The sequence below is a fragment of the Gopherus flavomarginatus genome, chromosome 2 (genome assembly GCF_025201925.1).
Source record: "Gopherus flavomarginatus isolate rGopFla2 chromosome 2, rGopFla2.mat.asm, whole genome shotgun sequence".
Lineage (NCBI taxonomy): Eukaryota > Metazoa > Chordata > Testudines > Testudinidae > Gopherus > Gopherus flavomarginatus.
The window spans coordinates 33534022-34015494 of NC_066618.1; the positions used below are offsets into that span (position 1 = coordinate 33534022).

Consider the following 481473-nt stretch of genomic DNA (forward strand, 5'->3'; position numbering starts at 1 on the left):
CTTGAAGCCCCGGAGAACACTCTGCTTTAATCATAGACTATCAGGGTTGGAAGGGACCTCAGGAGGTCATCTCTTTGTCTCCACTTAGTAGTAAGAGGATTGAGAACAAATAGGGCTGGGGTACATGCCTGGCACCCTCGCCCCTGCAATCAGTTCCCATAGCAAGCATGTGATGTTCATGATATGGCTCTTCTGTGGAGACAGAGCACTCTCACACTGCCTACTCATCCAGACTGCTCCCGGTATCGCGAAGAAAAGCAGCTCTCCAGAGCAGAGGCGGGCAGCTAGCTTTAGCTTGCACATTACAAAACATACTCCTCTAACCCATGTCCACGTGCGTTTGAAAATAGCGTGTTGAATTGATTCATAGAATCATAGAATATCAGGGTTGCAAGGGACCTCAGGAGGTCATGTAGTCCAACCCCCTGCTCAGAGCAGGACCAATCCCCAACTAAATCAAAGTTTGGATGTCCGGAGCAGCTAGGGAGAGCGTAAATCGTTGCGGGGGAGTGGGAGGAGGCTGGGGACATTCCGGCTGGTGGCTCCTATCTTGTGCTGGACTCACTATAGGCAGACCTGGGAAGTACTGTGAGTGGAGGTGGTACAGTACTTGTGGTTATGTACAGTATCAGGTGGAGAAAATGTCTTTCTTTATCCTTGACTTTGAGTGAATATTTCTACTGACAATCACCAAATTTCTGTCCTCCATAGAAAAGACTATATTTGTAGATTACAGTTGTATATTTGTGACCAAGCACTGAAATTCTGAGCCCAAAAGGAGTTGTTTTTTCCAAGAAAGTTGTAATAGGAAACTACAGTGAAAATTATTTTGTGACAATTTTGCTGTAATGAAGGGTTAGACTTCATTATATGTAAACATTCAGTAACTATCAAAAGAAACTCACTAAAGCACTGAGTAAATAAATGGAAATTCTGGAACCTTGAAATTGGGCCCTGAACCCTAGACAGACAGAGGTTGGGAACATCACAGAAGTTGTGTCCTTAGGTATGTTAAACTTAAGTCTGGGAAGGTTCGGGTTTTGTTTTGTTCTTTTAAAAGCGAAATGCTGTTTTACCATAGCTGTACCTGTGCTGGTTTGTTAGTGGAGGGTTGTTCACAAAAGCCCAGCTACAGGCTTTTTTGTTTTGTTTTTCTTTTTTAAATGAAAGTGCTGAATGGTGTCGCTGAGAGAGGACTCTGAAAGTGGTGGCAGAGTCCACTGAGAGGGTGGAGCCTGGATGATGACTCAGCAGGGAGCTGTTCTGCAGGGTTACAATAATGAGCTGGTGAAATGCATTGAAGACTTATGCATGCAAAGAGAAGAACTGAACAAGCAGATCCAGCAAGCGGAATTGGAAAAAAATAAACTCCAGCATGAAATCCGAATCCTGTCTGAGCAATTGGAGTGTGTCTGTGAAAGCTTGGCCCAGAAGACAGCCTCACGGAACGAGCTTGATAAAATCCTTGCTGAAACTGAAACTGCTTATATGAAGATTTTGGATAGTTCTAGAATGCTGCTAAATGTCCTGAAGAAGGAAGTGGGGAATTGAAACAAAGCTGCAGAGCTGAAAAGCAACGTGGCCTGAAACAGCTAAATGCTTGGACTCTTAACACGATTACAATTCCTGAACAATACAGTTCAGAAATGAGGTTAGCCACAGAACCCTGTGATGAGCATAAATCTGAGAAAGGGTTCTACCTTAACTTTTGTATATGTTTTTAGCACATTTAAAATCATGGAAAATAATGTACAATACAGATAAATAAAGCTACTGTTTTGCTAAAAATTTCTGTATAATTATCTAAACAAACCAGCACATACGAAGAGTTACATAGACTTTGCAAATAGATTTGAGGAAAATAGAGGTCAAATTTTGGACCAACCAACTTTGACTTTATGCCTCTTTAATAACTGTAAGGGAAGGTCAGCAAGGAAAGGATTCTCTTTACCACTCAAGCCCTAAATGTTTACAACTGAATTTCAATCTGATTTATTAGTACTCCTTAAATCTGAGAGGAAAGAACAACTTTGTCTCTTTTCAGTCACTCCCATAGCAATGGCAGGAATACATGTTAATGACTTCTTTGAGAAATCCTATCCAGTTAATCCAATTCAGTTCTCTCCTGGGAAACATTGCAACTGAGGCCTTGGAAGAAGGGATGGTATAGAACGAGTGGGCAGGTGGTGAAGTCTGAACATGGACAAAATACTTCTGACTCCTTTTGGCTGAGTCAAGATGAGGATGATGAATCGTTTCAGCTGTTACTGGCCAAATAAAAATCTGCTAATGGTTTCTTCTTTTAGGGGTCTGTTCTCTATCTGAAATGTGCCTATAACTCAATCTCAGTATTATTTATTTTTATTAAGATGGCATCCAGAGACTCAGCAGTTTCATGTTGCTTTCAGGCCCACCTAAACCCCCTTTAAAATAAATGGAACAGGATTACGTCAAAATATGTTAAAATCAGTAATTTTTAGGGGGGGAGGGATAGCTCAGTGGTTTGAGCATTGGCCTGCTAAACCCAGGGTTGTGAGCTCAATCCTTGAGGGATCTGGGGCAAAACCAGTACTTGGTCCTGCTAGTGAAGGCAGGGGGCTAGACTCATGACCCTTCAGGGTCCCTTCCAGTTCTGTGAGATAGGGTTAGGTGTGTGTATGTATAATATAACCAAAAAAAAGACATACTATTTAACAGATGCTCTCTTTAGAAATTGAATTTCCAAAATGCAAGTTGATCATGTCCTTGCAAAGTGCATGGCAACTATAAACTTGCATACTGGGAGAGAATAGATCCCTTCATTTTTATAGTAGATGGCTATGTGTGGTATTCTAATAGGAAACAAACTTTTGAGTCTTTAGAACTCAAGACCATACATTACACAACTATTATTTATAAGGATTTTGGCAGCCCTTATCACTGTAATATCTTTATACAACTTGTTTCAATGACAACTTTTTACATAACTTTCTCAAAATTGTTTGCCTATTGAGTTCATCTTAGCTGATGGTAAAAGACAGAACTGCCTTAAGACTTTATTTTGTATTCCCTAATGTAAAACTTCTATTACTCATGTATCATAAGATGTCATATCATGTAGCAAAAGATTTATGAAGAATATGGTGAGGGAGTTTTACATACGCACTAGAAGAAGAAAATAATATTAGAGCTGGCTCTCTAGCTGTGAGACTTTCTTTTGCATGTGATTAAAAACAACCTAGTTTGGAGGGGGAGGGAAGAGAACATGGCAGAAATCTCAATTCTAATCTTGTTTTCTATTTCTAGTACTTAATAAACCTTTCTTTTTATATTGCCCTGCACACTAACAAACTAGCACTAGCTTTGCTCTTAGATGTGCATGGCAGTAAAATCTTGCATGGTGCCAAGTATCAGAGGGGTGTTAGTCTGTATCCACAAAAACAACTATACAGAAGTGAGTTTTTTTACTCACGAAAGCTTATGCCCAAATAATTCTGTTTGTCTTTAAGGTGCCACCAGACTCCTCGTTGTTTTTTCAGTAAAATCTTTGTTTCATACTGATTCAGTACATTTAAAGGAGTGCAGTTGGACTCTGACTTGTCGGGCAGCGTAATACAAATCATGAATCCCTCGGGTGCAAGAGCAAAGGGTATGTTAGTGCAAACAGTGTCTGGTGAGATTAGTCTCTATTCCGTTTTATGAAGCAAAGTTTATATTCTCCTGTGTGCAATGCTGCATTTAAAAAAAAAAAAACTCTTTGGGAAAGAATGACTAAGCTAATCAACAATTTGTTCATTTCCGCTAGCCTCACTTGAATAACACAGGAGTGACAAAACTAGCCAATATCAGGGATACTGCTATTATTGTAATACTATAACACTAATGAGGTAAAATCCTGCTTCCTTGTTTTTACTTTACTTCACAAATTACTGCAAATATTTTTTCACTGAGTTTGAGCTTCTGTCTATCCATCTAGATGTTTGATCTGCTTACCATATCTGATCTTGCTCATTACTTGATTGCCATGTCATGCTTGCTATTGACATCACAATCTTAGATTTTTCTGAGACTCTAGATCAGTGCAGCAAAGACTTCTGTCCCAGAGTTGCATGTATGTATTCTACTTCATATTAGTAGACATTGTTTAGTTGGAGTGGGACTTAGAGAATTTTAAGTGAAAAAGAACTTGTATCATGAAAGTTCTGGTTACAGAGAACTCAAAAGGTAGTTTCATTATCCTGCTTGGGTTCTTGTGCTGTACTGCACTCTTCTCCCCATCACTGCTATCAGAGAGCTCTTTTACTATCAGGTAACGAACCCGAAGTTCTCCCTGTTATGAGAATATCTTCCTGCTGGGACATGAGGCATCTTTTTCTTTTTGCATGGAACATGCAGACTAGTTGTGACCATTTTTATTAAACCAGGTGATGGAGTTATTTGTACTTTTACTCAGTTCAAACATCAGGTTTCTGTTAAGCAATTGTTAAATTCTGCTGAGTCTGGATAATGCTTTTCTAATTTGTCTATATAGGGATTCCTCTGACTTACGACGCCTGATTGCGTCAGACGCCACTTAACGACGCTTTTCAGTTGACTGCCCATTTCGCCCCTACGATGCTTGTTTCGCCCTTCGGAGGAAAGCCGGCAGGGAAAACACACGTCACATGCTGAGTCTCAGCCAATCACTGATTTCACTGTTAAAGTTTTCTGATTGGCTGAGCCCAGGGCCAAGAGCCAATCAAAAACAAGTGGCAAGTCTACCCGGCAACAAACTATCTTAGCCATGGAAGCCAATCAGACAAGCAACTGCAAGGGACCACTTCCAGCTCCATTCATTATAACTCAACCACAAAGTTATTTATAAGCAACTCTGTAAAAATCAAGACCAATTCTGTGTAGTATGTTGCCGGCATTCTGAGCAGCTGCCTGCCTTGCTGCTTTACTGCCCAGTCTGACTTAAGATGCTCAGTTGATGGTCTTTGTGATTCTAATTTTTTTTTTTAAATGGCAGAAAAGTGTAAATCCAGTACAGATGATGTTTCTTCTTCTAAGAAACGCAGAACAATTACTGTTGAAATAAAAATGGATGTCATTAAGAGATCTGGAAAAGGGGAGACAGCAATTGAAATAAGCAGAGCTTTGAATATTCCCCGAACGACTATTGTGACCATCCTGAAAAACAAGGTTAGAATTAAGTATCAGAGGGGTAGCCGTGTTAGTCTGGATCTGTAAAAGCAGCAAAGAGTCCTGTGGCACCTTATAGACTAACAGACGTATTGGAGCATGAGTTTTCGTGGGTGAATACCCACTTCGTCGGATGCGTGCATCCAACGAAGTAGGTATTCACCCACGAAAGCTCATGCTCCAAAACGTCTGTTAGTCTATAAGGTGCCACAGGACTCTTTGCTGCTTTTAGAAGATTAGAATTCAGGAACATGTCAAGGGCTCAGCTCCTATGCAGTCAACTGTGATAACTAAGCAGCGTGTTGGATTCATTGCTCAGGCTGAGGAGAGTTCTACTCATGAGCCCTTTAATGCAAGCAGGAGCTGGTTTATGCTTTTTAAAGCCAGGACCAATTTGCCTAACATCAGGGTCTTGATGACAAAAGTGTTGGCTGAGGTATTTCAACATTTGGAAGCTGTCATGTCCCTGTTTGAGGAACACGACCTCAACATTGAATGCAGTGTATCTGTGAATAGGGGCATATCCAACATGTACAGCTGCTACAGAGAAATTTACAAGGAGAAGAGGATAACATCTGTCCAAACTTCCTTGGACACTTTAAGTCTCCAGAGAAGACTGCAGAGAAGCCCCCAGCCAAGAGCCCTTCAAAAAGTCCTAGAAAGTCAAAGCATATATGATTTTATATATTTATTTGAATGCTGTTTACCAAATAAATACATTGCTGTTGCTACATTAGTCATCTATAATTCACTTAGTACAAAAATCTGGGTTATTGTGAAAATAGTGTATCAAGGCTTGGTTCAGGAACCAATCTACTCTTTATACCATTGATTCCTATGGGAAAAGCGGTTTCAACTTACATTTCGACTTACGACAATTCGTTCCTCAGAACTGAGTTGTAAGTCAGAGGGCTCCCTGTACACGTTTGCTTTGTATGACAAAGTGCTTTAATGTAAAACAAAGAAGAGTAAGGAAAAGCATGTGACTAACCTTGCTGCTTTGATATTTGCTGTGAGAAAGGGCCCTTCTTTCTTATGTACTTTTCCCTAAAAAATTCCCTCCAGTGCTGCCCCCTGTCCAGTTCAATCAGTGGGAGCACTAGAGCAAATAAAATAAAGTTCCAGCCTTTCATTCACTGTATCATCCAGACATGCTCTGAACAGGGTTAGACAACATGGCAGAGGCACCGGTGACTACTGAATACCTCTTTTGTACTAGCAGTTGCATCCCTGGAGCCTAACTGATGGTAGCCATGGTGTAAAATGAGAAACATTAAATGAAACGAGCACAAGCACAATCAAATTTCTTTTATTCCACAAGAGAGTTTTCGAGGGCAGTTGGTTTTTCTCAATTTTCCATTGATGGCACATAAGGGATATGTTCACAGTGAGCAGGTTTAAGAACTGAATAACAATTGAAGGAGGCATGTGTGGATGAGGAGGTGATGAAATCTTGGACTCACTGAAGTCAATATGAGTTTTGCTACTGACTTCAAGTGAGTCAAGATTTCATACAAAGTCTCAAGAAGGCTGTCAGTATCACTTGTGAGGAGATGTTATGACTGAGTGAAATATTCTTTTTGACAATTATTTACCATGCAGCAGTGTCATTTGCGTGATTGTAGCCAAGTTTATGAAAGCACTTACACTGGCTTGTGACTGTTGCATTAAGCCAAATTTTGAGAGGTAAATATATTCTTCCATGGGTAATCCATTCTTCAGCACCGCCCAAGACCTAGGCCTTTGTGAATAATATTTTTAAACAGTTCTGTTCTGAAACATGATTTTGTGCTAATTCCCCTCCCCTTAGTCAATCACAGATTGTATGTATTCAGAGTCCAATCTGCTTTCTATAGCTACAACGTTTGTACTATTTTTTTTTTATTTGCATTGGTGCTACGAATCTAATACAACTTTGAGAGAGAGCTCTGTTGTGCTCTGGCTTGGGCATGAGTCCCCATTCCAGGGGCAAATTCTGTGGAATTAGAAGACAGCTGCATTGCACAGGTGTAATTTGAGTTACGGAATCTGGTGTTTTAATCACAAGTAAGAAATAACACAGCAGGGGGGAGGGGGTTCAGGCCTGAAATTTACTTAAGCATTCTTCTTACTTGCACACTGACAAATTTGATCTGGAAGTTGACTCAAATATGGAATCTCATGATGCTATTTTTACACAGTTAATATTCAGAGTGGAATCACACTTGAAAGATATGAGACATAAAAAACTAGGGAGAATTTATTGGATATTTACTTAGGTGGCAGGTCTCTTTAACAGGAATGCTATTCAGTAATGATTTTAACTGTTTATGGCACAACAGTGTATGGATTACTTGGTGTGTGTGACAAATGCAGGGGTGCTCTTTAGTAATTACTGTTCCTATATTTTGTCACCTGTATAGTATTAGCGACAAGGTGGGTGAGGTAATAATCTTTTATTGTACCAACTTCTGCTGGTGAGAAACAAGCTTCCAATTACCTCACCCACTTTGTCTCTCTAATATCCTGGGACGGACATGACTACAACTGCACTGCATACACCCTGTATAGTATATCTGAACCATACATTGGGGCGAATATCTCACCTCGGGAGAGAAGACCCTTTTGAGTAGTCACCTAACAGCTTACACTTAAGGGTCCTAAAGGACAGAGCTAGAGTGAATAGCCTCAATGGCTTTAGCTTGCTCTTTTGGGAAGCACCCAAATCAGTTTGAATGAGAGAAATATACAGAGACCCACAGAGACTCAGGAGGACATGGGCTTGCTAAGGATCTATAAATTCTGTTCTGTTTCTGTAACTTAAGTGGAAAGTCTATCTACCTTGACTGATAGTGAAATATAAGATTAAATATGCCTAAAGGGAGTTTGTTTTAAATTTGTTGGGTTTTTTCCCTCTAATGCTTTGTTAAATAAAATACTTCATCTTAAGAAGGATCACTGATCACAGTGATCACTTGCTGAAGGGAGGAATTATAGGTGCCTGAAACACAGTCAAGTGTGCAGGATGGTAAATGGTCTAAGTGGAGGAATAATGAGATTCCACCCTGACAGGTGAGAGGTCAATATGAGGCCAAACGCCAGAAGTGGCTGCACTCAGGGAGAAGGTGTTATGTATACATCACAAAGCAAAGTGTAATTGTACTCCAGGTAAGCATAGCTGTATTAATTTTAATTAGCTGTTATCCTTCGTGGGGGTACCATGGGCTGTGAGATACCTCACTATCACCTGCCCTTAGTGTGAGTTTGTGCCTACCAGGGGTCATCTCCCCAACACCATCAGCTATGGGCAACTCAAGCTCACTTCTCTGGGCCTCGCAGGCCCCACTGTTTATCTACAGGTTAGCAATAGGTACACACCAGCCTCCAACCATCAGCCTGGAGTGTCTAGCCCCTGTTCCACAGGACACTTGCTTTATTCACAGTTTCACTGCTTCCAAATTATCAGTCCACCTCAGATCACCGCTCTGCCTAATACACAGCACTTAGATATGTTTATAGTGAAATTAAGTATGTTTAGTAGGGCTGTCAAGCGATTAAAAAATTATCATGTGATTAATTGCGCTGTTAAACTATAATAGAATACCATTTATTTAAATATTTTTGGATGTTTTCTACATTTTCAAATATATTGATTTCAGTTACAACACAGAACAACAAATATATAGTGCTCACTTTATATTTTTTATTACAAATATTTGCATTGTAAAAAACAAAAGAAATGGTATTTTTCAGTTCACCTAATACAAGTACTGTAGTGCAGTTTCTTTATCATGAAAGCTGAACTTACAAATGTAGAATTAAGTACAAAAAAAACTGCATTCCAAAATAAAACAATGTAAAATGTTAGAGCCTACAAGTCCACTCAGTCCTACTTCAGCCAATTGCTTAGACAAACAAGTTTGTTTATATTTGCAGGAGATTTAACGCTGCTCATGTCTTGTTTACCATCTCAACTGAAAGTGAGAACAGGTGTTCTCATGGCACTGTTGTAGCCAGTGTTGCAAGTTATTTACATGCCAGATGCACTAAAGATTTATATGCCCCTTCATGTTTCAACCACCATTCAAGAGGACATGCTTCCATACTGATGACTGGTTCTGCTTGATAACAATCCAAAGCAGTGTGGACCGACGCATGTTCATTTCCATTATCTGAGTCAGATGCCACCAGCAGAGGGTTGATTTTCATTTTTGATGGTTCAGGTTCTGTAGTTTCTGCATCGGGAGTGTTGCTCTTTTAAGACTTCTGAAAGCATGCTCCACACCTTATCCTTCTCAGATTTCGGATGGCACTTCAGATTCTTAAACCTTGAGTTGAGTGCTGTAGCTATCTTTAGAAATCTCACATTGGTAGCTTTTTTGCATTTTGTCAAATCTGCTGTGAAAGTGTTCTTAAAACGAACATGTGCTGGGTCATCATCCGAGACTGCTATAACATGAAATATATGGCAGAATGCAGGCAAAACAGAACAGGAGATACACAATTCTCCCCTAAGGAGGTCAGTCACAAATTTAATTAACATATTATTTTTTTAATGAGCATCATTAGCATGAACATGTCCTCTGCAATGGTGGCTGAAGCATGAAGGGGCATATGAATTTTTAGCACATTTAGCATGTAAATATCTTGCGACGCTGGCTACAACAGTACCATGAGAATACCTGTTCTCACTTTCAACTGACATTGTAAACAAGCGGGCAGCATTATCTCCTGCAAATATAAACAAACTTGTTTGTCTTAGTGATTGTCTGAATAAGAATAGGACTGAGTGGACTTGTAGCCTCTAAAGTTTTACATTGTTTTGGTTTTGTGTAGTTTAGTAACAAAACAAAAAAATCCACATTTGTAAATTATACTTTCACAATAAAGAGATTGCACTACAGTACTTGTATGAGGTGAATTGAAAAATTCTGTTTATTTTGTTTACAAATATTTGCACTAAAAATGATCAAAAAATAATAACGTGAGCAGTGTATACTTTGTATTCTGTGTTGTAATAGAAATCAATATATTTGAAAATGTAGAAAACATCCAAAATATTTAATAAATTTCAATCGATATTCTATTGTTTAACAGTGCAATTAATAGTGATTCATTTTTTGGGATTAATCACGAGTTAACTGGGATTAATCGCCAATCCTAATGCTTAGTTAACAAAACATAGAGATTCAAGTAATAGCACAAAGTATTGCAAATAAAAAAATATTTATAAAATCATAACACATTCTAGAGCTTAGGTTTAATTAACTAGATGTTTTCATGTCTTGTATTGCTCTCCCAAAATCATTGCAATGCTCCACAGCCAGGTTGCCTGTGACTCTCCTTTCATGAGACAAGAATACTGTCAGCTTGCTTCCTTGGTGAAAGACCCAGTATGGATCTTTGCTCCCCAAGATACATCAGAACTATCCTTCATCTTTATTCATAAACAGGATCTCACTCTCCTGCTGTTTGTTTCAGCTTGTAGATTTTTTCTTCTTGTAGATTTTTGCAGTCTCTTACTTTGCCTGTGGTTCATTATGCAAATAGGCATATACTGTGAGGCATACAATATACAAATGACTGAAGAGGGACACAGGTGTCTGTTACCTCTTGCCTGAAAGGTACATTTGTGAGGTGTGTATCACCTTCTGGTGACCTGCCTTAACTCTAAGACCTTAAAAACATACTTTTTAGTATAGATACTGTAACATGGTATACTGACTCATGAGCTAACTCAACCCTGTGTCACTCTGAATACCTACCAATGTATATAAATTGGGACTTAACTGGAAGACAGGTAGGTGACAGAAGGTGTCAATTAACTGAGCAGAGCTTTACCTGAAGGGCTAATTGAAGGAGAAGCAACTCCAACAGGTGGGATGATATGAATGATAGGAAGTAAGCCCTAGAGAGGGGAAATCCAAAGGAAGGCAGAGGGCTAACTGCTGTTCTGTTCCCTTTCCTAGAAGCAAGTGGGGAAGCTGGGTATGGAATGTGAATAACACTACAAACTGTGGTGTGCTGAAAGAATATAATAAAGCACAGTGATGCTAAAGGAGACATGGAGTGGTCGTGGCCTGTGGTTAGGGTCTGAAAGGACTCTCCAAGGGACACCCTATGACAGATGCACAACTCCTTAAATATTATCTGTGCATACATTTTGCACTGATTATAATGACCAGTGGTCTACTGGCTCTCAGTAGACCCCACAGATGCCATACTTTGAACTATTTTGCACATAAACAACAAGGAGTCCGGTGGCACCTTTAACACTAACAGATTTATTTGGGCATAAGCTTTTGTGGGTAGAAAACCCACTTCAGATGCATGGAGTGAAAATTACACATACAAGCAGACTGTATCTGTAATTTTCACTCCATGCATATGAAGAAGTGGGGATTTTACCCATGAAAGCTTATGCCCAACTAAATCTGTAAGTCTTTAAGGTGCCACCAGCCTCCTCGTTTTTGAGGATACAGACTAACATGGCCACCCATCTGATATTTTGCATATATCCAACCCAGGGGATCCCTGTAAAACCCTACAAACCCCCTGTGCCCTCTGCCAGTTGGCAGCAAGGGGTCTGTGGGTCATGATAGCTAGCACTGGTAACAATAACGGTGAAGATGTGGCAGCATGAGCTTCACTGCGGGCTAGCCACCCAATTCCTCTGCTGTACAAGGCCCCCAGGGATACTGCCTATGTACTCAGATTGCTAGCAGGGTCTGTACCATTGCATCTTCTTTGCTATTGTTACCCATGCTGGCTAGATTAAAGCTAGAACAGACATGCTTACTCACACTACAATTACTTAATTTTGCAGGGCAGATGTACCCTCAGAGACTAGAAAGGGGAAACGGGCAGCTAGCCTCATAACTGTGACTGTGTGCTTCAAAATATTTGTTTTACTAAGCTATAATCCAACCTCCTACAGCCTATGGCAAGGAGGAGACTTCCTCGATGGTAGTTTGTTATAGAAGAGTCTGTTATGGAATTTTCCCCCATCTTTTCCTGGAGCATTTGGTACTAGCTGCTCTTAGAGAGGATAGTGGACTAGAAGGACTATTGTCTGATGTGACATGACAATTCTTGTGCTCCTGTTTAAAACTAAGGAATGATTTAAAAATTGCTATACTGCCTGTTAAGATAATCTGCTCCTTTGGCTCAGGAGGGGGAGGAGATGAGGGATATTGTAAGGGCTGAACCTTATTTAGTAAATGTTTTTAGACCCATTTGTTAACCAAGAAAAGTCTTTAAGGATTGTAGGTTTATTTCGTAGCCCGCCACTTCAGTTAAAGGACAAGCCTAATAAGAGTCCATTGGTCACAGCACGGGCTTCTAAGAGTGTACTTCCCCCTTCTAAGCTTTCTAAAGTGCAAAAAGTTTCCTTGCTAGAAGATTACACTACAAGTTGCTGCTGGACTATGGTTCATCTCTTCTGAGGCTATGGAAATAAATATTTTATTTCAGCAATGCACAAGCTAGAAACGTTAGACATCAAAGAGGGGGAAGAAATGCTGAGTTCTGTTGTAGCCTGTGAATCCAACTACAAGGAGTTATTTCCTAGTAATTGTCTCATTCCGGTGCAAGTGCAGCTTTTTCTAGAAAGCTGTTGAAAATATCTTTCCTAATGGGATAGAATTGTTCTGTGTTGCCTCAGTTGTTCTGTGTTGCCTAAATTGTTGGAATGACACTAATATTAGCTGTAGAAGAATAGGGGCAGTTTGGGGCCAAATGCTCAAGGGGAGTTCTGGGTACAGAGTGGGTAGCAGCTTGGAGGACAGCAATCTCTTCAGAGCCAGGGCACACTGGCTGGTACTCTGGAGGAATTAGTCCATGATATGTTATAATTCTTACATTCACCCCCTCACTCTCCCTGTACAGCAGAGGGACTGGGAAGCTGATTACAGTAGAGTCAAAATCTGATTTATGTGCTACCTCCTTGCTCAGGGCTTGTTGCAAAGCCACAAATTCACCCATGATAAATAAATAAAATGGACAAATATATCAAAATTTACAGAAGACGTCTTAAATTTGAATTAACCTTTAATGAGTCAAATCATCTTTATTTTTAAGTGAGGAAAAAATGTTCTGGGCCTAGGTCTTTTCCCCTTATGCCTTAGTTCTGCTTTTCCTCTCTCGCCTTCTTGTGAAATGTGGAGTGTCTCTCCTTTTTGACTTGCATGTAATAGATTGTAATGTCACCAACTCAGATAAACATTTTTTTGCAGTGGTCCCTGACGGTGTAACTAAAATCATGGCACTACACAGGAACAGAACCAGTCTGAACTCTAATTGCACAGTAGACTGCAGTGGCTCCAGTTCCCTGGCATCAAGCTGAGGGGTACTAAACTGCAATCCTTTTCAGCAAGTACAGAGCTATAGAGAGAACTTGAAGTGGGATTCAGTATAAGGGGTGAAGTCTGGCTCTTCCTTGGTAGAAAATACCTTCAACCCTCTTGTGTCTGGATCGGGGCATGATGTTGCTCACCCAGACAGCTGCTGTCCTGTGTAGGTGCTTGCATTACCAGTCAAGGCAGCTACTACAATAAGAGACCCCCCTGCTGTGTTTCCATTAGCTTCAGTAGTAGTGTATGGGGGAGGACTGACCATGTAGGCCACATACCCCTGCTCCTTATAGCAAGAAGATAGGCTATATAGGGAAGTAAAGCAGACCAGCAAATATGAAAGATAGATACCGATCATCCGCTTACCAAAAAAATTGTAAGAAAGTAGCTTTCTCTCCTCAGTGCTTGGCTAAGATTAAAGAGAAGAAATGTGTTATGTGTTTGTCAATATAAAAGTGTGTATCAGTTTGTTGGGGCAAGGAGTGTCACTTCTGTCATAAACAGATAGCTAAGGGTTAATGTCTCTTTCACCTGAAGCACCTGACCAGAGGACCAATCAGGAAACCGGATTTTTTCAACTCTGGGTGGAGGGAAGTGTGTGTCTGAGTCTTTGTCTGCCTGCCTGCTTTCTCTGAGCTTTGGAGAAGTAGTTTCTACTTTCTAATCTTCTGTTTCTAAGTGTAAGGACAAAGAGATCAGATAGTAAGTTATATGGTTTCTTTTCTTTGGTATTTGCATGAATATAAGTGCTGGAGTGCTTTGATTTGTATTCTTTTTGAATGAGGCTGTTTATTCAATATTCTTTTAAGCAATTGACCCTGTATTTCGTCACCTTAATACAGAGAGACCATTTGTATGTATTTTTCTTTCTTTTTTTTTATATAAAGCTTTCTTTTAAGACCTGTTGGAGTTTTTCCTTACTTCAGGGAAATTGAGTCTATACTCACCAGGGAATTGGTGGGAGGAAGAAATCAGGGGGAGATCTGTGTGTGTTGGATTTGCTAGCCTGATTTTGCATTTCCTCTGGGTGAAGAGGAAAGTGCTTTTTGTTTCCAGAACTGGGAACAGAGAGGGAGGGTCACTCTGTGCAGTTTCACAGAGCTTGTGTCTGTGTATCTCTCCAGGAGCACCTGGAGGGGGGAAGGGAAAAAGGATTATTTCCCTTTGTTGTGAGACTCAAGGGATTTGGGTCTTGGGGTCCCCAGGGAAGGCTTTTCAGGGGGACCAGAGTGCCCCAAAACACTCTAATTTTTTGGGTGGTGGCAGCAAGTACCAGGTCCAAGCTGGTAGCTAAGCTTGGAGGTTTTCATGCTAACCCCCATATTTTGGACGATAACTTCACTTGTACGGTGCCTAACACAATGGGGGCAACAGCCACTGAGTGTGGACTCTATGTGACACTGTAATCAGATTTTCAAATACCATCACTGTATTCAGGAACATTCACATTTATTCCAGAAATTGACATAGTTTATAGGAAAATAACATAACCCAAATAAAAAATCCCAGTCATGCCACTGGAGCACACAGACTGAAGTCTTACTGAAAAATAGATCAGCTCCTCATCCTTTTTAGTCTTGTTGTATATTGCCTATGCAGCACAGTGTCCCTAAAGCATACTAAAAGATGCTCCGAGTATGTTCACTATAAACTTGCTTCTAAAAGTTACATTAGAGCATCATATATACTCAGGGTTTATCTTTGAAATCCCATTGTTCTATTTCACAAGCTCAGATATTCCCAAATGAAGTTCACAAGACATAAAACATTCCACATGCCCTCATCTGCCAAGAGTAAGGGGCAGCAATTAAAAGTTTTCATGCTGTGAAATCTCTGGGCACCAATAGTTTCTGCATAGAATGTTATAACATTTTAAAGAATAATTGGTTTTTCCCTGTCTGGGGTGATGAATGCAAGCATACTCGTCTTTTTGAAAGAGGGCTACATCTCAGTCATTCTCAGGGTACGTCTACACTACGGGATTATTCCGATTTTACATAAACTGGTTTTATAAAACAGATTGTATAAAGTCGAGTGCACGCGGCCACACTAAGCACATTAATTCGGCGGCGTGCGTCTATGGTCTGAGGCTAGTGTCGATTTCCGGAGCGTTGCACTGTGGGTAGCTATTCCATAGCTATCCCATAGTTCCCGCAGTCTCCCCCGCCCCTTAGAATTCTGGGTTGAGCCCAGTGGCTGATGGGGCAAAAATCACTGTTGCGGGTGGTTCTGGGTAAATGTCATCAGTCATTCCTTTCTCCGGGAAAGCAACAGCAGACAATCATTTTGCACCCTTTTTTCCCTGGATTGCCCTGGCAAACGTCATAGCACGGCAACCATGGAGCCCGTTCAGCTTTTTTTTTACAGTCACCGTATGTGTACTGGATGCCGTGGACAGAGGCGATACTCCAGCGCTACACAGCAGCATTCATTTGCTTTTGCATGATAGCAGAGATGGTTACCAGTCATTCTGTACTGTCTGCTGCCAGTGTAATTTAGCAATGAGATGACGGTTATCTGTCCTTCTGTGCTGTCTGCTGCTATCATGGGTGCCCCTGGCTGAGATTGGCCGGGGGCGCAAAAGCAAAACTGGGAATGACTCTCCGAGTCAATCCCTCCTTTATGGTTTCTAAAAATAGAGTCAGTCCTGCCTAGAATATGGGGCAAATGTACTAGAGAAGCAGTGTATCAGAGAGTACAGCTGCTCTGTGTCAGATCCCGCAGAAATGATGAGCTACATGCCATTCACGGGGGGTGCTTCTGCAACAACTCCACCCGTTGCTTCCCTCCTCCCCAAACCTTCCTGGGCTACCGTGGCAGTGTCCCCCCCATTTGTGTCATGAAGTAATAAAAAATGCAGGAATAAGAAACACTGAGTTTTTAGTGACATAAAATGAGAGGGAGGCAGCCTCCCGGTGCTATGATAGTCCAGGCAGTACAAAATCTTTTCTTTTCACATGAAAGAGAGGGGGCTGATTGAAGCTCAGCCCCCCGTTGCTGTGATGAAGACGGTTACCAGCCATTCTGTACCATCTACTGGGAATGACTGGGAGTCATTCCTATTTTCACCCAGGCGCCCACGGCCAGCCACACCTGAAGCCAGCCAGGAGCACTCATGGGTTCATAAGGAGGACCGTTACCAGTCCTACTGCACCGTCTGCCACCAGGGAGGGGAGAGGAGCGGATACTGCTCTTCACTCCTGCAGCATCGCGTCTACCAGCAGCATTCAGTAGACATAGGGTGACATTGAAAGAAGTCAAGAAATGATTTCTTTCCCTTTTCTTTCATGTGAGGGGGGAGTAAATTGACGAGCTATTCCCTGAACCACGCCGGACAATGTGTTTGACCCTACAGGCATTGGGAGCTCAGCCAAGAATGCAAATACTTTTCGGAGACTACTGTGGGATAGCTGGAGTCCTCAGTACCCCCTCCCTCCCTCCATGAGCGTCCTTTTGAGTCTCTGGCTTCCCGTTACGCTTGTCACGCAGCACTGTGTAGCCTGTAGATTTTTTTTTTCAAATGCTTTGGCATTTCGTTTTCTGTAACAGAGCTCTGATAGAACAGATTTGTCTCCCCATACAGCGGTCAGATCCAGTATCTCCCGTACGGTCCATGCTGGAGCTCTTTTTGGATTTGGGACTGCATTGCCACCCGTGCTGATCAGAGCTCCACGCTGGGCAAACAGGAAATGAAAATCAAAATTTTGCAGGGCTTTTCCTGTTTACCTGGCCACTGCATCCGAGCTGAGATTGCTGTCCAGAGTGGTCACAGTGGTGCACTGTGGGATACCGCCCAGAGGCCAATACCGTCGATTTGCGGCCACACTAACCCTAATCCGATATGGTAATACCGATTTTAGCGCTACTCCGTTCGTCAGGGAGGAGTACAGAAACCGATTTAAAGAGCCCTTTATATCGATATAAAGGGCCTCGTAGTGTGGACGGGAACAGTGTTAAATCAGTTTAACATTGCTAAAATAGGTTTAAACGCGTAGTGTAGACCAGGCCTCAAACACACTAAAGCCTGCTGCTTTTTGTATGGACTTCTGTCTCATGAACTGAGATCAAGATCCTGGCAACAAATTGCAACTCACAGGCTCGTGAAAGTTCTGCCCACCTTTACAGGCATGCCTCAAAGAGACTTTGTAAAGGAGAAACAGGCTTCTGATAATGTAATGTCAAGCTGTTTCTGAGGCTGTGGGTTGGCTCCTGGGCTCAGATAAACGGGAGTAAAAATACTTAATTACATGCTTTGACCTGATTCAAATAGGGCTGCATGCGAAAGCATCTAGTAAGATTATGGAATGCCCTCCCCTCAACCTTTACATTGTTGGGTAGGGGAGACTGTACTCATCCTTCTGAAAGATGTGTGTCAGAGGAAATGGAATCAAACCTGAGAAGTGTCTGTTCCAGACACGAAGAAAGCAAAGCTGCTCCATGTGAGTTCTGCTTTTTATCTTTACCATGCCAACTCCATCATGCAAATTCTGAAATAAAGTAGCCACTGAAAGGAAAGGAGAGAGAGATAAATATGCTGTTTGCTGCTGATTACAATGCAATTATTCTCCAATCATTGTACATGAGCATTGTTGTGTGGAATTATTTCAGGGTACAAGATAAAACGTAAATCTGAAACCTGAATTCTATGCTCAGAAATGTTTAATTAAAACCGTTTTTATTTTAGATGGGCGTGAAAAGAAAGTGCATTTAATGGTGCTTTTATACCCATGAGACTTGGCTGATACATTTGTCAACAAAAACTAGTTTTCACTAGGTTAGTAGAACAGCAATTTACTACACTAATAAATATGGAATGAAATTTGATTTTATTATGTGGCTTTTTTAATCTCTTTATTGCAGCATGTATGACTTATAGTTTCAGATGTTAGTGAAGTCAGTAATGTCCAGACACAATGAGGGGTGTGATAAGGATGGAATTAAGGCATTAACTTGCTTCTGTAGATTTAAATTAGATCCTTCTTTGTTACTTTGATATATAGATTTGTTTTAAATAACCTTTGCAGCTGGCTGTTCGGCAGCAGTGTGTTGCCAAACATTTTAACAATGGCATCCCTCAAATTTTCAGCCTGGGTTAGTAATATAGGGCACATTTCCTAGGTAAAACACTCTTCCCTACGCTTCCCAAAAACTTCATTCTGCTCTGTGATGGGTTGGACCCCCTGCTTCTGGGATGCCACCTGATATACTGGGGTTTCACTGAGCCACCCCAGCTGAATCAGCCTGGGTTCCCTCTGCCTGCTTTGCTGAATTAGGGTCTCCGGCCTCTTGCAGCACAAACACACACAGGGCCACACCCTGCTGCAGACACAGACTTAAGTCAGCTTTGTGTGAGAGGACTCCCTCAGTACTCATGTGCACACCCCTTTTTGGGAGATAAACCCAAAATAATACTGTCTTGCACTGTATAGAAAAATCTGCACAGCGCAAGCTCATAAAAATCCACCCTTTTCCTCAATGTGAAGAGAGATATGCACACTTCTTGCCCCCAAAGTTAGAAACTGCATAAACTGGAATGCATTTTTCTTATAAAAAAGAAATGTGTATTAACTACTAAAGGTGGATTTTAAGTGAATATAAGAGATAACAGACAGAACAAAGCAGATTACTAAGCAAATTACAGTAGATGAGAAGCTGGATATGAGTCAACAGTGTGCCCTTGTTGCCAAGAAGGCCAACGGCATATTGGTTTATATTTGTAGGAGCACTGCCAGCAGATCGAGGGAAGTGATTATTCCCCTCTATTTGGCACTGGTGAGGCCACACCTGGAGTACTTTGTCCAGTTTTGGTCTCTTTCCCTCCTCTCCCCCCCCTCCCCCCACACACACAGAAGGGATGTGGACAAATTGGAGAGAGTCCAGCGCAAGGGAACAAAAATGATTAGGGAGCTGGGGCACATGACTTACGCGGAGAGGCTGAGGGAACTGGGGTTATTTAGTCTGCACAAGAGGAGAGTGAGGGGGAATTTGGTAGCAGCCTTCAACTACCTGAAGTGGGGTTTCAAAGAGGATGGAGCTAGACTGTTCTCAGTGGTGGCAGATGACAGAATGAAGCAATGGTCTCAAGTTGCAGGGGAGAGGTCTGGGTTGGATATTAGGAAACATTATTTCACTAATAGGGTGGTGAAGCACTGGAATGGGTTACCCGCAGAGCTCATGGAATCTCCACCCATAGAGGTTTTTAAGATCCAGCTTGACACAGCCCTGGCTGGGATGATTTAGTTGGTGTTGGTCCTGCTTTGAGCAGGGGATTGGACTAGATGACCTCCTGAGGTCTCTTCCAACCCTAATATTCTATGATTCTAAATGAAACCAAACACACAAACTAAGCTAGTTTTATTAAAGAAATAGGTTACAAATAGTATTTCTCACCCTAGATGTTGTTTCAGGCAGATTACAGAAAATCTTGAAAGGCAGCTGCGCTGGTCTCCCTCTTGAGACCTCAGGTATTATAGTACTCACAAGCTAGACACATTTCCAGCTTGGGCTCAACCCTTCTCCCCACAGGTCTTTTTTCAGTGTCTCTTAGGTTGGGGAGGCAGAGGAGAACCATGATGATGTCACTCCCCTGCCTTATATAGTGCTTGTGTAAGGCAGGAACCCTTTGTCTTCTAGTAGAAAACCACTGGCATTCCAAAAGGGAAAGAGGGGTATTCAGTACTAGCTGACTCAGACCCATGTCTCTGCATGGCTGTGGCAGCCATTGCTTGTAGGCTGTCTCCAGGGGCCACAGGAAGATTAAGCTCTTTCACAGTCCATTGTCTCTGTTCATGGCCCATTAGTCCGATCTGGCTTTTCCATTGTTGTACCTGATGTGCTGGTTGGGAGTGACACCCAAAGTAACACATTTGAAATATAGACACAGTTAATATTCCCAACTTCAGATACAGAAATGATACAGGCATACAAATTGGATAATCATTCAGTAAATCATAACCTTTCCAATTATATGTCATACGAGCCACATGCTTAAGTATATCTCAGTTATGTCATATTCATATCATAAGCATATTTTCATAAAGAATATGGAGTGAAACATCACACGCTCCATACTCCTCCAGACATAACAAGGGTTGTTGGCATCCCATGAGTTGGGTTAAAGTCTGAATGAAAGATATAAGAAAAGCCAATAAACCAGTAACTACCCACTCAGTAATGTTATTCCCTTCTTTCCCCCAGAGGGTAGGTTTGAGATAGCTAAGAAGTTCTGAGTCAATGTACTGCCACATACGTAGGTATAAAAGGCAAGGGTGGGACTATTTCCTGGATAAGACTATTTCCTGCCTTTACCAGCCAGGAGAGATGCTAAGTACTGTACAGGATCAGTTATTAACATTCAGTGGATGCTTCAGCCTCATTCCCAAACACTCTCTTCCCCAAAGTTCATCAAGGAGATGTCATCTTGCAGATGCTGGTAGAGAGCAAATGACTAAATAAACCAAGACAACAAATACAACACAATAGTGGCCTAATGTTGGAAACATGAAAATCTCCTCTATGTTTATGTTCTGTGGAAATGTAAATCGGAAACAGAATATCAATATACTGTCAAAGCTATTCTAGAGAACAGTTAACAAAGTTGAAAGTGATAGTTTACCTTGTAGAGAAGAAAACTAACGCAGAGTTTAACTTCATAAATTGTATCTTAAAAGTGGCTTAAAGCATTTTTTATAAACTGCACAAATCAAGTCAAAGTGGTAAGAAAAGTGTTGGATTTCAGTTTAAGGCCTGGTCTACACTGGGGTGTGTGTGGAATCGATCTAAGTTACGCAACCTCAGCTATGTGAATAATGTAGCTGAAGTCGATGTACTAATATCTACTTACCATGGTGTCTTTACTGTGGTAAGTCAACTGATGATGCTCCCCCGTCGACTCCACCTGTGCCTTTCACTCCGATGGAGTACTGTAGTCGATGAGAGAGCACTCAGCAGTCGATTTATTGCGTCTTCGCTAGACACGATAAATCGACTCCCGCTGGATCGATGACTCCAAAGGTAAGTGTAGACATGCCCTAAATGTCATTTGTTTCTAATTTTATATGGAGTGTGATAGTAACAAAACATTATGGTTGTTCTTTCAAAAGCTTACAACTGAACATTGACTTAATACAGCTTTGAAACATTACTATGCAGAAGAAAAATGCTGCTTTTAACATCTTAATTTAAATGAAACAAGCACAGAAGCAGCTTCTTTACTTTGTCAGTTTTTTTAAACTTTCCATTTATATTTTTAGTAGTTGACATTTATTTGTACTGTACTTGCTTTTTTTTTTCCTCTCTGCTGCTGCCGCCTGATTACTTACTTCTGGTTCCAAATGAGTTGTGTAGCTGACCAGTCAGTTTGTAACTCTATTCTACTTTATTTTGAATGTACTGATTTAAATAATGTTATCACTCTGGGATGGGGCTGGGGATGAGAGGTTTGAGTTGCAAGAGGGTGCTCCAGGCTGGGATTGAGGGATTTGGAGGGCAGGAGGGGGATCAGGGTTGGGGCAGGGGGTTGAGGTGTGGAGAGAGGCTCAGGGGTGCAGGCTCCCAACGGCGCTTACCTCAAGTGGCGCCCAGAGGCAGTGGCATGTCCCTTCTCCAGCTCCTATGCATTGGCGCATCCAGGTGGTTCTGCATGCTGCCCTGTCCACAGGCACTGCCTCACAGCTCCCATTGGAGTCCAGAGGGGGCCATTGGAGCGCATAAGAGCCAGAGCTGGGCCATGCAGTGGCTTCCAGGAGCCATGTGGTGTGGCCCCTGACCCTGGTCCCCTGCTGGAGTGCCAGAGCAGGTCAAGCCCCACACCCTACTCCTCAGCAGGAGCTTGTAAAATGGCTTAAAATAGCTTGCTTCAGGTGACAGCAAGTCTGTTTTGGATGGGAACCCCCAGCATTTATTTGCTAATATGTAAATTTCTTGCCTACACCTTTCTTCCTGCCAAAGAATGACCACTTAAGCAAGTAGTAAGTCTGTTTGATTTTGATGACACCTCGCAGTGGTGCTGACTAGCCTTGTGTCTCTGACAAACTGGTTTGGGCTGCTGTCCCAATTGGAATGTGCTTTAGTAACATCATACAGTACAATCTCATAACTTTTCATACAATGTTGCCACACATATTCTACCAGGACAATAATGACCAGTGAATTATGAGTTTTCAAATGATACCTCACAAGGCATACTTTGTAAACAAAATTAATAGTTTTATAAAAATGATGAACATAAGGGTAGAGTCTGTCACAACCATCTATCTGTAGATTAAAAAATGGATTTAAATTATATATATATGTTAACAAGCTAAAGTTACAGTAAATACAGAAATAGCTGTACAGTGGGAGTAATGTTTGCATTGAGCAGCCAAGAGAAATTTGAGTGATACTGGAAAAGATATAATTTTTTGAGACTATCCAGCAAGATTAAGAAGAATTTCACTGGAAGGAGAATTCCACAGGAAAGAAGGTCAGTTTCCTCTTTTTTAATTATTTAGGGTTTTTTTTAAATTGAAAAATGCATGGATGCTACATATAGCATAAAGAATAAACTACCATGAGTAAGAAAAGTAAATTGATAAAGCAGTGAACAACAAGACATATACAGATTATTTGTTCTATTCCATAACTATGGTAGACAAATGTTTTTAAGTAGGTACAATGGCAAGAAGGGTTGTTTTGGGTAATATGGTATGCAGAGGCAGACCGTCCATATAGGCAAACTAGGTAGTCACCTAGGACGCCAAATGGCGCCAAATTTGAGGGAAAAAATCAAATGAAAAAAAATGAAAAAGATGGAAAGAAATACAAATAAAATAACAGATGTAATTATTTCAATTCTCATCTGCGTACAGAGGGAATATTAATTATAATTAATTTCTCTACATTTCTGATAACTTATTAATATGTCATATTTATTACAAAATAATTATATTTTAGCAAAAAAAAATTCAATTTGAGATGTAGGGTCAAGATGACCCACTTTGCAATTTTGATAAGCTATAACTCAGCCACAATGAAACACATCTGCCAGCGGCAAGAGCTGTACTGCTAGTGACATCTGACTCAAATATACATCAAGGTCGCATAGCTGGAAATCCATGTAGAGCAGCGATATCGCGAGCTGATACATGTCAAACGGTCATTTTAACAATGTCGCAGGCAGATGGTTAAGAATTGAGCGAATACTGTGGAAAATTGTGTTTCTTGGTGCCAAAGAATAAAGAATAACGTCTTTCGGCATTATAAATCCAAAATATGAGTATCTTTAAGCGTTATTAAACCTTAGCGTTATTATTGGACTGTATAGCTATGAACTTTTCTTTGTTATAACTGGTTCACATGTAATAAATAAAGTAACAGCGTTAACGTTTAATAGACTACGACAGTGATGATATCACAGTCCAAGTGGGTAACCATGAGGAAGGAGATTACTTTTCAAACAACCAGTGTCGGGTTATAATGTCAACAAAGGTCATTTTGTTTCTGTGTAAATGCTTTGACTAACTGTTTGAATAGGTAAGTGCGTGTATGTTACTAATCATTGAACCTTTAAGCAGTGAAAAGATGTGTTGGGATGGATGCAATGTGGTTTAAATCGCCAACCATGTGGTGGGTGTGTCCGCCATCCTTAACGCTATAATGCTTGCAGTTGGGAGCAATATTCAAAACATAACAATATTCAAATACCCCATGACAGAAAGAGGAAAAAGAAAACCCTCAGGAGCTGAGTATCATAAATGAAAGGCTGAGAAGGAAAAGGACCAAGCAAAACAGTAGGGATCATTCCTGAAATATCTTCTCTTTAATCCAAATAAAGATGGAAGCAGTTCACAGCATCCAGATGAAGGAATTTTACTTGGAGAGGAGGTTAGCTCACATCTACCTGGAAGTAATTTGGATCATCAAGATGAAGGTATATTACTTTGAGATGAGGGTAGCTCACATCCACAAAAAAGCAGTTTGGAAATTCAAGATGATGGAAACTTACTTCTAGATGAAGGCAGCTCACAGCATCAGACTGATATAGAAGTGGAGAAAATTTATTCCCCATCAGAGACACATGCAGAAATTGAAGTAAATGAAGTAGAAGGAAGAAAGGATGAAGAAGTTACAAACAAGTTACAGTATGGGGACCCAGCTTCATGGCCCAGATCTGATGACAGAGTGCGGCAAATTCTTGTGGAACATGGACCTAAACAAGTTCTTGAATTTCCCTTTCCTAAGGATGGAAATAAAAGAAAATTCTCTGCTCAGCATTACAAGAGGAAACTCATTAATGGGGAAGAAATTCATTGAAACTGGTTACAGTATTCAGTGTTGAAGGACTCTGTGTTTTGCTTTTGCTGCAAGTTGTTTAGAAATCAAGCAATTTGGTACATCACTTACTGAAAACGGTTCGAAGGGCTGGAAAAACATCTCTTCAATTCTCTTGTCACATGACAGAAGTACAGAACATTTGGAATGTTTTCAGAATTGGAAAGAACTTTAATTACGATTGAAAAATGGAAAAACTATCAAAGAAAATGTACATGTGACCAAGGAAAAAAGAATATTGGCAACAAATATTAGAGCATCTGATTGTTTTAGTGAGAGTTTTCAGTGGGCAAAATTTAGCATTCTGCAGTCACAGTAGAAATGAAAAATTATACACTCCAGGTAATGGAAACTTTTTAAAATTTGTTGAATACCTAGCTTTGTTTGATGCAGTCTTGAAGGAACTTCTATGTAAAATAACTGATCATGAAACACAGGTTCATTACTTATGAAAAAAATATGCAGAATGAACTGATTCAAATCCTAGCAAATGCAATTAAAAAGAAAATTATAGAAGCTGCCGATTCTGCAAAATACATTTCAATAATACTAGACTGTCACCAGATGTGAGTCATGTTGAACAAATGACAATCATTCGTTTTGTGAATATGGAAAAGTCTGCAGATGAAGATAATGTTGAAGTGCTCAGAAAGGAACATTTTTTGGGTTTCATACCACTGAAGGAGAAGACTGGAGCATTTATGACTGAAACTATTCTACAAGAGCTTGAAACAATGTCATTATCTGTTGAAAACTTACATGGCCAAGGCTATGATAATGGGAGTAATATGAAGGGTAAAGACAATGGTGTGCAAAGGAGAATGATGGAAATAAGTCCTAGGGCCTTTTTCGTTCCTTGCAGTGCACATTCACTGAATTTGGTTGTCAATGATGCTGCTAGATGCTGTTTGGAGGCAAGCAGTTTCTTTGACCTAGTGCAACAGGTTTAGTGTTTTTTTTCTCAGGCTCAACATGCTGTTGGGAGATTCTGACTCACCATGTGAATTCTCTAACTATGAAACCACTTAGTGAGACACGATGGGAGAGTCACATTTGATATGAAGCCTCTTCAATATGAACTTGGAAACATTTATGATGCCCTAATTGAAATTTCTGATGATACTACCTTTACTGGATCATCTGGCAGTATGGCACGTTCAGATGCAGAAGCTCTTGCAAATGGCCTTTCCAAGTTTAAATTTGTGACTTCACTCATTTTGTGGTATAATATCCTTTTTGAGATTAACCTCACTAATAAGCAGCTTCAGGAAAAGAACTAGAACATACATTCTGCTATTCAAAAACTGCAGCAAACTAAAAATACTCTGGAGGAATTCAGAAGTGATGAAGGGTTCGGAAGAACACTAGTAGATTCTCTCGAGTTTTCTGAAGAAATAGACTTTCCGACAGAATGAACCAGAGCTAGTTTGCTTTCAGCAAAAGAAAGAGCAGTTTTCGTATAAAAGATGAGACATACCCATTCAGAACCCAAAACAAATGTTCAAAGTGAATTTCTACTTCACAGTCCTTGATACTGCTATTCACTCAGTTAATGAAAGATTTCAACAGATGCAGCAGCTAGGGCCAGTATTTGGCTTTCTATATGGTATCCACAGCTTGCAAAAGAAAACCGCAAAACAGATCAGAGAATTTTGTATAAAACTGGAGTCGGCATTGACTCATGAAAATTCAAAAGACATTGATACTACAGATTTGTGTAGTGAGCTTCAGGCTATTTCAAGACGACTTAAGAAACATTCCACTCCTGAAAAAGTACTGAAGTTTGTTTGTGAAAATAAATTCTCAGTTTTCCAAACATTTTTGTAGCTCTACGCAGTCTTTTAACTTTGCCAGTTTCCGTAGCGAGTGGGGAATGTAGCTTCTCAAAGTTAAAATTGATAAAAACATATCTACGTTCAACAATGGTGCAAGAGAGATTTGTTGGACTTGCCACAATGTCAATAGAGCGTGAAACAGCTGGAAAACTGGATCTAAAAGAACTAGTGACTGAATTTTCAAAACTTAAAGCAAGAAAAGTCATGTTTTAAGAGCACAGAGTGTTTTTTATTTAGAGTGTTTTGTAAATACAGGTTAAAGTTAATTGAAGAGTTTTCTTATTTCTTTCTATATTGGATGTGCTGGTAATGGCAGTTAAAGCAGGATAGCATAATGGATGATTTTGGATTTGTAATAAAAATTATAATTAACATTTTTAATTCATTTTTATTTGAAATCGGACTGAAATATCATCTAGCTGTCATGTACAAATCTATTCTGAAAATTTCATGTCTCTATTTAATCTGATCTCAGAAACATTGGTTGGACAGATGGATGGATGGACAAACTGAATAATTAAGCCTCTGTTTAAAAAAATGCTTAAAAACCGTTAAAAGGAAAAAAGGGGCAAAATATTTCCCAGTTTACCAAAAACCTCAGCTTAGATCTGCCTTTGGGGTGGGGGTGCCGATTGCATGGTTTGTCTAGAGCACCAATTGCTGGCAGCTAGTGTAGGGCCGCCCCTGGTGGTGTGAGATCTAGAACTGAGTGACTCACTTCAGTCATGATAGAGGGAGGCTGAATAAGAGGAGAACATGATGAGCATATACATACACTGAGTATTGCCAGCTCTCTCAATTTTAATGTGTTTCATGATATTTGGTGTCTTTCTTAAAGCCCCAGCTCCTGGAGTCATGTAATCATGTGAGTCTGTCAGCTTTCATTTAAAACAAAATAAAAAAAAAGAGTTTCTAGCCCTCATGGTTCTGGAGAAAGTGTGGCCCCTTAAAGGCTTAAAATCCAGAAGGCAAATAAAAAACCCTAAAAAAATGTTATTTTTACAACCTTACTATTTTTTTAACCCAATCATGATTTTTGGGGCCTGATTTTTATTTTTTTGAATGCATGGGGCTGACAATCCTGCCAGGGTGCTCAGCACTGTGCAAGAGTGATCCTTAAATGTCTAAAATAAAAAATAAATTAGATCTGGTTTCTTTCGCTATACCATGAGACTTCAATCAAGAATCAGAAAAACAGTTCTGAGGTGATCCATGTACTTAGATTCACCCTAGAGTGATATGAGTGAGTGTGCACTGTCACTATACTGGTTCCGCTGATTAAATGGAGGATTTCAGACTTCACAGTGGTCAGGCTGGTATTTTTGATATGGTACTAAATTCACTGAGTGAGGAGAAGAGAGAACAAATCTTTTACTCAAACATTCCTTGATTGCCAAAAAAGTAGTGCGAGAACAAACACTCAGCACCGAATCTTGCAAAATGTCCAGGAAATATCTTTATCTTGTTTACAGCATTAGACTGATTTTTTGAACCCACTTTGTTTTCAAATAATTTTTGTATTGCCTCCGTCCAGCATAGATGTCGTGTAAATTACTGACATCAGAAATAATGAATGCTAAAAGTGAAGTTACAAAAACATTGCAAATTCAAGGAAATTAATCTTACATCATTTCAATCTTTTTCTGTGTGTCCCCCTCTCATTTTGGGTATTTGTTTGAGAGTTTGGTGTTTGTCTGGGGGTTTGACTCTAAAATATCTATACTTCCCACCCCACAAAACAAGAACTAGAGACAGTTGTCCTGACTCAGGTCAGTAGGCTGTATTTAAAACACTGCTTCTAAAATTTTTATCTAGTTTAAAGGGACACCACCAAATTCCTTCAACTCCATCCCCCATTGTTTGTAATGTCTTATTAGAAGCTTTAAAATGAAATGCCTTTACCTTTTCATGTTCTTTTAAAATTCTGCAAACACTGGCTGGATCAGATTCTGATCTCTGTTCTGACAGTTTAAATTCTGGAATAATTTCACTGACTTCAGATGAGTCACTGTGGATTCCTGCTGCTGTAACTGAGTGCAGAGCAGTCACCTGCTTCTTTCCTCCTTTGTCTCTTGCAGAATAGAAGCCAACACTGTTCTATTTTATTCACTTCTTTGTGAGCCAGCAGGATTTGAACTGAAGCATCACTGAGAGGAACAGTTTGCCTCATTAAAATAATAAGTTTGATATGAGAAGACAAACATGAAATAGGGTTCTGTTTTGGAAATGGGTACCATTGGAGCCTATGCATTGACATCGAAAACGTCAGCATAGAGCTGGGAACAGGGCTTCTTAATTCACATGTGCTCCCTCTACTGGTTCTGCAGCAGCAAAATATAAAAGGCTGGATATTCTGCGTGCTTCATTCTGTAAACACTATACATTGTTTATTAATTTCTCAATAGAAGTATTAATATATATTCTGAATTCAGGTGGCATTTCCCACGGATTGTTGTAATTTCCAGAAAGTTAACATTTAAGTTCTAGACTTTAAAGTAGCACTAATAAAGTCATATGGGACAAAACCCTGGGGTCCTTATTCAACTTTTACTCAAGAGTTTAATAGGAGTTTTGAATGAGTAAAAACCAAATAAGGGCCTCCTAATTTGGATTTATAAAATGTCCCTTTAGCAGGTGCACTGTGGTACTGAATGGTTTGGGAAGCCTGAATGAAACCAATTTTTTTACATGTGTAAAAGCTGCTGTTGGTACAAGTTTAATAGCTTCTGCTTAGTTCTTTTCCTGTTGTATTAATGTTTTGGTTTTTTTTATTACTGCTAGGAAAGGTTTAAATAAGAGATGACTGAAAATCTCATGCTTAAATAAAAATATTATCAGATATCCTTTATTTACCATGCTTGTCCTTCATATATTTATGGCAAAATACAGTGTGTTCCAGATAAGCTACAATGAATATTGGAAATTACATTTTAAAATGTAGTTTATATACCATCAGCCTTTTAAATAAGGGAACATTAGCAATTCTGTCTAATGGGCTTCTGCAATACATAAGCATCAAGGGGCAGATTTTCAAAGGGGCTCAGCACCCAGCACTTTTCAGAGTGGTGCTTGTGACAAAGATAGCAATTTTCTGCAATATCCTTGATGTACCTTATCGTATTAAACTTATGTATTATTGTGGGCTGGAACTGTATGTAACTTCTCCAAGGGAGAGATGTGACAGATGTGAGACCTGGGAGCTCAAAAAACTTCACTGAAATTATGCCAGACAAGTATGGACTTCTGGGAAGGTAAATATTAAGTGGATTTCCTGGAGAATCCCTGCAAATTCCCCAACTCTGGTTATGCAAAACCTTAGCCTTTTGAAGCTACATCTTTAGGAAAGAGTCTCTGTCTGCTGCTTACCTGGTACAGAATGCCAAGATCAAAGCCCCAAACTGTATTAAAAAAAATGGCTGGTCTGTCCAGTCTGGGTTCTGGATTTAAGATGGATGAACTTGTAACCATGGGAAAACCCAGTTGTGGGTTTTGAAGGACTGAAATCTATCAGAGCCCTAGGCTAGAGTTTGGGTTGACCTCTGTTAAGCTTTTTAGCATGCATGTAGATTCTCTTATTGTCTTAACAGGTTCTTTCTGTAATGCTTTTACATTAAGAATAAACATGCTTGCTGTCACATTTCTGGGTGCAATCCAGACCAGTGAGGGATTGTGTCACTATCTGCTCTGAAACCTGAGATACCTCACAGTTAGGACTGTTGATTAATTGCAATTAACTCACGTGATTAACTAAAAAAAAAATGAATCATGATTGATTACAGTTTTAATTGCACTGTTAAACAATAGAATACCAATTGAAATTTATTAAATATTTTGGATGTTTTTCTACATTTTCAAGTATATTGATTTCAATTACAACTTAGAATTGAAAGTGTACAGTGCTCACTTTATTACAAATATTTGCACTGTACAAATGATAAACAAAAAATAGTACTTTTCAATTCACCTCATACAATACCGTAATGCAATCTCTATATCGTAAAAGCGCAACTTATAAATGTAGACTTTGTGACGTAACTGCACTCAAAAAGGAAACATTGTTGCATTTTAGCGCCTACAAGTCCACTCAGTCCTTTTTCTTGTTCAGCCCATCACTAGGACAAACACATTTGTTTACATTTACAGGAGATAATGCTGCTGGCATCTTATTTACAATATCACTTTAAAGTGAGAACAGGCGTTCACATGGCACTTATGTAGCCGACATTGCAAGGTATTTACATGTCAGATATGCTAAACATTCATATGCCTCTTCATGCTTCGATCACCATTCCAGAGGACATGCTTCCATGCTGATGACACTTATTTAAAAAAAAAAAAAGCACTAATTATATTTGTGACTGAACTCCTTGGGGGAGAATTGTATGTCTCCTGCTCCGTTTTACCCGCATTCTGCCATATATTTCATGTTACAGCAGTTTCGGATGATGACTCAGCACATGTTGTTTGTTTTAAAAACACTTTCACTGCAGTTTTGACAAAACTCAAAGAAGGTAGCAATGTGAGATGTCTAAAGATAGACATGTCAAGTATCAGAGGAGTAGCCGTGTTCGTCTGGATCTGTAAAAGCAGCAAAGAATCCTGTGGCACCTTATAAACTAACAGACGTTTTGGAGCATGAGCTTTCATGAGATGCATCCAATGAAGTGGGTATTCACCCACGAAAGCTCATGCTCCAAAACGTCTGTTAGTCTATAAGGTGTCACAGGATTCTTTGCTGCTTTTAAAGATAGCTATAGCACTTGACACAAGGTTTAAGAATCTAAAGTGCCATCCAAAATCTGAGAGGGATGGGGGGGTGGGGAGGGAGCATGCTTTCAGAAGTCTTAAAAGGGCAACACTCTGATGTGGAAACTACAGAACCCAAAACCACCAAAAAAGAAAATCAACCTTCTGCTGGTGGCATCTGACTCAGATGATGAAAGTGAGCACGCGTTGGTCTGCACTGCTCCGGATCATTATCAAGCAAAACCCTTCATTAGCATGTCTTCTAGGATGGTAGTTGAAGCATGAAAGGATATATGAATCTTTAACACATCTGGCACATAAATATCTTGTGACACTGGCTACAACAGTGCCATGCGAACCTCCTTTCAGCTGACATTGTAAACAAGAAGCAGGCAGCATTCTCTTCTGCAAATGTAAACAAACTTGTTTGTCTGAATGACTGACTGAACAAGAAATAGGACTGAGTGGACATGTAGGCTCTAAAGTGTTACATTGTTTTGTTTTTTAATGCAGTTATTTTTGTACATAATTCTACATTTGTAAGTTCACCTTTCATGATAAAGAAATTGCACTACGCTACTTGTATGAGATGAATTGAAAAACACTCAAGTATTATTCGGGATCTGTAAAAAGCAACAAAGAGTCCTGTGACACCTTATAGACTAACAGACATATTGGTGCATAGGCTTTCTTGGGTGAATACTCACTGACGAAGTGGGTATTCACCCACGAAAGCTTATGCACCAATACGTCTGTTAGTCTATAAGGTGCCACAGGACTCTTTGTCACTTTTTGAAAAATACCATATTTTGGTTTTTTATAGCACAAATATATATAAAAATAAATATAAGGTGTGCACTGTACACTTTGTGTTGTGTTGTAATTGAAATATATTTAAATGTAGAAAACATCTAAAAATATTTAAATAAATGGTATTCTATTATCTAACAGTGTGATTAATCACAATTATTTTTTAATCACACAATTAATCATTATTTTTTTAATCACTTGACAGCCCTACTCATAATGCTTTGTTCTTATAGCTCCCAATCTCATCTACTCACAAACAGCCAAAGAGCATTCAGGAGACATCCTGGGTATCTGTGTAACACTGCAGTCCTGGTCCAGCAACTTTGATCCCAGCAGCCTGTCGGCAACACAACAGCCACACTCTGGCTTCCAGCAGTCTGTGTTTCTATTTGTAATGTGACCCAAACACATTCGGAATCCTGAATTTTCCCCAAAATGTGGGATCTGCACTGTCCAGCCCTCTCCTGGACAGTTCAGATATTATAGATCTATTGCCCCTGTAACAGGTCAATATCCAAGAGTTTGCTACTTTAACTGGAGTTACCCAAAAAGTTGAGTTTAACCACAGTACTGCATTAGTTCTGATTCAAGAATAAAACAAGTTTATTTAGCCACACAGAGATGTACTCACTTAATCCATAAAAGTCAGAAATGGTTATGAGAGAAATAAAGATAAAATGCTTTCTAGTAGCAAACTTGGCCAATGAGGCTTGGATCAAAGTAAAATCCTTACCACAGGTTCCCACCAAGGTTGCTAACCAAATATTCATATCAATATCCATCTCAAAGTCAAAAGACTGGTTCCTTTATCTTCTTAGATGAATGAGAGAGAGGTAGAGAGCTAGGGAGAGGTTTCTTGGGGTGTTTTTTGCTCCTCATTTTTATAGTCCAGTTCCCCTTTGAAGTGGATTCTTCTGAAGATTACCCTTCAAGGCTAAGTTTATTCAAACCATACAGAAAGTGACATGGAGTCTGTGGGGTCAAGATGGCCACCTGCTCTTTCTTCTCCCCTGTGTATACTAAGATGCAAATTTGCCTTGTCTCCTTGCCTTCTCAAGGACCCTGTTTACTACTTATATGTAAACTGAAGTAAACACACATTCCTTTGTTTAGGATATACCTGTTTAACCACTCCTGCCTAGTCAGGACTCTGTGGGTTTGGACATATGCTACCAACATAATACAGGAGGAATTCATAACTTTAGATATAGTGTATAGATATAATATTATTGACCAGCAAGTTATTAGTTTTCAAATGATACCTCACGTCATATTTTGTATGAAGATTATTACACTAGTGTATAAGGTGTGAATACAGGAGTGCATTTGGTTACATTTGTATATAATGAGCTGTGTGGTCGTTTATAATTGTGGCCAATACACTGGTCGTAGATCTCAGACAAAAAACAAAGTGCAGGCATTGGCCTTTTAGGCAGTGTGGCTTGTTGGGGATATCAGTGTGTGGCAGTGAGCCAGGCAGCCTTAAAACCCTGGTCAGGAGGGTCTCCACCCAGGAGAGGTTACAGCTGGGAGCCAGAAAGCTAAAGGGGGTTGTGACATTCTGTATCTCAGGGGAACACCCAGCACCCCCATGTTCATCCTTATAATATGATTGTGTGGTATCTAATGCAAAGTTTGTCATGTTGGGTTTCTTCAGAAGGCTCATGATGTACTAAGCATTGCAGTTATGGTAATGTTATAGGTTGTAATTTCATGTATATAGTTTTGAGGCTGAAAATGTGTCCTCGTGGCTTAAAGCAAGCCCAGGCAAAAACTCTCCACAAGCAGAGTGGCAGTTCACACCTCATCAGGGCATGTATGGGACAAACCTAACCCAGCCTCACAGGAACAAAGGACACTGGCCTAGACAGCAAACAAGGATCTGTTGGACTCTCCAGTGAGTCACATTACTTCCTTTGGTCAGTTTGGGACTGCAATGAGGTAATGCTCACCTGACTCTGAGGGGGGCGAGTGCAAAGCCAAGAGGGAAGAAAGAACATGATAAAAGGGAGAGACCTTTGCCATGCTCTCTCTCTCTCCTACCTCCATCTACAGACATCACCATCAAGTGACTGAAGCACTGATCAAAGGGGAGAGCCTGGCTGAAGGGCAACCAGCCAGCCTATGGTGAGCAGCATCTAAGTTTGTAAGGGCACTGAAAGTGTTAAGAGCAGCTTTGCTTTTATTTCATTTGACTAAATCTGACTTGTTATGCTTTGACTTATAATCACTTAAAAATCTATCTTTGTAGTTAATAAAAATTGTTTATTCTACTTGAAGCAGTGTGTTTGGTTTGAAGCATGTCAGAGACTCCTCTTGGGATAACAAGCCTGGTGCAAATCAATTTCTTTGTTAAACTGATGAATTCATATAAGCTTGCGGTGTCCAGCAGGCATAATTGGACACTGCAAGACGGAGGTTCCTAGGGTTGTGTCTGAGACCAGAGATATTGGCTAGTGTCATTCAGTTGCACAATCCAAGGAGCAGCTTACATGCTAGAGGCTGTGCATGAACAGCCCAGAAGTGGGGGTTCTCACAGCAGAGCAGAGTATCGCTGGCTCCCAGAGTCAAGGATTGGAGTGACCTAGCAGATCATCCGTTCAGATAACACCAGGGGTATGTCACAGGGGTGTCCTTGGTGACCCACAGAGGGGACAGTACTGATGCAGTTGCCCTGAACCTGTGACAATGCTTATGAGCAGATTTTCAAAAGGATCAGCACCCAACATGCTCTTTTGAAACATCTGACTTCTCCTTTGGTGCCTAAATGAGAGCTGAGCTGTTCTGCAAATTTGGCCCCAAATGTACACAGAGCGTTCTGTGTACCCCAGGAGTGACAATTACAGGGTCTGAGTTGTTACTTGCATTTTGGTAGTCCTCATTTTGCAGTAGGCACTGCACATGCACTGAATGGCACTGTCCCAACCCCCCCCAAAATGTACAATCTAAAAAGACAAGCAACAGATGGAGTGCGGGAGGGGTGCACTGTTTTAAAAAAATGTAGTTTATATATTAATATACACTGTATTCACTGATAGTTAAAGTTGCATCAGGACACAAACTGCCCCCTGAAACCTTAAAAGCATGGAATCTGAAGTTAAGGGAAAGTCTCCACCATTACTTACCATCTTCACGCTGCTATAATACTATCCATTATATGCTCTATCACTCCATAAGGCGTTCACTTCTGTCTCTAAAGCATATGGAAAAGTAATACATATCCCAACTTCAGCTCATGTCCTCACACAAAACTTTACTAGTAACCTAATTTTCTTGTAGCAACAGACTGGCACATCTGATTGTCACACAGTCCATTAATATGGAAAGTTCTTTTGCCCTAATATGGCTGGATCCCAACAAACAACTTCCTGCTATTAGGAATATGGGAAAGGCAGCATGGTCATACCCTTCCTCCCCCTCAATACATAATCGCAATCCTTGGTTGAGGACTCATACACCTAATCTCATCTAGAAAGAAAACGTTAGCAGTTCTCATTGCCTTTTCCATCATAAAAAACGTAAATTCATTTACAGTCCACCCAGGTCAAATTACCAAACTTGCTTGACTTAAAATCAGGCATCTTGCTACACATTTAGGCACCTAAATCATAGAACTGAAAGGGACCTCGAGAGGTCATATAGTTCAGTCCTTTGCACTCATGGCAGGACAAATAATCTGATGATAAATAATTTGATTTTTTTTCCCCCCAGAGGTGTTCAGTACATCAATCCAAGCTCTCCCGAAAATCAGACCACTTATTTTGGCACCTAAAAGTGCACTTTATTTCCTCTCTTCAGGCAGCCAGGGTTGAAAATATTGGCCATAATCAGTGTAATAGTGAAGAATAGATTGGGTGGAAAATTTCTTCCTTGCCCTCTAGGAATTCTGTGATTTGATTACCTCCACCATTACTTTAATTTTACCTTGAAAATAACATTAATGACCATAACATTATCCAGAAAATAGCTAACCACATTTATTTCTTGGTACTCCCATACTCAATTAGCCTGATTCTCTGTTGCTTCACACTTTATGTAATCATTTATTTATACCTGTGCAAAGCCAACATAAAATGCCATCAAATGAGCATTCTGTACACCAGGAGAAGGTTTTTTTACACTCTCTGCAGAGGTGTTAATAAGGGCACCAGGTGCAAGGCAAAAGGGAATCTGCCCTAATGGGTCACACAAGGAAGGTATGCACAATTTGGTTTAAAAAAAAAAAACAAATTGAGGAAATGTAATTCCTAATAATCATAGGTGTGCTTTCAGTCTTGTTCTGCATAAATAATAATATCTCTAATAAGAACATCTGCTATTCCCACCCTCTAGGGAATAAAGTCTGTAAAAAGATCAGATTCAGTTGAGGACAGAATACTTGGTGGATTAGTTACTGACAGATGTTACCTGGTGGGTACTGCAACAGGTTGTTTAAATGAGGGGAACCAGGTTTGGGAGTTAATTTGGGACTGACTCAAGCCAGCACAGGCTGGCAGTATCACAGAAGAATTATTTTCAGTCACAGAAAGAAGGTTAACAAAGCCTGCACTATACTCCAGGACTCTTAACAGCTATAGCTGATTTAGTCTTGAAGGACACCCGGCAATACTAGCTGTAGGGAGAGCTCACCAGGAGAGTGTAGCTGCTCTGTGCTAGTGTGATAAATGAGGGGAAGAGAGGTAGCTAAAACACACACACACACAAAGTTGCTGCCTCAGGGAGGTGAAAAGTCACCTTTGTCATAAACCTTGATAGGGATCAGATGTGCTAAGGGAAAGGCCATGCTCAAATATCAAAGGGTCCCTAAGTGCCAAAGCATGAGAGAGAGAGAGAGAGAGAGAGAGCAAGCAAGCAAGCAAGGGACACAGAGCTGTAATTTAAGATTGGCCTTCACTCTTGACTGGAAAATATGCGCTCTTGAATTGTAATACTCCTGTGAATGCATGTTTTGTTTTGTTTCAGTTCATTAGGAATCTTTGCAGCATTATTAATCTAAGCTACTGAACAATGAACACAATGATTAATCACATATGCATTCTAGAAACATTTTTCCTTACTGGACTCTTTCAACAGTGACACTGTTGTGCTGTGTTTTGTCTTTCAATTCCCCATTCTACAAACCAAGGGCAGCTCTGCTTTCCAACGCAGAGTTCTTTGTTTTTGAATCTTTATTTGGCTAAATGACTCCATGTTTTCGCATTCTCATGAGCCACGTGCAGCCTGGATTTGGAAGCAAGAGGACTCTGAGCAGATTTTTGCTCTTACAGTAACATCTGATATCCATGTAACTGTAAGCACTCTGTCATTAAATTAAAAGGCCAAGTATTACAAGAGAAAAGAAGGATATTGCATCCTTGCAATCAAATGTAAAACAATGGTATTAGAGTATATCAATCCTGCAAGTGCTACCTCTCTTCTCTAATTTTATAAAGTGTCTCTATAAGAGGAAACTAAGCCTGATCCTGAAATCCTGTTCTGATACCATCTGAACTTTGGTTTAGATTCAAATCTAAACCAAAATGTATCTTTGTAATGGGCCCAAATTGGAATATGAATCCAATCTGAACTTTGGGGAAATTCAAATCCAAATTTTATAGCTCAATTTCAGCTCTAATTATTATTAGAGTTGCTTAATCTGCCATTAACTATAGTCTCCTGAGCTAAAGTATTTAATACCCCAGCTCCCTATCAAATATCCTATGCTAAATCAAACACTGATTCTTATCTTGGGATCTCATTCCAAAAAACTTTCCTTAATTCCAGTTAAACACTTGGATTTAAATATTTTTCAGTTTTCTGCTTTAGGCTCAACATGAATCTTAATGTATCACGCTGGTTGAAATATTTTCTCACAGCATACCTCCAACAACAACAACAAAAAATCTACATAAAGTAATGTTACACAATCATCCATAACAGAAAAACCTTTCATTGATATTGGAGCTGTTTGTAGGATTTGCAGCTTGTGTTCTGAGAATCAGATAAATGTGGTGTCAAACTGCTTCATTGCTTTTCCCTTTCACCATAGGGTGTAGCACAATGGTTCTCAACCACAGGTACATGTACCCCTGAGGGTATGCAGAGGTCTTCTGGGGGTACATCAACTCATCTAGATATTTGCTTAGTTTTACAACAGGCTACATAAAAAGCACTAGTGAAGTCAGTACAAACTAAAATTTCATACAGACAATGACTAGTTTATACTGCTCTATATACTATACACGGAAATGTAAGTACAATGTTTATATTCCAATTGATTTATTTTATAATTATATGGTAAAAATGAGAAAGTTATTGTCTGTATAAAATTTTAGTTTGTACTGGCTTCACTAATGCTTTTTACGTAGTCTGTTGTAAAACTAGACAAATATCTAGATGAGCTAATGGTCACAAAATCAGACAAATACAAAAGTGGTACAAGTAGCTTTTAGATGAGGTGAAACTTGGGGGTACACAAGACAAATCAGACTCCTGCAAGGGATACAGTAGTTGGGAATGGTTGGGAACCACTGGTGTAGAAGGCTGTCAATATGTATAATAGATCTAATTCTAAAAAAAAAAAAATCATATTTGATGTATGACACTAAAGAAAACATTTTTCAAACAGATCATTTGCAGGCAGCAAATCTCAGAGTTAATTTGATATTATTTCTCATCACGGTAATGAGCTGTTCTGCTGCAGCAAAATATGTCTGCTTACAGTAAATACAGGGACGTCTGCAATAAATGAAATTCTTAGTTTTAGAAGGACACATGGGATTGTTTGTGTTTTCCCAAAAGGCGACATTTTCTGTAATGAGATCAGAGATTTTGGCTGCCATGTTATTTTTAGGAGCTCATTCATTCCTGCCTTTTCTAATTCACTAAGAAAAGATACAATCAGCTTTACAGTTCATCTGCAATCAAGCAAGGAGACTGAACACATTATTTTGTCACTTGCAATATGTTTCTGCTGCCATCAACATTTAATTTAAAAAATTTACCTTTTCAACAAAATTCATGGGCATTGTGCATTCTGAAAAGCAAGCCTTGACGTTGTTAGGCCTGAATAAAGATATTGCAGACAAAGCCAGTTATGCCAACCTGAATAAAGTCAGGCTAACAGAGGCTTCTGGGTAATTCATAAGTGGAAAATGCCCGGGAGTTGCCTGTCTCTCACAGAGTTAGGCATCCATAAGATAAAAGGAACAACATTCCTGGCATGATACCAGATGTACTGTGTTAGGAACAATGGAAAAACTCCCTGTTTCTGTTCTCTGTTTCTTTCTGACTCATATAAATTATATCATTCTTGTTTGTAGTAATTGTTTAGGCAGTATTATTTATCTTAATCAATTAGTTTTAAACATAATAAAGGTTTGGGTTTTAGTAATTAGTAAAAGGGGATTGGACTGCTAAATGAATAATTTGTGACGCGATGGAACTGTCTATAAAAATTATATGCTAGTTGTAAAGAAGCAAGCTGGTTCCTTTTGGAAGACGAGCTTGCTCTTTGTTGTTGTTTGCACTCTTCAATAAAGAGCTTTTGTTCAGACTTTGCTGGTGTTGCCTGTCACTCTCGTGGTCAGACAACGAACCTTGCCATTATTGGGGCACTGGGGTCCCCAACAACGTTCAGCAAATAAAAGTATAAGAACAAGACGGGATTTGTGGTGGGACACAATGGCCAACTCAGTGAAGCAAATTCACACTTATGGAAAAAGTTCCATAAGCCAGAAATAGGATTTTCGAGTTGCAGAAATTTTTACATTAACATACGGATATACGTTTCCGACTTACGCAAAATTCGAGTTATGCAAGGCTTTCCGGAATGGAACAATTGCGTAAGTCAGGGCAACGTCTGTACTTGCATCTTTCTATAGTTAAGAATCAGTAATAGGGCCTGGAAGTATTTTTGATTCTTCTAAACATTCTCCATCAAGATCTACTGAGTCCTTTCAACACTGGCCTTTCTCTGGATGCTGGATTAAGGTGCATTTGACATGCAACTCTGCTGTGGGGATACACTTCTGAGAGTTCATGATTAGGGCTGCCAACTGTCTAAACACACAAACCCAAATACCCTGGCCCTGCCCTCTCCCCGAGGCCCTCCGCCGCTCACTCTCCCCCACCCTCACTCACTTTGACTGGGCTGAGGAAAGGGGTTGGGGTACGAAAGGGGGTGTGGACTTTGGGCTGGGCCAAGGGGTTCAGAGTGTGGGAGGGGGCTCCAGGCTGAACCTGGGGCAGGGGGTTGGGGTGTGTGGGGGAATGTGCAGTGCAAGCTCTGAGAGGGAGTTTGGCTGCAGGAGGGGGCTCAGGACTGGGGAAGGGGGTTGGGGTGCAGGATGAGGTGAGACTGCAGGATCTGGGAGGGAGTTTGGGTGTGGGAGGAGGCTCATGGCTGGGGTGCAGGAGTGGTTTCGGGGGGCAGGCTCCGGCCAGGCAGCACTTACCTTGAGCAGCTCCCAGGCGGTGGTGCAACAGGGCTAAGGCAGGCTGCCTGCCTGCCCTGGCCCCATGTCACTCCCAGAAGTGGCCAGCACATCCTAGGGGTCCCTGGGGGGAGCCAGTGGGGTCTGTGTACTGTCCCTGCCTGTAGGCATTGCCCCCGCAGCTCCCATTGGCCACAGTTCCCAGCCAATGGGAGCTGTGGAGTCAGTGCTCAGGGCACTGGCAGCGCATGGAGCCTCCCTAGCAGGGCTGGCTCTACCATTGTTTCTGCCCAAAGCAAAAAAATAAAGCCGCTCGGACTACCGCCCAAATTACAGGAGCAAAAATAAATAAATAAATAAACAAACCAACCATCTAGACTGAGCCACCCCAAGAATGGATGGAATGCCACCTCTTAGCATGTGCTGCCCCAGGCATGTACTTCCACCACTGATGCCAGGAGCCAGCCCTCCCCCTAGCCCACCCCACAGCCACAAAGGCCGTAGGGACATGCCAGCTGCTTCTGGGAGTGGTGTGGGGCCAGGGCAGGCAGGCAACCTGCCTTAGCCCACTGCGCCACTGGACTTAGAAAACTAATATCTCCCAGTTTGGCTTCAGTAGCCTCCAGGAGACAGAGCCTGATTCCGGGAGACTCCCGATGAAACTGGGAGGGTTGGCGACCCTATTCATGGTGCTTGATTCTTCAATGTCTTGCCCCTTGTAGTCACTTACACTTGTGTAAACTGGGTGTAAACACTGCTCTAGTATGGTAGCATTCTGCCCTCACTTGTCATGTGCAAGTGACAACACAAGATGCAATATGGTGAACAATCGGGCCAATTTTGGATATCCACTGTCCACAGAACATCCTCTCGATCTTTTGCACCCTCAACTGCAAACAATGAATTCACCTATTTTCTTCACAGTGTAGATAGCAGGGCCGCCCAGAGGATTCAGGGGACCTGGGGCAAAGCAATTTCAGGGGCTCCTTCTATAAAAAAAAAGTTGCAATGCTATAGACTACTATATTCTCATGAGGGCCCCTGTGGGGCCCAGGGCCTGGGACAAATTGCCCAACTTGCCGTCCCCCCGGACAGCCCTGGTAGATAGCAAGCAACGATACATTCTTGTGCTGTTGTTGGTATACTTAAATCTAGTGAGAGATAAAAATCAAAAGAATTCTTTCTTAACAGTGTAAACTCCTTTGTCTTTCTGATCACGTTGAGGTAGCACAGACATGCAGAGCTAGAATTGGGCTATAAGAAAAGACAGCTCTCTGATAAAATGAAAGCAAGAGTGTTAAGTACAAGGATGAAGTGGTCAATATCAGTTCACCTCAGACCATTCATAGCTCATCTTCCAGCTAGTCACCTATGCCAGGAAACTAAAATACAACTGCCTGGGAGAGCAGACTTCTTTTCTGTTCTATAAATAGTGTGGGCCAAATTCACCACTGGCATAAGTTGACTCTATTGTAGTCAAAGGAGTTGTGCCAGTGATGTATTTGGGCCTGTTGTACTATTATGCACAGAGAGTAAAATTCACTCCTTTGCAAAGAGACCCCATGAAACCTGTGCATCTGTTAAGTCCCATTTAAGCCCTGTTTAAGGTTGGGTAGGCCTTGTGCAGCTTCCCCACATAGAAGTGAGTCTCACTGAATTGCTGCTGTTTCAACTACACTAATTACTACTGGCTTTGTTCATTAAATCATCTTTATATGATGTTATCGATTTGGGGTGGGGTTCTGGGAACAGAACTGCTTTCTGAGGAGAATAGTTTAATAATGAAGATAAGTTGAACTATTTTCTCTTTTGGGAAATGAGGAGGGGTAGGTAGGATTGGGATAAGAATCAACTACTGTTTTGTTCCTGCCATATGTTTTAAAAAATCCACAGCAGGTGGCAGTGCAATACTGTCTACATACTTCAGTAAAGTACAGTCTAGAAATCTTTCCATGCATTTACTTTAATGATCCAGTTGTCAATTTCTATTTCTTTCACCCATGCACAAGACTTAATTATAGCTCTGTATCTGTGCTGGAACCATTTCTGAGTACTTCCAAACAGATGCTTGGGTTTCTTCAACATTAACATTCTAACTTCTTAATTTTCACGTGAAAAAAACTTTTAAGGGGATACTGACAATTTAAAAATCCCATATCTGTCTGAAAATTGTTAACCTGCTATTGTTATAAGCTTCAATACTAAAATAACTACAAGTGCAAGATAGAGGAAATATTGCTTTTCTCTCTCCTACCCCCTTCTCCCAGTTTCGTTATTTTGTGCGTTTAACAGCACTTTGTCTAGTCACCATTTCTTCTATACAATCTGTTTTCCCTGTTTCTATGGCTCTGTCACACAGTATCATGGAGAGAAACACATTTAAAATGTGATTGAAAACCCACAGTAACTGGCAGGGAAACTCATGGGCATGAGCAGTGACTGAAACCATGTGACTAGATTTCACATTGAAGGTGTTCCTTTAGCACCAAGTTCTCAATTCCAAGTGTTCTGTAACTATAGCACTCTAATTGTGGTATCTTAATAACTATATAATTGATTCTATGGTAATTAATGCCTTTGTCTGCAGCTGCCCATATTTAAATAAATGTTTGATGTCCACTTCTTCTCTTCGCTGGACCGGATAATCCCCTAACACAGGTATATGGGGAGAGGGAAAACTTCACAAGTTCTCATTTGACAATTCCTCTTTGTTCTCACATTAGAAGACTGAAGTAAGGAATCTCACCTTCAAAACCCAGGGAGCTCATACGCGCTATTGGAGGCAAGGAAAAGTGTAAAACCTTTGTCTTTGCACCTACTATCAGGCTCCCTCAACAGCATGGCTCTGACCTCACCCTTCCAGGGAGACTGCTCCTGGCCAGTGCCCTCAGAACTTGATGTACAATCACAGCCTGAACACAGTCAAATTAATATTGACTTGCTCAGCATTAATTTGCACAGGATTGGCCCCACAAGTTTGGTGGCAGAAAATGTTGGAGGCCTACTGTCCCATTGGCTCCAGCCATTCCAAACCCTTTGCAAACAGAGGAGGCCACACCCTGTGGATACCCAGAGGCTTCTGCATGTTTGGGGGGAATGGGGCAGCAGTTGTAGAGCCAGAATGTATGTGTTCCACTCTCCCATGGACAGGACAAGTAGGCTGCACAACTCTTGTCTGTGAAGCAGAGGGGAGTATGAGGTTGTAATGGGGGCACTCATCTCTTGAGTACGTCCTAATGGCTGGGTGCAGTATCACAGTCCTTTTCTTGCTCCTGGCACCTGACCTTGGTAGATCTTCAGTGGCTTGGCCCTCTAGCCAAGTCACAAAGTCTAAGTGAACCCCTTCTGGGGTATTAGAGTCCAATAAACAACCAGTCCTATTTCCCTCACAAAGGTCTTCATCCCCAGCTCCGGGACCTTTAAATTCAGCCCTTTTTTCAGGCTCTCCAATAAGCCCTGTCCCCCTTCTCTGGGTTTATGCTCACTACTTCAGGTTCTAACCCAGGAACCCTACAAACAGCAGCTATGCACTGCTTGATTTCTGTTCATTGCTGCTTCTTACCTGGCCCACTTTTAGCTTCATCCTTACCTCAGGGTTAAGGTTCTGAGGTTCTCTTCCTTAAAATCCAGCTATGCAAAAGACAGCCAGACAAGTTCCTGACCAGAGCAAAACACCCTTCCTCACATTTCTGGTCCTAGGCATAAACTGATCTGTTAGGCCCTGCAGCTCCTTTTATCTGAGACTGCTGGACTCTGATTGGTTGTTTTGAGAAGGCCTCTCTAGGTAGGCCTGGAGGACACCTTCTCTGCTCCTTTTCTGTCACTTTGCTGCTTTCTGGGGTAGGGTGTGTTAGGAGTGCAGGGCCTCCTGTAGGTAGCTGCAAAGGCCAGGTACACCCTGTCACAGATGCTCACTCTCAGTGCAGTATAACCTTAATTAACCTTTGTTCCTTGAAACAGGATCATATCTCTGCTCAAAGTGCTGCTGTGCCAGGCATTGCAAGAGGTGGTTGTGAGCTCTTCAGAAAGGAGTGCACAGAGCTTATAAAGTCTATGGACTCTCTCCTGTGGAGTTCATAAACTCCTGACTCAAGCAGTCTTTTTTTTTTTTTTCCAAATCAGTCTATGGGACATGTCCCTGTTTCATACAGGTTCTTAAAGTCCGTCACTGGAATGCTTGATAGCTTGTAAAATCTACAGAGCTCACAAACCTCTCTGTTTCAAAACTAATTAAAAATGTCAGAGTTACTCAAAGGCATTAGCTCTGGCTGAGGACAAGCACATAAAACAAATAGGAAGTTTCTAGACCAAGCTGGTTTTGAAATGAGATGTTCCAATAATGAAAATAAAATCTTTTCAGTAACATGCATGAAAATTCATTTAAGAAAAACCACTATAATGCATGTAGCGAGGGAGTCAAAGTGGGGATTGTAATGGTAAGACAGTTAAAACCTTATATATGAGTTACTATTATGCCCCCAATTTGGACCATTTATTCCTTTATGCTAACCTAGTTTGTCTCTACTAGAAAGTCTTAACAACTTGTACCTTTGTTATAAAGAACATTCTTGAGTTCCTTCATTAATCCTTGAGAGCACTATTGATGGCATAGGTAGAGGGGAAAGGAAAGCACAATGGGCTTGCATCCTTTCACTTACTTTCAGACTTCATAAAGCTATCAACTCTCAAATCTGACCCCTCCTGTGAGCCTGAGGGCATTTCTGAAAGACTTTACACTCCTCCCTTTGAACTCTTCAATTCATCTGTACTTCATTTTCCTTAAAAATAGCAAGTGGAATTAGCTGCCCTTTCTTGTAACTTTCTTCTGCTTAGTGTTTCTGAGAGACAAGGAGGTATGTTTTCACATAGCTTGCAGAGAGTTGGCTCCACAATTCCCACCAATTTTAGTCAGAGGTGAATGAAGGAAGCAAGCCCAGGCAACTCCTTGTATTTGTAGGTGAAGATGGCCACTGATACTGCCCTGTCGGAGTCCTAAAAGATGTATGCTACATAATACACCATTCACTAGCCATATTCTTAAAAATAAGGAGCCTACCTTCAAAACCCAGGGCTCTGGGTTACTCCTGGAGGAATTCTGCGCCAAAAAATAAGAATTCGCTGCACAATATTTTAAAATTCTGCCTAGTTTATTTGTCAAAACAACACAATATAATCATACTAGTTTCAATTATTTTTGGTCATTTATTTCAAAATACCTGTTAGCAAGTATGTCTGTAACAATACAGACAATAAAAAAGATTCAGGAAATGTTTTTGACAAATAGATTCCTTATTAGTCATATTAATACAGAACTCTGAGTAATAATTTATTTAAACTACAATAAAAGAACCGTATTTCCCGCACCTCTCAGAAGCAGTGCAAAGGCTTGGAAGAGTCAGGGGTAACAGAGGAGGTGAGGGAGAGGGAAGTAAATTGCTAGGAAGGAGCCTGGATGTGAATGTGGAGGGATGTGGGGTATGGGTGGGAAAAGTATGGAACAGGGTTGTTTTTTTGTTGGTTTTTTTTTGGGGGGGGGGAGGAATTCTTAGGGAGCTTCCCCCATGCAGAACCTGGCTGACCCAAGGCCGGCCCACAGCATTTTGGCACCTGAGGCGGGGACGGTCAATGGTCAAATGACGCCCCCATGCCCCCTCGCTTGGGCCAAAACTTTGAAAGGTCTCAATTCTGCCTTTTTCCTGTTCTGCTCTTCTCATGGTACTGCTCTGCTACGTACCCCAATAAAGGAGAACTAGCAACTTAAAATGCCTTGTTCAAAATTTTAAGTAACACAACTTTCAAATGCCTGAACAGCAAATTTAACTTTTCTTGTCTGCCTAGTAAACACTGGCATTTTGATCTGTTCGAATAATTCACAGTGGTGCTTTCCGTGCCTTCTTGGTTGCAAAGATTTGAACTGCTTCCTGAAGGTCCGCAGTCTGGGCCAGCTCATGCTCCATTGAGATGGTTGCTAGGCTGACCAGCCTCTCCTGCGTCATTGTGGAGCATAGATGTGTTTTTATCAACTTCAGCTTGGAGAAGCTGCGTTCACCACTGGCACCTGTTACCGGAAGCGTCAGAAGTACGCACAGAGCAACAAAAGCATTTGGAAGGAGAGTGGTATTCTTATTTGTGCACATATATTCCAGAACAGCCTTTGGAGTTGATCCTACTGAAATGTATCTTGAAAGGGCTTTCAGTTCATCACCTAAATCACTCACATCAATATCGTGCATATTGTGTACGTCTTCTTCAGGTATAATGAGGAGTTTTGGAATATCATACAACATCCTAAATATAATTCTGTGTTCCTTGAGCTGCATGAAATGTTCAACTGACCGTATTGCACAATCTAGCACCTGGTTAAATAATTCAACTTTGAATTGTTGTTTGGGGTCTCTTATGGGATTATCTGGTGCCTCGTAATCAAAATGTCTTCTTTGGTGACTCTTATATTCTTGAATGGTGGGAAAATAGCTTCAGTGTGAAGTTGGTTCCTCTGCCAACTTCTATGCACTCTTCAGAACGTTTTGAAATCCCTCATCTGATCGGTAAGACTGTAGGTATGACTTTGGTTTGTCCAGTTGTTCCATTGCTCCAGATATATCATGGTCAACACCTTGGAGTCTCTTGCTTGCAACATTTATTCCAAACAGTATGTCATGCCACAAGACTAAGCCATACAGAAATTTGAAGTTATGTATGTTTCTGGTGATTCCATTTCCCTCTGCCACTGGTTCTCCCACGAATAGTTCCTGTCATAGTATTATTCTCCATAATGGCAACTATGGCATCATCTATCTTCCCAATTTGGTGTTTGATAAGCTTTATTGCCTCCACTCAACTTTTCCATCATGTGGCACTCAGTGGTTTCAGTATCAGAAGGGAAGTTCCCAGAAGTTGCTTCAAAATTTGCCATCAATGAGTTGATGCAGAGAAAAATACATAGATGCTTTGAATTACATTAAAAAATTTAGCAACCTCTCTAGAAGCTGATGCTGCATCACTGACCACCAAGTTCAATGAATGAGAACTGCATGGGTCAAAAAAAGCTCGAGGGTTTAACTCTTGGATCTGTGTCTGCACTCCTCTGTTCTTTCCTCTTATGTTGGAACCATTATTGTAGACCTGACCTCTCATGTCAGCTATCGCAATTCCCGTATCTTCCAGCTTTTTAAGAAGCACATTTGTCATACCAGCTCCTGTAGTATCATCAATGTCAATACATTCTAGAAAATGCTCTCTGACAGTCACCACTGCAGGGACATTTTCACTAGGTTCTGTTATTGTTACAAATTACTCCATTAAAGTCATTTGTTCTGTATGGCCTACGTCAGGTGTGCAGTCCAGAATAATAAAGTAATATCTTGCTGACTTCAGATCTGCCATAATCTTCTGTTTGACTTTTGTTGCCAGTAACTGTATGATCTCTTTTTGAATTGTTTTTCCAGGGTAGTGATGGGTGTACATTTCTTGGGTGGTGACTCTTAGATGCTGCTGGAGTACAGCATGAAACTCAGCCATCAGCTCCACAATTTTAACGAAGTTTCCACTGTTTGGCACACACAGCTGATCTGAAGTGTCACGCAGTGCTAGGTTTTGAGTAGCAAGCATCCTCACAATGGCAATGAGCCTTTTCAGAACATTTTGCCAGTAAAGAGACTCTGATGCAATCTTCTCTTGATGCTGATCATCTATGGTGGCCTTTAACCTTAGTCTCATCTCAAGCTCTTTCCACCTATGGAATGCTCTCTGGTGATTTGCTGCCTTCTCATGGCATGCCAGATTTCTAGACAGATTTTTCCAGTCCTTTGTTGCTGCAGAACACAATGTGGCTGGAACATTAGACTGAAGAGTTTGCAACAAAAACAGTATGCAGCATTCTGGGTTTTTTAAGTACATAAGCCATGGCCTCTCCACTTTGTCACCATTGGGGATTTCATGCCAGTAATGTGTTGGATGGCAATTTTGTTTTCATTGTCTTTGGGAAACATGAAGTTTTTCACTTGCTGTGGCCCATGCAGCACAAGGAAGTCCCTCACGCTACTGCTCAAGCAGGTCCACAGTCCTAGATCATCTAGGAACTAAATTCAGCAGCAGCTGTTTCTTGTGCCTCCACCACACTCTTCTCTGATCTACCCTTTTCTTCTGGAATGTGCACTGTTACATCCATTTGAGATGGAGATCTGGATGCTGCAGTAGCTGCCAGGTCACCTGCACTCTGACCAACTGGAAGATCAGGCATCTCGTCACCACCCACATCCTCACTGGGGCTGGAAGGCTCGCCGTGAACATTTGTGTCTATGTATCTCAGGAGAGCTGCTTCCTGCTTAGATAGAAAAGCTTCCTTTGCTCTCTTTCTTTTTCTGAATGCTGCCCCAGAGGGGCATTTTCTTCTTTCACTCATGACTGCTGTTCTGTGTCAGCTATAGAGGCTCTCAACACTCAGTTGAAGGGGACAAATAAGCAGGCTGGTAGCAGGGCCTGAGTGAGGGAAGATATCAGCGTCTTAAGGGCCTAACTGGCTCCTACTACTTCAGTTGACCGCCTGTTCTCCTCAAGTGGGTTCGGGGAAGCAGCAGGAAACAGGAAGCTCCCTGAGAACCTGATATTAATCAGTCCAGGCTTCTGGGGCTGCTAGAGAGAACATAAGAACATAAGAACGGCCGTACCAGGTCAGACCAAAGGTCCATCTAGCCCAGTATCTGTCTACCAACAGTGGCCAATGCCAGGTGCCCCAGAGGGAGTGAAGCTAACAAGCAATGATCAAGTGATCTCTCTCCTGCCATCCATCTCCATCCTCTCACAAACAGAGGCTAGAGACACCATTCCTTACCCATCCTGGCTAATAGCCATTTATGGACTTAGCCACCATGAATTTATCCAGTTCTCTTTTTTAAACGCTGTTATAGTCCTAGCCTTCACAACCTCTTCAGTTAAGGAGTTCCACAAGTTGACTGTGCGCTGCATGAAGAAGAACTTCCTTTTATTTGTTTTAAACCTGCTGCCTATTAATTTCATTTGGTGACCCCTAGTTCTTGTATTATGGGAATAAGTAAATAACTTTTCCTTATCCACTTTCTCCACATCACTCATGATTTTATATACCTCTATCATATCCCCCCTTAGTCTCCATGTACACGAGTGCAGCCGGGGCTCGACCATCTCCGGGGGGAGGAGGGGAGCCACACCGGCTCACTACACACCGTTGGGTCCAGGAAATAGCCCAGCAGTCCTCCTGGCAATTGTCTGCCCTGTGGGGGCAGGGGGCTCAGACTCTTGGGCAGGGCTGAGCAACAATAACAGTTAAGGCCCTAACCCTAGGACAGGGCAGGGCAGCAAACACTGAGTCAGGAAGCTCAGGCCCTTGAGCAGGGCTAAGCAACAATAACAGTTAAGGCCTTGGCCCTAGGTCAGGGCGGGGCAGCAAACACTGAGTCAGGAAGCTCAGGCCCTTGGGCAGGGCTGAGCAACAGCAACAGTTAAGGCCCGGCCCTAGGTCAGGGCGGGCAGCAAACACTGAGTCAGGAAGCTCAGGCCCTTGGGCAGGGCTGAGCAACAGCAACAGTTAAGGCCTGGCCCTAGGTCAGGGCGGGCAGCAAACACTGAGTCAGGAAGCTCAGGCCCTTGGGCAGGGAAAAGCAACAGCAACAATAACCAGCTTCAGCCTCCTCAGGCCAGGGAAAGGAGGAGTCTGCCACCCCAGGATGGGTGGCAGGGGGGACACAGGCCCTCCCACTCCACCGCATCCCAGCCTGGGGCCCTAGCAGCGGCTAATGATCCGCTGCTCAGTCAGTGGGGATCCTGGCCTCAACACACTGACATAGGCTCCGGTAAGGTTGCAGCCAGACTGGGGTCGGCTGCCCCCGGGCTACTTCCGTACTCCCCCTCGAGGCCTACCTGGGTCCTGACGTCAGCCTCTGCTGGGTCCAGGAGCATGGGCTCGTCGCGTCCGGGGCTGGGTGGTAGGTCCGGTAACTCCTCAGATAGTAGGCCTGGGGTAGCTCTGGCAGCTCCTCCGGGTAGCGGGCGCAGGTGAGTTCAGGCCAGTCTGGGCGGCTGCCCTCGGTCGCAGGAGGTTCCCAGTCTCGAGCTCCCTGAGGGACATCTGCTCACTCTGGCTGCTGGGGCCTGACTGAGCTCTGAGGGCCCGCCTTTATAGTTCCGGGTCGGCACCTGACCCTTTGAGGGGCGGGCTCAGAGCTCTTTAGCTCCGCCCACTCTGGCCTCCGCCTGGGCTCTTCCTCCTCTGGGCTGGAGGGGAGCCACGTCGCCTCACTACACCCCCCCTCAAGTCTGGCTCCTGCTTGTCGGGGCCAGGCGCTTCCATCCCCTCCAGGCGGGACATGAAGTCTGTATTTGCATGTTCCTTACCCGCTCTGTGCTGGACGGTAAATGCATACGGTTGTAAGGCCAGATACCAGCGCAGTAGTCGGTCATTATTGTTTTTCATTTTCATGAACCATCGGAGGGGGGCATGATCCGTGACCAGCATGAATGGAGCTCCGAGGAGGTAGAAGCGGAGGGCGTCACAGACCCACTTTATGGCCAGTGCTGCTTTCTCCACCACGGCGTAGTTCTTCTCCCAGGGAAATAACTTTTGGCTGAGGTATAGAACTGGGTGGTCCCTTCCATCAACCTCCTGGGACAGAACAGCCCCCAACTCTGAGGTGTCCGTCTGGAGGATGAACCTCCAGTTGAAGTCGAGGCAGTATAAAATCGGCTCTTGAAAGAGACACATCTGGAGCATCCGGAAGGCCTCTTCACATTCCAGGGACCACCGTACCTGCCGGGGGCTGTTTTTTGTCAATAGTCCGGTTAGGGGCGCTGCGATGGAGGCAAATTGGGGGATGAACCGCCGATAGTACCCGACAAGGCCCAGGAACTATCAGACGTGGCATTTCGTAGTTGGCGTCGGGCAGGCCGCCAGGGCTTGCACTTTCCCAACAAGGGGTTTCACTCGCTCTCCCCCAATCATATAGCTGAGATATGTGGTCTCCTGCCATGCAATGCAGCATTTTTTTGTGTTGGCCATCAGCCCCGCCTGTCTTAGGGACCTCAGGACCATGGCTACCCGGTCCAGGTGGTCTTCCCAGTGGCGGCTATAGACTACGACATCGTCCAAATACACGGCCGCGTAATCCCGGTAGGGCTGTAGTAGGTGGTCCATTAGCCGCTGGAAGGTCACCAGAGCCTCATGGAGGCCAAAAGGCATCCGCATGAACTGGTAGAGTCCTGTCGGAGTGGCGAACACCGTCTTTTCCTTCGAGGTATCATTGAGTGGGATCTGTCGGTATCCTTTACTGAGGTCGAGGGTGGTAATGAAACAGGCTTCCCCTAGGCGGCCCAGCAGCTCGTCCACGCGGGACATCAGGTAGGTGTCAAACCTGGAGATGGCATTCACCCTCCGGAAGTCTATACAAATCCAGCGGGTGCCATCGGGCTTGGGTACCAAGACCACTGGGCTGCGCCACTCACTCTGGGATGGCTCAATGACTCCTAAGGCCTTGGCTACACTGGCACTTTACAGTGCTGCAACTTTCGCGCTCAGGGGTGTGAAAAAACACCCCCCTGAGCGCTGCAAGATACAGCGCTGTAAAGCCTCAGTGTAATCAGTGCCGCAGCACTGGGAGCGCGGCTCCCAGCGCTGCAAGCGACACCCGTAGAGGATGTGATTTACGTGCAGCGCTGGGAGAGCACTGGCACTCCGACCACACTCACACTTCAAAGCGCTGCTGCGGCAGCGCTTCCGCGGCAGCGCTTTGAAATTTCAAGTGTATCCATACCCTAAGGCCAGCATGGCCTGCATCTCTTCCTCAACCTCTTGGCGCGTCCGGTATGGCAGCAGCCTGGTCATTTCCTGGATAACCTTCCCTGGCTCGGTCTGGATCCAATGATAGGCCAGGGTCATGTACCCTGGTAGACCTGTGAAGGTTCCCCGGAAAGCCTGCTTGTGCTGCTCTTCCATAAGGACGTCGCCAAGTAGGCGATCCTCTGTCTGGGGCACGTGGGGACCCAGTTCCGGCTCAGGTGGGTAAGGATTGATTAGCAGTCCCTCTCAGTCACGCCAGGGCTTCAACAAATTCACATGATATCGCTGGGTCTTTTTGCATTTGTCCAGTTGGTGAATTTCATATGTGACGAGCCTGACCCTCCGAGCTACCTCGTAGGGTCCCTGCCAGCAGGCCAGTAACTTCAGCTTGCTAGAGTGCAGGAGGAGCAGGACCCAATCCCCGGGTTTAAAGTCACGTACCTGCGCCTCCTGGTTGTAGATCCGCCCCTGTCGGTCCTGTGCAGTCTTTAAGTTTCCATGCACCAGGGCCCCAGCCTGAGCAAAATACTCCTGCTGCTGGAGGACATACTTCAGGAGTCCCTGGGTTGGGGAGAGGGACTGTTCCCAGGTCTCCCACATTAAGTCCAACAGACCCCGCGGACAGCGCCCGTATAATAGTTCAAATGGGGAAAACTTGGTCGATGACTGAGGGACCTCCCAGACGGCTAGCAGCAGGGTCGGGAGCGACTGGTCCCATCGGCATAGCTCCTCCGGGGGGAACTTCCACAGCATCTCCTTCAGGGTCCGATTGAATCGTTCCACCAGCCCGTCCTTCTGCGGGTGGTACACAGAGGTGCGTAGCTGTTTTAACCCTCAGAGCTCACAGACCTGCTGTAACAACCGGGAGGTAAAATTGGTGCCTTGATCTGTTAGGATCTCCCAGGGCAAACCCACTCGAGCAAAGGCCTTCACCAGTTCCCCCGCGATGGTCCAGGCAGTGGTACTCCGCAATGGAATGGCCTTGGGGAAACGGGTGGCATAATCCACGATGATCAGGACATACTGGAAACCAGAAGCACTTTTTGGGAGCGGGCCTACCAGATCCATGGCCACCCGTTCAAACGGCGTCTCTATTATAGGCATGGGGACCAGGGGTGCCTTGGGCATTTGTGGCGGGGCGACTAACTGGCACTCCGGGCAGGAGTTACAATAGTTCTTCACCTCCTGGTAAATACCGGGCCAAAAAACCCGCGTCAAGATCCGAGTGAGGGTCTTCTCATGGCCCAGATGCCCAGCCGCTGGCATGTCGTGAGCCAGCTTCATCACGGCCTGCCGGTGGCATCGCTGCACCAGCAGCTGCGTTTGGGGTTCCTGCGTGTGGGCGTCACAGTCAATCTGGTAGAGACAGTCCCTGCACAGTTCGAAGTGGGGCCACTGGGTTGTGCGCTGGGGGTCGATGATAGTCCCATCGACTGCCACGAGCTGTTCATAGGCCCAGCTAAGGGTAGGATCAGTCCCGACAAAAATCAGTATGAAGGAGGGGTTCGACGGGGGCTCCAGCCGAGGATTATCGGTTTCCTCATTCTCCACTTCAGTCTTCAGGGTCTCATCCACTTCGTCCGGCAGGGCCTCCTGGTGCTCTCCCTCCAGCGCCAGTGTTGACCGGAGGACCTCCTCGAAGGCGGGCCAGTCCCGCCCCAGGATCACCGGGTATGCCAGTCGAGGGGCTAAGCCAACCATGAGTCATCGGGTGAAGCCAGCTACCGTCACCAGGACGCAAGCACTAGGATAGGGCTGGACGTCCCCGTGGATGCATTGCAGGTGTATCATTCCCAGGCGAGGGTCTGTCGGGGGTCCCAAGGCCTGGCGGATTAATGTCCGGCTGCAACCAGAGTCAATAACAGCCTAGGTGGCCTGGTCCCCAATGACTACCGGGACCGTGATCTTGGGGGCCTGTGGTAGCCGAGCCCGGGTGTCCCCTGCACAGACCTGCCCAAAGCTGCAGTCCATTTCTGTGCAGTCCCACTGCAGGTGTCCAGTCTGCCCACAACAGAAACAGGGTCTGAGCTCAGGGCGGCCACCACTGGAAGGGGCTCCCCTGGGACTTCTGAGGGGACTCTGATGGGCCCTCGCGGGCCCCGGCCCAGGCGGTGCCATTCCAGACTGAGGGGCCGGATCTGGGTGCCGGGACCGAGGCCCCGGGCAAGCGTCCTGCCTGCGGCCAGGGTTTCGCGGCCTGGTTGGTGCATCTCTGCGGCCTCAGAGTTAGGGCATTCGGGTCCGGGATTTGGCAGCCGGAAGGCGGGTCCCACGGACGTTTCGGCTACGCGAAAGTCCTCCATTAGCGAGACGGCTGCGGCCAACGTTGCTGGCCAGTGGCGAAGCACCCAGGCCCGTCCTTGGGCCGGTAGGGTGTGCACAAACTGTTCCAGAACGACTTGTTCGGTGACCTCCTCTGCCGTCCTTGTTTCTGGCTGTAGCCATCGCTGACATGCCTCCTTCAGGGCTTGGGCCACCAGCCGAGGTTGGGCTCCCGAGGGATACGTCTGGCTCCAGAACCGCTGCCAAAAAGTCTAGGGGCTGACACCCAGGGCATCCAAGATCGCAACCTTTACTCAGCCATAATCCCTGGCTTCTTCCATTGCCAGACCCCGGTATGCCGTCTGGGCAGTCCCGGTCAGGTACGGGGCCAGAAGGTGGCCCATTGGTCCCGGGGCCACCCAGCGACGAGGACCACCCACTCAAATGTTACCAGGAACGCCTCGGGGTCATCGTCGGGGCCCATCTTTGTTAGTCGCACTGGGGCGGCAGAGCGGGGTGCCCCAGTGCTGTCCCCTGCTGACAGTTCTACGGGGTGCGGTAATGCGGTCACCAGCTGCTGCAGTTGGACTCCGAGCTGCTGCTGCTGCTCGAGCTGGGCAGCATCCCACTGTTGCTGCTGCTGGAGCTGGGCAGCTGCCTGCTGCTGCTGCTGCTGCTGCTGGAGCTGGGCGGTCTGCTGCCGGTCCTGGTTCTCCACCAGCTGCTGAAACAAGTGCTCCATCTCCATGGTTCTTTAGGGTAGATCTTCCCCTCTGGCCTCTTCTCACAAGGGTCAAGGGTCCAGACTCCCCACTTCTGGTACCACGTGTACATGAGTGTAGCCGGGGCTCGACTCTCTCTGGGGGGGAGGAGGGGAGCCACACCGGCTCACTACACATCGGTGGGTCTGGGAAATAGCCCGGCAGTCCTCACGGCAATCGCCTGCCCTGTGGGGGCAGGAAGCTCAGGCCCTTGGGCAGGGCTGAGCAACAATAACAGTTAAGGCCCTGGCCCTAGGTCAGGGCGGGCAGCAAACACTGAGTCAGGAAGCTCAGGCCCTTGGGCAGGGCAGACAACAGCAACAATAACTGGCTTCAGCCTCCTCAGGCCAGGGAAAGGAGGAGTTTGCCATCCCGGGATGGGTGGCAGGGGGGACGCAGGCCCTCCCACTCCACTGCGTCCCAGCCCGGGGCCCTAGCAGCGGCTAACGATCTGCTGCTCAGTCAGTGGGGATCCTGGCCTCAACACACTGACATAGGCTCCGGTAAGGCTGCAGCCAGACTGGGGTCGGCTGCCCCCGGGCTACTTCCGTACTCCCCCTTGGGGCCTACCTGGGTCCTGACATCAGCCTCTGCAGGGTCCAAGAGCATGGGCTCATTGTGTCTGGGGCTGAATGGTAGGTCCATCAACTTCTCCGGATAGTCGGCCCAGGGTAGCTCTGGCAGGTCCTCTGGGTAGCAGGCGTGGGGGAGCTCCGGCGGCTCCTCCGGATAGCAGGTGCGAGGGAGCTCCGGCCGCTCCTCCGGGTAGCAGGAGCGGGGGAGCTCCGGCGGCTCCTCCGGATAGCAGGCGCGGGGGAGCTCCGGCCGCTCCTCCGGGTAGCAGGAGCGGGGGAGCTCCGGTGGCTCCTCCGGATAGCAGGCGCGGGGGAGCTCCGGCGGCTCCTCCGGGTAGCAGGTGTGAGGGAGCTCCGGTGGCTCCTCCGGGTAGCAGGTGCGAGGGAGCTCCGGCCGCTCCTCCGGGTAGCAGGAGCGGGGGAGCTCCGGTGGCTCCTCCGGATAGCAGGCGCGGGGGAGCTCCGGCCGCTCCTCCGGGTAGCAGGCGCGGGGGAGCTCCGGTGGCTCCTCCGGGTAGCAGGTGTGAGGGAGCTCAGGCCAGTCTGGGCGGCTGTCCTAGGTCGCAGGAGGTTCCCAGTCTCGAGCTCCCTGAGAGATGTCTGCTTGCTCCAGCTGCTGGGGCCTGACTGAGCTCTGAGGGCCGGCCTTTATAGTTCCGGGTCAGCGCCTGACCCTTTGAGGGGTGAGCTCAGGGCTCTTTAGCTCCGCCCACTCTGGCCTCTGCCTGGGCTCTTTCTCCTCTCGGCTGGAGGGGAGCCACACCACCTCACTGCACTCCTCTTTTCCAAGCTGAAGAGTCCTAGCCTCTTTAACCTTTCTTCATATGGGACCCTCTCCAAACCCCTAATCCTTTTAGTTGCCCTTTTCTGAACCTTTTCTATTGCCAGTATATCTTTTTTGAGGTGAGGAGACCACATCCGTCCACAGTATTCGAGATGTGGGCATACTATGGATTTATATAAGGGCAATAATATATTCTCAGTCTTATTCTCTATCCCCTTTTTAATGATTCCTAACATCCTATTTGCTTTTTTGACTACCTCTGCACACTGCGTGGACATCTTCAGAGAACTGTCCACGATGACTCCAAGATCTTTTTCTTGACTCGTAGCTAAATTAGCCCCCATCATATTGTATGTATAGTTGGGGTTATTTTATCCACATTAAATTTCATTTGCCATTTTCTTGCCCAGTCACTTAGTTTTGTGAGATCTTTTTGAAGTTCTACACAGTCTGCTTTGGTCTTAACTATCTTGAGCAGTTTAGTGTCATCTGCAAACTTTCCCCCCTCACTATTTATCCCTTTCTCCAGATCATTTATGAATAAATTGAATAGGATTGGTCCTAGGACTGACCCTTGGGGAACACCACTAGTTACCCCCCTCCATTCTGAGAATTTACCATTAATTCCTACTCTTTGTTCCCTGTCTTTTAACCAGTTCTCGATCCATGAAAGGACCTTCCCTTTTATCCCATGACAGCTTAATTTACATAACAGCCTTTGGTGAGGGACCTTGTCAAAGACTTTCTGGAAATCTAAGTATACTATGTCCACTGGATCCCCCTTGTCCACATGTTTACTGACCCCTTCAAAGAACTCTAATAGATTAGTAAGACACGATTCTTCTTTGAGTGATTGCTCATATCCATTCCAGTTAGGTGTGCGTGCCGCACGTGCACGTTCGTGGGAAGACTTTTACCCTAGCAACTCCAGTGTGCCGGCAGGTCGCCCCCTAGAGTGGCGCTGGCATGGCGCTCGATATATACCCCTGCCGGCCCACCCGCTCCTCAGTTCCTTCTTACCGCCGTGTCGGTCATTGGAACTGTGGAGTGCAGCATAGCTGTCCTCCACGTCCCTAGCTTTCCTTTGTTTCATTGTTCTCATAGTTGTAGTTAGTTGTACTGGTAGTTGGACTTCTCATTATTGTTAACTTTTAGTGCATAGCTGTATATACTTAGTTAGCGGGCTTGGGCTTTAGCCCTTTCCCGCACCCAGCACCGGGCCCATGCCTGGTTAGCCAGGGTTCAAACAGTGCTCGGCCTGCAAGAAGCCGATGCCAACGAGCGATCCCCATGACGCCTGTCTGAAGTGCCTGGGGGAATTGCACATTTCAGATAAGTGCCGTATCTGCAAGGCTTTTAAGCCTAGGACAAAGAAGGAGAGAGACCAGAGGTTAAGGACTCTCCTGATGGAAGCGGCACTTAACCCTGTGGCCCCGACGCAGAGTGCCGGCTCCGCTCCAGCACTGGACCGCGCCAGCTCCGGAAAGACTCCCCGGCACCGACCTTCCCCGGCACCGGGACTCAATGCAAGGCCCTCGACGTCTGCCACTCCAACCTCGCAGACTCAAGCGGAGCGCCCGGCATCTACCTCTGCCACGGCTCCGCCGCCAGGGATTCTGTCGACTCCGGGCCCCGGAGGTCCGTCGAGTCCGGTCCCTCATAGCTCCCCTATAAGATCCAGGGTTGAGCTGTTGGTCCCTTCGACGCCCGAGACATTCGCTTTGGCGTGGGACCTAATTGCTCTGACTGAGCCCACGCTGCCTCAACCCCCGGTGCCTCCGGTACGGGTTCTATCTAGAGGCAAGCCTGCGACCATGCGAGCGTCGTCTCCGGACTCACCCAGCTGGCACCGATCCCCATCAAGGTCCCAGCACCGTGGTCATTCTCGCTCCAGGCGCCGCTCGCAGTCCCGGCACCGCTCCCCACGGCGGTACCGGTCGTATTCGTGGCGCCGGTCATCTTCCAGGCGGTCTCGCTACTCCCGGCACCGGTCTGGATCGAGTCACCGCTACCGGCAATGAGACTCGAGAAGCCATTCTCGTCGGCAGTCAGCACCACGGTCGACCTCCCGGCACCGCGCCGGTGGCAGGTCCCGGTCCCAGTCGACCTCCTGGCACCGCGCTGGCGGCAGGTCCCAGTCCCGATCCTGGCACCGCGCTGGTAGTAGGTCCCGGTCCCAATCCTGGCACCGGTACGATTCCCGGTACCGGTCCCGGCACCGAGGAGGTCTTCAACGTCGAGGCCGAGGGAGCCCTATCAGCCCCGTTCGGCCCCACCATGGCCGTCCCGGCAGCCGTCTGTCTCATCGCAGGCAGACAGCATGTACGCTCTGGATGCGGACAGGCCTGCTCCCCTCTTCCAAGACCCCCCCCCCCGCAGGAACAGGGACCGCAACAGTGGGGCTTCTGGATGCCCTGGGCGTACCATCAAGCCCAGAGCTCTCAGCTCATTCCACCGCGACCAGCGACATCTGAGCGCCGGGCTCCGGAGACCTCGTTGTCTCGCCCTCCACCTTCTCCGACGGGGGAAGACCGGTCTAACCAGCACGACCCTGAGCTCCCTCCGGGATCAGAGGCGTTGGTACAGACGGAGCCCCCCGTGGACCCGCTCCTACCGGGGGTCTCCTCATCATCCTCCCCCGATGAGGCAGTGGCGGGAACGTCATCCTCCAGTCCCCCCCACTCGACCTCAGGGCGCACCAGGACCTCCTCAGGCGTGTAGTGCAAAACATGATCTTGCAGGCTGAGGAGGTCTCGGAAATCGAAGATCCAGTGGTGAGCATTCTGTCAGCGGATGCTCCCACCAGAGTCACCCTTCCCTTCATTAGGACTATTCAAGCCAATGCCAATACCATCTGGCAGTCACCGGCTTCCCTCCCTCCTGCTGCATGTGGGGTGGAACGCAAGTACATGGCACCCTCCAAAGGGTATGAGTATCTGCATGTCCGCCCGCCCCCGTGCTCTCTTGTTGTGTAGTCTGTGAACGAGAGGGAGTGCCCCGGGCAGCAGGCCCCAGCACCGAAGTCCAAAGAGGCAAGGCGCATGGACCTGCTAGGCCGGAAGGTCTACTCAGCGGGCACCCTCCAACTCCGGGTGTCTAACCAACAGTCACTCCCTAGCCGCTATGCCTATAACTCCTGGGTAGCGGCGGATAAGTTCAAGGAGTTGTTGCCTCAGGATGCGCGTCAAGAATTCACTGCGATTCTTGATGAAGGCAAGAAGGTCGCGAGAACTTCATTGCAGGCATCCTTGGACACAGCAGACTCGGCCGCCAGAACTCTGGCTTCTGGAGTTACCATGCGCCGCATCTCCTGGCTACAGGTTTCTGGCCTTCCTCCGGAGCTCCAATACACCATCCAGGATCTTCCGTTTGAAGGTCAGGGCCTGTTTTCAGAGAAGACTAACCCCAGGCTGAAAAGCCTGAAAGACAGTAGGGTCATCATACGCTCACTAGGGATGCACACTCCTGGGACACAGCGCAGGCCCTTCCGGCCTCAGCAGCAGCAGCGCTGGCCCTATCCCCAGCCCCGCCAGTGTCAAGACTTTAGCAGGCGCCGAAGCAGGAATGGCCGGCGCAGACAATCGGGCAACCAAGGGGGGCAGAATCAGAACTCCTCTAAAGCCCCATCGGGCCCAAAACCTTCGTTTTGAAGGTACGCCCAAGGATGCTGTACCAGTTTCCTCCATGGATCCTTCCCCTCCGTTTTCCAACCATCTTTCGTTCTTCCTCCCGGCGTGGACCCAAATAACATCCGACCAATGGGTCTTACGCATGGTGCAAACGGGATACCATCTACAATTTATTTCGCACCCTCCCTCCCACCCCCCACCCTCGTCCGTCTTCAGGGACCCCTCTCACGAGCAAATCCTCCTTCAGGAGGTGCGGATGCTCCTCGACAAAGGAGCCATAGAGGCGGTTCCAGAGAACGAAAAGGGCAAAGGGTTTTATTCCCGCTACTTTCTGATCCCCAAAGCCAAGGGAGGCCTCAGACCCATCCTCGACCTCCGGGAACTCAACAGATATGTGGTGAAGTTGAAGTTCCGCATGGTATCCTTGGGGACCATTATCCCATCTCTGGATCCTGGAGACTGGTACGTCGCCCTCCACATGTAGGACGCTTATTTTCATATAGCCATTTTCCCGCAGCACAGACGTTTCCTTCGGTTCGTGATCGACCGCCACCATTATCAATTTGCGGTCCTCCCGTTTGGCCTCTCCACGGCCCCGAGGGTATTCACGAAATGCATGGCTGTCCTCGTCGCCCATCTTCGATGCAGTCGCATACACGTATTCCCCTACCTCGACAACTGGCTGATTCGAGGCACATCAGAATCGCAGGTCCTCAACTATGTCCGCACGGTCAGCAGACTCTTTGGAGATTTGGGCCTTATCCTCAATGTGGGCAAGTCCACTCTGCTTCCCACGCAGAGGATAGAGTTCATTGGAGCCATTCTGGACTCCACCTTGGCCAGGGCCGTTCTGCCGCTGTCCAGGTTTCAGACGCTGTCAGCCATCATTTGGCGTCTACAGGCTGCTCCCTTGACCTCTATAAGGACGTGCCTAACCCTCTTAGGCCACATGGAGGCCTGCACCTTTGTTATGGGTTATGCGCGGCTTCGCATGAGGCCCCTCCAGTCCTGGCTTATCAGCCAATACCGTCCGGCCAGGCATCTGCTGGACGCGGTTATCACCGTCCCCCGGGAGGTATTGGATTCCCTGTGGTGGTGGCTAGACCAGTCCGTGGTGTGTGCAGGGCTCCCGTTTCATCCGCCCCAGCCCTCGGTGTCCATAACAACGGATGCCTCAGATCTGGGTTGGGGGGGCCCTCGGAACCCTGAGGACACAGGGCCAGTGGTCTCCTCAGGAGGTGGCCCTCCACATCAACATACGGGAGTTGAGAGCTGTCCGCCTTGCTTGCCAAGCATTCTCCCATCAGCTTCAAGGTCGCTGTGTTTCGGTATTCACCGACAACACGACGACCATGTTCTATATCAACAAGCAGGGCGGCACGAGATCGTCTCCCCTATGTCAGGAGGCGATGCGGCTCTGGGACTTTTGTATAGCCCACTCCATTCACCTCATGGCATCCTTTCTTCCCGGAGTACGGAACATGCTGGCGGACCGTCTGAGCAGATCCTTCCTTTCGCACGACTGGTCCCTTCGCCCAGACGTCGCCCACTCACTCTTTCAGAGGTGGAGTTGTCCCCGGATGGACCTCTTCGCATCCAGAGGGAACAGGAAATGCCAGATGTTCTGCTCCTTTCAAGGCCAGGAACCAGGGTCAGTAGCGGATGCCTTTCTTATTCCGTGGACGACGCACCTGTTCTACACGTTCCCTCCATTCCCGCTTGTCCACAAGGTCCTTCTGAAGGTGTGCAGGGACAGGGCCCGCTTGATTATGATAGCTCCAGCATGGCCCAGGCAACAATGGTATCCGATGTTGCTGGACCTGTCTCTAGCCGACCCAGTCCCCCTGCCCCTTCACCTGGACCTGATCACCCAGGACCACGGCAGGCTCCATCACCCGGACCTACAGTCTCTGCACCTCACAGCGTGGCTGACCAGGTCTGAGCTACGGTGCTCTACCCCGGTACGTCAAGTACTCCTGGGCAGCAGGAAACCTTCCACTAGAGCAACATACTCGGCCAAGTGGAAGCGTTTCTCCTGTTGGTGCACGGAGAGGGCTTTCCTCCCTGCTGAGGTCTCTATCGCCAATATTCTAGATTACATCTGGTCCCTCAAGCAGCAGGGCCTGGCGATATCGTCCCTTCGGGTTCACCTGGCAGCTATCTCCACCTTTCACCCGGGGGGAGATGGCCGTTCGGTTTTCTCTCACCCTATGGTGACCAGGTTCCTAAAAGGATTAGAACGTCTCTACCCCCAGGTTCGACCCCCTGCCCCTACCTGGGATCTCAACCTGGTTCTGACTCGGCTCATGGGCCCGCCATTTGAGCTGTTAGCAACTTGCTCCCTGCTCTATCTCTCCTGGAAGACTTCCTTCCTGGTGGCCATCACCTCAGCCAGACGGGTGTCGGAACTCCGGGCCGTCACGGTAGATCCCCCGTATACAGTCTTCCATAAAGACAAGGTGCAGCTGAGGCCACACCCTGCCTTTCTCCCCAAAGTGGTCTCAGCCTTTCATGTCAACCAGGAGATCTTTCTCCCCGTCTTTTTCCCAAAGCCCCATTCGTCCCGCAGGGAGCAACAGCTCCATTCGCTTGATGTCCGCCGGGCACTCGCATTTTATGTGGAAAGGACCAAACCGTTCCGCAAATCCCCCCAGCTCTTCGTGGCAGTAGTGGACCGAATCAAAGGGCTACCCATTTCCTCACAGAGGATCTCCTCGTAGGTGACGTCCTGTATCAGGACCTGTTATGACTTGGCCCACATCCCTACGGGCCATGTGACTGCGCACTCCACCAGGGCACAAGCATCATCGATGGCTTTCCTCGCCCATGTGCCCATCCAGGAGATCTGTAGGGCAGCGACCTGGTCCTCCGTCCATATCTTCGCTTCCCATTATGCCCTGGTCCAGCAGTCCAGAGATGACGCGGCCTTCGGCTCTGCAGTGCTCCATGCCGTGACTTCTCACTCCGACCCCACCGCCTAGGTAAGGCTTGGGATTCACCTAACTGGAATGGATATGAGCAATCACTCGAAGAAGAAAAGACGGTTACTCACCTTTGTAACTGTTGTTCTTCGAGATGTGTTGCTCATATCCATTCCACACCCGCCCTCCTTCCCCACGGTCGGAGTAGCCGGCAAGAAGGAACTGAGGAGCGAGTGGCCGGCAGGGGTATATATCGAGCGCCATGGCGGCACCACTCTAGGGGGCGACCTGCTGGCCCACTGGAGTTGCTAGGGTAAAAGTCTTTCGATGAATGTGCACGCACGGCGCGCACACCTAACTGGAATGGATATGAGCAACACATCTCGAAGAACAACAGTTACAGAGGTGAGTAACCGTCTTTTTCCCTTTACAGAAACCATGTTGACTATTGCTCAACAGTTTATGTTTTTCTATGTGTCTGACAATTTTATTCTTAACTATTGTTTCGACTAATTTGCCCAGTACTGACATTAGACTTACTGGTCTGTAATTGCCGGGATCACCTCTAGAGCCCTTTTTAAATATTGGTGTTACATTAGCTAACTTCCAGTCATTGGGTACCGAAGCTGATTTAAAGGACAGGTTACAAATCTCAGTTAATAGTTCCACAACTTCACATTTGAGTTCTTTCAGCACTCTTGGGTGAATGCCATCGGGTCCCAGTGATTTGTTAATGTTGAGTTTATCAATTAATTCCAAAACCTCCTCTAGTGACACTTCAATCTGTGACAGTTCCTCAGATTTGTCACCTACAAAAGCCAGCTCAGGTTTGGGAATCTCCCTAACATCCTCAGCCGTGAAGACTGAAGCAAAGAATCCATTTAGTTTCTCCGCAATTACTTTATCATCTTTAAGCTTTCCTTTTGTATCTCGATCATCAAGGGGCCCCACTGGTTGTTTAGCAGGCTTCCTGCTTCTGATGTACTTAAAAAACATTTTGTTATTACCTTTGGAGTTTTTGGCTAGCCGTTCTTCAAACTCCTCTTTGGCTTTTCTTATTATACTTTTGCACTTAATTTGGCAGTGTTTATGCTCCTTTCTATTTGCCTTACTAGGATTTGACTTCCACTTTTTAAAGGAAGTCTTTTTATCTCTCACTGCTTCTTTTACATGGTTGTTAAGCCATGGTGGCTCTTTTTTAGTTCTTTTACTGTGTTTCTTAATTTGGGGTATACTTTGAAGTTGGGCCTCTATTATGGTGTCTTTAAAAAGTGCCCATGCAGCTTGCAGGGATTTCACTTTAGTCACTGTACCTTTTAACTTCTGTTTAACTAACCCCCTCATTTTTGCATAGTTCCCCCTTTTGAAATTAAATGCCACAGTGTTGGGCTGTTGAGATGTTCTTCCCACTACAGGGATGTTGAATGCTATTGTATTATGGTCACTATTTCCAAGCGATCCTGCTATAGTTACCTCTTGGACCAGCTCCTGCGCGCCACTCAGGATTAAATCTAGAGTTGCCTCTCTCCTTGTGGGTTCCCGTACCAGCTGCTCCATGAAGCAATCATTTAACGTATCGAGAAATTTTATCCCTGCATTTCATCCTGAAGTGAAATGTTCCCAGTCAATATGGGGATAATTGAAATCCCCCACTATTATTGGGTTCTTAATTTTGATAGCCTCTCTAATTTCTCTTAGCATTTCATCATCACTATTACTGTCCTGGTCAGGTGGTCGATAATAGATCCCTAATGTTTTATTTTTATTAGAGCATGAAATTTCTATCCATAGAGATTCTATGGAACATGTGGATTTGCTTAAGATTTTTACTTCATTTGGATATACATTTTCTTTCACATATAGTGCCACTCCCCTCCCTGCACAACCTGTTCTGTCCTTCCAATATATTTTGTATCCCGGAATGATTGTGTCCCATTGATTGCTCTCAGTCCACCAGGTTTCTGTGATGCCTATTATATCAATATCCTCCTTTATCACAAGGCACTCTAGTTCACCCATCTTATTATTTAGACTTCTAGCATTTGTGTACAAGCACTGTCATAAACAGATAGTTAAGGGTTAATGTTTCTTTTACCTGTAAAGGGTTACAAGCAGTGAACCTGGACCACCTGACCAGAGGACCAATTAGAAGACAAGATACTTTCAAATCTCGGTGGAGGGAAGTCTTTGTTTTGTGTTGTTTGTTTGTCTGTTGTTCTCTCTGGGTTCTGAGAGTAACCAGACGTACTTACGGGCTCTCTAATTTTCTGTTCAAATAGTAAGTACAAGTACAAAGGCGATTTAGTCTTTTTGATTGTTTTCTTTATTTGCAAATGTGTATGTTGCTGGAAGGATTTTAATTTGTATTTGTGCTGGGGGGAAGGCTTCTCTCTAGTGTCTATAAGCTGAAAGACCCTGTAACCTTTACCATCTTAAATACAGAAACAACTTTTACTTTTTTCTTTCTTTAATTAAAAGCTTTTCTTTTTTAAGACCTGATTGATTTTTTCCCCTTGTTGAGGCTCAAGTGTATTAAGTCTGTACTCACCAGGGAATTGGTGGGAGATAGGGAGAGAGAAGGGAGGGGGGAAGGTGCATCCTTCTCTGTTTTAAGATTCAGGAGGTTGAATCACAGTGATCTTCCAGGGTAACCCAGGGAGGGAAAGCCTGGGAGAGGCAATGGTGGGGGAAAGGGTTTACTTTCCTTGTGTAGGATCCAGGGGGTCTGGGTCTTGGGGTCCTCTGAGAAGGTTTTGGGGGTACCAGAGTGTACCAGGCACTGCAAATCCTGGTTGGTGGCAGCACTACAAGATCTAAGATGGTAATTAAGCTTAGGGGGATTCATGCTGGTACCCCATCTTTTGGACGCTAAGGTTCAGAGTGGGGGTTATACCATGACAAGCACTTTAACAACTTGTCCCTGTTTACTTGTCTGCCATTTTCTGATGTGTCAGATTCTTTTTTATGTGACTGTTTATCATCTGATCTGGCCTTTACATTATCCTCTTCCATCCTCTGCTCCTGACTATAACCTGGAGATTCTCTATCATTATACTCTCCCCTAAGAGAAGTCTGTGTCCGATCCACATGCTCCTCTGCAGCAGTATATAAGAGGCTCCTCCTCCTCTCTCTCCCTGCAGCTCCTACTGCTTTCTGTTATTCCCTCTCACCTTTTCTCCTGCCAGCCTGTTATGTCTCTTGTTCCCTCCTTCCTCCAGCACAGCATTCACCATCTCTGTGCATCTAGAGCAGAGAGAATACATATGCACCAGCAGCAGACATAATTTTCTACAATCTAAGTCCTAGTGTTGCCCACCCATAGTCTGGCACCTGAGGTGGCCGCCTCAGTTCACCTCATGGTAAGGCCAGCCCTGGGCTGACCCCTAACCCCTCTCATTCAGTCAGGCACATCTGCCCATGTTCTCATGTATTCCTGCACCCCCATGTGTTCCTCCACCCCCATTCAGATACCCTCACCCCCCACCCCCATGTGGCCCTGCACCCCTCCCTCGTGGCTCTGTACCCCATCCCCCATGTGTCTCTGTGCCCCCACCCAGTCACTCCCCTATCCCCATGTGTCCTTGTACCCCCTCCCCCTGTACCCATGTATTTCTGTGCCCCTCCCCTGTCCCTATGTAGCTCTGCACACCCTCCCCCATCACCTCCCCCATGGCCCTGTGCCTCCACTCCCATTCAGGCCCTGCCCCAGTCTGTCCTCCCCCACTAGCTTTATGAGCCTCTGTCTGACCCCCCAGTACCCCACACTGTCTGTGTCCCCATAGCCCTTGTCTCCTGACTTGGCCTGACAGGCACTGTGAAGAAGGCAGGCTCTTTCTCTTCCCTCTCTAGCAGGGAGCTGCTGCTGTGTTGTATCACCACAGCACCCCCTGGTGGACAAAAGGCAGAACTGAAGCAACATTTTGGCAGAAGGTTTTTCTGTTGAAAAAATTAAAAATATGAGTGGCTTATTAATTATGCACACATGCAGTAGTGCAGAATTCCCCTGGGAGTATCTGGGTAAATCAGGGCATACAAATACAATAATTAGTAACAATTACGTAACTTGTTAATTAGTTCTGATGTTTGCAGTTGCAACTAGCAAGTATCTCATGAAAACATTTTGTAGCTGAATCCTGGGTATTGAATATTTGATGGATCACTTTACAGCTGTGAGTCAGTGTCCCACTTGTTCTTTCTCTGTGATAGTAGGAGCATATACAAAGCAACCTATGTCAGCTCCAGAATTAAAAATCTTAAAAGTATATCTGTATTTGAATGAAGACATTTGACAATTGGTTCACGGTGCACTTAGTTGCCAGCTACTAAGTGCTGGATTCAATGTTTATCCTGCAAGAGCTGACATCAAATACCTAACCAGAGCTTTCCCTGCTTTTTTATATGTTTGTCATTTTTTATTTTATGAAAGGTGAGAAACTGTGAACTTGGGTTTTGGCAAGTAAGTGAATGGTGAAATAATTTTCAAATACTTGGTTTTAAAATGTGACTTTCTAATTGAATCTGCACACATAGTGGAGCTGATTCTCCTCTCATTTACAATGGCGTAACTCCATTGACTTGTCTGGGAGTTAACTCCTCATTCACATGAATGTGAGTGGTGAACTGGGACCCTAGCATGGGCGGTGGGTATCACAGGCCGGGGGAGGCTAAGCCTCCCAAAACAGCCTGGCATGGCTCAGTCCATGCTCCCTCTTAGGTCCCCTCCTGCCTCCTTCTAGTTCTCAGTCTTCCTTGGCCCAGGCTGGGGTGGGCTGGCCTGCCACTAGGACTTGGGGTGGCTGGTGCTGGTGCTCGCAAGGCCCAGGGCTGGGGGCGCTGGAGCCACACTACTTGTCCAGTGCTCCAGGGCTGTGGCTGGGGGTGCTGCAGCTGCGTCACCCACCCAGCACTCCAGGACTGGGGGTGCTTGTGCAGGCTGGAGCAGGGGGTGGGGCAGCAGCTGAGGTGAGGGTGCACTGGGCTCCAGCAGGAGAAGGGGTGGAAGGGAAGGAGCAGGGCCTCAGGCAGAAAGGGAGGGGCTGGAGGCTAGCCTCCCCCAATGGTCAGTTCACCCACCACCCCTGGACCCTAGGCACAAACTTAACATCTTAAACTATTTAAAATAATATTTTAAAAATATTTGCAATTTTTCTTTAAAACAGAAAAACTAAAATAAATGTAGTTAAGGAAAAGAGTTCTGTTTTCTCCTACAGGATGCTAAAAGACTTGCCTGGAGAAGGATAGAAAAGATGGAAGCTGTAACTGATGTGCTGAAAGTGAATTTGGGAGAATGATTGATTGGTTGCTACTTCCTGAATGACAGTGTAAATCCCCATCTATTTTGGCCTCTGAAACAAGTCATAAGCAAAAGTTCCCAAGTAAAATTATTCTGCATAGTGTCCTAGGAGTAGCTTCTTTATGTATTATAAAGTTTCCTCATCAACAATTCAGTCAAAGACCTGAAGATTGAGCCTGTCTCATGAGACAAGCTATAAATCAAAGCAAATCCCTTAGGGTGATATTTACATATACAACACAGCATTTTACAGTTGAAATAAATCACTTAACTGAAATGAAATGGAGCATTTGTGTCAGCATTCAATCAGATATAGGGTACAACTTTGTTTGCTCAACTTAGTTCACTCAAAAGCATGAAAAAATGCAGTGGAATTAACAAAATTATGCAATTTGGAATGCTTAGCTTCTGAAGTCATATGGTACACTGTTAACTGCTTTGAAATAACATGAAGGTGTCTATTTGCACTCTGAAAAGGAAATTAATATTAACTTATCTGAACAACTTGCAAACGGACATTGCAGGAAGTTCATTAAATCTCATGTGGAAAATAAATAAACCAGTAGAGAAAAGGATGGGTGGGAATTTGACTTCCTCTGTTTCTGGAGAAGCAATTTTTTTTTAAAATATATAGTGTATTTGGCAAAAGATTTTTAAATGGAAAATTGAGACAATTAGCAAATATATTTGTTAAATCTTTCAAAATAAAATCCTCTTAATGCATGTAGTACTATAGGCAGGGTTAGTAGCCTGCCTATTAAGGTTGCTCTACCCTTCCCATTACAAGACCCTGTTTCAGTTGCTTATAACTTTGTTAAACTCTAACCATTTAGGCTGAAATGTTACATGCTGTCTGTCTTCTTCAGACTAAATATTTCTGGAAATTTTCAGCCAAAATGGCTCAGCTATTTCATGGAATGTAGTTAGGGGAAAACACATTATTCTCATAACCATTTTTTGAAAAGCTTTAGAACCTCCATGCTTTGAAGCAGAGACTTGCAATTTGCCAGGTGGATGGCCTATGTGTCAGGGATTGTTTTGCTGTCTCTGTGAAAATCTGTTCAATGTTGACTAAGTTATAAGCCTTTGAAAAACTGCAGTTTTCCCATGCTGAGTAGAAACTCATTACAGTTTCACAGTTTAATTCCTCAAAGATACTGTCTGCAAAAGGAATCCAGTCCATGGCTGAGTGGGACTTTCCTTCCAATTGCAGTTTCCGGCTACTGTGGGCTATGCAAGGTCCATATCCAGGCGCTGAAACTAAAAGTAAGGAGACTTTCTGCTGGGCTCTCAATGACTTGCTGGGCCAGGCAGAGTCTTAGAGGAAGCTACTTGAATCAAATGTAGAAGGGACAAGAGCTGGAGCAGGGGAGGAAGTGGATAAGATAAAGGAATTGCGGGGTGGGGGAGAGAATGGGAATGGCTGGACAAGGAGACTGGGACAAGAGGACACAGACAGATGTGCAGCCCAGGGAGTGAGACTGGGAGTCAGTAGAGATGAGGAATGTGGATATGGGAGTGACTGGAGGCTGGCAGTGGAAGAGAGGGAAATTAAGTAAGAAATTGTGATGGGGGAACTAGGACTTGCTGCACAAGGAATGTAGGAACAAGGAACCAGCAGTTAGGGGGAGTGGGAATGGCTGGCCAAGGAGACTGGAAGGGAAGACTCAGACTGGGAATGGTGGTGGGGAGACTGGGAATCCAGAGGGAGGACTGGTATGAGATGCTCAAGTAGTGGAGACTGGGGGCTGGTTAAGTGATGATAAGATTGGGACTGGAACAAGGATTCGGTGAGAGGAGGAGACAGGACTGGGACAGGGACAGGTTGTCATGGATGGGGCAGAAAGGGAGTTTGGGAGAAATGGTCAGAAGGATCTGCCTATATTAGAGGAATTTAATGAGTAAGATGGATTCTGGATGATAAATGTGAGGTAGTTTATATTGCTGCATAGTAAAATTTAAACACCCTACAGGGAGCCAGTCATATTTTCACAAGTCATTCTCTTAGCTCACCAGCTGTGGCCTCTCTGGAGGGTTTGGGCAGTGAGTAAGAAGTGCAGATCAAGATCATTTTCAACGTCTGGAGAGTTAGGCCCCAAATTCACCTTTTAAAGTTTAGGTATATGAGAGTTACAGCATACGGGGAAGGCATGTGCTGGGAAGGGTGCTGACAAAGGGCCCTTTACTTTTGAGAGGCACATACTTCACCTGTCTAGAGCTGGCCCTGCAGAAAAGCATGACTGAATTAAATATGAAATACAAGGAAGACATTGGAGAAAAAGCCACCTTGGGCCACATTCTGTACCGATTTACACTGTGTACATCCCAACTTGAAACTGCGGATGCTCAACACCTTGAAAATCAGGCTTTTATTTAAGTGCCTCTATGGGTGTATCTACACAGCAGCTAGACACCCATGGCTGGCCTAAGCCAGCCAACTTGGGCTCAGGCTGCTGGGGTGTTTCATTGCTGTGTAGACTTCTGGGCTTGGGCTGGAGCCCAAGCTTTGGGACCCTGAAAGGTGTGAACAACAAACGATAAGATGCCTAGTTCTCATAGACAGATGCAATAGAGGATCTAATCCATTGAGCATAACTCGGACTCATGCATAAAGGTTTTCCTTAATTATTGAAAGTTGGCCTAGAAAAATCAAGAATGCAAAATAAGAGACTATACATATGTCTGAGCATGCTGATGTGTGTTTGAAGAAGAAATACAACACACTATTCCCAAAACAAAAATGGGTAATTAAACAATGTCATGCTCTGTGACTTTTGAATACAAAACATTTCATATAAGATTTAATTACTTGCTATACGGTTACTTTCAAGGCCTATTTTCATGGAAAAGTTATCTGTTTTTATAGCTCCACGTTCACAGAAAAGCTTAAGGGAATAATAACTCCACCAAAGGCTAACATCCAGCACTTGCCAGTAGCAATCCTTGAATACTTAATGAGGTGCTTACGGCTAGGAAGATTTATAATGAGATGTCTTTTTAGTTCATAGTGTTGGACATTAAAGAGATACTGTCAACATGATTTTTAAGAGAAAAACTTTTACACAGCATGTGCAGAATTAAAACAAAAAAATCTTTCACAAATATATACAAGAATTTTTCTGCTCCTCTACTGATGTTTAGAAGGTGAGAGTAGACCAGCCCAAGAGCAAAACCACCAATACAGTTGGGTCAACCTCTTTCTTCCACCCTGTCCTCTCTGTATGTGTCTGCCTGTCACCTCTTTGGTTTTGGGTCTCTGCTGTATTTTTGATAAACACCCTCTCTCAGATTCTGGAGAAGAGTGTGAATGTGCGCTCCCAGCAGAGCAGTACATTAAGAGTGAAGACACCAGGCTAATGTATAAGAAGGATCATGCCAAAAACCATCAACAAAACAGTTATACTGACTATTTACAAAGTGCTGTTAATTGCGCACATAAACTGGAAAAAAATAGAGAACACGCTTTCTCTCTCTGATTTTGTGCAGTGGTAATTGTGGGGGCTATGTGTAACAAAACCAGGTCTCACGTTTACAGACAGAAGTGATTTTTCTAATTTAAAGTAACCCTTTAAATCAGTTTCTGCAAAACAAAACAGGGTTTCAGTGATGCACAGGCTTTATATAAGGTGAAGTTCACCCTTTGTAAAAACCAAACATAAACCACAGCCTGACTTTCCTGTCAAGATGGCTGGTTCTAGTGTTTTCTTTGCAGAACCTCCTATTTCAACCCTTTTCCATCCTTTCCTGAGAGAGGGGCCAACAACCCCTTTTCTATCATGAACTGGAGCTACTGAAGCCTACCTGCTCTGCCTGCCATCATGAGCTAGTACAAGTCAACAGATCAGTTCTGCTTCTCCCTCCAGCCTACTAGCACCTGACATTGTCACAGGACTACACTCAGCAACCATTGTGAAGAGAGGACATGATCTGATGCATGCCATAGCTGCAGCTTGTATGTATATTCACCCTTTGAGGTGAGCTAGCAGCTTTTGAAATGAAAACTAAACAACAAGCAGTAAGGGCCAGCTGTGTAGGCTACAGAAGTGAAATAGGTGTCATGGAAAGACCACAGTTCACAACCAAATTATGGGTCCAATTCACAGCCTCACTCCTCTCCTTTCCTACTGCTCATACAGCGACAATTCCACAGACATAAAGGAGTCCCCATGAGGTGTAGGGCCAGCACAGCCAGCTCCTAAATCATCACACATTGAGTGCCAGCATAGGGGGTATGTCAGGGTGGGAGGGGAGTGACCAGAGATGATGAATGACTCCTTGAGGATTGTTGCCAGCTGGCACAGGTTAGAACAGTCATAGGGCCCAGGTCTCTGATAAGCCCCCTTTCTGCTACACTAAGCAGATCTTGGCTGGACCATAGAATCTGGTCCTGTCTCATTTGCTCTTAGGCCAGCATGGGCTCAGCTCCTAGTGGGAAGGGAGAGCCCTGCATCATTTTGCAGTGATCCCTCTGGGTGATTCTGGAAGAAACAGTGTCTATTTCTTGGGAATCAGATAATCAAGAAAATGCAAATGTCTTGTAATTGAGAGCTAGACCGGGAATATTGTGGGGTGTATGTGGAATGCTCAAGGGTCTGAGGCAGTCTTGGAGGAAACTAAATACTCAATTTTTTTTTTGACATTTGGATAGTTATGATGTTTACTACCATATATTTTTTGCTAACCAGCACCATCCTGAAATTGTGATTGCGGCCATTGGTTAATTATATCACTTATTAATGTAGCTTTGCTTTTTCAGTGTCAGTGAGTGAGACATGATCCTCCCTCTTGCTCACATCACATGCACAAACTGACTGTGACTGAGGGGTTATCGCTGCTGGGATGCCATAAATCAGGATAATGAATCTGGTAGTTGCAATATTGATGGACTTGCACTTGTTCTGGGTTATCATTTCCCCAGTAATATTCCTAGCTCTTCTCCCTAAAATGCACAATCACATGCACAGTGATTTTTCTGTATCGGGAGTGGCAGGATGCTCAGCTTCCTCCAAAGCTGACCTCATCAGTATTGAACAGATTGTCTGTTAGGGAAGCTTAATATCAACATGAGCTACTTCCTTTTCACTGTACTGTAATATCACTGGTTTGCTGGGAATCTTTTTAATCTCGTACGATGTCATACTCATTTCAGTTTACTTTTACCTGAATCAGCATGATGTGGCCTCTTCTCTTCATTAGGTACTGTGAATTTACAAAGATTATATCAGTCTTTCAGTTGGCATCTTGGTAGCATGTCTTAACATGAAAAGCTGCCTCTTTCATAACACAATCACTAATTATGCAGCAACTCCCTAAAGGTTGTGTGCAATAGTATCAACTGTAAATAATCATAATTTAAGATACCACCAGAGAGAGGTGTAGAAGGAACAGTGAACTGTGGTCACAGCTACAGCCTATAGATTGTACAGGTGCTCTGCACCCTGCCTCTGGGATGTAGGAGACGATTAGGATAGCACTTAAGGGAAAAGGTGTAGGAAAATGAAAGTTGAAATTAACAACAGTATTAAAGAATCACCCTTTACATACAATCAGCTTCCAAGTGATCAGTATTTCAGCTGAGAGCCCAGGTGCTCTTTCACTCAAACTCCCATCACCAATAGATACACCAAATGCTCACCCAATATCCTGCCCAAAAATCCCATCAGTGGCTCCTCTGTTTTCAATTGTGAAATTTCTTCCTCAGAGTTCCCCTTATCCTCTGAGTGAATGAGTAAGATGCACATGCAGGATCATGCCTACGAAAAAGAAAACTCCTGGCTTGCAGCCACATGCTAATTCAATAGAAGTTCACAGTCGTCTGCCAAGAAACATAAAAAAAGCAATGACATTTTAACTATCTTGTGAAGCAAGTAGTTCACACTGCCAGTGAGCTCAGCAAAACAAGGAGTGAGCCTTATTAATGACTGTTTATCCCAACCTTCACGTTTCACTTCTCATCACCTCTTCTAAACTTCCAAGTTTCTTAATGGAAACATTGGTAATACCATAACCATAAGTATGCAGCAAAGGAATGCACCTTTCCTTTGAAATATTATGAATGTTATTTTTTTATTCTTTGGTTTTAGTTCTAGCTGTGCATTTCTCTCCCCCAAAACAATCATATTAAAATTTTAAAATTCTCTGAACGTTGATCAATGTAAAGGTTACATTTGGCTTTAGTCAAGAAGTTTTGGTGGGGCAGGAGGAAGGTGTGCGTGTGTAAAGGTGGTCTTTGTGCTCCATCTGCTGTATGTACCAGTGTGGTTGCCGCAGCCTCAAGACTGCTCTAAATTATACCCAATGCCACCAGACCATACAGGGGCAATATAGTAGCCAGCAATTAGTTGTGTGGAAGCACATACTAACCAGGCCACCTACTCCAGCAGCAGGGAGGTGTAGTGGAGTGTGAGTTGCTACAGCAACTCTGTGCAACTGGAGGACTTCCTTGCATTGGGATGATCCTTCCATGGGCAGCTATGCCAGCTTTAGGATCACTCTGTATCATCAGACAATGCAGCACAGAATGGCTGAAATACTGCCCTGGATCTATGCCTCTATCTGCACCTTGTTGGCAACTGCATACAAAATAAATTAGTCACTATGATATTTGACATCAGTCATTGTGATAGCAAACAATTGCATATAGTATAAAACGTCCATGTTAATATTAATTTAAATTAATTTCTTCAAGCTCCACATATCCCTCACAAATGTGACGGGTTCTTTCCAGCTCCATGGGAAACCTTGAATGCCAAGATCTCTCTCTTGCTTCTTCTTTCAAGCTAGGGTGCAACCGTTAGCAAGGTGTGCTTTAATGTGGCTGTGTAGTCATGGCACCAGTGCTGGGAGAGATCTCTGCTAGCGCTATAAAAAACCCACCTCCATGACAGGAGTAGCTGTAGCACTGTCTACACTGCTACGTTACAGCGCTGAAACTTGCAGCGCTCGAGGTTGTGTGTGTGTTTTCACACCCCTGAGCGAGAAAATTGCAGCACTCGAAAGGGGCAGTGTAGACACGGCCTCATAAAAAGTTGTACAGAGAGTTGTTTGTGGAAAGCAAAATAAATCAGTGAGTGAAGACTGTCCCTCAGTAATTGAGAATTTAGGGTAGGTTGTCCATTTAGAAAATACAATCCATTAGTACTATAATGACATTGGATCCAAGTTGAGGGAGTAAACTGTTGCTGCCCAGAGACAATGCTAATATATTTATTTAGCTTTTGTTCCCTCAAATATTTTTGTTTTTAAAAACTTCCTCTGTTTCCTAGGAAATCCCCCTTTTCCACAGTGTGTGTAAATCTTTCGCAAATGTAACATGATCTAAGCTGTGTGCCAGAATCTGAAGAAGAATACAGCTTGCATGCTCTGAACAGAGTGGGAGACACCTGAGATGGCTCTCTGTTCAATTATGCAAGAATCTCAGTTATGTGCTGTAAAAGCATCAGTGTCAGGAGGTGAAGAGGGCCACAACAGTATGTATCCAGATAACAACAAACACAAGAGGGGGAGTTCTCAAACTCTGTCATAAGACTGACCACATGTCAATAAAGAAACTGTCTCAGATCTATTACGCTTCCTGTTTATAATCACATAACATCCCTCTGTCAACGACAACAATTGCTGACATGGAAAAATAATATTAGGAAAATATATAATGCATTTTTAGCTATCTTTAAATGCAATCTAGCAAATGGAAATAAAGGAGGTGTTAGCACCACACTACCAGCTAGTTTTCTCTCTAGACCACCAGCAAGTGCTCTGTGGATCGCCACTGGGTTGTCCAGATAAGCAGCTCTTGGCCCTGGTTTGGTAGAATTCTAACCTATCCAGAGGAAAGGAGAAAATCCCACCAGCTCCACAATTAGTCATTTTAAAGTTACTTTGTGAGTTGGAGTGGAAGGGCAGTTTCCCACATAGGATTGCCAACTTTGTACTTACATAAACTCAAACACCCTTGTCATGCCCCTCTTCAAAGGCCCTGCCCCTGATCACTCCATCTCCACTCCCTCTGTCACTAGCTCTCCCCACCCTCACTCACTCGCTCATTTTCACTGGGCTGGCTCAGGGGGTTAGGATGTGAGAAGGAGTGAAGCAGGGCTCCAGCTGGGGGTGTGGGCTCTGGAATGGGGCCAGAAATGAGGACTTCAGGGTGTGGGAGGGGTCTCCGGACTTAGGCAGTGGTCAGAGCTCCAGCTGGCGGTGTGGCTCTGGGGTGGGGCCAAGGTTGAACGGTTTGGGGTGCTGGAGGGGACTCTGGGCTGGGAGGTGTAGTCGAGGGGCTTGGAGTATGGGAGGGGGCTCCAGACTGAGACAAGAGTTGGGGCTCTGGGCTGGGGGTGTTGGTTCTAGTGTGGGGCCAGAAAGCAGGGGTTCAGGGTGTGGGAGAGTGCTCCATGCTGGGGCTGGGGTTGTGTGGGGGGTGTGAGGGCTCCAGCTGGTGATGCAGGCTCTGCTGTGGGGCTGGGGATGAGGGATTTGGGGTGCAGGAGGGGGCTCTGGAGTAGGGCTGAGGGGTTCAGCATGCAGGAGGGGGCTCCAGGCAGGTGTGCGGGGCAGTGTGAGGGCTCCAGCTGGGGGTGCAGGCTCTGGGCTGTGGATGAGGGGTTTGGGGTGCAGAAGGGAGGTCTGGGCTGGGACTGAGAGGTTCAGAGTGTGGGAGGGGAATCAGGGCTGGGGCAGGGGTTGGGGCACGGGAAGGGGTCAGGGGTGCAGGCTTTGGGTGGCGCTCTCCTAAAGCAGCTCCCAGAAGCAGCGGCATGTCCTCTCTCCGGCTACTACACCGAGATGTTGCCAGGCATGCCGCTGCTTTCAGGAACCATGCAGAGCCACGGCAGGCAAGAGAGCCTGTCTTAGCCCCGCTGCACCGCCGACTGGACCTTTAACGGCCCGGTCAGTGTTGCTGACTGGAGCTGCTAAGGTCCCTTTTTGAGCAGGCGTTCGGCAACCTATTCCCACATCTCCATGTTAGTTCCTGTACTTTTCCACAAGTGAAACCACAATCCCTGTGGGAGTTACTCCATCAGAACCTCAGACCAGAATAACTCACTTCTCCCGCATTTTCTTACTAAGAGGAGGATTGTCATAACCTTCGGCTAAGGTCCAAATCTGGGACGAAGGCTATGACATGGTGGCAGCGGTGGGATATAGACAGAATCCAGAAGCCAGTAGAAATATTATATTTTTCTTTTCTCTGCTAAGGGCTTTTTAGCAGAGAGAAACAGTTGGTTTTAAAAGGGAACCAGAGAGAATTTTTTTTTCTGCTCTCTCTGGCAGTTTGTGGCTTGCATGTTAAGCGAGAAGCCATTACCAAACTGTTGAGGGTCTTTTGTCATGCAATAGCCCTCCCATTAGGAGGCAAGTCCAGCACTATAGGCATGCAAATAAAGTGGTTTTTCAGGTTTACTTAACATTAAAGATTAGCTAAAGGCACTGTTGCTAGGCAGACTTCAGGAGGCAACAAAGAACCTGCAGTTCAGAAGATAAACACCGGAGGGCACCCCAACACAAGAAAACAGGAACCATGACTTCTAAGGCAAAAATTAAGGCCGAAGAGCAATTCAAAGAAGCTGAACACAGGCGACAAATGGAGATGAAAGAAAGAGAAGAACAAATCAAAGCAGGCAGGCAGACAAAAGACCTCAGACACACAATTCCCTCCACCCAGAGTTGAAAAAATCCGGTTTCCTGATTGGTCCTCTGGTCAGGTGCTTCAGGTGAAAGAGACATTAACCCTTAGCTATCTGTTTATGACAAGGATCAATGGCCAGATTTTCTAAAGTAGATGTAGATAGACACCTACTGTGATTTTCACAAGAAACTGAGCAAATTAAGTGCCTAGTTCCCACTCAGATCAATGGGAGTTAGGCATCTAACCTAGTGATAAATGACGTCGGGGTAGCTCCTGTTTATGGACATCCAGCCAGCCAGCTAGCTACGTAAGCAGAGTCAGGATGAGCTCTACCTTGACATTTGGTGGTGAATTACGGCGAGTGTGGAAAAGAATTTCAGAGGCTTATTGTGTTTGCATAGGCACACTCACCCCACCTAGCATAGCCCACGGCAGCCTAAAATGGTTACTTTCACAGCTGTGGGATCCCCAATTTCTTTGTTATTGGGGCAGGAGGAATAAAGCGTTGTCACCCTGATTAAATAAATGAGGAACTATGAAATTGTTTTATGAAAAAGGGTTTCACCATCAACTAAATAGCACTTGCTAGACAAGGGACATGGTTCCAAAACCCAGTGAATGGAGAGAGGCTGGGGACAGGTATCTGTACCTGGTGGTGTGGGCTCCTTGTTTGAGCCAGAAGCATCAACTGCACTTACTCCTCTCTCCACTGTTGAATATCACAGCTGATTTTTGATTCCCTTAAAAATCTAGATACAGGTTACTGAGCTGAACTCACTTTAGGCTAATGGTGCACCAGCACTGGGGCTCCCCTACTATAAGGTGAAATCACTAAAGAGCTAAAATTATTGAGCTGAGAGCACTGAGTACTGTGCTAATTAGTGGGGGAGCCTGAAGCTATACTGTGGAGCAGAACAGCTGGCAGAGCAGAGTGGAGCAGTTTGTGGGGACACAGAGCGAGCAGAGCCGAGCAGTTTGTGAGGACGGCTGGAGTGGATCACAGGATGGCTGGTGGAGCAGAGCAGCTGGCAGAGCGGAGCAGTTGTGGGATGGTTGGAGCGGTCCATGGAGCGAGCAGAGTCAAGTAGTTTGCGGGGATGGCTGGAGCAGATCACGGGACGGCTGGTGGAGCAGAGCAGCTGGCGGAGTGGAGTGGAGCAGTTTGTTGGGACGGCTGGAGGAGCAGAGTGGAGTGGCTGGTAGAGTGGAGCAGTTCGTGGAGAAGGCAGAAGCAGAACCCCATGGAGAGACTGGGCAGTTGGCCCTGGACCACGTAAGGTGCCCCTTTCTACCCAGGCTGGGTGGGGGGAACCTCTGCAGATAGACTCTCGAACTCTGGGGCTGCACTGACCCGGGACAGGGACTTTTGGGTTGTGGGACTTTTGGGACTGTGGGTGATCTTTGGGTTGCTGGACTCTAGGGACATTTGGTGTATTGGACTTTGGAGTCTTGGGGTGATTTGGGGGTTGCTGGACTCAAGAGCCCAGTGAAAAGGACACGGCCCAATTTCCTGGGGTGGGTCTTTGCTCATGGTTTGGTCTATGAACTCTAGTTGAGATGTTTCCCAATTTAATGCTTGTTGTTTATCTCATGTTATTAAACATTTTCTGCTACACCGAGACTTTGTGCTTGCGAGAGGGGAAGTATTGCCTCTTCGAGGGGCCTAGGGGTGTGTGCAAGATTTTCCCAGGTCACTGGGTGGGGGCTCGAGCTGGTTTTGCATTACGTTGTAGGGAAGGGACTCCTATGTATCGAACCCGGCCCTTGCTGCTATCAGTTCGGCCTGACAGAAGGGTTACAGCTATAAAATTCCTCTTAGTAACTGTTCCCTACTTGCTTTACCTGTAAAGGGTTAACAGCCCACAGGTAAAAGAAAAGGAATAGGGTATTGGACCAAAAGGGCCAATGGGAAGGTAGAACTTTTTAAAATTGGGGAAAAAAAACCTTTCCTTTTGTCTGTTGTTCTCTGGAGGAGGAGACTCGGAGCAGGAATGCTGTGTAAGGCTTGAATCAGGTAAGAAAATTCATCAGCTCATACCTAGAATTACTTATTTGAAACCCCCCCCCCAACATGTAAGTAAATTAGGGATGTTCAGTTAGATGTGATCAGTTTTATTTCTTTATTTTCGCTTGTGGATCTCCTCTGTGCTAACCCCAGATGCTTTTGTTTGCTTTCAACCTTTAAGCTGAACCCCCAAGCAAGCTATTTTGGGTGTTTGATTTTTGTAATTGTTTCTTTTAGATCTAGCAAAAAGCCTAAGTTCCAGATGTATTTTTTTCCTTTCTGTTTTTAATAAAATAATTTACCTTTTTTAAGAACAGGATTGGATTTTTGTTGTCTTAAGAGGTTTATAAATGTTGTTTGATTAGCTGGTAGCTACAGCTAATGTCCTTTGTTTTCTTTCTCAGCTGATCCCCAGAGGGGGGTGAAAGGGACTGAAGGTACCACACAGGGAGGAATTCCCAACTACTCCCTCCTGGGTTCAAAGGTTTTTTTGCATTTGAGTGGTGGCAGCATTTACCAAGACAAGGTCAGAGAAAAGCTGTAACCTTGGAAGTGTAATACAAGCCTGGAATGGCCAGTATTAATTTTTAAAATCCTTGCGGACCTCCACCTTCTGCACTAGAAGTGCCAGAGTGGGGATTCACCCTTGACAAACCTGTTTAGGTACTTTTCAAAATCCTATTAGGTGCTAGATTAGACTCAGTATTGCAATGCCTACCTTTTGGTACTCTGCCATCCAGGGGAAACTACAGCCTCAAGACAGGTACCCAGACTTTTTATACAATGCATTAAGAGAGTTAGGTGCCAGAAATGGACTACACCAAAGCCAACATGCTGAGTGGGGCAATGCCTAGACTAGGCAATAGGAAATGCTGGGGAGAGGGGTGTGGCCTAATCCCTGACCCTCAAAGGAGTTAGGTGCCAAACTCCAGGTGAGAGGGAGGTGTCTATCTCCATTTGGGATTCACAGCTATTGAACCCTCTCCTGGAGGTAGGTGGCTAAGATAAGTCAGCCCTTTCTCACAATAGCCCTGTGGTTAGAACACTCATTCAGATAAATATTAATTGGTACGTGGACATGAGCTTGCCAATGGCAGATTTAAAAAACAGCAAGATTAACACATGCTGGTTGTTGGTCCACACCCACATCCCAGTCTGCTTCTCCCATCCACCAGTGACAGAAGAACAAAAAGATGGGCCCCAGTGCAGGTTTTGACTGTGGGCCTTCACGTGCCAACACATGTCCCACTTTCAAATAAACTCTCACTTCCTGTAACCCCCCACTCATCCCTGCTCCTGTGTTCTCCCCTCCCCCCACAGCTCTAGCATTGCCAACTTTCATAGATTCATAGATGCTAGGGTCAGAAGGGACCAATGTGATCATCTAGTCTGACCCCCTGCACAAAGCAGGCCACAGAACCCTACCCATCCACTTCTATAACAAACCCCTAACCTATGCCTGAGTTATTAAGTCTTCAAATTGTGGTCTGAAGACCTCAAGCTGCAGAGAATCCACCAGCAAGTGACCCATGCCCCACACTGCAGGGGAAGGCGAAAAACCTCCAGGGCCTCTGCCAATCTGCCCTGGAGGAAAATTCCTTCCCGACCCCAAATATGGCGATCAGCTAAACCCTAAGCATGTGGGCAAGACTCACCAGCCAGCACTCAGGAAAGAATTCTCTGCAGTAACTCAGATCCCATCCCATCCAACATCCCATCACCAACCACTGGGCATACTTATCTGGCGATAATCAAAGATCAATTACCAAAATTAGGCTCTCCCATCATACCATCCCTTCCATAAACTTATCAAGCTTAATCTTAAAGCCAGATATGTCTTTTGCCCCCACTACTCCTCTTGGAAGGTTGTTCCAGAACTTCACTCCTCTAATGGTTAGAAACCTTCGTCTAATTTCAAGTCTAAACTTCCTAGTGTCCAGTTTATACCCATTCGTTCTTGTGTCTACATTGGTACTAAGCTTAAATAATTCCTCTCCCTCCCTAATATTAATCCCTCTGATATATTTATAAAGAGCAAGCATAACCCCCCTCAGCCTTCTTTTGGCTAGACTAAACAAGCCAAGCTCTTTGAGTCTCCTTTCATATGACAGGTTTTCCATTCCTCGGATCATCCTAGTAGCCCGTCTCTGAACCTGTTCCAGTTTGAATTCATCCTTCTTAAACATGGGAGACCAGAACTGCACGCAGTATTCCAGGTGGGATCTCACCAGCGCCTTATATAACGGTACTAACACCTCCTTATCTTTGCTGGAAATACCTCACCTAATGCATCCTAAAACCGCATTAGCTTTTTTAACGGCCATATCACATTGGCGGCTCATAGTCATCCTGTGATCTATCAATACCCCAAAGTCCTTCTCCTCCTCTGTTGCTTCCAACTGATGCATCCCCAATCTATATCTAAAATTCTTATTATTAATCCCTAAGTGCATGACCTTGCACTTTTCACTATTAAATTTCATCCTATTACTATTACTCCAGTTTACAAGGTCATCCAGATCTTCCTGTATGATATCCCAGTCCTTCTCCGTGTTAGCAATACCCCCCAGCTTCGTGTCATCCGCGAACTTTATTAGCACATTCCCGCTTTTTGTGCCAAGGTTGGTAATAAAAAGGTTAAATAAGATTGGTCCCAGAACCGATCGCTGAGGAACTCCACTAGTAACCTCCTTCCAGCCTGACAGTTCACCCTTCAGTATGACCCATTGTAGTCTCCCCTTTAACCAGTTCCTTATCCACCTTTCAATTCTCATACTGATTCCCATCTTTTCCAATTTGACTAATAATTCCGCATGTGGAACCGTGTCAAATGCCTTACTGAAATCTAGGTAAATTAGGTCTACCGCATTTCCTTTGTCTAAATAGTCTGTCACCTTCTCAAAGAAGGAGATCAGGTTGGTTTGGCACGATCTACCTTTAGTAAAACCATGTTGTACTTTGTCCCAATTACCATTGACCTCAATGTCCTTAACTACTTTCTCCTTCAAAATTTTTTCCAAGACCTTACATACTACAGATGTCAAACTAACAGGCCTCAAACTAACAGGCCTATAGTTACTCAGATCACCTTTTTTCCCTTTCTTAAAGATAGGAACTACATTAGCAATTCTCCAGTCGTACGGTACAACCCCTGAGTTTACCGATTCATTAAAAATTCTCGCTAACGGGCTTGCAATTTCATGCGCCAGTTCCTTTAATATTCTCGGATGAAGATTGTCCGGGCCCTCCGATTTTGTCCCATTAAGCTGTTCAAGTATGGCTTCTACCTCAGATGTGGTAATATCCACCTCCATATCCTCATTCCCGTTTGTCATCCTTCCATTACCCCTAAGCTCCCCATTAGCCTTATTAAAGACTGAGGCAAAGTACTTATTTAGATATTGGGCCATGCCTAGGTTATCCTTAACCTACTTTCCATCCTCAGTGTGTAGCGGTCCCACTTCTTCTTTCTTTGTTTTATTCTTATTTATATGGCTATAGAACCTTTTACTATTGGTTTTAATTCCCTTTGCAAGGTTCAACTCTACTTGGCTTTTAGCCTTTCTCACTTTATCCCTACATGTTCTGACCTCACTAAGATAGCCTACAAGGAGTGGAAGAAGGGTGGGATTAGCAAGGAAAGCTTTCTGCTTTTTCTTAATCACCTCTCTGAGATGCTTGCTCATCCAGCTTGGTCTATAACTCCTGCCTATATTTTTTTCACCCTTTCTTGGGATGCAGGCTTCCAATAGTTTCTGCAGCTGCAACTTAAAGTAATTCCAGGCCCCTTCCGCATTTAGATCCACAAGTTCTTCAGTCCAATCCACTTCCCTAACTAATTTCCTTAATTCTTTAAAGTTAGCCCTTTTGAAATCAAAAACCCTAGTCCCAGATCTATTTTTGTTTATCCTTCCATCTAGTTTGAACTGAATTAGCTCATGATCACTCGAACCAAGGTTGTCCCCTACAACCATTTCTTCTATGGGGTCCTCATTGCTCACCAAAACCAAATCTAACATGGCATCCCCTCTTGTCGGTTCTTCAACTACTTGGTGAAGGAATCCATCAGCTATCACATCAAGAAAAATCTGATCCCTACTATTCTTGCTAGCACTTGTACTCCAGTCTATATCTAGGAAGTTAAAGTCTCCCATGATCACACATTTCCCATTAGTGTTTACTTCCTTAAAAACATTAAAGAGGTCTCTATCCATATCCAAATCAGATCCCGGCGGTCTGTAGCACACCCCAAGCACTATCTCAGGAGAGACTCTAGTAGCTTTCTTTCCCAGTGTGATTTTTGCCCAGACAGACTCTGTCTTGTCCATTCCATCACTTCTTATTTCTTTACAGTTAACCTCCTCATTGATGTACAATGCTACTCCACCACCTTTGCCTTTATTTCTATCTTTCCTAAACAGCACATAGCCTTCAATACCTGTACTCCAGTCATGACTACTATTCCACCATCTTTCTGTTATCCCTATAATATCTGGTTTCACTTCCTGCACCAGTAGCTCTAGTTCCTCCATTTTGTTCCCTAGGCTCCTCGCATTAGTGTACAGACATCTTAATTTTTGCCGTTTGGCTTCACTCACATTCTGTACCCTGTTAGGCACGGACATTCTACCACCAACATCACCTGTTAGTCTGTTATCTACACTACCCTTCCTCCTTATGCCAATTCTTCTGTCCATGGCTGTATCCCCTCTTACTTTGTTTACTTCCCTCTCAAGGTTAAATTCCGGCGTGGAGATCTCCCGAACATCTCCCAACCATCTCCCACAAATTTCTAGTTTAAAGCTCTCTTAATCAGGTCGGTGAGCCTCCATCCTAGAAGTCTATTTCCCTCCTTGCTCAGGTGAAGTCCATCCCGAGAGAACAGTCTTCTGTCCGTAAATGCTTCCCAATGGCCGTACATCCCAAAGCCCTCCTTATAGCACCACTGCCTGAGCCATCTGTTGATCGCCATAATCTTGTCACACCTTTGTCGCCCTTCTCTAGGAACTGGCAGAATCCCACTGAAGATCACCTGAGCCTCGATTTCCTTAAGCGTCTTCCCCAGTCTGGCACAGTCTCCCTTGATACATTCCAGAGAGTATCTAGCCGTATCATTCGTTCCCACAAGAAGGACAATCAACGGATTCTTTCCTGCTCCCGCTAGTATCCTTTTCAGCCTCAGGTCCACATCCTGTATCTTAGCACCTGGCATACAGCACACCCTTCTGTTCTCCCGATCAGCTCTAGTCACAGGCCTGTCTATTCTTCTCAGTAAGGAGTCTCCAATCAGTAAGGAGTCTGCCTTTTCCTGGTGACAGTGCGCTTCTCCGGTCTATCTCCTGCACCCACCGGCTGCAAGTCCTCTCGATTCCTATTCCCCCTTGCAATCCTCCTGGGGCTCATATTTGGTATTGTCTCCATTGACTCCTCCCCTCCTCTTGCAGGACTATCAGCTCTTCTCTTTTTCCTTGCCTTCTCTCCTTCAGCGACCACCTGCTGTGCCCCTTCTTCATTTTCCAACTCTGCAAACCTGTTCCTGAGTTCTATTTCTCCTTCACTGGCCTGTCTTTTCCTCTGCCTGGTTCTCTTAGTCACATGCTTCCACCGTCCACTTTCCTCCCCCAGCAGTCTCTCCTCTGAATTCTTTGGTCCTGCTTCCATCTGCACATCTGAGCTTATCCCTTCAGCCCCCTCGCGTCTGTGCTCCATCGTCTGCTCAAACCTCCTTCTGAACTCAACCAGAGTTTGCACCTGCATCTCTATTCCTCGGATCTTCTCTTCCATCAGCTCTATCAGGCGGCACTTCATGCAGACAAAGCTCTTTTCAGGCGCCCCCTCCAGGATCATGTACATGCCGCAGTTTCCACTTCCAGTCATCCTCATTGTGTCTTTCACTGCTGCCTCTGTATCAGTCATGGCCTTCCCACCTGTTGCCTGGTAGTCAACACAACACAAGCCCTCAGCAGGCACCAGACCACCACCCTAACCCTTGACTTGCTTGTCAGTTCCTCTGTCTTAGTCTCCCCTGCAACCTCCCCCTGCAAACTCCCTCTGAAACTCCCCTGTTTACAGCTGTGTTTGCTGGCTCCTGTGCCGCTGCAGCTGTCTGTGCTGCTGCCTGACTGGCTGGCTCCTTATATAGGACCCCTAATCAGGTAAGCCCCGGCCCCTAATCAGGGCTCCGCTGCTCTCCCAGCACACTGCCCCTAGCAGCCTCCACACACACACACAATGGTACAAAACTGAACACCCCTTCCCTACCCCTTTTCCAAGGCCCTGGCTCTGCCCTGCTGCTTCTCAGAGGCCAAGCCCCCGCTCAGTCCATCCCCCCTCACTTGTTCTCCACCACGCTTTTTCACTTTCACCGGGCTGCGGTGAAAGTGAAAAAGTGAGGGCTCTAGGCTGGGGGTGAGGGCTCTGGGTAGGACCAGAAATGAGGAGTTCAGGATGTGGGAGGGGGCTCCGGGCTCGGAAAGAGGGTTGGGATGTGTGTGTGTGGGAGGTAAGGACTCCGGCTGGGGTGCAGGCTCTGGGGTGGGGCTGGGGATGAGGGGCTTGGGGTGCAGGAGGGGGCTCATGGCTAGGATAGGGGGTTGGGGTGTGGGGGGATGCGGGGTCCCGGCAGTGCTTACCATGGCTCCCAGGAGGCAATAGGAGCTGCGAGGGTGGTGTCTGTGTGCGCAAAGGCAGCGTGCAGAGCCTACCTGACTGCCCATGAGTTTATGGGCTGCAAGGACACCTGGTAACCCTACCCAGGTCCATGTCATACCATCTGCTCCCTCAGGCCCAGGCCCTGCACCAGTGTTGCTGTCGCTAGAGCTATGACCACTGCCCCACCAAAGCCAGAACGGCTGTTGTGGGAGCCTAAGCCATGAACTACTGCTGCTGCCACCAGATATAGAGTCAGAGCCGCATGCCAGCTCATGCTACCCCCATTTGAATTTGCCCTGGCAATGAAAGGCAAGGGAAGCTCTGCCTTTGGCAGTTCCACTAATCAGAATTTGTGGCAGAATCACCATTGTGGAGCCTACTCCCCGACCAAGTTCAAATGTGGGCAGTGGGGACCAGTTAGGGTGACCAGATGTCCCAATTTTATAGGGACAGTCCCGATATTCGGTGCTTTTTGTTATATAGGTGCCTATTACCCTCCACTCTCTGTCCCGGTTTTTCACACTTGCTATCTGGTCACCCTAGGACCAGTGCATTGCTCTTCCTATAGGGTTCAGCAGGCCACAAACAATGGCAGCAGCCTGCATCAGGCGTATGTTGTTCAGCTGAGCAGCCCTGAGCCTGCAGGGACCATCCAAGTGCATAGGGCCTTGAGCAGCTGCACCAGCTGTTCCTCTGTCCCTGCCAACGCCTCTCTCCACTCAATTCTGGGGTCCCACCCTAACAAGTAACTGAGTCAGTCATCATGGCAAGGAACCCCCTTGCTGCCTCAGGGCTGATGCATTTGCATGGGTTGCATGTGTCTAACACTCTCCTTGGCCATCAGCCTCCATTTTTACAGGAGTCTCAAGAACACATACACACGTGTCCTGCAATGCCTTTGCAAAATCTCACATCATTTGAGCATGCCCAACAGTGACTTCTAGTAACAGAAGTTTCCTATCCAGTCCTGCAGGGTCACAACCACTGGGCATGCTCCAGTGCTAGGGTGACCAGATGTCCCGATTTTATAGGGACAGTCCTGATAGTTGATGGCTTGTCTTATGTAGGGGCCTATTATCCCCCTAACCCTCATTCTGATTTTTCACCCTTGCTATCTGGTCACCCCATCCAGTGCTGAAGGGGCTGCTGTTGGGAAATGTAGCTGGTTTCCAAAGTTCTGTAGATGAACTTGAAAGGAGCAAAACCAAAGGCTGCATAGATAAGCAAGTCAACAATGAAGCAGGTCAAGCAATCTTCCTGCTGAAATAGATTTGATGTTCCCATCTGTTAAAAATCACTTTCAAGATTGTTTTATCACCGGAGCGATTGGATATGCCAGTACAGATTGGTCCTTGCCAGCCCATTCAAAGTGATAGGCCAGATGGCAGTTTGTAGGGGGGTAGGGGAAGGAAACTGCCTTCTTTCCCCCATCTTTATTTTGCAAAATGAAAAATGCACCACATGAAGATGTGCATGTCAAGTGGCCTAGCCTACTCATATCTGGAGAGCAACAACTGTGGCATTTACTTGAGCATCAAACTACTTGCCATATATAATACAATCTTTGTGCAATTTATCAGTGACACCAAGAGAATGAAATAATTGAGCAAAATGATTACCAATTAACAAGTTTCAGAGTGGCAGCCTTGTTAGTCTGTATCTGCAAAAACAACAGGAGTACTTGTGGCACCTTAGAACAGTCTTTTAGCATTAGAAACCAGGAAGCACATATACCAGTCCTCTTCAGATGTAGATGTCTGCTAGGGTACTGTGTATACCATAAGCTTAAAGGGAAGACCTACAGATGCTGCAAGCACTAAGCTCTATGGCTTTAACCCACAGCAGGTTTCCAAAAAACAATTGCACATTTTGAGTAATGGAGAACTCCTTTCTTAGGGATGCCAGAAGCTAAAGAGGACTAATACTCTAGACATAATTGCTTTGTCAATTCCTCACCATTGTGTCCTGCCTCAACACCAAGTGGTGGGACCTTCTATCACCTATGGAGGGTGAGAAACCCCGGTGGGCCACATCTACACAATATACATACTACCTGTATGGCTCTGAGGATTTCACATGGGCCACAGCTGTGTGCTGATTGGGCTGCAAGCAGCTCACAGGTTGAGAACTACTGGGCTAGAGCTTTCCTTCCAGCTCAGCTAAGGTGGAGAGAATGTACCCTAGAATGAGCCAGCACCTTATGTTATGTGTTTATGGAAAAAAGATTGGCTAAACTAGAATCCCTTGGGGAAAAAAACATTGTGCAAAGCTCCTCCTCAGCTTCAGAGAATAATTGAATTGTAAAAGTGCTGGTTAAATGTGAAATATGGCTTGAAAATAGCTTCTTAGACTAGAAGTGCAGTTAAGGGTGGCTATAAGTACTAAAAACAAAGAGCTCCAGGAAGAAGTAAATATGAATCTCCTACTATCCAGTTACAAACCAAAATTTGACAACCTTGATAAAAGAAACACTGCCTGACCCAGTCTCAGACGGGTTGCAGCTGTAATTTTACGTAGAAGGCCAAGAATTGCCAGTCCCGAGACTGGGAAATAACGGGCAGCGCTTGGTGCTCCCGGTCACATTCAGCAGCACAGAAGTTGAGGCTTCCCCAGAGTAAGGCTCAGCGAAGCCTACTCCCGGGTTGGGGCAAACAGCCCACCTGACAGCTCCCATCCTATAGCCACTGGCACTGACCCCACCCTCCCAGACGCTGCTTTCTACCTGGCGTCCCGTGACTGCAGGTGGGCGGGATAGAGTGGTTCTAAGCAGCCAATCCGAGCCACCCCTTCGCTTTACCTTTCCCAGCCAATGACATGGCTGTCTTTGGGGGGAGAGGGGGTAGGAACCAGCTCGCGCCATTCCGCGGCCAATCAGGAGGTAGCTTCCTCCCCCCTCCCCCCCCCGGTCGGCAGCTACGGGACTGGACGCTCCTCCCCCCGCCAGTTCCCCGCCCCTGAGGGGAGGAGGCCCTGTCTGGCTCAGCCCCCAGCCATTCCAGGCGAGGCCAGGCGAGGCGGGAGGGGTGGTAGCTGGCTGTCTGGCGTGGGATTCTCAGCTAGAGGAGGCTGAAGCCGCGTCTGTCGCGGGCAGAGTGCGGAGGCCTCGCTGTGCTCAGTGCAGGTGAGAGCCGGAGCTGGAGGCCGAGCCCCGGTTATTGGGCTGGGGGAGTGATGGCGGGAGGGGCTGGCAAAGGGACTGAGACACCCCCTGCCCCGCGGGACGTGAGGGTCTGGGGATGCGCGCGGGGGCTTCCCGCGCGTGCCCCCAGCAAATCGGGTCAGGGACCCGTTTTCGGACACAGAGAAAGGGGCTTCCCCGGGGATGTCCTGAGGCTGGTGGGGGTTCGGGGCCGGGGATGCCTGGAGGGGGGTCTGTGGGGGTCGCCGGGGCCGGATGCCCGCGAAGATTGGTGTCGGGGGGCTGGGGACGTCTTGGGAAGGAGGTCTGTGCTGGGCTCGTGTGTCTGAGCTGTTTCGTAACGACTTCAGGGTTGATCAGGCTTGTTAGACGTGAGTTTTAATTTTTTGTCCTTGTGCCCGTAGCTGTTGGTGGTGGGAAGGTAAGAGTGTCACCTGGCTGAGGAGTTGGGGTGTGCAGAGAAGGAGGCTGCTCCTGTGTAGGCTTTACATAAGTGGAAGTCAAAGCAGGGGTGCTTTTACGGCAGCAGACTGGTACTGGTGTACGAGAGGCAATCTGTCGCCAAATCTGGATTTTATTTTTGGTGGTGAATGAATGGGAAGAGTGAGTGATTCGTCTCAGTGTGGGCTGGTGGGAGGAGACAGGAGGGGTGAGCACCAGGCCCACTTGTCAGTTTGCTTGCAGGTTAGGGTGAGGAAGCATCCTTTGATTCCTGATTAGCTGCCCATTAAATTAGTATTTCCAGACAGATACGAAAGCCTTGTTTGTCAGGGAGCAGATTCTAAGATGTCACCAGTAATTCAACATCAGTTTGTTGACATGAGAAGGCAGAAGTTACAAGGAAATGCTCCTGTTAGTGTTGGGTAGATTGAATGTTTTGTTAGCACAAAGATTAAATGCTGTTCTACACAGCGAAGTCCATTTTATTTTATACAGTATTCTTTTTATGAGTGCTTGTTTATCCTTTATTCAAATGATGCTTTATATTTTAAAGTGCTGTAATAGGGGGAGAAGGTTGTAATTTGAATACTGCACTAATCTTTGTGTACAATATATTCATACCTAGCTCTTATATCTCAGATTTTCATCCATAGATAACAAAGTGCTTTACACCCGAGATCAGTGTCATTTCCCCTATTCTACAGATGAGGAAACTTGAGATACTGGAAGGTGAAGTGAGTTGCCCAAGCTTACCCAGCAGGCCAGTGGTAGAGTCAGGAATAGAGCCCAGGTCTCCTGAGTTCCAATCCAATGCTCTCTCCACTAGATTGCATTGCCTCTCCATGGCGTATGAACTATACATTTTACTCGATGGGTCAAAATGTAAGGGGAGGAGTTCCCTTAATTATGAATAGCGCTGCAGGCATTTCTTGTTTTAAAATGTAAGGCACCATTGGGAATAGTTAAGGAGAATTAATTTATAGAAAGTAATGGATGTGAATAAATCATTGAGTAACATCAGACTACATTGCTAAACCCAGGAGACCTATTAACTTTAATTTATAGGTCATTGGTACCATGAGGTATTTCTATGAATTGCTTAAAAATAGCTTTATTCACTTCTGTGAAACAAACTCCTTACGGATAAAATATATGGACGTTAATAAAACATATAGCAGGCAAGTCTTGACAGAGTTTATAAATAAGATTATTCACTTGTTCAGTTGTGTGCAAAGAGCGCAAATTGTGTTTACTGTGAGTTGAAAAGGGTGGCTAGTATACCCAACTTGAATTTTCTATGTTCTCTTTCCTGAAAACATAATTCTACCTTTATTTTAGTTTATAGTCATAACAAAGCATCTCCCTACATTTCCAGGCTACTCTTAGGTCAAGCCACAGACTTCTTTAATAGTTCATTTCCTCACTATTTATTCTAAAATGGTTGGGGAAACTTGAACGGCAGTAAGTAAATATTTTTCTGTCTGGAAAACTTACCACCTTGAACACATCTACTGACTTCACCATATTCTGATAATGGAGAAAATCAGATATTTTACAAGCCCATTTAAAAATAAAACCTCTTTCTTCAACAAGTAGACTTTTTCCAAGTTCACTAAATATATGTAATCAGCTTGGTGGCCATTCTCAATTTACATTGTTTGAATCCAATTTGCACTTAAATATTTTAATAGTTGATTAAAATCCATTGGAACACTTCACTAAAGTCTTAATTACTTTGTTCATTTTGTCGTATTTAACAAATAGAACAACAGTTCTTGGAAGGCTCAACTGCTCAAAGTTTTAAATGTCATTTAGTGAGATTTGTGGTTTTATCTTCTAACCCGGTTATCTTGGTAAATGAAGGACCTCCTATCCAAAGGATTTACTTACTGATGTAGCAGCAGGTTGAATAGAAATGTTTGCTGACTGTGTGTGTGTCACTTTTAAACTGAGTACAGTAGTTAGAATTTTTGGGGTACATGCAATATAAAGTCATCTGCAGTGTTGCTTTTTGTGCATTGATTTTTTTATCTGTTGCTTGTCGTATTTATAGAAGTATTTAGTCATAAATGAAATCTTGTCTGATATAAAGTAACATTTGCTTGTTTGGTTGGCTCAAATTGTCAAAAAGGACACAATCTCCCATTTTACTGTAGTTGGGAATTAATTTTAGCATTGAGCTAAATGATCCTAGGAGGATTGTGCAAAGCCTGCCTTCCTTCAGAATGGTTAGCTATACCATGTTTGTAGTCTCCAGAAGTTGTCTTAAAGCAACACTTGATTTAAGGCCCTTCACTGTAAATTTTAATAAAAGAGTTGGTTTTCATTGTTGTTTGACATTTCATTTAAAACTTTTACTCTGATTTAACTTTTCCTTGTTGTGTTCATAAGACAAACATTGTAGCACTGGTGTGAAGTTGAGAATGAGAGTGAAATTGGGCTAATCAGTCTAATCAGAATGAAAATATGTAATCCGCCAGTATAGAGAAGTTAACTAGATTTGTTTGAGATTTGAGTCCAAGGTGAACATGTGTTCTTTTTTAAAATAAAAGTTTGCTTCATGTGTACAGATATAGATGGAGAAAATAAAGCACTCTAAGGGCATAATGCTAATTCTGGAAACTAGTCTTCATACTATTCAAGTGTCAAATTTAGATACCGATAATTGGTATTTCAGAAGAACAAAGTGTAAAAACGCATACTTTGGAATATGAAAACAAGGGCAATAAAGTACATCCATTTAAAAACTTTTTTGCATTTCTGGCAGGTCTTAAAAAGTTTACAGAACCCTGGCTATACTAGAGACTATGTCTAGTAGCTAGAGGCCATTATGAAAGCTGCAACTCCTCCTTAGCATTGTCTTGTAAGAACCAGCACACTCCTCTTTCCTGAGTGCCTGGGGAAGGGAGGGTGCTGGCACTGTCACTGGAATCTGCTGAGATACCCATCTCTTCTCTTGACCCTGGAATCTGCTGAGATACCCATCTCTTCTCTTGACCCTGGCAATTCAGGAGTTGTTTGTTTCAGACAATATCTTTTCAATATCTAATCTCTCCCTCCTTTTCAGCTCCCTCCCCACTTATTTGAAAACCTGGTGCCCTCTGCCCCCCGAGTCACTGACTCGCTTGTGGGGAGAAGGGAGCAGCTGGGAACTGTGGGCTCAAGAGGAGGCCCTATAATTCCAGGTGAGGACAGCCATCCTCTGCACGAGGCTCGCTGTAGAACAGACCTTTGGAAGTATAGCAGGTACTGTTACAGTTTGTTCAGAGCAGTCTGTATTTGTTTTATTGGCGTATCTTTTTCTTTTCTTTGAAAGTTGCTTCAGTGAATTCATTGTGGCATTTTATGTCACTGGCTTCAGCCAGGCTCATTCTGTGTAGCAGCCATGCAAACTTATACTGGCACAGCAGCATAACTTATTCCTGAGTCCTGGCCTGTAGTACATGTGCTGTTCCTGCTCTATGCCTCTTAAAAAGAGTTGCTGTGTAAACGACTGGTCTCTGACTTGGTCGAGGGTGGTCAAGTAATGGTTGCATTCAGTAGGGGAGGTTTTTGGGGTGAGTGCTTGTTGTGAGAAGAGCTGCTGCAGCTTCAGCAGCGTTCAGGATCTCAACAGGACAGGTATTTCCAGCTGTGGAACATCTCTCTTGCATGTTTGAGCCAGGCCAGGTGAGAGCCCATAGTTGCTGAAACTAGAGATGTGGGGGGTGCTACTGCACTCCCTGGCTTGTAATGGAAATCACTTCATACAGGGTTTACAGTTTGGCTGTCAACACTCCCACTATAAAAATTGTTCCAGCACCCCATGAGTGCCAGAGCAGGTTGAACATTTTCCTGCTTCTCTTAGGAGCTCTGCAGGTACCAGAACATAGGATTGGTTTTGGTGAAGATTAGCAGTGTGTCAGGCTGGCGCTACTTCCTATAAATTACCTCCAAACGCTCGTTTTTAATTCACTGTGCCTCAGTTGCATTAGCTATCTCAGGACTCTTTCCTCACTTCCCCAGTTGCTACTCTAGCCTTTTGAGGTGTAGTTTTCAGATCCACTCTTCCCACGTGGAGCAGAGAAGCTTGGTGCCAGAAAGGTTCTCTGTTCCTAGAAGCGGGGTTTATTTGCTGTGCTAACCTAATTTGGCCTTTCATACACTTGAGAATTTTGGTGTCGCAATCACTACCACATGAAATACATTGTATGTCAAGACTGCTTACAGTGGTACATAGATGTTCATATTGCAGTTGATACGGCATTTCCTTGGAGCAAGGCTAGACACTGTTGCCTTTCATTGACACTATATCATTGCAGTATCAGTACAGACAACCAGCACTGGTATCAATACAATTAGGCTTCTCAGCCCTTGTCCAGACTAACCCGCGGCATCGGCGGGTTAAAATCGATTGCTCGGGGATCGATATATCGCGTCTAGTCTGGACGTGGTATATCGATCCCCGAGCGCGCTTACATCGATTCCGGAACTCCATCAATCCGAACGGAGTTCCGGAATCGATGCGGAAAGCCACGGACATCGATGCCGCGCCGTCCAGACTGGTGAGTACCTCGATTTTAGAAATTCGACTTCAGCTACGTTATTCCCGTAGCTGAAGTTGCGTATCTAAAATCGATTTTAATTCCTAGTCTGGACGTGGCCTCAGTGCAGTGCTCCTGCCAGCCCAGAACATTAGCTCAGTCACCATTTAAATTGGGTGCATGCAGTTAGGGGAGTAGTTGAGGTTGTATTCTGTGGCTTCAGCTCTGTCCGTTTCTCTCTCCATGGCTGCTCTCAGTTGCTTCACCTCCAGAGCAGCGTGAAAGGATGCAAGAATAGAATTAAAAATAAGGCCTTATTTAGGACTTAAAAAAAATTCTCCTAAGGAATTAATCTGGAGAACAAGGGACAGAAATCAAAGGCCGGTTAGCAGACACACGGCCACATACAAGCAAGCACTCCTCCCTCTGTATTTGTTTTATTAGAATATCTTTTTCTTTTCTTTGAAAGTTGCTTCAGTGAATTCATTGTGGGATTTTATGTCACTGACTTCAGCCAGGCACATTCTGTGCAGCAGCCCCAGTGCTATAAAAAACCCCGCGAGCTCCCAGCGCTGGTGCACTGTTTACACTGGCACTTTACAGCACTGAAACTTGCAGTGCTCAGGGGAGTATTTTTTCACACCCCAGAGCGAGAAAGTTGCAGCACTGTAAAGAGCCAGTATAGACAAGCCCTAAGGAGTCCGTCTCCCTCATCAGCATTTCCCATGCTCTATATCAGGGGTTGGCAACCTTTCAAAAGTGGTGTGCCGAGTCTTTCTTTATTCATTCTAATTTAAGTTTCTTGTGCCGGTAATACATTTTAACGTTTTTAGAAGGTCTCTTTCTGTAAGTCTAGAATATATAACTAAACTATTGTTGTATGTAAAGTAAATAAGTTTTTAAAAATGTTTAAGAAGCTTCATTTAAAATTAAATTAAAATGCAGAGCCCCCTGGCTCGGTGTCCAGGACCTGGGCGATGTGAGTGCCACTGAAAATCAGCTCGCGTGCCGCCTTCGGCACCTGTGCCATAGGTTGCCTGCCCCTGCTCTGTATCATAAAAAGAGAACATAGCTAAGAGGTACAGAAAAGCTGATTTGGTGCTCTCCAAGTAGATCCACTTCCACTTAGCGCTTCATTATCCACTTGTCCTATCCCTCCAGCCCCTGAGAAGAGATACATCCTGCAGGGTCCACATCACATTGCATAATTTTTTTTTTTTTTTTTTTTTTTTACAGTGGGTACGATAGAGGGACGTTGGCTTGATCCTATAGGGAGGATGTGAACTCCCTCTGGGCCTGGCTCCTCCCATCTTTGGATCCTAGGGAGATGGAAAGCATTAGCTTATTTGCTTTTATTTTGCATCTCAGTAATTTGAAAGAATAGTAGAATTAAAATGAAAAGAGAAATCAAGCTTATTGCTTTTTTGGCACTGGTAATCAAAGTGTTCAGCATAATAAGGGGATCCAGGGTCTGAGTCGCTCTGGCAATTGATCAAGGGGAAGCTGCTGATTCTCCATTTCATTTGTTAAGTCTGTTCCCTGCCCCTCATGGTGCATGAGTTAGTGCTAGATAGAGTTGCTTGAAGCATCCATTGGAACAAACATTATGTGAATGAGTATAAAAGTACACTGTATAATAGACATTATGAAGTAATCCACAGTGCTATAGTGCTTTCAGGACATGCTGCTTATGGATGGGCAACCACTGTGCGCACCTGAATCAAGATAACTAGTATTGATTAACTATACTGATGCAAGTTGCAATAGCACAGTTATTTACTATTTGTATTACAGTAATGCTTGGAGGCTGGAGTGTCACCGCATCCACTGAGGAGGAGGGAGGCAGTAACAATGGACAGTGAGGCTGAGGCAGTTTCTTCAGTCAGCTGGGCTTTGCTATAACATTTGTCTTGTACGTTGCATAATGCAAAGGGGTTGAGTAAATGAATTCAATATATAGTTTAAACTTTGTTATTCAGTATCACTAAGAAAGGTAGGTTGTTCAGCAATCTGTAACAAATAGATAGTTGTGTACATGAATTGCTGTGACTTTAGAGTTGAGAGTGTGGAGCAATTTAAAAGCCAAGAAATAGCCACTTGATGTATTAATTACAGGGTTTCCTCTTAAATCCTTGGAAAACATTCCAGCTCTGTTATGCCAAACATATAAGTATTTCTGGATAACTGTAGGTGCACTATACTAATTCCAGTGTTTTCAAAATTATCCCTTGACTTTCCACAAGTGGAGCATGGCATTACCTGCAGTTGGCAGGGAACTGAGCAGTTGTAGAAGTACAAAATGAAGTGTCCTAGAGGATTTATCTTTCCCAGTGGAGGAAGGCTTTCACATGAGAAGTTTCCAATTAAGATTTATATCTTACTATGTGTGCTACTGTTAAAAGCAAGCATATGAAATCTTGTTAATGTTTTGACTACATGCCTGTCTTGAGTGATTTCACGGAGAAGCCGCTGAACCTCTATTCAGCATTGTTAGTTGATGTGTAGTTCTGCATTTAACCAGAGTGATGACATGTAGAGTCTTATGGGACAAAATTGGGCCTGGGTGGTTTTTAGATACGTTTAAAATCTAGGCAATTTAAAGAGTCTCCCCAGCAAACAAGAGTTTCTCTAAGTTTTCGTACTTCTTTGAGAAGGGGAAAGCCATCCTTTTATTTCTCGGTGCTTAAAAAAATATGGTTTAAATACCATAAAATAGAGCTCTATAGGTTCTTTATTGGTATGAAGAGGAAAAAAAAATGTTTAGCGAGTACTATCAACTCTCAGGTTAGGACAGATGTCACAATAGTATTGGGCTTTTCTGTGTTTATTTCAGGCTCAGAAGATTGACTTTTATGCATGTTCCCCCTTTGGTGGTATTGTCAATCCATGTTGAATACTGAGAGTAAGTTAATCTTCCAGATAAATTGATTGCTTGATAACTACTTCCTGAACCATTGCTTTCTGATAACACAGGATTGGATTCAAATTTCTTTATTAATCTGTTGTAAGGCTCTAAACATAACATTATGGATTAGTATTGTCAACTGTTTTAATTGTCTTAAACATTTGTTTAAAGTATCACAGGTGATTTATCTCATGAGTTAGGATGCAGTCCCTGACGTGTTAAACTTGCAATGGTCATGATAGAACATGTTGCAGTGGGGGACACTCCCATTTTTATGGTACAAAGGTCCTCCAAAAAGGAAATATCAACTACATCGACATCTGCAGTATATCATATTGCAGTCTGCCATCATTATGCTAATACTAAAAACTGTAGTATGAAAATATTCATTACAGTGCCTGTCCCTACGGAATTGTTTTAGAACTATTTGTCTTCAAATTTGCCAGAGTGTCAATTCAGTTTTACCTAAAGAGATTACAGAAGTTTTCCTGCATTCATAATAAACCATTTTCAGTACTGATCTCCGCTTCTAAAACTGGAGTCATTCCAAATGGAATGGAGTTCCATGTGGATCTCAAACACACGGAACTACTGTTTAATAAGTTATATTATTCACACAGCATTATTATATAGTCCACAGGTGGCCAAACCGTGGCTCGTGAGCCACATGCAGCTCTTTTACAGTTAAATTGTGGCACACAAAGCTCTCCACATCCTCCCTGCCCATTCTCTGTCTACCAGACTGTAGGGGGGGAATTTGGGTCTTCTGCCCTGCCGCAGTGTGGTGAGGCTAGGGACTTCTGCCAGAGATGAGTGTTGTCTGCTGAGAGGGCACAAGTTAAAGGTCCCCCCCCACCCCCCAACAGCCTGAGTCATGATTCCCCTTGCCCTGTCCCCTTTCCCCCCAGAAACTTACCAGCAGTGGCCACTTGCAGCTCCCAGCTCTTAGCTTTACATGGAGAGGCAGTGGAAAACATCTGGAAGTTACAGGGAGGGGCTGCTGCTTTAGGCCTGTGGGGAGAGGCACCAGCAAAAGCAGCAGTTTTCCTTGCAATTCCCAGCTGTTTGCCATTGCCTCTCCCCAGCTGCAGTGTCCAGCTTTCTGGCTCCAGCAACTGCCGTGTAGGGAGGGAACCCGGCAGCACCATATGACCAGGTGGGCCCAGCAAACCCTGGCAAAAATCGGGGGAGGCATGTGACCTCCCCCACCCCCTCCCCACACACACATTCTGCAATCTCTGGCTTCTGCTCAGTGTGGTGGAGAGTCTCAGGGCTTCAGCTCCGTAGGGTGTGCCTGTCAAGGCTTGAGCCTTCAGCAGGAACGGGCTGAAGTCCTGAGCCCCAGCAGGCACGTCCCAACTCTCAAACTTCTGAAGATTGTCGTATGCGGCTCAGAGGGTCATAAGTTTGACCACTCCTGTTGTATATCATGAATAATACCTTGCTAGTTATATACTAAATACAGCAGATTATAAATATTCTGCAGTGTTCACATGCACAAATGAGAAACAGCAATTTACAAAACAGTATTAAACTGCAGACATGCAGGTAATAAAACATTGCTCTTTTCATCACTTTGTCTTTATGTTGTATACTGACTTAAGATTTGGCTACACTTGCAGGTGTGCAGTGCTGAGAGTTAAAGCTGTCTTCGTACAGCTGTGTAGGGAAAGCGCTGGAGTGTGGCCACACTGACAGCTACCAGCGCTGCAGTGTGGCCACATTTGCAGTGGTGTTGGGAGTGTTGTATTATGGGCAGCTATCCCACAGAGCACCTCATCCCATTTTGGTGCTGTGGGTTGTGGGAAGTGGGGGAGGGCGCGGGTCATTCTGCTTCCTGTCCCAACGCCCCATGATGCATCGCTTCACATCTTAGCAATCCCTGTTTTTCTGTCCACGTTTGGCGCCATCTTGACTCTCTCAGCCGTTTCTGTGCAGCGCAATTTCTGTAGGAAGTGGAGCCCGAACTGCTGAGGACTATGCTGATGAGTCTTGCCAGCACATCACGTTTGGCAGTTGAGCTATTCCTTAAGATCCAAAGTGATGAGGAGTCCGATGATAGCGAGTCACCTGATGCGTATGACACTAAATTGCTTCTGGCATTCACGGAGATGCTCAGCACCGTGGAACGCCGCTTTTGGGCTCGGGAAACAAGCACTGAGTGTTGGGATCACATCGTCATGGAAATCTGGAATGACGAGCAGTGGCTGCAGAACTTTCGGATGAGAAAAGCCACTTTCATGGGACTGTGTGAGGAGCTCGCCCCCACCCTGTGGCGCAAGGACACGAGATTGAGAGCTGCCCTGCCGGTGGAGAAGCGGGTGGGTATTGCAATCTGGAAGCTGGCAACTCCAGACAGCGACCAATCGGTCGGGAACCAGTTTGGAGTGGGAAAGACAACCATTGGAATTGTGTTGATGCAAATTTGCAGGGCCATTAATCGCATCCTGCTAAGAAGAACTGTGACTCTGGGGAACATGCAGGACATTGTGGATGGCTTTGCACAAATGGGTTTCGCTAACTGTGGAGGGGCGATAGATGGGACGCATATTCCTGTTCTGGCACCATCCCACCTAGCATCTGAGTACGTTAATTGGAAAGGATATTTCTCTGTGGTTCTCCAGGCGCTTGTGGATCACCATGAGTGTTTCATTGACATTAACACAGGCTGGCCTGGTAAGGTGCATGATGCATGCATCTTTCGGAACACTAGCCTGTTCAGGAAGCTGCAGGCAGGGACTTTTTTCCCAGACCAAAAGATCACAGTAGAGGACGTCGAAATGCCCATTTTGGTCCTTGGAGACACTGCTTACCTGTTAATGCCTTGACTCATGAAACCGTATACAGGGAAGCTTGACAGGAGCAAGGACCAGTTCAACTACAGGCTGAGCCGGTGCTGAATGACTGTGGAGTGTGCATTTGGCTGTTTAAAGGGGCGCTGGCAATCTCTGTATGGGAAGCTAGACTTGGGGGAAAGCAGCATCCCCGCTGTTATATCTGTGTGCTGTACCTTCCATAATATTTATGAAGGGAAGGGTGAAAGATTCAGTCAGGCATGGACCTCTGAAGTTCAACACCTGGAGGCTGAATTTGCACAGCCAGAGAGCAGGGCTACTAGAGAGGCCCACCACAGGGCTGCGAGGATGAGGGAGGAATTTGAGGCTGAAAACCAACAGTAATGTTTGGTGCCTTGCACGGGAGTGAAGTGCAGTGGTTACCATGTTAGTAGGAATCTGTATTTCCTAAGCTGATTTGCAGTGCCTATTTCTTTCCTGGGCTAAGGTATCTTTGACTTTCTGCAATAATGAAGACTGTTTTCAAAGCCAAGAAATTCATTTATTGAAAAAGAAAATAACTTTACTGACAGACACACAACATTTTGGGAACCTAAAAGGGCAGGAGGGTTGGGTGGGAAACTGTACAGTCACAGGTTTGAATATGTCCTTTCTGTAGTGCTGTGCAATGACTGCTGCACTTCAGGATGCCTATACTGCATGGTGATGGGAGTTGAGTGCAACGAGTAAGGGTTGTAGTTCTCAGGGCTGGTTGGTGAACGTACAGGTGTTGGAGGCAGCTGGTGGCAGTAAGAACCTGGATGCTGGGGAAGGGGGTTTGGAGCTGACATTGGGGCGCAAGGGAAAGAGCTTTGGGACGGGGGGTGGGGGAGGGGCAGCGTGGTAGTGCTCTGCCTGCATGGCTACGAGCGCCTGGATAGAGTCTGCTTGGAGCGCCAGGATGCTTATCAGCGGCTTTGTGCTTTTCTTCCTGGCCGCTGCATTTTTCTGACAGATCCTGCTTTCCCTTTCCCTCCAGTCCTGCATTTTTTGATTCTGTGACAGAGTGATCCATAACTGCTTGCAGCATGTCTTCTTTGCTTTTTCGCGGCTTTTTCTGGAGGTTTTGGAGTCTTTGAGCTGTTGATAACATGGGCAGCCAAGATCTCAAGGTTGCTTGTGGAAAGACAAAGGCAACACTTAACAGAGGCAGCATTGTTTATATCAGACAGTTATTCTGACACAGTGAAGGAGTTTACAGTCTTCATAATAGCATAGTTTTCCCATACCAAAGAGAGCGCACACAACCCACAGGAGCCCCAAAATGGTGAATAAGGGGGACTGATTGCTTCAAGGCTGTACTGTCCTCGGGGTTTCTGTGCTTTAGGGAAAGTAAACCGCTGCAGGGGGCACCTACACTGAAAACTCTCCCAACATTTTCCACAGGAGTTGATCCTGGAAGATATCTCGCTGCTGCGGGTCACCTGGGAAGAGCGGGAGGGTCTTCTACAGCAATGCGGATTCCGCCCCGGCCCCTATGCAGCTTGCCTGTGTCTTGCAATGGTCCCCCCACCCCTCATGGTACAGTAGTGCGGACGCATTAGCCTGACTGGGACAAGGACCACAGTGGCTTTCCCAAAAAACTTGCGCAAGCGCATTGCCCACACTATTCCACATCTAGGTGTGCATGTAGCCCTAACCCTACCTCCTCTCCCGAAAAATTTCTGTCCTGAAAATAAAAGCCGCTTACCGGGAACGCGCTCCTCTGTTTGTCCTCCACCAAGTACTGGCTGCTGTGACTGGCTACCTTCCTCCTGGCTTGAGAAGAGCTCCTGGCTGCATGCCTCCAGGGACTCTGGGGTGTCTCCCCCCACCCCAGTACCCTCACTGTCAGTTTCCTCCTCCCCTGCTTCTCCCCCCCAGCTCTGAAGTGTCCATCGTGGTCCTCGGATTGGCGGTGGGGTCACCCCCAAGTATTGCGTCCAGCTCTTTGTAAAAATGGCAGGTTGGGGGGTCAGCGCCAGAGCGGTGGTTTCCCTCGTGGGCTTTGCAATAGGCACTCTGCAGCTCCTTCACTTTAACCCTGCACTGCAGCGTGTCCCGGTCATGGCCCCTTTCCAGCATGGCCCTTGATATCTGCCCATAGGTATCGTAATTCCTACTGCTGGAGCGCAACTGGGACTGCACAGCTTCCTGCCCCCAAACACTGATGAGGTCCAGCAACTCGCCATTACTCCATGCTGGGGCTCGTTTGGCGCGTGGAGTTATGGTCACCTGGAAAGATTCACTGATTGCACTCCACACCTGGCTGAGCAAACAGGAAGGGGATTTTTAAAATTCCTGGGGCATTTAAAGGGCGGGTCACCTAAGGCCAGGGCAGTAGAGTTCGAACTGATGAGCAGAGTGTGGCTGAACAGGCATTCTGGGATACTTCCGAATACCTCTGGAGGCCAATAACAGCGCTTTTGGTGACCACACTGGTGGAGCAGCGCTGGTCATTGTTCCCCAGGCCAAGGTGGAGTACAGCTAGCGCTGTAGCCAGGGACATACAGCGCTGTATGTGCCTTACAAGTGTGGACGGTGAGTGAGTTGCAGCACTGTAAAGCCACCACCAGCGCTGCAACTCTCCAGTGTAGGCAAGGCCTAAGTGGCAAAATATAGTTGGTCAGGCCTGTCAAGACAAATTTAGAGCTCCAGTGCATCGTGTTTGCTGGGACCTCACTCCATCCTGTTTCACCCTAGGGTACGCTTTACTGCAGATGGGTTCAATAATATAGTTATCTACAACAGAAACTTTCATTAAAACTGTATTTTTTGAAATATGGACTCAGTTGTAAGAAGCTAATGTAAGCTGTGTTTAATTATCAGTTCCATCAGGTTACGAAAAATGCATAATTAGATCTAACAATTCCCTTTTTTCCCTAATAGATCAGCCTATTCCCATCAATTCAGTCCCCTGTCAATTCTTCCCATCCAGCCTCACCTCTGCTCCTGGGATTCTTCACACCTCCAGAGGTGGAGGTTGGAACCTCAAGAGGAGGGTCTCCAGCCCACTCTCCCCTTCTCAGGCTCAGGGTGGCAGCCTGAAGTGCTCCTCCCTTCTCTTCCCTTTCCTCTTCCCAGGCACCATATGCTGCAGGGAGGGAGAGGAGAGGGAGCAGAGGAGCTGTCCCCACCCACAGGGTGGAGTGGATATCCCCTGAGCTATCTCTCTCTTCTCCCCCCCTCCCCACTCCCATCCTGCTAAAATAGGGGAGGAGGAGGGGCAGGAGAGGACAGAGCACACTGTCCTGTTCCCTGCAGCAGCCGTAATTGGGAACTGCTGTTTGACTGGTGCCTAGATCTGGGCAAATTTCCTTGATGCTGGTAACATGGTGCTGGATTTTGCTTACCCTCAGACCATCAACTATGAAGAGTGTATACAAGTCAGGCTCAGAAAAAAAAAAAAGAGGGAAAGTAGAGAAACTGCAGAACAAGAAGCAAGGAAAAGAACTCTAGAATATTTTGGATGGAAACCAGGGCATGGCGAAGGAGAGAATGATGATGGTAATTCTTTGAGATCTGTATCAGTGAGAGGAGGAAGAATATTTAGAGGATAAGGAGGATGAACATGAATCACCTCATTTTTCTGTTAAGAACCTTCTTTCACATGCAGGGCCTGTAAAACAGAGTGACATAAACAGATTTGTGCTTCATAACTGCAAGAGAAAAATCCACCCAGAATGTGATACCTAAGGAAAGCAGTTTCCCTGTGTGCTTCTATCCTATAGTTTTTGAAATGGAGAAAAAATTGAACTGGATAACAGTGATGTGGCATGCTGTTTATTGCATTGCATATTGACTTTTCCCCAGGATGCAGCAACTCAAAGTGTTCTTCCTATCTTAGTCCTGCTAACTGGGTGGACTGTGGATCACAGCTGCATGAGTGGCAGGTGTAATAGACCAGGGAGGATAAGCCTCCCCTGGTGCAGCCACCACCAACCTGCCACTGGATGCCTGGGCCATGGTGGCCCTGCCTGCGCTCCGTCTCTTTCCCCTTCTTGCTCTGTCCCTTCCCTGAGGCCCCCGCCACTGCCTGGTGAGTCCCTTCTCACTCCTGTCCTCCACTCTATCGCTCCTCTCCTTCACCGTCCTCTCCTGCGAGACCCTATCGCTCGTCGCATCCATCCTCACCCCCCCCACCCTTGTGAGCAGGGTGGAAGAGGGGAGAGACATGGCAAGGGGTTGTGGGGTCTGGGTCCAGACAGAGGTGGAATGTGGGCGGGGCTGCAGGTGGAAGAGGCAGGACGGGGAGCTGGCCTCCCTGAGGGAAGCTTCATCCGCCTACCATGCACAGCTGTGTAAACAAAACCCGACAATGGAAAAAGCAATGCACACATAATATGCTATGTGAAATGGATGAATGCAAGAAGATGATTAAAAGATGATAAAACCATCCACTCATTACTGAAGACAAATTTTGCAAATGAAAAAGAAAAGTGGAAAGCAACTCTGAAACACATTTTAGATGTTTTATTTCTTGAAGAATGAGGATTAGTTTTCTGTTGCTTGAGTGGCAAGCTGGGTGATAAATCCAATGGCAATTTCTTGGCTGTTACTGAGTTGTTAGCCAAGTATGATTGGATTTTGGGTAATCATGCTGATAATGTGAAAAAGGCACAGGCGCAACATCAGAGAGTTCAAATGCGCTACTTATCACCTGAGCCAAAATTAATTTATTCAAGAATGCACAGGGAAAGGTGTGAAAACAGTCTGAGGTGAAGCTGAAGAGGCCAACTACTTCTCAATAATTTCTGATGCAGTCAGATAGCTCACGCAAGGAACAAACACTATTGATCAGATACATTTATCAAATACCTACTGATAACTTTGTGATTTAGGAGTACTTTTTTGTGCTTCAGAGACTTTACCAAGAAGACTGCTGAGGAAATAGCAGAAATGATTCACAACACCATAGATGAACATGGATTAGATTTCGAACTGTTGTAGTCAAGTTTATGATGGTACTGTGCCAATATGGCACAGCAGGCCTCTGGAGGTCAGGCAATGCCTCAACAGAGTCCTCGGGCACATTTTTCTCCGCATGGATTGAACACTTTGAACTTGGTTTGTGCTGATTCAGCTGAATCATCAATTGATTGTATTACACTCTTTGGATACCTTCAGCCATTGTACAGTATTTTCAGAGCATGTCCAACAGCAATGGGAAAATCTTGATTCATTCCATTTAATGTCAGTTATGTAGTGGGCTGGGTGTATTGATTGTGTACATGTTCTTCTGCCAAGAACCTGAAAGGCTTACAAATGGCATTGAATGAGTTGTTTGAATTAAGCTTGACTGCCAAAACCAGAAGTGATATTGCTAGACCGGTAATACACATATAGTTAAATTTTGATGTTTTACTTTCCTCAGTTTGGCTGAAAATTCTAATCCCCTTTCAATGAATGGAATTTGGTCCTTCAGCATGGAGATCCTATGCTTGATGTTGAAAGAGACAGCACTGAGGACTTCTCACTGAACTGGCACAATTGTGAGAGAAATGGAATTAAATTTATGATGAATGTGTTGCAGCAAAACTTTGGTATTGATTCTCCAGGGGCAATACGCCCATCCAAAAATAAAAGTGTTGGTGCAGGTAATCAAGACAAGCCTGTAAAGGACACTTTTCTGGGACAGTGTTTTCTTTTACATCATAGTCTCTGTTGTAGGTGGCCTCAAAAAACAGTTTGCTGCACTTGTAATATATCTGTCAAAAACTAGAATTTCCATGGATCTTCCTTGAAAAGGTTGAAGTTGCCTTCCATGCCTTTCAGCAATCTGAATCTTTTTTGCACTATCTCTGGTGATATAAAAGAGGAATTGGCGTTTTGCAGTCGCGTTTGCAAAGAAGACATTAGCCCAAAAATACTCTTGCCATTTCACTAACTAAATAAACTGCATGAAATCTCTCTGAAACCTCTGCCCCAACCTGATTGTTGCACTTCATCTATTTTGCTGCATACCAGGCTCTGTGGCCAGTGTAGAAAGATCTTTTAGTGTGCTCAAATGTGTGGATAACTGCCACCATGCAGCTAGGGGTCAGTCAAGAGTTAATGGCCTATCAACTCTTGCAAAGTGGTCTGGAAGATTGGTCAGTTTCAATTATATTCATTCATTTGCTAAGAAAAAGGCAAGAAAAGCACTATTATAAGTTGAAAATATTAAAATAAATCATACAGAAACTTACCTTTCTAGCTTCTTTACTGCATTATCACAAACAGTGTTCTTTTTGCTTATATTTAGCTGGTACTTCAGTCTTGAATTCGTCTCCTCTTTGCTTGTATTCATCAGTCACATTTATTTCTGGAGATACCAGTACTTTATTCACACAGACTTTACAGACTTTATGAGAGCTCTCTGAGCTTGGTGCCCTGATACAGTTGTCCTCCCTTCTACGCTACTTGTCAGCCCTGGAGGTGCCTCAATATCACAAAAAAGGAACACTGTCTTAAATCACTTCTCATTGGTGCTCATTGAAGAAAGTGTCTAACATTTTTTCTAATTAATTTTAACTTCACATACAATTTTAAAGTCTGTCATGCTATTTTGAATTGCTTTGGTTTGTTGCACAGATGGTCTCTGTTTTAATCACTGTTAGCTCTTCTGCAATATTCTCTTCTAAATGATGCTATGACGAGTTGCCCTCCTTTAGATGCCACCTGATGTTCTGAAATACCACTGAGCCTGTCTATTATGCCAGCCTGGGCACTCTTTTTGCCTGTGTTGCTGAACCAAGCTATTAAGCTTCCTCCAGCTCAGACGCAGGCAGGGCCACACCAGACTGCAGAATGAAACAGACACTGAGATTAGTTCTGGAAAGGCTCAGCTTAAAGGACTTGTCCCAGGATGCTGGTGTCCACCTCCCTTGGAGTGCAGACCCAAAGATATATTATGAAATTCGCCTCCTATCTCAATGTGGAGGAAGGTATGCACAACCTCTTACCCCCCCATCCCCCTTCAATTATAAATTGTACACATGGCTTTATGTGATAAATTTATTAACTACAAAAGGTGAATTTTAAGTGAATGTAAGAGATAAGACCGAACAAAGGAGATTACTGAGCAAATAAACCAAAGTATGCAAGCTAAGCTCAATATATTTAAGAAACAGGTTACAAAATGAAATTTCTTACCCTAAATGTTGTTTTAGGTAGGTTGCAAAGTTTCTGTGGTTCAGAGTTCCAGTTATATTTATCTTTGGACTGGACCCCTATTTCAGTCTGGATCCCCCCTCCCCCCTGCCTTCCCTTTAGGTGGCTTTAGCAGTCTTTCTTCTTGGGCAGACAGGCCATGGAGAGAAGGAGTCCCATTTGCCTCTTTCCCCACCCTTAAATAGGATTTACATAAGACAGGAGTCCTTTGTTTCCCAAACTTGTCCTCCTTCCCTTCCAGTGGGAAACTTACAAGAAGTCCCTGGTAATGTTTAGTATCTGGTGACAAGACCACCTGACTTAATAGTGTCACAGTTACATCCCTGGACGCCTCTCAGGAGGGGGAGAGATTAGTATTTTCATGGTTTTGTTCCTTCCTGATGGCTCATGAAATTTGATGGCCTGTCGTCTGGTGAGTGTCCTTCCAATACGCACCCAGTTGTAATTGTTACATAGTCCATATTCCTAACTTTAGATACAGAAATGATACATGCATACAAATTAGATAATCACATTCAATAAATTATAACCTTTCCAATGATATCTTACAAGACACATCTTGCATAAAGTATATCTGTTATGTCATATTCATATCATAAGCAAATTTTCATAAAGAATATGGAGTGAAATGTCACAGATGCCATTTCGGATTTTTGGCATTTCACTTCATTTTTTAATCATGGTTAGCAACAAAAGAAATTCTAGCAATGGTACAAGCCCATTATTAGGTGAAGATGGAAAAGTCATTAATGATGCAAAAGAGGCAGAAGTGATGAATAAATATATATTTATTATGTATTTGGAAAGATACTGGATGATGTGCTTATCACTTCAGGATTATGAAGTATCTTCCAGCCCATTAGTACATGAGGTGGTTAGATCACATCTGCTAGGAATAACCATTTTTAAATCAGGTGTGAGTCTGTCTACCTAGGCTAAGAGGTTCACTAGCAGCTTCTGTGTACACATGCCGATACTGGACAAGCAACTCAACATGAGCTTCAACTGAGATGCTGTGGCAAAAAGGGCTGTTGCAATCCTCGGATGTATAAACAGGAGAATAGGAGTTTGGGGATGATTTTTACCTTTCAATATATAATTATGAAAGTAATACTGAAATACTATGTCCAGTTCTGATGTCAGCATTTTAAAAAGGATGCTGAAAAATTGGAGAAGGTGCAGGCAAAGGCTATAAAAATGTTTTACGTACTGGAAAAATCTTATAGCCAGGGTTCTTAAACTGGGGGTTGGGACCTCTCAGGGGGTTGTGAGGTTATTACAGTGGGGATCCGGAGCTGTCAGCCTCTATCCCAAACCTCGCTTTTCATCCAACATTTATAATGGTGTTAAATAAAAACGTTATTTTAATTTATAAGGGGGTTCACACTCAGAGGCTTGCTGTGTGAAAGGGGACACAATACAAAAGTTTGAGACCCACTTTCTTACAGTGAGAGACCAATCTTGTTAAACTTATTTATTATTTGTATGACCATAGCATTTAGAGCATCTTCGATCAGGACCTCGTTATGGTAGGAGCTATACAAACCCAGAAAATAATCTTATAAAAAAGAGGAAGCGAGAACTTGATTTAGCTTGTAAGTATCTTCACAGGGAGCAAATATTGGGTATTAATGGGCTTTTTAATCTAGTGGGAAAAGGTATAATAAGAACCACAGGTTGGTACCTGAAGCCAGACAAAAATCAAATCAGAAATTAAGTGCAAATTTAAAGTTAACTGTTAACAATGACTGTGATTAACCATTGGAACAAACTACCATGGGAAACGGTGATTTCTCCATCTATTGATATCTTCAAAGCAAGCCTAGGTGCCATTCTGTAAGATATGATTCATTTAAACAAGTTATTGGGCCCAGCACAGGGGGAAATGAATGAAATTCTGTTGTCTGTGTTCCACAGGAGGTTTGATTAAAATGTATGAATTTATAAAAATCCTTTCACCGACCCTTTGGCGCACACACCGTTACAAAATATTCCTCCCACACGTTTGGTGTTGTAGTTGGTTGTCAGGATTCTGGACCATAAAAGCTTCCTTATGCAGAGGCAGATTGCACCAAACTACGAAGGAGTTCATGAAGAAATTTCTCTTCTGTGCAGAACAGGGTCTTAGAATGCAAATCCTTAGGAATGCCTAAATATAGTTACTTTTGGTCGCTGGTCATGCCAGCAACAATTACTCAGTTAATTATGCTGTTATGATAAATATCAACTGCTTTATTTTGCAATTTCAGTGTTAAAAGAACAAATGCAGTGGATTACATCAATTGAGTAAACATAATTTCATTAAGAAAGAACCATGTATCTTAATCATTACATTTGCAGCCTAGTCTAATCAGAGTAAAAAAAAGTACCATTTGAGTCTCTCCTATTTCTATCCGATTTCTGCTCATTTCAGCAAGGAAGTTGAAAGAACACAAAATGTGTTTTTGTTGAAGATATTATTGTGCTGAACAGGCCGCCTTCAAATACCTTTCATTAACCAGAATAAAATATCCCTATTCCCAGGAAAAACCCTTCATCTGCCCTCTGTAGTTCTTTTCCATGTATCTGTCACAGTTCAAGGCAACTTGCCCCTGTATTTCCCCTCTGTGGCCCAACAAGGGCACACACTCTCAGGCTTCTGACTCAATGGTGTTGCCTTTCTTGGGTGGAGAGACACATTTGTCTCCCTTCTGACTAGGGTATCTCCAGGCTGAACAGTTCCTTACCTTCACTGTGTTAGTCCCAGCCAAAGACAGACTACCTAAGCAAATCTGCTTGCTTTCTCTTTGCAGACTAAGAACAGTGTAATTTGCCCACAGTTAAGCTACAGCACTCCTCTTTCTATGCAAGCTTATTTATTCTTATTGTAAAAGAAAAAACATTAAAAACTAAAAGGAAGTTACATGCATGCCAATAAGCTTACCAGAGATCACTCCCAGTCCAACATGGAGGTGATTAGACTTAAAGGGATCTTTTCTGTGGTTGCAAGTTCATAATAGCTTCATCTCAGAGCTAGTGCACTAATGAAAAGCTTAGTCTGTAGTTTATATAGTTCAGGGGTCTTTGATGTGGAGTTTCCAGGAGTAGGTAATCAGTACACAACAAAGTTTTCTCCCCAGGGTCTAGCTTCAAAAGGGCTCTTAGGAAACCCACTTCACAAAGATTGTCCAAAAGTGTTCTTTTTAAAGTCCTATTGTGACGGGTTGGATCACAGAAACACCGCCCCCCCCCCCCCGGGAGCTGTCACCTGATGTGCCAAGACCACATCTGCCCCCATTTTCCTACCCTGTCAGCTTAGGACCTCAGTGCCCTGCCTGGTTTGAGCCAGACTTGCTAGTCTGCTGCAAACCCAGACCCAGGTCTGAATCACGTCCCCTGACAGCTGTAGGCTTACCTGAAAGCAGCTAACAGAAGTGTTCTTGTCTTTAACACTCAGATGCCCAACTCCCAATGGGGTCTAAACCCAAATAAATCTATTTTACCCTGTATAAAGCTTATGCAGGGTAAATTCATAACTTGTTTGCCCTCTATAACACTGATAGAGAGAGATGCACAGCTGTTTGCCCCCCCAAGTATTAACACATACTCTGGGTTAATTAATAAGTAAAAAGTGATTTTTATTAAATACAGAAAGTAGGATTTAAGTGGTTTCAAATAGTAACAGACAGAACAAAGTGAATTACCAAGTAAAATAAAATAAAACACACCAGTCTGTCTAATACAGTAAGAAACTGAATACAGATAAGATCCTCACTCGTTCCAGAATGTTTCCTTTTACCGACTAATCTCCTTTTAGTCCTGGTCCAGCAATCACTTGCACCCCTTGCAGTCACTGTCCTTTGTTCGTTTCTTTCAGCTATCTTTGAGGGTGGAGAGGCTCTCTCTTTAGCCAGCTGAAAACAAAATGGAGAGGTCTCTCATGGGCTTAAATAGACTTTCTTTTCTGGGTGGAGACCCCCTCCTCTCTTCTATGCAAAGTCCAGCTCCAAGATGGAGTTTTGGAGTCACCTGGACAAGTCACATGTCCATGCATGACTGAGTTCCTTATCAGCCAAACCACATTCCTAGGAAAGCCTAGATGTGGATTGGTATCTTCAAGTTCATTGTTGGCTTAAGTGTTTCTTGACTGGGCACTAACTGAGAATAGTCTTTTCTCAGGAAGAACAGGAGTACTTGTGGCACCTTAGAGATTAACAGATTTATTTGAGCATAAACTTTCGTGGGCTGTAAATAAATTTGTTAGTCTCTAAGGTGCCACAAGTACTCCTGTTCTTTTTACGGATATAAACTAACATGGCTGTTGCTTTGAAACTTCTCTCAGGAAGCTGACTAACTTCTTCACTACAGCCTACTTAGAATCAAATAAGTATGCAGCCAATATTTATAACTTTGAATACAAAAATGATACATGCATACAAATAGGATTAATAGATTCAGTAGATCATAACCTTTACAGAGATATGTTACATGGCATATAGAGCATAAAACATATTCTAGTTATGTTATATACAGTATATACATCCATAAGCATATTTCTATAGAGCCTTATGGGTGGCACCGTCACACCGTCATTTTAGCTAGGTTTAATGTCTCCTTGAAAAGTTACCTACAATCCTACAATGTAAACAACTGCATTTTTAATGCAATAGGCCCCAAAAGTAGCATACTTAATTCAGTAAGGTTTATTCAGGATATTTCAGGAAATTGCCATCTGTCTCAGTATTATTAATATTTAAAATGTTTCAGATGTTGATTATGTTGACAGGACATCAGTTATTTGCATACACTTTCAAATTTATTAAAGCAAAGACACTCATTACAGATACAGAGTTGTTGGGGTACCATATAATACTAGGAACCATTTTGTCTGTTTCCACTAACTTGGTCAAAGTGAGAGTTGGTGTTTTTATGATGGAATTTCTGGAAATGAAAAAGGAAATGGAGAACTCTTTGGCTGAGGCTGGAATATCTCCAAGTTCTTGGGGAGGATATTAAGGCACAGTGCAGTTGTATTGTATAAGAACAGAGGAGAATGTTTTAAGTAGTTGGTGAGCCCTCTAGTGATGCCCACTGTGTTCTGTTTTAGAAACCATCAGAAGCCAGTCAGCAGCAGGATTTGTTAAGCTAGGTCTTATGTGATATGGCCGTCTAACATCTTGACAGATGAAAGGAGATGCTTAGCAATGGTATAGGAAAAGAGCCTGACGCGCAAGCGGCAAACCTTCCCCCAGTAGCTATAGGCCCAGTCTCCAGATGGAAGTTGAAGCACACTCTGCTTCCTGGCTTGCCTGCAGATAAATTTAGCCATTTTTCCTGTTCATAATTTATCTAAGAACAAACCAGGGTTTCTATAGCTTTCTTTATTTGTAACCATCCATATAATTTGTGAAAACATAGATGGATTTGCAACAAACTGGTTGAATATTGGTTGCTTTTAATTACTTTTACATGCATATTATGTTTACTTAAAAAGAATACAAACTAGAAACAGAGGTAAAACACCTGGTAGCATTTAGCCCAGAATCAAAGCTTCAGTTCCTGGAGTGCTCTCTTCATAACAGTCAGACTTGTCACTTGGGGTGACCCAAGAAGTATTTTTGTCACAGCCAGTCAAAACCATGTTCCTTCTTCCAGCATCACTTACAAGATTAAGTGAATGGGGGATGCAACATATGTCAGCATATAGCATAGGAGTAAAGCTTTGTGTCAGGGGGTGACATGTCCCAACTACTTCGGAACAGTCTAATGGTCATTGGGATGTGTCATTTGGAGTGTTCTGAGAAGTATTTTGTCATGTAAAGCCAGACAAAGGCTACCTTTTTTTACGTGAATAATTTATTAATATAAGTTGTTATATATTAGGTAGGGGTAGGCAACCTATGGCACGTGTGCCGAAAGCAGCACATGAGCTGATTTTCAGTGGCACTCTCAGTGCCTGGGTCCTGGCCACTGGTCTCGGAGGCTCTGCATTTTAATTTAATTTTAAATGAAGCTTCTTAAACATTTTAAAAACCTTATTTATTTACAGACAACAATAGTTTAGTTATATATTCTAGACTTAGAGAAAGAGACCTTCTAAAAACATTAAAATGTATTACTGGCATGTGAAACCTTAAATTAAAGTGAATAAATGAAGACTCGGCACACCACTTCTGAAAGGTTGCCGACCCCTGTTATATATAATTGACTAATTTTGGTTACATTTTTTAAAAATGGTGATTTAAAAAGAATTGGCCTTTGGATAAGGAATTGAAGACTATGAATGAAGAACTAGGAGGAGGGGTAGCTCAGTGGTTTGAGCATTGACCTACTAAACCTAAGGTTGTGAGTTCAGTCCTTGAGGGGGCCACTTAGGGATCTGGGGCAAAAATCAGTATTTGGTCCTGCTAGTGAAAGCAGGGGGCTGGACTCAATGTGACCTTTCAAGGTCCCTTCCAGTTCTATGAGATAGGTATATCTTTATATAATATATTATAACTGTGAATAAGGAACCAATTTCAGTCTCATGACTGGAACCTCTGCAGGGATATAACCTCAAAAATACACAGTCATGTGAATTGCAGGGCCTCCCGTAAGTGCCACAAATGATATAGGTGCCATGGTTACAGAAGAGCCCCCACAGAGTACCAAGGAGTGCTCCATAACCTCCAGTATTTATAAATGTGTCATCTTTGTTGTTTACGTTGCACTGTAGCACCTCACTTGTAGAGCATGGGCTGGGTTTCTATAAATACACTTCTAGAAATCCAGCCCCTCACTCTTGAGAACTTTGACAGTATGTCTACGCTGGGATAAAAAACCCACCGGTGGCCCAGGTCAGCTGAATTGTGTTTGTGGGGCTGAAAAATTGCTATGTAGACATTTGTGCTTGGGCTGGAGCCCAAGCTCTGGGACCGTGTGAGGGTGGAGCTTGGGTTCCAGCTCGAGCCTGAATGTCTACACAGGAATTTTTAGTCTCTCAACCTGAGCCTCATGAGCCCAAATCAGGTGACCCATGCCAGCTGCAGCTGTGCCATGGGCTTTATCCTTGTGTAGACGTACCCGGAGATATAGAAGCATTCTCTGGTGTGGAACTTTCAGCTGAAGGCTGAAAAGAGGACTTCAGCAACTAATATCTTTGAGTACTCATTTGCCTGTCATTGCATTGCAGCAATATATGATGGGCTGTCAATTCATCTGTCACCAAATAGTGTACTTTGTGAGTCTTGAGTTTCTAAATCTTTAGAATAAAGAGGAAAAAAATAAGCTGGCTAACAATTTAATGAAAATCGTCAGTCCTCGACTGAGTGACTTACCATATGAATAATGTAAGTAACATTTTTTGAAAGTTGTGAAAGACACATTTAGTCAGACTGCCACCTTTGAAATCCCAAGTTGGTCTTCGGTCAGTCACTTTAACAAGATCTTACAAAAGTTAAAATTAAAATGTAAGTAACTGCGATATATTTTCAGATCTGATTTTAGTGAGGTCTAATCACAATTCTGGGCCAAAAGCTCTCAAAATGAAAGTAACAAGCAATTTCTAGATGAAACTAACTCTTCAGTGTAAAGGTCAGGACGTTTGGGGCATTCCAACCCAATCTAAAATACCTCTTAAAAAAATAAATAAATCAGTAAACATCTGTGCCTGTGCTTCCCAAAGTAGGTTTGCAAATCACTTATGGTCCAGAGACTTGCCTGGTCACATGATGCTGGCTTTGTTCCCAGCTGCTTCTGTAGCTCAGGCTCTATGTTAAAGAAGCGTGGAAGCCCCTGTTAGCAGTTTAATGGGGGGGAAAAACAGAGGAGTTGTGTAGCTGAGCGAAAACAATCCATTTGAACTTTCATGTGCCACATCTTCAACCACGGGAGAAATATTTGTTGGAACTATTAATAAGGACTTTCAGAGAGATGGAGTTCCAATTTTTTTTCTTGTTAACTTTACAAATACTCTTGTGGCTTGACGTATGACCAATATAGAGTCATGGAGAAACATCATTTCTCGAAGAGACCCTAACAAATAAAAGTGCCCTTCATAGATTTTTGTGGTGGGGCACATAGCTATAGGTCTGAAGGGTGTTACTGAGAGAGATTTATGGGCCGAGACTTGCCATCCTAGTGAAGAGGGCTTTAAAGTAGATTCAAAGGGCAAAGGTGAAAAAAGCCTACAGAAAAGCATCAAAATAGGCTACCTTAACAGAAGGGTAGATGTGGCAGGGTGAGGAGGAACATGGAAAGTTACAATAGAGGCATAGGATCAGCAAGAGGGAGCAGCTCAGCATCTTCAGTGTCTATGCACAAATGTAACAGGAATAACTAGAAAAATTGGAAGTATTTGTACATAAGCTAAATTATGACTTAGTTGGAGTCATAGAGATGTACTGGGGTAAGTCTCATGACTGGAACATTGGTATAAGCTGTTACAGCTTGTTCAGGAAGGACAGTGGAGGAAGTAACCAGGGGGACAGCCATTTTAGACTTAATTCTGACCCAAAGGGGAGAATTGATAGCAAATCTCAAGGTGGAAGGCAATTTGGGCGAAAATGATCTTAAAATGATAGGTTTCATGGTTCTAAGAAAAGGAATGACTGAGAGCGCCGAAATAAGGACTATGGACTTAAAAAAAACCCCAGGCTTTTACAAACTCAGAGAAATGGTAGGTAAGGTCCCATGGGAAGAAAATCTAGGGAAAAAAGGAGTTCCAGACAGCTGGCAGTTTCTCAAGGAGATAGTTTACACTAGCGTGTTTAAGACTATCCTGATGTGAAGGAAAGATAAAAAAAAATAGTAGGAGGCCAATATGGCTCCATCAGGAGCTCCTTAATGGCCTGAACATCAAAAAACATCTCCTACAAAAAATGGAAACATGGATGATTGCTAAAGAGGGGGTACAGAAGAGTAGCACAAGCAATTAGGGACAAAATCAGGGTAAGGCACAAAACGAGTTACACTGAGCAAAGGCTTTGAGGTTTTTGAAATATATTAGGAGCAAGAGAGAGACGAAGAAAAGGTTAGGTCCTGTACTCACCAGGGAAGAATTGCTAATAATGAATGACACCAAGAATGCTTAAGTGTTTAGTGCCTATTTTGCTTCAGTCTTCACAAAAAAGGTAAATTGTGATCGCATGCTTAACAAAATTAACGTTTAGTGAGGGGGAAGGAACACAAGCCGAAAGAAGTTTAAAGAATATTCAGATAAAATAAATGTGTTCGAGTCCTCAGGGCCTGACAAAATTCATCCTAGGATACTTAAGGAACTACCTGAAGCATTTCTGGAACTGTTAGCAGTTATCTTTGAGAAATCATGGAGGACATGTGAGGTCCCAGAGGACTGGAGAAGCACAAACCTAGTATCTATCTTTAAAAAGGGGAACAGTGAGGAGTAAGTGAATTATAGATCAATCAGTGTAACTTCGATAACTGGAAGTGGGGAGGGTAAGAAGAATGGCTGGTTGGAAACCATGTGAGCTATTGGTGGGTGCAGTCTTGAAGAACAAGGAGAAGAAGGGGTTAGGCTAGGCAAAATCCCCTAGATTTTCTGTGTACATTGTGAGTAAAACTCTGACTTTTTGGTTGTTTTCTTGGTGGGGATATAGAGGTGGAATTAGAGTTGCTTGAATGATTTTCATGTACTTTTGTATACTTTGCAGTGCTTGAGGAATTTTTGAAAAGCAAAACCACAACTGGGCATCTGCAGGCTTTCTAACACTTAAAATCTTAATAACATAGTTCTAAAACTTATATCTGAAATTTTATTCTTTTTACCTCTGCTCCAGGCTAATTTAGGTTTTGGCCTGAGACATGATCACTTATTTGAACCCCATGTGTGTACTTGCTGTTTAATGTAACACCGAGGAAGAATGATTCTCCGCCCAAGAAGCATACATTTTACATCTTATTTACTTCTGTGATATGTTATTCAGTGCATTCTGATACCTATCTGGTAGCGTGCAGATGCTGTTCTCTGCTATAGGATAGTGTAGTAAAGTACAAAACTATACATAAAGATGGAAAATAAAATGCACCATGTAGTGTTTGTCTGCAGTTTCCATTACTGACATCCCACAGATCAGTTTTCTATGTGGTGAGGAAACTTAGTTAAAGATGGGATCACTTCTTGATAAGAGAGATCAGCTTCGTTAAATAAAAGTAGGCCAAGAAATGCAAGTTATGTATGTAAGGTAATGTCATAGGCAGAGACAAACAATTGAAGACCTGGAGGTAAGGAGTTCAAATGACAGCTTTCAAATCCTTGTTGCAATGTCCATCTGCTGGTAGATACAGAGTGTCAAGACTAATAAGGAAGCTCAAATAAAATGTACCGTTTTTCCTTTTGTGGAGATGCTGGGAAGCGTTGGGAGTCTCTCCGATCAACAGACATTAATTTGCTTAAAACAAAGATCCACTTGTCTCTTGAGTTATCAGTATTCAAATATGTTCAGTGCATTTTAAATCTGTGGAGATATGCAAAGCTTTTACTTTGTAAAATTAAGGATTATTTTTGATCTCTAAACTTTAAAATGCATTGTTAGTCAACTGTAAAGTGACACATACTGTATATGGATGCATGGTATTTCAGGTTTCACTTTCAAAAATAGATTGAGATGCCAAGCGTCAATGGTTTTTAAGATGATTCATTCCCACCCCGCTGCCCTGCCCAGCCCCCCTTCCCTCTCCCCTGATCAGTAAGAAACTACAACTTGTGATTTGGCGATTGTAAATCAGGTCCTTCCTTTTTATACAAGGAGATTTGAGGCACAGATTTTATTCCTATAATGCAATATTTGTGTAACATTTAAATGTTGTTTTGGTGGAAATCTTGGCGTAAGATAATGTAGCACCTTGGTGATATTTATATAGATGCTCATGGGCCCCCATCACCATAACTTAGCCCTGGTCTACACTACGAGTTTAAGTCAAATTTAGCAGCATTAGATCGATTTAACCCTGCACCTGTCCACACGACGAAGCCATTTTTGTCTACTTAAAGCGCTCTTAAAATCAATTTTGGTACTCTTCCCCGATGAGGGGATTAGTGCTGAAATCGATCTTGCTAGGTCGAATTTGGGGTAGCATGGATGCAATTCAATGATATTGGCTTCTGGGAGCTATCCCAGAGTGCTCCATTGTGACCGCTCTGGAGAGCACTCTCAACTCTGATGCACTGGCCAGATAGACAGGAAAAGCCCCGGGAACTTTTGAATTTCATTTCCTGTTTGGCCAGCGTGGCGAGCTTATCAGCCACAGCTGACCATGCAGAGCTCATCAGCACAGGTGACTATGCAGTCCCAGAATCACAAAAGAGTTCCAGCATGGACCCAATGGGAGATACTGGATCTGATCGCTGTTTGGGGAGATGAATCTGTGCTATCAGAACTCTGTTCCAAAAGATGAAATACCAAACGTTTGAAAAAATCTCCAAGGGCGTGAAGGACAGAGACTATAACAGGGACCTGCAGCAGCGCCATGTGAAACTTAAGGAGCTCAGGCAAGCCTACCAAAGAACCAGAGAGGCAAATGGCCGCTCTGGGTCAGAGCCCCAGACATGCTGCTTCTATGATGAGCTGCCTGCCATTCTAGAGGGTGCCCCTACAACTACCCCACTCCATGCGTGGACTCGGTCAATGGATTCTCATGCAGCAGAGGTGTGGATTTTGGGGACGAGGAAGATGATAGAACACAGCATGCAAGCGGAGAAAATGTTTTCCCCAACAGCCAGGAACTGTTTATCACGCTGGACCCAGTACCCTCCCAACCCACCCAAGGCGGGCTCACGGACCTTGAAGGTGGAGAAGGGACCTCTGGTGAGTGTACCTTTTGTAAATATTGTACATGGTTTAAAAGCAAACGTGTTTTAATGATTAATTTGCCCTGAAGACTTGGGATGCATTCACGGCCAATATAGCTACTGGAAAAATCTGTTAACGTGTGGGGATGGAGTCTAAATCATACTGGGATATATCAATGAAGCTCTCCTGGATGTACTCCCAAAACCTTTGCAAAAGGTTTCTGGGGAGGGCAGCTTTTTTTCGTCCTCCATGGTAGGACACTTTACCACGCCAGGCCAGTAGCACGTAGTCTGGAATGATTGCATAAGAAAGCATGGCAGAGTGTGGTCCTGGTGTTTGCTGGCATTCATGCAACATCCGTTGTTTATCTCTCTCTGTCATCCTCAGGAGAATATCATTCAAGGTCACCTGGTTGAAATAGGGGAATTTTATTAAGGGGACATTCAGAGGTGGCCGTTCGTGCTGGGCTGTTTGCCTGCGGAAATCATCCCCACTGTGCGGCACGCGGTGGGGGGAGGGGTGAAGTGATCATCCCAGAGAATAGGGTGTGTGTGTGTGTGGGGGCGGTGGGAGGGTTAGTTGGGTTTGTGCTGCCCGTTAACCCGAAAACTGCAGCCCCTCCTTTTAAATGGCCAACCAATGGATGCTTGGTATGGGAAATGAGGGCACTGCTGTTTGAAACCATGTAATGTTAACAGCTTGGCTCACCGTGAAAGAGTCTACCCATTGTTCTCTAAAATGTCTTTTTAAATACTACTCTCCCTTTTTCCTCCCGCAGCTGCAAATGTTTCAATGCTCCCCGTATCATATGCGTCCCAGAGGCTAGTGAAGATTAGAAGGTGAAAAAAACGGACTCGCGATGAAATGTTCTCTGAGCTCATGCAGTCCTCCCACACTGAAAGAGCCCAGCAGAATGCATAGAGGCAGACACTGTCAGAGTGCAGGAAAGCACTAAATGAACGCAAGGACATGTGGTGGGATCAAGATAAGTGGTGTCAGTGTGATGAGAGGAGGCAGGATGCAATGCTGAGGCTACTAGAAGATCAAACTTATATTCTCCAGCGTATCATTGAGGTGCAGGAAAGGCAGCAGGAGCAGAGACCGCCGCTGCAGCCCTGTGTAACGAACCTCCCTCCTCCTCAGGTTCCGTAGCCTCCTCACCCAGATGCCCAAGAATGCGGTGGGGGGCCCTCCGGGCACCCAAACACTCCAACCCAAAGGACTGCCCAGGCAACAAAGGCTGGCATTCAGTAACTTTTGAAGTGCAGTGTGGCCTTGTCCTTTCTGCCTCCCCTCCTCCAACCCCCCCCCCCCCAGTGCTTCCCTCTTCCCCCACCCCTCCTGGGCTACCTTGGCAGTTATCCCCTCCGTATGTGTGATGAAGTAATAAAGAATGCATGAATTTGAAACAACAATGACTTTATTGCCTCGCAAGCGGTGATCAAACAGGGAAGGGAAGGGCGATTGGCTTACAGGGAAGTAGAGTGAACCAAGGGGGTGGGTTTTCATCAAGGATAAACAAACAGAATACCCCACCATAAACGTCTCCCCCTTACTCTCACAGATACTGTGGAGCACACAGCAAGCAGTAATAACAATGGGAATATTGGTTTCACTGAGGTCTAACTGAGTCAGTAAACTGTGCCAGTGCACTTTTTAAATGTCCAAAGGCACATTCTAACACCATTCTGCACTTGCTTAGCCTATAGTTGAACAGCTCCTGACTACTGTCCAGGGTGCCTGTGTATGGCTTCATGAGCCATGGCCTTAAGGGGGAGGCTGGGTCCCCAAGGATAACTATAGGCATTTCAGCATCCCCAATGGTTATTTTCTGGTCTGGAAAGTAAGTCCCTTGCTGCAACCGTTCACACAGACCAGAGTTTCTAAAGATGTGAGCGTCATGTACCTTTCCCGGCCATCCCACGTTGATGTTGTTGAAACGTCCTGTGTGATCCACCAGTGCTTGCAGTACCATTGAAAAGTACCTGTTTCGGTTTATGTACTTGCTGCCTTGGTGCTCTGGTCCCAAGATAGGGATATGCATTCCATCTGTCACCCCACCACAGTTAGGGAATCCCATTGAAGCAAAGCCATCCACTATGACCTGCACATTTCCCAGAGTCACTACCCTTGATAGCAGCAGCTATTTGGATCACAGCAGCCCCCACAGTAGAGTTGCCCACTCCAAACTGATTCCCAGTTGACCGGTAGCTGTCTGGTGTTGCAAGCTTCCAGAGGGCTATCGCCACTTGCTTGTGAACTGTGAGGGCTGCTCTCATCTTGGTATTCTGGCGTTTCAGGGCAGGGGAAAGCAAGTCACAAAGTTCCATGAAAGTGCCCTTATGAATTCGAAAGTTTCGCAGCCACTGGGAATCGTCTCACACCTGCAACACTATGTGGTCCCACCAGTCTGTGCTTGTTTCCCAGGCCCAGAATCAGCGTTCCATGGCACGAATCTGACCCATTACCACCATGATGTCCAAATTGCCAGGGCTTGTGCTTTGAAAGATGTCTGTGTCATGTCCTCATCACTCTTGTCACCACGCTGCCGTCGCCTCCTTGCCTGCTTTTGCAGGTTCTGGTGCTGCATACACTGCAGGATAATGTGCGTGGTGTTTACAGTGCTCATAACTGCCACGTCGATCTGAGCGGGCTCCATGCTTGCCATGATATGGTGTCTGCATGGAAAAAAGGCGCCAAACGATTCTCAGCCGTTGCTCTCACTGAGGGAGGAGGACCTGACGGCATGTACCCAAAACCACCCGCGACAATGTTTTTCCCCCACCAGGCATTGGGAGCTCAACCCAGTATTCCAATGGGCGACGGAGACTGCGGGAACTGTAGGATAGCTATCACAGTGCAACACTTTGAAAATCGACGCTAGCCTCAGTACTGTGGGCGCACTCCACCGACTTGCACTTAGTGAGGATGCACACAATAGACTGTATCAAATCGATTTCTAAAAAATCGACTTCCATTAAATCGACCTAATTTCATTGTATGGACATACCCATAGAATCATAGAACTGGAAGGGAACTTGAGAGCTGATCTAGTCCAGTCCCCTGCACTCAAGGCTGGACTAAGAATTATCTAAATCAGGGGTGGGCAAACTTTTTGGGCTGAGGACCACATCTGGGTGGGGAAATCGTATGCAGGGCAGGGGGTCGGGTTGTGGGAGGGATTGCGATGTGCAGGAGGGGGCTCAGGGCAATGGATTGGGTCAGAGGAGGGGTGCAAGGTGTATGAGGGTGCTCAGGGTAGGGGGCTGGGGTGTAGAGGGGGTTCAGGGCAGGGGTGTAGGAGGGGTGTGGAGTGTGGGAGGGGGCTCGGGGCAGGGAGTTGGGGTGCAGGAGGGGTGCAGACTGCAGGAGGAGGCTCAGGACAGAGGGTTGGATGCAGGAGGGGTGCAAGGTGCAGGCAGGGGGCTTAGGGCAGGGAACTTGGGGGGCGGGGTGGCAGCGTTGCGCACTGGGGCCAGGGCAGGCTCCCTGCATGCCTGCCCTGTCCCCGTCCCTGTCCCCGCACTGCTCCAGGAAGTGCTGTGGCCCCAAGGGGAGAGGAGGTGGAGGGCTCTGCGTGCACTGCCCTTGCCGTGCCACCAGGTACCTCCCCCAAAGCTCTTGTTGGCTGTGGTTCCCTGTTGCTGGCCAATGGGAACTGTGGGGGGCAGTGCCTGGACACAGGGGCAACACACGGAGCCTTCTGCCCCCCTGCCCAGAGGCCACAGGGATGTGGTGTTGGCAGTGCCGCGGGCCATATCCAAAGTCCTGAGGGGCCGGATCCGGCCCACGGGTGGTAGTTTGCCCACCCCTGATCTAGACCATCCCTCAAGTGTTTTTCCAACCTGCTCTTAGGGTATGGCTACATTTACAGCTGTACAGCGCTGGGAGTTACAGCTGTCTTCGGACAGCTGTGTAGGGAAAGCGCTGCAGTGTGGCCACATTTGCAGCGCTGTTGGGAGTGGTGCATTATGGGCAGCTATCCCAGCATTCAAGTGCTTTTCAAAAGAGGGAGGTGGGGTGGAGTGTGACAGGGAGCATGGGGGAGACAGAGAGAGTGGATTTTTGGAGCTGACACTGTATCAGCTCCCTGCCTTACAGGTTCTAAGGACTGGAAGATACACAGCACCAACCTTCAATCATTTTAAAAGTTTCGACCCCTTCCCCCACCCCTCTCTTATTCACTAAATGCAGATAGCCTTCAGACCAGATAAGCAGCTGCTCCAAAACGGACTCCCCCCTCCCCCCCGCCGTGTTGCTTCTCTCCTCAAGCAAACTGTGAACATTCCAAAGGTATCCCCCTGCCTGCCTCTGCTCGAGCAAACGAGCTGTGTTTGTTTTTTAGATAAGCAGCTCCGGGAGCCTGGAGTTCACAACAAAACAGCAGAGTGGCTGAACAGGCATTCTGGGATACCTCTGAATACCTTGGAGGCCAATTACAGTGCTTTTGGTGGCCACACTTGCGGAGCAGTGCTGCATCACCAGTGCTGCAATCCTTATATCCGAGGCAGAGCAGGAATACAGCCAGCGCTGTAGCCAGGGAGATGCAGCGCTGTATGTGCCTTGCAAGTGTGGACAGTGAGTAAGTTGCAGCGCTGTAAAGCCACCACCAGTGCTGCAACTCTCCAGTGTAGCTAAGCCCTTAAAAATCCCCAATGATGGTGAGTTCACAACCTCCCTAGGCAATTTATTCCAGTGTTTAACCACTCTGACAGTTAAGTAGTTTTTCGTACTGTCCAACCTAAACCGCCCTTTGCTGCAATTTAAGCCTATTCCTTCTTGTTCTATCTTCAGAGGTGAAGAGGAATAATTTTTCTCTGTCCTCCTTGTAGCCTTTTATGTACTTGAAAACTGTTATCATGTCCCCTCTCAGTCTTCTCTTCTCCAGGCTAACATCTGAGTGTCTCCCAAATATTTGAAATTAGAAACACAATAACACTTTTTCATTCCAGTCTGTAGGAGAAATAGCTTGCCTAGTTTATTGGTTTGTTTGTGTGACTGTGAGAGACCCTTTATGACACCTGGCAAAGAGCATATCCAACACACTAGTGTCAGATTTAGCCAAACAGCATCTTGTAAGGTATCGTCAGGGCCCTACCAAATTCATGACCATGAAAAATGTGTCACAGACCATGAAATCTGATCTATCCTGTGAAATCTGGCTATTGTAGGGGAGAGGCAGGGCAGGGGGTACCCCATCCAGGGGCTCCTACTTTGGCTTAGGCTCCAGATGCTAGTCCCAGCCTAGGCTGGGGAGGGACAGGTCTTCCTCTTCCCTTGCAGGGGCCACTTTCAAGTTGGGTCAGACCCACCTCCGGGAACTTCCCTTGGCTGCAGGAAGCTCGCTGGCTGCCCCCTGACCTGAGTGGGAGGCTGCCAGGAAAACCAAGATGGATGGTAACCTACTCCCCATTCCCTGTGACCCTCACTTCTGAACAACTGCTGCTGGTGGTGCTGGCTTTAGAGCCTGGCACCTGGCCAGTAACTGCTCTCCTGCTGCTCAGCTCTGAAGCAGCACCTCTGCCCGCCAAAGCACAGAAGTAAGTGTGGCAATCCCATAACCCTCCTGCAGTAGCCTTGGGACCCTCCCACTAGGACCTCCCCAAGACCTTGTTTTGGGTTGGGACTCCCACAGTTAAAACACTGTGGAATTTCATGTGTAAACACCTGAAAGCATGAAATTGACTATTTAAAAAATCCTGTAACAGTGAAATTGGTAGGGCCCTAGGTATCATGTAAAAACTGGTGACATGCTGGTCATGAATATCATTGCATGATGTATGTATGCATTGTGTATAAAGAGTTACATGTGTGTGCTGGATATAAGTTCTTAAAATACATTTTGGAGGTAGTAGATAAACAAGTCTGCCCTGGACCATGGAATGTGGATTTACTTGTCTGCATGGCTTGAATACAAGCAAAGAACAAGAAAAGTATATTTACATCTAGGATAAACAAAATGATTAAGCCAATCAAAAGAGCAAATTGATCAGAGGAAGCAATGGTGGAGGGAAAACTCTGAGGTATGCAGTTCAAATGGATAAAATTCAAATGTTTATTGGACTATATATTGGACTATATAAAGAAAAAAAAAAGAACCTTTTAGTTATCTGTTACTAGGTGAATCCTCCTGCCTGAGGGGCTGGAGATAATTATCACTTGATTGAAGTGAAAAAGCATGTTGTTTTTGTTTTGTTTGTAACCATACCTTTCTTTTTTACCCTCTTGTTTAGTATCTCTTAAATCTATGTTCTTTATTAATAAACTTATGCTTATTTTTGCAATAAGTCATGTCATTGCCTTTAAATTAATTTGTTTGCATTCTCAGTTGACCCAACAGGCTGATGTTTTCTCTCTTTGGAGATAGCAGGCTTGGTTAATTTTGGTAAGAGAGCAGTCAGACGGACTAGATACTCCAGAGGGATGTCTCTGGGGAACTTGGTAACTGTGGTTCACTGAATGTTGCTTACAAGGCAACATTGAGACTGGCAGCGTCTCGAGGAGCTTTCTGGTTAGGCAGACTGACTGGTCTGGCTGGGAACTGTCATACGTTTTAAGCTTCAACAAAGCTCTCTCTGAGGCAGAAGTAACACAGGTTTCAGAGTGGTAGCTGTGTTAGTCTGTATCAGCAAAAACAAAGAGGAGTGCTTGTGGCAACTTGGAGACTAACAAATTTATTAGGGCAGGACCTTTTGGGGCTAAAACCCACTTCATCAGCTTCATGGAGTGGAAAATACAGTAGGAAGATATATAATATAATATACACATAGTACATGAAAAGATGGGCGTTGCCTTACCAATTCTATTAAGACAATTCAATTAAAGTGGGCTATTATCAACAGGAGGAAAAATCACTTTTGTAGTGGTAATAAGGATGGCCCATTTCAAACAGTTGACAAGAAGGTGTGAGTAACAGTATGGGAAAATTAGTTTTTCATTTTTGTAATGACCTAATTTGATGGTATCCAGTTTGAAAATTAATTCCAGTTCTGCAGTTTTTCGTTGGAGTCTGTTTTTGAAGTTTTTTTGTTTAAGAATTGCCACTTCTTAGTCTGTTGAGTGTCCAGGGAGGTACAAGTGCTCTCCTACTGGTTTTGGAATGTTACAATTCTTGACGTCTGATTTGTGTCCATTTATTCTTTTGCACAGAGACTGTCCGGTTTGGCCAATGGCAGAGGGACATTGCTGGCACATGATGGCATATATCACATTGGTTGATGTGCAGGTAAACGAGCCCCTGATGGTGTGGCTGATGTGGTTAGGTCCTATGATGGTGTACGTTGAATAGATACGTGGACAGAGTTGGCATTGGAGTTTGTTGCAGGGATAGGTTCCTGGGTTAGTGAAATAACACAGTGGTTTATGGTTCTAGGATTCCTGAGGGAAGTGTGAGAGAGGAAAATGAGGGAAAACTTAGTGGAAGAAATGAATTTTGCAATTTAGTTCTGAAAGTAGTTTCCATAATCCCCGTTATGCAGGAGTGAGTTTCATAGTTTATTTCCAACTGCTGTGAAAGTTCTGTCATCTTGAGTCTTTCTGTGTTGGTGAGCTGCCACTGTTCTTCTGAAACATTTATCGTGGGACGTTGTTGCAGAGGGAGAGGTTCTTTTGGTTACCTGCAGCCAATCCCATGGAAAATGTTTGCATATCAGAGACAAAGACCTTGAACTGGATTTTCTATTGAGTAGAGACCTTATGAGAGCAGAATAGCAGGATATGTTTACTGTGGCATGTGTTAAGCAGACAGAGTTCTGTCTGCCAAAAACTTTCACTGTGTCTGGCTTCAATCCTAGATAGAAGTGGCAATAATAGAGCCTGGCAATGACATGTGTAGATCATTGTAACCAGATCTCTGTCTCATAGCGTGCAATCTCCTGGCTAGTTGTATATAAATGAAAATGAGATTATTTTTTGCTTCTGTGGCTAATTTTGTGTTTCAGTACCATTAATAAACTCTGAAGTTCCGCAAAGCAGCTGTTGACCATGTTTGTGTAATGCAAACCTGGCAGGATGACTCTTAAGGTTGTGAAAAGTAAAGGGATTACGGACCACAAATCAGAATGAGGGTGCAGATGTGTGGTCAGCCTCATTGGCAGAGCCCTGCGGTAGAGTGTGGAAAGTGAGGTTGCAAATGAGAAATCTTTTAAATTGGTATAGGGATTGGGTAACACTTCCTCTATCTGTCCCCAAACAGCTTATGTTTTGATGTGATACTGGTACCTGGTACTGGTGGAAGAGCCCTGCTCTGCTTCCTTCAGGAAAGGAGGAAGAGGGGTCGTATCATAGCTCTGGTAAAACTTCCCTTGCTGGAGAGTCACCAGGCTTCTATGTTTGGGTCCCACACACTGGACTAGTGTGCTTTATGTCTGATTAGGTTCTGGAATGTTTCCTGGGCTCACAGTCTGTTATTCCATGGATGTGAGACCTCATGGTCTGGCTAACGTAGACCCCAAGACCATCATGGACTCCTCCCATCAAGACACCACAGTTACTTAAGCACAACCTTTCCCAGAGCTCCAGCTTCGTGGGCATTCTGGTTTATAGTTTTCTCTCTCCAGTGACGTGATAGTTGAAGCACATAACACACAAGTTTTGCAAAAGAGATTCTGAAACCATTATTTTTTTCTTTAGACAGTGCAAGAAATATATAGAGGCAAAACAAAAAAAACCTATGTGCCCTTCCCTGCATCAGTTTCCCTATCACACTGGACCATTCTTTGGGCTTAGAGTCCTCTAGGATGTCCAGGATCCCCTCTCTTCTCCTGCACAGCCTTGCTTTCTATCTGTCCTCTTCTCCCTCTGTCTCAAAATCGTGGCTGAGTCACCCTTTTATAAAGTTGCTGTCACCTCTGCTCGTGACCCCTTGCCAGGTGATCAAAGTCCTGTGCTGGGTGATCTGTTGCTGAGGCCTTGGTTACACTGGTGCTTTACAGTGCTGCAACTTTCTCGCGCAAGGATGTGAAAAAACACCCCCCTGAGCGCAGCAAGTTACAGCGCTGTAAAGCGCCAGTGTAAACAGTGCCCCAACGCTGGGAGTGCGGCTCCCAGCACTGTAAGCTAATCCCTGGGGGAGGTGGAGTACCTGCAGCGCTGGGAGAGCTCTCTCCCAGTGTTGGCGCCGTGACTGTACTCGCACTTCAAAGCGCTGCCGTGGGAGTGCTCCTGTGACAGCGCTTCGGAGTTTCGAGTGTAGCCAAGCCCTTAGTTATCAGCTACTAAAATGGACTGGTTTTCTTGGTCCACCCACCTTCATTGTCAAAGGGAGCTTTCATTTGAATGGAAGACTATCAAAGTTTAATAACCCTCTATTGTTAACTAAGTGTCACTATCCTTGGAATTACATTCCAAAATGGAGGTAAAAAGACAGCAGAGATTACCGGCTAACTTTACAATTCAAATGAAGTTTTCAGTTTGATCTTCATATATCAGGTTCATAATCGCCAGCTGTAATTCATAAGATGGGTATACTCTTTGTATCAAGAGTTGTAGCAATTGTGATATCACTTGTTTGATAATACTCATGTCATTGTTCTTTTGTTCTGTTGGGGCTAGAAGGAATGAGGAGAGAAATGAAAGTAGAGAGACACTTGAAAGCTCTTTCAGGTTGTAGTAGCTGGTTTTTCCACATCACTGATATGGGTGTGACCTATTTCTTATGCGGTTATTAACAAAAGGAGGGAATAAAGGGCTTCCTTGCCACTGTAGTATACCAGAATAAGCATAAAAGATAGGATACTTCAGATATACTGCTCTAGTTCACAAATACCAGAAATCAGTAAAATTTTTTTATATGATCTCTAAATAGGTATTCTGTAAACATTTATATAGGAGCACTATACCATGCAAATGTTTGAGCTAGAGTGCTGAGTCTTGGTTGCATGGACTTGGGTGATTATTTTTTTTCTTTGAACATCAATACACTGGAGTTGATCAGTTAACAAATGTGTGTTCACTTAAGATTAATTACTTTAAAATCTCTCCCCAGACTCTGTGTTGACTAACTTGCACTCGGCAGCGCTTTGAAGTTTCAAGTGTGGTCGCAGCGCCAGTGCTGGGAGAGAGCTCTCCCAGCGCTGTACTCCACATCCTCTACGGGTGTAGCTTGCAGCGCTGGGAGCCGCGCTCCCAGTGCTGCGGCATTGTTTACACTGAGGCTTTACAGCGCTGTATCTTGCAGCGCTCAGGGGGGTGTTTTTTTCACACTCCTGAGCGCGAAAGTTGCAGTGCTGTAAAGCGCCAGTGTACCCATGGCCTCTGTTAGGTTTATTAAACAAGAACTCAAATGTAGGGTATGGCTACACTTACATTTGTGCAGCGCTGGGAGTTACAGCTGTGTTCGTACAGCTGTGTAGGGCCAGCGCTGCAGTGTGGCCACACTGACAGCTACCAGCGCTGCAGTGTGGCCACGTTTGCAGAATTTGCAGCGCTGTTGGGAGTGGTGCATTGTGGGCAGCTATCTCACAGAGCACCTCGTCCCATTTTGGCGCTGTGGCTTGTGGGAAGGGGACGGAAGGGTGCTGGTCTTTCAGCTTCCTGTTCCAACGCCCCGTGGTGCTTTGCTACACATTCCAAGCAGTTTGGCAGCATTGTGAGTCTGCAGCGCGATTTCTGTTACAAATGGAGCCCGAGCTGCTGAGGACCTTGCTGATGAATGTTGCCAGCACATGACGCATGGCAGTGGAGCTATTCCTTCAGCTCCAAAGTGACAGTGAGGAGTCAGATGATGATATTGATTCGCATGACGCGCAAGACACTGAATTGCTTGTGGCAGTAATGGACATGCTCAGCACCGTGGAACGCCGCCTTTGGGCTCGGGAAACGAGCACTGAGTGGTGGGATCACATCATCCTGCAAGCCTGGGATGACGAGCAGTGGCTGCAGAACTTTCAGATGAGAAAAGCGACTTTCATGGGACTGTGTGCTGAGCTCGCCCCTACCCTGCGGCGCAGGGACACGAGATTGAGAGCTGCCCTGCCAGTGGAGAAGCCGGTGGCTGTTGCAATCTGGAAGTTGGCAACTCCAGGCAGCTACCGATTGGTGGCGAACCAGTTTGGAGTGGGAAAGTTGACCGTTGGAATAGTGTTGATGCAAATTTGCACGGCCACTAATCGCACCCTGCTAAGAAGAACTGTGACTCTGGGGAACGTGCAGGACATTGTGGATGGCTTTGCACAAATGGGTTTCCCTAACTGTGGAGGGGCAATAGATGGGACGCATATTCCTATTCTGGCACCACCCCTCCTGGCATCAGAGTACATTAATCACAAGGGGTATTTCTCTGTGGTTCTCCAAGCGCTTGTGGATCACCGTGAGTGTTTCACTGACATTTACTCAGGATGGCCTGGAAAGGTGCATGATGCATGCATCTTTCGGAACAGTGCCCTGTTCAGGAAGCTGATGGCCAGGACTTTTTTCTCAGACCGCAAGAACACAGTAGGGGACATCGAAATGCCCACTGTGATCCTTGGAGACCCCGCTTACCCCTTAATGCCATGGCTCATGAAACCATATACAGGGGAGCTTGACAGGAGCAAGGACCAGTTCAACTACAGGCTGAGCCGGTGCAGAATCACTGTGGAATGTGCTTTTGGCCGTTTAAAGGCGCACTGGAGGTGTCTCTACGGGAAGCTAGATTTGGGGGAAAGCAGCATCTCTGCTGCTATATCCGCGTGCTGTATCCTCCATAATATTTGTGAAGGGAAGGGTGAAAGATTCAGTGAGGAATGGGCCTCCGAGGTTCGACGCCTAGAGGCTGAATTTGCACAGCCAGAGAGCAGGGCTACTAGAGAGGCCCAGCAAAGGGCTTCAAGGATTAGGGATGCCTTAAGGGAGCAATTTGAGGCTGAAAGCCAACAGTAATGTTTGGTGCCTTTGCTGTGCCCGTTTTTCCCTTGGGGTACAGTATTTATCACTTTCTTCAATAATAAAAAATGTTTTATAAGCCAAGAAATCATTTATTCAAAATACAGTACATAAAAGGGCAAGGGGGTAGGGTGGTGGACTGTACATTCAGAGGTATGAATATGTCCTGGTTGGATTGCTGTTCAATGCCTGCTGCACTTCAGGATTACTATGCTGCATCGTGATGGGGGTTGAGTGCATAGGGTAAGGGTTGTAGTTATCAGGGCTGGTAGGTGATTGTACAGGTGTTGGGGACAGCTGGAGGTGGTAAGAACCAGGCTGCTGGAGAAAGGTGTTTTGTGCAAATACTGGGGAACAAGAGAGAGAGCTTTGGGAGGGGTGGGGGTTACCACGGTACTGATCTGCCTGCATGGCTACGAGAGACTGCATACAGTCAGTTTGGCGAGCCAGGGGGCTTATCAGCTGCTTTGTGCTTTTCTTGGTAGCCAATTCCTTTCTCCTGCTCTGTTTGTGTCTCCACTCATGCATTTTCTCTCTCCAGTCCTGCAGCCTTTTACTGTCTCTGGCGTACTGATTCATAACTGCTTTGATCAAATCTTCTTTTGATTTTCTAGGATTTTTCCTCAAGTTCTGTAACCGTCGGGCAGGCGGTGATAGTGCTGGATTATTCAAGGTCACTTAAAAAAACATAAATAGAAACATTTAATACAGAGGCTACATTGTTTATTATCACAGTGAAGGAGTTTGTAGACTTTTTGTAGCATCATTCCCATATAAGTAACATAGCACAGAGAGGCCATGGCAGCGAAGGCATGGCGAGCAATGGGGTGAGTGTTTCTGCCGCGAATTCACCTGGGAAGGGGAACTGCCTGAGGGCTCACTGGGGTTTCTGTGCACTGGGGAAAGCAGAGAGCAGGTACTTTGGGACCTGCACGGGGGAAAGCAGAGAGCATGGATCTGGGGTCCTGCACTGGGGAAAGCAGAGAGCAGGGACCTGCACTGGGGAAAGCAGAGAGCAGGGACCTGCACTGGGGAAAGCAGAGAGCAGGGACCTGCACTGAACACTATCCCTACATTCTCAACAGGATTTTCTACTGCCAGATATATCACTGCTGCATGTTACCTGGCAAGAGAGGGAGGGTCTTCTACAGCAATGTGAATTCCGCCCTGGTCCCTATGCAGCTTGCCTATGTGCAGCAATGGTCCCCCCACCCCTTGCGGCACAGTGGTGCGGACGAGTTAGCCTGACCGGGACAAGGACCACGGTGGCTCTCCCTGTAAACTTGTGCAAGCACATTGCCCACGCTCTGGCTGCAACTTTTCAAGAGGTTACCGAGGCCGATTACAGAGACGTGATAGACCAAATCAATGGGCTATTCCACATTTAGGTATGCATGCAGGCAGCCATAACCCCCACCCTCCTCTCCCAAAACATTTCCATCCTAAAAATAAAATCTGCTTACCGGGAACACGCTCCTCTGCTTTTTCTTCACCAATAACTTCCAGCTGCTGCGACTGGCTAGCCTCCTCCTGGCTTGAGAAGAGCTCCTGGCTGCATGTCTCCTGGGACTCCGGGGTGTCTCCCTCCACCCCAGTAGCCTCACTCTCGGCTTCCTCTACACCCTCCCCCACTTCTCCCTGCTCTGAACTCTCCATCGTGCTCCTCGGATTGGCAGTGGGGTCACACCAAAATATGGCATCCAGCTCCTTGTAAAAACGGCAGGTCGTGGGGGCAGCTCCTGAGCGGCGATTTCCCTCACGGGATTTGCAATAGGCACTGCACAGCTCCTTTACTTTTACCCTGCACTGCAATGCATCCCATTCATGGCCCCTTAGCAGCAAGGACTTTGATATCTGCCCATAGGTATCATAATTTCAATGGCTGGAGCGCAGCTGTGCTTGCACAGCTTCCTCACCCCAAACACTGATGAGGTCCTGCAGCTCGGAAGTGTTCCATGCTGGGGCTCGTTTGGGGCGTGGAGGCATGGTCACTGATTGATTGATTGCACTCCACACCTGGCTGAGCAAACAGGAAGGGGATTTTTAAAATTCCTGGGGCATTTAAAGGGCGGGTCACCTGAGCCCAGGGCAGTGGAGTGTGAAACAATGAGCAGAGTGGCTGAAAAGGTATGCTGGGATACCTCCTAATACCCTGGAGGCCAATAAAAGCGCTGTTGGTGTCCACACTTGATGACCAGCGCTGCATCACCAACGCTGGAATCGCTACACCCGAGGCAGACCAGGTGTACAGCCAGCGCTGCAACCAGGGAGTTGCAGTGCTGGCTGTGCTTTGCAAGTGTGGACACAGAGTGAGTTGCAGTGCTGTAACCGCATCACCAGCGCTGCAACTCTCCAGTGTAGCCATGGCCACAGGCATTAGGCAAGAAAACATTTAAACAGCCTGTTAATGATTACATATTTTAGTAATGTTAGCACATTGGTTTCAAGAGATATGTTTACAAACACTTACATTTCTTCTTCAGTAAATTTTAACTTTTGAGTTTTGAAATGATGCTACATTTTGCAGGACTTGCGTGCATGGAAAGTAAATAACAAGATGAAAAATGGTGTAAAGAAAGCTCAACTTTTTTCCCCATCCAGCATCCTAAAAACTCATGTGCTGGAAAAACTTCTTATTGTGTAAAATCAAGTGGAGAGGATTACATGTCTACCTGCTAAGAGTGGGCTGAAAAGCATCCTTATTTAGATCAGCAGCAACAGACCCTAATGTCTCAAACAAAATCAGTTTTCTTTCTGTTTTAATATTCTTAGCAATTGGAAACAGTTGTGGAAATATTTAATATTAACCACACAATGTTTAACTACTTGAGATATTGCAATATGAAAGCAGATTGACAATGTCTCATTGATGTTGTCAGCCTTCCAGATTAAGTTTAGAAATGCTATTTGGATTCAAGCTTGCTTTTTCACAAACCCATATGTGCATATTAAAGAGTCACTTTGCTTTCAGAGTATGTCTTTCTGAAAGAGGCACATACTCTTTTGGTCACTGGCAGAAAAGGAATTATTAGCTATTTACATTTTTGAAAGGGTTTTCCTTGTACAGATTCTTTTAAACAGTTTGCAGTGGGAGACCAACTGAAAGAAATCTTTTCCAAATTTAAAGAGATGATGCCAAGGTGTACTCCTCAAATATATTCCCTTTTAATTTCCAAATTACAGCATAATTTTTAATTTAACTATTAGCCGATGAAGATGAGGATTAGAGTAGTACTAAAAATTCTGAGAAGATGCAGCCTACTTGGGAATCTTGCATGCTGCTTGAATTTTTAAAGCAATGGCTTTCAAGAAAAAATTGACTGAAACGTCCACTGTATAGCTCCCTAGTACTGCTTCTTTGGGTGATAACTTTCTCTGCGGTTCTAGAGCAGTGGTCTCCAACCTTTTTAAGCAACCTTTTGAATTTAAGTACAACCCAGGATCTACCTCAAAGAAAATGTAGAAATGACAGCTTATTATGTTATATAAAGCTGAGATCAATTACCTAATATACATAATTATACATTTTCCCTGCTTACTGAGTCTGTGTGACACTTGTGACTGCACATTATCTACCAGTGTCTTAAAATTCGGATTGTAATTTGAAATTGCAGTCCTGCAGATGCGCATCTGTGAGGTGGGTGTGATACTTGGACTTGATGATCTTCATTTGTGAGAAGGCCATCTCACACAGATAGGTGGATCCAAAGTAAGCTTTCACTTTTAAAGGTCAGGACAATAAAAGAGGATACTTTTCTCGGTTTACTAGTCCCCAAAAATCTCTGTCCCTTGATCTGGCTTTCAGTTCAATATCACTCTGCATGGTAATTATCTCCGTATCAATTCCACTACTTTGTAAATCAAACTCCTGATGGAATATCGCAGCCAACCCACTAATGTATGCTTGAAGGAACAGATTTGAGATACACATCATGATTGGCTCCATCACATCTAATTCTTGAAATCACCTATTGAATTCCTCTGCTAATTTTTTCTGGGTAGAACCATTTTTCTTTGTCTTCAATTTTTTCTAGTATTTTCTCCAGACTCGGGAAGTGCTGCAGCATTTTATCCTTTAACTGGGAGGACCACAGACCCAGTTTCAGTTTGAATGCATTCACTGCACTGATCATATGTGATAAGTCTCTGTCCTTTCACTGCAGTTTGCAGTTCAGCTCGTTCAATTTGGATGTTATGTCAGTAAGGAACCTGAAGTCTAGCACCATGCATTGTCTGACAGCTCATTGCACACTTTGTTCCTTGATTGTAGTGATGATTTTTGGGCATTAGATCCAAAAATATTTTCAGGACTTTCCTCTTGCTTAACCACCTCACATCTGCATGGAGGAGCAGCTCACCATAAGCAGCATCCACTTAATCAAGTAAAGATTTAACCAGGCAGTGCTGGAGGGCTCTTGCTCGAATTGAGTTTACAGTTCTGACAATGATTTTCGTTACATGTGAGAAGTCCGTAACTTTACTTGCTACTGCTTGCAGGTGGATTATACAGTGGTAATTCACAAATGATTCATAGACTCTAGGACTGGAAGGGACCTCGAGAGGTCATCGAGTCCAGTCCCCTGCCCTCATGGCAGGACCAAATACTGTCTAGACCATCCCTGATAGACATTTATCTAACCTACTCTTAAATGTCTCCAGAGATGGAGATTCCACAACCTCCCTAGGCAATTTATTCCAGTGTTTAACTACCCTGACAGTTAGGAACTTTTTCCTAATATCCAACCTTAATCTCCCTTGCTGCAGTTTAAGCCATAATGCTTTTTGCTCTATCATTAGAGGCTAAGGTGAACAAGTTTTCTCCCTCCTCCTGACGACACCCTTTTAGATACCTGAAAACTGCTATCATGTCCCCTCTCAGTCTTCTCTTTTCCAAACTAAACAAACCCAATTCTTTCAGCCTTCCTTCGTAGGTCATGTTCTCAAGACCTTTAGTCATTCTTGTTGCTCTTCTCTGGACCCTCTCCAGTTTCTCCACATCGTTCTTGAACTGTGGTGCCCAGAACTGGACACAATACTCCAGTTGAGGCCTAACCAGCGCAGAATAGAGCGGAAGAATGACTTCTCGTGTTTTGTTCACAACACACCTGTTAATGCATCCTAGAATCACGTTTGCTATTTTTGCAACAGCATCACACTATTGACTCATATTTAGCTTGTGGTCCACTATAACTCCTAGATCCCTTTCCGCCGTACTCCTTCCTAGACAGTCTGTTCCCATTCAGTATGTGTGAAACTGATTGTTTCTTGAAGGAAAACCTGGATCATTTCTGCAAAATGCAACAAAGCCTGCATGTGCACCAAGCATTGCGGATGTACTATCTGTTGTGATCGAAACAAGTTTTTTGATTGGAATGATTTTCTCAAGCATGTACTTTTTGACTCTATTTTAGATATTTTCACCTCTTGTTCTCTCTTTAAGGGGCAAAACAGTCAGAAGTTCCTCTTTAGTTGTTGCATCCTTAAAAAACATTAGAACAGAAACTACCTGGACTGTCAGTCATGTCGACCAATTCATCAGATTGCAGTAAAAAAGCATTTGCAGTCATTCAAATCCTACAGGAGTTGCTGAAAGACACCTTTGGACAAAGATTCCAGCCGTCTTGCTACTGTGGAAGCATCAAGTGATATGCTCTGGATTGTCATCATTATTTCAAAAATCTTTAAATAAGGAGTCTGCTGCCACAGTCAGTATCTCTTTAAATACTTCTCCGTTAGTAAACAGTTTCTTGTGTTTTGCCAGCAGATAGCAAACATGAAACAGTGCTTCGATATAGGCCTTCCCTTTTGCTGCTGGTTTAGTAAAACATAACTGTTGAGCTTTCAAAACAGCCTTCAGTTCATTAACTCTCTTTGCACAGAGTGTGCTATTCAAGGGGAAACAGCCCTTGAATTTGCTGTACATTGTTTTGTGGTGCCTTTCTAAATTTTCCTTTTTACTTATCCATATACTTGTGTGACATAGAAGATATATGCACTTATCTTTCACTGTTGCGAACAGAAATTCATTTTCGCGTTCCAAATGGAAGTTGTAGGTTTTTGGTTTCTTTTTAGATGGCCTGGGTTTGTCACTCATTGTTAATGCTAGCTAGCTAGGTATGTATTTTTTATTATGAAAAGAGGAGAGAACTAGCTACAATTGTAGTCTAACTGACACTTCTGAGCATTAGACATGTGTGCCATACGTGATTAGCCCCTCCCCCCCTTTTCTTTTCTCCCAATTCTGCAGTTGCAGCCAAAAGTGCCATGAGTTATGATGCCTCCTGGTTATTAGGAAAGAGGAAGAGAGCACCCCCGTACTTTGTTGGGGATAAATTTGGTCACGCTGGAGCTTGTTTCTACCCCTGGCTCATGTGCAAAGAAGAAATAAAGTTTCAGTAAATTTAAGAGAACTAAAACCCAATGATCTTCAATGAAAGGGCCCTCAAGCATGGCTGTTTCTTTGCATTCATATGTCAGGTCCAAATGCTCAAATCTGACCAGAGCTTCATGCAGGCTCCCCGACTCCAGAGGGAGAAAGAAGTCAGCGCTCTCTGCTTTCCCTCCTGACCACCTTCCTTCCTGAGCAAGCACCGAGGCCAAGGAGAAACCTCCTACAGGGCTTGTGGGAAGCAGGGCTTTGCATTTCCCCCCTCAGCACCTCCTAGTGTGTAGGACGGCTGTCCTGCGGCCTGGAGGCTCATGGGAAAAGCCTGTGTGGGCGTGTGTGCCATGTACCTTGGTGGAGGTTGTTTGCTTGACCACAAGCCCTGTAGCAGAGGGTCGTCTGGGCTGTCGCCTAACTCTGTCTGCGCTTCTAGCTGAGGAAGTGCCTTCTCAATGTTTGCAGGCACCAGCCCCAACTCCCCTTGGCAGCTGGTTAGCCAAATGTTTGAACCCCCCTACCAGGGAGCTCCCTGCTGAATGTGCACGAGCAGTCCGTGCCAGCAGCCTCGCCTCACCTCCCCTCCTGAGGCTGAGGGGGCATACTCCGAGAAATACCTTCTTGTGGGCCAGATCCCCCATTTTCCACAGCAGCTGGACCAGCTCTTTCTCATGGGATCCCAGTTTAGCCCCCTGAGCACTAGCAGTCTTCCCAAACAAGATCACCAGGTACTCAGAAAGGGAGGAGGCAACGGCCAGGGGTGTAGCAGCAGGAGGAGGAGGAGGCGAATTGATGGTGGGGGCAGCAAAGAGTGGAAGGAAGCAACAGCAAAAGGATGAAAGGGCAGGGGTAGGGTGAATAAAAGAGATGGGAATACCAAATTGGGATTGAGTCGGCAGCAGCAGGAAGGATGAAAAGTAGAGGAGTCCCAGGAGAAGAGGGGAGGTGAGGAGTAGTAGTAAAAACTGGAGGTAAGTGGGTGAGAGGCAGCAGGAGACAGAGAATCCAATAGCACGGAGAAGAAGAATCATAACCTGAAGGTAATGGGGCAGGAGGAGAAGGCATTTCCTAGCAAACGGCAAAGTTGCCTGTGATATCAATGTATCTTCTAGTGCCCAAAGGAGCTCAGCTGAGACCTGGCTGTCCAGCCCCTTGCTCACTCTGCATGGTCATTGCAATGGCCCTTGTCCCTGCTGGTGATGTGTAAAATCAAAGAAATGTGAACATCTATAACATTGCTTTGTGATCACTAGAGTCCCAGTGCCGTTCTCTCCTGAGGCTCCATGAAAGGAGAAGAGAGGGTGTTCTGGTTTGTCATACAGGGGGAGGTTCAGGGGACACCACATCTGCTGCCTATCCACCCCACTGCAGGAAGAAGAAACTCCAGGACGTGCCGCATTTTAAAGAAGCCAAAATCAACTCCACAGGGAAACCCACTCTGCTGAAGCTTTGAATGGGGAGAGGTTAGATAGGGAGTAGGGTCAGAGAACGGAAGGTGGATTGTCGGGGGCAGGGGATGGGGAGCCAAGCTTCTAGGGAAGAGGAAGGAGATGAGAAGAGCAGGTGAGGTGACTTCTCCGCTGGGAATGGAAGGAAAGCGGTGATCATGTGGAGCAGAGGAATAGGAGTGGGTCTGGGAGCAGAAGGGAGGCAAATGTGGGGTTTGCCAGTATAGCTTATTTTGCTCAGAGGTGCTGGATAAGATACTGATAAAAGCGCAGTTTGGCTAAGAATGCTCTGCCATACAGTACAGCAGTGCTCTAGCTTCTAGCTAAGTGCTCCTAATTTAGGCCTGACTTCCGTTCCTTACACGCCCACCTCTCCTGGCCAGTCATGCATCCTGCATGTATGCATGGCATTCAAACCCTGGTCTGTTAGCACAAATAGTTATCCCAGGTACATTAGTGCTGACATGCTGGTTGTGACTGTCCACAGACAGGTCACCCTGGTACAAACACGCACACAGCTGTCCATGTAATAACCATCCCTGGTCACACGCTCACCTTGCTGAACTCCCCAGGAAGTGACTGGATTTTCTTCCGGAAGGCAGAGGCACTGTCTGTCCCCTAGCTCAGGTTAATACATCCTCTTCCCTGCCAGCCCCTTCCCCCCTTTCCTTCTCCTCATTCAGCATTAATGTCACTCCAAACAACTCATTCCTTATCCCAAATTAGCCAAATGAATTGTGTTGTTATTCCAGTTATGACAATGAATGACCTGACATCAAAAACCGTTTTGAATTTGCAGCAAGAAGGCAATCAGTTATTTTGTTCACCTGCCTGGCTGAGAGCACCAGGCTCTGCTCCATTAATGGTATTTCAAAGCCTCAGTCAGGAGACTGGAGTATTTCATTTCATGCCCTGGCAATTACCAAGGTGGCTGTTGTTGTTAACACCCTGCAGCCTCTGTTAGCCTAAGGCATCTCTTTTGTTTGGGATGGGGTTGGTATGCATCTTGCATGTGTGTGGATCAACCTGTCTGGGGCTGCTTGTTTAGTCAGGGCTTTTCGCAAGCTGGGGCTTTCTTAGACTGCCAACATTGACTTCCCCCTCTCCCCTACTTCGGTCTCCCAGCCTGCAGTGATTGTTGAGTTGCTGGGGATTTCGTCCCTGCTGGACAAGGCTGGGGAGCCACGAGGGATTCTGCCCAGATGTAATGTTTTCTGGCTGGGTGTGACAAGGGAGCACCCTTTGGCCATTGCTGGAATTCGTTCTGTGCAGAAGCAGCAGCACTGTGTTCCTGCCCAGGTTAGGAAGTGGGTGATGGGCAGTTTTCTGCTGGCTTTTCAGGATCAGAGGAGGCAGCCTAGCAGCAATTCAAAGCAGTGAGCCCAGCCATCTCAACACCCCCTGTCCCTTTAAGCATGTTTCAAGGGTAAGAAGGCAATAACACCAACTGAGAAGGCATCCATCAAATCGGTGTTGTGGCTACCCTGGCAGCATTGCAGCCTGTGGTTTGGGGAGAGCGCCGCATCTCAGCTGTACTGTGAGTTCAGGGGGCGCATCTGGGCTGTCCTGTCCTTGCAACATGCACTTTGTTAAAGTGCTGTCTGCTGCTGGAAAACAGCCACCTCTTTGGCTGAGATTGCGGTAGGGTGAGTGGGATGTACTCTCCTAGCTGGCTGCGATCCTGAGAGAGTGGTGGGATACGATGCAGGACTGAGACTGGGATCGATGCTCAGAGGTTCCAGGATTGACCTGTCGATTGCGATTGACCAGTTGGTGACCACTGCTCTAGACGAAGTTTGCTCAGGTCTGAGTGAAGCCAGAAACATACCACGTTGTTTAGGGAGAATCCTAACCCTTATTGATTCTCAGAGTCTAGTTTGAATTGATCTGATTTGGAATTAATTGTTCTTACTAATATTTATCAAAATGTCTATCAACACCCTGTGTGCGGGCTGTTAGTTTGGTGCCAGTCAACTTCATTTATTTTCTGAGGTCACTAATTCATCAGGATCATTGTAAGCCATTGTTTAGAACAATGTAGGAAAATGTTCCATGAAAGTACATTAAGTATAAGCAGAGTCAGGATGAGCTCTACCCTGACCTCTGGTGGTGAATTATGGGGAGTGTGGAAAGGAACTTTATGTATTTGCATTGGCACACCCACCCCACCTAGCATAGCCCACGGTAGTCTGGGATGGTTATTTTGACAGCTCTGGGATCCCCAACTGCTTTGTTATTGGGGCAGGAGGAATAAAGTGTTGTCAGCCTGATTATGTGAATGAGGAACTATGAGACTACTTTATAACAGAGATGTCTCAATATCAGTTAAGTAGCACTTGCTAGACAAGGGACATGGGTGCCAAAACTCATTGAAGAGAGAGAGATTGGGGACTGGTGTGTGTACCTGATGGTATGGGTCCCCTTTTGAGGGCCTGGAACACCAATTGCATGTCCTCCTTTCTCCACTGTTGAAGAGTAGAGCGAATTTTGATTCTATTAGGAGTCTATCTAGAGGCTGCTGAGTTGAATTCACGTTGGGCCAATGGTGCACCAGCACCGGGGCTCCCCTTCTACAAGCTGAAATCACTAAATAGAGCTAAGCTTACTGAGCTGAGATCACTGAGTGCTGTGTTAACTAGCAGGGGAGCCTGAAGATCTATCGCTAAGTGGCTGGCAGAGCAGAGCAGTTTGCAGCATGTTGGAGCAGCCCATGAAACAGTGAGCGGAGTGGAGCAGTTTGCGGGGACAGCTGGAGTGGCTCACGGGTCGGCTGGAGGAGCGGCACAGCTGGCGTAGTGGAGCTGGTCGTGGTGAAGGCTGCAGCAGAACTCCACGGAGAGGTGGAGCAGTTGGCCCTGGCCCACATAAGGTGCCCCTTAACACCCTGTGTGTGGCCTCCCCCCCATTTCCACCCAGGCTGGGGGGTAAAACTCTGCAGATAAACTTTTGAACTCTGGGGTGGCACTGACCAGAGCGTTTTGGGTTGTTGGACTTTGGGGTGATTGGACTTAAGACCCTAAGGGGGAAAGAACATTGCCAAACGTACCTGGAGGTGGGTTTTTGCTTATGGTTTGTGTTATAATCCTGTTTGTGTTATTTCTCCAACGTGATGCCAGATTGTTTCCCTCCTTTATTAAAAGGATTTTGCTACACTCAGACTCTGTGCTTGCGAGTGGGGAAGTATTGCCTCCTAGAGGTGCCCGGGGGGCTGGTATGTAATTGTTCCAGGTCACTGGGTGGGGGCTTGATCCAGTTTTGCATTCTGTTATTGAAACGGAACCCGTGGATACTGAACCTGGCCCTTGTTGCTGCCAACTCAGAGAGGCAGAAGAGTTACATAAGAAATCATTTTTGACTGTTGGTTTAACACTGACATCCTGAATTTTACACTGACATACGTACTTCTCAGTATGTAATAAACTTGACTTTTAGTGGTATGGGCATGACTTGTTTAAATTTAGAATTCCCTGTTGCTGTGGAAACACTATGATATTACAATGCCAGAAAAGTTACTACAAAAAATCCATGCCTTCCTGTGATGTCAAACACACACGAGATCTCTGAATTATCCTATCTGATGGAAAACATTAATGCAACATTACCTAAAATGTACAAAGGGTTAAGTATATCGCGCCCTAAGTTAGAATAGGTCATGAGTGTCAGATGATAGTAGAAGGGCATAACTGTGGACAAGCAGAGTACATGATTTTAGTGCATGCCAGAGGTATGAGTAAATTGAACAGCTCTGAGAGGAGGGAACATGTGTTCAGCTGTCCTAATTTCATGTAGGAGCTATAAAAGTTTCGTATGCTAGAGGAATATGTAGTCCTTTCCTTTTTTAAAAGGCAAAGTATAAAGGAAATTTAATGATGAAGAGAAAAAAAAATAACAATCTTTATGCAGCAATGTGATTGAGTCCCTTGGAATGAAGACTTCTTGGGCTTGACTTCTGAAGTTGAGGAAAGCTTTTGCACTACGGACTTGCATGATACAGAGGGTACCGTCCATACATTTGACCTTATGGTGCTTTAGTTTTTGCACTTGGCACTGTTCACTCTATGGAGTGTATGTGTGCTATCTTGGATACCTCAACACAATAGCTTCTGCCAGTTTTCACTCAGGTTTCCAAATGTGATATTACACTATGTCCTTTCTTTAGCACTGAATTCTAAAAGCAACTGCTAATCCTGAGAGTTAATAAAGATACACAGAAGGGAATTCTGGGGGAAAGAATTTAAACTCAAGACTCACAGATTTCCTGCTTAATAAAATATTTAATTGGAGGTTTTATGCTTTCCTTTTATTACAAATCAAATTAAGTGCCACTTTAACAAACTGTGATTTTACCATGTTAAAATCTTCTGGCTTGAATTAATATTTACAATTGGCATTCAGTTCAGGCCCTCTTAAGTAGTAAAACTGAAATAAATTGAGTTTTACTGTTGTACTGAGAGAGAACTGCTTTTCATGGGACACAGAGAAATTACAAGCTATTGGCTGACATCTTCTTTGCATTTAGATCAACATGTAGATAATTCTGTGACTCATTGATATTCTGCTTCAGCTTGACAGTTGAAGGATGGCAGCCAAAAGCGTGAACATTAGGTTAAAATTTATACCCATGATCCATAAGTAGATCTGCTATTAGTTTGTGATGGACAGTGCTTGTTGGCAATGTCACCTAATGGTCAGTGAATCATGCCCTCCTTAATGCAATGGTGGTTGGTAGGGGAGACCAAGCCCTCCCACTCCACTAGGGTCAGGCCCAGGGTCCTTTAAGGGTTCGCAAGGGTCCAGCACCCAGGAGTGTTCTAAAGCTGCCCTCCCTGAGCCACTTCCTACCACCCACTCTCTCTGTAGTCTAAGTTATGCAGTCTCTGGTGAACCGGTAATAGAGAAAGGTATTGACTGTCCTTCAGTCTGTCTAGTGTAGCCCATAGGGCTAGTTTGCCTTTATTATATTCAGCAGTAATGCAAGGAACCTACAGACCTGTATCCTATAAGGCCTGTAGGTTCCTTGCATCCAGGCCTGTATCCAGCAGTTTTAGCATAAGGCTTGAGGCCCTGTGAACTTTGGCACAGATAAACAGTCCAACAGAAAACCCCAAGTATTGGGGAGTTGAAAATAGAGTGTTTAAAGGGCATTTCTGACTACAAGAACATGACCCAACCAAAAAGTGACATGGTAATGAATTGACTTATATAATAATAAGTTGAGCTCATTGATGTGCTAACCTGTAGGAGAAGGACATTCCAACATTAGGAAGGTGAGGCAATACAAATAAGGAAGAGGGGAAAAGCCCCTACTGAATATGCATCAAACATAGTGGTGTCAGTGGGTATCATATTATAGAAGTTGCATCCAAGCCTAGAGGAAGTAGGAGAGAGAGATGTAGCCCTTGGGAGATGCTAGTAAGATGGCCCCTGGTGATGAGGGGGAAGGTGATCGCTAACGTTTCAGGTTATTCTGCAAGGGATGGTGTCAGTATATGGATGTTCAGATGTACTTTCTGTAGTACTCTTTCTAACTTACTGAGTTGAAGTGTTTGTGACTGCTAAATATATTAATAAACTATTTGTAAATATCAGAGAGTTCCTATAGTGTGTGAGTTGCAGCTGTGCATATCGGGGTTCTCAACTATATAATAATTTGAATAATACTGAGCCTGAGCTTGGGACAAGAACTTGTCAACCCTCAAAGAGATAACTAGGAATTTTAATAATCAGTGTAATTAATATTTAATGTATAGATCAGGTACAGATTAGGCATCCCAGATGGGACTCTGAGGAGTTCACAGGTGAAATCTCCCTACCTGGGGAAGGAACTCACTTTTTGTTTAGTTGGATTTCAACTTAGATTTTTTTTTTTTAATGTCTCAGAAACACTGCAACTTGCCAGGGACTTCCTCTTTTTCCTCAGTGGTTATTTCTCTTCTTTTGTTTCTTTGCTTCTAGTGTACCACTTTTCTTCACTAATTAACTTTGCAACAGAGGGAGTGATAGGCCCTCCTGAGGAGGGACGGGGAAACAGTAGACCTAGGGCTTGGCTACACTTGAGAGTTACAGCGCTGGTGGTGGCTTTACAGCACTGTAACTTACTTCCTGTCCACACTGGCAAGGCACATACAGTGCTGTAGCTCCCTGGCTACAGCGCTGCATGTACTCCACCTCGACGAGAGGAATAAAGAGAACAGCGCTGCTGTTACAGCGCTGGGGTGCCAGTGTAAACAGTGATTAAGCCTACTACGCTGTAACTGACCGCCGGGAACCTTCCCATAATGCTTTTAAATAAAGATAACACTCTTTGTTTTGTTGTGATGCCTCTCTTTGTTTTGTTGTGAACTCGGGGCTCCGGGAGTTGCTTATCTAAAAAACAAAAACAGCTACTGTTTGCTCAAGCAGAGGCAGGCAGGGGGATCCCTTTGGAATGTCCACAACTAGTGTTTGCTTGAGGAGAGAAGCAGCACGGTGGGTGGGAGTGGGGGGGTCCGTTTCGGAGCAGCTGCTCATCTGGTCTGTGAGGGAAAAAAACAAAGAAGGCTATTTGTATTTAGTGAATGAGAGAGGGGTGGGGGAAGGGCTCGGAACTTGCAAGGCAGGGAGCTGACACAGTGTCAGCTCCAAAAATCCACTCTCTCTGTCTCCCCCACACTCCCTGTCACACTCCACCCCACCCCTCTCTTTTGAAAAGCATGTTGCAGCCACTTGAACGCTGGCATAGCTGCCCATAATGCACCACTCCCAACACCGCTGCAAATTCCAAAACCCGCCTTCCTTCCCCACTGTCGGAGTAGCTGGCAAGAAGGAACTGAAGAGCGGATGGGTCGGCAGGGGTATATATTCGGTGCCATAGTGGCACCATGCCAGGGGGCACCCAGCCGACTCACTGAGTGTTGCTAGGGTAAAAATCTTCTGACGAACGTGCATGCGGCACGCGCACACCTAATTGGAATAGATATGAGCAACACATCTCGAAGAACAACAGTTACAAGGGTGAGTAACCGTCTTTTTAGATTTGCAGGAGATAATGCTGCCTCTGAGAGCAGGCATGCGTGGCACTTTTGTAGCTGGTCTTTGCAAGGTATTTACATGCCAGATATGCTAAACAATCATAAGGCCCTTCATACTGTAGCCACCATTCTAGAGGACATGCTTCCATGCTGATGATGCTCGTTAAAAAGAATACATTAATTAAATTTGTGACTGAACTCCTTGAGGGATAATTGTATATCCTCTGCTCTGTTTTACCTCCATTCTGCCATATATTTGTTGTAGCAGTCTCAGATGATGACCCAGCACGTGTTCATTTTAAGAACACTTTCACTGTAGATTTCATAAAACACGAAGAAGGTGCGAATGTGAGATTTCTAACTGGCCCAAGGTTTAAGAATCTGAAGTGCCTTCCAAAATCTGAGAGGGACAAGGTATGGAGCATGCTTTCAGAAGTCTTAAAAGAGCAACACTCTGTTGTGGAAATTACAGAACCAGAACCACCAGAAAAGAAAATCAGCCTTCTGCTGGTGGGATCAGTTGATGATGAAAACGATGACTCAAGATAATGAAAATGAACATGCATTGTTCTGCACTGCTTTGGATTGTTATTGAGCAGAACCCATCATCAGCATGGACGCATGTCCACTGGAATGGTGGTTGAAGCATGAAGGTACATATGAATCTTTAGCTCATCAAGCACGTAAATACCTTGCAACGCCGGGTACAACAGTGCCAGGCAAACACCTGTTCTCACTTTCAGGTGACATTGTAAACAAGAAGCAGGCAGCATTATGTCCTGCAAATGTAAACAAACTTGTTTGTCTTAGTGATTGGCTGAAGAAGTAGGACTGAGTGGACTTGCAGACTCTAAAATTTTGCATTGTTTTATTTTTGAATGCAGCTTTTTTGTACATAATTCTACATTTGCAAGTTCAACTTTCATGATAAAGAGATTGCACTGTAGTACTTGTATTAGGTGACTTGAAAAATACTATTTCTTTTGTGTTTTTACAGTGCAGATACTTATAATAAAAAATAAATACAAAGTGAGCACTGTATACTTTTTATTCTGTGTTGTAATTGAAATCGTTATTTGAAAATCGGAAAACATCCAAAAATATTTAAATAAATGGTATCCTATTGTTCAACAGTGTGATTAATCACAATTTTTTTTAATCATGTGATAATCACAATTAATTTTTTAATTTCTTGACAGCTCTAGTTTAATATGATGTTTAATGTAATAGTTGGGAAAAGTACAGAAAACTATATTTACAAATATTGCAGACAGCTAATGCTTGTCAGGAAGAGATGATGAGAAGGAATGGAGAAATGAGGAGTAACGAGACAGTCTAAGTATAAATCCAACTTCCACTAAAGCAGAGTGTTAATAATCCAGGAAGTTAAATTATGTAGTAATATTAAGAAATAGTTGAATGAAAGAATCAAAGGAATGAGGAAAAAACCTCTCCACTGAGAGGTTGAGGGACAGCTCAGCACATAGCTCCATGAAGATTGCTTTACGTATCCTAAAGTTCTGTACCCACCGGTCATCATCCCACACCTGCATGACAATGTGATCCCACCAATCAGTGCTTGTTTCCCTAGCGCAAAAGCGATGATCTACTGTATGCAGCTGCTCTGCAAATGCACAAAGCACTGATAAGTTGCTGCCATCCATGTCACACTTGGGTGCCTGCAATTCATCCTCTGCTAACTTTGCGAGTAACTCTGTGTGACAAAGTTTGTGGGTCCTGCGCTTATTGGCGGATTTGTTCACCTCAGTGATCTTCCCCTCTGGTGGAACCCACAGTCTGGGTCAACTCCTCCTGTGTCTGATCAGAAGTTGCGAGATTTGGGGGGGAACCCAGGCCCGCCCTCTACTCCAGGTTCCAGCCCGGGGCCCTGTAGGTTGCAGCTGTGTATAGTGCTTCCTGTAACAGCTGCATGACAGCTGCAACTCCCTGGGCTACTTCCCCATGGCCTCCTCCAAACACCTTCTTTATCCTCACCACAGGACCCTCCTCCTCCTGGTGTCTGATAATGCTTGATTGTCTGATAATTCCTCAATCCTCCAGTAGCACACCGTCTCAGTCTCAGCTCCTTGTGCCTCTTGCTCCCAGCTCCTCACACGCGCTTCCTCTCCTCTGGCTCCTCCCCGCCTGACTGGAGTGAGCTCCTTTTTAAACCCAGGTGCCCTGATTAGCCTGCCTTGATTGGCTGCAGGTGTTCTAATCAATGTAGCTATCTCCACTGCCTTCTAGAAAGATCTTAATTGGCCCCAGGTGCCTTAATTAACCTGGAGCAACTGCCATTTGTTTACCATGGTACTAGGGATTTGTTTAGCCTGGGGCTAACATACCTGTTCCTCAGTACTTTACTGTAGCCATCTGCCCTTGCCCCATCACACTCTGCAAGTAACTGTGTTGCCATGCATGTCTTCACGACAGTTAACAGCGCGTAGGAGGGAAGTGCGGGATCCATCCTCTCTTATTGCAGATGCTGGCGTGCACTGCAAAAGAATGACAGTTGGAAAAATGGCTTGAAAGGAAGCCAGAGACATTTGGAGGGATGCATGACAGTACATTTTGCACATCCCAGGATGCACCGCGCTCTGTTTCCGCATTCCCACAACACCTAGTGACAGATGATGTCGCCAGGCACTGTGGGAAACCTATCCACAGTCCATTGCTCTCGCTGTCGGCAAAGGTGCCTAGAATGTGGACATGATCTTTTGGCAGAGAGAGCAAATGTAGATGTGCTTTGGCGACTTCGCTTTTGTCTATTTTTTTCCTTGGCGACATTAGATTCATCGAAAAAACTTGCCAGTGTAGACAAGCCCTTAGCTTTCGGTATTTTCTGGTATGTTCCCCTTCCTCCCCTTCACAGGTCCTAGACACTGTAGCCCATATCCTGGAACCTACCAGGCCAACAGTCTGTCTTTAATTTGTAATTTCTAAGCCAGCAGGAAACAAGAAGTCACTGAGGCTTTGACCAGCAGCTGACATGTTACTGTAAAAACCTAGGGGGAGTGCTTTTGGGCACTCCCTGTCTGGGAGAAAAGGGGAAGCAGGCAAAGTGAATTGCTTCTAATCTGAATTGAAATAACATTAAAATTAGGGCCCCATAAAACATCTAATTATAAGGTTCAGCATCCTTTTAGATCTGTTAGGCTATGTCTATTCTAGTGCGTGTGTGTGTGTACACACACACACAAGGTAAAGCAAAACCTTACTACCCCTCTAACCAGTTAGTGGTGTGGGAGGCAGTAGGAAAGGAAGTGAGGCATAACACCCTTAAATGAAGTTCAGGTATTGAGTATTTATATTGTTTTGTTACTTGCATATTTGTATTAGCCAGAGTAACCACTTATTGGGTTTAAATCAGTTGCTGTGCATCATTATTCTAAAAATAGGGATCAAGTTAGTTGTGATTCCAGCCCTACCCAACATGATAAAGGAAGCCAGCAACGTATAATCTTTCTGCTTTTCACAGGAAGAACTGAAGCCTCTAACAAGCAAAATGTAACAGCCTTTGCTACCTGCAACATGAATCGTAGTTATTGTTCTAGATCTTAATTCATCAAAAGAACTTACTAACTTAACTCTCGCAATTTTCTCCTTATATTTCCAAAATAAATAAAGCATCCGTTAGTATTTTTCTTTCTTACCCATTTTGTGTTTTAATCTAGAGTCTAAAGACTCAAGAAAAAACACCTTCAACTCCTAACTAAATCATTAAACTTTTTTTTTAGGCAAACCAGAACAATTAAATTATTTCAACCGTTAGGTTTCGTGGACCTGCTTTAAACAATGTTTAATCCATTGGTTTGTTGGTTTATTGGCATTACTGATTTGTGTGTTAGTTTTATGCTTTGTGTCATGTGAACAAATTATGATTTTTTTAATACTTTTGGAGAGTTTTTGTTGCAACAACAATATTTTGCATGCAAAAATGTGAATAAAAATATTAATAGTAAAACATTTTTCTTTGGAACCACACTATTTCAATATATAATTAGGGTTTAACCCAAATGGGTATGTCCATATAAGACACCAGTGGTGGTTCAATCTTTGCAAAAGTCAAAAGGTGTTTGTCAATGAATTTAATTGTAACCAATGAGATATAGATATAGATATATAAAATTTTGATTTGGAGTTCATCAGGCAGTGTGGCCAGTTGTTTGGCAGAATCCTGACTGAACTTCAGAACTTCACTGAGCAGACCACCGTAACATTAATGTAGGATTTATTGCAATAATGTTATAATATAACAATATATAAGTAATCTGTGTTATAAATTGTTAACATAATCAACTCAGTGAAAATATAAAATCAAGTTTCAGCTAGAGTAACAGTGTTGGGATAATCATCAAAATTATCACCCTAACAAAGGGGTATGTGTATGTGCTGGGATAGAGGCTTAACTATTTGATTTTGCCCTTGTACAATTTGTCATTCTGGTGTTTTGTTTAGGAATAGCAAAAGGAATAAAGTTATCAAAATCAAAGCTGGTAAATGCCCATAACATCAAGTCCCACAATGTTGTACCAGGAAGGGGACATGTCTTTATAGGTACTCAGTGACCATACAAAATCCTGAGAGGAAACTCAAGCCAATACTAGCTCACAGCACAAGGTAGCTGACAACATTGTTCCTTCTCTTCTGCAGCCTTGATGTCCTGACGGTTGGGGAAGCACCTAGCCAATTAAATGCAAACTCACAAGCGCCTGTGCTGTGTTTGTACCATGTGAAGGAAGCAAAGAAGACAGACTTTGGTGTAAATCTCCAGATGATGAACTGTAACCTTTAGTAATTGTGGTCTGGAGCCAACGGTAGCAACACTAGTGAAACAACACTCTGTGGTACAGTGTTATCATCTTCAGAGCAATGTGATCTCATCCCCAGATGGCAGGATACAGAACATGGGGAAGACTAATGATTAAAACATGGACAGTATTGAGTTTCTTGCCTAAACGGAGGGGATCAATGGATATATGTGTACTAGAAAACTATATGTATCTAAAAGGGGGCATATTATAAAGGGCACACCAGGTGGAAGTGTGACCTTCAGCTATGAGCTAGTGGATGTAACCATGTCACCTTTAGTAACCTAGAAAAAGGTCAGTCCTCTAATCATAACTCAAGAGTGGCTACATCTATACCAGGACTAACAATGGGCACAGTATGGTATAAATCAGTCCCCCATACAGTATGCACATAGCACCATCCTATAATTTTAGAATTGGGAAATGTCCCACATTTAATCAAGGATTAGCAGTAGCTATAATGGTAAATACTGTTTTGGGTCTTCTCCCCCCACCCCACCCCCAAAAAAATAATGGAACAGGAAGAGTCACTTGTTTAATTCTTGTCAAAAAGTGCCACTGAGGGGAATTCAGGTATAGGGTCTGTGACACTGCACCCTAATTAGGACTCTTAGTTAACTAACATTACATCAGGGTTAAACCTTTTATTTTCCATCTACAGCCTCCTTGCCTGTGTTCAGTCCAGGTGAGGATGTGTTTGGTCACTTGGCAGCTATCCATTCACTAGGGCATCTTAAAGACAACGTCTATAATGAATGCCTAAATATACCTCCTCTGGTAGTATATCACCCAAACAGGAAAACTTGCACTCATGGCATGTTGCTCCAAGAAGAAGTATCAGTACGTCAAATATGATATGTTTGAGGTGAACACACCACAGCATGGCCAGAAGGAAGGTACCAACATAATGCGTCGTCATGGTCAAGTAAGAGGTTCTTTTAAAAAGGGGGACGCATAGTGGAGATGGCCAGTATTATGTAATACTCAAATATAAAAGCTATTTTTATGGTCAATTGGTGTGCAGGGTCACAGGGTGAACATTTTTGTTACATCAAGGTACAAATACTAATTGGGCAGGTGACAATTCTCCTTTCTGTCTTTTATTGTGTTATGTGGAAAGCATGAGTTTAAATAAAGGCATAAGGCCCTAAATTTATGTGATAGGGTGATTGTTAATGAACTCTGTCAAAGAGGGGACTTGTAGACTATGTGGTGAGCTTGCCTTCATTATATTCAACTGTAATGCAAGGAACCTACAGGTCTGTATCCTGTAGGACTTAGCTTCTGCAGTTTTAGCATAAGGCTTGAGGCCTATAAACTTTGGCACAGATAAACAGCCCAACAGAAAACCTCAAGTACTGGGGAGCTGAAAATAGAGTATTTAAGGGGAATTTCCGACTACAGGAACATGACCCAGCTATAAGAGAACCATAGCAACAAATTGACATACGTAACTGATCCATGAGTTACATCTGCAGAGGCATAACCACAAGAAGGCCATGACAACAAATTGACATATATAAGTTGAGATAATTGGTATATAAAATTGTAGGAGAAGGACACTTGAACATTAGTAAGGTGAGGAAATACAAATTAGGAAGAAGGGAAAAACCCTACTGAATATGCATCAAACATAGTGGCATCAGTCTGTCATATTTAGGGCCTTACCAAATTCATGGCACGAAAAGCACATCACGTAATGTGAAATCTGGTCTCCCCTGTGAAAAATGGCTATTGTAGGAGGGTCACGGTATTGCCACCCTTATTCTATACTCCCTTCAGAACTGGACAGCCAGAGAGCAATGGCTTCTGGCCAGGTGCCCAGCTCTGAAGGCAGCGCCATCACCACTGTCACCAGCAGCACAGAAACAAGGATGGCATGGTGTTGGGGGATTGCCATTTTTTGGGGGGGAGGGGCTGGCTTTACAGGTGGGTGACTGCCCAAGGCACCGTGGTCAGGGGTGCATCCCAGCCTGGGGGCAGTAGGAGAGAGATTTAACCCTTTGGAGGTGCCAGTATGATGGCAGTTAGTGATGAGGGGGAAGGTAATGGTGATGAGGAAGATGATGGCTAACATTTCAGATTGCACAGGATGGTATGAGTATATGGATGTGCAGATGTACATTCTGTAGTACCTCTCTCTGCCTTAGTGAGTTGGAGTGCTTATGACTGTGCTAAATGTATTAATAAACTATTTGTAAATATTGGAGAGTTCTTTTAGTGTGAGTGTTGCAGCTGTGCACATCGGGGTTCCCGTCTATATAATAATTTGAATAATATTGGGCTTGATCTTGGGACAAGAACCTGGCAACCCTCAAAGAGAGAACTGGGAATTCTTAAGTAATCAGTATAATTAATACATAATCTATAATACATAATCTATAAATCAGACTACACTGGACTCAGCAGTTAGGCTCTTCTTCTGCAGAGGAAGGCTCCTGTAGTGCCCCTTCACAGGAGCTTCAAAGCCAGGTTCTTTTCCTTGCCTGGTCAGCTCCTTTCTGAGCTGTCTAGCTTCCTTTTAAGCTTCCTCCTCTATCTGGAGCATTCTCTGCAGGTGTGGATTGGCAGAGTCATTTGGGCCCAGAGTTGCCATTTAACTTCTTCAGTTCTAGTTTGGGGTTTATACACCCCGTCAGTTGAACAGTAGAAAAGACTGGCAGAGAAGCAAAGACCAAAGTTGTATTACTGCACTAGTCTATACTTCAACCAGTGAACACTACTGAATTTATTGAATGTGATACTACTTTTGATAACTCTGATACTGTCCAAAAACCTTGGTTGTGACTTGTCTATAATTTAAGTGCTACAATGCAATAATATGTATATAGTTATGTAATTTAACTGGTTGTGCTCTGCTGAAGTTGCACCGCCCAGTCTCTTAGTTCTTCTTCGAGTGCTTGCTCATATCCATTCCAGTTAGGTGTGCGTGCGCTGCGTGCACGTTCATTGAAAGATTTTTACCCAAGCAACACTCTGTGGGTCGGCTGGGCACACCCTGGAGTGGCACCGCTATGGCGCCGGATATATACCCTTGCTGACCCAACCACCCCTCAGTTCCTTCTTACCGCCCATGTCAGTCGTTGGAACAGTGGAGTGCGGTTGTACTGACCTCCACCTCCCTAGCTACTCGTAGTTCTCTAGTTATTTTTTTGTGTATATAGTTCAAAGTTATATAGTTTTAGTTAATTTTTATCGTTCATAGTTAGTGTATAGTTAAGAGGGATTCACCAGGTTTCAGACCGTGCTCGGCCTGTCATAAACCAATGCCGACAGGAGATCCACACGACTCCTGCCTTAAGTGCCTCGGGGAATCTCACCTGACAGATAAATGTCGCATTTGCAAGGCTTTTAAGCCGAGAACAAAAAAGGAGCGGGACTTTCGGCTAAAGCAGCTCCTCATGGAGGTGGCTATTACCCCTCCGCCTTCGGCACCGAGCACTGGTCAATCTGCAGGCAGAAGCGCCTCCTTGGCACCGGACTGTGCCAGTACTGCCAAGGCCTCTCGGCACCAGCCATCGCCGGCACCGAAGTCGACTCGGCACCGCTCCCTCTCCGTGAGGTCGAGAAAGCCTAAGACTCCTGCTGCTTCCGTGCCACCTGCACCGCAGCCAGAGAGCTCGTCTAAGTCAGATCGCCTGGTACTGACACTGCCGCAGCACCGACGACGTTGGCATCATCGATTCAGGTCCCACAAGGGCCGTGGAGTCCGGTGCCTGTCAGCTCCCCGGTGCGAGCTGTGGTTGAGCTTACTATTCCATCCACGCTGGAGACGTTCTCAACGGCGAGGGATCTGATTGCCATGACAGAGTCGACGCTGCCTCAACCCCCGGCACCGCCGGTGTGGGTAATACAGTCTATCGGCAAGCCTACCTTGATAAGACCATCCTCTGTCGGCACAGCAGAGTGGCACCGTTCACGATCACGGTCCCGCAGACGTTCCAGGTCCCGTTGGCGCTCCCGCTCCTGACGCCGCTCGCAGTCCCAGTACCGTTCTCCTCCTCGGTACCGGTCGCACTCGCAGCACCAGTCGGTATCCCGTTCGCCAGCCCACTACTCTCGGCACCACTCCAGGCACCGTGACTCCCGTAGCTGCTCCCGATGTCGAGCTTCGAGATCTCGGTTGACCTCCTGGCACCGCTCCGTTCGCAGGTCCCGATCTCGTTCCCGGTACCAGTATGCCTCCCGATCCCGGTCCCCAGTGCCAAGTAGAGCAAGGTCCGCTAGAGACAGAGACTTTGCCCAGGGCTTTTCAGAACCTTCGTGGCCATCCAGACGTGCATCAGTGTCGTACCATGCGGACAGCTCTTATGCCCAGGACCACGATTCTGATGTGCCCACTAGAGTCTTCCAACAGACCCAGGCCCAGGACCAAGGACCCCATCAGTGGTCTTTCTGGACACCTTGGGCATACCCCCAGGCCCAAGGCGTACCAATAGTTCCGTCCCACTCTGTCTCATCGGAGCACCGAGTGCCAGAGGCGACGGTTAGCCGTCCCCCTCCGACTGCTACGGAGGAAGCCCCAGTTCACCCACTGGACTCCCAGGTTCCACTGGAGCAGGAGGTCGCCCAAGAGCAAGAGGCCACACAGGACCCGCTCGTCGCCGGCATCTCCTCTTCCTCTTCTCCAGATGAGGCAATGGCAGGAACATCATCCTCGGGCCCTCCTCCAATCGACCTGAGCGCCCATCAGGACCTCCTAAGGAGGGTAGCACTCAATATGAACCTCCAGGTGGAGGAGGATCCGGAGGTAGAGGACCTGGTAGTGGACTTTCTATCAGCGGATGCCCCCACTAGAGTGGCCCTACCGTTTATTTGGACCATCCAGGCGAAAGCCAATACTATATGGCAGTCCCCAGCCTCTGTCCCCCCTGCGGCCAGGGGAGTCGAGCGTAAATATATGGTGCTTCTAAAGGGTACGAGTACTTGTATGTCTATCCTCCACCCTGCTCACTAGTCATCCAGTCCGTTAATGAGAGGGAATGCCATGGCCAGCAGGCGCCAGCCCAGAAATCGAAGGAGGCTAGGCAAATGGACCTACTCGGCCCCAAAGTGTACTCAGCAGGGGCCCTACAGCTCCAGGTGGCAAATCAACAAGCCTTGCTTAGCCGCTATAATTATAACACCTGGGTGGCGGTGGGTAAGTTTACGGAGCTTCTTACTCAAGACTCCCGCCAAGAGTTCGCTGCCCTCTTGGAGGAAGGGAAAAAGATGACCAGAACTTCCCTCCAGGCTTCATTGGATGCAGCAGACTCAGCAGCCAGGACTCTGGCCTTGGGTGTTGCCATGAGGCACATCTCATGGCTTCAGGTTTCAAGCCTCCCACCGGAGCTGCAGTATACCATTCAGGACTTGCCATTTGATGGTAATGGCCTCTTCTCGGAAAAGACTGACCCCAGGCAGCAAAGCCTGAAGGACAACAGGGTCATAATGTGCTCTCTCGGCATGCATACGCCGGTGACCCAACGCAGGCCTTTCCATCCCCAGCCTCACTGCCCATATTCTGTGCCTAGACAAAAACAGGACTTTGGCAGGCAGCATGGCCGAGGTGGTTGCAGACGACCATCAGGACCCCAAGGGGGCCAAAATCAAGGTCCCTTGAAACCACCAGCGGGACCAAAGACAAACTTTTGAAGGTGCGCCCGAGGGCTCCGTACCCGTTACAGGCCAGGATCCCTCTCCTCCCTTCTCCAGCCATCTCTCCTACTTCCTCCTGGCATGGTCCCATTTAACTTCAGATCGCTGGGTCTTACGCACGGTAGAGTATGGGTACCACCTCCAATTTATTTCAACCCCGCCCTTCCACCCTGCAACCCTGTCCCTCTTCAGGGACCCCTCTCATGAGCAATTCCTCTTACAAGAGGTGTGGATGCTCCTCGCCATAGGAGCTATAGAGGAGGTACCGATGGACGAAAGGGGCAAGGGGTTTTACTCCCGTTATTTCCTAATCCCCAAGTCAAAGGGAGGTCTCAGACCTATTCTAGACATGTGAGGACTCAACCAGTTTATGATAAAGTTGAAGTTCCACATGGTATCCCTGGGGACCATTATCCCGTCCTTGGATCCTGGAGACTGGTATGCCGCCCTCGATATGAAGGACGCGTACTTTCACATCGCCATCTTTCCTCCGCACAGGAGATACCTCCGCTTTGTAGCCAACCGTCAGCACTTCCAGTTTACGGTCCTGCCATTTGGCCTTTCCACAGCCCCAAGGATATTTACAGAGTGTATGGCCGTAATCGCCACCTACCTCCGCCGGATACATGTTTTTCCGTATCTGGACGATTGGCTCATCCGAGGGGCCTCCGAGACACAAGTCACTCAGCATGTGGGCATCGTCAAGGACCTATTCACACATCTAGGCCTGATGATCAATATAGAAAAATCCACTCTGGTTCCCACGCAGAGGTTAGACTTCATAGGAGCTATCCTGGACTCCAATCTAGCCAGAGCCTGCTTACCACAGCTGCGGTTTCAGGCGATGGCAGCAATCATCCGAGGTCTACAGAATTTCCCAACGACCTCGGCTCGCACTTGTCTCTGTCTCCTGAGTCACATAGCTGCCTGCACGTTTGTAACCAAACACGCCAGGCTCCGCCTCTGTCCTCTCCAAGTTTGGCTCAACTCGGTATATCGCCCGGGCAGGGACCCAATAGACACGATAGTCACCATTCCCCCGAGCACCCTAGGCTCCCTAGAATGGTGGCTAACTCCCTCCCTGGTGTGTGCAGGGATGCCGTTCCATCTGCCCCAACCCTCAGTGTCCCTGACGACGGACACGTCATCTCTCAGCTGGGGTGCTCACCTCGGTCACCTTCGTACTCAAGGCCTTTGGTCATCTCAGGAGCTGGCATTACACATAAATGTCTGAGAACTGAGAGCAGTCCGCCTGGTGTGCCAGGCGTTCCAGCAACAGTTGCGAGGCCGTTGTGTCTCAGTGTTTACAGAGAACACAATTGCCCTGTACTACATAAACAAACAGGGAGGTCATCCAACTCTGAGACTTTTGCATAGCCCACTCAATAGATCTGGTAGGGTCCTTTCTCCCAGGTGTTCGGAACACTCTGGCGGATCGACTCAGCAGGTCTTTCCTGTCTCATGAGTGGTCGATCCGCCCGGACGTTATTCATTCTGTTTTCCAGAAGTGGGGATTTCCCCATATAGACCTGTTCACTTCCCGCGAGAACAGGAAATGCCAGATGTTCTGCTCCTTCCAAGGTCTCTCCCCGGGATCGATCTCGAACGCTTTCCTGATGCCGTGGAAGAGCCAGCTCCTTTTATGCCTTCCCACCATTCCCGCTGGTTTACAAGGTCCTGCTGAAACTCCGCAGGGACAGAGTGTGCATCATCATAATCACCCCAGCGTGGCCCAGGCGGCACTGGTATACCACGTTGCTCGACCTGTCAATAGCCAACCCAATTACCCTGCCACTCCACCCAGACCTCATAACTCAAGACCACGGCAGATTTCGCCAACTGGACCTGCAGGCTCTTCACCTCACGGTGTGACTGCTGCGTGGCTAAACCAGTCAGAGTTATGTTGCTCTGAATCAGTATGACAAGTTCTCCTGAGTAGCAGGAAACCTTCCACCCGGTCAATGTATCTGGCCAAGTGGAAGCGTTTCTCCTGCTGGTGCGAAACGCTTAATCTTACTCTCACTGAGGTCTCGATCCCCTCTATTTTGGACTACCTCTGGTCTCTCAAACAGCAGGACCTAGCAGTATCGTCACTGAGGGTGCACTTGGCAGCCATCTCTACCTTCCACCCAGGCGAAGGTGGCTGTTCCGTGTTCTCACACCCTATGGTTTCGAGGTTCCTCAAGGGCTTGGAGCGCTTATACCCTCAAGTACGCCACCCAGCCCCAACCTGGGACCTCAACCTGGTTTTAACCAGACTTATGTCTCCCCCATTCGAGCCATTAGCAGCCTGCTCGCTACTATACCTGTCTTGGAAGACAGCTTTCCTCATAGCCATTACATCGCCAGACGAGTCTCTGAGCTTAAGACTCTTACGGTGGATCCGCCGTATATTGTGTTCCACAAGGACAAGGTGCAGTTGCGACCACACCCGGCATTCCTTCCTAAGGTTGTTTTGGCCTTTCATGTTAACCAGGACATCTTTCTCCCGGTCTTCTTCCCAAAGCCACACTCAACACGATGGGAGCAACAATTGCACTCCCTGGACGTCCGTAGAGCGCTCACATTTTATATTGAGCGGACAAAGCCCTTTCGTAAAATGCACCAACTCTTTGTCGCGGTAGCAGACCGAATGAAAGGCCTACCTGTTTCCTCTCAGAGGATCTCATCTTGAGTGACAGCGTGCATCCTTACTTGTTATGATTTGGCTCATATTTCCCCAAGCCACATCACTGCGCATTCTACCAGAGCTCAGTCTTCATCTGCCGCCTTCCTGGCTCATGTACCTATCCAAGAGATATGTCGTGTAGCTACCTAGTCCTCGGTCCACACCTTTGCTTCGCATTATGCTCTGGTTCAACAGTCCAGAGATGATGCAGCCTTTGGCTCAGCAGTTTTGCATTCTGCAACATCTCACTCCGACCCCACCACCTAGGTAAGGCTTGGGAATCACCTAACTGGCATGGATATGAGCAAGCACTCGAAGAAGAAAAGACAGTTACTCACCTTTGTAACTGTTATTCTTCAAGATGTGTTGCTCATATCCATTCCAAACCCGCCCTCCTACCCCACTGTCAGAGTAGCTGGCAAGAAGGAACTGAGGGGCAGTTGGGTTGGCAGGGGTATATATCCGGCGCCATAGTGGCGCCACTCCAGGGGGCGTCCAGTTGACCCACCGAGTGTTGCTAGGGTAAAAATCTTCTGATGAATGTTCATGCGGCGCGCACAGACCTAACTGGAATGGATATGAGCAACACATCTCGAAGAACAACAGTTACAAAGGTGAGTAACTGTCTTTTCTGTTTATTACTTTGAAACTATTCTGGGGTACATATCCTTGGACTTGAAAAACCCATTTGCCCTGTGAAAATGTCCACTCTGGTCAACAAAACTTTATAGAGCTGGATGCAATCACAATCTTTGTCCTTGGAGCTCAGGCTAGCTTTCCCAAAGAGTGGTGAAGAGTAAGAGTGGTACGTGGTTTTTCTTTCTTAGGATGTAGCAGCGCCACCCATCCCTACTGCACTCAGGAGGAATATGTGCTCAAGATTAGGAAACTTGCTCCTGTACCTAAGAAGTCTTCTGTGGTGGTTCTGCCACCAAATACCAGGTATTGTACCTTGATCAGTTTCTGATAACCTCAAATTCTTGAAAGGCAATGTTGCTATAAGCTGATGTCCTAAGAATATTAGCTAGATATACTGTCATCTCATCCTATGACCATTCCATCACATCTCAACCAATCAAGGATCTGGGTACTGATCTGTCCAAATGTGACTCTTTTGAGCTTCCTACACAGAAATAAGAGGAAATTACTTACCCCTGCCTCTTTGACCATAGCATTGGGGGAACTTTTACTTGTTTCAGAGGAAATTCCAGATACAAAGCCCCATTGATCTGTTAATGAATGGACTCCTTAATACCTGGGCAGCCCAAACTCAGGGTTGGCCCTGCCCTCTACTTCAGCTAAGTTCTGCAAGCTTATAGCTGCTATGGCAAAACTCTTGTCTTTGGCATCCAAGTAGAAGCTGCAGAGTAGTGTTGGTCTATTGAATCTTTCTTTTCTAGAAAATCATAAGTTGTTGCATTCTCTTCTATCAGGATGAAAGTGGTCCTTAGTGAGACGGGCAGCCACTAACCTGTGAAGTCTCCTATTTCCATTGTCATGATGGTTCAGTCCCCACTAGAATTTGCTATTCAGGTTTCTGGCTGCCTCTTGGTTTCTCAGGAGGTCTCCTCTGTAAACAAATCTCCATATAATGGAAATGAAAGGTTCAAAACTCTAATCCTCTCGTGGACTGTAAAATCTTTGCCCTTATGGTTGCAAGAAGATATCTCTAAAATGCTTTTGGACATGAGTCAAAAATTCTACTAGCGTTAATCTCATGGTCTTCTCATAGTAGGCACCTCATCTTTGGAGCATCCTTAGACCAGGCTGGAGGACTTTATTGAGGGTAAGGCCTGGTCTACACTATGCGTTTAAAACGATTTTAGCAGCATTAAAGCGATTTAACGCTGCACCCGTCCACACAACGAGGCTCTTTATATTGATATAAAGGGCTCCTTAAACCGGTTTCTGTACTCCTCCCCGACGAGAGGAGTAGCACTGAAATCGGTATTACCATATCGGATTAGGGTTAGTGTGGCCACAAATCGACGGTATTGGCCTCCGGGCGGTGTCCCACAGTGCACCATTGTGACCGCTCTGGACAGCAATCTGAACTCGGATGCAGTGGCCAGGTAGACAGGAAAAGCCCCGCAAACTTTTGAATTTCATTTCCTGTTTGCCCAGCATGGAGCTCTGATCAGCACGAGTGGCGATGCAGTCCCAAATCCAAAAAGAGCTCCAGCATGGACCGTGCGGGAGATACTGGATCTGACTGCTGTATGAGGAGACAAATCTATTCGATCAGAGCTCTGTTACAGAAGACGAAATGCCAAAGCATTTGAAAAAAATCTCCAGGCTATGATACAGAGTCCGCAGCACAGTGCTGTGTGACAAGCATAATGGAAAGCCAAAGAATCAAATGGACGCTCATGGAGGGAAGGAGGGGGTACTGAGGACTCCAGCTATCCCAGAGTCCCCAGCAGTCTCTGAAAAGTATTTGCATTCTTGGCTGAGCTCCCAATGCTTGTAGGGTCAAATACATTCTCCGGGGTGGTTCAGGGTATAGCTCGTTAATTTACCCCCTTCCCCCCCGTGAAAGAAAAGGGAAAAAAATCATTTCTTGACTTTTTTCAATGTCACCCTATGTCTACAGCATGCTGCTGGTAGACGCGATGCTGCGGCAGTGAACAGCAGTATCCTCTCCCCTCCCCTCCCCGGTGGCAGACGGTACAATATGACTGCTATCCGTCATCATCATGAGCCCGTGAGTGCTCGTGGCTGGCCTCAGGTGAGGTTGGCCGGGGGCACCTGGGTAAAAATAGGAATGACTCCCAGTCATTCGCAGTAGATGGTACAGAACGGCTGGTAACAGTCTTCATCATAGCAACTGGGGCCTGAGCTCCATCAGCCCCCTCCCTTTCATGTCTAAAGAAAAGATTCTGTGCTGCCTGGACTATCATAGCAGCGGGATGTTGGATTTCTCTCCCTCGCACCGTTTAATGTCCTCCCTGGACTATCATAGCAGCTGGGGCTGCCTTGCCCTCGTTTTATCTCAGTAACAAGTCAGTGTTTCTTACTCCTGCATTCTTTATTACTTCATCGCACAAATGGGGGGACACTGCAACGGTAGCCCAAGAGGGTTGGGGGATGAGGGAAGCAACGAGTGGGGTTGTTGCAGGGGCACCCCCTAGAATGCCATGTAGCTCATCATTTCTGCGGGATCTGACACGGAGCGGCTGTGCTCTCTGGTTCTCTGGTACACTGGTTCTCTAGTACATTTGCCCCATATTCTAGGCAGGACTGACTATATTTTTAGATACCATAAAGGAAGGATTGACTCGGGGAGTCATTCCCATTTTTGTCTTTACGCCCCCGGCCGACCTCAGCCAGGGGCACACATGACAGCAGCAGATGGTACAGAACGACTGATAACCGTCATCTCATCGCCAATTTACAATGGCATGGCAGACGGTACAGAACAACTGATAACCGTCTCTGCTATCTTGCAAAGGCAAATGAATGCTGCTGTGTAGCGCTGCAGTACCGTGTCTGTTAACAACATCCAGTAGACATACGATGACAGTAAAAAAAAGCTGAACGGGCTCTATGGTTGCTGTGCTATGGCGTCTGCCAGGGCAGTCCAGGGAAAAAGGGCGCAAAATATTTGTCTGCCGTTGCTTTCACAGAGGAAGGAATGAGTGACGACATTTACCCAGAATCACCCGCGACACTGTTTTTGCACCATCATGCATTGGGGTCTCAACCCAGAATTCTAATGAGCGGGGGAGACTGCGGGAACTATGGGATAGCTACCCACAGTGCAATGCTCCAGAAATCAACGCTAGCCTCGGACCATGGACTCACACCACCGAACTAATGTGCTTAGTGTGGCCGCGTGCACTCGACTTTATACAATCTGTTTTACAAAACTGGTTTATGTAAAATCGGAATAATCCCGTAGTGTAGACATACCCTAAGTGACCTAGGGTGGTTGGATTACTACAAGCCCAGGAAAAGTAATGAGGAATTGCATTCCAGCTCAATCCAAGGGAGAAGTGGAGCACAGGATCTGGTAGAAGAGGTGAATATAGCTGTATCGCTTAGTAATAGTGACCATAATGTAATTAAATTTAATATCCATGTGGCAGGAAAAACACCACAGTGACCCAACACTGTGGCATTTAATTTCAGAAAGGGGAACTACACAAAAATAAGGAGGTTAGTGAAACAGAAATTAAAGGGGACAGTGCCAAAAGTGAAATCTCTGCAAGCTGTGTGGAAACTTTTTAAAGACACCATAATAGAGGCACAACTTAAATGTATACCCCAAATTAAAAAACAGAGAGAACCAAAATAGAGCCACTATGGCTAAACAACAAAGTAAAAGAAACAGTGAGAGGCAAAAAGGCATCCTTTAAAAAGTGGAAGTTAAATGCTAATGAGGAAAATAGAAAGGAGCATAAACACTGGCAAATGAAGTATAAAAACTACAATTAGGAAGGCCAAAAAAGAATCTGAGGAACAGTTAGCCAGAGACTCAAAATGTAATAGCAATTTAATTTCAAGTACACCAGAAGCAGGAAGCCTGCTAAACAGTAAATGGGGCCACTGGACGATCGAGGTGCTAAAAGAGCACTCAAGGATGTTAAGGCCATTGCGGAGAAATTAAATGAATTCTTTGCATCAGTCTTCACAGCTGAGGATGTGAGGGAGATTCCCAAACCTGAGCCATTCTTATTAGGTGAGAGATCTGAGGAACTGTCCCAGATTGAAGTATCATTAGAGGAGGTTTTGGAACAAATGGATAAATTAAACAGCAATAAGTCACCAGGACCAGATGGCATTCATCCAAGAGTTCTGAAGGAACTCAGATGTGAAATTGCAGAACTACTAACTGTAATCTGTAACCTATCATTTAAATTAGCTTCTGTACCAGATCCTGGAGGTTAGGTAATGTGACACCAATTTTTAAAAAGGGCTCCAGAGGTGATCCTCGCAATTACAGGCTTTTAAGCTTGACTTCATTACCAGACAAACTGGTTGAAACTATAATACAGAACAGTATTGTCAGACTTATAGATGAACATAATTTGTTGAGGAAGAGTCAACATGCTCAGACATGATTTCCCTTTACTAAAACCAATCTACTAGAATTTTTTGAGTGGGCTAATAGGCATGTGGACCATGGGGATTCAGTGGATATAATATACTTAGATTTTCAGAAAGCTTTTGACAAGGTCCCTCACCAAAGGCTCTTATGCAAAGTAAGTTGCCATGGGATAAGAGGGAAAGTGCTCTCATGGATTGGTAACTGGTTAAAAGATAGGAAACAAAGGGTAGGTATAAATGGTCAGATTTCAGAATGGAGAGAGCTAAACAGTGGTCTGTTGTGGGACCAGTCCTATTCAATGTATTCATAAATGATCTGGAAAAAGGGGTAAACAATGAGGTGGAAAAATTTGCAGATTATATAAAGTTACTAAAGATAGTTAAGACCCAGGCAGACTGTAAAGAGCTACAAAAGGATCTCTCAAAACTGAGTGACTGGTCAACAAAATGGCAGATGAAATTTAGTGTTGATAAATGCAAAATAATGCACGTTGGAAAGCATAATCCCAACTATATGTATAAAATGGTGGGGTCTAAATTAGCTGTTACCACTCAAGAAAGTGACCTTCGAGTCATTGTGGATAGTTCTCTGAAAACATCCACTCAATGTGCAGTGACAGTCAAAAAAGCAAACAGAATGTTGAGAATAATTAAGAAAGGGATAAAAGAACAGAAAATATCATGTTACCTCTATATAAATCCATGGTATGCCCAGGTATTGAATACTGTGTGCAATGTGGTAGCCCCGCCTCAAAAAAGATACATTGCAATTGGAAAAGGTTCAGAAAAAGGCAACACAAATGGTTAGGGGTATGGAATGGCTTCCGCATGAGGAGAGATTAATAAAACTCAGACTTTTCAGCTTGGAAAAGAGATGGCTAAGGGGAGATATGATTGAGGTCTATAAAATCATGACTGGAAAGTAGATAAGGAAGTGTTGTTTACTCATAACACAAGAACTAGGGTCACCAAATGAAATTAATAGGCAGCAGGTTTAAAACAAATAAAGGAAGTATTTCTTCACACAGTGCACAGTCACCCTGTGGAACTCCTTGCCAGAGGATGTGAAGGCCAAGACCGTAACAGGGTTAAAAAAGGAACTAGATGAATTCATGGAGGATAGGTCTATCAATGGCTATTAGCCAGGATGGGCGGGAATGGTGTCCCTAACCTCTGTTTGCCAGAAGCTGGGAATGAGCGACAGGGGATGGATCACTTGATGATTACCTGTTCTATTCATTCCCTCTGGGGCACCTGGCACTGGCCACTGTCGGAAGACAGGATGGACCTTTGGTCTGACTCAGTAAGGCCATTCTTACGTTCTTAGGAAGTAGTTCTATCTTTTCATAGTCATCCCATCTTTCCCAATGAAGAGTTCTAGGGAAAAGAGTCGGAAGAGTACTAATAACTTTTGTTGCATCTTCTCCTTTTCCTGTCCTGGCTGCTACTCTGAAACATTACAATTATAGATTTTTCCAGCGTTGGGAACATGATATGGCGTGGTCTGTAGCCCCGGTGAGATGTTCATGGCGCACAGTTCCTTCAGGAGCCAGCAGTCCAATAAATGTTCCATGGTTTGTGTTTCATTGCAGTGACATGTATCTGGGTCATTAGAATAAAAGCCCCACTTCATACTGACTTTTGACCTGCCAACTCTGTTCGATAATGATTTAAACATTTCCAGGTTGACTAATCCTTCTTCACAACTGTGGGAAAGCATTTGACAATGTCAGTATGCATTTTGATATCCTCACTGAGTATTTCAAGCCATGTGTGCCACATTTCCAACTGTGTAACTGTTGGTGATTTTTTTAAGTGGTTCTGTTGCAGCTAGGAATCATTTCCATGATTTCAGGCAGCTAACTGCTGCAGTATAGCTATGTAGCAGTGTTTGGTATCTTTGACCTGTTGTAATTATTCTATTTTGCTTGTGACAGCTCTCCTAATATCTGGTGGAGCAATTCCGGTAAACACATAAAGGTTGTTCATGTTTGTTGGTTTTAGACATTCTGAGTGATGTAGCAGCAGCTGCTATTCAGCGCAAGGTCCAGCTTCTTTGTGTGAGTGTATTTTTCCCACAATTAAAGTGCACATTTGGTCACCAAATAGCACACTGCAACTTTGGTTGTTCTTATTGTTGCTGGATTGTTTCCCCATTTTGAATTTGAAAGCTTCCTGAGTATATTGTTCTGGGTGCAAACTCTTTCTTTTGTCGTCTTGTGTGCCTTGAAAGAGAGAATGCATTATAGTGTCGCTCCAAGGTAGACAGTGGGCAAATGATAGCCCATTCCAGTTGAGTTATCTGTTAGCTTCATGATTCCGAAAATGGAAGAGGCTCACTTGTGTTTTGGCTGGGTTGGTGCACAATTGTTTCTTGGTGTATTAGACTGAGAGCCCAGACAGCACTGGTCCTTGACTTGGGCAGTGAAGCATAGGTCATTGGCATAGATCTAACTTCTTGTGCTGAGATGGATTGATTGATCATTTATGTAGATATTGAAAGGTATTGGTAAGAATATGCTCCCTTGAGGAAGAGATTCACAATTTGTTCCTCTTTTATGTTACTTTACCAGGATCAAAGCTTACACCATAGCAGATGCAGCTTCTGGCTATAGACTGAGGAGTGTCATGTAAATTGTTTCTTTAAAGCTCTCTTACATCTCTAACATTCTTGACATCAGGAATTATAACATTAAAAAACCAGTAGAACACTTCAATCTACCTAGTCATTCAATAACAGACTTAAAAGCGGACGTTCTTCAACAAGAAAACTTCAAAAACAGACTCCAACGAAAAACTGCAAAACAGGAATTAATTTGCAAACTGGACACCATCAAATTAGGCCTGAATAGAGACTGGAAGTGGATAAACTAAACTAATTTGTTAGTCTCTAAGGTGCCACAAGTACTCCTCGTTGTTTTTACAAAAACTAATTTCCCCTTGCCAAATACTCTCATCTTCTTGTCAACTGTTGCAAATGGGCCACCTTGTTTACATTGGCCTTATTAACACTATAAAAGTGATTTCCACTCCTTCTTGTCAACTGTTGAGAATTGCCTACTTCCATCTTAAATTGAATTGGCTCGTTAGCACTGACCCTCCCCCCACTTGGTAAGGCAGCTCTCATCTTTTCATATGCTGCGTATTTATACCTCCCTACTGTATGTTCCACTCCATGCATCTGAGATAGTGAGTTTTAGCCCATGAAAGCTTTTGCCCAAATAAATTTGTTAGTCTCTAAAGTGCCACAAGGACTCCTCATTGTTATCTCTTCCTCTGTATTTGAGTGCTACGCAAATCTGTTGAGCCAGGACTGGAATGTGCCAGAATAGGTATTCTGACACCTTTGCTGCCTGGAGGACTTCATTTTGTTCTCAAAAAGACGTCCTCTACACAGTCTGACCTGCTATGCATGGTGTGTGCAAGGTCATGCTGGAAGGGGTATTCCAGGAGTCCTGGAGACAAAAGGAGTCTGCGACATTTAGTCAGATGCCAAAGAGGTCATTGGCAGAAAAAAGTTTTGGAACCACTGTTCTAGCAGTTACTTCATTGTTCTTGAAAACAAATTAAATTTCTCTGAATTTAAAACTTCAAAAACAGACTCCAAAGAGAGACTGCTGAACTCAAATTAATGTGCAAATTAGATACAATTAACTCAGGCTTAAACAGAGACGGGGAATGGTTGGGTCATTACACTAATTGAATCTATTTCCCTATGTTAAGTTCTCCTCATACCTTCTGTGGGTCATCTTCATTATCACTTCAAAAGGTTTTTTGTCTCCTGCTGATGATAGCTCATCTCAATTGATTAGACTCTTCCAGTTGATATGCATACTTCCACCTTTTCATGTTCTCTGTATGTATAAATATCTCCTATCTGTGTGTTCCATTCTATGCATCCGAAGAAGTGAGCTGTAGCTCACAAAAGCTCATGCTGAAATAAATTTGTTAGTCTCTAAGGTGCCACAAGTACTCCTGTTCTTTTTTCTGAATTGAATAGTTTTCACAATCGTAGCATAGAGCTCTGAAATGCATGCAAGTTCTTAACATTGTCTTCAGTTGTGCTTTCTTCACTGCAGAAAACTAGTATTGCTCCATCAGGCCGTCATTAACTTGTTTGTGTATTGGTGCTGGTGAACTTGGCTCTTACCCAGCATTCTATTGAGAATGAACAAGATAACAAGTTGGACCTTGCTATTTTGCTGTCAGAAGAAATGTGTGGGTTTTTTTCATAACTGACTTACCTAAGGGGGAGGGATAGCTCAGTGGTTTGAGCATTGGCGTGCTAAACCCAGGGTTGTGAGTTCAATCCTTGAGGGAGCCATTTAGGGATCTGGTACATAATCAGTACTTGGTCCCACTAGTGAAGGCAGGGGGCTGGACTTGACCTTCAAGATCCCTTCCAGTTCTTTGAGATAGATATATCTCCATAAAGTATAACTTTGCCAGCTGTCAAAAATAATTTTTCTTTCCAATTCGGCATCTTAAAAGAAACTTTCATTTTCAAAAAGAAGTTAGAACTAAATGCCCTCAATAGCAAGGCAAAATGGCATTCGGTACCCAAATTAACCTAGCCATACTTCTTCTTCTAGTTTTAGACTAACTTGTACACTAAAACCTGTTTTTCCTCCTGATCTTGGAGCTGCTTAGCCCATAACTAACAGTAAGGTTATATCTAAAAAGCCAGTTAAAACATCTCTGCAGGGAGGGAAGGAAACATATTTTTGCCTTCTAGTTCATGTCTAAAAAGGAGATTTCCCTTGTAGAAGAACTTGCAAGAATTTTTGAGAGGGCTTGAATCAAAGAGATTTATTCTGAGTAAGTTTTGGAATATCTGTGTCCATTGTTTAGTAGCAGGCCATGGCAATTTTTTTCCCTTTTTATATTTTCAAACTGTAGTTCTGTTCCATTTCTCTCTCCACTAAACCCATTCAATATTTATGGAAGACATGAGATAGAGAACTCCCGTGCTCAGTGCTAAGGAGGTATAGCACTCACAAAACTAATTTCCTCATGCTTTCCATCAAGGAGCCACCTTTTGGGACAAAGGGATAGGAGTGAGAAGTTACTTTATGCTCCGTCTTTAGCTGCTTTGAGTCTTCCAAGAATGATGCAAGCTAATGTCAGTTGCATGGTCGTTTTGTGATATAGATTATAGAAACTGAACTTAAACTACCAAACATATAGTTGATTACCAGTAATGGCTATATTTGAACCAGTGACCTTAGTTTCTGTATTCCTTTAGCCATCTAATATCTCTTATTTTCTCTGGATGGCAACATCCACATAATGCCAATAAAGTAGATAAGCAAAACCTGTGACTCAGTCAGGACTTCGGTGTGTCCAATCAGGTGCTTCTCTTTTGATTTAATGAAATCCAGAAAGAAACATCTTGTTAAAAGAGGAGGAGCTAATAACAATGCCTTGAGGTGGTCACAGTGTGGCCAGATGCTGTGTTCCACATGGTTCTTCCAATGCATATGCAATACCCTGGTGTTCCATTAGTAAACCTTTCTAGAGGGGAAGCTGCCAACTTGTGGGTTTAATTTTAGTCTAGTAAACTCCCCCACCCCCCATCTTTCGAATAATGATTTCATCCAGGGGAGCTTGATTTCCAATTCTCTTACCATCAGTTATTGTCAAAATAGGCCTTTTCTATTGGTGTGTCCCTGCCACCAATCCCTCAATTTTTTTTTGTTAACTCCTTCACCTTGTTTTTTTCCATATCTCTGTCATGAGGAGAAGAGAATGTTTTTGCTGTGCTTTGCTTCTATGTTTATACTGGTAGAGTAGGTAAGACCAGAAAAGTTGTGTGTCAGAAAGGGAAGCTATCCCTGTCGCTACCCCTGTCTTGTACAGGAGGCATGGAGCAAATCAATGATCAAGAAATATAGATTCATAGAAATGTAGGTCTGGAAGGGACTCCAAGTCATTAAGTCCAGCTGCCTTCACTGAGGTAGGACAAAGTAAATCTAAACTATCCCTGACAGGTGTTTATTCAGCCTGTTCTTAAAAATCTGCAATGGTGGCATTCCTCAACTCCTCTTAGAGGTCTGTTCCAGAGTTTAAGTACTCTTTTATAGTTAAAAAGTTTTCTCTAATATCTAATCTAAATCTCCTTTGCTGCAGATTAAGCTGATTACTTCTTTTCCTACCTTCAGTGGATATGGAGAACAATTGATCACAGTCCTGTTTATAATAGCCCTTAACATGTTTGAAGGCTTTTATAAGGCCCCCACTCAGTCTTCATTTCTCAAGACTAAACACAATCAGTTTTTTAAAACTGTTTATCATAGAACACGTTTTCTAAGTCTATTATCATTTTTGTTGCTGTCCTCTGGACTCTTTTTTCAGTTTGTCCACATCTTTCCTAAAGTATGGCACCTGGAATTGGACACAGTACTCCAGCTGAGGCCTCACCAATGCTGAGTTAGTGGGACAGTTACTTCCTGTGTCTTACATACGACACTCCTGTTAATACATCCTCGAATATTGGCCTTGCAATTGCATCACATTGTTGCCTCATACTCAGTTTGTGATCCACTATAATCTTAAAATCCTTTTTAGCAGTTCTACCACATAACCACTTATTTCCCATTTTGTAGTTTGTGGATTTGATTTTTCCTTCCTTAGAGAAGTACTTTGCATTTGTCTTCATTGGATTCATTTTTTTAAATTTAGACCATTTCTCCAGTTTGTCAAGGTTGTCTTGAATTTTACTCCTAGTCTCAAAGTGCTTGCAACGCCTCCCATCTGTCATCCGCCAATTTTATAAAAGTGTATAAGGGAGAATACAAACTCTTATGAGACCCTGCTAGATTTGGCCTCCCAGTTTGACAGTGAACCATTGATTACTACTCTCTGAATACCATTTTTTTCAAACATTTGTACACTCACCTAATAGAAGTTCATCTAGATTACATTTTCCTTAGTTTGCATATGAGAATGTTTTGTGGGACGGTGCCAGAAGCCTTATTAAAATCAATATATATCATGTCCACTGCTTCTCCCCATCCACTAGATCCGTAAACCTGTCAAAGAAGGATGTTAGGTTGATTTTGCATAGTTTGTTCTTGACAGATCCTGGCTGGCTATTACTTCTAATTGCTTACAAATTGATTTAATAATTTGTGTCAGTGTCTTTCCAGGTATTGAAGATACAGTCTGTAATTCCCTGAGTCCCCACTGTTTCCCTTTTTAAAGTTCTTAGTCCTCACTTTTCTTCCGTGATTTCTCGAAGATAACTGCTAATGATTCCAGGATTGTTTCAGCTAGTTCCTTAAGTACCCTAGGAGGAATGCTGTCAGGTTTTTTAATACACTTAACTTACCTGAATATTCTTTAATTTTTTTCTTTATTTTAGCTTGTGTTCCTTCCCACTCATTAATGTTAGTTCTGTTACACACCTAATCACAGTTGATCTTTTACTGAAGACTGAAGCAAAACAGGCACTAAACGCTTCAGCTTTCTTGGTGTCATCCATTATTAGCTCTTCTTCCCTGGTGAATAGAGGACCTAAGCTTTCCTTTGTCTTTCTCTTGCTCCTAATGTATTTAAAGAACCTCATTGCCTTTGGTCAGTGTAACTCATTTTGTGCCTTAGCCTTTTTGATTTTGTCCCTAAATACTTATGCTGTTCTACTGTACTCCCACCTTAGCAATTGTCCATGTTTCCATTTTTTGTAGGATTCGTTTTTGATTTTCAGGTCATTAAGGAGCTCCTGATGGAGCCATTTTGGTCTCTTACTATTTTTGTTACCTTTTCTTCACATTGGGATAGTTTACAGTAGTGTGTTTAAAACTGTCTCCTTGAGAAACTGCCAGCTCTCCTGAACTCCTTTTTTCCTTAGATTTTCTTCCCATGGGACCTTACCTACCATTTCTCTGTGTTTCTTAAAGTCATCTTTTTTGAAGTCCGTTGTTCTTATTTTGGTGCTCTCAGTCCTTCCTTTTCTTAGACTCATGAAACCTATCATTTCATTATCATTTTCACTTAAATTGCCTTCCACTTTGAGATTCACTATCAATTCTTCCCTGTTGGTCAGAATCAAGTCTAAAATGGCTGTCCTCCTGGTTACTTCCTACACTTTCCAAAACAAAAAGTTATCCCCAATATATTCAAAGAACTTACAGCAAAACACAAAATTTCCAGTATTACTTTTCCAGCTGATGTCTGGGTAGTGAAAATCCCACATTACTATCAGGTCTTTTGTTTTGGATATTTCTGTTGTTTATTTGGTCTAGAAATGCCTCAAGAACTTCCTCTTCTTGAGCTGCTGTACTATAGCAGATCCCTACCATAATGTCACCCGTATTTTTTACCCTTTTAATCTTTACCCAGGGAGGTCTCTGACCTCCTTCTGGACCTCAGAACTAGTGTATTATTCATGTATAGTGCAACACCAGCTCCCTTTTTATCCTGCCTGTTCTTCTTGAACAAGCAATCTCTGATTGTATCAGTGTTCCAGTTATGAAAGTTATCTCCCCACATCTTCATGACTGCAGTTAAATCATAATTTAGCTTATGTATGAATACTTCCAGTTCTTCCTGTTTATTCCCCTTCACCTTGCATTTGCATGTAGACGTCTTAGATGTTGAGCAGATTTCCCATACTGATTTTCCTTCTGGTTATTCCTATGAACCTATTGTAATTTTCCATGTCTTTCCTTGCCCCATCTAGTCGTCTATTAAGATTTCATTTTTTATGATTATGTGGGCTTTTTTCATTTGTGCACTTTGAATCTAGTTTAAAAGTCTTCCTTGCTAGATTGGCAAGTTGGTGCGTGAAGATAGTCTTCCCCTTTCTGGGAAATATTTGAGGATACGCCCATACGTGTACCAGAAAATATCATTAGCTTGTGAAAACGTAAGATTCTTGTGAGCAGATCAAACATATTATAACTTACGTTTTTTCTTCTGATATGACTTCTTGCACAGCAGATTGTTTTTCATTATGAGCCACCACTATTATGCTGTTGTGAAAGAGGCAAATGTGATCCTAGGACGTATTAGGTGGAAGCATTTCTAGTAGAGATAGGAGAGTATTAATGCCATTGTACTAGGCAATGGTAAGACCTCATTTGGAATCCTGTGTACAATTCTGGTCATCAGTGTTCAAGAAAGAGGAATTGAAACTGGAACAGGTACAGAGAACAGCAGCTAGGGTGATTTGGGGAATGGAGGGCCTATCTTCTTAGAGAAGACTTGGAGAGCTTGACTTGTTTGTTCTATCAAAAATAAGGCCAAGAGAGGGGATATGTTTACTCTGTATAAATACATCGGGGAGTAAGTGCCAGAGAGGATGGAGAGCTATTTAAGCTAAAGGACAGTGTTGGCACAAGAACAAATGGATGTGTGTGCCATGAATGAATTCAGGCTAGAAATTAAAAGAAAGTTTCTAATCAGCAGAGTGCTGAGGTTCTGGAATAGCCTCCTAATAGAAGTTGTGGGAGGAGAAAACTTAATTAGCGTTAAGAGAGAGTTGGACAGATTTACAAGTTCTATTGTGTGTCAAGTTGCTTGTGATGACAGGGTTCAGGGCCTCAGCAGACTTGGGGCTCACTTCTAATAGACTTTAAGGTCAGAAGGGACAATGACAATAGTGATCCTCTAGTCTGACCTGCTGCATGTGGCAGCCACAGAACCTTACCTGCCCACTCCTGTAATGGGCCCTTAACCTCTGATTGAGTTACTGAAGTCCTCAACTCATGATTTAAAGACTTCAGGTTACAGAGAATTCACTTTAATTTACTTTTAATTTAAACCTGCAAGTGACTCGGGACCCATGCTTCAGAGGAAGGCAAAAATCTCCCAGGGTCTCTTCAAATATGACCTGGGGAAAAATTCCTTCCTGATCCAAAATATGGCAGGTAGTTAGACCCTGAGCATGTGGGCAAGACCCACGAGGCAAATTCAGCAGACCCTCGCTAGAACGCGCATCTTTATAGCATGAATTCGGTTTTAGTGCAGGACCGTGTATGGATCCAAAACCCTGTGTTCTAGTGGGAGTCCTGTGTACCTGGGAAATAATTCTCTATAGTAATTCAGAGCCCTTCCCATCTAGTGTCCCGTGTCCAGCTGTTGGGGATTTTTGCTTCAGGAAATTGCCAATGAGCCACATGCCATCGTAGGCAGTCCCATCATTCCATCCCCTCCATAAACTTAACAAGCTGTCTTGAAACCAATTAGGTTTTTTCCCCCGTTGCTCCCCTTGTAAGGCTGTTCCAGTACTTTACTCCTTTGATGATTAGAAACTTTTGCGTAATTTTGAGCCTAAACTTGTTGATGGCCAGTTTATATCCATTTGTTCTTGCGTCCACATTGGTGCTTAACTTAAATTACTCCTTTCCCTCCCTGGTATTTATCCCTCTGAGGTATTTGTAGAGAGCAAACATATCTCCCCTCAGTCTTCTTTTGGTTAGGCTAAACAGGCCAAGCTCTTTGAGTCTCCTCTCATAAGATAGGTTGTCCATTCCTCGTAACCCTTATCTGCACCTGTTATATTTTCATCTTCAATGTGAGAGACCAGAATTGCACACAATATTCCAGACGAGGTCTCATCAGTCCCTTGTATAATGGTATAAATGCTTCCCTGTCTCTACTGGAAATACCTCCCCTGATGCATCCTAGGACTGCATTAGCATTTTTCACGGCTGCATTACATTGGTGGCTCAAAGTCATCCTGTGATCAACCAGTACATCCAGGTCTTTTTCCTCCTCTGTCACTTCCAATTGATAAGTTCCCAATTTATAGCAAAAATTCTTGTTAGTCCCTAAATGCATGACTTTGCACTATTAAATTTCATCCCATTTCTATTACTCCAGTTTACAAGTTATCCAGATCTTCTTGTATGATATTCCTGTCCACCTCTGTATTGGCAGTACCCCCCAACTTTTGTGTCATCTGCAGATTTTATTAGCACACTCTCATGTTTTGTGCCAAGGTCAGTAATAAAAATATTAAATAAGATTGGTCCCAAGACTGATCCCTGAGGAACTCTGCTAGTAACCACCCTCCAGCCTGACAGTTCTCCTTTCAGTATGACCCTTGTAGTCTCCCCTTTAACCAGTTCCTTATCCACCTTTCAATTCTCATGTTAATCCCCCATCTTCTCCAATTTAACTAATAATTTCCCATGTGGAACTGTATCAAATGCCTTACTGAAATCCAGGTAGATTAGATCTATTACATTTCCTTTGTCTAAAAAATCACTTATCTTCTCAAAGGAGGAGATCAGGTTGGCCTGGCATAGATCTATCTTTTGTAAAAGCATGTTGTGTTTTATCCTGATTCCTCTTCACCCATTAAGCTGTTTAAGTTTGACTTCAACCTCGGATGTGGTCATTTCTACCTCCACACCCACCTTGCCATTTCCCCCATAAAGTTCTTCATTAAAAACTGAGGCAAAATATTTGTTTAGATGGTGGGCCATGCCTAGATAATCTTTAATCTCCACCCCATCCTCAGTGCTTAGTGGGTCACACTTCTTCCTTCCTTGTTTTATTTTTATTTATATGGCTATAGAATCTTCTACTATTGGTTTAAATTCCCGTTTTGTAAGGTCCAGCTCTGCTTGGCTTTTGGCAGTTCTCCCTCTAATCCTGTGCTTTGACCTCCAAGATCTCCTCTTGCTTTCTGTGCCGATCCTGCCTATCTTTCATTCCTTGTATACCTGTTTGAGATGCTTCCTCATCCGGCTTGGTCTGTAACCCTTCACTACAGTTTTTTTCCCCTTGCTTGGAATGTGGACCTAAAGTAATTCCAAGCCTCCTTCACAGTCAGATCCTTGAGTTCTTCAATCCAGTCCATTTCTGGTTTATGTCTTATGTTTCTAAAAGCTTATGCTTCAGGATTTCAGCCAACCATTGGCAGTGGGCAGGAAGGGATCCTCCTCCCTGATAGTGTTCAGGTTTTTTTAAATCTTTTTCTCTGAAGCATCAGAGCTGGCCATGACTGGAGATGGGAAATTGGGCGGGATGGGCTAGCGCTCTGAAGTGGTACCCAGCATTGTCTATCATTAAGTTCAGTGGTCAGGTGCTGTAGTGACGGTAGCCTATGATGCAGAGAAAGTCAGACTAGTTATCTCAAACTGTAGCCATTACAAACATTGAATCTGTCTCCCCTTGTAAGTATTCTCACACTTATCAAACTGTCTGTACTGGGCTATCTTGATTATCACTTCAGAAGTTTTTTTTCTCATACTTAATTCGCCTCTCAGAGTTGGTAAGACAACTCCCACCTTTTCATGCTCTCTGTATGTGTATATATATATCCTCAATATATGTTCCATTCTATGTATCTGAAGAAGTGGGCTGTAGCCCACGAAAACTTATGCTCAAATAAATGTGTTAGTCTCTAAGGTGCCACAAGTACTCCTGTTCTTTTTGCGGATACAGACTAACATGGCTGCTACTCTGAAACCTGTCTCAAATTGGGCACCAAAATTAGGGGACAATTTTGATCATAATATATTTATGCCTCAGTTCTCCACCTGTAAAATTACTCCACAGGGCAGTTGTGAAAACAAATCAATGTCTATGAAACATTCACGGCTTGTACAGACTACCACTTAAGTTATACTGACATATGTCCCTTGAGGTTGTGATTAAGCCACCCTCCTGAGCAACGTCAGTTATGCTGACCTAAGAGCCAGTGTAGATAGTGGTATATCCACAGGAGAGCTGCTCCTACCTCTTGTGGAGGTGGTTTTTTTATGCCAATGGGCAGGACCGTTCTGAGAGGGGTGCGGGCCCAGGGCAAATCAGCCTGTATGGGGCCCCCCTTAACATTTTATATAGGTGAAATCTGGTTTCAGTGAATTTCAAGGGCAGCTGCTGGCTGCAGGTTAAATATTGATAGTGCCCAGCTGTATAATTATGATGTTGTTATAGTGTAGTTCTTTTTTATAATTATAATGAAGTTCATATAATTTAAAAAAACCTCATCAATCACGATCAGTGTCATGCTGCTTACATTCTGAGATCCACCTTCCTGGACTTCCTTGCAGCAGACTCACTTCCCAGGTGCGTATGTAATTACACATTCACACCACTGAGAGCCCATGTCTCAGGAACTGGGTGGCTCTTGGAGGGCCTACATGTGCCCTGGTGCTGGGAGACACCAGGACCCTCCAGCATGGAGGAGGGGCTCTAAGGTCTGTTTTATCTGAGAGGGGAAAGGGAGGCGGAAAAGAAGATGGATGGAGGTCACCAGTCCTGGTTGGGTGGTTGAGAAAGCAGAGCTGTGGGACCCCAGGCCCTGGAACGGTGGGAAGGGGGACCCCTATAGTGGAGAGCTGAAAGGCAAGGAGGACCCTGAGGAAGGGGGTGATAAGGACTGGCCCTGATCTGGAGGTGGCATTGGAGGACCCCACCCAGTGCTGGGAGAGGGGAGAAAGGGCAGTGGAAGGAGGAGGTTTGGGGCACTGAGGGGACACCAGTGCTGGGCGTTGGATGAGGGGCGATGGAGACTACTAGCTGACAGTCACCTGTGCTAGGAATGAGGGAGCCCCCTGTGCTGGTGTAGGATCCTGCTGGAAAAGGGAAGGGTCCATTCGGGGCGGAAGGGCGGGGTCAGGGTCAACCTGGGTCAGCCTGCCCTGGCATTAGTGATTGTGGGATTCTGGGACCCTGTGGTGGCAGCTGATGCAGGGAAATGACAGTGCGGAGTGGGCTAGGGCTGGGTTGCTCACTGCTGCTGTCAGAGGGACTAAGCCCGACCCCAGGAGACTGCAGGCAAGAAAAAGAAATAAATGCCTGGGCTGATGAGTGTGGGGCACAGGCCTGACCCCTACTGCTGGATCCAGGCCCCTCGCTAGGTCTCCGGGCTGCCTTGCTCCCCCACATTTCCTCCCAGACCCCGCACCCTCTCCTGGACCCCAGGCCCCAGCCCAGAGCCCCCTTCTGTTTATATTCAATTTCAAATGGCAGAAGTCACATTAAAACTACTGGTGAGCAGTAATAACTTTAATATGTTCGATTATTATTAGTTGATAAATTCTAACTCTATAAGTAGCTTTGTGTGTGGTGTTAAAGACAAAATATTTTGGTTAAAGACAAAACAAAAAAAAGCTCTTCTTCTTTGAAAGGTTGCCAGGCGCTGGCATAGAGCATCTTCATCCGGTGCACTACTGTGTTGCAGCTGCATCGATGAAACTGCGCTGCTGTAGCGCTTCTGCTGTCGACTAGCCCTCAGATGCTGTAGTGTTAAATGCGTTAGAAAAGCTCCTGAGGAAATTGATAATTCTGTCTACAGAACAAGGTTTGAGTAGTTTGCAGTAAATAGGGCCTAGGGCCACACGTTGTTTTATCCTCATTGTTTGAATTATTGAATACTGTCCACTCTTGTGTACTGAATTATCAGGGGTCCTGTAGAAAAAACTGTAGTGATCATGTATATGACTCCTTCATAATGCGTATTCACAAGGGGGCTGAATTAGGGTTGTGTGGGCAATCTTAATTCTGGCATTTTGTAAATATTGAGTGCTTGACTTTGCATCCTTAATAACGTAGCTTTTAGCTGAAAACTTGGCATTCATGCTACTAATTAAAATGACAGTAAACCTGTTGCCTGGCTGCTTTATCACTAAATGTTCCAGAAAGAATGTTTAAACACTTTGTTCCAGTAGTAGAGATTTAAGTTGAAACAGCAGAAATAGTCCACTAAGGTATCCGCAGAACAGAAGAATAGTTTGAAATAAATTTATCTGCACTAAGACTCTTGCGTTGCCTCAAATAAAGTTCAGACTTTTCTGACAGGATCCTCAAGCTTTCTGTAGATTCTGAGAGATTAAGTTTTTGCACGAGTGCATCTGATCTTGTTGTAAGGAATATTTTCAGAGGGCTGAAATAAATTAGCAATTCTTGCTCATCTGCTGTTCTATATGTGTGTATTATATATGTTTTAGTGAACAGTTGCACCCTCTGCTGATCTTTGAAAAACATTGCTTGGTTATTTAATGTTGCATTACATGTATATGCAGCTCGTGTTTCTCCTTCCTTTCATTTTGTTTCCTGCTAGGAATGACCCGTTGCAGCCTTTAGGTGTTTTGGCTTAAGATTCAAATGAACATTTAATTTTTTTTACTCATTATTCAGTTACTTTACACAGAAAAGTTAAAGGTTTTAAAATTTTTTTCCGGTAAAATTGTTTTCTTTTTAGCACTATTAGTTTATTTTGTGCTGTTCAGTTTCAACTAAATTTTGAGGAAATAAAAGCAACGTTGATGCTGTATGTAATATGAAAATAAACTACCTGTCGCTTGATAGTGGCTTTTAGTTTGCTTAAGATAAAAGGATTGAAAAGAAATGTAAGCATCCTTTAAAATTACAGGACTGTTAGTCTTAAGTGTTTCTGGAGGAGATTGTTGTTCCACAGCTCAATTTGAAAACATAAACTAGCCAAGCTACCCTTTAAAGGCTTTTGTATTATTAAGGCTGCAAATCATTCAAGGTCACGGAAGTCATGGCTTCCATGACTTTCCGTGACCTCCATGAATTTTGCAGAGCTGGTGCAGCTGACCCCAGGACCACCCCACCCCCTGACCAGTGGCAGCGGCAGCATGGTCCCGGGCTGCTCCCCCCCCAGTGGCAGGGGGCTCACCTGGACTGCTGGGTGGCAGCGGTGGGGGGGAGAGGAGGGCTGGGCCTCCCCCTGCCTGGGCTGACGGCAGGGCCCTGTCCTCCCTCCCCCAGTGGCAAGGTGGCCCCAGTCTGCTCCCCCCTACAGACCAATGGCAGCGGCAGCAGTGTGTGTGGGGGGCCTGGGCCACTTTCCCCCTCATAGCGGTGGGGGGCCTCGGTGCTGCCTTCCCCCTCTGGAGTGGTGGCATGGCTCCAGGCTGCTCCCCCACTAGTGGCAGGGCCCCAGGCTGCCCTCCTTCGTGTAAGCATTGCCCCCCCCACTGCCTCCCCCCCCCAGCAGCAGTGTTCAGGAGTGCCCCCCTCCCAGAAGGTAAGATTTAGTCACAGGTATTTTTAATAAAAGTCATGGACAAGTCATGTGACTATAACTTTTTGTTTGTTGCCCGTGACCTGTCCATGACTTACTAAAAATACCTGTGATTAAAATGCAACCTTGTGTATTATGAATAACCTTTTTGAACTTTGTATTTAGCTTTAGTTTGTGTTATGGCTTCTGGAAGTCTGGTAACTCAAATGTGGTGTAAGATTGGGGAAATTGGTTCATGATATCTCTTCCTTTCATGTACTCATTGAAACTTGAGGGTTTTTTTCCAATGTATCTTGGATAATTGTTCCACTTTAGTTGAGTCCTAGTCTTTGTCATAAGTTTCCTTAAAGCAGTGGTTCTGGGGTATGTGTACCCCTGCGGGTACGCAGAGGTCTTTCAGGGGTTACATCAACTCATCTAGATATTTGCCCAGTTTTTACAACAGGCTACAGAAAAAGCACTAGCGAAGTCAGTACAAGCTAAAATTTCATTCTGACTATGTCTTGTTTATACTGTGTCATATACTATACACTGATATGTAAGGACAATATTTATATTCCAATCAACTTATTTTGTAATTATATGGTAAAATGAAAAAGTAAGCAACTGGTAAACTGAGATGTACTGTTCCATTAGAAATAGCAAATCTGTGAATACTGTGAGCATCCTATGGATCAGGGGCTGGATGTTCTTGGGAGATTCTTGGAGGGCTTGGAGATTGGAGTGTGTCTATCGCCAACCTGTAAAGAGACAATGGGGCTTGCATAGGCCTAGAGGGAAGTGCTTGTTACCCATGGCCAGTGAATTTGGGGAGCTGACCCCTGGCAGGCATAGAAAAGGCTTCATCATGCTAAGCCAGAGGTGGGCAAACTACAGCCCGCGGGATCGTCCTACCTGAGAGGCTAGCCCCCGGCCCCTCTCCTGCTGTTTCCCCTCCCCCGCAGCCTCAGCTTGCTTTCTCCGCCACTGGCGCAGTGCTCTGGGAGGCGGGGCTGTGAGCTCCTGGGGCAGCACAGCTGCAGAGCCTGGCCTGACCTGGTCTCTGTGCTGCATGGTGGCAGTGGCGTGGCCTGGCTCCAGCTGGGTGGCGCGGCTTTAGTGCCGCCAACCACCAGTGCTCCAGGCAGTGCGGTAAGGGGGCAGGGAGCGGGGGGGTTGGATAGAGGGCAGAAGAGTTTGGGGTGGTGGTCAGGGGGTGTGGGTGTGGATAGGGGTTAGGGTGGTCGAGGGTAAAGGGGGGGGTTGAATGGGGGCAGGGATTCCAGGGGGGGCAGTCAGGAAGGAGGGGAGGGTTGGATGGAGTGGCAGGGGGCAGTTAGGGGCAGGGATTCCGGGGGCAGTCAGGGGACAGGGAGAAGGAATGGTTGGATGGGGCAAGGGTCCCGGTTGGCGATGGCTGTCAGGAAAGAGAGAAGGGGTTGGATTGGGCGGCGGGGGTCAAGGGACAGGGAGCAGGGGTGTGTGGATGAGGCCGGGGTCCCGGTGGGCCTGTCAGGGAACACGGGGGGTTGGATGGGGCAGGAGTCCTGGGGGTGGCAGATAGGAGGTGGGGGCCGGGCCACGACCCCCTCCCCTAACTGGCCCTCCATACAATTTACAAAACCTGATGCGGCCCTCAGGCCAAAAAGTTTGCCCACCCCTGTGCTAAGCTGTTTCACAGACCTGGATACCCCTGAAAAGTGTCACAGCAGCCTACATTGGAAAGTATCTTAGAAAATTTAACATAGATGGTTATTAGATTTCTATTGCTAAAGAAACCACAAGGTTAAAGAAGCCTCTTGTCCAAAAAAGTCACAATCTTGTTTATTTCTATAAAGATCTGTGGTGTTGTTCCCTCACAACCTCTTCCCCTTTCAATTTAATGCAGAGTGTTAACACACAAGTAGATCTAACGGTTCTGTTAATCTCATTATAGCTATCTAAGTTTTGTGGCATTTAAATTTCTCTTAATAAAAGTAATAATAGATAATCTAATTCAGAATCCCATTAGGCACCTACATTTGGTAATACTGGCCTTGAAAATAACTTAAGCTATCACTACTTAGTGCCTTGATATACTGGTATGGGCAGATGCTTAAAAAAGATAGATTTTAGAATTCCTGACGTTGTTGATTCCAATTGTGTAGCCACTGTAAGTAAAGAACCTCCATTGTAGTCAATTGGCACTCTGCATATGGCGTAACTTTAGAAACACACTAATTAGCCTAAATACGCTACTCTGGAACAGAGAACTTTTGCTCTCAGGCACTTGAAAAAAGTGCAGTGTAACTGTATTACAGTAGCCACATTCTTACTATAATATGAAAGACTTGATAATGTCCACTCAAATTAGAAACATAATTGATTACATCAGAATGTCCAATTTGTAAGATCAAAACAGCCCGACCTGCCAATCAAAATAAACACTTAAATCCTGAATACTGCCTTCTTTTCCTTCCATCTGTTCTCCCCCTTATATTAATGTAATGCTTGAATCTAATAGTGAAAAAGCTGACTCCCGAAGTTTTAAAACATTTCTTATTTATCTTTATCAGAAAATAGAGTCCTCTGTGACTGAAATGTTGTTGGGAGCCATTGTGTGGAGCGGCAGCTTCTATCTTTTTCCTACTTTTTCTTGAGTATTGGTGGCAGCTCATGGTAGAGGCTGTTAACAGCTCTAGCCCCTTGCAGACTTTAAGTTGCAAGGACATGGGGGAACAGACTTTATCCTTAAAATAACTTAAGTAGTAAAAATCCTTCTGAACTGAGAACTTTTTTAAACAAGCAGGTAAAGCAACAGTGGTAAAAATGGCAGTACTTCATTTTTGGCACCTATTGCCAATTTTTCTGGCTTTCAGTGTTTGTTTTCTTTATGTGTTCACAAGTTGAATATAGTTGCAATTTTGAAGTACAGTTGTGTGGATAAGAATATAATTTTTAAAGAAAAAGGGCTGTTCTGTCTTTTTTCCAGTTAGTGGCTGTTTTACTTGACATCGATCTGATATAATAAATCGTCATGCCTTTTATAATTATTGTATGACAATAACGATCTTCTGTCTACATTCACTCCATAGGAGATCAGGGACAACAGTGAGTGTGTCGGGGATGGGGTGAGGAGAGCTGACATCTACCACAATGTTAAATATTAGTATGTTGAGTAAGTTATCGAGATTTCTTAAGGAGCAAGAGCTCCCTCTTCTGGCTTAGAACTATTATGCTAAAATTGGAAAGCTCTTTGAAACATTCCATTTTTACCATCCTAAATGTTTTAAGATCTCACTTTTTTGTACAGAAAGTGTGTGTGTGTGTATAAATATATACATACACACAAAAATGTATGTGTGTATGTATATTATATATAAAATCTATCCCCCCCTACCTCATGAGGCAAGGTTCTTTGCCACATGGCAGAGTCCAAACCTCAGGATTCAAACTCTGCTCGTCCTATGACAGGTTGATTTTTCTCCCCTCGCTCCCCAAATTAAGGATGGGTACAGCAGATACCATTTCTGGCTAAGAGAAATATATCCCAGATAGGTGCTCGGTGTTTAAGTCCTCCTTTGACAGGGCCCACAAAGCTACATCTCCTTTAGTGGTCTAAGATGGCCACTTCAGACTTAGTTGTTATAAGCAGATTGAGGGCTAGATAAACTAGTGTCAGCCAGCGCTCCCTCAGGTACTCTTCATACTCAGGGATTGGACATTGGAAAGAAGACAACGCTGGCAGTTGATGCCAACCACCTCAGCACTGGTGACTACTCCAGCACTGAGAGACCTGGCGCACAAGACTGTGGCTTCCATCCTGACTGCCTTGATGCTGGCAGTAGAGCCAGAACCTATGTCCACTCATAAACAGTATGCAAACTTGAGCATAAAGATAGCTCCAAAACTGAAGAAAAATCTTGGAGGGAGAATGTCCTCTTTTTTCTTAGCTAGGCCTCCTAGCGAATTACGATATATCTTCTTATTCCATCACCGCTGATAGAGTTCATAGGAGCCCTGATTGAGTTCAGGTCGGTTCCTCCTGATGAAGTTGTTAGGATGTACGATGGAATCAAATCAGACTACAATGGTACAGATGTGTCTGGGTCTGCTAGGACATATGTTGGTGTATAAAGGTGTTCCCCCTTGACAGGCTTCTTCTGCTACCACTCCAACTCTGGCTCAAGTCAATCCATTTCTTAGCAGAACACCAGATGATCAAGAAAGTGGTAGTCCCACCTAACATTGTCACAGAACCGAGTTGATTAAAAGAATCCAAGAACGTGCACGGAGTGGTACCATTTACCACTCCCACCTTCTTCCTGACAAAGACTTGAATTGCGTACACATAGACAAGGCTCCTGGGATCATCTGCAAATGTTGATATGGCTTCCATGTCAACCTCCTGGAGCTTAGAGCTATCAGGCTAGCCTGCCTGGTCTTCCTACCTGTAACAGACTTCATTGGACAGATCCTGATGGACACCATCTCCACAATGCACTATGTAAATAAGCAAGGAGGTGCATTCTTATCTCCCTTTTTGCTTGAAACCATCATGCTCTGGATGTGGCTATCCAACAGAGGATAACCCCAGTAGATCTTCACTTTTTGAGTCTCAGCAACAATGTGATCTTTCTGGGCAGACAGTTGATCACACTCATGAATAGTTGCTGAGGAAGTCTGTCATATTCATTCATTAGGTGATCCTGGTGGTAGATTGTTTGTTTGTTACCAACATCAACACCAAGTGCCAGAACTTTTGTTCCAGAGAGAGTCATGAGTATTGGATTGTTACTGGATGCAGGGCCGGCTTTAGGAAGTGCGAAGCCCAATTCGAACAGTTTTGACGGGGCCCCGGCAGGGATGACATGTAAAAAAACATGTGGGGTTTGTACTCACAGGGTGGTGCTCCGAGTCTTCGGCCGCACTTCGGCAATGAGTCCTTCACTTGCTCCAGGTCTTCGGCTGCACTGAAGGATCTGCCACCGAACACCTGGAGCGAGTGAAGGAGCCGCCACTGAAGTGCCGCTGAAGACCCGGAGCGCCGCCAGGTGAGTAAAAATTAAAAAGGAGCCTCTAGGCAGGGAAGGGATTCTCACTGGGCGTGGGGCCCTCTTAGGCGCGGGGCCTGATTCAGGGGAATTGGTGGAATAGGCCTAAAGCCGGCCCTGACTGGATGCCTTCCATCCATCTACAGTGGTTTCAAGGCTTCCCGTACACCTTTCAGGAGACCCGGAAACTCCCTTAAAGTGTGTCTGAGGGCCACCGGCGGCCAAAAGGTGGCCCTGCTCCACCTCTTCGCCTGAGGCCCCAACTCATGCTCACTCCTCTCTATCCCTCCCCCACATTGCTTGGCTTTAAGCTATGCCCTCCCACTTTTAAAAGTGATGCGGGTCTGGCTCCCCTGTTCTGGTGCACCTGACACCTTTCCACCATTTCCCCTGATTCCCAGGGTGCTTCCAAAAAGAAAGACAAAGCTACGATCCTCCTCCTAGCGCCATACTGGCTGAGGTAGCTTTGGCTGACAGACATACAGCCAGTGTCCAGCCAGCTCCCAGACTGCTCAGGTCTGATCACAGCAATATGGTCCAACACTCTTGTGACACTACACCCCATATTCTTCACAATGATATTATTAGATAGGATTATGGCATAAATATGATGCATTTTGTACAAGATAAGTTATGTTAGGTGTCATTGAAAAAGTTATGATTTGCTGAATATGATTATCCTATTTGTATACATGTATCATTTTTGTATCTGAAGTTATAAATACTGACTGTATCTGTACTTCAAATGTAGTTACACCTGTGTGTAATGCTCATTAGACAAGATGCTTTCAGTCTAGATTAGCATTTCTCAAATGTGGCCACCGTGACTGCATGCGGCCACCAGGGGCTTTTCTTGTTGTCACAGCCTCCTTGGTAGTGACTGGAGGGGAGGGGGGAGCACAAAGCAGTGCCTCTCCCCCAGGGTCACTGTGACAAAATGGGAATGTTCTTAATGTTTCCTCTGAATATGGTGTTGGTGCCTCAGTGTCCCCTATGCAGTTCTTAACTATCTAGGTGGTGGGGTAAGGGTATGGTTGCTGCAGAGCAAAGGGCCAGTGTACATAAATGCCTGACACTCTGTCTCCTAGCAACTGGTGGCCTGGGCCCCTCCTCTGTAAAGGTGCCAACTGAAGGTGTTGGAGACAAAGAGGTCAGGTGACCTCCTGGCCTGGGAAAGGAACTGAGCAGAGAAGGAGGGGCTGGAGGGGGTTTTCAGTCTGGAGCTAGCTGGGAACAAGGAGTGAAGAGCAGATGCGGGTATCTGGCTCACTGCCCCCCAAAATGGACCTGGCTGAAGGGTCCCGTTCGTTGTACCTACAAGCTCTGTTTTAGACCATGTTCCTGTCATCTAAATAAATCTCTGTTTTACTGGCTGGCTAAGAGTCACATCTGACTGAAAAGTGGGGGTGCAGGACCCGGTGGCTTCCCCAGGACCCCGCCTGGGCAGACTTGCTGGGGGAAGTGCATGGAGGAGCACATGCTGAATGCGCCTAGGAGAGACCCAGGAGGTGAAGCCGTGTGTGCTTCTTGTCCTGAAGACAGTCTGCTCCGAGGGAGAGGAGGCTTCCCAAAGTCCAGACCCTCTTTGTGAGGAGCAGTTCCAGAGCATCATTCGGGGACTCCGTGACAGTCACCAGAAGGGGTCTTCCCCTCACCAGATGCCACAAACTCCGGAGGCGGAGGCAGCCTGTGAGTTCCTCAACTTCTTGGGGGTGGTGAGGCTCAGGCTTTGGACTTCAGCCCTGGAGTGGCAGGCTCCAGTCATGGGACTTTGGGCTCCGGCCCTGGACCCCAGCCACACAGTGGCAGGTGACAGCTCTGGGCTCACCCTCTCCCCCATTGTCCCTGGCCCTCATAGCCTTCTGTAGCCCCCCATCCATCCCTCTCATCAGCCCTGGCCCCCACTGTCTCCCTACCCAACAAGCCCATCCAGTGCTTAATCTGTCCCCTGGTTTGCCTGGCCTGCATAAGTCTGCTGTGAAAACAGATATTTGTATGGTTGCTCTTATCACTTTTCATAGCCTCCCAACTAGCTAGTAAGTCTGCTATGAAAAATGATATTAGCAAACAAATATTACTTTTTGCAGCAGCAAACTTACTAGCTAACAAGTCTTTTTTTAAAAAAGGCAACCAGAAACAATAACAATAACAACAACAACAACAAAAAAACAAGAATGTGTAAAGCACCTTATTTGTGTTTCTATTCTGTTTAGGTCCAGTAAAGAATAGAGAACTGTACATTATTTTTATTATTGAGTCTTCAGAAAAACCCTACATAAATAAATGATAATGATTTGGACATATATATGTGAATATTTTTTCTCCTAAAGTTAATTAAGTATTTTAAGAAAAATTGTCATAGCGGCCACCAGCAAGAGTTGGTGGCTGCACTCTGAGGCAACCAGAAAATTTATTGTGTGAATGCCTGGTCTAGATAGCTGGTTGGGAAGGCAATGAGCCATTAGGGAAAACAATAGGCGTTAGGAGAAGCTTATCTCCCACCTGGTGAGCCTTCCTAAGAACACTCCAGATAGCTTGTAAGTAATGGCTGCCATGATTCAACAAGGACATGTGACCAGGCCACATGATTCTGGATTCCATCTTGGGATGTCGGTACTTTTCCACAAACTGGTCTGGGAACCAAGTTTTGAAACAAAGGGTTCCCGCAATATGCTAAAGCTATATAAAGCAGGGATTCGCATCATCTGTGATCTTTCACTCTCCACACAAGAAGACTCCTGGAAACATCTGAGGAACAAAGACTAAACTGGAGGAAGTGCTGGGCCCAGGTTAAAGAGATTTCTAGCCTGTGTATGAAAGGCCTGGGGATTCCAAGCTGTAAAACAAGTGCACGTTGCTCCTTAAGAATCTGCAGCCTGCTTGTGTCATAGCTCAGGGTGAGAATCTGCTAGTGCACATTCTATCTTTCTAGTATCTTAGACTTAGTTTGCATTTTGTTTATTTATTGGTGATCTGCTTGCCATCACTTATAATCACTTAAAGTCTATCTTTTGTAGTTACTAAACTTATTTTTTGTTTTAATCCAAGCCAGTGAGCTTTGACTAGAGTGCTTGGGGAAAATCTCTGCTTGGTTACCACCAGTGTGCATTGTTCTCTTCACATTAAGGGAGAGGCGGACGGCTATTAAACCCATATACTGGGCAGATTTGACCATGGCAGGATGGTATGGCTTTTCGGTCCTAGTCTGGGAAGCTGGTGGTTAGAGATCCTGCTTGTAACTGTAGCTGGGTGTGTCCCTCCCTGTATGAATGCTGGTGAAAATGCAGGCTGGAGGGCTTTGCAGCTTGTCACAGCAGCACAGTATGAGAGGGAGCCCAGGCTGGTGGGTCAGAGGGCTCAGTGTCACCACAATTCCAGGTAACACCCTGGGGAGAACCCATCACAGCTCCATCAAAACCCGAAGTCATGTGCCTGATGGCATGGCAGTTGGCTGATGGAGTACAAAGGGTAGAGACTACTCCCTGAAGGTCCCAGAAATCCTGATAAAAGCAGGAAAATATCTAAATGGAAGAGGTTCTCAAAATGGGCTTTCCAACATGGGCTGAACCTAACCAAGGCCTCGATACTGAAGATCCTTGACTGTTTATTGCACTTAAAACAAACTGGCATCTTGTTCAGTTCTCTTAATGTCCATCTTGCATCACCTCAAACACAATATTGTCTATATAGGTATCACTAATGCCATATATTGATATAAAATCACTCCCTACTTACTACTCCTCTGTTTATTTAGCCAAGGATCATGTTAGCCTTTTTTGCCGCAGCATTACACTGGGAATTCATATTGAGTTGTTTGTCCACTATGACCCCTAGATCCATTTCAGAGTCACTACTTTCCAGGATATAGTCCCTCATTCTGTATGTGTGGCCTGCATTCCTTGTCCCTAGATGTGTAATTTTGCATTTGGCTGTATTAAAACACATTTTGCTTCAATGGGCCCAGTTTTCCATGTGATCCAGATTACATAAGTTACATAAGAATGGCCATACTGGGTCAAACCAAAGGTCCATCTACCTCAGTATCCTTTCTTCCAACAGTGGCCAATGCCAGGTGCCCCAGAGGGAATGAGCAGGACATGCAATCCTTTCCCATTCCCAGCTTCTGGCAAACAGAGGCTAGGGACATCATCCCGGCCCATCCAGGCTGATAGCCATTGATGAACCTATCCTCCATGAATTTATCTAGTTCTTTTTTACTCTGTATGAGTGTCCTGTCCTCATTATTTACCACTCTGTCAGTCTTTGTCATCCAAACGTGTTGTTAGTAGTGATTTTATATGTACTTCTAGTTTATTGATGAAAATGTTCAAATATCATTGGGCCTAGTAGATCCCTGTGGAACCACGCTGGAAAAAAAACCATTTGATAATGATTCCATATTAATGACAACTTTTCAGATCTGTCAGCCACAATCTAATATGTATTTTATTCATAATTTAATGCTAATATTTTAATGAGAATGTCATGCTGTACTAAGTAGAAGTGCCTTACAAAATCGGTATTACATATGGAGAGACAAGATGGGTGAGGTACTATCTTTTAGTGGACCATATTCTGTTGGTGAGAGAGACAAGCTTTTGAACCACACAGAGCTCTTCTTCAGGTCCTTGAAAGCTTGTCTCTCTTACCAACAGAAGTTGGTCCAGTAAAAGATATTTCCTTGTCTCTCTAATCATGGACATGGCTGCAATTACACTGTATGTTATTGTGATGCATGATCAGAAAGGGTTAAGCATCCTGCAGGATAAATGACTCAAATTTGACCTTTAAAGACATATGGAGAGATAATATTTGTGTTTTTGTGTATTTATATATTGGTAGTGGTCAACAATGTAATCAAACAGTCCCTGTCTATACTGTATTCTGTTAATTCAGAGATCAAAAGGACATCTTAACATTTAAATCAGCTATAAACATAGGATATCGCTGTATTCATCTCTCTTTGAAATGTATAGCAAATAATCTGTGAATGGTGGAAAAACAGGCAGTTGGCTTATGCTGATCTGTGTGCATAATTATCTGCAATGCTTAGGAAATGGGTCCATTTCAAAGTCCCTGTGAGTGCCTATTGTTTGCTGAGGGACTCCAACCTGTCAAAGAGAGCCTGAAACTGTATAAAAAATGGTTTGGGTCCTGATCCTATCATCTTAGATCTGCTTGAGGCTTCATGCAGGGGAAACCTAAGCCATAAGGACTGAGAGCTCAGTCCTGACTGGCCCGCCCTGAATACAAACATTGAACTATATAATCTATGAACTATTTCTGAAAGAAATCTTTGCATCTACAAAGCTCACCATCTCTGCTATGAATCTGAATCTCAAGATTGTGCTCATGTCTGTGTGTATACTGATCTTTTAACCTATACTATTTTCTTTTTTAAAATAAATTTTAGTTTAGATAATAGGAATTGGCTGTAAGCATGTATTTGGGTAAAATCTGGAATATTCATTAACCTGGGGGTAAAAACCGATCCTTTGGGATTAGCAGAACTTCTTTATATGATTAATAAGATTTTAAGTAATCTTCATCATTTTTGATTGGGGTATCTGGGTGGAGGCCTGAGGCTGGCTTAGTTTAAGGGAACTATGTTGTTGGCTTCTGGGCAGCCAGTGAGGTAATATAGAAGCTGTTTTGTGCTGGCTTGGTAAATCTAAGTATTGGACTGTCCACCAGCTTTCGGGATTGTCTGCCCTATTCTTTGCAGTTAACTCTAATTGAGTGACATCGGTTGGCTCCCCTGGGACTCTGGTCACAAGTTACATATATGCAGTTAGCTCTATTGACCAAATTTATAATCTCAGAGTAAAATTGTTTGATCAGAACTTTTTTCTGTGAAACCATGTTCATTGGCATTAATTTATTCCTGTCTTTAAATTTTTTTTGATATTTCCAGCTTTTCATATTAGAGGTTCACTGTTAAACTGCTTAGCTTTGATTTATACAGTTTCAGACAAAATAAGGAAAAAAATACTTTGAAGGACCATTTTTGTACTAAATGCTAAAACAGTATCAATACCACATTGTTCACCCAGTTATAGTACAAAATTGAGGAATTGTAAACATTTAAGTTTCCAACAGCAACATAAACTTGGACTACCATCTGCATAAACTTTTAGTTAAGTGGAGCTTTAAACTGGCTGACTGGCCCATTGGATGTGGGGTGGGCTGAAGCTTTACTAGTTAGAGCATCAGAAGCATTAATGTAGTGGAGATGCAGATACAGGCTACATCTCAAGTTAACACAGTTTATCAACTGCTAATCCAATAACTGTAATTTGAGTGTTTGCAGTGTGGACCCTGTTACTTGAACTAGGCTAGCTTAAGTGACAGCAGCTACACTAGGAAACACTGGAGTTAGTGATGAGATTAGCGTCTGATGAGTTAGGTTAACTGGAGTCCAGTAACTTGTGCTGTAGCCGTGAAGACAAGCCTTAACACTCAGTGGCATTTCTTTGTCTGACTAATGCAATATTTTTGGAAGGCTGCATCCCATTATTCCAAATTCTGAGCATATTTTAGGCATATGTGGGCACAAGCCTGTTGATTTTGGTGCAGATCAGAACACTGGAAAAATCCCTCAGACTGCCTGGTGCTGCAGTCGGAGCAATCGGCTGCTTCGTGCTGCTGCTCAGACATCATAGGCAGCAAGTTAACTTGTTGCATGGAGAGACTGTCCTGGACTTTTAACAGAAATAAGAGATCCTTCCAGGAAGGATTTGAATGGGGAAGTGGGGACCTGGGGAAGGAAGGGAACAGGAGTCTGGAGAGAGAAGGGCCAAGAGTGGAGATGAGAGGGGAAAACATCAGGGACTGAAGGGATGGGGCAGTGGCAGAGAGTGAAAAGTGTGAGGAGGAAGCAGAGACCTGCAAAACAATGGGAAGCAAGTTTCCAGATTGGGAGCTGGGTGGATGGGGTAGAAGCAGGGGAGTGGATATGAGGATGGGAATACAGATCATGGCATGTAGTGGAGGCGAAGCAGGGGACTCGTACAGTGCTGCTGGCTTGTGAGGGACTCACACAGAGCCTGTGCCATGGTGTGAGGAGAATGGGGGATGGTAGTATGGGAATGTGGGGAAGAGGTTATGGTTAGTTGCAGCATCGGGCTAGTGGTCATTCTGGAAGGTTGAGGGCCTAACCGGCTCATGACAGCATTGTGGGGAATACATGGGAGCAATCAGGTGCTCCAGGTGACACCCCTTTAGCAGATTAGAAATGGAGCAACTGAGTCAGAGGGAAACTGCTAGAACAATATAAAGAGGAAGTTGCACAGGAGAGATGGGGGCAGCTCTTTCTAGAGAAGTCCTGTGGCTGTTGCAGGCTGGAGGAACCTGCAGGAGGTAGAATAGGCCTTGGTGGGGAAAAGGCTTGAATGCAGTGGTGTAGTGGGATCAGAATGCACTGGAACATTGTTCCAGCACTTATACAGGAATAAAATGGGTTGGATCCTCCTGGTGGTCACATGAAGGATGCCATTTTATAGAGCGTGCATTTTGTAGAGTGCATATACAACATGACCTCACTTGCACTTCAGAAAATCAGACTGGATCCCTTCCTGAATGAGAGCTTAGAGTTGACAGTAAGCCTATAGAGCAGAGAAGCCTACAGTTTAAGCCTGGCTCTGGTGAGGGGATTAAGATGACATAGAGTGCTGGCAGAGGGACCTCCCAGAGAGGGAGCAAATAACTAAGAGTGTGTCTACACAGCAGCTAGACACCCACAGCTAGCTGACTCAGGCTCGCAGGGCTCTGACCCTCAGGGCACCCGAGGGGGGGCTCTGAATTTCTGTCCCACAGGAGCACCAGGGCTCAGTGCTTTAGACCTGGAGAGAGTGCTGGGGCTCAGGGCTTCAGGCCCATGGTTCCGTTTCCACCTTCAGTGCGGGGCTAGGGGCTACCCAAGGCTCCACTCCTAGTTTCAGCCTGGGGAGGGGCGGGGGAGTGGAGGGGCGGTGGTGCTGCCTAGGCTCAGGGCTTTAGTTACAGGGGGAGTGTCGGGGCTCCCTGTGGTTCAGCCCCAGTGGTCCCCCCGTAGCTAAAGCCCTGAGTCCTGGCCTGTCCCCATACCCCCTTACTGAAACCAGGAGCAGAGTCGTAGGGAGCCTTGGCGCCACCTGTGAGGCTGAAACTGGGAGTGGAGCCGTGGGCCTGAAGCCCTGAGCCCCACACCCAGAGCCCCAGCTTCCTGAGGATCAGAAGCCCCAAGTCCCCTCCCTGCTTGGAGCCTAGACCCTCCCAACCCTGCGACTGCAGTGCCAACTGCTACCGCCATCCTGTGGCTGAAGTCTGTAATGTCTTGTTCAGAGTTATGAACATTTCAGATTTACAAACAACCTACATTCCTGAGGTTTCCGTAACTGAGGTTCTACTGTATTTCTTTATTAGTTGATTGGTTATTAAGGTGCCCTGAAGAAGAAGTTATTGAAGGTAAAGCCTGAGATTTATATAGCCAAAAGGGAAATGGCATGGGCTTATAACACGGACTCCAAAATAAGGGGCATGGGAGAATGGAATATGGGGAGAATGGTGGAATGCAAGGAGTCCCTCATGTGTGCAATGTGCTCAGCATACAGAAGATACAAACTGTCCCCCCCACTCCCCAGTTCTTCAACTTATATTTTAAAAAAGAAAACAAACAAAAGTTAAACAATGCCACAGAGCAAATTTGGCTTCCAAAACTTGTAAGCACCTGGAATGAACAAGTGCATGCTTACTGTTGCTAGCTGTATGTTCATACACAGCAGATCTGTTTTCTGTGCACCTGTAGACTTAAGGAAGTATATCGTTGTGCATGCTCAAGACACTGCTAATTATCTTCATTAAATCAAAACATTTTTTTCAAACCAAGCAAAAGCCTCTATCTTTCATTTAAGATTGTCCATGCAAATTTTAAACTTCCGACACTTTTGCTGTAGTTTTTTAAAAATAAAAATAGCAGCTAGAATTTTTTTACAATAGGGAAGAGAAATAGTTTAATATAAAAATATACTCCCCTCCCCTGCAAAAAACTGAAATTACTTACAGGATTTTATTCAGTTTTCCACTTTCATTTCCCAACAAAAGCAAAATTTACCTTTAGCCAGAAACCAAGTTTGGCAGGTTTAGCTGAATAAGTAACAATGAGTTTGAAAACTAGGCATATTTGAAAAAGAGGGGAGGCTATAATCAATATGGACTTACGGACTTACATGCAGTGCTCACCACACTTCAATTCTGTAATATAGTAGGTGACTTGCTACTTTTATGTTGTTGTAAGTTATTTATAGCCATTTTGTATATGGATGAAGGAATTTTTTTTAAAGTACCTTAATTTCAACATTGAGATAAAAATCTTAATTTGGACAAAACTGGCGTAGATTTTTATTTTGAGATATGAGGGAGGAGGTTGAAGCAAGCAAACACCTTTGCTATTGTTTGCAATTCTATTAACAAACTTCTTTTCATTTGCAGCTTGACCATAATTTAAGGTAGCAAAGATCTGATAACTGACTGTTGTGTTGGGGAGGAAAATTAGTTTAGCTTAAATATATAAGAAACAAAAACTTGTTTTTAGGACAATTTTAACTTAGGTCACCTCCTATATAGCTGCTAAACTTTCATGTAGCCTATTGAACACAGGGAGAAGTATCTTTATTTGCCACAGTGTTCACCAAGGGCCTTATCCAAAGACTATTGACATCTGTGTTAGGGCTTCCATCAGGCCCTCAGGGTTCAATTTATGCAGCATTGAGTTATTTTCTTTTTTCTAAATGGTTGGCAGAGGCAGTGGGTTACCATGAAGTTAGCCCAAGAATTATATTTAACCACCAAAAAGTAAATTCAGATTATATGTATTTCACAATTCCATAAAAGAGGGATGGGAGGGGGTCAGGAACCAGTCTTTCACTCTGGATTATAGGTTTAAAGTGGTTAAAAAATTCCACTATTTGACAAAGATTCAGTAGCCTGTATGAAGGGAGGTGTATGTGTCAATCCAGTTCTTAGTGAATAGGTAAGTGTCTATATAAATTTAAAACAACTCTGGCAGTGTGAGCAAAGGGGCCAATGACCGACTAGTCATGGAAACAGCATTGTCTTATCCCTACAGGTGCACTTTCCAGATCAGAGTTGAGGCATACTGACAGAGCACTGCTAGAGAAATTTGATACCATTGCCTATGATGTATCTCCTTTCTGTCACCTTTGTCCAGCTTGTCCTCGTCCGTCCCTCCACAAACACAAGTCAACGCCACACCATTCAGTTTTGTTGCGAGCATGTTCTTTCCATTTCTGGCCAAAGAGTTTTGCCATGGGATCGACCCAGCATGTTTTTGGTCTACCCAGCGGTCGCTTGTGGTCTCCAGGGATCCAGTCATTGATGCAGGTTGTCCACCTATTGTCTTGCCTGAAGACTACATGACCTGCCCATCTTTGCTTTTTTCAGACCTGCTGTGTACCCACAACTCCTGTGGAAGTCAGTGGAAACAGAGTATGCTCAGCATGTATGAAAAAGAGTTCTAAATCTTCAGTATCCAGTGTCTTCTACAAGTGCTAAGTTCGCTTTAAGGAAAGGGCAGGGTAGGGCTGCCAACTTTCCAGTTTTTCAAAACTGGACACTACACCCTTCCCCCGGTCACTTGCTTTCCCCCACCTCTGTCACTCACTCCTTCCAAAGTCATTCACTCTACCCTCTCTCGACTCACATGCCACCTTCAGAGTTGTGCTTGGAGGAGCTGTCACAGAGCCTGCCAGCCTCCCCAATCGGGGCATGGCAGGATGTAGCAGGAGGGAGGGGGCTGGGGAGAGCCAGGGCCCTGAGAGGCTAAGAAGGCAGAACGGGCTGTCACAGGTGGTGAGCCTGGCCGCTGGCCCTGCTCCTCAAACACTGTGCACTGTCAGGATCCTGCCTCCTCCAGCAGCAGCTGTTCTTCCTGCCCTCTCACCAGTGGAGGCCGATTGTGGTTACTGCAGTAACCAGATTTTGGTGTCTGGTCAGCAGTACTGACCAGACACTGCACAGGTACCCTTTTGACTGTACTTTCTGGTTGAAAACTAAACACCTGGCAATCCTAGGGCAGGGGAAAATGGCTAAAAATTAAAAGATTTATACATACCAGACCCAGTGGTCTAGGTTTTACCTTGCATGATATGTAAAGTAGTTCATTGTTTGGAGACTTATGCCTTCACGTACATATTATTTTGAGTATCCCAAAATATGTTGGCTTAGGAGTATCTGTAAAAAACCTGAGATATTAAAGCCCCAAAGAGTTTACCATGTAAACTCACAACTGATATAAGATGTGTGGATTATAAATAAAAGGAGGGGATGGAGAAGGGTTAGGACAGAGGTTGCAATAATATTGCTCAGCTGCTCAATTAATATATTTATGCATCTTTGTTACATCATTTTATATATTCACCTCTTTTGTACTAGAGAAAACTCACTATTTATATTCAGTACTACAAAAGTGAATGTTTAGGAAAGATGTGATTGAGAGGATGGTATCTTGGTGAACAGGCTGTAGAATGGTGCTCCTTGCACAGGGACATCATGTAAGACATGGAGACCAGAGGAGAAAGAAACAGAGGGGATGAGGGCTAATGTTAGTGGATAGCTTGGGTGCTTTCAAAGAGGTAGATGAGAGCTGAGTAATAATGGAAGGATTGCAAGGGTGAGGTTTATCTGACCTCTGTGTTAACTAAACATCCTTTATGCCTCCTCAGTTGCACTGATTAACTCTTGTGCAGCTGTGGAGCAGCTGAACTCCTCAAGAGAAGGAGCTATTTCTTGAGATAGTAATGTAGCTAAACATTTTTTCTTAGACTGTCTCATCAACCTCTGATGTCTTATATTTCTCAGTGTTTCGCCTGTCTTCGCCCGTGTCCTATCCCTCCTTGAAGAATATCTGTAGCCTTTATGATCTTTACCTTTTCTGCCTTTGGTGATAAAGATTCCCTGGAACTATAAAGGGATAAAAATGTTGTTCCTTTTCTGATTATGAAACCCTAGGGGGAAAAATGCAGGGTTGGCATGGGTTTCTAAGAAGGGAAATTTCAGCTACTAGACTATGCTATGAGTACAAAAAGTTCAGATGTGTGATTACTTCAACTTGATTAGTCCCTAAAGAAATCCCGCCCCCCACATCTAAATTAAAAATCAACTAGTAGAATGTGTTTAGTTAAAAATATTAATTGGACTCTTCAGCTGGACTAAGAATTCTCAGCTACTATTCTGAAAGGAGGTTAGTTAAAGCCCCCTTGGCATGAACCAAGAAATTATGTAACCCAAACCAAAAAATACTGATCAGATATCCCAAAAATGATACAAAAGTCTTCAGTATTCTACTATCAGGAGGGAATGTTTAGAGCCAAAAGTAGAAGAATTTCAAGTCATTACAGTTCTCCCATTAATTTGGCATTCAAGTTTAGGAAGATCATTATTTGTGCCTCAGTGTATCTCTTGTAAAATGGGTAGGCACCATAGAGATCTATATTTTTTGCATAACACTGTATTTACATAACAAGGTTCAGTTGTTTTTATTTTCCCTGGTATCCTTCTGAGTCAGTGGGTCACACATTTCTCCTTGCCACGGATCTGACTTTCAGGTCATACCTCATCTGTGTACTCTTTAATCTGAGTGGAAATTCCAGAAGCGTTCCACTAGTTCCTGTTGGCAGTGCCAGTGTATGTGCTCCTGGGAAGCCAATATTGGTCTGTAAATTCCACTGGAACCCGACTACTTATGAGATGGAAACTTCCTCAGAAAAAGCAATATATCTCATAATTACAACTTCCAAAAGGTGAGACTACCACTTTCAGTCCAGATTTTATCCACTGACGCCCAGCTCTTCTCTTTCCAGGAAATTTCCTTTGGCAATTTCCTGTGCTGAATAGGTTTGAAGACCTATATCCATGTACCTAGTCATTCAGCATACTTCAATTAGCTGAGGTTCCGCAATGGACAAGACTGAATGGCTTTCAAATTTTCCTGTCTCCGCATGAAATATCAATCTGGTGCTTCAAATACCATTTGCAGGCATACCTTTCTACCTTCTGGAAATCAGGATCATATTCCTCAAACAATAGCGCTCTTTAGAAGAACAAATTAAGTGTGTAAGTGTGTGTCAAAAACTTGCTTCTCCATTTTCCCTGGCAAAGTTGTCGTATAACAATTACCAGATTTCATACTTTCATATCTTAAAATCTATCCTTCAGTTCATTAGTTAAGATGCTTCTTACTTCTAACTTAAAAATGTGAAGAAAATCCATTTATACTCCCTAAATTGTGAAAAATCATTGAATAACTCAGCAGAACAACAACTTTCACAAATAAAATGCCCTACAATTTATGAGGGCCACAAGACAAGGAGAAAAAGATACCCTCTTAGGCCACATCACCATTTCTTGGTTGATTGAGCTTGCCATAGAAAGGCATATTTGAGTCCCAATCTGCCAGCTCTTTAGATAATGGAAAGATGGAGAATTTTAGGGTAAAATACGTGTGGTAGTGCCAGAAAAATCTCTTAATTCAAAAAAAGTACAAAATATAGATCTCCCTGGAGGCAGCCACTTCAGCAAAAGGCTGCCTTTCCATGTAAAAGTTTCCAATCTCATTCCTCCTTCCTTTTCTCTTACTGCATCTGGCTCAGTCTTCCCAGTACCTCCAGACTGGATATATGAGTGAATGAGAATAGGATCATTTTTCCCCTCTTGTCTGTTGTTTGGTTTTACAATATCTATCAATCCATAGGGGTCCTCTGTTCTTTTCTTACATCTATATTTACAGTATGTACTTCTGTTTCCTCAGAGAACTATAATTCTAGGATTATTCAGCTTTGAAAGTTGTTCCCTGGAGGCTTGTGACACACTCCTGGCCATTTATAACCAGAGAATTTGGTGTCAAGATAAGTTAGTAGGCATATGTTTGTGAGGTTGGTGAGTGGACCTAATTAAATAAAGCTTCTAGACTGGTGAACATGCTTGTATGATATGTAAGACTAATTTAAAGGTAGGACAAAACCTTCCAATATTTAAATTCTTTTTAACTGGAAACCCCTAGAAATAGAGGTATCACAATGGAAATACTTATTAACATAATTACAGTAAGAAGATATGAAAGTAGAAATGAAATTATTTTAGTACAGTCAAAGTAGGGTTTTTGTCTTTAAAAATTGCATCATAATAGCTTCTGAATATAACATTAGGCAACCCTTTTTGTGAAAAGGAAGAAAACATTTTTCTTTATTCAGGAATAGAATTGCCTTTTGTAGTTACAAGTAATAACCTTATGTAAATGAATGCACTTCTCCATGTAACCACTAGATGTCACAAGTACTATAGGAGCCTGAGAGGTGACTAAGGGCCTGGTGGAAATTCAACAACATATCACAGGCTTCAGATATTTCACTGTTTCCACATGGTAGATGCCAGAAGAATCTGATACAGTGTGATATATAGAAGCAAGGTACAACTGGAATAATGAAATTTCAAAAATAAGCCCTTTTTAAAGACTGGTTGTAACAGTCCTGTTGGGTATTGTAAATGCCTCAGGTGCACTTGATACTGCTGTTACGTTCCTGGCTTTTGGTTCCTAATTTTTATGGAAAGATGGATTGAACTTCAGTTTAAGAATATTCGGTAATCCCTCTCAGGACATACTGTAACAGCTGGTATTTCTGTGTTGTAGCAAATTGATTCCATACAGCAGTCAGCAATACTTATGGCTGGATTCTGACAAAAACTTCCAAAGCATTTTAAATAAATTCAGCCAAAGAAAATAACATCATCAATGCAAAAATGTAGCCTAATTTGCAAGTTTTGGGGGGTGGGGGGGAAACCATATTCCACTCCAACAAAATATTAAGCATTTTACTGGTAAGGATTTCATCAGGTCATTTATTTTTCATTAATATATATATAGGTTCTGGAGGGAATAACTTTATGCCATATATATATTTCTTAAATAATAAGGCAGTTTAATTTTTTTTTTAATATTGAATGTTTTACCATGGAAAAAAAGAAAATGAGGAATGACATCCAGACTTTTTAATATATGAAGTGTGTGTAGATCAACAGAATTTTCAAGTTTATGTGAGCACTTTTCTTGAGGTATCTGCGGTTTTAATTAGTAATAATGGAAGCATTTGTTGATGAAAATGCCTTTGAAATGTTTACTACATTCATTTTTTGATATGGGACAAAATCTTTAAAGTGCACATAAATCAGAGGTATGTGATAATGATGTGAGCTATTACTGTATTTTTAACAAGTTCAATAAGCTCATGGAAACTGAAAATGCTGTTCTCTATCAGATAGCTGACATCCTTCAGATAAGGATAGTCCTATTCTGATTGGGGGATCATAACTGAGTTTAGAACTGGTCTCTTCCTTTATGAAGTTTATATGTATAAAAAAGTAAAAATTGAATCTGTGCTTTTTTTAAATTTGTACAGTGTGTCCTTGGCGTAGATGTCAGGTTTTTTTGTTTATTTTTTTTTCCCCTAAACTGAAGTTTGGCTTCACTTGCGTATAGATGTTTTGTAACTCTAGCATCATAAGGAAATCTTTGTCGGCTTTGAGTGCTGACCTTTCTTTTCTCTGTTTCAAATTTTGCGTTTGGTATGAATTAATAGAGTTGTCATTGACTTGAAAATAATGCCTTTGTTCAATATTAATACAATATATTTGCTTGGAAGTTGATGCATCATTTAGTGAAAACTTATTTTTCTCTTTCCCTCAATCTCTTAAAATCAAATCTTCAATATGCTATCTAATTCAAGTAAAATATTAGGTCTTTATTTTTTATATTCTTAAAAATCCATTGTATTTACCCAAAAGTGGATGTTTCTGCTGGTGCAATAAAGTTTGTCAGCCTTTATGGTTTAAAACAAGTTCTTAGGGGGAGATAACTTTATCCTGTATGTGTAATTTAAACAAACCAGTAATTTTTTTTTAAAGTCTGAAAGTTAGCATATAAAACTTTGCTCTTGGCAAACTTAATTTTTTTTTGAATACTTATTTTAATAACAAGTTCAGTTTGGAGCATGTTGGCAACCCTTCCTTGTAACTAAAAATGGATTATAATTTACTAAACAGAATCTGATAAACAGTCTACGATAAATTATAATACTTATAGAGGGTTTTTTCATGTGTGGAGGACAAAATATTGAAGAGTTCCCAATGGTTATGGCACTTGTGCTTTAACCTTTTATAAGAATCTGTGCATACAAGAGTGTCCAAACTATGCACCGTCAGGACCAGGATAACTTCAAAAGAGAACCATTCTGATTAATAGTATCGATGTTTTTAAAACAAAAACAAAAAACATCTTTCTTGTGTATACATTCTTATGAAAAATTGTAGCTATTCTGATTTCTTACTTATATAGCATATTTTATTTTCCAGAATCTAGAGAAAATATAATCTTGATTTCAAACCTCTCTCTCCCTACCTTGGTCTGCTCCACTATGAGTTAACACTAGGAGTCTTAACTCCGTAATACAAATCAGCGAAAAAGAAATTCAATCTTATTTTAACATTATCTTTTGTACTAAATTATCTCTCTCTCATAATGGTTCTCTTTTTCTGAAAGAACTGATCAGAAATAGACTAAAAGTTTACATTGGCAGTAATTAAAAATAAATTATCAGTATAGACTTTCTAGTAGTAAATATACAGATTCAGATCCTCAGCTGGTGTAAATGGTCACAGTTCCATTGAAGTCAGTGGAGCTATGACTATTTATACCTGTTGAGGACCTGCCCCACACAGTACTATTTGTAGAATTTCACTTGACGTTTGGAGCTATGATCCAGGCAGTAAACACAGGTAGTAAACTTCAGACTTTAAATGAATTGAAGAGATATGATGGAATTGGAAGTTAAGTGGAGGCCTTGTATAAATTAGTGTTAGACTAAACAGAGGTTCTTCTGGTAAAGTAGTCATAAACTTTGAGCAATTTAAAGTATTTACTGTTTTGGAAAAATAGCCTTTTTATTTCCAAAATATTTGACATTGTAGGGTTAAAATGTGTAATTTTAGTGAAAGACATAAATGATTTTTACAGCAGCATAGGATTAAAGACTAGACTGAAGAAAACAAATTTGCTTCATCTTGGAAAATGTCTTAAAAGTCTTAATATAAAAACAATGTACTCTCTTGTTTTAATTGAGAGCATCAAATTAAATCTAAAGCTCCTTTAGCAATAATGATTTGACTTGGTCACTAGGACATTATTTCGAGGAGACTGCTAGCCATTCAGATCAAGTTTTAATTTTTTTTGATGTACTTAAGCTGCAATAATTTACGGTTTAACAGTGTTCTTTATTGTAAAATTATGTTTCTGTTCTTTCTAGGGGAATCTTGGAGATTGCATAAATCTTTGTTGAAAACTTGGCTGCAGGCAGCTGAACTGAAATTAACTGCTGCCTTCTGGCTGTGGAGCACTATTCTAACGTTCTTGTGTGATAGTCTGTAGACTAAATCATGCCAGCTTTATCAACTGGATCTGGAAGTGACACAGGTACGTAAGCCTAAAAGGACTATATGTTCCCCCCTTGTCTTAGTTGTGAAGTCTACAATCTTTATCTACAGAAAAGATAATTAATTACAGTAATCTGATTGAACACATTTTTAAGTTTAACCTCTTCTCCCCTTACTTAATGTAAATAAACTAAACATCACAGCTGAAAAATAAAATCCTTCAGATTATGTATTCATCTGAGCAATTTCTTTTCAGTCACTGTCTCCTCTTCGTGGCTTTATTTATTTTTTTTTTAAGAAAAAGGAATTAAATCATTTTACATGGCCCAATGTGTGAGACAGTCTAGACTGTCCTCTATTTGAGTTACAGATACGAGTGGAGATATTTCTGAACACAAACTATTTAGTTTTGATTTTTCTCTTAAAAAAAAAATTGTCAGTTTTTTTCTCCTCACTCCTGCTATCGCACATAAAGGTTCCGTTTCCATCACTGAGAGTATGTCTACACTACCCGTTGGATCGGCGGGCAGTGATCGATCCAGCAGAGATCGATTTGTCATGTCTAGTCTAGACGCGATAAATTGACCCCCGAGCCCTCTCCCGTCAACTCCTGTACTAAAGCGCCGCAAGAGGCACAAGCCAAGTCGATGGGGGAGCATCAGCAGTCGACTCACCGCAGTGAAGACACCACAGTAAGTCGATCTAAGTACGATAACTTCAGTACATTATTCATGTAGCTGAAGTTGCATTACTTAGATCGATCCCTCCCCCCAGTGTAGACCAGGGCTGAGTGTATGTGGTGGCAATACAGTAACTTCTTGCTTAATGTTGTAGTTATGTTCCTGAAAAATGCTACTTTAAGCAAAATGATGTTAAGCGAATCCAATTTCCCCATAAGAATAAATGTAAATGGGGGGGTTAGGTTCCAGGGAATTTTTTTTCACCAGACAAAAACCTATATATTATATAGATATACACACAGTATATGTTTTAAACAAATAATGTAATACTGTTCACAGCTATGATGATTGTGAAGCTTGGTTGAGGTGGTGAAGTTAGAGGATGGAAGAGGGAGAGATATTTCCCAGGGAGTGCCTAGCTGCTAAATGATGAATTAGCACTTGGCTGAGCCCTCAAGGGTTAACACGTTGTTGTTAATGTAACCCCTCTCACAAGGCAGCATGAACACGAGGGAGGAGAGACAGCATAGCAAACAGAGACAGACACACACCTTGTGTGTGGGAGAGAGAGAGATACACACTGCCCCTTTAAGGGTATGGCTACATTTGGAATTTCAAAGTGCTGCCCCGACAGCTCTGCGGGAGCGCTGCCGCGGCAGCGCTTTGAAGTGTGAGTGTAGTCAGAGCAGCAGCGCTGGGAGAGAGCTCTCCCAGCGCTGCATGTAAACCACATCCCTTACGGGTGTAGCGTGCAGCGCTGGGAGCAGGGCTCCCAGCGCTGCCGCCCTGATTACACTGACACTTTACAGCGCTGTATCTTTACAGCGCTGTATCTTGCAGCGCTCAGGGGGGTGTTTTTTCACACCCCTGAGCGCGAAAGTTGCAGCGCTGTGAAGTGTGAGTGTAGCCATGGCCTAAGTAAGCTGACCCACCTGTAAGTGCATTGTTTTTTTAAATGGATCAGGAAGTTGAGAGAGCAGCTGCTGCTCCAAGCTCTCTGTCTTTCTCCCTCTGGGTCCCCTCCCTGCTCTATATGGAGAAGGGGTAAGCGGGCTGCAGGGGGAGGGGGACACCCTGACATTAGCTCTCCCCTTATCCCCCTGCACAGCAAGCAGGAGTCTCTGGGAGCAGCTGCAAGGCAGAGGGCAGGAGCAGCACGTGGCAGTGGGGGGAGGGACAGCTGAACTGCCAGCAATTGGTAGCCTGATGGGTGGCTGCAGCAGAGGGAACTTATGGAAGCGGGGAGCTGATAGAGGGAGCTTATAGGAAGGCTGCCGGTCCACCCTGGTTACACGCCCCCACCAGCTAGCTGCAATGGGCTGCTCTTCCTGCAAGCAGTGGACAAAGCTGGCAGCTGCCAAATGACGTTAGATGGGAGCATTGCACAACTGTAAATGAGCATGTTCCCTAATTGATCAGCAACGTAACAACGAAACAATGTTAACAAGGACGACTTTGAGGAGTTACTGTACAGTTATAAAGATTTTTTTCCTACCGTTCCAAAGTTTTACCCTTTTCAACAATACTGAAGTATCTTGAATGTAGACAGAGGCTTAAGTTCCACCTTGCTGACCCTTTTAGCAAGGAAAAATCAGATGCCCAAATACAAAACGGGGAATAACTTAGCTAAGCACCAGTATCGCAGCAAAGGGTCCATGGGTTATACTGGATCCAAAATTGAATCTGAGTCAACAGTGTGTGCTGTTGAGAAAAAGCCAAATGTTGTTCTGGGATGTATTAACAAGAGTGTTGTATGTAAAACATGGGAAGTAGTTGTTCCACTCTCCTTAGCATTGATGAGGCCTCAGCTAGAGTAATGCGTCCAGTTTTGGGCACCACTCATTAAGAAAGATGTAAACAAATTGGAGAGAGTACAGAAGAGAGCAACAAAATAATATATTTACAGGAAATTACTTATGAGGAAAGGTTGTATGAATTGGGTATGTGTAGTCAGGAGAAGAGAACGCTGAGGGGGACATAAGTCTCTGAATATGCAAAAGGTAGTTGTGAAGTGTTTTTCATGTCCCCCCACAGTAGGACAAGAAGTAATTGATCTTGTTTGTGGCAAGAGAGATTAGGTTAGAGATTATAAAAAACACTGGAGCAGCTTACTTAGGGAGATGTGATTCCCTCTCATCAGAGGCTCTTAAGAACAGGTTAGACACACATCTGTCCAGGGTTGGTCTAGATATACTTAATTGTGCTTCAGTGGGCGGGGACAGACTAGATGACCTCTTGATGTTGCTTCCAGCCCTACATTTCTTTGATCCTATTTACTAATAATACTTAATATTGTATGTTCAAAGGTGTATCAATACCAGCTAATCTTCATAGCAGCCTTGTGCACTAAATAAGTATTTTTTTTATCCCCATTTTAGAGTAGGGGAAATGGAAGCAGCAAGATAAGCAAGGTAAAGTGAGTCATTTTGCCCAAAGAGACACAATAAGTCAGTGACAAAGCCAGACTTAGAACTTGGAATTCCTGCCTCTTAACCCTGTGCTCTTTTCTTTGAATACACAATTAGAAATGGGAGGATTGTGAAAAGGGGGGATTCCAAAATGCATGAGGAGTTGCATTTGGTTACAAGCCTAACTGGATTTTATGGAGCAGAGATAGTTCATTAGTTTTTTTACGACCAATCCAGATTTTCTCCACATAAAATTAAAATTAACCTTTTGCTTCTTTCCTTCCTCTGACTCCTACTTCTCTTGCTGGATTTCAGGATTTTTTCCCCTCTCTCTCCTAATATACCACATTCCACTACCGTGACAGTTGAGGCCAGCTAGTTTGCCCATGTTATCCTCTAGCTTTGAATTCTGGAGTACTAGTTGTGGAGTGTTTGCTGTGGAGGATCTTCTGCTTTGGTGCTTTCGCCTTTGCTGACTTTCAGAGGACCACTTAAGGTCATTTACTGATACTTGTCCAAATATTTTCTAATGTTCAGAGTATTTCATGCAGTGAACAGAGATGGGCAGTGGAGTGTTGGGTGACTGTTGGTATCTGATATAACCAGTGTGGCTTACTTTATTACTTAAATAAATGTATCCAGAGGTGGTGGTGAGGGGGACATAATGAATCTGTGAATAAATAAAATGGCTTGGAAAAAGGTATGAAAAATTTATTCCTCAATATTAAAATGTGAGGCTTTTTCTAAAGCACATGTATTGTAATATTTTATACATGTCAAGTTCAAAGCACCCATTTCATAATTATGATTAATGACAAAAACTTAGTTGTCCTCATAAACCCAAGAAACGTATTAATAAGAATGATTATGCCATCTGTGTCTTATTGCTGAAATAATATTTTGACCTTGGGCCAGATACAATTTGTTTAAAGGGTTTAAAGTGCACCTCTTTACTCAAGCAAAGGCTCAGGTTCTGGAGGAAGGGATTATTCTTCCACCTTTTCCCTGCAAGGAGGGTAGGTACTGTTTGCAGGATAGAAAGATGTTTTAGGTTTTTGGGGAGTTTCTATCCTGGTTTTAATATAACCTTTCCAGCCCCCGACCTGATACACACTGCTATCATTTTGCTTCTAGTACTCCAGCTCTTTGACTTAAATCAGAATGTAGAGTTCTGTTGTCTGTGCTAGTCCCTGGCGGGCAAACACTCTTTCTCCACCCCACTACGTAAAAATGAATTGTATGTTGTGAGATGTTATGAAATCTCAGCTGCTCCAAACTGTGAGAATTTGATCCCAAATTAGTGTGCTGTTTAATGGGGTCAAATAGCAACTGGGCCCAAATTTGCCTTTAAGGTAGAGAAGGTGATTTCATACAAGCAATTAACCAGCTAAAACATCTAATAACGAAAACAAACTTCTTCACTCCCCCGTGTCTTGCACTAGCCCTTGCTTAGGGCACGTTTACATTGGCAGAGTTACAGTGCTGGAAGTTACAGGGGTGAAGGGAGAGCACACTGAAGGGAAACTGCTGTTGTGTGTTCACACTTGCAGTAGTATTTGGGGTCATGCACTCTGGGCAGCTATTCCACAGAGCACCTTTTTCTCTTCTGCCGCTAAGACTTGTGGGGAGGCTGAGAGGGTCGTGGGGCATCCTGGGTCCTGTCCCAGTGACCCATGATGCATTACTTCGTATCCCAGCAATCTCTGTGCTTCCGTCCGCATTTGGTGCCGTCTTTCAATGATTTATGTACTGCGTGCCCTGCCTCTTAGCGCTGCAGGAATAGATCCCGAACTGTTCACCAGTATGCTGCTCGCTCTGACCAACATGTCGCGAGTGGCAGTGGAGTTATTCCTTAAACTACAAAGGCAAGAGGAGTGCAACATTGATCTTGCCACGCGTAGTAGCTACGACACGAGATTGCTTGTGGCATTCATGGAGGAGCTGTCCACAGTGGAACGCTGCTTTTGGGCTCGGGAAACAAGCACTGAGTGGTGGGATCACATTATGATGCATGTCTGGGATGACGAGGAGTGGCTGCAAACTTTCGCGTGAGGAAAGCCACATTCATGGGACTGGGTGATAAGCTCGCCCCAGCCCAGTGGCACAAGGACGTGAGAATGAGCGCTGCCCTGACGTTGGAGAAGAGTGTGGCAATTGCACTGTGGAAGCTGGCTACTCCAGACTGCTACCAATCGATAGCTAATCAGTTCAGCGTGGAAAAGTCTACTGTTGGACTCATGTTGACGGAAGTGTGCAGGACCATTAATTGCATCCTGCTCCAAAAGACCATGACTCTGGGCAACGTGCATGACATTGTAGATTGCTTTGCACAAATGGGCTTTCCTAGCTGCGGGGGACGATAGATGGCATACATATTCCAATTCTGGCACCAGACCACCTAGCCACCAAATACATTAATCTTAAGGGGTATTTCTCAATAGTTCTCCAGGTGCTTGTGGATCACCGTGGGCATTTCACAGACATTAGCGCAGGCTGGTCTGGAAAGGTGCGTGACGCACACATCTTTCAGAACACTGGCCTGTTCAGGAAGCTGCAAGCAGAGACTTTCCTTCCCGGACCAGAAGATCACCACAAGGGAAATTGAAATGCCCATTGTGATCCTGGGAGACCTCGCCTCCACTAATGCCATGGCTTAAGAAGCCATACATGGGGCAACTTGACAGCAGCAAGGAGCTGTTCAACAACAGGCTGAGCAAGTGCAGCATGACTGAGTGTGCTTTGGCCGTTTAAAAGCCCTCTGGCGCTGCCTCTCTGGGAAGTTGGACCTGGCCGATGAATATATTCCTATAAATTATAGCTGTGTGCTGTACAGTCCATAATATTTGTGAAGGGAAGGGTGAAAGCTTCACTCAGGGCTGGACCTCAGAGGCTTAGCGCCTGGAGGCTGAGTTTGAACTGCCAGAGATCAGGGCTATTAGAATGGAACGGTGTGGGGCCATAAGGATCAGGGATGCCTTGAGGCAGCAATCTGAAGCTGAAAGCCACTAATATTTGTTGCTATTCTCGGAAGTGCAGTGCTTGTAATGCTAGGAGGTGATTGGTGCACATGATGCAATACGTGGGTTTAACATAATTTTATGTTGCTTTGCAGGGCTCTTTTTGCTTTCAGTTAATAGAATAAAGATTGCTTTCAAATCAACACAGTTCTTATATTAAAAGACAACTGGAGGAGAGAGTCAAACAAAGAAAACCATCAGCAGTGAGGTGGAAGGGGGAGGGAAAGGTCCCAGGAGGAGGAAGGGTCACAGGACAGCTAAAGATTTGTGTATGTCCAGGGATCGTATTCAGTCTTCTCCTTTGGAGTACAGTGTAGTGGATACTGTACTGCAGCGGGTACTGTACTTCAGCAGGGCCAAACTGCAGAGGGATGGGTGTTGAGTGCAAGGGGTAGTGGGAGTCTGCAGTGCTGGACTGTGACAGGGGAGGAGTGGAATGCCGTGGGTATAGACTGGAGCCAGAAGGTTGATAAGAGTATGTTGGCGGTGTTTGACAAAGAGTTTTGCCGCAGCAGCTGCAGGGGAGAGCAAGTGCGGAGCTGCTTGCTTTGAAGAGCTAGTATCGCCTGGAGTATGGCTGCTTGGTGCTCCATAACCTTTAAGAGCCGCTCCGTGGCTTCATTCTGGCTTGCCACGTTCTCTTTTTGATTCCTTTTCTCGCTGTCCTGACACTCCTTCAGTTCCTGTTTCTTGGCGGTGGAGTGCATCATAACATCAAGCAGAAAGTCCTCCTTAGTTCTTCTTGGCCGCTTTCTAATTCCACACAGCCATTTAGCCACCAATAACAAAGGAGGAGGCTGTGCTCCTGAGGTCATCTCTGTGAAGTTTAAACGCAACATTTTACAAAAGCAGTATTGTTTGCAACACAGACAACGCTGATTCACTGTTTTAAAACACAGCCAGTACTCTCACACCTGTCACTAACTGGCCAATCCCAGGCAAGCACACATGAGCCACAGGACCCCCAAAATAGTGAGTAGCTGCAGGGGCAGGGCAAATCACTCTTCCCAAACCCTGCTGTACACTGGGCACGTGGCTCTTGGGGAGAGCCAGCACTATAGGGTGGGGCCTGATAATCATTCCTGTCCCCACACTTTCCACAGGGTGTGAGCATTATGGAAGATATCTCGCTGCTGAGGGTGAGTGAGAAATCAAGGGAGGGTCTTCTCCAAGCCTGCGCCTTCTTCCCTAGCCCCCATCTGGCTTCCCGGTGTGCAGCAATGGTGTCTCCCCGAGATAAGACAGTTCTCCATCCTGTAGGGTATGTAGAAGAGGTGATGGCCAGAAGTCTAAGTACACTGGTGTGAAACTGGGAGAAAGGAAGGTGAAGAAAAGCAATAAAGGCCTGTGGTGAGAAGAGCTGTTTGCTCCCTAGTGCAGTGGCTCTCAGCCTTTCCAGATTATTGTACCCTTTCAGGAGTCTGGTTTGTCTTGTGTACCTCCAAGTTCCACCTCACTTAAAAACTACTTGCTGACAAAATCAGGCAAAAATACAGAAGTGTCACAGCACACTATTACTGAAAAATTGCTGACTTCCTTATTTTACTATATAATTATAAAGTAAATCAACTGGAATATAAATATTGTACATATATTTCAGTGTATAGTATATAGAGCAATATAAATAAGTCATTGTCTGTATGAAATTTTAGTTTGTACTGACTTCAGTAATACTTTTTCAATAATACTATTTACTAGGCAAATATCTAGATGAACTGATGTACCTCCTTGAAGACCTCTGTGTACCCCTAGGAACTACACATACCCATAGTTCAGAACCATTGCTCTGGTGGACTGTCAGGTTACAGTGCAGTGAAGTCTTGCTACCCTTGGTCAGAGCTGCTGAGAGCTGCCGCTAAAATTTCTTATCACAATGAAGTGGTAAAGCCTGTATTTGCTAACATGAAGCTGTTAATTGTGCTTTATGTTTATTATGAAATACCCAGTGGACTACTGCCAACATTTTCAGGTGTGAAAGTTGCATAGGGGTGCCTCAGCAAATGTAATATGCAACTACCTCTAGTTACACCATAGTTCAGGTTACAATACCACTTTCCTAAATTTCTAGACCACTGGAAGTAAAATGAGTCTGAAAATTGATGCCAGTTGAGACAAAACTCTCCTTGGCTTCAATGGGGCTAGGCTGTCATCCTTGATTCTGGAATGATCTCTGTCTCCAGCAGCCAGAGGTATTAAATGATATGTAGGCTTGCTTTAATATGAAAGATGTAGGAAGCTAAGATATACCTGGCTAGCAGTAATTGTTATAAGATTTAATCCTTCAAAATAACCTTAGTGTGATGTAAAAACTTCACCTGAACCTTAGTTACTTGATTATCAACATCTTCATGGTGGTTAGTAATTGCATATCACTCTGAACAAATTTTCAAAACTTCTGTAAGTGAGTTAATCCTTTAAAAAACATCTGTGATTTATTCAGTCAGCAATGTGGAATTAAATGTGCGTATGTTATATTTACCAGTGGTAAGTGTCTTAAAACTATTCAATTATGTAGATACAATCTTACCTTTAACTTGTTACATTTGATAACTGGAACAGTTTTTACTTAATCTTTTTGAAAGAAGCAGCAAGGAAACTTTAGTTGTGAAATAGCTTTAACCAATAGCAGGGAGAGTTGTTTTTTGACCAAAAGACTCAAGAAATAGCTGTTTTTGTTAGACAGAAAGCTATAATCACATGAACAGTTTGACAGTTTCTGATCATGCCAGCTGTCCGTTGACTGGAGCAGACTATTATGTTGTAGTGTAAAATGTAAGAGTGCCAGAACCTAGATTAGCTACAGAGTATTGTATACATCAGCTGTCAGAGGAAAGGTGCTGTGGCTTTTCAGTCCAGCTTCAGGTCAAGGACTGGCTGTTTACTGTTAGTCCTAAAACTGTTAATCTAAATGACATTTAGTACTAATAGTCACTGAAAACCTGTCATGCTAATTTTCAGTTGCTTGACGTGAAACAGCTGCAAATATTCAAATATTCTTTTGCTCTCTTGTGATAGAAAACCTGTGTAAAGGAATTTAATGTACTCTATGGATTTCAGTGCTAGGAATATGTGAAATGTTTGCCACTCATTCAAATCACTGTAATATTTTGCCTAAACATATCCTTGAGACATTATGTCTAATGGACTATTTTGAAATATGGGTATATTTTCTTACTGATTTGAGCACATAACTTTTGCTTGTGCTAAGTGTTTTACTCATTCAGTGAGACATTCTTTCCTTCAGTATACTACGTGATATGTCCAGCTTCACAGTATATTTTTAATGCCTGAAATACAACTTACATGAACATCTTCCTGATTGATGCGTGAAATCCTACTGATCACAGGGCCTTTTGATACACTGGGGAACATAGTATGAAAACTGAGGTTCATGGTAATCAAATTAAGTTTTCCATTAACTCTGGGCTCAGTTCAGTAATAAATAGCCTTGACCCCTGCTCTTGGAAGGCTTCATTCAGTCCTTAAAGGGAAACTGTTGTTCCTTTTTTTCCAACTGTAAAATGCCACATTAGGTATTCCATACCACTCTTCTATAGTGCCAGTCCCTCACTCCCTCTTCCAAATGCTGTGAATTTAGAGTTAGTGCATTAAGCATGCTCAGTGAGTCTCTTTCCCAAACAACCTAATGCTGGAATGAATTTTTTTTACTATATGCCAGATACCTCTTTGGTGTTGATGAGGACTTAGATGCAAATATTTAGTGAATGACTCATCACAGTAGATGTCTATACAAGTGGCCAGTCAATTCGTTAAGAGCATTCTGGATGCCACAGTATGCAAACTTCCTTTGCCAGCTTGGGGTGGGGGTAAAGGCACTGGCATTTTTGAAAAGGTAAACATAGGATCTTTGCATGAGCATTTCCACTGTGTTAGTTTGTGCTCACTACGTCACATTAAGTCAGTACAATCATTATTTTGTTGCTATTGCAGCGTTGCATAGTATTTTAAAGTGGTAGTCCAAGTAGACTTGATTAATTTTCAGAATATGATGCCTGCTGATATTATGTCTAGCAACTATGTTTAGATCATAGTTTATTTTAAACCACATTGGTGATCAGCTCAGTATAGGCATAGGGTCTCTGCAGCGTTCTGACTTGGGCAACTGTACGGTAGCAAATGATGTCAACATCACAAGCAACAAAAGCACAAATTCTGTTATTTCATTTTGGGTAACTAAAATGTCTGATCCTTTGTAGAACTGTAAAAATATTCTTTAAATGTGAAAAAGTAAGCTTGTTATCAATGGCAGCAAACAGTGCTGATTATTTTACCTTTGACAAAGTGGAAAATTTAAAGGTTGATGTGTGTCCCAGTTTATTAATACAATAAAATTTTACAGTGTTGTCCTGGGCTTAGATATGTTCTTTAGGGTTTATTACCCCTTAGTTACAGTAAAAAGCTTGGTTTTAAGTGTGGCATTATTATACAACATACTAATTCAGAAAACTAATTAACAAATGAAAGTAAATGCTCATCCATTTGTCTCAGCTTTTTTGAAGTTTTTTTCTTACACTACTAACAAAGTTAAATATTTTCTTGTAATATGTAAGAGTGATGGAACGCAGAGACCATATTTTTTTATCATTTACCACTGGTTTATAGCTTCCACAGGCTTGTCCTAATAATGAAGCTATGAAGGATATGACAAGAATGGTGATATTAAATTTCTCTAGACTAACAGTAAATTTTTCCATTCTGATGTCAAGAATGTTGAGCATCTGGAATCTGCAATATGAGTGGTTCACTATGGGAACACTTTCCTCAATTACTTAGCCATTTATTCTTCTCCTAGGAACTAGTGGTCTTCTATAGAATATAATACTATATAGGAAACAATTTTGTAGAATTGGAAAAGAGTTTTGTGTCCTGTTTCTGATTTAAAAGCTTTCCGTTATTTTTGAGATTTAAATTATATTAGATCTGCAATTTAATTTGTATTTAATTTAAATTTTTTAAATAATAAACTTTGCCATTATGACCCATTGTTCTCCTGATTCAATAAGGCAAAATTATATTAATTAGGTTTAGAAAAAACAGAATGCACACACCGGAGACAGGTACAGATGTGAGTCCATAAAAAAAGTATGCAGAATTTTCTCTGCTAGCAGTTTAACGAAGGACTACATCAGTGGTTCTCAACCAGGAGTACTCAGAGGTCTTCCATGGGGTACATCAACTCATCTAGATATTTGTTTAGTTTTACAACAGACTACATAAAAAGCACTAGTGAAGTCAGTACAAACAAAAATTTCATACATACAATGAGTTGTTTATACTACGCTATATACTGTACACCAAAATGTAAGTACAATATTTATATCCCAATTGATTTATTTTATAACTATACGGTAAAAATGAGAACGTAAACAATTTTTTAGTAAGAGTGTGCTGTGACAGTTTTGTATTTTTATGTCTGATTTTGTAAGCAAGTAGTTTCTAAATGTAGTGAAACTTGGCAGTATGTAAGACAAATCAGACTCCTGAAAGAGGTACAGTAGTCTGGAAAGATTGAGAACCACTGGACTACACAGAATTTAAAAATACATCTTAGATTTTCCCTTGAAATGATTTACTTTGTCACAGTTGACAGATAGCTGTGGTCCCTACTCTGCCAACATTTCCCTTTCTTTCACAATTAGTTCAAAGATTGCAGGGATAGGTCCTTTAAACATGTGCCAGGTTGATTTAAATCTTGGTTTTAGGTAATGTAAGTTTTATACTGCCATAGGCAAAATTATTGTATGCAGTGTAGTTGTAGCCATGTTGGTCCCGGGATATTAGGAAAACAAGGTGGGTGAGATAATACCTTTTATTGGACCAGCTTCTGTGAGTGAGAGAGACAAGGTTTAACGCTTACACAGAGCTCTTCTTTAGGTCCTGAGACTTTTCTCTCTCACCCGCAGAAGTTGGTCTAATGAAAGATATTATGTCAACCACAATGTCTAATAGGCAAAATAATGCAATCATTTAGTTTTATTCCCCTGTACGTTCAGCTGAATTGAACTTCATATCAGTGTCTCTGCAGAATCCAAAGTACTGATGAAATTCATCATTACCTTTAAAGTCCTTAGTTCTTGAATTAATAAAAGCCTAATGAAAATATAATGTAAATATTTTTCTACCAGAACTGTATAAAACTGTCTACAATACTTTTTCTCCTCATTCAGTCTTTCTAGGGTACAGGGTATTGTTCAGTTTATGTATAATATTAGGTCGTCTTATTAACCAGATGTGACAAAAATCAATGATGCGCATACTAGTACGTAGAATTAGGAGCCCATCATTATTGAAGTTGACACCTATTGTTGCCATTGGATTGCCGCTATTTCATTTAGTTATTTAACTTTACATTTCTTTAACTTTGAAGACAGTTCTTTTCCCCCAAGCTTTTGAGATGGGAGTGCTGGGCTAAGGGGAGGAATGGGGGTATTGTGATTTGAGATCAGTGGCTAGAGGGAAGTCTTTTCCTTCGCAGATTTGCAAAGTTTTCTTTTTTCTGAGGCCATGTCTACATCTAAAATTTTGCAGCGCTGGTTGTTACAGCTGTATTAGTACAGCTGTATAGGGCCAGCGCTGCAGAGTGGCCACACTTACAGCAACCAGCGCTGCAAGTGGTGTTAGATGTGGCCACACTGCAGCGCTGTTGGGCGGCTTCAAGGGGTTTTGGGGAAGGCGAGAGCAAACCGGGTAAGGAGACCAGCTTCGCCGCGGTTTGCTCTCGCGTTCCGCGAACCACCCTGCAAACCGCAGGGAAGGAGACCTGCTTGTTCGGGGAACGCGAGAGCAAACCGCGGCGAAGCTGGTCTCCTTCCCCGGTTTGCTCTCGCGTTCCGCGAACCACCCTGCAAACCGCAGGGAAGGAGACCTGCTTGCTCGGGGGTTCGGCGAACGCGAGAGCAAACCGGGGAAGGAGACCAGCTTCGCCGCGGTTTGCTCTCGCGTTCCCCGAACAAGCAGGTCTCCTTCCCTGCGGTTTGCAGGGTGGTTCGCGGAACGCGAGAGCAAACCGCGGCGAAGCTGGTCTCCTTCCCCGGTTTGCTCTCGCCTTCCCGGAACCACCCAGCAAACCTCAGGGAAGGAGACCTGCTTGCTCGGGGTTCGGGGAACGCGAGAGCAAGCCGGGGAAGGAGACCAGCTTCGCCGCGGTTTGCTCTCGCGTTCCGCGAACCACCCTGCAAACCGCAGGGAAGGAGACCTGCTTGTTCGGGGAACGCGAGAGCAAACCGCGGCGAAGCTGGTCTCCTTCCCCGGTTTGCTCTCGCCTTCCCGGAACCACCCAGCAAACCTCAGGGAAGGAGACCTGCTTGCTCGGGGTTCGGGGAACGCGAGAGCAAGCCGGGGAAGGAGACCAGCTTGATTACCAGAGGCTTCCTCAGGTATGCTGGGATACCTGCTTATTCCACGGAGGTCAAGAAAAGCGCTGGTAAGTGACTATACTTGATTACCAGCGCTGGATCACCAGCGCTGGATCCTCTACACCCGAGACAAAACGGGAGTACGGCCAGCGCTGCAAACAGGGAGTTGCAGCGCTGGTGGTGCCCTGCAGATGTGTACACCTCCTAAGTTGCAGCGCTGTAACTCCCTCACCAGCGCTGCAACTTTCTGATGTAGACAAGCCCTGAGTGTGTGTAAATTGGCTGGTATTTTTAAAATGTCAGTCACCTTGAGCCTTTCAGGAGGTGGTTTGTTTTCTAGAAATCTGTATGAATCTATGTGTTATATGTAATCTGTGTATTGCATTATATCTTGAAATGTGAAAGTATTTTGATTCTGGGAAATTGCTACTGGTACTTTTTTTCCTTATTCCAAAACAGAAGCTGGCTCAGCCTATAAATTTCTGTTTGTTCTTCTTCCTTTTCCTAGCTAACTAAATTTTCTTTAACTTGATGGGCACCTGACCAGAACAATTGAAAGGTAGAAAAAGAAACCATTCTCTGCAGAGCTATTTACAGCATTGCCAACTGCAAATGCTTAAAAATCATTACTCAAGCCCTCCAAAACCTTTTTTTAAAAAAGGATTTTTAATTTTTTTTTTAAGGATCTGGCTTTTGAACATTTAGGGTATGCTCAGGTCATGTTTTCCAGTTTTCTCCACAACCATGAGGTTAGAAACTTTAATTCAAAAAGTAAGCTGAAATTCTCATGTTCACATCTTTCTGGGAGTTGGGGCTTAAAGAGAAACATCACATTTATTGAGACTGACCCTAAAATTGTGAGACTGGGCAGCACTGTACTTAGGATACAAATGCTTAGAATTTAGTTAGTGTGGTATGGTTCCTCCTTTTGTATGCAGAAAGTGTCCTGTGGAGAGTTATGACTCCAAAAGCCATTGCTTTGTTGTAGAAAATTGTGCTCATGGAAGTAAAGAAAGTGAAGGGCAAGAGTGTACACCTGACCTTATCTATGGACAGGTCTACACTAGAAGTGCTACATTGGTGCAACTGCAGCGCATCTGTTGAAGATGCTCTCTGCTGCCAGGAGAGTGCTCTCCCATTGGCATAATTACTCCACCTCTGCGACAGGTAGAAGCTGGGTTGATGAGAAAGAGTTTCCTGATGATATAGTGCCGGTGTGGACAGCGCTTAGGTCACTGTAACTTGCGTTGCCCAGAGGGGTGTCTTTTTCATAGCTCTGAGCGACGTACATTAGATCAACGTAAGCAGTAATGTAGACTGCTACTGAAATTCCTCAATAGCAGGCACAGAGATGCAGATTCACCTTAAGTGAAGTATCTACATGGACAGGCATCTTGAAGAACCGTAGTTACTGCACAGTATGTGAGTAACTTTCTCTTACTTTGCTTCTAGAATGTTGATATCGTATGGAGTACAGTACTATTTTAATGGCCAGAATGTTGAAGGGTTAATTAAAAAAAAAAATTCAAACTTGTAGATGGCTCAGAGGATTGGCAATGAGATATAAGACCTATATAGTTGATGGTAAGTTTTTCATTGACTTCAACAGACTTTGGATCAAGCCTATAAAGCGTTACACATCTAGGACACCAATTCACATTGGACCCATAGGTTTGTTGTGACCTGAAGCCATTACTATCTAATGGCAGTTTGGTGACCCAAGTGAAATGATTTGGCAGTCTCTTATCCTTTCACATCTGGCAACTATAGGCACTGTTTTTGGCAGTGTTAGCTCAGGATTTGAATATCCATGGTAAACTTAAGTATTCTTATCCCAGAGGAAGTCTCTGTAGAACTTGGTAGAGGGGCATTGCCTTGCCAATGTGGGGAAGTTTGTGCAGCTGCTGCCTATTGCTGCACTATGCATTCTCTTGATCAGCAGAGTAAACCTAGCACATTCACTAATAATATCAAGTGGAAGGCACACACCTTTCACCTTTTTTTCGCTATGTAGTAAAAACAAATAGCATATGATATGTAATGAAAACAACAGCTCCATATACACCCATAATTTCTCCCTTGGGAGGCAGGAGTAGAAAGAAGTGCATATGGCAAATGCTAACTGTATTGTTTAATGCACTTCTGGAAATTGTTCAGATACCGTGGCTTTTGGAGTAGTTTGAGAACCTAGGCATCTTTTTCTAGCCCACAGTTCAGTTTGAAGCGAGGAAGCGACGGAATCAGGTGACCTGGACTTTGAAAGTTCAGCTTTGGAGATAACAGCGTTTAAAAAAAACTTTTTTTGTTTGTTGGCATGGAAGTAGAGTTGAGAACCAGATATTAAAATAGGAATCTTGTTCAACCAGCACCACAGCTGATCACTTAATTTCTAATATTGAAATCTTTTTATTAGGGCTGTCAAGCGATTAAAAAAATTAATTGCAATTAATGATTAAAAAAATCAATTATTTGTGCGATGTTAAACAATAATAGAATACCATTTATTTAAATATTTTTGGCTGTTTTCTACATTTTCAAGTATATTGATTTCAACTATAACACAGAATACAAAGTGTACAGTGCTCACTTTATATTTATTTTTTTATTACAAATATTTGCACCGTAAAAAACCAAAAGAAATGGTATTTTTCAGTTCACCTCATACAGCTATTGTAGTGCAATCTCTTTATCATGAAAGTTGAACTTACAAATTAGAATTAAAATAAAACAATGTAAAACTTTCATGCCTACAAGTCCACCCAGTCCTACTTCAGCCAATTGCTCAGACAAACAAGTTTGCTTACAATTTACAGCAAATAATGCTGCCAGCTTCTTGTTTACAATGTCACCTGAAAGTGAGAACAGGCATTCATATAGCACTCTTATAGCTGGCGTAGCAAGAAATTTACATGCCAGATGCACTAAAGATTCATATGTCCCTTCGTGCTTCAACCACCATTCCAGAGGACATGCGTCCATGCTGATGACGAGTTCTACTCAATAACAATCCAAAGCAGTGCAGACTGACGTGTTCATTTTCATCATCTGAGTTAGATGCCACCAGCAGAAGGTTGATTTTCTTTTTTGGTGGTTCGGGTTCTGTAGTTTCCGCACTGGAGTGTTGGTCTTTTAAGACTTCTGAAAGCATGCTCCGCACCTCATTCCTCTGAGATTTTGGATGGCACTTCAGTTTCTTAAACCTTGGGTCAAGTGCCATAGCTATTTTTAAAAATCTCACATTGGCACCTTCTCTGCATTTTGTCAACAGGGCCGTCCAGAGGATTCAGTGGACCTGGGGTCTTCGGCGGTGCGGGGCCCCTGCCGCCGAATTGCTGCCGAAGACCCAGCACTTCGGCAGTGGGTCCTGGGACGGAAGGACCCCCTGCCACGAATTGCCACCGAAGACCTGGAGCAGAAGAAGCTCCGGGGGGCCCGGGCCTCGCTAGAGTTTTCCGGGGCCCCTGCAGCGAGTGCAGGACCCCACTCCAGAGGCCCCGAAAACTCTAGTGGGGGCCCATGTGGGGCCCGGGGCCTGAGGCAAATTGCTCCACTTACCCCCTTCCGGGCAGCCCTGTTGTCAAATCTGCTGTGAAAGTGTTCTTAAAATGAACATGTGCTGGGTCATCATCCAAGACTGCTATAATATGAAATGTATGGCAGAATGCAGGTGAAACAGAACAAGAGACATACAATTCTCCCCAAAGGAGTTCAGTCACAAATTTAATTAACGCATTATTTTTTTAATGAGTGTCATCAGCATGGAAGCATGTTCTCTGGAATGGTGACCAAAGCACGAAGAGGCATATGAATGTTTAGCATATCTGGCATGTAACCTTGCAACACTAGCTACAAAATTGCCATGTGAATGCCTGTTCTCACTTTCAGATGACATTGTAAATAAGAAGCAGAGAGCAGTATCTCCCATAAATGTAAACAAACTTGTTTGTCTTAGCGATTGGCTGAACAAGATATAGGACTGAGTGGACTAGTAGGCTCTAAAGTTTTAAATTGTTTTGTTTTTGGGTGCAGTAATGTAACAAAAAAACCCTACATCTGTAAGTTACACTTTCACAATAGAGATTGCGCTACGGTACTTGTATGATGTGAATTGAAAAATGCTGTTTCTTTTGTTTACCATTTTTACAGTGCAAATATTTGTAATAAAATGAGCACTGTACACCTAGTATTCTATGTTGTAATAGAAATCAATATATTTGAAAATGTAGAAAAAATATCCAAAAATATTTAATGAATTTCAATTAGTATTCTATTTATAGTGCGATTAATCGTGTTTTATTTTTTTTGAATCGCCATTACTTTTTTTGAGTTAATCGTGTGAGTTAACTGCAATTAATCGACAGCCCTACTTTTTATATAAAAGCTTGGGGCTGCCCTAATGTAAGCAATCAAATTATATGATTGTGCTTTGTTTGGTCTGTGTTTTCTGCCTGTTTTGCACCTAGATGTGGTACTTCGTCTGTAAATAAAATACAGTGTTCATGCTGTTTGTATTATAGCAAGTAGCATACATGCTTATCTCTTCCTGAATGACCAGCCTTTTGAGACTATTAGACAATCCTCTAGTATTTTACCAAAAGTTGAGAAAGGGAAGGGTTTCAAAAGCTATTTGATTATCTCCACCCCCAACCTTTGCAATCTAGTATCAATGGGACAAAAATGTGTTTGTAATAAATTGTTTTAGAATTGTCAGATGTGACAGCCTCTTTAAATATTAGAAACAAATTGTTCTGTATATGTCACAACTTTTTTCCAATAATGGTCTACTAAGGATGTTAAGCTGCAGATACTGAATATGTATGGCATCCAAACTGATGCAATTCAGAAATTCTAGCTAGAGCTGTAATGGTCAATCATGAAAAGATATATTTCTTTGTATAAAATAATGTGTTGAAAAGGCCAAATACCTAAATCATGGCCCTAGTGTAGCAACAAGAAACTTTTAAAAACAGCCCCTTCCTAATTTGCCAATTCTGAACAATGCAGTTACGTGAACTTTTGATTTTTTTTAGTAGTCACTTGCCATCTATACAGTTTGTCAATTGTTGTATTCTTTAAGTCGTAACTTAATTTTAAACCGCATTGCAATAAAAATAGTATATTAACATACCAACAAAGTGTGTTTAAAGAATGGTGTAATGTGTTATTTATAGACAAATTCTGAGTTAAGCTTGAAATGACTTAATCTTAATTTACATATCCGTAGCACTATATGCACCCCCCCCCCCCACACACACACACACTGATCTTTAAATGTGACCTGAAAGGGATTTTTAAAACTCTATTTGTGTCCATTCTGTTCCTTTGTATTTTCCTGTATGCCCCCTCCCTGCTTTCTCCCCCACTTTGTAGCGTCTGCCTGTTATACTGTCTGGAGTGGCTCATGACCGTGAGTGCCAACCTCAGGGCAGACTGTCAAAAAGCCTTTTCTTAGGGCCATGATAATACCGTCTTTATTCTTGAAGATGTTATACCTCTACATTCCTCCTTCAGCAAGAGGTCCTGTATTTCCTTACCAGCTTTTTGCAAGTCCATGATGTCCAGCTTTGGCCCATGGTCTTGGAATCTTTAGCCTGCACCCTGTAGGCCTTTTCATCCGACCTTGTCCACAGGTATTTGTCTCCCATTAAGTAACCTTGTTTTGCAAGCTCGTCAACTCAGTTAGTAAGCTTTGAGATCTCTGCCTGATCTTTTTTGTGTACCTTTACTTTGCAGAGATATGTATTACCTTCCCTGGATGTGGCAAGATTCTAGGCATGTAAGAGATATTTCGCATAGCCTTCCCATCTGAGGGCATCATGGATTGTTGGATCCACACTGGCATCCATTCTGTCAATGCTCTTAGTACCCAGTCTGACTCTGGACACACAAAAAGGTTACTCTTTGGATCTGCGGCATTCAAGACAGCCAACATTTCAATGTCTTTTGCTACATGGGCCGAGTAAGGTAAAACGGTACCTTGTACGATGGTCTGTGAACTAATCTGAAGGGCAGCATATGCGGCATGTGGCTTGCCATCTTTGTAGAAACAACTTCCATCTACTACCCAGACATCGAAATTTTTTCTCTTTGGCTTCTTGGTATGCAGTGCCCATCCTGAAGGGTGATTTGACTTGTTTGATGGTGTCCAGGGGCAGTGGGCATTCATGCTCCTCCCCTTGTATTAGAAGAGCATAAGATGCAACAGATAGTTGAGATGTTTTATTAACCTTCACATTCCGGTTGACCAGGCTAAGGGTCCACCCTGCTAAGCTTGGGTTGGAGACCCTCCCTTCGTTAATGCGTCCTCAAAAAACATATTTGATGGGAGTATATATTATCTTGAGGAGTACTGGGGACATACCGATCATGTATTCCCAATGGCCAAGGGCCCATGTGAGGGCTAACACCTCCTTTTCACATGCAAAATATTGTTGTTCCACATTGCTCAGTACCTTTGAGCCATATATGACAGGCTTTGGACCATTACCAGTATCCTGAAGTAGGACAGCACCTAGGCATTTATCTGTTGTGGCCAACTGCAGCTGATATGGAACGTCTGGTGTAGGGTATACAAGTGCAGGAGCCTTCATGAGGGCTTGCTTTAATTTGACAAAAGCATCCTTCTGCTTCTCTTTTCACGTCCACTCTTGTCCTTTTTTTAACAGCTGATATAAAGGAGGTGCTATCTCTGTATACCCTTCCATGAATTCCCATGAGAATTGTGTTAATCCTAAGAAGGAACATGAAGCAGATATATCTTGGAGTGCTGGAAGCTTGCTTTTAAGTTCAGTCTTGTGAGTGTCTGGTTTTCTTCCATCCTCTCCCAGCTCAATGCCCAGATATGTTACTATCTGGCGCACTAGCTGAGCCTTAGCTGGTTACAAATCCTGTATTCTTGATTTTTTTCCAGTACCATGTCGAGCACTTTCAAGTTTTCCTCCTTAGTGAGGGTTGCAACAAGTCTGCGTAGCTGAATACCTCGTCCCTCTCACCCATAGAGTCCCACATTTTAGATACGTATTGATAGCAAATGGAGGGCGCATTATGGAATCCTTGGGGGACACAGCAAAATGTGTATTGCCGGTTCTTGAGAGTGAACGCAAATTTATGCCCAGCCGACCTGTGCAGCAGGATCAAGAAGGCATTTGATAATTCAAGTACTGAGAACCACCTGGCTCCTGATGTTATCATGGCCATAACCTTGTTAAATTTCACCACTACCGGGGTCAGACGGGGTGTGACCTTATTCAATTCCCGGTAGTCTATGGTGAGTTGCCAAGTTCTTTGATCAGCCTTTAAGACTGGCCATATAGGTGAGTTACAGATGCTTTCTGTCCCTGGATGATTTCCATCAAACCTTCTGCGGCTTCCAGATAATGATACTGACACTATGGCTTGGGGTCTGAACCATCCACGATTATTTCAGCATTAATCCTCCTGCACCACAGCTTATTGTTGGCAAATCCTTTAGGTGTTTGGTAGCCACTGCCTTTACTTCAGGCTCCCAATCTGGGATAGCTAGTTTTTCTGGCACTTTAAGGGCTGCTACACAATGAGATGTAGGTGTAGTCAGATATCCACTACCTTCTAGATCCCGTATCAACCATCTATTTGGTAGAGCCACAATTAACTTCATTTAGGATAACACATCCATTCCCACGATGCTGTTGCCATCCAATTGCTGGACTCCAAATGTTGCCTTGATAGTAAATCGGTAAATGTTGCAGTCAGTTGGGTTTAGAAATAGGACGTCACTCTCCTTTCTGTTGAAGCCTCCAAGGATTTTTCCTTCCTTTATAGGTAGCTTACTTGCTGTAGGTTCAGCATGTAAGCAAATGGTTGAGATTGAGATGGTGGCATGAGTATCTATGAGCATCTGTTGTTTAAAGTGCCCAAAGTCTCCCCTCAGTACTGCAGATGTTGTTGGTCTTCCTCATTGATTGTTCTCAGTTGATGCCACCATCAGGGAAGGAGGGGGAGCTTGGCTCCATCATAATAAATTGGGTGCATTTTCTGATTGCTGCGCCTTACCACTGACCGATGCTCCTTCACCATCTTCATGTCTAGCAAGCCTTTTTAATAGCTCCTCAGTAGGTAGACTATTGATTGCATCCTTGGCGTCATACGTTAGCAGCCTTTTCCAGATCGTATTTCTGAACATCTTTTGTTCAGCAGCAACTTCCTGAAGATTCACTCCTTTCTCCATTCGCCGTTGATGAAAGGTATTTGGCTTATTCATCATCTTCTGGTAGCCATTGTGATTGAAGTTACTATTGCTGCAGAGCTTTCTCTCTTTGCTGAATTGCTTGTCTTTGTTTTCAGTCACTTCTGCCACCTTCTTTCTCGGCCACTGTGCTGGGAAAGCTTCTCGTTGTATGTCATATGCTTCTCTGAGCTTCTCTTCAGGGTATCTCAGTGAGATAGCATTATGGTCTGTCACTCCCGTAGTCATCTTGTGGGCAACAATCCTTGTAGTAACATCTCCCTGAACTCAGGATTGTCACACGAAGTGGCCCCAGCAGGTTGTACAGCAGCTTCTTTTCGTTAAGATATTTTTCAGGTCGCTCTGACATCCCGTGATGCTCTGAATAAAGTTTTTCAAATAAATTACAACGTGGAAAATAAAATTTAACAATTCCCTCATACATTTGCATGACACTATCCACATCTGCCACTTGACTGTTTCCTGGCAGAGCCCCGTACTCATCGCCCTGCATGCACTCCCTAAGAAGTGCTGCAATATCCTCTCTGCTAATTCTGGGCAAGGAGCTAACCTTAGGTAGCCAGTCAAGAGCGGTTCAAGGGGCCCAAAACCTTGCCAAGGTTTTGTTCTGGGGTATAGGATTTTATTTCATGTCTTGTTTCTCGTGGTCTAGACAAGCCATAATTAACTACAGTAGTTGTAATTGAAGTCATCGGGAACCCTTTCCCTTCCTTGCTCCCTTCATTTTTTTTTTCCTGTTAATAAGGGTGTTGAAGGCTGGTGCAGTGTTGTTGCTACTTCTTCCTCAGAGTCTTCCGACTCAGAGTCAGTATCCCTCTCACATCCCTTACTGGATCAAGATGCATGGCTGATAGAAGCCCTTGAGTCTGCTTTAATTTTTCTTGCAGTGTTTCCAGCTTGTGATTACGCACAGCATGGTTAGCCTGCTGACTTTAATTAGTTTGCAGTTCTTGTACAAGCTCCCTAATGGCTGTTTGAGATTCTTCATTATTGGTGGTAAGTACAGAGCACTCCATCTCCTTTTTAGACAGGAGGGTGCTCATTTATTGCAGTTGCATCTCTGCCTTACTGAGTTGGATGACATGACTAAGGTTCTGTGTAGTGAACTTCTCAAGTTTATTTCCCATCTTTTCTAACTCTAAATTCTTGTTGTCTACCTGGATTAAGCTGGGAAATTTTCTGATCTTGTTCCCTGCAGTGTTCTTTGCCAACCATAGCTAACCCGTATATCAGTGCTCTCTTTCTTAATTCTACTAAGAATTCCTCCCATTTTTGAAATAGAGTGGAATATGCTTCTACCCTTTAAACAACCCTGGTGCCCACGGGTTTTTAAACTTCCCAAATCTGCACAATAATTGAATTAATTTTTATTTTTCTCCGGCTCCCAGCCATCTGCTCCATACATCTTGCAACTTATGCCTGAAGTCTAACCTACCACAGACTCTTCACAAAACTAGTGGCACACAGACCACTCACCACTGACTATACAGAGTCAGTATGCAGGATCAATCAATTGAACCGGCATGTGCTGTGAAGCCTTTTCATACTCCCACAGGGCTGCCGAGCTACACAGTCAGCTTCTTTCTCTCAAGCAGGGTCCACCAGCTATCAGAGCCGATGCCCAGCCGCCTGCGAGTCAGGCCCACCATACAAGTTGGCACCTAATCGGGCTTACTGCTTGCCGGATAACCTCCGGGATGAACTCAGGATCCACTAGTCCACACACAAACAGTCTCCTGGTTCATCAGTCCGGCCATGCCAACAGTGCCGAGCCGTTTGTTCTGGCCTGCCCTGGGCACACTGGTCTATACTCAGTTAGAACAAAGCCACACAGGGCTAGCAGGGCTGAGCTGCTTCTTCAAGCCTGGTTAGAACTTACACGTCCTCAACCGGGTACCTCATAGCAAGCACCGACAGTACACCAACTGCCTTCACATGTATTTTTTCTGAGCCACTGGTCAGATTCCTCTTCTGGAATCACACCAGTGAAGGGTTGGTGACCCACAGGCCACCACAATGTCCAAGGAGTCAGTGCAGCTGCTGACTGACGCAGCATCCTGCAGTCAGCTACCAACCTACACGGTCAGTGGACTGCTATTAACACACCAAGCAGATCATAAGGTAAGGGAAAATAAAACAAATCAATGCAAAATATCTACACCGAATCACCACGAGAGCCAGCCTGTGGTTAAATCACCAGATGGGAGTCCTGCCGCTGTCACCAGAAATATGTTAACCCGGAAAGGGTATTCAACAGGTAGCTACTGAATTTAGCCACCAGCCCTCACCCTACAGACTCGTACTACGTCTCGTATCTGTCACCAGAGGTGATATTCACAGGATATAGCAAAGAGGATATAGAATACAAACAAAGTCAAATTTATTAAACAGGACTCCCAACTAAATAACAATTCACATAAAAAAATACTCAGTTGTTAATTCAACAAATTGGTCTTAAGCCAGGGACCCCAAAAAAACATTAGGTAGGTATACAACTAGTTAAGGTAAGTCAGTACATCACCAGATCATAGGCTATTATGGACAGGGAACATACACATCGATCCAAGGGAACAGTAGGATCACCAACATCATCAGGAACCGGAGAGACATGACCACACGATACAAGAATTCAGGAGCGGACGCACTCAGGATCGGAAACAGGAATGACAGGCAAATCTCTTCTTCTGTTGACACACAGGCTAGGACACCCTAAACACTGGATTGCCACCAACCTGGACAGCCCCTGGCACTGGGTGAACAGACCTTTTATGCCCTCTTGTTACTGGGCAGATTACCTAGGTCACATGATATCTTTCCTGGCCTAACTGAAAAGGGCGCCAACTGGCCTAACAAGAAGGAATACTAAAATGTGGATGAATCACAATATAAACAAAATGCCGATTTGAAAAATTCTCTCTATTTTGGGGTGAGTGAATTTTTAATTAACCCATCTTTTCTCCATCTTTCAAAACTGTTGCTTAGTCATTGAAATTAAATGTGTGTAAAACTGTCTAAGAATTTCTCCACGTTTCAGCCTCTTGGTTCCTGTGATGTCATCAGTTCACTAGTTCTTTTGCCCTGTGGTGTTTTCCAAGATAGACAGGACCTGAATCTTTAATATAAAATCCAGAAGGGAAACTCCTTATAAAAAGAAATAAAAAAAGCTTCATGATTTCCTTGTGTCATTGTCACCATGCCTCAGTGGGTCACAGCTGAGGATGCCAAATTCAGGATGAATTGTGAGAAATAGGGCAGACTCATCCCAAGCTGGTGGTTATTTTATTATTAAGTATACCAAGCCAGAACCAAAAGTAAACTTCTGTCTCACCACACTGGTTAACAAGAAGTCCAAACTCCAGTCTTCTTAGGCATCCCAGTCCTTGTTTCACCACCCAGACACTAAACTTAATGATGAATGGTTACTGAAAACTAATTTCATCAAAGTGTTCATCTGATCTCAAAAGATCAGCAACATAACCAGGTCAGTATATAACTCAGATCTTACCCAATAAACACATTGTTGTCAGTTCTTTAGTATCTAATATCTAAAGGTTTATTTATAAGAGAAAAGAATGAGAGAGTTAAAATGGTTAAGGAAATCAAATGCATACCACTCATTGAAATGTTCTTGTATCAGGTTTGAAGCCGTGGTGCAATAAACTGCTGACTTGTAAAATCTCTGGTAACTTCCAAACAATAGGAAGGTCCTCAGTCCATTGATTGGAATGCTCCTTTTAGTGTAAGTCCAGAGATCAGAGCAGGAAGGAGGCAAAATGGAGATGCTTCCAGGGTCCTTTATACTTTCTTCCATCTGGAGGGACTGCTCTCAGTCTTAGGCCTGGTCTACACTACGCGTTTAAACCGATTTTAGCAGTGTTAAACTGATTTAACGCTGTACCCATCCACACTACAAGCCCCTTTATATCGATTTCTGTACTTCTCCCCGATGAGAGGAGTAGCGCTAAAATCGGTATTACCATATCGGATTAGGGTTAGTGTGGCCGCAAATCGACGGTATTGGCCTCCGGGCGTATCCCACAGTGCACCACTGTGACTGCTCTGGACAGCAATCTGAACTCGGATGCAGTGGCCAGGTAAACAGGAAAAGCCCTGCGAAATTTTGATTTTCATTTCCTGTTTGCCCAGCGTGGAGCTCTGATCAGCACGGGTGGCAATGCAGTCCCAAATCCAAAAAGAGCTCCAGCATGGACCATACGGGAGATACTGGATCTGATCACTGTATGGGGAAACAAATCTGTTCTATCAGAGCTCCGTTGCAGAAGACGAAATGCCAAAGCGTTTGAAAAAAAATCTACAGGCTACACAGTGCTGCGTGACAAGCGTAATGGGAAGCCAGAGACTCAAATGGACGCTCATGGAGGGAGGGAGGGGGTACTGAGGACTCCAGCTATCCCACAGTCCCCAGCAGTCTCCGAAAAGTATTTGCATTCTTGGCTGAGCTCCCAATGCCTGTAGGTTCAAACACATTGTCCGGCGTGGTTCAAGGAATAGATTAACTACCCCCCCACATGAAAGAAAAGGGAAAGAAATCATTTCTTGACTTCTTTCAATGTCACCCTGTGTCTGCTGAATGCTGCTGGTGGACACGATGCTGCAACAGTGAAGAGCAGTATCCGCTCCTCTCCCCTCCCTGGTGGCAGACGGTACATGCTTGATAACTGCTGAATACCCTTGGCTGGCCTCAGGGGCGCCTGGGTAAAAATAGGAATGATTCCTGGTCATTCCCAGTAGATGGTACAGAATGGCTGGTAACCGTCTTCATCATGTATCAGAGGGGTAGCTGTGTTAGTCTGGATCTGTAAAAGCAGCAAAGAATCCTGTGGCACCTTATAGACTAACAGATGTTTTGGAGCATGAGCTTTCATGGGTGAATACCCACTTCGTCAGATGCATGTCAGATTCCGTCTTCATCATAGCCACTGGGGGCTGAGCTCCATCAGCCCCCTCCCTTTCCTGTGTAAAGAAAAGATTCTGTCCTGCCTGGACTATCATAGCAGCGGCTTGCTGGGCTCCTCTCCCCCGCACCGCTTAATGTCCTGCCTGAACTGCCATAGCACAGGGAGGCTGCCTCCCCCGCATTTTATCTCACTAACAAGTCACTGTTTCTTATTCCTGCATTCTTTATAACTTCATCACAGAAATGGGGGGGACACTGCCACGGTAGCCTAGGAAGGTTGGGGGAGGAGGGAAGCAAGGAGTGGGGTTGTAGCAGGGGCACCCCCCGTGAATGGCATGTAGCTCATCATTTCTGCGGGATCTGACACGGAGCAGCTGTACTCTCTGATACAATGGTTCTCTAGTACACTTGCCCCATATTCTAGGCAGGACTGACTCTATTTTTAGAAACCATAAAGGAGGGATTGACTCGGGGAGTTATTCCCAGTTTTGCTTTTGCGCCCCTGGCTGATCTCAGCCGGGGCACCCGTGATAGCAGCAGATAGCACAGAAGGACAGATAATCGTCATCTCATTGCCAAATTACACTAACAGCAGACGGTACAGAACGACTGGCAACCGTCTCTGCTATCATGCAAAAGCAAATGAATGCTGCTGTGTAGCGCTGGAGTATCGCCTCTATCCGCGGCATCCAGTACACATACGGTGACTGGAAAAAAAAATTGAATGGGCTCCATGGTTGCCATGCTATGGCGTCTGGCAGGGCAATCCAGGGAAAAAGGACACGAAATGATTGTCTGCCGTTGCTTTCCCGGAGGAAGGAATGACTGACGACATTTACCCAGAACCACCCGCAATGATTTTTGCCCCATTAGCCACTGGGCTCTCAACCCAGAATTCTAAGGGGTGGGGGAGACTGCGGGAACTATGGGATAGCTACGGAATAGCTACCCACAGTGCAGCGCTCCGGAAATCGACGCTAGCCTTGGACCATGGACGCACACCGCCGAATTAATGTGCTTAGTGTGGCCGCGTGCACTCGACTTTATACAATCTGTTTTATAAAACCGGTTTATGTAAAATTGTAATTATCCCATAGTGTAGACGTACCCTATGTTTGTAGAAAATTACAGGCACAAGATGGAGTCCAGGGTCATGTGAGCAAGTTACATGCCCTTGCATGCTTTGATTACTCATAGGAACATTACCCATTTTCTGGCTAATGCATCCACAGGAAGGCTCACCAGGCAGGGACAAGATTCTTCTGTGACCCACTGTGAGAGCTAAGTATTCTCTGGTGGGCCATCAGTTTGAATCGCTCATTCACAAGGTGCTGACCAGACTGAATGTAAATTACCTGGTGGATGTCACCACAGGAATACAGCACATATGTAGGATGCCAGTACATAGTCAATATCTATAACTTCAGGTACAAAAATGATACATACATATAAACAGGATAATCATACTTAGCAAATCATAACTTTTCCATTGATACCTTACATGATATACTTTGTTCAAGATTTGTTGCAATTGTCAAATAGTGGTAATATTGATTATATAAATGGTCATATTCCAGTCATACAGCATCACAGTCATGAAGAAGCTTAAAGCCATTTTTTTCCTCTTTCAAGTCAAACACAACAGAGTGAGAATGACAGAATAACAAATTAGCGATATAGCATTAACTTTGAATTTCCTTCCTCTGTGGTGGGTGAGAGCAATTAACCGGTTACATCAAACTCAGTTTACAGCATAACACTGATAATATATCCTATTCCAAAGAAGGTATATAGTGCCTGCCCTGTGAAATCTGCACTGATGTATTATCACTTTAATATTTAAACCTCTATTTTTGTGAATATTTTAATTTAATTTTCTTTGATGATTTAATTGTCTGAGAGTCAAGGTACAGTGACCTGTTACAAGGGCGAAATGAATGTATTTTATAGCCCATTTTATGGAAAAATAGGAATAGGTCTATTAATCAAGAGAGAATGGTTATTCCAATGAGTATCTTTACTTAGAGGAAATGGCTCAAGATAATATTTTCTTTCCTCTGAATGGTAGATACGACGTGTTCCTAAATGGTGGTTGTGCCACAGTGTAAGGCTAAATCTTCTATTTTCCATTCCTACTTTCAAACAACCATGTCTTAGGCTAAGTCTACACCACGCAGATTGCAGTGGCACAGCCATGCTGCTTAAGCCTTGCCACTGTAAGGCATGCAGCGTAGCTGCTCTTTGTCACCAGGCGAGAGCTCTCCTGACAACAAAATAAAACTACCCCCAAGAAGGGGCAGTAGATTCATCAGTGAGAGAGCACCTCTTGCCGACAGAGCACTGTCCGTGCCAGCGCTTTTCGTTGTTGAAACTTTTTTTGTTCAGTATGCCCTTGGGCAATGAAAGTGCAGTGTAAACATAGCCTTAGGTTATTGTGAAGGATACATGCTATTGTAATAACACAATTGGCTGGAGAATTAAGTATGCAAAACCAAAACTTGGTAAATCTGGGTATGTAGGAAATCTTAGTCTTCAATAAGAAGTCAATCAGTGCCTAATTAAATTTTCACTTTTCCAATTTTAATTTTTCCTTTTATCAAGCACTCGTTCCCCTAGTCAGAATGATGAATGTAACTCTGTGCAGCTGATAATTACTGTGACTCTCTATCAAACTTTTGTGAATGTGCTTAAATAACAGCCAAGTTTATGTTTAAACCACACAGTGCTGCATATCCAGGTGCCGCACTTCTATTAATCCAGAGACTAAGAGCCAAGCATCTTATTTTGAACTTGTGATCTTTGGGTGTTAGTACAACCACTGATACTAGGCTGTAGTTGGCTAAGGCTCTGGTTTTTTTTTATATCCACGCAAAATTGTAGTGGTTTGAATTATATCCTCTTTTTATAGTATTTCTGAAGCATAAACAAGAACAGATTTAAATAAAAGCAAGATTTTGAGAGAAATGAATGTCAACCACCAAAAACATTTGGACCACAGAAAAGAATGTTACTGGAAGGAACATTTTTTCCACAATACGATACTCAAAGCCAACAAAAAGAGAGAGAAATGTTAAATAATCAGATCCCAAAGGTGCTATATTTAATTTTAGAAGGGACAAATAATGCCTTAAGAGGTTGTGAAACAATGCAGATTAATAAAATATTTATATCTTGTGTTTTTGGGAGATAATAGGCATAATAGTGATAGGCAACCTATAATTTACCATGATGTGCTTTACTAGTTAAATATCTTGTAAAGCTGTCCTTGTGAGGAACAGCAGCACTTACTCAGCCTAAAAATAATACCAGGATCATGTATAGTGCATCCCAGGAGGTTATTGGTGTTTTTGTAGACAGCAGACAGGAGAAAAAGGCATTTTGTCCTTTTTACCCCAAGTAATCCCACTGGAAAATTAAGCATGTGCTATGAATTGATATCAGCTCATGCCAGGTTACCTCCCTAAAGAGCGCTGCTGCAAACACTGTTGCTACATTTCTTGGACAGCAGTTTGATGGTCTGTGTGCATGATGGATAGTTTATGCTGTATGCTACCGTGGAACACTGCGCTACTGTCTGCCCCTGGGAGACTGTTAGAGAGGTGTACCACTGGGAGCAGCAGTTACTTTAACACTTTTAGAGAATCTTGGGTAAATGTTGCATACCTAAAAACTTAAAAATGTAGCTTATGCACAGATGTGTTGGTGTACTAAAGATCTGGCTACTCCATAACTAACAATGCAGTTTCTTCTGGTTTGCTGTAAATCTCTGCTGGAAGCAGGATAAAAAATGTATTAAGCAATATATTAGCAAGAAGTATTTAGAGAAACCATGAACTCTTTTTAATGGACCACCCTTTTCAGTTTCTGTTCTTTTAAGGAAGTTTTTCCTATTCATGACTCATTTCACTCTTTGGCTAACATCAAGGGTAATGGAATAACGATTAAACACAGGAATGTATTTTTTTTTTTCAGGATTTGTCCTTCAAAAATCTTTATGAATTTTCTGTAGTCTTAAGTAAATATATATGGATATAAAAGCTTGACACTGTCACAAGGTAAAAGTACACTGTTAATATCTGCTTCCTAGTAATTAAAAAAAATGTTCCCTTTGATTCTTTAAGTTTAGGTTTTGCTGGATACTCCAGACTCCCTATCCAGTTAAAATGACATGCTGCAGGCTGCCAATTACACAGAACTGTTAAGTGAAATTAATGAGATCACCCTTAGATTACACTTTGTGTTTTATTTTCATTTTATAGGTCTGTATGAGCTGCTGACTGCATTGCCAGCCCAGCTGCAGCCACATGTAGACAGCCAGGAAGACCTGACCTTCCTCTGGGATATGTTTGGTGAAAAAAGCCTTCATTCACTAGTAAAGGTAAACCACATTTAAGTCAGATTCTCTTTGAGAAGAGCATATGGAAAAATGTTTTGAGTGCCATCTAGAAACCAGTGATCGAACTGCTGCTCAGCGAAAACAAAACAGCCTTGTTTCAACTAACTCTGCTTCTGTCAGGGGTGGAAGTTGTTAAATAAGATTCTACCAAAAATACATAGATGATTTCATTTAATAGTGATGTTCTGGCAGTATACACTAATGCAACAAACATATGTTGTTTGCCCTTGTTTAGAAAGAGAGAATACTAAATAGTAGCAGGAAATCTGAGATGTCTTTATGGTCAACATTCAAGACCTGGAGTTTAGCTTAAATAAATAAATGTTCACAGCAAAAATTAGAAGGAATATGTTTTCTGAGGTCAAGTGTGGCAACAGTTCAGTAGCCACACTAATTTAAAATAATTTCCTTTAACAAAGTAAACCGAAATTCTAGCAAGCTCTTCTGTTTGTTGGCTTGCCTCCACTAGAAATTGTGTTTTGCATATCAATATATTGAACTAAAGCATGACTATAAAGTAAGTTTGGAAGAATACTGCAGTAAAGTGTCCTGCTATGAAAAAGATCAACAACCAGAAATCAAAGCATGGCATGGAAATATGCAAAACAATCTAAATAATGCTCAGACAGCTTAAAGCAGTAAAATAAGACCAATCAGCTGGTTAGAAATGTGCCATGCCTATAGTATGGTATGTCTTGAACCTCTAATATAGGGATAACTCAAATGGAAAGAAAATTCTGAAGTCTCAGCTGAATCGGTAGGAGGTGTAGCAATCTACGCCACAAGTATAGGTTAGGGTTTGTTATAGAAGTGGATGGGTAGGGTTCTGTGGCCTGCTTTGTGCAGGGGGTCGGACTAGATGATCACATTGGTCCCTTCTGACCCTAGAATCTATGGATCTATGAATCTATAAGTGCTCATAATTCAGCAAAATTTGTAACAGTTGTCAATCTGTAGTACCACTCAGAGTATTGGCCCTCTGATTGTATTTTAAGCAAAATTGAGGAAATCTCTATGGGTAGCATTGTTCTTAAATCCTTCATAGTAACAATGAATTGCTGTTTATTTTATAGCAGTCCTCAAAGGTGTGACCTGATATGTTCTGTATTTGGCTTATTGATGTGTAAACAGTTACCACAGACACAAATTTGCCTATCCTGAGTTCATGGAAGTGGTGCTTAGCTGCTGTAACCTGAAAGGGTAGAGTGAGGTAATGAAACTTGATAAAAGTAGGATGACCTCCAAAAGTAGTACAAGTTTAAGTCGGACAAATCGTTACTATGAAAAATCACTACTGGATGGTAATTGAACATAAGCAGTATGTCATCCCGTTATACAAATGGTTCAAAAATCATGAGTCAGGCCCCAAAAACCGAGTCTGGCTTAAAAATCATTATTGCGTTAAAAACAAATTTTAAGGCTTTTTTTGTTTTTTGAGGCCATGAGGTATGCTTGAAGTCACGCTTTCAAGCATCACTTTACAACCATGTGAGATGGAAATTTTTTTTTTTTGAAAGACAAGATTCCTACATAATCACAGGTCTCTAGGTGCTAGGCTTTTTTGTAGAAAAAAATAAAATATAACAGCTGCTAATGCTAGATACGAAAAGGAGACTGCAGTGTTTTCAAATTAATTTGTTGATTTTACAGTGTAATTTCTGAGTGTTACAGTACAAGCCAAGGAAAAAGGGATCTTGATTGCAAGTTATAAGTTTATAAGTACTGAGGATAACTTGTTTTGGGGAGAAAGGCAAATGCTCTTCTAGTGATGGTAGTTATTTGGAAATCAAAGCTTAAAAGAATTACTTTTTACTCAAAAATGAACAGAACCTTTTTGTCAATATTTGATTAGAATTCTTTTCAGATTATCAAAGGACTCTTTACATATCTTAGTCTTCTCTGGTAAGAGATCAACAACAGCAACAATCTAGAAGGAACAGTATTCAATTATCATTCTCAGTTGCCCTGGTGGTTGTTCCCAGTCTGGTTCTGCAATAATGTGTTAATAACTAAACTAATCTAGAGATGAAATTCGGTATTAATGAGTTCTCTCTTAAGGTACATGTATGCAGCAATTAAACAATCATGGCTGGCCTGGGTCAGCTGACTCAGGCTCATGGGCACGGGCTGTGGGGCTGTAAAATGGCTTGTAGATATTCACACTCCAGCTGGAGCCTAAGATCTAGGACCCTGTGAGGGGGAGAAGGTCCCAGAGCTTGGGCTCCAGCCCAAGCCTGAATGTCTGTGCAGCAATTTTTAGCCTTGTGAACCCGAGTCTGCTGACCTGGGCCAGCTGTGGCTGCGCCACGAATCTTTTATTCCAGTGGAGATGTACCCTTAGACTCTGATCCTTCCAAAAATTAGGCATATGTGTAACTTCATACATGTGAGTACTCACATTGAAGTATAGAGGTTCTACCGTATGCTCAGCCTCTCCAAGGTAAACTCAAGGTAGATTTCATTCTTGATCCCTCAAATCACACACTTCCTCTTATATATTAATTCCATGTGGAAAGTTGTGTTTCATAGTTATTTTTTTTTTTTTTTTTTTTTTAAGGCCAAAAGAAGGACCATTATGATCATCTAGTCCAGAGGTGGGCAAACGATGACCCGTGGGCTGCATCCAGCCCGTCAGACATTTTAATCCAGCCCTCGAGTTCCCATTGGGAAGCAGGGTGTTGGGCTTGCCCCGCTTCAGTGCTTCAGCCGGGTAGTGGGATCGGGGGCTTGCCCCACTCTGCATGTGCTGTGGCTCTGTGCAGCTCCCAGAAGCAGCGGCATGTCTCCCATTCAGCTCCTATGTGGAGGGGAAGCCAGGGGGCTCCGCATGCTGCCCCTGCCTCAGACACCACACCTGCAGCGCCCATTAACCAGGAACCACGGCCAATGGGAGTTGCAGGTGTGGCACCTGTGGACGGGGCAGCGCACAGAGCCGCCTGTTTGCATAGGAGCCAGAGGGGGGATATGCCACTGCTTCTGGGGGCTGCTTGAGGTAAGTGCTGTTTGGAGCCTGCACCCCTGACCTCCTTCCGTGCCCCAACTCCCTGCCTCAGCCCTGATCCCACCCCAAAGCCTCCTCCCTTACCCTGAACTCCTCATTTCTGGTCCCACCCCAGAGCCTGCACCCCGAGCCAGAGCCCTCACTCCCTCCCGTACCCCAACACTCAATTTTGTGAGCATTCATGGCCCACCGTACAATTTCCATACTGAGATGTGCCCCTCGGCCAAAAAGTTTGCCCACCCCGATCTAGTCAGTGCAATCAGATAGGCAGTGAGAGGAAGGCTGATATTTTAAAGCAGAGGGATTCACTGTAGCTTAGGGCCAAGTAGTGTTTCGGTACTGATGTAGCTTTAAAAGAAAAGCCACACAAAGAGAAGAAGGAAGTTAGAGGAAAAAGCATATTGAATTAATAGTAACTTGATCCTAGTCATTCTGTACATGAGGTGGACAAAGCTTCTCATTTAGGGACAAAGCTCATTTTTTAAGGGACAAGCTTGCTCTTGCTAGTATTGGTTATTAGTGGTAATGTACAAGCAGCAATTTGTAGAAGCTATTCTTCAGGCTGCAAACTGTCAGAAGGCTTGTTTTCTAAAGGCCAGACAGCTTCAAAAGCTGCAATAAATAGAAAATTTTTAATTTAAAAAATGATCTGTTACTTTGTCTACAGGTGTTTCATGTGTGCATATATAATTACAGCTTTTTATGTAAGAATGTTATGCTAGTGTGTACGATTTGCTACACTGGTTTCCTTTTTTGGATCTCTCTTCATCCAGTACTATTGGATAGAAATATCCTTTCTGTGAACTTGGACCAGCTCTAAAAAGTTAGAGATGGAAAAGTTGTATTAGATCATCCAGTCCATCCCCTGCAAATGCTGGATTGTTCTCTATAGTACATTCCTGTTGTAGTAAGTAAAACCAGCAAAAACTTATGCAATCATTCATTCTTTCCTCTTTCTCTCAGACCAGGAATCAGTCAGTTTGATTTTAGTTTGCAAAGGATAGAGCGGAGAAAGCCCACAACTATTGTTGACAGTTTTGGAAGACAAAATTGACTCTGTGAAAAGCGAGTGTTTGAAGTTTGTCTTTGTCTGCTTCACTCAGCTGATTCCTTCCTCATTTCATTACATGACTCCCTTAAGTTCTACTAGAGGCCTTCATCTTATGATTTCTGCATGGTGGAAGAAGCATAAGTCCCAGTGTTTGTGTATTGACTTGTAGCAAAGCATCGTGAAGAGATGATCTCCAAGATTATTAAAGTGCTTAGATGGCCACAGCCCAAAATAGTACAGAGAACTTGGGGCTGGAGAGGGGGGCAGAGAGGAGAAAAGGGATGAGAACAATTCCAGTGTTACCTTTCTTTAAAGAATTAAAGAGTAGCAATTACGGAATATTTTCATTTGGATTTAATGCAAATTCTTCTGTTCTTTTCTATTTGCCAACTTGGCTTGGAGTGAGCCCTTCACCACCTCCATAGTCTTAAGCATCTCTGTTTATGGTTGGAGCAAAGTATGATTGAAAAAGCTAAGTACTGGGCTTCTAGCAATTCATGCATTACCCTTAAATGCCCTTAAAATTTGTATCTCCTTCTTTGAGAAATAAATGGTTAACATTAGGGACTCACATTTTTCTAAATACTGCAATAGAATGAACGAGGAAAACGTGTAGCAGTAAATTCATCTTTGAATATTAGCGTAACCAAAATACATAATGCTGTTTCTTGGTTGTATGCGTTCAGTCAAGTGTTTATTCTGAAAGTTGAAACATTGGAATAGCACTGGTATTGGAGCACCAAAGACTGGGTTATTGAGGGAGTTGTCATTGTGAAATTTCCAGAGATTTTCAAGCTGTACGTTTGCAGATTCCATGAGATAGAAACTGAGAAAGCTCAAGGCTGCTGTTACTTTTTTATCTTCACAGAAAAAAATAAAGGAAATGTTTAGGAAAAATAAGATTAGAACAGTCTAGAAAAGGCTATTGTAGTAAGGCTGTTACAAAATAAATTAATTAGTGGACACTCCATGGATCATGGTAGGCCTTTCTGCAGTGAGGTATAGTAGAGTTTCTTCAGATACCAGTTGGCTGTAGAGAATGTTAGTAAATTATGCCTCCCATGTGAGGGAAGTAGGCCATGTTTCTATATGCTCACAGCAAATCCTTTGGGGCAGGTTGTTAATTGTCTGAAATGCTATTTGCTTTGGCATGGGGGGAGAAGGGAAGGGAAGGAAGCCAGACCATGTGAATGTAAGCATATACCACCTGGCCATCTGTAGAGGGAGGTGTGAATGAGGTAGATGGCAGCAGCTGGTAACAATCTATGGCCAATGAAAGGTAATTGTTCAGCATACTCTGTAGGGGAAGCAGGCAAGCTTGCTTCTTACGTGATTGTTTATATTTTTCAAGCATAGAAAGCATGCAAAACTTACTGAAGACATAAATTCTGAAGTTCCAGAGGAATTCTGTTGCTTCTGTAATGTAGACTGTCCAAACAATGTACACATGTGGTTGGTTTTACAGAGTAGGGGAGAGAGTTTTACTGCAGTTAAACTTCTTAATACTGATATATGAAAAGTCATAGACAAAAAATAGATGGGTAATTGAAGTGTATCTCTTAAATCTAAATCCATGTAAGTCTAGGAAATGTTTACCTTTGTCAAAGTGTCTCTTTTTTTTTCTTTACTGTTCAGTGAATTATTTTGGTGAGTCAGAGATATCTAAAGAGGTGCCACACAACCTGGCCTATAAATCTTGTTCGTGTTGTCAGCTCTTCAGAGAACTGAAATTCTATAGAGAGATGTAAGCTTGGTGGTACTCTAACCTAGACCATATAAAGGAATAGTAAGATGTGTTCTAGGGACAATTACTTTACCAGTGGAGCAAATTAAGACTTTTGTAATTCCTTGGTATAATGCCTGATTTCTTTCGATTGTGGGCACCGTCTTTTCTTTTGGAAGGTAGAGGTTAAGTTAATTCTAGAAATTCTCTTTTTATATAGTTTTTTAAAACACAGAGAGAGGCAGTGGAATTTGACTCTTCTCCTGGTGTAAAATATTGATATGAAATGGTCTGATTCCAACATCTAAATGTAAAGTTGAATTTTATAGCACTCTTCCTGCTTACATTAAAGTAAAAAACTACTTATTAAATGGACATCTAGAAAGGACGACTCTTAATGGCTAACAAAAGTGCAGACTTTGTGGCGTATCAGGAATAAATGTTCAAATAAAAATACATTAGCTAATTTTGCCTTCCTTACAAGTATTACACCCAGCAAAGGTGGTATGCAAAATATGTTTTCTGTATTTTTACATACGTTTCTTTAAATTTAAAATACTGCAAACTTTTATAGCCAATGTGTGTGATTTTTTGGAGAATGGCACAATTCACTTGGAGATTTCATATGGCTGCAAGCTGAGGAGGACCTGGAGGCTATTGCCTACCTTTATGCTTAAATTTCCATGGAAACAGTGATCAGATCAGTCAAAATAAAGTAATTGAAGGTTTATAGAAGATAGTACAGAATCTTTATCCTGTCCAGTCTGACAGCATTTCCATGGAAACATGAGGAGGAAAGCAACAGGCGTCCAGCAGATGTGAGTGAGAATTTACTTATAGATTTCACATTCTGGCTGCTAAAAAAATAAAATAATGGAGATATCCTATCTCCTAGAACTGGAAGGGACCTCAAAGGGTCATCAAGTCCATCCCCCTGCCTTCACTAGAGGATCAAGTACTGATTTTGCTCCAGGACCCTAAGTGGCCCCCTCAAGGATGGAACTCACAACCCTTGGTTTAGCAGGCCAATGCTCAAACCACTGAGCTATCCCTACCCCCTACATGTGTTGATCGCCTGTAACCACTTTTGCACTGGCTTTAGAAGTCTAGTATTTTAATTAGAGGGTTTTTTGTTTTGTTGTGGGGGTTTTTTGGGGAGTGGGGGGGATTTGCTTAGTCCTCAAAATTAAAAAAAAAACAATAAAATGGGTTACAACTTCAAACCTGAATTAAAAATAATAAAATCAGCTTTTCAGGTATTACAGTTGTAATAGGTAATCACCCTTCTTTCACTGAAGGCAGAAGTTGTTGCATCTAGTGTTTGTGTGTGTGCCGTATCTTTGTTTCTTTAAAATATTCAATATATAGAATATCATCTTGAAGTTATCAAAAGGTTTGAATAGTTCAGTAAGGTCAGATGATTCCTGTTATGTATCAGTCTTAATTCTGCATTGCATGTTCACACCATGTTGTATAAAGATTTATACTATCTTTGTGGGATTAAGCTCCCGTCACTTGTGCCTTTGAAGATCTTTCCCTTGATTTTTACAATTTATTAATCTGTGTCACCTTCAATTTATTCAGAAGAATTGAAACAACTATCAAATGTGGTTCTGGTGGAGAAAATAACATATTTGTGACAAACTGAAGAAAGATACACTAAAGTTGGTGCCACGTGAATGCGTAATGCAGTTGTGATGTAATACATGATGTCACTACTAAAATCATTTTTACATTATAATTATAACTAATACACACTTACCTTATGGTCATGCATGAAGCAGTAGATTGTATGTTTGTATGCCTTTATCCTGATTTCTATCAACTGTATTCATGTTAAATTCTTGTTTGTTGTATTTTTAAAAACTTGTATTTGTGTTTTTCTTGAGAAATTAGAATTTTTGAAATTTTACTATTTTTGTGGATGGAACTTTTTGAGTATAGGACATGGTATCCATCTTTAATAGAAGACTCAGTATGTTAGTTTTTTTTCAGAGATTCGAGGAGGAAAATAGTACTTGACGTTTAAAATCTCATGAACCGGGGACCTCTTTGTGCCAACTGGCAGATGGAGCAGGGGATGCATAGGGTTTTACAGGGATCCCCTGAGTCGAATATTTGCATAATAGTTCACCAAAGGGCAGCGTGTGAGATCTCCACTAAGAGCCGGTAGCCAACTGGTCATCCTAATCATTGTGACATGTCTGCACGGAGAATATTTAAGGAGCTATGTATCGATAGTAACAATTACGATCTTAAGATCTTGGAGTAAAGGTAGGTCACCAGGAAGTGATACACCTCAGAAAGGTTCCTTTCAGGCAAGAGGCAACAGACTCGTATCCCCCTGTTTGGCCATTTGTGCGTTGTGTATTGTATGCCTCACAATATGTGCCTATTTGCATATTAAGACAGGGGCTAAATAAAAGGTTATAAAATCTACAAGAAAGAAAATCTACAGGATGAAACAAACATTTTGGGGGAGGGAGGGGCACCTCAGAAAGGTTCCTTTCAGGCAAGAGGCAACAGACTCGTATCCCCCTGTTTGGCCATTTGTGCGTTGTGTATTGTATGCCTCACAATATGGGCCTATTTGCATATTAAGACAGGGGCTAAATAAAAGGTTATAAAATCTACAAGAAAGAAAATCTACAGGATGAAACAAACATTTTGGGGGAGGGAGGGGCCATGCTTATGAATAAAGACAATGGATTGTTGTAGTATATTAGGGTGCAAAGAAATACAGACTCCTTCACCTAGGAGCCAAATGCACAGCATGCTTGTTTCATGGAAGAAGGGTCATAGCCAACCTGGCTGTAAAGCCCTGCAAAGATTTTTGGATAAGCAGTGCTTTATTAGATACAGCTAGAGCCTTGTTAATTAAGTCACGGCTGTGGAATTATTATTGTGATTTTATTTTATATGTAACCATTTATTTCCAATACGTCTAGTTGCTACTACTGGAATCTCTATGCTTTGTTAAATAAATGTATACTTGATTTCACTATAAACATATTTAATGGCTAGTCTACATTTGAAACTCTACAGTGGCACAGCTTCAGCGCTGCAACTATGCTGCTGTAGCTCTTCAGTGTAGACACTATCTCTGCTGATGGGAGGGGTTCTCCTGTCGGCAGGTAATCCACTTCCCCCAGAGGTGGCAGTTAAAGAATTCTTCCGTCAACCTGGGACTGTTTACACTGGGGGTTTATCTCAGCTTAACTACACTGCTCAGTCAACCTAACCTTTTGGAGTAGACTAGGCCTAAATGCTGTGTGTTAAGTGGAGCAGTGATCTTCGATGGAACTGGCAAACAGTGAATCCGTGAATATTGCAAGTGTCCAAAAGATTAAGGACTTGATGCTCCAGGGAGACACTGAGGTCTCGGGAGTTGGGGTGGGCAGTTGCTAGCCTGTAGGGTAACGGTGAAGCCTAAAGGCCTGGAGGGGAGTGTTTTGTTGCTTGTGGCCCAGGAAGTTGGGGAGCTGACCCACAGCATGCACAGACGATGCTTCCTCGTGCTAAAGACAGGTGATAGAAAAATGCCTTATGACCCCCGGGGAAGCGTCACACTCATATACCTCTCCAGCATACATCCTAAGCAGTAAAGAATTTAATTTTCAGTTACTAATCTTTTTTAGCTGGCCTTCTATTAGGGAATCTGGTTTTCCCCCATCCACTGAAATATTCCAAGCTTAATTTTAAAAACATCAGTAAAATTAGATAGTTGGCGGCGGTGGGAGCTAAATAGCTAAAAGCCCTTAACAGGTCCAGATTCAATATACACCTCTACCCTGATATAACACTGTCCTTGGGAGACAAAAAAATCTCACTGCATTATAGATGAGACCGTGTTATATTGAACTTGCTTTGCCCCCCCCTCCTGTTCCTTGTTCTCTGACTGCCCCTCCAGAGACCCATGTCCCGAATCACCTCCAGGACCCCACCCCACCCCCACTCCCTGTCCCCTGACTGCTCTGACCCACACCCCCTGCCCCCTGACAGGCACTCACTGGCAACGGTGGGAAGCAGAGCAACGTGGCCCCAGCCTGCTCCATTCCACCACTGGTGAGTGCGGGGAGGTTGGGGAAAGGATGCCCCCAGTACTCACCAGCAGCGGGAAGCGAAGCACTGCAGCTGAGAACTGGCAGAGTAGAGCGGGCTGGGGCTGGGCTGCTCCACTCCCCACTGCCGGTGAGTGCGGGAAGGTTGGGGAAAGGACGCCCCCTGCACTCACCGGTGGTGGGAAGCGGACGACATGGCCCTAGTCCGCTTCGCTTTCCTTGCCCCGACCCCAGCCGTGTCGCTCGAGGAGCAGGGTGTGTGTGTTTGGGGAAAGGTCCACTCACCTGCGGTGAAGTGGAGTTCCGCGGCTAGGAGCCCGCGGAGTGGAGCGGGCTGGGGCCGAGCTGCTCCACTTCCCACTGCCGATGAGTGCGGGGAGGTTGGGGAAAGGACGCTCACCTGCTGCGGGAAGCAGTGCATCACGGCTTCACTCCCACCTCCAGCTGCGGCGCTCCGCTTCCCGCCGCTGGTGAGTGCAGGGAGGTTGGGGAAAGGACGCCCCTGTACTCACCTGCGACAGGAAGCAGAGTGTCGAGGCTCGGAGCTGGCTGTGTAGAATGGGATGTGGCCAGGCTGCTCCGCTTCTGCCGCTGCCGTTGAGTGCAGGGGGGAACCCTTCCCCCAGCCTAGTTCCCCCAAGTGACATGGTTGGGGCTGGGGCGAGGGATGGAGAGTGGGCTGCTCCTGGCCCCCCCCAATCCTCCGGACTACTCTGGGACTGCGGGGCCCCCAAAACTCCCCCCTGAGCTCTGCCTCCTAGACCCTGGGGAGGGGGGAGCCCCTGACCGCCCCGAGACCCTCTGCCCCTTATCCAATCCCTCGGCCCCGGCCCAGCACCCTTAACATGCTGCTCAGAGCAGCGTGTCAGAGCTTTACCGCGTTGTATGCGAACCCGTGTTATATTGAGTTGCGTTATATTGGGGTAGACGTGTACAAACAAACTCATGAAAAGCAAAATGAAGAGGTGAAGTATGTTCAGCCAGATAAATGCATCAAATCAGAGGTGTGAAAAGTTGGCCTGTTGGTTATTTACTTGAAACTTGTGAATTAATCTTCAGTATGGTGGACTGTGAGAAGACTCTTTGGTTTAGGTTAAAATCCAGACAGAGGCATTTTTTTGGGAGCAATTGTAACCTCTTTACAGTTTCTTCTGGGAGGCCTTGAAAGAATATTAGTAATCCAGCCAAAATGTGACAGATAGAAAAGTAAATCTGCTATCTTCTGGGACAAATAGTTCTGCAGTTTCATTGTTTCAAAGGGGGCAAAATGCCAGCCTAGTGACAAAGTGTATGCAGTAATTAGAAGGTAATGCACAAGTCAATGATCACATCCAATTTTTCTTCCCCTGCTAAAGGTATTGTGGTGGTGTTTACTTAAACTGAAGTAGTACACTTTTCTGTGTTACCAAGGGCCAGTCAAAGGCAGCTCATGTTTCTCAGTGTTAATAAGCTGATAAATCTAAGACATCCAAGGTTAACATAATTAATATCTCTTTGAACTGGGATTTTTTCCTTTCGGCTAGGAGGCATTCTTGTTGTTGTCAAGGAAAGTTAATTTCTATAGGAGAACATCTCATGGGTAATTTTAAAAACTGTTTAATTATTGTATCAGGTACTTTCCGTGTAAAATTAGAAAGTGTTGGCTAACCCAGCAAGGCTACACAATGAGAGAACCTTGTTGGACCTGACAATGATGGTGGATGATACTTTTGGGGGCAGTTGTCATAAACATATAGTAGGAGTTAATAGAACAGAAGTACTTTATATCTCTTTTGCCTGTAAAGGGTTAAGTTCAGTGAGCCTGGCTGTCACCTGACCAGAGGACCAATCAGGGGACAGGATATTTTCAAATCTTGAGGGAGGGAATTTTTGTGTGTGCTGTTAGTGTTTGGTTGTTGTTCACACTGGAGGCTCAGAGGGACTAGACGTGCAACCAGGTTTCTCTCCAATCTCTCCGATACAGGCTGGAGGATTGCTAATGTAGTTCCTATTTTTAAGAAAGGGAATAAAAGTGATCCGGGTAATTATAGGCCTGTTAGCTTGACGTCTGTAGTATGTAAGGTCTTGGAAAAAATTTTAAGAGAGAAAGTAGTTAAAGACATAGAGGTCAATGGTAATTGGGACGAATTGCAACACGGATTTACTAAAGGTAGATCGTGTCAAACCAATCTGATCTCCTTCTTTGAGAAGGTGACGGATTACTTAGATAAAGGAAATGCGGTAGATATAATTTACCTAGATTTCAGTAAGGCATTTGACACGGTTCCGCATGGGGAACTGTTAGTTAAATTGGAAAAGATGGGGATGAATATGAAAGTTGTAAGATGGATAAGGAACTGGTTAAAGGGGAGACTCCAGCGGGTCGTATTGAAAGGTGAAATGTCAGGCTGGAAGGAGGTCACTAGTGGAGTCCCTCAAAGATCGGTTTTGGGACCGATCTTATTTAACCTTTTTATTACTGACCTTGGCACAAAGAGCGGGAATGTGCTAATAAAGTTTGCGGATGACACAAAGCTGGGGGGTATTGCTAACACGGAGAAGGACAGGGATACTATTCAGGAAGATCTGAACCACCTTGTAATCTGGAGTAATAGAAATAGGATGAAATACAATAGTGAAAAGTGCAAGGTCATGCACTTAGGAATTAATAATAAGAATTTTAGATATACATTGGGGACGCATCAGTTGGAAGCGATGGAGGAGGAGAAGGACCTTGGGGTATTGGTTGATAGCAGGATGACTATGAGCCGCCAATGTGATATGGCTGTTAAAAAAGCAAATGCGATTTTGGGATGCATCAGGCGGGGTATTTCCAGCAAGGATAAGGAGGTGTTAGTACCGTTATATAAGGCGTTGGTGAGACCCCATCTGGAATACTGTGTGCAGTTCTGGTGTCCCATGTTCAAGAAGGATGAATTCAAACTGGAACAGGTTCAGAGACGGGCTACTAAGATGATCCGAGGAATGGAAAAACTGCCTTATGAAAGGAGACTCAAAGAGCTTGGCTTGTTTAGCCTGGCCAAAAGAAGGCTGCAGGGGGATATGCTTGCTCTATATAAATATATCAGGGGGGTTAATGTTAGGGAGGGAGAGGAATTATTTAAGTTTAGTACTAATGTAGGCACGAGGACGAATGGGTATAAACTGGATATTAGGAAGTTTAGACTTGAAATTAGACGAAGGTTTCTAACCATTAGGGGAGTGAAGTTCTGGAACGGCCTTCCGAGGGAAGTAGTGGGGGCAAAAGACTTTTCTGGCTTTAAGACAAAGCTTGATAAGTATATGGAGGGGATGTTATGATAGGATCGTTAATTTGGGCAATTGATCTTGGATTACCACCAGATAGGTCTGCTCAATGGTCTGCGGGGAGATGTTGGATGGGATGGGAACTGAGTTACTGCAGAGAATTCCTTCTTGGGTGCTGGCTGGTGAGTCTTGCCCACATGCTTAGGGTTTAGCTGATCGCCATATTTGGGGTTGGGAAGGAATTTTCCTCCAGGGCGGATTGGCGGGGGCCCTGGAGGTTTTTCGCCTTCCCCTGCAGTGTGGGGCACGGGTCGCTTGCTGGTGGATTCTCTGCAGCTTGAGGTCTTCAAACCAATTTTGAGGATTTCAATAACTCAGTCCTGGGTTAGGGGTTGTTATAAAATTGGATGGGTGGGGTTCTGTGGCCTGCCTTGTGCAGGAGGTCAGACTAGATGATCATATTGGTCCTTTCTGATCTATGAGTCTATGAGTCTATAAGTTCAGAATAGTGAGTACTAGGTAGATAAAGCGAGTTAGGCTTATGGTTGTTTTCTTTATTTACAAATGTGTATTTGGCTGGGAGGAGTTCAAATGTGTATTTGGCTGGAATGAGTTCTAATTTGCATTTTTGCTGAAAGGATTTAAATTTGTACTTGTATACTTAGGCTGGGAGGGTATTCCCAGTGTCTATAGCTGAAAGACCCTGTAACATATTCCATCTTAAATTTACAAAGATAATTTTTACTGTTTTTTCTTTCTTTAATTAAAAGCTTTTCTTGTTTAAGAACCTGATTGTTTTTTCATTCTGGTGAGACCCCAGGGGACTGGGTCTGGATCCACCAGGGAATTGGTGGGGAGAAAGGAGGGAAAGGGGAGAGAGAGGTTATTTTCTCTCTGTGTTAGGATTACTTTCTCTCTCAGGGAGAGTCTGGGAGGGGGAGAGAGAAGGAGAGGGGAAGGTGGATTTTCCTCTCTGTTTTAAAATTCAAGGAGTTTGAGTCACAGTGATCTTCCAGGGTAACCCAGGGAGGGGAAGCCTGGGAGAGGCAACAGTGGTGGAAAGGGTTTACTTTCCTTGTGTTAAGATCCAGAGGGTCTGGGTCTTGGGGTTCCCCGGGCAAGGTTTTGGGGGGGACCAGAGTGTACCAGGCACTGGAATTCCTGGTTGGTGGCAGTGCTACAGGTTCTAAGCTGGTAATTAAACTTAGAAGAATTCATGCTGGTACCCCATCTTTTGGACACTAAGGTTCAGAGTGGGGAATTATACCATGACAGCAGTGAACTCCAATTTGCACTTGGGGAAAAAAGAAAATGGAAACCAGTAAAGTAGTATTTAATTGGATAATGAGTTGCCATGCACATATTTTTCATTAGTTTGTTTCACTATTAGTTAGGGTAACAGACTTTTTCTCTCAAGTTTTGCTTGCATTCATTTTTCACTTAGTCTCAGTGAAGTGAATGCTAAGTGCTCGCCAACATAACTAAGGGTTCACAATCTGACCATGTGTGTATGAGACTGATTCTTATGTTCCCTTTCTCTGACTGTATCTTTTCACCAGTTTTCTCTCCTTCCTGTGATTCCTTGTGCACGTATGTACCTCTTGCACAGATCCTACCTTTTCCCTTTTCAGACTATGAAAGAAAGAAAAGTGCATAATATGGTATGCTATGTATACAGTAACTCTTTAAATGTATAGCTAGTACTGGTAATAATAGCAGTTTCTTAAGCATAAATTTATTTTCAGAATAGTCATCTCTATGCATCTTTGTAGAAACAACCGTTCTCTTTGCAGGTGTGGTGATGTCAGTGGAAGTTCACTTCAAACACAAGTCATATGCAGTCACAAACTATGGTATGTGAGCGCTTAGCATATTTCTACTGTACATATGGAACCCATTCACTGTGGAACATCTAACAAGGTGCTGAAGGAATGAGATTTGAAAAAAGTTATAAAGCTTACTTGTCTACGTACTTTGAGGATGAGTACTTTTAAGTTCATTATTATGATGTGACTATCCTAAGAATGCAGTAGTAAGACTTAGTTTAGGGATTCATTTGGAGGTAGCGGTCGTTATAGTGGTGGCACCTTCAGTTTCTATGCTGTAAAAAAACGTTTAATATTTTCTCTCTTAATTGAAGTGCTTCACAATATACATGATGCAAGAGTCTGACTATCTAACCCTACTTTTCCTTTAGCTAGAGTGATTGCTTTTAAAAAAAATGCCATCCTGAGCCTTCTGTTTTGTAAAGTGAAATCTTTCTGAAGTTAAACTTGCTTAAAAAGACCGATGCTTAAGAATGGGCTATTCAAAGATGCACAAACATGCATTACTCTGAGTAGAAGAGATTCTGACTCCTTTTTACTGGTCTGATACGGATTAGTTTACTTGTGAGTCAGCAACATTCCCAGGTAGGAAAATATTGAGACATTCCTTACAATTAATGTCCAGTAGAATTTTGTTACTGAGTTCTGAGCAGGCTAAAAATGGAGAGAGAATAATAAAGAATACAAGTGTCCATATTGCTGCAGCTTAAAGTGTGCGCTCCCTGAACTGTGCCAGCAGCATGTGTATTGCATCTGAGTGCACAGTTCCTGATTTAGTGGAATAAGAGTGAAAACCATCCTTGTACAGAAGCCTGCACATGACTTAAATCTGCCTACACAGAAGTCCCTCTGGGCAGGGATGAATTTCATACAATACTATCATTTGCCAATTTAAATTTTTTCTGTTTGTCTTAACTCAACCCCCTTTTTTTTTCCCCAATCCAAAGGGACTATTCCCCAAGGATAGGGTCGCACGCTATTTTTAAAATTTTCACACTTCAGTTCTGTGTGCTGCTTATTCTGATGATCATTTTTTTAAAGCTATAATTATTAACAAACAGAAGGGATGGGGCTGGTCAGGATTTTTTTTTTAATTTTTTAAGTTGGCAAATGTTGGTTTCTTGATACTGAAGGTTTTTGGGGGAAAGGGTCAGATTTGACTAATTTTTCATTTAGAAAAATAATTTCATAAAAATTCAAAATTGTCAATTAGAAAAATAATTTCATAAAAATTCAAAATTGTCAAAAAAAGGGATATTTTGAGATTGTGACTTTGCTCAGTTTGAGGTGGGATTGGTTTTTGACATCTCAGATTTTTGTGGTTTTGGAAGACTGTTTCCCACCCAGCTCTAAAAAAAGCAGTTTCAGTTCTCTCATAATTCAAAATGGCTGAAGGGATTTTGCTCAGGCTTCCCTAAAATAAAATTTTAAATAATTTTTGGGGTGGACTCTAGGCATTGCACATTTTAACCCCAAAAGGGAATATTTCAAGAAGTTAAACATGTGAAAATGGATGATGAGATGCTTCCTTATAGATGTTTTCAATTGTAGCTCTCCAAACATTTCATAAAAGTGTAGGAGAGAGAGGATGATCCAGTGTCTAGGGCTCTAGCCTGAGTCTTTGGAGACCTGGGATTAATTCTGTACTCCATCACAGACTTCCTTTTTGTCCTTGGGCCTCCGTTCCCCATCTGTAAAATGGGGGTAGTAGTCCTTCCCTACCTTACAAGGATGCTATGAGGATAACTATGCTAAAGATTATTAGGTGCTTCAATACTGCAGTAATGGAGGTCATATAAGTACCTTAAATAGATAAAAATATTTATGTAACTCCAATTTGCACATGGGGAAATTGAGGAACAGAGGTTAAATGACTTGCTGTCAAGGTTCCTTCCCCACTCTGAACTTTAGGGTACAGATGTGGGGACCTGCATGGACACTTCTAAGCTTAATTACCAGCTTATATTTGGTATCGCTGCCACAATCCAGAATTTTCAGTGTCTGGATCACTCCCTTTCCCCCCAAAACCTTCCCCTCCCTGGGTAGCCTTGAGAGACTCCTTCTCCAATTCCCTGGTGAGTCCAGATCCAATCCCTTGGATCTTAAAACAAGGAGAAATTAACCATCCCCCCTCCTATCTCCCACCAACTGGTAGATCCAGATCTAACCCCCCTGGATCTAAAAACGAGGAAAAAATCAATCAGATATTAAGAAAAAGGCTTTTAATTAAAGAAAAGAAAGGTAAAAGAAAACCCTCTGGGAGAGATTCGCATACCAGCTACTCTCACAGACAACCAATTCAAAACACAGAGGGTGTTCCCCTGGGCACAAATTTAGTTACACAGAAAAATACCCAAATACCCAATTTGATTCTACCTCTAATTGCATAAGACAGATCACAAAGAAATAAACATAAACCTATTTATTCCTTTCTAAAACTTATTACTCTGATAAGAGGCTGGTTCCTTGATCTTTTTCACTCCGGCCGAAACTGAAACTCTAAACAAAGAAAAAACTTCCCTCCTTCCTTTTGAAACATCTAGTTCCCCCATTGGTTCCTCTGGTCAGGTGTTAGCTAGGCTAGGTGAACTTTTTAACCCTTTACAGGTAAAAGAGGCATTAACTCGTAACCATCTGTTTATGACACTTGCCCAAGATCATAAAACAAGTCAGGGACAGAGCTGAGAAGAGAAACCTGGTGTGCTGACTCCCAGATGTAATACAGGCAAACATTTTATTTTTTAAGCATCAGAAATTTAGTTGGTCCATAAGATATAAAACAATCTGTTCTGTGATACAGGATAACAGACCTTAGTCAATTGTTAATTTCTTTTACTTCTCAGGTTATTGGGTGCATCCATCTTTCAGGGTTGGTACAGTGAAGATCTGTTTTAACTTGAAAACTCATTTCCATTCTGAGAATCCTGAATCAAAGTAGACATTTCCTGATGTTAAGTTCAGGTTGGTGGATGGTTCTACCGATGGGCTTTCTTTTTTCTCTCCACTAGATTCTAAAGCTAAATAATTGTTGTTCCCGTGTGCAAGGAGTTTGAGCTTTGGAGCTAACAATTCTTCTTTCTCTCTCTGTGGTGGTTCTTTGTCAGATAGCTGAAGTGCAGGTGTCCAAACCAGATTTCTAGGTATAGTGTGACCTTTTATGAAGAACACTGTGTTGACTATAAAAAAACAAAACAAATGTTCTTGTTTTTTGTCTTTTGAAAAATGGATCTATATGGTCTGCCAAATCCGTCTTTCTGATTTGCTTCTTGTTGATATTTGCCAGAAGTCTCAAACTGCAATGCTTACATGCCAACAGTGATTTCATTTGGTTAGTGAATATAGTTTTAACTCCTTTTCTTAGTCTTCAGCGTAGATTAAAAAGAAACCTCTAACAGATATGTAGGTTGATTGCTTCACTAATGCTGTATATTTAAGATAGATATCTCTTCTTTCCATGAAATAACTTGAGTTGTAATGTCCTTTATAGATTAAGTTTCATAGAAAATGAACAATTATATTTTTGTTAAGCTCAAGTTGATTGTTTAATCAGGAGCAAACCATAAATCATGGTACTACTTGAGTTCCAAAATCTTTCAAACATTCTAGAAAAAAGTATTCAGTGGTTGTAATCATGTCAATATGACATCTGAAACACTGATAGTCATATTGAAGTTATCAGCATGTCATTACAACTAACTACTGCTCTACCACAGCACGTGCCAAGCAACAAAATATTTATAGCTGCATGCACATGCATGTATATTTTAAACATTTACTTTTCACCAGTTTCTCAGTTCTTTTTTGAGTTTTGCTGTTTGTCTCTCCCAATTGAAAATAATGAGCTCCTCCCTTCTTTCTTTATCACAGACAGTCATTGAATAGGATCTTTCCGCTGATGGTTTCCTCTTCCCTTGCAGTAGCCCTGCTTCTTTTGTTTCTAGTCTCCATTCTGCCTTTGATGTGGACACAGTAGCGAAATGTGGACAGACACATGCACGCCACAACTTTTATTAAACTGTAACACAGGGCAGGGCCTTTGAATATTTTGAAAGCAGTACTGACACCAACGCAAGTTTAAGTCCCTGGGATGGGATGCACTGCAAGCAACCAGAATGTAGACTTGGTGTAATATTTTTCCAACATCTCCCCAGGGCCAGACTGTCCAGCCTATGTTCCACTAATGCCAATTATTTTTGCCAAATCACTCTATATCTCTTAAGGGGAGGTGTCTGAGGGATGAGAGACCTGGGTGCCATCCTTGTCCCTGAGCACCAAGGCTCACAATCCCCTCCTTCATTGTCTGCAGGCTCCTGCCAAACTTTACTGTCATATCCTGAGGAGGCTCGCTGGACTCTTGGTTGGTTATGGGAGTGAGACACAGGTCGAGGGCCCTTCACTTACTCCTCATGATCCTCATCCACCTTGATGAGGCTCAGATCTTTGCTATTCTGAAACTCAGACCTTGAATCTCTGTATGAGAGTTTTAGGATCCCATCCGGTAGGAGCACACTCTTCCGACTTATCACCACCCGCAAAGTGAACTGTCCCTTCCACGGTCAGGCCATTCCACCTATCTCCATTCCTGTGAACAATGAGCCTGTCCTTCCCTATGGGGCAGTGGTCCCATGCACACAGTTCCCCAGCAAAGTTGCCTGAATGAACCCTTGCCAACCTCCAAGGCCACCATTATCAGTGGTTCCATTAGGACAGGCCAGGGTCCCTCAAGTGCCTTTATGCAGCTGAACATGCACCAAGCTGAACTTCTGTTTCAACCTGTTAGCTGGTACCTCAGGAGAGAAGCTGCACCAGAGTTACATGAGGTCCCCTGTGTCAGGACTTCCTCATCCTTCAGTTTACTCTGAGCTACCCATTACTAGATTAGCACTAGGAGAAGTCCTTTTATTTTCCATTTGAGGCTACCAAGGCAAGTTCTTGTCATGTCAGATAACAAGGTAGAGGGGCGAGTGGTGGTGCTCCCCTGCTCTGTATATGCCAGGTTGGATCTTTCAAGCAAATGCATGTCTTCTCTTCCACCTTCCTTCTTCCGAGGAAGCAGTAATCAAACAATGTTCTACAATGGACCATGATTTTAAGTGTAGTAATTGGAGGGATTACTCAGCCACCTGGTCTTTTCTAGACCTTTATTTCCCCTTGCATATGCAGCTTCTGTCTTGCTCTTCAGAGCAGGGAAGCATGCTCCAAATATAGGAGGTTATTCTTCCGATCACTGATCGATGCACCTGTAATCAGAGAAGCTTATGTAAATATTTCATTTCTCCCCCGTTGGGGGGCAAACTGTTTCAGCACTGCAGCTCCCATCATATTCAATTGTTGGGTATTGTCATATTCTGGAACTAAGGGTATGTCTACACTACGGGATTATTCCGATTTTACATAAACTGGTTTTGTAAAACAGATTGTATAAAGTCGAATGCACGCGGCCACACTAAGCACATTAATTCGGCGGTGTGCGTCCATGTACCGAGGCTAGCATTGATTTCTGGAGTGTTGCACTGTGGGTAGCTATCCCGTAGCTATCCCATAGTTCCCGCAGTCTCCCCCGCTTATTGGAATTCTGGGTTGAGATCCCAATGCATGATGGTGCAAAAACAGTGCCGCGGGTGATTCTGGGTAAATGTCGTCACTCAATCCTTCCTCCGTGAAAGCAATGGCAGACAATCATTTCACGCCCTTTTTCCCCTGGATTGCCCTGGCAGACGCCATAGCATGGCAGCCATGGAGCCTGTTTTGCCTTTTGTCACTGTCACCGTATGTGTACTGGATGCTGCTGACAGGCGGTACTGCAGTGCTACACAGCAGGATTCATTTGCCTTTGCAAGGTAGCAGAGATGGTTACCATCCCGATTGCACCGTCTGCCATTGGAAATTGGTGATGAGATGACGGTTATCAATCATTTTGTATTGTTTGCAATTGGAAATTGACGATGACGATTATCAATCATTTTGTACCATTTGCAATTGGAAATTGGTGATGACGGTTACCAATCATTTTGTACCGTCTGCTGCTGTCATGAGTGCTCCTGGCTGGCCTCGCTGAGGTCGGCCAGGGGCACATGGACAAAAATAGGAATGACTCCCCAGGTCATTCCCTTCTTTATGTTTTATCTAAAAATAGAGTCAGTCCTGCCTAGAATATGGGGCAAGTCTACTAGACAGCCAGAGAGCACAGCCGCTCTGTGTCAAAGTCCCAGAGATCCCGCAGAAATGATGAGCTGCTTGCCATTCTAGAGGGTGCCCCTGCAACAACCCCAGCTGTTGCTTTCCTCCTCCCACAACCCTCCTGGGCCACCTTTGCAATGTCCAACCATTTGTGTGATGAAGTAATATAGAATGCAGGAATAAGAAACACTGACTTTTTAGCGAGTTAAAATGAGGGGGAGGAAGCCTTCAGCTGTTATGATAGTCCAGGCAGGACATTAAAGAGTGGGGAGGAGAGGAGCGCAGCCTCCTGCTGCTATGATAGTCCAGGGAGTACAGAATCTTTTCTTTAGACATGAAAGGGGGCTTTGGGGGGCTGATGGAGCTCAGGCTCCAGCTGCAATGATGAGGACGGTTACCAAGCATTTTGTACCGTCTGCCAGGAATGACAGGGAATCATTCCCATTTTTACCAAGGCGCCCCCGGCCGACCTCACCGAGGCCAGCCAGGAGCACTCACGGGATGATGATGGTTTTCCACCATTTTGTACCGTCTGCCATCAGGAAAGGAAGGGGAGGGGATACTGCTGTTCAGCGCCACAGCACTGCGACTACCAGCAGGATGCAGTAGACATATAGTGACATTGAAAAATGGCAAGAAACGATTTTTTTCTCTTTTCTTTCACCGTGGGGAGAGGGGGGTAAATTGAGGAGATATACCCTGAACCACCCTGGACAATGTTTTTAATCCTACAGGCATTGGGGGCTCAGCCAAGAATGCAAATGCTTTTCGGAGACTGCAGGGACTGTGGAATAGCTGGAGTCCTCATTCCCCCCTCCCTCCCTCCATGAGTGTCCATCTGATTCTTTGACTTTCCGTTACGCTTGTCACGCAGTACTGTGCTGAGTCCCTGCTGTGGCCTCTGTCTATCATAGCCTTGAGATTTTTTCAAATGCTTTGTCATTTCGTCTTCTGTAACGGAGCTCTGATAGAACAGATTTGTCTCCCCATACAGCGATCAGATCCAGTATCTCCCATATGGGCCATGCTGGAGTTCTTTTTGGATTTGGGACTGCATCGCCACCTGCGCTGATCAGAGCTCCACGCTGGGCAAACAGGAAATGCAATTCAAAAGTTCGCGGGGCTTTTCCTGTCTACTTGGCCAGTGCATCTGAGTTCAGATTGCTTTCCAGAGCGGTCACAATGGTGCACTGTGGGATACCGCCCAGAGGCCAATACCGTCGATTTGTGGCCACACTAACCCTACTCCGACATGGCAATACCGATTTCAGTGCTACTCCTCTCGTCGGGGAGGAGTACAGAAACTGGTTTAAAGAGCCCTTTATATCGATATAAAGGGCCTCGTTGTGTGGACGGGTGCAGGGTTAAATCAGTTTAACGCTGCTAAATTTGGTTTAAAGGCGTAGTGTAGACCAGGCCTAAACTTAGTTCCATCCTTCCAAGAGTCAGATTTGTGCCTTTCCCAGCTCCTTCAAAACAGATTGTTTAGCAGGGTGAAGAGGGTTCTGTTTAGTCACAATCAAACAGACGGTTGACTCCAATCTGGCTTTCCCCTTTTGCCCTGTTCATGTACTTAAGTGAAGAGAATGAAGCAGGAATAGAGGCTCCAGGCCAACTGGATTCCCTAAAAGGAAGTCAAATGTGTAATTGCATGGGAGACAGGAGGTGAAGATGTCTTGGAATAAGAACTTCTCCACAGCAGTTAGAGCTACAGAAAGGAAGGATGGTAATCCAGACTGGGGGAGGTATTTGTGTTTTTTTACTTCTGTCTGTATAGGACCAGTTTTGTCTGCAGTAAAAACTGTGCTGACAGCATCTTAAGTAATTTAAAAAAACAAGAGAGACATCCAAGAAAACTGTTCTTGCTGGTCAGCCTGCTTACCAGCTCGTTTCTTAAGCACAGCTCCCATTAAAGTCAATGGGATTTTTATTGCTGTGAGGGGTATTGAATGGAACCCCAGTTCTATTGGCAGAAAACGTAGCCACCTCACTCTTCATTCAGCCTTCCAGACTGTCATAAATCTATTTAACCCCAAGACTCCTAGTGATGATTCCTTACGCACTTTGTTTTGAACTTCTTATTCTCTATGCTGAATGTATTTTTCTACCTATTTTGCCTATTGCTCAGTCAGCCTTTTATCCATCATCATCATCATCATCATGTTCCTATTATGCCTCTGGGCAGTGACAAAGCTCCTCCACTTCTGTCTGTCTCTGGCAAGTCTTTTAATTGTTCCCCAGCTGTGCCCCAGGTTTTCCAGCTTGGCTTCCACAGCTCTTTGCCATGTTGTTTTTGGGTGGCCTCGTTTTCACTTGCCTTCAGGTGTCCATCTTATTGCTACTCTGGTGATGGAATCAGTTTCATCCGAAGCACCTGACCGATCCATGTCCAAAGTCTCCTAGCAGTGATGGTGCTCAGATCCTCTTGGCTGCACTGTGTCAATAGATCTTGGTTGGAGATTGTTCCGGGCCAAAAGATACAGAGGATTTTTCTGAGGCAGGTTGTATGGAATGAAAACAGTTTGGTTGTGTCATACTTCTCATTCCCCAGCATTCTGCACTATAAAGTAGTGTTGAAAGTATGCAGCTCCGATAAATCTTGAGTTTGATTTTGGTGTTGTATTTTGATGATTTCCAGACTATTTAAGCTCCTGAAGATGTTTCTGGCTTTATTGCTTTTGTTTTAGATGTCCTGGCTTGTTCCACCTTTTATTCATGACAGTCCATTAATCCGCTCCCCTAGTGCTTACAAGGTATCTTAAAGATCATTTTGGTGAGTACTTTATCAAATGCCTTTTCAAAGTCTACATGAATTAGTTCTATTGGTTCTCCTTTTACCACTTGACTCCTTCATAACATTTCTAGCAACCTGGGCGTAGTTTACCCTTGGGACTGCCTTGCTGGTTTGTCCTTATCTTTTCGGTTTATCCACTGTCTTTAACAACTTTATAAACTAGTCTGCTTTTGTATAGAGGTAAGGTTCCCCAATCTAATTCCTGGGATGGCGGTTTTTCAAAGACAGATGTATTTAGTGTTGTATAAAGATATTTATAGTGAAACTGAGGTAATCTAAATGTGCTCTTTGAGTTTGCGGAGCTTCCATGAAAGTGCATCATTTTGTGCATCAATTAAAATGTCATTGAAACTGGGTAAATCATTTTTCTCCAGCACGAATATGGTGATGGGAGAATTAATGTGTTTTCTTTTATTATCCTTGTGGTACTGGAAATAGGGAAGCACAACTAACCAGACAGCTAAAAGTCCAGTTGGCTGCAGTGCCAGCGGGGCAGGCAGGCTTAGTGCGGCTCCCAGGAAGCATCCAGCATGTCCCTCTGGTTCCTAGGTGGAGGGGAGGCCAGGGGGGCTCTGCACACTGCCCCAATCCACAGGGGCTGCCCCAAGTGCAGGCTCCACAGCTCCCATTGGTTGGGAACCATGGCCAGTGGGAGCTGTGGGGGTGACACCTGCAGAATAGGGGCAGTGTGCAGAAAGCCCCCTGGTCACCTCTCCACCTAGAAGCCAGAGGGACATGCTGCCACATCCTGGGAGCCACGCAGACTTCCTCCATCACAGGGAAATGCTGGGGCATCCTAAGCTCAGCGCCACCCAGAACCCGCACCCCAAGCCCTCTCCCTCGCCCCAACCCCCTGCCACAATTCGGAACCCACACCACCACCCAAACTCCCTCCCAGAGCCTGCATCCTTTCCCACACCCCAACCGTCTCTGCCCCAGCTCGGAGCCTCCTCCTGTACCTCAAACCCCTCACCCCTGGCTCCAACCCAGAGCCCTCACCCCAGCCAAAGCCACCCCTTGTGCCAGCCTGAAGCCCCCTCCCAAGCCCTGAGTCCCTCATTTCTGGCCCCACCCTGGAGCTGTATTCCCAGCCCGGGGTGCACACCCCAACCCTCTGCCCCAGCCCAGAGCGCCCTCCCACATCCTGAAGCTTTCAGTCCTGCCCCCCAGCCTGGAGTCTCCCCTGCACCCCAAACCGTGCATTCTAAGCCTCCTCCCCAGAGTCCACACCCCCATCCAGAGTCCTCACCCCCTCTTGCATCCCAATCCCCTGCCCCATCTTGGTGAGAATGAATGACTGAGCGAGGGTGGGGGAGAGTGAGCGACGGAGGGAGGGGAGATGGAGTGAGCGAGGGCTGGGCCTTGGGGCAGGGGCGGGGCAAGGGTGTTTGATTTTCTGCAATTAGAAAGTTGGCAACCCTAGGGTGGTCCCAGACATCTAATAATGAAGTTGCAGCCTGATTAAAACCATATCCATTGTCTCCTGTTTTTTCGGTACAGCTCAGGGTTGGGCAAACTTTTTGGCCTGAGGGCCACATCGGGTTTCCAAAATTGTATGGAGGGCTGGTTAGGGGAGGCTGTGCTTCCCCAAACAGCCAGGCATTGTCCAGCCCCCACTGCTTCTCGCCCCCTGACAGCCCCCCCAGGACTCCTACCCCATCCAACCCCCCATGTTCCCTGACGGCCCCCCGGGACCCCTGCCCAATCCGCCCCTCCCTGTCCCCTGACTGCCTCCTGCTGCCCCATCCAACCCCTCCTCTCATTCCTGACTGCCCCCCTGGGACCTCTGTCCCATCCAACCACTCCTTCTCTCTGACTGCCCCCGGAACCCTTGCCCCTGACTGCCCCCTGCCACCTCATCCAACCTCTCCTCCTTCCTGACTGCTCCCCTGGGACCCCTACCACATGCAACCACCCCTTCTCCCTGAACCACCCCCAGAACCCCTGCCCCTGACTGCCCCCCGCTGCCCCATCGAACCCCCCTCTCCTTCCTGACTGCTCCCTCGGGACTCCTGCCCCATCCAACCCCCTTGTTACCTGCTCTCTGACCGCCCCGACCCCTATTCACACCCCACCCCCTGACCACCACCCCGAACTCCCCTGCCCTCTATCCAACTCCCCCTGCCCCCTTACTGAGCTTCCTGGAGCATCGGTGTCTGGTGGCGCTACAGCCATTGTGCCCAGAGCACCAGGACAGGCAGCCATGCCGCCCGGCTGGGGCCAGAAATGCCACCGTGCAATGCAGAGCACCGGTTCAGGCTGCGGTTCTGCAAGAGCCCCACCACCCAGAGCACTGTGCTGGCAGCACTGTGAGCTGAGGCTGCGGGGGAGGAGGAACAGCGGAGGAGGGGCTGGGGGCTAGCTTCCCAGGCCAAGAGCTCAGGTGCTGGGCAAGAGGGTCTCGCGGGCCAGATGTGCCCCGTGGGCCATAGTTTGCCCACCTCTGGTATGGCTGGACAAAGGGAAGGGTGAGAGGGCCAAATAACAGATATTATGGAAAGGAGCGGAAGACTATCCTTATACATTTATTTACCAGTCTAAGGTATCTTTTTATAACATGTTCCTTAAAGACTGGAGGTGAAATCCTGTCCCACCTGAAGCCAATTGGAATTTTGCTTTTGACTTTAGTGGGTCCAGGATTTCCATATCCCACGTGTTTGCCTCTATATCTTTGTAGAAGTAAATTCTCTGTATACACCCCCAAAACCTCCTATTAGAAACAAAGAACAAACTGAAATCTTAATTCAAACTATGTGACTTTTTTTTTTTAATACATTCTCAGGTGCTTTCCCTTCTGACTTAGGTGCCATTCAGTAAGGCAGTTAAATACATTCTTAACTTCAAACTTGTGATTAATACTATTGTAATCACCGTTAAGCACATGCTTATGAGTGTCGCTGATTTAGGGCTCTTAAATCTGGAATGTAGTCAGGAGAAGGGGACAGGACATAGTAAATTTGTTAAAAATTAGCCTGTCTATTGTCAGAGGCTGGGTGAAATTCTGCCTGCCCTCTTAGTTTTGAAATTAAGCAAAACTTTTACTCATTACTTGCTAGACTAACTTTCTTGCTGGCTACTGGTGAGTAGGAGACTACCTCTTCTACCTGTTGTTCTTAACTCATTCTCCATTTAGATACTAAATGTCATATCTGCTAGAACAGGGGTCAGCAACCTCTGGCATGCGGCTCGTGAGGGTAAGCACCCTGTCGGGCCGGGCCAGTTTGTTTACCTGCTGCGTTGGCAGGTTCGGCAGACCGCAGCTCCCACTGGCCTCAGTTCACCATCCCAGGCCGATGCGGGAGGCGGGAAGCCGTGGCCAGCACATCCCTCGGCCCGCATTGCTTCCCACTGCTCCCATTGGCCTGGGACGGCGAACCGCAACCAGTGGGATCCGCGATCCGCCGAACCTGCCGACACGGCAGGTAAACAAACTGGCCCAGCCTGCCAGGGTGCTTACCCTCGTGAGCCGCATGCCAGAGGTTGCCGACCTCTGTGTAGAAAATCAACGTGCTTACAAAAACTCTGTGTTTAGTATAGGTCACATCTTTCCAGTGTAATTAACTGGAGAATGTCCAATATATTTTTTTGCAGCTATTATTTCATTAGAATTTTGAGTTACTGCAGCAATGTTTGTGTCATTTCATTGTGTTCTGAGCAAAAATTATTCGAGTTTTTAAAAACAGGTAAAAGCTATATGTAATAGGTACTCTGATATTATGCTGGTAGAGGCCTTCTCAGCACCTAGATAGATGATAGATATGATGATTTTTGCCGCTGCTTACTCGTAACTTCAGGACAATATTTTTTCTTAGCATATAATATATTCTTTTAGATGTCTTTTCTTCTGCTTTTTTTTTTGCTAGGAAACATGAGTTAAATTTCAAAATGTTAGGTTTGCTTGTAAATGCTTGAAATTAAAAAAAAATCCTTCTTGAATGGGTGTAGTATGTTTTTGTTCCATATGAAATGCAGTTTGTAACTTTTCACATATATACTGTATGTGTGTGTGTGTGTATGTATATGTGTATATATATATATATATATATATATATATACAGCTTTCAACTCCAGCAGGTTTTCTGTTATGAATGTGTCATTTACAGTAAAAAATTTTATCTTTTGAATATTCTGCTCTTATATCAGTATTTGAATCGCTTCAGTTCAAATTATTTAGAAAATATGGTTTTGTGAATTTTGACAATTATTTGATAAATGAGCTATAGTAAGTGGTGATGGAATTAAGGAACAGAGATGAACAGTGACTAGCTTATTTCTCATCACAAATAAATTGCACTCATCCCACTAGATGGTGCTAATTGATTAAAACATTTTCCTTTAGCTTACCAATGACAATGTCCTTCTCTGTAACTGAGGTTTGCTAGTCTTGGAATTTTGGATGGATTAATTCTGCACCGTTGAACTGTAAAGAAATGATCTCTGCAAAATAAGGAACTTGAGAAGCTGAACTGAACTGAAACTAGGGCTAACTGCATTAAACAGAGGACTGTAAGAATGCTCTTGCCTGTACTAAGCAGAATTAAATCAAACTATCCACTCTTTAAACTTTAGCAGGTTTTACTTGAATAGAGAAACTGAAGTTGCACAAGACTATGCCAAGGTTGCATAGTATGCAGGGCCGATGCAACCCATTAGGCCGCTAGCATTTGGGGGAGGGGCGGCATTTTGGGTCTGTCAAGGGTTTTTCCCTGCTTTGAACTTTAGCGTCCAAAAAGTGGGGACCTGCATGATCACTTTTAAGCTTAATTACTAGCTTAAATCTGGTACGCTGCCACCAGCCAAAAATATAGTGTTTGGCACACTTCTGTTCCCCCAAAACCTTTCCTGGGGAACCCAAGACCCAAACCCCTTGGGTCTTGAAACAAGGAGAAATAAACCATCCCCCTTCTTTCCCCCCTCCCCCCCCGACTTTCCCCTCCCTGGGTTGCCTTGGGAAGCTACACAGTTCCAAACTCCTTGGATCTTAAAACAAAGAGGAATTAACCATTCCCTTCCTTTTCCCCCCACCAATCCCTAGTGAGTTTAGACTCAATCCCTTGGATTCCAAAACAAGGAAAAATCAATCAGGTTCTTAAAAAGAAAGCTTTTAATTAAAGAAGGAAAAGGTAAAAATTCTCTCTGTAAAATCAGGATGGAAAATGCTTACAGGGTACTTAGATTCATATAGCCTAGAGGGACTCCCCCCTCCCAGCCTGAGATTCAAAGTTACAGCAAACAGAGGTAAAAATCCTTCCAGCAAAAAGACACATTTACAAGTTAAGAAAACAAACATAAGACTCATCCGCCTTGCCTGGCTATACTTACAATTTTGAAACATGAAAGACTAATTCAGAAAGATTGGGAACACCTGGGTGTGCATCTGGTCCCTCTTAGCCCCAAGAGCGAACAACGAACAAAACAGCACAAACAAAGACTTCCCTCCACCAAGATTTGAAAGTATCTTGTCCCCCCATTGGTCCTCTGGTCAGGTGTCAGCCAGGTTCACTGAGTTTCTTAACCCTTTACAGGTAAAAGAGACATTAACCTTTAACCATCTGTTTATGACAGGGTCCTTTGGTGGCGACTGCAGTGGGCGGATCTTCGACCGCCCCGGTAGTTGTCGGCATTTAGCTGGAGGGACCTGGGGCAGGGGGGTGCAGGGAGGGCCGCCTGCAGCAAGTAAGGGGGGGCACGGCACGCAATGGAACTGCTCCCTGCCCCAGCTCACCTCTGCTCTGCCTCCTCCCCTGAGCACTCCGCCCCACTCTGCTTCTCTCCCTCCCAGGCTTGCGGTGCCAATCAGCTGATTGGCGCCGCAAGCTTGGGAGGTGGGAGAAGTGGAGCGGCGACAGCGTGCTCGGGGAGGAGGTGGAGCAGAGATGAGCTGGGGCAGGGAGCTGCCGCACGGCTCCTCGGGCCGGGGAGAGCTGCTGCGGGAAGGAGGGTGTGCCTCAGAGCTGCGGGGGGAAGCTGCCATGGGGTGGTGGGGAGGTGCCTTAGGGTGGAGGGCTGCCACAGTTCTGGAGGGGGGGAAGAGGAGAGGGGGCACAAGGTGAAAGTTTCGCCTAGGGCACGAAACATGCTTGCATCTGCCCTGATAGTATGTATATATGGAGGCATGGTTTTATATCAGTTTTCCTTGCTGAATGTTTTGACCAGCATTTCTACAAAATCTTAAATGTTGAGAACAGTCATTAGTGAAACTCATTATGACTGAAGGAAGAACAGTTTAGTATTCAGGCATGTTAGAAACATCTTTAACCATTGATATGGATCACAGAAGTCTCCCATTTGGATGAATATTTTCATTAGCAGAAATATGGAACCAATAAATATTGCAAAATAGGCTGGAAATTAAGTCGTTAGCACTGATGTAAGGAATAAAGACACAGTGATTGAACGCAGTTGTGATGAATATCTGAGAATACTTATCAGAAAGTGTGAAAGTTTTATAAGGCAAAATGTATGTTGTTTACCAAACAAAGTAGTCTGTGTAAGAGATATTACATGCACTTTTAAAAGGCTATTTCATTAGTCTTCTAAGACAAAGGAATGGAATTGACAGTAAACAATAACTTAATTAAGAAATTTATTATACCTACAAATCCATTAGTTTTGCTTCTAATCTATAAATGATACTTTAGAAGCTATGTAGAAAGAACTTGTCTTTTTAACAGTTAATTTGATACCTGTTCTTACTGTTTTCACATCCAGACCAGTGAGGGGCTGTGTCACCACCTGCCCTGCAATCTTGGGTGCCTCACAATGCTTTGCTGATGTAGCTCTCCACCAGGACCTCTCACAAACAGCATGCAAGTCATACCCTGAGTGTGTGCATACCCCAGCAGCCTGTCAGCTACACATCAGCCACACTCTGGCTTCCAGAAGCCTTCGTTACTACTTGCAGGGTGTCTCCGACACACTCCCTGTCCGGGATTTTCCAGAAAAACATGTGTTCTGCACTGCCCCACCCTCCTTTGGACACTTCGGATATTAGAGGAGTGTTGCCACTGTAAGGGGACAATGTACGATAGTTACCAAACAGTTCAGTTTAAATATCAAAATTAATTTAGTCTTGTTAAAGAATAAAACAAGTTTATTTAACTACAAAGAGGGAGATTTGTAAGTGAGTACAATTATAAGGCATTCAAGTCAGACATGGTTACAAGAAAAATATAGATAAATGATTCCTAGTTACTAAACTTAACAAACTAGACTTGGTTCAAGGTAAAATCTTTACCCTATGGTCCTAGCAACAGGGCTGACCAAATTCTCAGGTCAGAACCCCCTCTCAAAGGGCTGGTTCCTTTGTCTTCTCAGATGTGTGTGTGTGCGTGAGAGAGAATATCTGGGATGTGTTTCCCCTCACTTTTATAGTCAGTCACCCTTTGAAAAGCATTTTCCTCAGGGTTACTCACTAGATAAAGTTCCTTCCAGCTGTGAGAATGGAGGCATGGAGTCCTGCGGTGAAAGAGATTCCATGTTTGTTAAAATGCAAATCGATCTGTTCCTGTCCCCCTTCGCTGCCAAAGGTGATTGCCAATCAGGTTTGATGACACCTGGTAAGAGGCATGAACTTGTCCTTTGTCTTTGAGAAACTGGTTTATCTAGTCCCCAGACTTGTCAGGTAAAGACGCTTAAGTCATAATTTCAGCTGATGTTCATACTTTACCTATAATGTTGCTACATACATTTCACCATAATATTATTGACCAGTGAGTTACTAGTTTTCAGATGATGCCTCACAAGGAATGTTTTGCACAAACATTATTACGATGGTGTGTAGGGTGTGAATACCAGGGTGCATTTGGTCACAACTATGTAGTGCTTATTTTCCATAGGTTTCTTTGCATTCCTTTTGGAGCTCTAAGAGATACCCATCCCTTTTAATTATCCCCCACTCTATATCCTCTTTTTCCAGCTACAATCATTTTGGCAGAGGATTATGTAATATTCCTTTTGGAATATGTTATCACTCCTTTAGTTGATCAGATTATTTCCATTGTTCATTGTGTGTGGCTTTCTCTTCCTCCCAACCCCCCCCCCCCAAGTACTCAAAGTATGTTACTACTGGCTCTGAGAATATGAAATTAACATGAATCAACATCAGCACAAAAAGCATACTAAATTAATATGTGTCTTTTTTTTTTCATAGACTTAAGGTCAGAAGGGACCATTATGGTCGTCTAGTCTGACCTTCTGCACAACGCAGGCCACAGAATCTCACCAGCCCACTCCTGTAACAAACCCCTAAGCTATGTTTGAGTTATTGAAGTCCTTAAATCGTGGTTTAAAGACCTCAAGGTGCAGAGAATCCTCCAGCAAGTGACCCATGCCCCATGCTACAGAGGAAGGCAAAAAACGTCCAGGGCCTCTGCCAATCTTCCCTGAAGGAAAATTCCTTCCTGACCCCAAATATGGTGATCAGATAAGCCCTGAGCACGTGGGCAAGACTCACCAGCCAGCACCCAGTAAAGAATTCTCTGTAGCAACTCAGATCCCACCCCATCTAACATCCCATCACAGATCATTGGGCCTATTTACCTGCTAATAATCAAAGATCAATTAATTGCCAGAAGTAGGCTATCCCATCATACAATCCCCTCCATAAACTTATCAAGGCTTAGTCTTGAAGCCAGATATATCCTTTGCCCCCACTACTCCCCTTGGAAGGCTGTTCCAGAACATCACTCCTCTGATGGTTAGAAACCTTCATCTAATTTCAAGTCTAAACTTCCTAGTGTCCAGTTTATATCCATTTGTTCTTGTGTCCACATTGGTACTAAGCTTAAATAATTCCTCTCCCTCCCTGATATTCATTCCTCTGATATATTTATAAAGAGCAATCCTATCTCCCCTCAGCCTTCTTTTGGTTAGGCTGAACAAGCCAAGCTCTTTGAGTCTCCTTTCATAAGACAGGTTTTCCATTCCTCGGATCATCCTAGTAGCCCTTCTCTGTACCTGTTCCAGTTTGAATTCATCCTTCTCAAACATGGGAGACCAGAACTGCACATAGTATTCCAAATGAGGTCTCACCAGTACTTTGTATAACGGTACTAACACCTCTTTATCTTAGAATACCTCGCCTGATGCATCCTAAAACCGCATTAGCTTTTTTCACAGCCATATCACATTGACGGCTCATAGTCATCCTGTGATCAACCTATACTCTGAGGTCCTTCTCCTCCTCTGTTACTTCCACCTGATGTGTCCCCAATTTATAATCAAAATTCTTGTTGTTAATCCCTAAATGCATGACCTTGCACTTTTCACTATTAAGTTTCATCCTATTACTATTACTCCAGTTTACAAGGTCATCCAGATCTTCCTGTATCATATCTCGGTCCTTCTCTGTGTTAGCAATACCTCCCAGCTTTGTGTCATCTGCAGACTTTATTAGCACATTCTCACTTTTTGTGCCAAGGTCAGTAATAAAAAGATTAAATAAGATTGGTCCCAAAACCGATCTCTGAGGAACTCCACTAGTAACCTCCTTCCAGCCTGACAGTTCACCTTTCAGTATGACCCGTTGTAGTCTCCCCTTTAACAAGTTCCTTATCCACTTTTCAATCTTCATGTCATGGTTCTTTGTTTATTTTGCTGATCAAAGCATCAGAATAAAGTAAGTTGAAAGTAGTAGACCATTGGCTTTTTGTTTGCCATTCTAGTAGTAATGATTGCAAATAATTCAACATAGCAGTCTTCCTAGTCCTCTTAACAGAAATCATAAAAACCACAAATGTCTCTGGGATACTTGTGTATATTGAAGGACTTAAGATAATGAATCTCAAATTAAATGCTTCAGATTTCTGTCCCAAGGGCAACAAATTCAGTGCTCTTGACCTGGTCTTTCTGTTCTTGAGCACATCTTAAGCTGGATAGAAAATTACAACTGAGTATTTCTTCCCTTTTCTGTTTCTTACTTTAAGAAAACATGATGCACTTCTGTTCCTTTTAAAAATAGATCGAAGTTGTTCATTGCAGTATTCAAATCTGTCATCTTCTGAGTGTCAGATATCTGAAGGTGATTGTTTTGCTTAATACTGAAGAAAGTTGACTTTTTGTGTGAATACCTAGTAAAAGTCTTGTAAGTAGAGGATTTTGAATTCTAAGCCAAATGCGATCCTCTCTTATTAGGGTATATAAGAATACTTATTTTCTACTCGTACTATTTTCAAAAACATGCTTTTAGAATAAATACATATACATACATAGTAAGCCTTCAAGTTATTTGCTTCAGATTTTAGAAACAGGACTGAAGTTTCCTTTCCAGTTCAGTCTACTTGAAATCTGCTTCTTTTAATTATTTTTTTTATACATTTGACTTTCTAAGACTTTGAATTAGTGATATACCGTGTTTCCAAGTAATTTGTCTTTATTTACTAAAATTTAAAACCAAGCAGCCATAGAGGAAGTGTTAAGATGGTATTTGGGGAAAAATTTGTAGAGGCTTCCTAAAAATGGAAAACATTTAATACAGGAATGTGGTATTGAAGTATGGTGGAAACTTTTTTCCTCTGATCATCATCAAGTTCATGGCTCTCTCAAAGTTAAATAGCAGTTTTTCTCAAGGTATTTTGTATGAAAATATTATAAAGATATCTGACATTTGGCTGCTTCAGTAGAGTTATTTGGAGTCACAAAGTCAACTGAGAGGGGAACAAATGAGGGAAGACAGGTAAGGGAGAGCATCTAGAATCAGTCACATTTAATGTTAGGTAAGTGCTGAAGAGTGGAGGGTTTTGATTGTGTGGAACATTTGTCTACTTTCTGAGGAGAGAGGGAGCTGTATAGTTTGAGTGCCCTCCACCTCAATAGAAGAGGACCATCTCCTTGAGCACAGGCTGGCTAGAGTAGTCAGGAGAGATTAAACTAATAGCAAAATGAGAGGGTAAAAAGAGGGAAGATATAAGCACTTAGCACAAAATCAAAATGTTAAGAACAAAATTAATCAAGGAACCAAAGGATGTGAAAAGAAATTATTGAATTGCTTATACACCAATGCTAGAAGCCTAGGTAACAAAAAAGCGGGACTAGAATTGCTCATTTCTGAGCATAAATTCAATCTAGTTAACTATTTGTAGAGCCCTGCATAGATAAAAATTTATGTCTGAGGATATAAATGGGTATCCATGGAACCGCAGGGGTGAAAGGAGCAGAACGTGGGGCCGCCACTCCCAGGAGGCAACACCCTGTTCCAGCAGCAACTCCAGCGCACCTATTCCATCGCCAGCCCTGCCCCTGTCTCTTCCACACAACTATCTGCGTCTCCTGTCTGGGGATGCACATGCCACTTGAATACAAGAGCGCAACGAGGGACAGCTACCAGTGGGGCTGGGATTAATACAGTTGTGCCAGAGGAGCTGTCAGTGCAGGGCGCTGGCTCCTGGGAGCTGCAGCCCCACGTTGGGCACCTTTCGCCACTGCGGTTCCTGGGAGAGCCCTGCAGTTGCGTGGATACCGATTTATATCCATGGGTATCCGCATCCATGGGTATAAATTTGTATCCGCAGAGGGCTCTAACTGTTGGTATTATTGAAACCTGGTGGGATGATTTGCATGGTTAGAATGTTAAAATGAATGGTTATTACCTATTTAGGATAGGCAAAAGAGAAAGGAGAGTGGCACTCTGTCAGAAATGGCATTACATGTTTCCGAGTCACTGATAACTCAGAAGAAAATGATCTTGAATTCTAATGGGTCAGTGTCCTAACAGATAATGCTCAAGTGCACAAGATGGGATGCTAGTTTCCTATATGATACAGACCACCAGATCACACTAAGGAACCACTTGTTTATGCACCTGTCTGTTATGTGTAGGAAAAAAACAACTATAAGATCATGGGAGACCTCAGCTTGAGTGACTCATGCTGTAGGTCTCTTGTTGCCTGTACTAAAATGTACCTGAAATTTCTGAACATTATCGATGATAATTTCCTAATTCAGAAAGTGTTGCAGCCAATACAGCGAAATTCTTTATTAGACCATGTCCTTTCAGATAAAGGGAAACTGATCACAGAACTAAAAATAAATAGTAGCTTAGTTACAAAATGAGCATGACTTGATCATATTTATAATGTGCAAGCAGAATAAAGTCCAGACCAGTAATATATATACTCGGTGCTTTAATAGGACCAGTTTCATAAAGCTGAAAACAATTATGAGCCAGATGATCTGGGACGAAAAATTTAATCAGAAAAATGTGAAAGATAATTAGGAATCATTTAAGAACACCTTGCTAGATGTCCAAAAAAGCTACCATTGAGGAAAAAGGCCATACTAGTTTAAAAAACAATCTGGTTTAGAGGGCAGAGAAGATAGCTGTAACAAATACAAATAATATATGACAAATGGAAGAAAGGGGAAGTTGATAGGAATGAATGTAAATCAGAAGTTAGGAACTGTAGAAAATTGATGAAGGAAACCAAGGTACACCAGGAGAAATCTATGGCAAGCAGAATTAAGGACAGTAAGCAGTTATTTAAATATATTAGAAATAAAAAGAATCCTGACTCTGGTATTTGTACATTACTAGATAGAGATGATAGAATTATCAATAGTAATGAAAAAAGGCCAAAGTGCTCAATTTCTGTTCTGTATTTAGGGAAGAAAACAGATGATAGTCTTCTCATATGGTGGTGATAGCACTCTTTGCATTTCATTAGTACTACTAAAAGCTGCTAAAGTTAGACATATTTAAATCATAAGGTGAAGATAACTTGCATCCAAGAGTTTTAAAAGCTGGCTGAGGCTCTCACTGGATCATTAATGTTGATTTTGAATAAGTCTTAGAGCACTGAGTAAGTTCCAGAAAAGTGGAAGAAAGCTAATGTGCCAGTTTTTAAAACCCAGTTTGGATAACCCGAGTAATCATAAATCTGTCAGTCTGACATTTATCCTGGGCAAAATAATGGTATGCTTGATATGGGACTCAGTTAATGAAGAATTAAAGGAGAGTAGTGTAATTAATGCAAATGAACATGATTTATGGAAGATAGATACTGTCAAACTAGATGATTTTTTATGAGGTTACAGATTTGGTTGATAAAGGTAATAATATTTATGTAATAGACTTCTGTAGGGTGTTTAACTTGGTACTGTATAATATTTCGACTGAAAAACTAGAACAATATAAAATTAACGTGACACACATTAAATGGATTAAAAAGTGGCCAACTGATAGGTCTCAAAATGTAATTGTAAACATGGAATCATCATCAAGCAAGTTTGTTTCCCGAGGGATCATAGGAACAGCCATACTGGGTCAGACCAAAGGTCCATCTAGCCCAGTATCCTGTCTTCCGACAGTGGCCAATGACAGGTGCCCCAGAGAGAATGAACCTAACAGGTAATCATCAAGTGATCCATTCCCTGTCATTCATTCCAGCTTCGACAAATAGAGGCTAGGGACACCATCTCTACCCATCCTGGCTAATAGCCATTGATGGACCTGTCCTCCATGAATTTATCTACCGTATATACTCGTTCATTAACCCATTCATTTATAAGCGACCCCCCAAAATGCATAGGTAAAAATAGCAAAAACTGTATGACCCTTTCATAAGCCAACCCTATATTTCAGAGATTGGAAAACTTTAGCTCTCGGCCCGTCAGGGTAAGCCACTGGTGTGTTGGGACTTTTTGTTTACTTGAAGGTCCGCAGGCATGGAGCCCCTCAGCTCCCCGTGGCTGCGGTTCTCCTGGGAATGGTGAACCATGGCCACAGGGAGCTGAGGGGCTCCATGCCTGCAGATGCTGCAGGTAAACAAAACAACAATGTATTAGATATTCAATTCAATGATTCCATAGAGTTTAAAATCATCAAATTTTGGTGCAGACCCATTTATAAGCCAGCTCCCGCTCTTTGATGCTTCACCTTTTTACCAAAATATTTCAGTATGAACGAGTATATATGGTAATTCTTTTTTGAACCCTGTTATAGTCTTGGCCTTCACAACATCTTCTGCAAAGAGTTCCACAGGTTGACTGTGCGTCGTGTGAAGAAATACTTCCTTTTGTTTGTTTTAAACTGTCTGCCTATTACTTTCATTTGGTGACCCCTAGTTCTTGTGTTATAAGGAGTAAATAACACTTCCTTATTTATTTTCTCCGCACCACTCATGATTTTATAGACCTCAATCATATCTCCCACCTTAGTCATCTCTTTTGCAAGCTGAAAAGTCCCAGCCTTATTAATCTCTCCTCAGATGGAAGCCATTCCTTACCCCTAATAATTTTTATTGCCCTTTTCTGAACCTTTTCCAATTCCAATATATCTCTTTTGAAATGAAGTGATCACATCTGCACCCTGCATTCAAGATGTGGGCAGTACCGTGAATTTATATAGAGGCAATATATCATATCTATCCCTTTCTTAATGATTCCCAACATTCTGTTTGCTTTTTTGACTGTCACTGCACATTGAGTGGATGCTTTCAGAGAACTATCCACAATGATTCCAAGGTCACTTTCTTGAGTGGTAACAGCTAATTTAGGGGTGGGCAAACTACGGCCCGTAGGCCACATCCAGCCCACCAACCAATTTAATTAGGCCCTCGAGCTCCTGCTGGGGAGTGGGGTCGGGGCCATTCTGCATGCACGTGCTGCAGCTCCCTGAAGCAGCGGCATTTTCCCCTCTGGCTCCTACATTTAGGGGCAGCCAGGGGCTCCACATGCTTCCCCCGCAGCTCCCATTGGCTGGGAACTGCAACCAATGGGAGCTGCAGGGGCAGCGCCTGCGGATAGGGCAGCGCGCAGAGCCACCTGGTCACACTTCCGCATAGGAGCTGGAGGTGGGATGTGCCGCTGCTTTCGGGAGCTGCTTGAGGTAAATGCTGCCTGGAGCCTGTACCCTTGAGCCCCTCCCACTCCCAACCCCTTGCACCAGCCCTGATCCCCTTCTTGCTCTCTGAACGCCTCAATACTAGACTGGAGCACCCTCCTGCACTCTAAATCCCTCATCTCCCCAGCCCCACCCCAGAGCCTGCACCTCCAGCCGGAGCCCTCACCCCCCCCCCAGCCTGGACCCCCCTCCTGCACCCTGAAATCATTTTTGCCCCACTCCAAAGTCTGCACCCCCAACCAGAGCCTCCCCATGCCCCATCCAACAGACCCAGGCTGGATCCCCCTCTGAACCACCCTGCAGCACCCTCCTACACCCCAAATCCCCCACCCCAAACCCGCACCTCCAGTCAGAGCCCACATCCCAACCCCCTGTCCCAGCCTGGAGCCCCCTCCCACACCCTGAACTTCTTATTTCTGGCCTCACCCCAGAGCCCTTGCCCCCAGCCAGAGCCCTTACCCCCTCTCCCAAAATGTACTAGGTGCTGGATCAACATTTGAGAGGAGACGTCCTTTGTGACCTGTGCTTGAGCATAGCATTTTAGCCTGTGACTCAGTGCATTCCTTGCTTGGAGGTATTTGGGCATGAGCATTTACAGTTTAAAAGGTCATGTTGATTGCAATTTTAGGCTAACTTTCCTATCTCACTATATATTCAGGGGCAATAAATCCACTTCTGGTTATTTGGCCAACTTTTAAAGACTGGCTGCCTTTCTTAATTTAAAATGCATAATCTTTCTTCAGAAGAGGAATGGAACAGTTCTTAAAATAGTCAAAATATTTTTCTGCACACTATTGCCACTTACTCTCTGATGTTAGAACACCAGATCCTAGAAGTAGACGCACAGATACTTCAGCAACAAGTTTCACCATCCCTGAGCTTATTTCCTGGACTACTGAAGCTTGGATCAGTTAGGGGACCTGCATTACTTGGACTTCAAGGGAAGATGAAGGCTGTCTTCTCTCTACTTGCGGATGTGCAAAATTACATTATGACTTCTGTCTGAGAGAGCTGCGGTCTCTGTGTTCCCAGACAAAGTGAAAATACTCTAATGGTGGCCTTTTAACAGAGAAGTTCAATAGAATATATTGAGTGGCAAATTGAGAACTCCAGGATTACAGGGGAGGCAAAATTTCAATTAAAGAATTTAAATTTTTGTTAGGGTTAATGCCAGGTGAAGGAAAAGAACTACTCTAATCAGATGCTTGAGAAGTCAACACCATGCAAGCAAAAAGCTAGAGTGTGTTTATAGATACCTGAGTGACAGTAATCTAAAGTTAAATCTTTGCCTTGTAAATAATTCTTTTGAATTTTTTCACTTTTTGTCACATCTTAAACAACAGCTGTAGAGAGCAGCCAATTCAGTAGATAAGTCAGTGGGCTAGGAGTTGGACCACGGTTCTATTCAAAGCCTTGCCACTTACTCACTTTATGGCCTTGATCAGTCTGCTTTTTTCCTTAGTTTTATTTTATAGATGGGAAAACTGAAATTTAATCTCCCTCATAAAGTATGTTGAGATCTCTGAATGGAAAGTGCTATCTAGTGTCAAGCATTACTATTTTTATAATGGTAATTGTTGCATAAGTTTGACAAAAGCTGGTTTATTGTCCATCAGTTCAGTTCATTGACTCTTTGGCAATGCTATACACCCACCATATTCTTAGAGTGGAATGTGTAACTCATGCTCGAGCACAAACACAAAAACTGATATAGATAGATGATATAGATATCAAGAGAAAGACCATAGTCAGGGTAGGACCGTTACTCAAATGGTGGGGTGGGGGAGATAATAACAGAGAAACAATAACTGGAAATATGGAAATGGCAGAGGTGCTTAATGACTTCTTTGTTTGTTTTCACCAAGAAGGTTGGTGGTGATTGGATATTCAACATAGTGAATGCCAGTGAAAATGAGGTAGAATCAGAGCTAAAATAGGAATAGAACAAGTTAAAAATTACTTAGACAAATTAGATGTCTTCAGGTCACCAGGGCCTGATGAAATGCATCCTAGAATACTCAAGGAGCTGGCTGAGGAGATATCTGAGCCATTAGTGTTTATCTTTGAAATGTCATGGAAGGACGGGAGAGATTCCAGAAGACTGGAAAAGGGCAAATATAGTGCCAATCTATAAAAAGAGAAATAAGGACAATCTAGGAAATTACAGACCAGTCAGCATAACTTCTGTACCTGGAAAGGTAATGGAGCAAATAATTTAGCAATCAGTTTACAAACATCTAGAAGATAATAAGGTGATAAGTAACAGTCAAGATGGATTTGTCAAGAACAAATCATGTCAAACCAATCTGATAGCTTTCTTTGACAGGGTAACAAGCCTTGTGGATAAAGGGGAAGTGGTAGACATGGTATATCTTGACTAGTAAAGCTTTTGATACTGTATTACATGACCTTCTCATAAACAAACTAGGGAAATGCAACCTAGATGGAGCTACTATGAGATGGGTGCAAAACTGGTTGGAAAACCATTCCCAGAGAGTAGTTACCATTGTCCACGGTCAGGCTGGAAGGGCATAACAAGTAGGGTCCCGCGGGGATCAGTTCTGGGTCCAGTTCTGTTCAATATCTTCATCAGTGATTTAGATAATGGCATAGAGAGTACACTTACAAAGTTTGCGGGTAATAACAAGCTGGGAGGAGTTGCAAGTGCTTTGGAGGACAGGATTAAAATGTAAAATGATCTGGAGAAAATGGAGAAATGGTCTGAAGTAAATAGGATGAAATTCAATGAGGACAAATGGAAAGTACTCCTTTTAGGAAGGAACAATCAGTTGTACGCATACAAAATGGGAAATGACTGTCTAGGAAGGAGTACTGCGGAACGCAATCTGGGGGTCATAGTGGATCACAAGCTAAATGTGAGTCCACAACAGTTCTGGGCGCCACATTTCAGGAAAGATATGGACAAATTGGAGAAAGTCTAGAGAAGAGCAATAAGAATGATTAAAGGTGTAGAAAACATGACCTGTGAGGGAAGATTAAAAAAAATTGGGTTTGTTTAGTCTGGAAAAGAAAAGATTTGAGAGGGGACATAACAGTTTTCAATTACATAAAAGGTCGTTACAAGGGGCAGGGAGAAGAATTGTTCTTCTTAATCTCTGAGGATAGGACAAGAAGCAGTGGGTTTAAATTTCAGCAAGGGAGGTTTGGATTGAACGTTAGGAAAAACTTCCTAACTGTCAAGGTGGTTAAGCACTGGAATCAATTGCCTAAGAAGAGTGGAATCTCCATCATTGGGGATTTTTAAGAGCGTGTTAGACAAACACCTGTTAGGAATGGTCTAGGTAATACTTAGTCCTGCCACGAGTGCAGGGAGCTGGACTAGATGAACTCTCAAGGTCCCTTCCAGTCCTATGATTCTATGTTATAGATATAATGTACCTTGTTCTTAATTAAATTATTTTTCTCACATTTATTCTCTGAATGTTAAACCATAATTGTTGTCTTGTGGGAAGAAATTAAATTAAATTATGTTTTTATCGGCCCAGTTTATTATTTTTTAATATCTAGGCTCATGATTTATAGAGAAAATATATTTTTAACTCACGGATTTAATTTATATCTGCATCCTTTTCAAAATTAAGTGGAAACATGGTTACAACACGTGAAAGTTCTAAAAGTTCCTTTCGTGGGAAGTGGATTCTCACTTTCTGGAGATAGGGGAAGGAGAGGTGAGAAGCAACAAAAGGTGATAGAAGGTAAACTGGAGTCCTGTTTTAGGTAAACACTTTATTGCATTTTGTTTCCCCAAATTTAAGGTAAATATTAGTCTTTATTATAGCCTTCACTGCACTTTGGTGGGGAGAAAGAGAATTGGGATAATTTATTTTTGATAGCATGAATCAAACACCCTCAAAATAATTCCGCACTGGAACTAGATAGCAATTTCATCTTAGGTTTGATTTTGGTAAGGCAGTTCATTCACTATTGCTGATGCCTTAATAATGGCTACTCAGACAACCTGTTCTGCCTCATCAGAATACTTTCTCTTAATGCTGTTTTTTAAAAAAAATCCTAGTACTTTAATCCTGATGCCATGGACTACAATTTGAGGACCACTGTTTTCAAAGCAGAAGAGGTTTGTCAGTGTTCTGCTCCGTAAAAACGTATACAAAAATAGGTTTTGGTTTCAAGGACTTCATGTCCTTAGCTCACATAAAAGATTAGATTTACTCAAATTTGGAAATGTTCTGAAAGGAAAGAAGTCCTAAGAAGTCTGGGGCTAAAAGTACAAAAAAACAATTTTGAAAATACGTTAATACAGTAGTGGTGTAGGGTGTTGGGCCCTGAAGGGGCAGGAAAATTTATTTTGGAGCAAGTGTGACTTGTTTGGCTTTGGTCTGAACTTCCTCTATCCACCTAGGGACCCTCTTCCTATAAGCAAAGTCATCAAAACTTTTTCTTACTACTGACAAAAAAGTGCACTTGAATGAAAGACTGTGAAAGCTCATATAATAGCAGCTTTATTTTGTTGTGTAGGGAACAATGAATTCAAAGTGAAAAGTATTTCTGATAGAAAGATAAATATTTTAAGAAACTCTGCATGGAGTCAGGGGTTGTAGACAGTACTTATTCTGTTCTGCTTAACCTTGCAAAAATAGAATAGCTAATATATTAGCCTCAGGTTTGTTACAATGCTCTTTCATACTTATTTAGACGTCAGTGTTATTAGTTTGTTCCTAGTGCTAAATGAAAATAAAGGGTACAATTAAGAGTAGAAAATCCAACATAGATAATCGAGAAAAAATGTTTTGAAACAGAAGTCAATATTGATAAAAAAAAAAGGAAAAAATCAAGGCCAATGTTATACAAATTGAACAATAAATAAAGGATGAAAATATTTCACCATATATTGAGCGATTCCAAAGTACCTTGTTTGTAAGACGGGAATGAATTAAATAGCTGAAGTAGAAATGTTTTAAGTGCATGTGTCAAACTGTCTTCTAACAATGTGCCATTTAGGAGTGTGGAAAACAAATATACTGTATGGAACAATGAACCATGCTGCAATTTCTGTCAAAGAGCAGATTTCCTTTTCACAGAGACCTAAACCACGTTTTTCTGGCCTTCGTAGTAAATCAGTTTCTTTATAAATTCAGCAGTGTGTTAGCAGTGCTCAAACCCAAATGACATTTTTTTTCCCTACAGAGCAAAGATGTGATGGCTGCAAAAATGAGTTGTATTACAAGTAGATATATGTGTTATGTGTAACTGTACTGTGCAAACACTGAGGTCTGGTCTATACCTAAAAAATAAGTCGACCTAGCTACTTCATTCAGGATTGTGTAAAACATCGTGCACTATGTGATGTAGCTAGGTTGACCTAGGCATAAGCTAGGTCAATGAAGAATTATTCCATTGACCTAACTATTATGTCTAAGGGCTTGTCTTCACTACCAGTGAATAACGTAGCTGTAGTCAGCATAGCTTAGGTCAAGTTACTGCAGTGTCTTCACTGTGCTGTGCTGACGGGAGATGCTCTCCGGTCGACTTCCCTTACTCTTCTTGGAGAGGTGGAGTACTGGGGTCGACCGAAGAGTGTTCTGCCATCAATTCAGCAGGTCTTCACTAGACTCACTAAATTGACCCATGCTTCTTCGATTGCAGTAGTGTCAATCTCCTTATAATGAAGACCAGCCTTCAGAGAGGTGAATTACCCACATCAGCTTTCCATTCCTGACTTGTTTTCCTCCATTCAATCCTGCGTCTTCACATCTCTCTCTCAGATCATATCCTGGGTGTCTCATTTCAATCTAAGCTTAACAAAGCCAAAACTGAACTTTTCATCTTTTTCCTCAAGCCACTCCACACCTTCAAATTCTTAAGAGTTTGTCTTCACTATGGGCTAAATCAGCACTGCGACAATCGATGTAGCAACATCGATTTAACAGGTCTGGTGAAGATGCAATAAGTTGATGGGACAGTGCTCTCTTGTCAACTTCAGTACTCCACGTCAACGAGAGGCGGAAGCTATGTCGACAGGAGAGCATCTCCCACCAACATAGCGCAATGTAGATATTTTGTTAAGTTAATGTAAACTATGGCGACTTAAATTAACGGAAGTTATGTAACTTAAGCTGCATAACGTACATAGACTTAACCCTCTACTGTAGACAAGGCCTTAGTTATTGATGTTGTCTCCAACAACAATCCTTCCTCTCTCCCCTGTAGCCTGGGGACCATTTTAGACTCCTCTCCATGCTATTGCCCTGCCCATCCAGACTTTGTCCAAATCTTGCTGCTGCATGTTCTTTAAAATTACTGTGATGAGTGTTAGTCTCTATATCAGAGGGGTAGCCGTGTTAGTCTGGATCTGTAAAAAGCAACAGTGTCCTGTAGCACTTTTAAGACTAACAGATGTATTGAAGCATAAGCTTTCGTGGATGAATACCCACTTCGTCAGACGCATGTAAGATAACTGCAGCCTTTAAAGTATATAGGTTTTAATTACATGATCACATACTTTTTATCCACAGGACCTGTGCTTCATTAAGGGCACATCATGAATTGTGCTAACTTAATGAAGAGCTATTCAATGCTTTGTTTTTATCTTCATTGTTCAGTGTCTGGCCTTGGGCCTTGTGTACTACATGCTATTCACAGCCTGCTATGAAGATCTAAATATCAACTTCCTCATGTTTTTCTGTGGTGCTCATTACTATATTATCACAAACATTAATTTATCTTCAGAAGACCCCTGTAGTATAAGTAGGGTGACCAGATAACAAGTGTGAAAAATTGTGATGGGGAGGCGGGGAGATAATATACACCAGTGTAAGACAAAGCCCCGAATATTGGTAATGTCCCTATAAAATCGGGACATCTGGTCACACTAAGTATTAGAGGGTGATGCTATCCCCATTTTACAGATGGGGAGGTGGGACACAGATTAAAAAGATTCCCCTAATTTTGGGTTCCCAATTTGAGATGCCTAGGACCTGATTTTTCAGAGTTCTTGGCATTATATAGCAATTTATATAATCGAGCACAGGTCCCATTGACTTCAGCTGCAGCTGTGAGTGCTCAGCCTCTTCTGCAAATTAGACCACACGGTCTCAAGCTGGACACCCAGAGGAACACAACTGATGAACAACTCTGAAAAGTTTGGTTTAAATGACTTGGCATTACACACAAACGGTATGGCAGGGCTACGGATAGAACCTAATTCTCCAGGTCAGCGTTAGACTCTTAACCACGAGACTCTCCTTTCTGTTCCTGCAATCTTCTACCTCATTCACTGCATACCTTCTAGCTTTTATAACATAGGAGGCTGGGATCTTATAGTCACCATCTGCCTTTACTATACAACACTGATTCTTCCTCAGTGCAGATTGATCCTCTGGGTTGAAAGAAGCAGGGACCCATGGAAAAAAGAGTATGTCATCATGTAAGTGAAGACTATATTGTAATGCATATGCACAAAGAGGCTGAATTAAGGTTGCACAGGTTGCAAATACTGTCACAGCAAGAAACTTCCCCCGGGGGAGCGGGGGAGACTGACACAGCCCCTCCCACTGTGGTGTTATCATCCTCATTCCCTGACGAAGCTGTAGCAGGGCCATCCCATTCTGCCGTTCCCGATTATTTTAAGGCACATCAGGATCTACTAAAGAGGATGGCTGCTAACTTGGTTCTGGATGCCAAGGAGCTTGCAGAGCCCACAGACACAGCAGAGGCCATGACCTCGGGGGGAACGATAGCTCAGTGGTGTGAGCATTGGCCTGCTAAACCTAGGGTTATAAGTTCAATCCTTGAGGGGGCCACTTAGGGATCTATTTGACATTTTAACTGCAGCAGCCCTGGGTAAAATTGCACTCCCGGTAAACAAAGGGGTCTTGAGAATACCCAAGGCCTATTGGCAGACCCTGTCTTCCATACCACCAACGTCCAAAAGGATGGAAAGGAAGTACTTCAACCCTGCCAAGAGGTTTGAATACCTGTGGACCCACCTGCCCACAGGGTCATTAGTGGTGTCTATGGCGAACGAAAGGGACAGGCTGGATCAGGCAAGTGCCACACTTAAAAATAAGGATCCAAAAAGGTCTGATTTTTATGTAAGAAAAGTTTATTTGACAGCCAGTCTCCAACTGCAAATGTTGAACCACCAGGCCCTCTTAGGGAAATACAATTTCAATTTGTGGTATTCCCTTAATAAATTTAAGCATTCCCTTCTCCAGGACCTCAGTGCTGAGTTATCTACCATCTTGGGGGAGGGCAAAGGCAGTGGTGAAGGTTCTCTCCATATAACATGGGATCCAGTGGACTCAGCAGCCAGGGTTAAAAAATAAATAGGTATATCTGCAATTAATTTATTTGTATTTATCTCCTAGAACTGGAAGGGACCTCAAAAGGTCATTGAGTCAAGTCCAATCCAGTCCCCTACCTTCACTAGCAGGACCAAATACTGATTTTTGCCCCAGATCCCTAAGTGGCCCCCTCAAGGATTGAACTCACAACCCTGGGTTTAGCAGGCCAATGCTCACACCACTGAGCTATCGTTCTCCCCTGAGGTCATGGCCTCTGCTGTGGTCATGAAGTGCAGTTTGTGGCTGCAGTCCTTGAGGCTCTCTCAAGAGATGCAGCTGTCCATTCAGGACCTCCTGTTTCAAGGGAGTGCTCTCTTTTTGGAGCAGACCAATGCAAGATTGCATGGACTAAGAGACTCTTGGGCCACATTATGCTTACTGGGTCTTTATATGCCATGAGCTACTAGGAACCAGTTTGGGCAGCCACTGCTGCTGCCACTCAGATTCTGGGGGCTGCCACTCAGATTCTGGGGACCCCCACAACAGGGTGCCTATAGGAAAAAGGATCAAAATAGAGAGTTTAAATACCCCCTCATCTCCCTTGCCTGCTCAGTATGGCTCCGTTTGACATCAAGGGGGCCCTCAGCAGGCATTTTGATGGTGCGCGTGAGGACGATCCCGCAGTCAAACTTCTGAGTCCATCCCACCATTTGTTTTCAAACCATTTGTGTGACTTCCTGGCTGCATGGGCCCAAGTAACATCAGACCGCTGGGCGCTAAACACAGTAGCGTTAGGCTATACCCTACAGTTCTCCAGCATCTTCCACCCATGCTTCCTCCCTCCGCCCCCCAATAACACCTTCCCCGACCCTCTTCATGGACCCTTCTCACAAGCAACTCTTCATCCAGGAGGTGGACACCTCCTACAACTGGAGGAGTAGAGGAGGCCCCTCATGATGTGAAGGGGAAAAGGGTTCTATTCCCAACGCTTCCTAATCCCAAAGGCAAAAGGGGGCCTAAGACCCATTCTGGAGCTGCTTCACCTCAACAAATATCTCAAGAAATTGACATTTTGCATGGTCTCCCTAGCCTTTGTCATCCTCTCCTTGGATCCAGGAGACTGGTACACTGCCCTCGACTTGAAGGATGCATAATTTCATATTTCCATTTTCTTCGGGCATAGATGGTTTCTCTGCTTCGTGATAGGCTAGCACCATTTCCAGTTCACAGCACTATCCTTTGGCCTCTCGTCTGCCTTGAGGGTATTCACAAAGTGAATGGAGCCCATAGCCGCTTACTTGAGATGTCAAGGGGTACAGGTTTATCCATATCTTGACAACTGTCTCGTAAAGGGACGGTCTCAGGCCCAGGTGCAAAGGGATCTCAATCTGGTGCGCTCCACCTGTCACAATTTGGGTCTATTAATAAATGAAAAGAAACAACTCTGACCCCCTGTACAGTGTATAGAGTTATAGGAGAGATACTCGACTCTGTGCAGGCCAGAGACTTTCTCCTGGTGGCCCATTTCCAGACTATGTCCTACCTGATCTCTCACTACCGCCCGCATGTGCCTCTAGTTGTTGGGCCACATGACAGCTTGTACTTACGTTCCCTTCGCAGCTCCATCCCTGTTGGTGACTCTGGTCTCCAGTGCTTTGGACCTGGGTTGGGGAGCTCACCTTGGTGATCTCAGCTTGCAAGGTCGCTGTTCACAAGGTGAACACTCTCTGCACATAAATGTCAGAGAGCTCAGAGCGGTGTGCTTGGCCTGCCAGGCATCCTCACCTGAGGGGCAAGGTGGTAGAAATCCTGAAACAATAATGCAACAATGTTTTATATCAACAAGCAAGGTGGAGCCTGTTTGTCAGCTCTTTTCCGAGAAGCTCTTTGGTTGTGGGACTTTTGTGTGCAACATGCCATTCATCTCATAGACTCGCACCTCCCGGGGCCCAGGAATGTGTTAACAGGTCATCTCAGCAGGACCTTCTTGTCTCGCCATGACTGGTCACTCAATCTGGAAGTAGTCAGTGTAATCTTCCAGAGCGGGGAGACGCCCATGGTGAACTTAAAATCAGGAAGTGCCACATCTTCTGCTCAATTCACAGGATCAACAGAGGCTACCTGTCTGACACCTTCTTGCTCCCCTGGTTGAGGACTCTGCTGTACGCCTTTCTGCCAGTGCCATTTAATCCACAGAATCCTCATGAAGATCAAGCAGGACAAGGCAAAGGTAATCCTGATAGTTTTGGTTTGGCCTCGCCAGCACTGGTTCGGCACGCTGCTGGAGCTCTCAGTAGCAGCTCTGCTACAACTACCACTCTGGCTGCACTCGCTTTCCCAAAACCACGGCCAGCTACTGCACCCAAATCTAGCAGCTCTGCACCTGACAACTTGGTTGCTGCATGGTTGACTGTGGAAGAGCAGGCAAGCTTGGCCTGCGTTCAACAGGTCCTGATGGTTAACAGAAAGCCCTCCACCATGGCGTCTTATCTAGCCAAATGGAAGTGGTTCATGTGTTGGGCCACGGACCAAACTCTTCGACCCAAACAGGCCTCACTCTAGTTGATCCTGGACTATCTTCTGCATCTCAAGCTCCAGGGCCTCTCTCTTTCATCAGTCAAAGTCCACGTGGCAGCTATTTCTGCCTTACGCCTTCCAGTTCAGGGCAGGTCTGTCTTTGCTCATGACATGACGGTCCGGTTTCCAAAAGGTCTGAAGCAGCTCTACCTCAAGTCCATGACCCTGTACCACCTTGGGACCTGAACCTTGTGCTGTCAAGGCTCGCGGGTCCTCTCTTTGAGTCGTTGGCTTCTTGTTCCTTTCTGCTATTCTCATGGAACGTCTCCTTCCTGGTGGCGATAATGTCAGCCTGTAGAGTCTCTGAAATTAGAGCACTTACCTTGGAGCCACCCTACCTTTGTTCTATAAGGACAAAGTTCAACTGTGGCCACACCCAGGCTTTCTGCCCAAGGTAGTTTTGCGGTTTCATAGTATCCAGGACATATTCTAACCAGTCTTCTTTCTGAAACCTCATAAGTCAGATGAGAAATATAGACTACACTCTCTGGAAACCAGGAGAGTGATAGCCTTTTATGTTAAAAGGACTAAACTGTTCCATAAGTCGACTCAGCTCTATGTCATGGTTGCAGGCAGAAAGAAAGGTCTTCCTGTGTCTGCTTAGAGAATTTCATCATGAATCACTGCCTGCATCAGGTTTTGCTATAAGCAGGCAAAAGTGCTACCGCTGGCGATTGTAGCCACTCAGTCAACCAGAGTGCAAGCCTCATCAGAAGCCTTCTTGGCCCAGGTGCCTATTCAAGATACCTGCAGGGCCACTACCTGATCATTCATCCATACGTTCATGTCCAGTTACGCAATCATCCAGCAGTCCTGGGATGATGTGGGCTTTGGTAGAGCAGTATTGCAAACTGCACTACTGTGAACTCTGGAGATTTTGCTTGTGAGTCACCTAGAATGGAATCAACATGAGAAATTACTTGAAGAAGAAAAAACGGATACCTACCTTTCATAACTGTTGTTCTTAGAGATGTGTTGCTCATGTTCATTCCATTACCCAAGAGATTTGTTGCTCATGTTCATTCCATTACCCACTCTCCTACCACTCTGTCGCAGTTAATGGCAAGAAGGAACTGAGAGGGCATAAAGCTGGTGGTGCCTCATATACCGGTGCATAAGTATGAGACTCCAGAGGGCTCCAGAGTAGGCCCTATGGATATTGCTACAGCATAAAATTCCGACAACTATCTACGTGGGCGCACACACACCTAGAATGGAATGGACATGATCAACACATCTCAAAGAACAACAGTTACAAAAAGTAGTTAACCTGTTTTTTTTAATGTAATTATATGTATACTGGAGAAAACAAAATGGAAATACTTTTTTCATATGAGAAGAGATTATACTGCAAATCACGTTAGTTACTAAATCAGCGGCTGTGTGCCTTACCTACAGCAGTTACTGAACCAGAAATGTCAGTTCTGTTATCAGCACTGATTAAGCATGTCAACATAATAAAAAAGACAATGCTGAATTTTAGGTTGGTAGACCCTCTTGCACTGTCTCCTATCTTTACACAGAGTTGGAGAGTCTACCTTAATGACCAAAACTACATCAAAATGTGCCTACCTCGTTAAAGAATTATAAAGGGAGCAGTTTTACATGACAAATTTTCTGTTTATCTTAGTACATCTGGCTTTTTAAGAAGGCAAATATAAAGTACAAGTTCATTAACTTGCCATTTCAGGTTCCTAATTCAGTTCAGAATTGCCTTCCCAGGTTTTAAAAACCTTACATGGACTTGCTACAAGCTACCTTTATACAATGTAGCTCTCTTCTCTCATGTAGTACTTGCCAGCTATCTGATCTTCCAGTTATTACCTCCCTGGTGCAAGAGATTTCTTCTTTGCTGCTGCTGCTGCCATCAGGGACAGCCTCCCTGTGTATCTCTCTACTTCATCCACTCTCTATTTAATATTTCTGCTGAAAATATCTCTTTTACCTTGCCCTGTATCTCTTAATTTCTCTCCCCAGTTGGGTAGTGATACTACGACTGAATGGTTCCATTTTCACTATCTTTTCTGTTATTCAGTTATCTTCTGCAATTTTAATATATGCGACCTCTTGTAATTTTCAGTAGTGTTGAGTTTTGAGGTATCATCAGTGGTGAAAGTAAGCCGGTCCAGTCCGCTACAGCATACTGGCAAGAGCCAGTACACTGTGCAGGACTGGACCAGTTTCCGCGGCGGTGATTTAAAGGGCCCAGGGCTCCAGCCTTTAAAGTACTGCCGGAGCTCCGGCAGGTGCGCTTGGGCGGGGATTTAAACAGCCTGGTGCTCCTGCCACTCCGGAGAGCCCCAGGCCTTTTAAATTCCCGCTGGAGCTCCAGCAGCCGGGCTTGGGCAGGGAAAGGGCCCAGTGCTCTGGACGCTTCAGGGAGCCCCGGGCCCTTTAAATCCCTGCCGGAGCTCTGGCAGCCGGGCTTGGGCGGTAATTTAAAGGGCCCAGAGCTCTGCAGTGGCTGTAGCCCCAGGCCCTTAAATTTGTCCCTGAGCTCTGGGGTGATTTAAAGGCCCCACCTCTTCCGGTTGAGGCCATGCCCCTTCCAGTTGAGGCCACGCCCCCACTCAGGACTCCGGCATACCACTAAGTCCTTTTTTACTTTCACCCCTGGGTATCACATGTATGAAATATTTTCTGCGTAGGCATAACTGATGCATTTGAGTGGTACAAAGGCAGATATTAAAGTAAGAAGATTTGTTGCATTGGTTGCCTTCGTGGCAGGAAATCTATGCCCAAGGCTAAATGGTTGGGGGATGAGGTGGAAGGAGAAACTACCTGAGTCCTAGCACCCCCAGAGTGTGCTTGGAGTCTTCCCTGCACAAATCTGGGTCCAGAGGGAGGTGGCTGCTTGCGAGTGGAGTGGCCGTGACTGGGCCTTATTGTAACCCCTCCCACCAGTGCAGCAGTCTCTGCTTTGGGTGCTTCTGTAGCTGATTCTACTGGTTGGAGTCCATGCTTGTGCTGAGAAGTGGGGGCGGTGTTCTAGTGGGTTAGATATTTTTACATGTTAACGATAATTTAGGTTATTTATGTCATCATCTTTTTATTTTGTTTATTTTATTTGTGTCTAGATAATGGTCATACAATGGTGAACAATATAAATTAAATATAATGGTGAACAATATAAATTAAAAAAAGAGTGAGATATGAAATATTTTCAATGATAGGAAGATTATTTTTAAAGGCTTTTCAAAAAATATTTTGGCTACTTTAATATTTAGCAGTGGAAATTCTACTTAAAATGCCTCACTTATGGATGGAGAGAAGATATTTAAATGATATGTATGTTCTCCTTTTGGAAAAATCAAAGAACATTGCATTTTACAATTATGAAACTTTTTAAATTTTGGCAACACTATTCAGTAAAAACTTAAAATAAAATCAAAGTATTTTAATTTGCTGAAATACAACTTTTTCCTGCACTGTTGAGATTCATATTAACACTACTTTGCCATTCTTTCTGAATTACTTTAATGACTGCAGCAAATCCACTGAACTGTCAAAATGTGGGTGGCAGGCTATTATTCCACTTAATAAATTATAATTTACGGGAGTTTATATCCATTTTAGGGATAAACACTTTATGCTTTATATTTTCATCAGCAATGTAATAGATACTTAAAGCAATATGTCAGAAATACAGGCATAGAGAACTGAGGGGAAAGTCACAAATGTTTAGTTTTTCTGTGGGTTGGTCTACATACTGAACATTTTTTCCATCTGATTTCATGTTCTTACACTTCAACAGAGGTGGTTGATGAATTGCATTGACATTATTGCTACCTACAGATTTATAAAAGGATGTTTCTTTAGTTACAGACACTCAACAGATCAGTTAACTCAATACGGCTGTGTTGTCATATTTGCTTTGCTACTAAGCATACTTATCTTTTTTGTGCAATTGTCTTCCAGATTCATGAGAAACTGCATTACTTTGAAAAACAGAGCCCTGTACCCATACTCCATGGTGCGGCAGCCTTGGCAGATGATGTAAGTGTCCCCTGCTGAGATCACTGGTACCAAGTCTCCCAAAAAACTGTCTGCAAGCAGAACTTCTCATAGTGCAAACATATGAATGTAATCCTCTGAGCTGAAATCATAAGAAGCTGCAAATGTTTCCAAAGGTGCTGTCATCACTAGGCTTATTGCTGATATTACTTTGATTTTTATTCACTTTCCTGTTGTAAAAACATGGCAAGATAGCCTCTTGTTCTGCTTTGGTAACTACGTAATAGAAATTTCAGGTTGGAATTCTACTGGGAGGGAAAAGCTGTCAACTATTAGTGTTTTGAGAAGGTCACAGACAAGAGGAATGCTTTGGAAAAATAAAGACAAATGAGATAGCTGTACTGTTGACAGGACAAGAAAAATGACAGATAATACTACAGGAATGAGGCATATGATATACATAAAAAGGAGGGCATGTCCAAAAAAATACCTGTTTGAAAAAAAAATAGTAGTGATTTATGGATATTAGAGCTTTCCAAATTACCTTTATACTAAAAATAAATTATAGAAGTGGTCGGCATTGATAGAGTAGTTAATTTCCTGTTACTATAATTTTTATTTTAAACGAAAAAAAAATCCAGCCTGTCATTTCTTGTTATTTGGTTAATTCTAGGATTCAGATGAATTTTGTACACACCTGTATAAACTATGACTGAACTTGAGGTAGGATGGAGAGAGAAATGTTTATTAAACTGTGGTTTAAGTGAAATCCATCAGTCTTTGTTGTAATTGGTGATTTCAGTGTTTTTTCTTTTGATAAATGCAATATGTTTTAGGATTAATTTCAAACATGGAGGCTTTGAATCTTGTTGCATTTCATAAATGTTCTTTGAATGCTTAGTTACTGTTTTTATATAATGCCCATACATTTTAAATAAGCCATTTGTTTATCTGGCATGAAACTGTTGACATATTTAGGATTACAACATATCTTAGAAAATCAAGAATATCACTATGTTTGAAACATTGAAAAACATTGAAAAAGCCAATTTACGAGAATTTAATCATGTTTCAGTAAGAGGATATCTGCATCCTGTGATGTATCAAATATAATCAAAAATTTGCTGCAGCATCAGACATTAACAATGTTTCCTTTGAAGTAACTGCATTTAGGCAAATAATTATTTTGAAAACTAGAAAGGTCATAAAAATGTACTCCCAAAATTCTGTTCATTAACCTCTTGTCACACAGCGTAAACCAAGTTAGAGTTTGAGTGCCTTATCTTTTGAGTGCACAACTTAAGCACTTGAAATGGGCCTGATTTCAGAAGTGCTGAGCACCTGCTCTCTGAATATCAGGTCCCTTTAAAATGTCTCTAGTTTTGGCACCAAGAAATAAGGCACTCCAAATCTCTGTTCAGTTCTGAAAATTTAGGCCATTGATCTTTACTACACTAAATACGTAATGAAAAATTAATAATATATGTTCTACAAAAAGTATATGCATTAGAGATGTGATTCTGTGATTTCTGCATAATGGTAATTTTTAAGATTTGACTTTGGTTGATACCTAGGGTTTCTAGTGCTTTTGTCATTCTTTTTGTGTAATTTGAACAGTTCACATTATGGGCCCATTCCTGTAAGGTGTGGAGTTCTACTGAATTCAAGCTAAGCAGAACTCAGTTTTTTGTGTGTGTGAATATGTTATCAGTGCATTTTTATGGGATTATAAACTAACTTGTACACAACATATTTTGTATAATTTTAAAATACATGGAATTGGGGGATTAGAGTTGCATTACGTTTTTGGCACTCTTGGTGACAACTAGTAAGCCTTCAAGGACTTAGAAGCATATTAGCGATATAACAGAGACAAGGTAGGTGAGGTAATATCTTTTATTGGACCAACTTCTGTTGGTGAGTGAGACAAGCTTTCGAGTTACACAGAGGTCTTCTTCAGGTCTGGGAAAGGTACTAAAAGCATCACAGCTAAATACATGATTGAACAGATAGTTTAACATAAGTAGTTAGCACATATTCTAAGAAATCATTCAAGATGAAGTGGCTGTTAATACCCCTGTGACCATAGGACAAAAAGAGGGGGTGTCAAGGTGTCACCCCCACTCTGAACTTTAGGGTACAGATGTGGGGACCTGCATAAAATAACCCCTAAGCTTATTTATCAGCTTAGATCTAGTAGCTGCACCACCAAATAGTTTAAACAAACGTTTATAGGAGAATCATTTGGAAACTCTGTCTTCCCTGCAAATATTTCCCCAGTCTTTATTTCCCTTTTCCTGGAAGGATTGAGACTGATTCACCTCCCACCAATTCCTGGTGAGCCCAGATCCAAAAAACCCTTGGATCTTAAAACAAGGAAAAATCAATCAGGTTCTTAAAAGAAGACTTTTAATTAAAGAAAAAGGGTGAAAGGAATACCTCTGTGAGATTAGCATGCAAGCTACTCTCACAGACAACAGATTCAAAACACACAGGATGTCCCTCTGGGCAAAACCTTAGTTACACAAAGAAACCCAATTTGATTCTCCCTCTATGCAAAACGACATCACAAAAGAAAATAAACATAATTTAATGCGTTCCTTCTCTAAATACTTACTACTTTTAAGAAATGTTAGATGGCTGATTCCTGCATCTTTCACTCTGGCACAAACTTTTCTGAACAGACCAAAGACTGATTTCCCTCCTCTCTGTTTGAAAACATCTTGTCCCCCCATTGATTCCTCTGGTCAGGTGTCAGCTAAGCTATGTGAACTTCTTAATCCTTTACAGATAAAAGAGGAATTAACCCTTAATTGTCTGTTCATGACAGGGGGTTACAGATTGTTGTAATAAGCCATAAATGCCATGTCTTTATTAAGACCATGATTTTTAATGTCTAGCAAAGTTATGAATTTAAGTGTCCAGGCTCATCTTTTGATAGTGTTGTTCAAATTTCCTTTGAGGATGAGGACAGATAGGTCAGATATAGAGTGATTGTTTTGTGAAAAGTGTTCACCTGCAGGTGTTTTTCATATCACTCTATGTCTGACCAATCCATCCTCATCCTCAAAGGAGTCCTGCATAACACTTTCAAAAGACAAGCCTGGGAGCTTAAATCCATAACCTAGCTAAACACTGAAAATCATGGTCTTAATAAAAACACGGCATTTATGGTTTATTACAGCAATCTGTAAGCCCCCTCCCCCTTTTTAAAATTTGTCTTATGGCTAGAGATGTATTAATGGGCCTCTTCACCTTGAATGGTCCCTCAGAATATGTGCTATCAGTTCAATCTTGTAGTCAGCTGTGACACTCTGAGTACCATTCCCAGACCTGAAGAAGAACTCTGTGTCTTTTCTTGTTCACTAACATAAGTTGTTTCAATAAAATACATTACCTCACCCGCCTTGTCCCTCTAATATCGTGGGACCAACATGGCTACAACAACAATGCATATTAGCAATTTAACAGATATTGTGTTTCAACAGATTTTGAATTAATGGTTCTTTTCCTGCTGCGGGTTATTAACTGTTTTATAATTAGAAAAACAAGGAAATATTCTTATTAATAAGAAATGTAGTATTTCCTGTATGTTATAAAACCAAAATATGGAACAGTGCTCCCAAAAATACTAAGTGTTTTTATGAGTTTGTTTTTACTCTTATGATTGGTATTAAGGCTTTTGATAGTCATTATGAAGGAAGCAGTTGCAACCAGGCTTCTAATCTAAACATTTTCATGCCTACCCCAATTTCTTATAAGGTAAAGTTTTTATGCCAGAGGCCTGTACACACTTTATCACAAAGCCACGGTGTTCAGACTATACTATGTGGTTAACATAAAATCAAAAACTACAGAAAATATATTGTTATAATGCAAATGCTCACTCAGAAACCAGATCCCTTTAAAACTGTTATTTGAACCAGTACTGTGCTGATGTAAAGGCTTTCACAACTTGTCGCTCTAAACCCCCAAATGTCTTGACCCCAGTATCCCCTCTCTGTTCTACCTCTGTTCTGGCCTGGCCTCTCCTCTTCCACTATCTCTGGCTCTGGTTTTCTGTTTCTTAGGATTGCTTTATATTCTCCTCTCTGTAGTGGTTGCCTTCTATAAAATTAGGTGAAGATTGTATTAGATAAGATGCATCAATTCCCTTAATAGGGAGAATTTCAGAAGAGCATCTCTGAGACTCATGTTCCTGCAATCCTCCATGTATTCAGGTGATCAGTCATAGCAACAACATATTCCCAAAGTACACTGCCCAGGTCACACAGAAATAACCCCTTACATTAACCCCCCCCCCCCCCCACAAAATAACGTACTTCTTCCAAAAATGCAGCAACAGCTGTGGTGTCTTTTATACACGTACCAGCAAACATTCTCTTCAGTTTCTGTTTCCCTATAGGCAACACCACTGATATTGTAATAATAATAATTGGAGATATACCTATCTCCTAGAACTGGAAGGGACCCTGAAAGGTCATTGAGTCCAGCCCCCTGCCTTCACTAGCAGGACCAAGTACTGATTTTTGCCCCAGATCCCTAAGTGGCCCCCTAAAGGATTGAACTCACAACCCTGGGTTTAGTAGGCCAAATGCTCAAACCACTGAGCTAGCCCTCCCCTACTTTACATATTTATAGGAATAGACACTTTACATATTTATAATTAAAAACAGTGACATCCATTACGGCTTAAGACACAGAATTACAAGATCACTGAACAGAAAAGTTTTCAGAAGACCCAAACGTAACCAGAAGCTAGTTATGATAAACTTTCCAACATGAGCAGGAGGCAATGTTTATTAAAGACAAAAAACAAATGGAAGCAGCAAAAACATACCAGTAAAGACACACTGTTCCAAGAATAACCATGCTGTAAATTCACAAAGTGTTAAAAAGTATGCACTATCTGTGCCAACTAATCCACCTTCTCATATTTATCCCAAACCCCAAGAACCATGAATTGAATTAAAATGTTGACCACTGGAACAGCATCATATTAAAAAAGAAAGTTAAAAGATGGAAGACTGGGGTGTGCGATAGTAGGAAAGGACTCAGCTGCTCTGATAAGAGGACAGAAGACAAAAGTTGAAGATTTTGGCCAAGAGATTTCATCTGTAAGCATATTAGGACTTAGACTCCCTCAGAACCCAGAGTTGCTCTATTGTGGGGTTTATTCTGCCTTTAACTGATAGTAATAGCATTTTATAGGTATAGTATTTCCTTCTGAAGACTTTAGGTGAGAACAAGATTGTGTTCCCTTCCCCCTCCCAGTTTATAAAAATGTTTTTAAAAAACGCTTTAAAATTCCCATGATTTTTCTGTTTCCTCCTCATTGTGGAATACAACTGTTCTGAAGCTTGTATATTCACACCTGTGCATATGTCCATTATCTTAGAGGATCATTTCTGCTATAGTTTACCATTGTGTGTAACACAGATTAAAGGAAAAAAACTGATTTGAACCTGTTTACAGTCTTACTGATTAAGGAATGTCTTTGTCAATGAAGCTACCATTGATAGACTTTAATCAATAGTAATGAGGAGTGTAAAGCCAAGGAAAGAGAGTACAAAGGGAACCTGCAGTGCTTAACTGCCCCAGAAGACACTAGGAGCCAGTATCATCACAGATCATGTTCAGCTTCTTAAAACTAACTGAAAAACCATACTACACTAGACCTGTCACTAGTTTGCATTGTTGCTTGGTTTTATGTGCCTGAAACACTTCACTCTGCTGACTCTAAGCTGATTTCCCATTGTAAACTCCTACATATTAATACATTAATATAATAATAATGATACCTAGCTCTTATATAGATAGCAAAGTATTTTATTGATGTTTACGATCAACTTTTGTGTGTGTGGGTCAGAGTTAAACAGTTATTAGAATGTATATGTTGAACTTTCTTGTCAATCTTATTAATTCTAAGTCTGAATTGTAAGGGTAATGGAAAATATATGGAAATTATTCTTATTGGCTGTTTTTATATTTTTAATGCTTAGAATTTGATAATGTATAATGGAGTTATATATTGGATAAAAGTTACATTAGTCACTGTAGCAACTTCTTTTGAAAATCTTTTATTTTGATTTCTGTGAACTGGAAGTAATTTTAACTCTAGTATTTAGCTCAGGGGTGGGCAAACTTTTTATCTTGAGGGCCACATCAGGTTTTGGAAATTGTATGGAGGGCCGGTTAGGGGAGAGGGTCATGGCCTGCCCCCCCCCCCATCCGCTCTCCCTACCCTGGGATTCCTGCCTCATCCAACCCTTCCTGTTCCTGCCCAATTCACCCCCACTCCCTGTCCCCTGACCACCCCGGAACCCCCGCCCCTGACTGTCCCCCCCCGCCACCCCATCCAACCCCTCCTCTCATTCCTGACTTCTCCCCCCCTACTCCATTCAACCCCCCTGTTCCCCGCCCTCTGACCGCCCCAACCCCTATCCACACCCCCCCCCCACCATCCCAAACTCCCCTGCCTTCTAGCCAACTCCCCCTCTCCCTGCCGCCTTACCATGCTGCCTGGAGCATGGGTGGCTGGCAGTGCTACAGCTGTGCCACCCGGCTGGAGCCAGCCACACCACTGCGCAGCACAGAGCACTGGATCAGGCCGGGCTTTGCAGCTGCACTGCCCCAGGAGCTCAGAGCCTGCCGCCCTGAGCATTGCACTGGTGGCACAGTGAGCTGAGGCTGCGGGGGAGGGGGAACAGCAGGGGAGGGGCTGGGTGCTAACCTCCTGGGCCAGGAGCTCAGGGGCAGGGCAGGAGGGTCCCGCAGGCTGGATGTGGCCCGCGGGCCGTAGTTTGCTCACCTCTGATTTAGATAAAGAAAATTACTTGCTGCAAATAACCATTTTTCTTTGGGACATTTTTTATAGTATTGATTTAACATTAAAAAGTGATTATATGAAGTTGTTTTGGATGAGGTATTGCGTAAAACTTCATAATTCTAGACTAGGCTTTAGTGATGTGAAATGTGTTTTGGCTTTTCTCTGCCCTGGAAAAATAGCTGACATCTGAAATCTTATAGTAGTAAAAATATGCACCTTAAATCAAAATTAGGGAAGAATTTAGTGATAAGAAGAACTCAAACACGAGGAAAGTAGCTCTGGGATTAAATGTTACTGTTACTCTATTGTTTATCAAATCACAACACTGTAATATTACCAAACATAAATTACTGATCTTGTTAGGACATATTCTGTACATTTTGTGTGCTTTAATAGCTGGTGACCTGTTATAGGCCATAGTATGATTAACCTGCTTTACATTTTAACGAGCTGCTTGCCATGTATGTGTAAACATAATAAAAGGTTCAGGCTGCTTGCTCTGTAGGGGCACTTTGCTTCCCTACACCAGCCCTAAACAGCAGAGCTACTGTGAGTTTTTGGATGCAGTGTGGATTTCACCACCTCATTCAGAAGCTGTTTTTTATAGACAGTGTCAGAGTTTGATCCAGTCGTTTTTACAAGCAGTCCTTTGTCTGCACGCAAAGGACCATTCACTTAAATGAAGTGCTGGGATTTGCTCTCGTTGCTATAAATCAGAATGTGATCTGGCTGTACTGTTGCCAGATATGATTACTTGAGTTAAACTGAGCCGAAAGGCCTGGCTTAAATCTGGTCCACTGAGGGCCAGAAAAGAAGAGCAATGATGGATAGTTTGTTTTTCTTCATACTGGCTTCTGTTTGAACATACTGGAAAGTAATAACCTTGAACAGGATAGATTCTCAGTTGTCACTGAGCCACTTGGTAAAACAATGCGCTTGCTAATGTTCTTTATGTTAATTCAATCTCCCTTACAGCTGGCTGAGGAGCTGCAGAGCAAGCCATTGAACACTGAGATCGGAGAGCTGTTGAAACTACTGTCGAAACCAAATATCAAGGTGAGGATGTGTTATACCTGCAAATCACACGCATACCCATTTTCTAAGGCTCCAGAAGGTTTTGTCTATTTCAGTCAACTTTTTCAAATACTAGGAAGGAGGAGGGACTCAGTATTAATAGGAAAAATGTACTGCAAGAAAGACAGTATTAACAGTAGATTGTAATTGTTACTGACATTCACAAAAGAATTTGAGTAGAGAGGTATTAGTTATTTACAACAGCAGTTCAAAAAAAAGTGTTAAGAAATTAAATTTACACAATAAATATTTTTCTTCAAATGTCTTTTAGTAAATGTATAAATATGTTGAAACCACTGTTATGACTTAACTATAATTTGCTTTTTAATTGATGACTGGTAAAGAATACATGAATTAAAGTGAAAAGTAAGTGAGTAAAATATATAAATAGTAAGATTTTATACCTCGGATGATGCATATAGTTAATGTAGTTCTCAAAAACTGTCTAGAATTCTCCCAATTATCCTACAACACCTTATAAGATTCCATAAAATGCCCTACAACAGGGATTCAGCAGTTTTTAGCTGACAGTAATATATGTATGCTATGATCAAATTTAACCTATATTAGCAGCTTGCTTCTTGTTTGTTTTTCAGTAGGGATGGGATGAAAAAGTAAGTTAAACAGGTATACAGTAGTCACTAATGTATATGTTCCTGTGTCTGAGTTAATGACTGTTTAGACAATAGCCATTTTGGTGGTGAAGGAGCAGAAGTAGCTTCGTCTAGCAGAGTTACCTCTTTATAGTCCCTTTGATGCTCAGTTTTATGCATTGGCAAGTTCAACAGTCAAGGTACCATAGTACCTATTAACTGTTATAAAACTGAAGGCATAGAGCAATTAAGCTTTCTATTCTCAAGGCCTTGCTGTGCACATATGATTTTTGTTGTTGTCCCACACCTGTGTTGCAAGGTGACAGCCTGCTTTTGGTCTGAGGTGAAAGACAATGCCTAAACTTTCTTAGCATGTTTCACTCAGCCTGCTGTTCAAAAAAATGCCAGTTTCTCATTATCCACACCTATACTTTACTGTATATTTTCAGGTAGCGATAGACTGTGCATATTTTTCAACATTGAGACCTTAATGGACTGAGTCTAAAGGCTGTTCTCTGGTCCCAATTGTATTATTTTAAGAAACTAAAGCATCACCTTTCATAAGGAGTTATAAAGTTGTAACCTATTCTGTCAATGCGGTTGTTTGTCCTGTTGCAGTGGCTGGGTCAAGTGTGCAGGCTAATGAATCTGCTAAAGCTTGGCGGCAAGAGTGAGATGATAAACCTGTACTCGGGGTACAGCATCTAGAGGGGGAACAAAGAGACACGCTGTTTTACAATGGCTGTCTACTCTGATAAATTCAGTCAGCTCTACACAAATTCAGCTTGTTTTCTTTGATGAGTTACTGCTTCTTGATTGGGACCTCTGGGTGCTACCCCATTACAGATAAGTTTGGTAAAATGTGTTGAATTTTTGTTAGCATGTTCACCCACTAAACAGTGACTGCTGGTATTCTCCAGAATACATCAATGAAAACTGTCTTTCCCACTTAATGATGTATACTTATGCAATTATCTTGTTCCTCTTGCTGAGTGATTACTAGAGTTAAGTGGATTACTATATACCCATGTAATGGTTGAGTTATGATTCTGAACTTGGCACTTTTGGGGGTTTGGATAGGACATGGATTCAGTTTTTCCTGCATTTGTCTTACAACGAGGATTTCTGGCTTTCTGCCTTTCTGTTCCAAACCTTTTCCTCCCAGACTACAATGTCTATGCAGTGTGGTTCCTGTGGTGCTGTCATTGAGCCTCTAGCCTTTTTATTTTACCTTCCAGGTCGGGGCTCTGCAGAAGGACTCTTAAGTCATAGCATGCGCCTTCACAATTATATTTGCCACTATGTGGCATCCCATTCTCCTGGTGAATATTCTCGCATAGCATATTGATTATGTGCACTCATCCTAGTACTTAGACAATATCTCATTAGTCTTTGGGCCTCTGTTTTTTAGTTTTAACTAGCTAAACTCATTGTGACAGTCTTAATAACATATTTTCCCATGTATAACATATTTCCTGTTATTGCACTAGTATGAATCTAACAGCCATGTTAACATAGCTGAATGCCCTTTTTGGCTACAGAAGAAGGGAATGGCTGGACAGACTGTAACAGATTCTTTGTGTAGCCCTGCGGTGTAATCATGAGTAAGACAGAAACTCCTCACCTCCCTGCATGGCTGATCTTGCTAGACTTTGGGCATGGGCATGAGTGGAGAGAAGGGACTGTGTACCTGATACTCTTGCCACACACCTATCCCTGGGTAGGTGGGCAGTGAGGAGAGGGGAGAACCCTGACCTCTCCCCCTGACATATTAGCCAGAAAAGAATATGCTACATTCAGTAATGGGCTCTGGATTAATTACTTCCTTTCATCCTTCCCTCCTCTGCATCCCACTCCCCCATGCTGGGCAAAGGGGGAAGCAAGGAGGGAGCTGTGATTCCTTATAGTCATAATTCTATCCTAGGGCTACTCCTTGCTCTGTGCAGCTGTATGTTGTCCTTATGCAGTTTATTGAGCAGTATCTAGCCCTACTATATTATTACAAACAGAATTGATATTGACTCCTGAAAAGTGGTGGGGTGTTTTGTGTGGGTTTTTTGGAGGGGGGGAGGAGGGGTTGATCTGCATACCTGGTGGAAAATTTTCTATAGAGCAGTTTCCAAAGAGCTAAAATCTCGTGGGATAACTGAGTATTTTTTCAATAGTGAAAATTGTTCAGGACTTGGTTTATATGGTAGCTGGAGGTTATAGTTCTGTTGCAGGAACTTCCTCTCCTGACTCAGTTTATAACTGCAGCTGTACCTAGGACCAGATGGAGTATTTCCTGTTTTCCTCCATCCTTGCTTTAATCTCTTCACTGCCCAGCTGCATTGCACGAAGATCATGTTCCCACCAGCCTCGTTGTGAAGAGGGTCAGTCACAGGACAGCGAATGTAAGACTAGCGGTACCCAGGCAGCACAGGATTAATTAGCAATAGGTCTAGAGGTTTTTAGCAACTGCATCATATAGGTGAACACAATAAAACATTATGAAGTTAACTTTTACTGATAAGATGTCTGAGTATGTGTACTTCTTATCTGTTGGTTTTGTAAAGCTCTGACAAGTTCATGTTGTCCAGTGGGTTTCTCATTCACAAAGGAATATCCTGAAGCAAGAAGTAACTTCCACAGGAGACATTTAATTAGTTGGAATTACGACGCTTAAAATGTAATTCAAATGTATCCCAAGGATATTCTTTTGCAAAGGATAGATTTTAAATTAAAGGGACTTTGCTACTATTTTAAAAACTTCATATATTATTCTGCCACACCTACCCCAGAATTCCTCTTCCTATACTGTAATTAAATGCACTTGAAATGGAGGCATTTATCTCCTGCAATTAAAACAGAACCCTGGAACAGACTAAAGTGTTTGACTCCAGGAAGAAATCAAGTGGCTTTCTTCATCTGTGCATAAGATATCTGAGAGTGGATTAGGACCAAGCATTACAGTTTGAGGAAAGACCATGTGCTTGTTCAGTCATACAGATTTAAAATACAGCTGCAGAATACTATGAATGTGGACCATGCTAACAGCTAGTGTTTGTTATAGTTACAGTTGGATATTGTGTTATGATTTAAACATTGCATCATTATTGATACCTAAAGCATAAAAAATATTTTCATACTTTAGAACTTCGTCACACTTTGTCAGCCTGTTCATCTCAAATTTATAACATAGACTGATAATCTTGCCTCACTCCTCAGACATCATCTGATGTTAAAATATGTAGTGAGGTGTATGACTTCTGTAACTTCTTTGTATAAATATTTACTTAATATAACTTAACTCATTCCTTTATAGGTCAATAGATTCAAAAGGTCTATTTAACATTAGTGTTTTTGTTTGCTATCTGGCACCCTAATAGTTATCACCATTGCCTAGATTACTCACCAACATGAGTAAATTTTACACAATCTGACTCTGAAAAAGGACATTATTTGTGGTATTCACACAATGGGAGCTTAAAGTCACAGGGTTTGTACAGTCAAATCTTGCAAGAACGCGCCCCGCCATAACGCGAAATCGCATATAACGCGATCATAAGTTGGCTCCCCTTTAAGGCCTGATACCAGTGGTCCCCAACAGCATGGCGCCCTCCGGGACATTGATGTGCCCCTGCCTAGTGCCCAGCAGGGGAGAGAAGCTGCGGCCCTGCGCCTGCTGGAGACAGAGAACTCTAGGGCTTTGGGCGCCGGTGCTCTCTGTCCCCAGCAGGCGCGGGGCCCCAGCTTCTCTCCGACTTCAAGAGGAGCTGCGGCTCAGCGCCTGCTGGGGACAAAGAACTCCAGGGCTGCGGGCACCGGTGCTCTCTGTCTCCGGCAAGTGCAGGGCCGTGGCTTCTCTCCGACTTCAAGAGGCTTCTCTTGAAGCCGGAGAGAAGCTGCGGCCCTGCACCTGCCGGAAACAGAGAGCACCGGTGCCTGCAGCCTCGGAGTTCTCTGTCCCCGGCAGGCGCGAGGCCGCGGCTTCTCTCCCCTGCTGGGCCCTAGGCACTAGGCGGCGCACATCAATACACTGCATTGGGGACCACTGACTTAAACTGACCGGCCTGAAACCCCGCTATACCGTGACCCTGCATTTATCGCTATGGAATTTTTTGGACCCCAAACATCGCGTTATAGCGGGGTTTCACTGTATTTTGTACTTAGTAGATTATGTAACCTTGTTTCCTGTAATGATATAACAGTAGTGTAATTAACACAAGCCACACCCCAGTGTCCTACAGTATGTGACACATTGCACTGTGGTATGGAGATTAAATGTAGTAGGAGAGCTCTGAGTTAATATTTATTTGTGTACGTATACAATAGTTACAGGTAACCGTCGATCCACTGGGTCATGGCGTACATGCAAAGGTCTAGTCGGGTGCCCAATGAATCAGCTTATGGCTGACAAGCCCAGGCAAGGAGCAACACAGCTTGTTACAAATTTCATAGCTCCATGTATTGTCTGAGTTGGAGTCCAAGATTACAGCACGCTGCTTGCTTCTTTCTAGCTTTGCTTCCATCCTCTGAATGAAAGCTGCTTTGTTGAGCTGCACCCAGTGCCAGATATTTCCTCCAGATTGAACGGGATTCTGCGCGCACTCTTCCCAGCTTTCTACATTGATGTTGAATGACTTCATACCATTTTTGCACACGTCATGGTCCTGTCATAAAGGGTGCCCAGCTTTCTAGGGCCATCTTGCATCTTCCTTACAAAATGTTCTTGGGGATATGATCTCCTCCCATTCTCCTGACATGACCAAGCCACCGTGACTACTACTTCTTGGTAATAGTTTTTAAGTGTTAGTCCTACATGCTGCAGCACCTCTGTGTTTGGTTTTTTGTCTTCCCACTTTATTATCAGGCATCTCATATGGAAACTGTTAAGTCTCCTGACATGCCTATATATATTTATATAAATATATAATAGTTAACTATGTGATATAATATACTGAGTTTCTTTAAACTGTGCAACTTAGTTTTGTGCTACTGTTTGTGTACACTGTGTACATTTGTTTACTCAGGGGCAGTAAACAAAACCTGTATCATAGAGTCCTGGAAAGTGAGAACCTTATCATCTGTGTTCCCCGGCTGTCTATTTTTTAGTGTGTATTACAACAGCAGTGTTCAGAGATCATGTCCTGGGACTCTGTTATTATCTTAGCAAAACAGATCTCATACTAAATTCCCTTCTGAAATTTTAATACACTGGGACAGCTACCTTGTACATCTTTTTCAAAACAACCAGCCAGAAGTACTAGTTTGATGCATTTTAAAAGGCTTTATTCAGCATACAGAACATTATTACCTCTCAGTTAAACAGAATATAGAACTATTACACCTTGGCAGCTTCATCAACTATTCTGGGCCCTTGTTTAGCCATCACGAATTAAAGACGCACAGAAACTGTTGCTATAACAAGAAACCTCTTGAGAACACATCCAGTCTCCTGGCTCTGATTATTTCTGGGCTTTCTAATCATTGGATTTTACATTTTATTTCTTTAAGAAGTTTGTTAATAAAAATGAAGCTGGCCCTTTAAATTAGTTTGTATATCCCCTACCCCAAATTAGTTAATATCCTCAGCAGCTATCCTCCATCATTTTTGTTTTAAACTTTTGCTCATATATAGAACCTTAAGCGGATACAAAATTTGTATCTACATCCATCCGCCATACGCAAAAATGGTCTGCAGATATAAAGCAGGTCTCTGCAGATTTGCAGATATGGTTTAGGTGTCAAAACTTCAGAAAAACAAGGGAAGGAGGTATATGTTGTCATACGTATGTTTTATTCTGGATAATTAAGGATATAAGTTGCAAGTGAAGGTGTTAATTCCTGGCTTGTTTAGAAATGGAATATTGCATATTGTTACTTGTTTTTCCTTTGCAATTCCTTTAGTGACATTTTCAGAGTTTTCTAATTCCTGGGATAAAGCTGTAAATTAGATAATTTTAGTTCTGTTTCCAGCTGACCTTGCTTCTTCAGTAAGAGAACAGTTTAATGAATAACTTGTACTTTCAAGACTCTTATTTTACCTTGCAACTGTGCTGCTGGATAGATATATAAACTGTGATGATAGGGTACTGTGCACACTTCAGTGAAACCTATGCAGTTATTCTTTATCAGGCCTGTTATTTAAAAAAACAACACAAAAAAGAGCTTTTGTCAAGAGTAACTGCAGATTCCCAATAAGGTCTCAGTACTGCATATAAGCAATAAACTAAAGATGTGTATTATTTCTCAAACTATACCAGACTGACAATTTGGATTCTTTCCAGATGAGTCCTACGTGGTGAGTTTTTTTCCTGCTTCTGAGAACTGACACACTATTTCCATATAACCGTACGACCCAGGAACATATCTCTGGAATCACTTTCTCAAGGGAGGGATATCCTTCAAGAATATCACTTCGATTCTTAACAGAATTTCCTTTTTATATCAACATCAAAATATGCAGACCTTCATTTTATACAGAACCTGTATACATCCTAAAAAGTCCAGGTGAAATGAATGTTCGCTAAAGTGTTCCTGTTTTAGGTATTTGTCTATATTTTCAGAGCAACACTCTATCCGCAGATTCTAGTGAACGATTGAAACAGAAATAGCCTCAATGTTAGACACTGCATTCCCTATCTCCCGTCCATGTGTTGCTCAGGAATGGTTTTTATTATATATATTTTTTGTTTTGTTTTAAATAAAACTTTTCCAAAACTCAGTAGTCAGTTATAAATTATTATTTGGGCTTCAAAAACAGTTGTACACTGATGGTTGGAACCTTCTCCTTCTACAGTCTTTTTTGACTTTAGCTGTGTGATGGGATATTCACCCCACATTATCCCTGAAACGGTTAATATAGATTGAGAAGGAGACTAATAAATCCAACAGGCACAGCTGAGGGGAATCAAGTGGCTAAGTAATCCCCTGCCTCAGGCTGGGTTTATAAAGACAGGCCATTGGCAGCAATGGGGACTGCTGGGAAATAGACTGCAGTTACTCCCTAGAAGGAAGGAGTTGTGAGGCTGGTGAACCCAGGGAAGCAGGGAGAGCTAGAAGGTAAGGAAAGGCAGTAAGGTCTAGAAGGGAACAGACCTTGGCTGCTGAAAAGAGGGTCTCTCAGCTGGAAGCCAGAGTAGAGGGCAGGCCTGGGTTCCCATGCCACCCACAGAGGAAGTGGCCCCAACAGGCAGTGAATGAGAAGGCTGCCTAAGACTGAGGAAGAAAGATTGATGCCCTGGAAGGGAAAAAAGCATATAGCGACCTGGCTGGAGGACCAAGTCACAAAGAGGAGGCAGCAGTGCCCAGAGCAAGAGAAGTGCTGGAGAGAGAGCGAGAGGACAGCAGGAGGGAGAGACCATAAGGAAAAGCATTGGATCTGGAGAGAGCTATTCCCCAGAATGACCAGGAGGAAGCACCACCTGTGATGAGTGAGTACCCCCTATGACAGGCTGGTACAGAAGAAGCTTCTAATAGATGACTATGCATTTAAATTACTAGATAAATCGGATATTTTCCATGACTCACGAATTGTTTTACTCATCAGGCTTCATCTGAAATGCAGAATATTTACAAAGTGTTCTCTAAGTAGAGGATTTTCCTGCTTCTGTCTGTTCTCTCTTTCCTTATCCATCTTGAAGATGAAATATCTTTCTCTTTACTGAAGGCTACAGCATGTTGACAATTGAGTGAAAATGCATCTAAGTATACACAGATTTGTTTCTGAATTTGTGACATAGATACTCCGTAGTATTCTGTTCTCCAAGTATGATTGTAAATAATAGTTCATGCCTACTGGCTTATGTAATAGTTCATGTGAAAGAGATGTTTCTCAGTATTATGTAATGTGTGCATGTGTGTTTTGTATGAAAAAGCTATGTTTTACAAAACATATACCTCTTTACAAACAAAATTCAGTGTCTTACAAAAGCAGTGGAAGATAAAACTGAATATTATTATAACCTGGAGATCCTAAACAGTGGATTTTGAGTGGGAGTTCTGTTGGGGGAGAAGATATTTGTAGATATTTGTGTTTGTTTTTGTATTTGTAGAGGCTGGTAGGGGCAGTGTGCTGGGAGAGAAGCTGAGTCCTGATTCTGGGGTGGGGCTTCTCTGACTAGGGGTTCTATAAAGGTAGCCAGACAGTCAGGCAGTGCCACAGACAGCTGTAGTGGCATAGGAGCCAGCAAACAGAGCTGTAAACAGGGGAGTTTGAGTGGGAGTTTGCAAGGGCAGTTTGGGTGGAAGACTAAAAGAGGCAGGCAGGGGAACAAACAGGCTAGTAAAGGGAGTGCATGGTGTTCTGCAGTGTTTTGGTGCTTGTTGTGGGTTTGATTTGCTGTGGGTTGTGATGTTTGGGTTTTTTTTGTGTTTCCTGGACTAACAGGACGTAGGTGGGAAGGCTGTGACAGAGGCAGCAGTTGTAGTGACCCAAGCAGTGGAAGATACAATGAAGATAACTGGACGTAGAAGCTGCGGTGTGTACATGATCCTGGAGGGGGTACCTGAAAAGAGTGTCGTCTACATGAAGTGCCGCCTGATAGAGCTGGTTGAGTTTAGAAAGGGGTTCGAGCAGATGATGGAGCAAAGACATGAGGAGACTGTTGGGAAAAGCTCAGATATGCAGTGGAAGCAGGACCGAAGAACTCTTAAGGGGAGACTGCTTGGTGAAGACAGTGGAAGCATGTGACTAAGAGAACCAGGCAGAGGAAAAGATGGGTTATTGAAGAAGAAATAGAGTTCAGGAACAGGTTTGAGGAGTTGGAAAATGAAGAAGGGGCACAGCAGGTGGTCACTGAAGGTGAGAGGGCAAGGAAGAAGAGAAGAGCAATGAGTCCTATAGGAAGAAGGGAAAAGTCGATGGAGATAACGCCAGATATGAGCCCCAGGAGGATATGGGATGGGTTGCAGAGGATTGCAAGAGAGAATAGGAATCGAGAGGACTTGCAGCCAGAGGGAACAGGGGATAGACTGGAGAATCGCACTATCACCAGGAAAAGGTAGGTCTACATAATCGGGGACTCCTTACTGAGAGAAATAGGCAGGCCTGAAACCAGAGCTGACCCAAAGAACAGAAGGGTGTGCTGTCTACTGGGTGCAAAGATACGAGATGTGGACCTGAGGCTGAAGAGGATCTTAACGGGAGCGGGAAAGAATCCACTGATTATCCTTCATGTGGGAACAAATAATATGGTTAGATTCTTGCTGGAACATATCAAGGGAGACTATGCAAGGCTCAGGAAGACACGTAAGGAAATCTAGGCTCAGGTGATCTTCAATGGGATTCTGCCCATTCCTAGAGAAGGGCAACAAAGGTGTGACAAGATTATGATGCTCAACAGATGGCTCAGGCAGTGGTGCTATAAGGAGGGCTTTGGGATGTATGGCCACTGGGAGGCATTCTTGGAGAGAGGACTGTTCTCTCGGGAGGGACTTCACCTGAGTCGGGCAGGAAATAGACTTCTAGGATGGAAGCTGACAGAACTGATTAAGAGAGCTTTAAACTAGGAATTTGGGGGAGCTGGCTGGGAGATGTCCAGGTAATCTCCACGCTGGTTTTTAACATTGAGAGTGAAGAAAATGAAGTAAGAAAGGATACAGCCATGGGTAGGAGAATGGACATAAGGAGGAAGGGTAGTGTACATACCAGTCTAATAGGTGATACTGGAGGTAGAATGTCAATGCCTAATCAGGTAAAGAATGTGAGCAAAGCCAAGCAGAAAAAATTAAGATGCTTGTACACTAATGCGAGGAGCCTAGGTAACAAAATGGAGGACTAGAGCTACTGGTGCAGTGAAACCAGATATTATAGGGATAACAGAAACATGGTGGAATAGTAGTCATGACTAGAGTACAGATATTGAAGGGTATGTGTTGTTTAGGAAAGACAGAAATAAAGGCAAAGGTGGTGGAGTAGCATTGTATATCAATGACGAGGTAGACTGTAAAGACATTAGAAGTGATGGAATGGAAGTGTCTGTCTGGGCAAAAATCAAAGCCTCCCTTAGGATAGTGCTTGGGGTGTGCTATAGACCACCAGGATCTGATTTGGATATGGATAGAGCCCTCTATAATATTTTTAATGAAGTAAATACTAATGGGAATTGTGTGATCATGGGAGACTTTAACTTCCCAGATATAGACTGGAGGACAAGTGCTAGTAATAATAATAGGGCTCAGATTTTCCTGGAAGTGGTAGCTGATGAATTCCTTCACCAAGTAGTTGCTGAACCAACAAGAGGAGATGCCATTTTAGATTTGGTTTTGGTGAGTAGTGAGGACCTCATAGAAGAAATGATTATAGGGGCCAACCTCGGTTTGAGCGATCATGAGCTAATTAAGTTCAAACTAAATGGAAGGATAAACAAAAAATAGATCTGTGACTAGGGTTTTTGATTTCAAAAGGGATAACTTAAAAAAATTAAGGAAATTAGTTAGAGAAGTGGATTGGACTGAAGAACTTGTGGATCTAAAGGCGGAGGAGGCCAGGAATTACTTCAAGTCAAAGTTGCAGAAACTATCAGAAGCCTGCATCCCAAGAAAGGGGAAAAAATTCATAGGCAGGAGTTGTAGATGAAGCTGGATGAGCAGGCATCTCAGAGGGGTGATTAAGAAAAAGCAGAAAGCCTACAAGGAATGGAAGATGGAAGTGATCAGCAAGGAAAGCTACCTTATTGAGATCAGAACATATAGAGATAGGCCAAAAGCCATGTAGGGTTGGACCTTGCAAAGGGAATTAAAGCCAATAGTAAAAGGTTCTATAACCATATAAATAAGAAGAAAACAAAGAAGGAAGAAGTGGGACTGCTAAACACTGAGGATGGAGTAGAGATTAAGGATAATCTAGGCATGGCCCAATATCTAAACAAATATTTTGCCTCAGTCTTTAATGAGGAGTTTAGGAATAATGGTAGGGTGACAAATGGGAATGAGGATATAAAAGTAAATATTATCCCATTCGAGGTAGAAGTCAAACTCATACAGCTTAATGGGACTAAATTGGGGGGCCCAGATAATCTTCATCCAAGAATATTAAAAGAAGTGGCACATAAAATTGCAAGCCCATTAGCAAGAATTTTTAATCTGTAAACTCAGGGGTTGTACCGTATTACTGGAGAATTACTAACATAGTTCCTATTTTTAAGAAAGGGGAAAAAAAGTGATCCGGGTAACTACAAGCCTGTTAGTTTGACTTCTGTAGTGTGCAAGGTCTTGGAAAAATTTTTGAAGGAGAAAGTAGTTCAGGACATTGAGCTCAAGGGTAATTGGGACAAATTACAACATGGTTTTACAAATGATAGTTCATGCCAAACCAACCTGATCTCTTTCTTTGAGAAGGTAACAGATTTTTTAGACAAAAGAAATTCAGTGTATCTAATTTTCCTCGATTTCAGTAAGGCATTTGATACAGCTCCGCATGGGGAATTATTAGCTAAATTGGAAAAGTTGGGGATCAATATGAAAATTGAAAGGTGGATAAGGAACTGGTTAAAGGGGAGACTACAACAGATCATACTGAAAGATGAACTGTCAGGTTGGAGGGAGGTTACTAATGGAGTTCCTCGGGGATTGGTTTTGGGACCAATCTTATTTAATCTTTTTATTACTGACCTTGGCACGAAAAGTGAGAGTGTGCTAATAAAGTTTGCGGATGACACAAAGCTGGGAGGTATTGCCAATACAAAGAAGGACTTGGATATCATACAAGAAGTTCTGGATGACCTTGTAAACTGGAGTAAAGGTAATAGGATGAAATTTAATAGTGAAAAGTGCAAGGTCATGCATTTAGGGAGTAATTACAAGAATTTTGGTTATAAGCTGGGTGGATGCATCAGTTGGAAGTAACAGAGGAGGAGAAGGACCTTGGAGTGTTGGTTGATCACAGGATGACTATGAGCTGCCAATGTGATATGGCCGTCAAAAAAGCTAATGTGGTCTTGGGATGCATCAGCTGAGGTATTTCCAGTAGAGATAAGGAGGTGTTAGTACCATTATACAAGGCACTATTGAGACGTCATCTGGAATACTGTGTGCAGTTCTGGTCTCCCATGTTTAAGAAGGATGAATTCAAACTGGAACAGGTACAGAGAAGGGCTACTAGGATGATCCGAGGAATGGAAAACCTGTTTTATGAATGGAGACTCAAAGACCTCGGTTTGTTTAGCCTAACCAAAAGAAGGCTGAGGGGAGATAGGATTGCCCTTTATAAATGCATCTGGGGACAAATACCAGGGAGGGAGAGGAATTCATTAAGATCAGTACCAGTGTGAACACAAGAACAAATGGATATAAACTGGCCATCAGGAAGTTTAGACTTGAAATTAGATGAATGTTTCTAACCATCGGAGGAGTGAAGTTCTGGAACAATCTGCCATGTTAGATGGGGTGGGATCTGAGTTACTACAGAGAATTCTTTCCTGGGTGTCTGGCTGGTGAGTGTTACTCACATGCTCAGAGTTTAGCTGATCGCCATATTTGGGGTCGGGAAGGAATTTCCCCTCAGGGCAGATTGGCAAAGGCCCGGGTTTTTTTTGCCTTCCTCTGTGGCGTTGGGCACAGGTCCCTTGCTGGAGGATTCTCTGCACCTTGAAATCATTAAACCATGATTTAAGGACTTCAGTGGCTCAGATATAGGTAAAGGGTTTGTTACAGGAGTGAGTGGGTGAGATTCTGTGGCCTGCGTTATGCAGGAGGTCAGATTAATGATTATAATGGTCCTTTCTGACCTTAAAGTCTATGATTCTATGACTCTAACATTTTAAAGGTTTCAATTTCTATTCTAGTTTTAACTGGAAAAAAACATTCCATGATTTAAAAACTCTCCATTCCTTCTTTAACAGGGTGGCAAAGCTGTGTTCTGTTTGATAAAGAGCCATGGTACATGAGCACAATTTTTCTTAAATTTTTAAAATTTTAAATTCTAAAAACCAAAGCAATAAATCATAGGAATTAATATTTCAGGGAGCTAAATTTTGTTAGTCTGGCTCCAGGCCAGAAGGATTGCTCTGTCACAAAAAGATTGCCATGCCAGAGTTAATCCATTTTTTCTGGGTTTTGATTCACTTTGAAATGGAGATATATGAGAGAGGATTCAGATTTCACTTTTATTTAACACTGAGGTTTTAATAACAGCAGTTGCATACCTAATTTCCTACATATCACACTGTTGAATTTACCTCTTCAAATTTATTCCTGTCAGAGTGAATATAGTGTGCTTTGATTTGTGTAAAATAAGTGCTGTTTTTATTACCTAAGGCAGTGATCCCCAACTTTTCAGTGTGGCGAGCACCAGATGACTAGCTGCTGAAATGCCGCCAAGGAGCGTGGCTGCCGGACAAGCAGCCGCCAAAATGCCGCTGAGAAGCGGCAATGCCCAGAAGCGCCGCCGCCAAAATGCCGCTGAGAAGCGGCAATGCCCAGAAGCGCCGCCGCCGAGAAGCAGTGTCATCAAGAGGCATTGTTGCCGAAATGCCACCGAGAAGCAGTGCCATCAAGAGGCATCGCCGCTGAAATCCAGCAGCATTTCTGCGGCAACGCTTTTTGGCATCGCCTTTTCTCGGTGGCATTTCGGCGGATGCTTGTCCAGTGGCTGCGTTCCTCGGTGGCGTGGCATTCCCTTGGCAGTAGGCACCGCTTTGGGGACCACTGACCTAAGGGCTAACCACCAGTTGGAGTCATACTAAAACATCAAAGCCACTGTGCTGAAAATTATTTTTAAAAATGTTGATATCTCTTCTGCTTTGGAGGAACATGGACTATTTTCTAACCACTTAAGAATGCTTATGGTCTTTCTGACTGCTTGTAGTGGAATTCTTTATCTACTGTTTGTTTGGGTATATTAAAAGGACTGCCAACCCCTGGCATGAAGTGCAAAAATAGTACATGACAGGAGCAAAAGGCACAATTGTGAAAGACTGAATGTGTGAAGGCACAAGAGAATCTAAACTATGTGGAGTACTTCAGAAACTGTACCTGTAGCTGTGCTGAGAACAAGCACTGGACATTCTTATAAGTATTTTTCTTGGCTACTCTTTTATTACATTAGAGTCAGGGCCAACTCCAGGCACCAGCAAACCAAATAGGTGCTTGGGGTGGCACATTTTCAGGGGCTGCATTCCAGCCAGCCTATTTATTTATTTATTTATTTATTGTGCTTGTGGCGACAAAAGCCTAGAGCCAGCCCTGGCAGCAGCAGTGTATCCTGCCTGGGAGGCGCCCTGGGGCCGCTGTGGTTTGCGTCGGGGAGCAGCGCCCGCATCTTGTGTCTGGACCGGGCCGGCTCAGAATGGGGGACACTTGGGCTGGGGACTGGCCTGCAGGGCGCACGGAGCCACCTGTAGGTGCCACAGGGTGGCCGCGCCGCAGCTGGGGCTGGGCGAAGCGGCCAGAGCCACCCAGGGACTGCGACAGGATGGCCAGGAGCAGCAGCAGGGCCATAGTGGGGACCAGTGCCTGGGAAACTGCTGTGTGGCGCCCATGTCCTGCTCTCCGGGCTCCACTTCCTCTGGGGCTGCCCTGCCCTGGCTCCTCAGCCCTCTTCCAGGTGGTCCCCCCGGTCTGCCGTCCTGGGTTCCGGCCGGTCCTGGAGGCGGGAGTCCCGGCTGGAGGGACCCTGGGCTGAAGTGCGGCCTGGAAGCCCCACTGCTTACCCTGACCCTGCCAGCGCCAGACTGGCTGGAGGCGAGGCGGGAACGGACGGAGTCAGCACTGTTGCGGGGAGCCCAGGGCGAGGCAGCAGGGAGTGCGGGTGGGGTGGGGGGGAGAGCCCAGAGTTTGGGCGGCATGAGGTGCAGGTGGGAGGGAGAACCCCGTGCTGGGGCAGCAGAGGGATGCAGGGGGAGCCCAGGGCTGGGGTCGGGGGGCAGCCAACATTTTTTTTGCTTGGGGTGGCAAAAAACCTAGAGCCGGTCCTGATTAGCGTGAATAGAATTTTGGGAGTAATTTTAAGATAATTTAGATTGAAGAGGAAACCAGTCTTGCATGACTGGGAATACTTTCAAATTAACTTGTCCATAGACAACCTTTACTGAAAAATGCTGCTCAGAAAAGAGAGAGAATCTAGAAATGTTGACGTTATTTATGTTTTTAAATTAGTTTAAAACAGAAAACTGAGAAGGAGCATCTGGTAGTCAATCATTAGTTTAGAGTACAAAGCCATAAACGAGATATGTGTTTCCTATTTCATTATTTTCAATAGACTTTAAATTGTTTTTAATGTAGTCAGACCTTTTATTTAATAAAATGCTAACAATATGCACATTTAAGTAGACTCACTTTTCATCACCTTTGTGTACTTCAGCTTTATTCATATTATCACCGTTTAGGATCTTGAACTAAACGTTACCAAAATTTACACACCCAGTGAAACCTGAGCAATTTCATTGCTTTCAGTTTAACTATTTCTTGCATATTTGAACCTGAGTTTTTAAAACATCTTTTTTAGGTATTTTACTCTGCATTTTCTTGGTGGTCTAGTGGTATTGGTGTGAAGCTGGTAAATTGTGTACCCTATTAAATGATGAGTTTGCTGCCATGATCACAGTCATCTGCTGGTTACTTGGCTCCTATGGAGCCCTAATGGGTTATTCTGATAAGAGTGCTTGTCTCTATTGCTCTTTTGACAAAAGTTTCAATAAATCATTCAAAGCATTTTAAGGCTGATTTACATTAACCAGTAGTTGCTTAGAAGTTGTATTGCATGGACCAGAATCGGTACAGCAGGCTTGACATCTATCATGAGCTAAAATTTATCATTACATCAGTAGAACACAAAGACAGTATGACAATAAGATATGTCCTATTGGCAGCAACAAATTATTTAAGGTGTTTCTAAAAGAATTAGAGACTGAAAACTCTCAGAGAAAATTTATCTTTGGTTAAATGTAAGCAAAATATGCTTTTACGGTGGTCTATGATCTATCAAAGAAAATCCTGATCTAAACTTAACATTTCACAGGCCTTTTTTTCTTGCTCCCTTTCAATTGGAGCCAGAGCTGGTTGAGAATTTTTCATTGTTTTTTCAGCTGAGAAGTGTGGTTTCTGCAAAATCAACATTTTTCCCATGGAATTTGCTTGAAATTAGTCTTTACTTTGTATCTGAGAAAACTGAATAAAACATTTCAGTGTAACATTGATCTGTGTTTACGTAAGCTGTTGTGTGTCTCAGATATATTCATTCTCCACTATGGGCTGTGCTACCTGCCTGGACCATGTCTCCCAGGATACACAATGATCTTCCCCTCTTATTGATCTCTATAATGTATCTTGGGAGACTTTTTAGTCCCTCTCTTACCTCATGAGAATATCCTTTGCTAGCATGTGGGATCACAAAATAGGAAGCTATAACGTGTTCAGGAAAGCAGAATTTTTCATATTTATGTAAGTAGATTGGAAGTGTCATCAGTAATCTTCTAAGTTTGCTGGTAGTGTTCATCATACGATTCTCTGTATTTTAAAATATTTTAATATCACATCGGAAATGGAGTTGAGTTGATTTGAAATAGTGGCTGCTGTTTTGAACAGACAGCGCAATGACACTGTGGAAATGGCACATTTATACTCAACAATAGATCTGCTTCCCGTGTGTGATCCAAGTTGTACCTTCTTTCTGTACTGACAAAAATAGAAAGTTTAATATTTTTACTTCTGTTACAGATATACAGAAGAATGAGACCAATTGTTTTGCCTCTTGCATCAACAGAATTGTTAACTAATCTTTATTTGCAGAATTCTCATTACTGGGGTGATGCAGGAGCCAGAAAGAACAGCTTGACCTTCAGATGGCAGGTTGAGTTTGCAGCTGGCATTTAGGGAAGAAAACCTGTATTTTTCTGAGCAAATGTTGTATGTAAGCTATTGATACAGTATACATGGAACTCTGTAATGTCCTCTTAAGATATGTGTACACTGCAATTAAAAACCCATAGCTGACTTGGGCTAAGGGGGTTGGGCTAAAGCAGGGGTCTCAAACTCAAATGACCACGAGGGCCACATGAGGACTAATACATTGGTCCAAGGGCCGCATTACTGACACCCCCACCCTCGGCCCTGCCCCCATTCCACCCCTTCCATGCAGCCCTGCCCCGCCTTTTCCCACCCTTCCCTGCTCTATTCCAACCCCTTCCCCAAAATCCCCACCCCAACTCCGCCCCCTCCCTGCCCCCAGCGGGTTCAGGAGGGGTGTGGGGTGTGGCAGGGGCTCAGGGCAGGGAGTTGGGGTGTGGGGTGCAGGAGGGATGAGGGGTGCGTCAGGGGGTCAGGGCAGGGGGTTGAGGTGCAGGAGGGGTACAGCAAGGGGTCAGGGCAGAGGATCGGGATGCAGGAGGGGTGTGGCAAGGGGCTCAGGGCAGTGGCTTGGGGTGCAGGATGGGTGCGAGGTGCGACAGGGGGCTCAGGGCAGGGGGTCGGGTGCAGGGTACGGCAGGTGGCTCAAGGAAGGGGGTTGGGGTGCAGTAGGTGGCTCAGGGCAGGGGGTCAGGGTGCAGGCTATGGCAGGGGGTTGGGGTGCGGCAGGGGGCTCAGGGCAGTGGGTTGGGGTGCAGGAAGGGTGTGGCAGGGGGGTCGGGGTGCAGGGTGTGGCGAGGGGCTCAGGGCAAGGGGTTCGACTGCAAGAGGGGTTTGAGGGGCGAGCTTTGGCCCAGTGCGCACCGGGGGCAGGGCAGGCTTCCTGCCCTGCCTGCCTGCCCTGCCCCAGTGCCACTTCAGGAAGCAGCTGAAACGTGGGGGAGCAGGGGCACAGGGGTGTGTTTTGTTGCTGTTGCTTCAGGCACCACCCCCAGCATCTCCCGTCAGCCGGGAACGGGGAACCGCGGCCAATGGGAGCTGCTGGGGGCGGTGCCTGAAGCAACAGCCACACACACCCCTGTGCCTCTCTTCCCCCAGGTTCTGTCCACTTCCTGGCGCGGGGGCAGGGCGGGCAGGCAGGCAGGGAGCCTGCCCTGCCCTGCCCTCGGTACGTGTCGGGCCGGAGCCACTCTAGGTAAACGCTGGGGGAGTGTAGGGGGGCAACAAGGAGCTCGCGGGCCGCAGAAAATAACCTCGTGGGCTGCATCTGTGAGACCCCTGGGCTAAAAGATCTGTTTCACTGCACTCCTAGACTGCCGGGCCTGGGCTACAGCACAAGCTCTTCCCACCCCCACCTCCCGCTCACCTTTCAGGAACCTAGAGCCCAGCCAAAGCTCTGAAGTCTACACTGAAATGAAACAGCCAGTCATGGATTAATTGCTGTGTAGACAGATCCCTACAGATGCCAAACCTGTGAAAAAAACCACAGACGTTGGGCTTGTTTTTGGCTTAATCAGCTTGTGAGTGGCTTGTAGCTTGTTGCTTGTTATAGCTTGTTGCTTCTTTTTTTGATCGGCTCCGAGCAAGTGGAGGCAAGCAGGGGCAAGGGAAAGGAGAGAGTCAGGGGTGCACAACTGGCCCACCAGAGTCACAGAATGCATGCTGGGGGTATGTAGTCACATAGAGTGTTGGGGTTCTTAGGGATTGGCTTGTTTTGACCTTGTTTTGAAATGGGATTAGCTTGATTTTTGGCTTATTGTGAAAATCGGGGTGCTTATTTACTACGTGAAAGTTGGCAGCTGTGTCCTGCAGTTACTTTTCAGGAGATAACGTATAGATGCCCCACATATCAACCACGAGGGTGAAGGAGAAGTAGACAGTAGCAGTGAAGATTTTTGTGTGGAGAGTGGTAAAAACAGAGAGCTCCTCTCTTCCAGAAGCTTCCTCCTCTTATGTGGAGGAGACGCGAGGATTAAAAAAAATAAATTGAAAGGAGACAGAGGAAGAAATTTGTGTTCAATTTTCATTTTGTTTTTGTTTTATATGATTATTTTAAAACAACTTTTCCCAGTGTTCTGTGGGAGATATTTGGCTATGAAAAAACCTTTTGATCCACGTACATTTTTTGTAATCTAATCTAGGTTTTTACTGTGTACTGTACCCATATTGTATCATCTGAATCCATCTCCTTGCCATTTGGAAAGAAAAAACTGTTATGAGCTCTATGCAGGAATTAGTGGGTGAACCTATGGTTGACATTTATGCAGTAAGTCAAACTAAATGATCACAATATTTCCTTCTGGCCTAAAAACCTGTGAATCTATGAAAATTAGGGGTATTGGCAGCTTTTCCTAAAGTTATGTGCAGTATGCTGCTATTTTGGTCCCCTCCCCTACTTTCTGACAGACTTCTTGGAGAAGAAAGTATCAGAGGGGTAGCCGTGTTAGTCTGGATCTGTAAAAGCAGCAAAGAATCCTGTGGCACCTTATAGACTAACAGACGTTTTGGAGCATGAGCTTCCGTGGGTGAATACCCACTTCGTCAGATGCATGTAGTCATGCATCTGACGAAGTGGGTATTCACCCACGAAAGCTCATGCTCCAAAACGTCTGTTAGTCTATAAGGTGCCACAGGATTCTTTGCTGCTTTTGGAGAAGAAAAGAGTTCTAAACTTACACACTGTCAACTTCAAATCTTGAGTTCTCATTCCATTGGTTGACTTGTCTCTGTAATTCTGGAAATCCCTCCCCCCGTTTTTTTTTAAAGACTCCTTACGGTTGGTTGGTTAGTTGGTTGTCAGTCGTTTTTTGGGTTTTTATTATGGGTTTGAGTCATGTGAATCAAGCTACCTAACTCTTTTATTTTCATAAGTTTTTGTTTCTCTGTGTGTATATATAAATACTATTGAAAAAGGAACAAATCAAACATTCTAATAGCTAAAATGCACTTTAAAAAAGAAAGCAAAAAGACATACCTTAATTACCATGTATACCAACCAAGAGAAATCAACAACCAACCATGACATATTCTTAATGTGGTAGAGAACATACTGTAATAACATAAAGGAGAGGAAAGAATACAACTTAAATATTGTTTTTAAGACAAAATCCTCCTGTTACCTTAGTTACACTACACTATTACCTCTGTTTTATGTAATAACTTAATTGGGGCAGCCTGAGCTGCAACAGTCTTGAGGTACGGAAATGCAAATGTTCAGTAGCAGCCAACTGTATCATAAACAAGAATGAAGCCAGGCAGATTGGCAGGGGAAAATAGAGGATTTTGAAAAGGAAATCAAAGAAAGTCTTCAGTTACATGACACAAGTTCGACCACATAAAGTAACCAATACTAATCTATGAACTGAATGCTGAATTACATGCATTTAACGATGGTATTCATATAGCACATAAATGGTTGGCAACATTAAGAAAATATTTGGCAGTTTGGGAGGAGAAACATCATGCAGGGTAAAATCACATCTTGATCAAGTAACGATTCTGCTCAGCTCATGAAAATGGAAAAACATAGTAATTTTACAGACATGACTATCCAAGTAAACAGATATTAAGTAAATTGTCCTTTCTGTCAGTGAAACTCAATGGTCTCCTTTTGATTCTGTTTGTGACTACCCTTTTCTTCAGCAGTCTCCTGTCTCACACGCAGAAGGCCATATCCTATAGCCCCCATATCTCCTCACCATTTTCCCGTTTTCCAGATCACTGGAATATATATTTAACACTAGTCCAGACCAGAACTTTGACCATTTATTCCTGCTTTTTTTCTGTCTCTTGACAGTTACTAATCTCATGTCATTGCTGTCTTTCTCACCCCATAACTACTTAGTTTTCCATAATCATAAGACTTGAAGGGACCTTGAGAGGCCATCTAGTCCAGTCCCCTGCACTAGTAGCAGGACTAAGTATTACCTGAATCATCCCTGACAGATGTTTGTCTCACCTGCTCATAAAAATCTCCAATGATGGAAGCAACAGAGAGTCCTGTGGCACCTTTAAGAGTAACAGATGTATTGGAGCATAAGCTTTCGTGGGTGAATGCATCATGACATGCATCTGACGAAGTGAGTATTCACCCATGAAAGCTTATGCTCCAATACATCTGTTAGTCTTAAAGGTGCCACAGAACTCTCTGTTGGTTTTTGCAGACCCAGACTAACACGGCTACCCCTCTGATACTTGACTCCAAACAGCCTCCCTAGGCAATTTATTCCAGTGCTTAACCACCCTGACAGTTAGGAAGTTTTTCCTAATGTCCAACCTAAACCTCCCTTGCTGCAATTTAAGCCCATTGCTGCTGCTTCTATCCTCAGAGGTTAAGAAAAACAATTTTTCTTCCTCCTCCTTGTAACAACTTTTTACATACTTGAAGACTGTTATGTCCCCTCTCAGTCTTCTCTTTTCCAGACTAAACAAACCCACCTTTTTCAATCTTCCCTCCTAGGTCATGTTTTCTAAACCTTTAATAATGTTAATAATAATTCTAAACCTCTTCTCGGGACTCTTTCCAATTTATCCACATCCTTCCTGAAATGTGGCACCCAGAACTGGACACCATACTCCAATTGAGGCCTAGTCAGCGCAGAGTAGAGTAGAAGAATTACTTCTTGTGTCTTGCTCACAACATTCCTGCTAATACCTTTATGTGAAGGGTTTGTCATAAACTTTTTGAAAGTCCATATAAACCATGTCAACTGTTTCTCTTGTATTCACTCTTTTGTTGACATGCTCCAAGAATTTTAATAAGAGAAGCAGGATTTTCCTTTAAATATACTGGTTTATCCCTATCATACTATGATCATTTTGGTAGTTTATAATTTATTTATTTATAATTTATTTTTACATTTCGATCATTTTACTTGGTCCAACTTACTGGTTTGTAAATCTCAAGATCGTATTTTTAAAGATGAGTTCACATTTGCTGTTCTCCAATTCCTGGAATAGTAGCTGATTTTAGTGAAATTGAATTATATATTTACTCTTTCAATAATACCACCTCACTTCTTCAGTGTATAAAAGTAGAAAGCAGGCAAAACAAATGTTGCCAAGAACTCAAATTTTTTTAGTTGGGCATCTCTGGGATACACTCAAAACGACCTACGTGACTTCTCTCCAACTGCACTTCATCTATGTGTTTGGGGAAAAGAGGACCCTTAATGATTTTTGGGAGGGAATAAGTCCCAGCTCAACTCCTCCAGTAGCTTTTGTTTTGTGTCCGCAAGCCTCATAGTTTGACTTAGTCAATATGGGGGCTGAATGGAATCTATAGTACATCTTCCTCTTTCAGAGACACATGCTGTCATAAGGGCATGCAATCTTTGCTGCTTGTTTTTCCGTAATATATTCTTATCTTTTTTAGATTCAGTCTTCAAGAGTTTTAGGTCAGAGAACAAAAGATATATGCTACCTCTACAAAGACACTTATTTTTCGTCAGGAGATAGCCACCGCTTCATTCTACCTCTGTTTCTTTAAAGAAGGAGCTGATGAAGGATTGCCCAAATATTAGAAGGATGATAATTTGTTCAGAACATAGTTTCTAGCATACAACTCATCTGTTTGTGCTCTGGGAAGATACTTAAGGAGGGGGAGGGGATTAAAGTGTCAAGAACACTTTAGCTAAATGAGTCAGGTTATGAATTTAAGAGGCATACTGGTTTGAAATTCTTCATTGTTGGTTTAAAATCAGGGTTTACTCTGCCATAATAGCCATATGTGAGCAGAAAAGGCAGAGGCCACAACTGAGGAAAAATCATAGGGCTGCCATCTGGAAGAATATTAACCCCTTTACCAGATGACATGGACTGGCTGTGAGTTTCTGTGGACAGTGAGAATAGTTAGACTTCGGAAGTGTCTCCTGGGGTTCCAAGCAATGAGCAAGAGGAAGTGGAAGTCTGAAGATGTGAAAAGTCTAGCCTTCTATTGGTTGTTACTGTCTGAGTAACAGCTACAGGTAAACCCATCAGTTCAATTGGTGAATCTGAAACTACATTTTCAGGCAAGGAAATTACCCTTTTTTGAAAGGAAGTCCATATATTCAAGAATAAAAATCCACCATGGTTAAGAGGAAAAAGTAATATATACTTAATATTGACCCAAATGAGATGTTACTATGCCAAGAACATTAATATACTATAGATATTAAGAATACAGAGCTACACATGTACAGAATGGATTTTAAATATTTTTATACAATTGAGTATCATAGTAACGATTCATCTTTTGTCTCTGTTTTCATTGTTTCTGCTGTTTTGCTGTGTTGGTCTTGGCTCTTCAACCCAATCAATTGCTTCAGCTAGTATGCTTGATTGTTCTAGTCAGTATTAGCTGATTTGCCTGTTTGTTTGTTGCTCGCCCTTAATGATATTCTGCTATTACTTCCTCTTGAGTATCTCATAATTTCTACTGTCAGTCTCCTTTCTCCAAGTCTTTCTTCTATTTCTTCCTCTTCTCCTGCAATCTCTTTTCTTCCTGTTCCTTTTTACCCTCCTCCTTGCTGCTGCTCATCTCAACAGCTCCACTTCCCTCTCTCCACCTTTTCTCTCTCCCATATGGTGTCAAATACACATCTGATGTTCACTTCCTCCTCACTTACAGTGGTATTTGTGCCAACTTCATCCGTCTCATTTCCTTCACCTTTCCTTGTCACCATCTCCATCTCCTCCCTTTCAGACCACACATCTATCCCTGCCTTTCCATTCCATCGTCTTCTCTCTCTGGAATACTTCCTACATCTTGAAGAAGATTGCTGCCATCCACTGTCTTTTCTTTTCCTACCTCCTTTTTGTGGCACTCTCAGAAATATGGATTCCTCCCTTTGACACGGCTTATGCAGCTGCTCTTTTTGTCTTGCATCTCATCCAGATGCAGTTACATTCAGAAAAGAATGGTGGGGTGGGGTGAGGAATAGCGGGATTGGGCTTCTCTTCAGATCTTGTTGCTTCCTGCCATAGCTGAGTTAAGGCACATGCATTATATAGTGAACTACACTGCTAAACATTTCCTCAGTGTAAAGTTAAAATTGAATCTTAAATTGAGGAATATTTTTGAATAAGGGGAAAAGCTAAAAACTGATCTTAGAAGGCACTGCATTCATAAGTCAGCAATGAGTTTTTAGGCTTGCTTATTCCAAGTGCCAGTCATAAATTCTTAACTGTAAAATGATCATTGACAGCTTTAATATAAAAAGTACTGCACTAGTTACTAAAGAATTTTTTAAAGTATTCATTTCCAGCTCGATCATGTCTAAGAATTTAACTGAACATCAATATTTATATTTAGGTAGTGTAGGAATTTGAATCATACCTTCTTTTGAGTTCTAAATATGGACCATGTTTACATTAGTGAATCATAAGCATAAAACTTAGCTACAACAAAATCTTTTTGCCAGAGGTCCCTAGGTGTACATGATCTTGATTTTGGACTCTGTGCATGACTCCAAAGAGTTGTGTAAAAAGTTCTCAGAATTTCTAGCAGCTTCCTGTGGTGGATAAGGACATCAGAGTATACTATTATGATTCATCTTTCAGTTCTTTTTAAAATGTTGTAAGAAGTAAAACTCAGTGTGGTAAGTTGGCATGAGGTAGATCTTTCCTAGGGATTTTGTTCATATTAGCTTCCCTTTAATGTAAGTGCCAAAAGGTCAGATATCAACGGTGTGCTTTTAAAGAAGTCCCAGACTTTTATGTCATGTTCAGTACATCTGTTTTTATAAACCTTTCTTGTGATGAGTATATTTTAAAATTAAATATAAGTACAAACAAGATAAAAGTTGTTGCAAAAACATTTCTCTACTCTTTATATGTTACTTTTCTCATATATTTTAACTATGAAAAAATTCTGTGGAGGAGATATTCTATGTCATGTCCCGCCCCCCACTTTTTTTAAAGATATTGCTTACTTGTAGTTGATAGTGTTTTCTCTAGGTTTACATTTATCTTCCTTTCCTTTCTTCTTTTGAGAAATTAGTGGATTTATATGTTGTTGAATAACTTAAGTAAAGACAAAATAACTTTAAACTGCACTTCTGGACATCAGAAGTTGTCCTTGCCAATGACATTTCTGATAATAAAAGATGTTTTTTACTCAGAGCTACTTAAACTTATATTATATATATATAAAAAAATTGGACACTGCAATCTTACTGGAGCTCTTTAAAATACAGTTACGTCTACAGTGATAACATTTTTTTCTGTCAAATGCTTGGTATTTATCTAACACTCAAGATGAACACATTAATCAAGAGCAAGAATGCACAAGTATGTTATGCTGCTTCTCAGAGAAGTTGTTAAAGAAGCTTCTATCATCCCACATCATATTTGTTTTTCATGTATTGCATTATCAGTATAACATGACTTTTCTATTTCTTTTGTCACCATTTCCTTTACCATTCTGTTCTACCTTCACATTGGTTACTATAGAAAAATCAATAATCACTGCGTGGGTTCTGTCCAACAGTCTTGCTGCATGGTTTAGCTAGACTGCATGGCTAGCAATCTGATCTCACAGAGTTACAGCAAGGAAATATCCAAATCACTTATAACATAGTTATCTTTAGAACTGGGGGGAATGTGTTTGTTTCATTATCAACAGTCTTTTTCTTTTGAACATGTTTAAGTTGTTGCCTTTTAGTACAGAAATAGTACTTCAGATTATTTTCATCTGTTTTTATTAAATCTGTTAGAGAACACTAGTTTTAAAAGTGTTTTAACTATACAAAGCAAACCCTTATTTTGTTTTAATGTTTCATTCGATATCTTACATGCATCTCTAGATACAGTCACATATGATGGCATGATATTTTGTATGTGCAATTCTACATGGCACATCTTTCAAGTGAGAACCTTAATTGATAGCATGGGGCTGTAGCTCATGTCATAAAAACAATTGATCTTTTAGGGCTGGTGACTTACGATAAAGAATATGATAAATCATGTTAGGGTTTTTGGGGGAAAAGGCAAAATAATTAATGTATATAATTATAAAATTAATGAGTCTTTAAAAACACTAAAACAGTTATAACTCTTTGTAGCAGATATAGTCTTCCTGTGCTCATACTGTTGAGGATCTAGCACAACAGTTGTTTACTATCACATCTACCATAAACAGAGACAGCTAACAGGAGAGTTTCAGAGAATGTGGTGTGGACTCTCCACTTTGAGCCAGTGGAACTTGGCGAATGGTGCATTTGTTCTCTGTGTGAGTTCTGCATACCTGGATACCTGTAGCTGGGCTATGGGCTCCTCAGTATGCAGCCGAAACAGGTCTGCTTGTTGATGTCTTGGTAAGAGCTGTGTGGCTCTGAACCTTGGATCTTTGATCATCCTCACTGTTTGCTCTGAATGTTTAATTGCTCCTTGCTGGTGAGGGATGGAGCTGAGCTGAGCTAAACAGGGAGACTTGGTACAAAAAGTTACTTGGTAGGCAAACCCGAGAACCATGAACAGAAGCAGCTGAAAGGATAGTTTGAGCTGGTATGTTAATGTGACAGTGCCCCCTCTGAGCACCGAGCACTACACAGAGTCTGCTCGATCTGGTGGGGCAGTCAGTCAGCTCCTCTTGCCTGAGACGCTGTGGGAGTCCCGTTCTGGGCTATAAAGGGTGTTAGTCTCTGTCCCACTGGGGTGTGCCAGTTTCTTTGTATACTTGGTAGGGTTAGCTGATCCTCAGAGAGTCTAAGAATCCCTTTGGTTCTTAGGTCTCTGAGGGAATTAGTAGGGGACTCAGGGCCACCTACCCCACCAGGTTCTGGCCCAGGGCCCTAAAACCAGGGCCTCAATGACTCCTGCTGTGCCTTGAGCACTTTCCTACCTCTGATGGCTCTGTAGGCTTCTTCAGCCTGTAGAGCCGGTCATCCTTTCTCTTCAATGTTGTCTTTGGGTGGTTTCTCACCAGTTTGCTAGTAGGACTTTCCTTCTCTAGCCTGCTAGCTCCTCTGGCAACCATCTCACCCCTCTACTTTTCAGCTCTTTTATTCTTCCAGCTGCTGTGAAAATACCAGTCAGCGCTGGCTGCTGATTACAGCATTAACTCCTTGGTTGCTTGGTCAGCATGGGGTCTATGCAGAGGTGATAGTTTTTCAGGGAGTTGAGAGAGAGGGAGTATGAGAGTCCTTCCTGCCAGATACAACTCTTTTTTCAATTCCACAGTGGCCAGCAATGAAATAGTGTATGTGATCTGCAACAGATGTTTCATGTTCTCTTTCTAGCCTGAAGCCAGAAGGGACTTCCTGTGTACGTAGTGCAAGTTGGTGTCAGCAATGGAAGAAAATATTCTTAAACTAGCAGGGCAACTGGAGACACTACGTAGAATTGGAGAAGCTAAAGAATTCCTGGACAACCAGGTTGGGAAACATCAATACCCTAAACTGAAGGAAAAATAGAGCTGCTATCCACCAAGGAACTAGAGAGAGCGAATCAGACAGAAGGATTGGCAGCTAAGCAAGAGCATGAGGTGTCATTCTACACTTCTGAAGGCAGATCAGAATGGGCAAGCTCTGGCCGCCAGAAAGAAGAGGACCAGGAAGAATTCAACACCAGTGAAAGTTTCCAATCGATAATAGGTCCTCAAAATAGAAATAGTGGAAGATCTCTCTCCAGATCTTGAATGGAACAGTGAGTTGTATGGAGAACACCTGTGGATGGCTGCTCTGTCCAACCTGTAAGAAAATCAAGCTTGCCTACAAAGAGATCTCAAACCGTCCAAGGCAGACAGATGAGCCTTGTTGGGGATTTTGTACGAAGAAGAATTGAAGTAACATTCTTCAGAGGACAGGCAGATATAAGGATGGTGTGCTATATTCCTAGAGTTAAGACACAAGATGTCATACTAAGATTGGATAGGCTTCTGAATTTGATGGGCAAGGATCCGTTGGTGATAGTTCATATTGGCACTAATGACACTGTATCACAGGATATCTCAAAGGTAGTACACAACTTCCAGTGAACGGAGTGCAGAAGAACATCCAAGTGATTGTCTCAGAGCACTCATTTAGCACTTACAGGTGCATCCTGCAGGCATGTGGAATTCCTTTCTGTATAATTAAAGTCATCAAAAGCTTCTATTTCAACTTTACATGCAATGTTTATCACAGTGAGCTCAGTTTTTAAGTCAAAACAGGAGTACGTAAGGGTCTGCAATCATTTTCAACATTGCCATCAACTGTGTAATGTGGCGTATGAGAAAAGACATGCCAAGAGGCATTAAATCAGGGGTAGGAAATCTATGGCATGTGTGCCAAAGGCATCACACAAGTTAATTTTCAGTGGCACTCAACTGTCTGGGTCCTGGCCACCGGTCTGGGGGGCTCTGTATTTTAATTTAATTTTAAATGAAGGTTCTTAAACATTTAAAAAACCTTATTTACTTTACATTCAACAATAGTTTAGTTATATATTATAGACTTATAGAAAGAGACCTTCTAAAAACGTTAAAATGTATTACTGGCACGCAAAACCTTAAATCAGAGTGAATAAATGAAGACTCAGCACACCACTTCTGAAAGATTGCCAACTCCTGCATTAAATAGACACTTCTTATTCCTTGAAGACCTGGACTTCCCAGATGATGTGTCTCTCCTATCACATACCCAACACCATACACAAGAAAAAATAACTCAACTCAACGCTTTCAGCCAGCAAATTGGACTGAAAATCAACCACAATAAGACCGATATCATGACCTTTAATATTTCCTCACCATCACCAGTATGGATAGAGGATTATTTTCTCACCAATATAGAAACATTCACATACTTGGGCAGCAGCATCAGCCAGAACGGTGGAACAAGCCAGGACATCCGAAACAAAATCAGTAAAGCCAGGAACACCTTCAGGAACTTAAATACAGTCTGTAAAAGCAGCAAAGAATCCTGTGGCACCTTATAGACTAACACGTTTTGGAGCATGAGCTTTCGTGGGTGAATACCCACTTCGTCAGATGCAACTGACAAAGTGGGTATTCACCCACGGAAGCTCATGCTCCAAAACGTCTGTTAGTCTATAAGGTGCCACAGGATTCTTTGCTGCTTTTACAGATCCAGACTAACACAGCTACCCCTCTGATACTAAATACAGTCTGTAAATCATTAAAATACAACACCAAAACCAAATAAGATTTATCGGAGCTGCGTACTTTCAGCACTGCTTTATAGTGCAGAATGCTGGGGAATGAGAAAGTATGACATGTCCAAACTGTCTTCATTCCATACAGCTTGCCTCAGAAAAATCCTCCATATCTTTTGACCCAGAACAATCTCAAACCAAGATCTATTGACACAGTGTGGCCAAGAGGATCTGAGCACCATCATTGCCAGGAGGCATTGGAGATGAATTGGTTGTATGCTTCAGATGGAAACTGATTCCATCACCAGAGTAGCAATAAGATGGACACTTGAAGGCAAGTGAAAAGTGAGGCTGCCTGAAAACAAGATGGCGAAAAGCTGTGGAAGCCGAGCTAAAAACCTGGGGCACAGCTGAGGAATCATTAAAAGACTTGTCAGAAACAGACAGGAGTGGAGGAGCTTCATCACTGCCTTAAATGCCAGAAGTGTAATAGGAACATGATGATGATGACGACTCATTTAGCACAAAATCAAGAGGTTGAAAATAAAATTAATCAAGGGACATAAAGAGAATAAATTCTTTAATTAGCTACACACCAGTGTTCAGAGTGTGGGTAACAAATGAGTTAGTACTAAAACATCCATGGAATTTCTAAATAGTAGAGATAATTTCCTAACAAAAAAAAGTTGCATCCAACATGTGGGAATTCTATATTTGACCTCCTCGTCTTGATTGAGCAATGGATGACAGAACTAAACATTAGTCTTAGCTTAGGTACAAGTGATCATGACTTCGATACTAATTACTATAAATCAGAATCTAGGAGTTGTGGCAAATTGATAAGGGAAGTAAAGGGACACAAAGAGAAATCTATGGCCGACTGAATTAAGGGCCATAAGTAGGAACAACAACAAAAATCCTGATGCTGTATTGGTCCATTACTAGATAGAAATGGTAAAATTGTCAATAACAATATAGAAAAGATAAATGTGTTCAATAAATATTTCTGTTCTGTATAGTGTGGGGGGAGAGGAAGCAGATGATGTCATCATATAACACTCCATTCCACTAGTAAGAGTTCTTTATCTATCAAGTCCCATATCAGCTGCTCCATTATCTTGTCTGGGATCGATGTCAGACTGACAGGACTATAATTACCTGGGTCATTTCATTTACCCCTTTAAAATACTGACACAAAATTAGCTTTCTTCCAGTTTTCTGGCACTTTCCTGGTATTCCAAGACTTACTGAAAATCAATGTTAACAATCCAGCAAGCTCCTGAGACAGTTTTTTCAGAACTCTTATGAAATTCCTTATTGTCCTTACCATTGATGACCAGAGATTGCTCCTTCTATATTCATCTAGTAACAAAGAATGTAGGTTATACATATAGGCTGAGGGGCTCTATCCTGGCAAGCAGTAACTTTGGAAAAGATTGGGGGGATGTAGTAGGTAATCAGTTGAAGACGAGCTCTCGCTGTGACACTGTGGCCAAAAGAGCTAATGCTTTTGGATTCATAAATATGAATTTTGTGTATGAGCGGAGAAGTTAGTTTACCTGGTGTGATCTGTGCTGGAATACTGTGTCTAGTTCTGGTATCCACAATTCAAGAAGGATGCTGATAAATTGGAGAGAGTTCAGAGAAGAGCCACAAAAATTGTTAAAGAATTAGAAAACATTCCCTTTAGTGATGCATTCAAGAAGCTAGGTCTGTTTAGATCAAAAAAGAGGAAATTATTGGATTACTTAAGCACAGTCTATAAGTAGCTACATGGGGAACAAATTTAATAATGAGCTCTTCAGTCTAGCAGAGAAAGATATAACAAGATCCAATGGCTAGAAATTGAAGATAGACAAATTCAGACTGGAAATGAGGCATACATTTTTAACAATGAGATTAATTAACTCTTGGAACAATTTACCAAGGATGTGATGGATTCTCCATCACTGGCAATTTTTGAATTAAGATTGGATTTTTTTTATAAGATATTCTCTAGTTCAAAAGGAATTATTTTGGGGGAGTTTGTGGCCTATATTATACAGGAAGTCAGACTAGATGATTACAGTGCTTCTGTCTGGCCTTGATATGAAGCTGTGTATCCATGATTTGTTTAAAAAAAAAACATGGAATCCACATAATCACTGACAAAACACAGCTTGAAGTCTATGTGGATTATAAACAAGAAGGCGATATTTACATACTTTGTCTAACATTACCCATGTCCCTTTAAATTACCAGAGAACTGGTATCAGACAAATTCAGTAGTTTTCTTTTACTGCTTATGGAATTCCTAATTAACCCTTTCCTAAATGTAAGTTCCCTTCACTTCGACTTCAGATTGTCACATATTGGCTGAATGCAGTATTAGAGTCATTGAGCAGATGTTTTCAGGTAACTATCCAAAATATGCAGCAGCAGTCAATAAAGCTAACACAGTTAAGAACCAGTAGGAAAGAAATAGATAATAAGACGATAAATATCATAATGCCACTATATAAATCTATTGTAGTCCACCCTTTGTATGCTGCATGCAGTCTTTGTTGCCCCATCTAAAAATATTAAAATTAGAAAAGATGCAGAAAAGGGCAAGAAAAAATGATTAAGGGTATGGAATAACTTCCATGTGTGGAGGGAGTAAAAAGACTAGAACTGCTCAGCTTGGAAAAGAGATGAGTAAGGGTGATATGATAGAAATCTATAAAATCATGAATGATGTGGAGAAGGTGAGTAAGGAATCCGTTCAGATGACACATGAACCAGCGGTCACCCAATGAAATAAGGAGGTGACAGGTTTGAAACTAAAATAAGGAAATACATCACACAACACACAATCAACCTGTGAAACTCATTGCTGGGGACTGTTGTGAAGGCCAAAGTATAACTGAGTTTAAAAAAAAATTAGATATGTTCTTGGAGGATAGGTCCATAAATGGTTATTAGGCAAGATGGTTAGGGATGCATCCCCATAATCTGGATGTCCTTAAGCCTTTGACTTCCAAATGGTGGAACTGGATGACAGGACAAACTGCTCGATAATTGCCCTATTCTGTTAATTTCCTCTAATGCATCTGGCTTCAACCACTATCAGAAGACAGGATACTGGGCTCGATGGACCATTAGTCTGACCCAGTATGGCTATTCTTATGTGCCCATAAAATGCCATTCTCCTCAAATAGAACTCAGTGCAAAATTTCACCTTTATAATCCTAATAATTTCTGCATTAGTATGGTTTAATTTTTAAAATTGTAGGATTTTTTTTAAATGATTGGGGATGTGTATTATTTTCAGTCTACTCTTTCTCAAAAACAGTTCACTTTTTTGGCTAAAACTTTGCAAAAAAAAATCATATTTGGCCACAAAAATGTTTGCCCAAAATATGAAACACTCATAAATTTATAAGACATTGAAAATAGACTTAAAGTGTGTGTATGTATGTATATATATGTATGTGTGTGTGTATACACAAACACACACACACACACACACAAAAATAGGCATCCATAGTTATAGCTGTTGCTGTTGTTCCAGCTCTAATGTATAGGTTTAACTGGAAAATTAAGTGACATGTACTGATACTTCTTAAGGGTTTGGTTTAGTCAAGTATGTTTTCCAATTTTGTAAGAAAGTGATATGCTGTTGGAACTGGAATGAAAGGAGCAGAAGAACCAGGAAAAAGAAGCTGCTAGCATCTGAATCCCTATTAAAAGGATAGTTCTGTAGCAGTTTATCACCACACCATTTGATGCTCCAGAACCAAGGGCAGAAGTTAGTTGTCTTGCTTGTCTGTCTTATGGCATTCCCTATTGTGTTTTAAGAACTTCCATGTGACAGTGATACACTTGAATTTATATTAGAAGGAACAATACTGGTAATTTACCGACAAGATCTTTTTTCCTCCAGACCAGGGCCACCTGGGGGGAGGGGCGGGCAAGTGGGGCAATTTGCCACAGGCCCCGGGCTCTGCAGCCATACTGGGTCAAACCAAAGGTCCATCTGCCCCTGTCCTGGAGCCTCAGCTCATCCCGGGGCGTCCCTGAACAGCGGTGCAGCGTGGCTCTGGCGGGGCCTGAGCTCCGCCCCGCTCAGAGCCTCGTGGTAAGGGGGCGGGGCTGGGAGCTCCGGGCCGAGCGGCTCCTCCCCATACCATTCAGCTCTGAGCAGGGAGGAGCTCGCAGTCCCGTCCCCTTACCATGCAGCTCTGAGCGGAGCGGAGCTCAGGCCCCGCCGGAACCACGCTGCACTGCTGTTCAGGGACGCTCCTGGATATGACGCACTGAGGCTCCGGGTGAGGGGGGAGCCAGGGGTAAGAGGCTGGCACCGGGGGGGTTGGATAAGGGGCAGGGAGTCCCTGGGGCAGGGAGGGGGCAGAGGTTGCGGGGGGTGGTCAGGGCATAGGGAATGGGGGGGTTGGATCATGGACATTCTGGGGGTCTGTCAGGACAACCTTGGTTCGAGTGATCATGAGCTAATTCAGTTCAAACTAGATGGAAGGATAAACAAAAATAGATCTGGGACTAGGGTTTTTGACTTCAAAAGGGCTAACTTTAAAGAATTAAGGAAATTAGTTAGGGAAGTGGATTGGACTGAAGAACTAGTGGATCTAAATGCAGAGGAGGCCTGGAATTACTTTAAGTCGAAGCTGCAGAAACTATCAGAAGCCTGCATCCCAAGAAAGGGGAAAAAAACCATAGGCAGGAGTTGTAGACAAAGCTGGATGAGCAAGCATCTCAGAGAGGTGATTAAGAAAAAGCAGAAAGCCTACAAGGAGTGGAAGATGGGCGGGATTAGCAAGGAAAGCTACCTTAGTGAGGTCAGAACATGTAGGGATAAAGTGAGAAAGGCTAAAAGCCATGTAGAGTTGGACCTTGCAAAAGGAATTAAGACCAATAGTAAAAGGTTCTATAACCATATAAATAAGAAGAAAACCAAGAAAGAAGAAGTGGGACCGCTAAACACTGAGGATGGAATGGAGGTTAAGGATAACCTAGGCATGGCCCAATATCTAAATAAATACTTTGCCTCAGTCTTTAATAAGGCTAATGAGTAGCTTAGGGATAATGGAAGGATGACAAGCGGGAATGAGGATATGGAGGTAGATATTACCACATCTGAGGTAGAAGCCAAACTTGAACAGCTTAATGGGACAAAATTGGAGGGCCCAGATAATCTTCATCCAAGAATATTAAAGGAAATGGCACATGAAATTGCAAACCCACTAGCAAGAATTTTTAATGAATTGGTAAACTCAGGGGTTGTACCGTACTACTGGAGAATTGCTAACATAGTTCCTATTTTTAAGAAAGGGAAAAAAGGTGATCCGAGTAACTATAGGCCTGTTAGTTTGACATCTGTAGTATGTAAGGTCTTGGAAAAATTTTGAAGGAGAAAGTAGTTAAGGACATTGAGGTCAATGGTAATTGGGACAAATTACAACATGATTTTACAAAAAGTAGATCATGCCAAACCAACCTGATCTCTTTCTTTGAGAAGGTAACAGATTATTTAGACAAAGGAAATGCAGTGAATCTAATTTGCCTCGATTTCAGTAAGGCATTTGACACGGTTCCATGTGGGGAATTATTAGTTAAACTGGAAAATATGGGGATCAATATGAAAATTGAAAGGTGGATAAGGAACTGGTTAAAGGGGAGACTACAACAGGTCATACTGAAGGGTGAACTGTCAGGCTGGAAGGAGGTTACTAGTGGAGTTCCTCAGGGATCAGTTTTGGGACCAATCTTATTTAACCTTTTTATTACTGACCTTGGCACAAAAAGCGGGAATGTGCTAATAAAGTTTGCGGATGACACAAAGCTGGGAGGTATTGCTAACACAGAGAAGGACTGGGATATCATACAGGAAGATCTGGATGACCTTGTAAACTGGAGTAATAGTAATGGGATGTAATTTAATAGTGAAAAGTGCAAGGTTATGCATTTAGAGATTAATAATAAGAATTTTAGTTATAAATTGGGGACACATCAGTTGGAAGCAACAGAGGAGGAGAAGGACCTTGGAGTATTGGTTGATCACAGGATGACAATGAGCCGCCAATGTGATATGGCCATTAAAAAAGCTAAGGCCGTTTTAGGGTGCATCAGGCGAGGTATTTCCAGCAAAGATAAGGAGGTGTTAGTACCGTTATATAAGGCACTGGTGAGACCTCATCTGGAATACTGTGTGCAGTTCTGGTTTCCCATGTTTAAGAAGGATGAATTCAAACTGGAACAGGTTCAGAGACCGGCTACTAGGATGATCCGAGGAATGGAAAACCTGTCTTATGAAAGGAAACTCAAAGAGCTTGGCTTGTTTAGCCTAACCAAAAGAAGGTTGAGGGGGAATATGCTTGCTCTTTATAAATGTATCAGAAGGATTAATATTAAGAAGGGAAAGAAATTATTTAAGCTTAGTACCAATGTGGGCACAAGAACAAATGGGTATAAACTGGACACTAGGAAGTTTAGACTTGAAATTAGATGAAGGTTTCTAACATTAGAGGAGTGAAGTTCTGGAACAGCCTTCCAAGGGGAGTAGTGGGGCAAAAGACATATCTGGCTTTAAGACTAAGCTTGATAAGTTTATGGAAGGGATGGTATGATGGGATAGCCTAATTTTGGTAATTAATTTTGGCAATTGATCTTTGATTATCAGCAGGTAAGTATGCCCAGTGGTCTGTGATGGGATGTTAGATGGGATGGGATCTGAGTTACTGCAGAGAGTTCTTTCCTGAATGCTGGCTGGTGAGTCTTGCCCACATGCTCAGGGTTTAGCTGATCACCATATTTGGGGTCGGGAAGGAATTTTCCTCTGGGGCAGATTGGCAGAGGCCCTGGAGGTTTTCCGCCTTCCTCTGCAGCGTGGGGCATGGGTCACTTCCACTGCACTTCTCTGCAGCTTGAGGTCTTCAAACCACAATTTGAAGACTTCAATAACTCAGACATAGGTTAGGGGGTTGCTATAGAAGTGGATGGGTAGGATTCTGTGGCCTGCTTTGTGCAGGAGGTCAGACTACATGATCATAATGGTCCCTTCTGACCTTAAAGTCTATGAGTCTATAAGACTCATCGGGGGGGGGAGGGCAGATAGGGATCGGGACAGTCAGGGGACAGGGAGCAGGGGTGGGGTCTGGGGGTGGTGGTGGATCTCTGGGGGATGGTGAGGGGGCAAGGAGCAGGATGGGTCTGGGATTCTGAGGGGGGCTGGCAGTTGGGAGGCAGGAAGTGGGTGGGGGTCAGATAGGGGGCAGGGCCAGGCTGTTTGGGAGGCACAGCCTTCCCTACCCTAAAGCTCATTCAGCAGTTTGAGGCTTGCAGAAGAGCCAACCTGTGAGCTTTTCCATTAGGGCTACCATCCCTTTCACTTCTCAAATGCCAAATTATAGTCTACATTTAATTTCAGTGCCATAGGGAGATTCATGTCTGGGGAGGGTAGCTGCATTTAAAATTAGCCACTGGGGGCGGGATCACATGAGAAGAGCAATATCCTACACCACCTACCTCCTTCCTAACCCTACCAAGGGAGACCTTCCCCTCCCCTGCATTCCATGAGGCTTCAGAGGGGTTAATTTAGTGGTTCTCAAACTTTTGTCCTGGTGACCTCTTTCACATAGCAAACCTCTGAGTGCGACCCCTGCCTTATAAATTAAAAACACTTTTTTATATATTTAACACTTATAAATGCTGGAGGCAAAGCGGGATTTAAGGTGGAGGCTGACAGCTCGCAGCCCCCAGTAATAATCTTGTGACCCCCTGAGGGGTCCCAACTCCCAGTTTGAGAACCCCTGGGTTAGTTTAATTTTAGCATCCTATGTCCATTCACATGCATGTGCTATTTTAAGCATGTCAGTTTTCACAACAGATTCTGGAATAAGCTCAAATGCTCAGTTCGTGAAGTATTTACATAAGCTGTACTAAAGACAAACCCACAGTAACCGTCTCCAGTTTGTGAGGGACCCCATGGAGCCAGTCTCTAGGAAACATAAATGCATGGAGGTTAAGTCCATTAATGGCTATTAGCCAGGATGGGTAAGGAATGGTGTCCTTAGCCTCTGTTTGTCAGAGGGTGGAGGTGGATGGCAGAGGAGAGATCACTTGATCATTACCTGTTAGGTTCACTCCCTCTGGGGCACTTGGCATTGGCCATTGTCGGTAGACAGGATACTGGGCTGGATGGACCTTTGGTTTGACCCAGTATGGCTGTTCTTATGTTCTAACCTAAATGAACCCAAAGTTATGGAGACAGATATGAGTCAAGGAAGCCAGCAGAGTATTAGAAACCTGGAAAAATCTCTGACAGGATGGGCTCAGGCATTTGGTCACAAGCTGAGGTGGTTCAAAAGTTTTGGATTTTTTAAGCAGAATTTTTTATTGTTTCTTTAAACAATCAAACACAGCAAGCAGCAAATATTTGGCCACACACTTCTGAAACCCCAAGCCGTATTCAGGTTTTGGCAGACTAATTTCAGCTTTTCAATTTAAAAAACACAACAAATTTTGAAGAAAAGCAGACATTGTCCGTGATTTTTTTCTGCTTTTTAAAAACCCCTAGTTTTTGAAAAGTTTCCAAAAAAAGTTTTGATGGAAAATATTTGTCCAACCCTTTTAATGACTTTTAGTGCCTTTTAGCACTAACTGATGCTGAGAACCAGTGATACCTTGTAAAGAAGTTTTCTCAAAACTGGGTTTGTGCCGAGATGTGGAAGGTTTATTTTTCCCAGGGCCACCTGTAGAGAGGAGCAAGTGGGGCAATTTGTCGAGGCCCCACAGGGCCCCCACAAGAATATGGTATTGCAATTTTTTTTATGGAAGAGGCCCCCGAAATTGCTTTGCCCCAGGCCCCCTGAATCCTCTGGGCGGCCCTGCTCCAGACTACAACTTTTATAATTTAGGAATAAAAGTACTAAGTGCTCAGCATCCTAACTTATGCTTAAAACACCCTTTCTTCATCCACAATTTATAGCTATGTGCATTGTGGATCTTAACTATATTTATTTTATTGTGTTGTTTTATTATTGTTTAACACACTATTAAAATGGCATAAACAAATAGGCACTCTACATAAATTGTTATGACACTACAGCACTCAGATTATGAATTGTTGCCTTTTGTATTTTATAGGCTTCTCAGACTAATATTTATGTTGACCATTGACAATTTCAGGCTTTGCTCTCTGTACATGATATTGTTGCTCAGAAGAACTATGATCCAGTATTGCCTCCCATCCCTGATGATATTGATGAGGAGGAAGATTCAGTAAAAATAATCAGACTGGTCAAAAATAGGGAACCACTGGTAAGTTATCTTTCCTTTTGTTGCTTTCTTTAATAGTAGAAAATGATTAAGATGGCTAGCATTAGCTGGAAATATGAATAAATAGTCATTTCAAGTTTTTCCAGAATGCTAAGTAGCTGTGATTCCACGTTCACATTACTGAAGTAATTCAAATGGGTGAGCTTCTTGTTGATATTCTTACTTCTGGCCAGAGTATCCACTGAAATCAATGAAATACTCATTTTTAATCTTGAACCTGACCTATGAGCTTGTTCTAAAGAGCAAAAATGATAGGGAATCCCCAGTGAAATCTAGATCTTTGTCACAAACTGTTCCTGTTAGCATTAAAATTGAGAATGTGACCTTTTGGTACATTGAAAAGGAGCTTAAAATACATTTGTAATTACCTTGAATTGAAGTCTGAGCAAATTTAAGTTGTCTGTTTTTGTAGTTTGGATTAAAACAGCAGAAAGTTGATAGCTTCATGGGAATATCTGGAAAAATTAAATTAAGCCAAGTATGTATTACAGGAATATTAAATTGTTGTACTGATTTGCTGTAGACAGAGTCACATTATGTAATATATAGTTAATTACTCCCCCCCCTTCCCCTCTAATCAGCAAATGCTTTGTTTTAGGTTATGCTAAAGATGTGTTTAATGGAAAGGAATCTTGAAGAAATATCTATAAAAGTTACTTTTAAAGAGCTGCAATTGTGTACCCAGGATGGTGGGGAGAGAGTGATGCCTATGTTAGACATACAGTGGTAGCTTGTCTCAGCTGATATCTCAGTAATGCCATCAGTCTTGACAGATCTCTGGCGTCAGGCAACAAGAAATGAATTTTAGTATTGACTGACTCTGGGGGCCCATGGGTACAGTTAAAAGTTTGACCATATGGAAATATTTTACTTGGTATTAACATTCTAAATCTTTTTTTCTGAATATTTAAGTCACATGCCTGTTTACAAAGCTTTTCATTTTTTTATCACATGAATTCCTTCTGTTAGAGAAGAAACTTCGTCAAGAGAAGAAATTGTATCTACTTTTAATTCTGAGAGGTGTGAAAAATTGAGTATGCCATATAAAATTAGTTAAAATTAAATAACTCATTTTTAGTATTAATTGAAAACATCATTGACTTATCTGAGTCTGTATCAATAGCTTTGTGTCACAGAAGCTTAAAAATATAAAATCTCAAAATTTGTGCCATTTTCATAAAGTTTAACATTTAAAACACTTGCAAATTGCTTTGGGGCCAGATTTAATATTTTAACTGGTAGCAGGTTTTAGTTATCAGTAAATAAACATGGTCTCAAAAATTGTGATTTTATGTTATGCTTATTCATATAAGTGGCTATTTTTAAAAGAAGTATCAACTTTGAAAAAGTAATGCTGGAAGGGAGATACCTGAAAACTTTTGTGAAATGTTTATAAAGTACAGTGTATTTTTCAGGTGCAAACTTGCTGAAATTTTTATGCATGCTTATCATTATGGAGAAAGGGAATACACTAACTAGACATTGCAAAGTGCCAATGTTCCTTACTGTCTTAGAATTTAGGATTGTTAATTTTGGATTTGTATAAACAAACACACAGCAATGAAAAGGTGATTGACTTGGGCTAGATAGGGTTGACAGGTAGAAACAAACATGACCAGTGAAAGAAACTAGTTTTTGAAGCTGTGTGGAAATTTAATATTTAAAATGGACAAATAAACATTAATACACTCTGATCTAAAGCAAAGGTTACATTTAAAAATATGGGTTACATTAAAAATGTGGCTTATTGGAGTATTCATTTTTATACATTGCCTGATTGCTATATACCTTTATTTAACAGGAAAAACATGCAATAAATCTGAAGTCTCCCTGGCTGTCTTTACTCTTAACCTATATTACAGGCCAAACTTGTTTTGATTTGTTGTTAATGCTTGAAAAATAAGGGCTTATTTTGTTAATATTCTGGAACCAGCAGTATCCAGCAGATGAATGGATGGAATAGTACTGTTCATCTCTAGGACATAAAAGTAAACAAAAAAGGGTCTAGCTCCTGGAGAAGTTGCATTAATGTGTCAGTACTTTTGCATGCTGTTTGCTGCCGTACCTTTAACCACATTCTCAATCTCTGATCTCCATATGGTTTCCAAACTTCTTATTTCCCTTTTAAAAAATATTTAAAATTGAGCTATGCTATTACATCTGTGTATGTCCCATTTGGCTAACTCTCTCCTTTAGCTAGCAACACTAAAAACCTTTTTCAGACTCCCAAGATCCAACCTTAACTGTCTGCTTTTTAAAGCACAGTATGAGAAGCTGCATTGCATGTGCCACTGAAAATACTGGGGCTCAACAATTCATAAGAAAAAACGTTCTTGCCAGATTATACACACCTCATAGATTAGGCAGGGCTTGCAATAATATGAGGGAAGCTGCTTTTTTAGTATTTCAGCAAAATCAAAAGTACTTATACATTTAAAAACAAATTGATGGTTGAGGATATTTTTAAAAACTATAATGGGCAAGGTTTGGAAACGAGTAGGAGAAGCCTTGTTTTTTCAAACCACTTTGCCTTTTATAATGTGTAGTACATGGGCTAGCCTTGAAGGCCAGTCACAAGACTCAACTAGTGCTCTATGTGTCTGCATTCTCACTTGTGCCTTGTCTTCCTTATGAATAAAAGATGTGTTCCTATTGATCAGGACATGTAGGGGAATGAAGACAGACACAGGGATAGATTTAAACAGAAGGCTGCAAATATATTAACACCGAGTTGGGACACTATTCACCCTGCCTCCCCTGTCTCTTATATCAGCCATTTAAGTGGGTCCAGTGCCAGGTTAGAAGGCTTCCACCATATAACCCATACCTCAGGGTATACTCTTTTCAACCTGCCCTCAGGGCTCCGTTCACTTTTCTGAATAATCTCACTTTCCACCCACAAGGGAAGTAGAGGGTACCATGAGGGTACCATAAGGGTACAATGGCCTACAAAGATCCAGAGTGACCTAGACAAATTAGAGGATTGGGCCTCAATAAATCTGATGAGAGTCAATAAGGACAAGTGCAGAGTCTTGCACTTAGGACGGAAGAATCCCATGCACTGCTACAGGCTGGGGACCGACTGGTTAAGCCACGGTTCTGCAGAAAAGGACCTGGGGATTACAGTGGACTAGAAGCTGGATGAGAGTCAACAGTGTGCCCTTGTTGCCAAGAAGGCTAACGGCATATTGGGTTGCATTAGTGGAGCATTGTCAGCGGATCGAGGGAAGTGATCATTGCCCTCTATTCGGCACTGGTGAGGCCATATCTGGAGTATTGTGTCCAGTTTTGGGCCCCCCACTACGGAAAGGATATGAACAGATTGAAGAGAGTCCAGCAGAAGGCAACAGAAATGATTAGGGGGCTGGGGCACATGACTTATGAGGAGTGGCTAAGGAAAATGGAGTTATTTAGTCTGCAGAAGAGAAGAGTGAGGTGGGATTTGATAGCAGCCTTCAACTACCTGAAGGGAGGTTTCAAGGAGGATGGAGCTAGGCTTTTCTCAGTGGTGGCAGATGACAGAACAAGGAGTAATGGTCTCAAGTTGCAATGGGAAGGATCTTGGTTGGATATTAGGAAACACTATTTCACTAGCTGAAGCACTGGAATGGGTTACCTAGGGAGGTGGTGGAATATCCATCCTTAGAGGTTTTTAAGGCTCAGCTTGACACAGCCCTGATGGGGATGATTTAGTTGGTGTTGGTCCTGCTTTGAGCGGGGGTTGGACTAGATGACCTCCTGAAGTCTCTTCCAACCCTAATCTTCTATGATTCTAAAGACTTCAGGACTACCCTTCTTCAATCGGTACAGTGAAATCCCAGATCCCTTTTACTGCTGGGAGCTGTCCCTTTTGGCTTTTATCCTTACTGGACACTGACCGCAATTTGTGATGAACTAAACATTACTACAAATGCCAAACAGTAATTTCTCTTATTTAACTCAGCTGTGCTCCATAATGTTGTGAGGAAGGCCAAATCTTCCTCCACCCTCCCGCAAAAAAAAACAAAAAAAAAAACAAAACAGAAAAACACCAAGCTTCCAACAACTTGGCTCCAATGGGAAAAATTCCTTCCTGACCCCAAAACAGGCAGTTGGTTAGACCTGAAACATTCTAAAACAGAGCAATTATAGTAAAACTACAGGGAGGAAGGGTGGAGCAGCTAACAAGAGGAAGAGGATCCAAAAAGCCTGGGCACAGGCTTAAATTAATGGGGGCGGGGAAAGCAAGGGGCTGGCCAATGGAAGTTGAAGAGTCTCTGGAGGAAATACAGCCCACCTCTGCATTCCAGGGCATACCCTTCCTCCTCTGGGGTTGTCCACCACACTGGAGGTCCGATCAAGTTTTACACCCAATGATATAGGTGGGTGGCAGTTTCAGTAGGCTAATTTGAGTTAAGTAACTAAGTCCTCTGTAACTCGTGAAATCTGCACACTCTCTTGTCTTCACTAGGATTTTACTTCAAGTTAGCTTACTTGAGTTAGAAACACACCATTTTTTTCATAGCAAAGACAGGGTGTTGGTGGTATTAGTTGCACAGAACATATTACACCCATTCTTCCTCAGCAAACAGGCTTCCCATTGCTTCCAGGAGCAATTCTAAGTATTGTCCTTGGTCTTTAAGCTAAGGTTCCTGGCTACCTGATCACCTCTTTCTCTACGTGCTATGACAATTAAGGCTAGTTGTAGTGATTTTAACAATCCTTAGATTTAAACATCATAGGAAAGATAGCTGGGCATTCTTAGAAGGCGGCCTTGGGTTATGACTTTCAGATTCCATCCTGGTTTAATGGAACTCAGCTTGTCGACTTCTAAGGTCAGAGTGTAAAACTTCATCCTTGTATAGCCTTTTGCGTGAGGGAAGCCTGTGATCAATGTGGATGGCTGTATTGGAGATGTCTCGTATTTTTATTTGACTTAAGAACACTTTACTAAATGTATAAATAAGCATAATTTCACAATTGAGAGAGAAGGCTGTATTGGTTAAAAAACTGACCTGGGTAAAAGGGGGAAAATAAAAAATAAAAATATATATATATAACAAATGGACGAAAGGGGCAGTTATAGTAATGAATATAAATCAGAAGCTAGGAATTGTAGCAATTTAATAAGGGAAGCAGAAGGACACAAAGAGAAATCTACAACCAGCAGAGGTAAGGTCAATAAGAAGGAATTTTTAAAGTGTCTTAGGAACAAATAACATCCTGACAAAGCATTGGTCCATTGATAGATGGAAATGGTAAAATTATCAATAATAATGCAGAAAAAGCAGATGCGTTTGATAAATATTTCTGTTCTGTATTTGGGGAAAAAAGCAAATGATGTAATCATATCATGTGATAACACTCTTTCCATTCCATTTCTTTATCAGTCAAGTCCCATATGAGCTACTCCATTATCTTGCCTGGGATTGAAGTCAGACTGACAGACCTATAATTAGCTGGTTCATCACATTTACACATTAGTTTTCTTCCAGTTTTCTGTAATTTCCCTGGTATTCCAAGAATTACTGAAGATCAATATTAACAATCTAGCAAGCTCCTGATCCAGCTCTTTTAAAGGTCTTAGGAAACTCCTTATAGATCTTTTCTCTGCTTGTCATAGATTTCTCCTTGTGTATTAATCTAGGAACAAACAATGTAGGCCATACTTACAGTTTGAGGGACTCTATCCTGGGAAGCAGTAATTTTGGAAAAGATTTGGGAGTTATGTTGGATAATCAGCTGAAAACAGGCTCCCAGTTTGACACTGTGGCCAAAAGAGCTAATGCTTTTGGATGCATATATGGGGAGAGGTTAGTTTACCTTTATATTTGGTACTATGCAACCTCTGCTGGAATACTGTGTCCAGTTCTGGTATCCACAATTCAAGAAGGAAGCTGATAAATTGGAGAGGGTTCAAAGAGTCACAAGAATGATTAAAGGTTTAGAAAAACTTTTTTAGTGATAGATTCAAGGAGCTCAATCTATTTAGCTTAACAAAGAGAAGGGTAAGGAGTGGCTTGATTACAGTCTGTAAGTATCTGTGTGGGGAACAAATATTTAACAATGAGCTCTTCAGTCTAGCAGAGAAAGGTATAACAAGATCCAACGGCTAGAAGCTGAAGCTAGACAAACTGAAACTGGAAATCAAGTGTATATTTTTAACAATTAAAGTAATTAACCATTGGAACAATTTATTTTGGTTCATGGTGGATTCTCCATTGCTGGCAATTTTTAAATCAAGATTGGATTTTTTTTTAAAGATATGATCCAGTTCAAAAGGAATTACTTTGGGGGAGTTTTTGGCCTCTTTTATACAGGTGGTCAGACTAGGTGATCCCAATGATCCCTTCTGACCTTGGAGTCTATGAATCTATTGAGAAAAGCACTTTACCATTAATTTAATTTTATGGTGGATTGTTCGTAGACTCTAGGACTGGAAGGGACCTCGAGAGGTCATCGAGTCCAGTCCCCTGCCCTCATGGCAGGACCAAATACTGTCTAGACCATCCCTAATAGACATTTATCTAACCTACTCTTAAATATCTCCAGAGATGGAGATTCCACAACTTCCCTAGGCAATCTATTCCAGTGTTTAACTACCCTGACAGTTAGGAACTTTTTCCTAATGTCCAACCTAAATCTCCCTTGCTGCAGTTTAAGCCCATTGCTTCTTGTTCTATCATTGGAGGCTAAGGTGAACAAGTTTTCTCCCTCCTCCTGATGATACCCTTTTAGATACCTGAAAACTGCTATCATGTCCCCTCTCAGTCTTCTCTTTTCCAAACTAAACAAACCCAGTTGTTTCAGCCTTCCTTCATAGGTCATGTTCTCAAGACCTTTAATCATTCTTGTTGCTCTTCTCTGGACCCTCTCCAATTTCTCCACATCTTTCTTGAAATGCGGTGCCCAGAACTGGACACAATACTCCAGTTGAGGCCTAACCAGCGCAGAGTAAAGCGGAAGAATGACTTCTCGTGTCTTGTTTACAACACACCTGTTAACGCATCCCAGAATCACGTTTGCTTTTTTTGCAACAGTATCACACTGTTGACTCATATTAAGCTTGTGGTCCACTATGACCCCTAGATCTCTTTCTGCCATACTCCTTCCTAGACAGTCTCTTCCCATTCTGTATGTGTGAAACTGATTGTTCCTTCCTAAGTGGAGCACTTTGCATTTATCTTTATTGAACTTCATCCTGTTTACCTCAGACCATTTCTCCAATTTGTCCAGATCATTTTGAATTTTGACCCTGTCCTCCAAAGCAGTTGCAATCCCTCCCAGTTTGGTATCGTCTGCAAACTTAATAAGCGTACTTTCTATGCCAACATCTAAATCGTTGATGAAGGGCTTGTCTACATCAGAAAGTTGCAGCGCTGGTGAGGGAGTTACAGCGCTGCAACTTAGGAGGTGTACACATCTGCAGGGCACCACCAGCGCTGCAACTCCCTGTTTGCAGCGCTGGCCGTACTCCCGTTTTGTCTCGGGTGTAGAGGATCCAGCGCTGGTGATCCAGCGCTGGTAATCAAGTATAGACACTTACCAGCGCTTTTCTTGACCTCTGTGGAATAAGCAGGTATCCCAGCATACCTGAGGAAGCCTCTGGTAATCAAGCTGGTCTCCTTCCCCGGCTTGCTCTCGCGTTCCCCGAACCCCGAGCAAGCAGGTCTCCTTCCCTGAGGTTTGCTGGGTGGTTCCGGGAACGCGAGAGCAAACTGCGGCGAAGCTGGTCTCCTTCCCCGGTTTGCTCTCGCGTTCCCCGAACCCCGAGCAAGCAGGTCTCCTTCCCTGAGGTTTGCTGGGTGGTTCCGGGAACGCGAGAGCAAACCGCGGCGAAGCTGGTCTCCTTTCCCGGTTTGCTCTCTCGTTCCCCGAACCCCCGAGCAAGCAGGTCTCCTTCCCTGCGGTTTGCAGGGTGGTTCGGGGAACGCGAGAGCAAACCGCGGCGAAGCTGGTCTCCTTTCCCGGTTTGCTCTCTCGTTCCCCGAACCCCAAGCAAGCAGGTCTCCTTCCCTGAGGTTTGCTGGGTGGTTCCGGGAACGCGAGAGCAAACCGCGGCGAAGCTGGTCTCCTTTCCCGGTTTGCTCTCTGGTTCCCCGAACCCCCGAACAAGCAGGTTTCCTTCCCTGCGGTTTGCAGGGTGGTTCGGGGAACGCGAGAGCAAACCGCGGCGAAGCTGGTCTCCTTTCCCGGTTTGCTCTCTCGTTCCTCGAACCCCCGAGGAAGCAGGTCTCCTTCCCTGCGGTTTGCAGGGTGGTTCGGGGAACGCGAGAGCAAACCGGGAAAGGAGACCAGCTTCGCCGCGGTTTGCTCTCGCGTTCCCCAAACAAGCAGGTCTCCTTCCCTGCGGTTTGCAGGGTGGTTCGGGGAACGCGAGAGCAAACCGCGGCGAAGCTGGTCTCCTTTCCCGGTTTGCTCTCGCGTTCCCCCAACCCCCCTTGAAGCCGCCCAGCAGCGCTGCAGTGTGGCCACATCTAACACCACTTGCAGCGCTGGTTGCTGTAAGTGTGGCCACTCTGCAGCGCTGGCCCTATACAGCTGTACTAATACAGCTGTAACAACCAGCGCTGCAAAATTTTAGATGTAGACATGGCCGAAGATATTGAACAGAGCCGGTCCCAAAACAGACCCCTGCGGAACCCCACTTGTTATACCTTTCCAGCAGGATTGGGAGCCATTAATAACTACTCTCTGAGTACGGTTATCCAGCCAGTTATGCACCCATCTTATAGTACCCCCATCTAAATTGTACTTTCCTAGTTTATCTATAAGAATATCATGCGAGACCGTATCAAATGCCTTACTAAAATCTAGGTATATCACATCCACCGCTTCTCCCTTATCCACAAGGCTCGTTATCCTATCAAAGAATATTATCAGATTAGTTTGACATGATTTGTTCTTTACAAATCCATGCTGGCTATTCTCTATCACCTTACCACCTTCCAAGTGTTTGCAGATGAAGGATGTGGAAGGATGTGAAGTAGGTCCAGCTGCTCTGTGACAGAAGAGGTGCTGTCAGTTTGGCCAATTAAAAGATCAGGGCAGCATCTGGCCTATAAAGGATCAGGGCACCTGGGTGTGGGAGGGAGACCCAGTATATCAGAGCAGTCTGGTTCAGCCAGGGGCAGATGAGAGCTGCCAGAGACTTGGGGGAGTGGAGGAAGGTCCCTGAAGGAAGCAAGTGTTTCCTGGGAAACAGCTGAAGAAGGCAAGAAGAGCAGTGAAAGGCATTTGTTGGCTAGTGTCTCCAAGCCAGACGGCCATGGCCAGAGGACTGGAGAGGGCTGAAGAAAGAAGGAGATGCAGAGGGAGTTGCCTGCAGGCTCTAAACTGGAGAGTCCAAATCAAGGGCCAGAGAGGATTGAAGGCAGTGGAGCAGTAGAGGAGCTTAACCTCTGAAATCTTCAGAGCTGGAGAGCCGGACTCCAGAGTAACTGTAAGAGGACCAGGGGGAGTGAAGGATGCCCCTCAGCAGAGGCTGTGGGAGGATTCCTGCTCGAGTAAAGTGAAGTTGCACTCCATTTGGAAAGACTGGAGTGGCTGTCCTGGTACAAGGACGGAGGAGGACTGTCAGAGGGTTCGGGTGTGGTCAAAGTCACCAGTGTGTCATATGTGGGGCATCCAGAGATGAGATAGCTTGAGTTTTAGGTACTGCTTTCACTTCAGTGAAAAATGGACTGCATATTTGGAGACTTATGTTTTGGATCATTTGCACAAGCCTTTTTTTAATAATTTGGTCCCAAGGAAGGATAGCATTGAGACAAGAAACCCAATAACTTTACTTCAGGCTAACCTCAGAGGGGAAATTGAGGCAGGCACAGGACAGCACGCCACACGGGACTACCCTGTGACACCTGGTTTGTGTCCAGTTGTTGGAAGTAAGCTTCAGACTAACATCTGCTACTGTGGTGCTAGAGCTTAGTATTGAGATAGAATAGGTGTATTAATGATTGTTTTTTATCTGTTTATATACAGTAATATTGAAATCAGTAGTATTAATGATTGATTTTTATCTGTTTATATACAGTGATATTGAAATCAGTAGTATTTGCTTCCTGTATAAAAATGCTCACTTTAAAACTTTGGCTAGAATAATTGCAGTAAAATCCTCATAATTTTTCTAACTCGCAGGCATATTTGCATCTGAAATTAAATTGCAATAAAGAACTCAAGCAAATGTCATAGCTATATAATTATATTATAAAAATGTAAAAGCATATTTTTAGCAAATTACAGAAAGAATGCACTGTTTAGAGATAGGATTTCATTAGAATAAATATAAAATGTAATAGCGTGTGCAATACACAGACCTAGAATTCTACTACAGAGTGGTGGCTGCTGTCAGAATTTCTCCCAAAGAGACTCTGAACATGGGGTGGTGATTAATTTTCTAAGGAGTTTTCTTTTCACAGCAAATATAGCCTGTGTGTAATAAACAAATACAAATCAAGCTCCCACTTGGCATTTGAAGTATTCTGTTGTATTTTAGATTTGAGTTTTTAGAGGTAAGTTTTACTGATAACCATTAAAAATGGTAAACACATACAAATCATTTGACGCCTGTTAGTTATTTGTGCATTTTTCCACCTTTGTGCTTCTGAAGTACTTTACATTTGAAACAATGATGCACACGTTACTCTTCTTTATTTTCTTGATGACAAATTAAGAAAGGCAGAAATAAAAGAAAATTCAATATATATTTCATAAACAACGTACTCCGACCTCAACTGTAACTGTAGCTCTTCTTTGACGAGATAACACTAAGCAGTTGATACTGATACACATTTCGGCATGTGAGATCCAACAAATGTTGGGGGGAAAAGTTGGGACACCGAGTCACAAGTCCACTCAATTTAGGCATAATCAATTTTGGCTTTTATTTATACAATTTCAGACAGAATTATTGTCACGTATAGTGTCTGGACATACATTTATGCCAGGCAAATAACAGACAAGATAGAATTGGTCCGGCCCACGTTACCGCATTCTTGGGCGCTGGGAAGTTCTTCCACCTTCCATGATGATTGTTGCTTTCTCTGATCCCTTGGTGTGGTCCTTCAGTCAGATTCTTCAGTTTCTGGTCTACTGTTTCTCCAGTTTGGGCCCATGTTCACTTTGGTCTTTTACATGTTTCTACATTACAGATTACTTAATCTTTATCCAATTGGCTTTTAGCACATCAACCCTTTGGATTTTAGGTAACCCACACATTATACATGCACAAGCTTCAGTTGCCCATCTTCTGTATTTTTCCTGCTGGTTTTGCAGTTTCTGGGTCATGTTGTTGTGTCATCCTGCCCTGGGTCTTCCCAGAAAAAAAGGAGGGTTATTATTATTATTATTATGTTTCTGTATCGTTTACTTACATCTTCCAACATGACATGTTTCCTTTGTTTTTTCAGCAGTATTTTAAACAGATTAGCAATTTTATGTAAAAGAAGAATTACCAAAACCACATGTATGCCAGCTAAACCTTGGCCTAAGTGTTACCTCATCAGTACTCATTCACTATGCATAATTACAAATCATTAAAAATATAGCTATTGGAAGCTTTTCATCTTAACATTAACAATTCTTCATTTTATATTTCAATGTTATAGATCAATATATATTATTCTGTGCTATTCTTAATCTATTAGAAAGGAGAGGGGAGTTATGGAAAACATAATTCTTCAATGTCAGCATTCCTTATTTTCTTTAAACATGGGTTTTTCATTCAAAGTTAAGTTTTGCTTCGCTTCTTTAGGAATTATCAGTTAAATGAGAGATGTCTTAATTTTAGGGCCTGGTTATTTGGTTGCTTTTACTGGTACCTCAACAGCAAGCTTCCTCACACTATTCTACCTGTGTGCTTCCACCCTGTTGAGAAGAAATACCTAATGAAGATAATCAGTTGGTCAGACTCCATGTTAACCCTCCTCTATTATTTATTACTTTCTGTCTCTGTTGAGAATACCAGCAAGTTGCTAGTTTTAATGGTGATTTTGTGCTATAGACAGCAGCTCACTAAGAGTTGACTTCAGTCTTCTCACACGGGCTGCTAAACAGCCATTGGATAAAAAAAAAAGTATTTATGCTTTATTTAGTTGTTAATTGTTAAAACACAGTTATGACAGATACAGGAAATGTCCCATATTTCTGAATTGTATGAATTCTCCCTTATATGCATTCTAGATCAGTGCTACAGAACAGGTTGATTTTCCAAAGCCATCTTTGTTTCTTGGATGATTCTTAAAGACTCCTTTGTGAAAAAACAAAGTAGCCACTTGTGTGTGTGTGTGTTGTTTTAAAGGCATAAATGTTAGCTAAATGTATGTAAAAAACATTTTGTGTGTTTGGCAACATGGCCTCTTTTTATGCAGGAACTTTACTGTATATATTGTTTTTCAATTTTTATCAGTACATAAGTGCAATTCTAGAGGCTGACCCAGTACAAATAGTATAGCCCTGTACACTTAGGGGAAATATTAAAGTCCAAAATTATATTGTTTTCATGTTCCCCTCAGAGACATAGTAAGGATATGTCTACATTGCAGTAAAACACCTGCGGCTGGCCTGTGTCAAATGGCTTGGGCCTTGGGGCTGTCAAATTTCAGTATGGATGTTCGGGTTTAGGCTGAAGCTTGAGCTCTGGAACCTGCCCCCATCACAGGGTCCCAGAACCCAGGCTCCATCCCGAGCCTGAATGTCTACACTGCAGTTTTATAGCCCCGCAGTCGAAGCCCCATGAGCCCAAGTCAGCTGACACAGGCCAGCCACAAGTGTTTTATTGCAGTGTAGGCATGTCCTGAGTACAGATACCACACCTGTAGAAAATTGATGGGTTATTGCTAGCCTCCTGAAAAGAACTGAACAAGTGACCAATTGTATAGGCTAGAACAAGAAACAGATTTCTATCAACCTGATACAAACAACAGAAATGTGTATGTAATATTAATTCTTCTTCGAGTGATTGCTCATATCCATTCCAGTTAGGTGTGCGCGCCGTGCGTGCACGTTTGTCGGAAACTTTTTTTACCCTAGCAACTCCAGTGGGCCGGCAGGTCGCCCCCTAGAGTGGCGCCGCCATGGCGCCTGATATATACCCCTGCCGGCCCACCCGCTCCTCAGTTCCTTCTTACCGCCGTGTCGGTCGTTGGAACTGTGGAGCGCGGCATAGCTGTCCTCCACGTCCCTAGCTCTCCTTGTTCTACTGTTTATAGTTGTAGTTAGTAGTTAAGTGTAGTTAGTTAAGTAGTAATATAGTAAATAGTGTAAATAATATTTGTAAATATTTGTTAGCCGGTTTGGGCCGTAGCCCTTCCCGGCACCGGGCTCATGCCTGGTTCGCCGGGCTTCAAGCAATGTGCGGCCTGTAAGAAGCCAATGCCGACCAGCGACCCTCACGACGCGTGCCTAAAGTGCCTGGGGGAATCGCACATATCGGACAAGTGCCACATTTGTAAGGCTTTTAAGCCTAGAACAAAGAAGGAGAGAGACCAGAGACTTAGGACTCTCCTCATGGAAGCGGCACTCGACCCGGCAGCTTCGCAGACCGTCACCTCGACACCGGCACCGGATCGCGCCGGCACCGGAAAGACTCCCCGGCACCAACTTTCCCCAGCACCGGGTACAGAAACAAGGCCCTCGAAGTCTGCAACTCCATCCAGGCAGACTCGAGTGGAGCGCCCGGCACCTACATCTGCCGCGGCGCTACCGACAGGGATCCCGTCGACTCCGGGCCCAGACGGTCCGTCGAGTCTGGTCCCACCGAGCTCCCCCATAAGATCTGGGGTTGAGCTATTGGTCCCATCAACGCCGGAGACCTTCGCCTCGGCACGGGACCTCATTGCCCTGACTGAGCCAACTCAGCCTCCACCCCCGGTACCTCCGGTGCGGGTGGCGTCCAGAGGCAAACCAATGATGAGAGCTCCGTCTCAGGACTCACGCTCGCTGTCGAGGTCCCGGCACCGTGGTCGCTCAAGATCCCACCGCCGCTCGCAGTCCCGGCACCGCTCCCCTCGGCGGTACCGGTCGTACTCGCAGCACCGATCGGCCTCCAGACGGTCCCGGTCTGGTTCCAGCCACCGATACCGGGACTCTAGGAGCCATTCCCGCCGTCGATCAATGCCCCGGTCGACCTCCCAGCACCGAGCTGGTGGCAGGTCCCGGTCCCAGTCGACCTTCCGGCACCGCGTCGGTGGCAGGTCCCGGTCCCGATCCCGGCACCGAGTCTGCGGCCGGTACCGGTCCCGATCCCGGCACCGAGTCCAAGACAGACCCCGGTCCCGATCCCGGCACCGGTATGACTCCCGGTACCGGTCCCCGGCACCGAGAACATCTTCAGCGCCAGGATGCGGAGACTCTTACCAGCCGCGGTCGGCCCCTCCATGGCCTTCCAGACAGCCTTCGGTCTCGTCGCAGGCTGACAGTGTATATGCGCTGGGCACTGACAGACAAGCGGCCCTTTTCCAAGACCCTCCGCAACAGGACCAGGGACCGCAGCAGTGGGGGTTCTGGACACCCTGGGCGTATCACCAAGCCCAGGGCCCCCAACAGCTTCCTCCTAGGCCTGCGACGACAGAGCACAGGGCGCCAGAGGTGTCGTTGTCTCGCCCACCCCCCTCCCCGGACGGGGAGGACGGGTCAAAACAACAAGACCCTGAGCTCCCTCCGGAGTCAGAGGCGAGGGCTGAGGCAGACCCCCCGCTCGACACTCTCTTGCCGGGGGTCTCCTCATCGTCTTCTCCCGATGAGGCGGTGGCAGGCACTTCTTCCAATAGCCCTCCTCCGCTAGATCTCAAGGCACATCAGGACCTCCTCAGGCGCGTAGCACAGAACTTGAGCCTGCAAGCTGAGGAGGTCTCTGAGATCGAGGATCCCGTCGTCAGCATCCTCTCCTCCGATGCTCCCACTAGGGTCGCCCTGCCCTTTATTCGGACGATCCAGGCCAACGCCAATACGATCTGGCAATCGCCGGCCTCCATCCCCCCTACTGCACGGGGCGTCGAAAGGAAGTACATGGTCCCCTCCAAGGGCTATGAGTACCTCCATATTCACCCGACACCATGCTCCCTCGTGGTACAGTCGGTGAACGAGAGGGAGCGTCATGGGCAGGAAGCCCCAGCCCCCAAATCCAAGGAGGCCAGGCGTATGGACCTCCTCGGCCGCAAGGTCTATTCGGTGGGGGCCCTTCAGCTCAGGGTTTCCAACCAGCAAGCCCTTCTTAGCCGCTACACCTTTAACTCTTGGGTGGCAGTGGATAAGTTCAAAGAGCTGTTGCCACAGGAGGCGCGTCAAGAATTCGCGGCGATTCTTGACGAGGGCAAGAAGGTCGCAAGAACCTCGTTGCAGGCCTTCTTGGACGCTGCGGACTCGGCTGCCCGTACCCTCGCCTCAGGGGTGACGATGCGCCGCATCTCCTGGCTTCAGGTTTCTGGCCTTCCACCGGAACTCCAATACACCATCCAGGACCTCCCGTTCGAAGGCCAGGGCCTGTTCTCGGAGAAAACAGACCCCAGACTGAAAAGTCTCAAGGACAATCGGGTCATTATGCGCTCCCTTGGGATGCACACGCCTGGGACGCAACGCAGACCCTTCCGGCCGCAACAACAGCAGCAGCGCCGGCCGTACCCCCAGTTCCGCCAGCGGCAGGACCTTAATAGGCGCCGCGGCAGAAATGGGAGGCGCAGGCAGTTGGGGAATCAAGGGGGGCAAAACCAAAGCTCCTCTAAAGCCCCACCTGGACCCAAACCTTCGTTTTGAAGGTGCGCCCGAGGGCGTAGTGCCAGTGTTCCCCATGGATCCTTCCCCCCCGTTTTCCAACCGCCTTTCATTTTTCCTCCAGGCGTGGACCCAAATAACATCCGACCGCTGGGTCTTACGCACGGTGCAGACGGGATACCGTCTGCAGTTTATATCTTTTCCTCCCTCCCGCCCCCCACCCTCGTCCCTCTTCAGGGACCCCTCTCACGAGCAATTCCTCCGCCAGGAGGTGCAGACGCTCCTCGACAAAGGAGCTATAGAGGCGGTTCCGGAGAACGAGAGGGGCAAGGGGTTTTATTCCCGCTACTTTCTGATCCCCAAGGCCAAGGGAGGCCTCAGACCTATCCTCGACCTGCGAGAGCTCAACAAATATCTAGTGAAGTTGAAGTTCCGCATGGTATCCCTGGGGACCATTATCCCATCCCTGGATCCTGGAGACTGGTATGCTGCCCTCGACATGCAGGATGCTTATTTTCATATTGCCATATGGCCACACCACAGACGTTTCCTTCGGTTCGTGGTCGACCGCCATCACTACCAATTCGCGGTCCTCCCGTTTGGCCTCTCTGCGGCTCCGAGGGTATTCACAAAATGCATGGCTGTCGTTGTGGCACATCTTCAGCGCAGTCGCATTCACGTGTTCCCTTACCTCGACGATTGGCTAATTCGAGGCACGTCAGAGCTGCAGGTCCGCAGCCACGTCCGCAGGATCACTGGCCTGTTTGCTACCTTGGGCCTCATGATCAACGTGGACAAGTCCACTCTGCTCCCCTCGCAGAGGGTAGAGTTCACTGGGGCCGTCCTGGACTCCACCTTGGCCAGGGCCCTTCTACCGTTGCCCAGGTTCCAGTCGTTGTCGGCGATCGTTCAGCGCTTGCTGGCAGCCCCCCTGACATCGATACGGACATGCCTAACCCTGTTAGGCCATATGGCGGCCTGCACGTTTGTGACAGGGTATGCACGGCTCCGCATGAGGCCCCTCCAGTCTTGGCTCATCGCACATTACCGGCCGGCAAGGCAGTCACTAGACACGCTTATCACAATCCCCCGGGGGGTGTTGGATTCCCTCAGTTGGTGGCTAGACCAGTCCGTCGTGTGTGCGGGGCTCCCATTCCACCCACCCCAGCCCTCGGTGTCCCTAACGACGGACGCCTCAGATCTCGGCTGGGGGGCCCACCTGGGAACCCTGAGGACACAGGGCCTGTGGTCCCCGCAGGAGGTGGAGCTACACATCAACATGCGGGAGTTGAGAGCGGTCCGCCTTGCTTGTCAAACGTTCTGTCACCAGCTTCGAGGTCGTTGTGTCACGGTATTCACCGACAACACGACGACCATGTACTATATCAACAAGCAGGGCGGCACCAGATCCTCTCCCCTATGTCACGAGGCGATGCGACTCTGGGACTTTTGTATAGCCCACTCCATTCACCTCACGGCTTCCTTCCTCCCCGGAGTACAGAACACGCTGGCGGACCGCCTGAGCAGATCCTTCCTCGCACACGAGTGGTCCCTCCGCCCGGACGTCGCCCTCTCGATCTTCCAGAGGTGGGGTTGTCCCCGCGTGGACCTCTTCGCGTCCAAGGGGAACAGGAAATGCCAAGCGTTCTGCTCCTTTCAGGGCCGGGAACCCGGGTCTATAGCGGACGCCTTCCTTATTCCGTGGACGACCCACTTGTTCTACACGTTCCCCCCATTCCCGCTGGTCCACAAGGTCCTTCTGAAGGTGCGCAGGGACAGGGCCCGCGTGATCATGGTAGCCCCAGCGTGGCCCAGGCAACATTGGTACCCCATGTTGCTGGACCTGTCTCTAGCCAACCCAGTTCCCCTGCCCCTTCACCCGGACCTGATCACCCAGGACCACGGTACTCTCTGTCTCCCGGACCTCCAGTCGCTGCACCTAGCAGCGTGGCTCCTGCGTGGCTGACCAGATCCGAGTTACGCTGCTCCATCCCGGTACGTGAGGTACTCTTGGGCAGCAGGAAGCCTTCCACTAGAGCGACGTACTCGGCCAAGTGGAAGCGTTTCTCCTGTTGGTGCACGGAGAGGGGTTTCCTCCCGATGGAAGTTTCGGTGGCCAATATTTTGGACTATATTTGGTCCCTCAAGCAACAGGGCCTGGCGATATCGTCCCTTCAGGTCCACCTGGCGGCTATCTCCACCTTTCACCCGGGTGGGGATGGCCGCTCCGTTTTCTCTCACCTGACGGTGACTAGATTCCTTAAGGGGCTGGAACGTCTATACCCTAACGTCCAACCCCCTGCCGCTACCTGGGATCTTAACCTGGTTTTGTCTCGGCTCATGGGGCCCCCCTTTGAGCCGTTAGCGACTTGCTCCCTGCTCTATCTTTCTTGGAAGACTGCCTTTTTAGTAGCCATTACCTCAGCTAGACGGGTGTCGGAACTCTGGGCTCTCACGGTAGATCCCCCGTATACGGTCTTCCATAAAGATAAGGTGCAGTTGAGACCGCACCCTGCCTTTCTCCCCAAGGTGGTCTCAGCCTTTCATGTCAACCAGGAGATCTTCCTCCCAGTTTTTTTCCCGAAGCCTCATTCTTCACGCAGGGAGCAACAACTCCACTCGCTTGATGTCCGTCGGGCTCTCACGTTTTATGTGGAGAGGACCAAACTGTTCCGCAAATCCCCCCAGCTTTTCATGGCAGTAGCGGACCACATGAAGGGGCTTCCCATTTCCTCGCAGAGGTTATCCTCGTGGGTAACGTCCTGTATCAGGACCTGCTATGACTTGGCTCACGTTCCTACGGGCCGTGTGACTGCGCACTCTACCAGGGCGCAGGCGTCGTCACTGGCTTTCCTCGCCCGTGTGCCCATCCAGGAAATCGGTCGCCAGCGACCTGGTCATCGGTCCACACCTTTGCTTCCCACTATACCCTGGTCCAGCAGTCCAGAGAGGACGCGGCCTTCGGATCTGCAGTGCTCCATGCCGCTACTTCTCATTCCGACCCCACCGCCTAGGTAAGACTTGGGATTCACCTAACTGGAATGGATATGAGCAATCACTCGAAGAAGAAAAGACCGTTACTCACCTTTGTAACTGTTGTTCTTCGAGATGTGTTGCTCATATCCATTATACACCCGCCCTCCTTCCCCACTGTCGGAGTAGCCGGCAAGAAGGAACTGAGGAGCAGGTGGGCCGGCAGGGGTATATATCAGGCGCCATGGCGGCGCCACTCTAGGGGGCGACCTGCCGGCCCACTGGAGTTGCTAGGGTAAAAAGTTTCCGACGAACGTGCACGCGCGGCGCGCACACCTAACTGGAATGGATATGAGCAACACATCTCGAAGAACAACAGTTACAAAGGTGAGTAACCGTCTTTTACTTATATTTCATGTAATAGCAGATTTTTATTAACAACTGCCACTTCTGTTTGTGGACTACAGTATACATCATTACAGCTTGCAATTTTACATTTTAAATGTTTTCTAGTCCAGTGCATTTAAATCATGCTAACACTTACCAAAATCTTTTTTTTTTTTAAAAGGGGGCCACTATTAAAAGGGATGAACTTACTGGTGCGATTGTGGTGGCTAGAATAATGCGAGGAGGAGCTGCAGACAGAAGTGGTAAGAGATGTCTTTTTTGGCACTAATCATTCAAATTATTTAACTCAGAAAAGGGCATGTGTGTGAGAGAGTGAGTGAGTGTGTGTGTGGGAGAGAGTGAGTGACTAGTGAGATGTATCCGTATTGCATACAAAGATAACTGGGAGTTGGGCCATCAAGGGTGGTATTTTGGAGCTTGTGATGGTAGGGAAAAGGAATGGTGAAGGTCAGGGAAAGTGTGAGACCCTTACTGAATGAGGGAGGCAGCGTAGTGACAGATGATGTGGGAAAAGCTGAAGTACTCGATGCTTTTTTTTCCTCGATCTTCACAGACAAGGTCAGCTCCCAGACTGCTTTACTGGGCAACACCGTGTGGGGAGGAGGTGAGCAGCCCTCAGTAGTGAAAGAACAAGCTAAGGTCTATTTAGAAAAGCTGGACATACACAAGTCCATGGGTCCAGATCTAATGCATCCAAGAGTGCTGAGGGAGTTGTCTGATGTGGTTGCAGAGCCATTGGTCATTATCTCTGAAAATTCATGGTGATCGGGGGAGGTCCCGTATGATTGGAAAAAGGCAAATATAGTGCCCATATTTAAAAAAGGGAAGAAAGAGAACCTGGGGAACTACAGACCAGTCAGCCTCACTTCCGTCCCCGGCAAAATCATGGAGCAGGTTCTCAAGGAATCCATTTTGAAGCACTTGGGGGAGAGGAAGGTGATCAGAAACAGTCCACATGGATTCACCAAGGGCAAGTCATGTCTGAAGTCTTTAAACCATGATTTGAGGACTTTAATGGCCTGCATTGTGCAGGAGGTCAGACTAGGCTGGGATGATTGATCATAGATCATAGAATATCAGGGTTGGAAGGGACCTCAGGAGGTCATCTAGTCCAATCCCCTGCTCAAAGCAGGACCAACACCAACAGGGGTTTGGTCATCTAGTTCAACCCCCTGCTCAAAGCAGAACCAATCTCCAGTTGGTGTTGGTCCTGCTTTGAGCAAGGGGTTGGACTAGATGACCTCCTGAAGTCTCTTCCAATCCTAATATTCTATGATTCTGTGATTTCCTGTTGAATGAAATATGGAAATGATTTAGTGTTTTTAAGTTATTAAATGAAAAAGCACAATAAGTTTTATCAATTATTGTTTATTACTTGACAGATTTGTGCTTAGAAATGCTGATATGTACAAAGATTGGTTTAGTTCAGATAAGCATTCAAGGATTTGTTAGAATAAATTTTCTTTGTAGATTTCTCATGCTTTCTCTTTCTGGATGGATCATAAATAGCGCAATAGTAGCCGTGCTCTCTGTATTATCTTTATACTGAAAATATGAAGTGAAGTGTGCAAAAATATAAAAATGCTCTGTGTTCTTTACAATGGTTGGGTTCAATTCTTATTTTCTACAAACCAATATGCCCATCTCTAGTATAGGCACTAAATGTAGATAGTAATTTTGTCTTAGTTCAGTGGTTCCCAAATTGTGGGGCATGGCCCCCCCCCACGGGAGCATGGAGGAATGTTTGGAGGGGTGCGCAGTGGGGCCTGGGCTAGCCCCCATGAGGGCAGGGAGGGAACGCCACACTTCCAGCATCACTCCTCCCCCAGCCCTGCTCTGCTTCCAGGCCTGGGCTAGCCCTCATGGGAGCAGGGAGGGAGTGCCATGTTTCCAGCCCCGCTCCACCCCCAGACCAGCCCTGCCCCAAAGCTATTGAGCCCCCATTCCCACTCCATCTCCAATCCACCCCCTGCCCTGTCCCCAGACCAGCTCTGGCTCTAGCCCCAGCAACTCCCCTATCCACAATTCCGCCCTCAGCTCTGCCTTCAGCCCAAGCTCTGCTGCTCAGGAAGCCTTGGCTGTGCAGTAATGGAGGGGGTGCAGACAGATTCTGTTAATAGTGAGGGGGGTACAACTGGAAAAGTTTGCGCACCACTATCTTAGGTGATGTCTTCAAAGAGGAGCAGCAGTGGATGGGTTTAATGATACATGGGGTTTTAATTTGATTATTTAATTAGTTATTCATAATTTTACATATAGACATCCAGCATAAACTAATCCTGACCAAGGAAGATATTTAACATGCAGTAAAATTATATATAAATTATATAATGTTCACTGCATGTTAAATATTTGAAGGAAATGCAGTAATTTCAGTGCAAATAGAGAAGTATTTTCCAGTGATGATGAGGCATAGCATGCCTCTTAAAGGTTCAGAAGAATTTAATGGGCATAGAATTGATTTTGAAACCTAATCTAAATGCATTGATATTTGCTGTTGTGTGTAGAGTGTCTTGTATGTTGTTCTGTAAATAGGAGTTCTTCATTGCACTTGGATAGCATAGAAAAATATTTAAATGCTTCACCTGTAGGTGGCAAATGTCACTGATATCACAGACTCCAACACCTTCAGTTGTTGGATTCATTCCACCTGAAGCAAAAGGAACGTTGTTTGGGCTTGCCAAAGGAGGGCAGCAATGCTTTATAGTGGAGGATGGCGGGGGAAAAGAAGTCAGAAATTGCAGTAAAATGTGAGTGGTGGTCAGCTTTGCAGTGCTGACTCACCCTCTTGGAATGTGAGGGTGGAAAGCTTTAAAGGTGCAAGCCCTGGGCGTTGGAAACCCTTTCTCCATGCAGCAAGCAAGGCAACAAGGAGGTACTGGATAAAGGAACGGAATGGGGAAAGGGGACTCTCATGATTGGTACAGCAGGGAGCCAACCCTCCTTTCTTATAGCTCACCTTAACCCTCCTATGAGGCAGATGGTAAGGTCCAAGCCATGGGTTAGCTGGGGTCCTGGATGAAAAATGCAGTGGGAGCTGGTGAAAGCCCCAGGTAGTTATTTGAATAAACATAGATTTCCTGCACTTTACACTTTGTCTGCCGGGTATTCCCAGACATCTATATAATAAAATTGTGGCCTAATTAAATTGGTATCAAGTGTCTCCTATCCTCCTTTCTGGACAAACCTTTTTTCTCTGCAACACAATTTTTGCTTTCCTTTTACTTGTGTCAGGAAAGTGAATTTTACCTTTCACTTTCTGTCAGTAGTTGTTTAGTGCAGTGTTTCAAACTTATTTTCTGGCAACCCAGTTGAAAAAAATTATTGATGCCCATGACCCAGTGGAGCTGGGTAGGAAGGGTTTGGGATGTGGGAGGGGTTCAGGGCTGGGGCCGAGGGTTGGGATACGGGAGGGGGTCAGGGATTTGGGCTAGGGGTGCAGGCTCTGGGGTGGGGCCAGGGAAGAAGGGTTTGAGGTGCAGAAAGGAGCTTCAGGTTTATGGGGGGGCTCAGGGCTGGGGCAGGGGATTGGGGCACAGTCTTAGCTCCGGCGGCTCTGGGTCATCAGCAAGGGTGCAGAGGCAGGCTTCTCACAGGTCCTAGGCTCTTGCCCGCAGGCACTCCCCTCCTCCGCTTCCAGTCGCCATTTCCTAGCAAATGGGAGTGCGGAGCCAGTGCTCAGGGCAGGGGCAGCACACGGAGCCCCATGGCTCCCCCACCTAGGAGCCGGACCTACTGCTGGCTGCTTCCGAGGGGACAGCGCGTTGTTGGAACAGGTAGAGACTAACCTGCTTTAGCTGGACAACACTGCAGACGGTACTTTTGACAGCTCGGTCGGCAGTGCTGACCATAACCACCGTGACCCAGTACTTTACATTCCGCAACCCAGTACTGGGTCGCAACCCACAGTTTGAAAACCACTGGTTTATTGTAATGATTTTTGAAGTATTTAAAAAGTGTTTGGAACTTTGAATAACTCTGCTACAATTGTAACTTAGTAATTCAGAAAAAGTTGCTATATGATCAGTTTTGCAACATGTCATTGACTCACATTGATGGTGCTCAGCACCTTGCAGAATTGGACCATAAATTAGCACTCACTGTGGCTTAGGGTTGCCAACTTTCTATTGGCACAAAACCAAACACCCTAGCCCCGCCCCTTCCCTGAGACCCCGCCCAGTACATTTCCTCCTCCCTTGGTTGCTCGCTGTCCCTCACCCTCACTCACTTTTACTGGGTTGGGGTGTGGGATGGGGTGAGGACTCTAAATGGGGGGCAGGCTCTGAGGTGGGGCCAGAAATGAGGGGTTCAGGGTGTAGGAGGGGGCTCTGGGCTGGTGGGTCAGGCCGAGAGATTTGGAATGTGGGAGGGGGTTGTGGGTTGAGGCAGGGGGTTGGGCTGTGGGAAGGGTGAGGCTCTGGGCTGGGGGCCAGGAATGAGGGGTTTGGGGTGCACGTGGGAGTTCCAGACTGGGACATGGGCCAAGGGATTCGGAGTGCAGGAGCAGGCTGCGGGTTGAGGCAGGGGTGGGAGTGAGGGCTCTGGGGTGGGGCTGCGGATGAGGGGTTGGGGGGCGATCAGGACTGGGGTTGGGGCTCGGGGTTGGAGTGCAGTCTTACCCTGGGTGGCTTCCAGTCAGCAACGATAAGGCAGGTGCCTGCCTGTGCTGGCTCCATGCTGTGCCCTGGAAGCAGCCAGCAGGTCCGACTCCTGGGGGTGGGGCAGGAGGCTCCGTGGCACTGCTCTCACCCACAATCACATCTCTTCCTCTGTAGCCCCCCCTCAGCTCCCATTGGCCAGGAGTGTGGAGCTGGTGCTCGGAGCGGGGATAGCATGTGGAGCCCCATGCCCCCCCCTCCTAGAAGCTGGACCTGCTGGCCACTTCCAGGGCACAGCCCGGTGCCCCAGGACAGGTAGGGACTAGCCTGCCTTGGCTCCGCAGCACCACTAACCAGACTTTTAATGATCCTGTCGGTGGTGCTGACCAGAGCCGCCAGGGTCCCTTTTCGACTGGATGTTCCAGTCAAAAACCAGACACGTGGTCACTCTACTCTGGGTAGCAAAAGGAAAACAATACAAGCTGAAAGAAAATAAGTATACCACATTTCTAATGCCAGTATCTGAACTACTGGGAATATTGGAGATACACTGTTAACTTTTAGAGGGAAGGAAGAGAAATGACCAATCTACCAAATCTCTCTAGATTATTCATGATGATATTGGGTACAGTAATGTTCACTATGTATTCATGTTTCTACAGTATCTGGAGGAAAGATGCAGACATCAGTGCCTAGTTTAGAAGGGATAAACATAAAAAAAAAAGTAGAAGGACTTAATGCTGACTGTGCACCTTTTCAATTAAACGCAACCATTCGACAACAAAATAAATATTTCTCAATGCATAGGTCTTATTCACATTGGTGATGAACTTAGGGAAGTCAATGGGATTCCTGTAGATGATAAAAAACCTGAAGAAATAATACAAATTTTGGTAAGTAACAAACACATTTTAAAACCTGTTTAGAAAAAAAATTAGAAAAAGTAATTAGGTTTGCCATTTCAGAGGTGCCTATTTTTAAAAAGTATATCAGTGCTGTTTTTTCCCTGTACTGTCATTTGCATCCCTGTCTCTCCCTGGGCCTTGATGATGGGTTGTATTTTTTTATATTAACATTTCATTTATAAAGGGTGAATAAATGTTACAGATAAGCATGTTACAGATCTAAGTAGTTTGTGTTATAGGTAGTTATGTGCACATCAGAGAAGTGATACAGGTAGTTGTTAAACTGTGGATATAGAAACATCGATCTGCTGGACTCTAAATTTGTAACAACTGATTAGCTATTTCTTTTTAATATCTATTATTTATATATTAACCTTTTGTAAAGTATTTATAAATGGAACCTTAATATGAAGTGTTACTTGATGAGTATGAATTGTACTAATGTTGTTGTGCTTTCCTAGCTTGTGCTTCTCTAAACTACACCGTTGCTAATAGCCATACAAACTTGTAAGTTTGGAAAAATATCACACCCTTCATAACTTAATCTATTTTCAGGAATATTCTTTTTGAAAAAATGTATTGCTGAGTCTTACTGTTGTAGTAGTCTTTGCTACCAAGTACATGTGTGGATGCCTCATTAAATTGACTGTCTTGCTTTAAATGTTTGTCTCAATAGCCAACATGATTAACTTCACATCTTGACCTTCCCAATGGTATTCTATGCCTGCTCTATGGTTTTGTATTCCCCATCGAAATGTATTTTCCTGCAAAATTAATATTTGTAAAAAAGCAATCTCCAGAAACGCAATAGCAAAGGTATGAGCAGTTCCCCCATTTACCTTACTGAAGTACAATATAAACATCAGAAGCTAGTTAGAGCCATTTTCAATGGTTAACTGTATTACTGTTTCCAGTCCCGATGCTGGTGAAATAAGGACTTGGCTGCTGTTTTGTCAAACAGTAAACTTTTGGATTGCAGGCTTGCAGGCAGAAGTATGTCTCACTTAGACCTGTTTCCATTTTGCTTGAATCGTTGGCTATCTGTTGCATTGTGCTAGTTTTTATGGAATAGTCTGCATGCAGCAATAGCAGAGTCTACAACTAATTAGCACTTCTTTCAATAGCAAAATGTCAGGCAGGCAGTGGGACTGTATTGTGGTTTATAAGTAAAATTCAGCCAGACACACACTTTAAATAGAGCATAGGGAGAGAGGAGTGGATGAGGTGGTTGATAATGGTTAACTTGTTTGAAGACTTCCTTTTTTTCCCCCTCTCTTTTAGAACACAGTCTGTTCAAAAATGTGTTCCTTGTTCTGGTCTTTTTAACTTGCCAAAAGAATAAATTCCGAGAAAAACAGTTTTATGCTACAGTTGTGGCACAAACCTGTTTGAATGTTTGTCATTTTTTGAATGGTATAATGTTAGTTGGAGTGTTCCAAACTTTGCCAGGAGACTTGGGGCTGTACCTGATGTACATAAAACTGAAAAATTGCCTTTTCCCTCATCTTTAATATGGAACAGCAGCCTCTGAAACTGCAGGTCCCAGCTTCTCAGCTTGCATCTTTACTGTGAGCAGTGGTACACAGATCAAAATGAAGCATAGCAAACCAGAACCTGTGATCTTCACAGTTCACAGCTCCATATTGTGGCATTATAGAACTCCAGGGGTCATATATGGGCTGCATTTTGACTATCTCTGCATTAATTTGGTGTCCCTCTTGTTTGCGTTTAGACTCACTGTATTGTTTAAAATTTTGAGAAAGTAATTCTCAATTTGTTTTCTGTTCAAAATATTAATCAGGTTCAGTCTCAAGGAGCAATTACGTTTAAAATTATACCTAGTATCAAAGAGGAAACACCCACAATAGAAGGCAAGGTAAGCCCTAATTAAGAATGTTTCATATGACTGTTGCAGTGACTCTTACACTGCATATAAACATTTTATCAGGACGTGGCATAGGAAGACAGACACAGGGCTGGATTTAAGCAGCAGGATGAAACTTTACTAAGTCATCAATGGAGAGGGATGCTATACAGCCACCCCCTCACATACCAGGCATTTAAATGGATCCCAGTGCAGGGTTAGAGGACTCACACCATATAACCAATGACTTTGGGTAGACTTGACTAGGCCCACCTCTAGAACTCAGCTCACTTCTGAATCCTCTCTACCTCCACGCATGTGAGTGGGGGAAGAGAAAGTTACCAAGGGAGTACCTCAGTCCATTAAAATTGTGCATCTCCACTTCTCCTTACAGTCGTGAAGTCCACCAGTAAAATCCCAGGTCTCATTTTCCTCTGGGAGCAGGCCATTTTAGTCTTTATGTTCACTGGACACTGGCTTCAAGTTACACAGACTAAAACATTCCTACTGTAGACTTCCACGTAAACATTTTACAGCAATAAATTTTTATAACATTGCATAATTTAGTTTAGAGTTCTTTGCAGTAAATGCAAATAAAAATGGGATAAACCTATGGTTTGTATTTAAGGATATTTTTAATCTTAAATAAAATGTTTTCTTCCAGATGTTTATGAAAGCCCTATTTGACTATGATCCTACTGAGGATAAAGCAATTCCTTGTAAAGAAGCTGGGCTTTCTTTCAGAAAAGGAGATATCCTTCAGATCATGAGCCAAGATGATGCAACCTGGTGGCAGGCTAGACATGAAAGTGATTCCAATCCCAGAGCAGGCTTGATCCCTTCAAAACATTTCCAGGAGAGGTAAGCTACTGTGGTACATAGTTTCATTTTTCTTCATATACGAATACTTTGCTTTGCAAAGCCTTTAGATCAGCATGGTTGTCATACAAGTGCTTGTGGATTACAAGGTTATGATCAACTTTGAAACCTTGCATTGTGGTAAAATAACTGAACTTAGAATCTCCTTGTCCAAATAGTTTTGATTTCCCTTCTTGTCTGGCTGGAATGAATAATGACTGATGGGATAGTGCTGATCCAGTTTGGAAGAAAAGCCATATGGAAAATAGCACTTCAATATATGTAGCCACATTGATGTACTATTCAGGAAAAAGAGCTGCAGCAGTTTTTGGAGAGCTTACAAAATTTAAGACACTGGGATTTAATAGCACTTGAATAGATTGTATTGTTTTGGGTTAACTTAAAAAAAATCTTTCAGGATATTTTACAATAGTTTCATGATGCTTAGTGTTTATTAATCCCAAACTCGCACTGAAAACTGAGGAGTTTGTGTCTTTTTCTTTCTCTCTCTCTCTTTATCCCCTCCAATATTATAGGAGATTTGCATTGAAAAGACCAGAAGTACATATGCAGCAACTGAAAATTTCCAACAGAAAATCATGTAAGTCTGTTAAACTGGAATAGAAATCATGCTCTTTGATCTCTAACCTTAGAACAACATTTCTTTCAGCCCAGTCAAGAGGGTGTACTACTCCAGGATACAATAGCTCCTGAATCACATTATCTCAAAAAGAAAAGCATATATATATAATATGAAAACTGTAATTATTATGATTTGTTCCTACAGTTCAAACTACAATTGCTCTCAACTTGCTGACTTATTAAAATATTCAGGGCCCAACCCTTAGACTTAGGCCTGGTCTACACTACGCGTTTAAACCAATTTTAGCAGCGTTAAACCGTTTTAACGCCGCACCCATCCACACTACGAGGCCCTTTATATCGATATAAAGGGCTCTTTACATCGGTTTCTGTACTCCTCCCCGACGAGAGGCTATGATGGCCAAAGGACACACCAGGGATTCAGTGCAGTGCAGAGTGAAAGTTAAGGAGCTCAGACAAGTCTACCAGAAAACCAAAGCAGCAAACGGAAGGTCCGGGTCAGGGCCGAAAACATGCCGCTTCTACACTGAGCTGCATGCAATTTTAGGGGGCTGCACCACCACTACCCCACCCCTGTCCATGGATTCCGAGGTGGGGGTTGTAATCTCAACCATGGCTGAGGATTCTGCTGAGGGGGAAGAGGAGGAGGAGGAGGAGGAGGAGGAAGAGGAGGACGACCTTGCAGCGAGCACACAGCACTCCGTTAGCCCCAACAGCCAGGAGCTTTTTGTGACTCAGACAGAATTATCCTCCCAGCCCTCCCAAGCCACTGGCCCAGACAGTGAAGCCATGGAAGCGACCTCTGGTGAGTGTACCTTTGTAAATATAAAACATGATTTAAAAGCAAGCGTTTTTTAATGATTGATTTGCCATGAGGTCTTAGGATGCATTCGCAGCCAGTAAAGTTATTGGAAAAGTTTGTTAACATGTCTGGGGATGGAGCGGAAATCCTCCAGGGACATCTCCATGAAGTGCTCCTGGAGGTACTCCAAAAGCCTTTTCAGAAGGTTTCTAGGCAAGGCAGCCTTGTTCCGTCCACCATGGTAGGACACTTTACCACGCCATGCATGTAGCAAGTAATCGAGTATCATTGCATGACAAAGCATAGCTGTGTATGGTCCCGGTGGTTGCTGGCATTCAAGAAACATCCGTTCTTTATCTCGCTGTGTTATCCTCAGGAGAGTGATATCATTCATGGTAACCTGGTTGAAATTCAGGAATTTAATTAAGGGGACAGAGATGGCCATTTTCCTACTGGGCTGTTGCTTAAAAGAAATCCTTCCTTGCACGTAGCCAAGCCGGGGGAGGGGAGGAAGGATAGTGCTAAGCTTTTTTGCGTTTGGCTAGCAGGAATCGTCCCAGCTACCAGCCACGCGGTGGGGGCAGAAAGGGGGGTGATTAGCAGTGATCTTCCATGATACCAGCCATTCGGTGGGGGGAGGGGTAAAGCAATCATCCTAGAGAATTGGATGGGGAGGTTGGCTTCCGCTGCTGCATGTTAACAGGAAAGAAGCATCAGAGGGCACTGTGTATATGAAGGCTGGAGAAGCCGAAAGACAATGACTTACCATGGCCGCATGCAAGCTGAATTCTGATGCCCAGACCTGCGTCTGTGAGATCTGTAACACCAGAGCCACAGGCACTTTCGTTTAAAGACTCTCCTTATGGAGGCAACTCTTAACCCTCCGTCCTCGGCACCGAGCGCTGACAGCACTCCTCCAGCACCGGAGCGCGCCGGCTCCTCCAAGACACCTCGGCGCCGGCCTTCTCCAGCACAGGGACCTGACCGAAGGCCGTCAGCTTCCTCCACACCTTCGGCGCAGACTCGTTTGGATTGCCTGGCACCTACTCCTGCCGTGGCACCGACGACTGTGGTACCGTCGACTCCGGTCCCGAGAGGGCTGTGGAGTCCGGTCCTGGAGAGCTCCCTGGTGAGACCCATGGTCGAGCTGACTGTCCCCTCCACGCCGGAGACATTCTCCTCGGCCAGGGACCTGATTGCAATGACTGAGTCTGCCCTGCCTCAACCCCCGGCACCGCCGGTGTGGGTTCTATGTTCTAGAGGCAAGCCTGCCGCTATGAGACCTCCTTCGCTGGAATCGACGAGCCGGCACCGATCTCGATCCAGGTCCCGGCACCGTTCAAGGTCTCATGGACGGTCCCGATCTCGACGCCGCTCGCAGTCCCGTCACCGCTCACAGAGGCGATATCGGTCGTACTCGCAGCGCAGATCCACCTCTCCCTCCCAGTACTCTCGGCACCGCTCCCGGCACCGAGACTCTCGCAGCCGGTCTTGCCACAGACGTTCGAGATCCAGGTCGACCTCCAGGCACCACGCTGGTTGCAGGTCCCAGTCTCAGTCTCGGCACCAATATGATTCCCGGTACCTATCCCTGGCACCGAGGAGGTCGCCAGCGACGGGAGCGAGAGACTCATACCAGCCTCGTTCAGCTCCTCCATGGCCGTCCCGACACCCGTCCGTGTCTTCTCAGGCGGACAGTGCATACGCCCCCGACACTGACGTGCCTGCTGCCTTGTTCCATGAGCTCCAGCCTCAAGATCATGGACCGCAGCAGTGGGGATTCTGGACGCCTTGGGCGTACCATCAGGCCCAAAGCCCTCAATCAGATCCATCGTGCTCAAATGCCTCAGAACATAGGGTGCCGGAGGCCACGATTACCCGTCCTCCTCCTCCTCCTATGGAGGAAGGGTTGACCCAGCCTCAGGACTCCGAGCTCCCCAGGGAGACAGACACGGTCCACCAGGCGGAGCCCTCGTCCGACCCGATCGTTCCAGGTCTCTCCTCTTCATCCTCCCCTGACGAGTCTGTAGCTGGAACCTCATCTGCCAGCCTGCCTCCGCTTGACCTCAGGGTCCACCAGGACCTCCTCAGGCGTGTTGCACAGAACATGAACTTGCAGGCCGAGGAGGTCCCGGAGATTCAAGACCCAGTGGTGGACATTCTGTGATCGGATGCCCCCACTAGAGTGGCCCTCCCATTCATTAAGACCATACAAGCCAACGCCACTACGATCTGGCAGTCTCCAGCTTCTGTTCCGCTCACTGCGCGAGGAGTAGAGCGCAAATACATGGTGCCCTCCAAGGGTTATGAATACCTGTATGTCCACCCCCCTCCTTGCTCCCTCATCATCCAGTCGGTCAACGAGAGGGAGCGCCATGGCCAGCAGGCCCCAGCCCCGAAATCAAAGGACGCAAGGCATATGAACTTGCTCGGGCGAAAGGTCTACTCTGCAGGGGCCCTCCAACTCCGCGTGTCCAATCAGCAAGCCCTCCTTAGCCGCTACTGCTACAACACCTGGGCGGCAACGGACAAATTCAAGGAGTTGCTTCCACAGGATGCACGACAGGAGTTCTCGGCGATACTCGATGAAGGGAAAAAGGTCGCGAGAACTTCCCTCCAGACTTCCCTGGACGCTGCGGACTCAGCCGCCAGGACTCTGGCCTCTGGCGTGACTATGCGCCGTATCTCATGGCTGCAGGTCTCTGGCCTCCCCCTGGAGCTCCAGCAGACTATTCAGGACCTTCCATTTGAGGGCCAAGGGCTGTTTTCAGACACAACTGACCCTAGGCTGCAAAGCCTAAAAGACAACAGGGTCATTATGCGCTCGTTAGGGATGCACACACCGGTAACTCAGCGCAGGTCCTTCCGACCCCAACAGCACGACCCTTACCCTGAACCCCAGCAGAGACAAAACTTCACCAGACGGCGAGGCAGAAACGGCCGCCGAAGGCAATCAGGCAACCAAGGGGGTCAGAACCAAAGCTCCTCCAAGCCTTCCTGCTGGCCAAAACCTTCCTTTTGAAGGTGCGCCCGAGGGCGTTGTACCAGTTTCTTTAAAGGATCCATCCCCGCCCTTTTCCAACCGGCTTTCCTTTTTCCTCCCTGCGTGGTCCCAGCTAACATCAGATCGTTGGGTCCTATGCACGTTGGAACTTGGATACCACCTACAATTTATTTCACCCCCCCCTTCCACCCCCTCCCTCGTCCCTCTTCAGGGACCCCTCTCACGAGCAACTCCTCCTACAGGAGGTGCAAACGCTCCTCGCCAAAGGAGCCATAGAGGAGGTACCGGAGCACGAGCGGGGCAAGAGGTTTTATTCCTGCTACTTCCTAATCCCCAGGGCGAAGGGAGGTCTCAGATCAATCCTCGATCTGCGGGAACTCAACAAATACATGGTAAAGTTGAAGTTCCGTATGGTATCCCTGGGGACCATTATCCCATCCCTGGATCCTGGAGACTGATATGCCGCCCTTGACATGCAAGATGCCTACTTCCACACAGCCATCTTCTCACCTCACAGGAGGTTCCTCCGGTTCGTGGTCAACCGGCAACATTTCCAGTTCTCGATCCTCCCGTTCGGCCTCTCTACAGCCCCAAGAGTATTCACCAAATGTATGGCTGTAGTCGCCGCCCACCTTCGCCGCAGTCGGATACATGTCTTTCCGTATCTAGACGACTGGCTTATCCGCAGGACCTCCGAGATGCGGGTCCTCAGTCACATCTGCATTGTCAAGAACCTTTTCCTACATCTAGGTTTAATGATCAATGTGGAAAAATCGACTCTAATCCCCACTCAGAGGATAGAGTTTATTGGTGCCACCCTGGACTCGACTCTGGCCAAAGCCTGTCTACCACTGTCACGGTTCCAGACTATGACAGCCATCATCCAGAGGCTGCAAGCGGTGCCGCTGACTTCGGTACGCACTTGCCTCACTCTCTTGGGCCACATGGCAGCCTGCACGTTTGTAACGAACTACGCAAGACTGCGCCTACGGCCCCTCCAGTCCTGGCTCAACTCACAATACCGTCCAGCCAGGGATCCTATGGACGTGGTCTGCACCATTCCCTCGACCGTCCTAAACTCCTTCCAGTGGTGGCTGGATCCCTCCATGGTGTGTGCGGGGTCCCGTTCCATCCGCCCCAACCCTCAGCGTCCCTGACAACAGATGCATCATCCCTTGGTTGGGGGGCCTACCTCGGGCACCTACGCACCCAAGGCCTTTGGTCATCTCACGAGCTGGACCTCCACATCAACGTGCGGGAGCTGAGAGTGGTCCGCCTCGCTTGTCAGACATTCCAACAACACTTACAGGGCCGTTGTGTGTCCATATTCACCGACAACACAACAGCCATGCACTATATAAACAAGCAGGGCGGCACGAGATCTTCACCCCTATGTCAAGAGACCTTACAACTATGGGACTTCTGCATAGCCCATTCTATACACCTCACTGCGTCCTTTCTCCCAGGAGTCCGGAGCACACTGGCAGATTGCCTCAGCAGGTCTTTCCTTTCCCACGAATGGTCCCTTCGCCCGGACGTTGCTCTTTCGCTCTTCCGGAAGTGGGGGTTTCCCCGGATGGACCTCTTTGCATCTTGCGGGAACAGGAAATGCCAGACGTTCTGCTCCTTTCAAGGCCTCTCACCGGGTTCAGTGGCGGACGCCTTCCTTGTGCTGTGGACGACGCACCTGCTCTACGCCTTTCCATCATTTCCGCTCGTCCACAAGGTCCTACTGAAAGCATGTAGGGACAAAGCCCGCTTGATCATGGTAGCTCCAGCGTGGCCTCAGCAGCACTGGTACACCATGTTACTAGACCTATCCATAGCTGACCCTGTTCCCCTGCCTCTTCACCTGGATCTGATCACCCAGGACCACAGTAAGCTCCATCACCCGGACCTTCAGTCGTTCCACCTTATGGCATGGCTCCTGCGTGGCTGACCCAGTCTGAGCTGCGTTGCTCCACCCCAGTGCAACAGGTGCTCCTGGGTAGCAGGAAGCCTTCCACTAGAGCGACATATTTGGCCGAGTGGAAGCGTTTTGCGTGCTGGTGCATGGAGCGGAACTTCCTTCCCACCGAGGTCTCCATTTCCAACATCTTGTATTACCTGTGGTCCCTCAAACAACAGGGCCTGGCGGTATCATCTCTGAGGGTCCATTTGGCGGCCATCTCTACCTTCCACCCAGGGGAGAATGGCCGCTCGGTGTTTTCTCATCCGATGGTGTCTAGGTTCCTTAAGGGCCTAGAGCACCTCTACCCTCAAGTACACCGCCCTGCCCCTACATGGGACCTTAACCTGGTTCTTGCCAGACTCATGTCCCCTCCTTTCGAACCGTTAGCAACTTGCTCCCTTCTATACCTCTCCTGGAAAACCGCGCTCCTGGTGGCCATCCCGTCCGCGAGACGGGTCTCGGAGCTTCGGACCCTCACGGTGGATCCCCCGTATACTATGTTCCACAGGGACAAGGTGCAATTACGACCACATCTGGCCTTTCTCCCCAAAGTGTTATCGGCCTTCCATGTTCACCAGGAGATCTTCCTCCCTGTCTTCTTCCCAAAACCGCATTTGTCTCACAGGGAGCAGCAGCTACACTCCCTAGACGTCCGTAGAGCGCTCGCTTTTTATATCGAGCGAACTAAGCCATTCCGCAGAACCCCCCAACTCTTTGTCGCGGTGGCTGAGTGCATCAGGGAGCTACCTGTCTCCTCGCAGCGGATTTCCTCCTGGGTAACATCATGCATCTGCGCCTGTTACGACTTGGCTCAAATTCCCTCGGGCCACATGACTGCGCACTCCACCAGGGCTCAGACCTCATCGACTGCTTTCCTCGCTCACGTGCCCATTCATGAAATCTGTTGTGCAGCGACCTGGTCCTCGGTCCACACCTTTGCCTCCCACTATGCCCTGGTTCAGCAGTCTAGGGATGACGCAGCCTTCAGCTCCACCGTGTTGCACTCTGCAACATCTCACTACGACCCCACCGCCTAGGTAAGGTTTGGGAATCACCTAACTGGAATGGATATGAGCAATCACTCGAAGAAGAAAAGACAGTTACTCATCTTTGTAACTGTTGTTCTTCGAGATGTGTTGCACATATCCATTCCAAACCCGCCCTCCTTCCCCACTGTCTGAGTAGCCGGCAAGAAGGAACTGAGGAGCGGTCGGGTCGGCAGGGGTATATATCCAGCGCCATGGTGGCGCCACTCCAGGGGGCGACCTGCCGACCCACCGGAGTTGCTAGGGTAAAAATCTTCCGATGAGCATGCACGTGCGGCGCGCACACCTAACTGGAATGGATATGAGCAACACATCTCGAAGAACAACAGTTACAAAGGTGAGTAACCGTCTTTTCTGTTTGCAGGGGAATGGGAGTTGCTTTAAAGTGTGCTTTAAAGCCAGTAAATACTGGTGGACACCAACATCAGATCTGTTCACAACAACCAAGAATATCACAAGTCCCAGGTTTTGCATCTGTTACTAAAGGAGGGTGCCATTTTGTTTTTGCCATAGGTTAGGAGTGGGGACAGAAGCTTCTAATATGTCATCCCCCTTTTGTTCTGATTCCTTGGGTTCTGAGGCAACTCAGATCAGATGGAGCAGCTTTGATTGTGCCAAGTTGACGCTGCTGTTCGTGATACTTAAAATTACTAATTGGACCAGTCTGAGAAATGCCTTCCCCTTGATCTGATCCTCAGCCTTCTGGCTCAGCTCTGGTGTCTCACATATTCTCCAGGGACTCCTCACCCTAAATAGAAAAACACTCCATTTGTTAAAGGATTGGTTTTTGAAGAGAGATCCCTAATTCACCAGAAACTCTCAGACCAATAGGGTAATGTCCACAAACCTAACATCAAATACAGCTTAGACAAACAGAACCTAACCCGACACTTGGGGAAAGTTCCATTTCTGGTTCAGGAATAAAAGATGGCAGGTAGATGTTTGCCCTCTTCTAGTATAGGAATTTTCCCAGGAAGACTTTGAGTAAGGCACAACCTATGAAACCCTGAGGAGACAGATATCTGCTTTAGGGATGCCAGCAGGGGTCCCATTGAAAGGTTTTCCCAATGTGGTTAATCAATTCATGAGGTCAGCCAGAAATATTTCAGGTAGACAGCAGAAAGTGGTCCCAGTCTGAAGGCTCGTTTGTTTTTGCAGAACTTTCTTCCTCATCCCCTTCAAGTCTATAGTTTGTTTCTCTTTTCTGGTTGTTAATTAAGGAGGCCTTACTGGTGACCATCAGGAAGGTGGGAAGAGTTTAGAAGCACTGTTCCTGATTCTTCATAATGATTCTTCGAGTGCTTGTCCCTAAGTGTATTCCACTGTAGGTGCGTATGTGCTCCATGTGCCCAGAGCCGGAGAATTTTGAAAGCGATGTCCACTGTCCACACATGCGCCCTTGTTCACCTTGTGCCTCTGAAAAGGAGATTAAGAGCAGGGAGGGCTGACCGCCTCTCCAGTTCCTTCTCACTGCTGCATAGTCCAGATTGGAACCTCCAGGGTCCCAAGCTTTGTTACTTTATCTGTGAGCAAATATATCGGTAAATAGTTTTCAAAGTTTTTAGAGTTTAAAGGTTTATCGGATAGTTTTCGTGTTTTATAGTTAGTTAGACTCCCTGACCTGGAGAGTGCCTCCCACCCTGTACTCTGTTTTGGGTACTGGGCTGTGTCCAGAACTCTGGGCTTCAAAATTTGTGCTTTCCTGCCCATGGTCCTTCTCGAGCAGCGACAACTACCAATGCTGCTTTTACTGTCTTGGGGAAGCCCAAATTGCAGCAAGGTGCAATATCTGCTATTTGTTCCCCTGTCATACTCAGGAAGGGTGGGAAGTTTGCCTTAGGAAGCACCTAAAGGATAATGCCATAAAGCTGCAATGATTTCCAGTCCAGGGATTTAGCCCCCCTCCCCTCCCCTATATTGGCCTTACTCAGCAAGGAGTGTATCTCCTGCTGCGAGATCTGACTTAGGAGTGAGGGAGTCTGCCCCCAACAGATAGCTCATGGGATCTTGACAGGAGAGCAGGAAGTGTTCTCATAAGTATGAAACTAAATCCACTTCACAGAAATTGGGCTCAGCCCTGCCTAAAATGAGCAAGTCTTTAAGCTCTGCCCAAGACTAAGTCTCAGGAGCATGACAGGAAAACCCATAAGTCTAGGGCTCTATCAGCACCAATTCAGCAGCAGTGGGGACTTTGGTACCTCTGAAGCACAAACCTCCAAATTTGTCAGTACTGACAAAAAGCAATCGTTGAGAGCCTTGGCTACCCAAGCTACCAACTTTGTTTTCCAGGGATGTGATACAGACTGTGCCTACTGCAGTTCCATCGGTTTGGCAGACAGGATCCCTCATATTCCATTAAGTGCCGAGACCAAGCTCCTTTTGAGGGCATCTTCGCTGTCCCAGAACAGTTGTTGCTCTTCGAGTGGTTGTTCATGTCCATTCAAAGTAGGTGTGTGCGTGCCGCGTGCACGCCAGCCGGAAGATTTTCCCCTAGCAGCATCCGTAGGGTTGGTCTGGGCGCCCGCTGGAGTGGCGCCACCACGGCGCCCTATAAAGGGGCCCGCCGACCCTCCACCTCCTCAGTTCCTTCTTACCGCCGGTGACAGCTAGCTGGAACTTCTCTTGCATAGCAATCTGGCAATGTCCAATCCGTACCGTTTAGTTCATGTATCCAGTTATATAGATAGTTAGTTAGTTAGATAGATCTTTGTATATAGTTTTCGTAGTTGGGGGGTTCCCCCCCCACACAGTCTTCGTCGCCCACTGGGGCATGCCCAGGTCCCCCGGGTTCAAACTCTGCAAGGACTGCGGGAAATTCATGCCTAAGAGTGACCTGCACTCTGCATGCTTGAGGTGCCTCGGAGAGAGCCACCAAAAGGACCGATGCTCTATCTGTAGAGGCTTCTGCCCGTGAACTCTTAAGGACAGGGCTCAAAGACTTAGAGTCTTCCTGATGGAGGCGGCCCTGCAACCACCCTCGGACCCAGAGCCAGCCGAGGCAGGCCCCAGCATGTCGTCCTTGATGCAGAGTGTACCGGCATCGGCATGAGGACTTAGGGCCCAGCCCAAGTCATCCAAGACCCGGCACCGGGCGGAGTCAGATCATAGGAAGTCGGCCTCAATGCGGCACTGCTCACCTTCACCGATGCCCGCCAAGAGAAAGAAGCCGGTGAGGGATCGGTCTCCCCACCAAGACCCGAGGCCGACTCCGCCAGTGGGGCTAAGTGGACAGGCTGGGCTACAGCTCCCCGAGGTTCCGTCGACTCCCACACTGCAGAGAGGGCGGTCGAGTCCGGACCAGCCCAATTCTCTGGGCCTCAGCGGAGACATATGCCCCCCATTGACGCCGAAGGCGTTCGAGGTGGCGTCAGACCTGATGGGTCTCCCAGCACCGACCTCCCCGCATCGTAGGGAGTTGCCTACTGTGGTTTGCCCACCAGTACAATCTAGAGGCAAGCCAGCCATGCTATCGCCTCCCTCCCCGCACCGAGCTGCAAAGGCGGCACCAGACCAGAGGAGAGGCTCCCCGCCGCCTCGGCACCGCTCACCTTCAGCGCCGGGCGCTGCTCCCTCCAGGTCTTCATACTCAGAGACCTCAGACTCAGAGGCAGACTCCTATCACTCCAGCAAGTCGCGGAGCAGGAGATCGATGTCGGGGGCGAGCCACCAGGGTTACCCGCAGTGGCAGCAACAATGGCAGCCGCCCTCGCAGTGGCCGTTTTGGACTCCCTGGGCCTACCATCAGTCGGTAGGCCAGGCGTTTGGCCCTTGGTCACGATCGGCTTCGGTGTCCTCGACGTTGGTGGCTCTGGCACAGCAGCCTCCCCCACCGGCACCGTTGTCGGGCAGAGGTGTGCCTTCGTCAAGTTCAGCACCCCCTAACCGGGCAGCAACACGGGCAGCGGCTTTAGTTCGGGCTCCATCGGCACCGCATGATATGCCAAGTCGCTCACTGGCGACCCTGGTACTGGCCACGGTGCCGCATTTGTACTTGGAACTGGCACCACTATCTCAATACCATGTGCTGCAGGACCCCGAGGGGCCACATGCACCGGAGGAAGGGCCACTCCATGTAATTTCCTCGTCTTCCTCCCCGGACGAAGCGGTCTCGGGCACGGCTGCAGCACCGGCCCTGGAGGACACCCAAATCTTCCAACAACTGCTCCGGCGAGCAGCTCAGAGCCTTGCAATCCAAGCTGCGGACCCTGTAGTGGACATCCTGGCCCCCTCAGGGCCATCCAGGATGGCCCTTCTGCTGATAGACGATAGCAGATACGTCCTGCACCCTATGGCAGACACCAGCCTCATTGGCCCCTACTGCCAAGAGAACGGAGCGGCGCTACTTCGTCCCCTCTAAAGGGCACGAACACCTGTACACCTACCCTCCCCCGGACTCGCTGGTAGTAGATGCAGCTAACCAGCGGGAGTGTCAAGGGTTCCAGGGGTCAACGCCAAAGAGCAGAGATGCAAAAAGACTTGAGCTCTTTGGCAGTAAGGTGTACTCCACGGGGGGACTCCAACTCCGTATTGCCAATCAACAGGCAATAGTAAGCCGATATGGCCACAACACGTTTGGCCATGTTGAAGTTCGCGGAGCTCCTTCCCCAGGATTCGAGATCAGAATTTTCGGCCCTAGTGGAGGAAGGCAAACTGATCTCTCGAGCCTCCCTCCAGGCCACCTTAGATGCGGCGGACTCAGCCTCGTGCGCCCTGGTCACGGGCTTGGTCATGCGACGGGGCGCCTGGCTCCAGGTCTTGGGCCTGCCCTATGAGGTCCAGCAGACGATCCAAGACCTCCCCTTCGAAGGGCAGACGTTGTTTTCAGAGAAAATGGACAAATGTCTCCATAGTTTAAAGGACTTGAGGACCACACTTCGCTCGCTGGGCTTGCATACCTCCGCTACCCAGCGCAGACAATTTAGGCCGCAGGCGGCCCCTCACCCACACCAGCCACAGGCTCGCCAGGAGCTGGGGTGCATGCGGGGTAGGAATGGCAGGAGGCGTCATCAACGTCACCCATCCGGCCAGGCATCTGGCCAATCGAGACCACCATCTGGGCCTAGACCCCCTATTTGATGGTACGGTCGATGACGACCTACCAATCAAGACTCTGGATCCTTCCACCCCTATCTTTGGGTCACGTCTGTCCCACTTGTACCGTGCCTGGTCCAGAATTACGTCAGACAAATAGGTTTTCTGCACAGTAGAGAGGGGATATTCTATCCAGTTTTCCTCTCTCCCGCCCCACCAACCCCCTCCCCGTCCCTCTTCAGGGATCCTTCTCACGAGCAACTTCGGTTCAAGAAGTGAAGTCCCTCACGGAGGCAGGGGCGGTGGAGGAAGTCTCGCGGGAGCTCAGGGGCTTAGGCTTCTACTCCTGGTACTTCCTCATACCAAAGGCAAAAGAGGGCTTGAGACCCATCCTAGACTTGCGGCGGCTGAACAAGTTTGTGCGAAAACTCAAGTTCCGCATGGTCTCCCTGTCCTCGATCATCCCCTCCCTGGATCCAGGAGATTGGTATGCCGCCCTCGACTTAAAGGACACCTATAATTTCACAGCACCGCCGGTACCTCAGGTTCGTCGTGTTCAGTGTCCATCTGCAGTTCACTGTGCTCCCATTTGGCCTGTCAGCTGCCCCCTGGGTCTTCATGAACTGCATGGCGGTCTTGGTGGCCTTCCTGCGCAGGCGTGGCATCCAGGTATTCCCCTATCTGGATGACTGGCTCATAAAGGGATGCTCCATGGAGCAGTTAGAGACCCAGGTGCTGTTCATCAGGTGGACCTTTCTCGATCTGGGCCGCCTCTTGAACAATGCCAAATCCATTCTGTCTCCAGTGCAACGCACAGAGTTCATAGGAGCGATTCTGGACTCCACACACGCCAAAGCTTATCTGCCGGAGTCCAGGTTCCGTGCAATTTCCGAGCTCATCCTCGGACTGCACCGCGTCCCGGTCACCACGGCGTGAGTTTGCCTCCAGCTGTTGGGCCACATGGCAGCATGCACCTGTGTGGTGGTCCTCGCCAGACTACGGCTTCACCTGCTGCAGTCCTGGTTGGCGACAGTTTATTGCCCGGTCAGGGACCCCCTGGACTCTGTGGTGTCCGTTCCCCGCTTGGTGCTATGCTCTCTTCAGTGGTGGCTCACCCCGCGGGAAGTCTGCATGGGCGGTCCCTTTGCTGCCCTACAGCCCTCCCTCTCCTTGGTGATGGACGCCTCGGATCGAGGTTGGGGAGCGCACCTGGGACTTCTCAGGACGCAGGGCTTGTGGTTGCCAGAGGACCTCGAGTTGCATATCAATGTCAGGGAGTTGAGAGTGGTCCACCTGGCGTGTTTGACCTTCTGGTCCCACCTGGCCGGCAGGTGTGTTTCAGTCCTTTCGGACAGCACTGTGGCAGTCTTTTATATCAACAAACGGGGGTGCATGCTCCTCTCCCCTCTGCAGGGAAGCCCTCGCACTGTGAGATTTCTGCGTGCACAATGCCACCCACCTAACGGCATTCTGTCTTCCGAGGGAGCAGAACGGGTTGGCGGACACCCTCAGCCACTCGTTCCAGGATCACGAGTGGTCCCTCCGATGGGACGTTGTGCACTCAATTTTCCAGCTTTGGGGCTTTCCGCGGCTAGACCTGTTTGCCTCCAGGGAAAACAGGAAGTGCCGACGGTTTTGCTCCCTTCTGGGCCGCAGTTGGGGGTCTCTGTCAGACGTCTTCCTTCAGCCATGGGAGGACGGCCTGCTCTGTGCCTTCTCTCTGATTCCCCTGATACACAGTGTGCTTTTAAAGATTCGCAGGGATCGTGCCAGGGTAATCCTGATAGCTCCGGCGTGGCCACGCCAGCATTGGTACATGTCACTCCTGCACATGTCCGTTCAGGTCCCCCTGACGCTGCCCCTGTTCCCAGACTTGATCACACAGGACCGGGGCTCCCTCTGCCATCCGAACCTCGAGTCCCTTCACCTCACAGCCTGGATGCTCCATGGCTGAACCTGGTGGAATTGTAGTGTTCCCAGGAGGTCAGGCAGGAGCTGCTGGGTAGCAGGAAACAGTCAACTAGGGCCATCTACCTGGCTAAATGGAAGCGTTTCTCCATCTAGTCGAGTCAGAGGGGTCACGACCCGCTGGGAGTTCCAATTCCCGCTGTCCTTGACTATTTGCTTCACCTACGACAACTGGGCCTCTCCCTTTCCTCCATTAGCATTCACTTGGTGGCCATATCCGCCTTTCATCTGGGAGAGAGGAGTACCTCAGTGTTTGCGAACCCGCTGGTTGGGCATTTCCTCAAGGGTATGGACAGGCTCTTCCTGCATGTGTGTCAGCTGACCCTTGCTTGGGACCTGAATCTGGTCCTCTCCGTCCTCTCGAGGCCTCCCTTTGAGCCTCTGGCTTCGTGCTCCCTGCTGTACCTGTCGTACAAGACCGCCTTCTTGGTGGCGATCACCTCGGCCTGACGGGTGTCGGAGCTTCGAGTGTTAACACAGTCTTCTGCAAGAACAAGGTCCAGCTGAGACCTCATCCGGCTTTCCTACCCAAGGTCGTTCCACAGTTCCACATGGGCCAAGATATCTTTCTCCCAGTGTTTTATCCGAAACCACACGCCTCCAGCGAAGAGTGGAGGCTACACTCCCTGGATGTCTGCAGGGCCTTTGCCTTTTACATAGAGCGTACCAAGCCATTCAGACGCTCAACCCAGCTCTTTGTTGCAGTGGCAGAAAGGATGAAGGGGCTCCCGGTCTGCTCTCAGCGAATCTCTTCATGGATTGCAACTTGCATCTGGGAATGCTACCGTATAGCTAAGACCCCTGTCCCTCCGGTCACGGCCAACTCCACTAGGGTGCAGGCCTCCTCTGCGGTGTTCCTGGCTCAGGTTCCAACTCAGGAGATTTGTAGAGTGGCCACATGGTCCTCCATCCACACGTTCTTGTCTCACTATGCCATCACACACCAGGCTAGGGATGATGCAGCCTTTGGTCGCGCAGTGCTCCAGTCTGCAGTGATCTCCTACCCCACCTCCTAAGGTTAGGCTTGTGAGTCACCTACTTTGAATGGACATGAACAACCACTCGAAGAAGAAAAAACGGTTACCCACCTTTTAGTAACTGTTGTTCTTCGAGATGTGTTGTTCATGTCCATTGCAACACCCACCCTCCTGCCCCTCTGTCAGAGTGCCGTCAAGAAGGAGCTGAGGGGTTGGAGGGTCGGCGGGCCCCTTTATAGGGCGCCGTGGTGGAGCCACTCCAGGGGGCACCCGGGCCGACCCTACAGATGCTGCTAGGGGAAAATCTTCCGGCTGGCATGCATGCGGCGCGCACACACCTACTTTGAATGGACATGAACAACACATCTCGAAGAACAACAGTTACTAAAAGGTGGGTAACCGTTTTTTTCCTGCTCTGTTGGATCCCTGACTTATGGGAGGAGTCCATCTTCCTTTCCATCTTCAGGTTATGACTTCCCTCCAGTGACACCGCCATTGGATCCGGAATCAGCTTTCTCTTCTTCGGGAGAATGAATCTTTATTTCCTTCTTCAAGACATGCCCTCTCAGACTGGAGGCCTGGACCAGCTTGGGACCAACCTCTGCCTCATCACCTGCCTTGGAGCCTTTGACACCCCATGCGATAGAGACATCTGCAACCCCTATTCAGTCTGTCCTCTTGGCCATACTGGGGCTGTAGGACTCGAAGAGTCGGTCCAGTCTGCTAAGGAGTTGTCCCATCCCTCCCTTCTGAGGGACAACCTGAGCTGATCCAATTGAGGAGGAGGAGTACCCACCAAATCTGATGATTCTGCTGCAACCATTGTGGTTGCTATGGTCATCTCCAGATTTCTTTTGAAAAAGTTCAGGATCTTCAATATAAGCTCCTGGACATCCTCCAGTTCCCTTGTTTCAGCTGAATAGCGCTCCCTGTTAATGAATCCATCCTGGAACCAGTTAGAGCCATCTGGCATGTCCCAGCTTCCCATACCCTTGCTCCTAAGAGGGCAGAGAAACTTTACTATGTCCCAAGCCAGCGGGGCAGAATTTCTGTTCACTCATCCTGTCCCTAACTTTTTCATCATCCAGGCTGCCACAGATATATGCAGCAACACTCTCAAACTATCCTGACTGATAAGGAGGGCAACCATCTCAACTTATTGCGAAGGAAGGTCTTCTCTTCCGGTAGCCTTCAGTGCCGGATAGCCAATTACCATCCACTAATGGCTAAGTATGATTTCCTGAGCTATTCAAAATGTGCAGACTTTGCTGACAAGCTTCTGCAGTAGGGCAGAGCTTGTTTCTAGGCTCTCATGGAAGAAGATAAGATGGTTGCCAGGACCACTCTTTGATGAATGATAGATGCAGCTAAAATGACTTCAAGAACGATAGTTACTTCCATTGTAATGTGCAGGATCCTCCATCTGCCCTGGGCAGGAGGCCAGGGTGCCCGAGAGCAGCCCCCCAGCTCATGTCCCTGCCCCTCAGCATGCCGCACAGGGTAGGCAGAGGGTCCAGGTCTCCCCACAGTGGCCTGAGGTCCCTGGGTAGCTTTTACCATGGCCTGGCTCTGGCTTCTGGCCTGGCCACAGGGTGGGGCCTCTGGGGGAAGAGGAAGAGAAGGGAGTGGAACCCTGTGGTGATAGGGGGCTAAGGCCCATCTCAGCCCACTACTGGGAAAAGCCCGCAGCCCCTGCTGCTATTCCGCTCCTGCCTGAGGCTATTATGCCCATGTTAAAAAGTGGCATGCCCCCCTGACACCTTTGTCCCCCTCTCCCCTCGATTGCAGCGCCCCTAGGGTGTGGGTGGCCCAAATATTCTTTGTGCTCATGGTCCCTATAAACATCATCTGCCTCATCTGGGTCTGCCATCTGCATCCTCGCACCCTCCTCCTACTTGAGTACTGCTTTTCAGGCATCCTCTGTGGGATACGCATAGGGACCAACAGTCAAAGAAGAGAAAGTTACTTACCTTATAGTAACTGGAGGTGTGTAGTCCCTATCTGTATTCCACTCTCTGCCCTCCTTCCCCTCTCTTTCAGCTAATCTTTTGATTTGTTGTAGACAAGGAACTGGAGCGGTGGTTGGTCCGCTCTGCTCTTTATCTCCTCGGTCAGAGGAACAAGGTGAAAAAGTACATATGTGTGGACCTAAAGAGTCTGCTTTCAACATTTTCTGGCTCCGGGCACATGGAGCACATGGGTACTGACAATGGGATACAGATGGGGGCCACACATCTTGAAGAACCTCCAGTTACTGAAAGTGACTCTTATACCTGAACTATAGCCATTAACTTTCATTCATGAAGTTTCTATCCTACTTCCCTCCTTTTGTTAATAAAGAGCCTTTATGGTATTCCATAGAACAGAGATGTAAAATTTCGCCTGCCTTGAACCCAGGACTTTCAAAGGCCTCAAGTTAGAGGATAAGATCTCTCATTTTGTCATAGTGAAATTGGTATGCACTTCTATTTAGGAAGCATACATTGCCAAAGGGCATCTCTCTTGGGGTAAATGGCCAATCCCTTTGGGGAATGCTCTTATTGTAGACTGAAAAAGAAACTGCCTCAATGGGAAAGATCTGCAACAGTGACCTGATAGCTGGTCTGCAAGTAGCCTTGTCGTTATAGAATTAATATCAATGTATCAGTGGACACAGTTTTTCACTATAGTTTGAGATGGTGTCCCCCAAATCCTCTTTTCAGTACCACAGCTAGGTCTCTTATGACGCATTGGAAAGTATATCCTAGTTCTAGTTATTGTTGAGGGAGGGAGAAAGAGGGCATTTCTTGCAAGTCACCGTATTTGGGGTTCATATGTAAATTTACTTTCCGTGAATGGAGACCACCATTCTGAAAGCCCCACTTAGGACACACATCTCTCACTGTATTGTGCAGGTCTTTTGTTTTGTTAGTATTTGAAACTATAGAGGCTTCACGTGAGAGCATGTTGGGCTTCATTAAGCACAAATTGCCTACCAACATATTTCTAGGTGCTGGAGCTATCTAAAGCATAGCCTAAAGAAGCAGTGTCTTAGTCCCAGACTGAGGTCTCCTTCACAGAAATATTTTACAAGGAGAGATCAAAATCCTTAAGTGGCTTCCTCAGAGTGTATGCTGGAAGTGTATGTAGGACATTAGTATTTACTTGTATTGCATCCATAATATCAACTATATGGCAAAGCTCTTTAAGTACATTAACAGTGTTATGCATTTAATAATATGGATTCATAATACAAGCATCCTTAAGATGTTCTGTGTACAGCTAATCACATTTTTAGTATTTCAACTCTAGGCTTAGTGTCTATCAATCAGGGATTGTTTAATAATATATATATTATTATATATAATTATAAGTAAATAAGATTATATAAGTAAAGATAAGTAAATGTATATTCTAGTGATGCAAAGAAATAAAGTAAATGACTTTTGGAAAGTTCCTGTTAGCCCATATGATTTTGATTCTCCATATTTACCCCATAATAAAGCATGTTGTGAATGTATATTCACTCTGTGACACACATGTATGTCATGAGCCTAAATGAGTTGGCTTATTCAGTAAAACTGGTTTTTTTGTTTTATTGCAGAAATGTATAAACATCTATGTTCTACAAAAATCATTCTGCTTTCAGAAACTTTACTATGAAAATTTCAATTTGTATTTATAGGTAAATTTGTCTTCCCCCCCCCCAAAAATAACAGCCTCGGTATAAATTATCAAAAGAATGTGTTTATAATAGCAATGATAACAGAATTTAAGAATAGTGCAGCAAACAGGTAGCAGTTTAATATATGCACTGCTAGGCACAGTCAACTACTTGTTATGTAAATGTCTACATTGCCTGGAAATAAGTAAAAGTAAATCCCCTAGCATTGTAGGAGAGAAGAAAATCCCTTCCACGCATCTCCTTTTCTTCTTCCTCGAAGAAAATCTTTCTCACATGACATTGGTGGAGGTGAAAATGTCTCACACATGGCTTTGGAGGAGTTTGCAAAACCACACGCTAATTACAGTGGATTATGTTTATTAGCAACCCCTTGGTTGCCAGCAAAAAGTTGCCATCATCCAGCAGTTACTAATAAGCAGAAGATACCGTTCCAAGGTTGCCACCAGGAAAGGAAGTGCTGGCTGTTCCCTCCCTGGCTACAGACCTGCAAACCTGCCTGCGGGCAGGGCAGCAGTGGGAAGGAGGAAACCAATGGGCTGCACCATACCTCTCCCTGCACTCTATGGGGGTTGGGGCACAGCACATCCCAATGCTTCCTTCTGTGGGTGCAGCCCCTTGCAGGGCATAACCATGAGAGTTCAGGAGAGGTACTGTGCAGCTCTGGCAACTAGACTGCAAACACCCTCCCTGCTATTGCTTTCCCACAGCCTCCCTTCCTAGTCCACAGCTTCTTAACTCCTGTGTGGTCCCTGTCCTTGCTGTGGGGTTCCAGACACAAAATGAAGCACTGGTATGGGCTGAGCAATGGCCACAGGCAGGTTTGTGGGGCTGCAGCTGGGGAAGGCTTGTTCCTACACTTCCTTCCATGGCTGCAGCCTTGCACACCTGTCTGCAGCGAGGGTCTTTCTTCCAAAAAATGTTGTTAATAAGCGGTATGTCATTGCCAATATTCTAGTCTCATTAACATTAAAGTCAATGGGATTGGATTAGTTCCTGGCAAATGTTGCTATTAACTGTAAGTTTGTTAATATCTGGGTTGCTGTTAAACGGTGTCTAATGTACTTTGGAAACTGGGAGAAAATCATAGTCTCCTTGGAAAATGGGAGGGTAGGTAGTGATGGAGTGACTGTATATAAGTAATGTGATGGAAGAATTGGCAACACAAATGGAAGAGGCATTGAATGAAGATAAGGATAGTGAGCTGAAGAATGGGAAGAAGAGAGAGAAATTAAGGATGGGGAAGCACAGAGGAAAAGTAGGAAAGTGACTTTGAGATGGAACCTGGTGAGAGGGGTGAAAGCTAGAACGCAGGAGGATGGGAGAAACAGAAACAGCTTATGGCCAGAGGAGGAGAACACAGTAAATGAGTTGGAAGATAGAAAACAGAGCAGGGGCAGTAGTACCTGTACCATTGTTAAGGTGTGTTAGAGTTCAGTGTTTGCAGGATCTTTAGCCTTTATTTTGTAAAAAATTCGTTGAAATGGTAAAATACAAAACATAGACTGTAAACTTTGAGCACTATTTGGATTTTTCAAAATGGTTTGATGAAATGCAATTTTTACTCAAAACCTAAACAGTGTCCTCTGCAGTGTTAAAGCAGAATACGTTCCTAAATGTATGGGAATGTGTGACAGTCCACTGTGCTGATTTGTTGATGTAATTGATGTGAAAGCTCACAGAGGTCACTCTTTAAGGTTTTATGTTAGAGTGCAGATTTGATGAAGTTGAGGTACTGTGTTGTTTCTGGATGTCTGTTGGCAATAGGCATGTAAGCCTTCTAGGATGTTGGGTGTTATTATTGATAGAGTTGTAGACATATGAAAATGGAGGAATGCACTCTTGTTTCCATTCTTTTAAGGTGCTGGAATATATCCCTGTCACAACCTTGACTGCCTCTCTACATAACTTTTGTTGCTAATTAACACTGCAAAAAAGTTAGACTGATGAGAAAGCACCGAAGAAAGAATGAAAAGATAGGCCAACATGTACAACAGAAATTAAGAAAAATGCAGTGAAGGAAAAGAAAAGGAATAGACACGTGAGACAGAGTAATTTAATCATATTTATATTAATGTATAGAAAAATTGAATTCTGCAGTCCTCATAAATAATATTTTTTTTATTTCTGTACATACACTAGATTCTGGCAAACCGATAAGTTGAATTTGTGGACTGCTCAAAATTTAGGTGAATCCCCTGTTCTGCTTCTGTTCTGTTTCTTCTTCTTCTTCCACATTTTCTGCTCCTTATTTCCAGCCCCCTTCTACTCGTCATCCTCATCCTACAGCACAATCAACCTGAGATTCAATGGACCCTGCCCATTTCGTTAACTTTAATGGTCCCTAATCTCAAATCTGCCTCTGATGTGTAGGGTCTTGAGTGTGAATACAAGAAGCTTAAACCTGATGTGGAAATTGAGGGGAATCTGTTGATTCTTGTAAGCATTTCACTAGTTTTTCCATGAAGTGCACAGTTATTGCATGAGTGCTTCAGAGAATGTGCACTTCAAGGTACCGCAAGTGTAGTATTTACAAGAACCGTACTGATTCCTCTAGAAAGTCATCCATTTAGGATGCAGTGCCCCAGACCACAGAAAATTTGATTGGCATATGTGATCCAATGAAACATATAAAACTAAAATCCATTACTAGTCAAAGAAGAGAGAATAAATCAGCCAGAGGGCTGTTTAGGGGTGAGATGGTCCACATTCAGAGGTCACAGTTGGGCTGTTAGATTTTTTTTTTAAGTACATTTCTAGAGCTGTGCGTAATGTGCACAGAATTGTGCACTTTAAAGCTGATTGATGTTCAACTGCTCCTGTTCAGCAAGATATTTTCAAATGTTAATAACCTTTGCTAAAGGTTTGAACTGAGTTTTGAATTAACAGAGTGGTTTCTGAATTTTTAAAATTCAGTTCTTTGAGTTAAGTGAATAAAAAGACAGCGAGATAAGATTTACTGGGAGAAAATTTTGTGTGCGTGCATGCATGTGTGCATAATGGGAGTTGTCACATTTCCAAATGTCAAGTAGCTGAATGGGATTGTCCTGATGGTGTTCAAAAAGTTCATATTTAGGCTGAGATGAAGTGTAACAAGTTTCTGCCCAAAAGAAAATTTTTTCCGAAAACTCAGTCACTGCCAACAAATGCTGTAATGTTTCCATCTGTACCTTGTTTTACAGTTCATCTTGTAGATAAAGCAGTTATCACCTAATCTTTTAGAAATGAATAATTACTAAATTATTTCGTTTCTGTGCCCAGCTATACCAGCTAAGACATAACCTTCGTTCAGCATAAACATTAATTTGGCCTTAATAGCTCACACTGTGTTTGTTCTTACACTCCAATGTGTGTGGTCTGTGGTATGAAGAAACAGTTCATCATTCACAGGGTATATTTTACACTAGCTGTAGCCCATAACTTGTATTAACTCAGGGAAAAATATATTCAAGGTAGAAAGAGATGTTCAAACATGTCTGCACTTGAAAAAAACATTCATCTTGTGTTTTGAGGCTAAATGCAGATACTTTTCTGTGAGCAAAGTTATTGTTATGTAGCCTTTCTAAGGCTTAAAAACATCTCACTTTAAATTTTGATTTAACCATATATGATTGGCACCACATGAGCAGGAGGAAATATTTAACTGCAGCCAAATGGTGTTCATTCAAACAAGATGTAACTGAGTTTGTCCAAAGATGAGTGTCTTTTGAATTAAAGATCACATTCTACCAACAGTACAATTTAAACCGAGTGAAAGAATGAATACATTGTACATGGTACTGTTTTATTTGAGGGACAAACATTTAGGAGAAATATATAATAGGACTTTAGCGTTCATTACAATAAGACTCTTCAAGTTTGAGACTTGAATCAGTCTCAGCAACTGCATGTGTAGATACTGTAACACCCTGTGCACATGAAGCTAATTCAGAAACAAAGACGGTTTTAATGTCACATTTTACTGTTAACTTAGCATGCTAACATCTTTGTTCACACAGAAAATTTTTGCACTTGTAGTATCTTCCATCTTAGGATCCCATTATCTTCCATCTTAGGATCCCCATGAGAACATTAGTCTCATCACACCACTCTGAAACAGATGAAGCAGCTGGAAGTGCAGAACGATCCAAGTTTCCCAAAGTCATACAAGAAGACCCCAGCAGAGTTGGGAATAGATCCCATGTATCTCTGCTCTCAGTCCTAGGCCTTCACCACAAGGCCATTCTTCTTCCATTTCCAAATTATCTTGTCATATGTTTTTAAATCTGAACCTATAGCACAATTAAGTTTGCTCACCTTAAATTTGCTTTAAAGCTTTATCTTTTTTAAATGTCCCTCTGATCCACAAAAAAACGTATAACCTTTCAACAGAGCAAAATAGTTTAAATGTCAATTGCTCTGCTAAGTTTTTCACGACTAACAACTAATTTGTTTATAATTGAATGTAATCACTCTAAATTAACAATTATTATTTATTTGCATTATCATGGGAGCCTTCATCATGGACCAGGACCCTGTCGAGTTTAGGCGTTGTACAAATCCGAATTCTTGTACAATGCAGTGCCTTGTTTGATCACTAGAGTCGAACAGAATGTGAGGGTTAGTGCAACATGTACATTTGCCCAGGAACCAGAACAAAGCTTCTGTGTCTAATTTTAAACCTACCAGCCTTTAACAACGTTTCTTTGACAAAAATATGGTGAAGGAAAAATTAGCAGGAGTTAAATATTTAACTCAGGGCTGGATTGGAAGTCACAAGCAATTTAGGCACCCTTTCGAGTGGCCCAAGGTTTTGAATATCACAAGTCAAAGCTAATAATAATTAGCTAATAATAATTCAATGATTTATAGTTCTTTGTGCGCCTAATTTAGCATTTGTGCATTGTTTTAGTCTAGCATTCTGGCTTTGAACGCTGTATAAAATCAATAAAAACATTAACTTCCTAAATTAACTTTGTATTTATGCTTCCTTTCTTTCCCCATTCCCCCATTATTTTCTCTCTTCCTCCTGTTCATCTTGGTTTCTCTTCCTCCATCTGTTTTAGGTGGGTTCCTTCAATCTATCTTTTTTATAAATTTCCCTCCCTTTCCTTCACGGTGCAGAAAAGGACTAGAGGTTACAGTGAACGAGAAGCTGGATATGAGTCCACAGTGTGCCCTTGTTGCCAAGAAGGCTAACTGCATTTTTGGGCTGTATAAGTAGGGGCATTGCCAGCGGATCGAGGGACGTGATCCTTCCCCTCTATTCAATATTGGTGAGGCCTCATCTGGAGTATTGTGTCCAGTTTTGGACCTCACACGACAAGGAGAATGTGGAAAAATTGGAAAAAGTCCAGCAAAGGCCAACAAAAATGATTAGGGGGCTGGAGTACATGATTTATGAGGAGAGGCTGAGGGAACTGGGATTGTTTAGTCTGCTGAAGAGAAGATTGAGGGGGGATTTGATAGCTGCTTTCAGCTACCTGAAAGGAGGTTCCAAAGAGGATGGATCTACACTGTTCTCAGTGGTAGCAGATGACAGAACAAGAAGCAATGGTCTCAAGTTGCAGTGGAGGAGGTTTAGATTGGATATTAGGAAAAACTTTTTCACTAGGAGTGTAGTGAAACACTGGAATGGGTAACCTAGGGAGGTGGTGGAATCTCCTTCCGTAGAGGTTTTTAAGGTCAGGCTTGACAAAGCCCTGGCTGGGATGATTTAGTTGGAGATTGGTTCTGCTTTGAGCGGGGGGGTTGGACTAGAATGACCTCCTGATGTCCCTTCCAACCCTGATATTCTGTGATTCTATGATTTATACTTTTTCTCTTTCTTTTCAAGTGTTTGCTACCTCCTTCCTCGTGCTCACTTTAAATTCTTCCCTTCTTTCACTTCTCTACTCTCCATTCTGTCTTCTCTGTCCCCCTGTATTATCTTAGTTGCCTCCTCCCTGCACAGTATTCAGTCGATCTCCTCTTGCTCACCCCCATGCATCACACAGTTCAATTAAATAAGATTTTATTCACATGACAAGCTGTACCAGTGTTGCCAAAATTAGAGACAGACACTTTATGCATATGAATACCTGCTTCTCACATGCAGAGCTGCTAGTAGCTTGTGGTAATTCACACATCTCCTAGTAACTAGCCCCCAACTTTGATGTGGGTAGGTAATTATCCTGCAAAATTATCTGATGTTCAATTTGACAACCAAGTGTACCACCTATAGGTGGCTGTTACAACACTTAAGAATACATCGGGACTTGTTGATATCCCTGGTACCCTCTTTTCATCAGACTAGACCCCTTAACAGTAGCCAAAGAAGAAAGACTACAACAGCTGCAGGGGAACCAGGAGTGGAAATTCCTTCTTAAAAACTCTTTTTGGCTCAGCACCACGCTTTCCCCATAAGTATGAAGTCACTTGTTTCCACTGTTGTTCTTTGGTAACATCACTTACTGCCCCAGAAAAGCCGAGGATCCTTAATTTATTACAAGGATTTATTATAAAATCCTGGGTTGATTGATTAAACCAGTCACATGACCATATGAGGGGACTTAGAGCCATTACATAGCGCCACCCTTAATTCAAGATAGATGACTCATCGCAACTGGATAAGATTATAGGTTACCGTTACTAAATCAATAGCTGAAAATTCTCAGATAAGGATTTTAGAGGGCATATGATAATCCCGCTGTGCCTTTTACTGTCCTCATTCTTTCAGTTTAAGCATGACTTCAACATTTAAAGACTAAATCACTGTAGATAAATTGGAGCATGCCTCTGCAGCATAACAGTTGCTATCTGAGAAGTTTTTAGAGCAGCTAAATATAGATGTATTTTTCTTATTTATAAAGTATTAAATAATAATACTTTGTTTTTTGGCTGTTCTAAGATGAGGAAATGGTTGAGTGTGGTAGGTACATTTTTTTCTTCTTAGATTTAACTTTTCATTCTTCAGCTGTGTTTTCAGCTCATTTAATGATTTCCTTTCCTATTTTTTTCCTTTGTGCTTCTCAGAGGAAATTGAAGGTATATGTACAAAAGTTTCCCTGCATAGCCCAGTAATTTTATTTAGAGAACATGTGTTTAGAATAAAATTGAATGTAATTCAACATTTGTAATTGATGTTATATGTACAAAATTTCCCATTCCCTCTACAACGTCAAATATATTGAATTAGACCATCTCATATTGAGAAAACAGTTTTGGATATCACTCAAACTAGTCTTAGATGTTTCATATAGTGGTCAGGGTTTTATCTTTATTTGAATATTGGGAAATATAGATATTTACAAAAAAGAGCAACAGTTCCATAAAATAATCTTGGCAGAACTTGCTGAGTGGGATGGAATGGAGGAAGGTTAATTATATGACCCTAAAAGATCTTCCATTCATGTGTCATGGCAAAATACAGTAGCTCATTAACTGTTTACAAACAGAGTATAATTAGTGTTGAAGAATGTATTGCTTTGAAACACGGCAATAAGTTTATTCATGTAACGTATTCCTTATTTTTTCTCAGTATATAGCCTAGGTTGCAGTAATAGTCACACCATATGTTAAAGCAGTAGCAGCTGATCTCTTCTAGTTTTAGTTTACTTGAAGGGGCTTCTGTTTATAAAGGCATTAGAACTTGTAGCTCATAATTTTGATCAAAAGGCCTTTAGCATGTAAAAATATACATTATAACTATTTTATATCAAATTGAAAGGGCATGTTTTTAATCAAAAACCTTTCTGTCTAATCCACTGAGCCAAAATTATAAGCTAAAATCTGATAATATATAGTTTACCAAAGAGCTTGATTTACATAAAGTATTTTTTTGCCTTTTTAAGTGGCATCATATTTTCCTATTTTCTTTATGTGATAAAGTATAAATAATGTAAAGTTAGAAATCTTTTTTAAATATTTGATTGTAGTCATGAAAAAGGCACTGCATGAAAAGGTAAAAAGATCGAAGTGTGCATGGTGCAAAATTCCAGAATTCCTCTAGCTAAAATATAAAACAATAAAAGTTGTTTTATGTTTTTAAGCAATGGCATATTAAAGCTTTTTTATGCTATGCTTTGTACAGTTGTCATTTTAAGTAACTCTTCTTTTGCATTTATGACTGGGCTTCTAACTATTCTGCTTTATTTCTTGGCTTTTGTTCTGTATGCTTTTACACTTCGTCCAGAAGATGCTGAATGTGCTGGTTACAACAGTGGAACCTATATAGGTGAGCAAATGGTTATGAAAGACAATTTCTTCCTTTCTTTCAGGTTCTTTTTCTTGTAACTGCTGTGTCACTTTGTTTTTCTGGTAATTTGCATCAAAGTTTCCTCACAGTGACAGCACATGATAAGAGCATGAATTTTGAAATCAAAAACGGCTCACTGGATTTGACACAAAGGAATTACTTATTTACTGTGACATGTTTTTACTATTCTTGACATTCAGGAGCTGTTAAAATACTATCTTGATTTTCCGCTTAAATACCTGTCTCAAGTTTGGGGTGAAACTAAAGTGACTTAAATATATTAAAGTAAGTGAAAAATACATTTATTTTAAAATCCCTACCTACTGTATCGTGAGGAAGGTTAGTGAAAATTTAGACCGAGATTTTTTTAGGTTTGATCCACATTTATTTTACCTTTTATTTCTTTATATCAGTTTGCAAAGTCATTTTAGGTGGGATTGGGTGAGGGTGAAAGCAAATATGCATGTGTCTTCTTCTACACACTCGAAAATAAAATAAATCACAGCAGCATCCAGGATTTAAGCTTGACTGTAAAATAAAGCAGTGATCAACGTATTAGTGGAGAAGAAAACACCATTGGTAAAGACAACAGTTATGGTGGCAGGATTCAAAATTATAAACAAAAGGAAAATTTAAAAGAATGTCTTGAGAGGAGTGTTTTGCCCTTTTAAACAGTTTTACATGATTTTGTCATTACAGTGGCCTATGGCCACTTTCTGCCACCCCTCTGGTGCAAATTGAGCTTAAAATGGCCAGAAATAGCCAACAGATAATTTCCCCCAGTCCTCAGGAGCTCTGTGCTTGGAGAAAACTGGTTGATGTGGATTTGCACCAGTCCACCCTTCCCCCATCTCCACTGATCCCTCACAGTAAGGAGAAAAAATGGGGAAGTACATGTCTGAGAGCTCTGCTACATATAAACCTACCCTGGTTTAAGAACACTGACAGAGTTTATGCCATTGATATAAGCCAGAGCTGCTCTTCAGCAACCACAACTGGCTCCCTATGACCAGCTCTCCATTGTAAGGCAAAGCTTGGGCAAGGTGGAGAATCCAGTCCAGTGAGTTCAGTGACCTCGCAAATAGATATCAGAAGCACATGCCAATGAGTGCCACAGGCATCTACAGCATGTGCTGAGACAATGATTTTAAAGCTCTGTGCATCTAATGGAAGAGGGCAAGTATCAGAGGGGTAGCCGTGTTAGTCTGGATCTGTAAAAGCAGCAAAGAGTCCTGTGGCACCTTATAGACTAACAGACATTTTGGAGCATGAGCTTTCGTGGGTGAATATTCACCACATCTGACGAAGTGGGTATTCTTTGCTGCCTTTAATGGAAGAGGAACACACAAACTATTCAATGCAAAGTACCCATGACCTCTTGCCAACAGTCTGAGAACTGTATAACTAATTTCCTCTTGTATTTTCAGAAAGGTTTGTTAATTGGTAGTTGTCTTCTCACCAGTGTGAAACATGAAATATTTTACGTCTATGAATAAATCAGATAAAGTGTATTAACCCTTAAAGTACAGTTATGTAGAAGACTGAGTAGCAATTGGAAAAAGAATTTGGGGCATAATTCTAAATGTACCATCTCTTGATGACTTGCGTATTAAATTTGCTTCTTTTTAAAATCAAATGATGACTCCTCTTATTGTCTGTGCTGCAAACTTAGCATGGGTTCTGAAAACCAGGCAATGGCGTTTCTGTATTTACAACTTAGCAAGCAATTGCTTTATTTCATGAAGGGTAAAGTTGTATAGAATCTACCTCAACCACAAAATCTTAGAAATATAGGATCTTGAGATGTCACCTGGTCCACCCCCACACTTCCGGCTGAGACACCAACAAACATATTTAGGACAAGTGTTTGTCTAACCTCTTCTTAAAAACCTCCAATGAAGGTGTTCTACAACCCCCTTTAGTAACCTATTCCAGAACTTATCTACCCTTAGAGTTAGAAAGTTTTGCCTAATATCCAACCTGTATCTTCCTAACTGCAGATAAATCCCATTATTGCTTATCCTACCTCCAGTGGATATGGAGAACAATTGATCACTATCCTCTTTATAACAACCCTTAATATATTTGAAGACTGTTATCAGGTCCCCCTCAATCATCTTTTCTCAAGACTAAACATGCCCAGTTTTTTTAACCTTTCCTCAAAGGTCAGGTTATCTGAACCTTTTGTCATTTTTCTTAGATCTCCCCTGGACTCCAGTTTGTCCACATCTTTCTTAAACTGTGGCACCCAAAACTGGACACAGTACTCCAGCCAAAGCCTCACCAGTCCAGAGTAGAGCAGAGTAATCACCTTCCCATGTGTCACATACAACACTCCTGTTAATACACTCCAGAATATTTTCTTTTGTCTCAACAGCCTTCCATTGTTAGCTCATATTCAATTTGTGATCTACTATGACCACCAGATCCTTTTCTGCATACCATGGTGGTATTGCCCTTGCAATGAAACTTTGTTTTTGTCAGCAAAGTTAGCAGATATGCCTAGACAAATAGAGAGCTAATTTGCTGAGTTAGAAAGTATCACGTGTATGTATCTTGTGACTTTAAGTGAACTTTAAAGCTATCTCCCTATACTCTTATTTTTCCACTTTTTTAAAATTTCTGTTCTTTCCATATCATTTTTGCTTTCACATTTATTCAGTTCCTTCCCACCTCACCCTTCTCCTTATCTCCCCATTCTTTCCCTCATCCTTTTTCCCCTCTCTATTCCTGTTCCCACTCAGACACATATATATTTCTTTCTCTAGATTCCCAGCTTCCTCCACTCTATCTCTCCTGCCCTATCACTTGTTGCTGAAACTTGCTGGACATAAGGCTTTTGGTGAGCAGGATCTGCAGCTCAGATTCTGAGTTGGATTTTGTGCAACTGTTTCCTTTTCCAAGACATGGAAATGTTGAGATGTCACTTTCAAACTCAGAGGCAACCTATAATGCATTTGGGGTGCATAGTCCCACACCTTCATTATAAAAGATGCAGTGGATCCAGAGGACATGTAGAAGGATTGCACTTTGGACAGCCATAGAATAGATACTATTTACAATGACATATATATACACTAAATTTGACAGCATCAGATCACGATTAAACAAAGGCTGTGAATGGCTTGCCAACTACAAAAGCAGTTTCTCCTCCCTTGGTGTTCATACCTCAACTGTTAGAAGAGGGCCTCATCCTCCCTGATTGAACTAACCTCGTTGTCTCTAGCCTGATTCTTGCTTGCATATTTATACCTGCCTCTGGAAATTTCCACTACATGTGTCCGACGAAGTGAGTATTCACATCTCAACTGCTAGAACAGGGCTTCATCCTCCCTGATTGAACTAACCTCATTATCTCTAGCTTGCTTGCATATATATACCTGCCCCTGGAAATTTCCACTACATGCATCTGACGAAGTGGGTATTCACCCACGAAAGCTCGTGCTCCAATAAGTTTGTTAGCCTATAAGGTGCCACAGAACTCTTTGCCGCTTTTACAGATCCAGACTAACACAGCTACCTCTCTGAGGTAGGTAGATAGGTAGATATACTATGTTTATTTTTTTCCTGAGGAAAGGCCTTAACACACTCATGAACTTGTGTACAATGAAGTTTTCATCTGTCTTCAAGTCACTTTATCTAGAAAAATGCATCAGTATAGTAACAATATAGAATAATATCTTAACACATGTTCTTAAAATCATTGCTTCCCTACATATCTGGTAAGTGCACTCTTAACAGTTAAAAAAAAACAAAAAAAAAAAACAACCAGTAGCTGTTATTGAAATAAGCATGCTTCATTACATGAATAAAAAGCACAACAGTGAAACAAAATTGTTAGACTTGATAGACATATAAACATAACAATTGAATAAACATCAAGTACTCATTTGTTAGTGTGGCACACAATGAATCTTTGCATAAATCAATACATATTTTGAAGCATCAAAGTGACATTACACTAATGCTATGCATTTAATTGATTTCCATTACTATACTGAATGAAAATCCTAGTGTGGTACATGAGTAATTTTTGCTCTTTTTACTATTCATTTGTTGTCACCTTTTCCACACACTGTAGCAGTCTCATTTATTTCCATTAGACTTTATGATCTGTCAGTGTTTCCCTTATAAACTATTGGAAATCAGAGTTTATAATTCAGTGAGATGTAACTTCATGTACAGTCTGTCTCAGAGCAAACTTTTTTGCCCCATAATCTGATCAGGGAGGAGGAAAATGGGAAAGGTTCAAGGTTTTTTAAATAGTTTTTAGGGAGATTTTTAAACTTAACTGCCAAAAAACCTACAAATCTGAAACTTTTAAGCCTCTAAAGGAAAAATATATATTAAAATTCACTGATGTGCAGTTTAATGCCTATTTTGTGAGGATAAAAACATCAGTGTTTTTAAATATTTTGATGACTCTGTAGACCCAGCATTCAGTATGCATGTTCTACAACCATAATATCAAGTGAGTTGCAATGTTTAGGCACATTTGGGTGATTTTAAGGCTTCACTTCCAGTTTAACTTTAAATTTTCCGTCATTTATGAATTTACTTCTGGAGCCATAATGCAGTCTTTTGTGACTGAAGAAAATTCAATGGTCAATGAGGTGTTATTGGTGAAAGCAAATAATTGCTCCCATAAACTTAATTGTACGTATTTAAAGATTAGAAAAGTACTGTTTCATTGACTATTACTGTTTTATTGCTGTGATCATCAGTAAGGCTTTTTGTCACAGAGGTCACAGAAGTCATGGAATATGTGACTTCCAAAGACCTCTGTGACTTCAGCCCCAGCAGCTGGGAGCTGGGAAATACCCCCGCCTGAGACAACGGGGCCCCCAAGCTCAAGAGTTGCCATGAGTGGCAGGGGGACCCCCGCAGCTCCCTGCTGCTGCCACAGAGACAAGGGGATCCCCACAACTCCCTGGTTGCTGCCACAGAGGCAAAGGTATCCCCGCAGCTACCGGCTGCCACAGAGGCAGGGAGATTCCCACAGCTCCCAGCCGCCGTGAGGGAGGGTACAAGGGGACAGGGGGAATGTCTGCAGCTCCGAGCCGCTGGTCGAGGGGGACCCTGGAGCTCCCCTGGGAGCTCCCAGCCACTCCACAGCTGCCCAACCCTTGCCCATTTTATCGTGGATATTTTTAGTAAAAGTCAGGAACAGGTCACAGGTTTGCCCATGACCTGTCGGTGACTTTTACTAAAAATATCCATGACAAAATCTTAGCCTTAATCATTCCAAATAATTGTTAATAAGATTCCAGAAAGTGGTTATATAGTAGGATATATAGTGTCTTTTTGTATATATTAAGGTCTTCCCAACTCTGCTTTTATACTAGATAAGTTTGTGTGGTCTCATGTATCTTTTTAGAACTCTACACTTGCAGACATCTTAGTTTGTTAAGCGGGAAATTATGTAAACTATCTAGCTTTCATTGAAAGGGAATATTCTTTAGAAGTGAATAATTTTGTAGGCGAAGAGATTACTTTTCACCCAAGAACTTTCAGCAGTTAATGTAGCTAGGAAATACATGCATGTAGGTTTACCTGTGGGAAACAAAATGTCTGTACAATTTTGGTGCATGACAGGTTTCATTTCTAAAGTCCTCCCACTTATTCTAATTAGTGTCTGAAGGATTTTGAAACGTCTATTAAAGGAATGAGAAAAAACAAACCTGGCATATAATACAAATTGCTAATTGTACTCCAGTGGATTGTTGTCTGCTTTCTTAAGGATTCTTGTGCTACAAAGGCTTTTAAACTCAAAAAGACACTGTGAATATTATACATTTTCTGTGGCCTCGGTTACTGCTAATTTTAACTTTCCTTCCCAAAATGACCAGGGTTAACCTTGATGTTAATTTGCTGATGAATCCTGAAGTCAGACTATACTATTGTATATTTCTAAAGTTAATTATTTCCTAAGAATAAGTAAGGAGAATTGTAGAGGTTTTTTGTCTTTTCAAAACACTTAATTCTATCTACATTAAAATAATCTTTATGAACAGTCAGTAAATATAGATTAGTATCATCTGTTTACTGTTCTCAATTTTGATTGAAAAATCCAGACTGATCTGAGTTTTTATTAGCCCTGTCTAAATGTGAAAACTGAGAATTGGTCCAGAAACAAACGAAGTTAGAAATGTGCTATGTGTTTGTGCAGATTAATTGGAAACAACAGAACTACTACATATGGGAGTGTTCCAAATATCTTGGAAAGAAATTTCAAGTAATAATGCAAAATTTATGTTTTACCAAATGTGCATAACCATCATTAGGCCAAAAAATTTTTCTCTGTATATCTTGTATACAAATAAACTATATGTACAAGCTGCATATGTAAGCTGAATAGAATGAATATTAGATCTAAATTCAGCAAAGTGCTTAAGTGCATACTTATAGTGAAGTACATGCTTAAATGCTCTGCTGAACAGTGAAAGACGTAAGCACTTGTGAGAGCTTTATTGAATTGTGTGGCCTTAGTTTGTTGTAGGTGAACTTGCAACATTTAGGCTTGGAAAAATTATAATGTTTATTAGTATTGGAATTTCTCTAATATTAAGGGATGCACTTTGCACTTGCGCATTGTGCATTTGGAATTACATGCACAGACCATTTAAATCAGTGTTTCTCAAAGTTTTTTACTGCCGACTCCTGTCACATAGCAAGCCTCTGAGTTCAACCCCCATTATAAATTAAAAACACTTTTAAATATATTTAACACCATTATAAATGCTGGAGGCCAAGCAGGGTTGGGGTGGAGATTGACAGCTTGTAACCCCTCATGTAATAACCTAGTGACCCCCTGAGGGGTCCCGATCCCCAGTTTGAGAACCTCTGATTTAAATGGACCTCAGCCACCAGTCTTCTTTCCTTTATTTTCTAGAATTATATTAAATTTAAAGGGGAGTACATTTTTTGTGTGTGCTATATTAGCAGCATTCTTTTTAAAGGGCTTTAAATAGAAGACAGCGTTTGTTTATACGTCTGGTTTGGGTATGAATTTCAGTATGGGGTTTTTGTGTGTCCCTGTTGAGAACTCTTTGGCTGTTGTTTTGAAGTTGGGGTTCCAAAGAGATATTACTACTTATATGTAGTATTAGATTTTTGAAGAAGTACTTTTGTTATCTTCATCTCGTAAGTGCAAGCTGCTTGTTCTTCTGTATTGGTGTAGGATCTTAAGCACTTTTATTAGTCTTAGTTTCTGATTTTCTCTCTGGTTTGAGAACTGTTATGAGGTTTAGAGGCATTTGTGAACTATATATACATTTGTTCTTCATATTTTTCTCATGGCAGCTGTTCTTCATTTCATGAAACCTGTTACATTCCAGAAGTGGTTTATAGATTAGCTTGTTCAGCAGGCTTCTTGTCGAGTACTTGAAATCAATGAACATGTACAAAGTTGTTATACTTAATGTTGAGAATTTTATGTTCCTTTGATGATTGGATTTTTTTCACTTTACTCTACAGTCTGCATAGTTGGCAGATAAGTTAAACTTCTGCTGATGTCTGTAGGCTATATATAGATAAATATCTTTTTCTTTCTTTCCTTTTGATAGAAGTTTATATTTAAATGTGTTAAGAAGTTTAAAGAAATATTATTTTTACAGTGTATATCAATAATATTTCTTTAATTTTCTGTGGTTCTTTGCATTGTTTTATGATCATTTGTAAGTTCTAATGCATAAAATTTCAATAGTCATTTGTTAAAACTTTTGTATTTGAAAATATTTCAAATGTGGGATCTTTTGTTGCTCTTTCATAATACTACTTATGATTTGCAGATGTAATGCTGTTATAATAAGAGGTAACCTATTAGTGTGCTCTCAGCAGCCCAATGTGTCTCTTACTCCTGATTGTCAGAGAGAAGTGTAAATATTTGTAAACATAGTCAGTAATACATAGTTGTACTCATTTTGATGTTTTATTGTGATATAGCTGCTGTCTTCTTAAGTATGTAATATACAATATTGTTCTCTTATTAGACAAAATTTCAAGAGTAGCTAATGCTTTTGGTGATGAAGGCTTTTTTCCTACATGATATTTCAGCTCTTGACTTTTGGCTGGCAAATCTTCCTCGGCAAAGCTAAACAGAGAACTGGCTTCAAAATGTTCTTGAAAAGAGAGATTTGAAAAAACTTGCAGTTCTCATCTTTTTCAGAGTCGGAAAGTCATCTTTTTGTACTGCATACGTATCTTCTGCCCTCTATATTTTTTCATAAATAGTTCAATGGTTCTAAAAATAAAAACGCTAAGGTGTTTTTTAAAAAAATTACTTTAATGCTCTTAAATCTCAATCAACTTATAAGTTTGCCAGCTTCCTCTTTTGAAGAAGACATTTTTACTGTATTCTTTTATTTTCAGTCACCTGTCCTAAGGTTCTAGATGAACATATTGCCTACTAAATGCAATCATAGTTGACTAGTAGTAATTTACTAATGATACCCCATAAAACTGCTTCTGAAGGTTATTAAAAAGTCAATATGCATATGTGGGGAGTGTAATGGGAGACATGGGGGAAAAAATACCATGGTTCCAGAAATTCACCAGCAACACGATAAAAATAATGTATATGGATTCATTGAGAGCATCCCTCCTTTTTCTCTCCTGCACATTTCCCTTCAGGGTGGGTTGATTTAAATCAGAGTGGTTTTAATAATCTGTTTTAATCATGATTTAAACCAGCAAGTAGCAAACCTTGATTTAAATAATGGATTTTAATCTTATGCATTTGTATTTTTTAGTTACTTTCCTAATGAAAGGTTGATTCTCATTAGATGGTAACCATTAAAATGCTGATTTGCAACTAACTAGCCTTTACTCTAAATTTGGTACTTTTTTGTTAACCAGGATAACTATATCAGTACACACAATCACATAGCTTAACATACATTTATTCATAATATTAATTTTTACATCTTTTATTATGTTACAAAAATGGTGAATTATGCTTTTGTCTACTAGATGATTAATTGTGTACTCCTGATTTGTGTCAACTTGCATTTGGATGAAAATTGGAATTCAGTTAATAAGGCATAAAAATTAAAATTGCTTTTTTATTAGTTAAATGAAACTACCTTAAATGTGCTGGATACAGATGAAAAAAGTAAGTTTAGCAAAACATGTTTTGCATTTAAAACTGACAGGTTTATTAAAGAAAGGAAGTATGATCTGTAGATAGTGAATTGAATTGATTGTTTATGGACTCCATGTTCCTCAAAATTTTAGTCCTAGTAGATGTGATCATATCACACCTCATGTTTATTCATAGATTACAAGATTCATAGATTTTTCAATTCCCAGTCAGTTTCTCAATTTTGAATTAATTAGTCATTGAACTGAAATTGCTAAACAAATTAAAATGAAGAAAATAATCTCTCTGCACCTGCAGAAAAATAATTATCAACATGAATTTGTCAAGAACAAATTATGACAAACCAACCTAATATCCTTTTTGACGGAGTAATAAGCCTTGTGGATGAGGGGAAGCCGTAGTTACAATATATCCCAACTTCAGTAAGGCTTTTGATAGTGTCTCACATGACATTCTCATAAGCAAGCTAGGAAAATATAGCCTAGACAAACCTACTATGAGGTGGGTACACAACTAGTTGGAAAACCATACTCAGACTAGTTATCAATGGTTCACAGTCAAGCTGGAAGGGTATATCTAGTGGGATTCTGCAGGGATATGCCCTGGGTCTGGGTCTGGGTCTGGGTCTGTTCAATATTTTAAGAAATAATTTGGAGAATGGCATAGAAAGTACACTTATAAAGTTTGCAGATGATACCAACCTGGGAGGGGTTGCAAGCACTTTGGTGGACAGGATTAGAATTCAAGAATGATCTTGACAAACTGGAGAAATGGTTTGAAATAAATAGGATGAAATTCAATAAGGACAAATGAAAAATACTACACTTAGGAAGGAAAAGGCAATTGCACAAATATTAAATGGGAAATGACTGTCTAGTAAGGGGCAATGCAAAAAAAGATCTGGAAGTTATAGTGGATCACAAACTAAATATGAATCAACAATACAATACTGCTGCAAAAAAAGCAAACATCATTCTGGGGTGTATTTGCAGGAGTGTTTTAAGCCAGGCTCAAGAAGTATTTTTTCCACTCTATTTAGCAATGATAAGGTTTCAACAGAAGTATTGTGTCCAGTTCTGGGCACCATACTTTGTGAAAGATGTGAACAAATAAAGGAGAAGAGCAACAAAAATGATTAAATATCAAGAAAACATAAACCTATAAGGAAATATTGAAAAAAATAGGTTTATTTATTCTGGAGAAAGGCTGACTGTTATCATGGTCCCCTTCAATGTTCAAGTATGTACAGTGTTATAATAATGAGGGTCATAAATTGTTCTCCTTATCCATAGAGGACAGAACAAGAAGTGATGATTTTAAACTGCAGCAAGGGAAATTTAGGTTAGACTTTAGGAAAAGCTTCCAAACTGTCAGGGTAGTTGAACGTTGGAACAAATTACCTTGGAAAATTGTGGCATCTCTGTCATTAGAGGTTTTTAAGAACAGATTAGATAAATACCTGTCAAAGATGGTCTCTAGATAATACTTAGTCCTGCCTCAGTGCAGGGGACTGGAGTAGATGACCTGTCGAGGTTTTTTCCAGTTCTGTATTTCTATGATTCTGTTTACTGCTTGAATGTTATTTTTTATTTAAATGATTTTAATATATTAAAGTAAATTTAGGCCTTAATATAGGTTGTCTTAATTTTAAATTCAAATAGATTTATTAAAAAAAAAGTTAAACAGAAGAATTTAATTTAATTAAAATCTATTTTTAATTTTTTTAAACAATTTTTTTGTCCATGCTGCTTTCCTTGTTTTCAAAAGATCCATAAGGTAACCTTTACAATGTTTATATACAGTACTACTGGGAGGTGACCCTTTGGAAATCAACTTAAGAAATAAAATTCATACAGATGAGCTAAAGGTGACAAGGCAAGCCATCTGTGGTTAGTATTTAAAGTTATACAGTTATACAGGGCTGTTACTAGCATATTACAGAGAAGTCTGTCGTTGTAACAATTTATATAAGTTTATCCCTGATTCTTGTAGAAATAATTTAAAATACCTATATAGGCTTTTCTGTAGTATTCACCATCAGAATATCATCATGAATTTCCCTTTTCAGCATCCCTAAGAGGTATGGAAGTATTCATATTCTTATTTCACAGATGGAGAACTCTGTAACAGAGTTGAGAATGGAACTCAAATCCCCTGTGTCCCACTGTAGTGTCCTAAAGGATGACGTAAAATGGGGGAAACTGGCATAAAGAAGCTATTAAAGGATTTTTATTTTTTTTTCTTTTTACTTGATTTTTCCATTAGAAATTCAGATTTTTTTCTGTCCTGGAGGACTAAGATGGTGGGAGATTTGTTGATATCCCAGTAGTTGAGTATGACATCTGAACAAGTAAAGGGGGCAGGATTTTAATCACATTGTGCAAAACTTTTGTAACATATTCAATTTCTAATGAATATTTTGGATAAAGGATATCTTTATTAAAGATTCAACACCCCAGCCTTTCAGTTGGGACATGAGAACTTATAACAGATATACTGTGAGACATCTAGCAGATCCTCCAGAAAAAACAGGGAAAACCAGAGGTATGATGGTCCAGATATCCTGAAGGTAAAGAACAAATGAGGGATGGGGAGAGGTGAGATTTTATTTAATTTTGCATGTTTTCAGGTTTTCATTATTAGAACAAAAAGGAAAGCTTAAAAAAACAACCACCATAATCTTAAATTTTTCAAATGTTTTGCGGGTCACCTTTAAGCACAAAACCACCCATCATCTATAGATCTAGGCACTGTGTTTTGTGGCAAAATTTATGCACTAGCACACTTTTAGTATAGTGAGAAGAATTCATTTCTGTTTGTGTGAAAAGATAGTACTGGAGAATTTTTAGGTATTTTAAAAGTAGCTTTGGTATGCTTAGGTTTTTAGTTTACAGCTCAGGAAAATAGTTAACTTTGTTCCTTTTCTGTGTCTTTAACATTATTTTGAGAGTTTGCATTAAAGTCATTGAGTGCAGTTACTAGGTCTGTGACATTGAATCAACAAAATATTGGTGTGCCATGATTGACTTCACTTTAGAACTGAACCAGTCACCAGAGACATTACTGTGTACCAAGTTGTATTACATTACCAATGCAATAGCAGTGCTTTTACAATAGAAATCTTTTAAAACTAAAATAACTTTTCTAAAGAATTCTTTGCATTTACTGTATTGTTATATAAATGCATAATGGAATAGAAAAAATAGTTAGAAAAGAACTAGTAACTTAGCCTGCTTGCTTCTTACTCTTAACAAATTTAAACTCTGGTGTTTTTATTGTGTATTTGATTCTCCCCTTCCTCTAGCATGGGCAAAAAAAGTAGATCTATTTCTGCTAGTTTTTGGTTTTTATAGCCTCTTCTCAGTAACGTTCACTGTAATAATGTGATCTCAATTTTTTTTAATGAGCTGGGTGACACTATTTGCATTTTCAGAGAGGCTCTATACTTTACTTCTCTGTTTCTCTGTCAGGTGTGGGAGGGGAAGGGGGGAGAGAACAGCACAAACACTACTGGATATAGCACTTTAACTCAATGGGGCAGCTTGGGGATTAATCCCCATGGTCCTGATACTGAAAATGTTTTTGTCAAATGAGCTTACTCATGGAAAATAGTGAGCACATACCTCATCTCTGCAGGGTCATGGCCCAAGTGTGATAATATTTGCAGGAGTCAACTTAAATTGGCAACTATTAATATTAGAGATCAAATAGTAATATAGTTACTTCTCATATGCCTGTAAATAAGTACTTTTAAAAACTTACTAAAATATACAGCTGAAATTAAAGTGGTCACCAGAAGTTTAGACAGACTAAAAAAGAGAGCCTTCTGTTGTACTTTTAGTATTGTGTATTTGGTATGAGGTTAAATATTGAAGTTTGTAATTAATAGTTGAGTTGTGAAGAAATTTTATAACTGGCACTTCATTTGACTCAACCATAAGTTTGAGTACTTAGGATCTTTTTTTTAAAGTGTAGGTGTTAGGATTTTTTTTCAGTCATTTTGCTAAATATTTTGTGTATGTGTTGATAATATCTCTAGTACAGCCAAATAATGAAATTAGGATGGCAGTGTGGCCATACTGTCCCTAAAACCTCAGAAGATACAGTACGACTGTACAAATCTATTTAAAAGAATTAATCTTAATGAGAAATTTATAAAGTACTGATAAAAGGTGGAATAATTAGCTTTCGTTCTCAGGTTTAGTGGAGGCAGGCTGCAGCTCTGATACTATCATGTTATTCTACTACTGATGCTCATGGAGATGTACCAATTTAAAAATCTTTAAAAACCACACGAAACTTCCATCAGCTGCAGTTAAGCAGTATGGGCACAACACTATACATAAAATTTTAGGCCAATTTTAAGCCAGTTAGGATTGCAAAATATGATAGAATTATAAATAGTATGTTTAATAGGAAATGTCATCTTAACTTAGCAAATTTTACTATACAGTATGTGTGAAATGGAGCTGCAGTACCCATATTTGATTGTATATTTGATTTTAACAATTTGGAGTTAATTTACCCTTTCTTCTGGGAATCTCTTCTGGACCATAAGGACCTGGTTTGTCAAAAATTATATTTGAAATTTCATGCCTACTTTCTGTGTGCAGCTAATGTGATTGCCCATGGAAATAGCCAGTTGGGGTTTCTTAATAAGTCATTGTCCCCTCCCCACCTTTCCCTGCCTGGAAGTGAAACTTTTCTGGACTTTTCAGATATTAAATTAAAAAAAATATTGTTGTTGCAGCTGGTTTTAGGAGAAGCTTTCGTCTTAGCAGAAAAGATAGAAAGACAAATAAATCCATGTATGAATGTAAGAAGAGTGATCAGTATGATACAGCAGATGTCCCAACATATGAAGAAGTTGCACCATATCGACGACAGCCTAATGAGAAATACAGGCTTGTAGTTTTGGTCGGTAAGTTATTTCTTTAATTTCTAAATCAGGAATCTAGAGTAAATATTAGTGCAATAATCTTACAGAAGTTTAAAATTTAACTTTTCTAGCTCTCAAATTGAAATTTTTTATAATCTAGAATATTATGTTGCCGTGTTTGCTCATAATTTCTCATCTTTTTTTGGTTCTTTGAGTTTTGGAAAACTACAGGTGAAGAGCTATTCGTGCATCAGATAGTATGAGAAATATTGTCAACCCGCTAATCAAAATATACAGATAAGCTGTAATGGGACCTTTTTGTTGTTTAAAATCGTTGTTGTTTAAAATTGTGCTCAAGTGCCAAAACTAAATGTTATTTTGGTGCAATGAAGACTCCTTATGTGGCTGCAACTTTACCAACAGAATATAACTTGCAAAGAAATTTCCTGAACATCTAGTTCTTTGTGTGAAGAACTGGACTCCAACAAGGAATACCTCTGTGCTCAATGTAAGGGGCCCTATCACTGTCTTACCACTCGTATCTCATGTCCCACTTGCTCCCTGTCTAGGCTTAGGATAAGCTATGACCACAACATGCCCTATTACCACAGAGTTCTCCTGCTATAGAGGACATCAGTTAAGTGTTGTGGCCATTCATCCCCAGAATGCTGAACAAGGCTTTCACAGACTATTGGTCAGAAATGTGTCCAAATCTACCTCAGACAAATGAACCATGGTGTCCTGAAAAATTTCTGGCCACCCAAGTGCAATTAGGTGTCAGCACTCCACTGGAATGCTGGATCCTCTGTTTCTCCCAAGGCTGTAAACTTGTCCTTCTGGAAATGAGAAGAAACAATTTCACTGTCAGTGTCTGGGATATTGTTAAGTGTGTTAACATAAATACCTGTACTAGTTGCCTGATCCTTAGGGATTTGCTAGGCTGCCTATTGGTAAGCTGTCAGACTAGAATAGGACCCATTTGTTTCAGAAGTTCTCTTTTCCATATTGGACCTTCTGATCACAGGAAAGAGAGATTATTCACTTTTTCCAAAACTTGCTCCCGGATAACTGTATTTCACTTCTGATAAACAAGTAATAAAATTTGACCGTCTGGCACCTGAAATAGTTGCTGCCAAGTGCACACTATTCACAGGTTAGGGCAGTGACTTGACTTGTGAAATTCAGATAACTGATCAGTTATTGCAACTGTTGCAGGGCTAACTTTTATATCTTGTGGGCCGATTGAACTAGTGAATTGGATTTCTTGACCAGAGAGCTAGACGTGCTGTCCTCTGTGTTCAGTTCAGTACCGAAGAGTTGCACAACCTTTTTGCTAGTGCCTGGAATGCTGTCAAGATGTGCTTTTGCCCCCCTCCCCCCCCAAAAGGTAGTGAGTAGACAAGTCTCCCATATCACTTTCCACTCCAAAAAGGGTCTGATTCTCACAAATGGCAAACTTTATGTAGAGCAGCCATCTTATAAAAAAATATTTCTGGAAAGAAAAGTCCAAGGATTCAAAAACAGCCAGGAGAATGAAAGGAGGCAGAGTGCTGACTTGATGTTGCATTTTGCCAAAAAGGCCCACTTCCTGAAGGCCCTAACTGTATTGACAGTGGAATCAAAGGAATGGCAGTCTGAGTGTAAGCCAGGATCAATATAATCACTGACAGAGCCCAGCATACAAGCACTACTGAACCTGCCAGTATTCACCAGGGGCCTTCTTCCGAATCAACCCCAAAGAGAATGTACACCTAGGATCATCTTTACTCAGGAAAATAATGCAGTCAGGACTTGTCCATATTTAAAATTTATTACATTCACCAATCATTCAGAAATGTGTTGAGATCTTCAAATCTCAAATTGTTATAACGTACATCTGCAAATATAAAAATGTAATGTTAGATTATTTTTCTGTTTTGTAAAAACTCCAGGGTTCTGAGGATTTTAACCTCAACTCTCAGAAATATTTGATTTGCGTAGAGGACAAAACTTTGCAGAACACTTGTGTCTACAATATAAAGGATTGAGCAGTACTCAGCAAAGAGCCCAATCCTGAAAATCTCACTCATGGGATTAGTTCCATTGATGTCAGATGGTGTTTTTATATTTCTTTTTAGAATAATACACTCATTTCCATGTGAAGTTATGGGACTACCCAGTTGAATAATGGTTGCAGTAACAGACCTATATATTATAGCTATCCTGATTTTGATAAAGTATTTTTTGGATTTACATAGCCCTCTGACTATGGCAAACAAAGTACATTGAGTTTTGGATATATTTGCAAAAATATAACAATGCAGCACTACAAACATTTAGCAGAATTATTTAATATTTTTTGCCATGGTTCTGGAAAAGTCCTTCTCCAAACATAATGTAAAAGTAAAAACTTAATTGTATTTTTGCCATTTAGCCATTTTGTTCAGTGGCAGTTCCAGTTAAATTCCTTACCTTACATGGAAGTCTGAGGGTACATTTTTAGTCAGGTTTTTTATTCTCTGTGAATAGAGAGCAATTTGTGTATCAGGTGAAAAGGTTATTTAGCTTTAAAGCTCTGATCCTGTAACTGTTTGTTTCACAAACTGTTTGTCTCATGTGCTCCTATATGGGTATTGTACTTCTTGCATGGTACAGTGCAGGTATTTTAATACTCCGATCAAGCAGATAAGGATATCATAGTCACTGCTGCCATTAACTCAACATATGTATTTATAATCCTTGCTGTCTGGTTACTGCTGATTATAATCCATGGATGATCCTATGGCTCCAGGCCTCGTAAGGGTCAGATCAGAGTACTCTGGCACTTCTCCCAAGGCATTCGTCATGCCTGGGGGAATGTGGTCGTGTTGGGAGAGTAACAAGACAGAAGAAAGACATGCATGAGGTTGTGGGGGAAGGTTTGAGTGTGGGGGAAACAGATGAAAAGCTTATGGAGCACATGGGTTCACGTGGACCTCTTATAATCTGTGGGGAAAAGATTAGCAGCTTGGAGGACCTTCTTACTTGGGTACTTTGAAACTCCCTACAGAGCTGTAATGTATCTCAGTCCAGACCTAATTCAATTCCAGCCTTTTCTTGTACTGAAAATCTCATTAATACCAAATTGTTCAGTTTTTGTAATGTGGTTAAATTGTCCTAGTGACTAAGATGAGACCCAGCAGCTTTGTGATTTGGAGTAACATTTTAACCCGAGTCTCCCAATTTACATCCCTTGATCCCTCAATGTCACTTTACAGTATACATTGAATAGCTCAGTTTCAGAGAAAAGATACCAATGAGTACAGATGGTTGTATTTAAATTATGTCCAAGACTGCAACTTAAATAAAATATCACCTAAAACAACATATTATGGCAGTAGTTGAAGGGGGTTGAGGAAACAGTAGCAGCCACAAACGTTCACTGGCCTTTTTCCCACTTTAATTTATTCTTGTTAATTGTTAACATGCAAATAAGTAGATAGATACTATAGAGAAGAAATAAGACATGGTCCATGCCTTGATGAGAAGACTGACTAAGTATAGTGTTGCAAGTAAAAGCAAACAGGAGCGGTTTGGAAAAGGGAGGATAAAAGAAACATTATGTAGTTGAGTGGGTTTGTTAATGCTATGTACCGCTCTTGGTGTGCTGGGTTTTTTATATGTTAATTTAATTAATGGGATTGAAGGTGGGGAGGCTGCATCATAATGGGAAGGGAGGAAAGGAATAGATTAGTGCTGATTAAAGGTATGTCTATGCTGCAGCTTGGAGCAAGCCTCCAAGCCTGGGTAGACAGACTCATGCTAGTGAGGTTCAAGATAGTCTACTAAAAATGGAAGTGTTACAGCTCAATCGGTGGTGCAGGCTCTCATGCCCACCCAACGCCCTATCTCTCAGCTCAGGTGGCTAGCCTGAGTGTCTGCTAGAGCCCAATGTCTGCACTGGTGGTGGTAACGTGATAGTTGGAGCCCTGCTAGTGCAAGTCTGTCTACCCACACTGGGAAGTTGGCTCCAAGCTGCACTGTAGACATAGCTGAAAGGAAATGGAGGTGTGGAAGGGACGAGGAACTAGAAGGCAAGTACAGGAGGCAAGGTTCTTCTTCGAGTGCTTGCTTATATTGATTCCAGTTAGGTGTGCGCGTGCCGCGTGCACGTTCGTCGGAATTTTTTTACCCTAGCAACACTTGGTGGTCGGCTGGGTCGCCCCCTGGAGTGGCGCCACTGTGGCGGTGAATATATATCCCTGCCGACCCAACTGCCCTTCAGTTCCTTCTTACCGTCCGTGTCGGTCGTTGGAACAGTAGAGCACGGCTTAGCTGAGCTTCACTTCCCTAGCTACTCGTACCAGTACTCCTGGGTAGTAGGAAACCTTCCACTAGGTTAACGTATATAGCCAAGTGGAGGCGTTACTCCTGCTGGTATGAGCAGCATAATGCTGTTCTTACTGAGACACCAGTTCCTACCATCTTGGACTATGTCTGGTCCCTAAAACAACAAGGCCTAGCTGTTTCATCAATAAAGATGCACTTGGCGGCCATCTCTGCCTTCCACCCGGGGGAGAACGGCCACTCGGTCTTCTCTCACCCCATGGTTTTGAGGTTCCTCAAGGACTTGGAACGTTTATACCCACAAATCTGCCGTCTCGCCCCAACCTGGGACCTCAACCTTGTTCTAGCCAAATTTATGGCTGCTCCCTTTGAGCCGCTGGCAACCTGCTCGCTGCTGTACCTGTCCTCGAAGACAGCATTCCTCGTAGCCATTACATCGGCAAGACGAGTCTCCGAGCTTCGGGCTCTCACGGTCGACCCCCTGTATACAGTGTTTCACAAGGACAGGGTACAGCTGCGACCACATCCGGCCTTCCTCCCTAAAGTGGTATCGGCCTTCCATATCAGCCAAGATATCTTCCTTCCGGTCTTCTTCCCGAAGCCACACTCTTCACGCCGAGAGCAGCAACTGCACTCCCTAGACATCCATAGGGCTCTCGCTTTTTATATCGAGTGAACAAAGCCCTTTCGTAAAACACCCCAACTCTTCGTCGCGGTAGCAGATCGAATGAAGGGCCTACCTGTCTCCTCCCAGAGGATCTCATCTTGGGTGATGTCATGCATCCGCACCTGCTATGACTTGGCTCATGTTCCAGTGAGCCACCTCACTGCACATTCTACTAGGGCTCACGCTTCATCTGCCGCCTTCCTGGCTCATGTACCCATCCAGGAGATATGTCGTGCAGCTATCTGGTCCTCGGTCCACACCTTTGCATCACATTACACATTGGTACAACAGTCCAGACATGACACGGCATTTGCTCAGCAGTTCTACATTCTGCGACATCTCACTCTGACCCCACCGCCTAGGTAAGGCTTGGGAGTCACCTAATTGGAATCGATATGAGCAAGCACTAGAAGAAGAAAAGACAGTTACTCACCTTTGTAACGGTTGTTCTTCGAGATGTGTTGCTCATATCCGTTCCACACACGCCCTCCTTCCCCACTGTCGGAGTAGCCGGCAAGAAGGAACTGAAGGGCGGTTGGGTTGGCAGGGGTATATATTCACCACCATAGCAGCGCCACTCCCGGGGGTGACCCAGCCGACCCACCGAGTGTTGCTAGGGTAAAAATCTTCCGGTGAACGTGCACATGGCACGCGCACACCTAATTGGAACCGATATGAGCAACACATCTCGAAGAACAACAGTTACAAAGATGAGTAACCGTCTTTTAAATTGACTGATAGGGAGTTAACAAAAACAATCATTGGGCAGTGCAGACAGATATTAATGGTTAAGGCACTAGAGCTGGAAAAATATATATCTCTGCTAAAACATTTAGCTCTAGGTAAGTGTTCTTGAAGAGAAGTGAGGTGAGCTGGGGAAATTAGGGACTTTAAAGACCTTGTAAGGTGCTGGTGTCTCCTACTGCAGTATGACTCCTCCAAGGAGCAACAGCCATTTTGAGGCTGCCCCTGAGTGTTACAACTTCATCAGAGTGCGTGGGTGGGAGAAAGCTTCTGGACCCATTTCTTTGCTAACTCCCCTGGATGCTCATATACCAACACTCATGTACTGAGCATCTTAATTTTACCAGCTTAATAGGCCTGCCTAATTCCCAGACCAGATAGGCTCTTAGTCCATGGCATAATGAAATTCTCAGGCTTTTCACAGAGTCCTCAGGGACTCTTGCAGGCCCAGCTTCCATCTATTGGGAAGATGGGTTGATGTCTCTTCTCAGGTATTAGGCATTTCTTCCTGGGATTTAACGATGGAAATTCACCACCGCCTTCCAGTGATTTTAATACTGTCCTGGGAGGCTAATCTGTTCCTGTGGCCAGGCCATCACTGAAATTAGCAATCCTGTGAAAAAGCAAGAAACAAAAATGGAATCTGATTAAAGCCACTCTGGTGTTCTTAAGAAAAGTCCACAAAACCCACACAAAACTAATGTGTCAGTAATCAAGATAAAGAAAGAACATAAAAATACAAAGGAACAACACTATAAACTGTATTACAATAAATAAGTAAATTGAGTGGAGGGTGGATGAGGGGTGGAGCAGTGCAGGACCTACTCTTTTCTTCTGTGGGCTGATGTGTGCCTCAACAGCCAACTCTGGTGACTGATAAAAGTATCAAGGTTGTCCAGATGCAGACATTTTACTAGGAATGAGCTGCAAACAGGTACCAAGATGTGGCCTTGGATCTGGTTCACACCTACCTCCTAATTTGACACCAGCCTGGGTGTCTATGTTCTTATAAAGTTTCTTTAAAAGCAGCAAAGAATCCGGTGGCACCTTATAGACTAACAGACGTTTTGGAGCATGATCTTTCGTGGGTGAATACCCACTTTGTCAGATGTATGTAGTGGAAATTTCCAGGGGCAGGTATATATATGCAAGCAAGCTAGAGATAATGAGGTTAGTTCAATCAGGGAGGATGAGGCCCTGTTCTAGCAGTTGAGATGTTAAAACCAAGGGAGGAGAAACTGGTTTTGTAGTTGGCAAGCCATTCACAGTCTTTGTTTAATCCAGGAAAGAAACCAACAGGACTCCACTGGCCATCACATACAGTCCCCAGCTAAAACCCCTCCAATGCATAATCAGGTATCTACAACCCATCCCGGACAATGATCCCACACTTTCACAGGCCTTGGGTGGCAGGCCAGTCCTCGCCCACAGACAACCTGCCAACCTGAAACATATTCTCATCAGTAACTGCACACCGCACCATAGTAACTCTAGCTCAGGAACCAATCCATGCAACAAACCTCGATGCCAACTCTGCCCACATATCTACACCAGCGACACCATCACAGGACCTAACCAGATCAGCCACACCATCACCGGTTCATTCACCTGCACATCCACGAATGTAATATACGCCATCATATGCCAGCAATGCCCCTCTGCTATGTACATCGGCCAAACTGGACAGTCGCTACGGAAAAGGATAAACGGACACAAATCAGATATTAGGAATGACAATATACAAAAACCTGTAGGAGAACACTTCAACCTCCCTGGCCACACTATAGCAGACCTTAAGGTGGCCATCCTGCAGCAAAATAACTTCAGGACCAGACTTCAAAGAGAAACCGCTGAGCTTCAGTTCACCTGCAAATTTGACACCATCAGCTCAGGATTAAACAAAGACTGTGAATGGCTTGCCAATTACAAAACCAGTTTCTCCTCCCTTGGTTTTCACACCTCAACTGCAAAAACAGGGCCTCATCCTCCCTGACTGAACTACCTCATGATCTCTAGCTTGCCTGCATATATATACTTGCCCCTGGAAATTTCCACTACATGGATCTGACGAAGTGGGTATTCACCCATGAAAGCTCATGCTCCAAAACATCTGTTAGTCTATAAGGTGCCACAGGATTCTTTGCTGCTTTTACAGATCCAGACTAACACGGCTACCCCTCTGATATATAAAGTTTCTTAAGGGTATGTAATTAAAATGCATTGCTTCAGTCTCTTTTTAGAAACTGTATTGCATAAATCCAATTTAAAATACAATGATATGTTAACTTAATATTTTCAAAGGTAACCAGAGCATCTGTCTCACTACTTTTTGTCTCTTTTGTGGTAGCATATAGGTTGATGCTTCATTAGTAGAGTTTTCTCTACTATTAAAGCAGCAAAGCAGAAGAAATATGACCCTCTGTCAGGAACTGTTATGAACTGTTGAGTGACTGTGTTTTTATAAAAATCATGTCCAAGGGAGCATTAAATTTAGTTTTTAATTAACAGTTTTGTCACCGTCCAGCACTAAAATTCAGCCATCGGCTGGTGTAATCACTGTAAGATTGTGGCCTATATACAACAAGTAATAGCATCAAGTTGACTTTACACTTACATCAACAAAGAGTGCAGTGCAAAATTGTGGCAAGTAGACTTTTTATAACAAATTTCATATGTCTGATTTGAGGAATACCTAGAGATTTCATTTGATTTTTGTTGTAATAAATCAAATTAAGGAAGTGTGCTTTCTCAGTAACAAAAGCAGTTTAGAAAATTATTGTAGACTTCAATAATTCTGATGTTATTCTCTGGATATTAGGAGCAGTTTAAGTCTGGCCAATACCATAAAAATGTCTTGGGTGAAATGTGGAAAAATAGCACTGTTAAGTAATATAGGTACAGTAGAAGCGAACAATATTTTAAAGACTTTGTGTATGCCAGTAGCAGGATTCTGTGTAACATGTGAAATATAATTTTGATATTATGCCAGGGAACACAAGGACAAATAATTAAATTAAAGCAGTAATTGGTCAGAGCAGAAAATGGCCAGTATGTTATACTGTGACTGGAAGCATAATTTACAGTTGGAAGCTTTTTAAAAAAAGAAAAAACCTGCCAATTGGAGATTTCTACTGATTTGATCTAACATTACTTTATTCTAGTTTACAAAATTCAAGTGGTAGACATGATAGGTTTTATTTCTATTATGCGTTCTCCTAAAACTGTGCATCGAAATAAGTATTTTAAAATTATTTCAATTATACTGGTTAGTTAGTGTATTGAGCTCTTTCTCCATTGACTTCATATCTGCTTCCTACAAGTGTTTACCCATGAGTGAAGTTTTACACATCTTTACGGTTAAAAACACCAGCTCTTTTCTTGTATGTTTCCAGAAGGATGGAAGGTGATGAAATTACTTGTTCAATCTCTTTTAGCAGTTATGAGCAGGACCACAATTCAGGAAAAGGTCCCTAATCAGAGAGGTACTTAAAACATGCTTTCCTGAACTGGAGACTACTGAATATCTCAGAGAATCAAACTTTGTTCTAGCAAGGACCACATCTTAATAGAAAGATCAATGGAAGATAGTCTATATCAATTTGCAAGATGACCCCCCCTCCCTTTTTTGCGATCATGTAATGTCCCAGTGGCAACTATAGCAATTGGTATACGGAATAGTAATATAGGAAAACACGTATGTACTTTTATTTGACATAAATGTGATGTATCAACTGGAAATGAGAATAACCATGTGATTAGTCAGTCCATTGTGGACCACCACCAAATGGATCTCTAGCTTGCCTGCATATATATACCTGCCCCTGGAAATTTCCACTACATGCATCTGACGAAGTGAGTATTCACCCACGAAAGCTCATGCTCCAAAAGGTCTGTTAGTCTATAAGGTGCCACAGGATTCTTTGCTGCTTTTACAGATCCAGACTAACACGGCTACCCCTCTGATACTTGACAACATGCAGGGCACTGCATTTAGCCGTATGGAGTGGAAATCCATCAACCTCATGAAGAATCTTGCACAAATACAGACAGACATTATCTTCCTTTCCAAATGCAAATGGATGGACATCATACCAAATGGACTAAAGGTAAAAAATCCACTGCTATCTACATACTACACAGACCACAGTGAGAGATTATGCCATACTCTGTCAAAGAAACTGAGGAACCACCTGATCAGCATCCTATACAGCAAACAGGAAAACATCAAAAAAGAGCTCTTTCACCTGGAGACTCTCATTAATAACCAAACTTCCATACAAACGGATTTCACTAAAATAAGACAGGAGATCTACTTTACTCACTTCACCTCTCTACAAAGGAAAAAGGACTGTAAGCTGTCTAAACTCCTACCTGCCTCATGGGGCCACAACCATGGTACCCCCAATCCACCCAGCAATATCATCAATCTATCCAACTACACACTCAGCCCAGAAGAAAAGTCTGTCCTATCTCGGGGACTCTCTTTCTGCCCTGCCACCCCCCACCAACATGATACAGTTCTGCGGCGATCTGGAAGCCTAGTTTCGCCATCTCCGACTCAAAGAATACTTTCAGGACAACACTGAACAGTGCATGATACACAGGTACCCTCCCACCAACAGCACAAGAAGAAGAACTCCACATGGACTCCTCCTGAGGGTCGAAATGACAGTCTGGACCTCTACATTGAATGCTTCCACCGACGTGCACAGGCAGAAATTGTGGAAAAACAACATCGCTTGCCTCATTACCTAAGTCGTGCAGAACGCAATGCCATCCACAGCCTCAGAAACCACCCAGACATCATCAAAGAGGCTGGTAAAGGAGGTGCTGTTGTCATCATGAACAGGTCTGACTACCAAAAGGAGGCTGCCAGACAACTCTCCAACACCAAATTCTACAGGCCACTTCCCTCAGATCCCACTGAGGAATACACTAAGAAACTGCAACATCTACTCAGGACACTCCCTACACTAACACCGGAACAAATCAACATACCCTTAGAGCCACGACCAGGGTTATTCTATCTACTACCCAAGATCCACAAACCCGGAAATCCTGGACACCCTATCATCTCGGGCATTGGCACTCTCACTGAAGGACTGTCTGGATATGTGGACTCTCTACTCAGGCCCTATGCCACCAGCACTCCCAGCTATCTCCGTGACACCACTGATATCCTGAGGAAACTACAATGCATTGGTGGTCTTCCAGAAAACACCATCCTAGCCACCATGGATGTAGAGGCTCTCTACACAAACATCCCACACACAGGTGGAATACAAGCTGTTAGGAACAGTATCCCTGATGATGCCACAGCATAACTGGCTGCTGAGCTCTGTGCCTTTATCCTCACACACAACTATTTCAAATTTGATGACAATATATATCTCCAGATCAGTGGCACCGCTATGGGCGCCCGCATGGCCCCACAATATGCCAATATTTTTATGGCCGACCTGGAACAATGCTTCCTCAGCTCTTGTCCACTCATGCCCCTTCTCTACCTACGCTACATTGATGACATCTTCATCATCTGGACCCATGAGAAGGAGACTCTGGAAAAATTCCACCACGATTTCAACAGCTTCCACCTCACCATCAACTTCAGCCTGGACCAATCTACACGAGAGGTCCACTTCCTAGACACCACGGTGCAAATAAGTGATGGTCACATTACCACCACCCTATACCGAAAACCTACCGACCGCTATGCCTACCTTCATGCCTCCAGCTTCCATCCCAAGCACATCACATGATCCATTGTCTACAGCCAAGCACTGAGGTACAACGGCATCTGCTCTAACCCCTCAGACAGAGACCAACACCTACAAAATCTCCACCAGGCATTCTCAAAACTACAATACCCACATGAGGAAATAAGGAAACAGATCAACAGAGCCAGACATGTACCCAGAAGCCTCCTACTGCAAGACAAACCCAAGAAAGAAACCAACAGGACTCCACTGGCCATCACATACAGTCCTCAGCTAAAACCTCTCCAATGCATCATCAGGGATCTACAAACCATCCTGGACAATGATCCCACACTTTCACAGGCCTTGGGTGGCAGGCCAGTCCTCGCCCACAGACAACCTGCCAACCTGAAACATATTCTCACCAGTAACTGCACACCGCACCATAGTAACTCTAGCTCAGGAACCAATCCATGCAACAAACCTCGATGCCAACTCTGCCCACATATCTACACCAGCGACACCATCACAGGACCTAACCAGATCAGCCACACCATCACCGGTTCATTCACCTGCACATCCATGAATGTAATATACGCCATCATATGCCAGCAATGCCCCTCTGCTATGTACATCGGCCAAACTGGACAGTTGCTACGGAAAAAGATAAACGGACACAAATCAGATATTAGGAATGGCAATATACAAAAACCTGTAGGAGAACACTTCAACCTCCCTGGCCACACTATAGCAGACCTTAAGGTGGCCATCCTGCAGCAAAATAACTTCAGAACCAGACTTCAAATAGAAACCGCTGAACTTCAGTTCATCTGCAAATTTGACACCATCAGCTCAGGATTAAACAAAGACTGTGAATGGCTTGCCAATTACAAAACCAGTTTCTCCTCCCTTGGTTTTCACACCTCAACTGCTAGAACAGGGCCTCATCCTCCCTGATTGAACTACCTCATGATCTCTAGCTTGCCTGCATATATATACCTGCCCCTGGAAATTTCCACTACATGGATCTGACGAAGTGGGTATTCACCCATGAAAGCTCATGCTCCAAAACATCTGTTAGTCTATAAGGTGCCACAGGATTCTTTGCTGCTTTTAAAGATCCAGATTAACACAGCTACCCCTCTGATACTTGACATCTATCACCAGCGATTCTCAGCCCACTGCTCATAAGCTACTCTAAACAGGCCACCTACACCTCATTGATCCCTTTCCTTCCTTTCCCTCTTTAATAAGAATTCTGAATATGTCTTATTAACAGTAGGATAAGCATCAGTCAGCCCTATAATTGAGATGCTGGCAACTATTTTAATCTGTAATATTTTACATTTACTCACATTACTGGGAAAACACCTCAGTCCAGTTAAATGAAGCTTCTGCTTTAGTTAGTGTTTGGGCAAGATCAATACGGATGTCATGGTCTCTACATGCCAACGTGGAAGTGCCTGATCAGCTCCAGCCTGTCCCCAGCGAAACCTGGGACAGGGCTTCTTAAGTGGATGCTGCTTTTTCTTGGATCTTGCTAGTGTTGGTGCTGGGATGGCATGGGGCTAAGTTGTCACTGTTTCCCTAATAGTATGCTAGGGCCGCCATCAGAATAAAGAGGAACCTGAGATCCAAGCAAAGGAGCATGGTATGGAAAGGCTTCTGTATTGGTTTGCTCTTCAGCAGACCATCAAAAAGCAGATGCCACCATTGTACCTGACCTCTGTGGAGCCACCAGGAGAGATGAAAGATGGCTGCTGCTGGGTCTGTCCCCATGAGGAGGGAGAGTGGCTCCTAGCTCTCCCCACTGACCTTGAAGATCAGAAAAGTGTAGCAACCTGTTTTAAAGCCCACCACCCACATTTGGGTCTTTGGTTCATGTTTATTCCTGCAAAAGCTCAGTAAAGCGTCTGTAGGAACACCATTAGCTTGCCCTTCCCTTCTGCCCCTCCCAGCCCAACTGTTTCACTTCAGTTAGCAGGAGGGAAAGAGAAGGATCCAGGAGCAGAAGCCTCCATTTATGTCACCCTGTCTCAGGGAGGCCAGGATAATGTGGTGGTACTGTCTGATTTACATAGAATGTGACATTTGCATTGTCCCTGGTCTTGTCCCTCTGGCACCAGTTTGACCTCCCTGATTCATATTTCATTGAACGGCAAATCTAGAAATGCCCTCTCATTGCTAGTTGTAGTTACTGAACCTCAAATTAGTGAGGTTCTACCTTAATATCTCTTATCGCATAAGATCTACAAATGTTACACTTGACAAACATACACAGCCATAGCAATGTAGCAACCAACTCTACAATGAAGATGGTAAAGTGAAAGTTTAGCCTTTGAAGCAAATCTCTGTTTCTGGAGATTGTCATGGAAACTTAGCAGTCCAAGCAGTGCAAACAGCACCCGTTTTTACTGAAAGAGACCTGTCCTCCTTACTTCCCAAACAAATATGCTGTATGTAGCTCAACATCTCTGTTCGTGAACAATGAAGGGCTGAGTTGACCTTGCTGGGTTTTGAACCTGGGTCAGCTTAATCCAAAGTTTTATACTGAAAATGCCTGGTGTGAGTTTTAGAACATAAGAATGGCCATACTGGGTCAAACCAACGATACATCTAGCTCAGTATCCTGTCTTCCAGCAGTGGCCAGTCCAAGTGCCCCAGAGGAAATAAACAGAATAAGTGATCAAGTAATCATCAAGTGATCCATCCCCTGTCTCCCATTCCCAGCTTCTGGCAAACAGAGGCTAGGGACACCATTTAGGGCTAACAGCTGTTATTGGACCTATGCTCCATGAATTTATGTAGTTATTTTTTGAACCCTGTTATAAGTTCTAATGATTTATGGCTCAATCCTGCAAATGCCTATGTCAGTGGGTATGTCTACACTTTGAGCCGGGTGTTTAATTTCCAAATTGAAGAGACCTACCTATGCTAGTTTGGATCAAGCTAGTGTGCTAAAAATAGTGTGTGGTCATGACAATGCAAGCATTGAAAGAGGCTAGCCACTCTGAGTATATATCTGTCCGAGATGCAATAGGAACATACCCAGGGTGGCTAGCCCATAACACTGCTCCCATTGCTGCAACTTCACTGTATTTTTAGCTCACTGCTTGACCAGAGCTAGCGCAAGTATGTCTCCTTGAGCTGGGAATTACATCGTCAGCTCAAAGTATAGACATACTCAGTGACAAATACTCATAAGCACTAGGCATAGCAGTAAGTGTGTGCTGGATAGGACCTTTAAGTAGAATGATTCAAAATGGGTCAGTAATTGACATGAATGTTCTCATTTTTTTTCTTAAAATTGTTATCAATAAATAGAATGGACGATCATTCAGTTTTAGAAAAGCTCATTTGATTGATTGCACCAAAACAAAAACTTCCTGGAATAAACATTACAGGCATTCCACTCAAGAACCCTTTTTTTTTTTAATCCTGATGCTTCACTCCCTTCCTGTTGGGTTTAAATTATTTATTCCCAAGTGCATAATTTTTAGAAGCATGCCTCTTTCTTGGTTGCGTTTAAAATGAAAGGAACATTCAGAGTAGAATTGTGCATTTCACTCAGAAAATGTAGTATAATAAAAATAAGAATAGACAATGTACTTCTAATTGCCTGTGCCAATTAGGTATCCGTTCTCTCTGTTTGTCTCTGTTTCAATTACAAATGGTTGCAATTGCACAAAGAAAAAAATAACTCTGGAAACTCTGAAAAGTAGCCACTGAAACAGAAGAATCTACAGCTTTCATAGCTGTATTTATAGTGACACAGAAAATGGTGGGTGGGGATGAGAGACACAGCTAGTAGTTGGTTTTTTGGTCTGGAAACAGATTGCTCTGTGTTTCCAGAGCATCTGTCACACTGTAAGTGAAACCTAAGTTCTTATACATAAATAGAACTTAAAGCATACCATTGATTTGACAGTATGTTGCAGAGGAAATAACATTTGTGTATAGGGAAGATGTCTTGCTTAAAAAAAAAGTATAAAACAGATTTTTCTACTTCAGTTCTTACTGATCCTTTCAGTCTGCTACACTAATTAATCTGACGTGCATACAGAATTTTAATAACCTTTCCTATAAAACCTTACTTGCTTAAATAAGTATAATACTAATAATTATAGACAAAATTTAGAAAATACCTACTGCTATTAGCGTCATGACCCATTGCATTTTTCTACAGACATGCACCAGTAGATGCTACTGTACATTACGTTAAATAAACATCTATATATAAACTGATAGATTAATTTGCAGGCAGGTTAGAAATGGGACTTGAAATGTAGTTGTGTGTTTAACCTATGTAAACATATAAAAGGTTATAAATGCAATAAGACTAAGTTTTTACAGAGAGCCATGGTTTTGGCGAGGTAGAAAACTTATGGTCTTCATCTTTGTGTCTTGCTACACATATGAGAGGTGGGTAACCAGTCATTCTTGGTAATTATTACTAGAAGGTTCTAAAGCTTCATTATTAACTCCAGGTACATAATCTTACTAGCAGACTATGGATAGAGGCCCAGAAAGGGCTCCAAGTTCCATTAAAATACACCTCTACCCTGATATAACGTGACTTGATATACACGAATTCAGATATAACGTGGTAAAGCAACACTCCGAGGGGGGGAGCGGGGGGGGGCAGGCTGCGCACTCCAGTGGATCAAAGCAAGTTTGATATAACGCGGTTTCACGTAAAACACGGTAAGATTTTTTGGCTCCCGAGGACAGCGTTGTATCGAGGTAGAGATGTATGTATCAGGTTAGTACTTTTTTTTTTTTTTTTTTTACTTTATAAAATGTTCTGAATTATAGAAGCTCAGGGCACATGTACAACTTCTGCTGTAATGTCAAGATCCTGCCTCAAACCCACAAATATCACCTTCATTTTTCTGTGGGTTAGACTTCAGATGATTCTCTCTCCTTCAAGTCCTAATCTTGATCACGCACTGAGAAAGCACTGCTACTCCACCATCTGGATCTGATAAAAACAGAGCTGTAGATAATCTCTATCCTAATGATACTGAAATCCAGGTCTCCCCCAAAGGTGTCTTGTACAAACTGGATAACAGAATGGAACCCTCCATGACAGATCTTTTGGAGCTAATGAGGGATTACCCAAAACCACTCTTTGAGACCTCACAGAGAGATAAAAACAAAACCATTTGAAACCATGATCCCAGCTACGATCCATAGGCAGATCAACAAAATTTTGCATATAATATTATCAAAAGTTGCTGACTGACCTAAAAGAACCACTATGGGCATCTCTCCATCATTTTGTAGGAGATAATGAGATCACTATCTCCATGCCAAAAGCCAAAAACTCCCAATATCAGAGTTGGCTTGACTCTACTTTTTCATTAACATTTCCCAAGAAGAGAAAGGTTAAAGATAGTGATATCTGGCAATTAAATCTACTTAAATTTGTCTAAACAATACGTCCTAGAAGAGGCTGTATCCATAGGCAACTCCAAAAGGCTCAGATTACTAAAAAGCCAAAACCTGTTTTTCCATTGGGTAGTCTCGCATTGACCAGTAGTAACACTTGAACGCAAGAGAGATCTTCTCTTTGAAAGCTATGTAATTTATCTTTCAGGTCCTGTGGGTGTAGGCTTGAATGAACTTAAACGAAAATTGTTGATCAGCAATACCCAGCATTATGGTGTAACAGTGCCACGTAAGTAGAAATGCATTTTGTGAGTCCTCATGCTGTATCAGTTTTTTTATTCTTATATTAACCTAAGGTCAACATTGTCAAACATGGATGCATAAACCCATATTTAGGCACCTAAGTTAGTGTCATAAATTTTAAACATCTACATCTGCTGCATCTACGTTTTGAATAAACATTGATGAAACCAACTAGAAAATTTTGGCCCAGATTCTGGTGCAGTGCATTTTCAGTATAAATTTGATGCAGTTGATGTCAACAGAGATTTTAGAAAATGAAACTCCCATTAAAAAACTCCTTAGGAATTGGTATTGTAGTGATGAAATATATTCCACCAGCACACCAGTTTGAAGGAGCAAAATCTTACAGGGGCAATGGGAAAATTCACACAACATGGACCCTATTGTTTCTTGCATATATTCAGAGATTGGTGAGTGATGATATACAATGGAGAGTTTTCCTAGATTATTAGCTCCCAGAATAGGAAGGGTTTTCTTGTAGAGTAGCATGTTATCTCTGCTCTGATGTAACTGTAAGATAATCATAGGTAATATGACTGATCAAGAGTGATGATAGAGTTCTGACCTGTAAATACTGTATGTCATTCAAATACCTAATATTTTGGCATTATAAAATGCATCAAGTCTAAAAAATCTGAAACCTGTTGGGATGATTATTGGAATGTTACAATCAGTGGTTTTAACCTGTTTAGGAAGGATCAAATGGGCAAAAGGAGAAGTAGAGTGGCACTCTGTCAAAAATGGCATTACTTGTTTCCAAGTCACTGATAAATTGGTAAAAATGATCTTCAGTGCATCTGGATCCGTGTCCTAACAGATAATTTAGAAGATGGGGTATTAGTGTCTGCTACAGACCAGCAAATCACACTAGGGAACAGGATGATTTCTTCCTTACACAACTATCTATAACGTGTAGGGGAAAATAGTTGTGCAATAAGAAGGGACTTTAATTTGAGTGACATATGCTGGAGGTCTCATGCTGCCAGTACTATTACATCCTTGTAATTTCTAAACATTATAGACAACAATTTCCTAACTCAATAATTGTGGCAGCCAACATGGGAGTTTTATATTAGACCTTGTTTTAACAGATGAATAGGAACTCATCACAGAACTAAAATTAATGATAGCTTTGGTACAAGTGATTATGACTTTATCACATTTACAAATGTATATACTTGGTCCTTAAACAAGGCCAGCTTTACAAAGCTGAAAACAGTTATGAGCCAAATCAGCTGGCAGGAAGAACTTAATAAAAAAAAAAGTGAATGATGATTCGGAATCATTCAAGAACATCTTGCTAGATTCCCAAAAAGCCACAATCGAAGAAGAAGGCTTGTATTGGTTTAAAAAAATGACCTGGTTTAGAGGGGAAGTGAAGACAACTCTGTGTGTGTGTGTGTGTGTGTGTGTGTATGCGTGTGTGTGTAATAAAACAAACGGTAAAAAGGGGAAGTTGATAATGAATATAAATCAGAAGACAAGAATTGTAGAAAATTGACAAAGGGACACCAGGAGAAATCTATGGACAACAGAGTTAAAGACAATAAGAAAGAGATTTTTAAATATATTAGGAACAAAAAGAATCCTGACAATGATGTTGGTCCATTACTAGATGGAAATGGTAGAATTCTCAATAATAATACCAAAAAAGCAGAACTGTTCAATAAATATTTCTGTTCTGTATTTGGGGGGAAGTAACAGAGCATATAGTGATGACAACACTCTTTCCATTTCATTAGTGTCTCTAGAAGATATTAAACAGAAGCTACTAAAGTTAGACATTTTAAAATCCACACATCTGGATAACTTGCATCTAAGAGTTTTAAAAGAGCTGATGGAGGGGCTTGCTGGACCGCTAATGTTGATTTTTCAATAAGTCTTAAAGCAGTGGTTCTCAAAGCCGGTCTGCCACTTGTTCAAGGAAAGCCCCTGGCAGACCAGGCCGGTTTGTTTACCTGCCGCATTTGCAGGTTCGCCTGATTGCGGCTCCCACTGGCTGCAGTTCGCCGCTCCAGGCCAGTGGGGGCTGTGGGAAGGGCGGCCAGCACGTTCCTCGACTCACACTGCTTCCCAAGACTTATCAAGTCGTCAAATATGTTAATTTAATATGTAATAAAGAGGATGGTGATCAATTGTTCTCCATGTCCACTGAAGGTAGGACAAGAAGTCATCTGCTTAATTTGCAGCAAGAGAGATTTAGATTAGATGTTAGGAAAAACTTTCAAACTATAAGGGTAATTGAGCTTTGGAATAGGCTTCCAAGGGAGGTTATGGAATCCCCATCACACATGTTGGACAAACACATGTCAGGGATATGGTCTAAGTTTAATAGGTCCTGCCTCAGACCAGGGGGGCTGCACTTGATGACTTTGAGGTCCCTTCCAACTCTCCGTCTCTATGATTCTCTGAAATGTAAATATATACATCTAGAACAAAGAATGTAGGCCATACTTATCGTAGGAAGCAGTGACTGCAAAAGATTTGGTGATCAAGGTGGATAATCAGCTGAACATGAGCTCCCAGTCTGATATTGCAGCCAAAAGAGTCAATGTGATCCTGGGTGGCATAAATGGGTAGAGAGGTTAGTTTACCTTTATATTGGATACTGGTGTGACTGCTGCTGGAATACTGTGTGCAGTGTGTGGTGCCCACAATTCAAGAAGAGTGTTGATAAATTGGAGCAGAGCCACAAGAATGATTGAAGGATTAGAAAACATGCCTTATAGTGGCATACTTAAAGAACTCAATCTATTTAGTTTAACAAACAGAAAGTTCGATTTGATTACAGTCTACTAGTATCTACATGGGGAACAGATATTTAATAATGGGCTCTTCAGTCTAACAGAGAAAGGTATAATATCCATAAGAACATAAGAATGGCCATATTGGGACAGACCAAAGGACGATCTAGCCCAGTATCCTCTCTTCTGACAGTGGCCAATACCAGGTGCCCCAGAGGGAATGAACAGAACAGGTAATCATCAAGTGATCCATCCTCTGTCGCCCATTCCCAGCTTCTGGCAAACAGAGGTTAGGAACACCATCCCTGCCCATCCTGGTTAGTAGCCATTGATGGTTAATTTATCTAGTTCTTTTTTGAACCCTGTTATAGTCTTGGCCTTCAACATCCTCTGACAAGGAGTTCCACAGGTTGACTGTGCGTTGTGTGAAATAATACTTCCTTTTGTTTGTTTTAAACCTGCTGCCTATTAATTTCATTTGGTGACCCCTAGTTCTTGTGTTATGAGAAGGCGTAAATAACACTTCCGTATTTACTTTCTCCACACCAGTCATGATTTTATAGACCTCTGTCATATCTCCCTTAATCATCTTTTTTCCAAGCTGAAAAGTCCCAGTCTTATTAATCTCCCTCATATGGCAGACTCTCCATATTTTTTTTTCATTTTTGTTGCCCTTTTCTGAACCTTTTCTAATTCCAGTATGTCTTTTTTGAGCTGGGGCGACCATATCTGCATGCAGTATTCAAGATGCGGGCGTACCATGGATTTATATAGAGGCAATATATTTTCTGTCTTATTGAGTATCCCTTTCTTAATGATTCCCAACATTCTGTTCGCTTTTTTGACTGCCGCTGCACATTGAGTCCATGTTTTCAGAGAACTGTCCACAATGACTCCAAAATCTCTCTTGAGGGGTAACAGCTAATTTAGACCCCATCATTTTATATGTATAATTGGGATTATGTTTTTCCAATGTGCATCACTTTGCATTTATCAACATTGAGTTTCATCTGCCATTTTTTTGCCCACTCACCCAATTTTGTGATGGCTATAAGTTGAAGCTAGACAAATTCAAACTGGATTTGAGGTGTACATTTTTAACAGTGAGAGTAATTAACCACTAGAACAACTTACCAAGGGTTGTGGTGGATTCTCCATTACAGACTATTTTAAAATCAAGATTGGATTAAAAAAAAAGTGTGGGGGGGGAGGAGTTGTATGGCCTGTCTTATACAGAAAGCCAGACCAGATGATCATAGTGGCCCTTTCTGGCCTTGGAATCTCTGGATGAATTGAAATGTTGACTTTTTTCAAATCTGATCAATTAATGTGATTTATAACATATTAACACCATCATTGCGATGCTATGCTCATGGAACACTTCATAAGATTGAGGGTGGGGGTGATGGTGAAATGGTATTTGCCATAAAGTAACACCTTTTAATAAACCTTTTAAATAGACCAGGCTCTTGCAGTTTTACTACTGCATTAGTGAATCCTGAAAATTAGGTTTAACACTATCATTATGGAACAGCTCTGCTATTGGGGCCTTAGTCATGCTCCTGTTGATGTTCGCAGTGATAGGGAATTTTTAAAAAAATTCCTTAATACAGACATGATTGAATTCTGCTGCTATTGTACAGTTTCTGTGACATTTATGCAAAGTATTAACCTGTATTCAGATAGCAACTCAACTCATGTACCTCATTACAGAATGTATCAGTTATCATATTTCCAAAATCCAAAGCAATCTTTTGTGTAAAAATTTAAAAATAAACAAAAGGATTTTCTTTTGGTGTGGTGGATGGACACCTTTCACTGAGAGGCTTCTCCAAATCCACGCAGCTTTCCATCTCATTTCCTCCTGGACTTTGCCTCCTACAGTGAGGCTCCTCTAAGAACAGGGGACTCCAGCACCTTATATCCAAGGCATCAACTCAATACTTTCTCTAACCATGTGCACATTCTTAAACGTGTAGATATGGGTATGTTTGTAATTGGAAAAATTAATACATTTGTTCTCTAATTCACGAGAGTTGCAAATTTTGCCCCTTCTGTAAATTCATTAAAAAAAATTGCCCTATGCTCTCAGATACTCAACTGATTGATGAACTTGCAATCATCTGCACAAGGTTTTTCTCCCCACAAAATTGCTGTTTTTCATCAAGCAACTTTGTGTTCTCTAGAGTTTTGCTTTTCAATTGCTTATCAAAACTTGAGGGGGAGGGGGTCACTTTCAAGTGAAACTTAATAATTGCAAAATTTCAAGTGGAAGTGGGACCATCTTTGAAATGTATTTTTTTATGTTAGCCAAAGAAGAAGAATATGACAAAAATACTTAATATATACTCAGTATGTGCGTCTTTTTCTATATATCCATGAGTTAGTGATAGAGAGTGCATGACAGTGTGGTACAAAGGTTTTATAAGTATGAGTTTAGAATGGTCACATCAGTCATAAGTGAGTGAGTTATACAGGTAATAAAAACCTTCTTACCACACCACACCAGACCATTAAGCATTTTGTCCCATTTGTACCTAATTTTATAGAAAACCTATTACTTGATACTTGAGAGGAAGTAAAAATAGAATAAAAAAACCCATAATCCACCTAGTCTATTGTGCAAGGCTGTAGATGAGGAGAAAGAGGAATTCCTTTCTGTCCACCAGAGGCAATCAGCTCCTAAAATATGAAATGTAATTCTCCATTATATTACTATCAGACCTTACATACTGTAGCTGCAAATGTTGTTAATGATCATAACATTATTTGGCTCTCTGATAAATCCAATCACTAAACATCATTTGCCTTGATGGTCCCTGTGCCAGTGAATTCCCCAAATTCCTTTTATGGTGAATAGTGGCAGAGGGAACGGGATTGTTCTAAATTGCTGCTCATTTAATTTTTCAACAGCCTCATTGTTCCCCCTTTAGTTAACTTTTCCATTCATAAATAAAACTGATAATCTGTTGTTTATGTCCAATGAGGTTTTCTTGTACTTGCTTTAGGCTCAATCCTGTAACATGCTGAGTGCAGCCTTCAAGATGCTGAGCACACTCAACTCCTTTGGAAGCCAGTGTAAGATAAGAGCACTCTGCACCGCACAGGATTGGGTCCTTTATATTTTTCCTGAAACTGGTTTGTTGTTTTTAAAAAAGCTTTTTTTTCTTTCTTTAATGAAACCACAGACACGACTAGAGCAAGAAGAGGCCAAGAAAATGATGGTGTTGAGTACATTTTCATTTCCAAGCACTTGTTTGAGACAGATGTACAGAATAACAAGTATGTTGAAAAGGCTGACTAGAGCCACAGTCAAAACAATGGTTTCACTGTGATGTTTTAGTAGTTGGTTCTTTTATGTAGTAATTTAAAATGGATATAGTCAGCATTGATTTTAAAACATGTTAAAGTATAATGTCTAAACAGTCAGCACTGCAGTTTCTGCAGATTGTTGAAGCAAAGTAAAAGTAATAGAACATAAACAGTTTTAAACCACCTAATACTTTAAATGCCTATCCAATGAGCTAAACATACAGAGATTTGGGGGGGGGGAGTGTTGAAGGTGGGGGCTCCTTTTAAATTGGCATTATTTGTCTTACTAATTGATCGTTGCAGCATCAGGAAAGGGGCTCTGGCAGTGCTGCATTTCAAACGTTTTGTATAGTTATATTAATGGTTTTGTTTAGTTATATTCCCTTCCAGTACAGTCATTTCCTGTTCAAAAGAACAGGAATATGGAGAACTAGAGAGAAGCCTGTCCCCTCAAGCACTTCAAAAAATTAAAATAAAATAAAGACAATGGTAGCATCATGCTCCCCAGCAAGCTGTAAAATACTGTAAGTTTAGATCCTGCCCTAAGTATTTCAGAGGGCAAAGTATACTAGACACAAAGCTGTAGGTTTGATTGAACTTCAAAATGTGCTTTGCTTTTTCTCAAATTGTATTTATATTTTTATAGCACATAACCAGCCGCCTTGGTTCTATTAGCACCATCATAACTGCTCCTCCTATTCAGGGAAAGAAAATTCAGATATTCTGTAGTGTGCAATGAAATTTCAGTAGTTTCTATTGTTTAGCTTATCCACTTTTTTATTGCATTGCATTAGTTCTGAAAAAGAGGTGATGGAAAACATTAGTGTGCTGTTGGACTATAGTACTTTTTCTCTTTAACTGTAATATAAGCAAGTGTTACTGATTTGAAAATGGTAAAATAGAAGGGAGGTCTTTTAGTTTGACATGCTGAAGTACTTGGCAGCATTTCCTTTTATAAAACATGGTAAAAATCACATGTAGAGTGAAAATATTTCTGCTTGTGAATTAAATCTTATTAACTAAATTGATAAGTATTTGGTAAACAAAAGGGAATGATTCTGATTTTTTTTCACTTTCTACCACAGGTTTATTGAATATGGTGAATATAAAAACAACTACTACGGTACAAGCATAGACTCTGTTCGATCTGTTCTAACTAAAAACAAAGTTTGTTTGTTGGATGTGCAGCCTCATGTAAGTAAGCACCTCTCTTGGCATGGCATAATTTACTGCATTCCATGTTAGGATTCCGGAAGAAGACTGTTAATAGAGCATTCCATTTTATTCCATGTTCAATTTATATTCCACCCAATTTATTGTGTAGAGCTCTCCTAAAGGGAAATTTCAACACAGATTGGATGGTATTCAATGCAAAAACTAACTGCACTGAAAGCTTGCACTAACATGAAGAATATGTAACTACTCACAGAATGCTCCAGCATTTGTATTCAGTGTTCTGCTGATCTGGGTTAGAATTTGTCTGAAAAACTTGATATTTAAATGCAAAATATTCTTGAGAAGAGTCCATTCCTGCAACCCTTACTCACATGAGTAATCCTTTGATTTCAACAAGACTGTTCATGGAAAGGGTTTTATGACAGGCCGTAATGTGAAGAAACATTAAATATACAGTGTGCTGAATAACAGATAAATAGAGTAGTATTCTGTAGAGGGAAGGGGCTGCTGTCATCATTTGTGTCTATTTTGTGTGCATGAACCCCTTCCTATTAAACCCCACCTCCAATATTCATTATTGTCTGGGTGCAACTTTAACTTGTGCATTTGAACATTTAAATAAAGCTTGAATGAAATAAATGTATAAAATTAGGATTTGAAATACATTGTTCAGAACAGATTTTTCCATTGCCTTTGTGTTCACCTTTGACTTGTTTGAGTATTGTTCAAATATCCTGTAGTGCAGCACAAAATTCAGGAGCCAGAAAAATGATTTTCGATGTTAAATGGAAACAGTTGAAGTCTTCCACTTTTCCTGACTTACTCAGTGCACAAGTGCCTGCATGATGAAGCATTCAAGCTGTTGGTTTAAAGAGTGTTCTGTAGGTAATTGGACATGATTATTCCCTGTCTAAATAGCATTTACTGTAAATGTTCAGTGGCGTCAATGGCAAAAATTTATTCACATTAATCCAAATATTATGTCATGTTCCTTATTAGAAAATTGGCGAAAAGAAGCTTTCTGTAAGAAAAGGGGATGGCACAGATATATACTGGTTGAATAATGGCTTTAGGAAACTGATGTCACAGAGTCAAAAACCTAGATCAATAGTACTTTTGATGAGTCACCAACAAAAAATGTACAATTTTGGATTTGCTTGCAGAATTGTTATGTGTGCAACGCTGCACTTACTGTGAAAACTGCATTAGCTAATATTAACAGTTTTTAAATTATAAAAAAGGAAATTTTGATCTAGTAGCATATGGTAAATTATTGTGAACAATTAGCTTTTTTCTAGCTATTAAAATGAGAGAATGTCATTGTCTTCTCATTAGAAAGATCTCAGTTGGAAATACGATACCAAATTCAAATAACTCAGTTTAAGCTTAAGGACATGTGCATTTGGCATTTTGGAGTTTCAACCCTATACTGTACAACTAGCTGCTCCTGCAGCTACTGCTAGGATTGCAGGAGGAGGAAGGTACTTGATACTGTGGCTGCAAGTTATCTGGCAGCAACTTGTTACTGGCCAGCAAGAGCTACATTGAGGAATATGTTTTAGTTCTTTGAGTATGTCCCCCTGTGGTGCTCCACTGTAAGATGTTCAAGCATCTATGTGCTCTCGATCAGAGACTGAAAAGTAGTCTCCACGGGCCCACATCTGTGCAGAGTACTACTACCTTGTACTTTGAACAAGGGTATGTGGCTTGAGCCAGAGCATTCTGCTGTCAGCTGCATTTAGCTTCCCAGCTTTCACCTTGTGAATCCTTTTTACCCTAATTTCATATTTATTTTATTGTATTTTTCCTTTTTTTTAGTCCATTTACTTTATTTTTCACTCTAGTGCTTGTAGAGGGAGAGAGTGGTTTCCTTCCCTCTTCTTTTCTTAGATCTTTCATTTCTGCTGGAGCACAACTTATGTCCCAAATCCTGGAGTTTAAGTCCTCTTAGATATGCCACAGATCCTTTTCCCACAATGATGGACACTCCAGTTACCTGTGGTGTTTGGGGCACTCCTACAGCCTTTCTAAATGCAAGCTTTGTCTGGTTTCCAAAGGCAGATTCAAATAAAGACAGGGAGACTAGACTTAAGCAGCTATTAATGGAACATGCTCTAGCTCCAGCAGAGTTCGCTTCACCACCCCTTTCCCCCTTGCCGCCCCCTCCCAGTTACATCAGCCTCTACATCATAGGCCACCTCAGCTCACATTGCTGCCTCATCTATGGCCCCAGATAATAAAACTCTAAAGAAGAGGAAACATACCTCTCCAAGCAGGGAAGTGAAGAAGCAGGGTAGATCTCCCCATAAAACCCAGTCTTGGGAGATTCTTGTTCCTCTAAGGATACCACAGAGGTTCCAGCTGAGTCCAGTACTGAGGCATTGGTACCATGGAAGAAGCCATGCTCAGACAACAACCTACCACCAAAGCAACTACTGTGGTGGCACTCTGATACCTTGTGACTCTGCAGTACACACAGGGCTACCATCCATTTTGCTGAACCCGGATCTCACCATATGTCTGAGGTGGGACATGACCCTACAACCACCTCAGTCTTGCAAGAGCTTCCATCTCACCAGTTGGCATTTCCCCTTTTGGTACCAACCCAAATCTCATCTAAAGGCTATTAGAGCCCTCCAACTCCTTCTAAGTTCCTTTCTTCAGTGGGTTTCAATCTCTGATGAACCTGACTTTCCAATACTGAGATCTACTGGAGCCACCTGCCCAATGTTGTCCTGACAGCTGCAAGTTGAGACTTGCTTATGTCTCCAGCCTTCAGTATTGGTTAGGGCATTGGGGACTCTCTCTCTCTCTCTCTCTCTCTCTCTCTCTCTCTCTAAGCTCAAGAGAGGACTCATTGGAATTGGAGATCTCAGTAAAGCGATCATCCCAGTATTGTGCTACCATACTCCATAAGTCCTTTTCATAAATCCTAGGGAATCTACCAAACATTGTAGGCCCAGAGACTATAATTATCATTGCGGTCCATTCCCTTATTTTCCTCTCCAGTAAAGTTACTGAGACCCATGGGTCAGTACAGCAACCAATTCTATCTTATATCTAAGAAAAAGCACCAGTATTCACCAGTACCATACCCGCTATCAACACCTGCAGACTGACCAGTACTACACACTGCAGCACTATGCACCTCAGAACCTCACACTTCTCCACTACCAGACTATATACAGAAGGAGCAATAGTCTCAGGCCAAGAAGATCTTGCTTCCCTCTGTAAAGTCCTCTTCATCTCCAGATGACACAATAATGCCACCATGACTTTCCTACATTGATGATTTCAGAACCATCAGTGAGGTGTTATCACCTGCACTTTCCCTGTGGCATATACCTGCCACAATCCCACCAAGCTGTAAGCAGGCAGATAAATACTATATCCCCCAAAAGGAATGAAACACTTCTTTTCCCATCCTAGCCCCAATTCCGTGCTAGTTGACACAGCCACTGAAAGGGAGCTGTCAAGCTCATTCTAGGCCTTCTCCATTGACAAGTAATCCATCTGACAAGCTGGACTTGGTGGGAAGGAAGAGCTACTTATCAGTCACTCTCCAATTTTATATGGCCAACTACCAGGCCTTGGTGGCAAATTACTATCTTAATACATACTCCAAATATATACATTTTATTGAGCAACTTGTCACAAGACCAGAAAATCATTTTCAGTCTGTCATTGCTGAAGGACAGTTGGTTGCAAAAACCTCCCTACAAGCTACTCTAGGTGCTGCTGACACAGCCTCCGAAAGTCCATGTCACAATGGTGGTCATGAGAAAAGCATACTGGCTCCAGTTCTCCAGTCTTCGAGAATTTCAAAATACCATGGAAGATCTCCCATTCAAAGAGCCTAAGCTCTTCAGTGAAAATAGGGACTCTTCTCTCCAAACGCTCAATCAGTGGGGATTTATGTGCCTGCAACAAAAAAGTGCTTTAGTAGATCCCAAACCACTCAAGATTGAGACCATTCCAGTACCAACAGCACACTTTCCCTAAACTTCAAGAGCCCTTCCGAAGAAAACCCAAACTGCAAAAGCACAGGCCATGCACCCCTACTTTTACTCTATCAGCTCCTGCTTCTAACAGGCTGTTTTGATACCTTGGGCAAGGGCATCAAGCAATCCATTCCACTCCGAATCAGCTGTTGTGCGACTACCCCCTCTTGGGAGATTGACTGTCCCACTACTTAGCCTGGGAATTTCTTACCTCAGACAGGTGGATATTAGAGAATGTCAAAGAGGGTTACTCTATCCACTTCTTTTCCATCCCTCTTCCCAACCCTCTCCCCATCCTTCATGGCCCTTCTCATGAGGAACTCCTAAGTCAAGAAGTTCATTGTCTTCTCCTGTGAACAATAGAACTGGTTCTACCAGAGTTCATCGGAAGAAGGTTCTATTCCAATTACATCCTTGTTCTCAAGAAAGATGAAGGATGGAGACCAACTGTTGCGCTCAGGATCTTGAACAATTGCGTCCTAGCATAACACTTCAGAATGGTGACACTAGCTACCGTAATCCCATCCTCAGACCCAGGAGACTGGTTCATGGCCCTTGACCTAGAGAATGCTTACTTTCATGTAACTATCCACCCCTCCCACAAGCACTTCCTGTGTTTTGTAATGGGGTGGATAACTATCATTATCGAGTTCTCCCCTGTGGACTCTCCGTGGCCCCAAGAGCAGTCCAGAGATTCTCTCAGTGGTAGTGACTTGGCTCTGCCAGTGGGGAATATCAGCATTCCCATACTTGGACGGCTGGCTTCTCAGAGGCCAATCACCCAAAGAGGTCCAGTCGGCAATGTCCAGGTCATTAACACTATTCCAATCTCTGGACCCATGTTTCAGCCACAAGAAATCCATGCTAACTTCAGTACAGAGAATAGACTTTATAGAAGCTACTCTACACTCCAAACAGCAAGAGCTTACCTTCCCAAAGAGAGATTCTCCACCATATCCCATCTAATCTCAACATTACAGTTCAGCCCACAAATAACCTGAGGATTTGCCTACAGATGTTGGGCACATGTTAGACACCACATATGTGATTCCCCATGCAAGGATGCACCTCAGTTGCCTCCAGATGTGACTAAGAGTAGTATATACCCCAAACAGACAATCTTCTCCAGACACACGTCAGTGCCTCGGAAGGTGTTAGACTCTCTTATATGGTGGAAAGACACTGTTTGAACCCCATTCATACATCCAGCATCTTTGAAGACCCTCATAACAGATGTGTCTGTTATGGTGGGAAGCTCACCTACAGGGAGACAAAGCACAGGGCAAATGGTCAGCATAGGAATTGGCACTACATATCAATATCATGGAGCTAAGAACAGTAGATATGCTTGCTAACATTTCCTCAAGGCCACATGAGGTCACCCAATCAGAGTAATGCTGGACAACAGGGCAGTGATGTATTACATCAACTGCCAGGGTTCAGGAAGATCCCAATCCTTATGCACAGTGTCACTAAAGTTGTGGAACTGGTGCATTTCTCATTGGATAGAAATCAGAAGTCTATCTGCCAGACCTCCACAATATAATTGCAAACTCCTTAAGCAGAAACTTCTGCCAAAATCATAAACAGGTGTCTTCCAGAGCACCTGCCTGACCTGAGGTATACCAGCATAGACCTCTGTATGAACACAAACAACACAAAATGTTGTCTGTTCGGCTCCAAGGGAGGTTACGGTCACAACTCTCCTAGGGATGCCCTGATAACACCACGTCCCCGTACCCTTCTTTATGCTTATCCACCTATACCGCTAGCCCTAAAGACCTCCCTCAAGTTGTGCTGAGGAGAAAAAGCTATCATCATAGCACCAGCTTGGCCAAGACAGTTGTGGTGCTCAAACCTCATCCACCTCTCAGGGTTAACACCCTTCAGGCTTCCTATCATGAAGGACCTCTTGACATAGAACTCAGGGAGCTTCATCATTCCCAACTCCTCCTCCCTGAATCTGAGAGCATGGCTTCTCAGTGGCTCCCAGCATGGAGTTAATCTTTTCAGGTAGAGTTCAGTCAGTTCTCTTATCAAGTAGAAAGCCCAGTACTCTCAAGACTTATCTTCAAAAGTAGAAACACTTCCAATCCTGCTGCTCCCTCCCATCTTCTCAAGCCTTGGAAGTTCCATTTTCGAAGACCTTGGACTACCTATTGGAAATAAAAACAGAGAGTCTCAAATATGCTCTTTCAGGGTACATCTGACCATTCACTCATCCAGGGCTTTTCAGTCTCTGTCCACTCTACAGCAGTCAGATTTCTCAAGGGTCTATACAACCTCTTTCCTCCCATTTGATACCTGGCTCCCCAATGGGACCTCAGACTGGTTCTAATCATCCTAAGGAAACACCCCTTTTAACCAATGGCTACCTGCTCCCTCCAGACTTTGTTCCTAATTGCCATCACCTCAGCAAGATGAATGGGGAAGCTGGGAGCACTCATGACTGACCTACCATACACCACCTTTTACAAAGACAAAGTTATACTAAGTCCCCTCCTCAGAATATAACATAACTAGGCGACTAACCTGCTAGTGTTCTACCCAAAATCTCATGCCTCCACAGAGGAATCAAGTCTTCATTCACTGGAAGTCAGAAGGGCCCTTACCTTCTATCTGGACAGGACTAAAACCTTCTGGACCTCTCCCAGGCTATTTGTATTGTTTGCAGAAAGGATGAAGGGCCAACTGATTTCCACACAAAGGCTGTCTAAGTGGGTTTCAGGTTGCATTTTGTGAAAACGCAGGTGTGCAGGGATGGTGTCCCTAGCTTCTGTTTGCCAGAAGCTGGGAATGGGTAACAAGAAATGGATCACTTGATGTTCTTCTTCGAGTGATTGCTCATATGCATTCCAGTTAGGTGTGTGCGCGCCGCGTGCATGTTCGTCAGAGAAACTTTTACCCTAGCAACACTCAGCGGGTCGGCTGGGCGCCCCCTGGAGTGGCGCCGCTATGGCGCCGGATATATACCTCAGCCGACCCGGCCACCCTTCAGTTCCTTCTTACCGCCCGTGTCGGTCGTTGGAACAGTGGAGTGCGGCTTAGCTGACCTCCACCTTCCCTAGCTACTCGTAGTCTCTTCTAGTTGTTTTATTCATAGTGTAGTTAACTGTTATTGTATATATTTAGTTTGTTAGATTTAGTTATAGTTCATAGTTATAGTTGTTAGTTAGTAAGTGTTGCGGGGTTCGGTGGGTAGCCCCTTCCCCGCACCCGGTGCTGGAGCTCATGCCTGGCTCACCGGGTTTCAAGCAGTGCTCGGCCTGTCATAGGCCGATGCCAACAGGAGATCTCCATGACTCCTGTTTGAAGTGCCATGGGGAATCGCACTTATCAGCTAAGTGCCCAATTTGCAAGGCTTTTAAGCCGAGAACTAAAAAGGAGCGGGACATCAGGTTAAAGCAGCTCCTCATGGAAGCGGCCCTGACACCGTCGCCCTCGGCACCAAGCACAAGCCAGTCAGTGAGCAGAGGCACCCCTACGGCACCAGGCATCACCGGTACGCCTAAGGACTCCCGGCACTGGCCACTGCCGGCACCGAAATCGACCCCGCGCCGCTCCCTCTCCCCGAGGTCGAAGACAGCGAAAGGTCAGACGGCACCACCTGCGTTGCAGCCAGAGACTGTGCATAGGTCTGACCGCCCGGCACAAATACCTGCCGCGGCGCAGCCGAAACCAGTACCATCGACTCCAACCCCACGAGGGCCATTGAGTCCAACACCTGACAGCTCCCCAGCACCTGCCGTGGTAGAGCTCACTTTGCCGTCTACCCCGGAGACTTTCTCTGCGGCGAGAGACTTGATCGCCATCACCGAGGCGGCACCGCCCCTACCCCCGGCACCGCCGGTGCGGGTATTACAGTCCATGGGCAAGCTAACCCTGACAAGACCGCCGTCTGTCAACATAGCGGACCGGCACCGCTCAAGATCACGATCCCGCAGGCGCTCTGGGTCGAGACGTCGCTCCCACTCTCGACGTTGCTCTCAGTCTCGGCACCGTCCCTCGCCACGGCACCGGTCGGACTCTTGGCACCGGTCGGACTTTCGGCACCTCTGGGGCACCTGGCATTGGCAGCTCTCAGAAGACAGGATACTCGGCTAGATGAAGCTTTGGTCTGACCCAGTATGGCCATTCTTATGTTCTTATGCAGCCCCCTCACATAACAACAGCACATTCGACTAGACCTCAGTTCATATCTATAGGTCTACTGAGGGACATTCCCATCACAGAAATCAGCAGGACTGCTACATGGTCTTCTATACATACATTTGCCAAGCATTAAACCATCTGACCAGCTTGCAGAGGTGACACCATCTTTAGTGATTCAGTCCTCCAAACTATCCTAGACTTTTCACCTCAGCACCCACCTCCTTGATGAGTTACTGCTTGAGAGACTCCTACGGCAGAGCATGTATAGGGACAAAACATCTCAAAGAACTCAAGTTACTGTAAGGTAAGTAACCTCTCCCTTAATAGGCGACAATCATCTGATCCTCCTGTGAAGCATAAACAGCAGCACAGAATGAACTCAATGAATCTTAAAGGTTTGAGGAGAACCAGCGGTTGTCCTCTTATCACAGTGCCCTTTTGCTCTGGGGCTGCAGAAAGCCTTTTCTATTATCTTTGGAATTTGGCAGTAGGAAGTCTTACCCTTCCTAAAATCAGCTATTAAATAATCTGCTACTCCTCCCTGGTGCATCAACTAAAAACCCTTTTGTCTAACTTAATTTTTCTAATTACTAATACCATCTCTTTGGATGGCCCATAACAGTGCATTAGCTTTACTTCTGCCAGACTGATCAGATTTACCAACACTGGCAAGTTTCATTGAAAACAAAATTTTTCTTGCCATTCAAGTAGCAACAGGCGATGCAAAGAATAAATGCTGTCAAGAAAGTAGGATGCTAATGAATGAAACGTATATTTCAAGAGATGCGTTATAGTTTTAGTGTCATAGCAGAGTCTTCTTTTGTTGTTGCAAACTCCAGTGCAAGGAATGAATTCAAACCCTGTTACTAATGAATTATAATTTTTCCCCTTCCCAGACAGTGAAGCATTTAAGAACATTAGAATTTAAACCATTTGTGATATTTATAAAACCTCCATCACTTGAGCGTTTGAGAGAGACCAGAAAAAATGCCAAGATTATTTCAAGCAAAGATGAAAAAGTGGCTACAAAACCCTTCACAGTAAGTATGTTTAGAATCTGTTAGAATATGCAGGTGTGACCACTAGGCAAACTAGGTGGCTGCCTAGGGTGAAAAAATTTGGGGACGCCAAAAAGCAGTGCCTCAAAATTTATTTTAACACTATTGCTCCTGGCAGGGGATGGGCCGCTCGCAGCTGTGTTAGCACCTACCTCTGTGGGCATCCTCTGCAACCGCAGGCCCCGCCTCCTCCCTGAGCCCCCAGGCTGCTGCATCACTCCCTAGCCCACTCCTTCCAGCTCTGGCAGTCCTGGACCCCCTGCCGCAGCTGCAGCTGCTGCCCCCCAAGGGCTGCCAGCTGCAGATCAAGCAGGTGACATGAGCCCCCCTGCAGCTGGCCCTATTGACAGCAATGCAGTGGCAGGAGGGGAAGGGGGGAAAGGAAGAGGAGACCCTGGCCCCGGTCCACCTGTGGGAGTGGATCATGGCCTTGCCAGAGGATACAGGGTTAAAGAGCTGCAAAAGTGTGACCGTCCTCAGCACTTTCCAAGGCTTCATCCCCATCCATCTCTGCAGCCTGGTGGAGCAGGTAAATGGAGCCTCATTTGGGGGGAAACTGAGGCAGAGAACAGGGATGTGACTTGCCCAAGGTCACCCGGGGAGTCATTGTCGGAGTCCTGCTTTGAACACAGGAGGTGAGACTCCTAGTTCTGCACTGGTTCAGACCATTAGACCAGAGGCCTTCAAGCCCTGAGCTCTGCACCTGCCCACACAAGGTATTAATCTGGGATTCAGGTGCAGCACACTGCAAGTTTTCAGTGAAGAAACACGGCTGTCTTGAGCCCTTATGGCTACAACGAAAATCTTCCAGAGGTGATGGGTGTCTAGCCAACACAGTTCTGTCTGCCTGAGTCTGCAGCCAGCCTGGGACAACAGCTCTAGGAAATGCACCAGTAACTGTTAAGTCTAATTACAACACCGTCAGAGCCAGATTTTCTTGTAACATGGGTGACCAATTGCATGGTGCGCAATCACTGCAAGTGTGCAAGCAACTCAAATTAAGTGAAGCTGAACCCTGGGCAGGCTGCAGCACCCAAGAGATTTTTGTTCTCCCACTGAATGACAGCAGATGCACCAGTAACTTTATTGGGTAGAAGTTTAGTGACCACATTAGGGCCATATCCTCCCCACTCCCAGCATTGGGCCAACTGCCCCTCATCATTCTCCTGATTGCTTGTATTGTTATTGATGGGAGATCTGCTGTGGATTGAGGGGTGTATATGGCCCTGCCTTTGCAGGCTCAGTCCTGGCCCAGCATTCAAATTAAATTGCCTTGACTTTCAGAAGTACTGAGAACCTTGGAGTTCCCACAGACATCAGGGGAACCTCAGGTACTCATCATCTCTGAAATCAGGCTTGGAATGACACTGACACCTCAGCCCTGGGCCAGAGCTCTCTGAGTAAGGGGCTTCAGCAGTGATTGGCATGGGGCAGAGTTAAGCAACCAGTATGGTCAAGACAAAGGCTGGAACTCTGTCCTCGCCTCACACCTGTGGGGAAGACAGGCTTTCGGACACCTCCTCCCGCCTGCATTACACTTTCCAGTCCAGGAACAAGGAACCATTTCACACCTTAGCGCTGAGGGGAGCTGAAGCCCAGAACCGGGAAGTAACTTGCCTGAAGTCATCCAGTGAGTTGGTGCCAGGGTGGAGAATAGAAGCCAGATCCCAACTCCCAGCTCTGTGTCTGATCCCTAAAACAGCCCTTTCATGGGGGCCGGGGGGAGGGACTCTAGCCATGTGCAGGAGATCCAAGGCCATTTATTTTCATTAAATATATAAACTAAATAATGAAATTAATAAATTTTCAAGCCAAACATGTATTAATTCTAATGAACAATGCCACATTATGCAGTATTCAGTTTTGAACGTTTATAATAAGCAATGTTGGGGGTGGGAGGGTGCAGGATGGAAATTTCGCCTTGGGCGCAAAATATCCTTGCACCGGCCCTGAGAATAGGTGAAGTAGTCAAGAGTTTTTGTAACTGTTTATCTTGAAGATGAGGTCGCTGAATGCCTTTAGAACTTAATGGAACTGGTGCCTCAAAACATTTAAGTGTGTGCATGTCTATGTAGACATATTATTTGTTGTATTAATCGCATGCCCGGTCTCTCTAGTGCCATAAACCTAGTAGGGTGATTTAATTGCGTGATTCACTTTTGCAGAGCTACATTGGACTTTCTGAGCTTCTTATTTCATTTCATGTTATCGCAACTCAGGCAAAAAAATATTTTTTTTAGAGGAAATAATGCTATTGTCTTCAACATAAATAATACTGTTACAGTGTTAAGAAAAATCAGGATTTTTTATGACGGTACATTGGGTTTTCTTTAATTTAGATATTACTGTGACCCAGAAACCTCTTGGTGCTAACTGGCAGAGGGCGGGGGCGGGGAGGGGTGTGCATAGCATTTTACAGGGGTCAGTTGTATGCATATTAAGGGTACCAAAGGGTGTCATGTAAGATCTCTACCAAGAGCCCACTAGTTGTCATAATCATTGCAAAATATAGGTATGGACAGTGTTTAAGGAATTAGGAATCTGTACTTAAAATTATGTTCGTAAGGTACGTGAGTTAAGGCAAGTCACCAGAAAGTGATAAATATGCTCCTGTCAGGTAGGAGGGAAGAGATGCTTATCTCTCTCTGGCTGGTCATATGTGTGTTGTCCGCTTCACAATCTAGGTTTATCTACAGACTGAGCCCAATACTAATCAAGAGATTGTAAAAAATTGACAAGAAAGAGGCACCCAGGAAAAAAACAACCAGCAGGGGCATCTGTCTGATATAAGATAACAGATTGGAGTGTGGGGGGTATAATGAGGGGTACAGAGAGACACTCAGGGTCTTTTCCACTGAGAAGGCAATCTGACTGTGACTTGTCTCATGAATGGAAGATCATAGCCAGACCTGGCTGTAATATGCTGGTAGGATTTTGGGTGAGCTTTTGTTCTACAAGACATAACAGTAACTAGTTCAATAAGTCTAAGTTCTAGAGTTCATGTTACATCACTGGGCTCTCTTTGTTAAATATACGTTTGCTTGTTTTCATCATAAACATATGCAAGTGCTGCATGTTAAGTGGAGCTGTGATCTTAAGGTGGGGGAGGTACTGTTCCTTTGGAAGCAGCAAATCTCTAAATTCTGAGTGTGTCCGGTGGACCAGGAGCTGGACACTCTAGGCAGTGGTTCTGAAACTATTGTGCTGGTGACTCCTTTCACATACCAAGGCCTCTGAACGCGACCCCCCTTATAAATTAAAAACACTTTTTAATATATTTAACACTGTTATAAATGCTGGAGGCAAAGCAGGGTTTAGGGTGGAGGCTGACAGCTTGCAACCCCCCGTGTAATAACCTCAGGACGCCCTGAGGGGTCCCGACCCCCAGTTTGAGAACCCCGGCTCTGGGGGATGCTCGGGGGTTGGTATGTGCCTATCTCTAATCTGCAGAGGGACAACACAGCCTGGGCACAGTGGGAGTGCTTGTGTTTCCCACGGCCAGTGGAGTTAGGGAGCTGACTCCCAGCAAGCACAGACAAGGCTTCCTCATACTAAGGGCAAGATGCCTGACAACCCTGGGGTACCTTGGGAACAGTTACAGTTACTATTTTTTAATTTTGTTTAAAAAATAATAATCCAAACAAACCAAACAAAAACAAAACCCTCTACACATGTATGTATAGAGAAAAATAGAAAACATGTTGGAGGTACATTTGAAAAAGTAAAGCCCATGCTCTAATAAATCTTTTGCTAATAGCAACCAGAGACTTATGTAATGCAGTTGTTAGTGCACCATTAATGTAAACAGCTAAAAACATTTTTCCACTGGCATTCCTACCACAGAAATGTGTCTCTAATTATCAATTAGTGGCTAATTACACTGCTATAAGGGAAAGGGGGTAAGAATTGCCTTGTCAGACCAAACCTAGTTGTGAAAATAGTCACAGAGAATTAATTTGAAATGATGGTTTCTCAAAAGTTCATGGTCAGTGGCACAGTTTCCATCTACTGGCTTAATTGAATATATGAAATAAACTGAATATATGAAATTAACTAAAACAGTCCATGTAGATTTGCATTTGACACAGATGTGAACTGATTCAATTGTACTTTTGACTGATTTCTTATATTGACTTTCTTAGGAAGAAGATTTTCAAGAAATGATTAAATCTGCCCAGATGATGGAAAGCCAATACGGCCATCTCTTTGACAAAGTTATAGTCAACGATGACCTCACTACAGCTTACAATGAGTTGAAAACAACATTTGACAAATTGGAAACAGAGACCTTTTGGGTTCCAGTCAGCTGGTTGCATTCATAACACTACAAATAAGAAATATAAATGATGATAGTTCATAATCTTTTTAATAAAGTGCATGGTTGGAACTCAATTAGTTGCCATTTAATTGGTGTGAGGGTTTTCTAACTTTGGCAACTGACTTGTAGTTAAAGACTTGGTGTAATTGGAATGCAAGTCTTCTTTTTCTGTATCTTAAACCATCCTGTTCCGAATTTGGGGACAATAAAATCACATTGAATCCAAGTCTTATCAGATGCAATATACTGAGCTAGTAGTGCACCCAAAACTACTAGACGCCTTGTTACTGTTTACATATAAATCTCCCAGTTGAGTTTTGTTAATGGAGGGGTAGCACAGATATTAATTAATATTGAATGCTGTGGTGGTCTCTAACATAGCTACTGTCATATAAAGTTGCACATGAGCACTTGGAGGTTATCAGTACTTTAACTAAGAGCGCTTAAGAGAACTAAAACAGGCAAAAATGGCAAATATTTCTCTGGTTAAGAAAGACAGTAAGAGTTTTAACTGGGTTAAGTATCAAGAGGGGTTGTTTTACTTTCCTAAAAGTGTGAGCTTCATCTGATGTGTACAGAGTGATCCTAGTGTTCATTTGTATTTAAATGTTTCACCAAAAGAGAGAAATTAAGGATTCAGTGGCTTACTTGTAAAATATGCTGTAAAATAACTACATCTTCTGCGGCTACTGTTTTGCTGTGAGTATGCAGGTCTTGAAACTCTTTGCGTGCATGCTTTGCAGCACAACAACTTGGGAATATTTATCTAAATAAGGGAAAATATAGGTTATTTAAATGTATATAATTTAAAAAATCTTTCTTTGTGAGTTAATCTTCTATAAGATCAGAGGTATATTGGCATGAATAGCTGTGTAGTAGTAAGGGTTTGTGGGGGATTTGGTTTTTGGGTTTTTTTTTTACTTTAAATCACTTCAGACATTTCTAGTGTTCTTTAAAATACTTTTAACTTATTAGCAGCTAATTATTAGGGGAAATCTTTGAGATTTGAGTAAGCAGTTGCAGTGCATGAATTGCTTTTATTAAAAAATCCATAGCAATATTTGTTTTGAATAATATATAATGTCAAAATGCATTGTTTTAGATTTGAAAACTTTTCTTTGAGTTTAAACTTGTAAACTTCACTACAAAGAAAATTATTTACCTTTAACACTGCCCAGATACATCTGAAACCTCAGATAGCTTTCTGTGTAATAGAATAAGCAAATATATGGTAAATCATGTATATTTAACATAGGTAACCTCGCATTTTTCTTGATTTACTACTGATATGCAGCAAGTGAGTACACATGTAATGAAAGAGTAAAGCATGTGTATTAATTGTGCAAGTGAATTTGTAATATAGGTGCAGCGTGTGAATGAACTTGCTAACTTAGATCATATCTGTAGCATTCAAACAGGAAGCACAGTTATTTTATGTTAGCATAAAGAGAGAAGAACTCAGTGAAACTTATATTTATGAAAGGGTTGAAAAAGGATATTAAGTTTTTGAATTTCTCATCAGTGTGATCATTTCTAAATAACAGATTAGTAGGTGCTGGTAATTAGAAACATTGTGTTTGTAAATTAAATCAACATTCCATGTAAATATTTTAGTTTATATGCTGATAAAACCATCAGCTCTGGGCAGTTGTATCCTAAATGCATATTTAGCCTTGGGCTCATTGAATTTGGTTTAAAATTAGATGAAACAATTGAAATACAGCAACAACAAAAATTTAGGAGTTTTTGAATGTTTGTACTGGAATTATTGACATATATTATATCTCGCTATTGACACGTATCCTGTAGTTGAACAGCCTAATGTAATTTCAAACATATCTGTCAGATTTCACTATTTTTTCTGGTGGACTTAAGGTTGTTTGTAACACAAATAACATCTCAGTGATTTATATTAATTGCATGAAAATCACAGTCATAGTGTGGGCTGGAGAAATGTTCTCTATTTTTTAACTATTCAAAATGTAATTATTTGTACAGAGAATGTTCTTCAGCAAATCACTGGAGGCTACACCTGCAAGATGATGAGTGCCCTCACTTTCTTTTGCAGACAGCTGCAGCTGAGGGTGCTCTGCACTTCTCAGGGTCTGGTCCTTTTATACCAGGGGAGAGTCAGTCATATTAAACAATATGCTAATACTGCTAGTAAACTGTCACGTATCAGACCACTATTGTACTATATCTTTTAAATAAGGGAACTGTTTTTGCCCTTTGGGAAACAGACCCTGTAATGGTCTGAAAACCCTGTTAGAAACAGAGGGATTCTGGATGCCCTGCAGGCTTGTTGCCGGCGCTGTGATGTTCTTTTGAAACAATTTTAAGACTTATTCCCATATTGGTGGGGTCTAGGAGGGCCTCATACAGTATTCTTACTTTGTGGGTGATAGACTGAAAGCTCCACAACACTTTGTTCCTTTTTCAGAGAGGCTTGCTTTCTGATCCTCTGTGAGGCAATGGCAATATTTAACACAGGGTGTTCACATAGCTTTTTCCTAGGAAGAAGTTAATTTAATTGTCTTGGTGGTGAGAGAACAAGGACAAATGAAACCATGTATACACACAGCAAACAAAAGGAATAAAGTGTGGGGGAATCTTTAAGCTCTTAGAAATAAGTTTTTAATGAGTTATTAGAAAGGAGAATGGGACAGCCCATTCCAGTAAATCTTTCTTTAAAAACTAGCATTATTGCAGTGTGTTCTCACCAAGAAAAGTAGAGGCTGCCATATATGGTACTAGGTCAAGACAAAAAATGTTTTAGCTTGTCTGTTTTATTAATTGGACAAGAGCGTGCCCATTTTACAGAATTACAAACCCACTTCTTGATAAACTTCCTCCATTACAATAAAAATACTGTATGTTTATGACTCATAAGGTTTTATGGATAAAGGTGACAAAACATGTCTTAAATATTATGCATATTCAATTTGTGCTATTTGGTTTTTAGATAATTGAATGTTTTTACATCCAAGTACAGATTTTTTATTGTATTTTTGCTGTTTTCCATAGTAAAACAAATGTTATTTTATACTATTGTATCCAGCTCTATACTTGAAGTTGCTATCAATTCATACATTGATGTTATGCCTGAAATCTCATTTTACCTTCTTATGCAGAACAATAAATTATTGATATAATCGATCATTGACTATGGGTGGGTTTTTTTTAAACCTGAACAGGATAGTTTACTGTGTAACTCATAAGAATGACTTAAACGATAAAACGTTTATCTCAATCTGTCTCTTATAGCTCTTCATCCTACATGCAACTATTAAAACAAGAACTTTTAAATGAATACCATGGAAAAAGGACTAAAACCCTTCATTTATCTATGTTGTTGACATTTTCTCTGAACAGACTTTTTCCCCTCCTTGCCCCTTCCCAAAAATTTACTCTCCCCTTTCGGACAGTAAAAGTAGGAAGGAAGTAAAGCATAAGAACAATGGGCCAAATGCAGAGGTGGTATGCAAGGTGTGAGACAGGTAAGGTGCACACCAGTACTAGGTATAATAGAGTCTGAGTGAGTGTCAGAGCTGGTGTCCTTTTCATGCTGTAATATGAGGATGTATAAAGAGAAGAGTGTAGAAGGAAAAGCAACTAACAGGAAGGTATAAGTTTAATTAAGCCATATCATTGCATACTTCAACAAACATCTTACTGCTGGCCCTTGGCATTTAAATAGTCCAAGTTTAGACTGAGTTACAGTGGCAGGTAATTTATATCACCTTGCATGTCACTGAGATTCATAGTTTAAATAAAATCTAAAATATAGTTTTGAAATCCCAACTACTATAGTGATTTCTCAGGAGCAACGAGATAGATTTTTGTCTATTTCAATGCTGAAAGTCTTTTGTACTTGCTAGTTGACTGGCTTACTTTCAAGCATCCAAGATCGATAGTAATGTTATTGCAACAGGAGCTCTGATTGAAAAACAGCTGAAAATAGATTGAAGAAATACATTCTTTTCTTTAAGAGGATACCTTATAAGTTTCCAGATTATATAATGTAATTTTTTTTTAAAATTAGATTTTTATGTCTTGTTACATTAAATAGTACAGTACAAGTGAGACAGAATGAAGTTTGGAAAAGTGAATACTTTTTTTTAACAAGGATCTGCATCTGAGAAAACAGCCATACTGATTACTTATTATAACCAAATTACAAACCAGATTGGTTTCTCAGAAAATTGCATGGAATGATTTAGGTTTCTATAACATTTTGAGTTGCTGATTATTTAGCATTTTTTTAAAAGTGGGTAAATGCTGACTTAATATTGATGTTTGCTGTTACCCTTCTTACAGAGATATACCTAATATTTTTCAGAAATTAAGTTAGAATGACTCAGAAGTTGCAAAATGTACAATTTCAATACCGTGAATATTCAAAAACAAAAACAATAGCTCCAGGACTTTCAAGAATCCCCAGCGAACATAACTAGATTTTGAAAACTTCTTGATAAGATTCCAAAATCAGTTCAAAGAGAAATAGATCATATTACCTTTCTTCTTTTCAGTGTCCACGTTGATCATCAAGAACTGAATATTATAATACAAAGAAAAACAAAGTGGGTTATGATTGCCTTTAAGCAATTAACTTTAGATTCACACTTCAACAAAAGCATTACAGAACTTTCTACAATATCATACAGACAAAGGATTATGGAAGTGTGGAATTTTAATGGATTATGTATTTGCTTTAAAGAATCCAGGATGTAGGGAGCAGAGTAAATCAGAAGGAAAGTTAAGGATCAAAATATTTTTGATTTCTCATGAAACCTTCTGATTTGGTGTATGTCTTTGTGTTTGTAGGTCACTACACAACAGTACTAGTGAGTATCAGGATCAGGACCCACATTTATAGGAGACACATTTACATGAAAACACACAGACCTGAAATGTATGGTAGACTCTTTACCATGTATAGAGAACCGTTCATCCATAAATTTCCCAAAGCACTTCTCAAGCTGTTTATGGCTCATGCATCATTATTGTATTATTTGTATTACCAGGACCTCATTGTGTTAGGTGCTGTAGAAACACAAGGAAAAGGCATTCCCTGCCCCAAAGAGCTTACAGGCTAAGTATAGAACATGAGACACACACAGATATAAATTGACAAGAGTGTCCAAAGAAATACACTGTATTGGTCAACACACTAGAAGTGATAACACAGTTGCAGTCAAATCATTTTCAAGTGTTTTGTAGGCATTTGTAGACAAAGGAGAGTTGTAAGGAGGGATTTGAAGGCAGAAAATGAGGTAATTTTGCCAGTGTTTATAAAGAGCCTCCTCCTAATTGTGAGGAGCAGCATAAAAGGAAGCATGAAGGTGCTTGTTTGAAAACTTCAACAGTGGGCAATGGAGGCTGGCATCATGGGCCAATTGGAAGCAGGAGTCAACATCTTGAAAGCAAGTGAGAGATGATAGGTTGGGTGGGGATAGTTCATAAAAGATCTTGAAAGTGAAGACAGGTCTCTTAATGTTTGATAAGATAGAGAAGAGTGAGCCAGTGGAGGGATTCAAAGAGAGGGGGTCGTATAATCAAAGCAACAAGCTAGGAAAATGATCTTTGCAGCAGCATTCTGAATGGATAGGAGTAGGGCTCCGTGGTTGTCACCGAGGTCACGGAAGTCATGGATTCCGTGACTTTGTGCGACCTCAGTGACTTCTGCAGCGGACAGAGTGCTGAGCCCAGGGCCACCCGAGAAGCTAGCTCTGGGGCCAGCTGCTCAGGCAGCGCTGCTGGACCGACTCTGCAGCCAGCCGCTTGGACGGCTGTGCAGCTAGCCACTGCTCTTGCAGCCTGGGGACCATCCAAGCAGCAGTAGCTGGCCCCCCGGGCTTCCCTGAGCAGCTGGTGCTGTGAGTTGCCCCCCTCTCGCCCCCAGTTCAATCTGGGTATTTATGATATTAGTCATGGACAGGATACAGGCCGTGATTTATTGTTTCTTGCCCGTGACCTGTCCATGACTTTTACTAAAAATACCTGTGATTAAATCATAGCCTTAGATATGAGTGGTGCAAGACTGAATTTGTTGAGGACATTGCAATAATTGAGACTTCAGGTGATGAGACCCTGGACAAGAGTTTTAGCTGTGTAGGTAGACAGGAAAGACCATATCTTACAGATGTTATGCAGAAATAATCTGCAAGATTTAGATGTAGCCTGGAGAGAGGCCTGAGTTGTGGGCCTAAGTGATAGACAGGATAGTGATGGTGTCTTAAAACACAGCCAAATGCAAGATGCAATGCAACTGCCATGCATCAGCCAACAGAGGGAAAGTAGAGAAAAACATTGCCAGTAACAAATGTTTATTTCCTGTTATACAAAGATAAATGTATAGTTTTTAAAAAAATGTGTTGAGGTAGAGCTAAGGGTTATCTGCATGGAAAACCTTTGCATCCCCTCTGCTCCCGGTCCCATTGAAATTACCCAGTTTGTACATGTAGGATCCCTGCTCTTGTGATAAGTGCAACAAGAACTTTAGTGATCACAAATAGTAAAGTCTGAAAGTACCTTTTGCAGCGTTAGCTACTCTTGGAACCATTAAGGTGGGAGAGGATGTTTTGTATATTGTTAAATAAATTAAATGCTTCTGTTACAGGTAATACCGATTCAGCTGCCTGCTGCTTCCTGCAGCTCCCATTGGCAGGGAATGGCGAACCGCGACCACTGGGAGCTGCAGGGGCCATGCCTGCGGATGGTCAACGTAAACAAAATGTCTCACAGTCCGCCAACTGATTATCCTGATGGGCTGCGTGCCAAATGTTGCAAACCCCTACCATAGAACATTATGCAATATTAACCTTTTTGTGTACCTTGTCAAGATTAGTCCAACTAATGTTCATGATATACCAACACAAATAACCTCATTTTATGCATATCTATATACACATCCCAAAAACTGCAGTTGTCAGCAATCTCTTATTTCATTTACTTGAAGAGAGCTTGCTTGCAAAAGATTTAGAGTTTAATTGAAGGATTCTTGCATTTTTCTGCCTAGCAGAGCAGTGAAGTTATAGGCCGGCAGAGAGATATGTAATTGTACCCAAGTAAGACTTTCACACATTTCAAGAGGTGTAGGATTTTACATTTCAAATAACAGTACTTTTCTTTGTCTGATGGAAGTCAAGAGAGTATGATTAAATACAGACTGCAAACTTGCCCACTGCAAACCTAACTGAACATGAAATCTTGCAGGAATTAACATAATTGTTCTTTAAATAACAAGGCTGCGGTGTACATAGAATATCATGTTATGCTTGCCAGATAAAAAGAAATGTAACCCTGTGAGGAGACTTAGGAATTGGTCTGTGTAAGAGAATCTCTGGACCCAATGGTTTCTCCTTTTGTATAATAAAGTGCAAAGCACCAGTGTGGTGATTGACATTTACATAAAATAGCCAAATGGTGCTGGTCTGGGGGAACTGAAGAATCAAGTTCTGTTTTGCTTGCAAAATCAGGGATGAACTTCAGTCCAACTAAAAATGTACCCCATTTCTGAAACGACTATCATCTACATCTGGCACCTAGCCAGAGCGGGTGGGGCTGATGCTGTGGGATAGTGCAGATAAGTCTGGGGAACTACTCTGGAGCTAGAGGCACCATCGTTTGTCATTACTGGGTCTGTAGTTGGCTATGACCATCTTGCTTAAAGATCAGAGATATAATTTGTCATACTTACAGGTCAATAGACGAGTCCAGAGAAAGAGATTGGATTTTTTTTTGTTCAGTTCTTACATTTTAATTATTTAACACTTCTGAATTTCAACTATTATATCAGTTTGGAGATATTCCTGATCTTATATTTAGTTTACCTTTTAGACCTATCAGGCTGGTGGGCTGAGCAAAAAATAATTTTTCTTTAGTAACTTGTGGTTGTTTCCCATTTGCTGAGATATTCTATTTCACTTTTAAACATGGTGTGTTAGTCTTGTCCACTTTGTTTACTGTTTGTTCTCAGTTTTGTGATAATTCTTTCAATGCCAGAAGAAATTACAGCAAAGACATTATTTATACATCTTAATTGACTTAGTCTGTTTTTTATTTCAATTCCTTTTTTCCTGTCAACGTTCTTGAAGTGGGGGGAGCGGGTGGTGAGAGAAGGGATAGTTTAATGCAGGGGTAGGCAACCTATAGCACGGGTGCCAAAGGCGGCACACGAGCTGGTTTTCAGTGGCACTCGCATGGCCCGGGTCCTGGCCACTGGTCTGCAGGGCTCTGCATTTTAATTTAATTTTAAATGAAGCTTCTTAAACATTTAAAAAATCTTATTTACTTTACATACAACAATAGTTTAGTTATATATTATAGACATATAGAAAGAGACCTAAAAACGTTAAAAGGTATGACTGGCACGTGAAACCTTAAGTCAGAATGAATAAATGAAGACTCGGCACAGCACTTCTGGGAGGTTGCTGACCCCTGGTTTAATGAGTGGAAATGAGAAGTAGAAAGGCTTCCCTGATCAAGAGTTTCTCTGCTGGAGAAGCTGCTCTGCTGCAGAGATTATTGCAATGCAGGGCTTCAGTGAACTCACGAGACGTTCCTAGAAGATTAGGAGGAGAAGATAGGAAAGGATTTGTGACACTAAATCTATATGCGTTATGATGGATGTGCCCCCCAGGTTCTCACTGGGGGTCACTGGATGCGAGGGCACTAAAAGAGCAGCACCCCAAGCAATCACTTGCTTGGAGACAGCTTAAGGTGTATTATGGAACTTTTAATGCAAGGTAGCAGTGTCCACGCAGGCAGTGAGTGCATGGCAAACTAGTGTACTGTAGATTTAGGCCCCTGCTTGCCACGCACTAACTCTCCATCTAGACAAGCCCAACAGGATGGATTTAAGTGACAAGCTGCAACTTTACTAACTGGGGGGGGGGCGGGGGAGGGTCTATGCACGCACCTCCTCCCATACCAGGCAATTAACTGGGACCAGTGCAGGGCTGCAGGTCTCCCACCATTTAACCAATAACTCAGGATAGACCCTCTTCAGCCAACCATGAGAATACAGCTCACTTATGAATCCTCTTGTCTTCCCCTTGCAAGGGGAGCAGTGTGCACCAACGGGAGACCTCAGTCTGAAGAACTTTGGATCTCCAATTCTCCGACTGGCCCACAGTCCACCAGCGAAACTGGGTCTTCATTTACCATTGGGAGCTGGCCACTTGTAGGGCCAGTATCCAGTAGGGCCATGTGTCCAGTATCATTAGTTACTGGACATAAGCTGTGATTTACTAAATATTCCTATATTATCTCCTAATCTTAGACTTCCCGGTCCTACTCTATTTAACCTATTTGTGCCTCCACACTGCTTTTAGGAAGGCCAAAATCATACTGACTTCTGCCAATTTGATCCATCAGGAAAAAATTCCTTCCTGACCCCCAAAACAGATGATCTGTCCAACCCACAGTATCCTGAAAACTCAACTCAACAGACTACTACTACAGGGAGGGAGGGTGATGAGGCAGCTAAAAAGCAAGGCAATATGATCCCAAAAAATCTAGAAAAGCTTTCAATTGGAAAGCGTGAGGGCCAATTGACTCTCCAATTCTCCCTCCCCCTACCCCATCTGGCTAATGGAGGGCAGAGAAACTTTTCCCTACTCTAGGTAAATTTCTGCTTGTTTCAGACGTATGTGAAAGGGGCCATAATCAGTTTTCTATGCACATATTCACACTGCTCCCTGCCTTTCTGGTGGTTCGGCTTCATTGCTCCTAGTCTTATCAAAGACCCCACTGCTAGGTTTTTATATACAGCTGTGTACTTTCTCCCCATTAGTGCTTCCACTCTGTCAAATGCCATTCCATAATGTACGCAGAGTCCTTGTCTTTTGCAGTCTTCTCTGGAAGCTCATTCATGAAAAATTACTTAAAATTGTGCCTATTCTTTTTTTCTAAAATGTCCAGCAGCCCTATAGTCTTGATTCACTAGAATTTCTGTGAAGATCCTATATAATGTTTATAAAACTGATGGATTTTTTTTAATCCTTAACATGCTTCATATTAGCCTAATTGCACAGAAGTATGGTATTATCAGTAAATAAAGGCATGCATTTTACATAATAGCCCATTAAGTAGTTCAGTTGGGACTCTGACTGATTGTCTCCAGGAATTCCGATGTCTCCCATTCTTTTTTTCAGCTGAGTTTGCAAGTTCTTTCACATTCCCTTACCCCAACTGCAGTAATTTGCCTATCACAAGATTTCAGAGGAAATCATACAGATTATCTCCAGATCTGAGACCAACTCAGCTCAGGAAAGGGAGGGAGCCTTAATTCTCTATCCTGCACAGCTCTAGCTCAGACCCTAACATCTGCCTTGAGGTCTCCACAGTGATGCACTATTCACATGGCTCCCCATTATTTCAGTGTTCAAGGTTTATGTTGCTTTCGTGTTTTTCCAGCATCTTTGGGAATAATTTTGTTGTTATTTCCATGCTAGTGTTGTTCCATCTCTTCCTGGTATTTTGGCTCATTTCATGCTCTTGGAAAGTATTTAATTTTGGATTGCTTTGCTGGTCACATGTAAGGTCTTATGCTGCTTTCTATATTATGTATATGAGACAAGAATGAAATATTACAGACATCTGGTATCATTTAAACTTTTAAATGAACACGTAGCAGGTAGGAACTTTTTCTACAGTAGCTCTCAGATGACATTACATTGTACCACATATTGTCAGCTGAAAACAAAGACAGTTACCTTTTCCGTAACTGGTGTTCTTCAAGATGTGTTGCTCATGTCTATTCCACAAGAAGTGTGCATGCTCACCACGTGCACCGGTGTCAGAAGTTTTTCCCCTAGCAGTACCCGTAGGGGAGCGCTCCTAGCGACCCCTGGAGTGGCGTTTCCATGGCATGGTATAAGGGCAGGACTGGTGCTAGGGGGTTGAGCGCCTTAGGCGGACGGCAATTTCACCGCCCCGCGCGCTGGTCCTGCGGCTCCGGTGGAGCTGCCACAGTGGTGCCTGCGGAGAGTCCGGTGGTCCATGGCTCCAGTGGAGCTTCCACAGTCGTGCCTGCGGGAGGTCTACCGGAGCCGCGCAAGGAGCCGACTGTCTGCCCGCCCGCCCGCAGGCATGACTGCAGCGGCCCCCTCCAGCAAAATGCCGCTCACCAATAATTCTGGCGCCCTAGGCAATTGCCTAGGCTGCCTAAATGGTAGCACTGGCCCTGTATAAGGGGTGCTGCACACTCCCCACACCCTCAGTTCTTTCTTGCCAGACGACTCCGACAGAGGGGAAGGAGGGCGGGATGTGGAATAGACATGAGCAATACATCTTGAAGAACACCAGTTATGGAAAAGATCACTGTCTTTTCTTCTTTGAGTGATTGCTCATGTTTATTCCACGATAGATGATTCCAAGCTACATCTGTTGGAGGTGTGTAGGAGTTCACAAATTCTCAGGATGGAGCACAGCCCTGCCAAACACAGTCCTCCCTTGTTTGGGAGATGAACACATTATGTGAGGTGAAAGTGTGAACTGAAGACTACGTGGCAGCCCTACAAATGCCCTGGATGGTGACATGGGCCAAAAAGGCAGCCAACAATTGATGGCGGGGGGATTCCTGCCAGGTCATAACAGGTACAGATGCACAATGTGATCCAGTTGGAGAGCTGCTGAGTGGATATCGGCCAACCTTTCATGCATTTGGCCAAGGCGATGAACAACTGCGAGGACTTTCTGAATGACTTAGTCCACTCCAAGTAAAAGGCCAGAGCCCATCTCACATCCAGCATGTGGAGGCGGTGCTCCTCACTGGACGCTTGGGACAGAGGATCGGCAGGAAAATTTCCTAACCCATGTGGTAGGCAGACACCACCTTCGGGAGGAACGAAGGATGTGGGCGGAGCTGGATCTTATCCTTATGGAAAACTGTGTATGGAGGCTCGGAGGTCAGGGCCCTGAGTTCTGAGACCCACCTAGCTGACGTGATCGCCATTAGGAAGGCTACCTTCCATGAGAGGTGCGACCAGGAGCACATAGCTAGCAACTCAAAGGGGGAGGCTGTGAGGCAGGCCAGCACAAGGTTCAGGTCCCACTGTGGGATTGGAGACCTGACGTACAGGAAGAGACGATCACATCCCTTAAGGAATTGGCCAGGCATAGCATGGGAGGATACCGTGTGACCCTGCACCGGCAGGCGGAAGGCTGATATGGCGCCAGGCCCTGGGCTCTAAGATGGAGGTATTCCAAAATGAGCTGGATCGGGGCAACCACGGGGGAAATGTCCTGCTCATCTGCCCAACGGGAGAACCAAGACCACTTTGCTAAGTAGGCTTGGCATGTGGAGGGTTGCCTGCTTTCCAAGAGGACGCGCTGAACCCCTTCTGAGCACGTCCTCTCCTCCCGGCCTAAACATTGAGCAGCCATGTTGTGAGGTGGAGTGCCGCTAGGTTGGGGTGGAGAAGGCGGTCCTGGTTCTAGGAGAGCAGGTCCAGGCAGGACGACAGTGGCCACAGCAGGATGACCACCAGGCTCGTGAGAGTCCCATATCAATACTGGCTGGACCACACCAGGGCAATCAGGAGGACCCAGGTCCTGTCAGTCTTTATTTTTTCCGGGAACTTGCCTATCAGTGGCAATGGTGGGAAGGCATAGAGCAACTGGACCGACCAGTACAGGAGGAAGGCATCGGAGATAGCACCCCGGAGCAGAACTGGGGACAGCGACGGTTCTGCCAGGTCGCAAACAGCTCCACCTGGGGAGTTTCCAACTCTTGAAAAAGCCTGTACACCACCTCTGGGTGAAGGGACCACTTGTGCTGAGAGGAGAAGTCCCTGGTCAAGCAATCCGCCCGCAAGTTCTGGGCGCCTGGCAGATGGTAGGCCTGTAGGCGAATGTTGTGGGCTATACAGAAGTCCCACAGCTTGAGGGCTTCCTGGCAGAAGATCGTTCCCCACCTTGCCTGTTGATATAAAACATTGATGCTGTGTTGTCCATTAGAACTCTGACCACCCAGCCCTCCAGGTGCAAGCGAAGGCTGTGCACGTCAGCCGCACCGCACTGAGCTCCTTGACGTTTATTTGGAGAGCCAGGTCCCGAGCAGACCACAGACCTTGGGTCTGAATATCCCCTACATGGGCTCCCCACCCCAGGTCCGATGCATCAGACACCAGTTCCATTGACGGGGGCCTGCCTCTGAATGAATCCCATGGAGCATGTTCCCGGGGGAGGACCACCATTGTAGGGAGGCAATCACCGGTTCGGGCGCAGTGAGGACTTTGTCCATCCTGTCTCTGGCCTGGGAGAACACTGAGGCCAACCATAGCTGGAGGGGCATCATCCTGAGTCTGGCGTGGCGGACCATAGACGTGCACGCCAATGTGAGACCCAAGAGCTGGAGGCACACTCTGGCTGTTGTCACTGGAAACCTTGTAACCGTGTCGATGAGCCCTTTCAGGGTCTCAAACCTGTCCGGTGGGAGGGAGGCTCTGGCCGACATGGCGTTCTGGACCACTCCAATAAACTCTATGCATTGTACCAGGATGTGACGTTATTGATATAAACTGGGACCATATAGAACATGGTTTGCAACCAAGGTCCTGTAGTGGCACCAAATCTTATGTAAAGGGGGTCATATAAGGTGTCTAAGACCAGGTTATGGGTTGCTGGTTATGATTATGCTGTCCGTATGTCTGTATCATTTTGTAGTTGAAGTTATGAGTATTGGATCTATACTGTATTTCAGATTTGTGCTGTGTTTCTGAGAAATATCCCGGACAGGTTGTTGTTATCTCTGCCTAGCCTGCTTGATGGCCCATTAAGGACCATCAGCTACACAATTGACCCATGGAGAGAAGGCAGATACGCCTTGTAACTCAGCATAATATGCAGGGACTTCCCATGTGACTCCAGACTCCATTTTGCTGTGACTTTCCACAATAAGAACAAAGAGGTTCTTATACCTGGAAAAGCCTATATAAGGCTGATGCCTCATCTCCATCTTGTCTTCAATCCTGCTTTTTAACTCTGGAGGGACTTTGCTACAAACTGAAGCTCTGAACAAAGGACTGATGACCCATCCCAGCGGGGGATGTTCCAGAGACTTGATTTAAACCTGCAGTTTACTCCATCACTGCTACAAGCCTGAACCAAGAACTTTGCCATTACTGTATGTAATTGATTCCATTTAACCAATTCTAGCTCTCATCTCTACCTTTTTCCCTTTATGAATAAATCTTTAGATTTTAGATTTGAGAGGATTGGCAACAGCGTGATTTGTGGGTAAGAGCTGATGTGTATATTGACCTGGGTCTGGGGCTTGATTCTTTGGAATCGAGAGAACCTTTTTCTTTTATTGGGGTGTTGGTTTTCATAACCATTCATCCCCAGGACGAGTGGCACTGGTGGTGATACTGGGAGACTGGAGTGTCGAAGGAAATTGCTTGTGTGACTTGTGGTTAGCCAGTGGGGTGAAACCAAAGTCCTTTTTGTATGGCTGGTTTGGTTTGCCTTAGAGGTGAAAAAACCCCAGCCTTGGGCTGTAACTGCCCTGTTTGAGCAATTGGTCCTGAATTGGCACTCTCAGTTGGGTCCCACCAGAACCGCATCGTCACACAGGACTAACGTGGACTTGGTGTCATTTACCAACAGGCCCAAAGTGGCACACATGGACAGAAGGAGCACCACATGATCCCGCACCTGCAACCAGGAGCTACCCTTGACCAGCCAGTCGTCCAGATAGGGCAGGCTTGCACAACTTATAAAGTGGCAAGGACCATATTACTCCAAAGAAAACAGCTGAGGGCCGAACCACCCCCCCCCCCAGCGCCACCGAAACACCACCGCTGCAACCCTCCTGAAACACAAAACACATATCCCAGCACCGCCTGCACCATGGAAAAAAAAGTCCTTCCCCAGTGCCGACTTGCCAAAACAGCTGTGGGCTGAAAAGGAAGGTTTAGGGGTGAGTGGAGTGATACTTTATTAAGAATTTTTCAATTAAAGCAAACAGTTTTTTAAATTATTTTAATTTTTTTATTAATCATGAAAAAATGAAAAACACCTGTTCCATTGAAAGAAAACATTTGTACTTTTCATAATTACCTTGCAAATTTAATGAGAGATATTACACCTCTTTTCGGCAGCAAGCTTGTCATATTCAGGGGTCATATTTGAAGTGGATATTTTCATAATGTCTTCCAAATGGTCTTCAGTAACAGAAGAACATTGCTTGTTTTTATTCATGTTCATGATGGAAAATGTTTGTTCACATATCTAAGTGCTTCCAAAAATGCTGAATGTTTTCAGTGCAACTTTGATAAGATTCTTGTATTTTTCATCATCTAGACTTTTGTAGAAGTCCCGCAGGCTGCTTTCTCTGTGCTTATTTCGGTAAACTACCGAACATTGAAGTTCAATAACCTCTAACTGCAAATCTAGTGGCACTTCCTCTGGATCCACAGAAAAGGGATCTTCAATCAGCTTCAACTGGATATCTTCTTCTTTAGACAAAGTAAGTCTTCTGTCAAAGTCTTCAATCAAAAGATTGACGTGCTTTGTGTATTTTTCTCCTAACTCGGCGTGTTTGTGCTGAGGGATATGCTGTGCACAAGTGGGAACATGACACATTTCACCTTTTGACAGCTGACTTCTTAAAAGTTTCAATTTCATTTTGAAAGCTTTCACTGCTGCACACATTTGAAATATAAATTGATTTTTCCCCTGAAGTTGAATGTTGGGATCATTCAGGCGTGCTGTAATATCACAAAAGAAAAAGAGATCTTGATTCCAGAACTCATTTTCAAGCTCTGGGAATTTTATTGGCCCATTTTCTAGGAATTTTGCTACCTCCTCTTTCAAAGCAACGAAACGCTGGAACACTCTTCCTTGACTCAACCACCTCACTTCCATATGGTAGATTAAGTCACTGCACTCGACATCTACCCCTTCAAGAAAGGCTCGAAATGTCCTATGTTTTAATCCTCTAGAACGGATGTAGGTTTCAATGGAAACTACCACTGACATTACATGCTCAAATTTTAAGACTTTGCTATGCAAAACCTGCTGATGTATAATGCAGTGATGTTTGGTTATTTGTCTCCCGATAAATTCTTCAAGAAGATTAACTGCTCCAAATCTTTTTCTGCACATGGCTGGAGCACCATCAGTTTGTGAAATCTATGGCCACCAAGTTTATGAAATCTAATCCTGACTTATCATTCATGCACTTTGTCACTTCGCTGGAGATTTCTTTTCTGGCTGTGTGACCTGTCATGGAGCACATGCCAACAAGTTCTTCAGTAATTTCAAAGTTTTTATCAATATCTCTAATAAAAATAAGAAGTTGGGCGGTGTCTTTTAAATCCGTGCTTTTATCCATAGCTAGAGAGTAAAAGCAGAATTCGCTGACTCTCCACTTTAACTGATCACTTAGACTGGTAGAAATGTCAGCTATTCTTCTCTGTACAGTCATGCGTGATAGACTGACATACTCAAATATTCCCCTCTTTTCTGGACATAACTCAGATATAGCAATCAACATACACTTTTTTAAAAACCCACCTTCTGTGAAGCATTTCCCAGCAGCAGCAATTTCCTTAGAAATTTGAAAGCTTACTTTAGTAACCATATCGTCTTAGCGCTCACTTTCTTGAAAATTTGCTGTTCTCCACTAAGGTTTTTTGCTAAACTGGCTGCTTTAATTATTTTTTCATTTGGGTTCAATTTGGTGAGATTGGGATGTTTAGTTTCAAAGTGCCAACGAAGATTGTATTCTTTCGGAACGGCTAACATTTCGCAACACACGAGGCATAGTATTTTGTCTTTGGAAATAGTACATAAGTATTTATTCGTCCATTCAGTGTTGAAAACTCTGTGCTCTGATTCTATTTTTCTATTTTTCTTTTCACTCATGGTAGCCATTATGAAGCTCAAGATTTTGTTGAATAAATTCACACACAAGGGAAACACTCACAGTTACACACAAAAAGAAGAGATATCTCACGGCACGTGGCAAACTATCAAGGCATTGATGGTGTGTGGAAGCCTGTAGAGGGGGAAATAAATGGCGTGCATAGGGTGACCAGATCACAGCAGTAAAATAGGACCCACCTCCTCCCAGCTCGACCCCACCATCACGCCCCTCTTCAGCCCCCCCAAGGGTCACTATATTCCTGCACACAGCAGTACCAAAAATTAAAATACTGAAAATGGGTGCCTCCCTCCAGCCACTGACTCGCCGCTCACCTCCTCACTCCCCACCCAAGTATAAAGCCTCACTGCCACTGCCCGCTCGTCCACTCGGTTCATCATCCCCCCATGAAATAAGGAGAGGGAAAAAGAGGGACAATTTGAAGAGATTTTCTGGGGCTATGAACTAAGCCAGGGAGGGGAAAGGGGGGCATTGTGAAGGGATTGGATGTGACTGTCTAATACACAAACACAGGGTCCACAGAGAGCCCTGGCCATTAGGGAGGTTGGAGAGCAGCACATGCGTGCAGAGTTGTGAGGTGGGGCTCCCCCGGGCAGGGAGCGAACCCAGGGCCACTGCAAGGATATTTTGCACCCTAGGCAAAACTTCCACCTTGCTCCCCTTCACCCCCCTCCCCGCACATCGGTTCATTGAGGGGCAAATCCCAATGAGCCTTTATAGAACTTTATAGAGGGGCTGCTCCCCAGACAAGGTTCCCCCCACCCCCTGAACTCCCCTGGAGGGTGCACAGCCCCCCTGCAAGTCCTCTCCACCCCATTCCAGCAGCCCCTGCACTGAGTCCACTCACCGGCTTTGCCAGGCTTGGGCAGCTGCAGCAGTTAGGTGGGGAGGAGCCACCTTCCGGAGGCACCAGAGAGCCAGAGTGTCCCACTTGCGGCGGCAGTGAGCCCCAGCCATGGAGGAGCCAGCATGGTGCAGGGGGGCAGCAGCCCTGCAAAGGTGGTGGCACGGCTAGCAGGGCGCAGCCACGCCCCCCCGCCCCTCCTGTCCAGGCTGTGGCCCAGCGTCCCTGCAAGCTGCAGTGGATGCATGTGGGCATGGCCACCATGCGCCCCCCGGCTGCCCCCATGCCATGCTTGGGCTCTGCGGCTCCTGGGCTTGTGAGTCGCTGCCACCACTGCTGCCCCTACCAAAGTAGGCTCAGGGCCCCATGCCCTGGCGGCTCACACGCCCAGGAGCCGAAAAGCCTGAGCGTGGTGAGGAGGGAGCCAGGAGGCGCACAGGAGCTGCTGACCGCATGCATTTGCTGCAGCCTGTAAGAGCCCCTAGTGGGGGGGGACACCAGGCTGCAGCCTGGGCAGGAGGGGGGGGGGGCATGGCTGCTCCCCACTAGTGGTGCCGCCGCCTTTGCAGGGCTGCTGCCCCCCTGTGCCATGCCAGCTTCTCCATGGCTGGGGCTCACTGCCCCTGCAAGCCGATGCTTTGGCTCTCCGGTGCCTCTGGAAGGCGGCTCCTCCCTGCCGAGCCAGGGCACCGCTTTTTTAGGGTTACAATATTTCAACAATCAAAAAAGAAGATGAGGGAGACCTCCACCCGAGCCCCACCCCATCCACTCCCTCCCACTTCCCACCCCCAACCCATCATGCTCCTTGTCCCCTGACTGCCCCCACCCTACCCGCCCCCCTTGAACCCTACCCCCTACCTGTCCTTTGGCTGCCCCAACCTTTATCCACACCCCCGCCCCCAGACAGACCCCTGGGACTCCCATGCCCCATCCAACCACTCCCTACCCCCTGGCAGACCCCCCTACCCCAGAACTCCCGCCCCATCCAATCCTTCTCCTGCTCCCTGTCCCCTGGTTGCTCCGATCTCTCTCCATATCCCCACTCCCCGACAGGCCCCCTAGAACTCCTGATCCATGCAACCCTCCCCTGACAGCCCCCCCAGAACTCTCGACCCATCCAACCCTCCTCCTCCTCGACTGCCCCCCAGGACTCCCCTTACCATCATGCCGCTCCAGCTGCTGGCTCCACATGGAGCCAACCAAACAAGCTGCCGAGCACACAACCCCTCCCCCACAGAGTGCTGCAACACAACGCTGAGGAGGGGGAGCAGGGGAGGGAATCTGCCTGCTGAGGCCAATGGGAGCAGCTAAATCAGGCCCAGGTGCCCAATCAGCAGTGCTGCACTCTGCGCGAGGGGAAGGGAGGGGAGGGAGGAAAAATTCCAGACAGTTGCACCAGCCCTGGGCGAACCCAACAGCCCCACCCCGTGGCTCGTGGGCCTCATGTTGTGCAGGCCTGAGATAGGGGAAGAGCTGGACCCCACAGCACCTGAGGTGGGCTGCCACCGCCAACATACACTTTGTAAATACCCTGGGGGCAGTGGCCAGGCCAAATGGGACGATCGTGATTTGGTAATATTCCTGCCCAACCGTGAAATGGAAGAAGTGTTTGTGCCCCTTAAATATATGAATGTGGAAGTACACGTCCTGCAGATCTAGGGCGGCGTACTAGTCCCCGGGATCCAGGAAGGGAATGATGGAGGCCAGGGAGACCATTCAGAACTTGAGCTTCACCATGTACTGGTTCAGGCCTCGCAGGTCCAGGATGGGCCTGAGCCCGTTTGGCCTTCAGGATAAGGAAATAGTGGGAGTAGGACTCCTTGCGTTTGAACTTTGCTGGCACCACTTCCACTGCTCCTAGGCCAAGGAGCCACCCCACCTCTTGCTCAAGGGATCCCCCAGGAAGGACGAGGCGAAGGGTGGTTGGGTGGGGTGGGAAGTAAACTGGAGGGTGTAGCCCTGGGAGATGGTGTTGAGGACCCATCAGTTAGAGGTCAGCCACGATCACTCCGGGAGAAAAGCACACAACTGGTTGGAGAAGGGAAGCTTTATTGGGGATAGATTCCCTGATGTGAACTGGTAGGTCGCCCCGGCCACCCCGTCAAAACTGCCGTTTCCCTTGACTGTTTGCCCTTGGAGGACCCAGGCTGGGGAGCAGGCTGAGACTGCCTCTGCAGGTGTTTCTTATAGTCTCACAACTTTTTATAAGGGGGCTTGTATTTAGAGTGGGTGGCCTGGGCAGGAGCCTGCTGCAGCTTCAGTTTAGGTCTAGCCATAGCCGGAACACAGAGACCCAAAGTCTGAAGCATCATGCAGGAGTCTTTCAGGCCATTCAGCTTTATATATGTCTGTTCCACAAACAGAGCTTTGCTGTCAAATGGGCATCTGAATCTGCTGTGGCACTGGCAGAGCAGGCTGTTCAGCCTAGCTGGCCTGACCCATTGATGGACGGCTACGAAGGGCGGCTGGGCTGATGTACAACCTGTTGCTGTCCTGGACCAGGAGGAACGGCAACGCCAGAAGCGGTGCCAACCTCGAGACCGGACCTTGATGTGGAGGACTGGTATCGTCGGTAACAGCTACTCGGCAATTGGCTCTGGCAGGTGGATCCGTGATGGCGAATGGCCAGTGATCAACACCAGGGGCTGTGGGAGTGGTGCTCTGGCGGGGTCCTGGAGCGAGACGACGAACTGGAATGGTGTTGACGTTCGTGTCACTACCAGCTACGATAGCCCCTCCGAGACAAGGACCTACGGCATCATCTGCCTCGGTCCCATCGGTGTTCGCTCCTCGAGGCAGAGTGGTGCCTGGAATCTCTGTCAGACAGAACCCAGCCAGACAACCTGATGGGAGTCGATGGTGACACACATGGACTACGCATGGAACAGTCACTGAGTGGCAAATGGCGTCGGGAATGTTCCCTCAACCGAGACCGGTACCAAGTCAGGGGGCAACTGTGGAGATCCCAGCAGCAGCTTGCCTCTGGACTGTGGGGCCAACATTGGCGATGCTCCTGGTGCCAGCATGGACATAATGTCTTGGGCTGCCTGCAGAGCCTCCGGTGTGGAGGGCATCCGGACATCTGGGGGAAGCCTACTCCTAATGGGCCAGGCTACTCGCCTGTGACTCAAATTAAGTGGTAGAGGCCGATGGGGATCGAGGACTGTCCAGCATGGGTCTAGCCTCTGCCCCAGTTTTACTTTGGTTCCATGGCGCAGAAGGCCTCTTCTTAGCCTTCTTGGGGTGCTCCATGGATGGGTAGTGGTGCCGACTAGTAGATAGTGCCGAGGGGTCACCGCGCACCACAACTGCAGCACCTGGTGTCGACTAAGAGTCTCTCTCTCTCGGTGCAAGGCTTAAAATAACTTGCAAATCTTGCTGCGATTGCTGAGATGGGTTCCCCCAAACAGCGTAAACAGATGCGGATCACTCACTGGCACAGGTCACCTACAAGTGTTGCATGACTTAAAACCTGGGGCATGGGGCATACCCTGGCCCAGGTGCACTAGCTAAACTAAACTAATCAAACTAACTAACTACAGGTACCATACACTGAATGAATAAGAGTTTTGGGAATGAGCTACAGCAGAGCTGGAGCAAAGCAGTTCCAAAGCACCTTCACTGGTTGCAAGAAGGAACTGGGGGGGGGGGGGGCGCAGCACCCCTTATACCGCACCATGGAGGCGCCACTCCAGGGGTCGCTAGGGATGCTCCCCTATGGGTCCTGCTAGGGGAAAAACTTCTGACACCGGAACACGCACACCTATTGTGGAATACACATGAGCAATCACTTGAAGAATTATTATTATTTATTAATTTAAATAGTGCTGTAAACATACATAGTACTTCACAGATATAAGACAATGGGTAAGTCCTGGTCCCACTGAAGTTAGTGGGAGTTTTTCCATTGCTAACGTTTACTACTAAGTGTTAGTGCTTACTTTCATAAGTAGTCCCTTTGACTTCCGTGGGGTTACTCATGATGGTAGTGTTTGCAGAACTGGGCCCTTGGGCCTTGATGCTATGCCCTTTAGTCAATGGCAAAACTCAATGGGCTTCACTGGGATCAGCATCTGGCACATTATACACTCTTTGACATTATACACTGAGGGATGATAAACACTATGGGAAATGACTAAAAATATTTTTTAAAACTGTTGAATTAACAGCTTTGGATAACTATCTAATAAATATGACTACTATTGCATGAATTTATGTACAAACCTTTCTATTCTGAAGTACTGATAAGCAAATTAAATCACACTGAAAAATCTATGAAATCCTTGCCTAAAATATATAATACAAATTGTAATTTTTGGCATCCCTCTGGGTGCTACTTAGCTTGTCACCCAACATTTCATTTCTTTTACACCTATGACACATTGCTCATTAATTTATTTGTGCATCTTTAAGTAATGTCCTAAGAACTGAGGCAGCAATATGTATCTTACTTAAGCAAATGATTGAAATATTTAATACAATGCTTCAGAATAATTTATGAAGTCTCTAAAATGTCCTACAGTCTTGATCCGTACATCTAAAAGAGTGCATCCTATCTCATGTTTATAACCTCTGGGTTGCCTCCTATTTACCAAATCCTCATCAATTCTTCGTCTATCCTCCCTGCTTTACTTGTTTCTAACTGAACTGAGGTACTGTACTGTATATTTCAACTTGTAAACAGAATATCTTGTTTTTTAGTTGTAATATTTCTGTGTAATATTTTCCAAACTCTCTTTTATTGTATTCCACAGTTAAAAAGCCACCTGGATATTCCCTTTCTATTCTTTTTCTTAAACTATCTCTAAGCCTTTCTGTGTGTTTTTGTAATCTGTAAAACAGACTCTTACAACAGGTTTTCAAAAGACGTGCAGCTGGTAGCTTTTTTATTATTCATATATCAGTTGTACTAAATATTGGTGATCTGCTTCAGAAAGATATTAACACTTTTGTTGCTGCAATTACACCTGTGCATTGTTCTATTATACTAGAGAAAATATGTGGGGAAGGGGGCAGAAAAGTGATATAATAAATCTATTATACCAAAGTGTTTTGTGATAGCTTCAAAGAACAGATGAGAACACATCCAGGTGTTGTTCAAACCCCAATATGTGGTCAACTGTATGTAGTAAACATTAAAGTGGCAAAACTAAAGTAAATGGTTCAGGCTCGTGAATGTAACTGTGGCTTGCAATATTTTCAAAATTCATTATTGTTTATGAGAGACATGGAATACTGTTATGCAAGAAAAATAAGGGGTTTGGATATTTGCAACTGTCTTCAAGACTGTAAATACAAGGTGATAAATGGATTGTGGTGTTCACTGATATCTTTTGGGGACAATGTCAATATTTTTACACTGTATATTAAATTAATTCTATGTCCGTGAAGTAAAACATCCCCTATTATACTGAAAGAAAAATAAGTATTAGTGAGTTGAAGGGGTTCAGAAAAAATTGTCAGTTATTGGTGGCATCTAGAATTTTCAAGAAATAGTCGAAATAGTGTCTAAAGTAGGATGATCAGTTATATGCATTTTAAAATTCATCTAAAATGTTGATCTCACATCAGCTATACAAAATAGGTTTTAGAATGTCATGTAACAAGGGACTTGGCATTTACAAGGGTCTAGCAGGCACTAACGGCTTGACTGCATGGGGAAATAACCTGGAACAGCTAATGCAGAATAGCTATTTCACAGTAGCTCTTCATGTGGACACTTATATTCTGCAAAGAGTGCCTTTGTGTGGCTTAGTTTAATTAAACTTGGAAGTAGAATAATCTGCAAAAAGGCACTTGGTGCAGTGTACTTTAGTTTTGGTGCAGAAGAGGAGTTTCTACATAGGGTGCATCCGACGAAGTGGGTATTCGCCCACGAAAGCTCATGCTCTGTTAGTCTATAAGGTGCCACAGGACTCTTTGCTGCTTCTACATCGGGAATTAGCATAGAATAGCTATTATGCTTTAAATTCACACCCTAGTTCATTCCACTCTAACTTCCCCATGTAGGCAAGCCTTCATACAAGGGCTGTGAATTAATTGCAGGTAACTCACGAGACTAACTCAAAAAAAATTAATCGAGAATAATTACACTGTTAAACAATAGAATACCAATTGCAATTTAATAAATATTTTGGATGTTTTTCTACATTTTTAAATATACTGATTTCTATTACAACATAAAATACAAAGTGTACAGTGCTCACTTTATATTATTATTTTTATTACAAATATTTGCACTCTAAAAAAAGTAAAACAAACACAGTAAAAACTGTTTTATCCAGCATGTTGGGGAAGGGTGCTGGTAAGTGCAAAATGCTGTTTAACTAAGAGGGGAGGGAGTTTGGGTGCAGGAGGGGGTGCTGGGCAGAGCGTGGGCTCTGGGAGGGAGTTTGGGTGTGGGAGGGGGCTTGGGGCCAGGGCCGGCTTTAGGCCGATTCGCCCGATTCCTGGAAATCGGGCCCCGCGCCTAAGAGGGCCCCGCGCTTTAGGCGCCTTTTAAATTTTTTTACTTACCCTGGCTGCAGTCTGCTCCGGGGTCTTCCATGGCCCTGCTCCCCTGACCAAAGCGCCGGCGGGAGCGCGGCTGCCCCACAGCCCCGCTCTCTCAGCTGGAGCTCTGACCAGAGGGCCGCAAGCCCCACGGCCCCGCTCTCCTGGCTGGAGCTCTGGCCGGAGCGCGACAAGCTCCGCGGCCCCAGCTGGAGCTCTGGCTGGAGCGCGGCAAGCCCCGTGCCCCTGGCTGGAGCTCCAGGCCCTTTAAATAGCCCCCAGAGCCCTAGGGTAGCAGAGGGCTCTGGGGGTTATTTAAAGGGCCAGGGCTCCAGCTGCCTCTGCCACCCCGGTCCTTTAAATAGCCGCCGGAGCCCCGCCACCCCCATGCATTCCCCAGGGCTCCCATGGCTATTTAAAAGGTCCGATGCAGGGTAAAAGCAGGGGAGCCCTGGGCCCTTTAAATAGCCCCCAGAGCCCGGGGATAGCGGGGGGTTTGGGGGCTTTTTAAAGGGCCGGGGCTCCAGCTGCCTCTGCTGCACCCTCTGCCCTGCCCGCACCAGCCCCGCCCCCCGCTGCCTGCAGCCAGCTCTGCACCCCCTGCCCACAGCCAGCCCCTACCAAACCCCCTGCCCTGTCTCCAGCCAACCCCTGCCACACACCCCTGCCCGCACCAGCCCTGCACTGCCCGCCCTGCCCTGTCTCCAGCCAACCCCTGCTGCACCCCCTGCGTGAAGCCAGCCAGTCCCATACTCCTGTCTCCAGCCCTGCCAACCCCTGCTGCACCCCTCTGTGGCCCTGCCTGAAGCCAGCCCGCCCCACACTCCCCTGTCTCCAGCCAGCCCCGCACCCCTTGCCCTGCCTGCAGCCAGACTCTACCTCCAGTCAGCCCCTGCCCTGCCTCCAGCCAGCCCCATGTCCACTGCTGCCCTGCAGTTCCCAGGCCAGTAACCTGCACACCTGCTTCAATGAGGGGGGGCAGGAAACAGCAGGGACCCACACATGCACAAACCCAAGGAAGGGCTGGGACCCACACATGTGAAACGGCAGTCATTAATAACCAATCAACAGCATATATGATGCAATGTGCATAATATACAATTTTATTATTTATATAGTTATGGAAAGTAAATAATACATGGAAGAAATGGAAGGCTTTTTTTTACACTTTTTTCTTTTTAAGTCATCCCTGCCAGGGCCCCGCTGAAAGTGTTCGAATTGGGCCCCGCACTTCCTAAAGCCGGCCCTGCTTGGGGCAGCAGTTTGGAGCATGGGAGAGGGTGCAAGGTACCAGATCCAGGGGCCCCTCACCTCAGACCACTTCCCACAAGCAGTGACCTGTCCCAGCTGCTCCTAAGTGGAGGCGCGACAGGCCAATGGGAGCTGCATTGCAAGCGCTCAGGGAGGGGGCAGTGCGTAGAGCCGCCTGCTGCACCTCTGCCTAGAAGCCGCCGGGACAGGTTGCTGCTTGCAGGGAGCTGCCCGAGGTGAGTGACCCCCGGATCCAGTACCACCTCCTGTGCCCAAGCCCTCTCCCACACCCAAACTCCCTTCCAGAGCCCGTGCCAATCAGACGCTAAACCAGAATTTCAATGAAGATCAGAAATGCCAGTTTATGGAGCTTTCCAGTTGGTGAAGTGCCAGATAAAACAGCTTTTATTATAGTATTTTTCAATTCACCTCATACAAGTAGTGTAATGCAATCTCTTTATCATGAAAGATAGGCCCCTGCTGTCCTCCCTCCCCCGCAGCCTGAGCTCGCTCGCTCCGCCGCCGGCACAATGCTCTGGGCGGCAGGGCTGTGAGCTCCTGGAGCAGCGCAGCTGCAGAGCCCAGCCTGACCCAGTGCTCTGTGCTGTGTGGTGGTGGTGGCACCAGCCACTGGTGCTCCAGGCAGCGTGGTAAGGGAGCAGGGAATGGGGGGATTGGATAGAGGGCAGGGGAGTTTGGGGGGTAGTCAGGGGGGCAGATGTGTGGATGGTGGTGGTTGGGGAACAGGGGGTTGATTGGGGGCAATCAGGAAGGAGGGGGGTTGGATAGGGCAGGCAGGGGCAGGGATTCCGGAGGCAGTCAAGGGACAGGGAGAAGGGGTGGTTGGATGGGGCAGGGGTCCCGGGGGGGACCATCAGGAATGAGAGGAGGGGTTGGATGGGGCGGCAGGAGTCTGGGGGCAGTTAGAGGACAGGGAGCGGGAGGGTGTGATGGGGCAGAGGTCCCAGAGGGGCATCAGGGAATGGGGGGGTTGGATGGGACAGGAGTCCGGGGGGGACAGATAGGAGGTGGAGGCCAGGTCACAACTCCCTCCCCTAACCAGCCCTCCATACAATTTACGAAACCTGATGCGGCCCTCAGGCCAAAAAGTTTGCCCACCCCTGCTTTAGAGTCTACAAGTCCACTCAGTCCTACTTCTTGTTCTGCCAATCGCTCAGACAAACAAGTTTGTTTGCATTTATGAGAGAGACTGCTGCCTGCTTCTTATTTACAATGTCACTTGAAAGTGATTACAGGCGTTCAAATGTCAGTTTTGTAGCTGGCATTGCAAGGTATTTATGTGCCAGATATGCTAAACATTTGTATGCCCCTTCATGCTTTGGTCCCCAGTCCAGAGACCATGCTTCCATGATGGTGATGCTTGTTAAAACAATAATGCATTAATTAAATTTGTGACTGAACTCCTTGGTGGAGAATTGTATGTCTCCTGCTCTGTTTTATCTGCATTCTGCCATATATTTCATGTCATAGCAGTCTCAGATGGTGTCCCAACACATGTTCATTTTAAGAACACTTTCACAGCAGATTTGACAAAATGCAAAGAAGGTACCAATGTGAGATTCCTAAAAATAGCTACAGCACTTGACCCAAGGTTTAAAAATCTGAAGTGCTATCCAAAATCTGAGAGAGATGAGGTGTGGAGCATGCTTTCAGAAGAGCAACACTTGGATGTGGAAACTACAGAACCTGAACCACTACTAAAATAGAAAATCAACCTTCTGCTGGTGGCATCCGACTCAGATGATGAAAATGAACATGCGTCAGTCCATTCTGATTTGAATCATTATCAAGCAGAACCATCCATCAGCATGGACCCACATCCTCTGGAAAGGTGGTTGAAGCATGAAGGGACATATGAATCTTTAGCGCATCTAGTACATAAATATCTTGCGACGTCGGCTACAACAGTACCATGTGAATGCCTGTTCTCACTTTCAGGTGACATTGTAAACAAGAAGCGGGCACCATTATCTCCTATAAATGTAAACAAACTTGTTTGTCTGAGTGATTGGCTGAACAAGAAGTAGGACTGAGTAGACTTTTAGGCTCTAAAGTTATATATTGTTTTATTTTTGAATGCAGGGATTTTTTTTGTATATAATTCTACATTTGTAAGTTAAACTTTCACAATAAAGAGACTGCACTACAGTACTTGTATGAGGTGAATTGAAAAATATTATTTCTTTTGTTTTTACAGGGCAAATATTTGTAATAAAATATATAAAGTGAGCACTGTACACTCTGTATTCTGTGTTATAATTGAAATCAATATATTTGAAAATGTAGAAAGCATCCAAAAACATTTAAATAAATGGTATTCTATGATTAACAGCACAATTAATCACAATTAATTTTTTTAATCGCTTGACAGCCCTACTTAATACAAATAATTTCTATCCATTAACCAGCATGTTGAGTGAAACTCTGACTCAGTTCAGTTAAAGAACTGTGTGTGCCTTGAAGTTATAACTGCAGAAAATCATGAACTCTTCTTATAGTGTAAGGTGGAAGCTCTCTTTTCCAGCCCAGTTACTCTTCTTCTAGAAAAACATTTCACGTTAAATAGGCCATCTGACAAGTATCCCAAAAGAACATAATACACTTGGAATACTAAGATCTGAACTGACATAATTTTGGCAAAAAATTATACATGAAGCGTATTTGTGTGAAGGTTTAAAAATAGAAGACAGTCACATGTGGCATTGGAGGCCAGGTTGACTCATGATTGATGACACTTGAAAGAACATACTGAGCTTAGAAAATGACTTCAGAATCATCAGAATTTAGTAAGATTTAGATAGCTCTCTGAAGCTGTATCTGCAGCAAGGGTGCTGGGAATTCCAAAAACTATTTTGTGGATGATCCATAACGTGCTGCCAGACACAATTTGAAAAAGATCCAGAATTTATCGTTTTCAGTTTGCATTAATAAATGACTAATGTCATTTATTTTAATAACTTATTTGTACTTGCATATGCATTTTCAGCTGTTTTCAGTGTTTAGATTTGGTGCCACTCCTATTTTAAGGCTGGAAGACTAGCTCTTTCATGTCCTGCCTTTCCCTTGTTTAGACACACAATCACTTACATGACAAATGTATCACAGCAGCCAAGAATATTTTTGTTATTGCCATTAGTTTGCAAATATATTTGCATCTCATTCAATCTCCCCCTTTCTTCTCCAGTTTTGTGCTTAGATCCCACTGACTATAACACTGAGTATTAAACAGAAAGTCATTAGTATAAATGAATATGTTTATTACTGGATTTTTTTTAAGCTGTGCTGTATTGAGAGTTCTTGGTCTAAAATATCCCCCAACTGAGCACAAATTGATTAAAATGAAGGTCACAATTCAAGGAGATAAGATACAGTACTATGCCTTTTAATAATCAGAAACCCAGTACATTAAAGTTAAGCCATAAAATTTGGGACTGCTGTACTCTAGGTATGGGGAAAATATTCTTTGTTCTTAGCAGTGAATTTTCTTAGAATATCTTTTTGATTTTTCCCCTTTTAATTTCCTTTTGAGAGTGATTTTCTTTGCTTTTCACAATAATTTTAGTATGAGGATTAATTTGTAATGTAATTAATGTAAGTACATGTTCTTCTTCAAGTTGTGCTTTTATGGGTGCTCCACTTCAGGTACACACAGTCCTTTGATTGGAGATTTTTGGTATCTGTGCCCATTTGGCCCATGCATGTGCCCTATAGATGCTTGTGCCCTGCACTGGGGCTACACAGGGCTGTGCAGGCAAATTGCCCTCAATTCCATCTCAGCTGTATTGGCCTGAGATGAAGTATTCAATATTTCTGCTTCAGTTGGTCAAGTTTGCCTAAACTAGTTTGTTAGCTGTTAGAGTTTATTAATTTAGTTTAGTGGTTAGTAATTAGTTTTTGGAAGAGAATCATTTCTTGTCCTCTTATTCCTCCCTTCATTACGTAGGTATGTCAGAATCACAAGAGTTCAAACGTTGCCTCACTTCCTGGGAGGCAATCCCAGTCAGTGACAGGCATTCCTGGTGCATTTGTTGTCTTAGAGAAACACACATTCTACGGAAGTCCAACTTCGTTTTAGCCCTTAAAAACTGGGCCAGGGAGAACTGGGAGATTAAGCTGAGACTGCTTATGGACCATTCACTTTGTCCCACTTCAGATCGAGGTCAGGGCCCACTGCCAACCTGATACTCCATTTTCTGAGCAAGAATAGTGCCCTGTCTACCTCAGGTCAATGTTCCCCATGACCTTCTAAGGGAAAGATTTTAAACACTGCTGAAAAGGGCTCTAAAAAGGAATTCTGGTTCTCCTCACAAGGAGGCCTCAGTCTCCTCCTAAACTGACAGTCTTTGAGGCATCCAATTTTCAGTCGGGTACTGTTGAGGCTTGTGGTTCCTCCAGTATCAGTGGCACTGCCAAATCCATAAGCTCCTCTAACAGCCAGGGCTACAGCTGTGCTTTGGTACCATCATCACATGATTGAGGCAGCACGGAGAGACAGTTTCCTTCCAGCAAGATGGCACCAATGGATACTCTTCCGCAACCTCCAGTTCCAGAACATCATGAGACCCTCAGTACTACAAAAAGCTAAGCAGCCACCTCAGTCTGTGCCTGCCTTGAGGCATACCAAGTCATCGTCCACTTCCTCTGAAAGAGACTTGCCTAGACAAACTCCCAACTTGATATCATTACTTTATCTGATACGGCAGGAATTTAGATTCTCCAAAGACTTTTCTGTGTCAGAGAGATAAAGTCTTCCCTTTTGATCAGTACTGTGCTCCTCTCGGTACCGAGAGCTTCATGGTCACCAGAATTACAGCTTTCTCCATTACCATCTGATTCTCCACCATTCTCTGGCAGAACTCCCATGGATGATGATGAGGATCTTTATTCAGCCTCTCAAATCTCTGTCCAAGTTTCTCCTATTTACTAGTATAGGAAATCTCTTACTGACACCTACCGAGAGAGGGATGATGCTCAGAGACACATTTCAAAGCCCTTCCTTGATGGAATGAACAACCATTGAGTCCATCTTCTATTCAACCTACTCTCCCTTGGTGGCCATATTTGCACCCTGGGGCAGTCTACCATCAGCAATTTTTTCAAGCCTCTAGTTTCATTCACCGGAACCACAGACCATCTATCCTTCCTCTGCTACCTGAACAACAGGAGGAAATTTTCAAGGAGCAGAAGGGTACAGCAGACAAGGAGGCCAACTCACAGATACAACTGCTTTACCGCATTATATCTGAATTCATGTTATATTGGGTTGCATTATATCAGGGTAGAGGTGTACTTTTGACTTTAATCTTTCTCTCTCTGCCTCCATTTCCCATCTGTAAAATGTGGATAATGCCACCCACTCACCTCACAAGAGTGTTGTGAAAATAAATTAATGTTTGTGAATCACTCAGTTACCATAGTGATGAGTACCATAGAAAACCCAGGAGGAAATTATTAATTCTGTATTCAGAGGAGGATTTGAATAATGTGCAGTAAGTAAAGCCCAGGCCCAAACATTGAGGGCACAATGAGAATAAAACAAAATATTGAATAGCTGCTTATTAAGTGAGCACCATTCATTTGGGTGCACTGAATGAGGCGGGGGTCCTTTGGAAAAAATAGTATGGGATCATGTAATTGAAAATGGCACGCTTTAAAGGCTGTAGCTGTCTGCACACAGAATAAGACTGGTTATAAAAAAAATTAAGAGGAAGAAGTAGCAGGATTTGGACAGAGTCTGGATGTGCAGGGCAATAACAAGCAGCGGAGTTGAAATCGACCCCTAGGTTGCAGGTCTGAGTTATAGTGGTAGTGGTGACAGCAATTACTGAGAATTTGGGGAAAGGCAATGGTTTGGGGAAAATGATCAAAAGTTTAGTTTTATCTGTGTTAAGCTTAAGTGACAGAGACATCCAGGAGATGATCTCATAGAGAGATGCTAATGCCAAGATTGAATGGAGGAAGACAAATCAGGTGTGGAAAGATAGGTTTGAAAGTCATCAACATAAAGACAATAGTTAAAGGAGTGGGAGTGGGTAGAAAGAAGACAAACCACAAGAAATGCTGATGGAATTATCATAGGGAAAGAGGAGGAATCCCAGGAGAGCACAGTTTAATAAAAGTCAAGGGAGCACAAGATTTCAAAAAGGAGCATGCAATTTACAGCATCAAAATCAGCAAAAGAGCCAACAAGACTGAGGATGGAGTACAGATCTTGAGTTTTTACCAGAAAAGATAATTGAAGACATTGCTGTGTGAGAGGTTTCAGTAGCATGGAGAGAGGGCGGAAAACAGATTAGAAGAGATCCAACCTGGAGCTGGAGAACAGTGTTGTCAACTCTTGTGGTATCTTTTTTTTTCCAGTCCCAGATCTCAAATAAATGTGATCTGACTGATTTAAAAAAAAAAAAGAGACTCTAGTCCTCATGGTTGCAGAGGAAAAACTTGAAAACATGAGCCATTTATACCCCAAAAGTTTGAAAACCAGAAAACAAATAAAAAACACCCACAATTTATTATTATTTTTTAATCATATGATTTTAAGCCAATCATGATTTCGGGGGCCTGACTCATGATTTCTGAATGCTTGCTCTTGGCACTACTGAGAGAATGGCATGTTGATTGAGTTTTAGAGGTAAAGTGAAAAGTGGAAATGTGGCACTAGTGGAAGAAGCAGATGAGATCAAGGGTGGTGTTTTGTAAAATGAGGAACACTGGGACATGATTGTATTTTCAGTCATAGGCCAGAAGATAGTGAGAAGTGAAAAGGTGGTGAAATTAGGGGAGAAGAGGTTAGTCAATCTAAAGCTCATCTTTCTATAGTGTTTAGGAATTAGGTAACATCCCCTTAAATAGTAAATAGTAGTAGAGGTCTCCATGTCTTCGACTGCAGACATGTCTTCGACTCCAGCCTACAGGCCAGATCCGGCCCCTGAGGGCTTTGGATCTTGCCCGTGGGCTTGCCCCCTGTGGTGCCGCAGGCCTCACACCACTCTTAGCAGTGGCCGGCCCAACATCTCTGCAGCCCCGGGGCCCTTGCCTCCAGGCACTGCCCCCTGCAGCTCCCACTGGCCGGGAACGGGGAACCACAGCCAATGGGAGCTTCCGGAGAGGTACCTGGAGGCGTGGCAAGGGCAGCGCATGCGGAGTCCTTCAGCCATCCCTCCCGCCCCAGGGGCCGCAGTGCTTCCTGGAGTGGTGCGGGGCCGGGGACAGGGCAGACATGCAAGGAGTCTGCCCTGGCCCCAGTGCATGCCGCTACCACCCCAGAGCCCGAAGCCCACCTGCCCCCAACTTCCTGCCCTGAGCCCCCCGCCTGCACCCCAACTCCCTGTCCTGCATCATGCACCCCAACCCCCTGCCGAGCCCCCGGCCGAACCCCACACCTCTCCTGCATCCCAGACCCCTACCCTGAGCCCCCTCATACACCCCAACTCCCTGCCATGAGCTCCTTCATATACCCCAAACACCTCCTGCACCCCAACCCCCTGCACTGAGCTCCCTGCTGCTCCCTGCACCCCTGTGCACCCCAACCCCCTGCCCTGAGCCCCCTGCCGAACCCCGCACCTCTCCTGCACCCCAGGCCCCTGCCCTGATTCCCCTCACACACTGCACACCCTCCTGCACCCCAACTCTCTGCCCTGGGCTCCCTGCTGCGCCCTGCACCCCTGTGCACCCCAACCCCCTGCCTTGAGCGCCCTGCTGAACCCCAACCCCCTGCCCTGAGCTCCCTGCTGCTCCCTGCACCCCTGTGCACCCCAAGCCCCTGCCCTGAGCTCCCTGCTGAACCCCAACCCCCTGCCCTGAGCCCCCTCCTGCACTCTGCCTCCCAACCGCCTTCCCTGAGCCCTCTCATATATCCTGCATCCTTCCTCTGCCCCAATCCCTTGCCCTGAGCTCCTTCCTGCACATCGCACCCCCTCCCACACCCCCGCACTCCCTCCCGCACCTCAACCCCCTGCCCTAGCCCTGTATACAATTTCCCCACCCAATGTGGCCCTCGGCCCAAAAACTTTACCCACCCCTGCCTTAGATGCTAACAGACCACCAGTGTAAATATATATCTAGGTCTTCTATGATTGTATCCAGTTACTGAAAACAGTTATTTGGACCCCAACTGTGTGTGCCTGGTTTCCTCATATTCTTAATGCTGTGTGGAGAGCCTTCCATACAACTTGAAAAAGAAACAAGAAGACACTTCACATATTTCAATAGAAGATCCTTCCACAAGTGAAGAGTTATTGTACTGCTTTCCTCCCAGGTGGAATAGGTGATTTACAGATCACTATGTGGTGTACCTTCTAAATCACAGGCAATATAAAAACTTTTTGAGAGCAAAGAAAAAAAAACCCATATACTAAGTTACGCAAAATTAAAAATAAAAGCAGCTCTTCCTTCTAAATAACAGGCCAATGGTGAGAGGAAAGTAACAATCTTTATGGACTTTTAAGAAACAGGTAGTTTTATTGACTTAAATATGTAGTATTTTGTCCTTCCCTAATCTTAAATACTGTAACCAAATGCCAAACAATGTGGTGATTTGTGATGAGAGTGCTATTTACTTAGAAATTTGAACAGAACATTTTTTGTATTTTATTAGAAACTTTTCTATCTTCCAGCAGTTTATCATAAATTCATAAAATATTAAATATTTGGAGAAGTTTGTTTTATGTAATTGGATGAGCAACATTTAGTTCCATAAATGGTGTTAGCTACATAAAAAAGTTTCTTCTATAATTTTCTAGTCACTTTGTAATTAAATAGCAAAATGGAAAAATTAATCATTTTATTTGTTTTATTTGAGATTCTGACTTTATTATGTTTGGAATAAATCACACAGATATGCAATGAACTTCCTGTATCTCGTGTACCAAAAGATTCAGCAGACAAAACATAGCACACATGATATGGATGGATCTAAGAAACCAGAAAACAATATAAATTGTTAAGACTTATTTGCACATGTTTCTGTTCTCAATTCCAAATAAATACCCAAATAACAACAACCAAAGTCACAACACCATCTTTTTTTTTTAATGCTGCTTTTATCAGTATGCTAGACCACTCGATATTTTTAGGTAATGCTTCTTAAATACAGAGTAAAATCAAGCTAATCCTAACTGCAAATATATGCTTGACACAGTGAGATGACAATAATTCTTTTTCCTAAAGATGTTGCTCAAACTTTGCATCATTAGCCTATTGAATGTCATGCTTTGTTTTACTTTGAACTGAATGAACTTTTGTGCAGAATTTGGGCAGTTAAATCCTTCCACACAGACAACTATTGAGCTGACAGGGTATTTTTCTGTCACACTGCCAAACAATAAAGTAATCATGCTGGGTATATGGATGGAAGAAAGGTTGCACTGCACAAAATAATTTCATATAGGAATCACTACAGATTATAGAGGATACTTAATGGGTAATGGTAAATTATGAGGTTTTTCTTGTAAATAAGATCTTGGATATACATGAGTAATGCAAATACTGTATCACATGTAAGTTGAACTCATAATTTATCTGCCAACCATGACACATCCTACTTATGGCACAGATCTGTGCTTAGACATGTGCTGTTTTAAAACGTTTAATTAGAGTCAGTTGTGGTTCCTCAGTTTTCTGTTTTTACTCAATGAAAAAGAATCACATTTCTGAAATTAAATATAGTACAACTGTGGTTGCATTTATTTGAAGACATATTTGCAGTTGCATATATTTTGCACATCATGCTTCCAGATGTTTTTTGGGAAAAAAGTAAATGCATAATCCATCAGTCCTTCCTTACATGAGTAAATCTCTGATACATCCCAATTCAACTCAATGGGTGAACTTGCTTTGTATAAGGATTTGCAGATTTAAACCCTTTTCTGTTCTGTGCTTATTTATTTTCAGTGGCACAAATCTAACAATTTAATTTCTCTGTTTTCAAATTGAATATAACATTATTGAACCAAAAGTGTTCCATAGTAAAACAAACACTGAGGGACCAAAATAAACAGTTTGACATCACAGAAATATATCAGACAAAATATAGCTTTTTTTTTTTTACATTATCTCTGTATCAATACTCTGTTTAGAAATCAGTAGGAGGATGGGATATGCGTAAATTTTATTGTGCCAGGTGTAGCAAACATAATACTAATTGGTTCTGAATAAATTTATTATCAATGTCATATTGAAAATATACATTTTCCCAGTTAATTCCAAGGCATTTACCCAAATCACAAGAAAGCTGCAAATACTAAACGGAAATCTAGGAAGTCATTTCTTTTGTATGACTGAGTCCTGAGCACTATAATCAACTGTAGTTTGTAGTTTGGGGTTTAATTGAATCAGCCTGGAAAAATAAAAGTATTCTCAGTTTTTGCCCCCATGCTACTCTTTTGGGGTCATATTCTATCCATGAAACCAAAATCCATGAAATCCATAAAATTCTATTGACTTCAGCTGGAGCAGGATTATGCCCCTCCTTTTGGAGAGTATATATTGTATGATTTTCCTGTAGAGAAAAAATTCTCTTCCATCTTAAATAATTTACTTCAAATTGCACAAGAACCTTTTGGCATCATAATTGGCCACTTTCCTAATAACTTTTTATAATTACCAAATAAATAGGAGCTAAACCTGATATTACAAGAAATGTTTTAAATAGAATCTGGCAATAATGCATGTAAGGCAGTTAATTTTGAGTTATTAATATGTCCCAGGCCATCATCCCTATTCTAAAGACAATAAACAAATTTCAACCTATTTTCAGGAATTGAATCACATAACTTTGGAACATTCAGAATTAAGGCCCTTCTAGACATTTGCATTTCCAGTAATAAATCGGTTACTGCACATCCAGTAAGAGATACTAGGATGTTAACATCCTGTTCTGCATAAACTCCTAAATAAAAGATAGAGGAAACAATTAAACTTAGCTCTTTCAACAATAAAATATATAATTTCTAAAACCTGGAGAGCCTTCAGCACAATTAGAATGGTTCCACATTTCAACTACATTGCTTGATTTACAGAAGATATTACCAGAAAAGGAAATAGAAAAATCAGAGAAATAAATTTGCCCATATAGAAGATTCTCGTGTCCATGGCACAGAACTTGAGAACAGTACCAGAAAACTGGCTGAATTAACTACATCAGAATGTACACTATAGAGGAGGACACGTATATGTTACTTCTCTCAAACAATAAAAATAATTTTGCTAAAAAGGCATCTTTCTTCCCTAATTTGGATCCCTAGTTTAGATGGATATAAAATAGGGCTATAACCCCAATTTTAACATTCCCCCTTTAACAGCATGTATTTCTCATCATCCATGTTAACCAAAGATTTCAGTATTGTGAAAAATATTCTTTGGTCTTCAAGAAATGCCATATTTTTGTTTTGTTTAACTGCTAAAATAACATGATTCTGATGGACCAGAAACTAAAGCAGGTGTTGTTTTTGTTTTTGTTTTTATACTAGTAGCTGGATTCATACTCAGCCTACCTGCATCCAACTCTTGTTCCACATTAATTTTACAGTAGTTTTAGTTTAAATTCTGTAGTTATGTCTTTATTATTCCTGACCTCTGACACAATTTCATATTGTTCTGTTTAAGTTGCTATACCACCATAATAATAATCGCTTCCACATCAATAGTTATGCCAAGGCTCTCAAGTTTCTGCTTTACAATTTCTGCTTATGCCCCCTTTACGATATTTAAAGAGAAGAAGGCATTGAGACGACTTCATTTTTCTTTCTTTTCATGTCACAAATCCAATGCCAGTCTAGACTGGAAGAATCTCTGGTAACTGGTTAACTAGTGAAATGGGGCTATCACAAGAACAACAGAGTAAAAGTTGAGCAATTGAAAGAAGGATTTTTAATCTGACTTTTTAAAACCAATTTAGTTTTTGTTTGTTTGAATTAATAACTGTTTAACTTCAGTGCTTAATCAACACTTTGAAAAAAAGGAAGCCTTTGTTAAAGATTCAGGACCTCACCCCTTTATGTGTATAGCTAGCTTACATCTCATAATAAGTTTCCTAGAGTCCTTCCAAAAGTTGTCCAGAAAAAAACAAGGGGAGGCCAAATTTGACATTCTAAGGATTAAAAAAAAAAAAAAAAAGCTTTGTAAACCCGAAAAATCTTTCATGCCATACCATCTTTATACACTAGAAAGATGCACTAAAGAGCACCAGCAGGTGACCTTTAAATCTCCATAGGTTTGCACTTAAAACAGAATGATGTATTATTCTGAATCAATGCACCAACCTAATAAGTCTGTAACATTAACTTCATCAGCCAATGACCAACATTGTTCTTCAAGGTTAATAAGAGGTATCTTCTTATCTAAACAGTTAATTGATTGATAAAATATTACCAACTAAACTGGCATATTTCCTTTTTTTAAATGCCCAAATAATGTTCCCTTTTTGTGTCTGATTAGAAATTACATTTTTACCAAAAAAGCCAACAGAACCAGAACATGCAATAATCCCAAAGATCACTCTGACACCTAGAATGTTGTTGAGTCATGATGAAGTAATGGAAAAAACTACAAGCATGGTTGAGAGGTTTTTAGAATATCACTAGGTTCAGTCATCACTGGGATTCATGGTTTGTTATCATCCAACTTTTAATTTCTCAGGCAGTTTTGTCTTTATTACATATAGTACATTACTTTATGAATTATACCTGCATGACAGGACAAGCTTTCAGGCATTAGGCTTTTTGTATTTTTTAATATCTATTGGTGCAGCTATTTCTACATTTCCTTGAAGTACAATTTATTTTATAATAAAAATTAGCAACCACATTTTACATTTGCAGGAACGTCCTAAAGATTCCTGCATACTTATGACGGTGTTATACAATCTATGCAAACTCTTCACTTACAATTCACTGACAAAACTAATATAACCAATGAACAAACTTTATAAACTGTTTAGGTATCTATTATAAAAGCAAAACTGCTAGCACTATGATGTAGGAATGGTTTGTAAATCTGAGAACAAAGGAGACATTTAAAAACAATATTCTTGCATTTCCACAAAACCAAAATACATACATCCTTAGGACAAGTTGAAAAATGTAAACAGTAGAGAAGCATAATACAGAAAATAATTGGTCACAGGTATAAATATTGTTGCCATTTTGGATAACTGTATCTCTCTCTCACACACCCCAAGGTTTGCTCAAGGGATGTCCCCTTAGGTCTCAGGCCTCCAACTGTCCTCTCTCTATAAGCAGAATCCTGAAACTCTTCTTCCAGCTCAGGGATTTAGGCTGCAATCCCCATCAAACTCACTGTGATTATCCCAGCAGACCTGACCTTAGCTCAGCACCTGAAGTTTTACTTTCTCCCAGGGGCTAAGAAAGTGGTTTACTGGAGACCAGACAACCTTTACAAAACAAAGTATGTTTATTTAGGACAAAAGCCTTACAGAGAAAACATACAATAAAACACAAAGTCTATATTACATTTGCTTAAATTTAACATGTGTCTTCCATCTTCCACATGGAGACCCTAGTGACCTCTGGTCGTTTTAACCCTTCAGAAGGGTTTTCCCCCAAAGTTCAGGTCAGTTTGTTGGATCAAAATGAGGGGCCCCATCACTCAGGTCAGGAGGCTCTTTATAGTACAGTACAAGCTCGCTCTTTGTTTCCTGGCTCTCTTGACCACGGTTTGAACCAGTATATGTAATGTACCCTAGGAGGTGGTACCTTTTTGGAGTTATCTGTCCCAGGGTATGCAATAATTCCTACCCACTGATTTTAGCTCCTGGTGAGAGCTCCGTAACTCTCCCCAACCAGCCAGCCTACAACCCCTAGTTCACAGAGATACAGATAACCAGAATGTACATACCAGAAGCAGGACACTCCTGTTACTCCCTAGCCAGCTGGCATCAAGGGGTTCTTTTGTCACAGCCAGATTTACCAGTATGTTTCAGTTGCTTTGCCTTTCTCTAGGGATGCAAAGCAGTTGTACACCCAGTTTAACAGACAGGTGCACTGTGGTTATATTGCAATGCTTCCGTGAATCTGTCCTTAAAAGTTAACCTTAAATCATTTTTGTAAAATGTTAATACTACATATAATCAAGTCATTAGAAATATTGTGTTGTATCATTCTTTAAATTTTTTGTTTAATATTTGTGCACACAATTTTTAATTTTACATTAAGATTAATTAAAGTTGAGAGTATATATTAGTAATTTAATGGTAAAAAATATTACAGGGATTTTGTAATTATCCCTAAAAAAGCATTATAAACCCAGGAAATGCAGAGTTAAACTGAAAGGAAATGCAATTAAGACACCAAGCAACCTTAACTCTGCCACAAGGGAAAAATATTAAAGAATCTAATATGTCTTTTAAAATCAGATTAATTTGGTACTACAAACATCAATATGTATTAATTGTGTGGTTATTGCCTGACCTGACTTTATTCCTCCAAACACTTTAATTTTTCAGAAGAATTGTCCAATAGTTTGCACATGAAAGGCATGAATAATCACCTAAAAATAGAGAGAGAGCACAATCCAATTCCACAGTTCTGATTCTGAAGTATTTTTGTCCCTTTCTTTATTGATTAAAACCTCTCACTAAATCACATTCAGTCTTGGATAATAGACCATGATTCCCATCTGGAAACCATTTTAAAAAGAGAACTGCAATATCTTCTTTGCTGTCATCACAAGGAAGAGCAACCACCCGGATATTGTTAATCTTGAGTTTATAGTCCAAAATATGAAGTCTTGCTTTAAAGCCTTTATTCTTCTTGAAGATTCTGAAGTAAGCATCTCTTGGCCAGACAGTCCATTCTCTAAATCACATACCTTTTCTTCGATCACACTGAGTTCTTTCCAAGACTTTAATTTTTTTATCCGCAGCAAAGTTGGTATGTTGCATGGTCCCTAATCTTCAATAAACCTCACTTCCTCTCCAGATTATCAAGCATTTTTGTATCATGTGATCATCCAGTGAACAAGTAGTAAGTAAGAAGATCAAAATGGTATAGGAATCAAAGACACACTTGGCAAGGAATGCTCAATTGCTTGCTTTTCAAAATTCTGGTTTTGGAAATTTTCTTTACTGTTTCCTAAAGAAATATTTTTAAAATTGGGCAGCTGCAATTAGCTCAAGAAATACAAAAATGTGATCAGCTGAAAAAAAGTTAGTTGAAACATTTCTCACTTTTCTCAGCCTCATCCATGGTAATACAAAACTTAAGCAAGTCTTCATATCCTCTCTCTTCCACAAAAAGAAAATCCCCCCTCAATTGTCAAAAAATGGATTATGAGAATTTAGGACTTGTGCAAGATGTTAGGTTAAGACACTTATGTCTTCTATTTATGTACAGACGAGGTAAAGCAAATGCATTACCAGCACAGGATTTTTCCCACCGCTCCGCAAAGTCAACAAGACAACT

General features: G+C 43.6%; 2 protein-coding genes across 9 annotated transcripts; both read left to right on the forward strand.

Moving 5' to 3' along the window:
• The first annotated feature begins 1242 nt into the window (after positions 1-1242).
• On the forward strand, positions 1243-1551 carry LOC127043646 (microtubule nucleation factor SSNA1-like). The gene has a single exon (XM_050937627.1). It carries the CDS (start codon positions 1243-1245, stop codon positions 1549-1551), a length of 309 nt encoding a protein of 102 aa, XP_050793584.1.
• A 1110-nt stretch (positions 1552-2661) lies between these two features.
• Positions 2662-443708, forward strand: MPP7 (MAGUK p55 scaffold protein 7). 8 transcript variants are annotated; one of them, XM_050939087.1, is made up of 20 exons: positions 89935-90044; positions 97860-97928; positions 126814-126889; positions 202844-203010; positions 233853-233971; positions 287470-287547; positions 295310-295390; positions 334006-334137; positions 353384-353465; positions 358629-358714; positions 360528-360602; positions 361255-361451; positions 361985-362049; positions 388647-388685; positions 402557-402727; positions 419697-419777; positions 425724-425817; positions 426933-427041; positions 436073-436216; positions 440377-443708. In XM_050939087.1, exons 4-20 carry the CDS (start codon positions 202974-202976, stop codon positions 440554-440556), a joined length of 1770 nt encoding a protein of 589 aa, XP_050795044.1. In that variant the 5' UTR covers positions 89935-90044; positions 97860-97928; positions 126814-126889; positions 202844-202973; the 3' UTR covers positions 440557-443708. The 8 variants fall into 8 exon arrangements, with proteins under 8 accessions (XP_050795046.1, XP_050795044.1, XP_050795045.1 ...); XM_050939088.1 differs by lacking the exon at positions 126814-126889; XM_050939085.1 differs by lacking the exon at positions 97860-97928.
• The last annotated feature ends 37765 nt before the right edge of the window (positions 443709-481473 follow it).

Bases quoted from the DNA above. Each gene is read 5' to 3' on its own strand.
- LOC127043646 (XM_050937627.1), top strand. From the start codon at position 1,243: ATGACTCAGCAGGGAGCTGTTCTGCAGGGTTACAATAATGAGCTGGTG.
- MPP7 (XM_050939089.1), top strand. From the start codon at position 202,974: ATGCCAGCTTTATCAACTGGATCTGGAAGTGACACAG. The intron at 203,011-233,852 runs GTACGTAAGCCT...TTCATTTTATAG, and splicing joins TGGATCTGGAAGTGACACAG to GTCTGTATGAGCTGCTGACT. The intron at 360,603-361,254 runs GTAAGCCCTAAT...GTTTTCTTCCAG, and splicing joins CACCCACAATAGAAGGCAAG to ATGTTTATGAAAGCCCTATT.